The sequence below is a fragment of the Schistocerca gregaria genome, chromosome 6 (assembly GCF_023897955.1).
Source record: "Schistocerca gregaria isolate iqSchGreg1 chromosome 6, iqSchGreg1.2, whole genome shotgun sequence".
In the NCBI taxonomy this organism is placed as follows: domain Eukaryota; kingdom Metazoa; phylum Arthropoda; class Insecta; order Orthoptera; family Acrididae; genus Schistocerca; species Schistocerca gregaria.
In genome coordinates, this window is record NC_064925.1 from 430825850 (window position 1) to 431402565 (window position 576716).

The following is a 576716-nucleotide window of genomic DNA, read 5'->3' on the forward strand; positions in this document are numbered from 1 at the left end:
CTTAGACTCCAAGGAACAATATAATAATTTAAATCTCAAAGAAAGCTGATGTTGACATACGTGAAAATTACCGAACTCTCAGATTAATAAGTCATGGTTACAAAATACTAATACGAATTCTTTACAGACGAATGGAAAAACTGGCAGAAGACGACCTCAAGGAAGAGCAGTTTGGATTCCGTAGAAATGTTGGAACATGTGAAACAATACTGATCCTACGACTTATCTTAGAAGATAGATTAAGGAAAGGCAAACCTATATTTCTAGCATTTATAGACTTACAGGAAACGTTTGACAATGTAGACTGGAATACTCTCTTTCAAATTCTGGAGGTGGCAGGAGTCAAATACAGGGAGCAAAAGGCTACTTACAATTTTTACAGAAACCAGATGGCATTTGTAAGAGTCGAGGGTATGGAAGAGAAGCAGTGATTGAGAAGGGAGTGAGACAGGGTTGTAGCATATACCCAATGTTATTTAATCAGTATATTGAGCAAGCAGTAAAGAAAACAAAAGAAAAATTGGGAGTAGGAATTAAAATCCATGGAGAAGAAATAAAAATTCTGAGGTTTGCCGACAACATTGTAATTCTGTCAGAGACAGCAGTGGACCTGGAAGAGCAGCTGAACGGAATGGACAGTGTCTTGAAAGGAGAAAATAGGATGAACAACAACAAAAGCAAAATGAGGACAATGGAATGTAGTCGAATTAAATCAGGCAAGGCTCAGAGTACTAGATTAGAAAATTAGACTCTTAAAGCAGTATATGAGTTTTGCTATTTGGGGAGTAAAATAACTGATGATGGTCGAAGTAGAGAGATATAAAATGTAGACTGTCTACAGGAAGGAAAGTGTTTCTGATGAAAAATTTGTTAACATTGAGTGTAGATTTAAGTGTCAGACAGACTTTCCTGAATGTATTTGTATGGATGATAAACAGTTTAGACAAGAAGAGAATAGAAGCTTCTGAAATACAGTGCTACAGAAAAATGCTGAAGGTGAGATGGGTAGATAATGTAACTAACGATGAGGTACTGAATAGAATTGGAGAGAAGAGGAATTTGTTTTACAACTTGGCTAGAAGGAGGGATCAGTTGATAGGACACATTCTGAGGCATCAACTGATCACCAATTTAGTAGTGGTGGGAAACTTGGAGACTAAAAATCGTAGAGGGAGACCAAGAAATGAATACTCTAAGCAGATTCAGAAGGATGTAGGTTGCAGTAGCTATTTGGAGATGAAGAGGCTTGCACGGGATAGAGTAGCATGGAGAGACGCATGAAACCAGTCTCTGGACTGAAGACCACAACAAAAACAACACATAAGGCATGTGTGCGTAGATGTTTATTTATTCATTAGCCTTTCAGTATTTTCACCACGCAGTTGGCTTCGTCAGTTGATGTTATATATGCACATGTACTTTTTAGTTAAGAATATACATTTTTAACACATTTACATATTGATGATTCTCATTACATAATTTACATTCTAGTTTAATTCATTAAGCGTCTAAACAGTCACACATAAATAAATACATTATTTCTTCCATCATACATTATATGCTTATTAATTACAGAAGTATGTACCTTTCTGAGATATATTTACCTTAATTACAGCAGTACACACATTTCTTAGATGTATTGGTCTTGGTCGAAAGAAAGAGCGTCAGAATTTAATATAAAAGACAAACTAAAAATAAATAAACAGACTGGGCCCAGTTCAAACGTTATATCTCCCTGCCTCAAAAATGAGCTAATTTTATTACGAATAAATGTTCAATCTTAAAGATGTAAAGTTCCTGAACTTTAGTGTTGGCTGTGTGAAATTAATTGCAGCATTCTCTGTGTGAATGAACAGTGTATTAAAAGTACGAAAATAAACCTGTTTGTACCATTGGGTTATTCTCAGGCACTAGTTAGTGGAGGTCAAACGTTGCCCATGGTGGAGTGTCTGTCTGTATCAGTAAGAATATGAATATGGAGTATTAAACTTCAGTTGGTGAGTCAGCCTCTGTGTAGAACATGTTTTACAAGTGTCTGTTATGGCATTACACACTCAGAAACTCATTATTGCACACATCTATTTAATAACAGCTCCTGACGATGAAACATTTGCAGAAAAACTCTCTGCTTTAATTTTAATTGCTACTGAATAAAAGTTTTAGAAAAAATTTTTATGCCAGGAGACATTAAACAATATATAAGTTTAAAGAGAAAAATGTGATTTGTTTACTACATATATCACGATCAATAAATTTATCCCACTTAAATGATAAACCAACCAAGGTGGAAGCATGCCTTTACAATATAATTGAAGTCTGATTTAAACTACGCTGAAGTGCCAAAGAAACTGGTGTGGGCATGAATATTCAAATAGAGATATAGGTAAACAGCAGAATACGCTGCTGCGCTCGGCAACGCCTATATCACAACAAGTGTATGTCGCAGCGTTAGATCTGTTACTGCTGCTACAATGGCAGGTTATCAAGATTTAAGTGAATTTGAACGTGGTGTTACAGTCGGCGCATGAGCGATGGGACACAGAATACCCAAGGTAGCAATGAAGCGGGGATTTTCCCACGAGTGTACCGAAATTATCAGGAATCTTGTAAAACACCAAATCTCTGACATCACTGCAGCTGGAAAAAGGTCCTGCAAGAACGGGACCAACAACGACTGAAGAGAATCCTTCAGTGTAACAGATTCCAATGCTGGGCATCAACAAGTGTCATCGCGCAAATCATTCAACGGAACATCATCGATAGGGGCTTTTGGAGTTGAAGGCCCACTCGTGTACACTTGATGACTGCATGACAAAATGCTTCACGCTTCACCTGATCCCATCAACATCGACACTGGACTGTTGATGACTGTAAACATGTTGCCTGGTTGGAAGAGTCTCGTTTCAAGTCGTATCAGACGGATGGATGCATATGGGTATAGAGACAACTTCATGAATCCGTGGACCCTGCATATCAGTAGGGGACTGTTTAAGCTGGTGGAGGCTCTGTAATGGAGGGGGCGTGTGCAGTGGGTGTGATATGGGACCCCTGATACCTCTAGACTCGACTCTGTCAAGTGACACGTATGTGCACTTGCATCCTTTCATGTCCGTTGTGCATTCTGACAGACTTGGGCAACTCTAGCAGGACTATGCGACAACCCACACGTCCAGAATTGCTACAGAGTGGGTCCAGCAACACTATTCTGTGTTTAAAATCTTCTGATGGGCACCAAACTCCTCAGACATGAAAATTATTGAGCATATCTGGGATGCCTTGCAACGTCCTGTTCAGAAGATATGTCCACACCCTCATACTCTTACGGATTTATGGACAGCCCTGCAGTTCCCTCCAACACTGCTTCAGACGTTAGTCAAGTCCATGCCACGTAGTTTTGCGGTACATATGCTTCCTTTGGGGGTCCTACATGGTATTAGGCAGGTGTACCAGTTTCTTTGGCTCTTCAGTGTAGTTTTCACTTGACCTATAAGCTCTAAAGTTGCAGCTTTGTCGCATCTAGTACTGTGTGCAGGCGGCCACCATAGCGTATATATATATATATATATATATATATATATATATATATATATATATATATATATATATATAGAACAAAAAAGTCTTAGGAACTTTTGTCCAGCAATGCATAGCTTCCACGCTAAGGACCATTTATTCAGTCATATTTTGTTACAGAGTCTGCGGTCTAATACACACTGTACCATCCTGTCACAGTTACAGAGGGTGGTACTGTTCCGCATACGTCATACCATAGTGCACTCTCCTGCCATAGTAATTAGTAATACTGTGTCTGATTCGCTTCTCTTGCTGATTCACCTTGTAGTGGATGTGGTAGTACAAAATTGTACATAATGGTTCAACTCGAATTGAGAGTTGCCAACATGGTGTTTACTTATGGAAAAGCAGATGGCAACAGGAGGTGGCCAGCAAGGTTGTATCAGGAGACCTATCCCCACTGACAACAACCATAGCATTCAATGTTTGCAACAGTGTTTTGCCGCATATGTGGCAATGGTAGGGAGGCAGTCTGAGCCTTTATGCCTGTATGTTTTTTAATATTTCATCTAACAGGTAATCTGGGTTCTTTGGCTCGTGTTGCGACACAAGTTCTAATAATTCTGCCCTTGTCGAGTTACTGTCAAACTATACCTTATGTTTCTCTAGCGAGAAACTACCCCTAAAGGTGGAAGAATCAGCAATGATCAATGGCATATGGATACACAAGGCAATGGAAACCACTGCTCTAGAGACACATAACATGTATCCGTAAGTCATGTGGCCTATAATTGAAAAGTGTCATGATGATCTCGCCATTGGCAAAAGATTCCAGAGTAGTCCCCCATTTGGATCTCTAGGAGGGTGCTGCCAAGGGGGAGACGACTGCGAGAAAAAGGTTGAGTAATCAACGAAAGGATAACGTTCTACACGTTGTGGCGTGGAATGTCAGAAGTTTGAAATGCACAGGGAAGCTAGAAAGCCCAAAAGGGAAATGCAAAGGCTCAATCTAGATATAGTAGGGGTCAGTGAAGTGAAATGGAAAGAAGACTAGGATTTATGTTCAAATAGAGTAATATCAACAGCAGCAGGATTCGTCATGAAGAAGAAGGTAGGGCGTGTTACTGTGAACAGTTCAGTGACAGGGCTGTTCTTATCAAAATCGACAAAAAAACGCCGACAACAATAGTTCAAGTATATATGCAGATGTCGCAAGCTGATGATGAAGGGAGAGAGAAAGTATTTGAGGATATTGAACAGATAATACAGCATGTAGAGGAATATGAAAATCTAATAGTCATGGAGGATTGGAATGCAGTTGTAAGGGAAAAGTAGAAGAAAAGGTTATAGGAGACTATGGACTTGGTAGCAAGCATGAGAAAGGAGAAAGACTGAGTTCTGTGATAAATTTCAGGGGAAAGAGTAGAAGAAAAGGTTAGAGGAGAATATGGACTTTATAGCAAGAATGAGAAAGGAGAAAGGTTGAGTTCTGTAATAAATTTCAGCTAGTAATAGCGAACACTCTGTTGAAGAATCACAAAAGTATGAGGAGTACTTGGAAAAGGCCAGGTGATACTGAAAGATTTCAGTTAGATTACATCATGGTCAGACACAGATTCCGAAATCAGATACTGCATTTTAAGGCGTATTCGGGAGCAGATATAGACTCAGATCACAATGCAGTAGTGAGGAAGAGTAGGCTGAAGTGTAACAGAGTCTTCAGGAAGAATCAATACACAAAGAAGTGGGATACAGAAGTACTAAGTAATGACAAGATATGCTCGAATTTCTCTAAGGCTATAGATACACCAACAAGGAATAGCTCAGTGGACAATACAATTGAAGAGAAGTGGACATGTATAAAAAGGGCAATCACAGAAGCTGGAAAGAAAAACATAGGTACAACGAAGGTAACTGCGAAGAAACCATGGGTAACAGAAGAAATACTTCTGTTGATCGATGAAAAAAGGAAGTTCAGGAGATTCAGAAATACACGTCGCTTAGGAATGAAATAAATATGACTTACAGGGAAGCTAAGATGAAATGGCTGTATGAAAAATGTGAAGAGATCGAAAACGAAATAATTGTCGGAAGGACTGACTCAGCATATAGGAAAGTCGAAACAATCTTCCATGAAATTAAAGGTAAGGGTGGTAACATTAAGAGTGCAACGGTAATTCCACTGTTAAATACAGAGGAGAGAGCAGATAGATGTAAAAAGTGCATTGAAGGCCTCAGGGAGGGGGAAGATTTGTCTGATGTGATAGAAGAAGTTACAGGAGTCGATTTAGAAGAGATAAGGAATTCAGGATTAGAATCACAATTTAAGAAAGCATTGGAGGATTAAAGATCAAATGAGGCAGAGGGAATGGACAACATTCGATTAGAATTTCTAAATCATAGGTGGAAGTGGAAACAAAACTACTATTCACGATGGTGTATAGAATGTATGAGTCTGGCGACATACCATTTGACTTTTAGAAAAACATCCTCCACACAATTCTGAAGACTGCAAGAGCTGATAAGTGCGAGAATTATCGCACAATCAGCTTAACAGCTGATGCATCCAAATTGCTGACAAGAATAAAATACAAAATATTGGAAAAGAAAATTGAGCACGTGTTAGATGACGATCAGTTCGGCTTTAGGAAAGGTAAAGGTACCAAAGAGGCAACTCAGACATTGTGGTTGATAATGGAGGCAAGACTAAAGAAAAATCAAGACACAATCATAGGATTTGTCGACCAGAGAAAGCATTCGACAATGTAAAATGGTGGAGATTGTTGAAATTCTGAGAAAAATAATGGTAAGCTATAGGGAAAGATAGATAATATACAATATGTATAAGAGCCATGGCAGAATAATAAGAGTGGACAGCCAAGAACGAAGAGCTCAGATTAAAAAGGGTGTAAGACAGGGTTGTAGTCTTTTGCCCCTAGTTCAGTCTGTACATCGAAAAAGGAATTATGGAAATGAAAGAGAAGTTCAGGAGTGGAATTAAAATTCAAGGTGAAAGGGTACCAATGATATGACTGGTTAATGATACTGCTATCCTTAGTGAAAGTGAAGAAGAACTATAGAATCTGTCGAATAGAACGAACAGTCTAATGAGTACAGAATATGGATTGAGAGCGAATCGAAGAAGGACAAAAGCAATGAGAAGTAGCAGAAATTAGAACAGCGAGAAACTTAACATCACGACTGGTGTGCATGAAGTAGATGAAGTTAAGGAAATATAATACCTAGACAGCAATATAACCATGAGAGACAGAGCAAGAAGGGCATCAAAAGCAGACTACCACTGGCAAAAAGGGCATTCCTGACCAAGAGAAGTCTATTGGTATCAAACATAGGCCTTAATTTGAGGAAGAAATTTCGGAGAATGTATGTTGGAAGTACACCATTGTATGGTGGTGAAACATGGACTGTGGGAAAACCGGAACAGAAGAGAATCGAAGCATTTGAGACGTGGTGCTACAGACGAATACTGAAAGTTGGGTGGACTGATAAGGTAAGGAATGAGGAGGTTATGTGCAGAATCGGAGGGAAAAGGAATATGTGGAAAATATTGACAAGGAGAGGAAACAGTATGATAGGAAATCTCTTAAGACGTTGGGGAATGACTTCCATGGTACCAGAGGGCAAAAGCTGTAGAGGAAGACAGAGATTGGAATACATCCAGCAAATAATTGAGGATGTAGGTTGCACGTGCTACTCTGAGTAGAAGGGTTTGGCACACTGAATAAATTCGTGGCAGGACGCATCAAGTCTGTCAGAAGGCTGATGACTCAAGAAACAATCTAATTAAAAATCTCATCTTACTGAAAAGAGCCGAGATTTGTAACACTCTTCTCCAGGTGCCTCTTCTTTTCAGATGTCTCTAATATAGATAACTAGCCTGATTCTTCTTTTGCGAATTTCTTATTGCAGGTTCTTATCACTGATCGTTCACTGATTTGCAGAGCAGCTGCAACTCCACAACTTTATACAAAGGAAGTAGAGGTGCTCCTGTGTCTAACTGTCTCTCAAAATACTCTGCCAATAAACACACGAATTCACATGAATGACTGCTTATAGTCACGGCATGTCTGGCAACTTTTGATAGTTTCCTAGGAGTAGCGGTGTGTTTCTTCCCTTCTTTCAACTACTTATATCACACATCGTAAGGCATGTGAAACTGAGAGTCACCCAAGTCTATCACTGCAACGTCTCGCTGAGAACTGGCTGGCACAATACTTTAGCCAGTGATGCACAGCGGAAGTGGTAATGTAGTCGAAGCCAACAGTGCCATGCTGCCATTGGTGATAGGAGCTGTGTAGCTTGCTACAACTGGTTTAAATCAGTCAATAGCAATGTGTGTAGAAATGAAGTAGAACGTGTCACCATCAAATTAGGAATATCTGAACTTGATGACATAAGGCTCGAAATTGGAAACGTGCCTGTTAACAATTCCAAGAAGCTAAGTACATACAGACTTCTCAAAGGAAAGAGAACTAAACTACTGAGAAATGAATTGAGACTAATAGATTAGTCCAACATATTAACCAGTGAGAAAGATATTAACAAATGTTTCTCCACATTCATTGCCATCATAAAACATGCACTAGACAGTAACTGCCTCTTTGTTACTGAAAGGTGCAAAGGCACAAACCATAACACACAAAAATGAGATACACACCACAACTCAACAGAATCAGAATAGTTTTACTCATGCTGAAAGAAAGATTTGTTGACACTTGTGAGAACAAAAATAACTATATATGCTTTAGGAAAATCTAAAAATCTGAAATTACAGCAGCAAAAACTGAAGCAAATGAAGGGTATGATTTAAATTATAAAAATAAATGTAAATCAGATTGCTGTGGAATGAAAAGTGATATAAACGTGGGGAAGCAAGAAATCAGTGTTCCAGTGAACTGTAACACTCAACGAATATTTTTTTTTTAATTCTGGAAGTTCTCTTTTATCACAAAGTAATTATACACGTAATGCTGAAGTCTCCCTTTTGCAATTTCAGAGTAAACCGAATGAAAGATGTACTTAGAAAAGAATGACTTTACAGGCGTTACTGATGCTGTAAACAACATGAACAGCTCAATAGCAGAGGCCTACTCTGGCCTCAATAACTATATTCTGAAATCTATAGTTAAGGAAATCAGAGTGCCTCTCCTCTATCTTGTAAACAATATTCTTGATGACAGTATTTCACCTGACTGTCTTAAATTATATTTACACTTCAAGAACACAAAAAGGGTGATAGCGACTTAACAGATAACTGTAGACCAGTATCAGTTGTCCTCATAACATCTAAAAATCATAGAGAGTGACATACATATACAGATCTACAAGTATTTTGACAATAACAAGTCACTGACTGAAAGCCAGTTTGGATTTAGGTCAAACCAAACAACCATAAGAGCTATTGAAAGTGTGGTAACTGAAATTCACAATGGTTATGAAAGGAAACTTATCACTTACAGACTTAAGTAAAACTTTTGTGTCTGTGTCACATGAAATTATTGTAAAAAGCTAGAATACTAAAGTTTGTAGATAAACCACTAAATGAAATTAATTTCTACCTAATCAACAGGCAAAAATTAGTGCATGTTAGCAAGGAAAGATCGAAACTAATGAAAATTAAGAGAGGTATCCCACAAGGCATTGTTCTTGGGCCATTCATTTCTATTGTCAACTTTAATGACTTACCAAACGATATGATACACAATAATGTTCTATATGCTGGTGATATGCCTGTAATGTCATCCAGTGAGAAAATGCAAGTTGTTATACACAAAAATAAGAAACTATTTGAAAAAAAAGTAGTCAGTGGTGTAAAGCTCTGTGTAAATGAAACAAAGACAAAGGAAAAAAGCATAAAAAGACGTGATCAAAATGTCAAACTGTTGGACCACATAATGTACCAAAGTCTCTGTAGAGGTGAGTGTGTAATATAAGTGACTGGTAAACCTGCAAATGTGATTTTTATACTATAGAAACTAAGGTACTCTATCAACAAAGGTTATTGGTTTCACTTTACTGTGCATTCCTTTACTTAAAGCTGCAGTGTGGGGTACTATTTTGGGGAAATTCACTAGGTACAAACTGCATTGCCTTAGTGAAGAAAAGTAATATGGAGAGTGCTGGAAACTATAGCCAATTTCAATGGTATCTGCAATCTCAAAAATAACTGGATCAGTCAGGAAAGTCAGACTAAGGTGTTATATAAATAAACGTAGTACAGTAAGGTTTCCGAAGCGGCAGAAGTAGAATATGGTTCATTACAGAGTTCACAAAAACAGTACTTGAAGCCCTTGATATGGATAACTGCATCAGTGACAAATGGTTTTGAAAGTATTAACGTTACGACACTACTAAAGGCGAATTCACATTGGCCGTCATGTCACATCACACCACATCATATAAAAACATTCAAAAATGCATTTAAAATAGGGACATTCACACAGACTGTCAACAGACCGTCACATCACGTCAAAATTTTTGATGATGTCCTCATCTAGTAACGTCGGAAGTTAACCTAATTTCGCTGCGCTCATAGTATATTAGTGGATTTCCAGATTTTATTTCGTAGAAATCTTTATTTTTATTATTGTGCTTTGTTTTAGTGACAAATTGTTAATGATCCCTGATGACTTGAATATTTTTTCCGTTGTGTTCTTCCATACCTTATATCAGATATCTGAAAGCCGAAAATAGTTTAGGTTTTATAATAACAAACAAAGCTGATTCCCACACAGTAAACAATTAAGAACCTAAGTTGTTGAAGCTGCTTTCACTGAATAACATGTCAAGTGAAAATGGCAGCTCTAATGAAGAAGAAAAATAAAGTTGCTTATGAGATTATTAGTTCCACAAGGAAAAAGAAATTGTTGTTAGCTTCTGAATTCCGATACTCTTACTTTTTGTATCAGGGATGGTACCAGTTACCCATAACCTCACTTTCAACATTCGGTACTAGGCTAAGGGAGTTGATGCGACGTAATGTGATGTGATGTGATGGACATTGAGACTAAATCCTCACTTAACAGTGCCACTACATGACAAATACTGTGAATACACCGTCATGAATCGAAATTTGGTAGAAAACCCGAAGAAATTCTGGTCGTATGTAAAGTACACAAGCGGCAAGACGCAGTCAATACCTTCGCTGCGCAGTGCTGATGGTACTGTTACCGACGACTGTGCCGCTAAAGCGGAGTTATTGAACGCAGTTTTCCGAAATTCCTTCACCAGGGAAGACGAATGGAATATTCCAGAATTTGAAACATGAACAGCTGCTAGCATGAGTTTCTTAGAAGTGGATACCTTAGGGGTTGCGAAGCAACTCAAATCGCTTGATACGGGCAAGTCTTCAGGTCCAGACTGTATACCGATTAGGTTCCTTTCAGATTACACTGATACAATAGCTCCCTACTTAGCACTCATATACGACCGCTCGCTCACCGATAGATCTGTACCTACAGATTGGAAAATTGCGCAGGTCGCACCAGTGTTTAAGAAGGGTAGTAGGAGTAATCCATCGAACTACAGACCTACATCATTGACGTCGGTTTGCAGTAGGGTTTTGGAGCATATACTGTATTCAAACATTATGAATCACCTCGAAGGAAACGATCTATTGATACGTAATCAGCATGGTTTCAGAAAACATCGCTCTTGTCCAACGCAGCTAGCTCTTTATTCGCACAAAGTAATGGCCGCTATCGACAGGGGATCTCAAGTTGATTCCATATTTCTAGATTTCTGGAAAGCTTTTGACACCGTTCCTCACAAGCGACTTCTAATCAAGCTGTGGGCCTATGGGGTATCGTCTCAGTAGTGCGACTGGATTCGTGATTTCCTGTCGGGAAGGTCGCAGTTCGTAATAATAGATGGCAAATCATTGAGTAAAACTGAAGTGATATCAGGTGTTCCCCAGGGAAGCGTCCTGGGACCTCTGCTGTTCCTGATCTATATAAATGACAATCTGAGCAGTTCTCTTAGGTTGTTCGCAGATGATGCTGTAATTTACCATCTAGTAAGGTCATCCAAAGACCTGTATCAGTTGCAAAGCGATTTAGAAAAGATTGCTGTATGGTGTGTCAGGTGGCAGTTGACGCTAAATAACGAAAAGTGTGAGGTAATCCACATGAGTTCCAAAAGAAATCCGTTGGAATTCGATTAATCGCTAAATAGTACAATTCTCAAGGCTGTCAATTCAACTAAGTACCCGGGTGTTAAAATTACGAACAACTTCAGATGGAAAGACCACATAGATAATATTGTGGGGAAGGCGAGGCAAAGGTTGCGTTTCATTGGCAGGACACTTAGAAGATGCAACAAGTCCACTAAAGAGACAGCTTACACTACACTCGTTCGTCCTCTGTTAGAATATTGCTGCGCGGTGTGGGATCCTAACCAGGTGGGACTGACGGAGGACATCGCAAGGGTGCAAAAAATGGCAGCTCGTTTTGTATTATCAAGTAATAGGGGAGAGAGTGTGGCAGATATGATATGCAAATTGGGATGGAAGTCATTACAGCAAAGACGTTTTTCGTCGCAGCGAGATCTTTTTACGAAATTTCAGTCACCAACTTTCTCTTCCGAATGCGAAAATATTTTGTTGAGCCCAACCTACATAGGTAGGAATGATCATCAAAATAAAATACGATAAATCAGAGATCGAACAGAAAGGTTTAGGTGTTCGTTTTTCCCGCGCGCTGTTTGGGAGTGGAATGGTAGAGAGATAGTACGATTGTGGTTCGATGAACCCTCTGCCAAGCACTTAAATGTGAATTGCAGAGTAGTTACGTAGATGTAGATGTAGATGTAGATGTGATGTTGTTGTGATGTGATGTGATGAATAGTGTGAACCGCCCTTAAATAAGCAATACACTCGTGGTGCAAGACGAGTAGCAAACGAATAGTTCCAGTCTTGCTTGGAAAACAAAATGCAGGATGTAGACATAGTTCTGGCATCTCATGATGATACATTTTTATAAAGTAATGGTTAGACAAGAAACACATAAACATATGTGTTCCTGGGGTATTGCACTGGGTACATTTCTGTTCTTAATATATATAAATGACTTTCCAGCATAAGAGACATGGAGAAAAGTTTCCTTTGTTGCTGAGAACTGTTGCTGGTAACTTTATAGATTGTGTAAGACTAACAAAATTCTTAAAGATGAATACTGAATGTTAGTTAACTTGGAATGAACATATAAGATGCTGACAGAAAGAATGTCTTCAGCTTGTTTTGTTCATAGGGTGCAGTTATCAGCTTGTAACAACCAATGCCTTGTAGTGACGTAATGTTCCTGTGTACACTCAGTTCTTACTATGGGATCCTTTTCTTAGGCTGAAGGCACAATACATGGATACATTTTTTAAACTTCAGGAAAGGGCTTTACGAATAATAATAATAGGTAAAAGTAATAGTCAGGCTCATTGTGTAGAACTGTTAAAAAACTGGGTATTCTTACTGTACCAAGTGAGTATATTCACCAATGTGTTGTAGATATCAGGACAGATAGATTGTTCGCCAGTTCTATACATAATTCTGGAACAAGAGCCACTTTGGACTTACATTTACTTAGGAAAAACAAAAAAAGTTTTCAATACAATAGCAAAGAATAAAACTGTGTAATATATTTTCCAATAGGATGATAAAGATTACTAAAATACACCTCTTTAAAAAGACACCTAAAACATTCTTTATAAGTAATCCATACTACACAATCAAAGTTCAGCCAGAGGATTCAGAGTAATAGTTAATAGTGAAAGGTGATAATTATAGAACATTTTCCCATAACAGTACTGTAATGCTTTTGTAAGAAAATCGCATGTTAAGATCTATAGTGTATGACAGTAATGTTTTGTCATTCTTCTGATTTCAACATCTCACCCTTTTATTGGGGGGGGGGGCTATTACTGAGTTTTTCAAGTGGCTTCACAGAAGGGCATGAAGATGTACATAGGGTATAGTTGCATGTGTACTGACCAGGACTCATTTTTGTGAACACACAGGAGTCAGTTAAGGGGTATCGCAACAAGCTCATTGGTTCAGTATCATCAGTGGCTGTTGATGAGTACAGCTATGAAGAGCAAAACAGTGCTCTATCAAAGAATATTGTACAATAACATCAGATGAGGTAGTTTAGTTGCTAAGACAATGACCTCATGTGCATGGGGATGGAACTTCCTCGTCTAACCATCCAGATTTAGGTTTTTCATGATTCTCCTAAATCATTTCCACATACATATTCAATGTGAATGCATATTTTGGACTATTTATTTTCATTGTATTATGATGACAAATCCAGTATCATTGAGAGATGACCCATGGATGAATTATTAAAAAAATAAGACGAATAAAAAGTAAATAAAGATGTCAATTCACTTAGCCCAGGACCGAATGGTGGAAATGAGGTTATTAGCTACTGACTGTGACAAAAAAGTTAGAATAGAATATCATAATTAAGGAATTAGCAATGATAAAGTTTATTCATTGTGAAAACAAACTTCATAATAGAAGTTCTTGGTCAATTTTGTATGGTAAATTGCTGAGTAGTAAAACATTTCAAATACTTTCCTAGGGATAATATCTACATATAAACACATCAAAAATATTTATCAGGGATGCATAGAGGCTATTTACATCTCCATGGAGTTTTCTTCCTTTCAAGCAAATAATGCCAGGAACACCAGGATCTTTCAGCTTCAACAGAGTTGATTTTTTCATTTAAAAATGTTGTTGAACTAAAGTAGCTCATCTTGTTTATGATCTTATTTATGTACAGTGTGGCCTTAATTTCTGCTCAGTTATTTATTTTTCTATGTGCTGTGTTCCTTACTCCATTGATATGTCTGTGAAAAGGGCAGAAGTATTTAGAGTGTGTCCATTTATTCTACGTTTTTACATTTTACATGGCAATATGTGATCCTTCTAACAAAACCACCGACAGTAGTAATGTTACAAAACAGAAAGCTTTCACGTTTGTATTAAAAATACAAATTTTAGTTTTGCATCTGATGTTTCTGTTTCTCCATATTGGATACAGTTGTACAAAGGCAGCATATGCCTTCTTTACGCATTTCTTCCCATCTTCTCCAACTCCACCATCGTCTGTCACCATCCTACCCAAATACAGAAATGAGCTGACACTCTCCACTTGCTGTTCCCCTACAAGCTGCGGTACTGCCGCCTCCCCAGAATTTTGCCACAGGTATATGATTCTCTAGAATTCTTTGCTTTACTCTTATATGATCCTAAAAGTATCAGTAAGACCAAAACAACTGCGTTGCGCCCAATAACTGGCCAATTATCTATGCAGTCGGTTTTCAACTGAGTTTTTAATCCTATTTAAAACAACTCTGGGGAGGACCTTTCTAGGCGCTGACAGCATTGTAATACAACATCAGTCAATACACTCTGACGAATTTCCTTTTTTTTTTTGGAGCTTTACCACGAATCCACTTTTCCACTCCTTTGAGGATTTCTCTTCAAGCCAAATACGCTTCAGCAAGGGGTGGAGCATATTGACAGTACTTTCGATATCGGATTTTAATAGCTCTGGTGTTTTGTTGTCTATGCCAGGAATTTTCAAATTTTTTTGCTTATCAAAGCACTCTCAATTTCCACCATTGTGGAACATTGAAGATTTATATCTTGATCTGCTTTGTCTTCCTCTGGAACATCCCTCACCTGTTTCACTTGGTTGTCTTTGCGATTTACCAACTCCTTGAAATTCTCCTCTCATAAGAGGTTCTCAGCTCTGGGGCAAGGGGGCTGTGGCCCACCATCTACCTCTAGTTGAAAGCAAAAACTATAATGTAATTAGGTATTTTTCTTTCAAGAAAACGATTTAAAAGTCGATATTACAGAGATTTATAACACGGTCGAAACAAACTTTTTCATGGATGCTTAAAATCGACACTTTTTCATGGATGCTTAAAGTCGTCATTCATCTTGAAATTATTACAAATACTCCATACCCCCATGTCTTGCTTTCTCCTCCCCCCTCCCTCTACAAACTCTACAAATTACCATACGAGCGTTCTTGCTTCCCATCTCTGTAGCTCTGTCAGTTGGTTTGTAATCATCACTCTGTCCTCGATCTTCATTTAGTGATATTGTACAGCTCCTCTATTTTTCCCTGAGTTGCTGCCTCGTCCATTAACTGTGCCTGCTCCTCTCACCATTTCCTTTTATTTCGCATTATTGCCTTTTTCATTCTTTTGTATTCTTTATGCACTTCAGTCTCATGCACTGTAGTCTCACAGAAATATAACTTTCGTTTTCGTTCCTTAATTCAGCTGATTTCATTCCATGTGTCATCAGAGAGGCATTCTTTCTTTTGATGTGTCTCACAATCTCATATGTTTGCTCCAAATCTAGATAGTTATCTCAAATTATTGCCAACCAATCTCTGTTCCCCCTTTATAAATTTTTCATCAGAGAGAACCTGGAATCTGTCTTGTTGTTCCAGTGCTGCCACTGTCTTCAATCTGAACTCAGTCAAAACTGTGTTGCGGTCACTTCTGACGTCTGTTCCATTCTTATTTCTGGCATTTAGCTGAGAATATCGAGAATCATAGCTTACAGCCATGCCATCTATTTGGTTTTCAGTAACATGATCTGGAGTAGTCCACTTTATTTTATGATACTTGCAATGTGGAAACACTGTGCCTCCAATGATTAGGTCATGTTCAGCATACATACCTCTCAGAAGCTCACCATTTACATTGACGTTCCCAATGCTGTGTACATCAATGATGTGTTTAAGTCCTTCGTTGTCTGAGCTTGGTTTTACGTTCGAGTCTCACATTAACACTTTACACATCGCACATTTTTTCTAAAGCCCACTGTTATTATCCTTTCTGACTTGTTTCCAATCCAGTAAACTCCTTTTTCAGTTTTTAGACAGTAAGAGCCCTACACCGTTCCTACTAATTGCATTCACCTGTTTGCCCCATATACAGCAGCAATCCACCATTTTGTGTTTGAACTTCCACAGATTCTTACCACCTTATTTCACTTAGTCTCAATATATTCAATCTAAAGTTATCTGTCTCTTTTCCGCCTCTCTCAGGGTCGTTACATTTCAAAATCCAGTATGGGTTTTCCTTTCCACGCCAAATGTCATAAGCATAAGATACATCTGACTGTATCTCCTTTTAGTTTCTCTAGTTCGAATTTTTTTGGTGGTGTGGGTTATTAGTCCACAGACCCCTGAGCGTCTTGGAGGGGCTGCCACCTCATGACCTGTACACCTGCCAAGGTTTTATTTCAGTGCTTTATCCCTTGGATGACTTGTTGTCACCTTGACTACAGGACGCTATCCATCCCTCTGCAGTAAGACCTATATGCATCACCATTGTCCTTGTTATGAAGGATCTGCTGCTGCCCACATGAGGGGACTGTGCCTGCTGCCACACAGTCACAGAGAGGAAAAGGATAAGATACTTGAGAGGGCACTGAGACAGAAACTTAATATGGATCCTCTGTGGAAACCTGATTAGTTCAGAAGATCCTGCCAGCAGTTACACTACTGCTGGTATAGCCCTCCACCTCACTGGAACACACATACCCCTCACCCACATTGACAGTGTTTTGTTACGGTAGTGTCTTCTTAGCGGGATACTGTGACAGGGCCGATATTAATTTCACTGATATTTCTGGGAATAATATTTTGTGTAAGACTCGAGGCTTCATTAAAAGAGGCATAGCATCCTATTTATTCAGATGCTGACAAGAAGTAAATGTTGAAAATACTGGGTATACTTTCCAGATTGCATAAATGATTATCTTTATTTTAAGTTTAGTCTACTAAAGTTTCTTTGCTCTCCCTTCATCAAGATACCAAATGTTCTTAATTTTATTGTTAGAGTTATCAGTTTCTTGTTCATAGTATAATACTTCTGCGTATTGTATAAAATTCTTTAGGTTCTTACAGTTCATCCATAGTGACCAATTTTTGTTGTTTCCTTAAAAATTCTAACTGCATGACTGTTTAAGGGGAGCTATTGGTGAAATGCCAACGCTGTTGTAAAAAAAATCGGAGAGGTCTGCAAATTCGTTTCATAACATATGTTCGTGTGTTGTATTTATTGGGCAAATCCAATTTGCTAAACCCAATTTTTCATCACTTTTGAATTTTAGATTGTTGAAAAAAATCAATATTTAGTCAAATCCACATATGGAGTCTTTGGTTATCACAGAATGTATTCATCAAAAACGTTTGAGCCAAAATTTTTAAAATTGTTGAAGGAGTAGCAATTTTTCGTTTCGGTCATTTTGAGTCATTCAAAATACTGAAGTTTAGTGACTATTTTCAACACTATATACATACAAAGCAGATGGCAGTTATAAGAGTTGAGGGGCATGAAAGGGAAGTAGTGGTTGGGATGGGAGTGAACAGGGTTGTAGCCTATCCACGATGTTATTCAATCTACATATTGAGCAAGCATAAAGGGAACAAAAGAAAAATTTGGAATCGGAATTAAAATCCATGGGGAAGAAATAAAAACTTTGAGGTTATCCAATGTTGTAGTAATTCCAACAGAGACAGCAAAGTACCTGGAAGAACAGTTGAATGGAATGGACAGTGTCTTGAAAGGAGGATATAGGATGAACATCAGCAAAAGCAAAACAAGGGTGATGAAACATAGTCGAATTAAATCAGTCAATGCTGAGTGTATTAGATTAGGAAATGAGACACTTAAAGTAGTATATGAGTTCTGCTATTTGAGGAGCAAAATAACTGATGATGGTCGGAGTAGAGAGGATATAAAATGAAGAGTGGCTGTGGCAAGGAAAGCATTTCTAATGAAGAGAAATTTATTAACATTGAGTATAGATTTAAGTGTCAGGGAGTGTTTTATGAAAGTATTTGTATGGGGTGCAGCCATGTATGGAACTGAAACATGAACGATAAACAGTTGGACAAGAAGAGAATAGAAGCTTTCGAAATGTGCTACTACAGAAGAATGCTTAAGATTATGTGGGTAGATCACATAACTAATGATGAGGTAATGAACAGAATTGGAGATAAGAGGAATTTGTGGTACAACTTCTAGAAGGAGGGGCAGTAGATAGGATACATTCTGAGGCAACAAGGGATCACCAATTTAGTACTGGAGGGAAACACAGAGGCAAACAAATTGTAGAGGGAGGCCAAGAGACGAATACTCTAAGCAGATTCAGAAGGATGTAGGTTGCAGTAGCTATTCAGAAATGAAGAAGCTTGCACAGGATGGAGTAGCATGGAGAGCTGCATCAAACCAGTCTCTGGACTGAAGACTAAAACAACAGAAACAACATACAAAAAGTGTAGATTACAAAAAATCTGTTTTTATAATACATGACAAGAATTTAGCATAAAATAGAATTTCTATGGCATTATACAATGTTTGGCATAGTATGAAGGAATAATATATAAAAGACGACTTGATAAATTTGAAAACTGTTTTCTGCATTTTCAGTGTACATGTAATATTAAATGTGAAACATACATTTGTGAATAATATCAGTTACATGAAGACAAATCGGCACTGTAGCTTACACCATCATGTTTGAGTACTGTTTCTTCTTTTTGAAGTCTAGAAAAGTCAATATTTGACGAATGTCCTCTTATTTTTTCGAATTTTTCGCTTCAGCTTGCTGCCACACTACTTTGTCCTTTTTTGCTGAAGATTGTGCTGTTCGAAAGCATATTTGCATGCTAATTTTGTCACTGTTTATGAAATAGCTTCCGCATGTCAAAGAATGTGTAAGGGAGTAATGAAGCAGTACCTGTGAACATTTACTCTCCTATGTGGAAAATACATTCCTGTCTACGCGGCATCTGCATGAGTAGATCATCAGTGGCAGGTATAGCTGGACACATGGAATAAAAGGAGGTCTGTGCTACCGCATCATGTCAAGAGGCAGTAGACTGCAGGGGTGTTGATCACAAGAGGGTATGTATCATGGTATGAATAAAATTATGTAAAGTAACTGGACTGTGTTCGAATTGGATCACCTGCTTGCCCTAAGAACCTCCTGCCACCAACCATTCTCGACCAAAAACCTTTATAAATATTTACTTTCTAGTTTACAAATAAGTTGGTATTGAACCCTAAATCTGGATGTCTGGAGATTGATTTTGGATGTACATCTAAATTAGGCACATATACGTACTTACATGGTTACAGATGAACATGCAGATTATGCACATATATAATCATATTTATTATATGTATACATTTCTGTACTGTCTATCTCTATCTATTTACAGAAAACTAATCATACTTCAGCTATTTTTTAAAAATGAAAATGATCATAATTTCCATCAAGTTGAGACATTTTTGGCTCAATATTTTTATGTGAATATATTCCATGATAACGAACAGCTACATGTATGGATCTGTAAAAGTAATTTTTTCTTCAAATCTCAAAAATCAAAAAGTAAAAAAAAAATTGTTTAGCACATTGGATTTCCACAACGAATTCAGCAAGTCAAGATATGATGATTTTTTTATGTACGGGCTAAAATTTCACCAGTACTCTTTTTAATTATCTTTGTGATCCAATGTTTTTTAAGGGATGCAGAGGTGTTGTTTCTAACTGACTTTTTTCGAAAACCATCTTCAGTAAGGAATGAAAACTCGTTTATGAAGATGTTAAGTTATGTGTCAACCTCATCTACCTTGTATACCAGGCTCCAAATCATCAGTTGCAGTATATCAGGATATCCAGCATTCTCTAGCCAATAAATGTATACATTTCCAGGGTCAGATTGTCTTCTTGAGAGGTGTTCTGTTATGCAATGTGAGGAACTGTCTGTCACCGTTAGATAGTCCATTCTAGACCAGTAGGATAATGAGGAGGTCAACTACTAATATAAGATTATATGAATTCATTAGATGTTGATGCTCTACTTTGTCGTTGCTTTCAGTTGAAAAGTGCACATTAAAATTTCAAAGTATCATAATATATTTCGTTGTTTTTAGAAATGCAGCAGATGACAATAGTTCTCTCTGAATCAGAAAGACCCTAACGTTAGCCTCACATGCCCTGTAAATTGTTTTCTATATTACTGTTGTGTAGTCTGCTGTTTCTTCAAAACACTTTTGTAAACTGGATAATTCAGCTTCTAGTGATCTGATATTATGTTATTTTTAATTTTTGAACATAAACAAATAGAAAATTTACAGAATGTATCCTTCTTGCCTCTATACATTCATGCAATCAAGGGATCATTAAAGGTTGCGAACTTTCAACAGCTCCTGGATGGTGAGAAATACTATTGCATTCTTACCCTAACACCGTGATAAAGGGTCTGTACAGATAACATTCTACCTGAGTGGCGACTCCAGCAAGCTTTTAAAATTAAACTCAGCTGCCGTTCTCTGGCACTGCTACAAAGCTGAAGCAAGAAAACCCATCTGAATTCACTAAGTTGCAAGCATTTGGAATTACACTCAAACTCATCCAGTCTAGCGAGCGTCCATACTTAGGACAGGTGGTTACAGGTACACGAAAATAAAAATAAATCACATCAGTTCCCAGTGCGATCTTTCTATTGGGATGAAAATGAAGAGAATGCGTAGGCTGAGAATAGACACTCCATAGAACTTCATAAATCCACGAAATTATATGAAAAGTGAACTGACTGACACATTTCAGTGTAACAGTATATTTAAGTGTACTCATGAAGTAACAAGTGGTTATACTATACCTAGCAGTAAAAATAATATTTGCCTACTGTCAATGCTCTCTGGATTATCGTTGTTGTTTGTGCTGTGTGGTACTAGGCGAATTAGGTGCAGCCGATAGATGGCACATACATTGCTATGTGATTCATGGCACATCGTGAAAGTCATTATCCTTTCTGACAGGATGTTAGCGATTAATCATTAGCGCTAGGTTTCTCGTTGATTTGAAGTGTCAATGTGAATGAATTTAATGAAGGCTGTGACATACAAACATTTTTATAGTCAAATTGAATTTTTTATTAATTGGTATTGATATAACAAACAAAGGGATAAAAAATAAGTTTGCTACCCATCATTCACTGTTCTGTAATTTCAGCCATTTACTTTCTGCATCAGTATCCAATCCTGAAAAATTCTCATAACATTATTAAAAAACTGATGTAATTTGTTACAAAGTGGATAAGAATCGGTGATATGTAGTTTAGGGAAAGACTGGAGATGAGAAGAGGAGTAATATGGCATTGCAATTTTGGAGGGAGTGCTGCAAGAGTCACATCCCGTAGTTTGTCTGTAATGAAGAAAACCCCTGAAGATATGCTGAGAGACTATATAGACCTACCTGACAGTACATTACGTTTCCTGCTACACATTAATCTTAAACTACTACCGTTGTGTAGCGCATTTGTACCACAAGGACCTTTATCTGCCCACAATAGATGGCTGTGGAAATTTGCTACAGTAACTTCCAAATGCCGCCTCATCTGTGTACAAGGTCGCAGTGATAAGACACTGGACTTGTGAATCCATTTCCTATCTGTCGCTAGGTTTTTACCTCCAACCTCAGTTTATACAAACTAAAGCTCTCATCTCGTTACAAATAAATGTGAAATTTTCATAAACTGTAGGTTTGGTAGCTCGGTTAGATTGTGTGAAAGTCACTGATAGGAGACATGTTGCCAAGGTTGTTTCGATTTAACAGTAGAAGTTTCGCTGGGAACCCTTATACATCGTCCATACAATCCTGATCTCCCCCATGCGATTTCCACGTTTTTGGATCCCTGAAGCAAGAAATTCGTGTCTATTCATTTGCTTCAGATGAAGAGGTGTATGCCTGAGTACAATCATGGCTCTGTATGCAACCGCAAACATTTTATTTCCATAAAAGAACTGATTGTCTTGTCTCATAATTGGATAAGTTTATTAACATCGTGTTCAACTGCTAGGTACAGCATTACTGGGTAGAGTTCTGCAAGACCCACTAGTTTATATCAGTTGTAGTCGTCTCTAGGCCAGGAAAGTACTAACATGACCCTTTGAGAGGTATGGACTGCTTCAAGCGCAATTAGCAGAAATAGTATTGGTCTTACTCTTTTCTGGCTCACTGTTCCAAGGATATGGAACATGTCATGCAGTTAAAGATAAAGACAATAAACATAATTAATAATCAGGATGATTCAACTATAGTGGCCGGCACAAAAATAGGGCTTCAAGGTCATATCGCCGTCTTACAGCATTGCCAGTTTTTGTAATAGTGATAATTTCAATTATCTTCAACATTTCGCGGCTCTGTCAGCAACTGTATAAATATTAATTTTAATTTTAGTAATCAACATCCGCAGTTGCACAGTTTACCTAGAATTTACCTAGTCGGGATAAGCCAACCTTCTTCAGAATAACAGTAACTACCGTTTGTCCATAGTGGGCATCGTCAAGCTAAAACTACAAATTCGTAAATTATCGTCAGACAGTAAAAACTTACCTGAAACTGCCTCGGCCCCACTTCGCGACCGCTATGCGGCATCCACGAGTGCTGTACTGGAACTGACCGTAGCGTCACGAGGCCCGCCTAGGCGGACACAATACCTTGCGCCTGCGCATAAGCTGTATAATAGTTACTTGTTGGGACAAGACGTGAACTTAACTCCTGACCTTGAATTTACTAGTAAAGCGAAATAAAAGGTGTAGTTGAGGAAAAGGGCGTGTATGTCAACCTGTGCAGAACGTACTTAGATCGACTGTCTTAACATTTATGAAGTATTTATTGGTCATGATATGAGGAAGACATCATTTGCTTACAAGGTATGGCCTACCTCGGAAAATTTTTGTGCTTAAGCACGAAATTTAATAACCTAAAATGAACTTAGGTGTGGGAAGGATAATATAAAGCCAACGCGTCATTATTACGACGAGGTCTCGAAACTTTTAAGACGTAATTGTTAAGCACTTGCTTAGCTTTGGTTACAACGCATGAACGTCCTATTGACTTAGCACACAAATGGTCATGATTGAAATTATGAACAAGTCTATATCTAATCTGTATCATCCGGCAATATGGGCCACACAAAATAGATGGTCATTATTCAAGATTAGTATATTTGACCTGAAATCCTTTGGAGTCCTATCAGTGTACTTCTTGGTGTGGTTCTGTAAAACCCAAGTTTCATCCAAGTACGATACAGGACTTCAGCAAGCAAGAAGTGCATTGTACGCAAAAACTTCGCTCTTGCTGCTGCAATATCTTTGCGTTCCATTAAGAATTTCAGTCCATCATTAGACTTCTTGAATCGGAAACCAAGGGAGCGGAGAAGACGAAGAACGGAGGTCTCTGAGCCCGAGTAATTAATTTTTTCACGGAGGTCAGCCTGTATTTGTTTAGCCGTTGGATACTCTCCTCTGTCGTAATATCCGAGTACAGTTCTACGCACGAGCTCTTTGTTAAAATCGTCAGTCGGTTGATTTCCGTTCACGTTCGTATCCCCTTCTTGGGGGAATCGAAACACTCATACAAGACTGGGGATTCTGCTAATGACACAGATTTGCTAATACGGCCTACTGTTGACTTGGAGACAACACACGCTTTAGCAATCTGTTTATGAATCTTCATTGTCTGCCAGATCAGTAAAAAACTTGAGTACATTCGATTGTTTACGAATGTCTTTTCCGCCCTTTACCCACAACGACCGGAGGAGCACTACAAGTAGGCCACTGCTCCTGCATTGTTGTTCACCACCGAACACACGTCAAAGCACTTTTCTAAAGACAGTAAGACACTGAGATCAGATGTGAACACTCTATGTAACACGGTAACACTGAGCTTTCAGTCGCTCTGACCTATCGCCGAGAGGCGGGCGAATCACAACCCCCAGCCCCTGTTAGCCGCAGGCAACGGCCGTGACCTTGAGGACTCTTCTTTCGTGCCGGCCACTCTAAGCTTTTCATTTCAAACATTACTTGAACTATTAAGGTATCATAATTGTGTTCTCACCCAAATGATTTGTGAAAAAATCCACAGTAAAACGGTATAGATTCTATTCATAGGTGTATTGTTTATGGAGATATCTGCATCTGTCTTTCCAAAAGGAACTAAAATAATTCCTACTACTCATATAATAGTTTTAGAAGAGACAAATTTAATGACATTTCACTTTACAAAATTTGGTTAGTGGTTTCGAAGCAATTACAGTATTTAGAAATTATGATTTTATCTGTTTTTAACGTGATTTCGTTTGCTGCCTCAATGTGAGAATGGAAAGAAAGCAAGTATTCTGTATGCCATGTCGATGAGCTGTCCAGGGCAGGTAATCCTGCCTATTGGTGTACGAGGGTGATTTGAAAAGTTCTCGTAACGGAATAGAAAAAAGTACTTACATCACCGAAATTTCTTTTATTTTTCAATGTAGTCTCCTTGTAGATTAGTCCACTTAATCCACCGATGCTCCTGTGCCTTGATTCCATCTCAAAAATGAGTTTCCTCCAGGCCTGCAAAATATATGTCAAATTTGGCTATCGATTCTCCGTTTGAAGTGAATCTTCGTCCACCAAGAAAAAATTTTCAATTGTGGGAAGAGATGGAAGTCTGGCGGAGCCATATCAGATGAATAAGGCGGATGTAGCAACAATTCATACCTTAGCTCGTGTAAATTTGAATGGCGGCGGCATATGTGTGCGGGCGCGCATTTTCTTGGTGGAAGATTACTTTCTTCCTCGCTAAACCTGGCCTTTTTACGCATATCTTTTGTTGCAATTTCTCCAGGAGGTTAGCATAGCATTCTCGAGTACTTGTTTGCCCAGTGGGGAGGTAATCTACAAACAGAATCCCCTTTGCAACTCAGAACACTGATGCCATGACCTTTCCTGCCGAAGGAATTGCCTTTGCTTTCTTTGGTGGCGGGGAATCAGCATGAGTCCACTGCTTTGACTGTGGTTTTGTGTCTGGGGTATAGTAGTTTCATCTGTGGTCACAGACCAGTGCAAAAACTCTTGTTCGTTTCTTCTTTCTTGTTACGATATGCCCATTTTCACGCGATTTTGATCCAGTGTCAAGAGTTGCGGTACCCATCTTGCAGATAATTTTTTTCTTTTCTAATTCTTCAGTTAAAATGTGATATACCCTTTCAGATGACATATAGCAAGTGTGAGCAATTTCATCCACCTTCAGTCGGCGATTCTCATGACCATTTTGTGTACTTTTACAATGATTTCTGGAGTAGTGACATATCTTGGTCGACCACTGCGCTGATCATCATCTGAGCTCTGCCGACCAAATATAAATTCATTTGACCACTTGGCAATAGTTGAATATGAAGGAGCAGAGTGCCCCAGTGTATTCTAGAAACCGGCGTGAATGTCCTTTGCTTTCATACTTTTCCTTACGAAGTACTTAATCAATGCTCGAATCTCGATTTATTTCATCTTCGCAAATCACTACGCCGGAACAAGAGTCACGTCACCGCCACAGCTCTCTTCCAAGAGGGCCGACTTGGCACGTGTTTACAGGCAACAGTCCAATGAATATCACGTGAACAACTCTTTGCGCTAGTGCTGACCTCTCGTGGTGATTCCGAGAACTTTTCAAACCAACTCTCGTAGGCAGGGAACGCTGGATAGCCAACTGGTCAAAGTGCAGCAGTCCCGTTACAAGTAGAACATCATGTGCGCTCTATTAACTGTCCAGTGTTTCTCACATGCTTTTACAGAAACTATTCATTAAAAATGATTTTTATATTATGTGTAGCTTTATATGACAGCTTCATATTGAAGTGCCCATTATCTTGCTAGTGGTCATACTTATTGGGATATTTGCATGCAAGACACAGGGTAAAATTCGAAAAATTTGTAATGAAAAATAGGGGTCGCTATGATTTTGTGTTTGACGCATATTACACCACATGTTGTTGTGTATGAAATTTAGCTAACTTATTGAATTTTTCTTTGCACTTGGGAGGGGGTCTCCATCTCCATACAACCTCGAGAAAATGGGTTTTATGTAACGGATACACCTCCGATCGCACAAACGCGATAATCAAATATTTGTAACATATCTGCTAAACCGATCGAGATATCTAAAAGGGATTTTGGCTAATTAGCGCATGCAAAGAGGAGACTATTTTGCTAAACAGTTAACACAGGGAACTTTCTTATCCACGGAAATATAGCAGAGGTTGTAGTTTATATCTTTTTCATTCTAGTACTGAAATTTTTTAAGAGTCTTCGACAGGTAGTGAAAATAGAATTCGCTAGTATGAAAATAAATATGAAATTTCTTCTCATATGTTACTGCAGACATAGACAATGAGGTTTTCTGTATGCTATTGACCACTCTGTTCGATACTCGCCTGTTTAATAAGACACTCTGTTTCAGGATACTGTCGCAATAATATTGCAAGTTGAACTGTGTTTTGGCAAAAGAAGCAGAATTGAACCTATCAACAAGAGAAGTGTAGCTGTTACTAATAAATGATGTTACTTCTTCAGATGAGAAAATAAGTCTCCAAACCTGTTCCAATTTTGGAAGAATCTTGCAACCCACTGTACTCTTAAGAGAGAACGACTCTTAACGGAAACTTACCCAAGGATTTCCTCTCTGTTCTTCATATGAGAAATATGAAAGTAATTCGCAACAAGTAGTGTACAGTATTTTTGTTCCTATTCCTGTTTAGAGCGATGTCATGAACTACTTAACCTTAATCATATTTTGATGAAAGCTAGATTATATATATTTGTAATGTATTTTAGCCTTAATGGATAGTCCCATGTGGTCCATAATGTAATGACTAATATTTTCATAACCTTGTTCACCACAGATAAACAGGCATGAAATTCTTTATTTCTAATAGAATAGTGCTGCATTTTTGCTTTAGGTTGTAACTGACCCAATAAAACTCTTTCTTAACTCTGAAGCTGTGAACACAGTGACGACTTGCAGAACCTCACCAACCGGTCATCAAATTCGATATCATCGATGCAGTAAACGATATTTGTAGTAAGAGGATTCACTCGTTCACACTGTGTTGTATGCGTTACTCAAAACTTGTCACTGATGACACTTCCCTGAAGAAACAAAATTTAAAGCTCAGAAGAAAATAAACTGGCAATCCTGTTGCAATTCCAGGGAAATCTTGAAACACAGCCTGTCTTTAATAATCAACAGCTAAGACTGAAAGTTACCAAAGGATTTTCTTTCCACACCCAGTTATCTTAGCAAAATGCGAACATCGCTGAGCTTATTTTGCAGGTGCTTGTAATTTTTCTGGAGCTAACATGTGGATTACGAGCAGCAGCTGTCAGGGCAAGGAATGAAATATATATATATATTTTTTGCACACCCCGGCAGGTCGCAGCACGTTTGGGCCATTCGAATTGTGGGAGTCGGGTGGTGAGGGGAAACTCAGCTTTGCAGAATGCGATAGGTCCGTCTATTCAGAGCTTCAGTGGGGTCAGGATCACTGGTTTAGTGCACCTCTGTGTTGAGACCACGTCGCGGCAGATACTTTCGAACAACATTGGGTGTCCAAGTTCTGCACAAAACTCGACAAACATTTTAGCAGTTTGTCTTTTGCCATTAAGTGGGCCACACCATGTAATTTTGAAGCTTCGTTGTTCTATTGCGTACAATAATTGTGACTGTGATAAGGATGTTAATCTCATGTTGCATGATGGTTGAAATGGCTCTGAGCACTACAGGACTTAATTTCTGAGGTCATCAGTCCCCTAGAACTTAGAACTACTTAAACCTAACTAACCTATGGACATCACACACATCCATGCCCGAGGCAGGATTCGAAACTGCGACCGTAGCGGCCACGTGGTTCCAGACTGTAGCGCCTAGAACCGCTCGGCCACTCCGGCCGGCTGTTGCATGATGTACGATTTGTGAAACTGGCGAGAATAGATAAGAATTTACAATATAGCAATGTGTCACATATTTCATATGATAACTGCATTTAATTTACCAGTGTCAACGTAATTTAATTGCCTATTGACCAATTTTAAACTTCTCTGATGGTTTCATTTGCTTTCTATGTAATTCTCTCATTTTTCAGTATCTAAAATGTTGCTTGAAGTTTTCATTTCCCTTCTGCGGCAAGGAATTGTCTTGTTTTCGGGAAGCGTAATGGCCGGCCGCGGTGGCCGGGCAGTTCTAGGCGCTTCAGTTCGGAACCGCACGACTGCTACGGTCACAGGTTCGAATCCACCCTCCGGCATGGATGTGTGTGATGTCCTTAGGTTAGTAAGGTTTAAGTAGTTCTAAGTTCTGATGACCTCAGATGTTAAGTCCCATAGTGCCCAGAGCCATTTGAACCATTTGAACTGTAATGTTGCTGTTATCAGAAAATAGAATTTTTTCTCCTATGAGTAATGCTATTGGAAAAGTCATAGATGTACACTGCCTGACAAAACAAACTGAACCACCCGCAAGGGGAAATGGAAATGATCATATGGCGTCAGTGGTTGGGAGTTCTCAGGCGCGAAGTTCGGCCGCCGTGTGAAAGTCTTATTGAGTGTGACGCCACATTGGGCGACTTGCGCGTCGACATTGGGGAAAAAATAATGATGGAGACAGCACCACACTCAGTCCTTGTGGGGAAAAAAATCTCTAACCCCAGCCGAGAATCGAATCCGGGCCCCGGTGCGTGGCATTCCAACGGTCTCATTTTGTTCTATATCGTTCGTTGAATTCGTCGGGGTGGACGTCCGATGACACCCGTTCAGGTTCTTCGTTGATCCATTCACTCAGTTTTTTATTACAGAGGGTAGCTAACGCTCTGATCGAGCACACTGAGCTACCGTGCCGGCTTTTCACAAATTCGGGTAAAATTAACAAATAGGCAGTATGAGATCACTTATCAATGCGTTTTATCGACTCTGGCCTGGATACAAGGTACAAATCGGTTGGGAAGAGTGCCTTTAAGTCATTACCTCCCGTGCTGCTGTAAGCTGGCCCACAACTGTTTTCACCAGTGCTTGATATCCCACATGCTGACACTGCGACAGAGTCGACGTTTGACCTAGTGCCACATATGTTCTATAGGACACAGATTTGACGATCTTGCTGGGCACAGGAGTACCTCCACATCACGCAAAATTTCTTAGAGACATGTGCCATATGTGGAGGAGCATCGTATTGTTTAAAAATGACACCATTATATTGTCAAAAGAGAGGTAACATATTAGGATGAAAGATGTCCATGATGCTCCTGTGTCCTATGAGTTACTTCAAGCAGCAGCCCCTCCCTCGTAGGACATGTCCGACTGGAACCTTGACAATGACTATGTCTCTCCTTACGTTTCCATGCAATCACTGTCGCATCTGAATGCCACACAAATCTGGACATTGTAATATTTGGCCAGGCGACCAAATTCGGACTCACAATGAGATCTCTTTCAGTCTCTGCCAGGTGCTGATAACGCTTTCTCAAACGAGTGCGCGGCACCTCTGTGTCGTTCACAGCAATCACTCAACATCGGACACTGTTCACAACCGTTATGCAGCATGTCCTACCAGGCCCAGAAACAAAACTAATTGCGAACAACACTAATGCACTCTGTTGGCCGTTCTACCAGTCACAGAGAAATGCAGCTCTAATCATGTACATACTTTTTTGTCAGGTAGTGCATTTCAGGCACAGTATTGGTCCTAATACGCTACTATGAAGAACTCCTGTATTAATGTTTTATTTTTGTATGGGTATAAGTGTTTCACTAAAAATTTAACCTTCTTTTGGATTTGTGGTATCTTCACTCTTTGTGCCCTTTCTGGCAGATATGATTGGGACCAGTCGTTACCTATAAAACTTATTCGTGATGAACCAATTCAGTTGATATTTTATGCATGATAGTCGTCACCACTGGGCTAGACGAGGATAAATACGATTCACTGAAACATGTGAACTGTGTCAAGGCACACCTCACCGGATAGAGCAGCTGTCGGGTCTTCTCAGATGTCTGTATCACTCGACGAAACAGCTGGTGAAGGAGCTACTAGAACTCGCAGCTTGCTGATACAGCACCCATTGCAGCTCTCGGAAAGCAGGCATGGCCCTTAAACACGCGATCACGGCATTCTAGGATTCAATTCGACTAGCTTACCGAATCGAAGGATGAGACAAGGTGAAATAATAAGGACTTTTCTCACTCATATTTGTGTTCAGCACTGCAATGTGGGGACTAAAACTATTACCATTCGTTTAGTCCTACAAAATATTGCCGGTAAAACTGTTGCGATGGCAAGTAAATACTGAAATGTTTAAAGTAACGTGAAATAATTTGCTATTTGCGTGTCATGTTTGTTGCGTCGTTACCAGGTCTACCACATTAAGTTTCACCGAGCAAGACTTCACTAAAACTTTGGAGAAATGATGGACCAAGTACTAAGTGTTTCACGTCATTTATTCCTATGGATGCTATTTAAGTTTGCATTACCCTGTATTCCAAGGGTGATTGTCGTTGGATGATTGTGTGGCTGTCTGAAAATTCACTTAGCATGGAGAAAGAAGGGGACGGACCATGACAGGCATGAGCCACGAGAGATGTTCGGGAGTTTCAAACTCAATAAATCCCTCCCGTTGTATTCTTTTTAAATAGAAGAACTGTTCTCTAGTCAACGTCCTTCTAAACACGACAGAGGAGGGAATAGGCCACGAGAAAGGTAAAAAAGCGAAGCCTGGAGAGAGAGAGAGAGTGGCCGGTCATTTCAAATCCAACGAATATCTTCCCTCTGTTTTTTTGAACAGAGGAACCGTTCTCCAAGTAATCCGGAGGTAGACACAACAGAGAAGGAGGCCGGCTCGAACATGGATGACAAAGACAGGCCTGGGCTTGGCGCAGGGCGTTACTTTTCTAAGATAGATTTACAGGATGCATGTTTGCAAATGCCATTGGATGAATAATCACAGTAAGTGTTTGTTGTAAATACAGACTTAAGACTGTTCAAGTATTTGCGTTTGCTCTTCGAAAGTGCCTCCGCACTCGTCATTTTTCAACGTTACTTGGAACGGCTGACTGAGAAAGTGCCATTTTGTTGAAACTACCTTAACGATATTGTCATCTTAGGTCGTACACCAGAGGAACACATTGTCAATTTGCGTTCTCTTTTTCGAGTGTTGTCAGAAGCAGGGCTCAAGTGTCGTCTCGAAAAGTATAACTTCATTCAAACTGAATTGTAGCACTTAGTTCATGTGATGAACAGTCAGGATGTGCGTCCCCTCCAATCTCATTTTCTTGCAGCCTGTGACTTGCCTGTTCCTCGCAATGTGTTTAAACTGCAGTCAGTACTAGGCAAGATGACATTCTACATTCTATTCATACATAATGCCGCCCAGATCGCGGCTCCATTGCATCGACTGCGTCGAAAAATGTAGCTTTTTTTTGGACTAAGGACTATAAAGAGGCATTTCACAAACTCAAAAATGCTTTGCTCAGTGACAGATGTTTAGTGCACTTTGATATAACGAAGCCGGTAGGTTTGCAAGTTGACACTTCTGCCTACGGAATCGGCAGTGTGTTTTCGCAGAGAATTGGTGCACAAGACAGACCTATTGCTTTTGCCTCAAAATTGTTAACTCTAACTCAGTGCAATTATTCACAAATCGAAAAAGAGGCTCTCGCTATTGTGTATGGTGTGACCAAATTCCATCACTATTTGTAACAGATCACGAGCCTTTGCAGTCCTTATTTCATCCGTCAAAGCCGGTTCCTACACACAGTGCTAAAAAGATGCAACGGTGAGCTTTGTTGCTTTCGCAGTATCAGTATGAAATTGTGTACAGATCTACGGCAAAGCATGGCAATGCAGACGCTCTATCTCCCTTTCAGATTGGCCCAAACTCTGATTTTGATGCAACTGCCACATCTTGTTGCCAAATCGACGCGCAGGTCTCTGAATTGCTGGAACTTTTCCCTTGCACTACAGAAAAATTGCACAAGCCACGGAGGCAGACCCAGATCTCAAGGTTTTGTAACATTACATTCGCACGTCTTGGCCTCGTTCACTGAACAGTGGTCAAAACTCAATAGTGCGCCGATACTATGCACGTCGGCATGAACTTATAATTCAACAGGGCGTGATTCTAGTTCAAAATGACAGTGGACAGTCACATGTGCTTATTCCCAAAGTGTTGCAAAAGGATGTTTTGCGATTGCTCCACCAAGGACACAGGGGAGTGGTTCGCACTAACCAGTTAGCGTGACGGCACTGTACTTGGCAGGGCATGGACGTCCACACTGAACAGATGACGTCACAGTGTCGCTCATGCTCGGAAAACCAATCCGCTCTGCCACATACTTTCTCAGCTTGCTCTAATGCCTAGTTTACACGACGACATTGGGTTGCGCCACTCGTTATGCGTGGAATGAGTTTGCACGCAAATGGTTTCATATTAGACTGTAGACACCGCGAAACCAGTATATACTTCAGTTTCGTCGCTTTGTGGGTTTCTGAGTCGTGTCTGAAATGAAAGACAGTCGTGTCTGAAATGAAAGTTTTGGCAGCTGCACGTCGCACAAGTTATGATGGAGTTACAAGCTTGTTGCATGGAATTGCTGCATAAGAAAAAAATAAGAAACGTGTTAGGATTCGTGACTGGATGAAGAAAAGACGTCAGCTCGGTTTGCTCAGCATCTTTGCTGAAATAATTTGCAATAGAAAACCCTAAAAGCTCTTTTAATTATCTTACAATGTCACCAGAACTGTTAAAGTTTCTTCTAAATAATCATGCGATAAGGAATAAAGATTTTGTAATGCATGAATCACTGTCGCCAGAACTGAAATTACGTATCACACGGCATGCTTTACAATCGAGAACACTCGGCATGCTATAAGATGCGGTTTTATTTGGTGCTGATTTTTTTTCATTAACACCAATAATTACTAACTAATAATTATTAACATTAACAGCAGTAATTATTCGGAGCAGGCCATATTAAGAAGAGAATGGTTTGCAAACTGCTCTCTTGAAGATAGATCCGTACAGTGGCAATATTTCTAAATTCAAACATTTGTGAATGGGGAGCACGTTTCAAATAGATGAATATTGAATAAAGAACGTAGCATTTTGATTTGCGTGACCTTCCCTCCTGTCAACAATATTACTAAACAAAAAAGAGTAGGCCAGCTCGAACGATGGAATTTTAGTCTCGTAGACAAGAGTATTTCTACAGCTATAATTACATTTACTTGTATTTTTCTTAATTCAGTTGTATATGTGCTCTTAAATTCAATAAATTTTGCCCTGCAGCTCAGATATTGTCACACTATCTATGTTCTGATCACACATGACGGTCTCAGGAGCAGCAAAATGTTGCTTATTTTTGTAATCAGCATCACTGAAATCCGACCAACACCTATGCAACCCATAGATATCCAAAAAGAGAACATTATTCTTTGTTCCCCACTTCATATTTCAGTTTGTCTACACACTATGAACACACATAACCCCAAAACTCATGCAACTAGTCGCCAAAGTTGGAATTCGCCGAACTGTTTAGTCTCACCGACGAGTTGCGCAAACGCGCGGAGAGCATGCACGGTGACCGGTAGCTCAGTTGCCTGCAACCTAGTGTCGTCATGTAAACTAGGCTTAAGGCTCAATCGCCATGTCAACGAGTGCACACAGATTTTGCAGACTATTTTGGAACATTCGTTGGCTCATATGGTAGACTCTTTCAGCAAGTTTCCATTTGCAGTGCCTATGAACTCTACCACATCACATAACACCATTCGAGTGTTGCCCTCCACATTTTGCATAGTAGGTTTGCCAGTATTTGTGTCGGACAATAGACCACACTTCACTTCATATGACTTTGAACAGTTTTGTGAACGAAATGGCATTCATCATCTAACAAGTGCTCCGTTTTATCTGCAGTCCAACGGAGAAGCAGAACGCTTCATACACACTTTCAAACAACAGATGGCAAAGCTTCATACTACCCACACGTGGGAGCAGGCGCTGCAACTCTTCCTCGCCTCCTGTCGCTCCCATCCACGAGAAGGGCCATCACCGGCGAAAGTTCTGCATGGCCGCCACCAGCATCAGATTCGTGTGTGTCATTTGCCCCGTGATTCTGCCGCTTTTCTTCCCACAGATTCACGACCTCACGGGAGTGCGTGGCCTCTGCAGCCGCCCGCTGGTGCCATCAGGGCACCCCACTTTTGGAACTATACACAAGGCTTCTTTCACTGACTTCGTTAGTTTGGGCCATCTTACCAACTTAACTATGTTAGCACTTTACAATACAAGATACAAAATTCTTAATATAATTTTATATGTACCGCTTCTCTTGTGGTGCGCCGTCTGTTCCGCTGATCCGCGTTGTCCCGAGTTGTGCCGCGCTGCTCCGCGCTGTCTCTGTGCTCTCTATGCCCGCGCTGTTCCGCGCTGCCGCGATGCGTCGGCCGCCACTCTGCTGGGCTGTGCCGACCCCGTCGCTCGCCTCGGCTGCCGCTGCTACGGCTGCTACCGCTGCTCGGCCCGGACCCCCGGTCTCGAACGCTGGCTGCTTAGGCACCTCTGTGCCTCGTCACTCCGCGTCGTGCTGCCGCTATCCTGCGTTGCCCTGCACCCGCGAGGACTACTTCTCTGGACTCTGTCGTAGTGGGGCTACTAATGCTGAAAGTTGCGAGTCGCCACAACTTCCTGCTAATTGCCACAGTCGTTGTAGCAAAATCTACTGGCTCCTATCTCCTTTTTGCCTATATGCCTTTGTGGTACCCCACACCTGGCACCAAAACTTTTATTTATGTCGCGTCCCAAGCGTGGGTTTTGCGAGGGATTGAGCGACACGGTTCGTAAACGGGAATTAGCCGGTTGACCTAATTGAGAGGGAGACTTTTGATCTGGCTAAGATGTTAAATTCCCTGGTGTGAAGGTACAAGGCTAGGATGTTGGTAGAAGTAAACTCGTATGGACGTTATAAAAGTTCTAATTTATTCATAAAGAATACAGATCACCCTAACTGCGTAGTGATTGTACCTACAGAATAGCCAAGCCCATTACAGAGACGGTGACTGACTTCCACCGTTCTGGCTGCCTGATAGAACTTTCCAGCACTTTGCTGCCCACACTAGCACCCTACGTCAGAGTCCCGCGGTCGCTGCCTAAACGCTCATCGGCGACTATCTCCAACTGTCTGCCTGCAGCCCGCCCTCAGCCCAAGTCGGCTGCTACTCACGCTGACTACCGTCGCTGCCTAAACCCGAGAGAGAGAGAGATCCCCGGAGCGGCGTGCCTCCGAGTTTTGTTAGCTCTTCCCCTTCGACCCCGCCAGCGCTTGGCATGACGTAGCGTCGAGTGCAACTTTTCCTTATTAGGGATTGTTTTAGTATTAACTTCAGTACTTTTCTTCAGAAGCTGGGTGGAGGGGTAGAGGGGCCTCTCCCTATATGGTCACGCACTGCGTCCTGAGCCCTTCATTGGCTCCTCATGACGTAGTGCGGTCCCCACCTAGGGCCCTCTTTCTTTCTCTCTCCGCTCCCAGACTTCTCCATCTAGCCAAGAGTGTTGATACTGTAAGTTATTGCTTATTAAGGGACCTGCCCAGAGCGCCCTTTTTATCTTAATAGCTGAGTCTGCTTCCTTGCTTATCGCGCGCAGCTGCCTGGCCGCTTGGACCGCCGCCTCGGCTATCTGGCTGCGTCGTTATCTTTTGTGACCCCTCTGACACGCCTGGCGTCCCCTGTTAACTCTATCTCCCCGTATGATTTCTGGTGTATCGTCTGAGAACAACTGCATTTAGACTTGGCTTTTCTGCGGTTACAACAATGTGCGTCCTGGCAGCAGTTTTCCCGAGGATGTTACTGTTTCCTCGCAAGCCAGATGCTGGGGTACGGTCGGAAGTATGCTGCCTCCACGGCCCTGGCTGATCTCTATATCCAGCATCCTGCGTCCAACCCTGTTGTAGTTCGCATCCTCCGTACATGACAATAGTGCTGCATTTCTGGCGGGAGAAATGTGGTCGCGTGAGCCATCACCAGCACAGATGTAGTAAGAAGATCGATATTAGGCACTGGATCAAGCGGCATATCAGGATAGAGGCCAAAGACAGACTCGCAAGGAACACGCCGGCAACTTCCTCTCGACTGGAAGTATTTAGGCCGCCGCAGCGGACCAGAGGGCTCAGTCTCAGTCTAAGTTACTGGCTACTCGCACTCCAGTTTGGCGTCTGTCGTTCATCACATAGTGGGACTTGTACTTCCCCCTCAATGAGGCTAATGAGGAATAATATTGAAGAGCTTGTGCCACAACATATGGATGCTATCAAAGTTAAGTAGCAGCTATCTGTTTAAGTAAATAAAGTACCCTGTTAATACATGTGTGCAGTTGTGGTGAAAAAAGAGGATACTGGCCACCAAAGAACATCCTCTCCCTTGATCTCTATGGTACAAGACTCTGCAATATCCTGCATGGAGAACTGGCTGTGAAGAAGCCGTGCCTGTGGTTGGTGTCGCGATTGCTCACAGTTGACCAAAAGTGCGTCCGGCACAACATTTCAACATAGTGTCTGGCGATTTTTAATCTTAATCCACAATGATTTTTGCGCTGATCTGTGACTGTTGTGATGCCCTGGCCATCACATTCTCCAGATCTCTCACCAATTGAAAACGTCTGGTCAGTGGTGGCCGAACAACCTAGTCACAATACGCCAGTCACTACTCTTGATGAACTGTGGTATCGTGTTGAAGCTGCATGGGCAGCTGTACCTGTACACGCCATCCAAGCTCTGTTTGACTCAATGCCCAGGCGAATCAAGGCCTTTATTACGGCCGGAGGTGGTTATTCTGGGTACTGATTTCTCAGGATCTATGCATCCAAATTGCTTGAAAATGTAATCACATGTCAGTTCTAGTATAATATATTTGTCCAATGAATACCCGTTTATCAGCTGCATTTCTTCTTGGTGTAGCAATTTTAATGGCCAGTAGAGCACGTAGAGCTGATCATCAGAAGCAATGCACCGTTACTGATGGAGATATCCAAATCGCGACTGAGACGAATATTGCTGATTTCAAGTCTTCTTCGACCTATTTGAACAAATTCAAGAAACCATATAGTTTACTTCAAGTGTAACTGTAGAGTAGATGTCATTAAGGTCACATGAAGATACAGCTTGCTATTATCGCCTTATCTACTATTTCAACCGCTGACCAGTCAGATTTCGTGGAAGAACTGCGAGCAAACTGCACTTTAGCATTTACAGGCGAAAAGAGCAGTCTGTTGTGCAAAATATTAATTTTATGACACATTCTTATACAACGACAGAGACGAATATGAGCGGATTACCGTTTCCGCAGCTTTATACCTGTCTTCAGAGACCTCAACGCGAATTATGACCAAAATATTAAAAAGAGGACTGTTTAATGACAAAACTGGAAAATAGGAAAGAAAAAATTTTAACGTTTCATTCGAAACTGTTTCTAACCAGCTCCAGAAATTAATTGTTGGACTCTTGTCTTGAACATAATGATACCTCTGTCTTTCAGGAGGACGCTGAAAAGACTGTTGATATAGTTTAGATTCCACCTGGAGCAACCAGTGTGATTCTTGATAAGGAATTTTTTCGTCTGTGGAAAATATTTTTAAGGAAACCTTCGGACAATATATTCTCCGATAGCTTCGTGCCGTTTGAGCTTTATCAGGAGAACAGTATTTTTAAACTGCATTCATTTGTGCATTACCAGTTGCAGTGGCAAATTTTATGAATTGGTTTATGTATGCCGAGTACGCCGCACAATAAGCAGAACAACGGCCAGAAGCATTTCCTCCTCCGCCGCATTTCTGTCTAAATAAAATTAGTAATTACTGTAAAATGCCTGAAGGCATTAATTTTTCTTTTGTCAGATGTGCTTTGTGTAAGGAAAATGTTTGTTTTTGTCATTCAAATGACACTTCTCTCTGTTATGACAACAATGGGAGATAAAGAAGGAATTCATTGTTATTACAATATACATTATCCAAAAATTATCATAAGCATTGTACTACAGGAGCAGTTATAAAATTATGTATGTGTATGAAATATTTCATTTGGATGAACTAACGTCACAACAGGTGGAAGTCGCCTGTATGAAGCATCAAATGCTATCTTGTTTTATTTGCCCCTTCTAGTCACCTTTGCAAGAATTGCATATGGAACAGTGTAGCTATCAATATGAACTGCCTCTTATTCAAAAGATTAATGATACGTGACATTTTTGTAGGGTTTAGGTACTTCAAATTCGCTTGTGCCATTCCGGATATTGGCACTACACGGCGCTACGTTCTATCACGGCCGATTGCTCGCCTGGCAGGAAGGGCTGTACAAACCGCTATCATAAGCGGTTCTTCTTGCAACAAAATCTAGTAACTTCAACGATTTTAAAAGATACTTGTAATGCGTCTTATCAGCTAAAATTAAGCAGTGTATTTCTTCCTGCACAAAAAATTTCATAGTCGGACTCGACATGTATTGGACCATTCCTTTGTAAGATAGCGGCCCTTTTAGGATCTGTAAAGAATGATACTGGGTGCGTAAAGTGGGTGTCAACTGTATCCACTGAAGCCATTGAATGTCAGACCAACTGGACCATGGAAGGCTGGAATACTGAGCATAAGTGACACGCACGCTTTTAACGGCCTATTAAATCTGCTTCTGCAGAACATTACCTTGGCAGCGGTCATGCTATGGGTATGACAACGCGGATATTCTGGTATTAACATCTATCTATTGTTACAGTGTTACTAAAGAAGCAATTGAGATTAAATTAGCATTTGACCTTATAAATACAGATTACGAACAACTTCAGTTGGAAGGACCACATAGATAATATTGTCGGGAAGGCGAGCCAAAGGTTGCGTTTCATTGACAGGACACTTAGAAGATGCAACAAGTCCACTAAAGAGACAGCTTACACTACACTCGTTCGTCCTCTGTTAGAATATTGCTGCGCGGTGTGGGATCCTTACCAGGTGGGATTGACGGAGGACATCGAAAGGGTGCAAAAAAGGGCAGCTCGTTTTGTATAATCACGTTATAGGGGAGAGAGTGTGGCAGATATGATACACGAGTTGCGATGGAAGTCTTTACAGCATAGACGTTTTTCGTCGCGGCGAAACCTTTTTACGAAATTTCAGTCACCAACTTTCTCTTCCGAATGCGAAAATATTTTGTTGAGCCCAACCTACATAGGTAGAAACGATCATCAAAATAAAATAAGAGAAATCAGAGCTGGAACAGAAAGGTTTAGGTGTTCGTTTTTCCCGCTCGCTGTTCGGGAGTGGAATAATAGAGAGATAGTATGATTGTGGTTCGATGAACCCTCTGCCAAGCACTTAAATGTGAATTGCAGAGTAGTCATGTAGATGTAGATGTAGATTGAGGTTTTTGCTTAAATTTTGCTTGGAATCCTGGTGACTTCTTGGTCAAAAAACGGAAGGACTGAATTAATGTTTCCTCGCCCATTAACAATTAATATATATGGTGTGTGTGTGTGTGTGTGTGTGTGTGTGTGTGTGTGTGTGTGTGTGTGTGTATGTGTGTGTGTGTGTGTGTGTGTGTGTGTGTGTTGTCTCTCGGCGTATGCCCAGCATACCGAGGACTTAAATGTCTTTGCTCAGCGCTCTCTCCTTCTGTTTGTGCCTTGAAAATGACATATTGTGCACTGTTCGAAATATCAGCTGTTGCTCGAGATATTATCCGGATGCTTTCCGATAAGTTGTTTAAACATTTTGTATATGCCAGAAGAAGCTCAAAGTTCACAGACCGTTAACCATCTTTCAAATCACGTGAAATATATTCACAGCTACGAATATAGATAACAATCAACTGTATAATGGAATGACGACAACGAAAATTTGTGGCAGACGGGACTCGAAACTGGATTTCCCTTTTATCGTGAGGGGTCGCCTTACCACTTTTTTTCTTCTTTCTTTTCGTTACTGTTCGTTGTATTTGGTCGTAGCGGACGTCACATGACATCCGTCGAACGTTCTTGTTGATACCTTCAGTTAGTTTTTCGTTATAGAGACCAGCCAGCTCTCTGACCGAACACTCTGAACGTACCATTACACAAATTGTGTAATTCGCATAGAGGGGGAGATAAATACGATATTGTTCAGAAGTACGATGCAACATTCCCTCGGAAATGCTTGCCTCTCTCACATGAACAGGCGCTGCAATACCACATTTATCCGTCGACACAGGGCAAATGACTTTCAATTAAGACGTCTCTCCTGTAACGGAATATTTATAATGAATGTAAGACTGTCTACATATGGATGTTCGGCTCTGATTGTGAATCGTGCTCGGATAGCCTGTTGAGGCAACCGGTCGCGATAAGCGGGAAACTCGGGTTCGAGTGCTGGTTCGGCACAAATTTTCTTTGTTGTCATTCCATTATTCAGCTGATGGTCGCGCACAACGCATGTGTGTCCGAAGGAATGCTGCGTCGTACTTCTGAACAACACCGGCATTGCAATACCGAATTCTCCAAAAGTCTCAACGGTTTTTCAACTGTAGTGGTACGGGTGCCTCTAGGAATTTAACATGTGGGAGTGTTGGGACTGTGGGTGTGAATGTTTACTCAATTCGTATAAAAAGAGAACCAGTCTACAGCACAATGGTTATTTTATTTAAAATAAACGGTTTCGGCCTAGACCTAGGCAATCTTCAGAATAGCACTGTGAAGGATAGAAATCATACTAGTTACATAAAGAAGTCAGAGACTTGAAATAAAGTAATGAATACTTACTAAAATCGAAGAGCTGTTACTCATCAACACAAGTTGACGATGTCTGGAACAGTCAATAGACCTTAGTCGCTGGAACTACTGTTGTTGGCTAGGCACCATTGTGTTATACGTATATAGGTCTGGTGAGGGCGTGTTTGTGCTGTATGACGTCAACGTCAGCCAAACACATAAATTACTTACCATCGAAGATGCAGTTTATCTAAAAGTGAATAATTATTTAAAAAAGTATGTCTATGGGACAGAGCAGATTATTGAAAGCAGGGAGTAACTGTAATAAGGTTATTTAAAAATTATTTCACTTATTTCTTGTAGTACCATTTGGAGGAAATAATTTATTTAACCAGTGTAACATATCCATAGCATCGGCTGTTTAATCAACAGAATGTGTCTATAGAATAAACAAATGGAATTATGTAAAATAATCATCATCTATGATAATTATACAGTAATTACACTATGTTCTCAATAATACGAAATTTAGTAGAACACTGGTGCACTCTTATTGCCTGGACTTGCGCTATCTACGAACGCCGTTGCCTTGGGGGACATCGTAGTAAGATGTATACCATGGACTCCCTATGTTACCATAACGACTGAGTTCGATCGCAGTTATCAAAGATGATCGGGATAATGTCTTCTTATGTGGGCCAGTACCATTTTTTCTACTAAGTTGCCAGCAAAAATCTGGTCATGTTCGTAATACAGGCCTGTTTTATAAAAGAACAGTAATACCTGGAAGCCCATAAACGGGAATTTGTGCTGAAATTACGTCAGCGTATAAAATATGGTGAATTAATAAAACTGGAAAAATTTCTAGAGTAACCACACATGTCGAAATTTTGTTAATAAATCCCCAACAACAAAATTATATATATATATATCTATCTGTTACGAGATTTTACTTTACAAAATGAAAATATCAGTAGAATTAGAGTAAAACAGAAAAGCATCAGTCTAGTTAAACGATGTCTTCAAATAATTCGAAGAAAGCTTTTTCTCGGAAATCTACCTGTTCATTCAACATAGTTGACGAATAATTTTTGAAATGCACTAAGATTTCTAATTCTTCCACAGTGTTCAGGAGTAAACCTTTTTGAATAGTATGCGGAATTTTGAACTTATTCATGATATCTCCTTCTGAATGATTATTACAATTCAAATGTTGTCCAAAGACAGATTTATTACGTGCTAGACCGGAGATATGTTCTTTGAACTGTGATGTAAAACTACGACCCGTTTGACCAATATATATTTTGTTACATCAATGAACGTTAATTTATATTATCCTGGTCCACTATGGCGATTGTTAGAATTGCCAATCACATGCTTGTGTTTATTTAAAAACATATTTTTAGTTGAAAAGGCGAGAATTGTACCAGAGTTTCTAAACAGTTTGCTTATTCTCTCAGATATCGTTCCCATGTATGTCACTTTTGTAAAACTTGTTTTGTGGGTAATTATGGCTGTTTTAACCGAATTTTTTTGAAACGTATTGTCAACGATACATAGACCATAGTCATTGTTGCTAAGCATTCGCCAGCTGTCACTTCGCACTTTTTTTCACAATGTATGTGATTCACATTGATTAATAAAACTGTTTCAAACGTCTTAATTGTAGTGAAGAAGATTTCAAATATCTCTTCTTGTACAATTCCTCCTCATCCTCCTGCTCTTCTTCTTGTTCAGTGTTCACTGACATCCACAAGGAATGTACTCTCTCTCTCTACTTAAAATATAACGAAAGTACTAACAACCTCCCTTTTTCGCACAGACGAACTCCATGAGATCCCCAGAGCTATATACATCGTCTCTCAGGTTGACGCCGAGTTCTTTGACTTCTGGAAAGCATTCGATGCACCCCCACACTGTCGGTTAGTTAAAACACTACGAGCTTATCAAATATCGGACCAGATTTGTGACTGAATTCAAGATTTCCTTACAGATAGAATTCAACACGTCGCTCTTAACGGAAGAAAAATGACCGATGTAAATGTAATTTCAGGAGTATACCGTTACTGTTTACAATATAAAGGATGTCCTAGAAATGTTGCTACCAACGTCGAGGGCTTATAGAGGATGTCTTGAGGAACAAATCGGGGATAAGAAATCGTGTCCAGAAACCTCATCCAACGACGATACAGATCGCCGAAGTTATAGGTGCCGGCTACTGCCACTAGCCCACCCCTTTCCTATGCTGATAGATCAGCGAACGTGACTTTGTAGACTGATGGACTGTAGGCGGAACGCTCGCAATGTTTTTTGTTATTCCGTGACTGGCTGTCACGATCGCCAGTAGAGAAAATGAAGCCAGCTGAAGCGATGGGAGCTACCTCCATCTTCTCCACTGGCGATCGTGGCAGTCACGAAAACTGAATAACAAACAAAACTCCGAGGCGTTCCGCCCGTGATCTATCAGCGTGCAAAGTCACGTTTGCTGCCGAAGGAGTGACCTAGTGGCAGGAGCTAGCGCCTATAACTGCGACACTCTGCAAGCTCCCTTATGATGACACTACTCGTTTTGTTTGCACATCGTTAACACTGCCTGTCTGTTCTATATATACTGATTGTCACTGAATTTATAATGACGGGCTAAGAAGGGAGATGCTTACTTTTGATACCATAAAGCCGCCGGTGTGGCCGACCGGTTCTAGGCGCTTCAGTCTGAAACCGCGCGACCGCTACTGTCGCAGGTTCGAATCCTGCCTCGAGCATGGATGTGTGTGATGTCCTTAGGTTAGTTGGGTTTAAGTAGTTCTAAGTTCTAGGGGACTGATGACCTCCGGTGTTAAGTCCCATAGTGCTCAGAGCCATTTGAACCATTTGATAGCATGAATGTGTTTCATTCTTTTTGTATGGCCTGCTGTGATGAAAGATCTTGGACACATTCTTACTATCGCCGACGTAACATTCTCTGACTATCACGCCCGATAATAGACAGGTTTTGGCACACCTAAATTTTGAGAACAATCTATCACCGATTGAACTTTATTTCCAGGTGATATTTTGCACCTACGGATATTTTATAAGGTCACAGCGGATAACGCAACAGGAATTTGGGGACAGTCAGAGAAAACTACGTGCCGACCTGAACTAATCTTGTGCCAAGAACTTAATATTGGGGTAGTAGTAGTAGTAGTAGTAGTAGTAGGCTTTTAAGGGACTCGAAGCTCCCATGCCGATCTCACAAGATTCCTCCAGCTGCTCCTGACTTGTGCTGCCTCTTGGCTGTTATTCAATCCCAATCTTTCGCATATGCAATCAATTACATTGTGCCAAGTACTCCTGGGTCTTGATCTTTTGCCAGGTGGCATCTCCTTGAATGTTCTTAACACAATTTGATCTTCTTTCATTCTCATCAGATATCCAGCCCATTGCAGTCTTCTAGCATTTATTATGTTTACTATCGTTGACTGTGTGATAGCTCGTGGATTTCTATGTTGTGTCACCTCTTCCAGCATCGTGTTTCATTGTCATAAAATGGACCAAAGATTTTTCTATAAACTTTATTCTCAAACACTTGTAAATGGTGGTGTTCTGTTTTCGTTAGGCTAAATGTTTCTGCCCCACAGATTAGAACTGGTCTGATGATTGTATTATATAACTTTATTGATACACCTGGGCATTGAGTCAAACAGAACTTGTATGGCGTGTACAGGTACAGCTGTCCATGCAGCTTCAACACGATACCACAGTTCATCAAGAGTAGTGACTGGCGTATTGTGACGAGCCAGTTGCCCGGCCACCATTGACCAGACGTTTTCAATTGGTGAGAGATCTGGAGAATGTGCTGTCTGGGCAGCAGTCGAACATTTTCTGTATCCAGAAAGTCCTGTACAGAACCTGCAACATGCGGTCGTGCATTATCCTGCTGAAATGTAGGGTTTCGCAGGGATCGAATGAAGGGTAGAGCCACGGGTCGTAACACATCTAAAATGTAACGTCCGCTGTTCAAAGCGCCGTCAATGCGAACAAGAGGTGACCGAGACGTGTAACCAATGGCACCCCATACCATCACGCCGGGTGATACGCCAGTATGGCGTTGACGAATACACGCTTCCAAGGTGCGTTCAACGCTATGTCACTAAACACGAATGAGACCATCATGATGCTGCAAACAGAACCTGGATTCATCCGAAAAAATGACGTTTTGCCATTCGTGCAACTAGGTTCGTCGTTGAGTACACCATAAGGCGGTCCTGTCTGTGATGCAGCGTCACGTGTAACCGCAGCCATGGTCTCCGAGCTGATAGTCCATGCTGCTGTTAACGTCGTCGAACTGTTCGCCGGCCGGTGTGTCCATGCGGTTCTAGGCGCTACAGTCTGGAACCGCGCGACCGCTACGGTCGCAGGTTCGAATCCTGCCTCGGGCATGGGTGTGCGTGATTTCCTTAGGTTAGTTAGGTTTAAGTGGTTCTGAGTTCTAGGGGACTGATGACCTCAGAAGTTAAGTCCCATGGTGCTCAGAGCCACTTGAACCAATTTTTCGAACTGTTCGTGCAGATGGTTGTTGTCTTGCAAACGTCCCCATCTGTTGACTCAGAGATCGAGACGTGGCTGTTCGATCCGTTACAGCCATTCTGATAAGATGCTTGTCATTTCGACTGCTAGTGATACGAGGCGGTGGGATCCAGCACGGCGTTCCGTATTACCCTCGTGAACCCACTGATTCCATATTCTGCTAACAGTCATTTGATCTCGATCAACGCGAGCAGCAATGTCGCGATACGATAAACCGCAATCGCGATAGGCTGCAATCCGACCTTTATCAAAGTCGGAAATGTGATGGTACGCATTTCTCCTCCTTACACGAGGCATCACAACAACGTTTTACCAGGCAACGCAGGTCAACTGCTGTTTGTGTATGAGAAATCGGTTGGAAAATTTTCAACTTGTAGGTGTCGCCACCGGCGCCAACCCTGTGCGAATGCTCCGAAAAGCTAATCATTTGCATATCACAGAATCTTATTCCTGTTGGTTAAATTTCGCGTCTGTAACATGTCATCCTCGTGGTGTAGCAATTTTAATGGCCAGTAGTATAGTTCCTATCTCAAGAAAATTCCCCTTAAGAACTGCTGTTCGTGTTATTTAAGTTTAGGGGTTTATGTTGGTTATTCATGAGGACTAATGCGACTTTGTGGCTACCCTGCACAGTAAATCTTTCGGATTGTTTTTCTTTCACAATTTTCCGTGTTTCATTTTGGTGCATATTTATTAGTTTGTTTGTTTTTCTTCCATATATGCAGATCAAGGTCAGATTTTACGAAGCAAGAGCGTGATTGCACACTGATTAACATTAATTATTAAACACAATGAGTATAAATTCAGTTTTATCTCTATTGTTGACACTTACATACCGCACAAGCAGTTGGTAATTATTTTGGATATTACATGAGTTGCAAATTTAAGCGAACAGTAATTGCGGACAATTGTTTCAGAGAAATTATCAACGTCAACTGAAATGCGCTTTACAAATAACGATCGCGCCGAGTCGCGACACACGTTTACCGATGCGCCTTCAACAAAGGGTATGCGCCTGCCATGGTGCATATGCGCAATCCGCTACAGTTTCCAGTTTCTGTAGGGATGTACACTTTTCCAGCAGCCTGGCACGCTACGAATTTGGCAGTTTTTCAGCATGAAAAAATAACACCATGCAGTGTCTCTTAGGAGCTCGTCATAAGTTCCATCCCCATCACACCTCTCTCCATCAAGTGCTGCCCGGAAATAGTTTTGCGAATCGTGCTTGCATAGGAAATACTCGATTTGCACAAGTATCTCAATCTCCTAACGGACCATCTTCCACAGCTGTTGGAAGTCGTTCTCCGTCAGACTAGAGAGGGAACCTATGGTATCAACATAATGGATGTCCGACCAATTATGCCTTCGTCTTTTCAAGGGTTGTTCCCAAATCAATGGATTAGATGAAGAGGACCCGTACCGTGGACAGACAGTTCTCCAGATCTGACGCCATTCTATTTTATACTGTGGGAGACACTTCCTAAAAGAATATACCAACGATATCAGCTGATATGAAACGGCGTGTTACTGCTGCCTGCGCTGCGATTTCCGCTGGAAAGCTAGAACGTGTCCAACAATGGTTGCGTGGCAGACTGCAAGCTTGTGTTGACGCTGGCGATGGTCATTTTGAGCACAGGCTGTGAGGGTGCATTGGTCCTCTTCGTGTCAGATTCCAAAAAGGTACAGTATTCACTTTTGATTGTCTTTCGTGTGTCCTAGGCAATGTCCCACGTAACTACGCGATACCTCCGGACGTATCTGAGTAGAGCTGCACTCACGCACCAATGTCTAATTCACGCTCGTCTGTGGTACCACATGGAACAAACAACTGTCGGTGCTTACAATACTCAAACTATGATGTCTCAAAAACTACTTGCGCTAGACTACTGCAACAAACACCATTGATATTCTAATTTATCTACTTTGATTCTAATACTGTCAACAGGCATAGTTTCACTGAAATGTTTATACTTTTTCTAGATAAATAAACACTTGAAAAGGATAACACCTTGTTTATAAGCTGCAAAGGCGGGCCTCTGCCTATCATTGCACTCAGCCAAATCCGCATATCAGTTACCTACCGTCCTACCATTCCCGATGGGTGATTCACCTTGTAGACGCCTTGCTGCTTACATTAGAAATAATATACTACATAACTTCTTGTCAATATATATGCTCGTGTTTCAGATATATATTTTGTAATGCTTATTTCTACATGGGTGGTTAATCTCTTTATAAAAAAACAGCAAAAGAAGAGGAAAAAAGAAAATATGCAAAACAAAGTTGCTGCTAGACGGCGCATCTCTGATAGGCGCCCCCTTTCCTACCTAGTCTTCCTAATGCCTATCACACTGCAGTGTCTCAGTTAGGTGAACGAAGTTCAGTTCTGCAGTAATCTGGCACATATGGCTCTGAGCACTATGGGACTTAAAATCTATGGTCATCAGTCCCCTAGAACTTAGAACTACTTAAACCTAACTAACCTAAAGACAACACACAACACCCAGCCATCACGAGTCAGAGAAAATCCCTGACCCCGCCGGGAATCGAACCCGGGAACAAGCGCGCGGGAAGCGAGAACGCTACCGCACGACCACGAGATGCGGGCTGGCACATATGATTAACTGGAACGAATAGTCATGTGGCTCTCATAATGGATGTTGTTGCATAGCTTAGTTATAAGTACCAATTGCAATTAGTTACCTTTGCACTGTGGCACTGTTTTATACTATATAAAGTACTAACTGTTTGGTTTTTATTTTTTAGCACCTTTTGATAATAAGGCTTGGCTGGAAACTAGTCATCAATTAATAAAGAAAATTAATGTTGCAACGTCGACGATTCTCTTCAGTTCATTGCATAATTTGGTAAACCCTGCCTCCCAGAATACTGGAAATTAGCAAAAAGATCATGTTCGATAATGTTCCTGGGTGCATTGTGTGTTTTCATCTCTCTCCATATGAGTGTACGTAATGTACACAGGAACATCGTCGAACATGATCGTTTTGCTGGTCCAGGTGTGAAGAGGCACAATGTTTCACGGGCGTACTGAATCATAAACTTTTGAGCATACTACACTCACCTCAACATTTTCGGGGCACTGTTCTCCATCCCCAAGTCCATCTTACGGGTGATATATTCGTCTCTGACTTAATTTTTATGGATGACAATGCGGACTGCATCGAAGTGAGTAGGTGAAGGAACATTAGGAACGAGAGAATATTCGACTAACGGTCTTCCGTTATCCGTGGCAATCACACGCCCTTTTTAGAACAATGTTCCGCCCTTTGTAGTGCCCAGCAGACCATCATAATTCGTGGTGACACCAGTGTTGTCTCTGAATAAACGCGTCATTTCTGTCTGTCTCTCAGCATATTTCTTTCAGTTACTTTCTACTGTACTGACTGTAGCAGTTCTGTACTGTAGCAGTTCTTCTTAAGTATGGTCAAAGTATCGTCGAGCTATATTACTTGGCAGTTACACGCCATGAAAAAGGTCTCGTCTAGTCACACAGGTGGTAGCACGCAGGGTTGTGCACATGTGACAGATGCAAACAGGCCCAATTTTGTGTTTAAGGGGCGCCATCATTCTGAAGCCAAAATTGTAAGTGATACCATTGATTTCTTCACATATGGCGTCTGTAGCCGTACTACATTTTTTGCCAATGTTAGTGAATCCATCTGCACACACACTATTACTTTGAGAGATATGTTACCACTTTACAAGAATATGTATCTGTACAAAAAATAAAAGCTGCAATTTGAAATGAATACAAAACAAGAAACGTTCTATAGTAATGCACTGGATATTTTATATTCTGCATATAAATCCCTAAACCCACTGATCAACAGACAGAAAAATATTGTGCTACAAACCTTATACGGAGATTGGTTAGATTTTCTCAACTGTTCACAAACTGATAAACTGTTATAAGCGTAGTGAAATAATTCAAACAGATATGAACAAATAAAGCCAACGCCATTGCCGCAGTAGTATCACCGGTTCCCGTCACCTCACAGGAGTTCATACCTCTCGGGCTGGGCGAGCACTTGGATGGGTGACCATCCGGTCTGCCAAGCGCTGTTGGAAAGCGGGGTGCGCTCAGCCGTTTTGAGGCAAACTGAGAAGCTTCTTGATTGAGAAGTAGCGGCTCCAGGCTCGTAAACTGATATACGGCGGTATGCTGTCCACATGTCCCTCCATATCCGGATCCACAGACGGCTTCGGGTTGAGGATGACACGGCAGCCGGTCGGTACCGTTGGGCCTTCATGCGCTGTGCGGGCGGAAGATAGCTTTAGTTTTATGAAGAAATAAACCGTAAATTACAATCTACTCAAAGATTAAACTGTAGCTGTTTGAAAGGCCAATCAGTATTCCAGGTGAGTACTGGCATGGTTTACTATATTGTTGTAGTGGCCTTCAATCCTAAGACTGGGTTGATGCAACTCTCCATGCTACTCTATCCTGTGCAAGCCTCTTCATCTCCGAATAATTACTGCAACCTACATCCTTCTGAATCTGCTTACTGTATTCATCTCTTGGCCTCCCTCTACGATTTTTACCCTCCACGCTTCTACAGAAACGCTTTCCTTGCCATAGCCAGTCTACATTTTATATCCTCTCTACTACGACCATCATCAGTTATTATGCTCCTCAAATAGCAAAACTCATTTCCTAATCTACCCTCACCATCACCTGATTTAATTCGACTACATTCCATATCCTCATTTTGCTTTTGATGATGTACTTCTTATATCCTCCTTTTAAGACACTACCCATTCAGCTCAACTGCTCTTCCAGGTCCTTTGCTGTCTCTGACAGAATTACAATGTCGTCGGCAAACCTCAACGTTTTTATTTCTTCTCCATGGATTTCAATTCCTACTCCGATTTTTTCTTTTGTTTACTTTACTGCTTCCTAGATATAAAGAATGAATAACATCGGGGTAGGCTACAACCCTGTCTCACTCCCTTTCCAACCACCCTGTTTCCCTTTCATGCCCCTCGCCTCTTATAACTGTTATTTGGTTTCTGTACAAATTGTAAATAGCCTTTCGCTCCCTGCAAATTACACCTGCCACCTTCAGAATTGAAAGAGAGCATTCTAGTCAACATTGTCAAAACCGTTTTCTAAGTATACAAATGCTCGAAACGTAGGTTTGAGTTTCCTTAACCTATCTTTTAAGATAAATCGTTGAGTCAGTACTGCCTCGAGTGTTCCAACATTTCTACAGAATCCAAACTGATCTTCCTCGAGGTCTGCTTCACCATTTTTTCCATTCGTTTGTAAAGAATTCGTGTTAGTATTTTGCAGCCATGCCTCATTAAACTGATAGTTCGGTACTTTTCGCATCTGTCAACACCTGCTTTCTTTAGGATTGGAATTATTATATTCTTCTTCAAGTCTGAAGGTATTTCGCCTGTCTCATACGTCTTGCTCACCAGATAGAGTTTTGTCATGGATGACTCTCACACGGCTATCAGTAGTTGTAATGGAATGTTGTCTACCTCCGGAGCCTTGTTTCGACTTAGGTCTTTCAGTGCTCTGTCAAATTCTTCACGTAGTATCATATCTCCCATTCCATCTCTATCAACGTCCTCTTCCATTTCCATAATGTTGCCCTCAAGCACATCGCCCTTGTATAGACTCTCTATGTATTCCTTCTACCTTTCTGCTTTCCCTTCTTTGCTTAGGTCTGGTTTTCCATCTGAGCTCTTGACATTCGTATAGGTGGTTCTCTTTTCTCCAAAGGTAGGCAGTATCTATCTTACCCCTAGTGATATCTGCTTCTACATCCTTAAATTTGTCCTCTAGCCATCTCCGCTAAGCCACTTCCTGACGATTTCATTTTTGAGACGTTTAGTGTTCCTTTTCGCCTGCTTCATTCACTGCATTTTTATATTTTCTTCTTCCACTGATTAAATTCATTATCTCTTCTGTTGTCCAAGGATTTTCATAAACCCTCGTCTTTTTGCCTACTTGATCGTCCGCTGCCTTCACTACTTCGTCTCTCAAAGCTACCCATTCTTCTTCTACTGAATTTCTTTTCCCTATTCTTGTCAACGATGCTCTCTCTGAAACTCCCTACAACCTCTGGTTCTTTCAGTTTATTCAGGTCCCATCTCCTTAAATCCCTGCGTTTTTGCTGTTTCTTCAGTTTTAATCTAGAGTTCATAACCAACAGATTGTGGTCAGATTCCACATCTGCTCCTGGAAATGTCTTACAATTTAAAAACTGGTGTCTAAATACATGTATCACCATTATATAATCAATTTGAAGCCTTAACGTCTCGTCAGGCCTCTTTCACGTATACAACCTTCTTTCATAATTCTTAAACCAAACGTTAGCTGTGGTTAAGTTATGCTCCGTGCAAAATTCTACCAGGCGGCTTCCTCTTTCATTCCTTACCCCCAGTCCATATTCACCTACTAGTTCTCCCTCTCTTCCTATCGAATTCCGGTTCCCCATCACAATTAAATTTTCGGGTCCCCTAACTATCTCCATAATTTCTTTTATCGCATCATATCTTTCTTCAATCTCTTCATCTGCGGAGCTAGTCGGCATATAAACTTGTACTACTCTGGTAGGTGTGGGCTTCGTGTCTATCTTGGCTAAAGTTATGCGTTCACTATGCTCTTTGTAGTAGCATATATCCACCTTCCTATTTTTTATTCGATATTAAACCAATCCTGCATTTTCGTTATTTGATTTTGTATTCATAACGCTGTATCCACCTGACCAAAAGTCTTGTTCCTCCTGCCTCCGAATTTCACTAATTCTCACTATATTTAGCTTTAACATATCCATTTCTTTTTTAATTTTTCTAACCTACCTGCCCGATTAAGGGTCTGACCTTCCACACTCAGATCCGTAGAACGACAGTTTTGTTTCTCCCGATAACGACGTCCTCCTGAGTAGTCCCAGCTTGGAGATCCGAATGGGGGATATTTTACCTCCGGAATATTTTACCCAAGACCACGTCATCATCGTTTAGCCATATAGTAAAGCTGCACGCTCTCGGGAAAAATTACGGCTGTAGTTTCCCCTTGCTTTCAGCCGTTCGCAGTACCAGCACAGCACGGCCGTTTTGATTAGTGTTACAAGGCCAGATCAGTCAATCGTCCAGACAGTTGTCCCTGCAACTACTGAAAAGGCTGCTGCCCCTCTTCAGGAACCACACGTTTCTCCGGCCTCTCGACACCTGCGGTACGGCTCTGAGGCACCCATGCCTCCTTACCAACGTCAGGGCAATGGGCCATGAGGGAGGAGGGTGGGGGGTGGGGGCGGAAGTGCTATGTTATAAGGAAAAAATTACAGGTAAATGTGATGTGCAGGAAAAGGGGTGAGGGGAATAACTGTACTACTTACAACAAGCATATTATCTTGGTGAGAAAAATATTATCTGGTATTTTAGCACGGAAGAATATTGGAACTGTGTTTGATCATTAAGGATTAAATCAGGATTCTGTGGTTGTTGCTTATGGGCAGCCATAATTTAAAATAATGTTAGTTTTGCCGGCCGGAGTGGCCGTGCAGTTCTAGGCGCTACAGTCTGGAGCCGAGCGACCGCTACGGTCGCAGGTTCGAATCCTGCCTCGGGCTTGGATGTGTGTGATTTCCTTATGTTTAATTAGTTCTAAGTTCTAGGTGACTGATGACCTCAGAAGTTAAGTCATATAGTGCTCAGAGCCATGTGAACCATTGTTAGTTTTCTGCGTTTATTTGCTCGTTTTGTCTCAACATCCGATTTTTACAACAAATACTGGAAACATCTGCCCTCAACATCGCTAGAATATTGACATCATCGAAGAAATTACAGCAGCAGCTTAGTCGGACAAACCGCACTGCTAGAGACAGCCAAAGATATTCGTTTACCGGACAAAACTCTGCGTGCTAGCCGCCGATTGACTATCATTTTGCGGTAGACGCATTAAGGTATATTTTCGAAGAATGATAATATGGAAAATCCAGAAGTCCCCTACTCGCTCTGATCCTGCTATTGTTTTTTTGCACCTTTTATAATGCTAATCCGCGAACAGCCTCATGTATCTTCTGACATTTTCTATTAGGCCAGTGAGTGAGAACACCACAAAAAACAGTTTTAGAGTGCCAGTTTACGATAATTTTTTTTTACCTCAGCTTCTTTTGTGTATACGGTAATTGTGGACGCCAAGCGCAGCTTGCGAGAAAGCAGATGTGCGGGAAACGAGGAAGTCCATGTGATTCAGAGGCTTTGCCGGTAGCATGGGCGGGTGCGGGCAGGGAATTTGATCCGGTGTACAGGTTCCGCATCTCTGTGCGGAGAGGTGCGGCTCGGCGCGGCGCAGAGCACGGCGTCGGCGTCGTATTGATCGCGCGTGGCCGCGGGGCTCGCCGGCATTACGGCAACTTGCCACTCGCCACTCGCCCGCCTCGCTAAACGGCGGCAGGCTTTTAACCGGGACAGCCGCGTCGCGGGCACGCTCCCCACACAACACTCGCGCGGTCGCTTTCGTGGCCTGCCCAGTTCTCTACCGCGTCCGGATCGCAGTTTGTAAACTGCCGCGTTGCACGTGCCTCGCGCATAGCTGCCCCTCTGCCCCTGTGCGTTAGGTGACCAATATGGCAAATGTGTTACACGGGGCTGCAGAGGTGTCAGGGGAACGATCGTGATCCACGCTGCTCTGTGGCGCGCCGGCGACACGCCTACCATTGCTCTTCTCATTCTGCACAGACGCCGCACAATGCCACACAAGATCGGCTTCACCGTCATTTATGCCACCGGTGAGTTTTCTATACATATGTCCTTTTTAATTCGTAAAAATGCACGCGATTTTATCATCAGTACGGAGGAGAAGATCAGCTAAAAAAAGAGATTGCTTTTTCGAGAAATCATTATAAGCACAAACGCATAAGCAATAATAGTTAATAAAGTTACTGATATGTAATAAATTAGTGAATGTCCTGGATTCCACTGTCTGGAGAGTTTTTACAATTATTATTTATTACTGAAAATTAAATCTGCGAAAGTCTGCTGTTAATTGTAAAAAGGACAGCTGATCGCCAAGAAGGTATGTCACGATTATTTATTTACGACTAGTTTCGATAATACAGCAAGATCCGGGTTATTCAAGAGTGGATTATTCAATTTTGTGGAACTTCCTGGCATAATTCGGCGATTTTTGGCAAAACCGAAAACGAAGCCTGAAGTATTCATTTGTAGTTATAGGGGATATTTTCGTCCAGGCTACACTGTTATACAAGGTGTTCCACAATACATGTTACTTATAGGTGTTGTTGAGGGGACTTAGTAGATTAAGTTTTACAAAAGGACCCCGTACCGGAAATGTCATACAAGGATGCTACAGAGAGTCTAAGTTATAGGTGCCGGTGCCTGTAAATGTGTGTGTATACAAGGTGATTCCATCACAATGTTACAAACTCTCCAGGATGATGGAAATGGATAAATGTACAAATTTCAAGTTAAGTGTGCCTGTGCTGCAAACGAAGGAGTCGAAAGTTATAAGTGAAAACCGCCGTGATACCTGTGTCAGTGGAATGCTTGTGCTGGTACTATTATTGTTAAGACTGCAGGGCAGACAACTTCCAGAAGGCGGTAGTGGTAGTAAGAACCAAACAAGAAAAAATTATATACTAAGCTGAAAAATGCACAACTAAAAGAGGAGCTGCGTTTCACAGTAGCGAAGATGAACAAGCACTCATAGCTCCTCTGGTGCGTATTTCAGAGCTCACGTTTATTGGATATTTTTTCCTTGTTTTGGTTCGTACTGACACCTCTGAAAGTTGTCTACCACGCTAAAATATTTGCAAAAACAGTACCAGAACATGTATTCCTCTGTCAGTGGTATCAGAACGGTTTCGCTTACAACTTTCGACTCGTTCGTTTCCGGTTCAGGGACCCTTCCATCAAACTGACACATTTTTCCTTCTCCATGATCCTAGAAAGTTTTTACCATCATCATTGAATCACCCTGTATATACATACAGGCGCCGCCACCTTTAACTCTGACGCTCTGTAACGACGTTGAGTGACGTTTCCGTACATAGGATCCTACGTAAAACCTGATCTACTAAGTCCTCTCTACTACCTCTAGAAGTTTGTAACATGGATTGTGAAACACCTTGTGCTCATGTTTTATTGGCGGAAAACGATGTGGGAACCAATCGCACCGTCAGACTTTTCTGAAATATGTCTCTGTTATTTCGCTTCTTGTCTCCAGGTAAACGTGGTGGCTCTGACCTTGTAAAGCGTCCTCGACCGATTTTCTATCTACATCCATCTACATGAAATACATCACTACCTGCAATTCACACTTAAGCGCCTCGCAGAGGGTTCATCGAACCACTGTCACTCGGTTTTTCGACCTTTTCACTCTCAAGCAGCTCGCGGGAAAAACGAACGCTTAAACCTATCTGTGCGATCTCTGGGTTCTCTTATTTTATTACGATGATCATTTCTCCGTACGTAGGTGGGGGTCAACTAAATATTTTCCCATTCAGAGGAGATTGCTTGGTTCCTTCCCTAGAAGCTAAATGTTAGTAATTTTTAGCCCATTCTTTCAGGTAAGTACTGCGTTTCCAATACAGTGCGCTTTCAAATGTGACATGTGGCTTGTTTTGTAAATAAATAGCAGTTCGAGGTAATGTTTATTTTGGATTGTCCGTGTTTTTCGGTTATCCATGCACTCTTGGGGCCACACTGACCAAGATAATCGGGAGATGCCTTTTTTATCATCTTCTGGTTGGCGTGGTGAAGTCATAGCGGCTTCCTAGAGTGAGACATCATATACGGTGGTCGTTAAGTACTGTACGAAGATATTGTAAACATACTTATATAACTGGTATACTCTAAGAATACTAAGTTCGCTTGCTTCAAATTATTGTCAGAATATGCAGATTATACAGGCATATTTCCGTACTGAACTTTGTACAGTGTTTAATGCGTCTCGGTATTGAAATTAGTCGTGAATAAATCAAATATTACAACCTTTTGGCGCTCATCGCTTCCTTTTTAGAAGTGGTTTTTTGGTAATTGTGGACCACGACCTACGCAATGCTTACCACAGTTGATTATTCAGATTTTTCGGAAAGAGCAGTTCGTCTTCAGACAGTACTCATTTTATTTCACTTATTTTACATTGTATTGACCATAAACTACCGGAAGCTTCCAGCTCTGGAAAACGTCGCATGGAGTGATGGCGGGCAACAGTAAGAGCAAGTATTGCGAAACAATGGATTGTTTTATTCCAGATCTTATGACAAGCGACAACAACTGTTTGCGCTTATTTTAACATGAAGAATAGTTTTGCATGTTAGCTGTGTTAAAAAACATTTGTCGTTCTTGAATGATATACCTGGAAATTCTTCACACTGCACAGAATTATAAGCAAAAGCGGATATTTTTTATCATTCTAATTTGGAAAGACAATCGGTGCAGAGCAGTACGCCTCAGAGCTTCTAATAGTTCTTCCTTAATGCTTGAGACTTGTAGTAAATTTCGTATAATTTATTGCAAAGCCAGAAACTGAATTGCAATTTGCAGAAAACATCGAAAAGTTACAAAGGAAAATTGAAGAATACAGCTCATCGGTTGTCTTACAATATCGCATTTTACTTGCCATAGTAGCTGTAGAAGGGAAGGTCCATTTTGAACTATATGCTCCGGACGTTTATTGCGATGGCTACCTGATGAAAGCACAAACTTCTCATTCAGAAGCCATACACGTTTCCAACGTAAGTTACATGCAAAAGAATTTCTCGCCTTAAAATGAGCGCTGTGCACCTTTAGTGCATGTTACCATAACTGCAGCCGCTAGTTTATGTTACGAGAGCTGGAACAAAACAATGCGTTGTTTTCCAATATCTGTCCTTACTGTTGCACGCCACTTGTTGTCGACACGTTTAACGAAATAGGAAATTTGCTGGTTTTTTTCTGTTGCCAGAATGTAATCGTCCTCATGTGAAATGTGTAATCTTCTCTGAAGATGAACTTGAATGAATTTTTCTTTTCAAAATACCCGAAAAAATAATCATGTTTAGTATGTCTTGTGCAGGTGGTGCTGCACAACATCCAACAATTTCAGATGGGACTCGGGGGCTAGTTATGGCACTCTGAAGCATGAAACACAGTGCAAAGCTTTTGTGAACATACTTGCATCATTTGCTTCGATACGAAAGCACAGAATTGCGCGCCATTCTCCGTTACATACTTTATACGTACTGCTATTATACTGTGTCTACTCTACTGTTATTCACTACAGAACAGGGGTTTCCAAACCTTCCCTCTGACGGAGCAGTTTGGGAGTCCTGGTACTTTGAGGGAACACTTTGTTTACTTTGAAGATTAATAAACTACTAAAAAATGGGAAGAACTTGTTTTATTCAGTGATTACTTCAATTTTAAATAACAACTATAACACATAAATAATAACCAAATATTAAAAATAATAATTATTATCGTCAAATGTCGGAAAAAACGCTATGTTATTAATAGTTTGGCTGCCGAACACCAGCGTTTCGCGAAACACAGTTTGGGAAAACCTGTTGTACATGTAGAGTTTTATATCTAGTGTATAAAATAGAAAAAAACGTCAGAGAAGAACTACCTTGTAATGTCAGAGAAACTGTAACATACCACTGTTGTTAGTCGTATAGAATATAAAACCTTAGAGCCACCCACCAAGAACCACGACTGGACCGATTTTTTATCTTCGTTTTGACCATCCAGGTTCAGGTGAAAATTTCGGTTATTCTTCTTTCTTCGTACTTTTCTTTTTCTCCTGTACTGCTTAATTTTCTACCCATGTTTCTTTTCCTTTTTTCAGTCCATGTTATTCCCGATTTCCCATTTTCTGCCTTGAAAGCTTTATAAATTTAGATTTTCGTTCTTAAAAAGATTTTTGTTGTTATTTCCTTTTCTTTGATGTTATTCCTTTACTTAATTTCTTACTTTGTAATCAATGCTGTTGTGGATTTCGTTTCCTAGAAATGCAAGAAGATTTATTTCGCAAGCACGTTCTCATTCATTTTGTAGAGGTGTCCAAAGAAATCTTTGATTTTCCATTACTTCATTTATCTTCTCAGTTTTTTATTTCTGCCTCGTAAATGTCAGGTGACGTAAACAGTAGCCCTGGTAATATCAGATGTTTGCACCGCTGCGTTCTCTCTCTCTCTCTCTCTCTTCTCTCTCTCGTCGACCTTTCCCTGGCCATGCGACTCAGAAACGCAATCATCCGCACGTACGCGCGCGCCCGCTTCACACACGCACACAGACACATACACACACACACTCATTAACGCGAGGCCAATGTATACATCCACAACTGCATACGTAAACAGGGCTTGCCTGCAGCGCAACTAGAAATCAATGCGTAGAGGGTAATCCGAGTGCTGTTATTCTTTTTTCTACACTCAATCTGTCACCTTAAATAATTTTTCAATGCATATCTGCATGTTGTTAGGAATGATGTGCTATGGAGAAAAACAGGACATACAGTGAGACACAACCCGGGCTCATGTTGCACATACAAATCCGTTTCTTTCGGATTTCTGGTATAAAATTATCAGCAGACATTTCTGAGTGTTCGGACCTCTCAGTCTCTGATGTTTACTTGTGGAGAACATTGTATAGCTCTCTATTAACGTAGCTCCCATGCGAAACTGATTTGTCATTTTCCTTTAGTTGGTAGTTAGCAACGCATAACTGTAAAATAATGTTTCTTTTCTTTTGTTTCCTAAAGGGTAAACTAAATAGAGTTTTACAATTTGGAGCTCTATCATTCTTATCAAATATTATCAATAAAACAGTTGAATGGATTATCCAATAGCAATATATCAATTTTCTAATGTCATCTTCCCACATTTCTTTACGTCGTTTTCTGGGACTTTCGTTAGTTCTTGGATCCAGAAAGAGCTGCACAGTTGGAAAGAAAATCGCAACACCAAGGAGTTGTGCATCATAAACGAACACTGTTAGGCGTGTTTCTACATGTCAGAGATGATGTCTATTCAGATTTCGCACCAGTTGCATAAAAATGGCGCTAGTAACATCACTATGAGGATGCAAATCAGGTTTGCTTTAAATAGACGCTCTAAAGATCGAGGGCGTTAGTAACCTTTGAGGCGGGACGTGACGAATGCCTTTAAGGCGACAAAGACGCCATTATCAGCACATTACTGTGTTTTAACGAGGTCGTGTAATAGGGCTACGAGAGACGCGATGTTGCTTCTGCGATACTGCAGGAAGACTTGGCAGGAATGTAGCCACTGTATGTGATTGCTGGCAGCGGCGGTCACGGGAATGTACTATTGCAAGAAGACCGGGTTCCGGACGACCGAAGGCTGCTAACGAGAGGGAAAACCCTCGTGTTCGACGAATGGCTCTGGCGCGTCATAATGCATTTGCAACAGAAATTTCAGAAGCCGTTAGCACCACAGTGACAAAAATAACTGTTACTTATCGGTTACTTCAAGGACACCTCCCAGCCAGACGTCCTGTAGAATGCATTCCACTGACCCAAAGTTCACGCCATTTGCGACTTCAGTGGTGCCAAGTGAGAGCTCACTGGAGGGCAGTTTGGAGGTCTGTGGCATATTCTGATGAACGATGTTTATGCCTCGGTGCCCTTGACGGCCGTGTGTAGGTTAGAAGGAGGCCAGCTGGCAGTCTGCAGCGCTCCTGTCTGTGTGCTACACACATCAGACCTACAACTGGAGTTATGACTGGGGTGCGATTTCGCATGAAAGCAGGAGCGCTCTCGTGGCTATCCCAGGCACCGAGACTCTAAAACTGTACGTCAGTTTGGTGATTCGACCTGTTGTGCTGTCATTCGTGAACAACATTCCGGGGGGTGGTTTCCAGCAGGATAACGCTCGCCCACATACCGCTGTTGTCACCCAACATCTCTACAGAGTGTCAACATGTTGCCTTGGCCTACTCCATCACTGGAGCATCCAATCTAGCATACACGGGATATCATCTGGCGACAGCTTCTAATTCATCCTCAAACTGCATTAACCGTCTCCTTATTGACCGATCATTTGCCACAGGCATGTAACTCCATCCCACAAACTGACATCCGGCACTTGAATACACCAGCATTTCACATTTGCAATGACGTATGTCGTGCTTACATTAACCAGTGATCTTGCAGTGTTAATCACTTACATATGTTACCAAGACATATGTATTCCCAAAATTTCATTGCTCTACATTAATTATTTTTTGCTGTTGCGATTTTTTTCCATCAGTGTGCTTTGATCCACTTGCCATGTATTCGTCTTCCTACAATCTCGCTCACATCCATTTCATTTTCATTGCTTTCATAATTACGTCTTTCACTCCTGTTTGGTCTCTAATCCATTCCTTTATTTTGTATCCTTGCTTGTGACAAGACAAGATAGAAAGTCTTTATAGAGGTCAGTGACCATGATGAAATATTTATACAAAATTAACCGCTTTATTTATCCACGTTGATCTTGCGTTTCGTCAGACTGCCATCATCGGACCTGTCGTAAGGAAAATAATGGAATAAACACAGTATATATTTTTTCACCCTTTACCAGAAAGAAAAGATGCGTACCAACAGACGACGGAAAATTACAGTGAAAGCAGCAGAAAATATACGCACCAAATTACAATGTAAAACAATTACAGTACATCACGTCAAATTTTAGTTGAAAGCAGTTTTCACTTGAGAGCTTGCAGTCACCAGTATGCACTTACAAACGATACTTTTAAGTACTGTTTGGCATAAACTGTACTGGTTTTCCACTGTGTTTTGGTATATATATTTTCTATGTGCGTTCTCTGTATTGTTTCCTTACCTACGCTAAACTGAAAAGGAATCTGGTTCCCACGGAAAGCGTACACTCTGTTAAAACAGGAACGTTATCTTGCGTTAGAATCCATTCTGGGAAAAAAGAAAAAAAAAGAAAACGAAGTCCACTCCCGGACCTATCTATGTTCACCCATTATGTTTGTATCCAATTAAATCCAACTCTATTTACATCATCTCGTTTTCAAATACAAAATGTGGTAATTTTGTATGTTGAATACTTTGAACGCACATTTGCCTTGGTCTTATAGATGAGTGTTGCTGTTTCACTGTGTCTGTTTTAACACACTGGTTCAGTTTGATCAGTTCGCGATGAAAGTGAAAGAGAATTCCCTGCAACAATTTTGATACTGTTACCTGTTTTCAGTAAAACCTACAGGACAGGAAAAATACATAATATCCATCTGTTGACCGATACAGGCTAAGACGCCCATAGGTAACGTATAGAGCTTGCAGTCTGTTATTAACTGTCTAACAAACATGTTTCTAAATCAGTTATAAACGTCTGTGTGTTAAATAACGTGTTTAGGGGAAGAATAAAGACATTGTGCTCCAGCAATGTGCACTGTGATTTATTTCGCCTCGAGAGGTGTTGCAGAAATGGTGGCAGTTCATAGAATAATCTCGATGTAGGTGACGCTTTCGTGTGAGTCTGTTGGTTCTAGTTCGAATTTCTGCTGACACTGGAGACAGAAGTCTCGGTTAATTACGACTAAACAAGAGACAAACAGGTTCTTGTACGCGACATGGTGTGTCTTGTGAGTACCGGTCGTAAAGTCAGGACTGCCAGTGATATTATATGACGTGTATGCCTGAGATATTATTATTGATTTACGGTGAGAAAAATGGTATATACAGAGAAAGTGATTAGCATAGTACAACACGCAGTTCCTCGTGTTCTGTTACAGTTTTAGATTACCGCCGCGTGAACCTTTTCTACCAAGTCGCGTTTATGCAAATGCGTTTCATTTCTGAACACGATACCTATTGACTTTTTACTTTATAAACTTATACAACTGACTAAAGTAGACTTATGATCTTCCAGCTGAAATCTAACAAGGATTGGCTTTAAACTGGGAGAGCATCTAAGTACTAACATAAATACCGAAACGGCAATACTTTCTCGGACAATATTATCTCATTTATGTGTTGTTCATACTTAGCAATCCAGAAAAGAAAAAAAGTGATTGGGTTTTAATTTATTCCCTGAAAACACACAGCATGTTCTAGTAACATTTTTCCAGGTATCTTTGAACTCTTTCGTCATCTGTGAAACTTTACCCACCGAGAGAAATAGCTGAAGCAGCTGGCTGATAATCCACGGCTACAAGCCCACATTAATAAAAATCTATGAAAAGACATTTCACTTGTACTTAAGTAACCATTATAAGCTCTGGAGGCCACCTTTATTTTATTTTTTACTTTGTGACGTTTGGTGATGGCTAGGGTCACTGGAGGCAGTGCAGAAGTTGCTGCATTGAACATTTGTGTTTGTAAATACTAATTGGATTTAGTGATACGTTTCGATAGGGTAGGGGTGATTGGCTTTTCGTCGCTAAATAATGGTGGACTACTTTGCATGTTAAGCCATTTGAATAAATGGAATTAAACATGTTCCTCAATTACGTCATCAACGTTTCGGAGTCTTTCAGATAGATCCTGATTTTCCAGAGGGATATGTTATCTCTTTGAATTTCCTCTGCTGTTTGTAGCAGAGACTTGTATGGATATCTCATTTGTTATTCTGCCTGATGCTTTCATATCTTTAGATGTCACAACTGGCATAGTTTTTGCCTTTACTTCTTTGCTCTCCTTCTGCTTGATTCACACAGGGCATCCTATCTAACTCTGGCATCTGCAAGAACTTTGCTGATTTTGGTATGACAAAAATTGATTCAGAGAGAGTGTGCTCCATCCGTTTATGGTACGGAAAATAACTCAAATGATATATGCTAAAAAATATATTGTTGCTGTTAGCAAGTCTGTTATTGAAACAAAAATCACAACCCTCGCATTATGAAGAACGGACGTGAGATTCACATTTTCCGAGAACGCCGGCCGGAGTGGCCGTGCGGTTCTAGGCGCTACAGTCTGGAGCCGAGCGACCGCTCCGGTCGCAGGTTCGAATCCTGCCTCGGGCATGGATGCTTGTGATGTCCTTAGGTTTAATTAGTTCTAAGTTCTAGGTGACTGATGACCTCAGAAGTTAAGTCGCATAGTGCTCAGAGCCATTTTTTCCGAGAACAGTGATGCACTACAATCAAAGAAGAGGCTTCACAGAGGAGAACAAGCAAGAAACCAGATGGAATGACGAACAACAAGTGCTATCCAAAGTTTGAAACATGTCCCGGGCATGACGATGATGTTTACAATGATTTTGCAGTGACTCGCCTGGATTCATGTCTTTGCGGTTCTCTTGCCCAGTTAGACTGAGCTTACTACAGAAAGAGTTTCATTTAGTTGGATGTGTGATAAGTTATAACCAGTACTGTGCATTTTGAGTTGTTGCTCAAACGGGAGAGGTCGATGTGTGTATTTCGTCAGTAACGGAAACATAGCTCCAGAACTCCAGAAGGTATATGGATTTAGAGATGGAAGACGTTTTAGCACCTTACATTGTCAATTTCCATTCTGAGAGTGTGATACTAGCAATGCGGACGATCCTGACTGCTAGACTGGGAGAAATGCAAGTGTTGTCGACGATGTAGTAGACAGGAATGCTAAATAACAATTTCAGTAAGACGTAGATTCCTAAAATACTGTATATGTTCAATGCTAGACTCCTGGTAGAGAAATCAGATTTAAACTTCAAGAATAATTTTTTGGTCAACTTTCAATAACACAAGACGTCGCTTAAAGAAAACAAACTGCTTGACTTTCTGTTTAACGAGAGAAAATATTAATGTAACAGTGAATATACCAAACACCAAAGGTTTTGACTAATACCTGAAGGGGATGAACACACTATGATGTTATCAAGAAAATTCCTTATGTGGTGCCCTTTTAATGCTGTCATCGGATTGCAACAGACAACGCCTAGTAACTACATGGGCCCTAATCGTCAGCTGCATTTCAGTACAATTTTCCATTGTTACAACCTCTCGATACACCACAGCATCATCTGCAAAAAGCCTCAGTGAACTTCCGATGTCATCCACCAGGTCATTTATGTATATTGTGAATAGCAACGGTCCTATGACACTCCCCTGCGGCACACCTGAAATCATTCTTACTTCGGAAGACTTCTCTCCATTGAGAATGACATGGTGCGTTCTGTTATCTAGGAACTCCTCAATCCAATCACACAATTGGTCTGATAGTCCATATGCTCTTACCTTGTTCATTAAACGACTGTGGGGAACTGTATCGAAAGCCTTGCGGAAGTCAAGAAACACGGCATCTACCTATGAACGCGTGTCTATGGCCCTCTGAGTCTCGTGGACGAATAGCGCGAGCTGGGTTTCACACGACCGTCTTTTTCGTAACCCATGCTGATTCCTACAGAGTAGATCTCTAGTCTCCAGAAAAGACATTATACTCGAACATAATACGTGTTCCAAAATTCTACAACTGATCGACGTTAGAGATATAGGTCTGTAGTTCTGCACATTTGTTCGACGTCCCTTCTTGAAAACGGGGATGACCTGTGCCCTTTTCCAATACTTTGGAACGCTTCGCTCTTCTAGAGACCTACGGTACACCGCTGCAAGAAGGGGGGCAAGTTCCTTCGCGTACTCTGTGTAAAATAGAACTGGTATCCCATCAGGTCCAGCTCCCTTTCCTGTTTTGAGCGATTTTAATTGTATTTTAAAAGCTGAGAAATCTAACTCCAGGTTGTCAGTATGTCTACCAGTCCGTATACACATTAAGAAGAACTTCATTTATTACTAAAAAACAGCAGCATACATAATCATGGGACAGGATCCAGACTTAATTTACATTTACAGAGAAAAAAAGAAAACAACAAAATGCATCATTTTTGTATCAGGGAATAAGATTGTACAATATATTGCCCAAGGAGATTAAAGACAACAAAGAATCCATATATTTAAAATGTCCAATCAAGCAAACTTCTCAAATAATACATTCTATACAGTTAGGGATTATTTAGATAAATCAAAGTAGAATAAAGAACACAAAACACCACTTTCTACCAGGGAATAAAACTATTCGATAAACTACCCAAGGAGATAGTAATAAATCACATAAAGAATCCAGGTATTTGAAACGTCCGTTGAAACCAATGACTAAACAGGCAGGGATACGATATACCACCCCACAGAATATTATCCGTCTTAGAGATTTGTATGAAATTAACGTACGTTAATAGTAAACAATTACGTTATTATACAGCATAAAGTAAAAAAAATGTTCAAATAGCTCTAAGCACTATGGGACTTAACATCTGAGGTCATCAGTTCCCTAGAACTTAGAACTACTTAAACCTAACTAACCTAAGGACATCACACACATCCACGCCTGAGGCAGGATCGGAACCTGCGGTCCGGACTCAAGCGCATTAAGTCAAATATAATGAATATCCCTGCAGAGTCTTACCTGTCCCGGCCTCAATATCTTGTTCATATTCGGGGGAGAAACAAGAAGAAATTAACAAGAAGGCAAAAATATTGTTATTATTTTTATTTTTGGCACAAGTATGTGACCAGTGTGTACAGTGTGGTGTATGCGTGTAGTGTGTGTCGTTTATGTAATACACAGAAATAAAGTAATTTTTTGAGACTATTGATTAACTTTTGTTAAGGTTTCGTGGTCATTTGTTGACAAACTGCCCATCTCGGCTTCTTAAGCCACCGTTTGTATGATGAGTTTTCTAACGTTACGCCAGCACGAGTGTCTGGTAATATACATATGAAATCCCTGGGCTAGCAGGACAGAGCGGAAGCGGTTATATTTATGGCAAGGGGCCAAAATAAGTTACTGTCAGTAGCACTCAACATGTAAACTTTATTTCTTAAAACACACAATCACACAAGCAAGAATCAAAAATATCAAGGTTTTAACTAAAGACCTGCTTTGATTTAATTTAGAGCGGCTGAAGGCCACATCGAGAATCCAAGGCACAAGTCCTAAGCAAGGAATTGAGGTACAGGAGTTCTTTTGGAGGTTTCACTTCTTTAGAAATTTTTTTGTGTTCAATATAAATATGCTGAAAGCCTTAGCTTGAAGTTTTTCCCATAGAACTCGGCTGAAGGCCTCACATTAATCATCAACAGTGTTACGGCTTAAGGCAGAGACAAATATTTCCAAAGTTTAACCTAAATAGGCTGAAAACTCGGCTGATGGCCGCATATCAACAAAATAATTTAACGGCTTGAGGCCTAGGAAGAAAAGCTTGCAATACGAAAAGGCTCAAGGCCTTATCTTAAAATATTTCGTGTAAGACTCGGCTGAAGGCCTCATACTACAGAATAACAATCTTATGACTTAAGAGCAAGACAAGGATTTTGAATTTTTAATTTAAGAGAGATTAAAACTCGGCTGAAGGCCACACACCATGCAGAAAACAATTTTACGGCTTAAGGCCTAAAGGGAAGAGCTTCTAAATTTCAACTAAATTAGGCTAAAGGCTTTATCCTAAAATGCTTCACATAACTCTCGGCTGGAGGACACATACGAAACCTAAACAATCTCACGGCTAAAAGCCCAGACAAAGAAATTTCCAATTTTTAATTTAAGCTGGAAAACTCGGCTGAAGACCACATAAAAACTAGAAAATATTTCTTACTGCTTAAGGCCTAGACAAAATTTTCAACTTTTGATTTGAAATGGCTGAAAACTCGGCTGAGGGCCACATACCAGCTTGGAACCAATTTACGACTTAAGGCCTAGTCACAAGGAATTTTCAATTTTAATTTTGGAAGGCTGAAACTCGGTTAAAGGCCACATACCAAACAAGAAACAATTTTTTTACAGCTTAAGGCCTAAGAAGAGAAAGCCTTGCAATTTTAATAAGCTAAAACTCGGTTGAAGGCCACACCGAGTATTTAGGACTAAAAACGACATCACTATCTAAAACACAAGGAGCGGCGCTCTGAAGGGTCAAAGAATCAGCCCAGGAAGGTAACACTAATGCACGTTTAGGTGAGACAGGCAGCCAGACCGACAACCTCTTAATCAGAAGGTAACCCAACCTAAAGCCAGTCGACGAACCAACCAATAAGATCAGTTCTGCTCTACCCGACCAGCAAAACGACAACAAGATGTCAATAGTACAACGTTCTGGATAATCCAGCCAAGTCAGAATAAACGCCCAAAACTACCAACAACTGTCGAACTACACGCCATGCTGGAAGACATCAACACGACGAGGAAAATACACTGCCCAAAACTACGTCAACGACTAGGCAGGTCACTGGAATGTCAGCGACCAAAAGGCAGAAGATACCACTGTTACACTTCATTAATGAATGAATTAATTAATTAAATTAAGTTAAACACCACACAGGAAGACGGCTGCAACTCTAACCAACTTCTATGCACACACGTTGTTGCTCGCAGAAATCTACCAGAAAGCGACAACCAGGATCCAATGAAGAAATATGATAGCAGTTGAGGCTTGACAGTAGGTTAATTCAGCACTCAATTTTAGTGTACAGTATCGGTGGGCGACTAACTTCGTAACCCTCGCAAGAAGCGCCTCACAATTCCAACAGGTGTGTTGGCGGCATCTAAATGCTCTGCGATGCTTGAGCCACACCAGCTGGGGCGCCGACCGATCTACCCTGTTACGGCTCTACCAGGCATTAATCCAGTCTCGGCTGGATTAAGGGAGCCTGCTTACGGCTCAGAATCCCCGTCTGCGTTGCGGGTGCTGGACCCACAGCGGAATCCGACTTGCCACTGGAGCCTTCTGGACCAGCCCTGTGGACAGTTTACTGGTGGAGGCAGGTGACCCTCCCCTGCGGTTACGGCGCCAACGTTTGCTGGCCGCTTATACTGCCCATGTTTTTAGCTTGCCTGGGCATCCAAACTATCGTCTCCTGTTCCCGCAATCGGTCGTCCATCTGCCAGAACGTCGGACCCGGTCAGGTTGTACGATCACGGTCCGCGTCAAAGAGCTTCTCTCCGGGCTTAGGGTTCTCAGTGTTCCACCTGCTTTCCGGGCCACTTTGCGTACACCCCCATGGTGTGTTCCTCGCCCTTGCCTTCGGCTCGACTTGGCACAGGGCTCGAAGGACTCAGTCCCTCCAGAGGCCTTCCGCCGCCTCTTTTATTCCATCATAGCAACGTATCAGGGCTCTGGCGTTGTCTACACGGACGGTTCGATGGTTGCTGGTCGTGTCGGTTATGCACTAACTCTAGGGGACCATTCCGAACAATGCTCCTTGCCGGCTGGCTGCAGCGTTTACACTGCTGAGCTGGTCGCCATCTTTCGAGTCCTAGAGTATATCCGCTCCTGCTCAGGTGAGTCTTTCGTTATCTGTAGCGATTCCCTGAGCGGTTTACGAGCTCTCGACCAGTGTTTCCCTCGTTCTCGTCTTGTGATGGCTATCCAAGAGTCCCTGCATACTCTTGCCCGTTGCGGCCGCTCTGTGGTCTTTGTTTGGACCCCTGGCCATGTTGGGATGCCCGGCAATGAGAATGTTGACCGCCTGGCGAAAGAGGCCACCATTACACCATCTCTGGACATTGGCCTCCCGGAGACAGATTTGCGAGCGTTCCTACGCAGCAGAATTCTGGACCTTTGGGACACTGAATGGCGCGTCCTGCCTTCACGAAACAAACTTCGGGCCATTAAGGAGGCTACCGGTGTGTGGCGCTCCTCCTTGCGGGCCTCTCGCAAGGAGTCTGTTGTCCTCTGCCGGCTGCGCATTGGGCACACATGGATGACGCACGGCCACCTATTGTGACGTGAGGACCCACCTTTATGTCGCTCCGTTTTGACAGTGGTCCACATTTTATTGGACTGTCCACTTTTAGCTGTGCTCAGGCAGTCGTTCGGACTGTCTGACACGCTCCCTGCCCTTTTAACAGATGACTCTGCTATGGCCGACTTAGTTTTACGTTTTATTCGGGCATGGTTTTTTTATCATTTAATCTGAGTGTTTCTGTTTTATTTCATTGTTTTTGTTGATTCTGCTCTTTGGCCTACGATTTTAAACTGGGTTTTTAATGTGTTCTCGGTGGTTGGCTTTTCCTTTTTTATTCTTATGGTCGGCCAACCACTGCCACACTCTGTGTGGTTTTACTTTGTTTTGTCTGTTCTTTGTCTGAGTATTTCTTCTCCTGTGTCGTCTGCCGTCTTTCCTGCTGTTCGTTTTTCTTCTCTTTGGGTGGTTTTAGTTTTTTTGGAAAAAGGGACCGATGACCATAGCAGTCTGGTCCCTTTAATCCCCCAAACCAACCAACCAACCAACCAACAATGCGTGCACACCGCCAGCAGCTCCGGTCTGACCACGCACCACGGAGACTTCCTCGCTGCTCTGCCCCAACCGACCGACTGCCACACTCTGCACAGACGGAATATATATCCGCCACAACAAAGATAGTACAGCAGTACTAGTATCGATACACGCTGCTGGTGCCACTCACGGAGAGACGACAGCAACGTTATGGCGGTAACCGAAGAAGAAATAAGACACCACTGGACTGCAACCAACGATAAATAAACAAGGCATGACGCGAGCCAGCCACGGCTCAAACGAAAAACATTTTACGCAGCCAGTAGATTACCTATTGCTCTTTAATAATACGCTGTATGCAAGTATCAATTGTGTTCTTATTTTCTATTTGTGACAACAAGCTTTGTGTAAAAGATCAATTGCAAATTTGATTACTCACAATGTGTATGTTGTTGGGTGGTTCGCTGAGGAAATGTACATCTCAACTATTACACATATGTCAAGTAGGGGTGAGAGGGTGCCAGTGTTAGAAACAATGTCCTGCAAAGCGGTCGAAGGGTTCATCTTCATCTCGTAGAGCGAACATGAAACATGTTGGCTTCTACGAAGAATTTCCTGTTGTGACTGGGAAGGGCTGTAATTATACGTTTCATATTACGGAGAGCACACGTAAACATGCGTTGGTACACCCTCAGGAGTATTGTTTTTGTAAACAGAGCACCATCTTTCAGTATTATTGCAGAGAAGCCCGTTGCACTTAGCTAGATATGTTAAATAAGCAAGCGTCTGATGAGGGGCGTACTCCTCCAGTATTTCAGTTTCCTATGTTACACGACTGTGATAAGACAGATGTTTGCTTTAATTCTGTAAATTTTGTATCTTATTGTGTATGTACGTATATATTAGTCGTTTGAATACAGAATGTAAGGTGTAGACAATGAGGCAGCGCGATACTTGATGTGCTTGTGTCCCAACAGTCCAATTTCCTAGTCCAAGTGCGGTGACAGCGAGGCAGTACTAATGCTATACTGTGTGAGTGCGTTTACGCAGGGGTTAACCAACACCTACAAGACTCTGAGAAAAGGCTACCGTCAATTATGATACGCTCACATAAATTGAACATTACAAAATTGTTAAGGCTTTCCTGGCCACTTGTTGACAAACTGCCTATTGGCTTCTGTCTCGGGTTCTTCAGCCGACGTTCATCTAACGATTTTTCTGACGTTTCGCCAGCACGAGTGGCTGGCATTGTCAAAGCTTCACCCTCCATTGCCGGTGGTGAACTGGAGCCGAGCTCGCGACCGCAGACTATATGTACCTGGCGCGCCAACGTGCGATGGCTTCTCCGCGGTCATTTCCGGTGCGGTTCTCCTCTTGCTACCTGCGACGGTCGTCCGCTGCAGTACGGGAAGCCAAGATCCGTTTACCTTAAGGCTTCCCTCTTTCTTGTTCAAACTGTTCGCGTGTTTTTGTATTTCTACAGCTTCTCTGAACAAGCGCGTGAGATAGTGCTTCTCTACAGCCAGAACTTCCGTGTCGGCGAATTTTATTACGTGGTCGGTCTCATTCAGTGCGTGCTCTGCCACGGTCGATTTCTCCACCTGCCCCAGCCTGCAATGTCGCTTATGCTCTTTGATCCTGGTGTTAATGGATCGTCCAGTCATTCCGACATATACCTTTTCCGCATGTGCATGGTATACGGTATATTCCAGACATTGCAAGTGGGTCTCTTTTGTCCTTCGTCGATCTAAGACACTCTTTGATCTTCCTTGTCGGTTTGAAAATCGTCTTTACGCCATGTTTGCGCAATATACGGCCGATTCTGTCCGTTACTTTGGGAATGTACGGCAGAAAGGCCGTACCCGACATTTCTTTTTCTGGCTCCTTACTTTGCCGAATGTTTGGCTCTGTTACACTTCTAATATAATTTGTGGAGTACCCATTGCTCCTCAGGACAGTTTCCAGGTGTTGCATTTCTCGTTTGAGGTGTTGCGGCTCAAATATTCGTCCTGCTCTCGTTACGAGCGTACTAATCATGCCTCTTTTCTGGCTCGGGTGGTGGTTTGGCAGTTTGCGCAGGTATCGGTCCGTGTGTGTCGGTTTTCGATACACGCTGTGTGCCAGGTTTTCGCCGTCCCTCGTGACCAGCACATCTAGAAATGGTATTTTCTTGTCCTTTTCTACTTCCATGGTAAATGTTATGTTGGCATGGAGGCTGTTCAAGTGTCTTAGGAAGTCACCGAGCTGTTCTTCACCATGGCTCCACACCACGGAAGTATCATCGACGTACCTGTACCACACCTTAGGTTTGCAAGTCGCCGAGTCCAGTGCCCGTCCTTCGAATTGTTCCATGAAGAAGTTGGCCACCACTGGACTGAGAGGACTACCCATGGCGACGCCTTCCAGCAGTTCGTAGAAATAGCCATTCCAAGTGAAATAGCTCGTGGTGAAACATGCATGGAAGAGCTTTCTGATGTCTTGCGGGAAATGGAACCTATGTGCGCCAGAGCGTCACTCCACAAATTATATTAGAAATGTAACAGAGCCAAAACTTGTAGACGTTCACATGATGTAGTTTCCGCTTGTAGAATCGGGGTACTACCACTGACTAACTGGTCATCGTAGCTTATGTTTAATGAGTGTGTTTTCTGGATATACCATGTCGCAATAAAGAACCAGGTTGATTGTTAGTTAGTAATTAATTGAAATTTTTCTATCACTTCGGTCTCCAATGACACCAGAAATTCCAAACGAAAACCAGCTCACAGGAAATCGTAATCTGCAACGACATTATTCAATGAACTGCGGTCATTTCGACAACACTTCGTGAGGTGAAACAAGTCATGATACACATTTCAAGAATAGAATGAAGTCATTCATCTTCCCCTATATACAGGGTGATTCAAAAAGAATACCACAACTTTAAAAATGTGTATTTAATGAAAGAAACATAATATAACCTTCTGTTATACATCATTACAAAGAGTATTTAAAAAGGTTTTTTCACCCAAAAACAAGTTCAGATGCTCAATATGGCCCCCTCCAGACACTCGAGCAATATCAACCTGATACTCCAATTCGTTCCACACTCTCTGTAGCATATCAGGCGTAACAGTTTGGATAGCTGCTGTTATTTCTCGTTTCAAATCATCAATGGTGGCTGGGAGAGGTGGCCGAAACACCATATCCTTAACATACCCCCATAAGAAAAAATCGCAGGGGGTAAGATCAGGGCTTCTTGGAGGCCAGTGATGAAGTGCTCTGTCACGGGCTGCCTGGCGGCCGATCCATCGCCTCGGGTAGTTGACGTTCAGGTAGTTATGGGCAGATAGGTGCCAATGTGGTGGCGCTCCATCCTGCTGAAATATGAATTGTTGTGCTTCTTGTTCGAGCTGAGGGAACAGCCAATTCTCTAACATCTCCGGATACTGTAGCCCAGTTACAGTAGCAGCGTCGAAGGAAAAGGGACCAAAAACTTTGTTGGCTGAAATGGCACAGAAAACGTTCACCTTAGGCGAGTCACGTTCATACTGAGTTGTTTCCCGCGGATTCTCAGTGCCCCATATACAGACATTGTGACGGTTGACTTTCCCGTTAGTGTGGAAAGTTGCTTCATCACTAAACACTTTCTGTTGAGCGGTCGCCATCTTAGCATCAACTGACACTGACGCCTAGTCAACAGCGCCTCAAGCGAACAAATGTACAACTAAATGAAACTTTATAGCTCCCTTAATTCGCCGACAGATAGTGCTTAGATCTGCCTTTTGTCGTTGCAGAGTTTTAAATTCTTTAAGTTGTGGTATATTATTTAACAAAAAACATTCATACATGGTTTAGGAAAACGTCTGTAAGACCTTTAGTGGTAGATTGCAAACTCTGTAGGCTACTTATGGGAATCTTGGCCTGTATCGGTCAGCAGATGGATATCCTATGATTTTCCTTCGTGTATCGTTTAGTGAAACCAGATAATGGCATTAAAATGGTAGTACGGAAATCCCTTTTAGTGTCAGCGCCACCGATAAAACTCAACAATATTCGACAACATTGTTGATGACTAAATTACAAACAAACACCGTCCGAACAGGCCGTATCATCCTCAGGCTAGTGGCGTCACCGGCTGTGGCGGAGCGTGTGGTCAGCAAAGCGCTTCCCGGCCGTACATACTAAGAGTCTGTGGAAAGCGTTGGGGACACTAGAAAATCTGAAAAGGGTAATGCATCGACTCAGTCAGTACGTAGTGCCAGTGAAGTGAAATGGAAATAAGATGAAGATTTATGATCAGCTGAATATCGGTTATTATCAACAGCAGCACAAATGATATAACGAGAGTGAGATTCGTTGTTGTTGTTGTAGTCTGCAGTTCTGAGACTGGTTTGATGCAGCTCTCCATGTAACTCTATCCTGTGCTAGCATCTTCATCTCCCAGCAACCTACATCCTTCTGAATTTGCTTAATGTATTCATCTCTTGGCCTTCCTCTACGATTTTTACCCTCCAAGCTGCCCTTCAATACTAAATTGGTGATCCCTTGATCCCTCAGAACATGCCCTACCATCTGATCCCTTCTTCTAGTCAAGTTGTGCCAGAAACTCCTCTTCTCCCCAATTCTATTCAATACCTCCTCATTAGTTATGTGATCTACCCATCTGATCTTCAGCATTCTTTTGTAGCACGACATTTCGAAAGCTTCTATTCTCTTCTTGTCCAAACTATTTATCGTCCATGTTTCACTTTCATATATGGCTACACTCCATACAAATACTTTTAGAAACGACTTCCTTACACTTAAATCTATATTAGATGTTAAAAAAATTCTCTTCTTCAGAAACTCTCTCCTTGCCATTGCCAGTCTACATTTTATATCCTCTCTACTTCGACCATCATCAGTTATTTTGCTCCCCAAGTAGCAAAACTCCTTTACTACTTTAAGTCTCTCATTTCCTAATCTAATTCCCTCAGCTTTAACCGTCTTAATTCGACTACATTCCATTATCCTCGTTATGATTTTGTTGATGTTCATCTTATATCGTCCTTTCAAGACACTGTCTATTCCGTTCAACTGCTTTTCCAAGTCCTTTGCTGCCTCTGACAGAATTACATCATCGGCGAACCTCAAAGTTTTTATTTCTTCTCCATGGATTTTAATACCTACTCCGAATCTTTCTTTTGTTTCCTTTACTGCTTACAGATTGAATAACATCGGGGAGAGGAGGCTACAACCCTGTCTCACTCCCTTCCCAACCACTGCTTCCCTTTCATGTCCCTCGACTCTTATAACTGCCATCTGGTTTCTGTACAAATTGTAAATAGGCTTTCGCTCCCTGTATTTTGCCCCTGCCACCTTCAGAATTTGAAAGAGAGTATTCCAGTCAACATTGTCAAAAGCGTTCTCTAAGTGTACCAATGCTAGAAACGTAGATTTGCCTTTCCTTAATCTATCTTCTAAGATAAGTCGTAGGGGCAGTATTGTCTCACGTGTTCCAGTATTTCTACGGAATCCAAACTGATTTCCCCGAGGTCGGCTTCTACCAGTTTTTCCATTTGACTGTAACGAATTCGTGTTAGTATTTTGCAGCTGTGACTTATTAAACTGATAGTTCGGTAATTTTCACATCTGTCAACACCTGCTTTCTTTGGGAAGTCTGAAGGTATTTTGCCGGTCTCGTTATGAATAGGAAAACTGGGGAGAGTGTCAGTTACTGCAAACAATACAGAGATAGGATTGTTCTCATAAGAATCAACAGCAAACTTTTGCCAACGACAATAGCTCAGGTATACACGCCGACGTCACAAGGAGAAGATGAAGAGATAGATTAAATTTGTGAGGTTACTGAACATGTAATTAAGTATGTAAAGGGAGATGAAAATCAAATAATTATGCGTGACTGAAACGGATTAGTACCGTTAGAAATAGAAGAAAGAGAGAATATGGACACGAAACTAGCCTGTAATGGGAAAAGGTTCCTTCAACATTTACCGCGTGCAGGTTTGAGAACTCGAGAAGTTTTGGACGCCAAAAGTAAACAGTAGCTTCTGATTTCATCGATAGTATAAATCGTGAGATAACATTTCATGTGTTTATCACACTTGAGGAAGATACAAAGGGCGTTCAAAAAGTTTTGCTCAGTCGTTTCTAATTTTTTTATTTTTTGCTGGAGGAGAATGAAATTTGTTTTAAACATACTTGGAGCATTTGGCTATACATTGAGCCTACTCAGTGTAGCCTCCATCAACTGAGACGCATCTGTTCCAACGTTCTTTCCATGAAGTAAATGCACTTTGGTAAAATTCTGGGGATTGACTTTTACACTATCGCTTGTCACAGGAGAAAAAGTCTTTCTCACTGTCAAATGTTTTACGGTGGGCCTTCAGACAACCAGAGAGGTATAAATCTGACGGAGCCAAGCCCGGACTATAGGGAGGATGGGGAACAATTTTGCAACCCATTTTCCTGTTTTTTGTCCTATGTCATAAGGGCTGTATGGGGTTTGGCATTGTCATGGTGTAGTCTGATGAGCTGACCCTGAAGCTGTGGTCTGTGGGTCTTGGTGGCACGTCGCAACTTGTCCAATGACAAACAACAACGGTCCCAGTTAATTGTGGAGCCAGGTTCCAAAAAGTCAATGTAAATCAATCACCGACCGTTGTCGCAACCCGACATCTACTTCACGGTCCATTATGGCTCACCTGTAAATAAAAGAAAATACTTTTGTATACCAACCAATAGCTAAATGTCCCAAGTATGTTCACAAAAACATTCATTCTCCTTCTGCAAAAAATAAAAAAAATAGAGACGACTGTGGAAAACGTTTTGAATGCTCTCTCTGTACAATGGACCTCTGTGCACAGTATGACCAAGGTGGCCACCACATAATGTGTAAAACCCCACCCGTCACTTATCTGGTTTTGGCGTGTGTTCACCCCAGCTAATTGACTAATAGATCAACAGAGAGTGCAAAACTGCCGCAATATCGGATAACGCAAGGAAAGTAATAAAGCCCTGTGACTCCTTATTGAACTGCGGTAGCAGTGTTGACATTAATTGATTCAGAATTGATCACTTTTAATTAAAAAGGTGTGCACATTGATGTTATATTCAGCTATTGAACACCAGATGCAAATGTTAAACACAAAATTAATTAAGAAAGTGACTTGGGATTTCAACTACTTGATTGAAAACAGATTCAGTCGATTAGCACAAATTTATTTTAACTCCCGACCTTCAATCATCACATTACATAACTCTTCTGTCAGGCAGTGGTAATAAATTGCGTTTACGTGGAGTAAAGCGCGATAAATCAAAATTAATTCCTATCGATTGACCCAGGCGTAATGCAAAGTGCGAGAAGAATTCCCCAATACACGGCCCATGAAACCCTCGTGGAAACTTTGCAGACATGATCCAACAAATTAATCAGTGGCCTAATTCAAGCCGGAGCGGGCGCAATATCACCGAATTCAGCGTGGCAGGGCGTCGTCGTTGTGAGGACGTCGGCGGCCTTGTGGTGCTGCAACGCTGCGCTCGTCTGTTCACTCCTAGCTATCTTGCTCAGTACATAGCTGAACCAAAACTTTCTGTCTCCAAGCTCGATCGTTTCATTTGCTAAGTCCTAAACTGCAGAGATGCTGACTCTTTCTCAGGCAAGCTGAGTAAAGAACGCCACGTCTGCACTCTAGGCAAGCTGGGAACGGAAGACCACTACGGATACTTCTCCCAGTCCGCTCTTCGCCTCGGTTTCCCCTCCAGCAAAATCACTTACGCCAATTGCAGCGCAAGTAGCGTTAATTATGCGTCGCTTCCCAATGCCGACCAATGCCTGCTCTGGGAAGTGAACAAATTCCCACAAAATTTCCCTTTCTCTCAACTTCTGCTATTTAGCCCCTCAAGGTTAGCGTCTACACGAAACACCAATTTTTCCAGAATTCTGACGCCCAGGAGAGTACTTCAAATTCCTTGGTCCTACATTCCCATCAAAGGCTGGCGTATTTCATTCTGTCGCTCTTCACCTGATTTACTTCAGACTCTGTGAACCGTGAATTCAGCGTGAACTTTGCGCGGCTTTCTCGCACGTTTCACTGAAAACCGGACAACTGACATTTATCAACAGGCGTACAAGTTCTCCGTCTGCTTCCCGGTACACCACCCACTCACTGTCACTCACCTTAAGGCAGCTGGAGGCCGCACCCCGGTACTGCTTTCTCAGAGCTTGAGACTCCCTAAGCTGCCCATTGTCGCTTCTCTTCGCCGCTCCCCAGCCGGCCACAGTCAATTCTGAATACTTCCCTGGGATAAACTAGCCTCCATTAAATAGACGCTTTTCCACAAAGTTTTCATGTCGTGTGAATTACTTTAAAGCCATCACCCGACATTAATTATGCATTGTGCCTTGTCAGTCATTTTTGTTCAGCCCTACTGTTCGCTCAACGTGAGTTAGGTGATCTTTAATGCCTTAGAGTAAGGGGCATAGTTCTTGCCATCTTATAAATGCACGGAAAGGAAGGAGCCTACACACGAAACCCACTTGATTGTCGGGGAATACAACTATCCTTCCCATCATATGCGAAACGAGTGTCACTGCTTCCACCAGGAACTTGACGAGGGGAATTATTACTACTACCACGAGGACGCGACGACCACCCGGCAACCACCACCACCACCACCACCACCACCACCACCACCACTACTGCTACTACTGCTGCTACTACAACTATTTACAGTGTGCACGGCCTTCCATTCGCCCAACTGCCCGACGCGCAACGAGACCGCACACCTACACTCCTGGAAATGGAAAAAAGAACACATTGACACCGGTGTGTCAGACCCACCATACTTGCTCCGGACACTGCGAGAGGGCTGTACAAGCAATGATCAAACGCACGGCACAGCGGACACACCAGGAAGCGCGGTGTTGGCCGTCGAATGGCGCTAGCTGCGCAGCATTTGTGCACCGCCGCCGTCAGTGTCAGCCAGTTTGCCGTGGCATACGGAGCTCCATCGCAGTCTTTAACACTGGTAGCATGCCGCGACAGCGTGGACGTGAACCGTATGTGCAGTTGACGGACTTTGAGCGAGGGCGTATAGTGGGCATGCGGGAGGCCGGGTGGACGTACCGCCGAATTGCTCAACACGTGGGGCGTGAGGTCTCCACAGTACATCGATGTTGTCGCCAGTGGTCGGCGGAAGGTGCACGTGCCCGTCGACCTGGGACCGGACCGCAGCGACGCACGGATGCACGCCAAGACCGTAGGATCCTACGCAGTGCCGTAGGGGACCACACCGCCACTTCCCAGCAAATTAGGGACACTGTTGCTCCTGGCGTATCGGCGAGGACCATTCGCAATCGTCTCCATGAAGCTGGGCTACGGTCCTGCACACCGTTAGGCCGTCTTCCACTCACGCCCCAACATCGTGCAGCCCGCCTCCAGTGGTGTCGCGACAGGCGTGAATGGAGGGACGAATGGAGACGTGTCGTCTTCAGTGATGAGAGTCGCTTCTGCCTTGGTGCCAATGATGGTCGTATGCGTGTTTGGCGCCGTGCAGGTGAGCGCCACAATCATGACTGCATACGACCGAGGCACACAGGTCCAACACCCGCCATCATGGTGTGGGGAGCGATCTCCTACACTGGCCGTACACCTCTGGTGATCGTCGAGGGGACACTGAATAGTGCACGGTACATCCAAACCGTCATCGAACCCATCGTTCTACCATTCCTAGACCGGCAAGGGAACTTGCTGTTCCAACAGGACAATGCACGTCCGCATGTATCCCGTGCCACCCAACGTGCTCTAGAAGGTGTAAGTCAACTACCCTGGCCAGCAAGATCTCCGGATCTGTCCCCCATTGAGCGTGTTTGGGACTGGATGAAGCGTCGTCTCACGCGGTCTGCACGTCCAGCACGAACGCTGGTCCAACTGAGGCGCCAGGTGAAAATGGCATGGCAAGCCGTTCCACAGGACTACATCCAGCATCTCTACGATCGTCTCCATGGGAGAATAGCAGCCTGCATTGCTGCGAAAGGTGGATATACACTGTACTAGTGCCGACATTGTGCATGCTCTGTTGCCTGTGTCTATGTGCCTGTGGTTCTGTCAGTGTGATCATGTGATGTATCTGACCCCAGGAATGTGTCAATAAAGTTTCCCCGTCCTGGGACAATGAATTCACGGTGTTCGTATTTCAATTTCCAGGAGTGTAGTACGGGCGTCAAGTGGTGTGGGCGGAAGGGCGTTGGTAGGAGCGCGCATGTATGCATCACGCTGTTGAAACCGCTTTATATTATGCAACAAATATAAGTTTTTTTAACACGGATTACGTTCACTGATTGTAAAAAATGGATGTTCCATTCTCTGCTGCATCCCCTTAGGAGTCGATCATTTCATTTTTAACTTTATTTTTTACTTTTTGCGTTCTGTAGTAGGCTATTTTCTTCCTCAGGTTCCAGGCTATCGCCATACCAATTTCATCGAAATCGGTTCAGCGGGTTGGTCTTTAAAATGTAGCGGATAGAGTTACTTTCGTATTTGTAATGTTGTATTGATTTTAGAGATTTTTTTCTATACCACTAACAGGTTGGGGAGTTCTTCTGCTGTCTATGGGCCAATAGAGCTTGTCTGTCATACACTTTCAAATGACTGTAATGGAATAATCAAATACAAGGTAACCTCTACAGAATCTACAATAGCAGAACACACAAAATTTCACAAGAAACATGCTTCACAAAAAATAAAGAAACGTTGTTTCTACTCCAGTGTAATTACGTGAGTTTACGTCACATGGACTGTTCCATTTCAAAGGAATTCTTGAACTCTCAGAAAGGTGGCATAATGATATAACGTTTGTCACTTTCCAAACTGAAACTTACTGCAAAAATATTTGGTCTATGTATTAAAAGTAAAGGCCAAGTATTGCGTTGTTTTCATCAACTCTGTCAAGTAAACATCGTGTTGTGGCTGTAACTCGGATTTTCACAGAGGTTTGAGTCACCTTTACAATACGTATTGGCTATTTTAGCGAAACAGTAAGCTACACAGTTTAAAGAAAATTCAGAAATTGTTGAGTTTTGTTAAAAAGTACATTGCTGTGTTTACACAAATCGAGGATGACTGAGTAACGCAAGAGACAAAAGAGATAAGAGTATAAAGCATGTTGTAAAATATCTTCGTGGGCTATATCATTGGCCGTGGGCCATTTGAAGTGTTTAGAAAATGTTTTGGTTTATGCAGTGTACCTTGTAGAGCACGAACGGCAGTCACACTATTATACTTCCCTGCGTAACTAGTAAAAATCACGTCTATTTTTCTTCCAATATTAATTGCTACATTCTGCCAATTGAAACTTGTGTATCAGATACCGTAAATTTGATGAGAGCTCGACTGAAACGGAAATTCTAGCACAAACATTATTGTAGCACTCTGTCTCCATTCCTCCGTGAATCCAGCTACAGAGAGCACTCGTGAGCACGTGGCACAGGGAAACCCCTGCGATTCCAGCTCTGTTCGCTGCACTACTATCTAGAGGACGCTTCTGGCAGGGCAGAGAATGTCCTGCACCTGCACATCACACAGACGAGAAAATTACAGATACAGAGTAACGTAAGCGCGACTTTGAAAGATACTGCAAATCGCCCGAAAGAAGACAGACCACAGGATCGTGTGGGATGCCTGCTAAATTCTGTATTTCCTGAGGTATTTTTGTTCTGTCGTTACAATGCGTTTCGCCTTATTAAAGTAAAGCATCATCAGAGGTCTGTAATTAAAAATATTTCCAGTCTGATTTGTTTTCTAGATCGAAAAACAGTTCCTTAACAAACTGTTGGTTTCTACTTACTGTAATTTCTCCTTGTTTTTTCGTCTACATCAGGAAATGCTGCCATCTACCACGTCTTTGGTTTCTTTCTTCGTTAGGCACTGATAATTGTGCTCTAATTTTATACTGCTTTACAGAACTATGCATTTTTACGTTTAATAAAGAACAGTTTCGTACATCACTCTTCACTGTTTATTTGTATACTTCAGTGTGAGTGTTGTGTTTTGTAGAGTTGTCAACATTTCCACTAGTTCTTCTTTCATTCATCCATTTTTTTCGTTCTCTGTAGTTCATTATATGTTTGTTATTCCTTTTGATTATGTTACTGTATATTTGTATACTGTGTAGGAGTAAAGAAGAAATAGTGATGGAGTATTTTTGTGATTAGGCGGGTGATGGAAAAGCAAAGATGGATGTACGTAAGTGCATAGTTGTGTGACGGAAAGTGAGTTCAAGGCAAAATGTGAGGGGCAAGAAGTGTAATACAATATACAAGAAGAAGGTTTCAACACTGGTACACCTATTTCAGGAATACTAGTCAATATTTTCATGAAAAATATAGAAAAACTAATATTTGAAGACATAATAACAAAGCAAGGCTACAACATCATCTACTGGTACAGGCACATGGTGACATAATGTGCTTGGTAGATGAAGCTAAAAATAAAATACAACACCTACACAAAGACATAAAAGCTCTGCACAAGCACATAAAGTTTACAATCGAAGAACAACTTATTCGACGTTCTAGACATAGCCTTAAGAAAAGACGAACACAAACACCCAATTGACACTACAGAAAACGCGCGTCAAGTAACACTATCTTAAATGCAACCTCAAACCACCAGCAGAATCAAAAACAGGGCGCAGTTAGATATATGTTAAACAGACTGAACAGGATCCTCCTAAACATGTCTGATTACCAAAAAGAGCTGGCCATTATAGAACAAACAACATTAAAAATTGACATAAAAGCACTGGTAGACAAACTGAAAAGAAAAATAAATACACGAATAATGAAGAAAGCAAAACCACGTCAACACATAAAACCTACACTACCACAAAAATGGCATACAATGACCTACCATAAGGAATTCACATATAAAATGGGTAACATATTAAAAAAAACATGGCATAAACATTGCTTGCCAAACAAACAACTCATTATAAAAACATGTACCGAAACTGAAATCAAAACCAGACAGATACCAACAATCTAGTATCTATTAGCCCAGTTGAAGAGACTGTGAAAAAATTTATGTACTGGAATGACTGGCAGGACATTTGACACAAGATATAAAGAAGACATCAGAGCACTGAAATATGGTACAAACCATTTAACATTTACAGACCATCATTAACAGAAATACCACAGACAAAACACTAATGAAAAATATATAAATATCGTAAGAATCAGTAAGGGCATACAACTCCTCGCTTCCCAAGAAAATTTCCATGTTAAAAAAGTATTAACACAAAATAAACAGCTGCTCAGTGAATCTGTAAATATTGAAAATCGGCGAACATGTAAAATAACTGAAGAATCACACGAACAAGAGAAGGGCTTTTTCCATCCTGCACCCTCTCTGTCAAGATCCCCGCCCAACAGTTTCATTTCACTTCTTGCCCCAAACATTTTTTCTTCAATTTACTGTCCATCAAACTACTATGCACGTATGTCAACTCATCTTTACTTCTCCCTCCCCCAACTACTCAGGAAGAAAACTCCATCACTATTTTTTCATTACTCCTACACAATATATAAATATACAGTAACATAATCAAAATGAACATCACGCATATAATGAACTACATAGAACGAAAACAAATGGATAGATGAAAGTAGATCTAGGGGAAATAAACAGTGAAAAGTGGTGTACGAAACTGTGCTTTGTTAAACGTAAAAATGCATAGTTATATAAAGGAGTATAAAATTAGAGAACGATTATCAGTAGCTAACGAAGAAAGAAACCAAATACGTGCTAGCTGACAGCGTTTCCTGATGTAGAGGGAAAAAAAAACAAGGAGAAATTACAGTAAGCAGGAACCAACAGCTTGTTAAGGAACTTTTTTTCGATTTATACACTACTGGCCATTAAAATTGCTACACCAGGAAGAAATGCAGATGATAAACGGGAATTCATTGGACAAATATATTATACTAGAACTGACATGTGATTACATTTTCACGCATTTTGGGTGCATAGATCCTGAGAAATAGGTACCCAGAACAACCACCTCTGGCCGTAATAACGGCCTTGATTCGCCTGGGCATTGAGTCAAACAGAGCTTGGATGGCATGTACAGGTACAGCTGCCCATGCAGCTTCAACATGTATCCAAAGTTCATCAAGAGTAGTGACTGGCGTATTGTGACGTGCCAGTTGCTCGGTCACCATTGACCAGACGTTTTCAACTGGTGAGAGATCTGGAGAATGTGCTGGCCAGGGCAGCAGTCGAACATTTTCTGTATCCAGAAAGGCCCGTACAGGACCTGCAACATTCGGTCGTGCATTATCCCGCTGAAATGTAGGGTTTCGCAGGGATCGAATGAAGGGTAGGGCCACGGGTCGTAACTCATCTGAAATATAACGTCCACTGTTCAAAGTGCCGTCAATGCGAACAAGAGGTGTCCGATACGTGTAACCAATGGCACTCCATACCATCACGCCGGGTGATACGCCAGTAGGCGATGACGAATACACGCTTCCAATGTGCGTTCACCGCGATGTCGCCAAACACGGATGCGACCATCATAATGCTGTAAACAGAACCTGGATTCATCCGAAAAACTGACGTTTTACCATTTGTGCACCCAGGTTTGTAGTTGAGTACATCATCGCAGGCGCTCCTGTCTGTGATACAGCGTCAAGGGTAACTGCAGCCATGGTCTCCGAGCTGATAGTCCATGCTGCTGCCAACGTCGTGGAACCGTTGTTGCAGATGGTTGTTGTCTTGCAAACGTCCCCATCTGTTGACTCAGGGATCGAGACGTGGCTGCACGATCCGTTACAGCCGTGCGGATAAGATGCCTGTCATCTCGATACTAGTGATACGAGGCCGTTGGGATCCAGCACGGCATTCCGTATTAGCCTCCTGAACCCACAGATTCCATATTCTGATAACAGTCATTGGATCTCGACCAACGCGAGCAGCAACGATACGATTAACCGCAATCGCGATAGGCTACAATCTGACCTTTGCCAATGTCGGAAACGTGATGGTACGCATTTCTCCTCCTTACACGAGGGATCACAACAAAGTTTCACCAGGAACCGCCGGTTAACTGCTGTTTTTGTGTGAGAAATCGGTTGGAAACTTTCCTCATGTCAGCACGTTGTAGGTGTCGCCACCGGCGCCAACCTTGTGTGACTGCTCTGTAAAGCTAATCATTTGCATATCACAGCATCTTCTTCCTGTAGGTTAAATTTCGCGTCTGTAGCACGTCATCTTCGTGGTGTAGCAATTTTAATGGCCAGTATCGCGTTGATGCTGCATGGGCACTGTACCTGTACACTCCATCCAAGCTCTGTTTGGCTCAATGCCCATGCGTATCAAGGCCGTTATTACGGCCAGAGGTGGTTGTTCTGGGTACTGATTTTTCAGGATCTATGCACCCAAATTGTGTGAAAATTTAATGACATGTCAGTTCTAGTATAATATATTTGTCCAATGAATACCCGTTTATCATCTGCATTTCTTCTTGGTGTAGCAATATTAATGGCCAGTAGTGTTCCTGACATTTAAATCTATACTCGATGTAAACAAATTTCGCTACTTCAGAAACGCTTTCCTTGCCATTGCCAGTCTATATTTTATATCGTCTCTACTTCGACGATCATCAGTAAATTACAAGAGGGAATACAAAATTTTGACCACTTTCCCTTGACTGTCTTTCACGAAAGGTGTACCTTCGGTTTAGGGAATAGAAGAAAGTCACAAGACGCCAAAACAGGACTATAGGGATGGTGATGGATGTATTTCACACTAATTTTTGGAAGATATTCAGCCCGCATCTCGTGGTCGTGCGTTAGCGTTCTCGCTTCCCACGCTCGGGTTCGATTCCCGGCGGGGTCAGGGATTTTCACTGCCTCGTGATTGCTGGGTGTTGTGTGATGTTCTTAGGTTAGTTAGGTTTAAGTAGTTCTCAGTTCTAGGGGACTGATGACCACAGATGTTAAGTCCCATAGTACTCAGAGCCATTTGAACCATTTTTTTTTGTTTCACAGGTACGTGCTGTTTTGCGCCTGATACAGTTTTGCAAAGTTTTCAGAATATACCTGTAGTGTTTTCCAGTTAGCGACTTGTGTGCAGGTACGACATGCTGATAAACAATTCCATTAATATCAAACAGATGAGATGACCATAAATTTCCCAACAGAAGCAACCACATTTGCTTTTTTTGAGGTTAGTGATGTTGCTTCGATTGTCTCCCTTCTTAAACAATTTAAACCATCTTCGGTCTGTGCAGTAGAACAATGTGTATCCACAGGATGTATGGCTTGTAACTGAAAAAGTGTAGTGATGACCTCTCCATTGGCAAAAGGTGCCGGATTATTCCCCCATTCGGATCTGCGGGAGGAGGTAACCAAGAGGAAAACATTGGACAACTATCGGAAGGGTAACATACTACGAGTCTGTGGAAAGCGTTGAAACACCACTTTCGTCTCAACATCTCTCCAGCTGAGCCCCATGCCATGTTAATGGAGAGTTTGTTCTGTTCTACTGCACGGCGAACAAAGGAGATGGAGACCGTCAATTTCTGAGGAGACAGTGTTAAAGGTTGAGCAAAGCATGCGTGAAGATCGGCGCATCACCCTGGATGATTTCTGCACGTTGGTTCCTGAGGTTTCCCGAAGCGCCACTCACAGAATTTTAACGGAAACGTTGAACTACCGGAAGGTGTACGCAAGATGGGTGCCCCACATGCGGCAACGAGTTGATGCTTCCCGGGCATTTCTTCACCACCTTGCAGCGAACACATCACCTTTCTGGTCTCAATTGTCACGGGTGACGAAACCTGGGCAAACCACTTTACACCTGAGACCAAGCAACAATCAAGCCAGTGGCGTCATCCTCCTTCGCCAAAGCCGCGGAAATTCTCTTTGGGATCGGAATGGGGTATTGTTGGTCGACTTTATGCCTGGTGGGACCACAATTAACGCTGACATGTACTGTGAGACTCTGAAAAAACTCAAACGGGCTATTCAGAACCGGAGAAGAGGAATGTTGAGCAAGGGCGTACACGTTCTCCATGACAACGCTAGCTTACACATCGCTCGGCAAACCTTTGGTCTCCTGCGACAGTTTCAGTGAAACATAATCACCCAGCCACTATAGTCCTGACTTGGCGCCCAGTGACTATCACTTGTTCCCTAGGTTAATAGAACATTTGGCCGGAAAGCGATTCAGCTCCGATGACGAGGTGAAAGAAGAGGTTTTTAACTTTCTGAACAGTATGGCGGCAAGCTGGTATGCCATGTGCATACAAACACTGCCACAGCGTCTACAAAAATGCATCGACAGAAATGGTGATTATGTCGAAAAAGAGCTAAATGTTCAAGCTGTAAAGTGATGTAATCCATTGTAGAAATAAACAGGTTATGTACTCAAAATGGCTCTGACTCAACATCTGAGGTCATCAGTCCCCTAGACTTAGAACTACTTATACCCAACCAACATATGGACATCACACACACCCATGCCCGAGGCAGGATTGGAACCTGCGACCGTAGCAGCAGCGCGGTACCGGACTGAATCGCCTAAAACCTCTCGGCCACACCGGCCGGCGGTCTATGTACTAATAAAAAAGTACGAGACCTTACTTTTGGGATTATCCTCGTAACTGAGACCAAACAAATACCGAAAAATGCTGGTTATTCAGAACAAAAATACTAGTATCGATTTTTACCAGTTGGTTTTTTCCTGTACCTAGACGATAGTGAACATGTCTCAGCTTGCCCGCTTCTGACAGCCGAGTGCCAACAATTAAACTAGTTCGCGTATTTGTTATGCACTAAGCTAGGAGATTATCATAGGATTAAATAAATTCTAGCGCTATGAATTACGACAGTACAAAAATTATAATCATTGTTTATTGAACAGCCCTCGTATATAAGAGGCAACAGGCTTTAAACTTCTTTATTAAATATTTTACCTAAACTGCTGAGTGAAATTGAATGCAAGTGAACCTTCTTTCTCTTTACTTATTCTTTTATGATGTCAACACTGTCCCACAATATTCTAGCGCAACGCAATCTGACGTCTCAAAAAAAAAAAAAAAAAAAAAAAAAAAAAAAAAAAAAAAAAAAAAAAAAAAAAAAAAACTTCAAATTAATTCAAAAGAATGGCTCAGACTAAAAAGAAATCCTAAAAATAACCTATACATTTCATTAAGCTCTTACCTCCTAAAAATCTTCATTTTGCGAACTACTGCAATACATGGAGCGCCAATACTGGCAGCTAAGTAAAAGATTCGAACTACTAAAGCCACTAACTACTAATAGGCATGTGGGTTAGCAAAGGAAAGATTTTGTTGCAAATTAAATAATGTATTATTTACATGAATAATGTGACATCCATTTCAGACACGAAAATCAATCGTCATTGACATCTAGTACAAAGGTATATAATCACGAATAATATTCAATCTCCAAGTCGAACCTGTGCAGATCGTTGGCCTACGCTAACACTCCAGACCTCTACCCTCCATCAACGCTAACGTCTCACATCTGACATCCATCACTGCTGGCTGTTCACCTCCAACTGCCCAAAAGTACTTCCATCACTGCTGGCGACTAACTACCAACTGTCCAACACTACTGCCGATTAACTTCCAACAACGATTTAATATAATCCATTATGGAGTCGAGGTAGCAGTTGTCGTTATACTGTTTATCACTGTTAGCATTCAACCGCGATTCTTACACATATATTTTAACCACGCGTTTCAAGAGACAATGCTCTCATCATCAGGTTGTAAAGTCTATGTCATAAAATTAAATGGACTAAAGAGGCAAAATACCATCACAAATAGCTGGGAAGTCCATAGAGTAAAACAGAATTAAAAGTATATTGGACTGTGGGTCCTCGTCTTACGTTGAAGTTGTTGACACAAGTCGATGGCCGTCCCATAGCTACCAAATACGATGTCGCACTGCGCCGGCTCGGGAGCTGTTGTGAACAGTCCAGCATATTTGGTAGCTATGGGACGGCCATCGACTTGTGTCAACAACTTCAATGTAAGTCGAGGACCCAGAGTCCAAAATACTTTTAATTCTGTTTTACTCTATTGTAATGGTATTTTGTCTTTTTAGTCCATTTAATTTCACGACATAGACTATACAACCTGATGGTGAGAGCATTGTCTCTTGAAACGCGTTGTTAAAATACACTCCTGGAAATTGAAATAAGAACACCGTGAATTCATTGTCCCAGGAATGGGAGACCTTATTGACACATTCCTGGGGTCAGATACATCACATGATCACACTGACAGAACCACAGGCACATAGACACAGGCAACAGAGCATGCACAATGTCGGCACTAGTACAGTGTATATCCACCTTTCGCAGCAATGCAGGCTGCTGTTCTCCCATGGAGACGATCGTAGAGATGCTGGATGTAGTCCTGTGGAACGGCTTGCCATGCCATTTCCACCTGGCGTCTCAGTTGGACCAGCGTTCGTGCTGGACGTGCAGACCGCGTGAGACGACGCTTCATCCAGTCCCAAACATGATCAATGGGGGACAGATCCGGAGATCTTGCTGGTCAGGGTAGTTGACTTACACATTCTAGAGCACGTTGGGTGGCACGGAATACATGCGGACGTGCATTGTCCTGTTGGAACAACAAGTTCCCTTGCCGGTCTAGGAATGGTAGAACGATGGGTTCGATGACGGTTTGGATGTACCGTGCACTATTCAATGTCCCCTCGACGATCACCAGAGGTGTACGGCCAGTGTAGGAGATCGCTCCCCACACCATGATGCCGGGTGTTGGCCCTGTGTGCCTCGGGCGTATGCAGTCCTGATTGTGGCGCTCACCTGCACGGCGCCAAACACGCATACGACCATCATTGGCACCAAGGCAGAAGCGACTCTCATCGCTGAAGACGACACGTCTCCATTCGTCCCTCCATTCACGCCTGTCGCGACACCACTGGAGGCGGGCTGCACGATGTAGGGGCGTGAGCGGAAGACGGCCTAACGGTGTGCGGGACCGTAGCCCAGCTTCATGGAGACGGTTGCGAATGGTCCTCGCCGATACGCCAGGAGCAACAGTGTCCCTAATTTGCTGGGAAGTGCCGGTGCGGTCCCGTACGGCACGGCGTTGGATCCTACGGTCTTGGCGTGCATCCGTGCGTCGCTGCGGTCCGGTCCCAGGTCGACGGGCACGTGCACCTTCCGCCGACCACTGGCGACAACATCGATGTACTGTGGAGACCTCACGCCCCACGTGTTGAGCAATTCGGCGGTACGTCCTCCCGGCCTCCCGCATGCCCACTATACGCCCTCGCTCAAAGTCCGTCAACTGCACATACGGTTCACGTCCACGCTGTCGCGGCATGCTACCAGTGTTAAAGACTGCGATGGAGCTCCGTATGCCACGGCAAACTGGCTGACACTGACGGCGGCGGTGCACAAATGCTGCGCAGCTAGCGCCATTCGACGGCCAACAGCGCGGTTCCTGGTGTGTCCGCTGTGCCGTGCGTGTGATCATTGCTTGTAGAGCCCTCTCGCAGTGTCCGGAGCAAGTATGGTGGGTCTCACAGACCGGTGTCAATGTGTTCTTTTTTCCATTTCCAGGAGTGTATATGTATAAGAATCGCGGTTGAATGCTAACAGTGATAACCATTCCAACAACGAGTCCAACAAGCGACAGAGTCTCTTACAAAGTGCAGTCAGAGATCCAATGCAAAGCGCTACACAGCGCTGCAACACAGAAGCAACCCACTTGCAGGCTTCACAGTAAATAAATAAAGTTAGTAGATGGAAGTATTCAGATCGCGTGCACAGATCGCGGAACGCAGCGGCCGTGTTTGAAAATGATACATACTTAAAAACGGCGCTTCATAAACAAGGTGTGCCACAGGAGGGAGAGTGAGCGGCTGATGACGGCGTTCGCAGGTGAGGACGAGCAGCACCGCGCCACCGAGCTCAACGTGCACGGGCCCACGGTGCGCGGCTGGCAGTCGGCGCAGGGCTGCGGCTACCCGCAGGAGCTCGTGCTGCAGCTGCACGCAGAGGCCGTCGTCAGCAGGATACAGATCCTGGCGCACCAGTTCCTCATCCGTGAGTACCACGCGCTCTGCAGGCTCTCAAGTCACACCAAACTCAACTCGTTTCTTTTGCTTCATTAATCCTTTCATCTCCCCACCCCCAAACATTACGTCGGAGGTGGGGGGGGGGGGGGGAAGGAAGAGAGAGGAGAGGAGGGGGGGGGGGAGGACTGTCTACTGTTATTCAGGTACTCTTCCAGCAAATGAAGTTCTTCATATGTGCCACAGTACTCAGCAGCATCAACTGCACAGAGGGTAGTGTCTCCGTATACAAGAATCTACTCACATTAAAGAATGAGATTTTCACTCTGCAGCGGAGTGTGCGCTGATATGAAACTTCCTGGCAGATTAAAACTGTGTGCCGGGCCGAGACTCGAACTCGGAACCTTTGCCTTTCACGGGCAAGTGCTCTACCAACTTAGCTACCCAAGCACGACTCACGCCCCGTCCTCACAGCTTTACTTCTGCCAGTATAAGTGGCTAAGCCACGTCTTTGCAATATCCTTTCTTTCAGGAGTGCTAGTTCTACAAGGCTGGCAGGAGAGCTTCTGTAAAGTTTGGAAGGTGGGAGACGAGATACTGGCAGAAGTAAAGCTGTGAGGACGGGGCGTGAGTCGTGCTTCGGTAGCTTAGTTGGTAGAGCGCTTGCACGCGAAAGGCAAAGGTCCCGAGTTCGAGTCTCGGCCCGACACACAGTTTTTATCTGCCAGGAAGTTTCTACTCAGATTGCTTATATTCTTTATTTCGTTACACGAACGAGGAAGCTGCACTGTGACTTTACTTTCAAAATCTTTTCTTAAAGAATTTACTTTATTTACTAGCGATTCATCAAGAACATTAACACATTTAATCACACTATGTGAGCGTGGAAGTAGTTGCCAGTTGGTAACTGTTCAAAGAAATTATTATTTTTTCAATAAATGGAAACTTTTATACCTAAAAGCCCCTTTTTTAAAAAACAGATTTAAAATTATAATCAGAAAGCACCCTGTAAATATCAAGTTACAATTTACGCTGAAGCAGAAATAACAAAATTTTTCGTTTTTGACAGTATGAGCTTTCAAGCTGAGAAGCTTGCCGCTCCCTTTTAACACGGCCGTAGTCACGACCGTTCACAACCACCTATGAAAGACCACATTGGTGCAAATCTGCCACACATCTGATTACTTTCAACTAAAAATTTTAACAACTCACACAAACACATAAACTCACTCCGACTGACTCACTGATCGACTGCCGAGCTCATAGCGCCCCTTAAATGCACGTGAACAGCCAACTTTTCCCCTTTCCCACCAGAGGGAGACACCAAAGCTGCGATTTCCACCGCTGTGCGCTCTTCAAAACAGCAATTTTTACGACGGCTCAGAAGTAAATCTGTAAAAGTTCATATCAATACGACCATATGAATGCTCTTTTTATCTGGTAAAGACTCGAAATTCTCTAAGTTTAATCAGTTTTTCTTCTAATATCACTGTAGCATAATTTGTCATCGCCTCATGCATACCTTGCATATGAGGTGATGGGTTCACGCCAAGATTTGCCAGGTCATATTGTGCCCTTCCTAACATCGGAGCACGTGATTGTATCCATTCAGATTCATGCACACTCGTCTGGTTATCTTGGAGTGTTTCCATCAGATCAGTAAGCTCCTTGCTTACAGATGTACATCTACACGAAAATCTACATGATTACTCTGAAATTCACACTTAAGTGCTTAGCAGAGCGTTCATCGAACCACCTTCAGACAATTCCTTTACCGTTTCACTTTCTAACAACGTGTGGGAAAAACGAACACTTAAATTTTTCTGTACTAACTCTGATTTTTCTTATTTTATTACGATGATCATTTCTGTCTATGTAGGCGACAACAATATATATTCATATTCCAGGATGAGATTTTCACTCTGCAGCGGAGTGTGCGCTGATATGAAACTTCCTGGCAGATTAAAGCTGTGTGCCCGACCGAGACTCGAACTCGGGAGCTTTGCCTTCCGCGGGCAAGTGCTCTACCATCTGAGCTACCGAAGCACGACTGACGCCTGGTACTCACAGCTTTACTTCTGCCAGTATCTCGTCTCCTACCTTTGGTAGAGCACTTGCCTGCGAAATACAAAGGTCCCGAGTTCGAGTCTCGGTCGGGCACACAGTTTTAATCTGTCAGGAAGTTTCATATCAGCGCACAGTCCGCTGCAGAGTGAAAATCTCATTCTGGAAACATCCCCCAGGCTGTGGCTAAGCCATGTCTCCGCAATATCCTTTCTTTCAGGAGTGCTAGTTCAGCAAGGTTCGCAGGAGAACTTCTGTAAAGTTTGGAAGGTAGGAGACGAGATACTGGCAGAAGTAAAGCTGTGAGTACGGTGCGTGAATCGTGCTTCGGTAGCTCAGATGGTGCCGGCACGGTAGCTCAGCGTGTTCGGTCAGATGGTTAGCTTCCCTCTGTAATAATAATAATAATAAAAAAAACTGAGTTAATCGATCAACTACGAACTTAACCGGATGTCTTACGACGTCCGCCCCGAGCAGATGAAACGAACACAAGCGAAACATAATGAGATTAAAAAAAATAAAAAGATGGTAGAGCACTTGCCCGCGAAAGGCAAAGGTCCCGAGTTCGGGTCTCGGTCGGGCACACAGTTTTAATCTGCCAGGAAGTTTTATTTTCATATTCACGGGAGAAAGCAGACAAATGAAATTTCATGATAAGATTATGCCACAACGAAATACCCGTTTGTTTTAATGGTTGCCATTGGCCGCCCCTACTCGCTTTTTCTACTCATTTCCGTGACATGTCCTCTGTTACTTGTCGCTCGCCAATGAGCAAAATCGTTCCCTAGTCGAGTTAAATTTCACGAAATCACTTCGCCACGCTATCTTTGTTTGATGCTAATGTTTTTACAGCACCATGCACTTCTTCTGATATCTTATTGACGGTCAGGTTATTGTAATGTATCCTTCATCGGACAGCAGTGAGCAAGTATGAAATTGACGAAGTTAAATGAATCTGTTCAATAGTATGCTTACAATAGGATAGGGATTTGGGAAGGCATGTCGTCTATTCTTCACCCATCTTCTTTCTTGGTCTCAATCTTGCGAATCTTCAAATTCTGTTCTTTCTGCTTTTTCTCTGCTTCTTACTTGCTTCTTGGTTCTTATCTGGGCAGGATATGGAAATATTTATTGATAACTAGTCGCTTTGAAGTTCTCCTCCTAGTAACACTTCGATAAGAGACACTCATTTCAACATTGTTGCACTAACAAATAAGAATTATTTCCAAGAATTGCTTTGACAAAGAAATATACATACACAAGTATTGAGATATTATCCTAACAAATGGTACAAATGTTAAAAAAATTGCTTTGACAAAGAAATATACATACAAACTTATTGAGGTATTATCCTAATAAATGGTACAAATGTTAAAGAAAGGGAAAACATCCAACAAGATAATTTTTGTTCTTTGTTTTTATAAGGAGAAAATAAGTAAAATATAGTTATTCTTTTATTTTTATGAGGAGAAAATAAGTGGCATATTGTTTCTTTATATACTGTCCATTTCAGAACTAATGACTTATTGTTATCCATAGTCTATTTTTTACTTAAGTCCATAGTCAATGACTATTATTTTGTAGTTTATTAGCTGTCTGGTGTACTTAACTTAATTAGTATTTCACGCGTTTCTTTTGCACAATTCCTGCATCACATAATTTGATTTCACACATTTACACAGACCTATGAATGTTTAAGCATGAGGTTGGCCAATTTTTTTTTGCATGAAGGTGATGGACTTGAGGGAGGTGGATGTGGGCAAGTAATTGATGTACAGCTTTGTTCGTCGTTCCTTGTTGGCTTTGCAAGTGTGTGTTGCTGTTGTGGAGGTCCCATAATGGAATGGAGCTGTGAGTGCAGAATCTCGTAGTTTACTGGCTTTGTATGCGTGAAAGTCATCGTTATGTATCGCTGAAAGTGGTCGTTTGTCGTTGTAATACTTCGCAGACAACTAGTTTACAATAGGATAGGGATTTGGGAATGTATGTCGTCTATTCTTCACCCATCTTCTTTCTAGGTCTCAATCTTGCGAATCTTCAAATTCTGTTCTTCCTGCTTTTTCTCTGCTTCTTACTTGCTTCTTGGTTCTTCTCTGGGCAGGATATGGAAATATTTTTTGATAACTAGTCACTTTGAAGTTCTCCTCCTAGTAACAGTTTGATAAATTGTTTGGGCCCATCATTTTTACTTTGTGGAAGTTCTTCTTCAGTTTCGTGCATCAGCGTGCTCTTTAATAGCAGTAGTGTGACTTTTACGCATATTTTTTTGCCAGTGGTGGCTTGCCCAAGCGGTCTTCTCGTCGGGCCGTTTTTTGCTCGCTCCGCTGTGTCGGGGCGCAGAGACCCTTCCGGCGTTCGCCGTCCAAACGCCGTCCCGCCACGTCTTAGCAGGGGTCTGTCACTGTGCGGCTCGGTGTTCCATCCCAGCAGGGTTCCTCCTAATGGGCAAATTTATTGCCCATTTCCTATACAAGGGCCTTCTGTTGGTTTTGCTGTCCTTTCCCTTCTCTCGACGCTCCTGCTATGTAGGAATCGTGTCTTGCTAATTACGTCCTTTTCTTTCTTGATACATCTCGCGTTGCAACTTGTGGGTCGTTGCATCTCTTCCTCTTTTACAATGGTTCTTACAAAAAGTTTTACTTATAATCATCTAACATATATCTAGTACCTACTTGTTTTACGCCTTCTTAAAAAGCTTTACAAATTTCGGCTCCATTTCCATGTTACAATTCTAAGATATTTGGAGTCTTAACGTCTACTCAAGAAACCTCAAATTCGTTTATTATTTTTTTGTAGTGTCATGGTGTATAGCATTTTTGTATTTCATGCTGTTAGACTATCTACGCTTTATCCCTTCACCTTAATCTATGGTACTATTGGTATTATTATTGAAACTACTTTCTTTTTCCCACCTTCCTTTCTCTTCATTCTTCTTTCTCCTCGCGATCTTATCTGCAACATAATCTTGAAATATTGTGCTGATTATTTATGCGTAATAAAATTAATCTTCAAACTTGTACTGAAAGTGTTTAATACTGCCAGCCTTAGGTAAAAATACCTCTGCTTTATCTCGTAAAATACCCTCCAATTCTCTTTTACTGTGTTCCGAAATACCTTGAACTTCTTGCAATTTTTCGTCGATTTCTTTGTGGACTTGAGGCGATTCCCCCTTTTGTGCATACCATTCTAATTCTTCATCCTCTTTATCTCACATCATTCTTAATTGTTTGTTTATAACTGGTATTCTAATTTTAGCTTTTGCTGAAAGAGAAGTGTGACATTCCCGAATGTTACGCTACCTTTCCCCATATCTGTTTTCGCTCGTCTCTCATTTAAAAATCTGCACCTATAATCAAATCTACAGATAGTTTAGGTATAATCACGAAGTTGGCTTCGATCTTTTGACCTTGGCACGAAAGAGTTAACCTTGTTTGTCTCGTAACTTCCGCAGTATTGCTTCTAATAGGACCTCTTACTTTAATCTTACGTGTTTTCAAAACTGGCAATTCCCCATTGGCATTACACTGCATGAATAAATTTTCTGAGATCGCAGTCAGTTCACTTCCGCTATCAATTACAATATTGACTGGGATATGCTTTACCATGGCATTCACAATTGGTTGAATTTGAAAGGGTTGGTTCTGTTCTTCTTCTTCTTCTTGCATCAACAAATCCTCCACTGAATCACACATGAGTCTTTTTAGGAATTTCCCTTGTGAATTCGAACTTTCTGTAGGATAAGCTTCGACTGCTACTTCTCTCTCTTTTATTTCCTCTATTTCTTCCTTCATTTACGTTTTCTTCTACATCTTCTACTTTTTCCTCATCCTCGTCTATCTTCTCCTTCTTTGTCGCTACTTCCACATAATCGCATCTAAATGCACTAATTATCGCTTCATAACTTCCTTCATTATATACGTTGGGTTGTGTGCCCACTCGTAATTTATTTACAACTTCTGTCGACTGTGCATTATCCTCATTGAATTCGCTTTCCCTGGTTTCCATCTCAAATAGCTCTGCAATACTCATTACTTCGTCCTTTCGTCCTACATTCGTTGTGCATGCCTCTGGTAATTCATCTTCCTCGTCAGTATTCTCCCAATTAATTTCGTCCCAACACGATATTGTTGTTTTCTTGTCTTCGTTTTCATGTGGTTCCTGCGGATTTGTTTCTTCCTTCTTCTCTTCTCGTGATAAGATTTTCACTACTCTGTTCATGGTGCTGCAATTGTACTGGGTCGGTGCGTCATTCTCTTTGGCATGGGCGCTTAGCTGTCAACTCGAACTTTTATTGGGGTTTGGTAGACTTACCTCCACGTCTTCTATCTGTATTCGCTTTTCTTGTTCAGCTTGTTGATAGTGGTTTCTTTGTTGATAATTTGTCGGTCTATTGGTTCTCCAGTAGCCGTTCCGGTTGTCGTTATTCCCTCTGTAATAGTTGTTGCCGTTCCTGGGTGAATTATACTTATTGCCATATTCTCGTCTAAATCCATAACCGGTTCTTTGTTGAAATCTATTGTCGTTTCTTGGTGCGAAGTTATCACGTGGTTCGTAATTACTGTTTCTTCGTACTGTGTCTTGTGGATTCCACTGCTTTTTGCTTTCGTTTTCACGTGCGCTTCGTCTTTTTCTTGCGTCATCTTCCGAAAATATGAACTCTAGTTCACTCAGAATATCTTTAAATGCTTCGACGTCATTGCCTCCATGAACTACTAGTGATTGCTGGTATTCCAATGGTAGCTTCATCGCGCATAATTTAATTAACTCTCCGTCACTGTATGGTACATCTAAGCATTGATTTTTGTTTGCCATTACTTCGAAAAATTTCACGGGACTCTTCTCTCCTGAATTTTCAAAATATGGGTTCTGTAATAATTCGTACTTCACTCTGTTCTGTGCTTCGCTGGACCAATATCGCGAGAGAAACTTCTATTTGAAATCTTCTTAAGATCGGCATGTCGCTGCAACATTCTGCATGGTTTCTGCAACTGTTCCTGACATGTGTGCACATATAAAGTCTAATTTGTGTGCTAGCGTCCAGTGTTTTGGTAATCCTACTCGGAATTGATCAATAAAAGTTCGTGGATGTAATGAGTTTCCTTCGCGAAAGTGTTGAAATTTTCTGACTGTGAGGAAATGATCGTTGTCGTACTTCGTCATAGTACCATATGAAATTCGCGATTCTTCGCCACTTTTGTTTCTGATCATTTCTCCCGTCTTTCTTTCCAGTTGTGGTAGATCCATTGGATATTGTCCACTGTAACTTTTGCCTACCCTTGCGTAGTATCGTTGGAGTGGTACGCAATAATTTTCTTCCATCGGTTGTGAAAGTGTAGCTGAATACATTGCACTGTACTCTTCGCGACCTGGCTTTCCATTGTCACATATGTTACTTTCCGCCTGTGATTGGAATCGCAAATGCGTAATATCTTCGTTAATTGCTTGTTTTCCGGTGCTGTTACAGATACGGATGTGGTTGCAGACTCTGTGCTTGTTCGATCCTGTTCACTACGCTCTTCAATGGTTTGCAACAACTCTCTTCGCAATTTCTGAAATTGTCGCTTCGTTTGCGCTTCTATTTTGACTATGCGGTTATCATATCTTTTCAGCGCTGCTTTTGTGATACGTTTGTGTAACACACTGTTTTCAACAATTTCACGCGCTGTACCTGCTGCTTGTCTAGTAATTTCGTTTATCTGTTTCTCTACTTTCTTGACTTCTCCCTGGGTGTTGTTACGTAATGTTTTGATCTCGTCCTAAATGTGATTACGCAATGTTCGTACGTCCGCTTGTACCTTGTCAATGTCTGTTCTCAACTGATTGTAACCTGTTATTAAGTTTCCTATCACTTCTCGAGATTCTTTTGCCTCATTTTCAATATGACTTAGGTGTAAGTGAATTTTTTTGTTTTGTTCTTTAATCTCACGCATTTGTCTCGTGGTTTCCGCATTCTGAATTTGAATTTGGTTCGCTATGTCTTTATTTTGCCTTGTCATAGTTTCCGTAATTTGTTGTAATAATTCTGCCAGATTGGTGGGTCCTATTGCGTTTTGTTCCGACGTTCTACGCTCTGTGTTTTCGCCCAAGTGTTGGTTCGCAACCGATTGCATTGACCTCTGCTGTGACACGTTTCTGCTCGCATTCCTTGTACTCTGTGGTGAGGGAGCTCTGATTACTTGTACTATGGGTTCTACGTATTCAAGACACAAGTTAGAATCCTCATCGCCTGTCTCTCTACTTTCCTGCTCCTCTGTCGTATGCTGGCCTAGGTTTTGTGTGCCTTGGCGTACATTATCCTCGTTATGGTGCGTTATATGTCCTATTTCTCGCGATACTGCATCGTTTGTTGTACTGTCCTCTATTCTCTGTCCATTTTCATGCTGGATCTCTACCTCAATTCGGTCAAGCTCTCTATCTGCCATTGCTAATCTTTCCGATTCCCTTATTTTCTGTTTTAAAAGCAATTCACGCGCCCTACTTCGCGTCAACATGCGCTCATACGATCTCACGAGTTTCATAACCTTTTTGTTCACACGACTTGACACTACCAAGACTGACAATCCATTCACTTACTTGTTGGGATAGAACCAACTTGTCAACGATGTATCCGCCACCTGTGCGCTTGCATTGGAGAGATAACTTAATTCTAACAATATTAAAATTCATAACTTAATTCTGCTATTGTCTCTGCTAGACTGTCTATTTCAATACTTTCTTACTATCTATCGCTGCAGCTACTGCTTTCGACTATGTATAACTTTAGAAAAAAAATTTTTTTTACTGCGAAAATTTTTTCAGCATGTATTTTTCTGACCTAGTTAGGCATGTGGTCGACCTTCGATTATGGTGTTTTACCATCCTGGCAGGGTCGCCATTTTCTAAACATTCATGGTGGTGTCTGTTTGTTCTATCTCGTGTCTCCCTACCACTTTCGCGCAACGACTCTCTGAGCGTGTTTTTTAGGGAATTGACTAGTTTGAACCTGGGACCTGTTGCTGGTAAGGAGACGCCAGACCACACATGACATGTAGAATTCAGAAGAGTTCAGTGAGACTAGCGATGATATAACCAAATACTAAATGATCTCAGCATCAGCTCCACTGCACTCCCTGTAAAAGAATCTTAATACTAACTAAATTTTTGTGGAAAGGCTTTCCTATTTTTAGTTAGCTGGTAAAATAACGTCGAAAAAGCAATTAAGTTTACCATTGGAAATTTTATTCTAGTCACAAAACATCGTTTATAAATTGCACTATTGATAAAAGGAAATGTTTTAATACAGGATGGTAAAAACCAACTGCGTTCAACAAAAATGTGAACGAATATTCCCTGAATGGGTTTCTAAGTTCTACAATCGACCGAAGGATGACCTATGCCATATCACATCTATAATCTAGGTTTAATTTAAGTTTCACAAAAGAGAAAACTATCAAAATGGTCTACAGTGACCCTCAATTATCTTTAATTACTTATCTAACTTGTCGTAAATTACAGTGGCTGATGTGGCTTCTCAATAACTATATAAAAGAAAAATCATCCGGTTTCAGATCTGTTCTTCAAGTGGCAAATGTGAACACCATGAGTTTTAATTAACGATCGACAGATGAGACTTCTGCAGTTCTGAGTGAAGCCTTATGCACTCAAAAATGCGGCATCGCGTGCGTTCATTACCTTGTCGGTGTTTAGGCAGCGTCAGGGCAGCGGCGGGCAGCACAGCTCCGCTCACCTCGCCATCTCGGGAGCAACTCTCCTTCTAACTTCTCCTTACTACAATTTACCGAAGTTGGTTAAAAAAAAAACTATCTGGCTGTGTTTTCATCTGACCAATCAGCTCCGCCTACAAAAATTCTGTCTATCCAATGAGAAACGTTATACTTTTCGTGGTGGGACAATGTTTTTAAAGTTTGCAACGTAACAGAGACGTTAAAAAGTCTCATGCTAAAACCTGCAGCTGGTGTGGTCCTTTTAGTGTTATCGTAAGATCTATACTGTTCTTCTGGAGGGCTCTATCTTTTAACATGGGCTGGGCAGTGGTCCTAATGTAACAGACACGCGAAAAGGCTTACGCTAAAACTTGCAGCTGGTAGCGGCCCTTTTTGTGTTATCGTAAGATCTATACTGTTTTTCTGGAGGGCTCTAGCTTTTAACATGGGTTGGGGGGGGGGGGGGGGGGGTAGTCCTTGACGTAACAGAGACGCGAAAAAGTCTCACGCTAAAACGTGCGGGTGGTAGTCTCAGACGTAGGCTGGCGACGTGGGTGTCCAGTCCGTCCCTTATCGTAGGGCCTTCTAGCTTAACACGGCTCTGCTCTCGGCTTCTGTTCTCGTTTCTCCCTTCGGAACTGCGTCGGTCTCACGGTGGGAAGGTACGACATGCATTTAGGTATTCTTGTGTTAGTCTGTGGTATTCCATTTGCTCACTCGTTACTCGTATTACTTTGGTTAATTTAATGTCACGATTTATTCGGAGCTATGTGACATACTACTGGATTTGTTTATCATAACAGGGTTTTCATGGAAGGTGTTGGATTTGCCTGACACCTTAGACAGTGAGCAAGTATGAAATTGACGAAGTTAAATGAATCTGTTCAATAGTATGCAGTGCAAGAAGTTAAGATTTCCCGTCGGAAGGATACATCACAGAAGCGGTAGCATGACGCTTAGGATTCACTTCCAGTCGTCTGAAAATATTAATTATCTCTCAGAGTATTAATATGAATTCCTGTAAGAAAAGCGAAATCGCTATCTCTTACAGTCTAGTGAGTGTTTTCGGCCGTGGGTAGCGATGAAAGTGCCATTGTTCAATAAGAAGATTGACCGCTAAAATTCTTACTTTAATTTACACCTTAAATAGTGGTAGCAAAACTGAATTGATCTTCGTATTTAAATATGTTGGTTCTGTTAGGAATACAATGCTCAAGTAGCAAGACGTGATCGGCGATCGGTCTGATTGCTTTCGAACAACGAAGTGACCCTTCCTGACACACGGTCCCTAAAAACAGATAATACACAGCCCAAAAACATCAACGACGAATTTAAGGTGACTATACTAACGGCAGACATTTTTGATAAATACGCCAAATGATTATTCAGAACAGTACAAAGTACAAGATTTACCAGTTACTCGTATCGATGGGTGCATTACGAGGCCTGACAAACGAGAATGATAATAGAGAATGAGTTTCTTCCCCTCAACAAATTTCCGTTTTAACAACTGACAGAAATTTTTCTTACATATCGACACCTTTATCGAAATTTTATTCATTTACATAAATATTCCTTGCCTTTTTTACTTTTAATGAAGCGTCTACTTTCTTTTTATCTTACTCTTGGATAGGTGTACATTTTATTATGACAGTACGAATAAATAAAAAGAATCACATTATTTCGCTTCTTACACTTGAGTATCTTTAGCAGTGGTTCAAACCAGCAGTTCAGCAAAGAACTGATCCTTTTGTAAGGTAAGTTGCTCGCTGATTATTTTGTCTTGTTCTAGAGACATATTCGTAACGCGGTCTGAGAACTCTTTCGGAAAGGGTTTCTTGGCTCTGGCAGATTACAGTTATTTCTGTGGTTAAGCATGAAATTGCTCCTGGCAAGTGCTGATGGGCCCACTTAAACTCGGGTATCTCATTACCTAAGACGGTATGAGATTTATGAGATTTCCTCGCTCAACGCAGTTTGAGACCCTGAAATTTCATTCGTCAGTTTCGCACGCGACTGGGAAATTTCTCTGCGCAAGGCAGGTTGAGCATCCGTTAAAATGTTTTTAGTCGGCATGTTTACCTGTTTTCAGACTTTGCCTTCTGTTCCTTAGACACTACGTCAAGCCGATCAAAGATTGCAGTTAAGGTCCCGAGTAATTTCTCAATTCTTCGGAATAATTCCGATATCAGGTCCATTATTTTCCGTCCCAGAAGAACAGATGTTTATTTTGTTTACTGAAGAACTTTCAGTTCATTTCGACGTAAGATTACCTTAGGGAGGACACTGAGCAATTAAGAAGATTGAGCACGTACTTGCTATCATAACAGACAAAGTATAAGTTTAAACATAGTTTAAGGACGTTTAAGAATAACCTCGCAAAAAATTGGCCATTATTAGTAAACCAGTCAAAATATCCTCTTGCCTTTATTTCTATTTAATATAGGTAGTCAATACTTTTAGGGAAAAGTGAAAACTGCCTGTACACATTGGATTTATTCAATGAAATCCGCGGGAGTATAAGTATTTAGCGTGCCTGATATCAAATAACTCAATACACTAGTACAAAGTCTGACATGTCAATACGAGCTGTGTTCATCCTGTCTTCCAACAGAAGTACTCAAAACTGCGAGCTGAACAGATATAGTATATTCACTTAATGATATAAACAGGAGTAGATGTAGTTAGTGCGTTTGATATGAAATAATTCAAGAAATTGTGATCAGAATTGCACGTACAGTTTGAGTTACTAAAGATGAGAGAGGACAGGCGCTGGATTGATCAATGATTGATGGGCGAAATATTTTGATCAGTTTTCTGATTTTATTCCTAGTAAGTAATAAGTACTGCTGTTGTTTTCAAATTAGAAACCACGTAAGGGCAAATGCATTGCCAATAAATATATTTGCTGCAGGAATTCTCAATAACGAAATTTTTCTGCCTGGTGGACCGAATTTTGTGCAAAGCTTCAACTCCAAACCTCGCCCATGAAAAGTATGAGCGACATTTACTGGCATCTCATATGCAACATGCTGTTTTGTCATCGGCTGCAATGACAGGAAACCGCTCAAAGTAATGAAACAACTTGTTCGCACACGCGGATGCTGGCTTTACATTCTGCGTCACGTGGTGCTCGTTATGGGAGCTGTTAACGTGTAATACAACTATATACTACACGAAAGGCTGCGCATTTCTTCAAGTGCTCTGTTCATATGACATCAAACAATTCCTGCCTCGCGCTACAACACTTTTAATTTCACAGATAACAGCTGAGCCCTACGTTAGAGTAATGGCGTCTCTCATCACATTTATGGACACAACGCGGTCTTTCGGTAGCACACACCAAACTCGGTTATTCAAGAAAGAGTTGCGCATTTTCTTGTCTTATGTAAATCGGCAATTAACAGTAGGATGAAAATACGTTTTTTGTGATTAATGATTAATTTATTGCCTTTAAGCAACACAGAGCGGAAGTATGTTGTGCTGATGCCGTTCCGATGAGCTTTAATCCTAAGAGCTTTCGGAAATAATGAGCCATCAGCTAGTTATAATTGTAACTGACTCCTCCCAGTTGTAGTGTGAATGAAGAGGAAGACCTTTTTCGATTTGAGTCAGAAACAAATACAGCATATGGTCATTACGAATAAAAGCAAATGAAAGAAAGAACAGTCAAATTATACTCCTCTTCACCAAAATTCTGCAGCTGCATTTGCCCTCGGAGTCACAAGCAGCAGATAGAGGGCATATTTGAAACTCCAGTATGTACTCTATGTATTAGAGTGGTACGCACGTGGAATGCCGTTTCTGGAAGTTACATCTAGATCTTCCAACTCCAAAACGATAACAGTTGAATAAACTCACTGTTCATTTATGTTCATACCCAAGAGGGAGAGCTTGCAAAGGGAGAGGGCAAGTAAAGTTATTCTTAAGCCGAGCAACCTACAATTGCTTCCTTACTGAAATGGTCCTGAGGACAATTTTTCTGGGTCTCAAACTTGGGGCTCTTCGAACTTGCACATGGGTTTTCTGGTGAGTCTGATTTGTTCTCTCCGCGTTGGCAATTACTTCACGACAACAATCTGCTGGCGCTACGTCTGCGAGCTGGTAGAGATTTACGAGTGGCGTAGGTTTCAGGTATCTGAATAAGAAAATAAGAATACATGTTTCGTTTAGTGCCTTGTGAACTATGTTTGCGTTTGTAGACTTGTACCACAATGGCCATGAGTACTCCGCAGCGCTGTAACATGCTGCCACAGCCGTCGTCCTCAGGGTTCGTGTTCGAGAGCCTCACGTACTGCCAGTGATATTGCGAAGGACATTATTTCTGATTTCCAACTTCATTTTCGTATTCTTTCAATGCTGCTTGTACGTCAGAGTACGATCCAATGAAACGCACAGAGTTGCGTCTTAGCTGGGTTTGGACGACGTCGATTGTTAGAGTAGCAGATACACAACTCTCTTAATGCATCTGTTAGGTGGGCTTCAATATGTCGTTATTGCCAGTTCGTCAGCGTAAAGGAAACACCGTGTTTTCGCTGGACGTTGATGGTCATTGGTGTAAATGTTAAATGACATTGATGAAACAAACCTTCCTTGTAGTAAACCGTTTCTTTGACATCTCCTTCGACTACGATGACCCCGAAAGCCCATATAAAATCTATTCTGAAATAAACTTTGAATAATTTTTGTGAAACCGTAATCTTTAGTTATCTCGTAGATCTTCTGTGACGATAGCGGTGATTGACGCTGTCACAAGCAGCCGTCAGATCGATAAAAGCTACTCGTATAGTTTTCAGAGTCTGAAAGTATCTTCAAGAAAGAAAGAAAGAAAGTTGAATACGAACTTTCGTTGGGATCACCTCGGATCACACTATGCTTTAGTGAACTTGGCACAGGACTTCACTTTCTTTAGTGGCCAACATTCCGTCATTTTCTATTAGTTCGTTTTTGTGGAATACTGCGTCCAGTGGGGCAACGTGTCTTGCTTTTGGCTGTCCTTCCTAGGTGTCACTAACTTTCAGTGGAAGTGATATCTGTCGAAAATGTATGAAGGTTTGTAAAAATGGGCATTACCGTTTTGGTTTCTTCGTCTAAAAATTCAAATAACAAGTCTGCTGTGACCCTAAAGGCGTGCCCTACTCCCGCGCTTACAATCTGCGATTTTTGTTCTACTCTACTGAAAGCTTGTTTGTTAGATTTATTTTTTATGAATGCTTTTCACGAAACTGGATTTCAGAATTCTTCTTTCTTTTCTACCTCCCCTTTATTGCTACCTTAGAACATACCTGTAGCCTCCGCATCATATAAAACGCCTACTAGCAGGATTATTATACAAAGACGTACGTAATTCTGGCAAGGCCATTTGTAGATTGTTCGTGATGTTTTGTAGGTTATTTTAGTTGTTTTTTTTGTCGAAACTGCACTGAGGTGGCAAAAGGTGTGGGATGACGTTATACATATATACAGATGGAAGTTGATGGCCATTGGCATACACAAGATGTTAAAGGGCAGCGCACTCACCGAGCTGCCATTTGTTCTCAGGTGATCCATGTAAGAAGGGTGTTGTTGTTGTTGTTGTTGTGGTCTTCAGTCCTGAGACTGGTTTGATAGAGCTCTCCTTGCTACTCTATCCTGTGCAAGCTTCTTTATCTCCCAGTATCTACTGCAACCTACATCCTACTGAATCTACTTAGTGCATTCATGTCTTGGACTACCTCTACGATTTTTGCCCTCCACGCTGCCCTCCAATACTAAATTGGTGATACCTTGATGCCTCGGAATATGTCCTACCAACCGATCCCTTCTTCTAGTCAAGTTGTGCCACAAAGGTCTCTTCTCTCCAATTGTATTCAATACCTCCTCATTAGTTATGTCATCTACCCATCTAATCTTCAGCATTCTTCTGTAGCACCACATTTCGAAAGCTTCTATTCCCTTCTTGTCCATGTTTCACTTCCATATATGGCTACACTACATACAAATACTTTCAGAAACGACTTCCTGACACTTAAATCTATACTCGATGTTAACAAATTACTCTTCTTCAGAAACGCTTTCCATGCTATTGCCAGTCTACATTTTATATCCTCTTTACTTCGACCATTATCAGTTATTTTGCTCCCAAAATAGCAAAACTCCTTATTACTTTAAGTATCTCATTTCCTAATCCAATTCCCTCAGCATCACACGACTTAATTCGACTACATTCCATTATCCTCGTTTTGCTTTTGTTGATGTTCATCTTATATCCTCCGTTCAAGACGCTGTCCATTCCGTTCAGCTGCTCTTCCAGGTCCTTTGCTGTCTCTGACAGAATTACAATGTCAGCGGCGAGCCTCAAAATTTTTATTTCTTCTCCGTGGATTTTAATACCTACTTCAAATTTTTCTTTTGTTTCCTTTACTACTTGCTCAATATACAGATTGAATAACATCGGGGAGAGGCTACAACCCTGTCTCACTCCCTTCCCAACCACTGCTTCCCTTTCATGTCCCTCGACTCTTATAACTGCCATCTGGTTTCTGTACAAATTGTAAATAGCATTTCGCTCCTAGTATTTTACCCCTGCCGCCTTCAGAATTTGAAAGAGAGTATTCCAGTCAACATTGTCAAAAGCTTTCTCTAAGTCTGCAAATGCTAGAAACGTAGGTTTGCCTTTCCTTAATCTATCTTCTAAGATACGTACTAGGGTCAGCATTGCCTCTCGTGTTCCAATATTTCTACGGAATCCAAACTGATCTTCCGTGGCTTCTACCAGTTTTTCCATTCGTCTGTAAAGAATTCGCGTTAGTATTTTGCAGTAGTATTAAACTGATAGTTCGGTCAATTTTCACATCTGTCAACACGTGCTTTCTTTCGGATTGGGATTATTATATTCTTCTTGAAGTCTGACGGTATTTCGCCGATCTCATACATCTTGCTCACCAGATGGTAGAGTTTTGTCGGGACTGGCTCTCCCAAGGCTGTCAGTAGTTCTAATTGGATGTAAGAAGGTATCCGACATAATTATGGTGCACGACGGGAATTAATAGAACTGTGAATGCGGAATGGTAGTTGGAGATAGACGCATGGGACATTCCATTTCGGAAATCGTTAGGGAATTCAATATTCCGAGACACACAGTGTCAAGAGTGTGCCGAGAATATCAAATGTCAGGCGTTATGTCTCACCATGAAAAAGACAGTGGTCGATGGCCTTCACTTAACGACGGAGAGCAGCGGCGTTTACGTAGCTGTCAGTGCTAATAGACGCGTAACACTGCGTGTAAAAGCCGCAGAAATCAATGTGGAAAGTACGACGAATGTATCTGTTAGGGCAGTGACGCGAAATTTAGCGTTAACCGGCTGTCATAGCAGATATCCGACACGAGTGCCTTTGCGAACAGCGCGACATCGCCTGCAGCACTTCTCCCGGGCCATTTCGGCTGGACCCTAGACGACTGGGAAACCGTGACGTAATCAGGTAAGTCCAGATTCCAGTTGGTGAGAGCTGATGGATGGGTTCGAAAGTGGCGCAGACCCCAGGAAGCCATGGATCCAAATTTTCAACGAGGCGCGGTGCAACCTGTTGGTGGCAAAATAATGGTGAACGCTGTATTTACAAGTAACGGACTAGGTCCTCTGGTCCAACTGAACCGATCATCGACTGGAAATGGTTACGTTCAGCTACCTGGAGACCACTTGCAGACATTCATGGACTGCACGTTCCAAACGACGATGGGGCTTTTATGGATGAAAATGCGCCTTGTCACTGGGCGATAGTTGTTCACGACTGGTTTGAAGAACATTCTGGATAATTCGAGCGAATGATTTGGCCACGCAGATCGCCTGACATGAATCCCTTTGAAAATTTATGGGACTTAATCGAGAGGTCAGTTCGTGCTCAAAATCCTGCACTGACAACACTTTGGCAGTTATGAATGGCTATAAATGCAGTATGGTTCAAGACTTCTGCAGGGGACTTCCAATAGCTTGTTGAGTCCATGTCACGTCGAGTTGTTGCACTGCAATGGGCAAAAAGAGGTCCGACGCGATATTAGGAGGTATCTCATGAATTTTGGCATCTTAGTGTATTTTTCATAATGATTTCTTCTATATACTTACTTTTATGTCTATTTTATCTGGGGTATTGGTGGGGCGTCTTGTTTGCTAGTCATTATTTCTGTTTTCTCGAAGGATACCTGTAGGCCAGTTTGGTTTATGATTTCACATGGCAGGTTGATTTGGTACCTAGCGTTTTCTATGTCGTTTGACAGAATGCCGATCTCGTCGGCAAATGCTAGAGAGTCTGTCGCGATTCTTTTAAATTTTATTCTTAGTCTCAGTGTAGTTGTTGTGGTCTTCAGTCCTGAGACTGATTTGATGCAGCTGTCCACGCTACTCTATCCTGAGTAAGCTTCTTCATCACCCAGTACCTACTACAACCTACATCCTTCTGAATCTGCTTAGTGTATTCACCTCTTGGTCTCCCTCTATGATTTTTACCCACCACGCTGCCCTCCAATACTAAATTTGTCATCCCTTGATGGCTCAGAGCAGGTCCTACCAACCGATCCCTTCTTCTAGCCAAGGTGTGCCACAAACTCCTCTTCTCCCGAATCCTATTCAATACCTCCTAATTAGTTATGTGATCTGCCCATCTAATCTTCAGCATTCTTCTGTAGCATCACATTTCGAAAGCTTCTATTCTCTTCTTGTCCAAACTATTTATCGTCCATGTTTCACTTCCATACATGGCTACACTCCATGCATATACTTTCAGAAACGACTTCCTGACACTTAAATCTATACCCGATGTTAACAAATTTCTCTTCTTCAGAAACGCTTTCCTTGCCATTGCCAGTCTACATTTTATATCCTCTCTACTTCGACCGTCATCAGTTATTTTGCTCCCCAAATAGCAAAACTCCTTTACTACTTTAAGTGTCTCATTTCCTAATCTAATTCCCTCAGCAACACCTGACGTAATTCGACTACATTCCATTATCCTCGTTTTGCTTTTGTTGATGTTCATCTTCTATCCTCCTTTCAAGACACTATCCATTCCGTTCAATTGCTCTTCCAAGTCCTTTGCTGTCTCTGACAGAATTACGATGTCATCGGCGAACCTGAAAGTTTTTATTTCTTCTCCATGGATTTTAATACCTACTCCAAATTTTTCTTTTGTATCACTTACTGCTTGCTCAATATACAGATTGGATAACATCAGGGAGAGGCTACAACCCTATCTCACTCCCTTCCCAACCACTGCTTCCGTTTCATGTCCCTCGACTCTTATAACTGCCACCTGGTTTCTGTACAAATTGAAAATAGCCTTTCGCTCCTTGTATTTTATCCCTGCCACCTTCAGAATTTGAAAGAGAGTATTCCAATCAACATTGTCAAAAGCTTTCTCTAAGTCTACAAACGCTAGAAACGTAGGTTTGCCTTTTCTTAATCTAGCTTCTAAAATAAGTCGTAGGGTCAGTATTGCCTCTCGTGTCCACATATTTCTACGGAGTCCAAACTGATCTTCCGTGGCTTCTACCAGTTTTTCCATCCATCTGTAAAGAATTCGCGTTAGTATTTTGCAGCCGTTATTTATTAAACTGATTGTTCGGTAATTTTCACATCTGTCAACGCCTGCTTTCTTTCGGATTGGAATTATTATATTCTTCTTGAAGTCTGAGGGTATTTTGCCGGTCTCATACATTTTGCTCACCTGATGGTAGAGTTTTGTCGGGACTGGCTCTCCCAAGGCTGTCAGTAGTTCTAATGGAATGTTGTCTACTCCAGGGGCCTTGTCTCGACTCCGGTCTTTCATTGCTCTGTCAAACTCTTCACACAGTATCATATTTCCCATTTCATCTTCATCTACATTCTCTTCCATTTCCATAATATTGTCCTCAAGTACATCGCCCTTGTATAGACCCTCTATATACTCTTTCGACCTTTCTGCTTTCCCTTCTTTGCTTAGAACTGGGTTTCCATCTGAGCTCTTGATATTCATACAAGTCGTTCTCTTTTCCCCAAAGCTCTCTTTAATTTTCCTATAGGCAGTATCTATCTTACCTCTAGTGAGATAAGCCTCTATATCCTTCCTTTAAACATGCCTGCTTAGCCATTTTCACTTCCTGTCGATCTCGTTTTTGAGACGTTTGTATTCCTTTTGCGTGCTTCATTTACTGGATTTTTATATTTTCTCCTTTCCTCAATTAAATTCAATATTTCTTCTGTCACCCAAGGATTTTTATTAGCCCTCCTCTTTTTACCTACTAGATCCTCTGCTGCCTTCACTACTTCATCTCTCAAAACTACCCATTCTTCTTCTACTGTATTTATTTCCCCTATTCTTGTCAATTGTTCTCTTATATTCTCCCTGAAACTCTGTACAACCTCTGGTTCTTTCAGTTTATCCAGGTACCATCTCCTTAAATTCCCACCTTTTTGCAGTTTCTTCAGTTTTAATCTACAGTTCATAACCAATAGATTGTGGTCAGAGTCCACATCTGCCACTGGAAATGTCTTACAATTTAAAACCTGGTTCCTAAATCTCTGTCTTACCATTATATAATCTATCTGATACCTTTTAGTATATCCAGGGTTCTTCCATGTATATAACCTTCTTTGATGATTCTTGAACCAATATTTAGCTATGATTAAGTTGTGCTCTGCGCAAAGTTCTACCAGGCGGCTTCCTCTTTCATTTCTTTCCTCCAGTTCATATTCACCTACTACGTTTCCTTCTCTCACTTTTCTACTACCGAATTCCAGTCACCCATGACTATTAAATTTTCGTCTCTCTTCACTATCTGAATAGTTTCTTTTATTTCATCATACATTTCTTCAATTTCTTCGTCATCTGTAGAGCTATTTGGCATATAGACTTGTACTACTGTCGTAGGCGTGATCTTCATGTCTATCTTGGCCGCAACAATGCTTTCGCTGTGCTGTTTGTAGTAGCTTACCTGCATTCCTATTTTTTTTATTCATTATGAAACCTACTCCTGCATTACCCCAATTTGATTTTGTATTTATAATCCTGTATTCAGCTGACCAAAAGTCTTGTTCCTCCTGCCACCGAACTTCACTAATTCCCACTATATCCAACTTTAACCTATCCATTTCCCTTTTTAAATTTTCTAACCTACCTGCCCGATTAAGGGATCTGACATTCCACGCTCCGATCCGTATAACGCCAGTTTTCTTTCTCCTGATAACGGCGTCCTCCTGAGTAGTCCCCGCCCGGAGATCCGAATGGGGGACTATTTTACCTCCGGAATATTTTACCCAAGAGGACGACATCATCATTTATTCATACAGTAAATCTGCATGCCCTCGAGAAAAATTATGGTCGTTTTTTCCCCTTGCTTTCAGCCGCTCGCAATACCAGCGCAGCAAGGCCGTTTTGGTTAGTGTTACAAGGCCAGATCAGTGAATCATCCAGACTGTTGCCCCTGCAACTACTGAAAAGGCTGCTGCCCCTCTTCAGGAACCACACGTTTGTCTGTCCTCTCAACAGATACCCCTCCGTTGTGGTTGCACCTACGGTACGGCTATCTGTATCGCTGAGGCACGCAAGCCTCCCCACCAACGGCAGCGTCTATGGTTCATGGAGGGGGGGGGGGGGGGGCAGTCTCAGTGGGACGTAGCCTTTTTCATAGTTCTTATGATCTTCTCGAGAGCGCAACTGAAAAGCAACATTGGGTGACCATAATATTGTAATATGCTTGTTTTTACCACGAAGGAATGCGAGAGACACACTAGAAACTTCACCTTGGATTTGTCGTACGTCATTGTGGCTTTGCCAATGGCCAGCAGGTCAATTGCGAATTTGCCAAGGATGTTAAACAAGACTGAAACGCCTGGTTAATTCCGCAGCACAGAACAAGTAGTTGAGATTGTGGAAAGGAGCCAAAAATGAACGGCTGTCAGTTACACTCGAACACATATAACTTTATTTAGTTGCCCAAACATTACAGTGCAAATTTCCGAGCTTAACTATCGACTGAATATGTCACAATCTTATGGCATAAGGGCACAACCTCTTTAATTTAAAACATAACTACAATAAATTTTCAAAACGCAGAAAGCGCAAGGTTTTATCCTTAAATAATATTTCAAATGAGGCGGAAGGCCCAAACAATCTAAGACTTGACAAGTAAGGAATTTTAATTTTAAAACGGCTGAAGGTCCATGACTTAAAAACACAACTACAATAAATTTTCAAAGGCAGAAGGCCCAAAGCTTCATCCTTAAATAATTTTAAAAAAGGAGGCTGAATGCCCAAACAATCTAAGACTTAACAATGAGGAATATTACCTTTAAAATGGCTGAAGGCCCATGATTCAAAACACAGCTACAATAAATTTTTACATGGCAGAAAGCCCAAGGCTTTATCCGTAAATAATTTTTTTAAAATGAAGCTGAAGGCCCAAACAATCTAAGATTTAACAAGTAAGGAATTTAAATTTTAAGACGGCTGAAGGCCCATGATTGAAAAACACAACTACAATAGATTTTCAAAAGGCAGCAGGCCCAAAGCTTTATCCAGAAAAAAAGTTTGAAATGACGCTGACGGCCCAAACAATGCAAGACTTAACAAGTAAGGAACTTTCAATCTTAAAGCAGCTGAAGACCCATTATTTAAAACCCAACTAAAAGCATACAAATTCAAACCATCGGCTATGAGCCATTAAAATATACAATCAAACACCAAAAGAAAAGGCAGTACAGCCAGCGGTGCCCAGAAGATTCAGGGGGTCGGTCTGCGCTTGAAATATCAACGTTCGCTTAGGGGAGACAGGTAATCGGCCCAACTATATCCGATGCGCGGCAACCGAACCAAGAGATAGTCAACGGACCCACCGACAAGACGATTTGCTTTCCACCTAACCAGTACACAAGCAACTCCAAAACCGAAACGTAGAAGGCGTGGCCGCCCACAACCAAGTATGCATAAGCTATGAAAACTACACACACGAGTTGGACAGCGAGAGAAAAGGACACTGCCTAAATTTTATGTCAGCGACCAGGGCATATAACCGGGACGCTAACGGTCATAAGACAGAAAATTCTGCTGAAGCACTTGGACTTCAAATAATCAAAAACCTTCGCCAACTCGAACACTCGCTGTTGCTCACGGGAATACCCCCAACAGCCAACCATGAATACCAATGGCACAATCTGAACAGACTGACTTCGGTAATTAAATCACCACTCAACTTTGATGTCGTGGGTCGGTGAGCCATGAACCTCGTAGCGGTCGGATCTGCTCCCACACACTCAGTCACTGCGTAGAGACCGCCAGCGGGCCTGGCCCATTGCACCGCGCGGAGATTTCCTGGCTGATCCATACCAATCGACCTACTGCCGCACACTGGCTACTATAATCACCAGATTGTCTCCTATATCATTTATATAGATTAGAAGCAGCAAAGGACCTATAACAATTCTTTGGGGAACACAAGATATCACTTCTGTTTTATTCGATGGCTTCTTGTAGTTAACTACGAGCTGTGACCTTTCTGACAGGAAATCACGAATCGAGTCGCACAACTGATATTTGTAGACAAGCAATTTTATTGAAAGTCGCTTTTGAGGAACGGTGTGAAAAACCTTCTCGAAATATAGACATATGAAATCAATTTGGGATCTCCTGTCGGTAGTATTGGTATGAATAAAGGGCTAGTTGTGCTTCACAAGAAGGATATTTCCTGATTTCCTGCTGATTGTTTGTCAATATATCGCTTTCTTTCAGTAAATCGGTATGCATGCCACTATCCTACGGTAAGGGGTCAAAGTATGAACATTGCAGACATCCTTCTGCTTAGGCAAATGGGAAAAAAACGGTTGGTTCTTGCTGCATTTGGTGCGATCTGCGGTGGGCTTGATGGCACTTACGGAGGCACCATTAGTCCATTTGCAGCTCTTCAGGAAACTCTACAAAAAGAGTTCTTTTACTCCGTTTTCGCCTTCACTAGCGAACCAAAATCCAGCCGAGAATTCCAAGGTGTCTATGCACAGCAAATAGCTTAAATTTTTACGATAAAGTCCTACGATCCTCTTCTCGAATAGCGCTCAACATTTTCTTGATATGTTTATCAATTTCTAAGATACAAGGGTTTGAAGTTAGCGTACTTCTACACGTGAAATCCGGTATAAGGCAAAATCTAAATAATAAATAAACGCAGTAAATTGCTCAGATTTTAACAGAACATTCTCTAGGTATTTATCTAAAAGTGCCATTTCCCGTTTTCAAAAATCTTTACCAGTTATCGAGTAACATCACAAAAACTTATTTTTTAGTAACCAAAACAGAACGGCTGCTTCTGACACGGCTGTGCACAGTAAATGGCTGTAATTTTTACGATGTACTCTTAAGACACCTATGAAGGACATGCCGTCAGCATCTGCCGTTCTTGCCACGTACTGAAGAGCATTCAGCCTCCATTTAGCAACTATCAGATCAGTCCTGTTGTCATATCCACCAGTTCACCATGCTATAATTCACCATAATTTCAAGAGTATGAGTAGTACGAATCTCGAGAATCGTTGTTTCTTTGACGTTTCACTAGGTCGTCAATGGACACGTTAGTCGCCACAAACAGAAGCGAGACTTATTACTGAATACGACAGTATGCCACTCAATGTCCCAGTTGCCTTTCGCTCTTCACCGTCCAAATACCAGCTGTAAGTGGTGTGATGTCAGCCGTGAACGACCCTTAGGAACTCTAGCAACTCGTGATGTCACCCAGCTTCCGGTAATCTTTCCCGGACGGTTCGTGGTGTCACTGTGGCTGTTAACTCTGCCCGAATTTCAGCTGTTATTATCCTTCTAGTAGCCAGAGCCAACCAATCAATCGTACGACGCTACTTTTCCTGTCCATCTAGTCAGCACTCAATACGCAGTCATTGTACAACAGTCGACTGTCAGTGCGAAGTGAAGGTATGTCCGTTATGCAAATGCGTCGATCTTTCTTTAAGTCCGAAAGACGGCGATAAGCTCCACGTTCAACTCTTCCTGGACATGCTGTGTTGCTGTCATCACCTAACAACTTCCTGCAACTTTAGACACATCTGTTAGCCATCATTTGTGTTTATGGATTTTTTTCTGTATTGAAAATATTTTCACACAAGAATGAAATTTTAATCAATACGCGTACATCCCACAGGCATGGAAATGTTGGAGTATAAGTTTGCTAGCATGCGATCAAAATATTCATCGTGTAATACTGACAGTTTCCGTTAGTTTAGTTTATTAATTGTGACACAGAGGAAAAAAAGATATAGAATTCTCTGGATGTCCATCTTTTCAGTGGTAGTTGCGGGACACCGGCTGTTCAGTACAGAACGTCAAATCAAACACCTTTCAGCTATCTAATTTCCGAACTGTTATTTTATCGGGATACCAGTTTCGGCGATGTACTACGCTATATTCAGCTCCCTTGACCGACCTATAGGAAGATTCCAACCTCGATTCCGGTCTAAATAGGGGTCAGCATTCATAGGTTGGTATCTGTAGATTTCTATTTGATATACAGCCATCACTTCAAACATCGTCTGTCGACTCACATGCAGGCGATGTTTGAAGTGATCTCCGTACCAAGTAGAAATCTACAGATACCAGTTTTTGAATGTTGGCCTCTATTTTGACCGGAACCGCCTGAAGATGGCGTAAGATATCGCCGAAACTGGTAGCCCAATAAAGTAACAGTTTGGAAATTATAGGGCTGAAAGTTGTTTGATTTGAGATTCTGGTACAGAATTAGTTGTCGAAAGCTACTTCCAACTACTGGTTTGTACCTTGACCTTGACCCAGTCCATCTTCCCGAAAGTTCTAGATCATGGTGTAATTGATGGAATAGACTGGATGAGTGAATGAATAAATAAATTGGGCCCTGAAGGCGATGCATCGACTCTCCACTGTGTGTGTGTGTGTGTGTGTGTGCATGTGTCTGTGTGTGTTAATAATGTAAATGAAACTGGACGACCAGTTAAAAAAAATGAATAAATATTTGAATCATATGCTTTATGTCTGAATGTCTCTCGTGAGGTCATGTCCTTTACTGCACACTCAAGACCCCAATCCGTGTGTGCTTGTTTGTGACGATGCCAAGATATAAGTCACTTCATAAAGTAAAATACACTTTTCTCGCAGGATCAGAGATCGCTTAACATGTAGACATCAGAGATTTTTAAACATAAAACGTCATTAATTGAAGAATGCGTCCTGATCAGGCTATTAACTAAGATCAGTATTATTCTTATATCCTTTTTTGCTATCGTAACTTGGTGATGCAGTTTAAATACGTTTGGATACTGAGGTATAAGATAGGATACGGACATAACGATCCACAATCTTATATTGGTCGATGTAATAAAATGGAAATTTCTGGATTGGTAGCCAGATTTCGTACCGCTCTCCCTAGGTCACCCGGGCGACTAATAACTGAATAATGAATGAAGTGAGAAAACTATCCAACCAGTGTCAGGTGTAAAGGTATATTAACAATCCCTGACCATCGTTTCAACAATTGTAAAATTGTCTTCTTCAGAAGTACAGGGACACGAAGAATCACGTATTGGCGACGAAAAATTTCAGAGCAAAGAAGCTCACGTCATGTAAAGTGGTATTTGTGACCATCAGTAAAACCAAATGAAACCCATTAAGAAACATTCCCACTGGAATTGGGCTAACACCCAAACCTCCAGATGCCAGACACTCAGATCGGTACCAAACGTTATTAGCGATAGAGTATCAACCAAAACACCGATTTAGTTCGTGTTGTGTGCTGTCGTCCGATAGAACACGCGTAAAAGGCAATTAAAAGTATCACTATAGCTATGGAGCACATGAAAAGTGTATCTGTAGTGACTGTATTGTAGATCTCGCGTGGGTGAGTAGGTAGTGCGTTCGGTCCGGACTGATGACAAGTTTTGTTAACTGTTTATGCATGGAGCTGTTATATGGGAGAACATTTTATTGACATGTAAAAGGGCTTTCCGGAGTTTGTGGCAATGTTCTTTAGGCAATCTGCTTTCACTTCGCTAGTTGAACGTTGTGTACTTATTATTGATCTTATTATTTTGTTTATTATTAATTATTATTGTTACTATTACTTCCGCACGTGTGATGCAATTATTTCCTTCTTTTTGTGTTCTGACTGTGTATTTGTGAAACTACAAATGTACTTACCGGTCTGTTACTTTCAAAGAAAAGAAGCAAAAGTAGACTGCCAAGAGAGCATTGCCGTAAACTCCAAACAGTCCTTTTACATGTCATAAACACGTTGTCCCGTATAACACTTTAATATATAATACAGTAAAAAAGAACTTCTTTGCCGTTTGGGTTTGAACCCAGGACGCTTAGCATAAGGATTTAAGGTTCTACCAACTTCCCCACGGAAGCAACATGTGGACTAACTTATAGTTGTGCTTTTGATGTACTCCAAATAGTCCTGGTGGTCTTTTAATTAATGTTTACGCTCGTTCTGCTGGGCGACACCACACAATACGAACTAAATTGGAGTTTTGGTTGATACTCTATCGATATAAAACGTTTGGTACCGATCTGAGTGTCAGACATCTGGAGATTTGGCTGTAAGTGTAAAAGTCTTCACATTCTACGTACTTTAAAAGTAAAGACTTTTACGCTAAGCTCAGTCCAATCGAAAGGTTTTTAACGGATTTTATTTTCTTTTACTGATGGTCAAACATACCAATTACTTCAAATGAGCTTCTTTACTCTGAAATTTGTCGTGATCAATATGTGATTTTACCTGTCGATGTACTTCTGAAGCAGAAAGTTTGTTGAAACCATGATCAAGGTTTTTTTTTATAAGACTTCATACCTGCAGCTACTTGGCTAATTTTCTCACATCATTCATTTACATTCACCGTTGCTGAACAGCAATTATGTTCAAAATTTTAAATATTGCAACTGAATAATAAATTTAAAACAATCATCGTGACATGGATTGTCGTCACGTCAGAGAGAGTTTCGTAACGAAAGTAGTTTGGTAATATATTTTCGATAAGTAAGGTTAAGCAGATGGAAATGGATATTACACAGAATCTATGAAAGCAGTGTCTCTGAGCCACCGTCCGTTCTTACCACAGAAGCGTTACAGACAAATGCAGCGTGTTTTAGTCGGGTGCAGGAATAGGCGGTTGGCAAACGACGGAAGGAATGCGACTACCGTGGCAGTTTGTAACCAGCTGATGTCTGACTAGTACCGCACTGATCACACGCGCCAAGGTAGAGCAGAGCCGTGGACCAGTCTCGGATACCGCTGCCGGGGACTGCGGCGATCAGCTTGACCTCCTGGGTCGCCATATCGAGCGGTGGGGACCCAGCTCCCGAGGGGCGCACTGCTGGCGCGAAAGCGGCAGCATGTGCTGCAGTATAGGAGCAAACTGTACTGTGTTACCGAAGTGGCAATGGAATCACAGTGTGCACTGGACCACCTTCCGACCTTGACCAATGGCGTCATCGCAAACATCGTAAAGCAATGCGAACGTGATTTCAAAATGGCGGCCATAATGTCGTAGTCACTCTTTACCAGGACGCCTAACTGTGTATGCATCAATTACGGAATCGTAGAAATCGTTAATAATTGATATTGAGCTTAACGGAAGAAACGTGGAAAATTGTGATTTTGGGCGAGGACAAACTAAAATCCGAAATAACAATCACAAAATTACGGAAATACTAAAATATGTACACCAACACAACGAGAAAATCACAAATAACTGTTGGTACCAAAATCACAAAGTTAGCGACAACCAGTGGAAACTGGATCGAAAACATCAATTTAGCTGTATTGATCAAGTGAAAAACCCGATTGTAATACAGAAAACCAAACACCGACACCAATACGGATAGACCAAAATCACGGCATTTAACAGCACGCGTTATCTAAACCATCAGTTGACCTATATATCTCGACTGAAAATCTTATGCAGGAAACAAAATAAACTTGATATCGCTTAAACGTGTGGTAATACACGCTAAGGCGAACTTGCAGATGATGATTTAACTTCATTCTATCGCTTTGAATAATGTTATCCGATACTTACAATGGTTAATGTTGCTTTCCTTTTACTTAACGTTTAAGAATTCAGTCTTCTTTTACTGTCAAACTTCTGCAGACTTACGTATTTCGTAACTGTTCAAGTATTAGCTTTTCTTTGTTTAGTTATGTTAATATTATCACTCACTCTATCAGCTTCATTACTTTCCAAGTTGGCTCTCATGTGAGAAAAAATAAGTGTCGAAAGGAAGACGTATTTATAAGAAATTACAAGTTGAAACTTCCTGGCAGATTAAAACTGTGTGCCCGACCGTGCCTCGAACTCGGGACCTTTGCCTTTCGCGGGCAAGTGCTCTACCATCTTTTTTTTATTATCAGATTGACTTGGTATATTTCACGAGAATTCAGACAACCATAGTCAAATCATCATTTAATATTAGCTGCAAAAAGAAAATCAACAAATTAGTTGAAACACAAATAAAACATTTCTTCTGAAGGGGAAGACCAACCCGTTATCCCACCCGTATGAATTTTGGGTGTATATATATACATGCAAAAGAGAAAGAGAAAAAAAAATTACGAAAAAATACAACAAGGGAGGGGACTCAAGCTCAGGGAAGAAACAGGAATCACAGGGGAACTTAACCAACACCTTGACGGTTAAACACAAGAAAAAGCATATTCACAAAAAGCGTTCGGTATTGTGGTAACCGCTGCCATTTCCAATGCGCAGTTGACAAATAATGATGAAAAACGCGGGGATCTGCGTCATTACCGCCTTCAATGACGTAGTGGACATAGTAACCCAAGAGCCAGACAATCGTGTTCGTTTTCGTCTGAGGAAAATAAGAGATGTCCGGATGTAAGAAGATGTCGTCTGGGAATGCGGTTTCAGGCCCTCTAGTAAGAAAAGCTAATTGACGGCGGACCCAGAGCCAATGATCCCGTCCGCAAGCAACTAGCCTGTGAAGTAAGGTGTCAGTTTGATGACATTCCTCACACTGATCAGTCGGACGAAGGCCAATACGAAAAAGACGATCACCAGTAGGTATCAGACGGTAAATGACCTTATACCACGTTGAAACAATCTCCATCGGCAAAATGGGAAGACTAAGATGAGACCAGACCGTTTTCCATGACGTTGACGGGGAAGCAAGTTCAACAGAAGAAGGGAAACATGCTGTACCCCCACGGATTTGTAGCATGTTGGTAGTAATATGCGTCATAGAAAGTATATCATCACCCAGAATACCGACAAGTACAAAGTATTCACGAATGTGCCGCAATTTAGGATTAATCCGTCCAGCATCAACAGGAGGGGTCAGACTGGCCGGCCGGAGGCGGGAAAGTAAACGAGAGGTGACTGAATGCGGAGCCCGCGTGCAGGTTAAAACATTGCGGCGGGCAAATAAGATGGACGTCTTCACTTTGATATCTGAAAGACCCAATCCTCCAAGCTTCCGAGGCCTGGCCACAACTTCATACCGGACACGGAAGACATGGCGGCGCCACAGAAATCGACTAGACAGCTGTTTCAGCCGGCGGGCCATCATCGCGGGAAGCGGGAAGACCTGCGCAACGTAGTATATTTTACTGAAAATATAGGTCTCTAAAATCCGTGCCTTGTGAAGGAGGCTAAGGGAACGGCGGTCATGTTCAAGGATCGCCCCGTGAACACGATTCGTAACCTCACGCCAATTTAGTGCCTCCATTTTGATCGGATTACGATCCACTATGATCCCCAAGGTCTTATGGCGATCGACAACCGTCGCCCAAGGAATGACGACATGATCAAAGCCTCTCAACGGCAGGAACGTGCATTTGCGATCATTAATGCGGGCACCAGCAAGACCACAAAATGAATCCAAGGTGTCCTTAAGCCGCGGTATGTCCTCGGCATGTCGTACTAAAACCATGACGTCATCGGCGTATGCACGGACTGCAAAAATTTCCCCCAATATATTCCAGCCACGTAATTGCATGGTGAGATGGCGAAGTAAGGGCTCTAAGGATAGAACAAAAAGTGACATGGATAAGGGGCTTCCCTGGGGTAACCCCCGTCTGATCGATATCCGGGGGGTAGGGTGACCGTTCACAACCACCGAGACACTGATACCGGTAAAAAGATTAGTTAAGACTTGTCGAGCATCATTATTAAAGCCGACAGCGGTGAGCACTCTCGATAAAAAATCATGGCTGACGCGATCGAACGCTTTTTGGAAATCAAGAAAAAACAAAGCCCCTGGGATATTAGCGGCAGCCGCCACCGAGATTACATCGCGACATTCGAGAACGGAAGTCAGTATCGTGCGTCCAGGCACACAGCTTTGGTGGGCGGCAATAATGGTATCGAGCAGCTTAGAGAGACGGATATTAATTGCTCGAGCGACAAGTTTATAATCAAAGTTAAGGAGAGTAATAGGACGGAGGGAATCAATTGCAGGTCGACCTGTGGATTTCGGCAGGAGGACCATTCTGCCTTCCTGAAAAGGAGCAGGAAGTGAGACTCCCCGCATCACTTCATTTACCATTGACGTTAAGGTGTCACCAATGAGCGGCCAAAATTGAACATAGAACTCCTTAGGAATACCATCTAATCCAGGCGACTTGCGGGACTGCGATCCTACAACAACATCATATATGTCATCCTTCTGAAAGGGACGCAGAAAGGCGTCGTTTAATTGAGGAGTGACGACGCGAGGCAGCAAGGAGGTAAAGTCGTCAAGAGAGGTTTCCGCCGGGACATGAGTATCGTACAGATCAGTAAAATAGGTGTAAACGAAGTCAGAAATGTCACGGTGAGAGGTGAACACGCGGCCGTCAGCGGTTGTGAGGGAGGCAAGGCACCCACGTTTCCGGCGCGACCGTAAACGGACTAGATGGTAGAGTGACGTCAGTTCCTCTTGCAGAAGGGAACGTGGTTGAGACCTCGTCCGCAGGCCCTCCATTTGAATGCGTTTGAGCTGCAGCAATTTGGCTTTGATGCGCTGTATATCAGTAACCCGTAGGGGAGCATGCGTAGCACTATCGTACAGTTGACGTAAGACAGAATAGTAAAATTCTTGCGTTCGTCGATCTTCTGCCACCTTCGCAGCCCCAAAACGCATGAGAGCCCTACGGATGTGTGGTTTTGCATACAGTGTCCACCATGCCACGGTAGACGGGTACCGGTCCATAGTACGAGAACAACGAGTCCAAATGTCCTCCAGGACGATACCAAGGGAGGTATCTTGCAAATACGCGATATTGAGCATCCAAGGAGGACGAAACAATTTTACCGGTTGTCGCTCGTAATTAAACGTAACGGCTACAGCGCAATGATCAGTAAAACAGGCTGGTATCACATCAACAGCCAGAAGTTGCCCACACAAGGAATCGGAAAGGTAAAAGCGATCGAGGCGACTGCTAGACGTGGGAGTAAAGTAGGTATGTCGCACAAGTGTAGGATAGCGAGAAACCCACACGTCACGCAGGTGCAAGGAGCGCACGAGGTCGTCGAGTTCTTTACTGAAATTAAAATGAGGAGACTGATCTACCGGCCGTAGAACACAATTGAAGTCCCCACCTAAAATTATCTTTGTCGGGGATTTACGAAGCAGGTAAATGACTTCTTCTTTATAGAAACTCGAACGTGCGGTAGTACAACCCGAACCAGAAGGGGCATAAAGAAGGAGTAAACTGAGATCATAAAACGTGCACCCGATCCCCCTTCCACTGTCGAGTACTTCGAAATTCATCAACGGAATGCCTTCTCTATAAAACAAGGCAGTGCCCGTAGAAAGTTCGGAAGCGACATTAAAAAACGTCGAGAACCCAGGAATGGAAAACTGGTCGAATAGGACTTCCTGTAAAAAAACAACATCTGCCCCAGACTGATAGATAAACTGTCGCAAAGCAGCGAGCCGAAGCTCAGAACATATTCTGTTAATATTCAGAGTAAGAAATGTATATGCTTGCATGGAACTTCAACCCAGAAAGAAGAACAAAGATCGGTAGAGAGCCGTCAGCTGACGGAGCAACATACAAGTAATCATACCAGAAACAAGCGCTGAACCACAGAGAGAAAAACTACGAAACAGAACCCTCATCTTCCCACTGCTTTTTCTTCGGCCGTGACGCGGCTCTCTGTGGCTGTTTACGGATTCGACTGCTGCTCCGCGGTGCCGACGCTGCAGCGTTCGGCTGCGTGGGAGCATCATGTAGACATTCCGTGTCAGATTGCGGGAGAGAGGCCTCTACATCCCACTCGTCCGCAGACATGGGTTCACGGTGGGACAGTTGGTGAATAACAACGGGATCCACTGGCTCTGGAGAATCAATCAGTTGTTTGATGGGAGGAGGCTGTGACCCAGAGGGGGCGACAGAAATTCCAGAAGGCGGATGCGAAACAGAGTCAATAGGAGAAGTGTCAGAGAGAACCGGAGAAGACACGTGGCAACCAGAAGCAGGTTCCGTCACGGGCGTCTCCGAAAAGGCTGCCGCGGCAGCAGGAACAACGTCAGATAAGGTGTCAGGGAGCTTCTGCAAAGGCGCGATAGCACCTGTGGCATCCTCATCCACGATTTCCGACTGAGAAAGAGAGTCCTTTACCGGAGGCCCATCGGAAGGGCGAGCCAATAAGGAAGATTCATCAGCCGCATCATCCTGTGTTCGCCGACGCTTGTTGTGAGAAATCAGCGCGGGCACATCGGAATTAAGGGCAGCAACATTCCTACTCAAGGACAACGGGGGAAAATCACGGCCGTTGTCGGGCAACGGATCACTGCGTCCCTCAGTAACAGTGAGCGATTCAGTCCGAGCTCCTTGCGGGAGAAGATCAGCTAAAGTCAATTTTTTACGCTGTTCGTATGTAGGTTTTAATACCACCACACGCCGCGGACAATTAGTACGGAAATGACCAGTTTCATTACAATAATAACATGTTCCTTCCTGGCCACTGTACGTGATACGGACCCTATAACCACATACCTGTAGGTGAGAAGGAATAGGTTTCTTGACCACCATTTCCACCGACCGAATACCACTATATACCTGTAAGCGGTGCTGAGCAGACCAGCGTTCCTTTCGAATATGGCGTACGTCCCCATAAGGAAGCAAAACGGACTTCAGAAAACAGTCGCCAACCTCGGGCGGAAGGTTAAATACCCGAACATTCGTATATATCACTTCTGCATTTGCCAAGAGAACCATACTAGTGGAACCATCACGGTGCGTAAAGGGTACCTGAGAACCATGACGAGAAAGTAGCCTATCAACCTGGAGCGGGTCAAGAAACTTAACAAAAAACACATATAATTCGCTGTCGAAATATGCGGTATGCACCTGATCAGTAGTGACCTTAACTGTATCGACTAACCAGTCATGTATCTCCAAAGAGCCGGGCTGGACGTGACGCGTGGATTTGTCAAAGGTAAAACTGACTGTACCTGTACGCGGAACTTTCGTGGGAACCATGGTGGACATCACGGCGAGAGACGACGCCGCGACAGGAAGGGCCGCACGAACACCAAACACCAGCCGACAACCAGCGATGCGACGCGCACGGAGACCAACACGGCACTAAACTGACAGGAGGAAAACACGCTGCGCTACGGTAGAGGCGGAACTAAGAGCACAACCTAGTCGCCCGACGCGCGAAGCGAGAATATCTGAGCTACCGAAGAACGACTCACGCCCGGTACTCACAGCTTTACTTCTGCCAGTATCCGTTCCTACCTTCCAAACTTTACAGAAGCTCTCCTGCGAACCTTGCAGAACTAGCACTCCTGAAAGAAAGGAAGTTTCATATCAGCGCACACTCCGCTGCAGAGTGAAAATCTCATTCTGTAAATTACAAGTTAATGTAAACTGTAATGACAGAGCTCGTTACTAGCACCACCACAGAAAATGCTTAAGGTCTGATTTGTTACTAGCATTAACTCCTTAGCTTCTGTTCAAATAGTTGTGCAGCCACACGATCACACTTCAAAACGCTCTGGAAAAATAAACTGCCACAGTCGCAGCATTTGCTGAGGCCCCTAACACCCCCAGGCAAGCAAAATCACCAACGCTCTGCACACGTAAGACATCACTCACCACGAAAGAACTACCTTAGGGCACAAAACTAACGGGCCCTATCGAAGGTTCTAGTTTACACGTAAAGCCGATCATTGAGCAGATGGTTCTGTGATTCAGGTACCAGACTCGTACTCGGAAATACCGCCCCAACTGCACTTAACAGAAACGGAAGATTAGGCTTAAGCGTTCCGTCGACGACGAAGTCATTAGTGACGGAGCGCGAGCTCTTATTGGGGAAGGAAGAGGAAGGAAATTGGGGGGTGAGCGTTCAGAGGAAATAACCAGTTGCTCCTCCATGAGCCCTCAAAACTGCAGCAATGTTGAGACATGGACTCTACGAGGTGTTGTAATCGTTCAGGAGTGATACTGATTCAAGCATCTAGTAGTACTACACACAACTGTTCTTGTGTGCTTGGTGCTTGCTTCATCGAACGTACATGGTCATCGACATCATTCCATACTTTGAGCAAGCTATTGCCGTGAATTTACTGGAGAGTTCATCTAGCCACTTGCGTGCAAATAAAGAGCGGTGACATGTCGCATTGTTCTGCGGAATCAAGGCATGCCCATCAGGGTGTTCTAATATCAGAGACGGAAGCAGATGATTTTCCAGAATGTCCGCAAAACGTGCACATGTAGCAGACGGACATTGAGGTCTTATTGCGATCATGTGAACACAGCCCAGATTCTAAATGAACACTTGCTGCCTGGATACGAGTTGCATTCAAGTTCCGATGGCTATTCAGAAAGTAGGGATCGTTTTGGCATTATAAAAAATTAAGTACAAGAAATACATTTTATTATATACACCTGAAAGAGCGACTGACCTACTACTTTTCCACTTAGTCACCAAATACATTGAGGCAGTTATCATAGCGGTGGACAAGCTTTGAAAGACCTTCGTCGTAAAATTCTGACGCCTGAGACTTCAGCCAGTGTTGTCACGCCCGCCTGGAGTTCCGCGTCGTCATCAAAGCGCGGCGTTGCAAGCCAGTTCTTCATCTTGGGAAACAAGTGGAAGTCGCTTGGTGCAAAATCGGGGCTGTAGGTTGGATGAGGGAAAATTTCCCGTTTGAATGAATTAAGGAGTTCTTTCGTGCAGTTTGCCATGTGAGGTTGGGCACTGTCGTGCAAAAACAAAATTTTGGATGCCAAGTTTCCTCAGCATTTGTTTTGAACTGCTCTTCTAAGGCTGTGCAAAGTTCGACAATACCAGGCAGAATATATGGTTGCTCCACGTTCGAGAAAATCAATAAGAAGCAGAACCTGTCTATCCCAAAACATTGTCGCCATCAACTTCCTTGCTGACAAGGTTTGCAAGCATTTTCTTGGTTTCTGGGGTGACCTTGTGTGCCCCCACTGGAATGTAATTGTGTCTCCCAATTGATGTTTTTCACCCAAGTCTCGTCACCGGTTACGATTCGATCCAGTAATGAATCACCATGTTTGTGGTAGGCCTCCAGAAATGTCAATGTTGCCTCTATTCGCTGTTCTTTATGGTGCTCTGTAAGCATTTTGGGCACCCATCGTGCACAAAATTTGTGTTTACCTAGCTTTTGAGTGACAGTTTCAAACAAAAAAGTCCGTGAAACTTGTGGAAAAGAAAGTGAACGCCCCGTTATTGTGAAGCGACGGTTTCCAGGAGTCGTTTCATCAACTATAGCGACAAGATCGCCGGTCACAATGCTCGGGCGACCACTCTTCTCCCCATCATGAACGTTGGTTCTGCCATTTTTAAACCGAGTGCATTATTTCCGGACGGAAAATTCACTCATTACATTGTTTCCGTACACTTCGCACAGTTCACGATAAATTTCAATAGGCTTCAGGTATCACAGACCGCACCTCTCAGCTGATGGGATTTTCGAGTGCAGCGCACGTTTCAAATTCGAATATTGAAAAAACCAGGGGCCCAGAGACGTTCCCACTGTCACAGATGGATGCCGACTGAGCTGCCGAGCACGCACTTACCAAAATATACGCGATCGGCGCGCGCCTTGCGGCGTCAGACGCAAACGTTCCCTAATATCGGAACAGCCCTCGTATAACGGCTCCTAGTTTTTTTTTTCTTCACAAACTAATCACACGAAAATTGTGAAACTTCTGTTACATCTCAACGTAATCTCCTTGCAGACGTACACATTTTTCACAAAGTCGATATCATGGTTCCATGACAGCTGCGAACGCTTCTTAAGGAGTCTGCTTTGACACATGAATGCAAACAGCCAAAATTCTCTAAGAGCCACATCATGTGAGCAGGGAGCATCATAAATCACTTAACTTACTTGTTATTTGGTTTCATTGCACTAATTTTGTACAGGCACTACGAACACCATGACCACAGCAATATGCTACATGCATTTTATTTTTGACACACACAAATAATGAGATAATTACAACCTTCTGAATAACCGCTCTAGATGCCTGGAACCGGTAAAGGAAATAAACTTTATTTTGTGCTGCTGGTTGCAGATTATTTCTATAAATACAAATAAACTTTATGAAGATGGGTAAATTATTAAATGTTTCAAAGTTGTTGTCACGAAGCAACTGCAGCGTCGATTTCGCCCGATGCGCTGGTACATTGCCTCGGTGAAAGAGCACACGTGCAGCCTTTTCCGGCCGTTTTTCACGCAGCGCTGAAAGAAGTTTGTTCTTCAAAACATCTTGGTAGGACGCACCTGTTCCAGAACATGGCTACCATCATTCTTCCGTCATTGGCGCATAGCCGAAATTTTTTTTTGGTGGCGGTGAATGTATGTGCGACTACTGAGCTGAATGGTGCTTCGTTTCAGGATTGACAAACGATATCCATATCCCGTACAAAGTCACAATGGACGAATGACAATGCCTTCGTCACGTGACAACACTGGTACACATCACGAGCAAGGCCTTGTGGTCGTCCGTCAGCATTTGTGGCACCCATCTGGAGCACACTTTGGCAGTTTCAGTTCTTCATGCAGAATTGTATGCATAGGTGTTACGGAAATGCTAACTTTAGAGGCTATGTGTTCCATACATATTCCTCGATCCTCCAAAACAACTTTGTCCACTCGCTCGATCATGTTGTCAGACTGGCTGATGCGAGGCCGAGATTTTCTTGCTTTGTTATCACACGACGTTCAGCCATCTTTGAACTGTAGCGCCCACGAACGCACATTAGACACATCCATGATACGATCACCGCGTGTCTCATTCAACTGGCGATCAGTTTCAATTGGTGTTACACCATGCAACTGGAGAAACAGAATGTAATGAAAACGTCGCCATTTTAAGTGTCAAAAATAGTCCTCAATCTCGCCGTCACCACAAGATTTCTGTGTGCTGTACAACGCTGCCATCTCTGTCACGCACTCAAAACGGATGCATGCGTATTTTTCTTTTCTAAAGAACCCTCGTGTTGCTATCTGTTTCCAGCCCTCAGAAAAAAATTGGAACAGTGGCAACGTGTAAATTGGACCGGTGAATCCAGATTTTAGTTGTGAAGGTCTGTGATGTATATCCCATGAAGCTATGCATCCTGTGTCCGCAAAGTTCTACGAGGTCCATTCAAGTTAGACACTCCATGGTCTATCGACGACGTTCGGAGCCAAGACAGTCGGCGGTCCCCGTGTTGAGACATTAGCGAAGTGAGGCTGATCGGTCGTTGACTGCTGAAGCGTATGCGGTGCAAATGTTACCGTACAGTGCTGGTGGAAATGAATGACTTGCACCCTCCCCCCCCCCCCCCCTCACACATTCAAATCGGCTTCGATCTGATTCAATACATACCACTTATCGTCCCGCGTGGCTTTCTAGAAACAATATGACGTCCAGTGCTGGTGGAAATGAATGACTTACACCCTTCCCCCCCCCCCCCCCCCTCACACATTCAAATCGGCTTCGATCTGATTCAATACATACCACTTATCGTCCCGTGTGGCCTTTCTAGAAACAAGATGACGTCCGTCTGTGAGCATAACTTCAGATTTGTCGAGCTTCTTTCAGACTCGGCTATCCAGAATGCCGACGTCATGTCCGTGAACCTATGTTTCATCCCCTGTTATGGCACGTTTCAGTAGTTCTGTATCATTGATGACTTCATCTAGTGACTTCTGAGCAAATTGCATTCACCGCTGTTAAAGATAAATTTTACTGCCAGACGTCTCATGCACCAAAAAATTCGAAAAAAATTTCACAACATGAGCCCACTGATATTCCTATATAATCAGCAATTACTCTGTGATCCGGCTATGGTTTGTAATTATTTCCCCTTTCTCACGATTTTATCCATTGATAGGCTGAGGGATCCGGGTCACTCATCATCTCTAACGTCTTCACAGCCTTCGTCGAAACGCTTGTAACATTCGTAAACCCTTGTTTTGCTCATAGGAGACGCATAAAAACCATTTTTTAACAATCCATAACTTTGCTGCATTTTATTCTGTTCTTACAACAAAATTTAATATCAATTTTCTGGTCCATTCATACACAAAATAAATAATCTGTGATATTATGAAAATATGTGTAGCCTCTCCTCTGCATTTGACAGTGTAATTCCCATTGCGCTCTTAATGTTACCACCCTAGCTTTCAGTTTCAGCGAAGGTTGTTTTGACTTTTCTATTGGCCGAGTACGTCCTTGCGACAATCATTTCTTTTTCGTTTTCTTTACATTTTTCATGCAGCCATTTTGCCCAAGCTTCACTGCACTTTCAATTTATTTCATGCCTAAGTGTCTTGTACTTCTGTATTCCTGAATTTTCCTGAAAATTTTTGTACTTCCTTCTTTTATCGATCAACTACATTGGTTGCTCAGAAAGTAAGGAAAGATCGGTCGCGAAATGGAAGCCACAGTGAAAATCAAAACTGTTTTCTTTGCACATTTAGCTACACTTTCCATGTACTTCTGTACATAGTCGCCGCTCCGACTTAGACATTAGTCGGAGCGTTATACCAAATTTCCAACACCATCGTCATAGAAGGCAGCCGCTTGTGCTTTCTGATAATTTTGTACGCTGGTCTATAGCACGTAGCCTGCACCCAAATGTTGTCTTCGTATCCAGCGTTTCATTTGAACAGAGATGATAAACAGGACGAGCCAATTAGGACTGTGTTGTGGGTGATCGAAAACCCCCAATCGAAAAGGCTGCACGAGCGTCTTCACTGCCCCTGCAGAGTGTGGCTGAGAGTTGCCATGAAGAAGAAAGTGCGTGGCAGTTGTGTTAGGTGGGCTGCATTCATTAAGGCGAAGCCACTCAACGGGCCCTCCTACTTGGCGGGAGACATTGTTGTTCTAGGCACCTTTACTCGCTCACAGTACGCTCACCACTGAAAGAGCGTCTTGATGCGATCGACGGGCATACTAAAGACACTGCCCAAAACGTCTGCGTAAAGCCTCGTTGGATTTTCACAGTGGTTTCCATTTTGCGACCGGTCGTTACTCACTTTCCGAACAGCCCTCGTAAATATCTGATATGTCTAACAATGTACATATATTTTCAAACTTTTCATTTTGAATCATCAGTCTTCAGGCTGGTTTGATCTCAAAGTAGCACTTGCAACCTACATCTTCAATTATTTGTTGGCTGTATTCCAATCTCTGAGCCGGCCCTGGTGGCCGAGCACTTCTAGGCGCTACAGTCTGGAACCGCGCGACCGCTATGGTAGTAGGTTCGAATCCTGCCTCAGGCATGGATGTGTGTGATGTCCTTAGGTTAGTTAAGTTTAAGTAGTTCTATAGTTCTAGGGGACTGATGACCACAGTAGTTAAGTCCCATAGTGCTCAGAGCCATTTTTGAACCAATCTCTGTTTTCCTCTACCGTTCTTACTCTCTACAGTTCCGTCTAGCATCATGGCAGCTATTACCTGATATGTTAACACATTTTCTGCCATCCTGTCCCTTCTTCCATATGTTCCTTTCCTCTCTGATTCTCCTGAGAATTTTCTCATTCCTTTCCTTATCAGTCCGCCTAATCTGCAACATTCTTCTGTAGCACCACATCTCAAACGCTTCGATTCTCTTCTATTCCTGTTTTCCCACAGTCCATGTTTCACTACTGTTCAATGCTTCTTCTCTTGGCCAGGAATGCCGTTTTTGCCAGTGCTAGTCTGTGGCTAGTGAAAGAGCCTGCTAGAATTTTGCACAGAGCACAACTTAATCATAGCTAACACTTGGTTTAACAATCGTGAAAGAAGGTTGTATACATGGAAGAACCCTAGAGATACTAAAAGGTATGAGACAGATTATATAATGGTAAGACAGAGATTTAGGAACCAGGTGTTAAATTGTAAGACATTTCCAGGGTCAGATGTGGACTCTGACCACAATCTATTGGTTATGACCTGTAGATTAAAACTGAAGAAACTCCGAAAAGGTGGGAACTTAAGGAGATGGGACCTGGATAAACTGAAAGAACCAGAGGTTGTACAGTGTTTCAAGGAGAGCATAAGGGAACAATTGACAGGAATGGGGGAAAGAACTACAGTAGAAGAAGACTGGGTAGCTTTGAGGGATGAAGTAGTGAAGGCAGCAGAGGATCAAGTAGGTAAAAAAACGAGGGCTAGTAGAAATCCTTGGGTAACAGAAGAAATATTGAATTTAATTGATGAAAGGAGAAAATATAAAAATGTAGTAAATGAAGCAGGCAAAAAGGAATAAAAACGTCTCTAAAATGAGATCGACAGGAAGTGCAAAATGTCTAAGCAGGGATGGCTAGGGGACAAATGTAAGGATGTAGAGGCTTATCTCACTAGGGGTAAGATAGATACTGCCTACAGGAAAATTAAAGAGACCGTTGGAGATAAGAGAACCACTTGCATGAATATCAAGAGCTCAGATGGGAACCCAGTTCTAAGCAAAGAAGGGAAATCAGAAAGGTGGAAAGAGTATATACAGGGTCTATACAAGGGCGATGTACTTGAGGACAATATTATGGAAATGGAACAGGATGTAGATGAAGATGAAATGGGAGATACGATACAGCGTGAAGAGTTTGACAGAGCAATGAAAGACCTGAGTGGAAACAAGGCCCCTGGAGTAGACAACATTCCATTAGAAGTACTGACAGCATTGGGAGAGCCAGTCCTGACAAGACTCTACCATCTGGTGAGCAAGATGTATGAAACAGGCGAAATACCCTCAGACTTCAAGAAGAATATAATAATTCCAATCCCAAAGAAAGCAGGTGTTGGCAGATGTGAAAATTACCGAACCATCAGTTTAATAAGCCACAGCTGCAAAATACTAACACGAATTCTTTACAGACGAATGGAAAAACTAGTAGAAGACGATCTTGGGGAAGATCAGTTTGGATTCCGTAGAAATACTGGAACACGTGAGGCAATACTAACCTTCCGACTTAACTTAGAAGAGAGACCAAGGTAAGGCAAATCTACGTTTCTAGCATTTGTAGACTTAGAGAAAGCTTTTGACAATGTTGACTGGAATACTCTCTTTCAAATTATGAAGGTGGCAGGGGTAAAATACAGGGAGCGTAAGGTTATTTACAATTTGTACAGAAACCAGATGGCAGTTGTAAGAGTCGAGGGACATGAAAGGGAAGCAGTTGTTGGGAAGGGAGTAAGACAGGTTTATAGCCTTTCCCCGATGTTATTCAATCTGTATATTGAGCAAGCAGTAAAGGAAGCAAAAGAAAAATTCGGAGTAGGTATTAAAATTCATGGAGAAGAAATAAAAACTTTGAGGTTCGCCGATGACATTGTAATTCTGTCAGAGACAGCAAAGGACTTGGAAGAGCAGTTGAATGGAATGGATAGCTTCTTGAAAGGAGGATAGAAGATGAACATCAACAAAAGCAAAACGAGGATAATTGATTTTAGTCGAATTAAGTTGGGTAATGCTGAGGGAATTAGATTTGGAAATGAGACACTTAAAGTAGTAAAGGAGTTTTGCTATTTGGGGAGCAATATAACTGATGATGGACGAAGTAGGGAGGATATAAGATGTAGACTGGCAATGGCAAGGAAAGCGTTTCTGAAGAAGAGAAATCTGTTAACTTCGAGTATAGGATTAAGTGTCAGGAAGTCATTTCTGAAAGTATTTGTATGGAGTGTAGCCATGTATGGAAGTGAAACATGGACGATAAATAGTTTGGACAAGAAGAGAATAGAAGCTTTCGAAATGTGGTGCTACAGAAGAATGCTGAAGATTAGATGGGTAGATCACATAACTAATGAGGAAGTATTGAACAGGATTGGGGAGAAGAGGATTTTGTGGCACAACTTGACCAGAAGAAGGTGTCGGTTGGTAGGACATGTTCTGAGGCATCAAAGAATGACCAATTTAGCATGGGAGGGCAGCGTGGAGGGTAAAAATCGTAGAGGGAGATCAAGATATGAATACACTAAGAATATTCAGAAGGATGTAGGTTGCAGTAGGTACTGGGAGATGAAGAAGCTTGCAGAGGATAGAGTAGCATGGAGAGCTGCATCAAACGTGTCTCCGGACTGAAGACCACAACAACAAGAACAGTCTGCTTTTTAGGTCCTCGTTGCTCCATCCGCCATGGGTTATTTTGCCGCCTAAGTAGCAGAGTTTCTAAGCTTTATCTACTTCCAGATCACCTATTCTTATGTTAAGTTTCTCACTGTTCTCTTTCTTCGATTTATTCGCAGTCCATACTCTATAGTCATTAGACTGTTCATTCCAGGTCTCGTAACTGTACTTCACTGCCACTAAGAATAGCAACGTGATCAGCGGATCTTATCATTGATATCCTTTCACCTGTCATCGCTTCTTCCAAGTATAAGTTGAACAGCAGGGGCGAAAGACTTCATCACTGAGCTACACCCTTTCTAATCCGAGCATGTCATTCTTAGGCTTCCATTGTTATTGTTTCCTCTTGGCTCTTCTACATATTGCATATTACCCGCCTTTCCCTATAGCTTACCCCTATTGTTCTAAGAATTTCGAACATATTGCATCATTTTACGTTGTCGAACGCTTTTTCCTGGTTGACAAATTCTTTGAAAGTGTTTTGATTTTTTTTAGTCTTCCTTCCATTATCAACCACAACGCCAGAATTGCCTCTCTGGTGCCTATATTTTTCCTGAAGTCAAACTGATTATCATCTAAAACATCCTCAGTTTTCTTTTCCATCCTTCTGTATATGTTTTTGTCCGCAACTTAGATGTATGAGCTGTTAAGCTGATTGTGCGATACTTCTCTAGCTTGTCGGCTCTTGAATCTTCAGAATTGTATGGATAACGTCATTCCCAAAGTCAGATGGTATGTCGCCAGTCTTAAAGATTCTGCACACAATGAGAATAGTCGTTGCGTTGCCGCTTCCCCAAATGATTTAAGAAATACTGGTAGAATGTTATCCATCGCTTCTGCCTTATTCGATCTTAAGTCTTCCAAAGCTCTTTTAAATTCTGAGTCTAATACTGTATCCGTTGTCTCTTCTATATCGATTCCTGATATTTCTTGTGTCACATCAGACAAGTCTTCCATCTCACAGAGGCCTGCAATGTATTCTTTCCACCTATCGGCTCTCTCCTCTGCATTTGACTGTGGAATTCTCATTGCACTCTTAATGTTATCACCCTTGCGTTCAGTTTCACCGAAGGTTGGTTTGAATTTTCTATAGACCGAGTACGTCCTTGCGACAATCACATCTTTTTCGATTTCTTGACATTTTTCATGCACCCATTTCGCCCAAGGTTCACTGCACTTTCCATTTATTTCATGCCTAAGTGTTTTGTACTTCTGTATTCCTGAATTTTCCTGAACATTTTTGTACTTCCTTCTTTCATCGATCAACTGAAGTATTTCTTATGTTGCCCATGGTTTCTTCGCAGTTACCTTCTTTGTACCTATCTCTCTTTTTCCAACTTCCGTGATTGCTCTTTTCAGAGATGCCCATTCCTCTTTAACCAAACTGCCTACTGGGCCATCCACTATCGCAATATCTATAGCCTCAGAGAACTTCAAGCGTAGCTCTTCATTCCTTAGCACTTCCGTATCCCACTTCTCTAAGCATTGAGTCCTCGTGACCAGTCTCTTAAACTTCGGCCTATTCTTCATCACTAATAAATTGTGATCTGAGTCTACATCTGCTCCTGCATACGCCTTTCAATCCAATTTCTGATTTCGAAATCTCGGCCTGACCATGATGTAATCTGACTGACATCTTTGCCTATCTTCCGCCTTTTTCCACATATACCTCCTCCTGTTGCGATTCTTCAACGGAGTATTCGCTACTACTTGCTGAAATTTATTGCAGAACACAGTTAGTCTTTCTCCTCTCTCATTTCTAATATCAAATCCATATTATTCTGTAACTCTTTCTTCTATTGTTTAACCTACAATCACATTCCATTTTGTGTTAGCAGAAGAGCCAACACCGTGTTACGAGTGGAGGCCGAAATGTACGCGTTTTAGCTCAAGCAGGCTAGTGTGAGGAGAAAAGAACTATACTGATGTGAGGTCTGGAACATGACAAGGAGTGAGAATTCAGAAAGCGGACGTAATTAGTTTGATACTTAACTTTAATCCATTAATGATGAACGTCGCTCTTGACGGTACATGATTCACAATATTATCTGTTCAGAATACATTCTTGAAGTTATTATAGTAACTGAATATGGCGCCTTGCTAAGTCGTAGCAAATGACGTAGATGAAGGCTATGCTAAACTGTCGTCTCTGCAAATGAGAGCGTATCTAGACAGTGAACCATCGTTAGCAAAGTCGGCTGTACAACTGGGGCGTGTGCTAGGGAGTCTCTCTAGACTAGACCTGCCGTGTGGCGGCGCTCGGTCTGCAATAACTGATAGTGGTGACACGCGGGTCCGACGTATACTAACGGACCGCGGCCGATTTAAAGGCTATCATTATGGTGTCTGGCGGTGACACCACATTCCAATTCCCCAGGGTTATTAGATTTTCATTTCCGTCCACATACCGAATTACCCTTTTAATATCCTCATATACATTCTCTTTTTCAAATAAAATACCTTAAAATTCGTATTGTGGTTCAAACCAACACCTTTCCTGTAGTTAGTATCTTTTAAACAAACTGATTGCAAGCTTGTCCACTTTCAATAAAGTTTAGGTAAACAGAATAATATTTTCCGTAAGATTAACTGTGTCGGTGCGGTACTCCACTACTCAAGATGCGTACCCAAGACAAAGTATTGTAGCTCCACCTTTTAATGTGCACACCGTGAAAAGACACTACAAGCATACAATAGTCAACATTTTTTATTTTTTGTGAACAACAAAGTACAAGGTCTCTCTTGACATGCAGTCTGACAACTCTTCCTGGCACTGTCTCCAGTTTGCATTTTTTTATTGAGCCACACTGACACTCACAGCGTCGCAGATCATCACTGAAGCAGCATGTCAGGGACTTGCTCGTTCAACATGAAAGCAAAAAAAAAAAAAGTTTCTTTAACACAAATGTTCAAAATCTGAAGCACTACAACTTTATCAAATAGTAATAAGGTAACAGGATAACCACGCGGTCTAACGCGCTGCTTCACGAACGGGAAGGCGTGCCGGTCCCTGACACGAATGCGCCCGGCGGATTAGTGTCGAGGTCCGGTGTGCCGGCCAGCCTGTGGATGGTTTTTAGGTGGTTTTCCATCTGCCTCGTCGAATGCGCGCCGGCTCCCCCTATTCTCCCTCAGTTACACCATGTCAGAGATTGCTGCGCAATCACTGTCTCCCCGTACGCGTACTCCATCATTACTCGACCACGCAAACATTTGAGGTTATACTCGTCTGGTATGAGACGTTCCGATGGGGGTCCACTGGGGGCCGAACCGCACAATAACCCTGGGTTCGGTGTGGGGCGGCGACGGGGTGGGTGGACTGCTGTGGCCTGTTGTGAGGTTGTCTACCACTGAGGGCTACAGCAGGACCAAGCCTGTCCGTCGTTTCTAGGTTCCCGGTTCAATACACAATACAATAAGGTAACAGTGCCACATACCATTGTCACAACGGCAGGAGAAAACGACCACAAAACATCTGCCCTACTACTGTACCAAATCCAAGCAAACACGAAACTCATGTTCCGCAAGTTTCACACTCTTAGCCATAAATGGATTACTTTTTTTTGCTCACCATGGCCAGAAGGTGGTAAGCAACAATGATTCTGTAGATATTACTGGGCGAAGATTATTGTACCTCACTCCCAGCTTCCAAACCGTTCCTATAAGTGCTCCGTCAGCGATACTGAACAAGGAGCATATGGGAGAAAGCAAGCCTTGTCGGACGCATGAGCAAGTTCCTTTTCCCACATTCATATGTGAACTGAAACCTATTAGAAAATGCTAGGAAAGAACAGGTGCCAAATGCCCAGGACTACCCTATCTGCTGAGTGCAGCCTCAAGTGGCAATAAGGCACTTTGGGGATCGGAGGAGGAGTTTTTGCCCACATGTCGTCTCATCTGGTCCAGTGTCCTTTGAAGAGCAATATGTTCTGTCCTGTGGATAGAAAACTGCTCTGAGAGCGCTATCTGCAGAAAATAAGTCAAAGTATATGACACGGTAACTGTTCCACGGTATTTCAGTAACTTGGGGTGTTTCCATGGTGCGTTTCCTTATAGATGATAGTATTCAGAATTGTAGGCCACTCCAAATAAAACTTCTGAGTGAGCTGGTCGAGTCATCTTTCGTCCTGACAAACATTTTGATCCCGCCGATGAAATCCCTCAGAAGTCACTGTCCATCAGATGGATGACTATAGCAGTGTGGCAAAGAGAGTTCAGGCTCACCTTTCATATCAAATGAATATGCTCATTAATTAAACTGATCAATTAAAATCCCCTCCCTTAAACTATTGTTCTACTAAGTGGTATACGCCCCCTAGAATTGATCTGGGATCCCCTGGGGATAATCTGTTCTTCTGAGAACCCCCCCCCCCTCCTTCTCCTCCACCCTCTAGGAAATCCAGATCAAATAGATAACATAAAAAACTCACCACCACCTTACGATGATTCTTTCTTGTAATAAAACATACGCTGATCACCAGCCAGAACATTATGAGCACCGACTTGCTATCTGTATAAATCCATCCAGGTGACAGCAGCATCACCTCGTGAGGACTGACTGCTAGTTAGACACATGCATGATGCATGTAGTATTGGTGAGGGTATTCTCTGTGTATATAATGGGGAAGTTGTGCAATCTATCTGAGTTTGACTGAGGACAGATGGTGATGCCCCATAGGCTCAGTACGAACGTTTCGGAAACTGCACGACTTCTTGGGCGTTCAAGCAGTGCTGTGGTGAGAGTCTTCAACACGTAGCGAAACTAAGGTGAAACCATGTCCAGATGTTGTGGGTTTGGGGAGTCACCCACATTACAGATGTTGGATGTCGTAGGCTGGGCAGACTGGCAAAACATGACAGGCGGCGAACTCTGTTGAAACTATCATCAGACTTTAATGCTGGGCAGAGTACAAGTGCACCTGAAAACACAGTGCATTCAAAACTCCTAACGATGGGCCTCTGCAACTGACGGGCCACGCATGTGCCAATGTTAACACCACAACATTGGCAATTGGAGCTGAAATGGGCATGTGACCATTGGCAGTGGACGTTAGCATGAGGGAGGGCATTGCCTTGTCTGATGAATCCTGATACCTTCTTCATCATGCTGATGGTAGGGCGCGAATTCGGTGTCTTCCAGGGCATCAGCAACTTGACACATGTACTGTGGAACGGAGACAAGCTGGTGGCAGCTCCATTACGCTCTGGGAAACATTCATGTGGGCATCCATAGAGCCTGTGGAGCTCATGCAAGGCACCATGAAAGCCAAGGTTGCAAAGCACGTACAACCCTTCATGACGATCATGTTACCAGACAGGAGCGGCATTTTTCAACACAATAATGTACCATGCACAAACTCAGGAGTGTGATGGCGATTTCCAATTGATGTGACGGCTCTCAACTCGCCAGATGTGAAGCCGACTAAACACATCTGGGATGTGACTGAATGTGGTGTCAGAGCTCATCGCCCCCTTCTCCGGAATTCACAGGTATTAAGTGACTTGTACACGTGTAGATGTGGTGTCAGCTCCCTCCAGCAACCTGCCAAGGTCTTATTGCTTCCATGAAATGAAATGAAATGTCGTGCGACGAGGGCCTCCCGTCAGGTAGACCGTCTGCCTGGTGCAAGTCTTTCGATTTGACGTCACTTCGGCGACTTGCGCGTCGATGGGGATGAAATGATGTCTATTAGGACAACACAACACCCAGTCCTTGAGTGGAGAAAATCTCCGACCCAGCCGGGAATCGAACCCGGGCCCTTTGGATTGACCGTCTGTCGCGCTGACCACTCAGCTACCGGGGCGGACATTGCTTCCATGCTATGATGTGTTATCGCTGTTATCCATGCCAAAGATGGACATACCGGCTATTAGTTAGGTGGTCATAGTGTTCTGGCTGATCAGTATACTTTTGCAAGTCAAATAATTAAATTTCCACCACAAACAGATCATAGTGTTAAATATATCTGAGGTACTGCATGCACTGACGTTTGAGAACTAAAGCACCCCCTCCCCCACAACGTTTCCACTTTACATGAAACATATCTGGCGAAAACAACTTTCCCATCACACAGACTCGTGACTGAAAAGCACATGCCATCCGCCGACTGGAGGAGTGCTGGAAGACGCTGCCACACCGGCTATGCCGACAGTTGTGCTGCCGTCTCCAGGTATCCGTACGCCAGCCCTACCAGACGCTCAGAGGATGGAAAGACTGTCACCGTGATGGCCAAGCTGTCAACCGATCAGTCTGCATGAGGTGAATAATCATCCAGTGCAAACACTCGTCATATTGAACCATCTCACGCACCACACGAGTCCGCTTCTGTCGCCCCTCAACCAGCATACTGGTTACTTCGCTATTGAGCTCCCGTAGGGCGCCATGAGCGCTGCCAAGGAACATGTTCCCGCAGCTGCGGGTATGAGCCAGCAGGTTGGAGCATTCTTTGTAGCCGCCGGTTGCAAGAGGCTAAGCCGCGGCATCTGGTTGTCCGAAACCTCATGACACTCCTGCCACTGGCCACAGAACACTGCAAGACAAGCAGGTACGGAATTGCAACTCCATCCTGACATACACTCTCCACTTTAAAAAAAATTCATTTTACCCAATACAAAATGGGGATTTGTTGTTCAAGCACTTCGAATTTCCTGCGCAAAATCTATATTTCTCCATTTTATATGATTTATTTTCGAAGCCAGAAGAGATCAGAGCATAAACGCGTTTTAACATCATTAAAGTATCGCCAGGCCTTGTGGCTTCAACAAAGGAGGTGGCTTACAAAACACTCGTTCGACCTATACTTGAGTATTGCTCATCATTGTGGGATCCGTACCAGATCGGTTTGACGGAGGAGATAGAGAAGATCCAAAGAAGAGCGGCGCGTTTCGCCACAGGGTTATTTGGTAACCGTGACAGCGTTACGGAGATGTTTAGCAAACTCAAGTGCCAGACTCTGCAAGAGAGGCGCTCTGCATCGAGGTGTAGCTTGCTCGCCAGGTTTCGAGAGGGTGCGTTTCTGGATGAGGTATCGAATACATTACTTCCCCCTATTTATACCTCCCGAGGAGATCACGAATGTAAAATTAGATAGATTCGAGCGTGCACGGAGGCTTTCAGACAGTCGTTCTTCCCGCCAACCATACGCAACTGGAACTGAAAAGGGAGGTAATGACGTGGCACGTAAAGTGCCCTCCGCCACACACCGTTGGGTGGCTTGCGGAATATAAATGTAGATGTAGATGTTAAGAGTTAAGTTTGGATCGAATTGTCAATGCAATTAGTTTTAGCGTAACATTTACAAAAGTCATTTTTCGTCGTTACCCTCACGGGCACGTTTAAATTGGTAATGTTAACGTAGAAGCGACAATACTGGTGTCGTAATAACCCAATCAACAGAGACCGAAGAAAAGTCGAATATCAGGAACAGTTCTCCTGGTTGAAAGTTTTTGCACGGCTGTCGGAGGAAGTGTCACGAACAACATACTAGAAATCTTGACTGTTGAGGTTGAGTGTGGGGTGGAGGTGTGTTTGAAGGTCACTCCTGTATAGACATCTTGGCTCGTGAGGGTTGCGTATGAGGTGGAGGTGCGTTTGAAGGTGTCTTCTGAACGTTTTTCTTGAATAATTCAAGAACCGTGGCCTACAACGAAAACGTATCCCAGTACAAAATTTAACTACATTTAATTTCCTACAAAAAGGTCGTGTTCATTTTTTTTTAGGTCTAATATCTCACGCGTAGAGAGCGAGAGAATAATGAAAACTCGCACGTGATTTATAGTCAGCTACAACACTGCAGGTTGCATGAAACAACAGCGGTAGAAGCAACTGAGTCACCCAGCATGTGATTGCCATTACCAACTTGAGCAGCTGAAAGTCATAAAGTTCTGAAGATGGTGTACCGTAGCACAGAAACCAGTCGTGTGATAATAACACCAGTAAATACAACTAATGGTGTTACCCTTACTACACGTAAGGTGCAAAGACGTCTGTTCCCTCAATATCCAACAGAAATGGATGTACGTAAATGACAGTGTTAGGGCAATTCATAGAAGACTGGGACTAAAGTGGAGAGAGTAACTAATATCTACAGCATCCCAAGTGCGAATAATAAAAGTAGAAGTCCAAGTATGAGTACTACATCCACATCTACATACATACTCGGCAATCATATACGTACATACTCCGCACACCGCCAAATGGTGCATACGGGAGGTACCTTGTTGCATTACTAGTCATTTCCTTTCGTGTTAGGAACTGCGTAAATTTGAATAACAGCTTAACACCACTGCCATTCAACTTTTAAGTAGAATAGGCATCAATGCGAGTGAAAGAAAAATTCAGACGAGGAGTAAAAGTTAAAGGAGGACAGAAACCAGTGTTAGGGTTCGCAGGTGACAGATCTTCTGTTTCGATGTAAGAAAGACATAGTAAGCCTATTGAAAGGAATGGGCAACGTATTTAAATAAAAATGGTAGTTCCAGATAAATGGAGCGAATACGGAAGTGATGAATGGTAGATAAGCGAATAATGATTCGCATTAACATTAAATTTGAGAACATTGTAGTAGTAGAAAACGTGGAAAGATTCTCTCATCTACGAAGCAGGATTACACTGCGTGGCCGAACCAGTGAAGGTAGAAACAGACTGGCACAAGCGAGGAAAGCTTTCTTCAGTGAATAGGCTCTCCTGATATGACATATTGCTATGAAACTGAGGGTGAAATTTTTGAAAGTGTACGTCCAGAACACCACATTGTGTGAAAGTGCAATGTAGGCTGCTGCAAATCCAGAGAACAAGATACTAGAAGCGTTTGAGAGTTGGTCTTATCGAATAACGTTAACACTTAAGAGGGCAACCAAACTGAAGTGTTCCCTTAACACAAGGTTCAATACGCTACTGCGCTAGCGATTAATGTACCACAGTGCCAATGAAACTTTCAACGTATTCACAGATAGTTCTTTCATAGGGCTGCACTGTTTGCAGACTGCTTTCTACACATCAATTTCAATCACTTTTGGAACCACTTAGTCGAGTCTATCAATTGTCTCTTCGTGAGCGTGATGTTATATCACTGGTTCGGCCCCCTCGGCGTGGCAGATATTTACAACGTGAACTTGTTTTATGCACGAGTCATTTTAACTTTCTATATTCCATGAACCACTGGCACATTTAACCGGCCGCTTTGGCTGAGCGGCTCTAGGCGTTTCAGTCTGGAACCGCGCTCCTGCTACGGTCGCAGGTTCGAATCCTGCCTCGGGAATGAATGTGTGTGATGTCCTTAGGTCAGTTAGGTTTAAGCAGTTCTAAGTCTAGGGGACTGATGACCTCAGATTTAAGTCCCATAGTGCTTAGAGCCATTTGAACCATTTTTAACTGGCACCTTTACGCGAGATACGTGCAAGTCTAAAAAATTTACTTTTTGTAAATGAAGCAAAACGTCATCCAGCTATCTAGTTAAGTTCTTAGTAAAGCTTTTATATTTTGTGTAAAAAATTAAAAACCTCTGTCTTGCATGAGTACGCCTTAATGCAGTCTTTCGCATTCGATTCTACCGAAATTATTCGATTTGAAAAATTGATTTTTTGCAACTTACAGTCCCACATGTCTCACATTATAAGGAGCTGTTCGCTACTTCGAGAATAAGTAAGACACCGTGCAAAATTTGAAAAGTTGACTCTGAAAGAATGTAATGGCTGGCCACTTTAGATTTGGTGCATTTTAGGCCATACGTTGCGGCAGATAAAATACAGCTAGAATATCGAAATCGTTTTTAACAGAGAAAGAAGAGCCAACCTCTTTCCATTCTCGTGAAAATACGTGAAATTTACTGTAGGTTGTCAGCGACAAAATTGGCAGCTATGCGTCATACGCGAGGCAAAGACTCCCTGCTATGTGGAGTATGGAATTGCCTCGTGTTTCTCTTTTTCGTACGCTACCAATACAAGCCAAAGCCGGAAATGAAAACAACTTACTGAAATGAAAAGATACCACGTGTCATTAGCTGACTGGATATTTTTTCACTCTATACTCCCTGATTTCAGGAAACTTCGTGGCAAGTGTAAAAGAGATCTGGAAGGTAAATTCGTGTTACTTGTGAATGAGCAGTTGGACGCAGCCGAGAAGAAAACATAAGGATTTTTCCCTGTCATGTTGGGGTTTCTCCATTTCTTCAAACCCGATGTCTACACCTACGACAAGTTCACCACCCACTGCAACACCATCGGTGGTAACTGCTCTCACTTCAATTGCAGTAACGTTTCTTCTGAATACTCTCAAAGCTGAATCATATGCTACTTCGGGAAATTCAACAGTTGTAGAAATGCTATACCAGCTTTAAAAAGTAACCATTACTTATACATGCACCACACTGAATAAAGAACTGTACTAGATGTTCTTACTAAAAATGAACCTGTTATTGTGGGATTTTTAATGTCACTCAAACACTTGCGTCAATTTACATTAGGTGAAACAGCAAGTCGAAAATTTGTCCTCGTTTGTCAGAGTAGCTGATACCACTTTTTCCAGAAATTGGAAACTGCCTGGATCCATTCGGTAGAATTCGTGGGGTTTGTGTTCGTGTTGAGAGAGCCTACGAGAAACCACAGCCGAACTACGTTTGATATTTATAGCGTTGTACGGATGGACCCATTGCTTTGTTTCTTTTTCAATTTCCTGAGCTTTACATAACGAAATAACAGTAAGTCACAAGGTCTTCTTCAAAACAGAGCTCATGATCATAACTGAGGCAGAAACGTGATACGTGATGTGTTGTTGCAGTGGGAAATTAGCGTCAAACCGATAAGCGTCGCTCGCGCGATACTTTTTCAATGTGTTTTATCGCAGGTTGTTTTGTCGCAGTACGAACTGCGCTTCACACGCAGATTTCAACCTCTCAGAGTCACGTTTCGCTCCCTGGTTCCAGCTACCGAAACAGCCAACGCCCTTCTCTAATGGTGAATTCCAGCTCTTTCCATTTTTTATCAGCGATAAGATATGCAGCTAACAAATAGGTGAAGAAAGAAGTCTATGGAAGCCCCTTACCAGGACACGGGGCAGTTAAATGGGAAGTAAACCCGGCGCTGGAAGATCAAGCACGGTCAGAATTATCTGCTAGTACCTAGTACTAACTTTTGTAACAAATCTTGCAAATCATTTCTTTGTATCTGTTAGCTTGATATAGTCTGTCTTTATAACACATGAATTAGTCATAAAATAAGGATAGTGATAAAAATTATTTTTGGTAATTTTCATTACTTAACGTATTGTCTTCATTCGATGTATTTCGTCTTTATTGGCTCAAGAACTAGAGGTGCATTTCCGCATGCAGGAGGAATTCTGGTTTTGGTTTAAAATATATAAATTCAAATAACTTTATCTTTCACAGAGAGCAATGAATTCCCTTCATTATGAGATATTACAATTTCAACAATCAAATATGTCTGAAACTCAGAATACTACATGACACACAGTACAACAACTTCCCGCCGACTGCAAACGACTGAAACGTCTCACAACTAACATCAGAACAACAAAGACAATACATGTAATAAAAAATTTCCTTTGCATCACGAAAGAGTTTGTTACTCGTAATCTTATCTTTGACATTATTTTTTTAAGTTTATAACTAATGATTTTAATCTCGATGACTTCAAATGGAAATAAAATTGAGTAAATAAATTTTGAAATAAATCAAACATATGACAAACTATTAAATTTTCGAAAAATTGTAAAATTAATATTGTTTATATTAGATCCATGTTTGAACATAATTCTGTGTAAGTGTACAAAACTTTTTAACTAATGTCATTAAATGTATGCCGAATGCGAAATTACGATTTCGAAATTATCTGTATCGTATAGTAAATTTATGGAGTGTATAGAATAATCTATTTCTTTTAATGTATTGATTAGTAGTACATGTAACAAAAGATGAGCTTATGATTTTGTTCATAGCTGTAGTTCAGCAGCTGCAGAAAATTTCGACAAAGATAAAAAGTCAATCGCCAGCTGCCCAAAAAAATAATCTTTATTTGGTTTACTTTACCGATTTCAACAGTTTAAGCTGTCATCTTCAGAAGTGAAATACGCTCAGATCATTCGTATACAAACGCAACATAAGAATCTTACAAAATGCACGACACTGTGCTGTCTGTGATAAAATTACGTATTCTGCTACCGGCTTCGGTCTTAAACCAACAAGGACGGCAGAAAAATCATCGCAGATTTATCACTTGTCATACACGCTTTCATATACGCTACTACTCAAAACCGTATTGGCAATTTAGGCTTTGAGTTGTAACGTATGTCAAAGCACGCACGACATGTGATAAATGTGATGATGGTTTAAGATGGAAAACGGTAGCAGAATAAATAATATTATCACAGACAGCACAGTGTTATTCATTTTGTAAAATTCGTACCTGCTGTTGACCATCGCCTAAACAAGATGTTCAGTCAAAATAAGAATCAGACATTAGTATCCTTTGCTACAGTAGCGATAAAGCAGACAGAGACATCGCTAAAAACATGCGGTGCGTGCGATGAGTAGCAGACGATGAACTGTCAAATAACGAATCGTACATAGCATGTGCGAAGAAAGTCAGCCAACATATTGGTCACAGCTTGCCAATGATTTGAGCCTATTTTACTTCTGAGTGACAGTTTAAATTGTTGAAACCGGTAAAGAGAACCAAAAGGGTTTTCTGTGCAGCTGACGATTGATTTTTTTATCTTTGTTGTAAAGATGAGCTATTGTCCAGTTCCTTACAAGGAGAACAAGACTAGAAATTACCACACAGACTACAGCAGATGTTTGGTGTAATAGTTTTGTAGATAATTGTACAAGATAGGAAAAGATGTAGGACAGCATTAAACGAGGCGGAAAACTGACGACTTTTTCTCTAGTAAGCTTATCCACGAAGGATATCGTAGCACATGTCAGTTTGTTAATCAAATATAATTACAGGTAGTTGCTTCGAGTTGTGACACTACGACACAATGCAGTCTCGCCACCTGTTGAGGAGAATAGGCTACACGACAGCTCGCGCTAAGTCAAACAGTAAAGTAAGAAGTCCCCAACTAATTAAAATCGGATGAAAATTGAAACACCTGCAGCACTCCCTTTTGCATTTAATTTATTTCCGTAAACTGTTTCGGTGTTCCATTACGCCATATTCAAGCCCCTGTGTAAAAACAACAATGACCACATAGACAAGCACAAATTTGAGAGCTCATAAATATTCATAGGAATATATAGATATTTTCCAACAGCTAGACCGTACAGGATGTTATATCATTGTTAGTGAACCATTCAAAAGCATAAAAAAATTTTTTGTGTATATTTCTATGTATACAGGTGAATGTTTTCTAGACTATAAGTGACATGTGTACCAAGTTCGGTTGACTTTTGTACCGTACTTTTACTACTATGTTTGTTAGCTTGTCTGTATTGTCATTGTTGTTTTTACTCGGAGGCCTGTAGATAATGCAATGGAACATTGACAGTAGCAGCGTAATAAATTAAATGCAAAACAGGCAGCTGCAGGTGATTTAATTTTCGTTTCATACCGAACAGCTGAAGTTCCTGGAACCATATACTACAAGGATGGACACACAAAGCATTAAAAATGGCTCTGAGCACTATGGGACTTAACATCTGAGGTCATCAGTCCCCTAGAACTTAGAACTACTTAAACCTAAGTAACCTAAGGGCATTACACACATCCATGCCCGAGGCAGGATTCGAACCAGCGACTGTAGCGGTCGCGCGGTTCCCGACTGAAGCGCCTAGAACCGTCGGCCACCAGCGACCGGCCACAAAACATTAAAATCAGATTTATAGTGCTAATGAATATTGATCTCTTTGCTGCAATTTGACTGTTTAATATTAATTTTATTTCCATGTCTGGATAACTCTACATGCAGATTTACACCTCCAAGAAATATCGGAGGGTAGGCAATCAGAGCCAGATACTGTAGGCCAGTATCCCGTAATGTGATTTATGACACAATGATTAGGATAATATTCAATAATTGCTTCAAAATGGCGACTACCGCTAGAATTTGGTGAAAATCGGAGCGGTTTCTTCTTCTTAAAAGAGTTTCCTTGATTCTGGAAACGTCCTCATTTTCCTCGGTTGGCGCCTAGCTAGGATGGGAAACCTCTGGGGAACGAAGGCATCTGCTTTCTGTATCCCAGCTGGTAAAACTCGGCAGCTGCATTTCGCAGCAGTGGCAGGAGACTTGTCTTTTGAGGACGGGAAGCTGTCGAGCACGGCCGTTTAACCCATCTACACTTGTTCGGACATCGGCTGTTGCGTGTTCGAAAGACGTCATTGGTTTTCGCATTCGTTACCAGGCTGCAGGCTCTAAAGTCTCGTTGTAGATTTACTGTTCACGACCTTGGACAGGCACGCGTAATGACGCCTGTAGTGTTAAACCATTGCTTTAACGGAGTAGGAGGAGGCATCTTCACCAGTGCCGTGTGATTCGTCCCTTCCCATCTGTCGTTTCAAATGATGTCTAATGAGTGCAATGATCTCTTTGCTCTCTCTGATGCATACTGAAAGGCTTCCCCCAACAATATCTGCCGTGTAGAATCAAATTTAGTTTGTAGAGTAACGGAATGTTGTCCGCTACTCTGTATCCACTACTTACACTCCTGGAAATGGAAAAAAGAACACATTGACACCGGTGTGTCAGACCCACATTAATTGCTCCGGACACTGCGAGAGGGCTGTACAAGCAATGATCACACGCACGGCACAGCGGACACACCAGGAACCGCGGTGTTGGCCGTCGAATGGCGCTAGCTGCGCAGCATTTGTGCACCGCCGCCGTCAGTGTCAGCCAGTTTGCCGTGTCATACAGAGCTCCATCGCAGTCTTTAACACTGGTAGCATGCCGCGACAGCGTGGACGTGAACCGTATGTGCAGTTGACGGACTTTGAGCGAGGGCGTATAGTGGGCATGCGGGAGGCCGGGTGGACGTACCGCCGAATTGCTCAACACGTGGGGCGTGAGGTCTCCACAGTACATCAATGTTGTCGCCAGTGGTCGGCGGAAGGTGCACGTGCTCGTCGACCTAGGATCGGACCGCAGCGACGCACGGATGCACGCCAAGACCGTAGCATCCTACGCAGTACCGTAGGGGACCTCACCGCCACTTCCCAGCAAATTAGGGACACTGTTGCTCCTGGGGTATCGGCGAGGACCATTCGCAACCGTCTCCATGAAGCTGAGCTACGGTCCCGCACACCGTTAGGCTGTCTTCCGCTCACGCCCCAACATCGTGCAGCCCGCCTCCAGTGGTGTCGCGACAGGCGTGAATGGAGGGACGAATGGAGACGTGTCTTCTTCAGCGATGAGAGTCGCTTCTGCCTTGGTGCCAATGATGGTCGTATGCGTGTTTGGCGCCGTGCAGGTGAGCTCCACAATCAGGACGGCATACGACCGAGGCACACAGGGCCAACACCCGGCATCATGGTGTGGGGAGCGATCTCCTACACTGGCCGTACACCTCTGGTGATCGTCGAGGGGACACTGAATAGTGCACGGTACATCCAAACCGTCATCGAACCCATCGTTCTACCATTCCTAGACCGGCAAGGGAACTTGCTGTTCCAACAGGACAATGCACGTCCGCATGTATCCCGTGCCACCCAACGTGATCTAGAAGGTGTAAGTCAACTACTTTGACCAGCAAGATTTCCGGATCTGTCCCCCATTGAGCATGTTTGGGACTGGATGAAGCGTCGTCTCACGCGGTCTGCACGTCTAGCACGAACGCTGGTCCAACTGAGGCGCCAGGTGGAAATGGCATGGCAAGCCGTTCCACAGGACTACATCCAGCATCTCTACGATCGTCTCCATGGGAGAATAGCAGCCTGCATTGCTGCGAGAGGTGGATATACACTGTACTAGTGCCGACATTGTGCATGCTCTGTTGCCTGTGTCTATGTGCCTGTGGTTCTGTCAGTGTGATCATGTGATGTATCTGACCCCAGGAATGCGTCAATAAAGTTTCCCCTTCCTGGGACAATGAATTCACGGTGTTCTTATTTCAATTTCCAGGAGTGCATAAAGGACACTCAAAAAGTTTCCGTTTGAGGCCGTTGCAGCGGCGTGTATGAAACAGCGCGACTCTGATGTAGGAAAATAAGCACTGACATAAGGTAGACATTCATCAGTGAATGAAGAGTGTGTGTAGGGCAGCACGTCAGACGAAAACCACCGTTGTTGAATGGTGCGCCAAGTTCCGCGCTGATACAGCATGTGCCCAGTTTGCGTACGTCGTAACGCAGAATTTACGCCAACTCAAATCGGAGACAATCGAGCACTCGTCCCATAGTCCTGATCTCTCCCCATCGCCTTCAATCCCTTAAAAAAGGCCTTGAAGGGTGGGCGATTCCTGTCGGACGAGGATGTGCAGCAGATAGTTAAGGACTTCGTCAGACAAATGTTGAAATATGTGTGAATTCCTGAGGTCATCAGTCCCTAGACTTACACAGTATTTAAACTCACTTATTCTAAGAACAACACACACATCCTTGCCCGAGGGAGGACTCGAACCTCCTGCGGGAGGGGTCGCCCTATCTGTGACATGGTGCCTCCAACCGCACGCCCAATTTGCGCCGCTTCTCCAGACAGGACACGCGCTTTTACTACACGGGTATTTCAACCTGGTGCATTAGTAAGACGATAGTCGCATTGCCTAGCACGATTTTTGTCTGGCCGGCATGCCGATTCTGGACTACACGTCCTTCGGACAGAAACTTTTTGATCAGCTCTCACATTTTGTAATTTTTTAATTTACACAGTCGCCTGTGAAATATTTGTTTCTAACCACAAACTAATTTTCGAACCTTTTCGAGCTCATCTTCAGATGGGGCGTTCAGATGCTACATTATCTGAAGGGCTTATTTCAATAGTGGTACTAGTCCATTTTTGTTGATTCTGAGATACAGAGTCCTAAAGTTAAATGAGCGCTGAAAAATATGCAGTTGAGATACCAGAAATGTTCAAGTATATATAGCAGATTTAACTTTAGGACTCTGTATCTCAGAATTAACAAAAATTGACTTGTACCACTATTGAAATAAGCCCTTCATCTATCAGTAGGCAATGAAAATGGAAGCTGGCCAGTGGATATTAACAACAATATCCTTTTAGACCCAGTCGAGAGTTCCTAACTTCATCTCACAGACTCAGAACCCAGCAAATGGCTACGAAAATAAATAAGTAACTTCTGAATACGTCATTTGAAGATGAGACTGAAAAAGCAAGAAAATATGAAAATAAACAAAAATTTCACAAGTGACTGGTCGCAATTATTTATATTTACATTCATATTCAAATTTTCTCTAGTTATAGCAAGAGATGGTTAGAATTTCAGGAATAAATAAAGCGTTCAGTATCGCTTCGTCAGCTGGCAATCACACTGTCCTCTTCCAACATAACCTACATCACGGGCTACACAGCAGATCAGACTGCCAACACAATCTATATTCCAAAAACTGATACAGATAAAAAAAAATATTATTAAAGTTACGTTCTCTTTCTGTTTGTGCATGTTACGCGCCGTTTCATCTATACGTTAGGGGTCGAAGCTGACATCTGGTATCGGTTAGTTAGTTGACCTGAATTTCCTATTTTATACTGAAGCAACAAGGCGTTTCTCGACAACGAATAGCGCATCTGTAAAACATTGATTCCGGATGAAGATAGCAGTTTTGCGACTGCAACACTGAAATGCAAAATGACGCAGACAATCCAGAAAACTATATATGCATCGATAGTGAGTTCAGAGACTTGCAGACTCAAGTCATTTATCGCTGTTCGCAATCCCGTTACAGCCAGTAGCGCAAATGAGGCATTGCAGCCCTGCCAGAAGGCCGCAGAACATGCAAAGACGAATCTGCTGGCTGGGGTTACTCGATCACCGCCAGGGCGTCAATAACGACCCTTCTGGATGCGACGCAGCGGAAATTGGATGAGCGGGGAAAGGGGGAGGTTGGGTGGAAGAGGTAGGGGGAGGGGGGAGGGGGAGAAGTGAGGTAGGCGGGGCCGCGAGGGCGGGTCAAGCAGGTCGGCTGCAGCGGACAAAGTTTGCAGGGCACCACTTCCCAAGTATGCGCCTAGAACGCAGCACCCACCAAACTTTTTTAATACTTTGCCATCTTATTGCGAAACACTTCAGAGGCAAGCATTTATATTACATGAAGTCATTAGTCTTTTGATATTTCAACGACAAACTTCCTGTGTTACTCGTTGATGACAAAAGTTCACAAACAGATCTCCTTGAATAGTCAGAGATTCACATGCACAAGCTAAAATCACCTCATAAATTCCTTCACGAGCGAACTGATATGACACAGAACTTTTTTTCTTGAATTATCAAGATATCCTGGCACAAAAAAAGGTTCAAATGGCTCTGAGCACTAAGCGACTTAGCAGCTGAGGTCATCAGTCCCTTGGAACTTAGAACTACTTAAACCTAACCAACCTAATGACATCACACACATCCATGCCTGAGGCTGGATTGGAACCTGTGACCATAGTGGTCGCGCGGTTTCAGACTGAAGCGCCTAGAACCGCTCGGTCACCCCGGCCGGCTGGCACCAAAATATCTTTCAGAAACACAGTAAGGTGGTATATTAGTCCTCCTTCATAATTTATCATTCTATCAGCACACAATTAATAATACAACTTACGTACACATCCCCAGCTTTCCATCTTTAGACATATCAGTTAGTAACCTTGGAGCTCTTTCACTGTTTTATTCACTTATCAAATTTTTAACTCTGTTATTAGTTTATCTGCAGCTGTTTTATTCTTTATTATTTTATATTACCATGTTTCAACATGCAAAAGCTTAATTCAAGTAAACACCTACAGTTTTCCATGTTCGCTTATGTCTGCCACATACGCCAGTGGTTCACTCACTCTTTAATTTGAGACTATCTGTTGATCTGTCTCTGATTTACATTTCATGCATGTTTCCAATATATGGAGACACCCACAGCTAGCAATGTCCACTTGCGTCCATTATCCACGCTTGCATATATTTGTCTGTAATTTAATGCATCTGATGTCAAAGATTGCGATCCGCGAAGTCTGTGTGTATGTGTAAGCTAGCTAAAATGAACATTATCAAACCGAATTTGTTGTGGCTACCAATGGGAAATCCAACATAAATATTCTAAAACGACATATTTTTTTTCGTTTCATATCCTTTTCGTTATCGCATACCTGAGTTTTCTTTTTTATGGCCAGTACCACGACGCTAGCGAGTAGCTGCATGTTGCCGAGAGAATAATGTACACTCCTGGAAACTGAAATAAGAACACCGTGAATTCATTGTCCCACGAAGGGGAAACTTTATTGACACATTCCTGGGGTCAGATACATCACATGATCACACTGACAGAACCACAGGCACATAGACACAGGCAACAGAGCATGCACAATGTCGGCACTAGTACAGTGTATATCCACCTTTCGCAGCAATGCAGGCTGCTATTCTCCCATGGAGACGATCGTAGAGATGCTGGATGTAGTCCTGTGGAACGGCTTGCCATGCCATTTCCACCTGGCGCCTCAGTTGGACCAGCGTTCGTGCTGGACGTGCAGACCGCGTGAGACGACGCTTCATCCAGTCCCAAACATGCTCAATGGGGGACAGATCCGGAGATCTTGCTGGCCAGGGTAGTTGACTTACACCTTCTAGAGCACGTTGGGTGGCACGGGATACATGCGGAAGTGCATTGTCCTGTTGGAACAGCAAGTTCCCTTGCCGGTCTAGGAATGGTAGAACGATGGGTTCGATGACGGTTTGGATGTACCGTGCACTATTCAGTGTCCCCTCGACGATCACCAGAGGTGTACGGCCAGTGTAGGAGATCGCTCCCCACACCATGATGGCGGGTGTTGGACCTGTGTGCCTCGGTCGTATGCAGTCCTGATTGTGGCGCTCACCTGCACGGCGCCAAACACGCATACGACCATCATTGGCACCAAGGCAGAAGCGACTCTCATCGCTGAAGATGACACGTCTCCATTCGTCCCTCCATTCACGCCTGTCGCGACACCACTGGAGGCGGGCTGCACGATGTTGGGGCGTGAGCGGAAGACGGCCTGACGGTGTGCGGGACCGTAGCCCAGCTTCATGGAGACGGTTGCGAATGGTCCTCGCCGATACCCCAGGAGCAACAGTGTCCCTAATTTGCTGGGAAGTGGCGGTGAGGTCCCCTACGGCACTGCGTAGGATGCTACGGTCTTGGCGTGCATCCGTGCGTCGCTGCGGTCCGGTCCCAGGTCGACGGGCACGTGCATCTTCCGCCGACCATTGGCGACAACATCGATGTACTGTGGAGACCTCACGCCCCACGTGTTGAGCAATTCGGCGGTACGTCCACCCGGCCTCCCGCATGCCCACTATACGCCCTCGCTCAAAGTCCGTCAACTGCACATACGGTTCACGTCCACGCTGTCGCGGCATGCTACCAGTGTTAAAGACTGCGATGGAGCTCCGTATGCCACGGCAAACTGGCTGACACTGACGGCGGCGGTGCACAAATGCTGCGCAGCTTGCGCCATTCGACGGCCAACACCGCGGTTCCTGGTGTGTCCGCTGTGCCGTGCGTGTGATCATTGCTTGTACAGCCCTCTCGCAGTGTCCGGAGCAAGTATGGTGGGTCTGACACACCGGTGTCAATGTGTTCTTTTTTCCATTTCCAGGAGTGTATTTGTAACACCCCCGACTGTCCGAAGGACCATAGCGTCTTTCTTGACAACACAGGCACTGCAGTATGGTATTTACTGGCCGACACCAGGCAGCGACTGTCAATTAAAGATGCCCTGTCCTGTACGGCAATTACATAAAGTATGTACGAGCACAGGTTGTAAAGCCGTCGGCACACGGACCGTGCTGTCGAACGTTAACGTTGAGCGTGCCAAGTTCAACGCGCTGTTGAACGCTCAGGAACGATGCGACTCGTGCACACGGTCCGTGGGCCCCAACGTGGTATACGCGATCGCAACGCACTCCAGCTGCAGTTGAGGGATGTTTATAGTTCTTAAATCCCACTGTTTACTCAACAGGTGCGCGTAAAATTCCCACGTTAGCTCTATTAAAAAGCAAATTTCCTCCACTGATCCTAGTCACGTTGTTCTATATGTAATATATATAAATAGAAACTTCAATATCGATGTACATGTTTTAAGACAAAAAGGAAAGTACCATGTCCAATCAATAAGGACACAGGTTGAACAAAGTTCCATTACAAGCAGTGCGACACAAATTTGCAGTAGTTCTCCTCATTTCATAAACACTATTTTATCGTTCCCACATTTTAGAAAAACCCTAAGGTCATTCTTACTTGATCACAATTCCTACCTAGTAGTATAATCTTTACAACATGTAAATTACGAATCTCAAAAGAAAAAGGAACAAAATATCTTTATACAAGTATCGCAAGCTGTCCTGTAGATTAGGCCAATCGAACAAACTCATTCCTAAAAAAAGGTGAACTTATATTTACATAACATCAAATATTGTAGTATATACCTACATTAAACTGACAATAAAACATCAGAACCTATTATATACGTGAATGTTAGGAAAAAAAAATTTCGACTTGGCGAGACACGAACCATCATTATATTATGAATCTGAACGTGAACTAGAAGCATCCCACAACTACAGCTGGACTGCGTTGCGATCGTGTATACCAACGCTACTCACTACGCTAAAGTGATGACAATATCCTTTGTCCAATTCTAAGATGATGCCACTTGCTAAACGCTTTAACTGTAGTTATGTTACTAACCGAAATTTAATTATAATAAATCCTACCAAGAACAATGCGTTTTTGTGGATCCTCAGTGTGTCGTTACCATCAAATGACATACCCTCATAACACGCAAATTATTTTATCACGAATATGACGTCTCTCATTACTTTATTGCAACGAATTACGCAGTTAACAACGGGTTTTCGAGTGATTCTCAATTTGCTGGTGCTCAGAAACGACATATTTACGAATAGGCTTGAACTGAGTGCCAATATGGCGCCTCAGAGCTCAATGCTGAAGGGAGATGGCGTGCACGTGACGTAGGTGGCGTTGTGCCTCGTGATTGGTCAACGCTTAGCCGCACGCTCAGAATATGTGGCATGTTAGATGTTGCCCTGCACGTTCGGGGAGACTCCCCAACGCGCTGTTCCACGCTATGACGTCAGACACTAGGCACGGTCAACGCATGAACGACGCCGGGTCTGGCTGTGGGTCAGGCACGGATATCCAAAGCGGTCAAAGTAACTGCTAGTGTAGAGCGGGAAATCCAGGTTCGAGTCCCAGCCTGGCACAAATTTTCATTGTCTTCATTCCCTTGTACGGCTATTGGTTGTCCATATTCGCAACTGTGAATACATGTCATGTATTTCATAACGGTTGCAATATCCGTGGTGCCTGTTCTTTCGGAGATGCCTGTCTTGACAAAACATGCAGAGGAAAATCGAAGATAACTAATCACATATCTGAATTAAACATGGGTGGCCAAATTAAACATCAAATATGGGTACCACAACTCACATGGGTATACTGATAAAGTTTCCATCAAGCTGCTAATGGAAGTAAAGGTTACTATAACAATATAAAAAATGGTTCAAATGGCTCTCATCTCTATGGGACTTAACATCTGAGGTCATCAGTCCCCTAGACTTAGAACTACTTAAACCTAACTAACCAAAGGACATCACACACGTCCATGCCCAAGGCAGGATTCGAACCTGCGACCGTAGCAGCAGCGCAATTCCGGACTGAAGCGCCTAGAACCGCTCGGCCACAGTTGATGGCACTATAACAATCAAATGTAATACTAGCCACTGAATAAACAACACAAATAGTACGAAAGATCTTGGCCCAAGTGGGTGGATTTGAAATAGGAATGATAAAAAAAGGTGTTCAAAGGAATCGCCAATGTTTACTGAAGAAGTTGATAAGCTAATGAAAAGAAGCAGGTAAGTACGAAAAAGCGCCACCTTTCTCATCTTGTGAACGTTACAGTTCCTATTTGCATGTTGGCTAAGAAAACTGGAGAGGAATTCCGCCTATGCAACACAACTTTATAGTTTTGTTTTCACCCAGACATGTTTCAGCAATTTTTGTTCTATCTTTAGTGTGTTTGTTTTCCTTCTGCAAAATTGTTATAGCGTATTAACCATTAAAAACACTTATGGTACAAAATATTTACATTCGTAAAATGTGCGAATGTTTTATAGTATTTTGCACTGACCTGCAAGGCAATCTACAGCTTTCATCTGCAAACAGCAAAACGTTATTTTATTTTCCTGTCCATTACGAGTTTGTGACCGAGACTCACTACGTTTCGTGTTTATTTAGCGTTACTTACAGTTTTTGTTGTTGAGATGTTTTTACTTTGTGTCGAACTAGCACGCTTATTTCTTTCGCGTTTCTCGTGGTCGACGCATTTTCTGCGATGTGTTGATCAGGCACAAAGTTTACGCACTCTTCACATGTCGGCTTGTTTCTTGGCATGTTTGTTTGGGTTGTGGCCCAAGGATTTGAAGTGATGTTGAAGTGTGTCGTGTTTAGTTTTGTGTGTGTATTTACCAAACAGGGAAGAGAAGAGAGAGAGAGAGAGAGAGAGAGAGAGAGAGAGAGAGAGAGAGAGAGAGAGGAGGGAATAAGAGGAGTTGTGGATAGGCATGTGCAGGAAGCTGATAATATGCAGTTTTGGTGCGAGCATTAATTATATAAGTCTTCTATAGTGGCAAAAAGCTGTTTAATTGCACAGTGATGTTTATGGTCACTAGGTGGTATCATAATCAAGATGACGCTGTCTGGAGATGAGAAAGCATTCTGCGTGATAGAGTTTGACAAAACTAAGATTGCAACGGATGCCCAACGAAAATTTAGGATGAGTATGGAAAAGCGGTACCAAACAGAAAGGCAATCCACAGTTGGCACGTGAAGTTAATTGAAACTGGGTGTTTGTTTGGCAAGAACAGAAGTGATCGGTCAGGTGTTAATGCAAATGACACTGAACAAGTGACAGAAGCTTTCACAAGGAGTCCGGCAAAATCTCTACACAGAGCTTTATTTGAGTTGGAAACATCAACAACGACTGTTTGGTGTATTTTGCGTAAAAAATTAAACATGCAACCATACCAGACTACAGTTTGTGTAAGAGTTACGTCCTAGAGACAAAGACAAGCGTTTCGAGCTTTTCTGATGGCGGTTTTGTGAATTCGATAATTCTTTCGGACGAGCCAACACTTCATATAAATGGGAAAGTAAACAGGCATGGTTGTAGGATTTAAGGAACAGAAAACACGCACAACATTCCTGAATACGCGCGAGATTCTCCAAAGGTCAATAGTTTTTTGTGCCGTGTCTCACGAGAAACTTTATGGGCCTTACTTCTTTGAAGAATAAACTGTTACGAGAGAGTCCTTCCTTCAGATATCGCAGAACTGGTTAATGCCATTTTGTAAATAGCACCAGACAACTTTGTCCCTCGGTTAGATGGTGCACACCACATTTTCACCGTGATATTAGGGCATATCTGAACCAACCGTTGGACGGGTCGTGGTGAAGCAACAGACGTGTACTAAAATGATTCCTAGGGCCCCGGATATTACCTCTTGTGATTCCTTTTTATGGGTTTGTGTAAAGGACATTGTTTATGTCCCTCCTCTTCCAGGTGATGTTGTGGAATTGAAAAGAGAATTGAATAAGCAACAGCCATAGACTGGGAACACATGTTGGCCTGTGTGTGGCAAGAATTCAAGAGCTCGTAAGCGAGTCGACGTTTGTAGGACCACACAATGTTCCCACGTGGAGTGTGTGTGAATTGAATGTTCTTGAAAAAAAAAAAAAACTGCAAGTTTACTCTTTCAACCTATGTATCACACATTATTCCCACGTGGAATGTATGTGAACTGAATGTTGTTGAAAAAAAATTACAAGTGTACTCGGCTACAATAAAGTTTTTAAAGTGTTCCTGGACTTTGAAACACGCTGTATACTGAGTCAATGAAGCTACTATAAGACCTTCACTGGGACTACAGTCGCCTATATTTATGGGAGGCAGTGGTGAGTCCACGTGTGTCTGTTCCAAGGGCTCAACGAGAAGTGATTCACGACCACACTGCTGCCTCCTAGCACAACCGCTTCCCAGTATTTCAGACTGCCACCTACTAAATAATTCGCGACGTTCCCTGGCCGAGGCAGATTACGTTTTCAAATATGTATCTCGCGCCATTGTTTGTGAGTAGAGGGGGCCATCTGTTCTAATACGAAAGCAGACATTGTGTGCAGCGTACCGGGAGAGAGCCATTTAGACATGGTTATAACAATGAAGAAAATCTATTTATTAATTTAGCAGTTTAACCAGCCGGACCGTACTCTATATTTAACTCTTTTAAATAACGACTTCCAACACATTTTTGGTATATACACGTGTATGCACGTTATTCTCAGCTCATGCCGAGACTATACCAGAAAATTCCTAAGTATAAACATGCAAGTCTACACTCTGCAGGCCACCTTACAGTGTCTGGCGGAGGGTGTTTGGTGTACCACTGTCATTACTTCCTTTTATAGGTCGCGGGAAGAACGATTGCTGTTAAGTGTATGTGAGGGCTTGAGTCTATCTAATTTTATCTTCTAGGTCAGCTCGTGTGACATGCGTAGGAGGAAGCAATATATTGGTTGACTCTTCTAGGAACTAATACTCACGTAATTTTAACAGTAGACCATACCATGAGGCCGAACACCTCTGTTGAAGTCCCTGCCATTGGATTTGACTGGGCGTCTCAGTGGTGCTTTCGCGCTTACTAAATGAACTTGCAACGAAACATCCTGTCCTTTTTTGGATCTTTTCTATTGCCTCTATCAAATGTATTCTGTGTGGACCCCAGACTGACGAGCAGTATTCAAATACTGGTCAGACGAGTGGTCTGTAAGTTACTTCCTCCGTTGATGGACTACGTTTTTTGAGAATTCTTCCAGTGAATCTGTCATCTGCCTCACGGGCGATTAATTTTATGTGATCGTTTCACTTCAAATCGCTCCCTATGCATACTCCTAGATATTTTATGGAAGTAATTGCTTTCAGTGATTCTTCGGCAATCGTGTAATCATACAATAAAGATTATTTCTGTCTATGCATTTGCAATAAGTTACGTTTGTTTCCGCTGAGGATCAATTGTCACTCCTGAGAACATGTGTCTATCCTCTGCAGGTCTCCTGGAGTTTCCCTACAATATTCTAGCTTCAGGTCTTTATACACAAAAGCATGATACAAGAAAAGTCTCATGGAACTCCCGACGCCATCTGCTAGGCCATTCACGTATATTGTGAAAAGTAATGATTCCGTAACTCTCCTACAGGGCACGCCCAAAATTACGCCTACATCTGAAGAATTCTCTGCATTCATAATGACCTGCCGTGTTCTGTTTGCTAGAACCTCTTCAATCCAGCCACACAATCGGTCTGATATTCCGTATGCTCGTATTTTGTTCATTAGGTAGCAAAGCGAACAGTATTGAATGCCTTCTAGAAGGAACACGGCACCTACATGACGTTGTTGGTGGCTTCTGCCACGGAATGTATCAGGATTACCAAATGTAGCGGGGAGACACCACATGTAGTGGCTGGGTGCCAGGAGGTGTCGTATTAAAACTCAGCGAGAACTTTCCAGATGATTTATTTGGTTCCACTGCAGTGCTCCGTTCGCCTCGGTCTGCATCATAGGGCCCTGCAATGCTGAGGAAGCACCCCAGCGGCCTGTGCAATGCAACGCTGTGTTTTACCGGCCTTGGCCGGCCCGCTGGCTTCTGCTGATGTCAGGATGGCTGCGCCAGCAGCCGACTCAGCGCTGCTCGGTGTGAGCCGCGGGTGGCCAGCTGCGTCCTTCTCCTCGCTAGCGTAGCTGAGATTCCGGCGACGAACATTCACCTGCTATCTGGCATCCAAAACTGCGGCACTTGCCTCGGGAAGTCTCCAGCGTGTGTCAGGAGCCGAGACAACTGCCAGAGGTAGCGAACCTAAGAGTGACCCACTGATGGATGGCTGCGGACCCCGCATCGGCCTCAGAGGGTTGAACCAACGACCCGCCGAGGACTGGGATGCTGTCGCCCCATCTGCTGCTGCGTGTATCCCAGCAGTGTGACGCGCCCCACCATCCAGGAGAGCTGCCACACTTGAATACCCTGTGTTAGCCTCATAGGGTTGAACCAGTGACCCACCGTGGACTGAGACGCTCTCCCCCCATTTGTTGCTCCATGTATCGCTGCTGTGTGTCACGCCCCGCCATCCAGGAGAGCTGCTACACTTGAATGCCCTGTGTTGGCCTCAGAGGGTTGAACCAGTGACCCACCGTGGACTGAGACGCTCTCCCCCCATCTGTTGCTCCATGTATCCCTGCTGTGTGTCACGCCCCGCCATCCAGGAGAGCTGCCACACTTGAATGAATCTTGTTAGAAAACGGCACCTATTTATAGTCAGCTGTACGACTCTGTTTTACCAAGCACGCTGCTTCGTATCACGTATGCATAACACTTAGGTTGGCCCGTGGCCCTCTCCTGCCTGTGACTTGGCCATGGAAACTGCTGTGTGCCACGTCTCTGGCAGTTCTACGCCCCTGTGGCCTCTATTTGCCTTCACAACTGCTGGTATGCGTAACTTACTGCAATCCGGCCCGCAACTGGCTCTAACTCGTGCTCCGAATATCACACAAAACTAACTTTCCCCGTCCTAAACGGTGGTGCCGCTACACTAGGAACCTGTATCTACTGCTTTCTGGGTTTTCTGGATGAACATATCGAGCTAGTTTTCACATGATCGTTGCTTTCGGAATCCATGTTGATTCCTGCAGAGGAGATTTTCGGTTTAGATAAATGTCATAATACACGAGCATAGAAGATGTTCCAAAATTCTCTCTGGTTGATTTGTCCATTCTGTAATTATCTGCTCTTCTCTGTGCTGATAATTTCACTCACTAACTCGAAACAGTGCGTCTCGGCGACGAAAGTGAGCAAGAGACTGCAACATACGAGGGCTATTCGGGAAGTAAGGAACGATAGATCGCGAAATGGAAGCCACAACGAACATCAAAACTGTTTTATTCTCATTGCATTGTTTTATTCGCTACACCTACCAGCAACTTCTCTACATAGGCTTAGACATCTGTCGTAGCGTTGTACCAACTTTTCAATTCTCTCGTTGTAGAAGACAGTCGCCAGTGATTTTCGAAAAATGTCTACTCTGGACTGCAGCTTGTTGTGTGTGTCAAAATATTGTCTTCATAGCCAGCGGTTGATCTGAGTAGAGATTAACCTCAGGGGTAGCCAATTATGCGCTGTATTGTGGTTGAACAAACACTTCCCATCGAAAACACTGCAGGAGCATCTTCATTGCTCCTGCAGAGTGCAGCCGAGAATTTTCATGTAGAACGAACCGCACGACAGTTATGTTATGTGGATTGCATAGCTTCAGCCTAAATCTTTCGCTTGACCCTCATACTTGGCGGGAAAGGCTAATTTCTAGCCATCTTTACGTTCTCACTGTGAGCTCAGAACTGAAAATAGCGACAAGATACGATCGACAGGCGTACTAGACACAGTGCCCAACGTATCTGTGCAAAGCTTCATCAGATTTTCACTGTATTTTCCATTTCGCGACCTATCGTTCCTTTCTTTTCGAATAACCCTCGTATATAACTCGCAAGCCACTGCACAGTGCATGGCGGAGGGTACATCATGACAATATTATCGATTTTCTGAGCTGCTCCGTTGGTGAAATGAAAGCACCTGTTAAGATCCTGTAAGTGTGGTAATGTCTCTTATTTTATTGTTATGATCCCTGCGTAAGTATACGATGGTGGTAGCGTAAAGGTCGCACCGTTTCCGGCGAATATATGTTGTTTAAATGCATCCACCATGGTTTCGCGAGAACTACGTTAACTTCCTTCCAGTGATTTTTATTTGAGTTCACTGGTCATTCCTGTTACACTGTCGTAGGGCCTACGCCGACCTGCTACGATCCCATCAACGCGTTTCTGAATCCGTTCGATGTCTCTTACCATTCGTGCTTGACAAGGCCTTCAAACACTGGAGCAGAACTTTTAGAATTGGTCACATTAGCTTCTTGCCACTTCCTTTGCAAATGTATTGAAACTCTTAGAGCCTTTCGAACAAATTTAAGTCTTCCTTTCACCTTCCGTAAAACTGATTTTACGTAATCTTCCGATTTCAGATTGTTTCTTAGAATTACTCCCAAATAAAACATGACATGCTCTATATATTCACCAATAATGTTGTAATTAGTTAGTTCGTTGGTTTGTTACATGTTCTGTAGATAATTTGAACGATCTTTTTATCGAAATATTGTAGCGAGTGAGGTGTCGTAGTGATTAACACACTGGACTCGCATTCATGAGGACTCCGATTCAATTCCGCGTCTGGCCATTCAGATTTAGGTTTTCCGTGATTTCACTTAATCGCTCCAGTCAAATGTCAGAACGGTTCCTTTGAAAGGCACGGTCGATTTCCTTCCCTATCCTTTCGTAATCCGAGCTTGTGCTCCGTCTCCAACGACTTCGGCGTTGACGTGATGTTAAATTGTTATCCATGCTTCCGCCGAAACGATGCTGAACGTGTTAGTTTACGAGATACGTATTCATGATAAGTGTTTGCATTAGAGTCCATATAAGATTTTAGTCTTCATCATGCAGCTACAAATAAAAAGTAGCGTTTTTTCCAGGCTTCCAGTTTTTAAATAACAATTCGCCCGTGGAATAGAAGGAGTTGTCCAGGAGAAATGAGTTTAGGTTAGATTTAAAACTTCCAGGCATTTTATTTTATTGGGAAATTGATCAAACAATTTTTTTGCTGCATATTTAACTCTTTTCTGAGTCACTGACAGCTTTAATAAGGGGAACTTTTTCCTCTAGTGCTGTTGGTATGGATATCACTATTCTTCTCAAATTGCGATGGATTATTTATGACGAATTTCGTGATGGTACACTTACAATGCCTTGAAGAGGTACCTACATGACGATCACGTGTGAACTTCACATATTATTGTTACTGCTCACTTTTGTAAAATCTATACATTCTTTCGAAGTAACCAGTTACCCTAGAAATTATTCCATAAGACATTATTGAGTGGAAATGTCAAGAAGTATGTTTGTTTACAAGACTAACAGTTATACGAAGGGCAAAAGTAGCCGAACTTAATTCTTTGAGTTGCTGAGATATGCTTCTTCCGGCTCAAGTTTTCATCAAGATGAACACCCAAAATTTGGAGCATTCTACCCAGTTTACTGATTCCTACTCGTCTGCTACATTAGTTGTTGGTATGACTCCATTTGTTGTACAGAACAGGGCAAAAGTAGCCGAACTTAACTCTTTGAGTTGCTGAGATATGCTTCTTCCGGCTCAAGTTTTCATCAAGATGAACACCCAAAATTTGGAGCATTCTACCCAGTTTACTGATTCCTACTCGTCTGCTACATTAGTTGTTGGTATGACTCCATTTGTTGTACAGAACTGAATATAATGTGTCTTCTCAAAATTAATTTCTACCCTTGCTTTCTTGTGAGATCATATACTGTGGGATTATCTCTCTCTGTTATACACATTACCTTAGCCATACATATTTAAGGAGCACTATCATCTGGCCGAGCGGGATAGCCGCGCTGTCTAGGGGCTTTGTCACGGCTCGCGCAGCTCCCTCACACGGACGTTCGAGTGCTCCATCGGGCACGGGTGTATGTGAGTGTGTTGTCCTTAGCGTAAGTTCGTTTAAGTTAGGTTAAGTAATGCGAAAGCTTACGGACCGATGACCTCCGCAGTTTGGTCCCATAAGATCTTACCACAAATTTCCAAAAAATTTCCACTGTCATTCGTTAAACCAATTGAAAATTCCTTACCAACGTTCAACGACTATGTTTTCGCGTTCAAAACACCGTTTGTAGTGATATTGTTTGACAAATCATTTGTATGCAGATGTAACGACCCGCAGCCGCCTACCATGTGTGTGTTGTACGCGAGTGTCAAATTTTCGCGCGTGCGTCAGTAGGCGCTGGGTTTATTCGCGCGAAGCGCAGATCATTTATTCCTTGTTTTTGTTACCTTTTTATGTTAATTATTTTATGTTTTTTATCTCTATGTCTCTAGTGTGTGTGCCCGCATCTCGTGGTCGTGCGGTAGTGATCTCGCTTCCCACGCCCGGGTTGCCGGGTTCGATTCCCGGCGGGGTCAGGGATTTTCTCTGCCTCGTGTTGGCTGGGTGTTGTGTGATGTCCTTAGGTTAGTTAGGTTTAAGTAGTTCTAAGTTCTAGGGGACTGATGACCATAGGTGTTAAGTCCCGTAGTGCTCAGAGCCATTTGAACCATTTTGAACCCTAGTGTGTGTTCCGTTTAGTAACGCTAGCAACGAGCAGCTCACTGACGTCGACTGGACTATTGCACATTACTGGAATCGTGAGCTCTGTATTTTAGCGCCGTACGCAAAAATAAAGTTCCATCGTTTAGTTTAACGTATTATGGTGTACGCATCATTTCTGTTGCAAGTATGGCAGAGTCACAGGATCTAATTCATTTACACTGCGTCTAAGTACCCATTTCTTGTAGATGTCACTCTCTTTCCGGCCTTTGGTTGCGTTAGAGGGTATTGACTTTCGTTTCGCGTTCTTGTTTTTCTCTATACTGTTGCCACTAGGCTAGTAGTACCAGCAATAATCTTAGACCTGGAAATCTACGAAATATTGTAAAGAGTATGAAACATCGTAATATTTTTTGGTTGTTTTACACTTTCTGAAATATCTGAGTAATGTAGGAGATCTAAAAAATGGAAAATAGTTGAGTATCTTCTCAAAGTTTGGCGCGCAGTGTAGCTGTCTCACTGAGTGTGTATGCGCGTCTACAGTTACATTTTTACCAACGGCAATGCAGAGTCGCAGGACCTAATTAATTTACACTGCGGCTAAACAAATATTAGAGGTCCTTTTGCGCTTTCTTGGGGCACACTGGATGTATTTTCGTTTCTGTGCAACGTTCCTAGGAAGTTTTCTGTCAATGATCGTTACTTTCATCTCTAGAAAAAACTTTTACGTATGAACAAACCTTCGGGATTATGACAGGCTTTTCTTAATTTGGGGAAGAGTAGCAGCAGATAATTTGTTCACTTTCGAGCTTAGCGTCGTTAACCTTCCTTTTTCACGAACAATATTATTAGCCGCAGAATATCAAAGTACAATTATTACTGTTGGTTTCACCTAGGTACAGCCAGTGTCAGACATATACTGATGTGCAAAACTTTGGGACGAATGTAATTGTCGCTTGATGTGTCATTGCAAATAATATAGCTCAATGGAACTTCGAACATACATAGAAAAACAGCTACAGCATAGTACAGAAGGTAATGGAAGGAAATACTCAATGATATTAACACAGAAATGAAATTTTTATTCAAAGAAAATAATTGTATTGAAGTCACCAAGATTTGTGACGGTCCACTGGGCATTACAAAAGATGGGACATGGTTCTTAACAGGGTGTGTAATCACTAGGGCTCGGATTTTATTAGCAAAAAAATAGTGAAATATGCAAGCGTTTGTGACCTAAAACTTACATAAATATGACCTTAAAAAATAAAATATGACTTAATAGAAGTTTATTTAAAGCATTCTTGTTTATTTACTTTTTGTTCGCCATAAAGTAATACAAAATTCACTTCTCAAAATATTGTAACTATAGTTCTTTCTTTCTGTAGGGTTTGTGGCTAATTTGCACCTATTTTTTGAATGTCTGAATGTTTTATTTTATAAACACAAAGTACAGTGAAAAGATCATCTATAGAAACAGTAGAACAATGTCTTTATTTCTACATAGTATTTAAAGCGTTTCACATTATTTAATACTGTACATCAATCTTCAGTATCTGCAAAGTTCCACTGGATCACAAGGTGCATTTTCAGGTTTTAAATTGTCAAAAATCAATGGTTGTCACTGAGGATAGTTTTGTACCTGGAAAAGCTCCTCTCCACTACACAAGACGTCACTGGAGCGTATTTGAAGGCAGCCAGGTCACTGGAGTTCAGTTTTGTTTCAGTATCTTCAAATGTTGCGGCATTCCCTGAAATTCTGTCACTAATTTTGCACAGTGTAGAATATCCAGGATTTCGCTGGAAAACACTTTGCAATTTGATTTTCACTTTGTCAGCCACATGACCACGAGCTCGACCCAACTCACTCTGCACATGTTGCACAATACTCTGGGCCTCACATAGCTGAGTGCCAATAGCTTCCAGTCGTTTGATGGCTTTTGGTATCACTGAAAACTTGGCGTTGACGTATGCCAAGTTTAGAGACAATGTATCTGTAAAAACGTCTTTCACAATTTTGATAGCACTTGATTCATCGCTATCAAGCTCACAGAAGATTGTCTTTGTTTGGGTGTAGTTGGTGCAGTATTACTCAGCAGCATTAAGCCAAGAACCCATCGTGTAAGAACGGGTTTAGGTGGGAGTGGAGTTGAAGGTGCTTGTTCCTTGAATTTCTGCACCCGTAGCGGAGCCTTCACATAGATTTTCTTACCACACGAAATTAATTTGTCCACGCCAGGGTAGTTTGATCGCACCTCTTTGGCAACTCTGTGCAACGCATACGCAAGGCAAGTGGCATACACCATACTGCGGTAGAGAATCTGAAGCCCTTTGGCTGCTTTAGCTTTACATGAAGCACCATCTGTTACAAGCAGCAAAGTGTTGTCTCTTTTCACACCATCCGGCCACAGTAGCTTCAGAGAGTTGTCGAACAAAATAGCAATCGTCGAATTGTTTACTCTGTCGAGAGCTTCACATGTAGTAGGAACATATCTCCAGGGCCATCAACTTTTAGAACACCAATAAAATATTTGCAATATATCGCCCACTAATATCCGTAGTTTCATCTATCGACAGCCAGATCTTTTGCTCAGCAATAGTAATTCGTATTTTGTTGAGCACATCATTGTAGCATACTGATAAATAGTTCTTTCTCAGTGTAGATTCATCTGGAACTGGATGTGTTGTGTACTTCTCCAAGAACCGTCTAAAGCGTGGATTCTTCAGCTTTTCCAATGGGATGTTGCAGGACACCATCATCTCACACAAATCCTTGCAGAATGATTGCACGGTTGACGATTGAGATTGGCCTGAATGTTCAAATAACAGCGTTTGCCTGCTGTTATTCTCAGCACCTTGTTTCACACAGCTGATGTGTTTAGCGGTATTACAGTGTTGTTGCACATTAAAGCGCATTTCTGCACTAACTTTAACTTCACACAGTTTACAAAATAATATTTTCCCATCAGTACTACAGAACTTCTCTCAAATTTCTCGAACATATCCTCGCAACTTCACGCCGTCGTTGCACTTTGCTTTAGGTATGTTGAACAAGGCAAAGGCTGTATTCAAACTGGTTACTGGGAACTCCTGTGCGACTGCTATGATTATTACGGCAGAAGCCGCCTTTGTTGGCTCTGAGAGCGTACTGTCGACTCTGCGCAACAATGTTTTATGTTCGCGAAACGAATGTTGTGGTACACCGATTTTCTGCTACAGTCCTGAGAAATAAAGCTGTGTACTAATTTATCTATATATCTTTCATAATAGCACGTTAAATATTGCCTTGTTAGCAACATATTCATTTTATTATTCGTGTGTCCCGTAAGATACGAGAAAAACGGTACACGCATTTTTGGCAAAAGTTGACGGAAATACGACCTATTATATTACGACCTATTATATTAAAAGTTAGCCGCAATATGACCTATTACTAAAATTTGTTGAAATATGACTTTATATGCACAATGAAAATACATTTTTCGACACTAAAATGCCTAGATTTGTGTATAAATTGTTCTAAAATTCACCCTATAGTTCAGAAAAAAATGGCTTGTCATTTAAATCCGGGCCATAGTAATCACCACGGATAGCAGTGGATGCTCTGCGACTTGCTCCCTCTCTGGCGGCAAAGCTTGTGAAGGGATCCTGTGGTAGGGCGTTCCATTCCTCCATCAGCGTGGTTGACAACTGTGGTGCCTGTGGAGGTCCTGCAATAAGCCTCCCCAACGCGTCCCACACGTCCGCGAAGGATTTAAGTCAGGGGAGTCAGTCGTCGAATATCCTCTCGCTCCAACAGCTCCTCCATCTGCGCTGTTTAACACAGTCGCGTATTGTCATCGCTAAAAAGGAAGCCAGAGCTGAATGCACCCCTGAAAAGACGCAACTGGGGAAGGAGTATAGTGTGAGGATAATGCTGACCGGTGATTGTACCGTGTTAAAAGATTCGGATATCAGTACGTCCGTAAAACGTTATTCCTCCCCGCACCATAACACCTAGATCACCTATAGCATCTTGTTCGACAATGTTCCTGGGAGTATTGCGTGTTCCCATGTCACGCCATATGAGGGAATCTGGTCTCACTGTTGATACAGTACCTCTGCTCTTGGCAACATCGCAAACGGTGCGCTTAAGTTTTGCAGAGCAGTGTTCAATGGTATATGTGATGGGTATGACTCGATACTACTAGAGTTAACATCACACAGGCTATTCAAGTCTTTAGAAAGAAAACCATAACAGAAGACGTTAAAGTTTCGTTGCTGTCAAGTAACTTCTTATTATCATAATAATTTACGTGTGGCTCAAAGGAGACTGAAAATAATATAGTTGGGGGAGCATTATGATAATTACACAGGCTGGCAATGAATTTTTTAAAATAAAAGTGTTTTATTCTTGTGCTTTTTGTGTACTACATCTCAAAATGAAAACGAGAAAGCTGTACCATCCACTCTTTTTTGTGTTCTTTAAATCAAAACAGCAAAGATCAAAGGGCCGATTATTACAGCATATTTGCGTGAAGATCATCAGTTCGCTCACTGACAATTCCTATGCAACACTGTCAGTGTTGACGAGTGAACACAGCTACGCTGCTGGTCATTAAAATTGCTACACCACGAATATGACATGCTACAGACGCGAAATTTAACTGACAGGAAGAAGATGCTGTGATATGCAAATGATTAGCTTTTCAGAGCATTCACACAAGGTTGGCGTCGGTGGCGACACCTACAACATGCTGACATGAGGAAAGTTTCCTACCGATTTCTCATACACAAACAGCATTTGACCGCCGTTGCCTGGTGAAACGTTGTTGTGATGCCTCGTGTAAGGAGGAGAAATGCGTACCATCACGTTTCCGACTTTGATAAAGGTTGGATTGTAGCCTATCGCGATTGCAGTTTACCGAATCACGACATTGCTGCTCGCGTTGGTCGAGATCCAATTACTGTTACCAGAATATGGAATTGGTGAATTCAGGAGGGTAATACGGAACGCCGTGCTGGATCCCAACGGCCTTGTGTCACTAGAAGTCTAGATGACAGGCATCTTATCCGCATGGCTGTAACGGATCGTGCAGACACGTCTCGATCCCTTAGTCAACAGATGGGGACGTTTGGAAGACAACAATCATCTGCACGAACAGTTCGGCGACGTTTGCAGCAGCATGGACTATCAGCTCGGAGACCATGGCTGCTGTTACCCTTGACGCTGCATCACAGACAGGAGCCTCTGTGATGGTGTACTCAACGACGAACCTGGGTGCACGAATGGCGAAACGTCATTTTTTTCGGACGAATCCAGGTTCTGTTTACAGCATCATGATGGTCGCATCCGTGTTTGGCGCCATCGCGGTGAACACACATTGGAAGCGCGTATTCGTCATCGCCATACTGGCATATCACCCGGCGTGATGGTATGGGGTGCCATTGGTTACACGTCTCGGTCATTTCTTGTTCACACTGACGATACTTCGAACAGTGGACGTTACATTTCAGATGTGTTACGACCCGTGGCTCTACCCTTCATTCGATCCCTGCGAAACCCTACATTTCAGCGGGATAATGCACGACCGCATGTTGCAGGTCCTGCACGGGCCTTTCTGGATACAGAAAATGTTCGACTGCTGCCCTGGCCAGCACATTCTCCAGATTTCTCACCAATTGAAAACGTCTGGTCAATGGTGGCCGAATAACTGGCTCGTCACAATACGCCAGTCACTACTCTTGATGAACTGTGGTATCCTGTTGAAGCTGCATGGGCAGCTGTACCTGTACACACCATCCAAGTTCTGTTTCACTCAATGCCCAGGCATATCAAGGCCGTTATTACGGCCAGAGGTGGTTGTTCTGGGTACTGATTTCTCAGGATCAATGCACCCAAATTGCGTGAAAATGTAATCACATGTGAGTTCTAGTATAATATATTTGTCAAATGAATACCCGTTTATCGTCTGCATTTCTTCTTGGTGTAGCAATTTTAATGGTCAGTAGTGTATATTATACGATACGTATGGCAGGCGCTTGGAAATGACTACACAGTCGAAACGACTGATCAGTGAAAAAAATGAAATAAATGAATGCTTTAACTCTATCAATAAGAGCTAGTGCAGCAAATTAATATAAGAAAATTACCATGACTGTGGACCCCCCTTGCAACTAAAAATATTGGGCCCACTAACTTGTTCTACGTTGTAACAAAATTGTTACTAAAAGAGAAGTACGGATGGACCTCTCAAATAAAGGAAATCAACTTGCGGCAAGCCTTTCTCAACGCCTTTTGGAATGACAGCTTAGCTGGCGCGTCGCCTCTGTTGCTTTGCGCGGCAGCGCTTGGCATTTTGGGCGAGGTCATCTGCATAAAATACAGCAATCGTTAGCGTGCGGCTGCCGGGGCAGAAGGGAGCACGGACGCCTTACTTCCAGCTCGGCTGCCGTTTATAATAGAGGTACAAGAGCTGCGCCTAACAACCTGTTACACGAGAGGTCTCAGCAGATCTGTTATCTCGACAGATCTCTCTGAGTGGCGGAAGACGCCAGGCTAGCGCAATAAATGACATTCTCTAATAGCCGTCCACACGGGACACGCAGCGCAGCGAACGAACATTTTGTAAAGAGAATATGATAACTCCTACAATATTATTTCAGTGGTACAGGGTGGTGCACGAAAAACCGGCCCCCGAGTACTAGACTGCTCATTGTCATTTATCAATCGTCACATATTGTTTCGAAGCTGTTTGCATTTACTTATTTGTTATTTATTTATTGCCTAATAATCACATGTTTATCTATTCTGTTCGTAGCGGTCAACAAATCGTACGTAATTGGCGAGCAGTCTGTACTCGGGGCCGGTTTTTCGTGCGCCACCTTATATTATTTCACTGCAATCAGCCACATAACGCTACAGTTGGCTAAACGAGACGTTTTGCAGAATCACGAAAATTACAAGTGTGTGAGAATTCTGTTATGAGTAAAAAATCTGTACTCCAGGGGAGGGGGGGGGGGGAGGGGAGGCAGGTGCCCCCTCCTGGCGCCTTCCATCTTCAGTCACCTATGCTACTAATTTTGAATTTTTCATAAGAATCATATACCAAGCACAATGAACGAGGAACGTGTAAAAATGAACGGTTCCCAAAAAAGAGCGATCGCCAGTGAACTAGTTCCCAAGGATGAGCGACTTTGCCCATCTCTAGTATGGGCGCGGCCTGAAACAAACTTTTGGATCAATTATGGGGCTACTATTTATTTTTAGTGTAGTGGTTTTATTCCAGTACTTTGACCTCAGATTTAATATCAGCCCATTAGAAAATCTGTCTGATTGAATGCTGTGAGAAGGAAGACTGGTTACCGACCAAACGTTGCAAAATATGTTCTCATCATTGTGCAGGAAGAGGTCATAGACCAAAAATCAGACCTTACTGAAGAAAATGCTGGGTTACAAAAGCGGTCTTTTCACAGAAAATGCTTCTGAATGATTATTTGAAACGACTAACGAAAATAAAGCAACATTAACTGGGCTGCATTCGTTACATTACTGTATCAGATATACATTAAGTCAGAAAAACGTCTGAAAATGCTTCCCTGACACTGTCTTAAGCACGAAAGCACTGTAACATTTGCTATTTAAAGCAACTGTTGCGTGCATACGACAGAAATTAATAGCGAGAAGGAATCCTAAACAGTTGTCTGCTAATGCTTTGGGGCATCTAATATGGCGGTTCCAAAGCAATCACAGCATACGTCTCTAGCGCTGTCTGCCCTTATTATCTCCTCATGCTTATTGTACTGTTCACGATATAAACACTTCTTTCAGCATGTGCAGTCAGTTGATATAACTTCGTGAACAAATATACTTGAAATTAAATTGATAACTTATTTTTTTTTTAAGCTGGTTTATTCTTCACCAAAGAATAAAGTACCATGCCATCTATTAAAAACTTCAAAGCAATGTAACAACATAGTTGACTTGGTCGTGGACAGAACAGAACATACAGTACATTCTACAGTTTTCTTTTATTTGCAGTGCAAAAATAATAACCGCAAGAGATTTTACGCAGTTTCGGGCTGCCTTTTACGGGGGGAAAGAGAAAGTTGGAGCTGGCGACTTGGAATTTCCCGCTCTCGCTCGCTCTGCGCGACATTCATGCAACAAAGGAAAATATAAAAAACACACTTCGCAGTTTTACTTTAAACAATTAGCACTATGAAAAATCATTAATATTAATATACAACGTATCATTATGGCGTTCTTTCTCATATGTTGTGCAAGCGGACAATTCTTCATTGGTGTATCACTACGCAACCCAATTTGTGTCGTACGTACGCTTCTCCCAAAGTAATAGCACAAGAATTCTAAGTTTCCTTATGTCGATTTTGCACAGTATCTCTGGCACTCTGCCCCAAGAAGCGGCCATTGTACATTTCCCTCAACACGCGACCAAGATCCATGTGTCGGTAATATGGTCCCTGTTGCTCCTCTGTTATCTCTCTCGTTCATCTCACTTGCAGTTTTAAAAAATATGTCTATAAATATCTAACATCAGTGCTGTTTTTCTGGGGGAACGCTGTGGGATGCGTACCCCCAAACCTTTTTGTAGGCAAAGCTACTTTTTTTCGATATCATATTAGTATCTCTGAATGTGCGAAAAGTTTTGGACTCTTCAAATTGGTCTGAGAATCATGGAATAACATATGGTGGAACAAATATCAAAACTTTATGTTGTCGTTTTGCTCTTCCAGAGAGAGAAATATTTAGAGGATTTCGGGAGTATTTGATGGAGAAGAAAATTCCAGCATCCCTCCTTTCTCTTCAGAATGCACTGAAATGTGTTCCTATATCAACGAGTGAAAGTGAACGTGGGTTTTCCCAAACAAATCTGATCGTCTCGCCAGCAAGAGCTTCATTTCATCTTTCCACAGTGAGCAATCTGATGTTCATAAAGTTGGTTGGTCCTCCACTGATGTTGTTCCAGTCCGTGGACTATATACGCTCTTGGTTCAGGATAGGCAGACATCTTGCTATTGATAGCAAGAGTAAAATAATAAGGCGTGAAGACTACAGCAGTCATGAACTGAAGTCAGTTTGGAAACTGTTGTAATGCTATGTAAGTTACACTATAGTTTTACAGTTAAATAAACTTTGAGCTGTATTAAAAATTGGGTCAGTTGAAGCACGGGGAGCCACCTATCATCTATGCCATTTCGGGAGCCAAACAAGGTTACAAAAGGTTTTTGATGTGTAGCTTCTACTGTTGTTGATGATATGTGTGGCTGGTTTTTGTTGTATTGTGTCTTTTAGTGGTGTTTTGCAGGTTAAATTATGTGTTCGGTAATATTTCCTTGTATTGTTTTGTATGTCGGAGGGTTGATTCGACTCAGCTGTTTCATTTGAGGTGTATTATAGGTCAATTGAAGTGTACGATACCATTTTATTTTATTGTTCAGGGGTTGATGGGAATCACATGATTCATTTGAGGTGATGTAACTGAACCGTTCGATACTATATTCTCTTGTATGTTTGGGTGTTTCTCGGTATTGCCTGCTTCATTTGAGTTGTAAAGTCAACTGAAGAGTCCGATACCATGTATTTTTTAGTTCGACCTGTTAACGTCATGGCTAAAAGCAGACGGGTGGTATCCCATGCTTCAACTATAATTTTCGCTGCGTTATATCCAATGTCGGAGTACCATCAAACTTTTTTTTTTTAGAAAAAAAGCACTGTCTAACATCATTTCAGTTTTCTGGTGACGAATCAAAATATTCGTATCACTAGAAGCTTTAATGCTATGAAACCGGTATGCCGAATAAACATGTTTGACAACTGCAAGGTGTTAATCGTTTTCCTTTCACAAACAGATGAAGTGAAGTTGAGGCGAACCGTGGTGTGATTGCAGCGGAGCGGCTGGAGCTGTGGGCAGGCAGCGACTTGGACGAGTCCGACCCGCAGAGCCTGTGCGGCTCGCACTTCGAGTACCTGGGCTACATCACGCTCTCCAGCAACGAGAGCACCGCCTTCAAGTCCCGGGAGCTCAAGTCCGTCACCGTCCCCTCCTGCAAGGCCAGGTTCCTCAAGCTGCGCCTGCACAAAAACCACCCAAATGCCTTTAACGTCCACAATCAGGTAAGCCATCAGCTAAAATCTCTAATTCTGTCCCTTATTAATACAACTAATACAATATTTTTCGTGTCATTACCCTTCTGACTGTTTCGATTTGACTCGACACTGTTTCCTTTCCTGTGCCAACCTCTTCAGCTGAGAGATGCACATAGACCCAAAGTCCTTCATTATTTATTACCAGAGCGTGCTGAAAATCATTGCCTCCAACTTTTTTATGTGATAACTCTTAAAATTTTTTAACCAAAACAAACTTGATTATCTATCTATATCTTTATTCTTCACATCTACATATTTATTTGTCAACATAGTCAATCTGGCGACGTACACATTTCTCTCAAAGAGAGAAGGTCTGTCTTGATCACTTAAGTTGTACATTCCAGAATTACCGGTTTCAATCACTGACATCTCCAGATCTTGTAAAAGATCTGGAGATGTCAGTGGAGTAGCTAACTAAGTTTGATTAGCTGAAAGTAATCTGGAATAGGCCTAGTGATGCATAAAAAATAAAAATGCTAACATGATTAACAGCCATGCATACCAACAATAAGTACCATAAAAATATTCTAATAAAGGTATCAACGTCTATATATAGGGTGTTTCAAAAATGACCGGTATATTTGAAACGGCAATACAAACTAAACGAGCAGCGATAGAAATACACCGTTTGTTGCAATATGCTTGGGACAACAGTACATTTTCAGGCAGACAAACTTTCGAAATTACAGTAGTTACAATCGTCAACAACAGATGGCGCTGCGGTCTGGGAAACTCTATAGTACGATATTTTCCACATATCCACCATGCGTAGCAATAATATGGCGTAGCCTCTGAATGAAATTACCCGAAACCTTTGACAACGTGTCTGGTGGAATGGCTTCACATGCAGATGAGATGTACTGCTTCAGCTGTTCAATTGTTTCTGGATTCTGGCGGTACACCTGGTCTTTCAAGTGTCCCCACAGAAAGAAGTCACAGGGGTTCATGTCTGGCGAATAGGGAGGCCAATCCACGCCGCCTCCTGTATGTTTCGGATAGCCCAAAGCAATCACACGATCATCGAAATATTCATTCAGGAAATTAAAGACGTCGGCCGTGCGATGTGGCCGGGCACCATCTTGCATAAACCACGAGGTGTTCGCAGTGTCGTCTAAGGCAGTTTGTACCGCCACAAATTCACGAAGAATGTCCAGATAGCGTGATGCAGTAATGGTTTCGGATCTGAAAAATGGGCCAATGATTCCTTTGGAAGAAATGGCGGCCCAGACCAGTACTTTTTGAGGATGCAGGGACGATGGGACTGCAACATGGGGCTTTTCAGTTCCCCATATGCGCCAGTTCTGTTTATTGACGAAGCCGTTCAGGTAAAAATAAGCTTTGTCAGTAAACCAAATGCTGCCCACATGCATATCGCCGTCATCAATCCTGTGCACTATATCGTTAGCGAATGTCTCTCGTGCAGCAATGGTAGTGGCGCTGAGGGGTTGCCGCGTTTGGATTTTGTATGGATAGAGGTGTAAACTCTGGCGCATGAGACGATACGTGGACGTTGGCGTCATTTAGATCGCAGCTGCAACATGGCCAACGGAAACCCGAGGCCGGTGTTGGATCACCTGCTGCACTATCTGCGCGTTGCCCTCTGTGGTTGCCATACGCGGTTGCCCTACCTTTCCAGCACGTTCATCCGTCACGTTCCCAGTCCGTTGAAATTTTTCAAACAGATCCTTTATTGTATCGCTTTTCGGTCCTTTGGTTACATTAAACCTCCGTTGAAAACTTCGTCTTGTTGCAACAACACTGTGTTCTAGGCGGTGGAATTCCAACACCAGTAAAATCCTCTGTTCTAAGGAATAAACCATGTTGTCCACAGAACACTTGCACGTTGTGAACAGCACACACTTACAGCAGAAAGACGACGTACAGAATGGCGCACCCACAGACTGCGTTGTCTTCTATATCTTTCACATCACTTGCAGCGCCATCTGTCGGTGAAAATTGTAACTACTGTAATTTCGAATGTTTGTCCGCCTGAAAATGTACTGTTGTCCCAAGCATATTGCAACAAACGGTGTATTTCTATCGCTGCTCGTTTAGTTTTTATTGCCGTTTCAAACATACCGGTCATTTTTGAAACACCCTGTATTTTCCACTGCAGTGGACAATTTTGCACAGGATTAAACGTCAAGCTATCCACTACCGTAAACATGGTTTGAGTAAAACAGTGCGCGGTCCTGTTGTTACGTCTTCCGATCTGTGCTCTCTCTCATCCAGTTATACACGGTGGACTCAGAAGTATGGAACAAAACTCCTCACTGCAAGTCGCATCGTCTTCTTAGAGATTTCCCCAGCCTGGAACCCTCTCACCCACAATGAAGCCCACCTCACATATTCCTACAAGTAGAAAGCCAAACATCCCCTAACAAAACTTCGAACACGCAGGTCTCCTAAGTCTGTGACAGTCAAATCCACCCCTACAATTCTCTGTGTACCTCTCCAATAGCTAAATGTATTGTCCAATTCATCACAGTAATGCTGTCAAGTCTTCCACCTCTCCAAATAAATTTCCCTAGCTGCCCAATCTGTCCTCTCCATGAAGGTTAACTGCCACCTATTCCCACAACCAGGTACGCTTTATGAAGTTATATTAATAATACCTCTTTTCTGGAGCATGATACAGGTTTGGTTCTGTAGCTGTAATCACTGCGTCTGCTGCTGTAGAGACGGTGTAAATAAAACTATTGGTCTCCTTTCCATGAGGCCACGCCACTTAGCCACATGAAATTATTATTATTATTATTATTATTAGTAGTAGTAGTATCCCTTAACTCAAGGGTGTGGTCTCTCAGACTACGCGAAAATTTTCGAAATCGCTCTCCAAGGCCAGTTGTAGCCGAATACTCCTATACTCCCCCTGCCTCTCTTGCATCGCCAACCCTACAATGTTTTATTGTCAGTTGAATTGAGCCCTTCTTTCTTTATTGGTGACACGCGTTACTGACACGTGTTGTTGTCTCTTAGACTGCGCCTCGTGAGTTACGTACCTGTTTTCTTCAGTACAGTAAAAGATGTGTTCTCAGGAATATATCAGTTTCAACGATCCTAAGCTTGATGAAATTGTTAATCGGTGTATGGATGAAGATGTCAGTGATATACATAAAGAAATATATAAAAAAGACGATTTTACAATAGCTAATCAGTTCTGCTATCGAACAGGACGTTGTTTCGGAGGAAGAACTTCAGGACAATTGTATTGGGGATGTGGCTGTTTCTACAATAAAGTGCTTAATGTCTATGTTAAAATCAAATGTGGTCTCAGTGGTGATAAAGAAGAATGTAGATCCCAGCACTCAATGCCAATTTTTCAGACTTTCTTTTGTATCTACCGAGTGCGACTGTCATGTGCAAATGTAAACCCTGGAATTTAGCTTTATGTGAACGTATACTTTCTACAGAAATACTATAATGTCTCAGAATGTGAAATTCAGTTCTCTAACAGTTTGTTTGTGTGTAGTATTTAAAAACTGCACAAAAAGGATTTGATTTTGTGCAATAAAAAGTAAAATATTGTCGCTACTATTTAGTGCAATAAAATCAACAAGGAGTTTTTAAACAACACTCAAATAACTGTAAAAATAAATACTATAAACTGAAATTAAAAATATCAAATCATTTGTGCCATAATTCTCGGGTTAAAAATAAGGGTTCCAGAGGTCCCACCTCGTATAATGCATCAAAGGAAGTCAGTTCCTGAATTAATGGTTATTATTGTTATTATTATTATTATTATACATAATATCGGACATAAGAGATACTGAACATGGGCAAATGAATGGTACCTCATCTACACAGTGTTCACGTATTACAAACTTACTTATCACTTTAATCAATGCCTATGATGAGATGCCTTCATGTTGTCATAGTTCTATATCAGTCGTCCTTAAAAAACCATTATCAACACACCTCTAACTAACACAATGAAAGCGAGTTCCTTGGCAGAAATACACTGAGGCAACAAAAGTCATGCGATACCTCCTAATATCTTGTCGGATCTCCTTTAGCCCAGTGCAGTGCAACAACTCGACTTTGCATGGACTCAACAAGTCGTTGAAGGCCACCCACCTCTCCTGAAGAAATATTCAGCCATGCTTCCTATATAGCGCTCCGTAATTGCGAAAGTATTGCGAGTGCTGGATTTTGTGCACGAGCTAACCTATCGATTACGTCCCATGAATGTTCGATGAAATTCATGTCGGGTGACCTGTGTGACCAAATCATTCCCTCAAATTGTAAAGAATGTTCTTCAAACCAGTTGCGAACAATTGTGGCCTGGTGACATGGCGCATTGTCATCCATTAAAGTTCAATCGTTGAATGGCTGCAAATGGTTCCCAAGTAGCTGATTATAACCATTTCCAGCCAATGATCGGTTCAGTTGGGCCAGAGAGCTGAGTCTAGTCCATGTAAACACAGCCTCCACCATTCTGGAGCCTCTACCAGCTTGCACATTGCCTTTCTGCTTCGTGGGGTCTGCTCCAACCTCGAACCGTACCATCAGCCCTTACCAACTGAAAACTGGACTCATCACAGTTTTCCAGTCGTCTATGGTCCAACCGATATGGTGAGAGCTCAGGAGAGCCGCTACAGGCGGTGTTGTCCTGTTAGCAAAGACACACACGTCGATCGTCTGTTGCCGTAACGCCAAATTTCGCCGCACTGTCCTAACGGATACGTTCGACTTAGGTCCCACATTGATTTCTGCCGTTATTTCACTCAGCGTTGTTTGTCCGTTAGCACTGACAGCTCTAAGCAAACGACGCTGCTCTCGGTCGTTAAGTGAAGGCCGTCGGCCACTGCGTTGTCCGTGGTGGGAGGTAAGGCCTGAAACATAGTATTTGCAGAATATTATTGACATTGTAGATTTCGGATTACTGAAATCCCTAGCAATTTCCGAAATCGAATATCCCATGTGTCTGGCTCCAATGACTATCCCACGTGCAGAGTCTGTTAATTTCCGTTGTGCTCCCATAATCATGTCGGAAACCTTTTCACACGAATGACCTGTGTACAAATGACTACTCCACCAGTTGACTGCCCTTTTATAACTTTTGTACTTGATACTACTGCAATCCTTATATGTACAAATCGCTACCCCTTGACTTCCATTACCTCAGTGTAGATGCAAACATAGCAGCAACGTTTGAGGCATGAGGTTTACAGTATGCTGCAGACCTTATGCTAACATCGTGAATAAGAATTAATAGAACGCTAGGTAACCCCAATATCTCTCTTTCAATAACCGACAAAAAACTAAGTAGAGAAATCTGTGCATAACGCAGAGTGAATCCAATCATCTCAGTCACCGACTCAAGATCACTGCAGCTTTGATGATGAATCTTCCTGTTGCAATTCAAACTGATTACAAGTTTGCCAAATGCGAGAGAGAAATGGTGTAGTTGGCTTTTTCGTTTTGCAGACTCTAACATCAGTAGAGTGTGCTACATGATTTTTAGAATTTTGTGTCTAAATCGGCGAATTTTTTTGTCGAAAACAGTGAATTTAACGTCGAAATAAGTGAATTTTGCGGTGAAATCAATGAATTTTTTGCCAGATCTGCTCTCGATTTGATGAACCTATACACTGAAGAACCAAATGTACTAAGTGACTCGGTTTTAAACTCTGCAAATGTCATTCGACAGCAACTAATTCACAAAACATTTTTATTTAAGGTTTCTTGCATTACTGTGTATTCTACATTGTACATATTGACATCAGACGTTTTCACAGGATTTCTAAATCATTTCTGACGAATACAGATGTGGTTCCTTCAACAAGGGAATTTGTGGGGAAGTGTTTTGTGGGGTGTCATGATGGCGAGTATCAGGACATGACCAGTGAAACTACCTTGTATGCGGACCTGGAGAATTCTACAAGTCTGCTAGGTTGTGAGACTTAGAAATATTTCGACTGTAGTTGGACCTCGCAATATTTCTAATAATCACCGAATTTTGAGTTATTTCTCGTCATGGGAACTCTGATTTAATGATGGCTACTCTGGAATATTCCAGACGAGGTTCAAACTGTGAATATTTTATGAGAAGTTGATGCTTCTGTCTATAAACATGTTACTGGTCATTGTGATGAAAGCAGGATTATTGGCAGAAATAGACATACGCATGAAGCACTGTTTGTGGTCTGAATTTAATAGTATGCGGCAGGTATTGTACTACCAAAGTCAACAATAACTTGTCATTATGGTCTACCACAATAACTGTCAAGAAAGTGGCTAAAGAACTCTGCACATAACGAAGACAGAATCTCATAATCTCTCCCACAGACTCATAATCGCCACAACTAGGAAGGTGGAAGTTCCACATAAAATTACACAGACTGTGTTAAAGAATTAATGATATGAGTAATTTCTGATTACCTGTTATGTACACACTTGGTCCTGTATCTGTCAATGCAGTAGCTACTGTCCTGCCGATATTAACAAACTACAATATCACACTTTGAATAAAACAAACAGGGGACAACAATACCAAATCTACTAGAGGTGTGTAGTGACTATACCACATCAAGTGTTAAAACAACATATGTGGTTAATGAGCAAATTTCACCTGTTATATGCAACAAAATATGGAGCATTTTGTTACAGTTTACTGAAACATAGTGATCTATGGGACAATTTATTATGCACTGTGACATGGGGTAATTTATTACAAAAGTACTGTAACAGGGGATAATTTGTTACAGTTTCACTGTAACATGGGGCACTTCGTTACAATTTTGCTGTAGCAAAGAGTATTTTCTAACAATATTTGCTGTAACAATAGGCAGTTCATTACAGTCTCACTGTAAGAGTGGGAATTTGTTACAATTTTCGTAGTTTGTTACAAGTTTGCTGTAAAGTGTGTAAGAGGTACATGGTTAAAGAATTTGTTGCTAGCGCAGTCGAGCAGATGTAATTTCGATGGATTGCTCACGCGATGTCTGCGATATGTAAGCAAGAAGAGAATCTGAGACCAAAGAGCAGTATTGACTGCAGTAAGAACTGTGTAGTAGGAGTAAGTTGTTGCTAGCGAGCAGCCGTGTCTGGTGTATCGTGTTGGCTGGGCCGGTCGTGTGCAGCGATGGCGGAGACTGAGCGTTGTAGGATAAGATAAAAGCAGCCTCGCGCATATGTAGTATTGTTACATCAAGTCCCATGTAAATGTTTTAAAAAAATGTGTTAATAATAATCTTTCTCATAAAAAGTAACTTTTGACATTCATCTCAATTTAAAGAATTCACTAATTTCTCCAATCCTTGGCCATCCCGATTATTGAAAAGAAAAATCAGTTCTTTCCTTTTATATAAGACAAATCTATCGGTCAGCATTGCACTTAGCTGCGCCAGGAAAATTTCTTATAGGAGCAGGTATATGCGCGTTATCCGGCGATCTAATTAAGGTAAGATTTTTCAGTTTATTCAGAATGATGTATCAGGGCCATGACGCAGCATTGCTGACGTCCAAAATTTACCAGGTTAAATTGACTGTCAATTATTGAAAGGTTATAAGTGACCCACATTTTTTTATTGAGAGATTAGTCACATTTTATTATTGATACGTTACGCAATTTTCCTGTTGGTAGGTTATACTGAATGTGAACGAAATAATTATATCTTTTTTACTGTTGAGAGGTTTAGGAATTTTTCTATTTTGAGGTTACACTAAATGAGAATATTATTCAGATTATTTTATTTTGTGGGGAGGTTACAAGTGCGGTAATTTGATGCAATTTCACTGTAGTAGGAGCATCTTGTTACAATTTCAATCTAAGATGGGGTAATTTGTTACAATTATACTGTAATATATCGACATAGGGGACTAAGTGACATGGAGTTGTCACTGTGTGACTGATTAAGTTAGCTCTGTCAGTAGATGAGAAAAAACTTTTGAACTCCAACATAAAGTTAATAACTGACCGTGGAAACACTACAGTATTTGGGTGACTTTGAAAATAATCTGAATATGGGTAGTTGAAAGCATGGAAACCCTCTTTCCTAACTACACAAATTTGTATCACTGCTGTACATCATGCTATTTCATCAAACTGTTATGAAGTGTCCACTGTATGACAGTATCAGTTATGACATTATCAGTCAGTCATTGCCAGATTCACTTTAACTTGTACGTTTGATCAGTATTGGCGGCATGCATCTCTCGTAATATTATAGAACAAACCTGTAAGTATTTCGATAAATAGTACCAGAATCTGTCATGATACATGCATGGTCTTGAAACGAATTACAATTATCAAGCATCATCATATCACATTTGTGCGGTGGTGGGAGGAGGCTGTGACATATGGTTGTCAAGAGAGTGGGGTTTCTGATGGGTTAGTGAATAGGTATTTGAAATTCTAAGAAAAATAATCCAAGGCTGTAGGGAAAGATTGATAACAAACAACATGTAGGAGAACCTACAGAGAAACATATGAATGTAAGTCCAATAGAGGAGTGCTCAAATTGAAAAGGTTTAAGAGAAAGATATAGTTCTATTTCCCTACATTTGAACCTGTACACCAAAGCACCAAGAGCTACTTTGATGTTCCAGGCAATTGCCCAGTCAGAACACTCATTTTAGCTTCAACCAATTCCAGTTAATATAGTACAGTCACTGAGTTTCTAGTTCCTTCCTTGCTGACTTTACTCTGTATTGCATTATCATTCCTGTATAGGAGAAACAGTATTTCTACCTTGATGCCATCTCTCATAGGGATGATCTTCGAGAATATACAATGCAGATAGCTGCTAAAACCACCGCACACATTTCCTTATTTAATGTGACAGCTATGACGTGTAATAAAGATTCTATCTCTAAACATTTCTCAGATGCCGGAGTTTCCCATACAGCCAAGGCGGCCGACGGAAGTGAGTATCAGCGAACACAAAAACTTATGTATTTTTATTATGCGTGGATATGTACACAATGCTTGGCTTACAACTCCACTGTGTAGACACGTCCCAATAGTCCATCACTCCCAGCCCAGCCTACGGCTGGCGCCAATACAGGTATAGTGGCATTGTCCTGCTGGAGACCTGTCTCGACTTGGGGCTGCTCTGTTTGCTCTGTACGGCTGTGGGTCTGTCCGCAGGATTTACTGAGGGATGGGCTCGCTGTCAATTGCTTTCAACTTCCAACATGCCGTTTCTATGAACTAAGAACCATAAAAATACATGCTTTTACCGCTGTAACAGGCTTCATCAGCGTCTGCTCAGGCTGTTAAGTTTCTAGAGTCTCGCTCAAGGTGTGTAAAGTTGTAACAAAATATTTAATAATTTTCCGCATATGAAAAATAGGTGAGTGAGTAACTTGTCCTCTCTCAACTGTACTGTTCACAATAACTCACTCTCTGCCATGTCTGCTGCTGCTGATGTTACCATATACACCTCTGATCAGAATTCCTTATCTTCTTTGCATTTAACTTCATTGACCATCACTGTATTGTGACTGAGCCTTTGCATTTCTCTTTTCAGATTTTCTAGCTTCCTTATCAAGCTCAAACTGCTGATATTTCACACCCTGATACGAAAAACGTTATCATTTCGTTACCTTAATCAATCATTCTCTCATATTCACCTCCCCCTTGGCAGTCCCCTCCCAGAGATCTGAATGTGGGACTAGTCCAGAAACTTTTGCCAATGGATAGATCATAATGACACTTCTGAATTACAGGCCACGTTTCCTGTGAAATCACTTTATGTGACTTTAACACAGTAGTTTACATTGCCTTCCTCATGCAATTGATTCTTCCGCCTTTCGGGACAATTTCCCACCCCAAGTGCAGGAGAGTACCCTGAACCTCCATCCGCTTCTCAGGCCCCTTTGACAGGGCAGTTGGCTGATTAGGGTGACTTCTTATGACCACCATTGCTGATGACTCCCATTCAAAATTCAAGCGGTGATGGGGTTCGAACCCAGGACCAAGGTCGTTTTGATTGCTAATCAAAGACGCTACTCTTACGTCACGAGTCCGTGTAAACATACCCCACATCACTATGGAGCTACCACTGGCTTGCACAGTGCCTTGTTGACAACTTGTATCGACGGCCTTGTGGGTTCTGCGCCACACTCGAACCGTACCATCGGCTCTTAGACACCGAAGCCGGGACTCATCTGAACAGACCATGGGTTTTCAGTCGTCCAGAGCCCATTCGATATGGTCAGGAGCCAAGGAGAGGCGCTGGAGGCGATATCGTGGTGATAACAAAGGTATCCAAGTTGGTTGTGTGCTGCAGTACCCCGTTAACGTCAAATTTTGCCGCACTGTCCTAACGGATATGTTCGTCGTACATCTCACCTTGACTTCTGTCGTTACTTCAAGCAGTGTTGCTTGTCTGTTAACACTGACAGTTCTGCGCAGTCGCCACTTCTCTCTGTCGTTAAGTGAAGGCCGTCAGCCACTGCGTTGTCCGTGGTATGAGATAATGCCGGAAATTTAGTATTATCGCCAAACTCTTGACACTGTGGATTCCCTAACGATTTCTGAAATTCAATGCCCCATGGGTCTAGCTCCAACTACCTTACCACCGTGCAAAGTCTGTTAATTCCCATCGTGTGGCCATACTCTCGTCGGAAACCTTTTCACATGAATCACATGAGTACAAACGACAGCTCTGTGAATGCACTGCCCTTTAATACCTTGTTTAGCGATACTAATGCCATCTGTATATGTGCATATCGCTATCCCATGACTTTGGTCACCTCAGTTTATAATGAACGTCCTCTGCACCTCACAGCTTTAATTCTATCCTACTGCTATTCATAAATTTCATTTTAGTTCTGGTATTTGACAAATTTGCTCTCTGTTCAGGATGCAGTGGTTAACATTGTAACTCCCGATTCTCTGTGGCTGTTTTACTTTTTTTGTGTAGAAAGGTTTGGATTGCTGTCCGCTCAGCCTCGTGACGCGAAAGTGACTCTGGTCTATTAAAATTAGCATATTGTGGAACGACTTCTTCAAGGTAAACAATACTTGACAACTCTTCTGAACCTTTCTAATGTATATTCTATAGGCTACATCGCTTTAGAACCACGGAGTTGGCATTTTTCCCTCATACTACAATTTCGATTCTGATATTTTGGTTTGGTTCTGAAGTTAACAAAAATCGTTTTATAAACAGGAACATTTCCTGATATTCTTCTTGATTCGAAATGTGTTGTGGTCTTCAGTCCAGAGACTGGTTTGATGCAGCTCTCCTTGCTGATACACTAAAGCTGCATGTCCTCGGGAAAAATTACTGCTTTAATTTCCCCTTGCTTTCAGCCGTTCGCAGTACCAGCACAGCAAGGCCGTTTTGGTTAGTGTTACAAGGCCAGATCAGCCAATCATCCAGACAATTGCCCCTGCAACTACTGAAAAGGCTGCTGCCCCTCTTCAGGAACCATACGTTAGTCTGGCCTCTCTTCAGCAGATACCCCAATGTTGTGGTTACACCTACGGTATGACTATCTGTATCACTGAGGCACGCGAGCCTCCCCACCAACGGCAACGTCCATGGTTCATGGGAGAGGGGGGGGGGAATTCGAAATATCTTGATTGATTTTCTGTTTATCTACAGCTTTTCTGAAACGGAATAGACACTGGTCACTATCTGTTCAATTCAATTTTTTATTCTTCTGTGTATTATTCCAGTCATCAAATTTGAAGGGTCGATTACAAGACTGATCATTTGATAGATCTCACGTTCATCCCCACCAGCTTTCTTCAGCAGAGCGGATATATGGACAGTGACGTGCTGTCAAGAAGCGTAGCAGATGTTACTATCTATTGTCACTGAATCAGAAACTTTGGGATGGTGACACTAATTTGTTACCTACCAAATCTCTTGCCTCTTGGTCCAGATCTCATGGGTGCTTATTGCTGAAGTGTATTGATAGGTGTTTATGAAAAAACACATTAAGCGCATACTCTGTCGCCCATACGTCTGGTAGGAGATGAATATCAAAAAATGGTTCTGAGCACTATGGGACTTAACTTCTGAGGTCATCAGTCCCCTATAACTTAGAACTACTTAAACCTAACTAACCCAAGGACATCACACACATCCATGCCCGAGGCAGGATTCGAACATAGCGACGGCAGCGGTCGCGTGGTTCCAGATTGTAGCGCCTAGAACCGCTCGGCCATTCTGACTGGCGGAGATTAAAATTCATCCACTGTAATAAGAAGCAGGCAAATGGGGTTTTATGTTGACTTAAGGGACCATAGGACCAGGTTGCCGTGGTCTAGGGGTAACGTCTTCGGTCCCGGGTTCGATCCCCGCCACTGCCTAAATTTTGATAACTAATCAGCATTGGCGGCCGAAGACTTTCGGTATAAGAGGTTCAGGGCACTCTCTTGTCCTAGGGGTGCGATATTGCCCCTAAAGGAGGAAGAATCAGCAATGATCAACGACATGAGGATGCAGAAGGCATTGAAAACACGTAACGTGTATCCATAGGACATGTGGCCTGTAGTTGAAGAAGTGTCATGATGATCTCTCCATTGGCAAAAGATTCCGGAATAGTCCCCCATTCGGATCTCCGGGAGGGGACTGCCAAGGGGGAGGTTACCATGAGAAAAAGATTGAATAATCAACGAAAGGATAATGTTCTACGAGTCGGGGCGTGGAATGTCAGAAGCTTGAACGTGGTAGGGAAACTAGAAAAACTGAAAAGGGAAATGCAAAGGCTCAATCTAGATATAGTAGTGGTCAGTGAGGTGAAGTGGAAGGAAGACCAGGATTTTTGGTCAGATGAGTATTGGGTAATATCAACAGCAGCAGAAAATGGTATAACAGGTGTAGGATTCGTTATGAATAGGAGGGTAGGGCAGAGGGTGTGTTACTGTGAACAGTTCAGTGACCGGGTTGTTCTAATCAGAATCGACAGCAGACCAACACCGACAACGATAGTTCGGGTATACATGCCGACGTCGCAAGCTGAAGATGAACAGATAGAGAAAGTGTATGAGGATATTGAAAGGGTAATGCAGTATGTAAAGGGGGACGAAAATCTAATAGTCATGGGTGACTGGAATGCAGTTGTAGGGGAAGGAGTAGAAGAAAAGGTTACAGGAGAATATGGGCTTGGGAAAAGGAATGATAGAGGAGAAAGACTAATTGAGTTCTGTAACAAGTTTCAGCTAGTAATAGCGAATATCCTGTTCAAGAATCACAAGAGGAGGAGGTATACTTGGAAAAGGCCGGGAGATACGGGAAGATTTCAATTAGATTACATCATCGTCAGACAGAGATTCCGAAATCAGATACTGGATTGTAAGGCGTACCCAGGAGCAGATATAGACTCAGATCACAATATAGTAGTGATGAAGAGTAGGCTGAAGTTCCTGACATTAGTCAGGAAGAATCAATACGCAAAGAAGTGGGATACGGAAGTTCTACGGAATGACGAGATGTGTTTGAAGTTCTCTAACGCTATAGATACAGCAATAAGGAATAGTGCAGTAGGCAGCACAGTTGAAGAGGAATGGACATCTCTAAAAAGGGGCATCACAGAAGTTGGGAAGGAAAACATAGGTACAAAGGAGGTAGCTACAAAGAAACCATGGGTAACAGAAGAAATACTTCAGTTGATTGATGAAAGGAGGAAGTACAAACATGTTCCGGGAAAATCAGGAATACAGAAATACAAGTCGCTGAGGAATGAAATAAATAGGAAGTGCAGGGAATCTAAGACGAAATGGCTGCAGGGAAAATGTGAAGACATCGCAAAAGATATGATTGTCGGAAGGACAGACTCAGCATACAGGAAAGTCAAAACAACCTTTGGTGACATTAAAAGCAACGGTGGTAACATTAAGAGTGCAACGGGAATTCCATTGTTAAATGCAGAGGAGAGAGAGCAGATAAGTGGAAAGAATACATTGAAAGCCTCTGTGAGGGTGAAGATTTGTCTGATGTGACAGAAAAAGAAACAGGAGTCGATTTAGAAGAGATAGGGGATCCATTATTAGAATCGGAATTTAAAAGAGCTTTGGAGGACTTACGGTTAAATAAGGCAGAAGGGATAGATAACATTCCATCAGAATTTCTAAAATCGTTAGGGGAAGTGGCAACAAAACGACTATTCACGTTGGTGTGTAGAATATATGAGTCTGGCGACGTACCATCTGACTTTCGGGAAAGCATCATCCACACAATTCCGAAGACGGCAAGAGCTGACAAGTGCGAGAACTGTCGCACAATCAGGTTAACAGCTCATGCATCGAAGCTGCTTACAAGAATAATATACAGAAGAATGGAAAAGAAAACTGAGAATGCGCTAGGTGACGATCAGTTTGGCTTTAGGAAAAGTAAAGGCACGAGAGAGGAAATTCTGACGTTACGGCTAATAATGGAACCAAGGCTAAAGAAAAATCAAGACACGTTCATAGGATTTGTCGACCTGGAAAAAGCGTTCGACAATATAAAATGGTGCAAGCCGTTCGAGATTCTGAAAAAAGTAGGGGTAAGCTATAGGGAGAGACGGGTCATATACAATATGTACAACAACCAAGAGGGAATAATAAGAGTGGACGATCAAAAACGAAGTGCTCGTATTAAGAAGGGTGTAAGACAAGGCTGTAGCCTTTCGCCCCTACTGTACATCGAGGAAGCAATGATGGAAATAAAAGAAAGGTTCAGCAGTGGAATTAAAATACAAGGTGAAAGGATATCAATGATACGATTCGCTGATGACATTGCTATCCTGAGTGAAAGTGAAGAAGAATTAAATGATCTGCTGAACGGAATGAACAGTCTAATGAGTACACAGTATGGTTTGAGAGTAAATCGGAGAAAGACGAAGGTAATGAGAAGTAGTAGAAATGAGAACAGCGAGAAACTTAACATCAGTATTGATGAAGGGTCACGAAGTCAATGAAGTTAAGGAATTCTGCTACCTAGGCAATAAAATAACCAATGACGGACGGAGCAAGGAGGGCATCAGAAGCAGACTCGCTATGGCAAAAAAGGCATTTCTGGCCAAGAGAAGTCTACTAATATCAAATACCGGCCTTAATTTGAGGAAGAAATTTCTGAGGATGTACGTCTGGAGTACAGCATTGTATGGTAGTGAAAAATGGACTGTGGGAAAACCGGAACAGAAGAGAGTCGAAGCATTTGAGATGTGGTGCTATAGACGAATGTTGAAAATTAGGTGGACTGATGAGGTAAGGAATGAGGAGATTCTACGCAGAATCGGAGAGGAAAGGAATATGTGGACAACACTGATAAGGAGAAGGGACCGGATGATAGGACATCTGCTAAGACATGAGGGAAAGACTTCCATGGTACTAGATGGAGCTGTAGAGGTCAAAAACTGTAGAGGAAGACAGAGATTGGAATACGTCAAGCAAATAATTGAGGACGTAGGTTGCAAGTGCTACTCTGAGATGAAGAGGTTAGCACAGGAAAGGAATTCGTGGCGGGCCGCGTCAAACCAGTCAGTACATTGATGACAAAAAAAAGGACCAGGTTTCTACTGGTAGACATATTTGACCTTTGCCTCTATAAGTCTACTCAAGTAACAATTACTTTTGGAAGCAATTGCACTCTGTTGCTAAAGAAATTGAATATCTGACCGTCAGTAAAATATACAAGAGGATTTCTCGGATGATGATACTGAAGTATCTGTTTTCAGTACATGAAGAAACTGTTTCTTGCAATACGGTGACGGCTGCATTCACTTTAGATGTAATGCTAATGAGCAAATACTTAGGAGGGGCAAACACCCCTACACACTGATGATGGGTGAAGCTCGGTCGCATTAAAGAAATTAGAACGCTGCACAAATTATCGAACGTCAGATCGTTTTCTATTATTACTCTAAACACTTTGTCTCGTGTGTGTATAACAGTGGGAGGCGATGCATTTCTGACTACCCAGGTTCAGATCTATGTCCACCCACACAAATTTAGTTTTTCCATGGTGTCCTCAAAGAACTCGCTTAAAGAAAGACCAGAGAAGGCTGCACTGAAAAGCACACATCCGATTTTCTTCCATGTTCTCCCACACTCAGAATCTGTATACGACTCTAATGACGTCGTCATCTATGGAGCTTTAAATTCAGAGCTTTTTTCTCTTATGTGTGAGTACGTGTTTATACCAATACTAGAGAAAGAACAAGGGGTGCGCGAATGCTTATGTGCTGTCTACCACGCATCCGCAAGTCTGCAGCTATCTGTTCTCATCTATTTCTTAACTGGTTTCAACTGGGAAATCCTGTGACTTTTGGGAACTTCTGAGAATGAAGCCAGTTTCTTTCCGCCTGCTGTGAACATTACAGATATAGTGAATGCTCGGCGGCTTCCCACACGGATAAAGTTTTGCAAATCAACAAGAAACATTCAGTGACAGGGGGTAGCATCGAACTCTGTAACTGGAAGGCAATGCTGGCGGAAGCTTTTAGTGGGATTTGACACCAATGTTGCCTTATCAAGCAACCTCTGTGTCAAATACATTACTTTATGAATAATTATGTTAGACTTCCGCACTCCTCACTTGAAGGTGATCGTGATGTGAAATGAGTCACGAAAAAAAACGAATAACTCATTAAATTGTTGATTATAATTAATTGTAGGTATAATTAACTATACTAACTTTTCAGTGAGACTAACGGTCCCGTGATGCGTCCAGATCAGTGCTTAATCTTCTTGCTGCATTGGACAATATACACTCCTGGAAATGGAAAAAAGAACACATTGACACCGGTGTGTCAGACCCACCATACTTGCTCCGGACACTGCGAGAGGGCTGTACAAGCAATGATCACACGCACGGCACAGCGGACACACCAGGAACCGCGGTGTTGGCCGTCGAATTGTGCTAGCTGCGCAGCATTTGTTCACCGCCGCCGTCAGTGTCAGCCAGTTTGCCGTGGCATACGGAGCTCCATCGCAGTCTTTAACACTGGTAGCATGCCGCGACAGCGTGGACGTGAACCGTATGTGCAGTTGACGGACTTTGAGCGAGGGCGTATAGTGGGCATGCGGGAGGCCGGGTGGACGTACCGCCGAATTGCTCAACACGTGGGGCGTGAGGTCTCCACAGTACATCGATGTTGTCGCCAGTGGTCGGCGGAAGGTGCACGTGCCCGTCGACCTGAGACCGGACCGCAGCGACGCACGGATGCACGCCAAGACCATAGGATCCTACGCAGTGCCGTAGGGGACCGCACCGCCACTTCCCAGCAAATTAGGAACACTGTTGCTCCTGGGGTATCGGCGAGGACCATTCGCAACCGTCTCCATGAAGCTGGGCTACGGTCCCGCACACCATTAGGCCGTCTTCTGCTCACGCCCCAACATCGTGCAGCCCGCCGCCAGTGGTGTCGCGACAGGCGTGAATGGAGGGACAAATGGAGACGTGTCGTCTTCAGCGATGAGAGTCGCTTCTGCCTTGGTGCCAATGATGGTCGTATGCGTGTTTGGCGCCGTGCAGGTCAGCGCCACAATCAGGACTGCATTCGACCGAGGCACACAGGGCCAACACCCGGCATCATGGTGTGGGGAGCGAGCTCCTACACTGGCCGTACACGTCTGGTGATCGTCGAGGGGACACTGAATAGTGCACGGTACATCCAAACCGTCATCGAACCCATCGTTCTACCATTCCTAGACCGGCAAGGGAACTTGCTGTTCCAACAGGACAATGCACGTCCGCATGTATCCCGTGCCACCCAACGTGCTCTAGAAGGTGTAGGTCAACTACCCTGGCCAGCAAGATTTCCGGATCTGTCCCCCATTGAGCATGTTTGGGACTGGCTGAAGCGTCGTCTCACGCGGTCTGCACGTCCAGCACGAACGCTGGTCCAACTGAGGCGCCAGGTGGAAATGGTACGGCAAGCCGTTCCACAGGACTACATCCAGCATCTCTACGATCGTCTCCATGGGAGAATATCAGCCTGCATTGCTGCGAAAGTTGGATATACACTGTACTAGTGCCGACATTGTGCGTGCTCTGTTGCCTGTGTCTATGTGCCTGTGGTTCTGTCAGTGTGATCATGTGATGTATCTGACCCCAGGAATGTGTCAATAAAGTTTCCCTTTCGTGGGACAATGAATTCACGGTGTTCTTATTTCAATTTCCAGGAGTGTAGATGAAGAGGCATGTGGTTAGACTACCACTTTCCTTGTCGTTAATGACCATTTCGATATGTGAGTCAGTGCTTCTCCTTCGAATAGTTTTTCGTTCGTCCTCATGGGGTGAGCGAAGCTCTATAAGTTCTCAACAGTTACATCAAAAGCCTCTGCAATATGTGAAAACATGACTGCGATATGCAACTAGTACAACACGAGTTACTGGTAGATCTGTTTTCCACCAAACCACGGTTACTACAGGGTCCAGTCACAATAGTGTGACCACCGACTGACTATACGGTAACCACTCATAGATGGCAGCTGGAAGCATTAGCAGTGGATGGTACAGGGTGTTTCAAAAATGACTGGTATATTTGAAACGGCAATACAAACTAAACGAGCAGCGTTAGAAATACACCGTTTTTTTGCAATATGCCTGGGACAACAGTACATTTTCAGGCAGACAAACTTTCGAAATTACAGTAGTTACAATTGTCAACAACAGATGGCGCTGTGGTCTGGGAAACTCTATAGTACGATATTTTCCACATATCCACCATGCGTAGCAATAATATGGCGTAGCCTCTGAATGAAATTACCCGAAACCTTTGACAACGTGTCTGGCGGAATGGCTTCACATGCAGATAAGATGTACTGCTTCAGCTGTTCAATTGTTTCTGGATTCTGGCGGTTCCCCCCTGTCTTTCAAGTGTCCCCACAGAAAGAAGTCACAAGGGTTCATGTCTGGCGAATAGGGAGGCCAATCCACGCCGCCTCCTGTATGTTTCGGATAGCCCAAAGCAATCACACGATCATCGAAATATTCATTCAGGAAATTAAAGACGTCGGCCGTGCGATGTGGCCGGGCACCATCTTGCATAAACCACGAGGTGTTCGCAGTGTCGTCTAAGGCAGTTTGTACCGCCACAAATTCACGAAGAATGTCCAGATAGCGTGATGCAGTAATCGTTTCGGATCTGAAAAATGGGCCAATGATTCCTTTGGAAGAAATGGCCGCCCAGACCAGTACTTTTTCAGGATGCAGGGACGATGGGACTGCAACATGGGGCTTTTCGGTTCCCCATATGCGCCAGTTCTGTTTATTGACGAAGCCGTCCAGGTAAAAATAAGCTTCGTCAGTAAACCAAATGCTGCCCACATGCATATCGCCGTCATCAATCCTATGCACTATATCGTTAGCGAATGTCTCTTGTGCAGCAATGGTAGCGGCGCTGAGGGGTTGCCGCGTTTGAATTTTGTATGGATAGAGGTGTAAACTCTGGCGCATGAGACGATACGTGGACGTTGGCGTCATTTGGACCGCAGGTGCAACACGGCGAACGGAAACCCGAGGCCGCTGTTGGATCACCTGCTGCACTATCTGCGCGTTGCCCTCTGTGGTTGCCGTACGCGATCGCCCTACCTTTCCAGCACGTTCATCCGTCACATTCCCAGTCCATTTGAAATTTTTCAAACACATCCTATTGTATCGCTTTTCGGTCCTTTGGTTACATTAAACCTCCGTTGAAAACTTCGTCTTGTTGCAACAAACTGTGTTCTAGGCGGTGGAATTCCAACACCAGAAAAATCCTCTGTTCTAAGGAATAAACCATGTTGTCCACAGCACACGCTTACAGCAGAAAGACGACGTACAGAATGGCGCACCCACAGACTGCGTTGTCTTCTATATCTTTCACATCACTTGCAGCGCCATCTGTTGTTGAAAATTGTAACTACTGTAATTTCGAAAGTTTGTCCGCCTGAAAATGTACTGTTGTCCCAAGCATATTGCAACAAACGGTGTATTTCTGTCGCTGCTCGTTTAGTTTGTATTGTCGTTTCAAATATACCGGTCATTTTTGAAACACCCTTTATATAAAACTAGCTGGGGGCGGGGGGGGGGGGGCGGAAAACAGTGAAGTCGTTGTAATGATGCGAAAACGGAGCGATTTAGCTGACATCTAAAAGGCCATAATCATTGTTGTTGTTGTTGTCTGCAATCCTGAGACTGGTTTGATGCAGCTTTCCATGCTACTCTATCCTGTGCAAGCTTCTTCATCTCCCAGTACCTACTGCAACCTACATCCTTCTGAATCTGCTTAGTGTAGTCATCTCTTGGTCTCCCTCTACGATTTTTACCCTCCACGCTGCCCTCCAATACTAAATTGGTCATCCGTCGATGTCTCAGAACATGTCCTACCAACCGTTCCCTTCTTCTGGTCAAGTTGTGCCACAAACTTCTCTTCTCTCCAATCCTGTTCAATACTTCCTCATTAGTTATGTGATCTACCCATATAATCTTCACCATTCTTCTGTAGCATCACATTTAGAAAGCTTCTGTTCTCTTCTTGTTCAAACTATTTATCGTCCATGTTTCACTTCCATACATGGCTACACTCCATACAAATACTTTCAGGAATGACTTCCTGACACTTAAATCTATACTCGATGTTAACAAATTTCTCTTCTTCAGAAACGCTTTCCTTGCCATTGCCAGTCTACATTTTATATCCTCTCTACTTCGACCATCATCAGTTATTTTGCTCCCCAAATAGCAAAACTCCTTTACTACTTTAAGTGTCTCATTTCCTAATCTAATTCCCTCAGCATCACCCGACTTAATTCGACTACATTCCGTTATTCTCGTTTTGCTTTTGTTGATGTTCATCTTATATCTTCCTTTCAAGACACTGTCCATTCCGTTCAATTGCTCTTCCAAGTCCTTTGCTGTCTCTGACAGCATTACAATGTCATCGGCGAACCTCAAAATTTTTATTTCTTCTCCATAGATTTTAATACCTACTCCGAATTTTTCTTTTGTTTCCTTTATTGCTTGCTCAATATACAGATTGAATAACATCGGGGAGAGGCTGCAACCCTGTCTTACTCCTTTCCCAACCACTGCTTCCCTTTCATGTCCCTCGACTCTTATAACTGCCATCTGGTTTCTGTACAAATTGTAAATAGCTTTTCGCTCCCTGTATTTTACCCCTGCAACCTTTAGAATTTGAAAGAGAGTATTCCAGTCAACATTGTCAAAAGCTTTCTCTAAGTCTACAAATGCTAAGAAGTTAGGTTTGTCTTTCCTTAATCTTTCTTCTAAGATAAGTCGTAAGGTCAGTATTGCCTCACGTGTTCCAGTATTTCTACGGAATCCAAACTGATCTTTCCCGAGGTCGGCTTCTACTAGTTTTTCCATTCGTCTGTAAAGAAGTCGAGTTAGTATTTTGCAGCTGTGGCTTATTAAACTGATAGTTCGGTAATTCTCACATCTGTCAACACCTGCTTTCTTTGGGATTGGAATTATTATATTCTTCTTGAAGTCTGAGGGTATTTCGCCTGTGTCATACATCTTGCTCAACAGATGGTAGAGTTTTGTCAGGACTGGCTCTCCCAAGGCTGTCAGTAGTTCCAATGGAATGTTGTCTACTCCGGGGGCCTTGTTTCGACTCAGGTCTTTCAGTGCTCTGTCAAACTCTTCACGCAGTATCGTATCTCCCATTTCATCTTCATCTACATCCTCTTCCATTTCCATAATATTGTCCTAAAGTACATCGCCCTTGTATAGACCCTCTATATACTCCTTCCAGCTTTCTGCTTTCCCTTCTTTGCTTAGAACTGGGTTTCCATCTGAGCTCTTGATATTCATACATGTGGTTCTCTTTTCTCCAAAGGTCTCTTTAATTTTCCTGTAGGCAGTATCTATCTTACCCCTAGTGAGATAAGCCTCTAGCCATCCCTGCTTAGCCATTTTGCACTTCCTGTCGATCTCATTTTTGAGACGTTTGTATTCCTGATGATCATTAGCTTGTGGAATTTATGAGATTCCCGCGGAACTGTTAAAGACATTGAAGAAAGAAGGGAAAAGGGAGTTGATTGAATTGTGTAATCAAATATACATGACAGGAAAATGGCCAAAGGACTTTACGGAAAGAAAAATAACAATGAAAAGTGTGAGGAACATAGAACAGTGAGCCTGATATCGCATGCAGCCAAAGTTCTGCTGAGGACGCTCAACAGAAGGCTATCTGGAAAGCTGGATTGCGTAACAGGAGATGAACAATTTGTTTTCAGGCGAGGAGTGGGAACTAGCGATGCCTCTGGTCTACTGAGAGTGATAGGGGAGAGGTACATGGAGTATAAAAGGAAGGTGTCTGTTGTGTTTATTGATCCTGAAAAAGCTTTTGACTAAGTCAAGTGGGACAAACTAATGGAAATCCTAAGGAAATATGGAGTTGATTGGAGGGATAGACGGCTAATTAGAAATTTATATTTGAACCAGTGAGCAAGAGTAAGAATAGGAGGTGTGATGAATGAATAAATTAAACTGTTCACTCTATATCTGGAGGAAATTATTAGTGAAAGTTTAGATGGAAGGAGAGGAGTTTGTACAGGGGGTCAAATAGCGGAGTGTATAAGATTTGCAGACGACGTTGTTGTGATGGTAGAGAGTGCAAGAGAGATGGAACAAATGTTAGATGATCTAAACACAAAATTAGAAGAATATGGAATGATGATTAACAAGAAGAAAACGAAAAGCATGGTAATTGGGGGAAAGTGGAGAAAATGCCGTATGAAAACAGAGGGAGAGGAAATAGAGAAACTGAATAACTTCAATTACTTGGGAAGTGTAATAACGAATGATATGTATTGCTCAACAGAAATTACGAAAAGAATTGCAACGGCAAAAGAAGGATTCAAGAGGAATCAGATGTTACTTTGTGGACCACTAAACAAAGATTCGAGGAAAAGACTTGCCAAATGTTACATCTGGAGCGTTGCACTATATGGTGCGGAGACCTGGACATTGAGGAAAGAAGATGAAAAAATATTGGAGGCACTAGAGATGTGGATATGGAGAAGAATGGAAAAAGTGAATTGGGAAGACCGAGTAAGGAATGTGAAGTATTAAGAAGAACTGAAGAAGAAAGAAACATGCTGAAAGTCATCAGAAAAAGAAAACGGAACTGGATTGGACATTGTTTGCGGAAGGACTGTTTACTGAAGGAAAGAATAGAAGGAATGGTGGAGGGAAAAAGGGGAAGAGAAAAAAGAATATATCAAATGCTGGACAATATCAAAGAGGACAAATATTCAGAAATGAAAATACTGGCTATGGACAGACAAAGGTGGAAAGAGGCTTAACTCATGACAAGACCTTCCGTAAGGCTCAATACCATACTACTACTGCTATTAGCTTTCGAGCCAAGGGCGAAAGCAGTTCCAAAACAGCCCAGTGTTTAAACTTTTCGTGTGCCGTTGTGGTTAAAGAATACCGTACATGGTAAAATGACGCCATCCAAAACAAGCTCCATGGTAATTGTGGTGCACCATGGGCTATAATTGACAGGGGTGAACGACGGTTGCGGACATTTGTAGGGGCGATTAGACATGCACCTGTCGAGCATCTGACCGCCCAGATGGGGGCTACATACAGTGGTTCCTGAACGACCTTGAAGCGAACAATGCTGCATATGGCCCTCTGCAGCAGGCGCCTGGTTCATGCCCCCACGTTGACTGTTGTACATAAACGACGAAGGCTGGAATTAGTGCGCTAATATCGCATCGGACGTCCACTGAGTGGCGACAGGTGGCCTTTCAGATGAATGACGTTTTACGCTTCATCGAACAAATGGCCGTTGGCGCGTACGGCCTGAAACGTCTGAAACCATACATTCTGCAACAAGCTTGGGAAGGGTCCAGGATGGAGGAGGGAGGGTTATGGTCCGGGGATTGTTTTCGCGGCATTCCTTGGGTGATTTAGTCTTTCCGGAGGGCGCAATCGATCAACACACTTAAGCATCCATCCTTGGGGACGATGTCCACCCCTACATGCAGTTTGTTTTTCTTCTCGTCACAATGGCATCTACGAACAGGACAATGAAACGTGCTACCAAACTGTCCAGATTTAAACCCAGTAGAGATTCTGCGGGACTACCTCGAACGGGTTGTTAGCGCTATGAATCCTCAGCCGAGGAGCCTAACATAGCTGGCCACGGCACTCGTTTTGGCATGGCTCCACATGCCTGTCGGTAGCTTCCAGAACTCACTGATTCTATTGGTGCACATAGCGCAGAGGTCCGTGCTACAGAAGGTAGTTATTCAGGCTTTTGACAGATGGTCACATTAATGTGGCTGGACAGTGCAGAACAAACAGTATGTACCATGGGCAGATGTGCTTGCAACTGAACTCTGGCTCGTTTACTACCTATTTTTCATGTGGCTCATCTGCAAAGGGGGTTGATAGTAAACGGCTGCTTTTGCGCCCCAATTATTGAGTCAGATACTGGCTGGCTTTTGAACAGCAGTGAACTGAACTATACACGTTCAGATTGAAACTTATTTATTCAAAAGAAACACTTAAACGTTGTGGCCATGCATTTTTAAGTTCACAAATAATAATCGGTGCAATTCGTACACTGTTTGTCTCACACCCACACACTTTCACTTTGTTCCTTCGCATACACTGGCGTCCATGCTTGCACTCGCGGCACTTTGCCGCTCCCAACTAGCCACCACAACGGCCAACGACAAAAGACCTCGTTTTCCCGCTCATATCCACAGTCCTGAGTCGGGTCACATGACACCACACTAGTCAAAATAATCCCTAAACATGGCCACAATTCGTTTACAGCATTTTATAATATTTAAATACTTAAATCTAAATACATTATATAATTTTACACATTTATCAACCCACTTTTATAATTCACTGCAGTTAATAGAAAACCAAAATACTACGCAACGGAAACAGAATGCCCATCCAAACACAAAACAAGTATTTTCCGGTCTATTTTGCCCAGCATATTATCTCTGTTGCCTTACATGCTGTGATTGGTTACCACAGATATTATCGGCTTACACACTGCATAGAAGATTATGGACACACCTCATACACGTGTTTGACTCATACACAGTTGTGAATAAAACCTGAATTTGTCATGGTATAATGTGTTACTATTATTAAGTTATTTAGTAGTTAAATAAACAAATAAATTTGTCTTTATTTAAAAGTTTTTCTTTGTATAAAGCTTTAAGAAACATATAAAAGATTGGCCGCTTTCTCAGATTTATCTAGGTTGTTTTTTTCTGTGGTGAGTGAAATGCTAGTATAGAAGCTAGTGGAATGCCTAACTGCGAGATTCTTCTTCTAATAGCTGCTGCGCTAGGAAAAGAATATTTCAGTGTGTACTTGGCAAGACGTAATGCTTTGTAAAATATACAACTGAAAAAGGTAGAAAGCATGTAACTAGGAGAGGGGAGGTGCTGAGCATGTGGGAGATCAAATTTTAAAAAGTTTTATTTGCCTCCGTGGGTTTTTAACATTAACCAAATGTACTATAAAAGGTGACCATAAGTCATTTAACAGATGCCACAATAAAGATACGAGGGTTGTACTGAAAGTAAGTTCCGACCGGTCGTGAATTGAAACCACTGGGAAAATCCGGTAAAGCTTTGCAAAGATGTGTTGGGCATTGTCTCTAGTATGCCCGGAGATCGTGTCGCGTCGCTCTTTTCATTTTTTTAGTGAACAGTCGGCACGTCAAGATGCGTAGGGAGTAGTGTCTCCCGCCAAGTACGAAGGCCTGGTTAGAGATTTCGCCTGTGTCATGCAGCCCACATGACACAACTGTCGAGCAGTTCCTTCTTCGTGCCAATTCTCGTCCGCACGCTGCAGGGGCAATGAAGACGCTCCTGCAGCGTTTCCGATGTGAAGTATTTGAACACCCGCAATACAGTCCGTAATTGGCTCCCCCTGAGTCTCATCTCTGCTCGCAAGAACCGCTGGCTGTGAAGACACAATTTTTCCACAGACAACGAGCTGCAGACCAGTGCAGACAACTGGCCGAAAGCACAGGCGGCTGCTTTCTATGACGGGGATATTGGACAGTTGATAAAACACTACGACAAAACTCGAAGTTGAAGCGGCGACTATGTAGACAAATAGGTAAAAGGTGTACCTAATTGTTGCAAATGAAACGTTTCAGGTTTTCACTGTGGTTTCCATTTCACGAGCGATCGGAACACACTTTCTCGACAACCCTCGTAATTCAAGTGCTCAACACTTTAAAAAATTTTGAACGTTAGGCATACGTAATATTTTTAAATAGGAGAACAACAGACAAATAACTGACACCATTAATAGCAGTTGAAAAACCTGAAACAAATGCAGCTGGCCATTAAACAGGCATTAACACAAGGTGACCAGCTTGAGCTTAGCCTGTTCCCTCTATTCAGCTTAGATTAGGAATTCTATAACATTAAGAGCAAAATTTAAAACCACATAAACACAAAGTAATAACAGAAATAAACTGTAATTCACTCGAGAAGAAATATCATAAGCCACTTTCAAGTTAAATTATGGCTTAATAGCAATGACAATAATTTGAAGCATGACAGTAACTTGACACATGAATAAAAGATCAATTCTTTCAGAAGTTAACTTCTTTAACATATGGATCTTTAAAAGGAAGTGCATGATTTGAAAATTAAAACACAGGAAATAAAATTTTCTTAAGCCAACCAACAGTAAAATTTGTATTCTGTTCGCTTTTTACAAGTAGCTTAAAATAACTCAGACGTGTACTATTAACACGGAATGTTGACCCACGTGAAGGTCTAAGACTAATTTAATTGTTGATGATCAGAGGTAAGCAGCGTTAAACGGGAGAACACAAACTGAATTTCGCTGGATGACAACCAGCCTTTTAGTTACGTGTATGAAGAGGTGCTCGTCGTTTTCTTGGTAAGCCTCCCTTCGGCTGTAAGCAAATACTGACATGCACAGCATCTACAAAAAAAGGCAGCCGAAATGAGAAACGTGCCAATTCCCAAGACGCAAACCCGCAACCATGAAGACAGGGGAAGCAGTAATTCCTCAGCTGTCGTGTGCATATCCTTTACTTTGTATGCCAGTCCTTGGCTGCAGGTAAATACCGGGACTCGAGCATCCACAAACAAGGTGGCGAAAGGGAGAAGCGAGGTAGCTCCGAAGGCACAAACCCGTGAACACGAAGGCAGAATGATAAGGCAGACATGGCAGGCACACTTTCCATCGCCATTCATGACACGAAAACCCGGACGCCCATCCTCTGGTGAGCAACCACAGTTACTAAACAGAACGCCAGACAGACAATGATGCCAAAGAAGAGCGTGCGTGTGTGTGAGTTCGGCTAACGACTGCACTCCCTGCCAAGGAAACAATTACTAGGATAAAATCAGAGAACTTTAATGAGCGGTAGAAATCGATTGTAACGCGCCCATGGCTAAACGGTGTAAAGACGTAGCATCTGCAATATTGTAGGGGGCCAAGCTGATGCACTATCCTTACATAACCTCTTCTTGCTGACAATCGGGAAAAGAACCCTCAACTACTCTTTTAAAATATTTTTAATAACTCAGCATTAAACCGAGAGGGATGATCCTGTAAGTCTGCATTCTTTAAGCAAAGTTCTTCTATGCCAATAGTTTCTAACTGTTGACACAAACAAACATTCTCGTGTTTACAGCATTATTTGTTTTCACAGTAATGTTTTCTCTTCTAGTGGTTCATTCATTAGTTGTTAATATATTTACCTGTAAAACACATAATTTTACGGTAATTCAGTTTTTGTGCCTGAATCTGTCATTATTAATTTTATTACTACTTCCAAAATCCACTGTGGCTTATACAGCTGGAACAGCATCATGCTTCAACTTGCATTTTTGAGTGAGATTCAATAGTTCACTTTTCAGATCTGTTTCATAATCCGAATCAGCAAAATGTTTCGAGCACGCAAAAGTATTAGCAACTAAAATATATTGGCTTGTTTACAGGCATTTATCCACTTTGTTTTGTCTCTTTGTTCTTAGGAATTATATGAATAATGCTAACTTTTTGCTTTGTCTGCAGCGGTTAGTGCCGCTCGCGACTGGACAGCAAACCATTAGTTTTCATTGGAAACAATTCAAAATACACTCCCGAATCCCTCAATTCACTGAGAACTGTAGCTTAACTCAACACCTAACTGTCAGTCACTGATAAGAACTCACATTCACATAAGTAATCTCGCATTAACTCAGAAACGCAATGACATCACAATAGTTTAAAACAGTGTTGGGGGGCTTCTGAGCGGTGGTCGGGTTGCCTGTGACGTCAGTGTCGCAGCCTGCTACTGCACACACACCATCCCCCCCCCCCTCCCCCCCACACACACACACCGTATCCCTACCACAAGTGTTTACCAAACCATGACCTCTGATGAGTATGTAAACAACGCACTGCAATGATTTTTACAGAGAAATAGCAACTAAGGGTAGGACGTACGGTTACGTCAAGCAGGACAATGCGTCTATGACAATATTATCAGGATGGTTTCTATCATGAAAAACACGATTTTTGGAAGAAGAACAATGTTATGAAAACATATTGATTAAATTTAGAGATCCATTATTCGAGAAATGATGCCCCAGTGCATTGGGTGAGCATAAACGCTTTTCTTGATTACTAATATTTTTTTTTCTAAGCAACTATGATATAGCTATCTGGTTTGTTGCAAATGACAGCTTAACTCAAGGTTTTCTATGGATTCAATTCCACATTTCCGTGTGATTCTTTTTCACTGAGCCTACCTTTACGGCGGCCGCTTACTTGGATATGTTGGAGCTTTACGTTGCACCTCAGTTACAGAGATTTCAGATAATGGTAGTGTTTCAATAACATGGTGCATCGCCATAATGAGAGTTATTAGTTTGATTGTTCTTGGATGGAACGTTTCCGGGCAGATGGATCGATAGATACAGTCCAGCATCATAACCACCACGTTCTCCAGACATAACCCTCTCGAATCTTTTGAGGAGTAACATTAAGGATAAAATGTTCAGTTCACCGGTTACTGATGTACAGACTCTTACACTATGCATACGAGATGCTATAGAGGCGGTGACGGAGGAGATGTTGGCAGATGTTGTTCTGTGGGCAACAAAAAGAGCACAGATGGAAGTGTATCAACGAAAGCTTTATGAGCTAAGCTACCATTTGCAGACAAACTGCATAGCTGTATCTAGCATACTGATAAGAAACAAACAATAAAATAAGAGAGACTAGAGTGCATTCCGAGGCGTGTAGACATTTTTTTTTTCGCTCGAAACACGAATGAAATAGGCGTAAGACCACTAATATTGGCACTAAATATCTTCCACCGAAAGTGTAAGTACTTGCGGAGCATTTACGTAGATGCTAGCATACTGCATTATTATGTATATCACAGTAGTCTATTTTTTTGTCGAAGAGAAGTTAAGATTCTGATGTGGTTCCGCTTTACTAATGCAAATTTACAATTTATCGATATAGAACTGTTTTCATGTTTCAAAGATTAGTGTGTTGCACGATAACATCGTTCTGAACTAAACTTTCAGAACCGTGAAAGTAGTGTTTGCTTCCGATTACTCTGGGGCACTCACGGTGCTGTTACCTGCAGGTGAGCCTCATCGCGGTGAACGTGCTGGGCCAGCTGTGCGAGCCGGACGGCTGCGGCCGCGAGAACAACAACAACGGCCTGCCCAACAACCACAACGCGCTGCTGCTGGTCAGCAACCCGCAGTACACCTCGCCCTACGACGACCTCGCCTTCGAGATGTACGTCGACCCCGAGGTGGCCAGCATCATCCGCACCATGGAGGCCAAGAAGCAGCAAGCCGTCATAAGTACGTCTCCTCTCCGTACGTAATAGTCCACTGGAAAGGAGATTAGCACCCTCAACGTGAGCATCACAACATGCCTATGGAAGCAGCTGCAAAATACTAACGCGAATTCTTTACAGGCGAATGGAAAAACTAGTAGAAGCACACCTCGGGGAAGATCAATTTGGAATCCGTAGAAATGCTGGAACACGTGAGGCAATACTGACCCTACGACTTATCTTAGAAGCTAGATTAAGGAAGGGCAAACCTACGTTTCTAGCATTTGTAGACTTAGAGAAAGCTTTTGACAATGTTGACTGGAATAATCTCTTTCAAATTCTGAAGGTAGCAGGGGTAAAATACAGGGAGCGAAAGACTATTTACAATTTGTACAGAAACCAGATAGCAGTCATAAGAGTCGAGGGGCATGAAAGGGAAGCAGTGGTTGGGAAGGGAGTGAGACAGGGTTGTAGTCTCTCTCCGATGTTATTCAATCTGTATACTGAGCAAGCAGTGAAGGAAACAAAAGAAAAATTCGGAGTAGGTATTAAAATCCATGGAGAAGAAATCAAAATGTTGAGGTTCGCCGATGACATCGTAATTCTGTCAGGACGTGGAAGAGCTGTTGAACGGAATGGATAGTGTCTTGAAAGGAGGATATAAGATGAACATCAACAAAAGCAAAACGAGGATAATGGAATGTAGTCGAATTAAGTCGGGTGATGCTGGGGGAATTAGATTAGGAAATGAGACACTTAAAGTAGTAAAGGAGTTTTGCTATTTGGGGAGCAAAATAACTGATGATGGTCGAAGTAGAGAGGATATAAAATGTAGACTGGCAATGGCAAAGAGAGCGTTTCAGAAGAAGAGACATTTTCTGACATCGAGTATAGATTTAAGTGTCAGGAAGTCATTTCTGAAAGTATTTGTATGGAGTGTAGCCTTGTATGGAAGTGAAACATGGACGATAAATAGTTTGGACAAGAAGAGAATAGAAGCTTTCGAAATGTGGTGCTACAGAAGAATGCTGAAGATTAGATGGGTAGATCACATAACTAATGAGGAAGTATTGAACAGGATTGGGGAGAAGTTTGTGGCACAACTTGACCAGAAGAAGGGATCGGTTGGTAGGACATGTTCTGAGACATTGAGGGATCACCAATTTCGTATTGGAGGGCAGCGTGGAGGGTAAAAATCGTAGAGGGAGACCAAGAGATGACTACACTAAGCAGATTCAGAAGGATGTAGGTTGCAGTAGGTACTGGGAGATGAAGAAGCTTGCACAATATAGAGTAGCATGTAGAGCTGCATCAAACCAGTCTCAGGACTGAAGACCACAACAACAACCTTTTCATTGCACTGTTAGTAGTTGATTCACTTCAAATTTGACCATTTGTAAGTAGTCACGTTAGACGGAACAGGCAAGTTTGATACGTAATAATCACTAGTGTTGTTCCACAGGTTTCGATATTGGGTCTATTCCTGTACTCATTGTACATCGGTGACTCCACCCCCCCCCCCCCCCTCGCCTGTCTTATACTGATTAAGTAAAAACCATTCGTTTTGTTGATGTTGCATCGTAACGAAGTAAATATGTGAAATTTTCACAAAAATGTTTGACTCGCATTCTGTAGATCATCTGTCACTTTACTTAAGTGGGAAAGTTCATTATGTTCTGTACAAGGTAGCAAATGACATCATCAATAGCAACAGAGCTTAGAGAAAAGGAAATAATAAGGCTCATTGGCTGTGTAGGATTTGCTATAGAGATAGAAGGATAGTGGAACAGGAGGGGAAGTTGCTGCCCTTCAGGTGGGACTAGATAAAGCAAAACAGTATAGGTGGGAATTGCCAACAGATTATAGCAGAACTAGAAATATGACTTCTCAGACGTTGTGGTTGTGAATGTGGAAAACATGTCTGATCTGTTGTCACAGTTGGAAACTGATGAACCACAAGTAGATGCAGGAGCAGTCGGGACACAACAAACTTTCAAAAAGTGTTTGAAAAGTAAGAAGTCATAAAAAGTTGTGAAGAAGAAGAAAGTTTTGCTGTTAGATAGTTCACATGGTAGAGATGTTTGCTAACTGTTGCAGGATGAACTAGGGTCTGTTTACCAGTTCACAAGGTTTTTTAAACCTAGTGCAAGTCTGGTTCAGTTGACAGAGGATGTAGGTTCACTTCGTAAAGACTTCAGAAACGAAGACATGATCGTAATAGTAGGTGGGGTGGGAACACCATAGATAGCGACCCTAATTATTCAGTTGAGAGTCATGTGGTAAAGATGGCTTCAACAAGAAGACATACTGGTGTTGGGATTGTGTCTGTTCTGAGGTACCATGACTGGCCTCATTTAAACTCTTCTGTTAAAAGAGTTAATTTACAGGTGGAATGGCTACTTTGGTCAAGGTATGGGGTCTCAGATCATGTGGTTCCTATTGACACTGTCAGCATGTGGGACTACGCTAGGCATGGCCTTCACCTCAACAGGAAAGGGAAAATTCTCTGGGCTAATAGCAAATAACTTAAGTGGTTGGGGAGGGGGGGGAGTACTGTCACAGGTGGTAAAGTACCAGTTATTACAAGTGACAGATCAGCAGTTTTAGTTTTATTAGGGTAGGGAAGGCAGAAACAAAAGATGTTCAGAGACAGGCTGAAAATGACATTCTCATTGATAAAACAGCCAGCCAGCAAGGAGATTTTAATGTATACAATTTATACAGGCAGCCTTTGACTGAAACTAGAGATACTCAAAAATTGATGGGAAAATTAGGTTCATCCTGTTGTAAGTCAGTCAGTACACAAAATCAGTTATCCATATTGCACCAGAATATCCGAAGACTAAGGGGTAAGCTTAATGCGTTGCTTATTTGTGTTGAAGAATTAGAGTTGAGCGAACCAGTTGACATAATCTGCCTCTCTGAACGTCATGTGACCACTGCTATAAATGTGTTTAATGTTACAGGATTCAAGTTAGCTTCTTACTTCTGTGGAGAAATATGGAGAAAGGAGGAGTTGCTACACTTGTCAGAAACTGTTTTGATTTCAAGAATATTGATATTAAAAAGTTTGCTCAGAGCTGCACTTAGAAGCTTGTGCAACAGAAGTAGTATTTGATAATAAGTCCTTTATAATAGTAGGTATATACAGATCACCTTCAGGAAATTTTGTCCTCTTCATAAAAAATCTGGAAGCTCTGTTGTCCCATCTGATGGTAAAAAAAAAGGAAATAGTGGTTGTTCGTGATTTTAATGTGGATTTATTGAAAAGCTCTGTCAGTAAACAATTATTGCAGTCAGTAACACTATCATTCAATTTAGTACCTACTGTGACCTTTACAACTAGGATATGTAAATGCTGTGAGACTGCTATTGATAATATCTTTGTAGACAAATCTAGGGAAAACAGTCATGTCACAAAACCAATAATAAATAGGCTATCTGATCACGACATGCATCATTTTGTGTTAAATGTTGAAACTTGACAGAATAAAAAATATATTAAATCTGAGTACATGAGGGTAATACACATGACAAAAACTGAGAAATTTCTAAAATTGCTGAAAGACATGAACTGGATAGATATTTACAATACTTCTGACTCAAATGGAAAGTACAAAGCATTCATTAACAAAGTTACCTTCTCTTTTGAAAATTGTTTTCCCCTAAAGGTAACTCAAATCACATAGAGGTCAAAAAGTAAGCCGTGGATTACACAAGGAATAAAGATATATGTGACAAAAAGGAGACTGTATCTAATATCCAGGAACACCTCTGATGTTAGAATTGTAAAGCCTTAAAAACAATACTGCAAAATATGGAAGCAAGTAATCCAAAAAAAGCAAGCAGCTTTATTATGAGAAGAAGATAATTACACTACTGGCCATTAAAATTGCTACACCACGAAGATGACGTGCTACAGACGTGAAATTTAACCGACATGAAGAAGATACTGTGATATGCGAATGATTAGCTTTTCAGAGCATTCACACAAGGTTGGCGCCCGTGGCGACACCTACGACGTGCTGACATGAGGAAAGTTTCCAACCGATTTCTCACACACAAACAGCAGTTGACCGGCGCTGCCTGGTGAAATATTGTTGTGATGTCTCGTGTAAGGAGGAGAAATGCGCACCATCACGTTTCTGACTTTGATAAAGGTCGGATTGTAGCCTATCGCGATTGCGGTTTATCGTATCGCGTCATTGCTGCTCGCGTTGGTCGAGATCCAATGACTGTTAGCAGGATATTGAATCGGTGGGTTCAGGAGGGTAATACGGAACGGCGTGCTGGATCCCAATGGCCTCGTATCACTAGCAGTCGGGTTGATAGGAATCTTATCCGCGTGGCTGTAACGGCTGTCGTGCAGCCACGACTCAATTACTGAGTCAACGATGTTTGCATCAGCTCGGAGTCCATGGCTGCGGTTACCCTTGACGGTGCATCACAGACAGGAGCGCCTGCGATGGTGTAGTCAACGACGAAAAGGTGCAAAAATGGCAAAACGTCAATTTTTCAGATGAATCCAGGTTCTGTTTACAGCATCATGATGGTCGCACCCGTGTACGGTGACATCGCGGTGAACGCACATTGGAAGCGTGTATTCGTCATCGCCATACTGGCGACGTTACCTTTCAGTTGTATTAGACCCGTGACTTTACCCTTCATTGTATCCCTGCGAAACCCTACATTTCAGCAGGATAATGCACAACCGCATGTTGCAGATCCTGTGCGGGCCTTTCTGGATACAGAAAATGTTCGACTGCTGCCCTGGCCAGCACATTCTCCAGATTTCTCACCAATTGAAAACGTCTGGTCAATGGTGTCCGAGCAACTGGCTCGTCACAATACGCCAGTCACTACTCTTGATAAACTGTGGTATCATGTTGAAGCTGCATAGGCAGCTGTACCTGTGCACGCCATCCAAGCTCTGTTTGACTCAATGCCCAGGCGTATCAAGGCCGTTATTATGGCCTGAGGTGGTTGTTCTGGGTACTGATGTCTAAGGATCTTTGCACCCAAATTGCGTGAAAATGTAATCACATGTCAGTTCTAGTATAAAATATTTGTCCAATGAATACCCATTTATCATCTGCAGTTCTTCTTGGTGTAGCAATTTTAATCGTCAGTGGTTTACATCAGGCAACAAAATAAAAACTGTATGGGATGTAGTGAAGACAGAGAGAGGTGGGGCCAAAAAGAAAGAGGAACAGATAACTCTAAAAATAAATGAGACTTTAGTAACAAATGCACATAGTGTTGCAAACCTCTTAAACAAGTACTTCATTTCTGTTACTGAGAGCTTAGGATTATCAAGTTCGGTGAACAATAGCGCAATTGAGTGTCTGTGACCAGTCTTTAAAAATAGCTTCAGTAAAATGGAAATGACACTCAAATCTCCCAAAGAAGTGGCATCCATCATAAAATCCTTAAAATCTAAGTATTACAGTGGGTACAATAACATATCAATGAAATTAATCGAAGAGTGCTCATGTGAGTTGGCTTCTGCCTTAAGTTATTTGTGTAATCAATCTCTTATCAGTGGAAAGTTTCCAAACTGGCTAAAAAGTGCTGAAGTTAAGCCTCTTTACAAGAAGGGGGATAAAGAGTTGTCATCAAACTATCGACCAATTTCACTTTTGCCAGTTGTCACAAAAATATTTGAAAAGGTTGTGTTCTGGCATCTCTTTAAGCATCTGACTGAAAATAATATATTATCCAAGTCACAGTTTGGATTTCTTAAGGGTTCTGATGTAGAGAAAGATATTTACACTTACAATGAGAACTTACTTAATTCAATAGATAATAAATTAGATGCTATGTGCATTTTCTGTGACCTGTCAAAAGCTTTTGACTGTGTGAACCACAGCATTCTCTTAAGCAAATTCAAATATTATGGAGTCGCCAGCAATGCTGCAAATGGTTTGAGTCTTATCTGTCTAACAGGAAACAAAGGTGTCATTGAAAAATACCTGTGCCCAAAGCAGTCAGTCTTCATGTGATTGGTATTAATTACATGTGGTGTTCCTCAAGGTTCTATCTTGGGTCCATTGCTTTTTCTTGTATATGTTAATGACCTCTCATCTGTTACATTGCCATACGCTAAATTTATTTTGTTTAAAGATGATCAAAACATAGAAATAAGTAGAAAGTCAAGTACAGATTTAGAAATAGCAGCTAATCAAATTTTCACTGACATTAATAAGTTTAAAGCTAATTCACTGTCATTAAACTTTGAGAAGACCCACTATATGCAGAACATAACCTGTAAGAGATTTCCTTCCATCATGTGTATAACATATGAAGACATGTGGTTCGAAGAGGTTGACAGTGTTAAATTTCTGGGATTACAACTTCATAATAAATACAGTTGGGAAGGGCATACCACAAAATTGCTCAAGTGCCTAAACAAGTCTGTATTTGCAGTGAGAATGATGTCAGATTTAGTAGACATAAATATAAAAAAACTTTCATAATTTGTTTACTGTCATTCTATTATGTCATATGGGATCATATTGTGGAGCAACTCATCAAACAGAGCAAAAGTTTTAGGGTGCAAAAGCGTGTAATAAGAATCATTTCTGGCGTAAATTCAAAAACATCACGTAGCAACCTGTTCAAGGAACTTTGTATTCTAACCGCTGCTTCTCAGTTTGTTTATTCCTTAATGAAATTTGTTGCAAGTAATATATCTCTATTTCCAACCAATAGTTCAATACATAGTATCAATACTAGGAATAAGAACAATCTACATAAAAACCTAAAATCACATACCTGGATGCGAAAAGGGGTCCAATATTGATGAACACACATTTTCAATAAATTTCCAGTAACCATTTAAAACTTGGTTTCAAATAAAGCACAGTTTAAACAGAGTGTGAATATTTTTGATAGGCAACTCCTTCTACTCTGTAGATGAGTATCTGAACTGAGACTGTTAAGCCAGCTTAAGTAAAAATGTCTATCAGATTTGATTTTTGACAGCACTTGGTCACAACAGTAAAGATCAGGTATTTAAACTATGATAAATGTATTATTAGTGCATAACAATGTTCCATCCTGACAGCTTGTTAATTCTGTAAATATTAGCTTTACAGTTTACTGCATTGTAATCACCTATTTCGACAATGTCCTGACAATTGATCAGGGTGGTAGGTATTATATTCAAATGTTTTATGTTTTTGTGTTATATTTTCTAACATGCTCCACACACACGAAAATAATCTAATTATTTTTGTCTACAGAACTAAAACTGAATCTAATCTACTCTAACGTGATCTAATCCTGTTCAAAATTCCTGTGTTCAATATTGACAATATTGACAATAATTTCAGTTGGAATTCACCTTCCTTGTAGATTTTTACCAAACGCTTGAGGTCAGTAACATTTGTTCAGCGTATGATTACTGATATTTAAGATGAAAATATCCTGTAACGTTAAAGTACTTGAAAATTCCAAACGTGCTACAAGGGTAATATGTGGTGTACATCCTAGAACTCCGTATAAACAGACACTTAAAGCATTAGTCATATTAATAATAGCTTCACTCATTAAATATGTTGTTAAGAACAAATTACAGTTTGAAAATAAAAGCACCCTTCAGAAAAATTAACACATCTCATCGTCTTTACTTCAAGAATTAGGCCTTTTTCTGTTGTGCCCATTATGGTTACCTTCGCGTTGTCGGTCTTCCTCGACTTCTTCTCCCAACTGTCTTACATCTCCTAATCAGTTCTTCCCTAATTTCCAAATTTCAGAATATGTCAGCTCTTAATGCTTGGAACAAAAATGGCCTCTGTTAGTGACGACGATACTCTCGTACAGAAAGCATAGCTGTTCTTCATTTCCAGTATCTCCTACAGAAGAATCTTCCAGCTGCTGTACATTACTGCATTTAATTGTGTCAACGCTGTAAGTTGTCCCTTATATGAAGTAGCTTATGGAGGCAAAATTATCATTTATATCACTTTCACTTACACGAAAATTACTAGTTCATTCGGTGGTGAGTGATACGCAATCACATCACCAGAGCTGCCTGATTGATCTTCATGTTCACTTCACAATGGCTGATTGATGACTAATAGAAGGCTAGCACTGTTTCCAATCTGCTCGTGTAGGGCTCACTTTCGTGATAGTTTGGTCATCTCTGACGATATTCGTTATATTTGTTCTAAAGCATATGTTATCTTTTGCAGCTTTATTTTTAATAAATGAAACTGCTATTATAAAGAGTTAGCATGGGCAAAGATTTTAGAATTGTTAGAGCTGTATTTTAATAAGTCATTCAGGGGTCAACCAGGGGTTGTGAATAGAGCCACCAGTTTCGTTACTGGAGTTCCTCCGGTGTGCCGTGCTCATGAACAAAATGTTTTACCACCACAGCTTTCCTACACTCTGGATCCAGGTGTCGCGACTATCGGTCATTTGTGGAGTGGGTAACCCGTCACTCTATCGGCTCGCACCGCAACAATAGCGAAAACAATTCTATACAAACAACTAATCATGCCCCGCAGTGTGGCGTAAACACGACAAAGGGAGCAAAGTATGCAACCACAACAATGTTTGCCCTCCTTCCTTGTGAGTTAATTACGGTGGTAGACAACAAACACCATTTAACGAAAGCTAAAATAACTTTTGCTTGACGATACCTTCTACTACATAGACGAATTTCAGAATGAATTAAGATTAAAACAATTGAAAATGAAATAAATAGCCTGAGACAAGTCGTATCTCTAAATCAACTGGCTTGTTCCACACGTTATAGATACATCGCGAAAGTGACTCGTATAGGATGCAGCAAACTAAGCAAAATGAAAGGAGACTCATATTTCTCCTCTTATGGCCTTTAAGATAGTAATATATACGGGTGGCCACATACACTAAGAAATACAATTTTCAGTACCAAAGTTTTGACTCATGAGGTAAAACAGTGTGACGTTCCACTCTCAAGAAACGACCGTTAATAACGTCATTTGTTTTTTCATGGTGCAGGTTTTAAATTTACTTATGGGATGATTCAGCTGTTACATTTCCGTGAGCCAGACCGCTCATTCAGGAGAAGTGGGGTACAAATTCCACTCCAGTCATCCTTTTACGGTTTGAGTGGTTTTCCTCAGTTACCTCAGCGAATACCAGTATGGCTCATTTCCCATTCGGAACGGGCATGCCGAACCCCTACATCATCTTCTCGCAGTTGACGGCACGTTAAGCTCTAATACACATAAAATTTATTTATTTATTTATTTATTTATTTATTATTTGAAGTGAATCATTGCCAGTACCTAACGATTTTCTACTATTCTGGAGCTCTGATGTACTGGACAGAGTCCTAGCGGAGGATGACTCAGTTAAAAATTGTCACATGTCTATCTCTACCGAGCGGACGGCTGCACGAAATGATCGTACAGCGCAGTGTTGTAAAAGTAGGGAAATTTGGAGTTTAATGTCCTTCTGACGCCGAGACCACTAGAGACAGAGCACAAGGTCGTGTTGGGAAAGTAGGGGAGAAGAAACTGGCGCTTCTCTTTTGAAAGCAGTCATCCTTGCATTTGCATTAAGCGACTTAGGGGAATCACAGAAAACCTGAATCTGGGTGGCTGGGCAGGGGTTTGAACCACCGTCCTCCCGAATACGTCTAACTATTGAGCCACTTCGACGGTGGAAATGATGGAATGTAATTAAAAGCTATCAGAAAATACGAGAACATCAAGAGACTAGAATCAAGAAGGGATGATGTCACCAGAATCGGAAAATACGTACTAATTGATATTCCCAGGCAGCATATACAGAACAAATACTTTTATTTACGGCATTGTACATACAATTAATCACAATACAGAAATTAGTTCGGACGGCAAGCCCACACAATGTAAAACTGAGTCACTCTAAAAACTAATATTCTGTGAATTTTAAGTAGAAATACAGAGGCCACTTGAAACGCCAAGTCTGAATAATACTCAATTAATCACTATTCAACCACGTCAACTAGACAGTTAAACTCTTGAGCTAAGGCCAACTAGAAACTTCCTCGCTGGGGTATAATTAGAATTTGTAATTTGTTGTCCATTAACGGTACAGTCCAGTGAGAGAGTGGTCACTGGTGAGAGTGATATCTACACACTTGTAGCCGTCATGATGCTGGCTGGACTTCAATATCCTACATTCTGCTGAGTTAGTAACTGACTGGCTTGGTGATGGCGGCTTCTTAAATACATGCTGAGCGGAAAGGTACTAGTTCCGTCCTTCGGTGGGTACATGGCCAACGTAGAGAAAACAGGACGTAACTGCAGCGCCACTGGTGGCGATGAAGGCGTCGTGCTTGGCGATGCTGGCGATGCAATTTTTGCGCGTGGCCTTCCATAGGCCCGCCTTTATCTTTGTGTTTCGCTCGTAATTCTTCTGACTGGTTTGATGCGGGACCTCTTCATCTCAGAGTAGAACTCGCAACCCACGTCTTCAATTATTTGCTGGGATTATTCGATGTCTGTATTTCTCTACAGTTTTTACCCTCCACAACCCCCTCTAGTACCATGGAAGTTATTCCATGATATCTTAACAGATGTCGGTCCATCGTGTTCCTTCTTCTTGCCAATATTTTCCATATATTCCTCTACTCACAGATTCTGCGTACAAACCTCTTATTCCTTACGTTACACTCCACCTAATTTTCAATATTCGTTTGTAGCATCACATCTCAAATGCTAAGATTCTCTCTGGCTCCGGTTTTGCCACAGTCCATGTCCCACTGCCATGCAATTATGTGCTCCAAAGGTAATTTCTCAGGGGTATCTTCCTCGAATTAAGACCTATGTTTGATACTAGTTGTCTTCTCGTCGCCTACCGATAAATGAGTTATTTACCAGTTGTGGACACAAAATTCAAATGGCTCTGAGCACTATCGGACTTAACATCTGAGGTCATCACTCCCCTAGAACTTAGAACTTCTTAAATCTCACTAACCTAAGGACATCACACACATCCAATCCCGAGGCAGGATTCAAACCTGCAACCATAGCAGTCGCGCGGTGCCGGACTGAAACGCCTAGAACCGCTCGGCCACCTCGGCCGGCTGTTGTGGATACAGACAGCTGTTTTTATTTATTGTTGATGTACGTCGGTCACACCTGTGTTTGATATTAGTTATCTTCTCTTGGCTCGCCGATAAATGTGTTATTTACCAGTGGTGGACACGGGAAGGTGTTATTCTTTATTGTTGGTTTACCGCGGTCAGTGTTTTGTTCTATTAGAAATAGTACATAGCCAATCACGTCGACATTGTAAGGTTTATTAAAATCCCTTTACCATAGTTTCAACGTTTATAAAAATGTCATCTTCAGAAGGAAAATACGGACAACTAGATTACATGTTGCCGCTCAGGTACGTTAAAATAGAGCCGAAAGATGTCTTCAGATATAAAATTTTCGCCTCTATATTAAATTAAAAGATGCACAGGATGGTTGTCGTCAAATAGTACTTGCTCACCAATGAGAAGCTAGTGTACTAGCGACACGTACACAACGCTTACACTAAGGAGGTGAAAAGTTTTATATTTGGACACGCCTTTCAGTTATATTTTAACCTACCTTTGCCACAACATGTAATCCAGCTGTCCATATTTTCCTTCTAAGAAAACGTTTTTATAAACGTCGAAACCACGGTAAAGGAATTTTAATAAACCTTCCACATATTTTTCTTCTGAAGAAGACGGTTTTATGAATGCTGAAACCATGCTAATGAGATTTTAATAAACCTTACAATTTGGAACTGATTGGCTGTTTAGCACTTCTACAACAAGATTTCATTCTACTGTTACTATCCAATTTTTAAAAAGTTATTATTTTGGTGGTTGATGCCCGTCGTTATGGCAACCCATCAGCTTTAGCTGTGTTGCAGTCTAGCTGACGTCCTAGGATACCACAGAGGAAGTATGTGCGAGCCAGCCGACTTTTGTGTCGAGTAGAAAAGCAATAAGCAGCGCAGGTATAAAGGAGACTGCGTACAGAACGATTACACCACCCATTCTTGAGCACATCTCCATTCTTTCGAATCGTTACCAGAAAGCATTAAAGTAAAACATCGGGCCAATGCAGAGGAGTGCTGCTAGCTTTGTTATTGGTCGGTTCGATCAGCACGAGGCCGTTAGGGAAGTGCTCCAAGAACTTAAATAGTAATCTTTCGAGGGAAGATGATAATCTTTTCATGATATGCTATTGAGAGAGTTTATAGAACCAGCATTCACAGCAGACTGCTAGTCCAACGTACATTTTGCGTAAGATCAAGATATGGGAGTGAAGGTCTCACACATAGGAACACGGGTCTTCGCTCCGGATAGATCAGAAAAGCAGAGCCTAGCCCCAGACAGAGGCTTCCAGACCATGTACGCAGATGTAGAATGATTTACAGTGACTTGCAGCCAATGTACTCAGATGTAGAAGGATTTTGAACCCTGTCACGCCAGCGCTAATCGTATCATAATTCCAGACTACGTCATCTTGCCCAAGGGTGATTCTTGCGGTTTTGCACGTGTCTAGTAAAGCAGTACTTTCCAAGGGTAGTAGAATAACATTTAAATGCACGTAAGGTACTACCCTGCGTGCCCATTAGCCAAACAGCACTCGCCTGCAATGTTTCACCTCAGTATCAAGTGATGTAGTCATATGAATCAAGGCCTCAGAGAGCTACGATTACTGGATAAGTAGCTTCCTTACATTGGGTGCCTTACCTAACTTGGGTTGCAAATTGGATGTTGTTCGTTACGATCAGCGCTGGTTATTGCAGACGTTACTTATATTACGCAACAGTATTTTTTATGAGGTTATGGACACAGTTAGGGATGAACGTTGCTTGTTTTGTTATTGACACATGTACGTTTTGTACGTGAACTATGATTTCACCATAGTTGAATATCTGCATGATAACGATTTTTATAGGCTAGTTGTAGGCTACTATATTTCGACCGTTATTAACGGTGGCAAATTTAATATTATTTGTTTTGGGGGGCGAAATATTCTCATTCAGGTAAGCAACGGAATGTTAATATCTGTGATTATTACCAATCCCTGTTTTGATTTTAATACAGATTGATTATATTATAATTACATAGACGGTAGGATGCACACAGTTTATATTAAACAATTTTGATGAACGACACTTGTAGCTCTAGTCACTGTTTGTTAGACGCCAATTTAAACTGTACTATACTTCAGTTTTTGCTAGCATTCGTCATTATGTTTAAAACACTGTTTCACTCAGGTTACTGCGATTGTGGAAATTTCTCCATGAGAATTTTCAAAGTTTACATAAAAACTCATACGGACAATTACTGATTCCTCTGATGCACAGGCGATTATTAACCATTAAACCCGAACACAACATCATTCTTATTACTATCTTTCCTTGAATTATTTTATTAATATTTTTATTTTTAGTGTACTTCCACTTCTCTCCAGTCGATATTTGTCACATTTGTTTCCAAGACAAACTTATTCCACTTTGATTCTGCATACCTTTCTTCTCGGCGTGAGCTACTGGCTCAGTTTCCCACGCTAGACTCCCCCTTACAATAGGCTGGAAACGTAAGTACGCTCAAATAGTACCATTCTTATTGGCCGCACGACGCTACGCAACGAATGCCGGTCTGTCAAAGGCTTTGGAATCTGGTATACTTGAAGTTCTTTCAAGACTTAGTCCTAAAACTTGGTACGAGAGGGACTGCGTGTCCTGAAGGACATTGCGTTAAGAATTCAGTTTTACAAAAATTAAAAATTTGAGGGAACTTGTTTGAAATCTGTAGCGATATCTGAATTTCAGTGAATGGAAAAAAAAACATAGAGCTAAGCTACACGCTAAAGCACACACTCGTACATAAATAACGTTCCTAAAAATAGAGTGTGTGGCATGGTTTTTGGTGACGGCAATTACAGAGATAATTTCAAGAACGTCTTATGTATTAGCTAAAATTAAAATTGTATTACCCTCTGTAAGTAATCATTAAATTAAGCTCCCTCTAGCGCAGGTACGATAGCCATAATGACGGCCTTGATACGACCGGGCATTGACTCAAACAGAGCTTGGATGGCGTGTACAGGTACAGCTGCCCATGTAGCTTCAACACGATACCACAGTTCATCAAGAGTAGTGACTGGCGTATTGTGACGAGCAAGTTGCTAGGCCACCATTGACCAGACGTTTTCAATTGGTGAGAGATCTGGAGAATGTGCTGGCCAGGCCAGCAGTCGAACATTTTCTGTATCCAGAAAGGCCCGTACAGGACCTGCAACATGTGGTTGTGCATTATCCTGCTGAAATGTAGGGTTTCGCAGGGATCGAATGAAGGGTAGAGCAACGGGTCGTAACGCATCTGAAATGTAACGACCACTCTTCAAAGTGCCGTCAATGCGAACAAGAGGTGACCGAGACGTATGACCAATTGCACCCCATACCATCACGCTGGGTGATACGCCAGTATGGCGATGACGAATACACGCTTCCAATGTGCGTTCACCGCAATGTCGCCAAACACGGATGCGACCATCATGATGCTGTAAACAGAACCTGGATTAATCTGAAAAAATGACGTTTTTCCATTCGTGCACCCAGGTTCGTCTTTGACTACACTATCGCAGGCCCTCTTGTCTATGATGCAGCGTCAAGGGTAACCGCAGTCATGGTCCCCGAGCTGATAGTCCATGCTGCTGCAAACGTCGTCAAACTGTTTTTTTGCTGATGGTTTTTGTCTTGCAAACGTCCCCATCTGCTGACTCAGGGATCGAGACGCGGCTGCACGATCCGTTACAGCCATGCGGATAAGATGCCTGTCATCTCGACTGCTAGTGATACGAGGCCGTTGGGATCCAGCACGGCGTTCTGTATTACCCTCCTGAACCCACCGATTCCGTATTCTGCTAACAGTCATTGGATCGCGACCAATGCGAGCAGCAATGTCGCCATAAGATAAACCGCAATCGCGATAGGCTACAGTCCGACCATTATCATAGTCGGAAACGTGAAGGTACGCACTTCCCCTCCTTACACAAGGCATCACAACAACGTTTCACCAGGCAACGCCGGTCAACTGCTGTTTGTGTATGAGAAATCGGTTGGAAACTTTCCTCACGTCAGCACATTGTAGGTTTCACCACCGGCGCCAACCTTGTGTTCAAATGGTTCAAATAGCTCTAAGCACTATGAGACTTAACAGCTGAGGTCATCAGTCCCCTAGACCTTAGAACTACTTAAAGCTTACTAACCTAAGGACATCACACACATCCATGCCCGACGCAGGATCTGCGACCGTAGCGGACGCGCGGTTCCAGACTGACGCGCCTAGAACCGCTCGGCTACTCCGACCGGCGCCCACGTTGTGTGAATGCTCTGAAAAGCTAATCATTTGCATATTACAGCATTTCTTCCTGTCGGTTAAATTTCGTGTTTGTAGTACGTCATCTTCGTGGTGTAGCAATTTTAATGGCCAGTAGTGTATTAGCTAAAGCTAACATTGTATTACCCTGTTAAATGAATTAACCTATTTAATAGAAGCAGGTATTTGAAGCAACTGATGAACATTTATTTTTTGTTGTTTCGTGACAAAAAGGTCTGCTGCACCTCAACTTTGAATCTTCAAGAATTATCGAGAGTATAGGTTTCACGTCTTCTGCTGACGTCGAACTAGTTAGATGAGAGTTTTGTGCGTGTGTGTGTGTGTGTGTGTGTGTGTGTGTGTGTGTGTGTGTGTGTGTGTGTGTGTGTGTTTGCGTGCGAAGTTAGTGGAACTGGCACACCTATAAATAAGAGAGGAAGTTAAGCAGTGGAGAGAGTGGGGTCCCTTGTTCAAGTTTAACTCATTCGCTCAATGCATCTAGGCCCATCGAACAGCTAAAGGGACCTTCGAAGCTGATACAACCTACCGAAGTTACAACGGATATGGGAAGGGCCCAAGTAGCATGGCACCGCATTGCAAGTGGGACCGAACGGTCACAATTTTTTTATTCCAGAAAAGTACTCGTTGCAATTCTTCCAGTAGAAGGAAGGATGTAAGAAAGGAGAAACCTCAGAGATTGTCTCGTGGACTGTTTGATCAGTAATAAGGGGGAAGAAGAATCAGATGGACAAGGATAAGAATGCCAATCAGGAGCAGACTCTTTGAAGGCATAAACCCGGGTTTCACGTGAAATGGATTAGCGTAATTACAGAAAAGCTAAATGTGGATTGCCAGCATGGGATATGAATCGTGCCGCTATACATTGTGTCCTATTGCAGAGACATTCTACTTTTGCTGGGCGCTGGTGCGCTGATACTGTTACGGGAACTTGCTTCACACAGTGACCTGTGTCCTCCCAGACAGTCATCAAGGAATTTATACATCTTAGGCTATTGTCACAGTGGCACCGATATCGGGACACTCTGCCGACGGCGGACGTTGGCCGAGGACGCCTGATGTTTTCGAATCAGTACGCCAGTACGTGCACCGTCTCAGTGCAACCGATCTCAACGCCCGAACCTATTGACGTAGGACGACTGTCGTTGGAATTCAATTCAGTTCCTGTTTTTTTCAGTCGAATTGGGCAACGTTCTTACACGCAAAACATGGAGTGAGAGAAATTTTTAAGTTTAGTGCAGGAAATAAGGAGGTTGTGGCATCTTGAAGGTGAGAAATACACTCCTGGAAATGGAAAAAAGAACACATTGACACCGGTGTGTCAGACCCACCATAGTTGCTCCGGACACTGCGAGAGGGCTGTACAAGCAATGATCACACGCACGGCACAGCGGACACACCAGGAACCGCGGTGTTGGCCGTCGAATGGCGCTAGCTGCGCAGCATTTGTGCACCGCCGCCGTCAGTGTCAGCCAGTTTGCCGTGGCATACGGAGCTCCATCGCAGTCTTTAACACTGGTAGCATGCCGCGACAGCGTGGACGTGAACCGTTTGTGCAGTTGACGGACTTTGAGCGAGGGCGTATAGTGGGCATGCGGGAGGCCGGGTGGACGTACCGCCGAATTGCTCAACACGTGGGGCGTGAGGTCTCCACAGTACATCGATGTTGTCGCCAGTGGTCGGCGGAAGGTGCACGTGCCCGTCGGCCTGGGACCGGACCGCAGCGACGCACGGATGCACGCCAAGACCGTAGGATCCTACGCAGTGCCGTAGGGGACCGCACCGCCACTTCCCAGCAAATTAGGGACACTGTTGCTCCTGGGGTATCGGCGAGGACCATTCGCAACCGTATCCATGAAGCTGGGCTACGGTCCTGCACACCGTTAGGCCGTCTTCCGCTCACGCCCCAACATCGTGCAGCCCGCCTCCAGTGGTGTCGCGACAGGCGTAAATGGAGGGACGAATGGAGACGTGTCGTCTTCAGCGATAAGAGTCGTTTCTGCCTTGGTGCCAATGATGGTCGTATGCGTGTTTGGCGCCGTGCAGGTGAGCGCCACAATCAGGACTGCATACGACTGAGGCACACAGGGCCAACACCCGGCATCATGGTGTGGGGAGCGATCTCCTACACTGGCCGTACACCTCTGGTGATCGTCGAGGGGACACTGAATAGTGCACGGTACATCCAAACCGTCATCGAACCCATCGTTCTACCATTCCTAGACCGGTAAGGGAACTTGCTGTTCCAACAGGACAATGCACGTCCGCATGTATCCCGTGCCACCCAACGTGCTCTAGAAGGTGTAAGTCAACTACCCTGGCCAGCAAGATCTCCGGATCTGTCCCCCATTGAGCATGTTTGGGACTGGATGAAGCGTCGTCTCACGCGGTCTGCACGTCCAGCACGAACGCTGGTCCAACTGAGGCGCCAGGTGGAAATGGCATGGCAAGCCGTTCCATAGGACTACATCCAGCATCTCTACGATCGTCTCCATGGGAGAATATCAGCCTGCATTGCTGCGAAAGGTGGATATACACTGTACTAGTGCCGACATTGTGCATGCTCTGTTGCCTGTGTCTATGTGCCTGTGGTTCTGTCAGTGTGATCATGTGATGTATCTGACCCCAGGAATGTGTCAATAAAGTTTCCCCTTCCTGGGACAATGAATTCACGGTGTTCTTATTTCAATTTCCAGGAGTGTATAATAACAGAGGCATGCCTCGGAACCTATGGTCTAAAATCGCTACTTTATTGGAAAGCACAAGTTTCGAACAAATTAAAAATTTAATAATAATCAAGTGAATGTTGTGCCCGCCCCGATAGCCGTGCGATCCAACGCACGGCTTTCCGGTGTGGGAAGGATCGCCTGGTCCCAGGCACGAATCCGCCCGGCGGACTTGTGTCGAGGTCCGGTGAACCGACCAGTCTGTTGATGGTTTTTAGACGGTTTTCCATCTGCCTCGGCGAATGCGGGCTGGTTCCCCTTATTCCCCCACAGCTACACTATGTCAGCGATTGCTGCTCGAACAAGTTCTCCACGTACCGTACACCACCATTACTCTACCACGCAGTCATAGGAGCTATACTCATCTGGTATGAGACGTTCCCTGGGGGCCGAACCGCACAATAACCCTGGTTTCGGTGTGGGACGGAGTTGAGGTGAAGCGGACTGCGGTGGTCGTCGTGGGGTTGTGGTCCACTGCGACTGCGGCGGGGCAGGAGCCTCTCCGTCGTTTCTAGGTCCCCGGTTAACATACAATACAATACAATACAATACAAGTGAATTTTACCTTCTATCACATTATGCATGTTCCGTGGCTCCCTAGCCATTTCAGCCTTATGTTTACACTTAAAACACAGGCAAAAATCCGTACCAGGAATTTTAGGGCTAAACTATAACCTCAACACATTATGTGTTACTTTATTGGGTTGTACTAAGTGGGCATTAGCTGTCTACGAATTATTGGAACTGCTTACTGACGTTTTTATGACAGTATGGTGGCGATTCTGTTATATGCAGGTGTAATGTACGTGTTTCCAGTTTTCAGCGTTTTAGGTGTTCAGGGTGTCTTATTCTGAAATTTATATTTGCCTTCTAGACAAATGCTGAATGGCAGTCATTGAAGGTTAATTGATACGTGTCTGTGTTGTTGAATTTATTTGAAATTATGCTGGGTGTTTGTAATCTTGCTCTTCGACGTCACCTCGAATCATCTCAAGTATGTAATTGAAAGTTTATTCGTAAAACTTGTCTGATTATTCCAGTAACTGAGGAAGACGTCTACGGTACTCGTCACGTCAGAGTTGATTGTAACCTCGTTGATTCTGTCGAGGGAGTCGGATCCACTGTGACCGAGCTGTCGGCCGATGTTATCGGTGAGCTCTGGCGACGGCGTCTGGCGACCGTTGCTGTGAGACTGTGAACGCAGCCTTACACGTATGGCTCCCAGACAGTATTGGCCAAATTCGAATTGATGTGATTCTTTTTCATTTTCTACTCTAGCAGAAGAATCGAAACATCCAGAGAAATTTCCTTTGCAATACTTAAAGAGGTTATGTGGGTCATTGTTTTAAAAGAGATTTGAGAGTTCGTGCGTAATTCGTCTACACCTACATATATACTACCCAAGTCCCTGTACAGTACATGAAGCTGGGTCCTGTATGCCACTGCCGTTCATTCTCTTTCCTGTTCCACTTGCAAATCGAACGAGAGAAAAGTGATTCTCCATAGGCTTATATACAAGACCGAATTACTCTTGCTTTATCCATACGGTCCATATACTTGAGGAACGTTTGAGGCAGTAGAATCTTTCTGCAATATGTGGCAAATACTGGTTACGGGAGTTTCTTTGAGAAAAAGTTGCGAAGGAAATGGAAATGATGAAATAGTCATTATGCAACATCTCCATTTCGTGATTTAATAAAAGTATTTGATTTATTTACTTTTGTGTAAATGTAAACAATAAATAACTAGGCGTAAAGCTGAGTAACCGGTCATATGTAGAAATAAAAGGAAATGTAAATTTGTCCTTAAACGTCAAAATACAGTTTTTAACCCGATTGGGTTGTTGTAAAGTGAAGTACGGAATGGGGAGGGCTGCGGATTCCTGGCATTATGTTCTGGGTCGTATGTTTTTATCTGTAAATGTATACCAACGATCTGCTGCTTAAAAAAAAAAAAAAAAAAAAAAAAACTCTACTCCGGATTATGTAACTGTCTTTCACAATGATGCTGAATGTAATGCAAATAAATTTGTACATAACATTAGCTCTCTTTTTCTAATGCAAAAAATGACGTTTAATTGCTGCTACTGCTAACACAGAGCAGTCTGTTTCTGACACAGAACGCATGTAAAAGCGAAATTTAACTGTCTCAAGGTGAGTAACTATTCTGTTAATTAGAATATTTTAAATTATTAGAACTAATGACAACTGAAAATCTCTCTTGGAAATATCGCATTCAACATATAGTTCAGAAACTAAATACTGCAATCTGTACTATGAGAATAATTTTCACAGTATAATATCCTACAGTATCGTACAGTGGTGTGCAAAACTCATGGACGAAAGTAACTTTCGCTTGATGTGTCACTATCAAGTGACATAGAAAGAACTGCTACAAAGTATAGAAGGTATCTGAAAGAAATACGCAATGAGACGAATGAAAATGACACTATAATTCAAGCTAATAATTACACTGAAGTCACCGTATAACACCTGTAGTGTACGTCAACACCTAAATATGACACCAACACACAATAAGTGTTACACTCAGGGAGGAATTTTGTATTTGACCGTGTGTTTACCTACTGGATAGAGGCTATCAAACATGAATTTCGTTAGTATGGCAATTAATAGAAAACTGAAAGACTTTGAAGATAAATAAGGTAGTAAACACATACAAATGAAATAACAAACGGTCGCCAACTTAATTAGGAATAATCATTTGTAACATTAATCTCAAATAATTTAAATATAATTTAATGAAAGGGAGTTTCATTCTTTCTCTCTTTGTAAAGTGTAATGAACACACACAAATACCAGACGAACTGACCAGTGGTAAGCAGTAGTTTTCATTTGCATAAACTGACAATCACAGAAAGATAATTAGCACTTTACTCCTATTAATAACAATCACCACCTCAACCATTAACCAATTCAGCACCAAAAAGTTATCAGAAACCTCACGTGACTAAATGAAGTATGACAAGAGTCCTGGTTGAACTTACACACACTCCACAAATGCAGATAAATAACACTGTACAAACACTTTTTTCCCCTGTCTCATTCATGGAAATACTTAAGATTTCTTTAGCAAAACAATTTTTAGTTTAACTTTCTCATAATAGAGAAGAATTTACTAGGGGCCCATAAACTGTCAATTACTCTACTGGCAAATTCTGTAACTATTTCAGAGACTAATTACCTTACACTGTTGTAGATTTCTAACCTCACTTAAATTTGTGTGTTTTAATGCTTTAAAACAAGTTATTCGAATATTAAGCTCAATCAGTTTCAGAAAATAGTTCATGATACTAATCAATACAATTTTCTTTTCATAATAGTCCAATATACGTGCCTTTCTCACTACCTGTGAAGCAGGTAACTTTGATAACAATATTTAAACTTTTTAGCACTGAACTTTATCACCTTTAGTGCAACAATAAACCATTATGTTTTCAGAAACAGGATGCTCGATTATGTGTACGTTAAGGACAGGACCCTGCATTGGTTTGTGATTAGGACAGTTTTTAAGGTGCAAACACAGTCTTTGTCACTGTAATTATTATTAAAAAACGCTCACATCAATATACTGGTCCATACTGTGATACATATCTGAACTCCTGCAGCTGGTGAAGTAATGGCGCAATAGTGGTGGTAAGCACGTGGCGGCTAAGTGGTCCCATGCTCTTGGAGTTGAATGCTCTTTATAAATTCTTCTTGGCGACGTATTCCCTTCATTTCAGAGCCACTCCATGATAACAAGAGCACCATACGACAGCCAAAACCACATACGGGGCAATTTCAACATCAATTAGCTTCCAAATGCTTCACCTGGCACCCGCGTTGTTAACAGTAGAACGTCTAGCCACTGACTGCATAATGTATTCTCTCTCTCTTGCCTCCCAGATTGACCGCCAGATACACCTTTTCCCACGCGTCAAGCCCCTTCCGTAGCGGAAGGGATTCCCTACGTCTTTTAAGTTACATCATACAATTTCCCTAAGTATAAACCAGTATTCAAATTACAAATTTTCTTTTATAAACAGACATAATTTACAAAATTTCATTATTTTTAAACAACTTTTAAGTTTTTATATTACATATATTACACATATCAACTTTCCTTTCACAACTCAGCCAACGGCTTTGCCGCAGTGGTAACACCGGTTCCCGTCAGATCACCAAAGTTAAGCGCTGTCGGGCTGGGCTAGCACTTGGATGGGTGACCATCCGGTCTGCCGAGCGCTGTTGGCGAACGGGGTGTACTCAACCCTTGTGAGGCAAACTGAGGAGCTACTTGATTGAGAAGTAGCGGCTCCGGTCTCGTAAACTGACGTACGGCCGGGAGACTGGTGTGCTGATCACATGCCCTTCCATATCAGCATCCAGTGACGCCTGTGGGCGTCACAACTCAATGAACTTAACCAGTAAAGACCAAGTACTTCATACTTACATACACGTAATTACATTGTATAAATTATTTATAATCGATCTTGGTGTTACAACCGCCATTCACGATGGGCATTACAAATGGCGGCACACGGTTCTTAATGAGATGTGTGATCACCACTGATGGTAAAATGCACGCCCTGAAAAGTGCTGCCATCCCGGCCACTAGGCTGGTAAGGAGTCCTTATACAGCGTTCAATGCCTCCACCAACGCAACTGAAATTGCTGGATGGTCGTCGCTGCATGTACAAGTGCTGGAATACGTCTCCCCTACGCATCCCCCAAGTGCTCGATGGAATTTAAGTCGTGATGTGGACAGGCTAGTCCATTCGTCGAATGTCCTCTCGTGTAAAGAGCTCCGCCACCTGCACCATTCGATGAGGTCGCTCACTGTCATCCATAAAAATGAAGTCACGACTGAACGCACCCATGAAAATATGTGCGTGGGGAAAGAGTAGGCTGTCAAATAACGATAGCCAGTGACTGTATTCAAAGATTTGGAGGTCAATACGCCCATACGACAACATTATACCTCCCCACACCATAAGATCTACATCACCAAAACGATCGTGTTCGACAATGTTCTGGGTGCATTACGTAAGAACATTTAACATTGCAGCTCGTCAGCAATCGTGAATAATTTAATTATTATAAAGAATCCACCTCGATTGGAAATAGAAACCGTATGTTGACCTAGGTTTCGGCGCGGATAACCACGCCTTCGTCGGAACACGCTAAAGTTACAAACTACCTAAAAAGGATGTTCTGTTACCGAAGTTTAACGAGTTCCTTTAAGGGCGCATGTAGATGACCTCACACTTTTCGTTATTTAGGGTCAACTGCCACTTTTCGTACCATTAAGATATCTTTTATAAATAGTTTTGCAGTTTGTTTTGATCTACTCATAACTTTATTAGTCGATAAACGACAGCGTCATCTGCAAACAACCGAAGACCGCTGCTCAGATTGTCTCCCAAATCGTTTATATACACTCCTGGAAATTGAAATAAGAACACCGTGAATTCATTGTCCCAGGAAGGGGAAACTTTATTGACACACTCCTGGGGTCAGATACATCACATGATCACACTGACAGAACCACAGGCACATAGACACAGGCAACAGAGCATGCACAATGTCGGCACTAGTACAGTGTATATCCACCTTTCGCAGCAATGCAGGCTGCAATTCTCCCATGGAGACGATCGTAGAGATGCTGGATGTAGTCCTGTGGAACGGCTTGCCATGCCATTTCCACCTGGCGCCTCAGTTGGACAAGCGTTCGTGCTGGACGTGCAGACCGTGTGAGACGACGCTTCATCCAGTCCCAAACATGCTCAATGGGGGACAGATCCGGAGATCTTGCTGGCCAGGGTAGTTGACTTACACCTTCTAGAGTACGTTGGGTGGCACGGGATACATGCGGGCGTGCATTGTCCTGTTGGAACAGCAAGTTCCCTTGCCGGTCTAAGAATGGTAGAACGATGGGTTCGATGACGGTTTGGATGTACCGTGCACTATTCAGTGTCCCCTCGACGATCACCAGAGGTGTACGGCCAGTGTAGGAGATCGCTCCCCACACCATGATGCCGGGTGTTGGCCCTGTGTGCCTCGGTCGTATGCAGTCCTGATTGTGGCGCTCACCTGCACGGCGCCAAACATGCATACGACCATCGTTGGCACCAAGGCAGAAACGACTCTTATCGCTGAAGACGACACGTCTCCATTCGTCCCTCCATTCACGCCTGTCGCGACACCACTGGAGGCGGGCTGCACGATGTTGGGGCGTGAGCGGAAGACGGCCTAACGGTGTGCGGGACCGTAGCCCAGCTTGATGGAGACGGTTGCGAATGGTCGTCGCCGATACCCCAGGAGCAACAGTGTCCCTAATTTGCTGGGAAGTGGCGGTGCGGTCCCCTACGGCACTGCGTAGGATCCTACGGTCTTGGCGTGCATCCGTGCGTCGCTGCGGTCCGGTCCCAGGTCGACGGGCACGTGCACCTTCCGCCGACCACTGGCGACAAATCGATGTACTGTGGAGACCTCACGCCCCACGTGTTGAGCAATTCGGCGGTACGTCCACCCGGTCTCCCGCATGCCCACTATACGCCCTCGCTCAAAGTCCGTCAACTGCACATACGGTTCACGTCCACGCTGTCGCGGCATGCTACCAGTGTTAAAGACTGCGAAGGAGCTCCGTATGCCACGGCAAACTGGCTGACACTGACGGCGGCGGTGCACAAATGCTGCGCAGCTAGCGCCATTCGACGGCCAACACCGCGGTTCCTGGTGTGTCCGCTGTGCCGTGCGTGTGATCATTGCTTGTACAGCCCTCTCGCAGTGTCCGGAGCAAGTATGGTGGGTCTGACACACCGGTGTCAATGTGTCCTTTTTTCCATTTCCAGGAGTGTAGATAAGGAACTTGAAAAGGCCAATAACACTACCTTGCGGAACGCCAGAAATCGTATCTGTTTTACTCGATGACTTTCCGTCAGTTACTACGAACTGTGACCTTTCTGACAGGAAATCACAAATCCAGTCACGTAACTGAGACGATATTCGATAAGCACGCATTTTCACTACGAGCCTCTTGTGTGGTACAGTGTCGAAAGCCTTCCGGAAATCCAGAAACACGGAATCAGATCATTTGCAAGTATCACGTGTTTCATGGTAAACAGATCGTCCGTTTCAAGGTACAAGATGATGCACGACTGACTACGTGTGGCTTAATTGTCCAAACGTTATGTTACTATTTTTTAAAAGAATAGACAGAATCGTACTCATCATAAAACTCTGTAACTGAAAAATAGCTGTAATAGACTGACGGGAACGAACTCACAACACCAAGAAGCTGGCAGTGTCACTATGAGGGTCCAAATCACGTTTGCTTTAAATACACGCTATAAAGGTCGCGGGCGTTAGTTATGTTTGAGATTGGACGTGATAAGTTTATGATACTCGAGAATGCTTTTAAGTCGACTAAGACACGATTATAAAACATCTTGAAAAAAATGGCTCTGAGCATTATGAGACTTAACTTCTGAGCTCATCAGTCCCCTAGAACTTAGAACTACTGAAACCTAACTAACCTAAGGACGTCACACACATCCATGCCAGAGGCAGGATTCGAACCTGCGACCGTAGCGGCCGCGCGGTTCCAAACTGTAGCGCCTAGAACCGCTCGGCCACTCTGGCCGGCATATCACTGAGTTTGAATGAGGTCGTGTAACAGGCTACAAGATGCTGGAGCTCCATCTGTGTTATTACAGAAAGACTTGGGAGGAATGTGTCCACTGTGCGTGATTGCTGGCAGTGGTGATGGCGGGGACGTACTGTCTCAAGAAGACTGGGCTCTGGACGATCACGTGGCACAGAGTACCATCGTGTTCAGTGTATGCCTGTAGCGCATCGCAGTGCATCTGCAACAGCAATATGAATAGCTGTTGGCAACACAGTGACACAACGAAATATTATATGTCTGTTACTTCAACGATAGCTCCGAGCCAGACGCCCTGAGACGTGCATTTCACTGACCCCAAACCACCGCCAGTTGCGGCTTCATTGGTGTCAAGCGACAGCTCATTGGAGAGCAGGGGGGGTGGGGGTGTCTGTTGTGTTTTCTGATGAAAGTTGGTTCTCTCTCGGTGCCAGTGATGGCCGTATGTTGGTTAGAAGGAGGCCAGTTCAGGCCTGCAACCAACCCGTGTGCGTGCTAGACGCATTGGATCTGCACTGGGAGTTATTGTCTAGGGTGTGTTTTGATATGACACCAGGAGCACTCTCGCGGTTATCCCACGCACCCGAACTGTAAAACTGTACATGAATCTGTTGATTTGACCTGTCGTGCAGTCATGAACAGCATCTGTGGAGTGTTTTCCAACAGGATAATGCTCCCCACATACTGGTGTCGCAACACAACATGCTCTACAGAGTGCCGACATGTTTCCTTGGCCTGCACCATAACCAGATCTGTTTCTACTCGAGCACATATACGACATCATCAGACGGCAACTCCAGCGTCATCTACAAACAGTGTTAACCGCCCTTCATTGGCCGACCTTGTGCAACAGGCATGTAACTCTGTCGCACAATCTGACATCCGGCACCTTTGCAACACAATGCATGCACTTTTGTATGCTTGCATTCTGGCGCTTACACCAGTTATTAATGTACCAAAGTTCACTTTTGCAATGGCTTATCTCGTGCTTGCATCAGCCTGAGATATTACGATGTAAAACACTTAAATATATTACGTAGACAAATGTATTCCCAAAATTTTATTACTCTACAGTTTGGTGTCACGGCTTTTTTTCGTCAGTGTGCGAAGTCGTGAGATACCTCCTAATATCATGTCGGCCCTCAATTTGTTCGGCGTAGTGCAGCAACTCGAGATGGTATGGACTCAATAAGTCGCTGGAAGTCATCTGCAGAAATATGGAGCCATGCTGCCGCTATAGCTGTCCATAATTAGAAAGTTTTTTTTCCGATTCTGGATTTTAGGTACGAACTGACCTCTCGATTACGTCCCATTAATGTTCGATGGAATTCATGCTGAGTGATCTGGGTGGACAAACCATTCGATCGAACTGTCCAGGACGTTCTTCAAACCAATAGCGAACAATTGCAGCCCGATAGCATGGCGCATTATCATCCATAAAGATTCCAACGTTGTTTGAGAACGTGAATTCTATGAATGACTGCAAATGGTCTCCATGCAACCGAACATAACAACTTCCTGTCAATGGTCAGTTTAGTTGGACAGAGGACTCAGTGCAGTCTACGTAAACTCAGCTTACACAGTTATGGAGCCACCACCAGCTTGCACATTGCGCCTTTTCGACAATCTGGATCAATAGCTTCGTGGGATCTGCGCCATACTCGAACCCTACCATCAGCTCTTACCAACTGAAATCAGGACTCATCTGACCGCCGGCCAGAGTGGCTGTGCGTTTCTAGGCTCTACAGTCTGGAATCGGGTGACTGCTACGGTCGCAGGTTCGAATCCTGCCTCGGGCATGGATGTGTATGATATCCTTAGGTTAGTTAGGTTTAAGTAGTTCTAAGTTCTAGGGGACTGATGACCACAGCAATTAAGTCTCATAGTGCTCAGAGCCATTTTTTTAACTCATCTGACCAGGCCACGGTTTTCCAGTCATCAAGGGTTGACACTCAATGCAAAGCGAAGTAATGAAGGCTACGACGAATTGTGGAGTGGTGCTGGTCCTTCAAACAGGCCACAGGCATGTAAAGTCTCATGGCGAAGACCAGAAGCAATCTGGGTAGAGCTGTATCAAAAGTGCCTTCTTAGCGCTCGCCGCCATGGAAACATACCAGATTCCTTACATGTATTTCGAGCTGCGAATGTGAACGACCATCAACTGTATAATGGAATGATGACAATGGAATTTTATGCCAGGACTCGAACCCGGATTTTCCGCTTATCGCGATTGGTCGCCTTACCATTAGGTTATCTAAACACGCTCTACAGCCAGAACCAACTTTTCATACATCATCAACCATGTGTCTGCAACAAGCACTCGTACGTTCATTAAGTATACGAAGTGTGACAATAAAGTAATGAGATGTGACAACCCTGCAGGCTTGCGTAGGAACAATATCTTTGACCTTGGTCTATAAGCTGCTTCTAGTCCAAGCGGCACATCGATGCAACTGCTCAGTCGTGTGTTGTGCTGTAATAAGTTAACAAGTATTTGTGTGTCTCGTCACGGAAATGGAACTGCATAATATTGCGCAACGGTATGCCATTTCTTTTTGCGTTAAATTGGGTGAAAACGCGATGGCAACTTACAGTAAGTTTCAGAAGGGTTTTGGAGAGGAGGTTATGTCAGGAGCTCAAGGATTTGCTGGCATGAAATGTTTAGTGAAGGCAGAACGAATGATGAAGATGAAGACCACAGTGGACGACCATCAACCTCATGGATGGATGTCAACTTGGCCATGGTGCTTGAACTCGTATGATCTGATCGAAGATTATCCCTGAAAATGATTGCAGAAGAACTGAATATCAATCAAGAAAAGGTTCTTCTAATAATAACTGAAGATCTTGGTATGAGAAAGATTTGTGCAAAAATGGTCCCCAAAATTCTCTCGCCACAACAGCGAGAAACACGGAAAAATGTGGCAGCTGATCTGTTAGAACAAACGGAAATCATTCCAGAATTGTTGAGCCGTTTATAACTGGTGAGGAAAGTTGGTACTTTCAGTACTGTCCAGAGACAAAACGTCAAAGTTCGCAATAGTGCTCAAAGGGATCACCTAGACCAAAAAAAGCTCGCATGTAGAAGTCAAAAGTGAAATGCATGCTTGTGTGCTTCTTTGATTCCAAGGGAATTGTTCATAAAGAGTGGGTTTCCTTGCCTCCTGGACAAACAGTTAACCAATATTACAACAAAGAAATTTTAGAAAGGCTTCGTAAAAGAGTTCTTCATATCCGTGCCAACATTGCTGATAATTGGATTCTGCATCACGATAATGCGCCCTCCCATACTGCTCTGTCAGTACAGCAATTTTTAACCTCAAAAAAAAATTTTAGTACTACCACAGCCACCTTATTCAGAAGATATCGCTCCGTGCGACTGTTTTCTATTTTCAAGAGTGAAAACGGCGGACAAGGGACACCATTTTCAAACAAGATGTCCAAAAGACTGTGACGAGGGTCTTGGACGATATTACAGAAGACGAGTGCCAGAAATGTTATCATGCGACAGGCCGGGGCAAGCAGTGAATTTAACACTAAATTCTTCTTGAATCTTCATATGGAAGTGATGCTCTAAGGCCCCCCCCCCCTTCCCCTTTCTAACTCCGAATTTTGCTATTGCACATGGGTTAAGAAGAAACACGAAATAACTGTAATCAACCCTACAAGTGGAGTAGAAGAGAGTTTGGCACCTGCAATAATTTAATTTGATAGAAATTAATTCAATTTGATAGAAATTAATGAAGAACCAGAGGTTCAGGGAGAGCATTAGGGAACGATTGATAAGAATGGGGGAAAGAAATACAGTAGAAGAAGAATGGGTAGCTTTGAGGGATGAAATAATGAAGGTGGCAGAGGAACAAGTAAAATCCTTGGGTAACAGAAGAGATATTGAATTTAATTGATGAAAGGAGAAAATATAAAAATGCAGTAAATGAAGCGGGCAAAAAGGAGTACAAAAGTCTCAAAAATGAGATCGACAGGAAGTGCAAAATGGCTAAGCAGGGATGGCTAGAGGACAAATGTAAGGATGTAGAGGCTTATCTCACTAGGGCTAAGATAGATACTGCCTACAGGAAAATTAAAGAGACCTTTGGAGAAAAGAGAACCGTTTGCATGAATATCAAGAGCTCAGATGGAAACCCAGTTCTAAGCAAAGAAGGGAAAGCAGAAAGGTGGAAGTAGTATATAGAGGGTCTATTCAAGGGCGATGTTCTTGAGGACAATATTATAGGAATGGAAGAGAATGTAGACGAAGATGAAATGGGAGATATGATACTGCGTGAAGACTTCGACACAGCACTGAAAGACCTAAGTCGAAACAAGGCCCCGGGAGTAGACAATATTTCATTAGAACTACTGACAGCCTTGGGAGAGCCAGTCCTGACAAAACTCTACCATCTGGTGAGCAAGATGTATGAGACTGGTGAAATACCCTCAGACTTCAAGAAGAATATAGTAATTCCAATCCAACAGAAAGCAGGTGTTGACAGATGTGAAAATTACCGAACTATCAGTTTAACAAGCCACGGCTGCAAAATATTAACACGAATTCTATACAGTCGAATGGAAAAACTGGTAGACTCCAACCTCGGGGAAGATCAGTTTGGATGCCGTAGAAGTGATGGAACACGTGAGGCAATACTGACCCTACGACTTGTCTTAGAAAATAGATTAAGGAAAGGCAATCCTACGTTTCTAACATATGTAGACTTAGGGGAAGTTTTTGACAATGTTTCCTGGAATACTCTCTTTCAAATTATGAAGGTGGCAGGGGTAAAATACAGGGAGCGAAAGGCTATTTACAATTTGTACAGAAACCAGATGGCAGTTATAAGAGTCGAAGGACATGAAAGGGAAGCAGTGGTTGGAAAGGGAGTGAGACAGGGTTGTAGCCTCTCCCCAATGTTATTCAATCTGTATATTGAGCAAGCAGTAAAGGAAACAAAAGAAAAATTCGGAGTATGAATTAAAATCCATGGAGAAGACAATAAAAACTTTGAGGTTCCCCGATGACATTGTAATTCTGTCAGAAACAGGAAAGGACCTGGAAGAGCAGCTGAACGGAATGGACAGCGTCTTAAAAGCTGGATATAAGATGAACATCAACAAAAGCACAACGAGGATAATGGACTGTAGTCGAATGAAATCGGGTGATGCTGAGGGGATTAGATTAGGAAATGAGACACTTAAAGTAGTAAAGGACTTTTGCTATTTGGGGAGCAGGATAACTGATGATGGACGAAGTAAAGAGGATATAAAATGTAGACTGGCAATGGCATGGAAAGCGTTTCTGAAGAAGAGAAATTTGTTAACATCGAGTATAGATTTAAGTGTCAGGAAGTCGTTTCTGAAAGTATTTGTACGGAGTGTAGCCATGTATGGAAGTGAAACATGGACGATAAATAGTTTGGACAAGAAGAGAATAGAAGCTTTCGAAATGTGGTGCTACAGAACAATGCTGCAGATTAGATGGGTAGATCACATAACTAATGAGGAGGTATTGAATAGAATTGGGGAGAAGAGGTGTTTGTGGCACAACTTGACAAGAAGAAGGGACCGGTTGGTAGGGCATGTTCTGAGGCATCAAGGGATCACAAATTTAGCAGTGGAGGGCAGCGTGGAGGGTAAAAATCGTAGAGGGAGACCAAGGGATGAATACAGTAAACAGATTCAGAAGGATGTAGGCTGCTGTACGTACTGGGAGATGAAGAAGCTTGCACAGGATAGAGTAGCATGGAGAGATGCATCAAACCAGTTTCTGGACTGATGACCACAACAACAGAAATGAATTTGATAAAGGAAAGTTTCAGCAATGTAGTGAGAAATGATTATGACTAAACTCAAAATAATAAACAAAACACATGAAACATTAAGATTGGATACTCAAATAAATGCTGTCGAGGTGAAGTTGCCCACAAACTAGCTTGTGACATTTATGACCAAGTGGTATGTAGAGACAATTCCTTGGAACTCAAATCTTAAGGGAAATACCTTGCTGCTACAGTAGTGAGGACTCAGACAATAAACACCCAAGACAGAACCACGTTAGAAAAGATGGGAACAGGTGCGCTGTGCTGAGCTCTGATTGTCATATAACAAAATTTCCTAAACTGCCGTTGCTGCGGACATACATTGCCAAGCTCTCTTCTTAACTGCAAGGACACGATCTGGCGTACCAGAGACGATGGCTGGTTGCTTCGACGTCCCGTCGTGGTTATGATAATGTCGCGAGTATAGCCCAAAACAACTTATCCTGGTCTGGTTGTTCCAGACTAAAGACTTCCTAGCAATACAAATTCGACTCTGAGGGAGACGAAGAAGGCTCGCTACTCAATCACTGACAGTACAGTGATTGACCTTAACAAGCGAAGTCACACAGTAACTCTGATACAGGCACCTTTAGCCAAAACTGTTTAAGACGGAGAACTTAGGCCACTTGTAAGCAGAACGCTCAATTGCCAACTGTATTGGAAAGTTACGTTGAAGTTGAAACTTCAGCAACTTCGTCGAACAGTTACAATTATATGAAAGTACATTAGACAGCCAGACAGCCAACGGAAGGCAGGTTGTCCAGAGCACCGAGAGCTCAGTCTTATAAACTACTCCGACTGAAAGGCAAGACTCGACTCTCTCAAGAGCACCCGTACAAGCCGAACATAGAACATTACCGCCCCCACGACAGTGGCCGTCGTTAAACGTGCCAATCAGCAACTCGGAAACCGGCGGAAAATTCCACTCTACTGCCGAAGCACTACTATTCCACCAATGGAGATACTTGGCGCCAATTTCTGGCCGATTTTGCTACGTCACGGAGCTATCCCCTGAGAAAGTCAATCACAGTTATGATTTTGCAGAAAACGCGGGAAATTGCCCGCCAAGACTGCCTGGGAACACAAGTCATTCCCACGCCTCGCTCATGGCACTTCAGAAAGTGTTTTCAGAAAGTTTCTGCGAAGTAACGGAATCTCTGCCCCAGCCTCTCCTTCAGGCCCCTGTGGGCGGGTCGCTCCGGCTCTTATGACAATGTCGGCGTCTGGACAGCATCCACTCGGCTCCCTCACACCCGTCGGCATAACCCTTTCAAGATCAGCAGAACCCGCCTGTCACCAGACCACCCGGATGACGAGAGACGCTGTGTGGGAAGTCCGCATGTGAAGTAATAGCAACTTTTCAGCGCATGCAATTAGAGAGGAAAATATTCAGATCTTTTGGGTTCTCAGTACTAGCCTTGTAATGACCATTCTCGGCTATACTTCCCAAAATCGAATTACTCAGAGTAAGATAAAAATGTGAGAGGGGGCAAGTCACTATGTGCATCGCAAAGACATGTCACCTCTCAACCATCAATGGCAGAAGTGCTGGAAAAAGTGTGTGCAATTAGAAGGGAACTACTTTGAAGGAGACAACACTAAACTTGACTAAAACGGTAAGCAACACTTTTTTCACATCAGTCTCATTACTTTATTGTCGCACCTCGTATTCCCGCACAAGGGAGAGATTCTAACTTAAAGTCGCTCGCCTGGCGTCGACAAATAAATACAATATCGCATACCAGATTCCATATCCTTGCCATCGTTCACTTACATTCTCACTGCTGGCTTACGACTATTTCTACTCTACTAAATAATGTAACAGACCTAATGACTACGCTATCGATATTTACAAACAGCATCAGAAAATTAATTCGATATTTACAAACAGCATCCGAAAATTAATTCCTATCCTACCAGCGTGCCCTTCTAAAAGAGTAACAATTATTTTGGATGACTCCTTGCCGGCTACACGCCCCGCTAGCAAGTCTCTGGAATGCTCTCAGAAGCGCATAGAACAACGAGATTACATAGGTTTCCTAAAAACTCGACAAAACACTGCTGCTATTTCCACTTTGAACAGAGACCAAATACAGCAGGTATGGAGGCGATACGAAGTCGTTGGAAAATTTCTTAGCAGCTTTGGAGCCATCTTCAAGCAAATACACACATCAAAAAAAGTTTTATATCTCCTCGGTTCCGAGAGTTCCGGAACCTGTACAGAAAGTTGGAACAGAGATCAGTATAAACATCATTTCCGCCTTTTTTATTACTCATGAAAACCTCACATTGCATGTTGTACCACCATACAGTGAGACCTTCAGACACGATGGTCCAGATTGCTGTACAACCGGTACTTCTAATACCCAGTAACACGTCCTCTTGCATTGTTGCATGCCTGTATTCGTCGTGGCATACTTTCCACAAGTTCACCAAGGCACTGTTGGTCCAGTTTGTCCCACCCCTCAACTGCGGTTCGGCGTAGCTCCCTCAGAGTGGTTGTTAGATCACGTCGTCCATAAACAGTCCTTTTCAATCTATCCCAGGCATGTTCGATAGGGTTCATGTCTGGAGAACATGCTGGCCACTCCAGCCGAGCGATACCGTTATCCTGAAGGAAGTCATTCACAAGATGCGCACGATGAGGGCGCGAATTGTCGTCCATGAAGACGAATGCCTCGCCAATATGCTGCCGATATCGCTACACTATCGGTCGGAGGATGGCATTCACGTATCGTACAGCTGTTACGGCGCCTTCCATGACCACCAGTGGCCTACGTCGGACCCACATAATGACACCCCACAACAGCAGGGAACCTCCATCTTGCTGCAATCGCTGGACAGTGTCTCTCAGGTGTTCAGCCTGACTGGGTTGCCTCCAAATACGTCTCCGACGAGTGTCTGGTTGAGTTTATGTGCGACACTCATTGGTGAGCCAATCCTGAGCGGTCCATTCGGCATGCTGTTGAGTCCATCTGTACCGCGCTGCATGGTGTCGTGGTTGCTAAGATGGACCTTGCCATGGACATCGGGAGTGAAGTTGCGCAACGTGCAACCTATTGCGCACAGTTTGAGTCGTGACACGACGTCCTGTGGTTGCATGGAAAGCATTATTCAACATGGTGACGTTGCTGTCAGGGTTCCTCTGATCCATAATCCGTTTGTAGCGGTCATTCATTGCAGTAGTAGCACTTGGGCGTCCTGAGCGAGGCATGTCATCAACAGTTCCTGTCTCTCTCTGTATCTCCTCCATGTCCGAACAACATCGTTTTGGTTCACTCCAAGACGCCTGGACACTTCTCTTGTTGAGAACCCCTTCTGGCACAAAGTAACAATGCGGAGGCGATCTAACCGCGGTATTGACGGTCTAGGCATGGTTGAACTACAGACAACATGAGCCGTGTACCTCCTTCCTGGTGGAATGACTGTAATTGATCGGCTGTCGGACCCCTTCCGTCTAATTGGCGCTGCTCATGCTAGGTTGTTTGCATCTTAAGGCGGGTTTAGTGACAGCTCTGAACAGTCAAAGGGACTGTATCTGTGGTACGATATCCACAGTCAACGTCTATCTTCAGGAGTTCTGGGAACTGGGGTGATGCAAAACCTTTTTTGATGTGTGTATATTAACTAATGTATTTCATTATATTTACAGTTACAGAAGTTCACTGCCTTATTTAGAATCAATCAAATGAACGAAATAAGGTATTTAAGAAAAGAAAAAAAAGGACATTGAAATTACTGAGTTGCTACGCTACAAATTCGATACAAATAAATCGTATTGTGGTAGCGCTTAGACGAGCTGATGGCTACCATGCCGATTTCTTACACCTGACGACAACGGTAGTACATGTTATCCTAATGAAGAATCATTGTGTACTATCACTTGCCTCATTATGTGTGCAAAAGATGTCTATTCCATATCTTAGGAGATATCAGTAATCTCAGCGATCTTCTCGTTACTTGACTTCCTCACCACTAGTTTCAAACTTCAGTATTGTTGATCGATTTTCAAAGCTGATCTTAGGATAAATTGCTCCTCTTTTGCTGAGCATATCTATATAGTAATTCTTTTGCTACGCATTTGACATAAATGGCGACTAGGAAGCTACGAACTCCTGTGCTCGCACTGCTCCCGAATACCACAGCGGAAATTTTTGGATATATTGTACGGCATTATGATCGGAACTTATAGACAACCATCCCTCCTTGCTTTCCATCAACTGCTGATGAAGTAATCTCCCTCGACTAGGATTCGTTCCGGTTGTCTTGGGTTGAGCGTCACTGCAGTTCCGTACGGGAACGGCCTCAGCTACGGGAGAAACTATTCTATTCAATGACACCTCGGGCTTGCAGCTAGATGACGTCAACAACTCGACACGATATTTCAGCCGTCAACCATTCAACTACATTCAGGCGAGTTTTGCAGTGGAGATTGCTGGCGGACGTCGGTACCTTTACATTGAAAACTCTCGCTGTGGGACTGATTTAAGAGTTCTCTGTCGAACATTGCTCCATCTGCGGTGCGCAGCGGCATGCACAACGGTGAGATCGCATGCCCGCGCATTCTCGAACTGCAGGCTCGCTGATTTCGGTATAACGTCAGCGACGTCCACCGGCAATATGTTTGGACGTCGCAAAGGCGTACGATCGAATCCGGTGGAACAAAGTACCACTCAAACTTGAGAACTTGCTGCTGCTCCCGGGTTGCAGCCTCAATATCATCGACAGCTTTTTACACAATAAGCATATAAAGCTCGAGGGACAGTCTCAGACTCCACACAGACGGTATTCCTCAAGGTTCCGTGTTGTCTCTGTTACTCCTTTTCATCAATATAAATTATATTCCAGTACTGACTCGTGTGCAGGTCGCCCATTTCACAGACGACATCGCCTTGGTGGCAAGAAGCCGGAGGGCCAACGTGTTCATCGCTCGCCTACAGCACCCAACTCATGATGGTAGAAGACTGACCCAAGGAAAATACATTTATAATCAACGCAGTCGCTATTAGGAGAAACAAAACTGCCATTCTACGGGTCGGAGAGTGTAATGTCAGATAACTTAATCCGGCAGGTAGGTTAGAAAATTTAAAAAGGGGAATGGATAGGTTAAAGTTAGATATAGTGGTAACTAGTGAAGTTCAGTGGCAAGAGGAACAGGACTTCTGGTAAGATGAAAACCAGGTTATGAATACAAAATCAAATTGGGGAAATGCAGGAGTAGGTTCAATAACGAATAAAAAATAGGAGCGCGGATAAGCTACTACGAACAGCATAGCGAACTTATTATTGTAGCCAAGATAGACACGAAGTCCATGCCTACCACAGTAGCACAAGTTTATATGCCAACTAGCTCCGCAGATGAGGAAGACGAGGTAATGAATGAAAGAGGAAGCCGCTCGGTAGAATTTTGGGCAGAGAACTACTTAATTATAGCTAACGCTTGGTTTAAGAATCATGAAAGAAGGTTGTATATGTGAAAGAGGCCTGGAGACACTGGAAGGTTTCAGATAGATTATATAATGCAAAGACAGAGATTTAAGAACCAGGTTTTAAATTGTAAGACATTTCCAGGGGCAGATGTGGAATCTGATCACAATCTATTGGTTATGAACTGTAGATTAAAACTGAAGAAACTGCAAAAAGGTGGGAATTTAAGAAGATGGGACCTGGATAAACTGAAAGAACCAGACGTTGTAGAGGGTTTCATAGAGAGCATTAGGGAACGACTGACAAATACAGAGGAAAAAAATGCAGTGGAAGAAAAATGGATAGCTTTGAGAGATGAAATAGTGAAGGCAGCAGAGTATTAAGTAGGAAAAAAGACTAGGGCTAATCGAAACCCTTGGGTATCACAAGAGATACTGAATTTAATTGATGAAAGGAGAAAATATAAAAATGCAGTTAATGAAGCAGGCAAAAAGGAATACAAACGTTTCAAAAATGAGATCGACGGGAATTGCAGAATGGCTAAACAAAGATGGCTAAAGGACAAATGTAGGGATGTAGAGGCATAATCACTAGGGGTAAAATAGATACCGCAGAAAGACGAAAGGATTATATAGAGGGTCTATACAAGGACGATGTACTGGAGGGCAATATTATGGAACTGGAAGAGTAAGTAGATGAAGATGAAATGGCAGATGTGATAGTGAGTGAACAATTTGACAGAGCAATGAAAGACCTAAGTCAAAAAGAGACCCCTGGATTAGACAACATTCGGTTAGAATTCCTTGGGAGAGCCAGTCGTTACGAAACTCTTCCATCTGCTGAACAAAGTGTTTGAGACAGGCGAAATACCCTCAAACTTCAAGAAGAATATAATAATTCCAATCCCCAAGAAAGCAAGTGTCAACGGGATGAAAATTACCGAACTATCTGTTTAATAAGTCACAGCTGCAAAATACTAACACGAGTTCTTTACAGACGAATGGAAGAACTGATAGAAGCCGACCTCGGGCAAGATAAGTTTGGATTCCGTAGAAATATTGGAACACGTAAGGCAATATTGACCCTACGACTTATCTTAGAAAATAGATTAAGGAGACGCAAACCTAAGTTTCTAGCATTTGTAGACTTAGAGAAAGCTTTTGACAGTGTTGTCTGGAATACTCTGTTTCAAACTCTGAAGGTGGCAGGCCCCAACTACAGGGAGGCTATTTACAATTTGTACAGAAATCAGATGGCAGTTATAAGAGTTGAGGGGCATGAAACGGAAGCAGTGATTGAGAAGGGAGTAAGAGAGGATTGTAGCCTATCCCTGATTTTGTTCAATCTGTATATTGAGCAAGCAGTATAGGAAACAAAAGAAAAATTTTGAGTAGGAATTAAAATCTACAGAGAAGTAATAAAAACCTTGAGATTTGCCGATGACATTGTAATTCTGGCAGAGACAGCAAGGGACCTGGGCGAGCACTTGAACGGAGTGGACTGTGTCTTGAAAGGAGGATATAAGATGAACAGGAAAGCCAAATGAGGATAATGGAATGTAGTCGAATTAAATCAGGTGATGCTGAGGGAATTAGATTAGAAAAAGGGAAATTTAAAGTAGTTAGAGGAGTCTTGCTACTTGGGTAGCAAAATAACTGATGATGGTCGAAGCAGAGAGGATATAAAATGTAGACTGGCTATGGCAAGGAAAGCGTTTCTGAAGAAGCGAAATTCGTTAACATCGTGTATAGATTTTAAGTGTCAGGAAGTTTTTTTCTGAAAGTATTTGTATGGAGAGTAGCCCTGGAACTGAAACATGGACGATAAATAAGTTTAGCCAAGATGAGAATAGAAGCTTACGAAATGTGGTGCTACAGGAGAATGCTGAAGATTATATGGGTAGATCACGTACTAATGAGGAGGTACTGAACAGAATTGGGGAGAAGAGGAATTTGTGGCACAACCTGACTAAATGAAGGAATCGATTGGTAGGACACGTTCTGAGGCATCAAGGGATCACCAATTTAGTATTTGAGGGACGTGTGGAGGGCAAAATCGTAGAGGGAGACCAAGAGATGAATACACTAAACAGATTCAAATGATGTAGGTTGCAGTAGTTCCTCGGAGACGAAGAAGCTTACATAGGATAGGGTGGCATGGAGAGCTGCATCAGACTGATCTCTGCACTGAAGACCACAACAACAACGTCAGCGCAGGCGACACAAGGGCAGTGATGTTTACCCGTCGCCACTTGGAATTGTAAGATAGTTGATTCTCCACTATTAGGAAATTCCTTGGAGAAATCATGTTATAGTCAGCAGTAAGTTACTCCTTAAACTGCATGTGCGGGATAAGAGGATCAAGATTTTAAAATTCATCTACCAACTATACCCCCAACTGGCCAGCTCGGAGATTAATGTCAATGCGAAACTTCGCCTTTACAGAGCAACAGCCCTCTAACTATTGGTTGTTCCATATGGGGGACGGCAAGTCCCTCTAATTTAAAAACCATCCAAACCTTGCATAATCGATGTATGTGACGCACACTGTGGGCACCCAGAAGGTCAAAAATCCGTGACCTGCATGAAGAGCTTAACCAACCTACTGTCCCGCAAACCATCGTCCAACACACACACGGAAGCTCGTGGATAAACTAGAAACCCTACGGCCCACGTTACGCCACCTAGAATATGTTGGATCGGTTGCTTGTGAGCGTCGGCACTGGGTCCGAGTTCCTCAGGTGGTTATTGAGGTTCCACAGTCGCTCTCCACCTCAACCTCTACCTATATACTACTACAAGGGTCAAAGTGCACGAAACCCAGTGTTATTACCAAGATTTTTAAAAAAGCAAAAAAAAAAAAAAAAGGAAATAGATAGAGCAATCTTTAGTGCAGAGGGACTGGCAGCTGAAATATCGTGGGAAAATGTAGATGACATCCGGCTGCAAGCCCGAAATATCGTGTAACACTCATTACGCCGGGAAATCTTTAAGAATCACAAACCTGTTCTTCCCTGTATGTGGCTGCTTCTTGCCGATAACATCCTGTACACGGCGTCCTACCGTTGTGCAAATAACAGCGGTCTTTTGTTGAGCTGTAAAGAGCCATGTTGCTGGCCCCTCCAAGAGCAATCCAGTGCCTTGCTAGCGGAGCGTGCACACTAATTACGTGAGTGGACGCCTCGCCCCTAGGGCTGTGTTAAGCGCCAGCACGTGCCCCACTTCTGGGAGGGGGGAAAATTCCCCGTCATTCAAGATTACCCTCATCACACACACGCACACACACACATGCTCTCTCTCTCTCTCGCTCGCTCTCGCTCTCTCTATTCTCTAGAGTGCTTCCGGCCCGCATCAATATTCAACAACCGCAGTCTCCAACACTTTCCAATATACAAGCGCAAATTAGGACAGAGTGTTCGGGTTCAAGAGAGTTACAATTTCTTCCAATACCGAAACACAAAGACCGTGTGATTGACAAACTGGCAAAAGGTAAAACTCGCTGAAAAATCTCCGCGAAAGTTCAGTACTAGCACTAAAAGTTTCATTGCTGTAAAGAGCCCTCTCTCACTGCTTTTCTGCTCTTTCTGTCCTCCTTATTGTTTTCTTTTAATTACCTATTTTAGATCCCACTTGTTTGATGATTTAGTGTCCTGGATTATTCTTTCACCTTCTCATTACGTGCATATACACGGACCGTCCAAAAATTGCTATACTGATTTTATTTCTGGCTTATAGGTGACGTCAGCCCTGCAATTACGGAGGCAGCTTGAACTAACAACGGCAGACAACAGATGTACATTTGATTTATCAGCAGTGTTAAGTAGTGGAATTGCTGCCGTATTGTGTCATGGCTGTTGTGTTACAAATCGCAATGGAGCAAAATCTTTAAATCAAGTCTTTAAGACTTTTCGAAAATATTTTGAAAGGAAAAATGTATGTAAAGTCTGTCCCGCTCACCTTGACTCCAGAACGAAAACAACAACGCTTGGACGCTTCATTGAAACCCAATACGCGGACATCACCAGTGACGAGACATGATGTTATCAATTAGAATCTATCACAAAACGACAATGTGCAGAAATTTAAAAGAAGGGTCAACGCTTTGACGACGTAACAGACATTCAAGCCAATGTGACGCAAGAGTTGAACAGTATCCAAATGGAGGACTTTTCTGACAGTTTCACATAGTTGTGTGTGTGCGAGTGTTTATGTGTGGGGCGCTGGGTTGGGGGGACTATGTAGAACATCTGAAGCAGTAAAACCACCAAGTTTAACTTTTCTCTATTTTTTATTAATCCAGTCTCGAAAATTTTTGGACTGACGGGGTAGGTGTGTGTGTGTTCTTTAGAAGCACTTCTGCTGTTTCCTTGTAGCTCGTTCTGTTCTCCATAGAATCATCTTGGTACCTTCTTGTTACAGTTTTGATACTTATAAAGAATTTAGTTTTTTGGAGGTATTCCTGTTTCTGTTACAATAGTTCACTTTTTCAAGGGACTGCGTGTCTAAGGTGTTAAACAATTGTACGAACTTCATCTCCAATTTCCAGGCTATTTCTTCATTCACTTTGCTATTGTTTCTTGTGGAAGTCACTGGTCATATTTTACATAGTTTTTTCATTCCCTGTTTTACGATTTCCTTGGAGGTATTTCTGACGAAGATAGAAAGTTACGTCTTGCCTTACTCCAGTCTTTAATTTAGACGGCTTAGAGATTTCGCGCATGCTGATTACCTTTGATGTATAGGCTGACAATTATTGAACTATGTGAAAAAACGTAAATTAGTTACAAACTACGGCGTGCACACAGTTTATTCAATATGTAAACGTCCTACAGATATTCGGAATCAGATTGTGACATGTTCGATGTGCCTGCCGTCATTGGCGATGATATGACGCAGACGAATAGTGGAATTCTGCATGACCCGCTGATGTGTCGGAACATCGATGCTATCGATGGCCTCCTGAATGGCTGTTTTCAGCTCAGAAATGGTTTTGGAGTTATTGCTGTACACCTTGTCTTTAATATAGACCTACAAACAGGAATCGCGTGTGTTCAGATCCGGAGGATATGGCGGCCAATCGTGGCCCATACTTGGAGCCTTTGGGGACCCCAAAGCCAGAATGCGGTCCCCAAAGTGCTGTTCCAGGATATCAAACACTATCCTCCTGCGATGGGCTCGTGCCCCGTCTTGCATGAACCACATATTGTCGAAACAAGGGTCACTTCGGGTAAAATGATCTTCCAAAACCTTCACGTATCGTTCGGTAGTCACAGCGCCGATTATTCCGTGACTGGACATTGCACACCGCACAGTCATCCGTTGAGAGTGAAGAGACATCTCAGTCCCCAAATGTGGCAATTTTGCTTATTGGCGAACCCATCCAAATGAAAGTGGGCATCGTCGCTAAACTAAACAACACTCATACGCTTGCTAGTTCCGTCATGCCCCCCGGCCAAATGTGCAGTTTGAACGTCCTAGTGCAAACTGTTCAGAAATAATTGTCAGCCTGTAACTGAATTGTAAGAGCTTCACTTGCTACAGTTTCCGATTCATATTTAACGCCAAATAGTCGGATTATTCGATTTTAGATTTTTATTACCACTAGAGTCGCAAATTAATTTTAATAAATATGCACGAAGCGCAGCTGCGATGCGTATAAATCATGAGATGATGGCCAGTAATTAAGGATGATAATAATAATTAGTTTAGTCGATCGATGTTGACGATAGCTCTGTTATATTTAGTACATATAGGAAATGAGCGGCGATTTCAGTCGAAATGCTTCTGTCTGATATCTATGATTTTTCTTTACACAGGGTGAAGAAAAAATGCCGCATTTTGAGGTCAGCATGCAATTGTTCAAGACAAAATCAAATCGGATCCATTTTGAAAATATACGTATGAAAACGAGGATGTGACGATATGGTAACACTGTCACATTGTGCAGCGCATCGGAATGTACAGAGGGACATGTATCAGCTCGCTCTCTGGTACCAGACGTCGTAGTTCAATGAGTAGACATCTGGGACTTCAAACTCAAACTCAACATGGGGCTATGGTTCTAATATTCGTCCGGTTTCTCTTTTATTTTTTAGACGTACGTTGTCTAGTTCTCGTCGTCTCTAAGCAGAACATCATTTTGTCACTTTAAAATTACAGGACAGTGGGACCCATTAAACTGCATGCATATCGCGCAGTCCTCTACCATAACTGGTCCTGTCAAGTTCATGAAGGGTAGCTTCCAGATGAAGTTCACAGATTTATGCGAACGATGTAAAACTTATCAAAAGTTGAGAAATGATTTCGTATCGTATATATAGATATACGCTGAAGCGCCAAAGAAACTGATATAGGCATACGTATTCAAATACAGAGATATGTAAACAGGCAGAATACGGCGCTGCGGTCGGCAACGCCTATATAAGACAACAAGTGTTTGGCACAGTTAGATCGATTGTTGCTCCTACAATGGTATGTTATCAAGATTTAAGTGAGTTTGAACGTGGTGTTATAGTCGGCGTACGAACGATGGGACACAGCATCTCCGGGGTAGCGATGCAGTGAGGATTTTCCCGTACGAGCATTTCATGAGTATACGTGAATATCAAGAATTCGGTAAAACAGCAAATCTCTGACATCGCTGCGGTCTGAAAAAGATCCTTCCAGGACGGGACCAACAACGACTGAAGAGAATCGTTCAGCGTGACAGAAGGGCAACCATTCCTCAAATCGCTGCAGATTTCAATGCTGGGCCATCAAAAAGTGTCAGCGTGCGAACCATTCAAAGAAGCGTCATCTATATGGGCTTCCGAAGCCGAAGGCCCACTCTTGTACCCTTCATGACTGCACGACACGAAGCTTCATCCCTCGTCTGGGCCCGTCAACAGCGAAATTGGACTGCTAATGACTGGAAACATCTTGCCTGGTCAAACGCGTCTCGTTGGAAATTGTACTGATCGAATGGACGTGTACGGATGTGGAGACAACCTCATGAATCCATGGACGTTGCATGCCAGCCGGTGGAGGCTCTGTAATTTTGTGGGGCGTGTGCAGTTGGGAATGGTATGGGACCCATGATATGTCTAGATACGACTCTGAAAGGTGACACGTACCTTTGCATCCCGTCTGATCACCTGCATCCATTCATGACCATTGTGCATTCCAATGGACTTGGGCAACTCCGCTGGCCGCTGTGGCAGAGGGGTTCTAGGCGCTACAGTCTGGAACCTCGTGACCGCTACGGTCGCAGGTTCGAATCCTGCCCCGGGCTTTGATGTGTGTGATGTCCTTAGGTTAGTTAGGTTTAAGTAATTCTAAGTACTAGGGGACTGATGACCTCAGATGTGAAGTCCCATAGTGCTCAGAGCCATTTGAACCATTTGGGCAACTCCAGCAGGACAGTACTACACCCCACACGTCCAGAATTGCTTCAGAGCGGATCCAGGAACGTTCTTCTGAGTAAACTCTTCCGCTGGCCACCAAACTCCCCATAGACGAACAGTATTGAGCATACCTGGGATGCCTTCCAGCGTTCCACCCCGTCGTACTCTTACGGATTTATGGAAAGCCCTGCAGGATTCACGGTGTCAGTTCCCTCCAGCACTGCGTCGGGCATTAGTCGAGTCCATGCCACGTTGTACTGCTCCACTTCTTCGTAATCGCGGGGCCCTGCACGATATTAGGCAGATGGGCCAGTTTCTTTGGCTCTTCACTGTACTTGATACTGGTGGCGTTTTCTCTAAATTATTGTCAGAACAAGACAACAGTATTAAGCTGGAATCATTTTCCTGATGTTCTGCAAAATTTATATTGCAGAACCTTAGGAAAAAGTTTCCTATTTAATACTAAATATATGATACTAACCTATGTACTACAAGTGTCTTTCTTGCTTAAAATCACAGTGTTGATACAATACAGTAGAAATGTTTGTAAGGAACATATTAGCAATCTGAATATGTTTAAAGGCCGAATGAATCACATGACAGAATTACATCCACTACACATAGTTGTAATGTAACGTAACGTAAACTCCGCCCACAGCATCTGGTGGTTGTCACTTTGAACTACTACTATGAGCTACTTCGTCATTATGCGTTATACGCTGTGCATGTCCATAACAGAATAAATATGCGTTTCCGACGACTGGTTCCCTGTCTTAATACAACTGATTGTTTCAATTTGACCCAAAAGCTTTGAGACACCGTGCACATTGATGCTTCCAACACTAGGGAATTCATCAGCCACAGAACCAATCATTAATCATTTCACGTTTCTTGGTACATTTTTTTTTTTTTGGCACGATTTCTTCCGTCTGGTTACTGCACCTGCCACTGTATTCTTCATCATTCAACCTGAGTACTGTCACAATTGTCTCGTTTTTCCTTCAGTCGTTACAGTAGGCTAATAAACTAGGCACAACCCTTGCTCAATCTGAGCAGCTGCAGATTCTTTTGCGCACGAAAGTGAAATTACAGACCGCACCTCGTAACTGGTGGGAACAACCGTTTTTAAAATGGCTTTTGAGTCAAAACAATAAGTTCCTAGCTTCGCAAACAGTCAACATTCGTGAAACATAGTTGTGAGCCGCCATCATTTTGGAATAAGCAAACGACTCAAACTTTTCGAATATGCGTCGTAGAATCGGAGAGTTAGGGGGAGAGATGATGAAAGGAGAGGGACTAACTATACAGGGTACGCAACAGAACAGCTAACGGAGTACGAGAAGATGTAAATGCGTTCATAACGTTCATACAAGCGCTTCTGATTCGGAAAAGAGCCAGAAGATCTGAGCTAAGTGGCCACCGTTGAAACCTCGCTTGTGGAAGAGGATATTAAAAGTCTTTTGATCCACAAGTAGATTAGAAGCTAAAGGGGAAACATCTGTGAGTCCGGGAGCCGAGGGCGAACAAAGCTGAAAAGACTCCTTTTCCGGACACTTGTGGCTGCAGTTTCATAAATGAGAAAAAGTGAGGAACGTCACGGCTAGAGGCTTCTGCAGTCTTATTTGCAACGAAATGAGGGCGCACCCTCTCTCTACTGCGACTGCAAGTGTTCCGTACCCAAACAGAGACCAGAATGCGCTTTCACTTTCAATCGTGTTAAAGTTCATGTCAAGGAGTAGTGGAGAGTGGGGCCTATCAAAGATCAAGCTTCTACTGTTTACCAGTGGTATTGGCCTCTATATGTAAATGATGTACGTTGAACAAATATCTGTGACTGTTTGGTGATAACGCTGCAGTGTACGAGAGAGTGTCGTCATGGATTCATTGTAGGAGGATACAGAATAACTTTGACGGATTCTAGCCGCACGGGATTAGCCGAGCGGCCTCAGGCGCTGCAGTCATGGACTGTGCGGCTGATTCCGACGGAGGTTCGAGTCCTCCCTCGGGCATGGGTGTGTGTGTTTGTCCTTAGGCTAATTTAGGTTAAGTAGTGTGCAAGCTTAGGGACTGATGACCTTAGCAGTTAAGTTCCGTAAGATTTCACACACATTTCACACACATGACAGACTCTCGGATGAGGCGTGATGAATGGCAGAAGATAGTTGAAAAATGTTATTTAACTCAGACTGCGGGAAAAACACTCCTGTAATGTTCGAATAGCGTAGGTGGTGTGATGCTTGACAAATGACGTCTGTCAAATATCTACCTGCAACGAAGCAAAGCGACGTGAAACGGAACGAGCAAGTAAAGTCGTTTGTAGGGAAGGCGAATGGTCAACTTAGATTTATTGAGAGAATTCTAGGAAAGTGTAGCTTATCTATGAAGGACGTAGCGGTACGGAACATCTGTGTGTCCGATTCTTGAGTTCGGTTCAACTGTTTTGGATTTCCACCAAGTCAGATAAAAAGAAGTTATCGGAGCAATTCAAAGGCGTGCTGCTAGATTTGTTACTGTGTCCAGTCAATACAGAAATGCTGCGTGGTAGAAAAAAATGGCTCTGAGCACTATGGGACTTCTGAGGTCATCAGTACCCTAGAACTTAGAACTACTTCAATCTAACTAACCTGAGGACATCACACACATCCACGCCCGAGGCAGAATTCGAACTTGCGACCGCAGCGGTCGCGCGGTTCCAGACTGAAGCGCCTAGAACCGCTTGGCCACTCCGGCCGGCTGCGTGGTAGAGTTGCGATCTGCCAAAACTACGATTCGGTATTTTGGTACACTAAATAAATGACGTTGGTAGGATTACTAGTAGCATTGGTGGATAAATAAACAAAAATGAATGTATAAGAGAGAAACTGGGAGCTGACGACAACTCTTTGTTTTTTTATGCTTGTTTATTTTATACACTACTGGCCATTAAAATAGCTACACCAAGAAGATGTGCTACAGCCCCGAAATTTAACCGACAGGAAGAAGATGCTGTGATATGCAAATGAATAGCTTTTCAGAGCATTCACACAAGGTTGGCGCCGGTGGCGACATCTACAATGTGCTGACATTGTAAGTAGGCTGTTTAGGTTTTTTTATTGGTAACGCCGCCGCCACGTAGCTCTCTGTATAAAAATCACTGGCTGTGCCGTGTGCAGTTTGTGGCTGGTTTGCATTGTTGTCTGCCATTGTAGAGTTGGGCAGCGGCAGCTGGATGCTAACAGCGCGTAGCGTTGTGCAGTTGGAGGTAAGCCGCCAGCAGTGGTGGACGTGGGGAGAGAGATGGCGGAGTTTTGAAATTTGTAAGAATTGGTGTCATGAACTGCTATATATATTATGACTAGTGAGGTAAATACATTCTTTGTTCTCTATTAAAATCTTTCATTTGCTAACTATGCCTATCAGTAGTTAGTGCCTTCAGTAGTTTGAATCTTTTATTTAGCTGGCAGTAGTGGCGCTCGCTGTATTGCAGTAGCTTGAGTAACGAAGATTTTTGTGAGGTAAGTGATTTGTGAAACGTATAGGTTAATGTTAGTCAGGGCCATTCTTTCGTAGGGATTTTTGGAAGTCAGATTGCGTTGCGCCAAAAATATTGTGTTTCAGTTTAAGCACAGTCGTGTATAATTTTTCTAAGGGGACGTTTCAACACGAGGAAAGTTTCCAACCGATTTCTCATACACAAACAGCAGTTGACCGGCGTTGACTGGTGAAACGTTGTTGTGATGCCTCGTGTAAGGAGGAGAAATGCGTATCATCAAGTTTCCGACTTTGATAAAGGTCGGATTGAAGCCTATCGCTATTGCGGTTTATCGTATCGCGACATTGCTGCTCGCGTTGGTCGAGATCTAATGACTGTGAGCAGAATATGGAATCGGTGGGTTCAGGAGGGTAATACGGAACGCCGTGCTGGATCCCAATGGCCTCGTATCACTAGCAGTCGAGATGACAGGCATCTTATCCTCATGGCAGCAACGGATGGTGCAGCCACGTCTCGATCCCTGAGTCAACAGATGGGGCCTTTTCAAGACAACAACCGTGTGCACGAACAGTTGGACGACGTTTGCAGCAGCATGGACTATCAGCTCGGAGACCATGGCTGCGGTTACCCTTGACGCTGCATCACAGACGGGAGCGCCTGCGATGGTGTACTCAACGACGAACCTGGCTGCACGAATGGCAAAAGTCATTTTTTCGGATGAATCCAGGTTCTGTTTACAGCATCATGATGGTCGCATCCGTGTTTAGCGTGTATTCGTCTTCGCCATACTGGCGTATCACTGTCGTGATGGTATGGGGGCCATTGGTTACACGTCTCGGTCATCTCTTGTTCTCATTGACGGCACTTTGAACAGTTGACGTTACATTTCAGATGGTTTACGACCCTTGGCTCTACCCTTCATTCGATCCCTGCGAGACCCTACATTTCAGCAGGATAATGCACGATCGAATGTTGCAGGTCCTGAACGGGCCTTTCTGGATACAGAAAATGTTCGACTGCTGCACTGGCCAGCACATTCTCCAGATCTCTCACCAACTGAAAACGTCTGGTCAATGGTGACCGGCAACTGGCTCGTCACGATATGCCAGTCACTACTCTTGATGAACTGTGGTATCGTGTTGAAGCTGCATGGGCAGCAGTACCTGTACACGCCATCCAAGCTCTGTTTGACTCAATGGCCAGGCGTATCAAGGCCGTTATTACGACCAGAGGTGGTTGTTCTGGGTACTGATTTCTCAGTATCTATGCACCCAAATGTAATCACATGTTAGTTCTAGTATAATATATTTGTCCAATGAATACCCGTTTATCATTTGGATTTCTTCTTGGTGTAGCAATTTTTATGGCCAGTAGTGTACTTAATTAGAACCTCATATCTTCCAGTGTTAGTCCATTGTGTTTTTAGAGAATATAAATTGTATTTTATAACTAATGAAAGTTACTTGATGGCCTCACTCCTACGCTTTTATGTAATCAAAGCAATTACTTCTGATGTAAGTATAGTTTACACGCACAAACATAAAAAGATATATACGACTATCTTTATTATTTTGTACTCAGCAGAACATCGTTCATCATGATCAAAGGCAAGCGTTTCCCGTTATTATTAATAAATGCGAAAGTTGTTTATGACTAACAGAAACACGTTTCATACAATCTTATTTAATTTTACCTTTTTTCGAGGAAATGGCGTTTTCTAGCGCTGTGGAACAGACATGTCTTGTTTTCCTTATTTCTACTACAAAATCTCCCGTTTCGTGTTACAAATCAACAATTTTCAGGTAAATCTTAAATAAATAAAGAAATGGTTAAAATGGCTCTGAGCACTATGGGACTTAACATCGATGGTCATCAGTCCCCTAGAACTTATTAAACCTAACTAACCTAAGGACATCACACAACACCTAGTCATCACGAGGCAAAGAAAATCCCTGGCCCCACCGGAGATCGAACCAGGGAACCCGGGCGTGGGAAGCGAAAACGCTACCTCACAACCACGAGCTGCGAACAAAACTTTAAAAAAACCGTTGACTGTTTCAGTCTTGCTTTCATACTGTTTACTTTTAAGCAGCAGACAGGAGGATAACTAGTATACAAAAATGTTCCGCAGCTTACCCTGAACTTTATATAAACTCACTCAATTCCTAGACGGTTAACCGGCTTCGGTTTTTAGGGGACTCTAAGACACTGATCGTATTCGTAAATAAAGCGATCGTTAGGAGGTAGCACCTGACAGGTATGCAACACACCTAAAGTAAAGGTAATATGGTTACGTCCTTAACTGACCAAAGCTACCAGGAAAGCTATAGTAGTGTACGCTACTTATGACCGTCTACGGTAACCTACAGTAGTTTCACGGCTCTTCTCCTTGGTCTCCTCCATAGAGGTAAGAGGACGTTCTGTCACAAAACACTATCGACAAACTTTAGAGACTGACATTTGCGACAGACTACAGAACGATTCTACTGCCACCTAGGTTCATCTTGCGTAAGATAAATTAGGGCCCTTAAGGAAGCAAGCTCCTTTTACGGGTAGAACAGGAAAGAGAATAACTAGCAGAAATACAAGGTACCTTTTCCGTGCACCATACGAAGACTTGCACAGTACATAAGTAGTTCCAGATAAGCAATTTCCGTTCTTAGGAAAATACCTTTCCTTAAACAGAAATCTGTCCGAAACTATGTCTACTTAAATAAATACAATCTGAGCATCTACATCTACCTTGTGTGTCCAAAAAGTATCGAGACTCTATTAATAAAAAGTAGAGAACGGTTAAGATAGTGGTTTCAATGCTTCAAGTGCTCTGCGTAGGATATCTCTCCCCCCCCCCCCCCCCCCCCCTCCCGAGTACGGTTACGTTTAGCTACTTATGCTATCAGGGTTATTGCAAGTTTTGGTAAAAGAGATATCAGTAAATTAACTCACTATGCCTGCTTTCAGTCACGGCTTTCAGATGGCATTATATTTTGGAATAATTCATCATTAAGTGAAAAAAGTATTCATTGCACAAAAGCATGTAATGAGAATAATAATATCTGGAGTACACCCAAGATCACGTTGCAGACATTTATTTTAGGAACTCTAGATATTCACAGCACCGTCGCAATGCATACATTCACTTACCAAATTTGTTATTAATAACCCACCCCAGTTCAAAAGTAATAGCAAAGTGCATAGCTACTACACTAGAAGAAAGGATGATCTTCACTATTCTGGGTTAAATCTGACTTTGGCGCAGAAATGGGTTAATTATGCTGCCACAAAAATCTTTGGTCGTTTACCAAATAGCATTAAAAATCTGACAGATGGCTAACCAGGCCGGCCGGGGTGGCCGAGCGGTTCCAGGCGCTACAGTCTGGAACCGCACGACTGCTACGGTCGCAGGTTCGAATCCTGCCTCGGGCATGGATGTGTGTGATGTCCTTAGGTTAGTTAGGTTTAAGTAGTTCTGAGTTCTAGGGGACTGATGACCTCAGAAGTTAAGTCTCATAGTGCTCAGAGCCATTTGAACCATTTAGCCAACCAGTATTTAAAAACAAATTAAAAGAATTTCCGAATGACAACTCCTTGTACTCAATAAATGAGTTCTAGATGTGAAGTAGTGACTATGCACACATACAAACACACACGCACATATTTATATATATCAGGAAAGAATACTTATGTTAGCTGATACGTTCCAGATCATTACGAAATATCGTATTCATGATCTATGGAACAATTATTAACATAATGTAATGTACAACGCACAGAAGTTCATATCACCATGTGAAACTGTCGGAAACGTCCGTCTGTAGGTTGTTGTTCAACTCGCGCATCATATTATATATACCGGGTGATCAAAATTTAGTATAAATTTGAAAACTTAATAAATCACGGAATATTGTAGATAGAGAGGTAAAAATTGACACACATGCTTGGAATGACGTGGGTTTTTTATTAGAACAAAAAATAAAAATAAAAAAAACGAGTATTGCCAGACGCGTGAAAGATCTCTTGCGCGCGTCCTTTGGTGATGATCGTGTGCTCAGCCGCCACTTTCGTCATGCTTCGCCTCCCAGGTCCCCAGACCTCAGTCCATGCGATTATTGGCTTTGGGGTTACTTGAAGTCGCAAGTGTATTGTGATCGACCGACATCTCTAGGGATGCTGAAAGACAACATCCGACGCCAATGCCTCACCATAGCTCCGGACATGCCTTGTAGTGCTGTTCACAACATTATTCCTCGACTACAGCTATTGTTGAGGAATGATGGTGGACATATTGAGCATTTCCTGTGAAGAACATCATCTTTGCTTTGTATTACTTTGTTATGCTAATTATCGCTATTCTGATCAGATGAAGCGCCATCTGTCGGGCATTTTTTGAACGTTTGTAATTTTTTTTTGGTTCCAAATAAACCCCATGTCTTTCCAAGCATGTGTGTCAATTTGTACCTCTGTATCTACATTATTCCGTGATTTATTGAGTTTTCAAATTTATACTGACATTTTGATCACCGTTAGGGTGGAACATCTCCACGCCCACGCCCGTATGATGGCCAACGCTAAAGGCCTACTGCCATCTCAGCATGTTGGTTAGTTTTCACTAAGTGGGGTCTCGCAGGTTATGGGTGCTGCGATGTTTGAGTACACATGGTTATGATCAACCATTAGTGCGTGCTCAAGCATACGTGACATTAACTTCAATCTCGGTTAAGTATCGTAAAGTGTTGATTCATGATCTGGTAGGTTCGTGCTGATTACACAAAATCTCGTTACCCGTAATGATTTTTCCCAAAAAAAAAGCGCGTTTTGCATTTCGATCCAGTCGCGCCAGTCATCCGCGCGTCGTTATTTTTGTTAGGGAGTCAAGGTGTGCAGGACAAATTTGGTACACACTGTTTTATTCTCCTGGAGAAGACTTAACAGATGTTGCTCGGTTGCGATTTGTGACACAACAATACCGCTGCATGTCCGTTGCTTAACTCTGTCTGCTCGCAACTGGTGGGTCGAGTGCACGTCTGTTGTTTACAGTTGTTAGTTCAAGCAGCCACCGTAGTACTGCGCTAACGTCGCTTGTGCGTCAGGAACGTTTTGAACGGATGATGTTTACTCTGTGAATCATTGTAGTGTGTGCGTTGGTAGGTACTTTTCATAATACTTTTTCATAATACGTCTCTTATAGGAATGAAGAACGACACTCATGGTCAACTTTAACTTACGCATGAGACTACAAAGTTTTTATTTTCGAAAGAGCCGCCCAATACTACAAGGATGTTCCTTTTACATATATGCAAATGAAGCTTTATTAATCTTTCACTAATATTCAATGTACCCTCCACTGCACGCACTTCAAACGTCCTAGTGTTAGTCAAACTCGTCGCATCGCTTTGCGAGCATGTTTGCAGTTACTACTTTCACTGCTGCGACTATGCGGCGTCGTAGAGCCCCCAACATTGCTACAACTGGAGACACAGAGGAAGTGTTTCAAAAAACCCCACAAAAAAATCGCATACTACGAGATCAGGCGACCTTGAAGGCGGTGGTACAAAGCGAGATCCGTACGACTATCAACTGTAGGAGCTGCAATATCATGCTACCGTCGAAAATAACTCAGTACCGTTTAATTCAACTGCACCTGTTGCAGCGAAGAACCAAAAATGCATTTTGTTGCTATTTTATCGCCATCTAATGAACAAGCGAGCGAGCATCAGCCAGACCTCTACGGGCAAGCACATGAACGAACAACATACACTATCCAATCTAAATTGTCCACACACGCTGTCCGCCTGCTTATCTGGGTGGTAACGTGCTCGCCTCCCATGCAAGTGGGCCCTGGTTCAATTCCCGGCCGGATTGGAGAATTTCTCCGTACGGGGACTGGGTGTTGGGTTGTCTCACCATCATTTCATCCTCATCACAGGAGCACAAGTCGCCCAATGTGGCGTCGAATGAAATAAGACTAGCGGTTGGCGACCGAGGCAGCGGTCTTGCCGCAGTGGATACACCGGTTCCTGTGAGTTCACCGAAGTTAAGCGCCGTCGGGCGTGGCCGGCACTTGGATGGGTGACCATCCGGCCGCCATGCGCTGTTGCCATTTTTGGGGGTGCACTCAACCTCGTGATGCCAAATGAGGAGCTACTCGACCGAATAGTAGCGGCTCCTGTCAAAGAAAACCATCATAACGGCCGGCAGCGCGGTGTGCTGACCACATGCCTCTCCTATCCGCATCCTCAACTGAGGATGACACGGCGGTCGGATGGTCCCGATGGGCCACATGTGGCCTGAAGACGGAGTGCTTGGCAACCGAACTTCCCCGAAAAGGGTCCTCCCGGCCACCAATACCATATGTTCATTTCATTTTTGTCCACACACCCCATACCTAACGCGGAATTGCCCACTACATGGGCACGAGAGGCGGACCTGCCGGTATAAAAGGAGGTAAGGAGTATTTTGTTGTCCGTAGAGAAGCATTAACAGCAGACTTGTTCGATCAGGAAAGCTCAGTCACTTTGAACATGAACTATTCGTTGGAGTAACAAATCCGGTAGGGACTTTCCAACCCTTATACAGCAACCCAAGTGGACTGTTGGCGATATAATTATGGGGTGCCGGCCGCGGTGGTCTCGCGGTTCTAGGCGCACAGTCCGGAACCGTGCGACTGCTACGGTCGCAGGTTCGAATCCTGCCTCGGGCATGGATGTGTGTGAAGTCCTTAGGTTAGTTAGGTTTAAGTAGTTCTAAGTTCTAGGGGACTAATGACCACAGCAGTTGAGTCCCATAGTGCTCAGAGCCATTAAAAAATTATGGGGTGAAACCGCCAAGGCAGCTAAACCAGGACCAGACAGAGCTGATGCAGTGACGGACAATAACACTGCAGATCATCGGTTTAAAAAATTGCATGAAGTCAGCTGAAGGAATCACTCGTGAACTCCAAAATGCTACTAGCAGTCTCGCTAGCACATTGACTATGCGTAGGGAGTTAAAAATAATGGGTTACAGTGGTAAAGCAGCTCCTCATGCCTATACGTTTCTTAAGCGAGGTTCCGGTGGTGTAAACAGAGACGCCGCTGGATAGTGAATGACAGTAAGCGAATGATATGGAGTTGTGGATCACGCTATATTGTCTGTCGAAACGAGCTGTTGAATTGTTAAATGCGCTATTAAAACTAACTAGGTGCAACAAATTATCACTGAAAAAATACACTACTGGCCACTAAAATTGCTACACCAAGAAGAAATGCAGATGACAAATTTATTATACTAGAATTGACATGTGATTACATTTTCACGCAATTTGGGTGCATAGATCCTGAGAAATCAGGACCCAGAACAACCACCTCTGGTCGTAATAACGGCCTTGATACGCCTGGGCATTGAGGCAAACAGAGCTTGTATGGCGTGTACAGCTACAGCTGCCCATGCAGCTTCAACACGATACCACAGTTCATTAAGAGTAGTGACTGGCGTATTGTGACGAGCCAGTTGCTCGGCCACCATTCATCAGACGTTTTCAATTGGTGAGAGATCTGGAGAATGTGCTAGCTAGGGCAGCAGTCGAACATTTTCTGTATCCAGAAAGGCCTGTACAGGATCTGCAAGATGCGGTCGCGCATTATCCTGCTGAAATGTAGGGTTTCGCAGGGATCGAATGAAGGGTAGAGCCAAGGGGCGTAACGCGTCTGAAATGTAATGTCCACTGTTCAAAGTGTCGTCAATGCGAACAAGAGGTGACCGAGACGTGTAACCAATGGCACACCATACGATCACGCCGCGCCGGGTGATACGCCAGTATGGCGATGACGAATACACGCTTCCAATGTTCGTTCACCGCGTTGTCGCCAAACACGGATGCGACCATCGTGATGCTGTAAGCAGAACCTGGATTCATCCGAAATATGACGTTTTGCCATTCGTGCACCTAGGTTCGTCGTTGAGTACACCATCGCAGGCGCTCCTGTCTGTGATGCAGCATCAAGGGTAATTCCAGCCATGGTCTCCGAGCTGATAGCCCATGCTGCTGCAAACGTCATCGAACTGTTCGTGCAGAAGGTTGTTGTCTTGCAAACGTCCCCATCTGTTGACTCAGGAATCGAGACGTGGCTGCACGTTCCGTTACAGCCATGCGGATAAGATACCTGTCATCTCGACTGCTAGTGATACGAGGCCGTTGGGATCCAGCACGGCGTTCCGTATTACCCTCCTGAACCCATCGATTCCATATTTTGCTAACGGTCATTGGATCTCGACCAACGCGAGCACCAATGTCGCGATACGATAAACCGCAATCGCTATAGGCTACAACGTCGGAAACGTGATGGTACGCATTACTCCTCCTTACACAAGGCATCACAACAACTTTTCACCAGGCAACGCCGGTCAGCTACTGCTTGTGTATGAGAAATCGGTTGCAAACTTTCCTCATGTCGGCACGTCGTAGGTGTCACCACCGGCTCCAACTTTGAGTGAATGCTCTGAAAAGCTAATCAGTTGCGTATCACAGCATCTTCTTCCTGTCAGTTAAATTTCGCGTCTGTAGCACGTCATCTTCGTGGTGTAGCAATTTTAATGGCCAGTAGTGTATATAACATATCGAATGGTTTCGGTTTGTCGATTTCCTGGAGGTCATAAGTGTAGTGCCAACAGTGAAGCCGAAGGGTGTGGTGTTACGGTAAGGGGGTGTTTTTCATAATGAGGATGTGGTCTCGTTATTGCTCTTAAGAAAACGCTAAACGTGGAACAATATGAACAGACTTTACATCATTGTGTTCTTTGTACAATAGAAGAACATTAATAGTTCTCCCGACAGTTTTGATCAGATCGTGCACTCTCTCACTGGTCAGATAAGTATTTTGTAACCAACTTCGAATACACCATGTCTTCTCACAGTCCAACTTGGTAAGACTCATTTACCTAGTAACGTCCCAAGCACTATATTTTACTGATTCTTAACTGAAACAGATTCCTTTGGGTATTTCGGACATGAGTAAGTTATGGTTAACAGAGACAGCACGGTTCGTACGAAGCAATGCTGCCTGCAACGAAAACGTTTCTCATTTCTTTATGGATATGAAAGTCCCCGGTTCATCAATTTAACTGAACATGTCGCTTTAGGAGGATTTCAGTACATTCCGTTTCATCGCTGGTTGATGTCGTAAGTAACAGACTTCCTAACGATGCTTAGATTCTACTACGCTCACTTTAGCAATTAATTCCACTGCCATTGCTACATTGCTTTTCAAAATTAAGATATCACGCTATAAAAGTTCACGATAGTACTAATAATAATCCAAGTAATAATATAGGCCGCCAGCTGATGCTACTGACTAAGAATGACGATACTGATTTGTGAACTGCTTTCGTGTTTAATTACGTGCAACCCCTAAAAACAAACCGATTAATTACTCACTGTTTACTTACCATTCGAAGAAAAACTTCCAGCCTCATGTTTCTTCAACGTCAGTTGACATATTTCTGACGGGAGTCGACCGTGCACGGCCGTCCAACGTGAAACCTGAACTGCTGCACTCCCATCGCACAGAGGCGCGTCAACCTCCGCCCTGTTCCTGTCAAGAAGGCACGCTCAGCTCGACTGTTCCAGGGAACCAGCGATGCGTAACGAGTAGGTTGGGATGATGTGGTTCGTCTGTAAAACACTTGTTGTTGCCTTCAGTCCTGTTATTTTGGACAGAACTTTCATTCTGTAGATCGGTAGAGCAACCCTTTCATTCCTCACTACATTACTGAAACTTTCCTTTATCAAATTCATTTCTGTTGTTGTGGTCTTCAGTCCAGAGACTGGTTTGATGCAGCTCTCCACGCTACTCTAACCTGTGCAAGCTTCTTCATCTCCCAGTACTTACTGCAACCTACATCCTTCTGAATCTGCTTAGTGTATTCATCTCTTGGTCTCCCTCTACGATTTTTACCCTCCACGCTGCCCTCAAATACTAAATTGGTGATCCCTTGATGCCTCAGAACATGTCCTACCAACCGGTCCCTTCTTCTGGTCAAGTTGTGCCACAAACTCCTCTTCTCCCCAATTCTATTCAATACCTCCTCATTAGTTATGTGATCTACTCATCTAATCTTCAGCATTGTTCTGTAGCACCACATTTCGAAAGCTTCTATTCTCTTCTTGTCCAAACTATTTATCGTCCATGTTTCACTTCCATACATGGCTACACTCCGTACAAATACTTTCAGAAACGACTTCCTGACACTTAAATCTATACTCGATGTCAACAAATTTCTCTTCTTCAGAAACGCTTTCCATGCCATTGCCAGTCTACATTTTATATCCTCTTTACTTCGGCCATCATCAGTTATACTGCTCCCCAAATAGCAAAACTCCTTTACTACTTTAAGTGTCTCATTTCCTAATCTAATTCCCTCAGCATCACCCGACTTATTTCGACTACATTCCATTATCCTCGTTTTGCTTCATCTTATATCCTCCTTTCAAGACACTGTCCATTCCGTTCAACTTGTCTTCCAAGTCCTTTGCTGTCTCTGACAGAATTACAATGACATCGGCAAACCTCAACGTTTTTATTTCTTCTCCATGGACTTTAATACCTACACCGAATTTCTCTTTTGTTTCCTTTACTGCTTGCTCTATATACAGATTGAATAACATCGGGGACAGGCTACAACACTGTAGCACTCCCTTCCCGACCGCTGCTTACCTTTAATACCCCTCGACTGTTATAACTGCCACCTGGTTTCTGTACAAATTGTAAATAAACTTTCGCTCCCTGTATTTCACACCTGCCACCTTCAGAATGTGAAAGAGAATATTCCAGTCAACATTGTCAAACGCTTTCTCTAAGTCCACAAATGCTAGAAATGTAGTTTTGCCTTTCCTTAATCTATTTCCTAAGACAAGTCATAGGGTCAGTATTGCCTCACGTGTTCCAACATGTCTGCGGAATCCAAACTGACCTTCGCCGAGGTCGTGTTCTACCAGTTTTTCAATTCGTCTGTAAAGAATTCGCGTTAGTATTTTGCAGCTGTGACTTATTAAACTGATAGTTCGGTAATTTTCACATCTGTCAACACCTGCTTTCTTTGGGATTGGAATTATTATATTCTTCTTGAAGCCTGAGAGTATTTCGCCTGTCTCATACATCTTGCTCACCAGATGGTAGAGTTTTGTCATGACTGGCTCTCCCAAGGCCGCCAGTAGTTCCAATGGAATGTAGTCTACTACCGGGGCCCTGTTTCCACTCAGGTGTTTAAGTCCTCTGTCAAACACTTCACGCAGTATCGTATCTCCCATTTCATCTTCATCTACATCCTCTTCAAAATGGCTCTGCGCACTATGGGACTTAACATCTATGGTCATCAGTCCCCTAGAACTTAGAACTACTTAAACCTAACTAACCTAAGGACATCACACAACACCCAGCCATCACGAGGCAGAGAAAATCCCTGACCCCGCCGGGAATCGAACCCGGGAACCCGGGCGTGGGAAGCGAGAACGCTACCGCACCACCACGAAATGCGAGCAATACATCCTCTTCATTTCCATAATATTGTCCTCAAGTACATCGCCCTTGTACAGATAGACCCTCTATATACTCCTTCCACCTTTCTGCTCTCCCTTCTTTGCTTAGAACAGTGTTTCCATCTGAGCTCTTGATATTCATACAAGTGGCTCTCTTTTCTCCAAAGGTCTCTTTAATTCTCCTGTAGGCAGTATCTATATTACCCCTAGTGAGATAAGCCTCTACATCCCTACATTTGTCCTCTAGACATCACTGCTTAGCCATTTTGCACTTCCTGTCGATCTCATTTTTGAGACGTTTGTATTCCCTTTTGCCTGGTTCATTTACTACGTTTTTATATTTTCTGCTTTCATCAATTAAATCAATATTTCTTCTGTTACCCAAGGATTTCTACTATCCCTCATCGTTTTACCTACTTGATCCTCTGCTGCCTTCACTACTTCATCCCTCAGAGCTACCCATTCTTCTTCTACTGTACTTCTTTCCCCCATTCCTGTCAATTGTTCCCTTATGCTCTCCCTGAAACTCTGTACAACCTTTCGTTTAGTCAGTTTATCCAGGTACCATCTCCTTAAATTCCCACCTTTTTGCAGTTTCTTCAGTTTTAATCTACAGTTCATAACCAATAGATTGTGATCAGATTCCACATCTGCCCCTGGAAATCTCTTACAAGTTAAAACCTGGTTCCTAAATCTCTGTCTTACCATTGTATAATCTATCTAAACCCCTCAGTATCTCCAGGGTTCTTCAATGTATACAACCTTCTTTCATGCTTCTTGAACCAAGTGTTAGCTATGATTAAGTTGTGCTCTGTGCAAAATTCTACCAAGCGGCTTCCTCTTTCATTTCTTAGCCCCAATCCATATTCACCTACTACGTTTCCTTCTCTCCCTTTTCCTACTACCAAATTCCAGGCACCCATGACTATTAAATTTTTATCTCCCTTCACTATCTGAATAATTTCTTTGATTTCATCATACATTTCTTCAATTTCTTCGTCATCTGCAGAGCTAGTTGACATATAAACTTGTACTACTGTAGTAGGCGTGGGCTTCGTATCTATCTTGGCCACAGTAATGCGTTTACTATGCTGTTTGTAGTAGCTTACCCGCACTCCTATTTTCCTATTCATTATTAAAGTTACTCCTGCATTACCCCTATTTGATTTTGTATTTATGATCCTGTATTCGCCTGACCAAAAGTCTTGTTTCTCCTGCCACCGAACTTCACTAATTCCCACTATATCTGATTTTAACATATCCATTTCCCTTTTTAAATTTTCTAACCTACCTGCCCGATTAATGGATCTGACATTCCACGCCCCGATCCGTAGAACGCCAGTTTTATTTCTCCTGATAACGATGTCCTCTTGAGTAGTACCCGCCGGAGATCCGAATGGGGGACTATTTTACCTCCGGAATATTTTACCCAAGAGGACGCCATCATCATACAGTACAGCTGCATGCACTCGGGAAAAATTACGGCTGTAGTTTGCCCTTGCTTTCAGCCATTCGCAGTACCAGCACAGCAAAGCTGTTTTGGTTAATGTTACAAGGCCACATCAGTCAATCATCCAGACTGTTGCCCCTGCAGCTACTTAAATTGCTGCTGCCTCTCTTCAGGAACCACACGTTTGTCTGGCCTCTCAACAGATACCCCACCGTTGTGGTTGCACCTACGGCACGGCTATCTGTATCGTTGAGGCACGCAACTCTCCCCACCAACGGCAAGGTCCATGGTTCATGGGGGGAGGTATAAAACACTAATACGACTTATTCTTGAGTACTGCTCTAGCGTTTGGGATCCCTATCAGTTTGGATTGAGGGAGGACATAGAAGCAATTCAGAGGCGGGCTGCTAGATTTGTTACTGGTAGGTTTGATCATCACGCGAGTCTTACGGAAATGCTTCACGAACTCGGGTGGGAGTGTCTAGAGGAAATTAGGCGTTCTTTTCGTGAATCGCTACTGAGGAAATTTAGAGAACCAGCATTTGAGGCTGACTGCAGTACAATTTTACTGCCGCCAACTTATATGTCGCGGAAAGACCACAAAGATAAGATAAGAGAGATTAGGGCTCGTACAGAGGCATATAGGCAGTCATTTTTCCCTCTTTCTGCTTGGGAGTGAAACAGGGAGAGAAGATGCTAGTTGTGGTACGAGGTACCCTCCGCCACGCACCGTATGGTTGATTGCGGAGTATGTATGTAGATGTAGATGTAGATGTAGGTCATAACATTATCGACAGTAGCACACTTACTACACTGAGCAGTATCTGAGCACTGGCCGCGCAGATTTTGTGCGTAGTTTCTTTTGTACAGTGCACTTTCCTTGTATCAGTAATAACTGATATCGGTCAGCCACTCTAATCGTACTTAATGTAATTCAGCATTGGGTTTCGAGAGACAGTGCTCTCGTCGTCAGGCCGATAACATTCAGCACGTCTGGTTAAAATACTAAAAACATATTTAAGGCGTTCTTGAAATAAAATAAAATAAAAGTCTACAAAATTAATTTTCATTTCATGAATGACACTTATATGTTGATAAGCTTTAGTGTTATAAGCATATGGAGTGATGATGAGACGATTGTTTCTCGAAACGCGCTGTTTAATCACTAAATGCGTTATTAAAGTGGCTGAATGCTACTAATTATAACGGAAAAAATATATCTCACGGCCTAAACTTCAAAAAAATGATGATATTGAAAAGTTTCCTCGTATCCTACGAATGAATTGTAGGCTGCCGTATGTGTTACCTTCAACTGAAACTGTGTGGTCGTTTCACTCCTGTCTCGATACACTGTTACTCACAGGTGTTTGTATGACATAACCGACTCTAGTTCTGATTAGTTCTGTAGCCAAAAGATACCACGGTTCACATTTCTCTACATTAACAGTTCGTTGTTCGTCTTTGCAGCAGGCAGATATTTGTCAAAATCTAATTGGGTGTAACTGCACTCTGAACAAGACAGAATTTCTCCATAAACAAACACATCATCTGTGAAAGACCAGTGACTGCGTCTAATACTAACATATACAACAACCGTCCTTTTATACTACCCTGGACATTTTTTTCCTCTTTCACTCCAGTTCGCGAATGCTGTATGTTGTAAAACAACTCTTAATGTACATCAAGTCCTTTAATTGATAAGTAATGGTTGCAAATATTATTTTAGTGTCTGTAGATGACTCTCTATACAGGATAACGCGCTGCTTCCTAACTGTTGGGCAGTGTCTGACCTAATCGCAACCCTCGAAAGTCTAGAAACACCGATGGCACTGAGGATATCATGTGTGAAGAACGCGAGTTTTGCATTGTCGTAGCTTCAGGAATCCATTTTGAGTTTCATGTAGAATTCTATTTTGTTGCAGATACGTCATAATATTTGAACTAATAATATGTGTTCTGTTAAAAACAGGAACGAGTGTCGTAGGACGGTAATTCCGTAAGTTGGTTCTATTTTCTTTTTTTGTATTTCTGTATTGTTTTTCATTTCTCCAATAACAACTGCTCGTGATTCTCGTGAATACCGAAACATGCCGGATAGTTTACCATTTGTAGAGAAATGACTGGTTCAATGCTACGTCGATAGGGGTAACATGCCAGGGTAAGAAGGATAATCTACGCGCACTAAAGTGGCTACCAACTCGCATTCATGTCACCACGAGTAAGAATTCTCACAGCAATCCCGGTCAAATTGGATAAATTACTCCCACGAGGCTGCAGACCTCTCGTGAAACAAGTTTGCTAATGAAGAGGGACGGGGGACGTTATTAGAGACCATGAGCAATGCAGATTTCCTGACAGGGCCATTATTGGAAATGATTGTAGAACAGCATTTAAGCTAGATTAGTTAAGAAGAAACACAGTGGGAAGTTATCTAAGACTATTAGCGATACGGAAGTCTATCAACACGTGGTCATTCACATTCAAACAGAAATTACGCGCGGGGATAATCGAAAGTGATTTTGAAACACTACAAGTATGTAAGCAAATTCAGGAAGGAAGGAGCACAGAAGGAAGCTATTTGAAATAATGCGTCGTCAGGCAGATAACGGAGTTTTTCCAAGTCCTTGATGGATAAGCTAGTTTTTCCGGCGCAGTCAATGGATCACGGTTTAGGTCCAGACCACAAGTCTGACTCATCAGTCCAATGATCACTGCAGAAGATGTAATACAACCATTTTCTGTTAACAAAAACAGATTGCGAAAAAGTGCCGATAGAGAATGTCACCTTCCCTTGACTTTCAATAGTTTGGGTTGCTTCAGAAATTCTGGTCTTCCTACTGTACGTCAGTTGAAGTCCAGTATTTCAGTAGCAGCAACCTCTCTAACGAGAAATTTATCTGGTTTCGAACTTGTAAGAATTATCTCTGCGACGTCCTGGACAGTAAAAAACCTGTCGTGTTTCCTTACTTTCCTTCTCATACTGCCGAAACACCTATCGCAGTGCAAAAATTGTGCCCTCTTACTGGAAATAAATGTTGAACTTTTGCTGACTTTCCCAGAATCGGTTAGGCAAAACAGAAATCTGCTGAGAGTGTTATTCTTATTCTGAGCTGAATAGTTGTTTGAGAATAGTCACGATTTGGTTTATTCTTGTTGTTTGGTCATGGAAGGACTCCTTGTATTACAAATAATTGGAAAGCACTACTGCCAACCTATAAAGCGTTTAACTGCGGGGATAACGAAGACAGCAATCCTTCAGAACGATAACAACACATTGCTATCCTGTGAACACGGCTGGTAATATTATCTAGGAGTGCAAGTAGGAAGTATTAAATTATATGTACGCAGCATCACCAGTATTGCTACCTAATGCTTTTTTTCTAAAGGGGCATAAGTCACGACTGATACCTCTCTTTAATTTTAAAAAGAAATCATTAACTGATACCCCTATACAAATTATGCTGTTTTTCAGAACTCTATAGAATGTACACTAACTGACGGGTATATTCATTTATTGTTAGATATTGCAGTTAGGAATGTAGTATTTAAAGCTATAGGAACATCAAAATGATCAAATTACGGACTTACATCCTTTATAAGATATACGTTTCAAATATTTTAACCATGGGTTTTCCAACCGCCAAACAAAGCTTCAACATTGGGGGATGCGCTGTCGCCCTTTTGTAATAACATCGGTTCACATTTTATCCAGGCTTAGGACTGACTATTCGCGCACTACAAAGGCATGGATAAGCTTGTTCTCTTTTTTTTAATATTTAGCTTTTCTACTTTCTACAAAATTAGTGCAGCAAATGATTAAATTTTTTGGTACTTTTTACCTTTTTAAAAAAATAGTGCAGCAATGATTAAACGTCTTGTCTTATTTTATGAATTATAATTTGCCACACAATTTTTTGCAAGAAAGAGATTTTAAACCTCTTCTTAATCCCTCTAGTCGTTATATATTCTTACAATGTCTGCTGACCTTTTGTTAAGATCCGTGTATCTTTGCCTTTTTTCTTGAAGAGACAGGCTAATAGAGTCATTTTTTTTTTACTTCAAATACAGAATTTCTGCTTCCCCTTTCAGCTTATTTACCGGAAGGTATACGTTCATAATTTTTGATTTTCTGAGTCGTTTAGTTTCCTGTGACAAATTTCGACAGCATCCGTGGTTCTGTGCCGCTGGTAACAAACATTCCACATTTCAGTTGGCATACTAGGATTTTCCAGGCGTTGATTGATCATATAATCTGCGAATTTTATGACCATTTCTCCACTCTGCATTTCCACCATTATTACCATCCACGCTTCATCAACAGTTTGATGGAAAATCTACCACTGAATCACACATGCAGAAAAACAATCGGACGTCTTCTCTATCCCTATATTTCCCTTCTGTGCTTCCAGTGTCAGCCTATTGGTGTACAGTTGCTTGAATCGTTTCAAAAAACTTAAAATTTTCCGTCCATAAGAAAAGTTCCATTTTAAGACAGTGTTTGTTCCTCTTCACAACCGAACACAAGGATTACTTTGTCAGGAGCAGACTCATCGCCAGTTTTCAAAAAACTATCACCTTCAGTTAAATTCAAAATGTCTTCGTTCAGTTGAACCTAAGAACTACAGGCATGACGGTGGATCGTCCCAGTAGCTCACTCCTTGCTTCAGACAAAGCTTTCTCGGAGTTCTCTTAATTTAGCATATCTGCGATGAAATATAAAACTTTATCTTTTAAATCTTGAAATTCCTCTTTAAAATTTCGAAAACAGACTCTGTCTCTTCTTCGTAGACTGTTTTCTTGCAGTTATGCATTCGTTTCTTGATCTGCACATCTGCTTCGTCAGGTGGATATGACTGTTGCTTTTCAGCCACGATTCTGCTACCTATGTAAAGAAAAATGTAAATGTTCTTTTTGATATTTTTGAGTCTTTTTGTAATAACTTTTCCCTATTATTAAATGTATAAAAATTGTATATATTAAAAATAGGTGCATAAAAACACACGCATCTTCCAGTGTACCGTTGAGTCAAAATTTCAAAGCATTCGCACAAAAAGATTCGGAGTTATGCGATTAGGAGCATTTACAGTTTCTGTATGCGTAGAAACGTAAATGTTCGTTTCTTCAGAATCTCAAATTTCCGAAGGTTCTTGAGGATTGTTTTGAAATTTTGACACAACATTACATTCGAATACTCACGTGTTTTTATTCACCTACTGTAACGCTAGCTGGTGTATATGTAATAAAAGGGGAAACATTATAAAAATGTAAATCATCGTTTGGCCAAAATCGTTAATGTTCCAAAGCTCTCGACCGATTGCTTCGAAATTTTGACACAACGTTCCGCTGGTATAAACGTGTGTTTTTATTTATCTATTTTTGAATATATGTAATACACAAATTTACATGAATTTAATAATAGGGGAACGTTCTAAAATACACAATAATGAAATATTTTTAGCAAACAGAAATGTTGTAGTTATGGCTTCTTGGTTTATAATTAGGATACTACTGTTGTTGTGGTCTTCAGTCCCGAGACTGGTTTGATGCAGCTCTCCATGCTACTCTATCCTGTGAAAGATTCTTCATCTCCCAGAACCCACTGCAACCCACATCCTTCTGAATCTGCTTAGTGTAGTCATCTCTTGGTCTCCCTCTACGATTTTTACGCCATACGCTTCCCTCCAATACTAAATTGGTGATCCCTTGATGCCTCAGAACATGTCCTACCAACCGATCCCTTCTTCTGGTCAAGTTGTGCCACAAACTTCTGTTTTCCCCAATCCTATTCAGTACTTCCTCATTAGTTATGTGATCTACCCATCTAATCTTCAGCATTCTTCTGTAGCACCACATTTCGAAAGCTTCTATTCTCTTCTTGTCCAAACTATTTATCGTCCATGTTTCACTTCCATACATGGCTACACTCCATACAAATACTTTCAGAAATGACTTCCTGACACTTAAATCTATACTCGATGTTAACAAATTTCTCTTCTTCAGAAACGCTTTCCTCGCCATTGCCAGTCTACATTTTATATCCTCTCTACTTCGACCATCATCAGTTATTTTGCTCCCCAAATAGCAAAACACCTTTACCACTTTAAGTGTCTCATTTCCTAATCTAATTCCCTCAGCATCACCTGACGTAATTCGAATACATTCCATTATCCTCGTTTTGCTTTTGTTGATGTTCATCTTCTATCCTCCTTTCAAGACACTATCCATTCCGTTCAATTGCTCTTCCAAGTCCTTTGCTGTCTCTGACAGAATTACGATGTCATTGGCGAACCTCAAAGTTTTTATTTCTTCTCCATGGATTTTAATACCTACTCCAAATTTTTCTTTTGTATCCTTTACTGCTTGCTCAATATACAGATTGAATAACATAGGGGAGAGACTACAACCCTGTCTCACTCCCTTCCCAACCGCTGCTTCCCTTTCATGTCCCTCGACTCTTATAACTGCCACCTGGTTTCTGTACAAATTGAACATATCCTTTTGCTCCCTATATTTTACCCCTGCCACCTTCAGAATTTGAAAGAGAGTATTCCAGTCAACATTGTCAAAAGCTTTCTCTAAGTCTACAAATGCTAGGAACGTAGGTTTGCCCTTCCTTAATCTAGCTTCTAAGATAAGTCGTAGGGTCAATATTGCCTCACGTGTTCCAACATTTCTACGGAATCCAAACCGATCATCCCCGAGGTCGGCTTCTACTAGTTTTTCCATTCGTCTGTAAAGAATTCGTGTTAGTATTTTGCAGCCGTGACTTATTAAACTGATAGTTCGGTAATTTTCACATCTGTCAACACCTGATTTCTTTGGGATTGGAATTATTATATTCTTCTTGAAATCTGAGGGTATTTCGCGTGTCTCATATATCTTGCTCACCAGATGGTAGAGTTTTGTCAGGACTGGCTCTCCCAAGGCCGTCAGTATTTCCAATGGAATGTTGTCGACTCTGGGGGCCTTGTTTCGACTCAGGTCTTTCAGTGCTCTGTCAAACTCTTCACGCAGTATCGTATCTCCCATTTTGTCTTCATCTACATCCTCTTCCTTTTCCATAATATTGTCCTCAAGTACATCACCCTTGTATAGACCCTCTATATACTCCGTCCACCTTTCTGCTTTCCCTTCTTTGCTTAGAACTGTGTTTCCATCTGAGCTCTTGATATTCATACAAGTGGTTCTCTTATCTCCAAAGGTCTCTTTAATTTTCCTGTAGGCAGTATCTATCTTACCCCCAGTGAGATAAGCCTCTACATCCTTACATTTGTCCTCTAGCCATCCCTGCTTAGCCATTTTGCACTTCCTGTCGATCTCATTTTTGAGACGTCTGTATTCCTTTTTGCCTGGTTCATTTATTGCGTTTTTAAATTTTCTGCTTTCATCAGTTAAATTCAATATTTCTTCTGTTACCCAAGGATTTCTGCTAGCCCTCGTCTTTTTACCTACTTGATCCTCTGCTGCCTTCACTACTTCATCCCTCAGAGCTACCCATTCTTCTTCTACTGTATTTCTTTCCCCCATTCCTGTCAATTGCTCCCTTATGCTCTCCCTGAAACTCTGTACAACCTCTGGTTCTTTTAGTTTATCCATGTCCCATCTTCATAAATTCCCACCTTTTTGCATTTTCTTCAGTTTTAATCTACAGGTCATAACCAATAGATTGTGGTCAGAGTCCACATCTGCCCCTGGAAATGTCTTACAACTTAAAACCTGGTTCCTAAATGTCTGTTTTATCATTATATAATCTATCTGATACCTTTTAGTATCTCCAGGCTTCTTCCATGTCTACAGCCTTCGTTTATGATTCTTGAACCAAGTGTTACCTATGATTAAGTTGTGCTCTGTGCAAAATTCTACCAGACTGCTTCCTCTTTCATTTCTTTGCCTCAGTCCATATTCACCTACTACGTTTTCTTATCTCCCTTTTCCTACTACCGAATTCGAGTCACCCATGACTATTAAATATTCATCTCCCTTCACTATCTGAATAATTTCTTTTATTTGATCATACATTTCTTCAATGTCTTCTTCACCTGCAGAGCTAGTTGGCATATAAACTTGTACTACTGTAGTAGGTGTGGGCTTCGTATCTATCTTGGCCACAATAATGCGTTCACTATGCTGTTTGTAGTAGCTTACCCTCATTCCTATTTTCCTATTCATTATTAAACCTACTCTTGCATTACCCCTATTTGATTTTGTGTTTATAACCCTGTAGTCACCTGACCAGAAGTTTTGTTCCTCCTGCCACCGAACTTCACTAATTCCCACTATACATAACTTTAACCTATCCATTTCCCTTTTTAAATTTTCTAACCTACCTGCCCATTAAGGGATCTGACATTCCACGCTCCGATCCGTATAACGCCAGTTTTCTTTCTCCTGATAACGACGTCCTCCTGAGTCCCGGAGATCCGAATGTGGGACTATTTTACCTCCGGAATATTTTACCCAAGAGGACGCCATCATCATTTAATCATACAGTAGAGCTGCATGCCCTCGGGAAGAATTACGGCTGTAGTTTCCCCTTGCTTTCAGCCGTTCGCAGTACCAGCACAGCAAGGCCAGTTTGGTTAGTGTTAGAAGGCCAGATCAGTCAATCATCAGTCAATCATCCAGACTGTTGCCCCTGCAACTACTGAAAAGGCTGCTGCCCCTCTTCAGGAACCACACGTTTGACTGGCCTCTCAACAGATACCCCTCCGTTGTGGTTTGCACCTACGGTACGGCTATCTGTATCGCTGAGGCTCGCAAGCCTCCCCACCAACGGTAAGGTCCATGGTTCATGGGGGGGGGGGGGGGGGGGGGAGAATACTACTATAGAGTATGAATTCGCAATAATAATAAAGGAGGCTCGAGGTCAGAGAGGGAGGGGGGGGAGAAAATGGACATAGAAAACGGGAAGGAGGAGACGGATAGAGAGAGGAAGCAGGAAGAGATGGAGACACAGGAGGAGGAGAAGATTGGACAGAGAAAAGTGGAAAAGGTGATAGACTGAGAGAGAGGGGCAGGAAGAGATGGAGAGAGAGGGGGGAAGAGAAGAAGGACAGAGAGAGGGGGAAGAGTTGATGGCCAGAGACAGGGGGAAGGAGGAGGAGATAGACGAAGAATGGATGGGGGAAAGGTGGACAGAGACAGGAGAGAGTCGGAGATTAATACGTATATCCAATTTCTATACAGAGTGGAAACGTCTGCTTTCTCTTGTCGTTCTTCTCCATTTCAGCAGACTAAGCCACAGCAAGGCGTGGCCGGGTACAGGTGGTTTGCAATAAACGACCTCGGATTTTACTACTTTCGGAATTCATGCACATCCAGTTCGTACAATCATCACAATTTCTGTGCTCTCTGTAACGACGACTGTCCTCGGGTAAACACTGTTTTCCTGTCGTTGTCGTGATCATTTTCGTTAGTTTCAGTGTAGTCAGTGTCTTCGAAACTATGCGGAAAAGAATCTTGTCCACGTACGTTTCTCGTCGAAAAGTCAACGGCACGCGCAAAACACGTAACCTCGTACCAAACCCGCAACTGAAGCTGCTTCACTTGCCTGGCCAGCGGCCTCAAGTTGTGTTTACTGAGCCAAGGATATAGAGTTTACGTCCTTTTGAAAATTGGCGGGATTATTCCAGCCGAGTGGTACAACTACTGTCATGATTCCAGAAGAGGAGGACGCGGGAAAGACAGCGTCATCCTACAAATGTCAGCCATTTCTCTACTTATTTCTCACATTTAGTCTTTTAAAATAGCGGGAGACTTTATATCTTTCGACTTACGAAACGAATCAACCAAATATTCGGTCGACATTTTTGAACATTTCAGTTTTGCCTCACGCGGAGGGGTGTGCGTCCAGACTGCCAGCAGAGAACATTCCAGCCAGGTAAAGGCACATATGCACAAGCCAACCGAACGTGCTGCCGACCACAAACATGACCAATTTGGAGACCTCAGATAGGACTGGAAAACTGTAGGAAGTAGGGTGATCCGAGACAGGAAGGGAAACATTAATCGCCCAGCTAAGAAAAAAATTACAAAAATAACTAATTTCGGAAGGTAGACGGAAACGATTGGAAGGTATATCATTCCTTGTATTTACATATTCGAATAGTCATATTCACAGATCTTTCTTCATAAGTAGTGCCAAGTGAAATCCTAATCAGCATGAAAGATCACTTCGACATTACGTTGTTGCCTTTAGTATACACTACTGAGCCAGAACATTATGACCACTGCCCACTGCGAAGTTGGATGCCTCCTGGTGGCTTTGAGGGTACGTGACGCGGTAAAAAAAGTATGCAAGCGGCGCAGACACGACCGGCAGATCACCATAGCGAAGATATGCTATGCAAATGGGGAAGTCCGTTGAGATAAGCAACTCTGACAAAGGGCAGAGCTTGTGAACGAGATATCTCGAAAACGGAGAAGCTGTTTGAATGTTTACGTGCTAGTGTCGTGAGCATCTATGGAAAGAGGTAGAAGGACAGTCAAACTACCTCTAGGTCCTTAATGGATGGACGTCCACGACTCTTCACAGAACGCGGGGTTCGGAGCAGTGTTTGCTCTGTAAAGTAGGATAGATGGGCATATGTGGCAGCTCTGCCGAAAGAGAACATTGCTGGTGCACGCAAAAGTGTTTCGGAACACACCATTCATCGTACGTTGTTGAACATGAAGCTCCGGAGCAGACCACCCCTACGTGTTCACGTATTGACCCAACGATATCGTTAGTTACGATTGCAGTGGGCACGGGACCATTGGATCAATGCAAATAGGTGAATCACATGTTTGATTCACTAAGTCGATGGTCGTCTCCACAAACACCATCATCGAGGTGAACGGCAGTTCGATACGTGCAGCGAGTCACAACGCAAGCCGGTGGGAGCAGTATTATAATATGGCAGACATTCTCCTGCTCTTTCACGGGACCTGTGGTAGTGATAGACGACACTCTGATAGTTTCGGACTACCTGCATTTCTTCAAGCTTGTTTTCTCTGACGACGCTGTCATCTTCCAGCAGTGTAACTGTCCATGTCTGGGAGACAGAACCGCGCTACGGTGGTTTGAGGAGCATTACAATGAACTCATGTTGATGTCGCGATGACCAGATTCGCCTGATGTAAATCCTTTGCAACTCATCTGGGTCACTACTGGGACGCCATCACTGTCAGCGGCCCGTTATTTACTCAAATTACGTGACCTGTACGTAGACACCTAGTGCCACATACCTCCACAAACCTACCAACAAACTGTCGGGTCCCTGAGACTCAGAATTAGTTATGTATTCCGTTCCGAGGACGGACATACAAGCTTTTAAGCAGTGTGTGTAACACATATCAGGGGCGTTCAATAAATAATGCAACAGATTTGTTCTGAATGCAGGTTGGTTTTAGTCATGATCCCAATACACCATATTATTCCTCGTTCTTTTGGCTACAAGACTTTATTTTTGAACATAATAGCCGCTCAATGCGATGGCCTTGCATCACCTTACAGCGAGGGCCTGTATGCCTGCATAGTATCACTCTGCTGGTCGGTTCAGACGGTTCTAATGGCTGTGAGCACTATGGGACTTAATATCTGAGGTCATCAGTCCCCTAGAACTTAGAACTACTTAAACGTAACTAACCTAAGGACATCACACACATCCATGCACGAGGCAGGATTAGAACGTGCGACCGTAGCAGTCGTGCCGTTCCGGACTGAAGCGTCTAGAACCGCTCGGCCACAACTGCCGGCTCTGCTGGTCGGCGTTGGAGCCAAATTCTCCTGTATGAACAGCATTCCATCATCCGTGTACTGCCTCCCGCGGAATATATCCTCCACTGGGCCAAACAGATAGAAGTAGGAATATGGGAGATGCGGACTCTAGGGTGGATGGGGAAGAACGGTCGAATGAAGTTTTGTGAACTCCTCTCAGGTGTGCAGGCTTGTGTGAGCCCTTGTTTTGTCGTGGAGAAGGAGAAGTTTGTTTGTATTTTTGTGAAGACAAACACATTGAAGTAGTTCCTTCACTTTCCAGTGGATAGTACAACACGCTACCGAAATGATCGTTGCCCCATGAGGGAGGACATGAAACAGAACAACCGCTTCAGAGTCCCAGAAGACCGTCACCATGATATTACCGGCTGAGAGTGCGGCTCTGGACTTTTTCTTGGAAGGAGAGCTGGTGTGCTGCCACTCCATGGACTGCCGCTTTGTTTCCGATTCGAAGTTACAAACCCATGTTTTATCGTCTGTGACGATGTTCTACAAAAAATTGTCACTATCAGCCTCGTAACGTGTAAGCAATTCCGCATAGATGGTCCTTCGTTGCGCTCTATGCCTTCTGTTAAGCGACGGGAAACACGGCGGGCACACACCTTTGCGTACTCTAACTGGTGGACGAGTGTGTCAGCATTACGTCCAGCTGTGCAGAGAGGTGTTTGACTGTTACGGCAAGAAAGGAAGAATGAATTGATTGTTAGTGTTAATAACGATCATCCTCCTTTACCTCCTCTGCATTACTGCAGGTGACGTGTCACTGAGCACATCTGTTCTGTGCATGCAGTACACGTGAGGCGCCTAGTTGTTTCCACTACACTGTGAGGAATACGAAGGTTCTGTTATAGTTCACTGACCTGCTGTCTTCAAGTTGATGTCCCCAGCGCAGAAAACAGCACGCAGGTCGTAGGTTCTGTATCTTGAGGCTGAAACTGACTTTTAGCGAGGTTCTGTTCTGAAATAATGTATCACTTCTTTGGGATGCCACTCGCGTATTTTAATACAGCCACACGGGAAGACTACATGATCTCCTTCTGATACAGCAAAGTACATGATCAAACACAATGTTTACGAAAATGTATCTTTACAGTATTTGTGGCACGTGTCTGTGCCTCATGACTAACGGAGTGAATCTTTTAATACTGAATACTGGCAAACACATCCTGCGACAGACAACATGTCTGTTCTTTTCGACTACTTAATCCAGAGTGACGAACAGGAACTTAATAAAAATTGAAAACACATCCTACGATATACAACATGTCTGTTCGTTTCGACTGCCTAATCCAGAGTGACGAACAGCCCGAAACACTTTGCGCATCATAACAGGAAAGGCGTGACCCGAACGCTTCCGAAGTGCTTCGTCTGCAATTTCGCCAGTCTTTTGTTTTTTATTTCAATTGTTTTTAACAATTCTAAAATGACTGATTGATAGTCAGCTGTTGAGAGATATTTATATTAAAAAGTGAAGTCATTCCAATGAGAAGTTTAACTAATAATAATAACTATTCTTTAACGTTTTGGGGCCCTTGCTCCGAACACAGCAGCCAATCACAGAGCAGTAGCATTATGCAGGCGGTCTCTCTCACGGGAATGGTACCGCATCTAACATCTGTCACAGGTACCTCACACCACATTTCGTCATCTATATACTTCTTGCATCACCACTGCTCTGGGAACAGCTTTTTGGCCATTATGACAGCTGACTAAGCCAGAAATATTACACTGTGATCCGACGATCAGTTCGAATGAGAGTGCCCGCATGTTCAAACATTGCAGGAGTCACAACTGTTTTGCAGGCGGCCGGCTTGCAGGAGACTAGACAGGTTTGCACGGCCTTTTTGCGATGATGACAGACGCCTCGCCCGACGACTCGCCGTGGTTTTTTTCACTGACAGGTCTCGGTAGACATTCTGCAAGCGCGTGGGAATAGTTACGATGCTCTGGTTTCCCACCAAAAGAAACTCAATGACAGCTCTCTGCTTGGAATGCACCTCCGTTACAGGCGCCATTTGTAGGCCACTTGTAGCGCCGCCACCTATCAGAACTTCATGAAACTATAGGTGCTGAAGCAGGAAAATTACACTATGTCCCACAACAGATTCCACATTCTTTCAATCGAAATTGTTCAAGAAAAAAATTGTGTTGCATTACTTATTGAACGCCCCTCATACTTGGAAAGCAAGCTTGACTCCTATGCACCAGAAGATGGCGTAATGACGCCAAAACTGGTAGTCAATAGGCAAAATATTACTTCGACTACAGCCGAACGCAAATATTTTTTTCTAATTGTGTTGGTCATTATTCCATCCCACAGTGTATCGGGAAGAAGTACAAATTTTAAAGTCAGAAATGTGAGAGTTTGTTGCTATTATGTTTCTTATGTCAATAGTGTGTCATATGTAGGAGAGAGTGTTGTATCAAGTGGACAGAGTACCTAGGAACACATGATGTTGTTTTGTCGCTCCTTCAGTCTAGCTTCTGCTTTTAGAAACACGTGGAGATCGCCAGAAGCACTTCTCGTCATTTTCTGCAGTTTTTGTTGTTGGACTTGTGGCTGTGTTTTGTTCAGAATTTGTAAATATTTCGCATTCTGTACATGTAACAAGAGAATGGTCCAGTCCGACATGTCGGAAAGCAGCCTTTTTTTGTGCAGGAAGAATACAACGACAGGAATGCACTGTCAAAATTTCATCTGCTAAGACGCACTGCAAGACGTTTTGAAAACTGTTGAAACTACTCGTTTTTGACACCCAACGAATTGATTATGACAGTTGTTCGTACAATCCCTTACTGCCTAGTGCGCGATCGGCGGTTACAAGAGAGCGTAGCGCTGCGTAGCGCAAATAACCACGGTGACACGTGCGAATTTGAAGCAGTCATACAAAAAATGCCACATATTATTATTATTTTTTTAATAAGAGGGAGTTCATATCGATAGCTAATGTGTTGCAGAAGTAATTCTTACGAAGGTGACTAACAGGGGAAAATAAACCAAGACAGTGTTTGTGTTATACAGATGATTTCCATCAATACGGACTTTTCATTTGTTGGAATGAAATATTTCTTACACTTACTTCATTTTACGAGTTTAACAATTCCTGCAGCACATTTCGTATGATAATTTTTGAATAATGAATAGTTTACTAACAATGAAAGAGTTCCTTGTTTATTCTCCACTGCCGTCACGATAAAATATAGCGTCACTTCAATGTGCGTCTGGTGCAGGAGGAGGTTCGAGTCTCCATCGGGCATGGGTGCGTGTGTTTGTCCTTAGGATAATTTTTGTTAAGTAGTGTGTAAGCGTAGGGACTAATGACCTTAGCAGTTAAGTCCCATAAGATTTCACACACGTTTGAACATTTGTTAAGCTGATTGTGCGACAATTCTCGCACTTGTCAGCTCTTGCAGTCTTCGAAATTGCGTGGATGATATTTTTCCGGAAGTCAGATGGTATGTCGCCAGAGTCTACAGTCTACACACCAAGGTGATCAGTCGTTTTTTTGCCACTTCCCCCAATGATTTCAGAAATCATCTATCGCTTGTGCATTATTTGATGTTAAGTCCTCCAAAGCTTTCTTAAATTCTGATTCTAATACCGGATCCCCTATCTCTTCTACATCGACTCCTGTTTTTTCTTCTATCACATCAGACAAATCTTCCCCCTCATAGAGGCCTTCACTGTACTCTTTCCACCTAACCACTCTCTCCTCTGCATTTAATGGTGGAACTCACCTTGTATTCTTAAAACCTTTGCTTTTAATTTCACTAAAGTTTGTTTTGACTTTTCTGTATACTGAGTCTGTCCTTCCAACAATCATTTCTTTTCCGATTTCTTCAAATTTTATATGCAGCCATTTCGCCTTAGCTTCCCTGGACTTCCTATTTATGTCATTCCTCAGCGACTTGTATTTATGTATTCTTGAATTTCCCTGAACATTTTCGTATTTTCGTCTTTCATCTATCAACTGAAGTAATTCTTCTGTTACCTATGGTTTCCGCGCAGTTACCTTCTTTGTACCTACACTTATCTTTCCAACTCCTGAAAGTGCCCTTTTTAGAGATGACCATTCCTCTACAACTGCACTGCCTACTGAGCTATTCCTGATTGCCATATCTATTGCCTTATGGAACTTCAAGCGTATCTCGTCATTCTGTAGTACTTCCGTATCCTAGTTCTTTGCATATTGATTTTTCCTAAGCTCTTGAACTTCAGCCTACGCTTCATCACTAATACAATGTGATCTGAGTCTATATCTTCTCGTAGACACACCTTGCAATTCAGTGCCTGATATTGGAGTCTCTGTCTGACCAAAATGTAATATAATTGAAATCTTCTCGTATCACCCGGCCTTTTCCAAGTATTCCTCCTCCTCTTGTGATTCTTGAACAGAGTATTCACTATCATTAGTTGAAAGTTCTGCAAAACTCAATTAGTCTTTCTCCTCTCTCATTCCTAGTACCAAACCCATTTTCTCCCGTAACCCTTTCTTCTACTTCCCTATATGTACTGAATTACTCATACAATATCCTCATGTACTTCTTCTATCTCTTCATCTTTGGGGTGCAACGTCGGCATGTATACCTGAGTTAACGTTGTTGGGTGTTGGTTTGCTGTCGATTCTGATGAGAACAACCCTATCACTGAACAGTAGCTCACTCTCTGCCCTACATTCCTATTCATACCAGGAACAAATTCGGATACTCCATGACCTGACTCGTAGAATGTTATCCTTTCGTTGGTTATTCCACCTTTTTCTCATGGTCACCTCCCCCTTGGCAGTCCCCAGTCGGAGATCCGAATGGTGATCTAGTCCGGAATCCTTTGCCATGTTATCTGTTTACCAATGCGCCGTCAATCCAGGACATACACTTGCTATCTTGCTCCTACGCAGTCCACTATACCTCTGATAAGGATGTACATTTTACCAGCCAACTGGCGAGCTACGAATTTTGCAATTTTCAACATTTTTTTTCTAAAAAGGTACTTCCTGTGCACCTTAGCAGCTGAAATTTTGACGGTGTCTTTCTTTCATGTATTCTTCATGTATAAAAGATTTCAGGATGTGTTTCAACATGTAGGACTGGTCTAGTCCCTTTTATGTGCTGTAGAATATATTAGGCTGTGTGAAATATATTATTAATTCTTCAGGTACTGAATTTTATAATGAGAAAAGTGCTACATATTTTTAAAGCTATTTATATAATATGTGGACAGTTACACCTCGCTTCGTTGGCTGTGCACCATCTGTCTTGAAACGGAAGATGGTCTTTTACTACGAAAACATGTGATACTTGCGAAAAGAATTAAATTTCTGTAGTGTCCTGATAATTTTACTTGTCTTGAAAATGGAAATTTATTTTAGTTTCCAGTAGCTTCTCTTTCAAACTGTATTTAACTTGTAACTGTTTTTTGATAATACTTCTGCTTAAACTGATGTCACTTACTGGCTATTGGTGTGTAGTAGAGCAATAATGTAACAGATAGACGATTAAACACAGTATTGAGAAGATTTTGTTGATTGAAACGCTTCTAAATTTCAATGCAATGCACGTTCCTAGGTACATGACCGTGTTGTACCTTGAAATACTATTTCACATTTTGAAAACCTTAAATTTCTGAAGTAACCATTGTAATTTCTGAAAAAAGCTGTAGCACATAAAAACTGAATGTCATGGTTTAAAAATGTATGCCAGTTCACTTATAGGGAGGGCTAGAGTCGGAAGTGTGAAAAATGCACCAAAGTGCAACTTCGTCCCAAATTCTCTAATTTTTGGACGAATGCTTCACAAATGCTGTACTTCTCTGAAGTGGAATTTCTTGGAAGTTCTGTAAAAGTAATGTAGTTACTGATGTAAACAATTTGTCATTATATTAAAGCTTATATAAGCTTTTTTTAATATTCTTATTGACCAACTAGGGTCACATAACTACCTCAACCCCTCTTCTGTCCTTGTCGTTTTCCATTTTTCCAGTACTCCTTCATCTTCTCTCCATGTTGTCTTTAACTTTCTTCTGTCCTTGTTGTTCCTGATTTCTTACTTCTTCTGCACTGGAAGTATTCCAAATTTAATATTTAATCTTTAAAAGATTTCTGTCTGGTACTTCCGATTTTTTGATACTGTTACCTTCTAGGTCTTTCCTTATTTCTGTGATACATACTATTGTCGATTTCTTCTTCCAGAAATACAGGAATGTTTGTTTCGTGAGCCTGTTCTCATTCAAACGGTAGAAGTGTCCAAAAAGGTTAATCTTCTTTTAGCCATTACTTCTGATATTTTGTCTATATTTTTGTAAATCTCCTTATTACGTCTCATTTTCCAGCGATCTGTAGTTTACATTTCACACATTATTTTTCTAACCATCCGTGTTTCAAGTACCTCTATCGTGCCAGCAAATAGTTCACTGTTAGGCATTCACAACCATGTAAATAATCTGGTCGTACCACTGTGGTATAGTATTTTAGTTTCCTTTTTCTAGTTATTGGTTTGCTGTCGAAAATATTCTTTGGCAAATCATATGCTCTCTCCATTTTGTTAACTCTTCAATATGCTGCAAATTTTTCTAGTCCACTCTGTTTTATACTTTCTTCAAGATATTTGAATTTACTTACTCACTCTGTTTCACCTACCTGCGTTTCTATGAATTTTGGTATGCTTTGTATGTTTGTCATGAATGTCGTTTTCGCAGCTGAAATTTTTGTCAGATTTTCTGAAAGTATTGCAAAATCAGGTGCAAGTGCCAGGCAGTTTATCTTAATTCCGATTGTGTTCCTTCGTAGGACTTTTGATTCAATCTTGTTTTTCTTTAGCCCCAAATTTCAGATTCTTAAAATACTTTCTAGATCGCAGTTAAACAGTAAAGGTGATAAACAATCCTCTTGACTAACACCAGCTTTTATTTCAAATGGCTGAGAAACTTTTTCCATCAATTTAACTTTTATTTGTAGGAGTTTCCCGAACTATGTTTGCTTTAACACCGAATTCTTTAATGATTTTGTCTATTGTTACTCTGTCTACTGAATCAAATGCTTTTTTGAAATGAATAAACGATACTATTATAAGTTTTATGGTTAACATTCTGTGGAAATTTATTGCTTTGAAGTTAAAAATCTGTTCTGTGCATGACATTCCCTTTCGAAAACCTCCCTGATACCCTCCCAGCTGTTTGTCTAAAGTTTGTACAAATCTGTCGAGTAGAATTTTTGATAATATTTTGTGCAGCTGGCAGGAGTGACACTCCTCTGTAACTGTTGACATTTTATTTGTGTCCATTTTTAGGTAACGGGTGGATTAACCCTATTTTCCACTTTTCTGGAATCTTTCCAGTTCTCCATATGTTCTCAAAAAGCAGTTGTTGATCATTTATAATCTTTGATTGTAACCATTTCAGTATTCTTCTATAATAAAGTCTTCTTCACTTGCTTTGTTGTTTTTGAGTGATTTGATATCTTCATAAATTTCGTCCTATGTTGGTGGGAAATCTTCGTCCAGATTTTGTGATAGTGCTGAAAATTCCAGTTTAACCCCTGGAACTGGATACTTTAAGAACCTGGCTAAAAATTTTGACAGTATTTCACAAAGTTCTTTGTTATTTAATCCTGTTTTTCCATTTTCATCTTTGAAAAAATACTTGGCACTTGATACCCTTTAACTACGTTTTTAAAAGTTTCGTAAAAATTTCTAGAATTATTTTTATTAATTTTTCTTGTATTTCTATAAGCTGAGTTTCTTCAAAGGTTCTTTTGATTTTTCGGATTATTTTTGATGTTCCTTTTCTTTGCTCTGAATTCTTCTAAATGTTACTCTTTTTTTTACTTTTCCATTTTCTCCATTTTTAAGCTCTTTGTTCTAGTATTTCTTCAGCTTTCTTTAAAATGCTTTAATATGATTTTTCTTATTATTATAATTTTAGGCATATGTGGTACATTAAATGTGGTGGAGACGGCAAGTTACATTTGGAGTTTGGGGAGGAGGAGTTGAGAGGAGGGGTGGAAACTAAGAAACTCTGACCCACCTCCTCCTAGGCCTGAATCCTTGTCATCGCCTGTCCCTTCCTGCATCAGCACAAGGACAAGCTACAAGCTCGGCCTCTGTCTTAACATCCTGTATGGACGATGGGTACGATTTGAAGAGCACACATGTAGGACACACGTCGATAGCGGGGACCTTTCTCCCTCCCCTCTCCCACGTGACCCGACCTGTAGCGGCGCGCTTCACCAGTCAAAGAAGAGGCCACCTGGCTTGCGCAGCCAGTTCAATGTTTTCCGCAGACAGTCACCCTGTACCAAAATCTCTTCCTGTCACAAAGAGCACTGGGGGAAACAACCATAAAGAGGTCATGTTATACTGCACACAGAGGAGACTTTAACACAATGCGTTTCAAATTTCAAACGTTGGTACTGACACCCCTCAGTTCAGTGTAGTTGTTTCATGTTCCGTGGATTTTTTGTATGACTAATCGTAGTGATATCAAACGAGTTCTTTTCCATTCATGTTATACGTTCATATTTAGACATGGCTTCATGAAGATCATTAACAGGGTTTTATTTTTCATCTACATTAGTAATCCTTAACCAACTTTAAACTGTTACATAAACAGAAATCCTTTAGCGAAAATGAAGGGGTTATCAAGGAGAAACTTTTTCAGTTACTTTTAAAATTAATTTTACGGGCTGTCTGACATTTTGTATCATTGGGTAGGTGATCAAAACTTTTTGTGACAGCATTTATCCACTTCTTTTTTAGTTAAAAGTCAATCTTAATGTGGAATAATGAAGATAATTTTTTCTTATGGTATTATAATTACGTGCATTATTCATTTTGAGCTGTTTTGGATCATTTACAACAAATTTCATGAGGGAATATACGTGCTGTGAAGCAGTACGCAAAATGCTTAACACATGAAAAATACATACAGAAGATGATGGTGGGTGAGGAAGATATTAGTTTTACAATACGTTTCTGTGCAACTAAAATTTCTTACTTAAGGATGAGTTACGTCAGAACAGTATTGCATAGGAGATTACGGAGTAAAAACACTCAAAATATATTAACTTACTGATTTGTCTCCCCCAAGATTGTCAGTGATTCGAATTGCAAATGTGGCTGAACTGAGTTGTTTTAAGAGTTCAGAAATACGTTTTTTTTTCAGTTTAAATTCTCATCAGTATGGACATTTAAATACTTTGGCGTTTCCACCCTAGTTATAACTTCTTCTCCATGTGTAGCATTTAACCCTGGTATAATAGCTCTAGCTGTGCACAACTGAATACTTCGTATCTTTTTGAAACTGAATATGAGACCATTTACAAAAAATCACTCTCATACTTTTAACGTTTTTCTGTTGATTTACATATGTTAGAACTGATTACATTACTAGTGTAATGTGAAGAAACAACTAATTCTACTTGTTCTATATAAAACGGAAGGTCGCTTACATGAAGTTAGAAACAACATTGTACCTAAGACTGATCCTTGTGGAACCCAATAAGTGATTTCTACCCAGTCAGGAGTCTCTCCTGCGTAAACTGACTGAATTATTAAGTACAGGTTTCTGCAGTTTTTTGCTTGTAAGTGGGCTGTCTCTCATAGTTATTGCATTTTCATTCTGTGCTTGAAAGGACATTCTGCTCATTAGAAGCAGAGAATGACATTCCTCCATTTGTACTGTATATTTACTGCTTTATCTTAATTTTAAATTTTCTAAGCATTTTAAGATGTTCATTGAGATATTTCAGTTTGTTGTTTGGTTAACACAGCCCCTAGAGCTATGTAGTTTAATTGAAAAATACGTCAATCTGGTTAGAAACACAGGCGAGTGTGCAACTTGAACAGACAAGGTTTCGTGCCCACAGGATTAGTAAGATGTCAAAGGTGCTTGTTATTGCCACTTGAAACGCAGAATTGAGGAAAATGGCTGTAACTTGCGAGAGCTTTGAATATGTTATTGCTCAGTACGAAGTACGAAATTCTAAATTCTGTCACAATGGCGTAGATAAAGTACTCGGGGCTGTGTACCTACAGCCATTTATATTTTTTTTTGCAACGGTGGGATGTTAGTAAAAGGATTTTTTAGAATTTAATAAATGGACTTTTTCTATTGTTTTAAGGAAGCTGTATTGAAGATTCTATACGGGCTAGAATTTCCTAGGTATTCCTGAAATATATTTCGACAGTTTGTAGAATACTATACGGGTAGCTCTTCTTATGGATGTGTGGGATGACATTAAGTTTCCTACAACAGTCCCCTACATAATGTTTTGATGCGAGAGTGTAACACGTTTTGTTTTCTAACCTTCACTGAATGGGATCATTACACTAACGTGGGTCTTCGCCATCTCTTATTATCTTACTCTCTACTTATTTATCTCAAGTGCCATTCATATTTTTTACACTTTGATCACAAGGCTTCTTCGTTTGTAAGACTTCAACAAAATGTTCACAGTTCACCTTTAGAGTACGGTGTTAAATGGTTAACATCCCTATCAAGCGCCCTCTGGACAAACTTTCTGTATTTGGCAACTTTGGTTGCGGTAATAACACCGTGGTTGTTAATGTCTGTCTGTTTTATGACAGCGGTATCATTTTCCAAATGCCGATTCTGAAGGAAAAAATACAGTATATCTGACAAACAACAGATATCCTGATTCAAATCTCTTGCATACCCCTTTGAAAGCAAAATGATAAGGGTACCATTTACTTACAGGAATAATTTTTTTTTTCATTTGAATGCCTGCGTGCTTGTATGGCTTAACGCATTCCCACACAGCGTAGCAAACGCTGAGCAAAAAGGAAATGTGTTCTAGACACCCTCGTTGTGCCTTGTCGCTTCCACAGTGACAGAAAATGGTGGGAATCCGCCGCCTAGAACTTCTTACTGGTGACATGGAAGGATGAGCAGTTCCTCATGTTCAGATGACATGTTATGGGTATGTACCGATTTCCAAGTTCCTTGTTCCTGAATATGGAGTCTTTTGGATTCGAAACCTATAATACTGAAACTGGAAAACAATAAATACAAGTGAGTGGTTGAAGGGGTAAAAATAAAGAAAAAAGAAGTATAGTACTTATTCCTTCTTCTACTTACATTTACTAGATGCACAGAGATAGTGAGTATGTGCACTCAGTTTTATATCTTCATTGTCTGACCGAGTTGTTGTTTATTACACAAAAGTATCTTGTACGTTGTCTGCGCTGAGCAGAGTCAATGAGAGTCCGTTGTTATCTTTTAGTCTTTGATGGAAATTAAAGTTTCATTTCAAATTTACATCAAGCGTGGAAGCATATAGGTTTAAGTAACAAGACCGTCGATGAGAAGCTTCTCAGCATATGTTAGACCTACCTCTCTGCAACTGTAAATTTTTATATCTTATGTGCCTTGAATACCCCGAATCGCTGTACCCTTCATAAAGATGGTGCTACATCCGTCATTTGAAGAAATCAAAAGACTGAGCACGTTCTTCTTGGTTTTTTTTTTTTTTTTTTTTTTTTTCGACACATATGTAATGAGGATCTTATACGAGATAGGTACCAGGTCTAAGAGGAAATTTGTTTGTGATTATATCACAGTTTATGAGTTTCTTAAATGCCTCGTGTCATTTATTTATCTCCTTCATTGCGTTGTTATTACCACAAAGAGAAGTGTCCAATTCTGGGTGGGCCCTTCAGTTAAGTTACTCTTCATTACTTCCATGTTGGGATACTGGCGTTTCAGATCTTCATCCTGATTTAGGTTTTGTGTGGGTACCCTAAATTGCCTAAATCAAGTGCCAGAACAGTTCCTAAGGAAAGAATATGGCCAATTTCCTTCCCCATCCTTTGCCATACTGAATTTGATCCGCATCTCTAATAACCATGTCGTCGACGGGAGGTAAAGGTCTGTTCTCCCTTCTTTCTTTCCAAGACCCCTTTATCAGTTTTTCTGCGGCCTGGTGAGTGACTTGGTAGATCTCGTGCAAAATTACTTGACCTATGCACAAAAACGCATTCTCGTTCTTAGCGTTGGCCGAGTCTATCTCTTAGTTGCGAAGCTGCGGCCGCCTTGAGCTTGTCTAGCATAGTAAGCAGTGAATATCAACTGTTAGAAGTGACCATTTCAGTTGCACATGTGCTGATTTTCTTATTTGGTATTCTAGTCAGTGTCTACCGACTTGTCAAATTGCACTGCCTGACAAAAAATATGAAGCAGGCAGTAATATGTGGCCGTACTTCAATTTAACTTTGTACACAGAAACACCATCGGCGGATATGTCAATGATTACAGCTGCAATTCTCCGTGACAGGTAGAACAGCCACGAGAATGAATTGGTGTTGTTCGTGTTTAGCGTTGTCAGCAGGCCTGATAGGGCATATAACGGTCGTGAATGGCGTCAGATGATGCTTGATCCGTGTGAAGGACACGGAGAAGCTGGCTGCACACTCGTCCGAGGCATCAGCTGGCCGAATCATGCAATATGAGGTTTGTTGGGCATCCCAATGTGTCAGTGGCCTGATACTGCATGGGAAAGTGAGAACAGCCATACTTGTCAAGGTCACAACAAACCATGTCTGACTACTACAGGGCGGGATAGCGGTCACTATGAAGGACACAGAGTATACGTGTTTTTGTGTGAGACAGCATTATTAGAAACTGACAGTGTTTCAAAGGAGTCTCATTTTGTGGCTACATTTGTCCAGTTGGTCAAATCGTACGGTACTTGTTGGGCATATGTATATGGCAGTGGCCCCTTCAGCTGTCTGGGGAATTACCGACCGATGCGTAGGCTGCCGTGCACAACACAGTACAAATGATTGCATTTGGAGAAGCTCTGTGACTGCGAACCATTGACTGTTGATGAAAGGTATTCCACTGTGTTCAGTGATGAATTGAGGTTCTACACTGGAGATGGGCAAACTCGTTCATCCTTGGGTACTAGTTCACTGGTGATCGCTCTTTTTTGGGAACCCTTCATTTTCACTCGTTCACCTTTCATTTGTGCTCAGTATACCGTTCTTATGGAAAATTGAAAATTAGTAGCTAGGTGACTGAAGATGCAAGGCGCCAAGAGGGGAACTTGCCTCCGCCCTGGAGTACAGAGTTTTTATTCATAACGGAATTCTCACAGACTTCTAATTTTCGTGATCCTGCAAAACCTCTCGTTTAGCCAAATGTAGCGTTATGTGGCTGATCGCAGTGAAATAATATAAGGTGACGCACGAACAGCCGGCCCCGCAATTACGCAGAATTTGTTGACCGCTACGAGCAGAATTGATAAACATGTAATAATTAGGCAGTGAAGAAATAACAAATAAGCTAATGCAAACAATAACTTGGAAACAACAGATGACGATTGATAGGTGACAATGAGCAGTCTAGTACTCGGGGCCAATTCTTCGTGCGCCACGCTGTACCACTGATATAATAATGTAGAAGTTATTCGGTTGTAAGGCCGTCTGCCTTCCATAACAATGAACATGCTCTTTTACCTTGGATCAAAAAAATACGTAAAATAGCCACTTGTGTGTACCGTACCGACTTCCTTTGCATGTGTAGTAAAAAGTCTTGCTTTTTTACAAGTACAGGGTGATTCAAAAAGAATGCCACAACTTTAAAAATGTGTATTTAATGAAAGAAACATAATATAACCTTCTGTTATACATCATTACAAAGTGTATTTAAAAAGGTTTTTTTTCACTCAAAAACAAGTTCAGAGATGTTCAATATGGCCCCCTCCAGACACTCGAGCAATATCAACCCGATACTCCAACTCGTTCCACACTCTCTGTAGCATATCAGGCGTAACAGTTTGGATAGCTGCTGTTATTTCTCGTTTCAAATCATCAATGGCTGCTGGGAGAGGTGGCCGAAACACCATATCCTTAACATACCCCCATAAGAAAAAATCGCAGGGGTAAGATCAGGGCTTCTTGGAGGCCAGTGATGAAGTGCTCTGTCACGGGCTGCCTGGCGGCCGATCCATCGCCTCGGGTAGTTGACGTTCAGGTAGTTACGGACAGATAAGTGCCAATGTGGACTCTCCATACAGTTGATTGTGGAATTTGCAGCTCTCTGCTAGCTCTGCGAGTCGATTTTCCTGGGCTGCGAACAAATGCTACATTTTCATCACTCGTTCTCGGCCATCCAGAACTTTTCCCTTTGCACAAACACCCATTCTCTGTAAACTGTTTATACCAACGTTTAATACACCACCTATCAGGAGGTTTAACACCATACTTCGTTCGAAATGCACGCTGAACAACTGTCGTCGGTTCACTTCTGCCGTACTCAATAACACTAAAAGCTTTCTGTTGAGCGGTCGCCATCTTAGCATCAACTGACGCTGACGCCTAGTCAACAGCGCCTCAAGCGAACAAATGTACAACTAAATGAAACTTTATAGCTCCCTTAATTCGCCGACAGATAGTGCTTAGCTCTGCCTTTTGTCGTTGCAGAGTTTTAAATTCCTAAAGTTGTGGTATTCTTTTTGAATCACCCTGTATTTCTTCTGGTGTATATCGAAATAGTGAAGTAAACTGATATGCCGTTTTGTTAACTGAAAAGATGTGTGTCTTTCATACCACATAATTTTATGTAAATCACGTAATTATAAAATACGAGGGCTGTCCAGAACGTAAGTTACGATCGGTTGCGAAATGGAAACGACTATGAAAATGCGATAAAGCTTTGCAAATATGTGTTGGACAGTGTCTCTAGTATGACTCTAGGTAGAATTATGTCGCTCTTTTCATTCCTGAGCTCTTAGTGAGCGCGTAAAGATGTTATAGAAAATAGTGTTTCCCGCCAAGTACGAGGGCCTGGTGAGAATTTTCCCCTGAAGCTATGCAACCAACATTACATAACTGTCGTGCGGTTTCTTCTTCAAGAGAATTCTCAGCCTCATTCTGCAGGGGCGATGAAGATGTTCCTGCATCGTTTGAATTGGAAATGTTTGGTTACCCACAGTACAGCCCGTAATTGTCTCCCACTGAGTTTCGTCTCTGCTCAAACGAAACGCTGGCTATGAAGACAACATATTGGCACAGACAACGAGCTTTAGGCCAGCGTAGAGAATTGGTGGAAAGCACTGACGGCTGTCTTCTGTGATGAGGGTATTGGAAAGTTGGTACAACGCTACGACGAATGTCTGAGTCAGAACGGCGACTACGTAGAGAAGTAGCTGAAAGGTGTAGCTAACTGTTACAAATGAAACATTTCTGATTTTCACTGTGATTTTCATTTCGCGACCAATCGTAACTTACTTTCTGGACAGCCCTCGTACATTTTAAGTACCGCTCATGGACGCTGAATACAATACAAAATGAACCAGAAGTTCAGAGTTCAAAAAAGGTATGAAACAGATAGAGAATGGCCGTGCGTAACGAACGAAACGAACAACTCTACACTGAACTAACTACGAGCAGTCGGCAGTGAAACTGCCACGAGTGGTCACGAGAAGAAGGACGAGTCCGGCCAAGCGAGACCGAAACAGATGGAAACGTGACCGAGGCTGGAACGAGACCGGCCGACATGCCATTGCGGGAACGAGACCGACCGTTTCTCGTTCCAGGGAACTATAAGTAGAAAGCCGCGACCGATGAGAACTATGAAAGACCGTTCCTTAGAATTCGTTCATCGCTCGTTCCGTTCAGCTTGATGAACCGTTCCTTTGGACCCGTTAGTTGGCGAACGACCCGTCTCTATTCTACACCACCCTGGATGACCTTCGTCGGCGAGTATGGCGGAGACCTGGGGAGACGTCCAATCATTCTTGATCTTTTGGAGAGGCGCGACGGTGTTACCCTTGGCGTCATGGTATGGGGCTGGTAGCGATTAAGGGATCTCTGACGACAAAACCGTACGTCATGGACATCCTTCATGCTCATGTGTTACCTTCCATGCGACAGAATCGTGATGTCATTTATCAACACAACAACGCGCATCCACATGTAGCACGCATCTCTACGAACTGCCTGCATGGCGTTGAGTTACATCTGTGGCCAGAAAGACATCCAGGTCAGTCCCCAATAGACGTATGGGACCAGTTTACACGTCAGCTCTGTCCCAGTGCCAGCAGCCACGATATCAAGGACCAATTGCAACAGTTGTGGGCCAGATTGCTTGAGGAAAAGATGCAACCGCTTTGTCATACCCATCGCAACTTAATCGTTGCATTAATCCAGGGCAGAGGGGGCACTAGATCATACTGGTAAGTGGGATCATATTGCCACGTTTTTTGTAAACCGGACTCGATTTTGTGATACTGAATTAGCACCACAGACCCTCTCAATCTGTGAAGTTTCATTTCGTTCCCTCTTTCCCTTCCAGGTGCTTTTTTTGCGCAGTGTGTTAATGCTACTGCCCTGATCTATTCATTCGATTGTTTGCGCATTCGTTAGCTGTATCTTAGAACCTCTGCTTGTACATAAGCTTCAGCTGTCGAACTGTACCTCCCCTACTGCGCGGTGATCTCTCACAGAAGACCCCACCTTCGGCTTTGTCACCCCTCCCCCCCCCCCCCCCCTCTCACACCGCCATTGAACAGGTAGCGGCCGGCTTATTTCGTGCACACTGTACTAGCAGTATGCTGTGCAACACAGTTTGAGTGAGACTGGACGCGCGTGTGATGTGTGCCGGCAGACGAGAGGTTCGAGTACGCGCGCCGGCTGAAGCTGGCCATGGCGGACCTCCGCGTGGCGGGCGAGCGGCTCAGCAAGCTGGAGCTGGAGAAGCGGCACGCCATCAGCTGTGAGGACTACGACCGCGCCAAGCTCAAGAAGTCGCAGCTGGACCAGTACCGCCACACCGTCTACCGCTTCCTCGAGGTCGACGACCTGCTCGAGCTCAGCGGGGTGAGTCTCCACCAGCACGCCCGTCTTCCAGACTCTTTGTGACCTACCTAAACCTGTTTTCTTTAACTATCTTAAAGACCACCACCGCGATATTCTGTCTGTCTGTGACTAATCTCAGTCACCACTGTAGGGATTTTGTTCCCGTTTTCATTAGGGGGGGGGGGGGGGGGTAGGACGTCAAACGGGCTGACTTGTAGGAGAGCCACCACAGGACATTTTAATTTCCACTGCCTATAATTTTACAAATAAATTCATAAAACTTTGTCAGCATGACCAGGAAGGATCCAGAATTGACACTCATAGCAGTGGAAGTTCGAAAGCATAACGAAGTAATTTTTTTACATGTGAAATTTCATCATTTTTTTCACTTACTAATGGCAGCGTTTATTGCTACAGGTACATTTTTCTTCATAAGTAAGAGAGATTCTTCGGTGAATTGTGCACAGCGTAGAAACCATACTTTAAAACCTTCTACATCTACATCTACATACATACTTCGCAATCCACCATACGGTTCGTGGCGGAGCGTACCTCGTACCACAACCAGCATCTTCTCTCCCTGTTCCACTCCCAAACAGAACGAGGGAAAAATGACTTCCTATATGCCTCTGTCCGAGCCCTAATCTCTCTTATCTTTGTGGTTTTCCCGCGAAATTTAAGTTGACGGCAGTAAAATTGTACTGCAGTCAGCCTCAAATGCTGGTTCTCTAAATTTCCTCAGTAGCGATTCACGAAAAGAACGCCTCCTTTCCTCTAGAGACTCCCACCCGAGTTCCTGAAGCATTTCCGCAAATCTCGCGTGATGATCAAACCTACCAGTAACAAACCTAGCAGACCGCCTCTGAATTGCTTCTATGTCCTCCCTCAATCCAGCCTGATAGGGATCCTAAACGCTCGAGCAGTACTCAAGAACAGGTCGTATTAGTGTTTTATAAGCGGTCTCCTTTACAGATGAACCACATCTCCCCAAAATTCTACCAATGAACCGAAGACGACTATCCGCCTTCCCCACAACTGCCATTACATGCTTGTCCCACTTCATATCGCTCTGCAATGATACGCACAAATATTTAATCGACGTGACTGTGTCAAGCGCTACACTACTAATGGAGTATTCAAACATTACGGGATTCTTTCTCCTATTCATTTGCATTAATTTACATTTATCTATATTTAGAGAGTTAGCTGCCATTATTTACACCAATCACAAATCCTGTCCAAGTCATCTTGTATCCTCCTACAGTCAATCAACGACGACACCTTCCCGTACACCACAACATCATCAGCAAACAGCCGCACATTGCTATCCACCCTATCCAAAAGATCATTTATGTAGATAGAAAACAACAGCGGACCTTCCACAGTTTCCCGGGGCTCTCCAGATGATACCCCAACCTCCGATGAACACTCACCATTGAGGACAACTTACTGGGTTTTATTACTTAAAGGTGTATGAAACTCTAGAATTTTCCAAATTTATTAAAAACTGTGGTAAAAATTGAGGTAATGAACTATAAAATTTGTTTTTTCTAAACATGAAGTTTAAAATATAACAGCTCATTCGTTTTTTCATAATTTAAATAAATTCTGGAGTTTCATACACCTGTAAGTATGGTATGTATGCTATGCAAAATTTATAGAAGAATCTCTTTAACTTATGAAGAAAAGTGTAACTACAGCAACAAATGCAGCGATTAGTAAGTGAAAAAAATGATGAAATTTCACACGTAAAAAAATTTATTTTGTTACGTTTTCGAACTTCCACTGCAATGAGTGTGAATTCTGAATCCTTCCTGGTGACGCTGACAAAGTTTTATGAATTTATTTGTAAAAGTATAGACATTGGAATCTAAAATGTCCTGTGATGCCTCTCCTGCTCCAAGTCAGCCCGTTTAACGTCCTACCCCCTTAATAGCTAGACTGGTTCACGTGGAAGTTTTTTGTACATCTTATGGACAATGAAGTTGTGAGGAAGCGAAACTACCATACTTCCATCCAGACACAACTGAGGGTTCTTTAATTGCTCTAGGAGGAGGCTCATTTTTGCCTCAGCAGTACTGTATAATTTACAAGGGTCATGGACTGGCAGCGCATCACTTGATGCACTAATAGACAAATTGTTCTCCCCCTTCTTCATCTTCTTCTTCCTCTTCTGGATTATCTACAGTTGGCGCCGCTTCTCCACCCTTAGTCGCCATCTTGACTTTCCTCAACATTCAGCTTCCTTGCCTGCATTGCCTTCTCCACATCATTTTGCCATTTCCGTCTTGGGCGACGCCTTTTCTTCCGCTAGGATAGCATCCATCGTAGTAACCTATTTGGTATCCTATCTTCATTCATCCTATTCACATGGCCGCACCGCAACAGCGTCCCAGGCTTCTGCTCCGTACAAAACTACACTCTAGACTATTGTTTTATACATTCTCTACTCTGTTGTTCTTTCTATCTTCTTCTTCCACAGAACAGAATTCATTGCCCTTGTTACAGCTCGTCCTTTATTAATCCTGTTAGTGATTTCATCATTGCTTGTGCCCTGTTGATTAAATGATACCCAAAGATATTTTGCCTTTTCCACATATACAATTACTCATATGATTTTGTAGGCTTCCGCGGCCAGTGTCAATCGACATCAAAGTCTTCTGCTGCAACCGTGGCCGAAATGTTGTTTTATTTCTCCAGCAGCAGTATTTTATACATTATGACGCGGTACCATACCCAGAAAACTTTGATGTCGATACAATTAGTCTCATCTACCTCCAAAATATTTGCTTTTTCCTTTCCAAAAGCCATGTTCTCACACTTCTTCGTGTTCATCTTCAGACCTGCCTTATAGTATTCCTGTTTAAGCTTTCTTATCATACAGATCAGATCATCTTCATATTCTGCTAGCACAGTCTGGTTATCTACAAAATACAGGCTAAGTATCTTGCTGTCTTCTGTTGTCACTCCCATACTCTGGCATTTCTGTACAAAGTTTGCAGGATTGCTCCTAGATACAGCTCAAAGAGGGTCGGTGACAGCCCACCGCCCGCATCTCGTGGTCGTGCGGTAGCGTTCTTGCTTCGCACGCCCGGGTTCCCGGGTTCGATTCCCGGCGGGGTCAGGGATTTTCTCTGTCTCGTGATGGCTGGGTGTTGTGTGCTGTCCTTAGGTTAGTTAGGTTTAAGTAGTTCTAAGTTCTAGGGGACTGATGACCATAGATGTTAAGTCCCATAGTGCTCAGAGACAATTGAACCATTTTTTGACAGCCCACATCCCTGTCGCAGACGCTTATTCATCTCCAATTCTTCTGTCAAACTATTCCCAGTCCTTACTCTCGCTGTGTTATTTTCATATAATTCCATCTAATTCCGACTCATTCAACTTTTCCTACATTTTGTTGGTCAATACATTACAGTATTCTTTCTCTGGGTCAATCAATGCAACATGTGTCTCCAGTTCAACCTTTGTGCGTTTTCCACATATTAGTTTCATTGTGAAGATGTTATCCCTTACCGATCTTCCAGCACGGAATCCTGCTTGCTCTTCTCGCTGCTTGTGAGTGGTTTCTTTCTACTAGATCTTTCAGTACCTTCGAGTGACTTCCAAAGAAAGGGATCACTGCCAATCCCCTACTACCGTTTGGGTCATTACGTGACCTTTTCTAATGCACCGACCTTATGTAACACGGTTTTCAAACTGTTCTCTTGCAGTAAAATGTTTAATATTTAAATTACTCCTCCACAATTCCATGCAATGTAGTCAATGGCCGGGTGTTTATTTAAATGACCAAATTGCTTAGGAAATTCTTATATAGTTCACATTGTTAACACAATGGCCAGGCAATGACGTAAAAGGCCAGTTGCCGTAGGGCAGTGGAGATAAAGAACAATGAAAATGTTATTCAAAACGAAGTATTTATTGCAGAAACTTTCAACCATGAAACTTTCTGACTCCGTGTTGATTTACGGACATAAGCTTTTGTTACCCAAGGAAATTTATTTTATTCGAACTTTGAATATGCTCAACAATTCTGCAGCAAGCCAGCATTAAGGATATTGGTATGTAATACTGCGGGTCCGTTCATTTACGCTTCTTATACAGGGGAGACACTTGCGCTTTTTTCCAATCGCTTGGGTTTTTCCACTCGGTGTGAGACTGGTGATAAATGTACCTAAGTAAGGGGCCAACACCGATGAGTACTCCCCATAAAGCCGAATTGATGATTTATTTGTTTTTAACTCTTTCAGCTGCTTTTCAACAACAACGATACCTATTTCTCTGTTTTCCATACGGAAATTTGTGCGTCGGTTAAAGGATCTTCTGTATGACGTCCTGCATTAATGAGTTCGTAAAAGCTATATTTAAAACTTCAGCTTTCGTTTTACTTTCTTTTTATTGCCACACCAGACTAGTCTACGAATGACTGAACAGAAGCCATCGACCCATGTAACGATTTTACTTAGAACTAGAATTGTGTAGGGTTTTCGGCAAGATCTGTGGCGGTGGTAGGAGTATGCTTCGCGCGTCGATGCGCATCGATTCCCATTAACTTTCACCTATTACTGTTCGATTCCACTATTGACGATATCACTGGAAACAGAAACAACCATACGGAACCTAAGAGTAACCGTTTGGAGCAACCTAATATTGAATGAGTACATAAAACTACTTTTTGGAAAACCAGATACCAGACCGCTGTGGCCGAGCGTTTCTAGGCGCTTCAGTTCGGAACCGCGAGGCTGCTACGGTCGCAGGTTCGAATCCTGCCTCGGGCATGGGTGTGTGTGATGTCCTTAGGTTAGTTAGGTTTAAGTAGTTCTAAGTTCTAGGGGACTTATGACCTAAGATGTTGAGTCCCATAGTGCTCAGAGCCAAATATTTTCCAGGTTAGTTTTATTTTGCCCGTCCAGCAGAAAAGAGACAGAAGATCGAAAGAAGACCAGAATATTCCGTCACGGATTCTTTTGGAAATGGCAGTAGTGTTATAGCGGTGATCGTTAAACTCCGTTGGAAACACTTCAAGAGAAACATTGCACGTCATGAATAAGTTTGCTGTTAAAAGTCGGAGAGTGTATGTTCCAAAGATAGTCGGGCAACATAATGTTTCCTCCCACAAATGATCACTAAGTAAATGAGAGAAGCTATAGCTGATACGGAGGCTTACCTAAAGTCATTCTTCGCACGCACTATTCGCGAATGGAACAGATGAGGGGGAAAACGATATTTGTACCAGAAACACCCTCCGATATACATAATAACGCTTGCAAAAAGTAAGTGTCTTTTGAAAATTTCTAATATTTCCCAAAATGAGTAAATCGTTTTGTAGGAACAACTCTGGAAGCTAGGAAATTGATACTGGCGGAAGTAAAGCTGTGAGGAACAGCCCTAAATCGGCTTTGGTAGCTTGCCCGTGGAAGTGCCCTGGTTAGAGTCACAGTCCGGCAAATTTTTAATCTGCCAGTAAGTTTGAAGATTTATTATGATCAGCAAAATGGTACAAATTGCTTTTACAGAACGAATCCCGCAGTGATGATAGCGTTTTCGATCAGATTCTTCAGTTTTTCAGGAATATTGTCAACTGACTTTAACAGGAATTTTTGTGGTTTGATCTGATAATTTTTGTCTTATAGTCTTTATAGTCTGTGAGTCGCTTGAATACAGTAGGTGCAATAAATTTTTGATTTGCTCGAGTTATGGAAGTGTCGCAACATAGAACAGCCATCAATATGAAATAGGAGATTAATGTATACCTTAAGGTAGGTCACTGAAACAATTTTATGCCTTTGGAGAGTCACTTTGTTTTTGACCAATGGGAATTTCTCGTGGATTGCAGACCATGAGATCCTTCTCGTTTTAAAAGTATTCGTCACTATATGGGTAGTTTAGTCTTATGTTCTGTTGCGGGTTCTGTTTGATGCTAGTTGATAAAGCCGTGTATGGAGATAAGACTGCTTCTGGTGGAGGTGAATGCCGATGCAGATATTCTACAATATACAGGGTGAAAAGTATTTAAACCGGCAAACTCTGGGAGGTTGTAGGGGACATCAAAACAAATATTTTTCCCTAATCTCATTTTTTTCTATGAGCGTTATTTAAACCGGTGGAGGCCGTATTACGGTCTTCAGTTGTTAGGGGGCGTATTACGCCCTTCAGTTGTTGGCAACTGCTGTCCACCAGTGTAGTAGTGCATTGTCTCTGTTTACTAATGGAGCGATACACCTGGAGTGAGTACACTGATATGGTTGGTGCGTTCTACGTACCGCATCACAACGGACGAGCTGCACAGCGGGTTTATCAACAACAATATTCTCATCGCCGTATCCCACATCATACGACCTTTGCTGCAGTGTACCAACGTCTACGTGAGACTGGGTCATTTAGCAGATTACCTGCACAGGGACGCCGTCGCACGGTAAGAACGCTGCAATTTGAGGAAGCTGTCTTGCGGCATGTGGAGCGGGATCCTTCAATCAGCACTCGTGTAACTGCACGTAACATGGGGACGAATCAGACGAATGTAAGAACAGTCCTTCGAAAGCAGTTCTTCCGTCTATTTCACTTACAGCGTGTCCACAACATGGAACCAGTTGATTATCCCTCCAGGACACAGTTTTCGCAGTGGTACCTGGAACAATGTGAAACGCATCCTATATTTCCATCCTCTGTATTGTTTACCGATGAAGCAACGTTCGGGCGTGATGGAGTCTTCAACACGCACATTTCGCATGTTTGGAGTGAGGATAACCCACATGCCACAGTTACTAGTGCTCATCAAGTGCGGTTCTTCGTTAATGTGTGGATCGGTGTTGGTGGGGACTGTTTAATTGGGCCGTATCTGCTACCTAGGCCATTAAATGTCAGGAACTATTACAATTTTCTCCCCAGAGCATTGCCAGTATTGCTGGAAGACGTCCCGTTCCCTACAAGACAGCGCATGTGGTTCCAACATGACGGGGCGCCGGCACATTTCAGTCGTCGTGTGCGTCGATTCCTGGACCGACGGTTCCCGGAAACGTAGATCGGCAGAGGTGGTCCTGTACCATGGATTGCTCAATCCCCAGATATGTCCCTTCTGGATTTTTTTTTTTTTGTGTGGGGAGAGATGCGCAACCTTGTTTACGCAACTGCTGTTGCAACAGAACAGGATCTGGTTGCCCGGATAGTAGCAGCAGCAGGAACAATTCAGGATACTCCTGGGGTTTTTGCCCGTTTCAGACAGAACATGATCCGACGGTGTAACTTTTGTTTACGTATCAATGGAGGCGTTTTTGAAAATCTACTGTAATTGAAATTGGGTTTTGTTAATGTGTTGTCTCTTGGTCATACAAAAATGGAAAAGTGATTGTTGGTTTAACCACTTTGCTGCCAGAGAAATCTTCCTCTACCGGTTTAAGTACACCTCATAGGAAAAAATGACATTAGGGAAAAATATTTGTTTTGATGTCCTCTACAACCTCCCAGAGTTTGTCGGTTTAAATACTTTTCACTCTGTATAAAGAATTGGATGAGGCCATTTCAGTTTCCTTGCCGCTGTGAAGGTTATTGATAGTGGTGACATGATATGAGCTACACTCGACTGCGAGTGAGTAAGAACAGAGGGGCCATGTGCTTGCGCGTAATGAAATGGAAACTCATAGATCGCCCATGCTCAATTGAATGGAAGCTAATTATAGTGCCGTACATTATCTTTTAGCTTGTACATGCTGCAATTCAAAGATGTTACCCTCTTCTGAAGTACAAAATAGTTTTGGTGTATTCAAAAAGGGCGAAATGAGAACATGATGTATCCCTTACTTGCCGTAAATCTGAATTTTGTATTTGTAGGACTGTGTATCCATGTGGGGTTGCGAGCTGCTTTCTTTCTGTACGGTTACCGTACATCTGGTTATCAACCAACTGCTTTCTGATATATTCTAACATGTACCGTATCATTCTTTGCATTAAGACCCTAGAGCGTTCAAAAATGGCTCTGAGCACTATGGGACTCAACTGCTGTGGTCATAAGTCCCCTAGAACTTAGAACTACTTAAACCTAACTAACCTAAGGACATCACACACAACCATGCCCGAGGCAGTATTCGAACCTGCTACCGTAGCAGTCGCACGGTTCCGGACTGCGCGCCTAGAACCGCGAGACCACCGCTGCCGGCCCCTAGAGCGTGTCACACTGCACAACCGCCATCTTGTTGAAACTTGTGGCTTCGCTTCACTGTCCACAAATAGTCAAGCTGTATCTGGAACGAAATAATGAATTACGACCGCACAAGACATTGATAACAAGCAACTTTCTTTGCATGCTGTTAGGTTCCACGTCCAACTTAAGTAGGCTCACGGATGCTGCTTCACTGAATGCTGTTTGTTAAAACGTATGAAGAAAAAATGTTGCAGTTGGCGCTCAGCATGCACCTCCTCGTCCCAATTCAAGCCAAAAGTATAGTTAGCAAAGCCTAGTCCCGCCAGTAGTTTTAATAGAAATGCGATTTACAAAGCAAAGCTCTGGCAACGCTGTAGTTGCGTGCAGGGTGGCCAAGAACAGTGCCATGTTCCAGCTGTCCTGTTAGCTCGGTCTACTTTCGGTAGTGATGAGGCGAACACGCCTTATTTGCGTCTCGCCTGTTATGCTGTTTGCGAGCGCACGCGCGCGTGTTTACTTCCACGTGGCTCCTCGTCTCAGAGTCCCAATTCACTGACCATTGTGGCGTATTCCTATCGCCAAGCCACGATTAAATTGTTTCCTTTGGGTCATGAACGGCCCAGTGAGTATGAAGTTGAACGTTTTATACGAGAAGATATGCGTCTCCCGCCGCAAAACTTTCTCGAAATTCATTTTTCGATCGTTAGTACAATTGTGTACATGAAGCTGACGAATTACGAGCTTCGCGCCGACATCGTGCGGCGCCTTTAACGATCTCAAGTTCTGATACTCTAACGGCCATACAGGAGCTGTCATTTAAACCTCACGGCAACTTCGTCAGTCATGTTACTGAAATGAAACTTCCTGGCAGATTAGAACTGTGTCCCGGACCGAGACTCGAACTCGGGGCCTTTGCCTTTCGCGGGCAAGTGCTCTACCATCTCAGCTACCCAAGCACGACTCACGCCCCGCACTCACAGCTTTACTTCTGCCGGTATCTCGTCTCCTACCTTCCAAACTTTACAGAAGCCCTCCTGCGACCCCTGCAGAACTAGCACTCCTGAAAGAAAGGATACTGCGGAGACATGGCTTAGCCACAGCCTGCGGGATGTAGAGCACTTGCCCGCGGAAGGCAATCGTCCCGAGTTCGAGTCTCGGGCCGGCACACTGTTTTAATATGCCAGGAAGTTTCATATTAGCGTACACTCCGCTGCAAAGTGAAAATCTCATTCTGGACGTTACTGAAAAGTGGAAGACGTTCGAAACATACTGTGTCCTCAGTGGTGTTCGCCAGATAAAAATTGAAGTGAGGAAGCACGTGCCATCCTGCTTGTAATTGCCAATTGCAGAGCTGTCGTAAGTACGATGGCCAGCAGCGCATTTGTTCAGGTTGTGGCGAGGAAGGCCATGCCTATTCTAAATGTCTCCGACGTAGACTTGTTCAGACGTCGATCCGAGATGTCGCTCTTCCTGCAGCCTCCACTGTGTTACCTCTGTGTTACGCATCCGCGACGGTGCAGTCTGCTCAGCCCGCTCTGAATCAGTTGGCACCGGCGTAGACTTCTCTCGACAACGCAATCGACGTTTTGCCTGTCTCTGCTACATGCCGCAAGAGGCAGTGCCAACGGACGATGACTGTCAAGCAGACGTAAGCCGTTCGCCCGGCCACATGGTTGTTAATCATGGAGCTGTACCGACCTCTGCTTTTGTGCCGTCTGGCCATATGTCGAACGATAGCCGCCCGCTCTCCGACACGGAACGACATGATAGGAAGCAACGGCTGCTGAGGAAACGAAAAAGACGACGCCATACCCCTTCTGATGACTGTCTCCATCGGATGCGTGCACAGTATGGCGACCCTTCTACTGATGATGCGATGTCCTCTGACACCTGGCGACATGATATCTTTCCCTGCTTCCATCTCCAGTCAGCAACCACCTAAGGACACCGACCTTCCCCGCCTGCGCCTGATACAGTTGCCTCCCTTTCAGTGTGGGCGCACCACTGGTAGTGTTCCACTGAACTGGCCCAGTGAGACGTCTGTCTCCTGGATGCTGGGCGTACAGAGCGATGGACCCTCCTTGATGGGTTCGGCTCCCTTTCCGTCGCAGTGGTGTGCGCTTCCGTGGGAGCCCACAGGAAAATTCCTGTGCTTCCCGTGTGTTTGAATCGCCTGTCCCTCTGACGATGGCAGCGTTTCCAACCTGTCGCACAGATCAGTGTCAATACCATTCGTGTAGGCCACAGACTGGCTTTACTCACTGATACAGTTGCCTATCCCCCTGATGCCAGAGGTATGGCTCTCACATTTAGCAGTGTCAGGATCATCAACATCTATGCACCTTCTGGTTCGGGTCACCACCACGAAAGTTCCACTTTCCTGTCAGTCATGCCTCTTTTCCTAGGTCGGCAGGTTGCATTGATCAAAGGGAGGCGATTTCAAGTCCATCCCGGCACCCAAAGACCAACGTCACTCTACGTGCGCGGCCCTAGCGACAATTCTTCAGCACCTCAACCTTGTGTATTCTTGGGAGCATATTCATGGTGACTTTCCAGGGTTTACACATTTCACAAGGCATTCTTCCAGATGCCTAGATCGCGTTTACATCTCCTACGAAATTGTCAGTGGGGTGCAGGCTGCTGAAGTCTGACCCATTGCGTTCTCTGGCCATGACGCCTGTATCTTTACCATCAATCTCAGCCGCCAAAGGGTGTGGTGCGGCCGTGGATCATGGAAACTGAACACAATCCACTTTGCTTCACCTAAGTGCCTGCCAGTCATCGAGACCACGTGGATAACTTGTCGCCGATGGCATATCAGTCTGCTCTGTCATGGTGGGTACTCTGTGCAAAGCCTGCCCTCCGCAAGGCCTTGATTGGTTATGGAAGGGAGGTCGCGACGTGTCGGTGACGAGCCCAGGATTTGTATTTCACCATTCTCCTAAAATATGACAGGAGGCAGCGAATCATGCCAAGACGCAGTTCACATCCCTCTCTCGCCGTCATCTTGAAGCAGCTATGGTCAGGGCGTACACACGCGACGGGTTAGAGCAGGAGTGTCCATCTACGTATCATGTGATAGCGTAACAGCGCCACCATCAGATAACTTTGATTAATTTCTTACGAGTGATGATGACGGCGCTTAGATACCCAAGGCGACACAAAGATTTTTACCCAGCTGTTGTCTGCGTGTTGCTGTCTATTTAAGACAGCCTGGTATGTGGTTTACCCTGAACAAACTTCTTTGGGAGGTGCCAATAACATCCACACTTCTCTCTGTCACTATCTGGGCATAATTTCACTTGCTCACGCTCGTCGTATGCCTGGACGTTTGGCAGCTCTTGATTTCAGCTAGGCATTCGATTGGGTTGATCACGACTACCTGTGAAATGCCCTGCTCAACCCGCAGAAAAGGACAGATAGAATAAAGGGGCCAAAATAAGGGGCTGTCAGTTACACTCGAACATACAACTTTATTATTCGATCAAACATTACAAGAGCCCAATAAAATTTTTTAAACACACAGCTTTAATCTTTGGGACTTAATTACCGGCTGAAAGCCACTTTAATTTTAAAACGGCTGAAGGCCAATAACTTAAAACGCAAACAAAATCAGAAATTTAGAAGGCAAGCCTTATCTTAAAACAGTTTTTCATTTAGGCTGAAGTAAACAAGTTAAATTCAAATCGGCTGAATGCCGAACACTTAAAACTCAAAAACATTAATTTTTTTAAATAACAAAGTCCTTACGTGGAACGATTCTTTAATTTAAGCTGAAAGCCTTAAGAACAAACAACTGAAACTCAAACTTGCTGAAGGCCGAGAACTTAAAAATTCAATAGGTTGAAGTAAACAAGTTAAATTCAAATCGACTGAAGGCCAGAGACTTAAAAATTCAAAAAAGAATTTTAAATGCCAAAGGGCTTACGCGAAACAGTACTTTAAACTAGGCTGTAGGCCTTAAGAGAAAATGAACTAATTTAAAACACAAAACCTGATAGAAGGCATACAAGTACCAACAATCAAGAACAAATTTAAAAAATAAAGCAGTCCACGCAAGGGTGCCCAGATGTTCGAAGGTCGGCCTGTAATTCAAACACTAACGCTCGCTTAGGTGAGACAGGCAGTCTGGCCAACCATTCACGATCTGGCGACAACTCAATTGACCCACCGAAAAGACAACTTCCACTTCACGCACCAGGGCACAACAGGGACACAACCATAGCCCTTTTCGTCAGCTCTCACATGGCGCTGCGGCGCGCCGTTTTACTACGTGCCTTACCAGTCTATTGCTGGAGGCCCTTGCACCACGCTGTCTCTCAGCATCTGTCCAGCTTTCGGACGTTCGCCGCCCTTCTTTTACTTCCGCCATTTTTTCTTCGAGGTGAGCCAAATCCGTACTGCAATATTACCAACTCGCTTGACCTCCAGGAAGGCGGTTTTTTGGCTTCACGGGATTCATCTCGCAGTTGTCTGTCACCAGTGATGTTTTGGACACGGACGGGCGTCGCCTGCTGTGAGGATCGGCGAGAGGTGTCTAGTTCTTGGTGCGACAGATGCTGGCCTTAATTACCCGTACGACACCTCATCACATGCCTCCTCTTATGCTCCTCTTCCCTCACTCGAGATACTTCCCGCAAGCGAAGACAATCTCCGTGAAGTAGATTCGTGGAAACGCAGTTCACTACTTGCTTGCTGATGGCGAGAAAAATATCCTTGACTTTTTACACTTCCTTAATGAACGACATTGTGCAGTTGTGTGCAATCTCAAATACAGACCATTTTTCTCCAACTTTCGTTGTAGTGTCTTTCGTAACACATCTCAGAGTTAAAGTGTTACTGCAGTGAGGAGTTCATCTACGCCTTGTCCGCTCTTAGAATAGGTTATTCTCTGTCCATTGGAATGCTCTTCGCAAAACTGTGCGTCGATAGTCTCACCGAATCTCGCAACGTGCCGATCCCTCTTCCTTGCGACGCCGGTTTCCTGGCATTCTCGAAGGTATTAATAATAATTTACAAAAAAAGAAAGAAGGGAAAAGGAAAATAAATAAATAAGTTATTGATACATAGTAGATATGTCGGAAGTTCAATGCGGCATTTCACGGATGATGCTGTTGTATACAGAGAAGTTGCAGCTTTATAAAATTGCAGCGAAATGCAGGAAGATCTGCAGCGAATAGGCACTTGATGCTGGGAGTGGCAACTGACCCTTAACATAGACAAATGTAATGTATTGCGAATACATAGAAAGAAGGATCCTTTATTGTATGATTATATGATAGCGGAACAAACACTGGTAGCAGTTACTTCTGTAAAATATCTGGGAGTATGCGTGCGGAACGATTTGAAGTGGAATGATCATATAAAATTAATTATTGGTAAGGCGGGTACCAGGTTGAGATTCATTGGGAGAGTCCTTAGAAAATGTAGTCCATCAACAAAGGAGGTGGCTTACGAAACACTCGTTCGACCTATACTTGAGTATTGCTCTTCAGTGTGGGATCCGTACCAGATCGGGTTGACGGAGGAGATACAGAAGATCCAAAGAAGAGCGCCGCGTTTCGTCACAGGGTTATTTGGTAACCGTGATAGCGTTACGGAGATGTTTAGCAAACTCAAGTGGCAGACTCTGCAAGAGAGGCGCTCTGCATCGCGGTGTAGCTTGCTCGCCAGGTTTCGAGAGGGTGCGTTTCTGGATGTGGTATCGTATATATTGCTTCCCCCTACTTATACCTCCCGAGGAGATCACGAATATAAAATTAGAGAGATTCGAGCGCGCACGGAGGCTTTCCGGCAGTCGTTCTACCCGCGAACCATACGCGACTGGAACAGGAAAGGGAGGTAATGACAGTGGCACGTAAAGTGCCCTCTGACCACACACCGTTGGTTGGCTTGCGGAATATCAATGTAGATGTAGATGTAGATGTTCTTTGTACCTCTACTCCAAGATCATTACATTTTTCTTGGTTCCTGGGCGGAGGGAACGGGACATGGTGGCCACGCCATGGGTTGCAACCCTGCGCAATTTGCCGCCACCCCTCCCCTCTCCCTTTTGGGCGCTAGGAAGGTAAGAGTGCTTAAAAAAATATTTTAAGAAAATGTGAGACAAGGCAACGCCGTAGGAAACGGATATGCAGACTCGACGGTATTCGAGTCGCATTTGCGTCAATCTCTTTTTTTCAGTTACAGGATCAAACTGTATCCAGTTTGTATCTCCACAATTCGATGTCTTGTGTACTTCTTTCTGTTTTTGTTATCTTTATTTAAACACTAAGACATAACATGAACTTACAGATTCATACGACCACTTTGTTTCGTCAGTGGCATAAAAAAAGCCAACAGAAAATAATACTCAACACATTAACATCGTATGTATCCAACGAGATACAAAAAATAGGTAGGATTCACTAAATTGCACATTATGCGCCACACAAGAACTTCATTCTGTATGTTTGGTGTCCAGGTTTATCTTCACAGAGCCGGAACGTACACGTACAAGCAACGTTCACTCTAGAGAAGATGTGCAAAGCGACCACCTTGCATTTTAAAACAATTCGCCTGTCACTAGATCATACTTTCTGGACCCTATGCAACACACTTGCATCCACCATTGCCAAAGCAGCATGCACGCGATCTGTTAGGTCGTGTACATCAATGGGTGGGTTACTATAAATTTGTTCCTTTAATTGTTTCCACAAATAAACACCTAGTGGAGGAATGTGTGGATCGTGATGGCCAGAACATTGGACCCCCACAACCAATTAATTTCCCAGAAAACGCTTCATATAAACAGTTACGCACATTCATTCCAAATTGTGGCGTTGCATCATCATGCTGAAACCATAGCTGTCTGTGAACACTAAGCGACAAGTTTTCTAATACGTCAAGCAAAGTATTGCAAAGGAAAGTGCAATACAGGGGCGCCTTCAACTTGTCCGGAAATAGGTAAGGGCCCAAAAGCACACTTCCCACGATTCTAGCCCACGGGTTTATATCAAAGCGTGCCCGAAAGCCACGTTCACAGGTGACATGTGGGTTATGTTCCGACCAATAATAGCTGTTGTGGAGGTTGAAAATACCTTCACGACTGAAGCTACATTCGTTTGTTCACATCACGTTATTTATAAAATCTTCGTTATCTTCCACTTAGAGCAAAAGCCATTCACAATACTGTACTCGTCGAATGCGGTCTTCTGGCTTGTGGTAATGATTTAACGTGTAATGAAATAGGTGCTGCTCTTAATCGTACAACACTTCAAAAGTCAATCATTGAGATATCTGGAATTGCCTTGCAACATCACGGGTAATTCGCCGAGACGATTGGTGACCGGTTTTAAGAATCGCATTCTTTTTTTGTGGAGTACGACCAGTCCTTGGACGACACCTTTCCAGTACTTGTGGATGAAGACGATCGGTTTCCCGAAGGCGTTGCTCCAGGCGACGAAAAGCATTCTTATTGGGATGGCGCCTTTGGGGGTACCGTGAAGCATACGCACGAACAACAGCAGCTTGGTTATGGTATGCATTCAGCACCAGAAGCGTATCGACGTACTCATCGTTTGCGTACTCCATCGAGAAGCCGCTCTACGTGCAAGTAAAGAAAGGAAGGAGGGAAGATTGGGTTTAACATCCAATCGACATCAAGGTCATTAGAGACGGAGCACAAGCTCGGATGGTGTCAGGGATGGGGAAGGAAATTTTCTGGATAAACTTCAGTCTTGCATCTGGATGGGAATTGCATGCCGACCGCCAAGTGCGCCATTTTATCTTCACCTTGTACATAGTGTGGATTGTTTTCACACATTATTATGCCCTTATGTAAAATTGGTATTTAGGAATTACGTTTGGGCTCAGATGGTTTAGAGATACCTTATATTCTTAGGCAGCAATTGTAAAACTGAGGAAACATCATCATGGCACATCTGATGATATAAGTGAAAAGCTAATACATGTTCATTTTACACTGAAGCCCCAAAGAAATTGTCACACGCAAGCGTATTCAAATACAGAGATATGTAAACGGGCAGAATACGGCGCTGCGGTCAGCAACGTCTGTATTAAGACAACAAGTGTCTGGCGCAGTTGTTAGACCGATTACTGCTGCTACAATGGCATGTTATCAAGATTTAAGTGAGTTTGAACGTGATGGTATAGTCGTCGTACAAGTAATGGGACACAGCATCTCCAAAGTATCGATGAAGTGGGAATTTTCCCCGTACACCATTTCATGAGCGTACCGTGAATATCAGGAATCTGGTAAAACGTCAAATCTCCGACATCGCTGCGATCCGAGAAAGACCCTACAAGAACGGGACAAACGACGACTGAAGAGAATCGTTCAATACGACAGAAGTGCAACCCTTTCCTGAATTGCTGCAGATTTCAATTCTGGGCCAGCGTGCTAACCATTCTACATAACATCATCGATATGGGCTTTCGGAGCCGAAGGCTCTCCCGTCTACCCTTGATTACTGCACGACACAAAGCTTTACACCTCACCTAGGCCCGTGAATGCCGACATTGGACTGTTGATGACTGGAAACATGTTGCTTCGTCGAACGAGTCTCGTTTCAAATTGTATCGAGAGGATGGACGTGTACGGGTATGGAGGCAGCCTCATGAATCCTTGGACCTTGCATGTCACCAGGGGATTGTTCAAGCTAGTGGAGTCTCTGTAATGGTGTGAGGCGCGTGCAGTTGGAGTGATATGGGACCCCTTATACGTCTAGATACGACTCTGACAGGTGACACATACGTATCCTGTCTGATCACCTGCATCCATTCATGTCCATTGGAAATTCCGAAGGACTTGGGCAATTCCAGAAGGACAATGCGACACCCCCATGTCCAGAATTGCTACAGAGTGTCTCCAGAGACACTCTTCTGAGTTTAAACACTTTCACTGGCCACTCAACTCCCTAAACATGAACATTATTTAGCATATCTGGGATGCTTTGCAATGTGCTGTTCAGAAGAGATCTCTTCTCCTCGTCCTACTCTCGCAGATTTATGGACAGTAATAACGGACTTGGTACGCCTGGGCATTGAGTCAAGCAGAGCTTAGTTGGCGTGTACAGGTACAGCTGCCCATGCAGCTTCAACACGATACCACAGTTCATCAAGAGTAGTGACTGGCATACTGTGACAAGCCAGTTGCTCGGCCACCAACGAGCAGACGTTTTCAGTTGGTGAGAGATCTGGAAGGCTGCAGTCGAATATTTTCTGTATCCAGAAAGGCTCGTACAGGACCTGCAACATGCGGTCGTGCGTTATCCTGCTGAAATGTAGGGTTTCGCAGATATCGAATGAAGGGTAGAAAAAATGGTTCAAATGGCTCTGAGCACTATGGGACTTAACATCTGAGGTCATCAGTCCCCTAGAACTTAGAACTGCTTGAACCTAACTAACCTAAGGACATCACACACATCCATGCCCGAGGCAGGATTCGAACCTGCGACCGTAGTGGTCGCGTGGTTCGAGACTGTAGCGCCTAGAACCGCTAGTTCACTCCGGCAATGAAGGGTAGAGCCACGGGGCATAACACATTTGAAATGAGACGTCCATTGTTGAAAGTGCCGTCAGTGCGAACAAGAGGTGACCGAGACGTGTAACCAGTGGCACCCCATACCATCACGCCAGGTGATACGCCAGTATGGCGATGACGAAAACAAACTTCCATTGTGCGTTCACTGCCATGTCGCCAAACACGGATGCGACCATCATGTGCTAGAAACAGAACCTGTATTCATCCGAATGATGTTTTGCCATTCGTGAACCCAGGTTCGTCGTTGAGGGCACCCTGTCTGTGATGCAGCGCCAAGGGTAACCGCAGCCATCGTCTCCGTGCTGATAGTCCATGCTGCTGCAAACGTCGTCGAACTGTTCGTACAGAAGGTAGTTGTCTTGCAAACGTCCCCATCTGTTGACGCAGGGATCGAGACGTGGCTGCACGATCCGTAACAGCCATGCGGATAAGATGCCTGTCATCTCGACTGCTAGTGATACGAGGCCGTTGGGATCCAGCACGGCGTATTACCCTCCTGAACCCACCGATTCCATACTCTGCTAACAGTAATTGGATCCTGACCAACGCGAGTAGCAATGTCGCGATACGATGAACCGCAATCGCGATAGGCTACAATCCGACCTACATCAAAGCCGGAGACGCGATGGTCCGCATTTCCCCTCCTTACACGAGGCATCACAACAACGTTTCACCAGGCAACGCCGATCAACTGCTGTTTTTGTATGAGAAATCGGTTGGAAACTTTCTTCATGTCAGCACGTTGTAGGTGTCGCCACCGGCGCCAACCTTGTGTGAGTGCTCTGAAAAGCTAATCATTTGCATATCACAGCGTCTTCTTCCTGTCGGTAAAATTTCACGTCCGTACCACGTCATCTTTGTGGTGTAGCAATTTTAATGGCCAGTAGTGTACTTAAAGGAGTTATTCACAACAGATATCTTGAAACTCGATTCTCCTTTTAACGGTCTCTGCGGCTGCGCACAAAGGCATTTTCCGCGATTACATTCCAAGCTTTAACTGCGAGGTAAAAACACGCACTACTTTGAACTAGAGCCCGGTTGTACTCAGTCATATAAGAATGTAGCAGCCAGGTGTATGAGTCGCTTTGTCGAGTGGCGAGTGACGGAGAGCGGTGCTGTATGTCGACAGCCCGTGGCGAAGAACGACGAGAGCCTGGACGTGGGCGGCGCCGGCCACCGGCCCGAGCTGCCGCTGCCGCCCCGCCTGCTGCAGGTGTCGCCGCAGCCGCCGCCCGCCTCCGCTGCCGCCGCCGCCGCCCCCGCCGCCCCCGCCGGCCCCACCGCCCCCACCGCCGCCAGGGAGGGCGCCACGTCGCCGCTGCCCGCGCCGCCCGCCATGCACCAGTCTCCGGTGTCACCGCTGCACCACCACACCAGGCCCAAGACGCCGCCCACGCACGTGCACGCCGCCACCGCCACCGAGGGTGAGTCCATCTCCGAACACACGCTTCCCGTACTTGGACCTTGTACGCTATAATCGCTCTTCCTCTGTACGTATTTCTTTTAATAGTGGCTGTAAAGGAACAGAGGAACGATCTTCTATAAATCGGTGCAGATACTGGCCTACGCAGCTGACAGATATAATAGCAAGAACCCAAAAAGCAATGGAAGAGACATTTTACAGCTCTTGAACAAGGCAGTAGGAACATGGGGTTAATTATTACTGAACAAAAAACAAAATATATAGCAGCTGAAAAGCACATAGAGAAAATATGCCAAACGCAATAACAATGGGCAATTATACATTTGAGAGAGTTGAACATTTCAAGTATCTGGGCTCGACAGTTACACATCTAAATGGTACCTACTTTGAAATTAAGCAGACATTAATACTGGCCAACAGAGCCTATTTTGCCCTACCAAGACTTCTATCTATAAGGCTCCTGACTTGTACCACGAAATTAACTATGTATAAATCACTTATACGACCTGTGCTTACATATGCCTCTGAAGCCTGGACATTAACAACTAAAGATATTGAAACACTGGATGCATTTGAAAGAAAGGTACTTAGACGAATTATGGGCCCAATCTGTGAAAGAGGAAGATGGAGGAGGAGATACAACCATGAGTTGTATACCATATACAAAGACCAACAAATCAGAAGGATAGTGAAATCATCCAGACTGAGGTGGGCGGGACATGTGGCTCGCATGAATGATACATAAGTACCAAAAAGAATATTACAAGGAAAGCCAGGAGGGCAGAGAGGACGTGGTCGACCAAGAGCCAGAAGGGAAGATGGAGTAATCGAAGATCTTAGGAAGATGGGCTATAGAAACTGGAGAGTATTGGCAAAGGACCGATAGAGATGGAAGGAAATTGTAGAAGAGGCCAAGGCTCATCATGAGCTGTAGAGCCAAGAAAGAAGAAGAAGAAAGATAAGATAAATAAAAGTGAGAAAGGGCGATCGTAATTTTGACGGAATCAGTCAAACTCGTCGAAGCCTGTATTGCCGGCCCATCTTTAACACAATGGTGTGTGACCGTGAAAAGATAATTAAAAGTTTTGTCTCGGTTTTGCGCACGTATTAAAATAGTGCTCTAAAAAGGAATCGGACTTCTGAGAGGAAATGGGTTCCAACGTTGATAGTGCAATATGCCCTTAAAGCCGCGAAATGGCAGTCAATCAACTGCATCGTCGTATTAAGACGACCGACGTAGAAGAATGTCTCCGAATAATTTGATGAAAAGTGTTTAAAAATCAGATTAGGGGAAGAAATGGAGAAAATGACAAACTACAAGGGGCGTTTGAAAAGTCGGTGTAAAAATAAAAACTGCTTACGTGTTTGGGGTAAAAAAAATTTATTTTCCGACATAGTCTCCTTTTAGACTTGTACACTTCGTCCAACGCTGTTCTAATTTGTTGATCCCTTCCGAATAATAGGAATTGTCCAAGTCTGCAAAATAGCTATTAGTTGCTGCAATCACCTCCTCGTTTGAATAAAATGTTTGTCCTGCCAGACATTTCTTCAAATTGGGGAATAAATGGTAGTCCCAAGGCGCCAAGTCTGAAGAATAGGGGGGATGTGAAAGGACTTGGAATGCTATTTCCATTAATTTTGCAACCACAACTGCTGAGTTGTGTGCTGGTGCACTGTAGTGATGGAAAAGGACTTTTTTTGCAGTCCAATCGCCGGCATTTTTCTTGCAGCTCGATTTTCACGCATTCCAATAATGATGAATAATATTCACCTGTAATAGTTTTACCCTTTTCCAGATAGTCGATGAGGATTATTCATTGCGAATCCCAAAAGACAGTCGCCATAACCTTTCCGGCTGAGGGATTGATCTTCGCTATTTTTGGTGCATATTGTCCCTCGGTAACCCATTGTTTAGATTGTTGTTTGGTCTCAGGAGTATAGTAATGTATCCATGTTTCATCCACAGCGACGAAACGACGCTTAAAGTCCTGCGGATTCTTCCTGAACAGCTGCAAAGCATCCTTGCAACACTTCACACAATTCCGTTTTTGGTCAAACGTAAGCAATCGCGGAACCTATCTTGCGGATAGCTTTCTCATGTCCAAATGTTTATGCAAAATAGTATGTACCCATTCATTTGAGATTCCCACAGCACTAGTAATCTCACACACCTTAACTCTTCTGTCAATCATCACCATACCATGGATTTTATCAATGATGTCTGGTGCCATAACCTCCACAGGGCGTCCAGAACGTTCAGCATCAATTGTGCCCATATGGCCAACCTGGAAATTTTGAAAACACTTATAAACTGTTCTAATCGAAGGTGCAGAGTCACTGTAATGTTTATCAAGCTTCTCTTTGGTCCCCTGAGGCGTTTCGCCTTTCATAAAGTAATGTTTAATCACCACACTGAATTCTTTTTCGTTCATTTTTTGACAATCACTCGACTTCCTCGATTCACACGAATGCCAAACACAAAGAAATAGACCAATATGGCTGAAACGTGGTGTGCGTTCTTTCCAAAGATGCTACTAACTAAACATGACCTCGCTACGCGCTGGTGGTGCCATCTCTCGGACTTTGCATGAACTTTTCAAACGCCCCTCATATTAACGTAAATATTCGTAACATTCTAATTTAAGTCAAATATTACATCATAAAATGACACAAACTTCTGTAATCCATCCGATCAGAAGGAACGCTACCAAGCAAGAGACTAACAGAGGACGCTGAGGCACCAGCATTTGTCTTCAAAACAAGCAACTAATGAAATACAGTCTGAGGACATACTCATATCAAATTCATGCTAGCTTTGATATCTGGAAGCAGTGAGGACGACAGTAAAAATGTAGGATTACGAAGTACCTCGCGATCGGTCTTTCACTGAAAGTGTGGCGGCGATAGACACTATGATCACTGGTGTAACATAGGCTCGTCACGAGTTCGGTCGGGTACCTGTCTGTTAGCGAGAGGCCGCTATTAAAGGAAGATTAGTAACTAAAAGTGACAATTTGTCAGTTGAGTGGCCAGTGGTAAGAGAAATCTTGGAGGAGCTGGCTGGAGCACAGCGGATGTATTAATGTTCACAGGAAACAGCTATGAAATGCATGGTTGGACTTCATAGACACATACAAACTAAAACGTGGCTTCGCCGGCCGCTGTGACCAAGCGGTTCTGGGCACTTCAGTCCGCTGCTGCTACGGTCCCAGGTTCAAATCCTGCTCTGGGCATGGATGTTTGTGATGTCCTTAGATTAGTTAGCTTTAAGTAGTTCTAAGCCTAGGGGACTGATGACCTCAGATGTTAAATCCCATAGTGTATAGAGCCATTTGAACCTTTTTTTTTTTTTTTGTTTTGAAAAAGTGGCTTCAAGTTTCAGGACATTTTATTGTTAGTGATCTTGAAGAGTTTGTAACTCGTTATTTTTAACTTTAAAACTATATTTATATGTCAGTATGTAATGTCAGGCATTACAGAATCTTCATTAATAAAAGCAAATATTTTTGGAACATAATCTGAAGAAAAAAATGCCACTGCTAAGGGATTAATCCTGCTGGGGCATTTGCACTGGTATTCAGTCAATACATTCAGCGTCAACACTTACAAGATCAACTGTTATATATTGTGATACATATGGAATGCACGTATTAATACACTAATCCAGCTTGTTCAGCTTCATTTTGTTGGTGTACAAATTCATAATAGTCACTGAATATTGCTTTGACATATTGCTGCCAGTGGCAGTTTGTCAGATGCAATCATTAATGCACAGTAAAACCCACATAAATGCACTGCCCTGAATGTTTGATGTGTCTGGTTGCACCATCAGCTGTTAACTCTCGCATTTCCTCTCATTACATGTCCACTACCGCTGCTTCGCCTTTTAGCATTCAAATATTAATTGGTGTAAGCAGAGAACTTTAATCAACAGTCATTTTTCTTTCAATGTACTCAATCATGCCACTCAAGTGGTCTAATTCTAACCACATAGAACACACATTAGTATCACTTCACTGTGCATTCTCTGTCAATAGCTTCAAAGCCACTGTCGGTCCCACGTACACACACTTGGAACCACTTGCCGTTAAAGTGTATGTAGTAGCGAAGAGCAGCGGCAGCATTCTGTTAGTAGCAGCACAGAACTGCAGTTTCGATTCTGCTGGCTGGGGTTAATTGAAGGCCAGTGGGTCAGGGAGCTTAAATGCAGATTGCTGCTGGTCAAATGCCAAGAAGTTGGAAAGGTAGCTGGTAATGCTGCTGCTACCATTGGTGGAGGCTGGCCATTAAAATTGCTACACCACGAAGATGAAATGCTACAGACGCGAAATTTAACCGACAGGAAGAAGATGCTGTGACATGCAAATGATTAGCTTTTCAGAGGATTCACACAAGGTTGGCGCCGGTGGCGACACCTACAACCTGCTGACATGAGGAAAGTTTCCAACCGATTTCTCATACACAAATGGCAGTTGATCGGCGTGAAACGTTGTTGTGATGTTTCGTGTAAGGAGGAGAAATGCGTACCATCACGTTTCCGATTTTGATAAATGTCGAACTGTAGCCTATCGCGATTGCGGTTTATCGTATCGTGACATTGCTGCTCGCGTTGGTCGAGATCCAATGACTGTTAGCAGAATATGGAATCGGTGGGTTCAGAAGGGTAATACGGAACGCCGTGCTGCATCCCAACGGCCTCGTATCACTAGCAGTCGAGATGACAGGCATCTTATCCGCATGGCTGTTACGGATCGTGCAGCCACGTCTCGATTCCCGAGTCAACAGACGGCACTTTGAACAGTGGACGTTACATTTCAGATGTGTTACGACCCGTGACTCTACCCTTCATTCGATCCCTGCGAAACCCTACATTTCAGCAGGATAATGCACGACCGCATGTTGCAGGTCCTGTATGGGCCTTTCTGGATACAGAAAACATTCGACTGCTGCCCTGGTCAGCACATTTTCCAGATCTCTCACCAACTGCAAACGTCTGGTCAAAGGTGACTGTCCAACTGTCTCGTCTCAATACGCCAGTCACTACTCTTGATGAACTGTGGTATCGTGTTGAAGCTGCATGGGCAGCTGTACTTGTACATGCCATCCAAGCTCTGTTTGACTCAATGCCCAGGCGTATCAAAGCCGTTATTACGGCCAGAGGTGATTTTCTGGGTACTGATTTCTCAGGATCTATGCACCCAAATTGCGTGAAAATGTAATCACATGTCAGTTCTAGTATAAAATATTTGTCCAATGAATACCCGTTTATCATCTGCATTTGTTCTTGGTGTAGCAATTTTAATGGCCAGTAGTGTATGTGTGTGTGTGTGTGTGTGTGTGTGTGTGTGTGTGTGTGTGTGTGTGTGTGTGCCCACACACGTAACATCAGAAATAATAATAATGATCAAGTACTTTCACATGCAGTCTTCTTCTTCTTAGGTGCTCGCTGCTGCAGAAGGGGTTTTATCATGGTTACTGCTCAAAGCACTGAACGCAAGTGGCACTGGTGCTGCTCAGACATTTGATAGTAAGAAATGCTACCCCATGTGCAGTCCCGGAGCACAGGAGCCCATTGGCCAGAAGGCGTCGATACTGAAACACTGTTGGATCCCCCCCCCCCCCCAAATAAAACACTAGGGAGGGAGTGGGAGGAGAATAATAGCCAGAGCGCAATTATGTAAGGTACCAGTTTATAACCAATTAATTAAGTTATAAAATTGTATCGTTGCCATTTCATGAGACGTGAAAGGAAGTAATGTTTTCTGACTCTTTCCAGTACTTTCTCAGAATTGCAATATAAACCTCACCATGACGCACAAGTAAAAACTATCTTGTAATGTTTTCCACTGAAGTCGGTTGGACGTCTCCGTAACACTGTCGCACCAACTGAAATGCTCTTCATTCGATCTTAAGTATGTCTTCTATCAGACGAAGCGAGGTAGCTCAGTGGTTAGCACACTTACTCGCACTCGGGAGGACGACGGTTCAAACCCGCATCCAGTCATCCTAATTTAGGTTTTCCGTGATTTCCCTAAATTGGTTGAGGCAAATACCGGGATGGTTCCTTTGAAAGGGCACGGCCGATTTCCTTCCCCATCCTTCCCTAATCCGATGGTACCGATGACGTCGCTGTTTGGACTCTTCCCCAAAATCAACCAATCTTCAATCATTCTTACCTGGTAAATGTCATACACTGTTGACCAGTACTCGAGATTTGGTCAAACAAGAGTTTTGTAAGATTCTTCCTGTGAATCTGTCTGGCACCTGCTTTTTTTGTTACTTTTTTCATGTGGTCATTCCACATACGTCTCCTTGGTGGTTACTCCTGGATGTTTTACAATAGCTATTTTTTCCAGCAATTTGTCACCAACAGTGTAATTTTGTTGTAAGGGATACTTTCTCGTATATATGCGCATTATGTTAAATTTATTTACGTTCAGGCTCATCTGATAATATATCCACCGTCCGGGGATAGAAAAATCGCAGAGTGTGAGTTATAGCTTTTTTATGTAAACTAAGTCTTTCTTCCAAATTTACAAAACAATATTCGTGAGGTGGGACTGATCCTCCAAGCCTACCAATAACTAAATCAGAGATTCTTCCAAACATAAACTGTCTGTAGTAACCATACAATTTCATCAAACAAAGCCCCGGTCGTCTCGTGAAGAGCGGCGCCGAGCCCACGTTGCCGTCACCTGAGTCCGAGGATGAGTAGCGGCCCTGCGAGGATGGCTCGGGTTCACTGGCGGCGGTGGACGATGACGCGGCGCCTACGATGACACCAGTGGGCTCGCTCGGCGTGAACTGCCCCTCCAGGTTTTTTTTTCTTTATTGATTTTCAATTCCCCCCGAAGGGGGCGGGCTGGGAGCAGCTTAGTACGCTGCTCTACAGCCTACAGACTTTTTTTTAAGAAAAGGAAGAAGAAAGAAACAAGGAAAAACAGGCGATAAAATGGTGACTTAAAGTGTAAAATGGCGTAAAAATGCGGAAAGTTAAAACAGAAAGCAAAAGGGGTTGGCAATGTTGATAAAATACACAGGAATCAGACAAGTAACATAGCAGACACACAATTAACAAACATGGCGACAGTCTGGTTTCTGTTTGCAAGAGACAAAAAATTACACCCAGCCACAGTATGATGGCTGTTCGCTACACTTCCCTAAAGACACAACACGAAACACTCACTGGAAAAACACATACAGTAAAACAATGCACGAAAACGGCGGCACAAATATGACACTCCTGAGCCAAAGAAAAAAAGGGGGGAACAAGGAGGAAGGAGAGGAAAATACGAAAAGGGGGGGGAACCAAGGAGGGAGAGGACTCATAAAAGGCGGGAGGGGCAGGGCAGACGTGAGAGGGAATGAGAAGAGGCAGAGGAGGAAAATGTAAAAGGACTTGGGGGAGAGAAGGGGGAAGAGAGGGGGGAGGTGGGGAAAAAAGAGGAGGGAAGGTGGGGGAGAGGGAGCCCAGGAAAAGGACAGAGGGAAGGAGGGGGAGTGAGGATCAGAGTTCATAGAAGGGGTAAATGGAGGGAGAGAGGGCATCATCCGGGAGGGGGACTTGATGGAAGCCACCTTGGGAAAGGAGATGTGTGGAGATGGAGGGTAGGGGGGACACAACAGTGGAGACGTGGCAGGGGGTGGGGATGGGAGAGGAGAGGAGCAACCAGGGGATGAGGGGGATCAAGGCGGCAGGAGGTGTAGAGGATTCGGATATGTTCGAGGAATAGGACCAGATGGGGGAAAGGAATGAGATCATAGAGGATCCGCGTGGGGGGCGGGAGACGTATACGGAACCTCTCCAGGCTCCTGCGCCAGCCTAAATACTGCTTGTCGCATGGATATGGCTGGCTCTATTTGCAGTCACGTGTCGAGCGGAAGGAAAGAGGTCCGCGGCTGTAGCGACCTCTTGCGGCGCCGTGGACGTCTCCTGTTGGTCTCTGGGAAGCGTCTGTTTCCGGGACGACCGGCCAGGCTGACCCCTACTCGGTAGGGGTACCGCTCTGCTTCGCGGGAAGTGAGAGTTGCAGGCTCTTAGTCTGGACTCAGTATCTTCAATTCCTTGCACGATTAATCAATCCTCTGCAGGTCTTCCTAAAGTTCGCTACTCTCTTCTGGCATTGCCACTTTCTTACAGACAACCGCATCATCTGCAAACAGCGTCATCGAGTCACTAATGTTAACAGTCCCTTTATTTATCTGCAAGGAAGTTCTGAATGCAGTCACAAATCTGGTGCGATACACGGATAGCTCACTTTTTTTCACTTGTTTGGAGTGTGGGACGGTGTGAAATACCTTTCCGAAGTCAAGCTGAGCCGTTGTCTGCAGCGCTGTGGATATCACGAAGGAAGAGTGAGCTGAGTTTCGCAAGATATCTGTTCGCGGTTTCGCAAGACGTCTTTATAGAGCAGATTTTCCTTCTCTAAAAACCACAAAATTCTTCAGCATAAGAGATGTTCCATAATTCCACAGCAGACTGACATCAGCGATATAGGTCTATAATTGTGTGCATCTGTGATTCGGCCCTTCTTGAAAACAGGAATGAGATTTCGGCGTCATTGGCCGGGAGGCTGCTTGTGGGGCAGGTCCGGCCGCCTTGGTGGAGGTCTTATTACATTCGACGCCACACTGTGCGACCTGCGCGCCGGATAGGGGTGAAATGATGATGAAGACAGCACAACACCCAGTCCCTGATCGGAGAAAATCCCCGACCCAGCCGGGAATCGAACCCGGGCCCGTAGGCTGGCAATTGGTCACGCTGACCACTCAGCTATCGGGCGGACAAAACAGGAATGACCTGCGCTTTTTTTCCTGTCACTTCGTTACCCCAGCCAACTGCTATATACTGCTTCTAGAATGACAGCAATTCTCTTTAGAACCTTATAGGTATCTCGTCTGGTCCAGTTGCCTTTCCTCTACTGAGCTATTGTAATTGTTTTTCTATTCCACAATCGCTTAGTTCAATATCTGTCATTTCGACGTCCGTGTCGCGTTTAAAAGGACGGACTGCGTTATTATTTTTCGCAATGAAACAGTTTGGAAGACCAGATTCGGTATTTCGGCCTTCTGTCATCTTCTGTTTTGACGCCAGTACAGTCACTGAGTGACTGAATAGATTGATTTCAATCAGTCTGCTGAAGCTATGTAGGACTGAAACTTTCTAGGGTTACCTCTAAGATCAGTTGTCATAATTTTACTTTGAAACCGAGTGGACCCTTCTCTCATTGCTCTCGTTCTTATTTTCGCTTCAGTAGCTTTTGTTCGTCGGCTAAGTTTTGACTTACCTTAAATTTCTGGCTCTTTGTTTACGTAGCAACTGTCCAATGCAGCAGTTAAACAGCAGTGGGTCTTTCTCATTCCTTAAAACCTTGTCCAGAACGTGCTCGTCTAAGGCGTATTGAATGGTTATTTTGAATTTTATCTATTTGCGTTCTACATCTTCTCCTCAGCACTGAATGTATGATGCTGACTATGCAGGTACTCCGCAATTTGTATACTGTCACTCTTGTTAAACAAAAATATTTTTCTAGATTTCTTAACAGTTCTTATAACACTCAATCATTGATGCTATTACAGCCTTACCATCACTGATGCCCTATTCTGCGTTAACTGTTTCGAAAAGTTCAGGTTTGTTTGTTGCTACAGGGTGTAGACTCCTCTAAGTAATTCCAAGACACGACTTTGAGAATGTCACTCTGGCACCAGTTTTGATCCCATCATTTTCCCATTCTACAGCTGGTAAGTTAAAGTCTTCCCCTGTTACAAAAGCGAAATCGGGAAACTTATTCACGAAATTCTGCGAATTCTCTCTGAAGCGCTCTGCTGCTATAGCTCCTGTCGTAGTCGGTCTGTGAAAGCATCCGAATATCTCGCTTTAGACCCACCTTTGGTGGTTAACTTCATCCAGGTTATTTCACATTTGTAAATGTAGAGAATCTGGTCCTGTGAATCCTCAGGCACACGCGTAAATGTGATGTACAGAGTAATCACGAAAGGTGGAGATATAGCTGAAAGAAGGCCAGAAAAAAGTGTTAGTCCTATTTGGTACAGGTCCCACAGATATGATCAGTATTGTCTAACTGAATTGAACAGAGTGAATCAGTCCAGTATAGTGAGAAGAGGGAATGTCTCCATATTGCGCCCTCTTCTTGGTAAAACCGATTAAGATTTCGAGTCTAAGTCGAAACCGCTTAAGGTAATCAATCTCCCAAGAGGGTTGTTATCTGTAAATTGAGTAATTACGAAATTGAGGAGTTGAACAGGGCTTATAAAACACAAGAAAAAAATTATCGTCAAGATATTCATATATTAAAGCAAAGAACTTTCACATTGCTCAAAACAGCTTCACAAAAGTATGGGAACAACCAAGAATTCACTTCAGACAACTATTGGCAAAACACTGAAATGTAAAATGAAACAAGCACTGTCAATAAATTACTAAGCATTTAGTAGTTACAGGATGTCAGAGAGAGTTCAGTCGAGGTGACAAAAGGAGAGGGGTGGGGGATGGTGAAGGTGGCCTGCAAGATCCAGCAGGCTGCTAAAAAGTTCCTACTCAAAACGGTTGCTCACGCAATGTTAACACGGCGTAGCTTCATCAGAGGTGTCATTGCGCGTCTCTGTCGAACTTAATGAATAGCGACCCTCTAACATGAGTCTAGGTGCCAGCTACCTGGAGCCGAATGCGATAGTTGTTGGTGTCTTTCGACCGTGTGATCACCGATGTTCACACAAACAGCATGGGCCGTAGAAGCAGATAAAGCCTTCATTTCTCTGTGGTTTCCCATCCTGTCTAGGTGCCAACCGACGTGAAGGAGAATGTTTTCCGTATCAAGGCACCTCTTTTAAGACGAAGGAGCCATTAAAATTTTCAGATGATTCTAACAGTTGTCGCAGTTTTGGAGAAATTACTAAGTTCTCTCATGATTATTGTATCATAGATCAGGTGCCCGAATACTGTTCAGAGGTAGGTAAGGAATTTCGATATGATAGTATCTTCAGTCTTGACTGGGAAATCTGATGTAAAGTTACACAGATATGGAAATAAAATTAATGTTAAGAAATTGAGTGGATAAGACTAGTAATTGTAACGAGAGGATCGACATTCTGTAGAAATACAAATCTGAATTTAATTAACTTAGGGCCCCTTTCTTTGCTATTTGACATTCAACAACTGCTCATATATGTGTATTGCTGTGAGACGAGGCTGTTATTGAGGTTCTGGGTCACACCTGTAGACTGGAAAAGGAGAACGCTCAAGGTGAAAAACGTCAAAATGTAACAAATCAAGAAAAAACCATAACAGTTTCTCATTATAGATCATTTTAGTCAAGGGAATGTTAATTATGATAGTTTCACAGCTTCTGTAACGTCTGTCAAAAAAGTGTTACAGAAGCATAATAGGTTCAAAAATGCAAACTTAGGTTAATGTTTAAATGCCAAGTCCCATTTCCAAGGAATCGCTGAATGCACACAGTATCACCTCACTTATTTCTGAACACTAACAAAGAACACAGTGTTGATATCACTGACACAATCAGGAATAAAATTCCCTGTATTTCACTTCAAGAAAATTGACCATGGCTAACAGAGCCTCCTCCTACCTTTTTTTTCCAGCGCTTAAATTGCCGGTCAGTGGAAGGTGAGGAATATTTCCTAGGATGAACCATAAATTTACATATTTTGTTTTATTTCGTTATGCTTCACAATACACAGTTAAATCCTAACGATTTCAGTTTACATCATGATGTGGTGGTTCTTTCTGAGCAAAAGCTTGTAACGGAACATCCTCCTCTAGCATAACTTTTCCTCAACAGTAATTGCAGAGACCAGTATTATTTTTTTCGAATTTTGGACAGGTCAATATTATCTCAGTTGCTTTTCTGAAAACTTTCATATAATTTTATACACAGTACGCTATATTTCAAGCTAAAATTTATGAGAAGGAATTACTTTATAAAATATTTTGGTTCCGAGCTATAATCGATAACTACCAGTTCTGAATGTACAGTTAAAATTATTTTTTTATAAACATTTGAAATTACGAATTATTTGCACATTTAAAATTTCTATTATTAATTACGCAATCCTGTACTGTTTACTGTATTTATTTCTGGATTCATTTATGAAATAATAATCGAATTAATAATGTAACGAAAACTAGTAGGAATACAATTGTTAAGGAAAATTGTAAATCCTTCGGAATATTTTTATTTCCGCAGGATTTAAGAGTTGTACGCTTGCCTCTGATGTGATCGGACGTATTTTTGTATAATAGGTGCGAACAACATAATGTGAAAAATCAAAATACTGTATATGTAGCCTACTAAAATGTGAGAAAAACAGTGGAAAAATATTTATGCAAAAAATTCTGCAACAACAATCTTCCTATTTACTTAGTTCAAACAAACGGTGAGGACCTGATGTTAGATTTTCAGCTTCAAGAATCCGACCCCTAGACAAAAAGAACTAGATTATATTAGATTAGATTAGTACTCGTTCCATAGATCATGAACACGACATTTTGTAATAATGTGGAATGTGTAAGGTTAATAAAAGGTGTCTATACAAGACATTACATTACACAAAATATTACATGGCACTTAATTTTTTTTTTTTTTTGGATGGGAGGTGGGGAAATTACCCACTTACTGTATCCAAAAATTCATCTAATGAGTAGGAGGAGTTGCCATTCAGAAATTCTTTTAATTTCCTTTTAAATTCTATATGTTTGTCTGTCAGACTTTTGATGCTATTAGATAAGTGACCAAAGACTTTTGTGGCAGCATAATTTACACCATATACATTGTGAGGCTACTTTGAAGATCCCTAGCTCTTTAAATAAGCGTCTGCAGGATGATCTTCGAGGAGCTCCAGCAATTATTCTGATTACACGCTTTTGTGCAATGAACACTCTTTTACTTAATGATGAGTTACCCCAGAATATGATCCATACAAAAGCAGAGAGTAAAATTATCCGTGGTAAGCTAATTTACTGAGATGTATATCGCCAAAATTTGCAATGACCCTAATAGCGTAAGTAGCTGAGTTCAAACGTTTCAGCAGATCTTCAGTGTGTTTTTTTCCGGTACAACCCCTCATCAGTGCATACACCTAGAAATTTTGATTATTCTACGTTAGCTACCGATTTCTGATTGAAGTGTATATTTATTAATGGTGTCAATCCATTTATTGTGTGGAACTCTATATACTGTGTTTTGTCAAAGGTTAATGAGAGCCCATTTGCAGAGAACCACTTAATGACTTTCTGAAAAATTTTACAATTTCATCAGTTAATTCTTGTCTGTTGGGTGTGATAGGTATACTTGTATCATCGGCAAAAAGTACAAGCTTTGCATCTTCGTGAATATAGAATGGGAAGTCATTAATATATATTAAGAACAGCAGAAGACTCAAGACCGAACCTTGCAGCACCCCATTCTTGATTGTTCCCCAGTTTGAGAAATCACCAGTTTTTTGCATGTTATGTGAACTGCTTATTTCAACTTTCTGCACTCTTCCAGTTAGGTATGATTTAAACCATTTGAGCGCTGTCCCACTCATATCACAGCACTTGAGCTTATCTAGAAGTATTCCATGATTTACACAATCAAAAGCCTTTGAGAGATGACAAAAAATCCCAACGGGTCACTTCCGATTACTGAGAGCATTTAATATTTCATTAGTGAAAGTATATACAGCATTTTCCATTGAAAAACCTTTCTGGAAACCAAACTGAGATTTTGTCAAAACTTTGTTTTTACAAAGGTGTGAAGCTACTGTACAATACATTACTTTTTCAAGAATTTTGGATAAGGCAGTCATAAGAGAGCTTGGGTAGTAGTTGTTGACATCAAACTTATCCCCTTTTTTTATGCAGTGGTTTAACAATGGCATACTTCAGTCTATCTGGGAAAATACCCTGCTTCAGTGAGCTATTACAAATGTTACTAAGAATCCCACTTATCTCTTGGAAACAAGCTTTTATTACTCTGCTGGAAATGCCATCAATTCCATGTGAGCTTTTACTCTTGAGAGAGTTTATTATCTTCCTAATTTCAGAAGAAGTGGGTGGAATTTCAATTGAATCAAATTGTGTGGGTAACGCCTCTTCCATTAATGTCTTGCTTCTTCTAATGAAAATTTAGATCTTATTTTCTCTACAACATTTAAAAAATAATTATTCAAAATGTTTTCGACTTCCGGCTTGTTATTTGTCAAGTTTCCATTCACTTTGATGGTAATACCGTCATTCTGTACTCTTGGGTGCCCTGTCTCCCTTGGAATAATATTCCAAATTGTTTTGATTTTGTTATCGGAGGTATAATCTCAGACATGATGCACATGCTTCTGGACTTTTTAATAACCTTTCTTAATGTTGCGCAGTAGTTCTTATAATATTTGGCTGTTTCCGGGACATTACACTTTCTTGTTGTTAGATACAGTTCCCTTTTGTGGTTACAAGATATTTTTCTTCCTTTAGTAAGCCAAGGTTTTTTGCATGGTTTCTTATAATTATATTTAACTATTTTCTTGGGGAAATAGTTTTCAAATTCTCTCACAAGTGTATCATGAAATAAGTTATATTTTTACATTAGCGTCGGATTCCTTGTACACCTTATCCCAGTCTAACTGCTGAAGATTTTCCCGGAAATTTCTAATTGTTGAGTCATTAATTGAACACACAACTTTGGAGGGTAGTTTTGAATTATTGACTGGAGCTTTGTCATATACTGTAACTATGCCATTGTCATTACGACTATGGTTACGAAAGTTAAAAAAGTCGGTCAAGAAGGCTAGGAGAGTATTCTTACTAGAAAGAGCAGATAAGCAGTTGTTAGCATCCCACGTAGTAAATGAATCGACTTCATTTACTTCCGGTACGATGGACGTGGAAGAATTAAGAGCAAATTTTAAACACATTGTAAATCACGCATTGGAGAAGTATGTGCCGAAAAAGTGGGTTACGGACGGAAAAGACCCACCGTGGTTTAACAGCGCAATTCGGAGAATGCTCAGGAAGCAAAAACAGTTGCACTCGCGGTACAAGAAAGATCGGGAGAATGAGGACAGGCAAAAGTTAGTAGAGATTCGTGCTGCTGTAAAAAGAGCGATGCGCTAAGCATACAACCACTACCACCGTCATACGTTGGCAAAAGATCTTGCTTAAAACCCAAGGAAATTCTGGTTTTACGTAATATCGGTAAGCGGGTCGAAGGCTTCCATCCAGTCACTCCCTGATCAGTCTGGCCTGGCAACGGAAGACAGCAAAACGAAAGATGACATTTTAAATTTAGCATTTGAGAAATCTTTCACGCAGGAGGATCGTACAAGCATACCGCCGTTTGAGTCTCGTACAGATTCCCGTATGGAGGACATAGTGATAGACATCACTGGGGTTGTGAAGCAGCTGAATGGGTCGAAAATAAATAAATCGGCAGGTCCTGATGGGATTCCAATTCGGTTCTACAGAGAGTACTCTACTGCATTGGATCCTTACTTAGCTTGAATTTATTGCGAATCTCTTGCCCAACGTAAAGTCCCAAGCGACTGGAAACAAGCGCAGGTGACGCCTGAATATACGAAGGGTAGAAAGACGGATCCTCAAAATTACAGACCAATTTCCTTAACATCGGTTTGCTGCAGGGTTCTCGAACATATTCTCAGTTCGAATATAATGCATTTTCTGGGGACAGATAAGTTGCTGTCCATGCATCAGCACGGCTTTAGAAAGCATCGCTCCTGCGAAACGCAACTCGCCCTTTTTTCACATGATATCTTGCGAACCATGGATGAAGGGTATCAGACGGATGCCATGTTCCTTGACTCCGGAAAGCATTTGACTCGGTGCCCCACTGCAGACTCCTAACTAAGGTACGGGCATATGGGATTGGTTCCCAAATATGTGAGTGGCTCGAAGAGTTCGTAAGTAATAGAACCCAGAACGTTGTCCTCGATGGTGAGTGTTCATCGGAGGTGAGACTATCATCTGGAGTGCCCCAGGGATGTGTGGTAGGTCCGCTGTTGTTTTCTATTCACATAAATGATCTTTTTGATAGGGTGGATAGCAACGTGCGGCTGTTTGCTGATGATGCTGTGGTGTACGGGAAGGTGTCGTCGTTGAGTGACTGTGGGAGGATACAAGATGACTTGGACAGGATTTGTGATTGGTGTAAAGAATGGCAGCTAACTCTAAATATAGATAAATGTAAATTAAGGCAGATGAATAGGAAAGAGAATCCCGTAATGTTTGAATACTCCATTAGTAATGTAGCGCTTGACACAGTCCCGTCGATTAAATATTTGGGCGTAACGTTGCAGAGCGATATGAAGTGGGATAAGCATGTAATGGCAGTTGTGGGGAAGGCGGACAGTCGTCTTCAGTTCATTGGTAGAATTTTGGAAATTGTGGTTCATCTGTAAAGGAGACAGCTTATAAAACACTAATACAACCTATTCTTGAGTATTGCTCGAGCGTTTTGGATCCCTGTCAGGTCGGATTGAGGGAGGACACAGAAGCAATTCAGAGGTGGGCTGCTACTTTTGTTACTGGTAGGTTTGATCATCACGCGAGTGCTACGGAAATGCTTCAGGAACTCGGGTGGGAGTCTCTGGATGAAAGGAGGCATTCTTTTCGTAAATCGCTACTGAGGAAATTAGAGAACCAGCATTTGAGGCTGACTGCTGTACAATTTTACTGCCGTCAACTTATATTTCGCGGAAAGACCACAGAGATAAGATAAGAGTGATTAGGGCTCGTACAGAGGCATATAGGCAGTCATTTCCCCCTAGTTCTGTTTGGGACTGGAACAGGGAGAGAAGATGCTAGTTGTGGTACTAGGTACCCTCCGCCACGCACCGTATGGTAGATTGAGGATTATGTATGTAGAGGTAGATGTAGCTGTAGCTGAGCACCATGATCAGAGAGGCCATTCTCAACAGGACAAGAATTTATGTTTTTAAACTTATCTTCGTCTATAAAAATGTTGTCTATCAATGTGCTGCTGTCCTTTACTACCTGAGTAGGAAAATTAATGACAGATGTCAAACTGAAAGAACTGAGCAAGACTTCCAGGTCATTCTTCCTATTATACTCTTTCAGTGAATCGACGTTGAAGTCCCCACAATTAATAATTTGCTTCCCCCCATCTGACAGGTAGCAGAACAAGGCATCCAAGTTTTCCAGTAATATATGAAAGTTTCCTGAAGGGGACCTATATACTGTTCCAATTATAAAAGAGCCCTCCTTCAGTTTAAGTTGACAGGCGCTTGCTTCTATATGTTGCTCTAGACAAAACTTTTTTGTATCTAGAGCCATCTCATCTGGACAAGGTAAGTAAACTTGGAAATTCATTGTACTCTTCACTCCTCTCAAATCTTCAAGAAAAACTTTGCTTATTAATTACTTGGATTGGGTATTGTTTAATGTGGACAATAGATGGAACAAGGAAGGAGGGGACATATTACAAGCTGTCCCTTTGTTCCATATAGCTTTCCTTGAATTCTTATCCCAGTTTTCTCATGTGTATTTCTAGTTTGCCTTTCTTTTCCACCCAAAAGCGCTGGACGCAAAAGATTCACGTCAAATAAATTATTGAAATTAAGTAAAATTTAGTATTTTTCATTGCTTGTAGGAAAGTGAACGAGAATGAGGTTTGTAAATACACTACTGGCCATTAAAATTGCTACACCAAAAAGAAATGCTGATGATAAACGGGTATTCATTGGACAAATATATTATACTAGAACTGACGTGTGATTACATTTTCACGCAATTTGGGTGCATAGATCCTGAGAAATCAGTACGCAGAACAACCACCTCTGGCCGTAATAACGGCCTTGATACGCCTGGGCATTGAGTCAAACAGAGCTTGAATGGCCTGTATAGGTAGAGCTGCCGATGCAGCTTCAACACGATACCACAGGTCATCAAGAATAGTGACTGCCGTATAGCGACGAGCCAGTTGCTCGGACACCATTGACCAGTTGTTTTCAATTGGCAAGAGATCTGGAGAATGTGCTGGCCAGGGCAGTAGTCGAACATTTTCTGTATCCGGAAAGGCCCGTACATGACCTGCAACATGCGGTCATGCATTATCCTGTTGAAATGTAGGGTTTCGCAGGGATCGAATGAAGGGTAGAGGCACTGGTCGTAACACATCTGAAATGTAACGTCCACTCTTCAAAGTGCCGTCATTGCGAAGAAGAGGTGTCCGAGATGTGTAACCATTGGCACCCCATACCATCACGCTGGGGGATACACCAGTATGGCGATGAGGGATACACGCTTCCAATGTGGGTTCACGGCGATGTCGCCAAACACGGATGCGACCATCATGATGCTGTAAAGAGAACTTGGATTCATCCGAAAAAATTACGTTTTGTCATTCGTGCACACAGGTTCGTCGTTGAGTACACCATCGCAGGCACTCCTGTCTGTGATGCAGCGTCAAGGGTAATCGCAGCCATGTTGTCCAAGCTGATAGTCCATGCTGCTGCAAACGTCGTCGAACTGTTAGTGCAGATGGTTGTTGTCTTCCAAACGTCCCCATCTGTTGACTCAGGGATCGAAACGTGGCTGCACGATCCGTTACAGTCATGCGGATAAGCTGCCTGTCATCTCGACTGCTAGTGATACGAGGCCATTGGCATCCAGCACAGCGTTCCGTATTACCCTCCTGAAACCACCGATTCCATATTCCGCTAACAGTCATTGGATCTCGACCAACGCGAGCAGAAATGTTGCGATACGATAAACCACAATCGCGATAGGCTACAATCTGACCTTTATCAAAGTCGGAAACGCGATGGTACGCATTTTTCCTCCTTATACGAGGCATCACAACAACGTTTCACCAGGCAACGCCGGTCAACTGCTGTTTTGTGTATGAGAAATCGGTTGGAAACTTTCCTCATGTCAACGTGTTGTAGGTCTCACCATCGGCACCAACCTTGTGTGAATGCTCTGAAAAGCTAATCATTTGCATATCACAGCATCTTCTTCCTGTCGGTTACATTTCGCGTCGGTAGCACGTCATCTTCGTGGTGTAACAATTTTAATGGCCAGTAGTGTATTTACCAATGCAGTCAGACATGGTCCACACATCTAGCGTTCCTCATGTCACGAACAAAGGAACTTATACACTGTGAAACCTAGTGAAGGTATTCTGATCTACAGGGTCACTTCTCTGGCACTGCATTCTGCCTCCAGCCTTCAATTGCAGGAAAGGTGGTACAGGAGTTTTTCAGGTTGTCTTATGTGTAGATTTACTCTATTTTCGCGGTATCCTACCTGTGAATTACAGGCTACCATCTGCTGTTGCGTGCTCCATTTGAGCCAGTGTAGAGATGAAAACTCGACCAGTTTGTGTGTGTTTGCGCAGGGGCGCCAGCGGCAGCACGGGTGAGCCCGTCGTCGTCGCCCACAAACATGCAGCTGAGCCACAGCCAGAGCCAAACGCAGAGCCTGCAGCTCCACACGGGGTCTCTGCGTAGCTCGCAGCGACGCCGCAACAAGTCTGCGGGCGCCGCGCTGCCCGCCAGGAACAGCTACGAGGCCTACGAGGAACGCACCGTCCCCGCCCTCAGGCAGTAAGTACTCTGGGCAACTTCTAGATGCCAGTCAGCTCTCCAGGACGGGTTTCTGTTCTCCGTTTTCAGTCCTTGCATGTAGTGTCAAAAACACAAACATTTATACACCTACATCATCAGTTATCTGCTATATTAGCAGGTCCTTTGCCTCTCCATTTTCTGCGATCCATTGCTTCCTTCTTAAAGCTGCTGTATGTTGTACCGTCCATCATTTCATCCAGCATCTGGAATCTCTTCCTTCCTCGCTTCCTTTTCCATTCTACATTACCTTCTAAAACTGTTTTTGTCAGTCCATCATTCTTTCTTAATACAGGGTGTTTCAAAAATGACCGGTATATTTGAAACGGCAATACAAACTAAACGAGCAGCGATAGAAATACACCGTTTGTTGCAGTATGCTAGGGACAACAGTACATTTTCAGGAAAACAAACTTTCGAAATTACAGTAGTTACAATTGTCAACAACAGATGGCGCTGCGGTCTGGGAAACTCTATAGTACGATATTTTCCACATATCCACCATGCGTAGCAATAATATGGCGTAGTCTCTGAATGAAATTACCCGAAACCTTTGACAACGTGTCTGGGGGAATGGCTTCACATGCAGATCAGATGTACTGCTATAAATGTTCAATTGTTTCTGGATTCTGGCGGTACACCTGGTCTTTCAAGTGTCCCCACAGAAAGAAGTCACAGGGGTTCATGTCTAGCGAATAGGGAGGCCAATCCACGCCGCCTCCTGTATGTTTCGGATAGCCCAAAGCAATCACACGATCATCGAAATATTCATTTAGGAAATTAAAGACGTCGGCCGTCCGATGTGGCCGGGCGCCATCTTGCATAAGCCACGAGGTGTTCGCAGTGTCGTCTAAGGCAGTTTGTACCGCCACAAATTCACGAAGAATGTCCAGATAGCGTGATGCAGTAATCGTTTCGGATCTGAAAAATGGGCCAGTGATTCCTTTGGAAGAAATGGCGGCCCAGACCAGTACTTTTTGAGGATGCAGGGACGATGGGACTGCAACATGGGGCTATGCGCCAGTTCTGTTTATTGACGAAGCGGTCCAGGTAAAAATAAGCTTCGTCAGTAAACCAAATGCTGCCCACATGCATATCGCCGTCATCAATCCTGTGCACTATATCGTTAGCGAATGTCTCTCGTGCAGCAATGGTAGCGGCGCTGAGGGGTTGCCGCGTTTGAATTTTGTATGGATAGAGGTGTAAACTCTGGCGCATGAGACGATACGTGGACGTTGGCATCATTTGGACCGCAGCTGCAACACGGCGAACGGAAACCCGAGGCCGGTGTTGGATCACCTGCTGCACTAGCTGCGCGTTATCTCTGTGGTTGCCGTACGCGGTCGCCCTACCTTTCCAGCACGTTCATCCGTCACGTTCCCAGTCCGTTGAAATTTTTCAAACAGATCCATTATTGTATCGCTTTTCGGTCCTTTGGTTACATTAAACCTCCGTTGAAAACTTCGTCTTGTTGCAACAACACTGTGTTCTAGGCGGTGGAATTCCAACACCAGAAAAATCCTCTGTTCTAAGGAATAAACCATGTAGTCCACAGCACACTTGCACGTTGTGAACAGCACACGCTTGCAGCAGAAAGACGACGTACAGAATGGTGCACCCACAGACTGCGTTGTCTTCTGTATCTTTCACATCACTTGCAGCGCCATCTGTTGTTGAAAATTGTAACTACTGTAATTTCGAAAGTTTGTCCGCCTGAAAATGTACTGTTGTCCCAAGCATATTGCAACAAACGGTGTATTTCTATCGCTGCTCTTATAGTTTTTATTGCCGTTTCAAATATACCGGTCATTTTTGAAACACCCTGTATATGCCCAATCCAATTTCTTTGTCTTCTCTTTATTGCATCTAGTAACTGTCTTTTCTCTCCCACCCTTCTCAGTACCTCTTCATTTTTTACTCTGTCCATCCAACTTATTCTTTCCATCTTCCGCCATGTCCAGATCTCAAAAGCCTCCAGCCTTTCTCTGTTTTTTCTCCTCATAGTCCATGTTTCAGCGCCATATAGAAGAACACTCCATATAAGACATTTTGTGAGTCTCTTCCTGAGTTCTCTGTCCAGACCGCTGCGGAAGATTCTCCTTTTCTTATAAAACGCCTCTTTTGCCATTGCTATCCTTGTTTTAATTTCTGTGGTGCACTTCCAGTCAGTGTCCTTCCTGCTTCCAAGATACTTAAAATTTTGCACCTGTTCTAGTGTTTCTCCATTCAGCATAATTTTTATTTCCTTATTTCCTCCTAGTTCCAAGACTTTTGTTTTATTTGTGTTAATTTGCGTTCCATATTTTTTCCATTAGTTGCAATGGTGTCCACCAAATCCTGTAATTCTTTTCCGCTGTGGCTAGAAGGACCATGTCATCAGCAAATCTCAAACACCCTACTCTCCTTCCTCCAATTTCTACTCCTTTCTCACAGGTAATGTACATTTATTTGCATTTTTTATCAGTACAGTACAGTAATGCTTGAAATACGTTTCTGATATACCAAAGGTTGTGAGTTTGAATCTTGTGAAGTGCTTTAAAACTTATATTTTTTAGTTTTCATTGAAATGATTTTCATCATTATTTTTATTCCATTAATCGATTTGAATTCAATTTTTTCGTTTCTGATCCTTTATCACATTGTTTAACCATCATATTAACATTTTTTATTTGTGCTCATTTTTTCTTTGTATCATTCTGTTTTCATTTGCAGTCTTCATCCATGTAATTTCAATTATTTCTGTTATATATTAACATTTTATATTTTCGTTCATGTAATTCAGTCCATTATTTCTATTCCTCCTTCTGCTAGAGTTGTGTTTTATTCATAATCCCTTCTTTCATTTCTAATCGTTTACCGAATTGTTTAATCATCATATTAACATTTTTATTTGCAATCATTTTTTCTTTATATCATTCTTTTTTCATTTGCAATATTTATACATTCATTTTAATTATTTTTTTATATGCTAACATTTCATATTTTCGTTCACATTACTGCGTCCATTATTTCTATTCGTCATTTTGCTAGAGTTTTGTTTTATTCACAACCTTTATTTCATTTAAACCTCTATTTATGTTATTTTGTCTATAGGGCAACAAAATCAATATCTTAAAAGTTTTATGATGGTTATAATCCAGAAGTTGCCAGTTTTGCGTATTGCTTCCCAGTTCCCTTTTCTTACTTCTTGCTTCTCAGTTCATTGTTGTGTATATGTTTCCTTTGACCAAAATGGGATGAAAGCTTTCGGTTCTCAGACTTTTATTTGTGCCTGCTGCCTTTTAATACAGGAACTTATGTAACAAATTATTACGTTGAATCGAAATATGTCTTGAAACAAACAAAATATTTGCAACATCAAACGTCGTAGTGGTTGTGTCCCTGCTTGTTCAATTGTGGGAAGTTGGCGTTAAAGCAGCCGTTTGTGGTATCGTGGTAGCGTCAGCAATATGCGACCTTGGGGAGCACACCCTTTGTGTGTATCAGAATAAATATCAACCATCAGATTTCTGGTAGATGTAGTGTTCGTAAGTGAAAACAGGTTGTAATGGAAATAACGTGTAACATCTGATACATAAGATTGCGGTAATGCTCAATTTGAAATGAATCTGTGGAACTTTTTTCTGCTCATCTGAGGAGGGTTTTCCGCAATTTTAACCAGACTGCATACGATCTGAAGTAAAGTACTATGAGAACGTCGTAGAACACTTATTTGAGCCGAGGGACTGAGGTGGCATTGGGAAAAGGCTGATGTGTATCGAAAACGGCCGATATTAGTGATCAAACATATTTTTTAATTGCAGTACAAGCACATGATTTTGAATAACAAATCTGCACTCCCCTTGACACTTCTTGGACATATATTCGAGTCCCTTTGGGTTCTCAAGAACTGCAGTACAAGCACATGATTTTGAATAACAAATCTGCGCTCCCCTTGACACTTCTTGGTTCTTGGACATATATTCGATTTCCTTTGGGTTCTCAAGAACAGTTCTCGATTCCTTGAAGTTCTTGGTTCTGCCCATCTCTAGTGCACAAGAAACAGCTTCACCCATACCAGCAAAAACGTTGAGGTAGAGGAGGAGTCACTGGTAGTTGTGTGAATTCCATTGCACATGTTACTCCACAGTAGGAAAGGGGGAGTTCGACGCCTGGAGCCAATGCGCAAATGTTTATATTGCACAATTTCCAATCTACAGCTAGCTATTCTGTAAACGTTTGTGTTAACAGGAGACGTCAGTGTGACCAGTAATTCAACGTATTTAGATGTTCAAAGTGAATACTTTCTTTACTTTCTCACCAGAGTGCTGAACACATCAACAGAATCAACCAAATACGAGGGACGCTCAATAAATAATACAACAACGGCCAATTTTGGATGAAAAAATGCAGAATTTTTAGTGGGACATCGTGGAACAGTCTCGCTTCAGGCGAGTTCCTGTAGGTGGAGGCGCTACATGTAGCTCCTAAATGGCGTCTGCAACAGGGATGCGTTCCAAGCAGTTGTCTACATCTACATCTACAAGGATACTCTGCAAATCACATTTAAGTGCCTGGCAGAGGGTTCATCTAACCACCTTCACAATTCTCTGTTATTCCAATCTTGAATAGCGCGCGGAAAGAACGAACACCTATATCTTTCCGTACGAGCTCTGACTTCCCTTATTTTGTCGTGGTGATCGTTCATCCCAATGTAGGTCGGTGTCAACAAAATTCGTATTTGGACGAGAAATTTGGTGACTGGAATTTTGTGATAAGATTCCGTCGCAGCGAAACACGCCTTTCTTTTAATGATGTCCAGCCCAAATCCTGTATCATTTCTGTGACACTCTCCCATATTTCGCGATAATACAAAACGTGCTGTCTTTCTTTGAACTTTTTCGATGTACTTCATCAGTCCTATCTGGTAAGGGTCCCACACCGCGCAGCACTATTCTAAAAGAGGACGGACAAGCGTAGTGTAGGCAGTCTCCTTAGTAGGTCTGTTACATTTTCTAAGTGTCCTGCCAATAAAACGCAGTCTCTGGTTAGCCTTCCCCACAACATTTTCTATGTGTTCCTTCCAATTTAAGTTGTTCGTAATTGTAATACCTAGGTATTTAGTTGAATTTACGGCTTTTAGATTACCCTGATTTATCGTGTAACCAAAGTTTAACGAGTTCCTTTTAGCAGTCATGTGGATGACCTCACACTTTTCGTTATTTATGGTCAACTGACACTTTTCGCACCGTTCAGAAATCTTTTCTAAATCGTTTTGCAGTTTGTTTTGATCTTCTGATGACTTTATTAGTCGATAAACGACAGCGTCATCTGCAAACAACTGAAGACGGGTGCTCAGATTGTCTCCCAAATCGTTTATATAGATAAGAACAGCAAAGGGCCTATAAAAATATCTTGGGGAACGCCAGAAATCACTTCTGTTTTACTGTATGACTTTCCGTCAATTACTAGGAACTGTGACCTCTCTGACAGGAAGTCACAAATCCAGTCACATAACTGGGACGATATTCCATAAGCACGCAATTTCACTACGAGCTGCTTGTGTGGTACCGTATCAAAAGCCTTCCGGAAATCCATAAATACGGAATCGATCTGAAATCCCTTGTCAATAGTACTCAACACTTCATGTGAATAAAGAGCTAGTTGTGCTTCACAGGAAGGATGTTTTTTAAACCCATGTTGACTGTATGTCAATAGATCGTTTTCTTCGAGGTAATTCATAATGTTCGACCACAATATATGTTCCAAAATCCTGCTACATATCGACGTTAACGATATGGGCCTGTCATTTAGTGGATTACTCCTATTACCTTTCTTGAATATTGGTGTGACCTGTGCAACTTTCCAGTCTTTGGGTACGGATCTTTCGCCGAGCGAACAGTTGTATATGATTGTTAAGTATGAAGCTAATGCATCAGCATACTCCGAGAGGAACGTAATTGGTATACGGTCTGGACCAGAAGACTTGATTTTATTAAGTGATTTAAGTTGCTTCACTACTCCGAGGATATTTACTTCTGCGTTACTCATGTTGGCAGCTGTTCTCGATTCTAATTCTGTAATATTCACTTCACCTTCTTTTGTGAAGGCTTTTCGGAAGGTTGTGTTTAGTAACTCTGCTTTGGCAGCGTTGTCTTCGATAGTATCTCCATTGTTATCGCGCAGAGAAGGCATTGATTGTTTTCTGCCGCTAACATACTTCACATACGACCAGAATCTCTTTGGATTTTCTACCAGGTTTCGAAACAGAGTTTCGTTGTGGAAACTATTATAAGCAAATCGCATTGAAGTCCGCGCTAAATTTCGGGCTTCTGTAAAAGATCGACAATCTTTGGGATTTTTCCTCTGTTTAAATTTGGCATGTTTGTTTTGTTGTTTCTGCAACAGTGTTCTAACCCGTTTTGAGTACCGAGGAGGATCAGCTCCACCGTTTGTTAATTTATTCGGTATAAATCTCTCAATTGCTGCCGATACTATTTCTTTGAATTTTAGCCACATCTGGTCTACAATTATATTAATAATTTGGAATGAGTGGAGATTGTCTCTCAGGAAGGCGTCAAGTGAATTTTATCTGCTTTTTTGAATAGGTATATTTTTCGCTTATTTTTCGAGGATTTGAGGATTACAATATTCAATCTCGTTACGACAACCCTGTGTTCATTAATCCCTGAATCGGTTTTGACGCTCGTTATTAACTCACGATTATTTGTTGCTAAGAGGTCAAGTGTGTTTTCACAACCGTTTACTATTCACGAGGGCTCATGAACTAACTGCTCGAAATAATTTTCAGAGAATGCGTTTAGCACAATTTCGGATAATATTTTATGCGTACCTCCAGAATTGAACATCTATTTTCGCCAACATATTGAGAGTAAATTAAAGTCACCACCAACTATTATCGTATGAGTCGAGTTGTTGTTGTTGTGGTCCTCAGTCCTGAGACTGGTTTGATGCAGCTCTCCATGCTACTCTATCCTGTGCATGCTTCTTCATCTCCCAGTACCTACTGCACCCTACATCCTTCTGAATCTGCTTAGTGTAGTCACCTCTTGGTCTCCCTCTACGATTTTTACACTCCACGCTGCCCTCAAGTACTAAATTGGTGATCTCTTGATGCCTCAGAACATGTCCTATCAACCGATCCCTTCTTCTGGTCAAGTTGTGCCACAAACTTCTTTTCTCCCCAATCCTATTCAATGCTTCCTCATTAGTTATGTGATCTACCCATCTAATCTTCAGGATTCTTCTGTAGCACCACATTTCGAAAGCTTATATTCTCTTCTTGTCCAAACTATTTATCATCCATGTTTCACTTCCATACATGGCTACACTCCATACAAATACTTTCAGAAATGACTTCCTGACACTTAAATCTATACTCGATGTTAACAAATTTCTCTTCTTCAGAAACGCTTTCATTGCCATTACCAGTGTACATTTAATATCCTCTCTACTTCGACCACCATCAGTTATTTTGCTCCCCAAATAGCAAAACTCCTTTACTACTTTAAGTGTCTCATTTCCTAATCTAATTTCCTCAGCATCACTCGACTTAATTCGACTACATTCCATTATCCTCGTTTTGCTTTTGTTGATGTTCATTTTATATCCTCCTTTCAAAACGCTATCTATTGCGTTCAACTACTCTTCCAAGTCCTTTGCTGTCTCTGACAGAATCACGATGTCATCGGCGAACGTGAAAGTTTTTATTTCTTCTCCATGGATTTTAATAACTACTCCGAATTTTTCTTTTGTTTCCTTCACTGTTTACCTCAATACACAGATTGTATAACATCGGGGAGAGACTACAACCCTGTCTCACTCCCTTCCCAACCACTGATTCCCTTTCATGTCCCTCGACTCTTATAACTGCCATCTGGTTTCTGTACAAATTGTAAACAGCCTTTCGCTCCCTGTATTTTACCCCTGCCACCTTTAGAATTTGAAAGAGAGTATTCCAGTCGACATTGTCAAAAATTTATCTAAGTCTACAAATGATAGAAACGTAGGTTTGCCCTTCCTTAGTCTAGCTTCTAAGATAAGTCGTAGGGTCAGTATTCCCTCAGGTGTTCCAACATTTCTACAGAATCCAAACTGATCTTCCCCGAGGTCGGCTTCTACTAGTTTTCCATTCGTCTGTAAAGAATTCGCGTTAGTATTGTGCAGCTGTGACTTATTAAACTGATAATTCGGTAACTTTCACATCTGTCAACACCTGCCTTCTTTGGGATTGAAATTATTATATTCTTCTTGAAGTCTGAGGGTATTTCGCCTGTCGCATACACCTTGCTCACCAGATGGTAGAGTTTTGTCAGGACTGGCTCTCCCAAGGCCGTCAGTATTTCCAATGGAATGTTGTTGACTCCGGGGGCCTTGTTTCGACTCAGGTCTTTCAGTGCTCTGTCAAACTCTACACGCAGTATCGTATCTCCCATTTTGTCTTCATCTACATCCTCTTCCATTTCCATAATATTGTCCTCAAGTACATCACCTTTGTATAGGCCCTCTACATACTCATTCCAGCTTTCTGCTTTCCCTGCTTTGCTTAGAACTGGGTTTCCGTCTGAGATCTTGATGTTCATATAAGTTGTTCTCTTATCTCCAAAGGTCTCTTTAATTTTCCTGTAGGCAGTATCTATCTTACCCCTAGTGAGATAAGCCTCTACATCCTTACATTTGTCCTCTAGCCATCCCTGCTTAGCCATTTTGCACTTCCTGTCGATCTCATTTTTGAGACGTCTGTATTCCTTTTTGCCTGCTTCATTTACTGCATTTTTATATTTTCTCCTTTCATCAATTAAATAAATATTTCTTCTGTTACCCAAGGATTTCTACTAGCCCTCGTCTTTTTTACCTACTTTATCCTCTGCTGCCCTCACTACTTCATCCCTCAAAGCTACCCATTCTTCTTCTACTGTATTTCTTTCCCCCATTCCTGTCAATTGCTCCCTTATGCTCTCCCTGAAACTCTGTACAACCTCTGGTTCTTTTAGTTTATCCAGGTCCCATCTCCTTAAATTCCCACCTTTTTGCAGTTTCTTCAGAGTTCCAAGCGCTAATAGAAAGCACTTCAGTTTTAATCTACAGGTCATAACCAATAGATTGTGGTCAGAGTCCACATCTGCCCCTGGAAATGTCTAACAGTTTAAAACCTGGTTAATAAATCTCTATCTTACCATTATATAATCTATCTGAAACCTGTCAGTATCTCCAGGCTTCTTCCATGTATACAGTCATCTTTTATGATTCTTGAACCAAGCGTTAGCTATGATTAAGTTATGCTCTGTGCAAAATTCTACCAGGCGGCTTCCTCTTTCGTTTCTTAGCCCCAGTCCATATTCACCTACTACGTTCTTCCTGTGTTCAGCCTGCACCCTTTGTGACTGAAGCCCTTCTTGTGTTTTCCCGAGACCTTCTAACCTAAAAAACCACCCAGTCCACTCCACACAGCCCCTGTTACCCGTGTAGCCGCCTCCTGCGTATAGTGGACACCTGACCTATGCAGCGGAACCCGAAATCCCACCACCCTTTGGCGCAAGTCGAGGAATCTGCAGCCTACAGGGTCGCAGAACCGTCTCAGCCTCTTATTCAGACCCTCCACTCTGCTCTGTACCAGAGGTCCGCAATCGGTCCTGTCGACTACGCGGCAAATGGTCAGCTCTACTTTCATCTTGCAAGCAAGACTGGCAGCCCTTACCACTTATGTTAGCCGCTCGAAACCAGAGAGAATCTCTTCTCATCCAAAGTGACACACATCATCGGTACCGACGTGAGCAACCACCTGCAGTTGGCTCCACCCTGTGCTCTTCATGGCATCTGGGAGGACCCTTTCCACATCTGGAACGACTCCACCCAGTATGCACACGGAGTGCACATTGGTTTTTGTACCCTTCTCGTCAGCCAAATCCTTAAGGGGCCCCATAACGCGTCTAACGTTGGAACTCCCAACTACCAATAATCCCACTCAGTCTCTGTGATTGCCCGGATCTTGCAGGCTGAGTGGTTCCCTCTGAAACAGGACAGGCGACAGCATCTGGCTCAGCGACAGTGTCAGCCACAGACAGCACGTGGAACCTGTTTGTCAGACAAACCGGGAAGGCCTTACGTGCGGCCGCCTAGGAAGTCTTTCGCCGCCTGTTTCGCCCCAGGGCGACCTCCCATTCGACCACAAGGGAGGGATGAGCCTCAGTGCGAGCAGTAACTGGGTTGGCCACGGGTGAGGACCGATCGGAGGGCTCTGACGCGCTGGACGTCCGTTGGATCCCCACGGCCGGCATACAGCAGTGGTGCCCATCCACTGCAGCCTCAAGCTGTGTAACCGAAGCCATCACAGCCTGAAGCTGAGAGCGAAGTGTTACCAACTCGGCTCGCATCGGCACACAACCATAGTCCCTGTCCATATTAAGGACGGTGTAAAACTAAACTATGCAGATAAACGGACTATCGGCACATGCTGCGCAACTCTACTATAGACCCTGACGAAAACGCAGGAACTGTGTCAAATAATACGTAGATATTCAAAAACTTAACTACCAAAGCATTCAGGTGAAACTAAATAACTCGCCCCTGATTAGGAACTTGTAATATGTCACAAAATCGGTTTACTTTCCAGCGCAAACGAAAACGCGAGAACAGTGATTATTAGATATTAAAATTACATCTACATCCATACTCTGAAGGCCACCTGACGATGTGTGGCGGAGGGTACCTTGAGTACCTCTATCGGTTCTCCCTTCTATTCCAGTCTCGTATTGTACGTGGAAAGACGGATTGTCGGTATGCCTCTGTGTGGGCTTTAATCTCTCTGATTTTATCCTCATGGTCTCTTCGCAAGATATACGTAGGAGGGAGCAATATACTGCTTGACTCATCGGTGAAGGTATGTTCTTGAAACTTCAACAAAAGTCCGTACCGAGCTACTGAGCGTCCCTTCTGCAGAGTCTTTCACTGGAGTTTATCTATCATCTCCGTAACGCTTTCGTGATTACTAAATGATCCTGTAACGAAGCGCTCTGCTCTCTGTTGGATCTTCTCTACCTCTTCTATCAACCCTATCTGGTACGGATCCCACACTGCTGAGCAGTATTCAGGCAGTGGGCGAACAAGTGTACTGTAACCTACTTCCTTTGTTTTCGGATTGCATTTCCTTAGGATTCTTCCAATGAATCTTAGTCTAGCATCTGCTTTAGCGACGACCAACTTTATATGATCATTCCATTTTAAATCACTCCTAATGCCTATGCACAGATAATTTATGGAATTAACTGCTTTTAGTTGCTGACCCGCTATATTGTAGCTAAATGATAAGGGATCTAGGAAACTAAACTATTAAAGCACACAGATGACATAATAAAATTCGCTCCTGGTTAGGAACTCGTAAATGTCACAAAAGCGGTTACTTTCCTGTTGTTGCGTCTGTCTTGGTCGGCTACTACCGCCATTGAGTTTATTTGGCAGAAAGCCAGAGCATCGCAGATATTCATAGCTGCTTGTAGAACTTCTACGGAGACCTGGCAGAGAGCAAAAGTATAGTGAGTCATTGATTGCAGTATGTGTTATCACTGCAACTACGTTGCACAAACGTGCCTCATCTCCTGCATTCTGCCCAGCTACACACAGCTGTGATTCCTGCAGTGTTGGAATATGCGGACACTCACATTTGAGGTGACTAACAGATCACAATCAAGCACATTACTGCACAACTGGACGTCTCTGTCGGTAGTGCTGACATACTCGTCCACCAGTTGCACTAACCAAAGGAGGTGCCCACTGTGTTTCTTGCTACCTTACAGAAGACCATAAACAGCAACAAAGGACCATCTGCATGGAATTGCTTGCAACGAGGTTGATCTTGACATTTTTTCATCTACATCTACGTGATTACTCTACTATTCAGAATACAATGTCTGTCTCCCTGCTGTTCCACTCTCGAAAGTAGCGAGAGAAAAAAGAGCACTTACATTTTTCGGAGCGAGCCCTGATTTCTCTTACTTTATCGTGATGATCATTCCTCCCTATGTAGGTGGGTGCCAGCAGAATGTTCTCGCAATAGGTGGAGAAAACTGGTTATTGAAATTCCATGAGAAGATTCTGTCGCAACGAAAAACGCCTTTGTTTTAATGGTTGCCACTCGAATTCAAGTATCAGGTCTGTGGCACTATCTCCGCTATTTCGCGATAATACAAAACGAGCTGCCCTTCTTTGAACTTTTTCGATGTCATCCGTTAGTCCTACCTGATGCGGATCCCACATCGCACAGCAATATTCCAGGAGAGGGCGGACAAGCGTGGTGTAAGCAGCATCTTTGGTAGACCTGTTGCGCCTTCTAAAGCCTGGTCCACACGCAACGATCTCTGAGCGCAGACATCGGCGCAGATGTCTGTACATGCAAAAGATCGCTGCAAATGTGGTGTGTTCGCACGACACAAACCCCAATCTACTACTCGCCCGCCATCTGTCGGTGTAGAAAAGAAATATCAGTGGCAAGCGACTACGCTCCCCGTAAACGTCAAAAATTTAATTCAGTTATTTTGAAATATAGAAATGGAGGAATTTCTGTTGTGGTCTGTGACGCAACTTGTGTTGCAAAAAACATTCAAACCAACCGCAGGAAACAGAGAAAGCGGTCAAAATTGTGTGGACAGTGGCTGCTAAAGCGAAAGCAGTTTTCTCACGAACATTTACTGTGAGAGTTGCAGGGCGAACCTATTTTGTTTCACATTACCCCGTGTTCAATTTCCTGGCACATTGACATTCCAATTTCAACTTCAGTTGTACTCCTGCTTGGTCTTGGCGTTTCTTGATCACTAACAAAGCCAAGCAGATCAAAATACCATAACGTTGGCTGGTATACTTGATCTACTCTTACACCAGATCTAGATTTCTAAACTTTGGATAACTCTTTTCGGTAAACAATTCGCTGACAGACTTAATTTACTTGACTTGCCTTCATAAACTCATCCTTCAGGACAGAGTAAATAGCTTCACATATTTTGGGTATTATTTTACTCAACGGTTGTTTCGATATTGCAATTGAAATTTCCAAATCCTTGTAGCTCCTTCCAGCCATTGTAATGCCCTGTGCGCACAAATACAAACGCTAGACTCAGCAAACAGCTGTTTCGCGTCAGATTTGCGGCGATCTCATGTCCACACTTGTCTGCGCAGATGTGGTTTGAACCCACAGATTTGAGAGGTTTCGCTCAAACCTCCAACACCTCATGTTGGTGCACACGCAACGATCTGTCTGCGCAGATGTGATGTGCTCAGACATTTGCGCAGACAGATCGTTGCGTGTGGACGGGCCTTAAGTGTTCTGCCAATGAATCGCAGTCTTTAGTTTGCTCTACCCACAACATTATCTATGTCATCGTTCCAATTTAGGTTATTCGTAACTGTAATTCCTAAGTAATTGTAAGCCTTCAGATTTGTGTGACTTACCGTGTAATCGAAATTTAGTGGATTTCTTTTAGTACTCAAGTGAAAAACTCCACTTTTTTTTCTTTTTTCAGGGTCAATTGTCACTTTTCAACCATACAGGTATCTTATCTAAATTATTTTGCTATTCGTTTTGGTTATCTGATGACTTTACAAAACGGTAAATGACAGCATCATCTGCAAACAATCTAAAACGGCTACTCAGATTGTCTCTTATGTCGTTAATATAGATCAGGAACGATAGAGAGTCTATAACACTTCCTTTAGAGAACGCCGGATATTGCTTCTGTTTTACTCAGTGACTTACCATTTGTTACTACGAACTGTGACCTTTCTGAGAGGAAATCACAAATCCAGTAGAACAACTGAGGCAATATTCCGTAGGCAAGCAGTTTGATTAGAAGAAGCTTGTGAGGAAGGGTGATGAAAGTCTTCTGGAAATCTAAAAATATGGAATCAATTTGACATCCCCGGGCCACACGGTGTGGCCGTGCGGTTCTAGGCGCTTCAGTCTGGAACCGCATAACCACTATGGTCGCAGGTTCGAATCCTGTCTCAGGCATGGATGTGTGTGATGTCCCTAGGTTAGTTAGGTTTAAGTAGTTCTAAGTTCTGGGGGATTGAGTGCTCAGAGCCATTTTTTGACATCCCCTATCGGTAGCACTCATTACTTCATGAGTAGAAAGAGCTAATTGTGTTTCACAAGAACAATATTTTCGGAATCCGTGCTGACTGTGCGTCAATAAATCGTTTCTTCGAGGAAATTCATACTGTTCTAACACAATATATTTTCCGAAACGCTACTGCAAAGCGATGTGGGCCTCTAATTAGCGGATTACTGCTACTTTCCATTTTGGGTATTGGTGTGACTTGAGATGACAGATTCTTTAGGTACGGATCTTTCTGTGAGCGAGCGGTTGTATATAATTGCTAAATATGGAGCTATTGTTATCAGCATACTCTGAAAGAAACCTGACTGGTACACAATCTGGACTGGACGCAAGTGATTTAAGCTGCTTTGTGACACCGAGGATATCTGTTTCTATGTTTCTCATCTTGGCAATTGTTCTTGATTGGAATTCAGAAATATTTATTTCCTCTTCTTTAGAGAAAAAGTTTCGGAAAACCGTGGTTAATAACTCTGCTTTAATGGCACTGTCAACAGTGACTTTACCGTTGTTATCGTGCAGTGAAGGTGTTGATTGTGTCTTGCCACTTGTGTACTTTATGTATGACCAGAATCTCTTCGGGTTTTCTGCCAGATACTGAGGCAGAGTTTCGTTGTGGAAATTATTAAAAGCTCCTCGCATTGAAGTACGCGCTATATTTCGAACTTCTACAAAGCTTTGTCAATCTTGTGGATTTTGCGTTCATTTAAATTTGGCATGCTTTTTTCTCTGCTTCTCCAACAGCGATCTGACCCGTTTTGTGTACCATGGGGCATCAGTACCATCACTTATTAATTTATCTGGTATATATCTCTCAATTGCCGTCCATATTATCTCTTTGAAATCATTCCACATCTTTTCTGCACTTACATGATCAGACTGGAAGGAGTGAAGATGTGTCTTAAAAAGGCGTTAAGAGCACTTTTATAACTTTTTTTAAATTATACATACTTTGCGTTTCTTTTTGATGGTCATGGGTGTTGCCTAGCAGCAACTGCCCTGTGGTCGCTGATCCCTATATTCGTCACGATACTCCCTATTTGTCCGGGATTATTTGCTGCTAAGAGGTCAAGTATGCTTTCACAACCATTAACGCTGCGAGTGGGCTCATCAACTAACTGTTCAAAATAATTTTGTGAGAAAGCATTCAGAACAATTTCGGATGACGTTTTATGCCTGCCGCCAGCTTTAAACGTATAATTTTTTTGGCATGTCGAGGGTAGATTGGAGTCACTACCGACTATAATTGTATGAATGGGTTACCTATTTTAAATAAGACTCAAGTTTTCTTTGAACTGTTCAGCAACTATATCTTCTGAGTCGCACGTCGGTAAAATGAAGCAATTAATAGTTTAGTCCGATTGTCAAGTATAACCTCTACCCATAATATTTTGCAGGAACTATTTACTTCAGTTTCACTACAAGGTAAACTACTTCTGACAGCAATAAACACTCCACTGCGAACCGTATTTAAGGAGAGACGGTACTTATAAATGAGGGAAAAATCGAATTTTTTATGACTTTATTAAAACCTATAAGACTTTCCTGATTACATTGATATACATTATAGGATTTCAAATGAAAAATGACCTATATATACCAAATTTTAAAGTTATGGTCATGTATACTGCCACGCCCCTTTTATTTCTGTCACAGAAACTACTATTATTTCGAAGACAACTATGAACTTTCTGTTTCCAGCGATTATACATATGACACATTGTATACATTGGTAGCAGTGCAGATTTCTAGTGCCTGTAAATGATTAACTTTGCTAGTATTTAATTTTGTTTCACTGAAGCAGTTTGTTAACGTGTTACTTAATGTTTGCGCCCAAGTACTACATAGATTTGTGGAAATACATATCCTTTAGTGTGCAATAAATATGAACTATGCCACGCATCAAGAAATTCAATGAAAGTAAATTCGCGGTAACCAGTTCACAAACAAAGCAAACCACACAGTTGAAAGTAACCTGTGTGTCAGTTCTTCAGGGAAGAAACTCCCACATGGCACGCCTCCTGGTGATTCAAAGTTTTGTGTTAACAATGACACTGTTTGCAGTGGATTCATTGTTATTGATATGGGCATCTTATCTTCTTTGATAAAGGAAGTGGCTAAATGTAAACAATATGATGGTGTAGGCTGTTTGGAAATAACTGAACAACAAAGTAGCAGGAAGGGTTTAGCGTCAAAATTAGTTGTTCAGTGTAGATCCTGCAAAAAATCTACCTCTAAAATAACTTCAAACATGGTGCATACTGTAATTATTATGATGTGTATTTGAAGTTAGTGTATGCAATAGGAAAAGGAAAAAAGGCTGTTTAAACATTTTGTAGTTTGATGGACCTTCCTCCTCCTCCCAGTAGGTTCAGCAAGTACATAAAAATGCTTTTAGGTGTCTTGACAGTTGTATCTAAAGCATCTTTGAAACGTGCAGTACAAGAAACTGTATATATCAATGGAACCAGAGACATTCCTGTTGCACTTGATGGGAGATGGTAACATTGAGGACATCGTTCCTTGAATGGTGTTGTAAGTGCCACTTATCTGGAGAATGGAAAAGTTGTTGATGTTGAGTGCTTATCTAAGTACTGCCCCACCTGCCATGGTAACACTGCAGGACATCCTGAACATCAGTGTTCTAAGAATTATGATGGTTACAGTGGAGTGATGGAGCTCTGCAAATATTTCAGGGGTCGGTGCCAGTTTATAGCATTATATATATGAAGTACCTAGGCGATGGGGACTCTAAAGCTTTCAATAAAATTAATGAGTTCAATGTTTATGGTGATACTTTGGTAACAAAAGTGGAGTGATGTGGACATGTGCAAAAGAGGATGGGCGCTAGATAGAGGAAGCTATGAAGAGAAATGAAAGGAAATTTGCTGCTTGATGGAAAATCTCTGTCTGGCAGAGGCAGATTGACAGAAACTGAAATAGACCTTCTTCAGAGTTATTGCACCTCTGAATGATGTTACAACAATGCGAAAAGCTGTATGGGCCACCTGCTTTTGCAAGTTGTCCACAGATGACCACCCTGTTCATGGACTTTGCCCTAAAGGAGCAGATTCTTAGTGTAGTTAACAAAAATCAAAAGAAAGTGGTCAAATATACCATAAACATTCTCTTCCTGAGCTTGTTATGAATGAAATAAAACCAATTCTTAGAGACCTGAGTGACCCTGTTTTGCTTGTCATTGTCTTCATGGGGGCACTCGGAATACAAATGAAAGTTTCTACCATTGCATATGGGAAAGATTACCCAAGAATGTTTTTGTAGGACTAAATATATTAAAAGTTGGTGTACTAGATGCAATGATATGTTTCAGTGATGGAGTGATAGGAAGGTTGGAAGCCCTGAGAAACTCAGGCATAAAATGTGGCTCTAATATGGAAGATCAGTTGCTTGCATGTGACAGACAATAGGCGCATGAACCCGAAAGATTCGCTCTTCAAGTTACCAAAGAAGCAAGAAGTGCTAGAAGGAATGCCAAGAGGAAGCTTGAAGATAAAGAAATGCTGCAGAATGAAGGAATTGGACTCATATCTTCATTCACAATTTCCCGCAAGTTGTATTTTTCAGTAGTCAGGTACAAATAATTCCTAAAGTCTATTAATCATTGCACTAATTTTTTTTCTGTAAGTTGCAATAGTCCATACTTATGTAGTAGACCTAAGCTATATTGCAGAATCAACTAAAGTGTAGGAAAAAAAACACTTTTATTAGGAAAAAAATTATAAAAATTAAAATGTAAGAAGTGATGTTTTTTATCTCTGTAATATACATAATAGGTGAAATCAAATAGGTCTAGTACCTCAGCCATCGTGTCATGCATATCTGGTAAAAATTTGGTCTCCTTCAAATGTATAACATTGGATTAAACGGTACCTCAAGTGAGGAAGTGTTTTGGGAAACAAATTTGTTTCAGTTTATTTTTAATTTTTTTAATAACCCTAAGCAGGTTCAAAAATATTGAAAATGCTTCTAATTTGTTTAGAAAGTGTGCTGCATTACCTAATATCAGCAAAAAAATCTGTAAAACATATACCTTATAAACAGTGCCTGAAAGAAATAGGTGTTGATTTTTACATAATATTGAGCTGGAAAAGTACCCTGTATCCTTAATCCATCCTGTTAGGTCATTTGAAAAAATTTCAGCTGAACTTATTTCCAGCATTAGCCAGTTTTCTGTACCTCTAACTATATGAGCTTCAGTACTTTCTATTAGGACTTGGAGCTCTGGTTCTTTCCTGACACTGCTACAACAATTAACAACTACAATATCAATCGTTTCTACTGCTATCTTACTGTGTTTTACATGCCCCCTTTTACATGGTCGCTCTTTCTGTGGTTTCCTGAGACCGTCTAACTTAAAAAACCACACAGTCCCTTCCACACAGCTCCTGCTACCCATGTAGCCACTTCCTGTGTGTAGTAGTCTCCTGACCTATTAAGCGGAAGCAGGAAACCTACCACTAGATGGCGCAAGTCAAGGAATCTGCAGCCTACACGGTCACAGAACCACCTGTGTCTCTGATTCAGACCCTCAACTTGGCTCTGCACCAAATGACCACAGTTGGTCTGCGACAATGCTGTAGGTGGTGAGCTCCGCCTTAATCTCGCAACCAAGACTGACAGTCTGTACCATTTCTGCAGCTGCCCAAAACCAGAGAGAATCTCCTCCAATCCAAAGTGACACACATCATTGGTACTGACATGAGCCACTACCTGCAGTTGGCTGCACCTTGTACACATCATGGCATCCGGAAGCACCCTTTCCACATCCAGAGTGACTCCCCCTGGTATGCACATAGAGTGCACACTGGCTTTCTTCCCCCCATTATGCACCTAACGTTGGAGCTCCCAACTACCAACAAACCCGCCATCTGTGAAAGCCCAGACCTTGTGAGCTGAGAAGCTTCCTCTGGAACAGGGTGGACAACTGCAACCGGCTTAGAGACTTCGGCAAGCACAGATAATACCCAAAAGCTGCTCATCAAACGAAATAGGGAGACCCTACAATCAACCTCACGGAAAATCTTTCACTGCCTACCAGACTTTGTAATGATCTCCCACTCGGCCATGGATGAGGGGTCAACCTCCATGCAGGCAGTGCCTGGGGCAGCCACAGCAGTGAACCAATTGGGGGACACTTGGGATATGCTTGATGTCCCTCATATCCCTGCATCTGACCCCCAAAGTGATGCCCCTTGGCAGCAGCCTCAAGCTGTGTGAAGCCAACACATCCTGGAGCTGTGAGTCAAGGGTCACCAACGCAGTTTGCACCTGTGCACACTTCCTATCCATTACTGAAGTCACTCCTGTTTGAAGCTCATAAAAATATGTAACAAACGAACAGTCTGCTCAGCTTATTAGCAGCTGGAACTCGAGTTGCTCTCTCATTGACAGTCTAACCAACACTTAGTGGCACTAATCAAAACAGACCTATAGGTTATGAGGGTCAATACAAGGGTTGATAACAATGGCGATACTGTACACTACACTGTTATTAAAATAAAAGGCTGTGCCTAGTTAGCACTCCTACATGCAAGAAATTACAAAAATAACTAGTAACTACATAGATAACTGAAAATAAGTCACTCCTGTTGGAAGCTCATAAAAATATATAACAAATGAACAGTGTACTCGCCTTATTAGCAGCTGGAGCTCAAGGTGCTCTGTCACTGACAGCCATACATAATCATGGGCTATGAAACATGGGTTCATCACTTCAAACCAGAAACAAAATGGCAATCCGTGGAGTAGCACCACACCACCTGTTCTCTGAAGAAAAAGTTCAAAGCCACACTCTCAGCTTGTAAAGTCATGGCGACCAGCATCTGGGGCCCTAAAGGGGTTATTTTGTTTGATGTCCTTCCTCATGGTGCAACGATCAACTCTGAAGTGTACTGTGTTACTCTCACGAAACTGAAGAAACAACTTAGCAGTTTGTCAGTACAAAAATACAAACACACTTCTCCTTCCCCATGACAACGAAAATGGTTCAAATGGCTCTGAGCACTACGGGACTTAACTTCTGAGGTCATCAGCCCCTAGAGCTTAGAACTACTTAAACCTAACTAACATAAGGACATCACTCGCATCCATGCCCGAGGCAGGATTCGAACCTGCTACCGTAGTGGTCATGCGGTTCCAGACTGTAATGCCTAGAACCGCTCGGCCACTCCGGCCAGCCCCATGACAACACAAGGCCTCACACAAGTCTGTGTACCTGAGAGGAGCTCACAAAACTTAATTGGACTGTTCTTCCTCATTCACCCTACAGCCAGGATATTGCACTTTATGACTTCCATCTCTTTGGCCCAATGAATGATGTACTCTACAGGAAGGCAATGCATGGATAACACAGAGGTTATTGAAGTGGCAAGCTGTTGGCTCCAAAGTTGACCAGTAGAGTGGTACCAAGCAGGCTTAGACAGGTACTCCCACTAAGGTGGCCTAAGGCCTCACATTTAACAGAGTTATGTCGAAAAATAAGGTTTTGTCATCAAAAGATTGGAGAATAATATAATGTGTTGAGATCCTGAATAAACCCAATCTGCTCTCAGAAAAAAATGTGTTGCATTATTTATTGAATGCGCCTCATATTAGCATGGTATGTCAGTATGATCAGTAATTCGATGTATTTAGATGTTCAAAGTCAATACTTTCTCATTAGTATACTGAACAAGATGTAGTCACATAAAAGGAGACTGCACCAAACTAAAACAATCATTGTGTAGTAGGTTTGACACCTTCAGCTCTATTTGTAACTTTTTAATTTTATTGCAGTCGATTTCAATTGCATCACACCATCATCAAGCACCTTATGAGACCAGGTGATCATATGGATACCAGAGTAGTCATCGTTATATATCTCATAAAGGGTATAAGAAACTGATGTCTGCTATGCTAAACCTGCTTCCCAGTTTTTGGTGTGGGTGGTACAGCACATTTCTTAGACTGTTGAATTTTAGAGGAACTTGGAAACACATAAGGTGGTAACCATAATCTTTCTTCACATATACCACCTGTGAATGGAATAGAAAAATAGGAAGGGGATATAGACTATATATGCACTGCAACATACTGTGTTATTCATGTTTTGAGGTTACAACTCAGTTTTCAATTACTACATTCACATTTTCAGTTTTAAGTGTGCTTCAGTTTTTCACAGACAGATTCTTCTTCTTCTTCTTCTTCTTCTTCTTCACCTGTTCTGGTTTCTCTTTGGGGTCAGCATTGTTATATCAGTTTTACCAATGTTAGTGACATTTGGTGACAATATGCCCTTCCTGACACCACCTTTCTCACTAGGAAGGAATCAGTGTGCCGCATCTAGAGTAACTCTCATTTTGAAGTGTCAGAACGTTTTCTGAATGTTTGTGTAGATTGTGTCTAAGACACAACATCGGTATCAGCTAAGTATTACACATTGTTGCAGCCTACCACATTAGTACAAGCTTATATGCCAACTAGATGAAGCAGAGATTGAAGAAATGTATGATGAGATAAAAGAAATTATTCAGATAGTGAAGGCAGACAAGAATGTAATAGTCATGTGGGACTGGAATTTGATGGTCGGAAAACGCAGGAAAGTAAAGTAGTAGGTTAATATGGAAGGTGGATAAGGAATGGAAGAGGAAGCTGCCTGGTAGAATTTTGCACAGAGAATTGGTTCATCATAGCTAACAATTGGTTTAAGAATCATGAAAGAAGATTGTTTATGTGGAAGAGGCCTGGAGACATTTGAAGGTTTCAGATAGATTACATAATGGTAAGACAGAGATTTAGGAAACAGGTTTTAAATTGTAAGACATTTACAGTGGCAGATGTGGACTCTGACGACAATTTATTGCTTATGAACTGTTGGTTAAAACTGAGGAAACTGCAAAAAGGTGGGAATTTAAGGAGATGGGATCTGAATAAAGATAGAACTAGAGGTGTTAGAGAGTTTCTGAAAGAGCATTAGGGAATGATTGACAAGAACAGGTGAAAGAAATACAACAGAAGATGAATGTGGAACTTTGAGAGATGAAACAGTGATGGCAGCAGAGGATCAAGTAGATAAAAAGAAGAAGGTTTGTAGAAATCCTTGGGTAACAGAAGATAGATTGATTTTAATTGATGACAAGACAAAATATGAATATGCAATAAATGAAGCAGGCAAAAAGGAATACAAACGTCTAAAAAATGAGATCAACACAAAGTGCAAAATGGCTAAACAGGGATGGCTAGAGGATAAATGTAAGGATGTAGAGGCATATATCACTAGGGGTGAGATGGATACTGCCGACAGGAGAGCTGTGAAGAAAAGAGAACCACTTGTATGAATATCGAGAGATCAGATGGAAAACCAGTTGTAAGCAAAGAAGGGAAAGCAGAAAGGTGGAAGTAGTATATAGAGGGTCTACACTAGGGCAATGTATTAGAGGGCAATATTGAAGAAGAGGATGTAGATGAAGATGAAATGGAAGATATGATACTGTGTGAAGAACTTGACAGAGCACTTAAAGACCTAAGTTGAATCAAGGCCTGGGAGTAGACAACATTCCATTAGAACCACTGATAGGCTTGGGAGAGCCACCCCTGACAAACTCTATCATCAGGTGAGCAAGATCTACGAGACAGGCAAAATACTCTCAGACTTCAAGAAGAATATAATAATTCCAATCCCAAAGAAAGCAGGTGTCAACAGGTGTGAAAATTGCCAAACTGTCAGTTTAATAAGTCACGGCTGCAAAATACGAAGACGAATTATTTTACAGATGAATGAAAAAACTGATAGAAGATGATCTTGGGGAAGATCAGTTTAGATTCTGTAAAAATGTTGAAACACGTGAGGCGATACTGACCCTATGACTTATCTTAGTAGATAGATTAAGGGAAAGCAAACCTACATTTCAACCTTTGTACAGTTAGAGAAAGCTTTTGACAATTTTGACTGGAATACTCTCTTTCAAATTCTGATAGTGGCAGGGATCAAATACAGGGAACGAAAGGCTGTTTACAATTTGTACAGAAACCAGTTGACAGTTATGAAGTCGAGGGGCATGAAAGGGAAGCAGTGGTTGGGAAGGGAGTGAGACAGGGTTGTAGCCCATCTCCAATGTTATTCAGTCTGCATATTGAGCATGCAGTAAAGGAAACAAAATAAAAATTTGGAGTGGGAATTAAAATCCTTGGAGATCTCCAATGTTATTCAGTCTGCATATTGAGCATGCAGTAAAGGAAACAAAATAAAAATTTGGAGTGGGAATTAAAATCCTTGGAGAAGAAATAAAAACTTTGAGGTTTTCTGATGACATGTGTAATTCTGTCAAGAGACAGTAAAGGACCTGGAACAGCAGTTGAATGGAATGGAGAATGTCTTGAAAGGAGGATAAGTGTCTTGAAAGGAGGATATAAGATGAATGTGACAAAAGCAAAACGAGTGTAATGGAATGTAGTCAAATTAAACCAGGTGATGCTGAGGGAATTAGATTAGGAAACGAGACACTTAAAGTAGTAGCTGAGTTTTGCTGTTTAGGGAGCAAAATAACTAATGACAGTTAAAGTAGAGAGGATATAAAATGTAGATTGGCAATGGCAAGGAAAGTGTTTCCAAAAAAGAGGAATTTGTTAACACTTAGTATAGATTTAAGTGTCAGGAAGTCTTTTCTGAAAGTACTTGTATTTGTATGGAGTGTAGCCATGGAAGTGAAATGGGCAATAAAAAGTTTAGACAAGAAGAGAATAGAAGCTTTCTAAATGTTGTGCTACAGAAGAATGCTGAATATTAGATGGGTAGACCATGTAACTAATGAGGAGGTACTGAATAGAATTGGGGAGAAGAGGAATTAGTGACACAACTCGACTAGGAGAAGAGATTGCTTGGTAGGACATGTTCTGAGGTGTCAAGGGATCACCAATTTAGTATTGGAGGGAAGTGTGGGGGGTAAAAAATCATAGAGGAAAACCAAGAGATAAATACACTCCACAGGTTGCAGTAGGTACTTGGAGATGAAGAAGCTTGCACAGTATAGAGTAGCATGGAGAGCTGCATCAAACTAGTCTCTGTATTGAAGACCACAACAACAACATGTGGGAGACTGCCTAAATATGAAATTCAGGCTGGCCATCCCATCAGGCCTCATTGTTAATCCGCAAGGCAGATTTGATCCCAGCAGACTTGCCTCCCCATGTGCCGGAAGAAGCATACCTTTTAGCTGTCTTTAAAGCAGCACTTTCTTCTGAATTTTGGAACTAACCCACCGGTCTACAAATGTATGAACCATAACTTGTCGTTCGTTCTTCATGTTGCAGTTTTGTCTCTTTGTGCGTATAGTAAATATCTTAAGTCAATCCATTCAGTACATAAGTTTGTTTTCTGGTTCCAGCAAGATGAAGTACAATGAACAAGTAATATCAGTAGGGAAAGCTGGTAGAAGACTTGAATTTGTTGGAATGGTTCTGAAAAGTGTGATTCTTCAGTAAAGGAAGCTGTATGCAAAACACTGGAGTGATCAGTTCTGGAGTACGGTTTCAGAGTTTGCATTATTTATCAGGTAAACATGACAGCAACATTGAACAGAATCAGAGACACATTTTTAGGATCATAATAGGTCAGTGCAGACTGTATGAAAGTGCAACAGAGAACATCAATGAACCTTTGGAAGAAAAGCCTGAATAACCTGTTAGGTAAAACCAGAAAATCATCTGAGGATACATGTGTGACAGTTCAACTGTATTCATTGTTTTTCATGGGTAGTGTAATGAGAATTAGGTAGCAGAAATTGGCACTAGTCATTTTGCCTTCTGCCGTATGAAAATACAGAGGTCTAAATGGTAAAGATGGCGCTGACCGGACTAGTAGGTGTAAATTGCTCCGATAAAAGTGAATTAAAAAGTGGTGGTAACTGTAAGTTTTGTGACATGAAAGTTAAGAAATGTTGTAAATGGTGGTTCCATGAAAACTGTTTCAAAATAAACATAAAACTGGTAACAGTGGATTACTCATAGTCAAGTGATCCCTGTGTACCGAATCGTGAAAAAAGTATATAAACATTATTTTATTTATTTGTAAATAAAACAGAAAGAAACTTCCACATGGGAAAAATATATTAAAAATAAAGATTCCAAGACTTACCAAGCGGGAAAGCGCCGGCAGACAGGCACATGAACAAAACACACAAACACACACACAGAATTACAAGCTTTCGCAACTGGCAGTTGCTTCGTCAGGAAGGAAGGAAGGAGAGGGAAAAATGAAAGGGTGTGGGTTTTAAGGGAGAGGGTAAGGAGTCATTCCAATCCCGGGAGCGGAAAGACTTCCCTTAGGGGAAAAAAACGGACAGGTGTACACTCGCACACACACACACACATATCCCTCTGTGTGTGTGTTTGTGTGTTTTGTTCATGTGCCTGTCTGCCGGCGCTTTCCCGCTTGGTAAGTCTTGGAATCTTTATTTTTAATTTATTTTATTTATTTATTTATTTATTTCTTACACCATGGATCCAACTGTGACAATTTCACATGGATGTAGTGTGTGTCAATTTTTACATTGTCAATGACAAGTACTTGTACACTATGTTTACAGGTAAAGAATATAAAGTTACTTATTATCAGAAAAAGGACTCAATAAATAAATACGTGCAAAGTGATACTGAAGCATTACAGATGAAATGTGCTACTTTAAAACACAGATGCAAAATTCCTGGGAACAGTTTAAAAGTGAATGAAAGTAAGTGTATCAAAACCTTTAGCTCCTATTTAACCAAGAAATATGCTACATCTAAAATGGTAGGAAAGGAAAACTTAAAAAAAGACTGCCTAACAAAAATAGACAAGAAAAAACATTCTACACATATTCACTATGCAACCAATAAAAACCTTGCCTCTGAAGATGTAGAAGACATCACTGCTGCACTTAAAATCCCATGGAAAAATGGACCCTAAAAAACTGATATGAAATCTGCAAAGAATAAGTCTGCAGCAACACAAAAACAAATGCATCATGGAATTAAAGTCAAAATATTCAGAGATAGCCATGCATGCAATGTTTCAAACTTTTTATCAAACACTGCAAAAGAAAACATGAGTGTCTCAGCTTTTGTTAAGCCTGGAGCAAAGTTTGAAAACATTATTAGCAGTGTTGATAAAGAGTGGAGCATTTCTACTAAGAGTGACTGTATTATTCTCATAGCAGGATCAAATGATGCTTGCTGCAAGGATGCTAGTGCATTTCTTAAAAAAAAAAAAAGGGTCATTATGTTGCAGTTGCTATTGGCTACAGACATTATAGTGACGAATATACCTATGATGGTTGAAGTATAGAGGATATGAAATGTAGACTGGCAATGACAAGGAATGCATTTCTGAAGAAGAAATTTGTTAACATCGAGTATAGATTTAAGTGTCAGGAAGTCATTTCTGAAAGTATTTGTTTGGAGTGTAGCCATGTATGGAAGTGAAACATGGACGATAACTAGTTTGGACAAGAAGAGAATAGAAGCTTTCGAAATGTGGTGCTACAGAAGAATGCTGAAGATTAGATGCGTAGATCACGTAACTAATGAGGAGGTATTGAATAGGATTGGGGAGAAGAGAAGTTTGTGGCACAACTTGGCTAGAAGAAGGGATCGGTTGGTAGGACATGTTTTGAGGCATCAAGGGATCACAAATTTAGCATTGGAGGGCAGCGTGGAGGGTAAAAATCGTAGAGGGAGACCGAGAGATGAGTACACTAAGCAGATTCAGAAGGATGTAGGTTGCGGTAGGTACTGGGAGATGAAGCAGCTTGCACAGGATAGAGTAGCATGGAGAGCTGCATCAAACCAGTCTCAGGACTGAAGACAACAACAACAACATGTTTGATCATCCTCCGTACAGCCTGGACCTCACTCCTAGCGACTTTCATCTCTTCTTACACCTAAAATTTGTCCTTGGTGATCAACACTTCAACGATGATGATGAGCTGAAAGAACATGTTACCACATGGTTGAATAAACAGGCGGTAACCTTCAATGAAGAAGGCATACAAAAACTTTTGCCATGCTATGACAAGTGCCTACAAAATTTCAGAAGTCATGTAGAAAAGTAGTTTAACAGTTGTAAATTTTTGTACAATAAATATTTTTTCTATATCTGTACATGTTTGTTTTATATAACCAAACAGAATTTACTTTGTGGATGACCCTGGTATTAATAAGCAGAACCTGCCACTACAGGCCCCTTCTGTAAAGTATACTAACAATAAAGTATGACTAATGCTGGAATACTCTTTCTTATAATAATATGAATTACTTCTCATTTAATTCAAATTGTTACTTCATTATAATACCAGTATTACGATCCCAATGCGTATTTAATTTTAGTGTTTTTATAACTATGATGAGTGTTCTCACCTATTTAGTTTTAAGTTCAGACTTTTTTTTCAGCTGCCATGCTAGCAGCCTGAGAGAGTGCCAAGTGGAAAATGAAACATCAAGCAGGTCAAAAATTAGTGAACGAGAAAAGAAACAGGCTGCTCTTCCAATCACAGTCTTTGGACTGGAATTGGTATGTATATACACCTGCACAAATATCAGTGTCTAAATTTTCTCGGATTTCATAAGCAAAAATAGTGTGGAAATTGTAAGGAAATTTTTAATTGATATGTCTATACAATAAAGTCTTTTGATGCAGATGAAGTTTTCTGCTTCAGATTCTGTTTACTTGCTTATATTTCACCTCACTATGTTTAACTTGCTTCATAAACAAAACAGAAGCTAATGGAATAGGGACAAACATATACAAAGAGGAAAAAAAACAGATGACTAATTGTAACTTTTCATTATTACTTAATCAGAGAGTGAAAAGCAAGTAAGACAAGAAGAGAAGGAAGCAAAACACACCCATGGAAAAAATGAGAGACACATACATTCTGCATTTTGTTAGAAGAAGGAAGTGTTCCTTGGAAGTATATAGAAATCACACTATACTTATGGCATTAGTCAAAAATGGTTCAAATGGCTCTAAGCATTATGGGACTTAACTTCTAAGGTCATCAGTCCCCTAGAACTTAGAACTACTTAAACCTAACTAACCTAAGGACATCACACACATCCATGCTCGAGGCAGGATTCGAACCTCTGACAGTAGCAGTTGCGCGGTTCCAGACTGTAGTGCCTAAAACTGCTCAGCCACCCCAGCCGGTGGCATTAGTCAGCTGGTTTACATTCATATTGACTGTATCTTTTAAATAATTTTCCACATTTATTATAATAAATTCTGTCTGATTCCACTTCATGTTTGAAACATACATTGTATATGGGAACTGCAAAAAGACTGAATTCACATAATAAAACATTATGTATTCTGGACATATCTCAAAAGACAGAGCTCCCAGAGATGTTGTTTTAAACATACACAGGAAAACACACAAGGAAGACCTTGTTTTTGCAACCAGAAGTTCCTTCTTAAGGATGAGAGCAGAGGAATAAGTCAAAGACAGGTTTGGGATGGGTACATCTACAGCTATATGATTATTCTCCAATTCACAATTAAGTGCCTGGCAGTCGGTCGATCGATCCACCTTCAAGCTTTTTCTATACTGTTTCACTCTCAAAGAACAGTGCACAGGAAAAACAAACACTTAAATCTTTCCATGCATGCTCAAATTTCTCTTATTTTATTATGAAGATCATTTCTCCCTTTGTAGGTGGGTGCCAACAAAATATTTTCATACGCTGAGGAGAAAGTCGGTGATTAAAATTTTATGAGAAGATCCTGGTGCAACAGAAATCACCTTTGTTTTAATGATCCCCACCTCATTTCATGTATCATGTCCATGTCACTCTCTCCATTGTTCTATGATGATACAAGGTAAGCTGCCCTTCTTTGGACTTTTTTTATGTCCTTCATCAGTCTTATCTTTTGCATGTCCCACACCAAACAGCAATACTCGAGAAAAAGACAGACAGGTGTAGTGTAAGCAGTGTCTTTAGCAGACCTATTGCATTTCCTAATTGTTCTGCCAATAAATTTCAGTCTTTGGTTTGCTTTCCCCACAACATTATCTATGTGATTGTTCCAATTTAAGTTATTTGTAACTGAAATCCCTAAATATGTAGTTTAATTTACAGCCTTCAAATTTGTGTAATTTATCATGTGATAGAAATTTAGCAGACTCCTTTTAGCACTCATATGGATGGCTTCACACTTCTCATGCCATGTGTCACACCATACAAAAATCTGAAACACAATATGGATAAGATAGATCACTCAGAGACAAAATTAAGAGGAAGTCACATGATGCATAGAGATTGGGGCGTGAAGCTTGTGATAACTTCCATAATATTGAGCCTGTGTTGAATGGGAAATTTTAGCAGTAGAATAGGGGACAGTTAAGTGATTTCTTGTGTGTTTTGCATCAGCATTAATCAAATCAAAATTCACCTCTTCAATGGACATGTACAAAATGGAATGACTGAGAGGTGAAGACAGGCAATTTATTAAAACAACAAAAGACAAGAAACACCATTAAATACAGGGTCTCAGTGCGTTTGGTCTGGGCAGATATGGAAGAAATATGGTCCCCGTGAAGCTGGTTTATCAGTTAGATCTTCATTTGGCCATTGTCTCTGCAGAGTTGGCTGTCAGATGGCATCAATCTGCAGTGTTGTGTGTCATGGGCTGCCATTGTATCCATCAACCCTGGCAGTGGGCAGTGCATGGCAGGTGACGGAAAGCTGTCATGGTTGAATGGCCTGTTCCCTTTGTGCAGGCCAAGAGGATTAGTACCGTGGTCCATGGGTGAGGACTGCACGGCTTACACATTCACAATTTACGTAATAGCATTAGAAGCGGTCAGCTCTCTGGTCAGAAGAGTTCCAGGAAAGGTTTGTTCTCAAAGGTTATTGTTTGACTTTTTTTAGGGCTGGTGATCCAGGACTCTGCCATTCAGCACTTGTACATCTACATCTAAATAGATACTCCACAAGTCATCATATGGAGCATGGCGGAGGGTACCCTGTACCACTACTTGTCCTTTCCCCTCCTGTTTCACTTGCAAATACAGTGAGGGAAAAATACTGTCTGTACGCCCCCATATGAGCCCTAATTTCTTGTATCTTATCTTCTTGGTTCTTACATGAGATGTATGTTGGTGGTAGTAGAATCGTTCGGCAGTCAGCATCAAATGCCGGTTCTCTAAATTTTCTCAATAGAGCTTCTTGAAAAGAATGTTGCCTTCCCTCCGCAGATTCCCATTTGAGTTCCCAAAGCATCTCTGTAACACTTACATGTCATGCAATCCTAATGGTAGCAAATCTAGCAGCCCGCCTATGAATTGCTTCGATGTCTTCCTTCAATCCAAATTGGTAAGGATCCCAAACATTCAAGCACTACTCAAGACTAGGTCACACCAGCATCCTATATGCAGTCTCCTTTACAGGTGAACCTCTCTTTCCTAAAATTCTTCCAATAAACTGAAGTCGATCGGTTGCCTTTCCTACCACAGTTTTCATGTGCTCATTCCACCTCATACTGCTTTACAACATTATGCCCAGATATTTAAACGACTCGACTGTGTCAAGCAGGACACTAGTAAAACTGAATCTGAACATTACAGGTTTGTTCTTCCTTCTCATCTGCATTAACTTACATTTTTCCACATTTAGGGCTAGCTACCATTCATCGCACCAAGTGGAAATTTAGTCTGAGTCATCTTGTATCTTCCTACAGTCACTTGACTTCGACACCTTACTGCACACCACAGCTTCATCAGCAAAGAGCTGCAGATTGATACCCACCCTACCTGCAAATTATTTATGTATATAGAGAACAACAGTGGTCCTATCACACTTCCCTGGGGTACTCCTGACAATACACTTGTCTCTGATGACCACTCGCTGTTGATGACAACTCATTGGGTTCTATTATTTAAGAAGTCTTAAAGCCACTCACATATCTGCAAAGTTATTCTGTATGCTCATATCTTTGTTAACAGCCTGCAATGAGGCACTGCATCAAATGCTTTCCAGAAATCTAGAAATATGGAATCTGCCTTTTGCCATTCGTCCATGGTTCTCAGTATATCATGTCAGAAGAGGGTAAGCTAAGTTTTGCATGACTGATGGTTTCTAAAACCATGACATAAGCTTCTCAGTCTTCAGAAAGTTTATTATACTCAAACTGAGAATACGATCAAGGATTCTGCAGCAAATAGCAGTTAGGGAGATTAATCTGCAATTTTGTGGGTCCATTCTTTTACCTTTCTTATATATTGAAGTCATCTGTACTTCTTTCCAATTGCTTGGGACTTAGAGTTAGGCAAGAGATTTTTGACAAATGCAAGCTAGGTAAGGGGCCAATGTTGTAGAGCACTCTTTGTAAAATCGAACTGGAATTCCCAACAAATCTGTTGATTTATTTGATTTCAAATCTTTCAATTGTTTCTGGAAGTCAGGTATGCTTATTTCTATGTTGCCCATTTGGGAGTTCATTCAATGATCAAATGACATATGTTTGTACGGTTCTCCTGTGTGAATGATTTCTGGAACATGAAATTTTAAACTTCGGCTTTTGTTTCACTATCTTCAACTGCCACACCAGACTGGTCAACAAGGGACTGAATGGAAGCCTTAGACCAACTTAGTAATTTTACATACAACCAGAATTTTCTTGGGTTCTCTGCCAGATTTTTTGCAAAGACACGACAGTGCTAGTTGTTGTATGTGTTGTGCATAGATATTTTCACAAATGCATGAATCTCTGTTAACCTATGCTTGTTGTCATTTGTGTGCCCCCTTTTGAATCTAGAGTGCAGCAGACTCTGCTTCCTCAGCATCCACCAAATTTTGTTATTAAACCATGGCAGGTCTTTTCCATCCCTTATCCACTTACTAGACATGTAACTCTCGAGACCACAATTTACAATCTACTTAAACTTTGCCCATAATTCCTCTACAGCCAGGATGGAATGTAACAGTATCGTAAAAAGGAAGTTGCTACTCACCATATAGCGGAGATGGTGAGTCACAGATAGGCACAACAAAAAGACTGTCACAAATATTGCTTTCACCAATGAGGCCTTTGTCAGAATTAGACAGCAAACAGACACATACAGACTCACGCAAATGCAACTCACCCACCCATGACTGCAGTTTCAGGCAATTGAGGCCACAATATGAGCAGCAGCAGTGGTGTTTGATGGGATTAGCAACTGGGTGGGGGTAAGGAGGAGGCTGGTGTGGAGAGGGGGATGGATAGTAGGGTAGGCATGGCGGAGAGTGACATGCTGTTGGGGAGTATGGAGGCACGAGGTGGAAAGAGGATAGGGCAGCTATGTGCAATCAGAAGGTTAGATGCCAGGAGTGGAGAGGTGGGGGTTAGTGGAAAAGGAAAGAAATAAGAAGACTGGGTGCAATGAAGGAATGAGGGGTGTGTAGTGCTGGAATGGGAGAGGACAATGACTAATGAAGATTGACGCCAGTAAGGTTACAGGAACTTAGGATATATTGCAGGGAAAGTTCCCACATGCACAATTGAGAAAAGCTGTCATTGGTGGCAAGGATCCATATGCCACAGGCTGTGAAGCAGTTACTGAAATGAAGATGTCTGTGACCAGACTTGAGTAAGTGCTGGGGGGAGGGGGGGGGGAGAATGTATAGGACAGGTTTTGCTTCTAGGTCTATTTTAGGGTTATGAGCCATGAGGTAAGGGGCTGAGTGCAGGAGTTGTGTAGGGATGGACGAGTATATTGTGCGTTCTGCCCACTATCCGTTGCTCCAGTCGCAGATGATACTGAGTTATGAGGGGAATGCTCCTCTGTGACCGGACTGTTGGATGTTGTGAGGTGATGGGAGATTGGAAAGATAAGGCACAGAGATTTGTTTTTCTACAAGGTTGGAAGGATAATCATGGTTTGTGCAGGCTTCAGTGAGAACCTCAGTGTATTTCGATCGAGGGACCACTCCTCACTGCAGATGCGATGAACACGGGTGGTAGGCTGAATGGAAGGGACTTCTTGAAATGGAATGAGTGGCACTGTCAAAGTGCAGGTATGGTTTGTGGTTAGTGGTTTGATATGGACAGAAGTACTGATGTAGCCATCTTTGAGATGGAGGTCAACAAGTTTCCTCTCCCTCGATCCAAATCATAAAAATGTCATCAGTGAATTTGTACCGGGTGAGGGGTTTAGGATCCTGGGTGTTTAGGAAGGATTCATGTAGACAGCCTATGAATAGGGTGGCATAGGATGGTGCCAAGTGGGTACCCATAGCCATACCATGGATTTGTTGTAGGTAATGTCATGAAAGGAGAAGTAATTGTGGGTGAGGCTATACACACATCAAAAAAGGTTTTGCACCACCCCAGTTCCCAGAAATCCTGAAAATACATGCTGACTGTGGATATTGCATTACAGACACAGGCCCCAAAGATGTAAAAATCCATGCATGAGCAGTGCCTGTTAGACGGTGGGGGTCTGACAGCCATCAGTTCCAGTCATTCCACCAGAAAGAAGGTACACGGCTCTTGTTGTCTGTAGTTCAGCCATGCCTAGATGGTCAATACCACAGTTCGATTGTGTCTGCCTTGTTACTTTGTGCCAGGAAGGGCTCTCAACAAGTGAAGTGTCCAGGCATCTTGGAGTGAACCAAAGTGATGTTGTTCGGACATGGATGAGATACAGAGAGGCAGGAACTGTTGATGACATGCCTTGTTCAGGTAACCCAAGGGCTACTACAGCTGTGGATGACCACTACCTATGGATTATGGCTTGGAGGAATCCTGAAGCAATGCCACCATGTTGAATAATGCTTTTTGTGCAGTCACAGGACTCTGTGTTGCCACTCAAACTAAGCACAATAGGCTGCATGTCGTGCAACTTCACTCCCAACATCCAAGGCAAGGTCCATCTTTGCAACCACGACACCATGCAGTGTGGTACAGATGGGCCCAACAACATGCAAAATGGACCACTCAGGATTGGCATCATGTTCTTTTCATCAATGAGTGTCACTTATGCCTTGAACTGGACAATCACCAAAGACGTGTTTGCAGGCAACCCAGTCAGGTTGAATGCCTTAGACACAGTGTGAGTGCAGCAAGGTGGAGGTTCCCTGCTGTTTTGGGATGGCATTATGTGGGGCCAACGTACGCCGCTGTTGGTCATGGAAGGTGCTTTAAAGGCTGTACAATATGTGAATGCCATCCTCCAATCAATAGTGCAACCATATCGGCTGCATATTGGTGAGGCATTCATCTTCATGGACGACAATTCACATGCCCATCACGCATATCTTGTGAATGACTTCCTTCAGGATAATGACATCACTCAACTAGAGTGGCCAGCACATTCTCCAGACATGAAACCTATTGAATGTGCCTGGGGTAGATTGAAAAGGGTTGTTTATGGATGACATAACCCACCAACCACTCAGGGATCTGTGCTGAATCGCTGTTGAGGACTGGGACAATCTGGACCAACAGTGCCTTGAAGAACTTGTGGATAGTATGCCATGACGAATAAAGCATGCATCAATGCAAGAGGACGTGCTACTAGGTATTAGAAGTCCTGGTGTGTACAGCAATCTGGACCACCAACTCTGAAGGTCTTACTGTATGGTGGTACAACATGCAATGTGTGATTTTCATGAGCAATAACAAGGGTGTAAATGATGTTTATGTTGATCTATATTCCAATTTTATGTACAGGTTCTGGAAGCGAGGTGATGCAAAATTTTTTTTTTTATGTGTATAGTAGGTCATGGCAACTAGGAAGGAGGTAGTTGGTTTGGAATCTGCTGGGTGTTGTGAAAGGTAGTGTTCAATAGCGGTAAGGCCATGGGCATTAGGGATATTAGTGTAAAGGGGGAGAGGGGGAGGGGGGTGGCATCAATAGTTATGAGCAGGGCACCATGTGGTAAAGGGACAGGAACTGTGGAGAGTCAGTGGAGGAAATGGTTGGTGTCTTGTATATAGGAGGGTAGCTTCCGGGTAATATGATGAAGATGTTTGTCTACAAGAGCAGAGATTCTCTCAGTGGGGGCATAGTGGCTGTCCACAAAGGGGTGCCCTGGGTGATTGGATTTATGAATTTTAGGAAGCATGTAGAAGGTGGAGAATAGGGAGTAGTAGGGGTGAATAGAGAGATGGACTCCGGGAAGAGGTTCTGGGTAGGGCTTAAGGATCTGAGGAGTGACTGGAGATCCTGCTGGATTTCTGGAATGGGGTCACTGTGGTAAAGCTTGCAGGTGGATGTATCTGACAGCTGATGGAGTCCTTCTGCCAGATAATCCTTGAGGGGATGTGGAGGAGGTTTGGAAATTGTTGTAGAGGGAGTGGCAGGTGGTACTCCAAGGCGGGAGTAGGAAGAGAACAGGGTGGAGAGCTTTTTGAGGTGGTGTTGTGCCTATTGCTCTAGTTCCTGGAGGGCAAGAATTTCGATGTGTGTTAAGGTTTCCAGGAATTTGGGATTGCATAGCAGGAGAATTTTTTGGAATGAGAGAAGGTACTGCAAGGAGGTCTGGGCTTGGTTGATATGGTTTTGCAGGACTATGTTGGTGAGGGCTAAGGATTGGCAGAATCTGAGCACGTGGTGGTCATTGTTTAAGGATGGATGGCAGCCAGAGATGGGTAATTTGATGGTAAGCCCATTTGGGAGGATTCCATAAGCCAAGCAACAATGCAGAAACAGTATGTGGGACTAGGTTCTGGCTAGGGATAAGGAAATCTTTCTGTATTGATGCACATGGAAGGAACAAGAATCCATGGTGGTGGAAGAAATGTGAAAAATTACATGAATAACATAGAATTATGTCTGAAAAATATGAGAATTACATCTGAAAAAATATGACAAAATCACTAACAATACCTCCACTTTGACAGCTGCCACCCATTCGATACCAAGAAGTCCCTTTCATACAGCCTAGCCATCAGTGGTCATTGCATCTGCAGTGATGAGTGGTCCCTATTGAAATATACTGAGGGTCTCACTGAAGCCTTTACAAACCATAATTATCCTACCAACTTTGTACAAAGACAAATCTCTTAAGCCCTATCTTTGCAATCTTGCACCACTTCACATAGTCCCACTCTCCAGCCATAGGGGAGCATACCCCTTGTAACTCAGTACTACCCAAGATTGGAGCAACTGAAATACATTTTATGCCATGTTTTCGACTACCTCTCTTTGTGCCCTGAAATGAGAAATGTCCTGCCCACTATCCTTCCCATCCCTCCAACAGTAGTATTCTGCCATCCACCGGACCTACACAACATATTCATCCATCACTACACAACCCCTGTTCCCAACCCCTTATCTCATGGCTCATACCCCTCCAATAGACCTAGATGCAAGACCTGTCTTATACATCCTCCCACTACCACCTACTCCAGTCTGGTCGCTAACATCACCTGTTCCATCGAAAGCAGGGCTACCTGTGAAACCAGTCATGTGATCTGCAAGATAAGCTGTAACCACTGTGCTGCATTTCTATGTGGGAATGACAACCAACAAGCTGTCTGTCTCCAGGAATGGCCAGTGTCAAACTGTGGCCAAGAAACAAGTGGGCCATCCTGTTGCTGAGCATGCTGACAAACATGACATGCTCCATTTCAATGACTGCTTCACAGCCTGTGGCATATGGATCCTTCCCACCAACACCAGATTTTCTGAATTGGCGCAGGTATGAACTTTCCCTGCAATGTATCCTATGTTCCTGTAATCTTCCTGGCCTCAACCTTCATTAGTCATTGTCCTCTCCCATCCAGCTCCTTCTCTATCCCTATTCCAACTCTAAACTGACCTCATTCGTACATCACATCCAGTCTTTTTACGTCTCTCCTTTTCCGCTATCTCCTCCCCCCCCCCCTCTCCCCACCTCTCCACTCCATCCATCTAACCTCCCGACTGCACATAGCTCCCCTATCCTCTTCCCACTTCATCCCTCCGCGTTCCCCAACAGCATGTCACTGGCCACCATGCCTACCCTACTATCCCTCCTCCTCCCCACCCCAGCCTCCCCCTTACCCCCATCAGTCACCACTCTCATCATGCATTGGTGCTGCTGCTCACAGTGTGGGCTCAGATGCCTTAGACTGCAATCATGTGTGTGTGAGTTGCATTTGAGTAAGTGTGTATGTGTGTGTTTGCCGTCTAATTCTGATGAAGGCCTTACTGGCTGAAAGCTATATTTGTGACAGTCTTTTTGTTGTGACTATCTGCGACTTAGCATCTCTGCTATTTGGTGAGTAGCAACTTTCCTTTTCACAGTCTTTTTGTTGTGACTATCTGCGGCTTAGCATCTCTGCTATTTGGTGAGTAGCAACTTTCCGTTTCACAATATTGTTACATTCCTCTGCATCCATCTTTCTCTAACTAAGTGATGTCAATTCACTCTCTAAGTGAGATGTTAATAACTGCTTGTCTGCTCTATCTAGCAGAAACACTCTCCTAGCCTTCTTGAATGATTCATTAACTTTCATAATTTTAGTTACTATAATGACATCATTATCATTAATCCCCATTTCTATATTGACATTGTTGATAAGGTCCAGCCTATTTCCAACTACAAGGTCTAAGATATTTCCATTGTATCTGGGCTGCCAAGCTAGGTGCTCAAGGCACTTTTCAGAAAATGTGTCCAAAAGTATTTCACATGACTGTTGCCTGTATCCCTTGCAATGAATCCATAGACATCCGAGTCTATACTCGGCAGGTTAGAGTCACCTCCAACTAATATTGCATAATTTAAATATTTACACACCATTGACCGTAGACTTTCTTTGAATGACTCTAGAACTGATCAGATGACTTCACTGTCACACGCAACTTCGACCTCAGCAGAGACAATGTTTTTGTCAACTGCAATAAACACTCCTCCTCCTGTGACCTCCAATCTGTCTTTCCAATATACATTCCATGACTCACTAAATATCTTAGAGCTTCCCACTTTGGGTTTTTGTGAGCTTTCATTCCCAAGAATAATTTGAGTGTGAGAACTTTCCTGGAGGGCAGTAAATTCAGGAACTTTATTGTGAATGCTTTGACAGTTTACTGATAAAATTGTGACAGTTGAACCGTCTTTACTCTGAACCCTATTTCACTTCCATAGCTGTGAATCAAGTATCGAGTGTTCTTTAGAGCAGTTCAAACTACTGCCTAGCCTAAAAAACCCTCATGTACACTCCACAAGTACTCTGCTACCCAAGTAGCTGCTTCCGTTGTGTAGTGCACTCCTGATCTATCAAGAAGATGCCTGCAAATCCCCACAAGGTAACATAGGTCTAGAAATCTGCAGCCAAGACCATCACAGAGTTGACAAAGCCTTTGGTTGAGATCCTCCACTTGGCTCCAAACCAAAGGACCCTGATCAACTCTGGGGATGATGTTGCACATTGCAATCTGTGCTTTCATACCACACATGAGGTCAGCAGCCTCCACCAGCCACCTACACAAACTGAGAATTGTCTCAGAACCCATGCAACAGGCATCGTTGGTGCTGACATGAGACACAGCATGCAGACAACTGCACCCTGCACGCTCAATAACCACAGGCAAGACTACCTCCACATCTCAGATGAGGCCCCTCAGCAGACATACCAAGTACACATTGACTTTCTTTCCAGCCCTGAACACTATCTGTCCAATGGGCTCCATAACGTGCCTAACATTGGAGTTTCCAGTAACCCATAAACCCCTCCCCTACATGTGACTGCTCAGATCCTGCTGAAAGAGGAGCCATCTATTCACTTACAGGGGGAACGGGTGGGGCCAGGTGGCAAGTCTCCACATTGGCACTACGCATCCTTGACACAAACATGAACACACCCGTCAACTCCCATCCCAAATCAAAGTCCTCAATCTTTCCTCTCCCTCATCCACACCGGCTATACATAGCATCCTCCTACAGGCCAACCGCAAATTAGAACAGCATGCCACCCTCCACCACAAAAAACTATCCAATCTCCTGGTTTCTCACCTCCGGAAAGGCAACTCACTCACCCTCCACAACCTTTCCAACAAACCTCAACCTCCTCTCATTGCACACAGACCTAGTCTCTCCCATCTACTCAATCTCCCACTTCCAGCTCCACTCCCCCCAACACCTCAACATTCTAGTCAACACAATCAGGAACCACAACACCCCAATTCAGTAGTTAACCTTTCCTCCAAACCCCTCTCCCAATCCGAAACCTCTGTCCTATACAAAGGCCTCACCTTCAGCCCCACTCCCAGGTTCAACCAAACTGCCCTTGTCAAAGATTTACTGTCCTACACTCGTAGTCTCTGCTGGAAATATCACTTTGCCACGAAGAAAAATAATCCTGATATATATTAAAAACAAAGATTCCAAGACTTACCAAGTGGGAAAGCGCCGGCAGACAGGCACATGAACAAAACACACAAACACACACACAGAATTACTAGCTTTCGCAACCGATGGTTGCTTCTTCAGGAAGGAGATGGAAAGACGAAAGGATGTGGGTTTTAAGGGAGAGGGTAAGGAGTCATTCCAATCCCGGGAGCGGAAAGACTTCCCTTAGGGGAAAAAAAGGACAGGTGTACACTCGCACACACACACACACACACACACATATCCATCCGCACATACACAGACACAAGCAGACATATTTAAAGGCAAAGTTAAATATGTCTGCTTGTGTCTGTGTATGTGCGGATGGATATGTGTGTGTGTGTGTGTGTGTGTGTGTGTGCGTGTGTGTGTGTGTGTGTGTGTGCGAGTGTACACCTGTCCTTTTTTTCCCCTAAGGGAAGTCTTTCTGCTCCCGGGATTGGAATGACTCCTTACCCTCTCCCTTAAAACCCACATCCTTTCGTCTTTCCCTCTCCTTCCTGAAGAAGCAACCATTGGTTGCGAAAGCTACTAATTCTGTGTGTGTGTTTGTGTGTTTGTGTGTTTTGTTCATGTGCCTGTCTGCCAGCGCTTTCCCGCTTGGTAAGTCTTGGAATCTTGGAATCTTTGTTTTTAATATATATATATATATATATATATATATATATATATATATATATATATATATATATATATATATATATATATATAAAACAGAAAGAAACTTCCACATGGGAAAAATATATTAAAAATAAAGATTCCAAGACTTACCAAGCGGGAAAGCGCCGGCGGACAGGCACATGAACAAAACACACAAACACACTCATATCCATCCGCACATACACAGACACATACACATACACAGACACATGCTTGTGTTTTGTTCATGTGCCTGTCCGCCGGCGCTTTCCCGCTTGGTAAGTCTTGGAATCTTTATTTTTAATATATATATATATATATATTAAAAATAAAGATTCCAAGACTTACCAAGCGGGAAAGCGCCGGCAGACAGGCACATGAACACAACACACAAACACACACACAAAATTACGAGCTTTCGCAACTGGCAGTTGCTTCGTCAGGAAGGAAGGAAGGAGAGGGAAAAATGAAAGGGTGTGGGTTTTAAGGGAGAGGGTAAGGAGTCATTCCAATCCCGGGAGCGGAAAGACTTCCCTTAGGGGAAAAAAAAAGGACAGGTGTACACTCGCACACACACACACACACACATATCCATCCGCACATACACAGACACAAGCAGACATATTTAAAGGCAAAGAGTTAAGGGCAGAGATGTCAGTCGAGGCGGAAGTACAGAGGCAAAGAAGTTGTTGAAAGACAGGTGAGGTATGAGCGGCGGCAACTTGAAATTAGCGGAGGTTGAGGCCTGGCGGATATCGAGAAGAGAGGATATACTGAAGGGCGAGTTCCCATCTCCGGAGTTCGGATAGGTTGGTGTTGGTGGGAAGTATCCAGATAACTCGGACGGTGTAACACTGTGCTAAGATGTGCTGGCCGTGCATCAAGGCATGTTTAGCCACAGGGTGATCCTCATTACCAACAAACACTGTCTGCCTGTGTCCATTCATGCGAATGGACAGTTTGTTGCTGGTCATTCCCACATAGAAAGCATCACAGTGCAGGCAGGTCAGTTGGTAAATCACGTGGGTGCTTTCACATGTGGCTCTCCCTTTGATTGTGTACACCTTCCGGGTTACAGGACTGGAGTAGGTGGTGGTGGGAGGGTGCATAGGACAGGTTTTACACCGGGGGCGGTTGCAAGGGTAGGAGCCAGAGGGTAGGGGAGGTGGTTTGGGGATTTCATAGGGATGAACCAAGAGGTTACGAAGGTTAGGTGGACGGCGGAAAGACACTCTTGGTGGAGTGGGGAGGATTTCATGAAGGATGGATCTCATTTCGGGGCAGGATTTTAGGAAGTCGTATCCCTGCTGGAGAGCCACATTCAAGGTCTGATCCAGTCCCGGGAAGTATTCTGTTACAAGTGGGGCACTTTTGGGGTTCTTCTGTGAGAGGTTCTGGGTTTGAGGGGATGAGGAAGTGGCTCTGGTTATCTGCTTCTGTACCAGGTTGGGAGGGTAGTTGCGGGATGCGAAAGCTGTTTTCAGGTTGTTGGTGTAATGGTCGAGGGATTCAGGACTGGAGCAGATTCGTTTGCCACGAAGGCCTAGGCTGTAGGGAAGGGACCGTTTGATATGGAATGGGTGGCAGCTGTCATAATGGAGGTACTGTTGCTTGTTGGTGGGTTTGATGTGGACGGATGTGTGCAGCTGGCCATTGGACAGATGGAGGTCAACATCTAGGAAAGTGGCATGGGATTTGGAGTAGGACCAGGTGAATCTGATGGAACCAAAGGAGTTGAGGTTGGAGAGGAAATTCTGGAGTTGTTCTTCACTGTGAGTCCAGATCATGAAGATGTCATCAATAAATCTGTACCAAACTTTGGGTTGGCAGGCTTGGGTAACCAAGAAGGCTTCCTCTAAGCGACCCATAAATAGGTTGGCATACGAGGGGGCCATCCTGGTACCCATGGCTGTTCCCTTTAATTGTTGGTATGTCTGGCCTTCAAAAGTGAAGAAGTTGTGGGTCAGGATGAAGCTGGCTAAGGTGACGAGGAAAGAGGTTTTAGGTAGGGTGGCAGGTGATCGGCGTGAAAGGAAGTGCTCCATTGCAGCGAGGCCCTGGACGTGCGGGATATTTGTGTATAGGGAAGTGGCATCAATGGTTACCAGGATGGTTTCTGGGGGTAACAGACTGGGTACGGATTCCAGGCGTTCGAGAAAGTGGTTGGTGTCTTTGATGAAGGATGGGAGACTGCATGTAATGGGTTGAAGGTGTTGATCTACGTAGGCAGAGATACGTTCTGTGGGGGCTTGGTAACCAGCTACAATGGGGCGGCCAGGATGTTTGGGTTTGTGAATTTTAGGAAGTAGGTAGAAGGTAGGAGTGCGAGGTGACGGTGGGGTGAGGAGTTTGATGGAGTCAGGTGAAAGGTTTTGTAGGGGGCCTAAGGTTCTGAGGATTCCTTGAAGCTCCGCCTGGACATCAGGAATGGGATTACTTCGGCAAACTTTGTACGTAGAGTTGTCTGAAAGCTGACGCAGTCCCTCAGCCACATACTCCCGACGATCAAGTACCACAGTCGTGGAACCCTTGTCAGCCGGAAGAATGATGATGGATCGGTCAGCTTTCAGATCACGGATAGCCTGGGATTCAGCTGTGGTGATGTTGGGAGTAGGATTAAGGTTTTTCAAGAAAGATTGAGAGGCAAGGCTGGAAGTGAGAAATTCCTGGATGACATCTTCATGATCTGGACTCACAGTGAAGAACAACTCCAGAATTTCCTCTCCAACCTCAACTCCTTTGGTTCCATCAGATTCACCTGGTCCTACTCCAAATCCCATGCCACTTTCCTAGATGTTGACCTCCATCTGTCCAATGGCCAGCTGCACACATCCGTCCACATCAAACCCACCAACAAGCAACAGTACCTCCATTATGACAGCTGCCACCCATTCCATATCAAACGGTCCCTTCCCTACAGCCTAGGCCTTCGTGGCAAACGAATCTGCTCCAGTCCTGAATCCCTCGACCATTACACCAACAACCTGAAAACAGCTTTCGCATCCCGCAACTACCCTCCCAACCTGGTACAGAAGCAGATAACCAGAGCCACTTCCTCATCCCCTCAAACCCAGAACCTCTCACAGAAGAACCCCAAAAGTGCCCCACTTGTAACAGAATACTTCCCGGGACTGGATCAGACCTTGAATGTGGCTCTCCAGCAGGGATACGACTTCCTAAAATCCTGCCCCGAAATGAGATCCATCCTTCATGAAATCCTCCCCACTCCACCAAGAGTGTCTTTCCGCCGTCCACCTAACCTTCGTAACCTCTTGGTTCATCCCTATGAAATCCCCAAACCACCTCCCCTACCCTCTGGCTCCTACCCTTGCAACCGCCCCCGGTGTAAAACCTGTCCTATGCACCCTCCCACCACCACCTACTCCAGTCCTGTAACCCGGAAGGTGTACACAATCAAAGGGAGAGCCACATGTGAAAGCACCCACGTGATTTACCAACTGACCTGCCTGCACTGTGATGCTTTCTATGTGGGAATGACCAGCAACAAACTGTCCATTCGCATGAATGGACACAGGCAGACAGTGTTTGTTGGTAATGAGGATCACCCTGTGGCTAAACATGCCTTGATGCACGGCCAGCACATCTTAGCACAGTGTTACACCGTCCGAGTTATCTGGATACTTCCCACCAACACCAACCTATCCGAACTCCGGAGATGGGAACTCGCCCTTCAGTATATCCTCTCTTCTCGATATCCGCCAGGCCTCAACCTCCGCTAATTTCAAGTTGCCGCCGCTCATACCTCACCTGTCTTTCAACAACTTCTTTGCCTCTGTACTTCCGCCTCGACTGACATCTCTGCCCTTAACTCTTTGCCTTTAAATATGTCTGCTTGTGTCTGTGTATGTGCGGATGGATATGTGTGTGTGTGTGTGTGTGTGTGCGAGTGTACACCTGTCCTTTTTTTTTTCCCCTAAGGGAAGTCTTTCCGCTCCCGGGATTGGAATGACTCCTTACCCTCTCCCTTAAAACCCACACCCTTTCATTTTTCCCTCTCCTTCCTGCCTTCCTGACGAAGCAACTGCCAGTTGCGAAAGCTCGTAATTTTGTGTGTGTGTTTGTGTGTTTTGTTCATGTGCCTGTCTGCCGGCGCTTTCCCGCTTGGTAAGTCTTGGAATCTTTATTTTTAATATATTTTTCCCATGTGGAAGTTTCTTTCTGTTTTATATATATATATATATATATATATATATATATATATATATATATATATATATATATATATATATATATATATATATATATATATAAAAACTGGGATAAATTAATTTGTAATATACAAAATAATACATAACCAAATTTCAAAAAAAACTTTTAATTTATATATTAAATAAATGAAGTGCCTGATTGAAGGGTTACCTTGATAGGGTAAAAAAAGTATATAAAAATTACCTTCATTAAAAATTACATAAGATAGAATTAAACCACCTCCTTTAGTATCAAAAACTAACGTGCATCATACACCTTAATGTAAAAAGGTAAGCTAAACAAGCTAATGGGTTCATACCCCATTTATAGAGGTATCAATCCTCTCCTTTTTAATGACCAACAACTCTACAAAACTTCTCTTCCTATCAACATTAATGATAGGAACGATCCTGTCCATTTCATCAAATTCCTGATTTGGAGTTTGAATAGGACTTGAGATCAACTTACTTTCATTTATTCCACTCCTAACAAGAAATAAAAATATAATAATAAATGACTCATCAATTAAATATTTTATTGTCCAAGCAATAGCATGAAACAATACTATTATTTTCAATTTTGCTGATTCAAATAAAGTATCCAATAGGATGAGAAACAGAATTTATTCCATCAATAATAATCAGATCTATATTATTATTAAAGATTGGGGCTGCACCTTTTCATTTCTGATTTCCCGAAGTAATAGGAGCTTCAAGATGGAATAATTGTTTAACATTAATAACATGACAAAAAATTGACCCAATAATAGTATTATCCTATTGTAAACAACTAAGAACTTTCATCTGAACAATTATAATTTTAAGAATCATTATTGGAGCAATAGCAGGTTTAAATCAAACATCTTTACGCCAACTTCTAGCATATTCTTCAATTAGACATTTAGGGTAAATAATTAGATCCTTAACAGTCAGAGAAAACATCTGAGAACTATATTTTATTATTTACTCACTACTAAGATTAATCATAGTTTTATTATGTAAGCAAATAAACCTATTTTTCATAAACCAAATTTATTGTGCCAGAAATATAAAAACTGAAATTAAATTCATAATATTTCTATCTCTATTATCTCTAGGTGGTTTACCACCATTTCTTGGATTCCTACCAAAATGAATTGTAATATAATCATTAATAGAAAACAACATAACAACTATTATAACCATTATAGTTGTATTAACTACAATTATTAGCTACAATTATTAGATTCTCAGCCCTAATTATATCATACACAGAAAATTCATGATCTATAAAGATAAAGTCTCAGAAATCAAGAATTATTCTTCCTATAACAGTAATAATTTCAACAATAGGATTGATTTCAACATCAACCTTAATCTCATTATACTAAGGACTTAAGATAATTAAACTAATAACCTTCAAAGTTATAATTAAAAGAATAATCTTTTAGGTCTTTGTAAAATTTTACACCTCTAGAATTGCTGTCTAGAATCATAATTGAATATAAGACCTAAATATGGTAAGAGAGAAAACATCTCATAAGTAGATTTACAATCTACCACCTAAAATTCAGCCATCTTACCACAAAAATGATTATTCTCAACAAACCATAAGGATATTGGTACTTTATACTTCCTATTTGGAGCATGAGCAGGAATAGTAGGAACATCAATAAGAATACTTATTTGTGCTGAACTTGGTCAACCCGGATCTCTAATTGGAGATGACCAGATTTATAATGTTATTATTACAGCCCACACATTTGTAATAATTTTCTTTATAGTAATGCCTATTATAATTGGTGGATTTGGTAATTGACTTGTTCCATTAATAATTGGTGCACCAGATATAGCATTCCCCCGAATAAATAATATAAGTTTTTGATTACTACCACCTTCATTAACCCTTCTTCTTACATCTTCTATAGTAGATAACGGTGCTGGTACAGGATGAACAGTTAACTCTCCTCTAGCAGGAGCTATTGCACACGGGGGTGCATCTGTAGATCTAGCTATTTTCTCACTCCACTTAGCAGGTGTATCATCTATTCTTGGTGCAGTAAACTTCATTACAACAGCAATTAATATACGATCAGAAAGTATAACTTTAGATCAAACACCTTTATTTGTTTGATCTGTAGCTATTACAGCCCTTCTCCTCCTTCTTTCACTTCCAGTTTTAGCAGGAGCTATTACTATATTATTATCAGACCGAAATTTAAATACATCATTCTTTGACCCTGCGGGAGGAGGTGACCCAATTCTATATCAACACCTATTTTGATTCTTTGGACACCCCGAAGTTTACATTTTAATTCTACCAGGATTTGGAATTATTTCACATATTGTATGTCAAGAAAGAGGAAAACTTGAATCATTTGGAACATTAGGTATAATTTATGCTATGTTATCAATTGGACTAACAGAATTTATTGTGTGAGCACATCATATATTTACAGTAGGAATGGATGTTGACACACGAGCATATTTTACACCAGCAACAATAATTATTGCCGTACTTACAGGAATTAAGGTATTCAGATGATTAGCTACATTAATTGGAATTAATTCAAGTTCAATCCACCATTATTATGAGCTCTAGGATTTATTTTCTTATTTACAATTGGTGGATTAACAGGATTAGTATTAGCAAATTCATCACTTGATATTGTATTACATGATACATATTATGTAGTAGCCCACTTCCATTATGTATTATCTATAGGAGCAGTATTCGCAATTATAGGAGGTGTTATTCAATGATACCCACTATTCACAGGATTAACTATAAACAATACATGATTAAAAATTCAATTTACAATTATATTCATCAGAGTAAACTTAACATTCTTCCCTCAACACTTCTTAGGATTAGCAGGAATACCACGACAATACTCAGACTACCCAGACGCATATACATCATGAAATGTAGTATCAAGAATTGGAAAGGAATTATTATGTTCATTGTAATTATATGAGAAAGAATGGTTACAAACAGAGCAATTATATTTAGAGCTAATATAAGAAGATCAATAGAATGGCTACAAAATAACCCACCTGCAGAACACAGTTACTCAGAATTACCATTAATTTCTAGATTCTAATATGGCAGATTAGTGCAGTAGATTTAAGCTCTACAAATAAAGGTCTGACCTTTTATTAGAAAATATTCAAATGGCAACATGATCAAATTTATCCCTTCAAGATGGAGCTTCACCATTAATGGAGCAACTATCACTCTTTCATGATCATACTATAGTCGTATTATTATTAATTACAGTAATTGTAGGTTATGCCCTAAGTTATATATTATTTATTGCCTATACAAACCGAAACATACTTCATGGACATGTAATTGAAACAACCTGAACAGCATTGCCAGCAATTACACTAATTTTTATTGCCCTTCCATCATTACGACTATTATATTTACTTGATGATTCAGTAGACACAATAATCACAATTAAAACCATTGGACGACAATGATATTGAAGATGTGAATATTCAGACTTTATAGACGTAGAATTTGACACTTATATAACACCAGAACAAGACCTAGAAAATGATGGATTCCGACTTCTAGATGTAGATAACCAAACAATTCTCCCAATAAATACAGAAGTACGAGTATTAACAAGAGCATCAGAAGTTCTACACTCATGAGCAGTTCCTGCATTAGGAGTTAAAATTGATGCAATGCCAGGTAGACTAAATCAAGGGACATTTACAATAAACCGACCTGGATTATTCTTCGGACAATGCTCAGAAATCTGTGGAGCAAACCACAGATTTATACCAATTGTAATTGAAAGAACTTCAGTAAACTTATTTATCAAGTGATTATCTAAGATAATCTAAGGAGTTAGTTAAAATACATAACATTAGAGTGTCAATCTAAAATAACTAAACAATTAGTACACCTTGAAATTCATCAGATGACTGAAAGTAAGTAATGGTCTCTTAAACCAAACAATAGTAAATTAAGGACTACTTCTGATGGGGAAATTAAATCCAAATCCCTCAAATATCCCCTCTCATATGATTCTCCCTATTCATTATATTTTCAGCTACCTTAACCCTATTTAATCAAATAAACTTCTTCTCATTTAAGCCTAATCTTATTAAAAGAGCAGAAAAAGGAACAATTGAGATAAAGAAGTTAAATTGAAAATGATAACAAACTTATTCTCAACATTTGACCCATCAACTAACATCTTCAATTTATCATTAAATTGAACTAGGACTTTTTAGGACTATTATTAATCCCATCAATGTTCTGACTTACACCATCACGAATTAATATTATCTGAAATAAACTAAACCTAACCTTACATAATGAATTTAAAACACTACTAGGACCAAAATCATTAAATGGAACAACATTCATCTTTATCTCAATTTTTATTATAATACTATTTAATAATTTTATAGGATTATTCCCTTATATCTTTACTAGAACAAGACATTTAGCATCAACATTTGCAATCACTCTACCTATATGATTAAGATTCATGTTATTTGGATGAATTAATCATACTAATCATATATTTACACATCTTGTTCCTCAAGGAACACCACCTGCATTAATATCATTTATAGTATTAATTGAAACAATTAGAAACGTCATTTGACCAGGTACACTAGCAGTACGATTAGCAGCAAATATAATTTGTCTCAAACTCTGTACAACCTCTTGTTTAGTCAGTTTATCCAGGTCCCATCTCCTTAAATTCCCACCTTTTTGCCGTTTCTTCAGTTTTAATCTACAGATCATAACCAATTGATTGTGGTCAGATTCCACAACTGCCCCTGGAAATGTCTTACAATTTAAAGCCTGGTTCCTAAATCTCTGCCTTAAAATTATATAATCTATCTGAAACCTGTCAGTATCTCCAGGCTTCTTCCACGCATACAACCTTCTTTTATGATTCTTGAACCAAGTGTTAGCTATGATTAAGTTGTGCTCTGTGCAGAATTCTACCAGGTGGCTTCCTCTTTCATCCCCCCCCCCTCCCCCCCCCCAATCCATATTCACCTACTACATTTCCTTCTCTCCCTTTTCCTACTACTGAATTCCAGTCACCCATGACTATTAAATTTTCATCTCCCTTCATTATCTGAATAATTTCTTTTATTTCATCATACATTTCTTCAATTTCTTCATCATCTGTAGAGGTAGTTGGCATATAAACTTGTACTACTGTGGTAGGCATGGGCTTTGTGTCTATCTTGGCCACAATAATGTGTTCACTAAGCTGTTTGTAGTAGCCTACCCGCACTCCTATTTTTTATTCATTATTAAACCTACTCCTGCATTACCCATATCTGATTTTGCATTCACAACCCTGTATTCGCCTGAGCAAAAGTCTTGTTCCTCCTGCCACTGAACTTCACTAAGTCCCACTATATCTAACTTTAGCATATCCATTTCCCTTTTTAAATTTTCTAACCTACCTGCCTGATTAAGGGATCTGACATTCCACACTCCGATCCGTAGAATGCCAGTTTTCTTTCTGCTGATAACGACATCCTCCTGAGTAGTCCCCACCCGGAGAACCGAATGGGTGACTATTTTACCTCCAGAATATTTTACCCAAGAGGACGCCATCATCATTTAACCATACAGTAAAGCTGCATGGCCTCGGGAAAAAATACGGCTGTAGTTTCCCCTTACTTTCAGCCATTCGCAGTACCAGCACAGCAAGGCCATTTTGGTTAGTGTTACAAGCCCAGATCAGTCAATCATCCAGACTGTTGCCTCTGCAACTACTGAAAAGGCTGCTGCCCCTCTTCAGGAACCACACATTTGTCTGGCCTCCCAACAGATACCCCTCTGTTGTGGTTGCACCTATGGTACAGCTATCTGTATCGCTGAGGCACGCAAGCCCACCAACGGCAATGTCCATGGTTCATGGGGGGTTCATGGTTCATGCATTAGTTAAAGTGGCACAATAAATGCTGATTGTAATCGAAAGGTGAACATTAAGTTCTGTGTTAAGTTCGCGAAAAGCCCTAGAGAAACACACACAACATGAAGCAAGTATATGCAGTTGTGGCATTTTCAAGAACTCATGTTTTCGAGTGGCACAAAAGATTTGTGACAGCTGAGATTCAGTGCACGATGATCTCAGAGCTGGTCGCCTATCAACAGCACATACCAATGCAATATAGAACAAGTTAGGCAGTTATTGCAAGAAGACCATAATGTATCTGTCCATGCGATACCAGAGGAACTTAATTTGAATTATGATATGTGTCACATTTTATGCAAAGATTCAGGAAAAAGGAAACTTAATGCAAAATTTGTCTCTTACACACTAACAATTGAACAGAAAGGGGAAAGACAAAGGATATTTGCTGAACTACTCCATAGAGCCAGGCATGACCCCACATTTTGGTCAAAGATTTTTGCTGGAGATGAAAGTTGATGACCCCCACACAAAGCTTCAACGTCAGGCCCCAGCTCTTGGCTACGATACAAGTGCATCTACAGAGCAACAAGTTGAGAGTTTATCCTTTCCTTTGTTTTCCTCATAGTATATTTATTAAATTTCACATGTGTTTCTCTATTTAAGAATGTTAATCTCAGGTTTTATGTAAATGTAAATTCATTCAGTCTGTAGCACAGTAGTTGCTTATTTGTTTTGTTTTGAAAGCAACTGTCCTTTTATTTAGTAAGCCAGTCAGTCAGGGTCCAGCTCTCAGCTGTGATATGAGTACATATACACAGTGTTAACAGAATCTTCTGTCGGTTCTTATATTTATATTTTTATTTATTTGCTGTGCAATTTTTTACATTTTCACTGCATTACCACCACACTGTCAAAGATGTTACTTACTGTATGTTTCTGCTTCAGTCTAGACATGTTACTTCTCTTCCAATGAGAAAATAATAAAAATGCAGTAAATGAAGCAGGCAAATAGGAATACAAACATCTCAAAACTGAGATAGACAGGAAGTATAAAATGGCTAAGCAGGGATGGCTAGAGGACAAATGTAAGGATGTAGAGGCTTATCTCATCAGGGGTAAGATAGATACTGCCTACAGGAAAATTAAAGACTTTTGGAGAAAAGAAACCACATGCATGAATATCAAGAGCTCAGATGGAAACCCAGTTCTAAGCAAAGAAGGGAAAACAGAAAAGTGGAAGGAGTATATAGACGGTCTATACAAGGGCAATGTTCTTGAGGACAATATTATAGAAATGGAAGCGAATGTAGATGAAGATGAAATGGGAGATATGCTACTGTGTGAAGAATTTGATAGAGCACTGGAAGATCTAAGTCGAAACAAGGCCCCAGGAGTAGACAACATTCCATTAGAACTACTGACAGCCTTGGGAGAGCCAGTCCTGAGAAAACTCTACTGTCTGGTGAGCAAGATGTATGAGACAGGTGAAATACCCTCAGACTTCAAGAAGAATATAACAATACCAATCCCAAAGAAAGCAGGTGTTGACAGATACAAAAATTACCGAACTATCAGTTTAATAAGTCACGGCTGCAAAATACTAAAACGAATTCTTTACAGACGAATGGAAAAACTTGTAGAAATCGACCTCGGGGAAGATCAGTTTGGATTCCATAGAAATATTGGAACACGAGAGGCAATACTTACCCTATGACTTATCTTAGAAGCTACATTAAGGAAAGTCAAACCTATGTTTCTAGCATTTGTAGACTTAGAGAATGCTTTTGACAATGTTGACTGGAATACTGTCTTTCAAATTCTGAAGGTGGCAGGGGCAAAATGTAGGGAGCGAAAGGCTATTTACAATTTGTACAGAAACCAGATGGCAGTTATAAGAGTCAAGAGACACGAAAGGGAAGCAGTGGTTGGGAAGGGAGTGAGACAACGTTGTAGCCTATCCTCGATGTTATTCAATCTGTATATTGAGCTAGCAGTGAAGGAAACAAAAGAAAAATTTGGAGTTGGTATTAAAATCCATGGAGAAGAAATAAAAACTTTGAGGTTCGCCGATGACATTTTAATTCTGTCAGAGACAGCAAAAGACTTGGAAGAGCAGTTAAAAGGAATGGACAGTGTCTTGAAAGGAGGATATAAGATGAACATCAACAAAAGCAAAATGAGGATAATGGAATGTAGTCTAATTAAATTGGGTGATGCTGAGGGAATTAGATTAGGAAATGAGACACTTAAAGTAGTAAAGGAGTTTTGCTATTTGGGGAGCAAAATAACTGATGATGGTTGAGGTAGAGAGGATATAAAATGGAGACTGGCAATGGGAAGGAAAGTGTTTCTGAAGAAGAGAAATTTGTTAATATCGAGTGTAGATTTAAGTGTCAGGAAGTCGTTTCTGAAAGTATTTACATGGAGTGCAGCCATGTATGGAAGTGAAACATGGACGATAAATGTGTTGCTACAGAAGGATGCTGAAGATTAGATGGGTAGATCACATAACTAATGAGGAAGTATTGAATAGGATTGGGGAGAAGAGAAGTTTGTGGCACAACTTGACTAGAAGAAGGGATCGATTGGTAGGACATGTTCTGTGGCATCAAGGGATCACCATTTTAGTATTGGAGGGTAGCATGAAGGGTAGAAATCATAGAGGGAGACCAAGAGATGACTACACTAAGCAGATTCAGAAGGATGTAGGTTGCAGTAGTTACTGGGAGATGAAGAAGCTTGTACAGGATAGAGTAGCATGGAGAGCTGCATCAATCCAGTCTCAGGACTGAAGACCACAACAACAACAACTAATGCACCAACAACCCAAACAGTGTGTTTCTAAGCTTCTAAGCACAACCCTGCCACCTAGTAAGTTTGCATGGAAACATGGCCAAAATCATTTCAAGCAAGCACCCACACACACACACACACACACACACACACACACACACATGGTAACATAAAAGCAACATTTGCTCCTTTTTAGTATTACAAACTCAGAAATAAAAAGAAAAAACTGTCCTGGAACTTTTCTGACCAAGGGAGTATTTGAATTAGTTAACAATGGTCATGAGAATGACTCATTGGTAATAGTCACTATTCGGATCAGTATTGGGATCAGGCTAGAAAATCTGCATCAGGTGAGAGTCAGAAGACTGGCTTTATATAAGAAAACAAAGTTGAATTGTTATAAGAATAAGCATTGGACTGGGATTAAATCCAGCAGACTCGAATGGAAATTAAAACAACATGGAGTAAATTGAAGTCACCACGGTATCAGATCAGCATCAAGGGCAAGTGCAGACCAAGTCCTTACTACCAAGTCTTGAGATGAAGTCCTAACATGAAGTCTCCTGAAAGATGCATTATGAAGTCTTGCTCCCCGCTGGATGCCTCCACCAAAAAAGTCAGTGAAATGTTGGTCATCAAATCACATCACACTACCAAAAATAGTCCTTTCACTTTCCAGCTCTCCAATTCTGATCCAGGTCTTCCCCTCTTAAACTCCCAGAGCACTAAAATTTTGTCGTTGGAGCTTATCAGTAGCTGATGACACATCAGTTCCAGGCAATAGACAATTCCTCCTGGGCAGTTCTCTTCCTCTTGATTCCTTGTCACAAGGTGCCAACTTTCTTCTGAAAACCAGCAGGATTTTTGCTTACTCAGATCCAACAAGCATTTTCAGGGTTCTGTTCAAGAGGATAATGGCTTTCAGTGTTTTGCAAACAAGCTAACCCCTCAAGGAGTTATCAGGTGCTTCACAGAGGTGCAAGTTTAAGTGAAAGAACATTTATCCCTAGTGTAGAAAGCTGGTTGTGACTAGTCCCTTCTATCAATCGTAAGCCTTTCACTGAGAAATAGTGCTCTTCTTGGCACACACACATTATGCATGATTTGTGTTTTAAGGAAGGATTTCCACAGATCACCAACAAGTACTTCATGGTTTCTTTTGTGTATAAAGCCAGTTCATCACAGGCACTATCTATTATACTTTGGCATTCACTACAGGTTCTATGTAATTCCATTTGTTGCATTAATATAATTAAACAAGTAACTGCCTGCCTCCTGTTATCCATAGGTGGATAAATTCCAATTTATGTGCAGCAGACTGCATCAAGTGCAACAATATGATATAAAACAGGGAATGGGGTGACATTACACTAAACAGGCCCCTCCTCCTGAAAAGCAGAACTGAATTACGTTCGCGGAAATGACAGGTAGGGAAATGTGGAACAACTAAACAGTGCAGGATAAAAAAGATTGCAGACATTATGCACGTATGTAGAAATGTCCTGGAAACTTCCTCACACTGTAGTGCTTCTACAATACTAACAAAATTCCTTTGCAGGAAGATTCCATAAACTGTTCTGCAGGACAGAAAATGGATTGTAATGAAATGTTAGCCATCTTACAACTTATGAATGACAATACACACAGTGAACAGTTGACCATCTTATCCCTTATGATTGTATGACTGAGTTTATTTTATTCACAACATGATGTTTCACAGTAGTATATTTGAATATGTTGTTTTCTTTCCTATTGTTGAAGGAGATGAGGAAGTTGTAAGTAAAAATTAATCAGCTGTATCACTCTTTTAGGTTGAGAAGTTCTACTCAAAGCAGTATTCAGACAAGGAGGAGGGTTTGCAGCAGTTAAAAGATGTGCTTCGGGCATACGCATCTGGAGAGAAACATCCTGAGCAACCAACTGCTTCACCAAACAAAATTGCAAGGGCTGCAATTTTCTTATTACACAGGGCACTCAGGGATAAGGTATATTCCGTCTACAGTTTGGCAGCTGAAAATATTAGGCTGTTTTTCTCAGAATTTGTTCCTACCAGGTAAAAATTAAATGTGTTCTTTACATAATTTATTACTGGAAATTATCTTTAGTTATTCATACAGTGTAAAGATAAAGCTTACATACTCTAGTTTTAAAATGGTAAGTACAAAATACATGTTAAGAAATTTTCATTGTTTTAAACAACTTTTACCCAGGCCATAAAAGATATAACATAAATAATAAATGTAATACTGATATATGTGTAACAAATCTTCAGTATTTTTGTGTGTGCGTTCATCATCAAGAACTTAAAATCAATAAATACATCAAGTTTACTCGTAAATAATTCAGATAAATTACTTTTCTGTTTAATGTCATTGCCAATTTGCAGGAAAATTAAATCATTAATATGGCAATATTTTCAACATTTCTATTTACTGTCCTTCCACCATAGTTCTGATGTGTAACTCACCTCTTAACAAGGATATCTGCACTGGAAATAGGCCTTTGGAAAGAACAGTGTGTAGGACTTGCCTGTCACAGTCTAGCAAGAACCTCTTTAAGCACTTACTATGTTAATTGGGAACTTCACAATACAGTTATTCTCTCTTCAAAGGTGTCTAGCTAATGACTGCCTGAATCATTTATGGTATGCATAAATGATGTGGTAATATAAGAAAAATTACTTTATTATTCTTTGCAAAACTATTCTTTATTTCATAAAGTGGTGATTTATTCACTTAAAATTGAAATAAAATGTATGACTGACAGCAAAGCTGTAATCCGAAAACAAACTGGAATTCTGTTTCCATAACAACTCTTCCATCCTGGCAGAAACATATGTGCCAATAAAACAAGAGTTGACAATCCTGAAACACTGTACCGATAAATATAACAAAAGCAGGAGCCATCTGTATTCCAATATCCACAAAATTTATAACCTGACGTCATCAAAAGAAAGGTATTAACAATAATGAAATTCATAATAATAATTTGAAATCTGTGACCAGGTATGTATTTCTGGGAACTATCATGCAGTTTACCTGAGAGACATTGCTAAATAGGAAGGTGGCATGACAGTGGGCAGTGTTCCTACTGAGAAACGCATGAGCTTTTCATCCTCTGGTAAATATTGATCTATACGGTGCAAGTTTGGTAATGAATATCAGACATTGGATGATTAAAGATAAGACACAGACTTTGTGGAGCCCAAACCTGGCAATAGGATGATGAATTTTACAAAGCCGATGCATAATTGAGGCAAAAAAATGAGGTGTAATTTTCCCACTTCTTGGACAGCAATGTTACCTTGCCAGTAATTAATAAAGTTTGCAGACATCCCACAGAGTTGATGAAGACTTCTGTTGAAATTGTCATGCTGATGAGAAGTGTGAACCAGAATGCCTGAAAAAATACAGTGTTGCAATCTCCAGATAGTCATTCCTTGTGCCTTGTGTAGTCACTCTTCTTAAGCATCTCCATCTTCTTTCTGCGAGGAAAAAATGCAACCAGAATTTTAAATGTTTATAATAGAACCATGCAAGTAATGGCAAGAGATCAGCAGAGCCAGGGATACAGCTTGGAATAAACAAAAGTTTGTTTGCAAACAAACTGCTTATTTGCTTCTGTCTCGGGTTCTTCGGCCGACGTTCGTGTGATGATTTTGCTGACGTTTCACCAGCACGAGTGGCTGGCATTGTCAAAGCTTCACCCTCCATTGCCGGAGGTGAACTGGAGCCGGGCTCGCGGCCGCAGACTATATGTACCTTGCGCGCCAACGTCCGAGGGCTTCTCCGCGGTCGTTTCCGCGGTCATTTCCGGTGCGTTTCTCCTCTTGCTACCTGCTACGGTCGTTCTCTGCAGTACGGGAAGCCAGGAGCCATTTACCTTAAGGCTTTCTTCTTTCTTGTTGAAGCTGTTCCCGTGTTTGTGTATTTCTACAGCTTCTCTGTACAAGCGGGTGTGATAGTGCTTCTCTACAGCCAGAACTTCCGTGTCGGTGAATTTTATTACATGTACCTGGTCGGTCTCACTCAGTGCGTGTTCTGCCACGGCCGATTTTTCCACCTGTCCCAACCTGCAATGTCGCTTATGTTCTTTGATCCTGGTGTTGATTGATCTTCCAGTCATTCCGACATAAACTTTCCCGCATGTGCATGGTAAGCGGTATATTCCTGACATTGCAAGTGGGTCCCTTTTATCCTTTGCCGATCTAAGACATTCTTTGATCTTCCTTGTCGGTTTGAAAATTGTCTTTACGCCGTGCTTGTGTAATATACGGCCGATTCTGTCCGTCACTCTGGGAATGTATGGCAGAAAGGCCGTACCCGACATTTCTTTTTCTGGTTTCTTACTTCGCCGGTGGTTTGGCTCTGTTACACTTCTAATATCATTTGTGGAGTACCCATTGCTTCTCAGAACACTTTCCAGGTGTTGCATTTCGCGTTTAAGGTGCTGCGGCTCACATATTCGTGCTGCTCGCGTTACGAGCGTCTGAATCATGCCTCTTTTCTGGCTCGGGTGGTGGTTTGACAGTTTGTGCAGATATCGGTCCGTGTGCGTCGGTTTTCGGTACACGCTATGTCCCAGGTTTTGGCCATCCCTTGTGACCAGCACATCTAGAAATGGTAGTTTTTTGTCCTTTTCCACTTCCATGGTAAATTTTATGTTGGCGTGGAGGTTGTTCAAGTGTCTTAGGAAGTCACCGAGCTGTTCTTCACCATGGCTCCACACGACGAAAGTATCATCGACGTACCTGTACCACACCTTAGGTTTACAAGTCGCCGAGTCCAGTGCCTGTGCTTCGAAATGTTCCATGAAGAAGTTGGCCACCACTGGACTAAGAGGACTACCCATGGCAACGCCTTCCAGCTGTTCGTAGAAATTGCCATTCCACGTGAAATAGCTCGTGGTGAGACAGGCATGGAAGAGCTTCATGATGTCTTGCGGGAAAATGGAACCGATGTGCTCCAGAGCGTCACTGAGTGGCACTTTCGTAAACAAAGAAACAATATCAAAGCTGACCAGGATGTCGTTTGGTGCAAGTTTTAGTTTCTTCAGCTTCTCGATGAAATGTCCTGAGTCCTTTACGTACGTGTCGGTCTTCCCCACGTGCGGCTGGAGCAGAGAGGCCAAGTGTTTTGCCAGTTTATATGTCGGTGAGCCAGGAGCGCTAACAATCGGTCTTAATGGAACGTTGTTCTTATGGATCTTAGGTAATCCATACAGGCGAGGTGGTAGGGCTTCTGTGTTGCGCAGGTATCTCTGTATGTCCTCCGGAACAGAAGATGCCTTGATTAACCGATTCGTATTCCGTGTGATACGCTGCGTCGGATCTGCGCTTAGTTTTCAGTACGTCGTCGGATCTAATAGGTCTCGGATCTTTTGTTCATAATCTTCGGTCTTCATTACGACGGTCGCATTCCCCTTATCGGCAGGCAGTACCAATATACTCTTGTCAGCGTTAAGATTCTTAATAGCTTGTACTTCTTCTTTCTTCAGATTGCATGCTGGTGGTTTAGCTCGGCGCAGTATCCTGGCTGTTTCAGTGCGTATTTCCTCTGCCCTTTCACAAGGAAGGGTCCGAATGGCCGCTTCGGTGTTAGCAATGATGTCCTCCACAGGTATAGTTCTTGGGATGACAGCGAAATTCCCTCCTTTTTGAAGAACGGATACTTCCTCTTCGGTCAATTGTCGTTCAGTGAGGTTGACCACAGTGCGTGACATGTCGGGAATCGCCTTGTCAGTCTTCTTCCGGAATCCTTCAAACTTTTTCTGGCCTGTCTCACCACGAGCTATTTCACGTGGAATGGCAATTTCTACGAACAGCTGGAAGGCGTTGCCATGGGTAGTCCTCTTAGTCCAGTGGTGGCCAACTTCTTCATGGAACATTTCGAAGCACAGGCACTGGACTCGGCGACTTGTAAACCTAAGGTGTGGTACAGGTACGTCGATGATACTTTTGTCGTGTGGAGCCATGGTGAAGAACAGCTCGGTGACTTCCTAAGACACTTGAACAACCTTTACGCCAACATAAAATTTACCATGGAAGTGGAAAAGGACAAAAAACTACCATTTCTAGATGTGCTGGTCACAAGGGATGGCCAAAACCTGGGACATAGCGTGTACCGAAAACCGACGCACACGGACCGATATCTGCACAAACTGTCAAACCACCACCCGAGCCAGAAAAGAGGCATGATTCAGACGCTCGTAACGCGAGCAGCACGAATATGTGAGCCGCAGCACCTTAAACGCGAAATGCAACACCTGGAAAGTGTTCTGAGGAGCAATGGGTACTCCACAAATGATATTAGAAGTGTAACAGAGCCAAACCACTGGCGAAGTAAGAAACCAGAAAAAGAAATGTCGGGTACGGCCTTTCTGCCATACATTCCCAGAGTGACGGACAGAATCGGCCGTATATTACACAAGCACGGCGTAAAGACAATTTTCAAACCGACAAGGAAGATCAAAGAATGTCTTAGATCGGCAAAGGATAAAAGGGACCCACTTGCAATGTCAGGAATATACCGCTTACCATGCACATGCGGGAAAGTTTATGTCGGAATGACTGGAAGATCAATCAACACCAGGATCAAAGAACATAAGCGACATTGCAGGTTGGGACAGGTGGAAAAATCGGCCGTGGCAGAACACGCACTGAGTGAGACCGACCAGGTACATGTAATAAAATTCACCGACACGGAAGTTCTGGCTGTAGAGAAGCACTATCACACCCGCTTGTACAGAGAAGCTGTAGAAATACACAAACACGGGAACAGCTTCAACAAGAAAGAAGAAAGCCTTAAGGTAAACGGCTCCTGGCTTCCCGTACTGCAGAGAACGACCGTAGCAGGTAGCAAGAGGAGAAACGCACCGGAAATGACCGCGGAAATGACCGCGGAGAAGCCCTCGGACGTTGGCGCGCAAGGTACATATAGTCTGCGGCCGCGAGCCCGGCTCCAGTTCACCTCCGGCAATGGAGGGTGAAGCTTTGACAATGCCAGCCACTCGTGCTGGCGAAACGTCAGCAAAATCATCACACGAACGTCGGCCGAAGAACCCGAGACAGAAGCAAATAAGCAGTTTGTCAACAAGTGGCCACGAAAGTCTTAACAATTTTGTTTTGTTTGCAAAGTAACTAAAAGTATTTTACTATATGTTTAATCATAAAGAAAAATGATCTCTAGAGAAATATTCTGGAAGAAGAAAAGAGGGGCAATTGAAGACATTATAGTGTCAATAAAAAGCAGATATTACCATATTCTTACATCATTATTGTCTTTGATTTTGTTTGGCTTGTAGCCACACTTATTAACTACTGTAACATAAATGATCCTTATTAAATGTGCAAACAATAACCTAGAATTGTTTACTGGACCAAACAATAAATAAATGAAAAGAGTGGGGACAAAGAGGAGGACCGTACACAATACTTAGGGCAGTGGAAGATAGAAAAAAAATACATGTCAAGCTTCACAAGAGTTAAATCAGAAAAAAGTTTGTATTAGAAAGAAAGAAAAAGATTAAATAAAATAAAATATACAAGAAAGAATTGAGTAAGCTGTAAAAGATTGCAAACCCATTTTAAATAAAAAAAATAGTGTTAAACTTATCATATATGTGACCCTTATTTGCACCTTACAATGTCCAATGTGTCCTAAAGAAATATGACCATGATTAAAATCCCAAAATAAATATTACTCCAAATAACTTGGAAATTTGAACATAAGAAAATGTTGTAGGTTAAATTTCACTACTTACAGTTTGTTCAGTAGTTCTGCCCCAGCATAAACATCATTGGTGTAGAAATTAGTGTCACTGTCATTGAGAAACAGCTGAAATCACTTAGATTGAACAAGGTCCCATGGCCTGATAAAATTCCCATCTGTTCTACATAGAATTTGCAACTGAATTAGCCATCCTCTTAACCATATTCTACCATAGATCCAGCAAACAAAAATATTTACCCAGTGGTCACAGCCCTTAACAAGAGAGGTATCAGAAAGTGATCCATAAAATTTATCATTCGGTATCATTAACATACATCTGTTTAAGAATCTTACAACACATTGTAAGGAACAGAACACCATGCAGCATACATTCCAAAAACATAAATCAACTAATTTTTCTCACACGATATTTTGAGTGTGACAGAGTGAAGCAATCAGGTGGATACTGTATTTCTTGACTTCTGGAAAACATTTGACTCAATACCACATCAACACCTATAAACTAAAATATGATCATATGGGATATCAAATGAAATTTGTGACTGGATTGAGGATTTCTTGACAGGGAGTATGTTACGTGTTATCTTGGTTGAAAGAGTCATCAACAGAGGTAGAAATAACTTCAACATTGCCCCAGGGAAGTGTGTTGGGGCCCATTAATGATCCAGCAGACAATATTAATCTGCATATTATGCAGTACTGTCTGGGGGGGGGGGGGCTGGAGAGAGCAAAAAGGTTCATAAATATGCACTGAAATCTTTATGAGATTCTCAATTGGTATAAGAAATGGAAACTTGCTTTAAATGCTCAGAAAAATGAAACTGTGCACTTCACAAAATGCAGAAATGTAGTACACTAAAACAATACCAGTGAGTCACAATTGGCATTAGTCAACTCCTGCAAACATTGAGATGTAACTGTTTTTGGAGATGCAGAGTGGAATTATCACACAGGCTCAGTAATATGTAAAGCAAATGGCAGACATTGATTCATTTGCAGAATACTGGGCAAATGCATGCAGTCCATGGAGGAGATTGCTTATGAAATACCCATCCTGGGTCACATACCAGATAGGAATAACAGTGGATATGCTATGCATATAAAAAAGGGCAGCATAACTGGTCATAGATTTGTGTGCCCAAGTGGATAGTGTAACTGAGATGCTGGAAAACCTGAACTGGCAGAAGCTGAAGATACATGCTAACAGTCCTGTGAATGTCTGTTCACAAAGTTTCATGGACTAGTATTAAATGAGCAATCCAGGAATATACTGCAGCCACCTACATATCACTCTGATGTGGATCACCTTCAGTTTAAACAATGAATAAGAAATTATGAAAATGAAAGAAAGGTTCAAGAGTGAGATTAAAATACGAGGTGAAAGGATATCAATGATAAGATTTGCTGATGACATTGCTATCTTCTGTGAAAGTGAAGAACAATTATAATATCTGTTGAATGGAATGAACAGTCTAATGAGTACAGAATGTGGTCTGAGAGTAAACCAAAGAAAGACAAAAGTAATTAGGAGTATCGGAAATGAGATCAGTGAGAAACTTAACATCAGGGTTGGGGATAACAAAGTAGATGAAGTTAAGGAATTCTGATTTCTAGGCAGCAAAATAATCAATGATGGATGGAGCATGGATGACATAAAAAGCAAACTAGCACTGGCAAGAAAGGTTATTCCTGGCTAAGAGAAGTTTGCTAGTATCAAACATAGGGCTTGATTTGAGGAAGAATTTCTGAGAATGTACATTTGGAGTACAGCATTGCATGGTAGTCAATCATGAACTGTGGGAAAACCAGAACAGAAGAGAACAGAAGCATTTGAGATATGGTGCTACAGAAGACTGTTGAAAATTGGGTGGACTGATGAGGTAAGGAATGAGGAAGTTCTCCACAGAATTGGCGAGGAAAGAAATACATGGAAAACACTATCAAGAAGAAGGGACAGAATGACAGGATGCCTGTTAAGACATCAGGGTATCATTTCCATGGAACTGGAGGGAGCTGTAGAGGATAAAAACTATAGAGAGAAAGAGGTTGGAAAAAAATCCAGCAAATAATAGAGGACATAGGTTGCAATTGCTGCTCTGAGATGAAAAGGTTGGTGCAGGAGAGGATCTCATGGCAGGCAATGCCAAATTAGTCAGAAGACTGGTGACTTAAAAAAAAAAGGACTATGAAAGCAAGCTTAGTCTAATTATAGTAAAAACAGAGACACTTAAGCAGTCATTCTTTTCCTAAAGCCATGCTTGAATGGAATGAGAAGAAACATTCATAAGTATTACAGTGACAAATAACCTCTCCCATGCATTCACAATGCTTTGCGATGTATGGATGTGGATGCAGATATTCTTTTAATCATAGCTTAATACTTTTAGTGAGCTAGAAATCACGGTTCTGTCTTTCTCATGTAGAACTCCATTACTGAAGATATAAATCTGGCTGTATTTTTAGATTAATTGATAAAGAGTACAGTCTGCAAAATAAATTGGGTGCAGTTACAAAGTTTGGTTGAAAATGTGCAAACTGTTTTCAATGATTGGGTCAGTTACTGTCGCATAAAATGCTCTTAGAAAATTATAAGCAATTCTAATAAATCTCTCTCTTGACAATAATGTATGGTGCTTTGTCCTTCTCAAACAAAATTAAATATAAACTGAAAATTGATACACTCAATATCCTCACTCTCACCAACAAATGTAAAGAACTAGTAAATCTTATGGACAGGTGTAAGCTCAGGATATTGGAGTTTAGTGAGACAAAGTGGAAAAACTATGGGAAGAAACCACTGAGAAATGGATATGTGCCATACTGGAGTGATGACAGCAGTGAATCCAAAAATGAAGTTGGCCTCATCCTTCATAAAGATATAGACGTACAGACAGACTCATCCAGATGAGACTAAGGGCTGGTAATATACAACAGTATTTACAATTTCCATCCCAACTAATCACACAAGTTCACAAGTCACTGCTATCATTAATATCACTGCAGTTCTTCTAGTGCAGCTCTTCTAGTGCATTTTCTAGAGCCTCTCTTCTAGTCTGGCTGCAGCTGGGCGGCATGTCACTTTTATTCTCTTCATATAAAGACTGCTTCTGTCATGGTGCTGTCCTAGTCAGCATGCTATTGGCTGACGTTGTCTCACAGCCCTCTCTGCTGTATAGCTCTTGATACTCATGCCAATGCTTGTCATTATGCCAGAACAAGAAGATGTATGAAGACAGAAGGTGATGGCGAGCACTTGTACACCACATCGGAGAAACTGGAGTTGGAAAATGATGATGATGATTATCAAATATAAACTGCCTTTTCATACTTGATACTCTCATTACATGTGTGTCCCCTGTGTTAACCATACAGTATCAATATAAATCACTGTCTGACTTTCCAATGTGTTTGATCACGTGATTAATACCCATAACCTGTACTATCATTGCACAAAATTAAAATGCCCAATACATGAACCAGCTGTACGATTGCCCTGAGGAAGTTGTCCCTGAGAATGCTATGAGTAGAAGGGTACACTGCTCCAGTTTCTTTTGAGAAGTTCAAAGAAGTCGGTAGTGACACTTAGATCTTTTAAAAGTCTTAAAGAAGCTACTTTCCTTTGGAAATGACACGAAACGGAAAGAATAAGGAAGATGATATCCATCAGGTAGGGGGTTCAAAAATTAATAAGTTTCTTCAAATCTATAATATAAAGACATCTGTGATGAACATAGTGGAATAAAAATCAAATAATAAACTACAATGATCATTTAAGAGCTGAGAATTTAATGAACTGCTATTTTATATACCAGTATACTTTCTGTTAAAAGGAATCTGTAAACCTTCATTGTTCAGATTGTGTACATCACACATTAATACAATAACTGTATGTTGTTTTGTTCAGGGTTACTTCAGCCGAGGTATCTAGAAGTGTAGAGCGTCTGCTCCCAGAACTGTTGTCCAAATCTGGTGACACCACTCCGCGGATTCATAATATGGCTGTTCACACCATACTTAGTATGGCAGACTGCCAGGAGGTCAGGTATTGAACTCAGTGCAGTAATGCTCACCAGTTACACAAGTTGCGTACTGTTGAAAAACATAAAAAGTCTGTTGATACTGCAAGATCTCATCTCTTCCTTTAACATGCACATCCATTTATTTTCATAAGCCTCTGTATGTCTTCCTGTGGAGCACATTAATCAAACCTTGTTTTTCTTGTTTTGGTCACATTACACAACAGCATTGTTATTATTGCTTGATTAAGTGTTTTTGTCCTCTTAATTGGCAAGTATATCTGTTTACTGCATTACTATGTTCTTAAAAATTTCCTATAGCACCAAGACAAAATACTTTACAGTTTACAAGAAGAGCAGACACACTCAGAAGCTTCTGTTAAATATGCTAGTCTGCTTAACAGTAGCTTATGAAGGAAACCAGAATCCAATATTTTTTTATGAAAGTCTGAGAATGTTGCCTTTAAGAGTACAATTTTATACAGTAAAAAATTTCAAAATATGTCAAGATAGCCGGCCGGAGTGGCCAAGCGGTTCTAGGTGCTACAGTCTGGAACCACGCGACCGCTATGGTCGCAGGTTCGAATCCTGCCTCAGGCATGGATGTGTGTGATGTCCTTAGGTTAGTTAGGTTTAAGTAGTTCTAAGTTCTGGGGGACTGATTACCTCAGAAGTTAAGTCCCACAGAGCTCAGAGCCATTTTGTCGAGATAAACTTTGTATTTCCTCTCAAGTTAAGATCAAATAAACTGGACACCAACAGTATAAATCTTTAAACAAACACAATAAGAAGAGGGACGGACAATATTTAATCCAATAGTTACTATACAGATAGAGCATGGAATGAGTTTTGCCTTAGGATGCAAGTTGTGCTGCCCTTGTCATATTGTTCGCAGAAAAAAAAAGAAACCAAAGCAGTTTAAAAAAAAAGTTATACACCAAAGTTTACACAAAATCAGTGGGTAGACATTGAGATAAACTGGGAAAACCATTTACAAAATAAGAGAAAACTTTATGTGAGGCAAGTAGCAAACTGATTATTGTATTCACTGTAAGCAGGCAGCATCATGCTTACAGAGAAATAATAAATGTTTTCCAACTGTGGCTAATTTCAGAACACAAAGAGAAACATTCAGCAATATTTAAATTGTATACTAATTAAGTCAAATTTTCAAACAATGGAAAGTTCAGGTTGGAATAACAACAATATGGAAAGAATAGACTCCCCATATTTCTCAAAATAATATGCACAGTTCCTGCTCTCTCTCTCTCTCTCTCTCTCTCTCTCTCTCTCTCTTTCTCTCTCTCTGTCTCCATTTGGTTGCCTCCTTCCCTCTCTTCAGTGCATTGCAAAAAGCCTTCAATAATTTTTTCCCAGTCATAGCTTTTGTTAGATTTTTTATTTTTTGACATAGCTTTAGCAACTTTTTACATGATTTACTTTGTTCCTCTCTTCTTATATACTCCTTATTATTACTGAATTTTGTTGTACTTTGTAGTTAATCCAACCAAACTTTTAAATTTTCCAGAGAGCTGCATATTATACCAGTGCACCTTACACGTCCATTAACAAGCAGCATACATCCTAGACTTGCTCTCAGCCGCATTGAGATGGTGGAACAGTTGGTTTTAAGCCACGGTATCTCTACAGACAAGCAAAGGTAATTTGCAGTGCATTTTTCCTGTGTAGTATAAGTAAAGGAGGGTAGAAAAAAAACCTGTGATTATCAAGTATTAGCAGGCTAGCGAAAACATACAGAAACTGACAGAAACACAAACAGCTACAAACAAATAGATTAAACACAAGAACTGTACAGAACTGAATATTACTTGTATCTGTACATTGTTGAATAAGGAAGCCCCGATCATTTTATTTCAGTCAGTCTAGTGTAGTTTTGTAAGTAGAAGTTTTCCTCTCTTTATTTGGCATGTGAGTATTACTATTCTGCATCCTTGATTATTTGACCATATTATTGGAAAGTAGCAAATTTTCAAATGATGATTGAGACTTTGAGATAAAAATGTCTGTGCTTCCTTGATTTTGTGAAATGATGTTATGAAACAGCCATTATTTCCATGAATGTGGAAATAGTCTCCCTGTTGATCTGTAATAATTCTTGTATCTATGAAAAGTGGATAGTATTCATCACATCCATAGCATTTACCAGGCTACATATTCTTTCTTAACACTGACAAATAACAAGTCATCATTGTATGTGCCTTTATTGGCCCAGTAGGGACTCAATAACTCAGACCTCATAAGTGTGCTGGTTGCTCTGCCAGTATCTTAACCTGGTATAATTCCACAGACTTAAATTTGCAGCAGTCTAGTGACCACTGATATCGTAATAATGAAATCGTTCGAGAGATTATTCTGCCATCATAAAAAAATTATTTCAGTAGTTGCTGTCACAAATGACTCCCTTCAACTGACAGACAATATCGTACATGTAAAAATCTCAAACAATGAGAGTCCACTTTTGAACACATTGCTGTCAAATTACATGTTCATATACTTCATGCACAGCAGTATGCTTAAAGGAAAAAAAAACAAAATTCTCTACTCCTGCCTCATCATTCCCCACTCCCCTCCATCGGCCTCCAACACGCACACCTTTTTATTTGTAGCTATATGTGCTTTTAATGTTAGACTGGAGGGAACACAAATTCTTAACATAATTTATTATTTTAATCACTGTTCATATGAGATGTTGTACCAACTATGTTTCAGTGGTTTGACATGCCGTGTACTTGCTGAGTTTGGCTCATCTGGTCTGCATCATCCTGCTGAAGCAGTGCGTAAAGTGGCAGAGAGAGTGCTCACTCTTGTGTACAGGGTCAATCCTCGACTTGTGAGGAAACAGCTGCCACCTGATGATGACATTACTCGGAGGAACCTTCTATATCGTCAGTTGTTTCATGAATTTGATCTCATTGACATGCAGGTGAATAAATAAATGAAAGTCATTCTAAATCATACAGTGAATGCTTTCATGACTGGTTGTCTTGGCTGTTGGGGAATCTTGCACGTTGTATGCTCCATGAAATGTTTTCAGTCCTGATGTTTCGTTCAGAGCTGTGCAGAGATCTTCAGAAGATAAGACTTATCTATTGATTCAATGAAGGTACTGTCAATATATCACCAAGTTTCAGGGCTTCTTCTTTCCTGTAAAATTATCCCCATGTTTACACATTTTGATGGCTTCTCTATGTAAACTGTGATCTTCCATGGAAGAAAGACAAACAGTGTTCTTCCAGTAACTGATCAGATTGTGAAGATTTTACAGAAACATAATGTCATACCAGTTTTTAGACCAATGAGGAAAATACATCATGTCCTCAGCTCTGTAAAGGATGAATACTCTCTTCTATTGGCATGTATGGTATACAAAACTTTTGTATGTGTGGTAAGATCTACATTGTAACAAACAAGAGAAGTGTAAATATATGACTGAAGAAACACAGAAGTGTTTGCCAGCTAGGGAAAGTAGAAATATCAACTGTATCAGAACATTCTCTTCAATCAGGAAAAAATTATGTGAAATTTTTCAAAACCAAAAGTTTATCTACAATGACAAACTATTCTCCATGGTTACAAAGAGAAGCCTTCACAATATATAAACATGGGGATAATAAGAAGAAGCTAAGAAACTTGGTGATATGTGGAGAGTAGCTCTACAGAATCGATAGATAACAGTCCGACAGTTAGGTTCAATTCTGACAAGGATACTCTCTGCCAGTCATGTCTAAGCTTTTATCAAGCCCTTTTTCACAATATTTATGTCACTCATCAAAGTCCAACCCATCAGTCAGAAAGGCTCATTGGAACAAGGAGCAGTAATGTAAATGTTCAACGCAACCATAGCGATACAACACCATGAACAAAAATGTTTCATGGACCATGGCCACACAACGTGGAAGATTAACTGGCAACCAAGTCACTCTAGATATTGTTTTAAATAAAGAGAAATGAAGCTGTGCACTACTCACTTGCAGATTTGGCAATGCCATTTATAAGTAGTTGCTCAGGCTTGTGGATTAAGTGGAGGAGTGTGGTAACTGGAATTAGACAAAATGGACTGTAGGGATGTAATGAGAGGTATGAGTGAAGAAGAAAGTTGATTTTCTGAAGCAAAATGAGAATAAAATAAAGGGAACACCACAAAATTAGATGGTTAAGTTAGATTTTTTTAGGGCAGAGGGGGACTTGGGGGGGGGGGGGGGGGGGGCAGGGAGGAGATTAGAGGCTACAAGGTCTATACAAGAGAGGAATGGAATGGAAATTGATAGAAGAGGAAAGGATAAGAGCAAAGAAGTAGGAAGAGGGTAGGTGAGAAGGAAGAGCAGCAGAGGATTAGGCCTTGATGATTAGGAGAAAGGAGGATATTAAGAGGAGCCAGTTCCCTCCTGCATAGTTCAGAGAAGAAAGTACTTGGCAGAGGATCCAGATAGAAACAGCTGTTGATGTCATTGAAACAGCTGTTGATGTCATTGTTACTGTAATGTGCAGCATGTTCAGTATTTGAGCATGGTATCTTACTTGCCTTTAGTGTGCCTCACACAGTGTCTTACGTATAGCTCACTTAATGGCCAGCTAAAATTTTGAATAAAAATATCAGCAGTGCAGATATTTAAATTACAGTCAGTATCTATTTATTATCTTACTCACACACAACCTGATCAGCATGCAGGCTGTGGTTATCATTAATGTTCACAAAATTTGGTCAGTGACCTGCTGAGGTTACAGAGAATCCAATCTATTTGTATGAGTGGCAACTGAATATTGGTTCTTTACATTTCTCTTGAATAAATAGCAGAAACTAACAGAGACTTAACTGAACATGAGTGACCTCTAAAGTTGTTTGAGGTTGACTCATTTTTAATGTTCATTACTAAATGCTTAAGGATGACTAGGGGCAACTATCAGAATATCATAAAATGAATGTTTGACAGAGACTGAACATATCTTTGCTCACAGTGGCTGATTGAAGACTCACTTAGCTAACTTTTTACAAAATGCTAAAATACAGGCCAATTATATATTTAATAATAAGATAAAAGATAATGATTGTAGGTAATACTTGTGTACATTTAGAAATGAAATTAAATTGAATTCTTTTAATGTCTCAACACTGAGTTCTACTTTTATGAGGAGATTTTTGGGTATGAAATTTGTCCCATGTTTTTTTAATTAAGTTCACCAAGGTTGTTCTCAAAACAATACATATATTGACATATTTAATTAACTAACACATTTTCCCAGTAACAATGCATAATTTGGAGACAGAAAATTCAGAGCTATAAAATAGTAACACTGGATTTTTTAAAAAGAGTTCCATTTTAAAATTCAAGTAACATGTTTCTTATGATAACAAAGTTTTTAACAGAAATATTTCCATAATTACAAAATTTTGAAAGAAAACAAAATGTTTTATATAGAAGAGAAATAGTGCTTGATAATTAGTTATGTCAGTCCTGAAACAAACAATTGTTAGTGGGGTCAAATTTTATATTGTGATCACCAATTAAATGTAAATTACACTCTTGGCCAGTAAGGATTAGACAAATACAGTTTGTAAAAGAATGTTGGCATTTCATGTACAAGTTTCATATAGCTCGCATAACAAAGCAATCAGAAATATATTTATGTTCTGTGGTCGTGACAGCTAACAAGGTGTCAGTCCACATGGATGGCCTCTGCCAAACTGTGGCCAGGAGACAGTTGGACCACCCAGTTACTGAACATGATACCCAACATTATGTGCTTCATGTTAACAGCTGCTTCACAGTCTGTGCTATCTGTATTCTTCTAACCAACAGCAGCTTTTTTTCAGCTGTGCGGGTGGGAACTCTCCCTAACAACGTATCCTTGATTTCCATGGCCCCTCTGGTCTCAACCTTCACTAGTTCCTGTTTCCCAGCTGCCTATCTCATTCTGTTCCCACTCCAGTACTACACATGCTTTCTACTCTGTCAGCACACCTACATAGACCTTTTCTCTAATTCTCTCCTTTCTCCTATCTCTATCCTTCTCCAGCCTCCTGATGCAGCACCTAACAGCCCTATCCTGTCCAACTACGTCCCTTCATGCTCCCACTGGCATCTTCATCCACCCCTGCCCTGCTATCACTCCCCTTCCCCAATCCATGCAGTCCTGTGTGTGTGTGTGTGTGTGTGTGTTTGTGTGTGTGTGTGTGTGTGTGTGTGTGTGTGTGTACTATTGCATTTGAAGCAGTAAAGTAGGTGGGGAGCCACAGTTTGATGGGGGGCCACTGATGCTAGCAGACACAGCAGGTTAATTATTAGTTGCAACGCCAGATCAAAAATACCCTCAAGAATTATATATATTGCTGAACACTGCACAGTAAGCACAGTATAGCTGGTACATTATGTGACTGCTTTCACATTTAGTCCTGCAATCGAACCAAATAGAACTGCCTGCTGTGGGAGGTGGTGGGTGGGTGTATGGGACATGTCTTTAAACCATTTTGCCTGCAAGGGAGTGACATGTAAGTGCAGGAGCAGGGCTGGTATAGGGATGGTGGGTAGGTGACAGGACTACTTTGACTGATGAAGGTAGGAATCTGGATAGCATATTTCACATTACAAGGCACTACAAGAAGTAGTCAAAGCTCTGGATAAAGGCATGATTTAATGCCACTGTGTGTGGAGACTATTAAGTGATAATGAGAGTTCTGAGTGATGCCTGTTTCATAGTGACAATAGGTTTGTTGCTGTTTTATGAAGAGATAGCACAGAAAATCTGTTTTTGGGTTACCAAGTAGGACATTGTGTGTCAGCATACTTGGATAGCTCCTGCTTTCCACTGTAGATGCAGCACCTATAGGTCCCATGGATTCAATGCAGTAACTTTCTGGCTGTTAGAGCATTGAATATGGACAGAGGTTTATGCATAATCGCTTGAGAAGTTTGAGATCAACATCAGAAAATGTGACTCACTGAGGTAAGGAAGACAATGTGATGCAGATTTGTGGGTTGGAAAGAATATAAGCTGTCCTCACTATGGGTCCACATCATGTGGAGTCATCAATGAATCTGACCAGACAAGGGAGTTAAGCTGTTAAGGGGAAAGGAAGAATTTCTGTAAGTGGCCCATAAACAATTTGGCATGGAAAGCGACCATGTGAGTCCACATGGCAGTTTCGCAGATCTTTTTTTACAGATTTGGCATTGAAAGGAGAAATAATTGTGGGTCAGAATAAGGTTGCATTGCAGCAAAGTCAAGGATGATCTTAGTGCACAGGGATGGAGTGACCACAGTGGAAAGCAAGGGTTCTCGTCATAACAGGCCGAAAATCATGGTAAGGCAGCAGATGAAAGAAGTTTCTGGAGAATGTGGGAGGTGAAGTAGGTCATCATGCCATTGTCTTGGGACTGTGAGGAGTTCAATAGACAGTTGGGTGGTTTTGATAATAGTTGTTATCTTATAAAATTAGCTTACATAGTTTCATCAAATGGTGTTGAGAGAGTTGTTCTAGCAAAAGTCTCTATCTCAAAGACAGGATGCAGGCAATTGCACTCACAGAGTCGATTCTGCAAAAGGAGCAGAAGCAGTTAAGTAAGGTCTGTGCCTGAATGGTGTGACTTGTGTAACCAGGCTGGCAAAGTTCTTAGAATTTATGGATTCTGAAAAAGTGAAATCATTGTGAAAGGATGGATGGCAGCCAACCATAGGAATAGGAGTTCAGGAAGAGTGTTTGGGATTCTCTTTGGGTAGTGTGAAGTCAATTTTTTTTAACTGTTAGAGTCAGTATGAGGCAGGGTTCACTTATGACTGGTAAAAAACAAAGCATGTTGAAAGAGGAATCAAGAATGAAAATGCAATAACAGAATACTTTTGAAAATAAGTGAATGCTGTGATAATAAATGGAGAGAGGAGTCAAAAATTTAGTAAACAACCATAGAAAATTAGAATGGACATATTAAAAATGTGCACATGGTAAGCTGTGTCTAAAATTTAAACAAATATTCACAATTAAGAAACTGAGCTGCTGGTATCTTATGTAATGTATATTGATAGAAAAAATGAGAGTAATAGTCCAGAAGAAAAGATCCCAATAATAAAAAAAGTGCCTTGCAAGACAGTATTGTGCTTCAGTGTGACAATTTTTTTATATAATTGGATGTTATAAAAGTAAGGATTAGATCTGAGTAACAATGGGTGACCAGTATGGATATGGAAAGAAGCAGAATGTTTTGTGTGCCCTACTTCAATCAACTGTATGTGAGCTGCTGCCTATCCTCATATTTTGCTTATTGTTTCCACCGTGGAACTTTCATTAATGTAGTAAATATTATCTTATCATGATCTAAATCAGCTATGGGAAATAATGAGTATTATTAATAGAACTATGCCACAATGACAACACTCTTGAAAAAGCTGTTTTTGTAAACTAACTTGTTTTCTCTGTAGTAGTTTTATATTATGCACTTTCCCTGCAACTGTTTTTGTATAATTATTGTTATGTCTAATGTCTGTTTTCATAAAGTAACTACTACATTCTATGAAAATACATTCATAAATTCTTTAAGTCATTTCACATCCTAGCATCTCACACTCATTAAAGGATCTAAGGAATATGTAAATAAACAAAATAAATAAATTAAATAAATAAAAAACAAACAAAAAAGATGTACAGTGTATGTATAAAATTACAAAATTTTTATATATTAATAGTAGTTATATGGCAGCTGCCAAAACAAGAACAACTTTGGTAGTACTCAGAGAGTGCAAAAATACAAAATACAGTTGATCTCATTCTCTTGGCATAGAAATTATTTTAATGTTTTAAAGGAAAGACATTAAATTACATTTTCTAAATTTTATTCCCATATCTATTATTCCAGTTATTTCTGTTTTGACACACTACCTTGAAACCATTAACATTTAGTTTTTTATTTGATTTGAAGTGTACTTCTGTTTTCTACACTAAGTCAGCTTCACCAATTTTTGTACTGGAACTGTGGTAATTGTAAAATATTTAGAAAAATTAGGAAATCTGATTGTGAATGAATAAATGTACATGGCAGTTTCTGATCAATACTTTATCATACCTTATTCTACATATCTGTGGACTTTTTTTAGATACATCCAACCGCTTGTTACATCTGCAAAGCTTAACTAATTTTGTTACTTTCCTTTACCTTTACAACCAGTAGTTATTTAAGAAAGTGAACTGAGTACCATCAAAAGCAATGCAGTGGGTATTTTTCCTAGTGCAATGTCAAATGATCCAAGTAACAGTGGAAAAAATGGAATAGTAACAAAATTTCACAATATTTTCTTGTTCGTTGATGAGTGATTTCTGGCAAAATACTTTCAGCGGAAGAGGGAGGTCCTAGAAAGAAACAGGCAAGTGGTTCGCGCAGCTGCACAAGTTACTAACGTGTCTACAAGTCCTACAAACAATGCAAATGTCAACAAATCACCTGGCCATCAAACAGGAAGCAGTTCCTCATCAGCAAGTATAATAACCTCACCAAGTGATGCATCTCAGCAAGACGTCAGTGATGACAAGTAAATATATAAAGTACAAAATAATTTCTAAGGAGTCAAGTAGCTTTTCTGTTTAGCTCCTCTAAAATGATTCTTCTGTTGTCTCTGTGGGAATACAGTTCTGAAACTAATAAATAAATTAATTTAAATATGCAAATATCTGTTCATTGTCTATATTACTAAATGGCATACCCAGTGCATGGCTCCAGTCGCCTATCTAGCAGCTTCCAGTGGCAACAAAAACTTGATTTTCAATATTTCATATAGTTATTGACTGACTTTAAAATTTGAAATACTATCATAATTTACTCATTAAAAAGCATAATCTTATGTTAAAAGTTTAACACAGTAATACATGTATCACAATCAGAATCTGTGTATAAGTCTCACTCAGACTATATTCATCAAGCATTTGAGAATGAGAGAACTTAGCAACTTCCACTAAATTTTAAACATAATTCCAAACATTTCTTAACTTTTTCTCACTATATGCATGACATCAAGTATTTAACACAGAGAATTCCAGAAATCGATTTTGACACTACAACTGTTAAGGACAAATATATCACGAGACTTAACAAAGCAGCTTCTAGATTAAAATTAGGTACTTGTAACTGGGATGTTAAGCTAAATGAAGCACTTTTCAGCTTGAACTTTACAAGAAGCACAGAACATCCATTTCTTTATCAGAAGAAAGACAGAAATAACATTTTAGTTGTTGCAGTTTATGTGGACAACATGTTAATTTTCAGTAATGATCTACCGGGGAAGGAAATCTTCAAAAAGAAACTCAAAGAGTAATTTCAATTGAGAGAACTCAGAAAATTGACAAATTGCTTTGGCATCAGAGTCATAAGAGATCACAAGAATAGTCTATTGGGTGGATCAGTCTCATTATATAGAACAAAAATAATTACAACATGAAGGATTGCACTTCACTGTTGACATCTTTGGAAAACAATCAAGTACCCACACATAATATGACCATAATGAGAGATGAAGCAGGAACAGATATTAAAATATTCCCCACAGAGAAGCTGTAGGCAGTTTAATGTATCCACATATGGGAACAAGACCTGACCTCGCATATTCAATCACAGTTGCTAAGTTGTTTCAGCACCACAGTTGGCCTATCAACTACTGAAGCTGAATATATGGCCCTAGCCTCAGTTTGTCTAGAGAGACACTGGCTACAAAGGTTAATAAAAGAAATCTGTTCATGCCCTGAAAGTGGTCAGTTAAACTTTGTTGTGGTAATAAAGATGCAGTTGACTTAACCAAAACAAATGGTTGCAGTGGAAGAACCAAACATATCAATACCAGACTTTTTTATTTTTTTTTTAGACTAAAATAGACCCAGCTCAAGCTACAGTAGGACAAATCCTGATGGATCAGATGCTTACTTTATGATGACTAAGTCACTATCAAGAATAGAATGTTGGTGGGATCTGCATAATTGAAGCTGGCCACTGTGGCTGATCGGTTCTAGGTGCTTCAGTCTGGAACCATGTAGCTGCTGCGGTTGCAGGTTCGAATCCTGCCTCGGGCATGGATATGCGTGATGTCCTCAGGTTAGTTAGGTTTAAGTAGTTCTCAGTCTAGGGGACTGATGACCTCAGATGTTAAGTCCCATAGTGCTTAGAGCCATTTGAACCATTTTTTTCATCATTGAAACTGATCGACTTAAGAATACTGATTAATCCAATGCCAAAGGATTACACTTAACAAACACTCTTTATTCAATGAAGGCAGGAGGTTAATTGACATGTATCACAGGGTGACAGTTCAGAATATATAAAAACATAAAAACACAGGAATAAATATCATGCATGGAGAAGGCAAACTCACACACCAGAAAAAAACAGTTTTCCTGGCAGTGATTGCAGGACTCTTTGACAGCCGCGATTCACTTATTACATGTGAAAAACACACTGCCTCTGGCAGCCTATGTGGAGCTACCATGATGGTTGCAATTCACCTGTTACACTATGCGACACTGTGTGAGCACTTCACTCCTGTGCGTTAGCATGTAACAGCCCCCTCAGAAGAAACTGTGCATCAGTATCAAGGAAACAGACAGGGAAGTGAATACGGCATCTGAAGCAGTTCGCTTGAGTAGGTAGATGTTCTGTGCATGGCTGTGGTGGTGGTGGTGGTGGTGCTTGGGGCTTTTTCAGGCAGTTTCTGATGTCTCTGTTAAGTAGTGGACTGTGATGTGTCTTGAAAATTGTGTGCAGGCTTGACTCTGTTCAGGGTAACAATCATTGGTTTACTGTTTACCAATATGTACATTGTCTGCATACTTCTCCATAATGTACAGTATGGACCAGGGGATGGAGGCTGCAATGGTGGTTTTACATTGTCGGTGCAGAGTGTGACATGAGAGCAGTGATCCAGGTCCTGATGCACATAATAAGGCACTGTGCTGTGACATGAAGCCTCGGAGGATGGATCTATGTGACAAGGTTCCTTGGTGACGTGAGAAATCCAGTTGGTATAGTGCAGATGTTTTCATTGTATCATCATTGACAAATTCACCATACAGACACAATGACTCTGCGTAGGCCAACACCATGGCCAAAGAATCAAAATCAGCTTTATAAGTTGTTTGTAGGCCAAGTAGAACCATTGAAAGAGCTGAAGTCCATGTGTTTCCATAGCACATGAGTGTCATCTTCAAGGAATGATGCAAGTATTCAACCATGCCATTGCTGGCAGTATGGTAACTGGTGATATTGTGGTGGATCTACCTGCAAAACTTGGCAAGCCGATTGAATGGATCCAAATCAAATTGCCATCCATGGTTGGTAGTGATATGCTGTGGGCACCCAAGCCTCATTAACCACACTGACACAAAGGTAGAGGCTAACATTTCTGCAGTCAAATTGGCACTGCTTTTGGCCAGTGGGTAACACAATCAGTAGTTGCCAAAAGTTAGCATTGACTGTTTGATGGAGGAAGTCCCACAACATATAAATGTACATGGTTGAAACATGTTACCATCCCAGGCATGCATACACTAAGATTTTTTACACCTTTGGTATTGCAAACATGTCCTTGTCCATTCTCGACAGTCCTTTTCCATCCTTGGCCACACAAAGCATTGGAACAGGGGTTGAAAAGTGGGACATATACTCTTGGATGGCACAAGTTATGAATGCAGTTGAAGACTTGTCTTCTGAATGCTGATGGAAGAAATGGATATGGTTATCCATGAGAGACATTGCAGTAGAGCTTGATATCCTCTCCAGGAACTGCAGTTCTAATGATACCTGATCATAGGCTTTAGCACAATCTAAGATGCTGAATTTCCTCGGACTGTGTAACATGTAGTTACAGTCTGTTAGTAGTGGCACATGATATCAGTCCAACACTATTCTCAGTTCAGAGCACAATAGTCCCCATATAGGCACCAGGCTCCACCCTTCTTTGGCACCAGATGTAAGGTATAGGACCACAGCCGTTTGATGGTCTAACAATGCCCTCTTGCAGTATTGTGTCAAATTAAGCTTTTGCTATTGCAAGCTCGTCCAGTGCTAAACATCAAGGTCAACATAACACTGTTTCTAGTGGGAATGTATAAGTGAGAATCTATACCTCTACAAATATACATGTTGTGTGCTGTTAGTTCTATGAATGTTCTTTATTCTTGTTTCATGTATGTGTATTCTGTATATTTTGTGTTTGAATTAGTGTAATAAAATGTTTCTTGTACTTACTTCAAACCATAACTACTTTAACGAAAAGTAAAGCAAAACCAATAAAAGTCATCAAAAAAACAGCATTATACCACCTCTTGGAAATGTGACTTGCTGGCAAAACTTCAAACATTTTTTTAACTGTATTTCTGCTACCTAAGCTTCTGTGACATACATGAAATATCCTCTTGTTACTGAAGTGGTACTATTCCACAAATGGAATACACCAAAAATTACAGTGTGCAACAGATTTCTTGACATCTCAACTTCCTAGTTCCTAGCTCTAAATCAATAGAAATCAGACGACTTTGGACTGTTAGCGTTTTTATCTCAGTCACTGTCAATTTAAGTGATCAAACAATACTGTGAGAGTATAGTAATTGATGAGAGCTATTTTTTATTTCACTGTGCCATGTTCAGTTTCTTTGTGATAAAATGAGAACTGAATCAGTTTCTGATACTTCATGGATACTGCAAGGGGCTCCCTCCTTGGTGGAATAACTTTTCTACAAACAATAAGAGTTACCACCACAGATAATTTGCAGAAAGTGTAGGAATGGTGGCTGCACTATATGAGGAAGATAATACTTGCTCCACTTGCAATGCTCCTTTCCCACTCCAGAATGGCAAGATTTTTACGTCTCTCATTCCCCATAACCCTCTCAAAATACAACCAACAAAAAGTTGTTTTTTAAGTGGCACTTCACCGACTGATTGTTCTCTTTGCTAACTGCCATGCAAAACATTTCAGAGAGTCTCATAATATGTAACCAAAGCAGTCAGTGGTCACACTGCCTCCATTTACACTGGTTCATCATCTTATGTGAAACAAGCCAGAAACTCAAGTAAATATGTGAAGGCTGTTTGGATGCATACCTTCCTTTGCCAGTGCATTGCCATCTGTCATTTACTTCCATAATGACTAAAAACTTAAACACTGTGTTGCATACAAATCCTTATTTGTCAAGAATATCATATTGTACTACATTGGTGACACTCCTTTGGTCCCATGAAGAGTGAGCTCTGTGATGGAAGAACTTGAGAATGTAAATTTATTTTCACACTGCTAAATGACATAATATTACCTTATTCCAGTGTTAAGTATAATTATACATTAACTTAAAACATTGAATTTAAGATTATGATATATTGATAATTTTTACTTTTTGGACTGTCTGACGACAACTGGATGAAACAAAATTTGCATGCCATATGTGTTTCACCTTTATTCTGTGCAAGGCATCTTCAGTGGCAGGTTGCATGGACGATTTGATACATATTATGTTTCTGTTCCATTTTTGGTGCCATTCGTCTTTTTATAATTGCCACTTGGAGTTTTTCCACATTTCACAACACTATGAATTGAACACTTGTTTTGATGCATGAAAAGAACCAAGGTTCCCAATGGGATGGACCTCAAACTGCCAGCTCTGCTGCATGGCTGAGAGAAGTGCAAAAATACAACCGGCACTGACTCATGGGCATTGACTAGTGCAGATAGATGAGTTCTCTATGTTTAGATTGATAGCTGCCATCCAACAGTTGCAAAAGCTGATTCACATTCTATGTACAAATGGCCACAATGTAAAGAGTATTTAAGTATTGCGTTAGATTTTACATAGCGCTTTTAAAAGTACCTCTCTGAGCATGTGTGTGTTTGCATTTCTATGAGCATAGTCCATCTGCAAACTCAAGAGAGAGCTAGCAAGTCTCCTCTGTGGGTACCACACTATGTCACAAGGAGAAGCTAAAAACTCTATCACCCCACACTTCTGCAATGGGGCTGTTATATCAGTGCCTACACAATTTGCAGACATGCCTGGGTGGTGTTTATTTTGCACTGAATACATTTGCATGGTACAGAATACAGAGTTAGTAACTAATGTAGCACAAGGAACAAACACACAGTGCGATGGTTTAATTTATTTTCAAATTAAAACTCTGTAACTACACATTTGACCATAGTGTCCATAGTACTGACCTCATTTTCACTGTGAGTACAGACTGTGTAGGGGTGCATCAAAACAAGTGTTCAGTTCTACTGCTGTGAAATGTGGAAAAAACCTGAAGTGGCAATTATAAGAAGAGGCACGGCACCAAAAATGGAACATAAACATAGTATGTAGAAAATCATCCGCACGACCTGCCACTGAAGATGCCTTGCAAAATGCTTATGGCACAAAAATCATGGTTTATTCAGTTGTAGTCAGACAGTCCAAATAAATTAATATTGTATGACTGAAGAAGACAAGACTACAGAAGTTGAATTTAAGAATGTAGGTGAAGGTACTCTTAAAAGGAGCAGTAGTAATTCAATAGAAAGTTCTTTAACAATATGAGAGAAGGAAAGTTGCTACTCACCATGTAGCAGAGATGCTGAGCCACGATAGGCACAATAAAAAGATTCACACAAACATAGCTTTCGTCCATTAAGGCCTTTGTCAGCAGTAGACACACATACACACACACACTCGCAAGTGCAACTTGCACACACATCTGCAGTCTCAATGAGCTGAAACTACACCAAGAAAGTTCTTTAATGCAGTCTTAAATTAGCTACATGACATTTGAATGTACACATGTTGATCACCTGAGGTCTTTGTAGACGTTATTTTAGGTGCTAGTGGTACATTCACTATAAAGGAAAGAAGTTCAACAGAACTTGAAGATTGGTGATGGAGCACCAGGGTGGTAATTAAGTCAACACTGGAGTCAGTCAGGCACCGGTCTGCTATTCTGTGTCACAGAATCCACATGACAAAACATGGCCAGTCACCAGGAAGACCAGCTGCTTGACCCACCCAGCTGGTCATTAACTTCATTCCAGATAATTTGGTGTGAAATACTAATTCCATGCCTCCCACAAAGTCAACGAGCTGTAACAGCATTTAAGCTTACCTGAACCTGCCCGCATTTGGCTAGCTGGGCAGATGTGACATCCAGCTGCTGTCACCACTGCTGCTGCTGGGCTGTGATCCAGAGACCTCAGCCTATCTGCCCAGTCCAGGCAGCCACCACACTACCAGCTGCCTGCCCTTGCTCTACAGCATCGGTTCAGACTCTGACTCCAGGCAATGCCATTGCCATGTAGCTGAGACATCATGACCTTTTGCTGTACCAGTTGACCTTGCCAGCCACCCTGTGGTGCAGAAAACCAAGAGTGGTGCTTGATCACTGCTGTCAACTCAGCACTGGCATACCATAGATGCCAGCTCAGCCCTGCCTATGAGGTAGCAGGTATCAACTGTATGCTGTGCTTCCTTCCCTGCCACTACTATGCCAGAATATTAGATGAAGACAGAAACACACTCAAATGACTATTAAAGACTAACTGTGTTCTTCTTCATGCCTGTAAGCAGCCACTACAGACCAGTTACATGGTGAAGTCTAAGTTGTGTAAATTAGTAAAGAAGCAATACAGAAGTTGAATTTTCATCAGAACCTTCTTCTGCAGCACATGTCCATCCCATCTTTGGCAGATATGAACTCCCTCACTCCAACACAACCTTTCCTCTCTGTTTCTCTTTTTACGTCACACTTTTCACTATAGCAATGTGTGTGTGTGTTGATTCCCCTGCCCCACCCACTGTCATTTTATGCAGCCTGTAATGTCACAGGGAGCCTACATAAACCACACATGAGATTTTCATATTCTCTCACTTGCTACGTGGCACAACAGAAAAAATGAACAGAGCCTTTTTGTAGGAAATGTAATGCAGTTAAATTTTGCAGCGGGATATGTTTTCATTGCGGCCATTGTCTTCGAGTTATTCAGGAAAATCATACAAAAGTTACCTTCAAATGCACCCCCACTCCCAGACTCAACCCCCATCAGTCAGGGTTTCCAGTGTGTTGTTGATGCCACTCCCTCCTACCAGTGCAGAAATACTCGTGACTGCAAAAATTATTTACCATGTTTGACCTTTTTTTATTCTTCATTGACTGGCCTTGTTACACCACTGGCTTAGTCAAGCATTTAAAAATTGTAATACTGATGTTCGTATAAATTTTACCTAAAAATTTTGTGAATTTTGACAGCATACAAAATTACAGCATTGTATTCATCATGCTTTTTGACTGCAAAACTACTGTGCTTGTAAGGGTTAAGTTTGGATTAAATTGTCAACATAATTAGTTTTATTATAATGTTTACAAAAGTTGCTTTTCATTCATTGCCCATGAGGCCATTTAAATGAATGATGTTAGCAAACTATCTGACTATGCTGATGATATAATAGCCCAATCAATAGAGACCAACAAAGGCCAAGTATTGGGAATAGTCCGTGTAGTTGGAAATTTCTGTACAGTGGTAGGAGGGTGGGCCAATGTACTAGAAATCCTGATTGGTGAAGGATGAGTGTGAGATGGAGATGTGTCTGAAGGTCACTTTTGCACATTTTTCTTGAATAACTCGGACACTGTGATCTTCAGTAAAAACATACCCCAGTACAGAATTTTAACTACATTAAATTTTCTTCGAAAAGGTCCTGCTCAGGACCAATAGTTTTCACATAGTGAGCAAGGGAACATGTAAATCTCTCACTTTGTTTATGGAGACCAGCTATCAAATTGCAGGTTGCATAAAATGATAATGGTAGGGGCAGCTCAATCAGATGTATAATTTGTCACAATACCCAGATTTCCTTTTTTTTTTTTTTAAATGATTGCATCACTCATAAGAAAATGGAAACATGCGAAATAAACCAGTTTCTTCATTTTTAAATTGCGTATAGCAGTAAACATGCATATTGTGAACACAGGTGAACCAAGGTGTTTCAGTAATGCCGGGCCATGGGTTTTTCCATTGTGGTTGTGATCTATCTTTAGTACCATAAACTTCACACTTTCTACCTTATGTATGCATGGTTAGAGAAACTTATTTTTATGTCTTGTGGATTTCTGTGAGATGAACTAAACTGTGTGTACTGAGTCTTGTCAGAAGTGAATGCTAATCTATTTGCCCTGAACCATCTGTTAATGTTTTCAAATCTTTCATTACCTGCATTTATGGTTTGAGGACTGGTACTGCTTTTTATTCTTATACTTGTGTTATCTGCAAAAAGTCCAAAATTTGCGTCTTCTGAAATTATAAGTTGAAGATCATTTGTACGTATATATCAGAACTAACAGAGAATTCAAAATGTAACTTGTGGTACAGCATGTCTGACTGCTCAAATTCTGAATGCCTGTTATTATGTGACTGGCATGGAAATGATACACATTGTTTTCTGTCATTGAGGTAAGATAAAAACTATGAATTTCTATGTTTACTATTCTGTAATGTTTTAATTTTTGCATTAAGATGTAATGGTTCACACAATCAAAAACCCTAGCTAAGCCACAAAATGTTCCCAGTGGTAATAATGTATGTGTTACTGATTCTAGTATATCACCTGTCAAGGTTCAGTTGACAGTCCTTTTTGAATTACAAACTGTTTGCTAATGAATATGCTTTCATATACTAAGTAAGTGTGAAGGCTGTTGTACAATTATCTTCTCAATTTTTTTTGAAAATACTAGCAGTAATGAGATGGACCAGTAATTCTTCACTAATGTTTTGCCTTCTTTTTTTTGTGGAGTGGCTTGATAAAAGCATGTTTAAATCTCCAAGTAACTCAATAAATTACAGAGTTCAGCTGAACAACATTTCATTATTTTACTACTGATTTCATCATAAAACCTTAAATATTTATTTTTTAGGGGGTTGATAGTGCTTTATGTTTCTTTCAGAGATATCAGCTGTAGTTAAATTTTGCCAAACTTATTTTGGAAGGCTTTCCTTAGCGACTTTGGGCTATCTGTTAATGGAGTGTTCAAACCCAAATTATGTGCCACTGACAGAACAATGTTATTAAAAGTTTCTGCAATTTTAGAGATCTCTTTGACCAGTTCATTATCTACCTTAAAAGAAATTTCTTAATTTACTTGATTTTTTTTTGTTGTTGCTAAAAGTACATAAATTTTGATGTTCACCTGACTTTACTTAGAGTTTTACAATAGAGTTTATTATGCGATTTAACTTTGTCATCATCCATATCCCTTGATGCCAAGTAGAGTTGTTATGTTGACACAAGTACCTGAAGTGAGTGTACACTGTTTCATAAATTGTTCCAGATAAACTAAGAGCAATCACTGTAAACTAAACCCTGGGGATTCAGTTTCCAGAAAAAACAACATTCTCTCTGTGGAGAAGAGTTTATTTCAGACACAATCACGTAACGTGATAAGAATCATAATTGGTTTTGGCCACATGTTGGCCAGCTTCAGATTCTAAACATTACAGGCAACATTTTAAAAATGAAGTGTTAATGCCAAGTATTGTCATAATATTTAGTATTATATGATTGTGTCCAAAATAGAAATAAGTAGATTCAGTGTCATATGACCATTCCCTCCAAAAGCTATGTAGACTGTTACAAAGCATATGCCATATTCAAAAACCTTATCTGCACTGATCTACAACTCAGAAAAATAAGACAGCAGTTAAAAGTGTTGTACAGGAAAAATGTTTTGGGAGAGACAATTGGAACAGTGGAAGAGGGACACTGCAAAGAAGAATGTGTGGATGTAGAGTGATGGGTGAAGTGGGGCACATGGGATAGGGCTGGTCCATTCTCATGCCACCTTTACTTCCAACTGCTTTACACATAGCTCTGAGTCATATCACTGTGTCAGACCGAGATGCAAGACCTGTTCTATGCATCCACCAGCATATCCCTTTCCAGTACAGTCAAAGGCCTATCCTACCTTATCAGATTCAGGGCTACCTGTGAAAGTACTCATGTCATATACCATCTCCGTTAGACTGTTGTAAAAATTCGAATGTGTGCATGACCACCGACCAGCTGCCGACCCAGATGGATGGCCAGCACCAAACTGTTGGCAAGAGTGGAATTGACCATCCAGAAGGAGAATAAGCTATTGAGTACAACATCCTGGAATCCCATGACTGCTTCACAATCCATGCAATCTGTAACCCCCACCTCATTCCCAATACCATCTTCATTGTAATACACAGACATAAATTGTCCTCACAACACATCTTCAATCCCACAATCTTTCTGGTCTCAGTTTCTGCTAGACCTTGCCTTACACCCATCTCCAGTCTTGTCATGCCCCTCTCTCCATCCCATCAATCCACACTCACACTTTCCCCTCTGCAATCTCTTTCTTCCTCTGTTCCATCTCACCCTGCCAGACCACTGAGTGTCACTTGCAAAGCCCCTACCTACACCAGGATGAGCTCACTGGGGCCACAGTCCTATTCTGTTGTCTTGCCAAATTTCTCTCAGCCCTCAGCCAGCCTTTCTCTCATCCAATCCACATGACACAGCACATCAGCCCAGTAGAGCAGCAGTGTCAGTTCAGGATAGCCATGTGTATGTACAGTATATGTGTGTCCTTTATTAGTTCTCTCTGAAGGAGCACACTGTCCAAAAGCTTCGCAACATTTTCAGACTTGCTGGCTCTCTTAACTCACTGGTGAATAGCTGAGAGTTGTGATCACTTCCTGTCTCACAGAAGAAACATCCATGCAGTAGATTTCAATAAATAGTAGTTATCCCATTATGTAGTGGCAAATTCAAAGTACATTAAAAATATTTTAGTACTGCATTGTCTCTGATCAGTTTTAGTTTTTTAAAAGAAACTGAGTGGAAGTAAGTTCTCCCCCTCCCTCTTTCTCTCTCTCTCTAACCCTCCCCCCCCCCCCCTCTCTCTCTATCTATCTACCTATCTATCTATCTACCTATCTTTTCTACCTACTTATCTTTTTTTCAGTACTGTGACCATCGAATGGTGGAGTGATGTCTTGGGGTTCATAGCAAAAAGACAGTTGAATGCAAATTTTTAAATTCTGTTTTAATTTCAGCACAATTGTTTCACTATATGCGTGGACCCCAAATGATGGTACATCATTACTCTCTTACCAAAGGCCTAAACTTAAGATGAAAGTTCATGCAATTTTCTTAAGTAATATATTTCTGTTTTGTCATTAACTAATCTAACTGTATACATATTATACTGGAAAGTTCTCAGAGTTAATGGAAGGATTAAAGTATAGTTGAGGCATTGAGTAAGTGACAGACACATAGACAAGACTGAAAACAATGCAGATCTTTTGGGCAACATTCTTATTTAGAGATAACTAAAAAAAAGCAAGCTCACACATACAACCATACACATACATGGCTACATTGTTCTGGCAAACTACATAGCCACAGCACTGTAGTTATACAGTCACAAATGAGCATAGAAGATGTCTTAAAAAAGAAACCAAACTTTTGAAATAGCACACCAACCAGCAGAGGGAACTGTTGTTAGCAGCATTTCACTCTGATTATTAGTCAGCAAGCTACCAGTGGCGTAGCATGAGGGGAGACTTTGAGACTTAGTCTCCCTTATATTCATGCTTAAAAAAGATGCAATAGTAATTCATAACAAAAATGTAAACAACTTTCTACTGAGAGCACTAAATGTGCGAAGACACCAGCTTTGTAGCCTGCACCGCCACACCCTGAGTATTGGTGTATCTGCCTGCTAGAGACTTGACTGCTCTCAGTCCCTGCCTCTCTTCCCTTACCTGGCTGTGTGTGCCTGCGCCCCCTCCACTTCCCCTCTTCCACGAAGGCCGGTGCGCTTCACTTGCTAGCAGGTATTGAGACTAGTCTCTGCCGCTTCTATGCTGGCTTTTAACGTGGAAGTGAAGTCGCGCGGATTGTGTTCATAATCATTATTGTGTGATTTTAGTGCATATTTTCATTGTGTCACCAACATGAGTGAGCCAGCAACTGAACACCTTATATAATTTTTATTAAAAACGCCTTTTTGTGCATAAACGTACGAAAAAAAGTGAGAATTGAAGGACAAACGACCTACTCCTATACTCAATGTAGTTTTAAGTGAAGCCAAACAAAAACACACTTTTCAGACAGCCTGGTACAAAAAGTGTGCTTGGCTGACTGCGAATGCAGTCAATAACATATTATATTGTTATATGTGTCTTCTGTTTGGTGGTGAAAAGGAATGATGCAATGAGGGCATTTATTCAATAAAGAACTTTGACAGGAAAGCACAAATTCATCAGATATCAAAACGTCACCTGCAGAACAAAGAATCATTTCAGTTATTGGGCAAAGTAGAATTGAGCATGCCCTTTCTGAAGCTGCTCGTCTGACAGTAATAAAATACAACAAACAAGTTGCATCCAGCAGGAAAGTATTGGCCCGCCTTATTCAGGCAATTGTATTTCTTTGTGAAGAAGAACTAGTCTTTCGCAGCCATCGAGAAGACGAATCCTCCAGCAACAAAGGTATCTATTTGGAATTGTTGGATTTACTAGCTTAAGGAGAGCAGTTAATCCGAGACCATCTGTCATCATCTTCAACCTTTAAAGAAACTTCTCCAGATATACAGAATGATGCAATAGAAATGATAACTTTGGCAGTTAATGAGAAAATAAAATCTCAAATTCAGAACTGCAATTTCATTTCAAATCAGGCTGATGAAACATTAGATGTGTCATGCAAGAGTCAAATGAGTATAATATTCAGGTACTGTATTGCAGACAAAATTGAGGAAAGATTCGTTGGATTTTGTGATGTTTCTGGAGATAAAACTGCTGAAGGTTTGTCAAACATTATTCATGCAGTATTGAAAGACTGGAACGAGGAAGGAAAATTCGTTAGTCAAACATATGATGGCACTTCAAAATGGCGGGCAAAGAAAGAGGACTACAACAATTGGTGAAGCAGTACAGTCCCTAAGTGCTGTTTACTCATTGTTACGCACACCAACTGAATTTGGTACTGTTACATTCCTCCAAATCATATGACAAATACACATGTTTGTAAGTGATCCTACTGCATTCCATTCAGTTTTCAGCAAATCATCAAAACAAACTGTATTGTTAACTAAGAAAGGATTTAAAGTGCCACATGCGGGCAACACTCTCTGGAACTTTCGTTCCAGGGCAGTTTCAACAACATCTAGTCATTTATCAAGGCTATATAGTGTTTTTAATTATATATTTGATGATACAGACTCTCATTGGGACCCAGAATCTTTGAGCTGTGCTGTGGGAATGAAACGATGGATGGATGATCCTACGTTTGTCTACTTGCTTTGCTTCTACCGAGGGTGCTTTGTTTATGTTGATCATCTCTTTAATGTTGTTCAGTCAAAATCTGTCAGTATAACTGCTTGCCAAGACGAAATAAGAATTGTTTTTAGAAACTTACGAGAATTAAGAACAGAAACATTTGTTGATGAATGCATTAAATGCAGTGTGTGTTTGAATGGCAACTTATCATTCTGTGACAGTCAAAAGACATCTCTCAGGACACTAACTTACGAGATATTGGATTTGCAAATTGTTCAGATGGAAAGAAGGTTTCAAGACTTTCCCCAAACTCAGTTTGTTGAACTTTTGAACTAAAAGTGTTTCCCGAACTATCAAAAAGAATTCCCAAAGTTGAAACTGCTTCAATTATTAGAACATTACCCTTGTTTCAAACAAGAACAACTTGAAAATGAACTGTGGAACATATACGCTGATGAGAAAAAACACTATCTCCAAGAATCCTCTTAAAGTACATTGTCAACAATGATGTAGACTCCATTTATGAAGTAACAATAAAGTTCCTGCGTTTGGTTTTGACCCTACTACAGCAAGCAGTGAACGAAGCATGAGTACTCTTAAACGGGTGAAGAATTATTTAAGGAATTCAATGTCCAACATCTGGCTGTCGTGTTTGAGCACGTTATCAATAGAAAAGACACTATTTGGAGAGCTGTCCAGTGATCAGATCTTTGTAGACTGAGTTATAGACTTATTCGTGGAAAGAAAAGACAGGCGCATTGCACTTGTGTACAAGGAAATGTAAGTGCTTCTTCTATTGTTGCTGGAGCGCTACAAATTTGTCATCATTTCTTGAACAAGTTATTATTATTATTATTATTATTATTATTATTAGTGGCGGTGGTAGTGGTAGTAGTAGTTGTTGTTATTTTATTTGATGCATTTTCTTTCATTTGTTTAATTTATTGTTTTTACACCATTATTTCTCCCTATAATCACTGCAGAGTCTCCCCAACCTTTTCAACCATGCTACGCCACTGCAAGCTACAGCCACTGACAGTGAAATAGCTGGTAGCTGGAAGCAGTGTGTGTGTGTGTGTGTGTGTGTGTGTGTGTGTGTGTGCGTGTGTTTGAGAGAGAGAGAGAGAGAGAGAGAGAGAGAGAGAGAGAGAGAGAGAGCAGGCACACAGTGCTATGAGTAGTAAAGCATTTTCAACAGAGCAGAATGTCAGTCGGTGACAGTCCCAAGCCTGGAGAACCTTCCACATCAATAAATGATGACCATGTCATGAGAGTTCATGCTGTGATTCCCATAAATTGTCATTTAACTGTTTGAGAAGTTGCTGACAAAACTTTGTGCAAGTGAGCAATGCTGTGCATAGGAAGTGACCAGAATAGTGGGAAAACCAGACTTGGATGTTGCATCATGAGAATGTGCTGGCTCAAGCATTATTCTTGTCTGCAGCTATCTAGTAAAATATCACATTCCTGTTGTGCCCAGTCCACTGCATTCTTCAAACCTAGCCCCAGCAGACTCTTTCCTGTTTCCCAAACTTAAAATCACATTGAAAGGATGTCATTTCCAAACTATAGAGGAGATTCAGGACAGTGCAACACGAGACCTACATGCCATGTGACGTTTGCCTGTTTTATTTCCTCACTGATGATCCTTGGTGTCGATGTACTGCATTGCTATACTGGCTGAAAAATGGGGGGGGGGGGGGGGGGGGTGGAAAACAACACTACTTTAAATGATGTAGTTGACAGATGCACATTTGCGTTTCACAGTCCTTTACTTTCACTGTTCACAACCCCCCCCCCCCCCTCCCCCACCTCCAATATTACACAGTTATATGGCAACTACACTATTGGATAGCTTTCATTCATAATTTGCAGGCAAAACGTCCACAAACTTCTACAATAGTTTACTGTTGAACATCTATGGGCCATAAAAACCTAACCACACAATTCATAGTTCTTGTAGAATAATAAGGTACATATGGAACAGACACTGTCATTATTTTAACACATGACCTAATTGTGTTACGCTTACTTCACAGTTAAGTTGATGCATTGTTGTTGTTTTAACCAACACAGGTTCCTTGTCTGAAAATCGTCCGTGGACTGACTAACTGACTCGACACCAAAATCGAACCCTTTTATATCCTCACAATAATAGGCACTGAAACTACATGTTGTTCTACGTTTAATTTACGGAAATTATAATTGAAACTTAACTCATTTGGTTAATTGAATACATTGAAAAATTGGTTCTTTTTAACAGTTTTTTTCTACTACAAGGGTTAGGCCAAATTATTTGTTTAAATGATGAAATTAACAGATATTGTTATGCAAACAATACTTTTAACAAAACTGTTGATTACTTTGGAATTAATTAAGAGCTGACTTTGATGATATATTTTCGAATAGAACCAAATAAATACTTAAAGAATGCCAGTGTTTTGTCTTCCAAATGTTTATAATTAGTACAGAATTTACTTTTGTTTATAAGTCAACAGTAGAACTTAAGCTGTGAAGGAATTACTGATTTCACCCTGTAATGAAAGATATTAACTAGGAATAGTCAAAATAAATTAGAAAATCAATTACAGACATAAAACTAAGCACAAAATTAGATTGATGCAATATTCTTTAAAACTAAGGACCAACCTACTTCTTTTATCAAAATGCAGTTTATACTCTTGCATGTTAATGATAAGTAGTTAAAAGTGAAAAAACTAATTTAAGGAGGCAGATGGCAAAACAAGAGGGGAAGTAGAAATATCCCAGCTTGCTTCATCACACTGTCCCAGAAAATATTGTTGTTATGACTTCAAGTTGAACAAGTATATTTCAAGGAAGATGCAATACATGAAAGTCACAGATAAAGTAAACAGAGTAAGACGTGTGTACACTTTAACAGTCAAATCATAACTGAGTCCAAGCCTAGTGGCTGCTGGCTGGCTGGCCACTTAGGTGGCGCTGCTGCTGCAGGGCTGGCAGACACCGCCTCATATAGAGGACGCGCATAACTGCACGGCGGCACTTTGAAAGATTGGCGAGTCCATAGATGTTGTTTGACTGGCCATAAAGTCTCGAGGAGGAGGCTTTCCGTATGGACAGAAGTGTCCCCGATGATAACGGGTCGAGATGACAGGAGACATGGGGGTTGCATCTGGTGATGTGTCCATGTCTGAAGGAGAAGGAGGCGAGTGAGTTGCTCCGACAGATGATGGTCATCTGGTTCCGGCATGGGCACGTCTCCTGGTGGCATCAGTTCTTGTGATGGCACCGATATGATGGTGAGAGGATTTCATTGTGAGTAATGAGAGATTCCAGTATCCCAAGCATCAGGTAGAGGCGAAGGTGGTGTAGCGGCATTCGGAACAGGTGTTGCTGGCACATGAGGCCAAAGTTGGTCCGAATGACGCACTGCAACACCAATGTCCATCGGGATTTCCTACAGGCGTTGGCCATGGTGTCGTAAGATGCGGCCAGGAGTCCATTTTGGCTGCCTGCCATATCCCGATACTCATACAAGGTCGCCGGAGGTGAACTGGCCAACTGAAGGCACCCATGGCTGTGAGGTGGAAGGCCACAGAAGATGAAGTAGCGTACGGGACTCAGCCGGGCTGTGGTTGCCCATGGGGGTGAAGCGGTAAGAAGCCAGAAATTGGAGAAGCACATCATCAGCAGAAGAAGTCAGGAGCTTCCTCATCTGAGCCTTAAATGTGTGGACCAGTTGTTCAGCCTCACCGTTTGACTGTGGATGGAACGGAGGGGCTGTGACATGCATGACGCTGTGACAGGCACAAAAATCCGCAAAATCGGAAGAGGCAAATTTCGGACCATTATCAGTAACAAGAGTAGAAGTGAAGGCCTTCCAAAGAGAAAATGCAAGCTAGAGCATTGGCGGCTACCGCAGTTGTAGGCGACGTGCAATGGACAATGAAAGGAAAGTTAGAGTAGGCGTCGATAATGAGAAGCCAATAAGTATCTAAAAGAGGTCCCACGAAGTCAGCATGAATATGCTCCCAGGGCTTCTCAGGCGAAGGCCATGGTGACAAAGATGACTTCGGGGCGGCGGCCTGTGACGCACAAGGGCCACAGGCAGTGACCATGTGTGCCATTTAGAGTCGATGCCGGGCCAGTACACATGACGGCACGCCGGAGATTTTGTGCAAGAGACACCCAGTGCCCTTCGTGAAGGAGTTGCAAGACCGAAACATGCAAAGACACAGATACCACAACACGCGGTGAAGCATTTTTGGTGGAAAGGAGGATAACACCAATCCTAGCCATGAGGCAGTAATGCAAAGCGTACTAGTTCCGCAACAGATCAGAAGTCTTAGCAGATGGACGATCTGGTCAACTCTTCTGAATACAGCATAAAATCTGGGAGAGGGTAGGATCAGAACCTGTAGCAGCCGCCAGCCGGTCCCCAGTTATGGGGAACCCATCCACAACCCGCTGCTCGGCAACATCCAGGTGGAAACACAAAAGTTTGTCCCTATCGAATGACAGATCAGGACCCATGGGAAGGTGAGACAGTGCATCAGCATTCGCATGTTGAACCATCAACTGGAAATGAATCTCATAATTGAAACGAGACAAGTAAAGAGCCCAACGCTGGAGGCGGTGTGCAGCCTTGTCGGGAAGTGATGTTGATGGATGAAACAAGGAAACAAGTGGTTTGTGATCCATGACAAGATGAAATTTGGATCCATAAAGAAAAACACCAAATTTATGAAGAGCATAAATAATGGCCAAAGCTTCTTTTTCAATTTGAGAATACTTCTATTGGGCATCCATGAGTGTTTTGGAGGCATAACCATGGGTTGTTCAGAACCGTCAGAAAAATGGTGGACAAGGACTGCACCGACCTCGAATTTAGAGGTGTCTGTGGCAAGAACAAGATGTTGGCCAGGTTGATAAGTAGCCAGGCATGGGGCCTGTTTCATCATAGTCTTCAATTTCTGGAGAGCCGCATCGCATTATGTGGACCAGTGAAAAGGCACGTTTTTATGCAACAGGCAATGCAACAGCTGAGCCACCAAAGCAGCAGATGGTAAAAACTTGTGATATTATGCTATTTTCCCCAAGAAGGCCTACAGTTCCTTAACAGATGTAGGGCAAGAATGGCATCAATCGCAGCGACAGTTTGCTGAAGTGGACGAATACCATCCCGAGAAAATTGAAACTCCAAGTACGTGATAGATGCCTGAAAATATTTTTGTCTGTAAGACATGCAAAAGTGTGCGGATATTTTGAAGATGTTAGTCAGTGGTGGAGCCAGTGACAACAATGTTGTCCTGATAATTTATACACCCAGGGACATTGAGCAATAATTGTTCCAAGAATCGCTGAAAGAGAGCAGGGGTGCTGGCAACCCCAAATGGCAATTGTTGGTATTGATAGAGGCCATAAGGCGTGTTAAGGACCAGAAACTACCAGGAAGCAGCGTCAAGAGGAAGTTGATGATAAGCTTCTGACAGGTCAAGTTTAGAAAAATGCTGGCCTCCAGCAAGTTTAGTGAACAGTTCTTCGGGTTGGGGCATAGGTAAAGTGTCGATAGGGCATTGAGCATTTACAGTGACTTTAAAATCGCCACAGAGATGAATATCACCATTTGGCTTAGCAACGACTATGACAGGAGAGGACCACTCACTGGAAGTGACAGGAAGCAAGACCACTGAAGCAGTGAGATGATCCAGCTCCCGATTGACCTGATCACTTAGGCGAGCAGAGGGTTTGAGCATGATATGAGCTTCAAAGTCATTTGCACAGCCTAACCCAGGATAAAAAATGGACGCAATGTCGTCGGCAAGGAATCCAATTGGGCATAAGGAATAGGATCAGAGACGATATTGACAGAGTCATCTATGGAGAACCCAAAAATGCAAAAGGCATCGAAACCAAAAAGATTCTCCGCACTACTATGGTCGGCCACAAATATGGGAACAGTGCGAACGACAGATTTGCAAGATACCTCAGCATCAAATTGTCCCAAGAGAGAAATCTGTTTATTGTCAGAGCGAACGACAGATTTGCAAGATACCTCAGCATCAAATTGTCCCAAGAGAGAAATCTGTTTATTGTAAGTTCATAATTGCCTAGTGACAGGTGACAGGATTGGAGAACTCAACTGAAGATACGTCTGAGAATTGATGATAGTGGCAGCAGAACCAGTATCCACCTGCATGCGAACATCTCGGCCAGGTATTTGGACAGGGAGAAATAACTTCCCTGAAAGGGAAGAAGTAAAATTGACAGACAACACAGAATCAGAATCAGTGTCAAGTTCATGAACATCATGTATGCAGTCGGATTTGAAAGTGGATGACACATGACCCTTTTTTTGCATTTGTGACACACGATCCAACGTTGTGGGCAATCTTATCGTGAATGTTTTTTAAAACACTGAAGACATGATGGAAGTTGCCATGCATTTTGCTGCAGTATCCCGTACCATGGAATTGGCCTAGGATTCTTTGTGAACTTCAGGAACAAATTGACACTTTCTACTGAGGCCATGGAGTTCAACAGCCCAAGTGTGATAGGATTGATTTGGTTGTTTTTGGCAACGGTAAAAGGCAACACTAGAGGCTACCACATGCATTTGCTTTTGAAAATAGACGGACAGAATTGAGCACATTTCAGCAAAGGACAAAGACGCAGGATCATTCAAAGGAGCCAATTGTGACAACAACCAATACATTTGAGGTGAAATCCATGAAAGGAACAGAGACTTACATGTTTGTTCATCCGCGACATGAAATGCCAAGAAGTGCCATCAAAGACGTTTTTCGTAATCAGACCGGTCTTCTGCCGTCTTGTCGTTAGGAGGAAAAGGAGGTAGAGACAACAATGAGAGATGCCCCGCATTTGATGCCACAATGAAATCACGAATTGCATTTGTGAGAAGCATTTGCTGTTCTATGAGACCTTGCAATAGTTGCTCTAAAGTAGCCATGGAACTTGTGGGTCAATGATGGAAAGAAAAATCACTACCTCATCACCAATTGTTATAACTTCAAGTTGCAATACATGAAAGTCACAGATAAAGTAAACAGAATAAGACATGTGTACACTTTAACAGTCAAATCATAACTGAGTCCAAGTCTAGCGGCCACTGGCTGGCTGGCCGCTTAGGTGGTGCTGCAGCTGCATGGCTGGCAGACAGCGCCGCATGTTGTGGACAAGTGTAACTGCGCGGTGGCACTTTGAAAGATTGGTGAGTCACAACAATGTTCCAGGAGGCCTTGCAAAAGTGGATGAAATGATGGGAACAATGTATTGCCAGTAGAGGAGCTATTTTGGTGTGTGTGTGTGGGGGGGACATTCCTTTAAAGTTTGTGCAATAAGCAGTACAGGTGTTATTACAAAGAGTCAATTTCTTTTTGAATGCACCATATATTTATTCTTTCCTGGGAAATTCAGAGCATTCTGTGTATTATCTTACTCTCAATATAGGTGGTAAGCAAGAGCGCGTGTAGAAAGGAGTTTTCTGTATTGATAACAATGGTATAAATGTTTCACATATTGAAAGTTGGATTATAATCTACTTTGCTTCATATTGCAGAAAATAACATCATTCTAAAAGTAACAGCTTCAAAATACCACCTCTGTTACCATATGATATACACACCACTATTTCATGTTATACTCCAGTCTATAAGTTTACCTACTACATAATTTTTGAGGGCCAGAGGGGGGGGGGGGGGGGGGGCAGAAGTACTACAATATTTGAGTTTCACTGTCATATTAAGCCATAATTGTACACTCTCTTAGGACATCATAGAGCACAAATAACCAGGCTCACTAATTTTTGTCATTATAAAATGTTTACTGGCAGATGCTGCACATTTTTTTCTCGTGGCTATGCAGGAGCAGTTTCTTGGGTTTCATATAAATATTCCAAAGGGAATTTCTTATGTGGTAAAATCAACATTCTGCTCTCCAGACATGTTTCATTTCTTTGCAATTTTTGTTGACAGAATGTGTATTTTCTGCCTTGTGAGAGCAGAAAACTTCACCGAGGAAGGATTAAATATACATTACTGGCGTTCATGTCCCATGTTAACTCGTTGTGTGCACTGCAAGCAAGTTGTTGAGATATCAGTTCTGTCACATCATCTCACAGGTAAGAAGACAACATTCTGGCATGTAACATTAAACCTATAGGAAAATAAATTTTCAGTTAGAAAATTAAATTTAATGAAAAGTTGAATTTAAATTTTCACCATCAGTATTACACAATATCTATATATATAACTTACTAATTTGTAAATCATGTGATATACTTTGTGTACATGTTGCATTCATCTGACTAAATTTTAAGCAGTAGTGCCATTTCTCACATAATTTTCAAGAATGTATATATAGTCCTCTGTTCAGAAAACCACAGTATTACAAGTCCCAATTTATGCCACAGACAGAATACATGTCTAATGTAGAAATGAACACTCCAAAATTATATGCATACAGAAAACAAAATAAAAGTATGAATTGCTCAAAAAATATTCATTCTTGTAAGTCTTAGCAGAACTCATTACTTTCTGTCTTCAGGTAATAATGAACAGATTATCACAGGAGAAATTGACAAATGCTTCCTTTGTAATCATTTTTTGATAGGTACCAAAATTGTGTGAAAAGCCTATTTTAAAAAAGTTCAACACAACCTGCATACCCACAAAGGTCTGCTGTTGACTAACTTTCAGCAGTAAGTTGCTCCAACCTGTTACCTGTTAATTATAACATGCCTGGACCTCTTCTAGGCATGCTTTCCACAAGACAGAGATGAAGTTGCTCAAGCCTTCCTGAGATTGTCCAGTTTCAGAAGGATTATTGCAATAATATAAATTCCAACCATCCAAAGTATTCTCCATCAGGTTCATGTCAACAAATCGTACTCTTAGTTGGTTCTTGGAGGAAAGTGTTTAGAAGATGGGTGCAGAGTACTTGTGCATTATCAATTTGATGGATAAACATGTCTCTGAAATATTGACTGTCGGGCTGTACTATAGGTTGGAGGATCCTGTTATCTATACACATCCATACACATGACTCAACCCCCCCCCCCCCCCCCTTGCTGAAGCCTCAATGCCTGAGATGTGTTTTGTTATCACTGTTCTATGATGAACATCAGGCATAGACAACTCTATCACACATCAGTGAAGAGAACCTTATGCCATGATTACAAGTCTACCATTTCTCACTTTACTCACACATCACAGTGATGGGGGATTTGTACTGTTGCTCATAATGGATGCTTAGAGCCCAAATTTGTCATATGGGAATGGTTGTGCCCTGTCAGAGTTGATGCAATACTCCCAGTAGCCTTCAAAACATAGCACACAGTTCCGTTCCATTCTCTTCAGGGTACCAATGAGTTACATCTTGTATGCAGTGATCATCAACTGTTGATGCTGATTGCACGTGACCACTAAGAGGCAGATCTTCACTGTTGTGTGTCTAATGAAGGTGGATGAACATTCAGATGAAGTCACTATGATGTACACTATTTGATGGGCAACTTCCTGTGTTGATAACTCTTTTTGCAGTGAAGTTACTACATGTGCACAGTCTGAGTTTAAAATGGTCCTTCAAGTCATGTTGACAAATTCACACTCATGATTGGCAATTCAATGCACACCACTCAAATGCACTGACTGCAGGTTTACTTGTACCTCCATTACACAGGTGGCTGTGTGAAGTTATTTCCTGTGATCAAAAGAGTATTGAGAAAGAAATTTCTCTTACAAAAAATTATGCAAGTTCTTATGATGATGATACCATATGTTTTTTGTGAGTTTGTATTCAAATATATGTGTGCAGCATGTAGGCTTTCTACCTTCATGCCACAACTACAAGTGAGCGACCCCTTTCGAAGATTGATATAAAGCATTTTTCTAACTGTTTGATGCAATCCAGCCAGAATGCAATATCATTTCTTATAAAACCACTTTAAAATTGCACTTGAAAGTTCTGTTTATCTAAAAGGTTACTCACAAACTACTGTAACCAAACAATACCTTTTAAACAGACACCTTGGGTTACTGTATCTTTTGCCAATACTGCTAAGGAAAACAAAATGAACTTATCATGCATTATAAATAATTGGTGTCAGATATTATGTTACAGCCACTGCTTTATGCAGCTTGTTTACTCAAAATGACAAGCAATTGTTCATAGCAGAAAATATTCACATCTAAGTAACCACTAATTTGACACAATAAGTTGTACATAGACCACAAAGGAGAAATGATTATTGCTTTTCCTTGTCCGTCGAGAAGCATATTAAATTCAGGTCCATCACAGATTTGATTGCCAATATAAGCAAAGTGTCCCACAGTAAGATGTCATTTCCCAGCAGAACAATATACTTTTCTATAAATACCAAATGTTTACTCATTCTTAATTTTGTGATTCGCAATCTGCATTAGAATCTAGTTTATGCAACAGCACATGTTATTTAAAACTGTAATACGTTTAGATTTCTTTTAAATGAATCTGAGAGGTGGCACTCAAAATTTCAGACTTTACATTTTCTTCTTTTCTCATATTTTTCAATTCTCAATATTGGATAAAAACACTATAAGATCAAACATGCAAACTTTTAATATGATTGATCTTTGCTAAATTGACAACAGAAAAATTAACAGATTTCAAAAAAATATCAATGAAACTGTATTTACAGATGAATGTGACATGCGACACCTGTACAAGAAATGTGAGCGTTGCACTGAAGCCATCCTGGAAGATTATTTTGATGACCACATCAACTCTACTGAATGTGTCCGTAAGTAATCAACAATGTTAGATGCTGAAAACTTTAGAGTCTTAGAATATTATTTACAGTAAATCGGTAATTATTCTGGATTTTTTTTTCCAAAGAAATAAACATAAAACCAGAAAATTACTCCAGTGCTTTAAAGAGAAACAAGCAAACTAACTTTTTTTTCTGGCAGAATATATTATGCTGTTTTTAATTTTTTAATGAAATAATGACCAATTATAGGTGTTAGATCTTGTTTAAAGGAACACATTGCAGTGCTTCATTGTTTTTGGTTATTTAGATTTTGTAATGATAGTCAACATCGTGACTGAAAGTTATTTATCAGATAAGACTTTAACGGGACAAGCAGACATCAGTCAATAGATAAAATTTTAATCCACTCAGTCAGTTAACTGTTATTCTAGAAGACTGGTCTGAGGTTCTGAGGTAAAGAGCCCCAGATCTATGATACTTCCGAACCGGGGCACAAACTTGATAGTGACACCCTCTCTCCCTCCCCCTCGAGCTTTTGAGTTAGAGCATCAAAAATTAAAAGCAAAAAAAGATCGATTTTTCATAATTATGTTCATTTTGTAGCACACATCTTTCTTAAGACTTTTATATATACAACATATATGTTTGAGGAAATTTAAGACATGTTATTTGGTCTTAAGTGTGCCAGAGTGCAGTGCCCGAGCTCTTTACACAGCATTCGTCTATCGCACATCACTGTATTTCACCCTGTGGAATTGAAATGTGTATATTTTGTAATGGGAACCATCAAACCTATATTCAGGACTGTGGAAATTAAAATGTCCTGTGGTGCCTCTTCTTCTCCCAGTTGGCTGGTTTGACATCCTGTTCTCCTTAAAAAAAGAAACTCATAATTAATACTGGGTGGTATTATTTGTGACCAGGAGAATAAGAACTCTTCATAAAATTTGCACTCTTTGTTGCCTATTAGCTAATAACTTTCTCTTTTGTGTGACATAAAGTTAAATATTAAAACTAAAAGTTAAACTCCCCCTGAACAGGCCATGAAGGCCCAGCAGTAATTAAATATAGGAAACATAAAACCAGTGAAGATAGAGACAAGCAAGATGGTACACATTTCCTCAATCCTTAGGTCCCAGCATTCTTTTCTCTCTAATCTTGCTACAGCTTTAGACGGCAAGCTTTCCTTTCTACAAAAGAATCTATTACCTCATCAAAGTTCATCAAACATTTTGCTACATGAAAATTTAAAATGTCATTGTCTAATAACAAAAAAGCTGTTGTACAAGTAATACCCAACACTGGTGTGGTTTTTTGATTTGATTACATCTACTTTGTTCACTGTCTGCTAGATAAAACAAACTAAGTCTTTCTAATATTGCAGCAATTGTAACATACACCAAATATAAGCAAAACTGTTTTGGCACAAATGGTCATTTTGGTTTACCTCATTAAAATAAATAACATGATGGAACATAATTCACAAAATACCAAATCAAATGTCTATTAGGTCTAGTACTAGCAAAAAGTTTTATGTTAGCAAATAATTTCATATTTCATTCATACATTCCAGTTTCTCAACTATGAGTCTGAAAAGTAGTAGTATGAAATTTTTATACAAAGTTGGAATCACATATTGTTCCATATAATCTGTGTGATGTCCTCCTTGCTTCTCCTTCCTCGGTCTACCGAACAATCTTGTCATCACTAATTCTGTAACTATTCCTGCCACTTTAAAAACTTATTCTCCAGTTAACTTCAGTAACACTACCAGAATCACAGGTACAGTTATCCCACATTTATGTTCCAGTTAGACATTATTGTATGTTTGAACAACACACTTTTTTGCCCTATTCTGAGAGTAGAACTTAAAGCAGGTGCTAACTGGGGACTGTACAACTGGTAATGTAGCAATCTGGCAAAAATTTTCTGTCAAAATTTCATTTTGTTGGACGCACTTTATTTTCACCCTGATAATCTGAATCTATGGATTTCACTGTTAATTATAACTACAATGATCATTTGCTCACCCAATCAACCACATAAACAAACAGTGATTGGCATTCACCTGTTCAGGTTTATTCGGCTTGGCTTGCATAGCCCCACTCCATTTTGTCTGCAGGAAAGTTTTTTGTTTCTACATGCGACAGAGCTCCCCTGGCAGAGACATCATGTACACTATGCACACATTCAAAAATCAACCTATGATTTGTTCAGAAATCAGCTTAGAATGTGTTCAAAACCAATTGGGATGCATTTCAAAATCATGTGAATGACTGATGGGCCAAAGTGCACTGGATGCTAGGTGTTTTGTGAGGCAAGGTTTTTTCATTCAAGAATATGAATCTGGAGGTTCAAATGGCTCTGAGCACTATGGGACTTAACAGCTGAGGTCCCAGAACTGCCACCCAAGTCAGATATATGGGTTTCCCCCCCCCTCTTTCCCATAGATCTGGGCGTGGAGGTAACAAATGTATTATATGCCCTGAACAGAAACCACTGCATGCCTTTTTACACAAATACTGTATGCAATGCACAGGGTCTTTCACTGTTATCATGATAATTTTGTAAACAATATTTAATCCCCCAGTTGCAGCTGGATCACATTCTCTCAGTATTTCGTAGAGACAGTAGCTCTACATTTACAGGTGGCTGTTGCCAGATAACTACTGCAGCATTTCTTCATGGCAATATCTCTTCATAGTGTCCCAAACCAATAGTGTGTACATGCCAGGATGTGAGCAAGCTACAGCCTACAGGGCATCTGACAATATATTCATTACATTATGTAGTAACTCATCAGATGAATATACCTGGGTAGGCACTCATATAATTGATCACTACAGTGGAACAGATAGTACCTAAAATCTCCCATAGATGTCACCAAACATATTAGAAAGCACAACTAGCATATTTTAAAATGCACTTGTGTAATTGGGGTCAACACTGTGAACTCCTAAGTGGGCCTGTTCAGTTGAAAAATTACTAAGTATTCAAGTAGACATAGATGTGTATAGAAATTAGTTTGCTTTGTAATACAATTTTCTAGTATTTTATAACCCCACCCCCAAATTCTTTATTTTTAAACAGGTCACACAATGATGACTTGATAAGTTGAAACCAGTAATGATAACATTTGTGTGATCTGAGGCTGAAATCTATACTAAAAAAAACATGTAAACTGTTCTCTGTCTGTCTGAACATACTTCTCCAAAACTACAGAATGAATTTTCATGAGGCTTCCACATTTAACTTGAGCATTGCTTTGGGCACAATATAGGCTTTATTTCACCGAAATCAGACTGCAGAAAAAACAGAAATCATAACTGAAAGTTTTATCCACACTAATTTTATAAATGTGAAAGTAACTCTCCCGTTATACTTTCACGACCAATCAACTGAACTGATTTTGATGAAATTTGGTATGGAGGAAGATTGAAAACTGAGGAAGAACATAAGCTTCTTTATAAAGTGTGTAATACAAGATACTTATTGATTTGAAGAATATTATGTGAATTAGGGAAAACTATTTACTCTTCAAGAGATATTTACACTCCTACTTTGATCTCTATCACGTATGTTAAAATGCTTTTTTTTGCTGCATGAAATGATTCAAAGGACAGAATGCAATGTTCAAGGTGTTCAACACATACTTCCACAGTATTTATTTCATAATGTACACGTTGTATAATGTATAGCTACTTCAATAGCACAATGCATAAATGTGTGCTCCTGCCTATGACCGTCTGTACACACTGCTTGGCAGTGGCACTGCACATGTCGATGCATCAGGTGCTGCAACAGCTTGGGAGGAGGGAGAGTGGGATGCATATCATAAGCTATGCTTACCCAACAGTAGATACGTGAGGTAGCGGATGTTATTGCACATACAGTACTGTACTTACTCACCATCACTCCTCATAACCAAACTTCTGATATGCGAGCGCAGCCATGGGTAACAGCTAGTATATAATAAATAAATAATAAGGTGGGCACTGTAATTCCCTAAGGCAATATACCTAGCCTGATTAACATTTTTTTAAAATGTTCAACTCTTTAGCATAAATTGATGGCATTGTTTCACAGGTCTCCTCAACTCCCCACATTACCCAAGCCATTTAGGGCAGATTTTGAAGCAAAAGCACTCCAGTTTGTAATCTAACAATAATTGCCTTTTTGTGGTGTTAGGTAGTGTGTCCCCAAGAGGAATACATATTACATATTTTCCTTATGTATTTCAATTTATGTTTCAATCAAAATACATCTGGCAAAAAGCCATCTGTATTTGCATTGCAGAGCATCTCATTTAATGGAGATTAGGGATTCTGGATCAGTACAGACATAGGAAGACAGCTGATAACAGAGCAGCAAACACCCTTTTCATATTCCAGTGTATATGTGACAACCAGTAAGTCTTTCTCAGTGGAGACATGACTATATACTGAGCTATTTGTGCAATGTATTCCAGAGGCAGACATGAAAGCCAGCGTGTCTCAAATGGCACAACATTGACACTCCCCCCCCCCCCCCCCCCCCCCCTCCCCAAACCATTGATATGGACATGGCAGTGAGGCTTACATGCCTTGGTGGTATAGATTGGCATACTATAGATGCAACCACATGAGAGGAATCTCTGTGGAGAGGCTAAGCTATGGTCCCAGAAAGGGGGCAGCAGCCTTTCCAGTAGTTGCAGGGTTAACAGTCTGGCTGACTAATTGATCTGGCCATGTAAATTACCTGACATGACCTTGACCTTGCTATTTTCATACTGGAGCACCGCTAAAGGCAAGGGGAAATTACTGCCTGGGCAGAGACTACTCCAGATGATGAAGTCGTCAGAGAAAACAAATCTGATGTTCTACAGTTTAGAGAATGGAATATTAGATCCCTTACTCAGGTAGGTAGTTTAGCAAATATGAAACGGTAAAGGGTAGGTTGAAAGTAGTTGGTAATTAGTGAAGTACGGGAGCTGCGGTGTCAGCCACCATCTGTTTGGCTGCAATTTAAAACATGTGTGCTGCCAGTCACGCTACCTTGTTTCCTACAGCTGCCATCATGACATGGGGTGCTACAATAAATGCTTAAGCTGCTGCGAATGATATGCAAGCATCCCCTCTACAAAGCTCCAGCAGCACATGTACTTAAGTTCAAACACTGATGCACAGAGCCCATTTTGTTGTTAGCCATTTCATAGTGGTAGGACTTGTCATCCACAGAATAGTCATTCTATTGAAGTCTGCCTGAATTGTAAACCTTTGCATCTGTAGGTATTTCAACATTCAAATCTACTGTTAGCAACTGATGCTGTAACTACAGCAAACAAAGTTATGTATTACTTTTCCTGTTTGATATTAGCCCTAGATTAAATTAATATCTGAATTCTCTGTCAATGAACCACATCTGTTTCTCACTCCTGTATCCACTAAAGAACCAAAAGCCTGCAAAGAAAGTTACAACAGGGGCAAGAACAGGACTTCGTGTCATGTGAGCACAGGTTTATCAACACAAAGTCAAACAGAGGTAACACAGGAGTAATGAAAAAGAAAAAAGAAATGTGGGTAATGACAAGCAGCGCAGTGAACAGATTATCATAGCCACCACAGCCCACCACAATATCACAAATATAGACGCCAAGTACTTCCACACATGACGAAGAGACTGAAGAATGTGTTGCGAGATAAAAAAATTATTCAGGTCCTTAAGGGAGGCAAAAATTTAATTGTGACCGGTGACAAGGGTTTTCATATTAGGGAAGGGAATAAAGAAAAATAGTAGGAGAGAGGAATAAAACAAGATGCCACCTAATAGAATTTTACACAAAGCGCAATTTAGTATTTGATAATACTTGGATTAAAAATAATAACAAAGTTTGTATACATCAAAGAGACCTAGAGACATTGGAAGGTTTCAGATTAATGACATGAGGCTGTGCTGAAAAGCATTGAATCAAAATTTTAAATGTGAAAGCTCTTTAAGTTTCTAAAATAAATCAAATGTTAACAATGTTCTCTATCTTTATTCTCTGTGTTTACACATTTGCAGCCTTTTCTCACTAGATGGCTCTGAATTGTAGTGTGTAACGTGGCAGTGTATAATGTAATTATGTCGCTCCATGAGAAACAGTGTGCTGTAATTGAGTTTTGAATTTGAAGAGTTTGTTCACACATGGACTACCCTCTCCTTCACTAAGTCAATGCTGGACAACACAAGCACTGCAACATACGCAAAAAATCCAATGCCTTGTGTCCACGGTCATTTATTATCCTCCATACAGTCCCAAATGGGCCCCATCTGATTTTCATCTGTTTCCAAAACTTAAAGAACACTTTCAAGGACTTCACCTAGTGATGAAGCAGTGCAAGCAGAGGTGAGGCTGTGGTTCCAACAACAAGGTCAAATATTCTACAGTGACGATATCAATAAACTGGCGTCTCATAGGTGAAACGTTTTCATTGTCAGGGTGACATTCTTGAGAAATAGATATGTAGACATGAACAGTATAAATGTATACTGTTAATAAAATTTGCTTTATTTAAAATACTTATAAGATTATTCATATAAAAAATTTGGAGCCATTATTTTTCAGAACACTTTCATATAATATTAAAATTGATAGTTAAGAAATTAGATATTAAACTGCAACATGTTTCCAGGAGCAGATGTGGGCATCATCAATAATTAATTGATTAGTGAATGTGTACTAAAGCTGAAAAAATTGCAAAAAGATAGGGAATGAAAGAGCGTGGTCTGGATAAGATCAGAGATTGGTGAGAGTTTCAGTGGGAGCAATAAATAACAACTTATTGAAATAGATGAAAGAAAGACAACAAAGATGATGGCTAGCTTATTTGAGACATAAAATAGAAAAGACAACAGAGAAACAAGGCAAAGGGACAAAGTGCAGAGAATCACACTTGAGATATTATTAAGTGTAACCGATGAAAGGAGAACTACAAAAATACATCAAATGAGCAGGCACAAGGAATAAAGATGTCTGGGACAAAGAGAAAGTTCAAATGGAAAAGCAGAAATGGGCAGCAGAGAAATACAAATCTCTAAAAGCATGCATGACCGTAGGAAAGATAGATTCCATATATATTTGGAGATGTGAGACGCATCTGTATGAACATAAAGAACTCACTTGGCAAGCTAGTACTAAGCAAAGAAGGGAAAGCATAAAAAGACTCAACAGGCACCAGATGTAAACAAAGTTTGCTCAGAATTATTAATATCCTTATGAGGACCAACCATGACAAAAATGTTTCACCTGATATATCAAACAATGGAAAATCCAGGATGGAATGTAGATAGGCACAACAAAAAGACTGTCACAAAATAAGTTTTTGGCCAACAAGGCCTTCATCAAAAATACACACACACACACACACACACACAAATGCAACTCACAACACACATGACTGCATTCTCTGGCATGTGGAAGCCACACTGCGAGCAGCAGCAGCAGTGCATGAGGGGAGTGGTAACTGGGTGGGGGTAAGGAGGAGGCTGGGGCAGGGAGGGGGAGGGACAGCAAGGTGGGGGTGGAGAACAGTGAAATGCTGCTGGGGAGTGTGCAGGGATGAGATGGAGAGAGGGCAGGGCAGCTAGGTGCAGTCAGTAGGTTAGACGAAAGGCAGGGAACAGGTGGGAGGGGTGGGAGGGGAAAAGGAGAGAAGTAAATAGACTGGGTGCATTAGTAAAATGAGGGCTGTATAATGCTGGAATGGGAACAGGCAAGGGGCTGGATGGGTGAGGACAACGAAGGTAGAGGCCAGGGGGGTTACGGGAACATAGGATATATTGCAATGAGGGTTCCCAGCCGTGCAATTCAGAAAAGATGGTGCTGGTGGAAAGGATCAGTATGGCACAGACTGTGAAGCAGTCATTGAAATGAAGGATATTGTGTTGGGCAGCATGCTCAGCAATAGGGTGGTCCACTTGTTTATGGCCACAGTTTGTTGGTGGCCTTTCATGTGGACAAAAAACTTGTTGGTTGTCATGCTCACATAGAATGCAGAACATTTCCATAACCATCCTGGCCTGAACCTTTGTTAGTCATTGTCCTCACCCATTCAGCCCCTTCCCTGTTCCCATTCCAGCCCTACACAGCCCTCATTCTACCAGTGCACCCAGTCTTTTTACTTCTCTCCTTTTCCACTACCCCACCTCCCACCCGCCCCTCCCCTGCCCACCGTCTAGCTTCTCCTTACCCCCAACCAATTGCCAGTGCCATCATGCACTGCTGCTGCTGCTGCTCGCAGTGTGGCTTCAGCTGCCAGAAACTGCTGTTGTGTGTGTGTGAGTTGTGTTTGTGTTTGTATTTGCGTGTGTGTGTGTGTGTGTGTGTGTGAGAGAGAGAGAGAGAGAGAGAGAGAGAGAGAGAGATCTGTTTTTGACAGACAAACGCCTCGTTGGCCGAAAGCTTATTTTGTGACAGTCTTTTGGTTGTATCTATCTGCGACTCAGCATCTCTGCTATATGGTGAGTAGCAATTTTCCGTTTCATAATATTGATCCACTTGATATATGGGATACACGAGAAGGATGAAACCCCAGATTCAAAAAGACCCTACTCTCTATAATAATCCCAATACCAAAGAAGGTGGATGCTAACAGGCAGGATTATCACCAAAACATCAGTTTAATAAATTATGGCTGCAAAATACTAACAATAAATAACTAAAAAAAAAGAGGGAAACTGGTAGAAGCTGACCTGGGAGAGATCAGTTTCAGTTCTGGAGAAATGTAGGAACACAAAAGCTAATACTGATATAACAACTTATATTAGAAAATATATTGAAGAAAGATAGATCTACATTTACATCACTTGTTAATTTAGGAAAAGCTTTTGGCGCTGTTGACTGGAATAAATTATTTGAATTCTGAAATTATTATGGATAAAATACAGAGAGCAGCTGGCCCAGAAACCACACTGCAGTTATTAGAACTGAAGGACACAGAAGAGGGGCAGTAGTTCTGAAGGGAGTGAGATGGGATTTCATGGCCTGCCTCATGTTGTTCAAGTTGTACACAGGGAAAGAGGTACATGAAACATAAGGGAAACTTCGAAAAAGCAATTAAAGTTCTAGGAGAAGACAAAAACTTTTAGGTTCGTCATTGACATTGTGACTCTGTTAGAGGTGGCTAATGACTTGGAAGATCAGATGAACAGAAATGACAATATCTTGAAAACAAGTTGTATTACACAACACAATATTGCAGGACCTATGTTATTCCAAATTACAATGCAATGTTCCTTTGGACATTCATGAGAATAAATACGATATTGTGTGCATGCATGTCCAAAGGAACATTGCCTCATAATTTTTGGAATAACACAGGCACTGTAATATTGTATGTATCCACCAACACTGGCCAAGCAACTTTCAAGTAAAATTTGTCACCTGTACATGAATATACACAATGGGTATATGAGTACAGGTAGTAGACACAAGGTTGATGACATATATGGTGTTTTGGGTCTGGCCCTGGGTCATGCTTGGGCAGCCTAATGGTAAGTCAATAAGCGGGAAAGCCGGGTTGAAGCCCCAGTCCAGCACAAGTTTCCATTGTTGTCATTCCATTATACAGCTAATAGTTGTCCATATTCACAACTACAAATACATTTCATGCAAAATTATACAAGGCTGATGAAATGTAGCCAAATTACAGCTGGTGATGCTGATGTTATTTGATTATGAAATGAGACACTAAAAGTAGTGAATGGGTTTTGATATTTGGCAGAAAAATAACTGATGAGGATTTATAATGCAGACTGATAATAGCAAGAAAAACTTTTTGTGAAAAATAAAGAACAGATAACTGTTAACAACGAACCACCTGGACAGCCATGCATTTTAAAGTGCCACTTCTGAAGTAGGGAGATGTAAAAGACCCAAGTCAAATCTGTCCAACAGATCCAATGACAGAGATCGGTGTACCAGTCATTCTGGATGTGGGTTTTAGATGTTTCCCTACATAGACAGCTGGCATACACATATTACGTCTCAGAGGGTGGGGGTCGTAACAGGGTGGCAACAGGAATGGTAGCCAGCAACTCCTTAATCTAACCATGTCAAATCCATCAATAGCCATGCAGACCCTGTGCCAAAGCTGAACAAAGGCACAAAAAAAGAAGAAGATATTTGTTAACATAGAATACAAATTAAAGTGTTAGGAAGTCTTTTCTGAAAATATATGTTTGAGATGCAGTCTTACATGAAACATGTACTATAAACAGGACAGACAAGAAGAGAATAGAAGCTTTTGAAATGTAGAGCTATGGAAGAATGGTGAAGATTAGATAGGTAGACTGGATAACTAACAAAGAGGTACTAAACTGAACTGAGGAGAAAAGAGTTTTGTGCCACATTTGACTCAAAGAAGGAGTAGGTTGATGGGGCACATCCTGGGACATCAAGTAATAGTTTATTTGGAATAGTATGAGAGTGTTAGGGATAAAAATTATAGAGGGTGACCAATGCTTAGTTATAGCAGGTTCAGGTGGCTGTAGATTCCAGTTGTTATGCAGAGATGTGACTTGGATGGAAGTGTGGAAAGCTGCATCAAACCAGTCTTTGGACTGAAGACCACAAATATCACTTATTATTCATGTAATAAATCTTGTACTGTGACAGAAAAATGGATTTCATTAACTAAGATGACAACATGAATATTTTGGATCAAGATCATTTATTTTATTTATTTACTTAGATCCCATAAATCCAATACAGTGAGACATTTGCATGGATGTACAACATGTCAGGTTATTACAAATTATACAAAAGAAACACACAAAAAACCTTCTTGCAAGAGGAGATATAGGTATAAGACAAAATAGACATTAATTGGTGTAGACAAAATTAAAATTGGATTGTTTTGAGAACCAGCCTTATGCAAACACAATTTGCTTTTTTTTTTTATTTACCCAGACATGTTTCAATAACTGTGTGTCATGTTCTGTGGGTCAATCTTCTTTTTTTATTTCTTAAAATTATATCGCTAAATGATATGCATTATTACACACTGGTTTATGAGCTCTTTCTTGACATTTTTTTGACAGCATGTGTTATAACACCTCTCACTGAGAATGGAGTCAGGTGTGTCTGCTCAGATCACGCTTCACCACATTTTGTGTAAGTGCATTTGAAGTGAATTAGTGAGCAGAAATTGTGTGAAAAACTGTGTAGAAACAGTGTACTGAATAGCCATTGATCAAGACACCAACCAGACACATAACTCGATGAAAAAAAAAATGCAGATGACATTCTCTCGAAAAATTGACAAGAAAGAGCACAAAAATCCATGTATAATAATGCAGATGATTTAGTGATGTAATTTTAAAAAATAAAAAAAAACTGTACCACAGAAGATGACACATGGGTGTTGAAACATGTCAGGGTAAATACAAAAATAAACAAACTGTATTTGCGTAAGGCTATTTCTCAAAACAACTACATTTTAAATCACAAACACAGAAGAATATCAAGAGGAGCTTCAAACCTTAGTAAAATGAGACAAAATTAAACTTAAAAAGGTTAAAATAAAGCTACATAAAATATATTGTAATGTTAGCAATTATTCCAACTATCGTAACCCATTAGAGTACATCAGATTTAATTAAAAGAAAAATTAATTAGAGTTAACACAATTGAAATATTCTTCAACTGAATAAAAATAATTATCTGTTAGATAATGTTTGAGGTGTGGTTTAAATTTGGGAAGCTCATGGAAAGTGATTCAGCGATGGTGGGAGAACACTGAACACCTTGCAGCTCATGTAATGGACTCCTTTTTGTACAGTACTAAGGTTTTTTAACTCATAATGGAGGTCCATCTTCCTCCTGGTATTGTGGGAATGGTATGACTTATTGGTTTTGTATAGTTGCTCATTTTTACCAGTGAAACATAACAGGGAGTAGATATAGTAACATGCAGTTGTCAGTATCCCTAATTTTCTAAAAATGTTTCTACTAGAATATCTAGGCTGGTCTCCGCTCATTATCCCAATAACTCTCTTTTGGGCAATGAATATTTTTTTGGAAAGTGACTGATTACCCCAGAAAACTATGTCATACATTAATAGTGCATGGAAGTAACCAAAATAAGGAGTTTTTGTGGTGTCTTGGTCACACACAATGAAAATCATATGAATAGCAAATGTTGCTGAGCTGAGTTTTTTGAGAAGTTGAAAAATATAATCAGACCATTTTAGATTGCTGTCAGTGTGTACAACCAGGAACTTGAATGACTCAACTTGACCATTTTAGATTTCTGTCAGTGTGTACAACCAGGAACTTTAATGACTCAACTTGTTGTAACTCACTATCATTACAGTTAATACTTAATTGACCCCCACTTCTTTATTTACTTGGAAATGAGCAAACCGGGTCTTGTTGGCATTTAGTGATAACACTTTATTTTCAAACCAGTTAACTACTTCATTAAAGATAATATTGTCTGATTCCTCAGGATTGAGGTTGGGAGTTCTGTTGATGAGGATGGAGGTGTCAGTGAAAATAGTAAAAGTAGTTTTAAAGCTAGTACACAAGGTCATTAATAAAGATGAATAAGAGCAGGGAGCAGAGTACTGAGCCCTGAGGAACACCACAGACAACAGGGTCCCATCTAGATATCACAGGGTGCCCCTCAGAGTCATTCAACATGACCTTCTGCTTTCTTCCAGTTAGGTCGGATTTAATCCTTGAGATGATCCATTTATACCATAATATTCAGCCTTTGCTAAGAGGATTTCATGGTTAACACTATCAAAGGCCTTAGAAAGGTCACAGAAGATACCGAGAGGAGATAATTAATTATTAAAAGACTCTAAGATTTGATGGATGAAGCAGAAAATAGCTTGCTCTATTGATACACCCTGTTGAAATCCAAACTGGCTACTGTTTAATACCTTATAATGAATGAGGTGGTCAATAAGACTTTTTTGAACCAATTTCTCAAGAATTTAAGGCAAGGTTGTTAAAAGGGAAATAGGCTGATAGTTGGTAATGTCAGTTTTATCTCCTTTTTTAAAGAGAAGTTTCATAATAGGATACTTTAGTTCCTCATGATCATCCCATGCTGGATGGATTCATTGAATACATGGCTCAGCATTCTCCTTATTGGCTTATAGCATTCCTTCAGTAATCTTGAAGATTACTGCCAATGGAACTTTTGCTTTTCATCTCTCTACTTATATTCTCAGTTTCATGTACTGTGCTTGGTTTTTTATTGATAGCTTTTTGAAGGGATAATATGGCTTCATTAACAGAACATGTTTTATCAGTTTGGGCTACTGATGCCAAAAAGTGATTGTTAAAAACATCAGTAATTATTTCAACATTATCATTTGTTTTAGTTTCTATGGTGTTTTCTGCAGCAGGAATTTTACCTTTTTCCCTTTATATTACATTCTGTATGGTTTAAGTTTTATTATTAAAGACATGAATTTTTGATTTTATAGAAATACTTAGAACTTTTTTAAGGATAGAACAGTATAGTTTGTAATGTTTTTCATTTTCCATAACTGGATTTGAATAAGGCATACAGATTACATTTCCTTCTGCAGGAGGTTTTGATGGCCAAAGTTAACCAGCTTTTAAGAATATGCAGATAAATTCATTTATAAAAGCATTATACTTGTCATTAACAATGTCAAAGAGCTCAGACTGGTCTCAATCAACTTCTTGTAGGAAATTACAGAAGGTATTGATAGATTGTGTGCTAATTACTCTGAAAGTTTTACTGCAGGAATTGTTCTTACTAAGAGGGCTAACACCTTCAACTGAAAGTAGCTGACCATCATGGTCTGAGAGCCCCTTTAACATGTGTTTTACAGTTGTGTTTAGATTTCTGCTTCTGTCTAAGAAGATGTCAATTTGACTCATGGAATTAGCTATGACTCCATTGGGAAAATCAACCAGTGTCGTTAAATTATAAGAGCTAATTAAAAGTGATAATTCAGTTCTTCCCATGTTATCATTATGAAAATCAACATTAAAATCACATAAAATTATAATATCTTTTGTTTTTGCACAAAAAATGAGTTAACAGAGATTCTAACTGTTTCGGAAAATACTGATTTTGGCTGTAGGAGTCCTGCAAAATGAGAGGACAGTAATTTCAGAAAAACCAGTACAGATTACAAATCCACAGACCTCAAAATGTTGATCAATACAGTATTCACTCAAGTCTAAATATTGATACGCTATTTTGTTCTTAACATAAATTGCCCTATTTTGTTCTTAACATAAATTGCCACGCCACCTTTATCTAAAGAATGTCCACAATAAACAGCTACTAGGCTATAGTTATTCAGTTGCAGTGTGTCAGAACCAAGTTTCATAAAATGTTCACTAAAACAGATTTCATCAGCATTATTAATAAAGTCCTTGCCTCATGAAGCTGTTGTTTGTAGGAAGTCAACAGACAGAAACCGAGTATTTCGAAACAGTTTGCAAATATTTTCAAACTGTTTATTAGACTCAGTTATTTCTTTGTTTATACATGATTCATATAAAGGCCATATCTATGAGGAATTCCCATTGCTTTACTGTCATTAGAATCAAGTATCATCTTCAAGTTTTGGACAGCACTCGATAATTCATTTTTGTAAATGTTGTTGGCTCTCCCCACTATTACCGTACATTCACTTATATTTGTTGGAGAGCCATCTTGTATATTTTTTCCAGTTTAATACATTGATACTCCTGAGTTCACAAAACTGCAGACATTGACATCATGATCTTCACATAACATTTTTGCTAACCCATGGCCATGACTATCTGAGTGTATGTTTACATTAATGGATTTCTTCCCTATCTTTCTCTATGTATTTACAGATACGTTTAATTTCACAATACACTACTAAAATACACCATCACACTCAAGGGATCTCTGTTATCCCAAAAGTTATATGGGACAAAATTAACATTTCTATTTAAAGTTTTTGTTATGGACTCATTTCTCAATGAACAATATTTTAGGAACATTTTAATTAATTAATTAATTTATTTTTTTGGGCAAAATGTTAGGAAAAGATTAGGTCAAGATTAAAATGAGAGATGTTTCTAATGAGAGTAATGTGTCATTATTGTTCCACATTTTTGATTGTCCACTCTTATAACTAAGTTTTATTTTATGCTTGTTATTACCTTTGCATAATGTTGATTAGTTCTTTGGCACCGAAAAGCTTCCTGGCTTACTTCTTATAAAGAGTTTCCATGATGAATCTAAAAATTTTTCATTTTTTCTGACCTGTTTTAGACAACCACTGTGATTTTTGAAAATTATTTCAAATAGTGATGCCTTGAAACTCAATTATGGTAGTAATATACAACCACAAGAATTAATCATAATTCCTATACTCTCTCTCTCTCTCTCTCTCTCTCTCTCTCCCTCCCTCCCTCCCTCTCTCCCCCTCCCCCCACCCCCTCCATCTCTGGTGGATATGGTCCAACAATAAAACTAATGGCTCTAAAGAATTAGAAACACACAGTTGTTCTACCAGCTTCAAAGCTAAATGACTGATATATTTCTTGCAGCTGTGGAACCTCTAAGCACTGCCAACCACTGTCCATTATGTCACAGCAACATTCCACCATGGGAGGATGGTTGGCGACAGCATTTGATGAACCTGCCCTGTCCAAACCACCCCAGGAAGAAGCACATTAAAAATCGTACGTAATAACATCTGGTTCAAAATATGAAGTACTTTACTAACAATAATATACCGATAATATTATTTGGTATGTATTTACAAAACTTTAAATCTCTGCATAATAATTTTGCCACAATTTCAGTTCTTGTGAAAAACAAATATGCATCATTAAGAAACAAAATAAAAGATTACAACTATGAAATTTTCTTAAGTCATCTAATCACATCAGAGAATTCCTTTTAAATTCATTGGAACTGTGAACAAAGTTTTGTTTGCACGTTTGTTGTACTTTCTAGTGCTTCCTCTACATTTGTTATGTAATTTTTTATGTAATTAAAAAATTAACCCAATTTGGAGGAGATGGTGGAGACACTTTAAAATGTAGACACCATCAGGTTTTATCATAAAAGCAGTATATGTAAGTAATTATGATCATCAAGAAATAAAGTTAGACTAATTTGTCAATAGGACAATTTGGTTTTCAATAACATTTTAAATTTTTGATATCAACAAACATTTGATGATAAAATAATGGCAAAGGATCATCAATGATTGGAAGCCATGAATTTGTGATAGTGTAAAATCATATAGCATCCTGTCCTACACAGTTGAAAGATATACAAACAAATAACATTAACACCCATTTTACGTATGAATGGATCTCAAGTTGCCATGGATTATGACTCTATTACACATCTTTAGATGTTAGAATCTGTTATAAGGTTGTCAAAACAATTATCTAAAACCAAGTTGAGCAGTGCAGGTTTGAAAAACAGAGAGAGAGGTACACTGCTAATGAAAACTGCTACATCATGCCAGGCAATACTGCTGCAGAATGTGTAATGAGTTGGTTGGTGCCCACATGTGATGGAACTGCACAATATCATAAATTTAAGCAAAGCTGTTGAGGCTTTAGCCCTCATGAGGCAAACTGAGGAGCTACTTGATTGAAAAGTAGCGACTCCTATCTCGTAAACAGACATACGGTTGGGAAAGTGATGTGTTGACCACGCGCCCGTCCACATCCGCATCCAGTGACGCCTGTAGGCTGAGGATGACATGGTGGCTGGCCAAATTGAAGGAAGAATGAGAAGCTGATGGAGTGACTGATGTACGTAATACCATGAAAAAAATTCAGTGTGGAAAGATATTAACATTTAACAGCAGTGTTTATCTGCTTAAAAGTAAGGTTGTACATACCAGATCCTTTAAGAATTATTAAATGTCAAGATTTTATGCTCACAACTTTATAATGTAAAGGCCGGGCATCATGCAGTAACTGTAGAAAATATATGTTGCTTCAGTATCCAACTACACACTCATGTTAACTGATGAGGTCATCAGAAAAAAATTTCTTAACTCAATGATGTATCTTGAGTTATTGCATGTTATATGTTTGGTTAAACATAAGAACATAAGTACAATATGAAAAAAACAAACAAACAAAATAATTTAGATGATAGACAGTGCTTTCCCGTGTACCACGGAACTGCTATTTACGAGGATGTGTACATTCTAAACACACCAAAGTGACCAGTCTAATCATTACTGAATTAAGGGTTAGTACTTTCTCCCACTGACACCTTCAAGTAGTGGTAGAGCCACCCAGTCTGAGATCAGCTGTCCTATCTACCTGGAGGGGATGCTCTGGGAAATTAAAATAACCAAGTAGGCACCTTACAGTGAAGAGAAAAACGTGAGATGCCTACCTTTACGTCATTTGTGGTTACAATAAAAAAGCTGCTACAAAAAGTTCAGATGTTGACACATACTGAGACCAGTAATGAAAGAGAATCAACATGCACCTGTAACTGCACTGACAGAGGCACAGCAATAACTATAAAGCAGGCTACCTCCTCCAAGTAACTAGTGAAACCCACATTTATGAACAATGCACAGAGAATAGACAAAGATAAACCAACTATTATATGCAAAATAGTTTAATTCCCACCTTCATTGACAAAAGATAAACAGGGAACAAAAAATAGAAAACATAAAAGACTTGAGTCCAAAGCCATCAGAATACTCAACACTAGTTTATCTGACAATTCTGAAGAAACTTGTGCATATGCTATGGTCTATGGAAACTGTTTGGTGGAACTGCTGCGCCCCTCATTCAATACACCATTCTGTTTAGGTTTCCTAACATGGCAGAAGGATAAGGGGAAAGACAAAGCTCCCATATTGCAGTGGAACATTAAATGGATTCATGACACATGTCAAGAGAATGAAATTCCTAGCACAGGGAAGACTAGTGTACTTATGTTTCCAAGAAACTCAGTTTAAACTCACTGATGACCCTGCCCTAAGAGACTTTACTGTCCACTGTAAGGATGACCTTACTAGAGAAAGATCCAAAAGAGGGGCAACTGTGTTCATAACACATACCACTCCTCTGTTGTACACTTGGCTACATAACTTCAAGCAGTTGCTGTTGAAACTCATGTGGGTGAAAAAATCAGTGTGTGGTCTCTGTACATCCTATCACCAGATGAATTAGATATGGGGGTCTCAGGAATAATACAGCTCTGTGACCATTTCTCCTGTTGGGAGACCTTACATGCAAACAGTGTAAAAGAGCCCATGAACTACTTCCCCAAGGGAACAATTTTTAGAGAGGAATTGTGTATTCTAAACACTGGCAACCACACATTTCAACCCCACTACTGGGCCAACATCAGCTTTGTTCTGCTCTCCAGCCCTCACAAATTCCATTCAGTGAATTGTTGCTGTCACCTTCAGTCCAGTGATCATTTCCTACACTGGATCAATCTACCATATAGAGCAACCACTGAAAGAATGCCACCAAGGTGCATGAACAGTCATATTCCCACATGCATGACCTTGTATACTGGGTGGTCCATTGATCGTGACCGGGCCAAATATCTCATGAAATAAGAGTCAAACGAATAAACTACAAAGAACTAAACTTGTCTAGCTTGAAGGGGGAAACCAGATGGCACTATGGTTGGCCCACTAGATTGTGCTGCAATAGGTCAAAAGGATATCAACTGCGTCTTTTTAAATAGGAACTCCCATTTTTTATTACATATTCGTGTAGTATTTAAAGAAATATGTAACGACATTCCTCTCAACAGCGGGTTCGCCTTCCGTAATGTTTGCACATGCATTGACAATGCGCTGACACATGTTGTCAGGCATTGTCAGTGGATCACGATAGCAAATATCCTTCAACTTTCCTCACAGAAAGAAATCCGGGGATGTCAGATCCGGCGAACATGCGGGCCATGGTATGGTGCTTCGATGACCAATCCACCTGTCATGAAATATGCTATTCAATACCGGTTCAACTGTATTCAAGTTATGTGCCTGACATCCATCATGTTGGAAGTACATCGCCATTCTGTCATGCAGTGAAACATCTTGTAGTAACATTGGTAGAGCATTACATAGAAAATCAGCATACATTGCACCATTTAGTTTGCCATTAATGAAATGGGGGCCAATTATCCTTCCTCCCATAATGCCACATCATACAATAATCCACCAAGGTCGCTGATGTTCCACTTGTCGCAGCTATTGTGAATTTTCCATTGCCCAATAGCGCATATTATGCCGGTTTACGTTGCCGCTGTTGGTGAATGATGCTTTGTCGCTAAATAGAACGCTTGCAAAAAAATCTGTCATCGTCCCGTAATTTCTCTTGTGCCCAGTGGCAGAACTATACACGATGTTCAAAGTTGTCACCATGCAACTCATGGTGCATAGAAATATGGTAAGGATGCTATCGATGTTGATGTAGCATTCTCATCACCGACATTTTTGAGATTCCCGATTCTCGTGCAGTTTGTATTCTACTGATGTGCAGATTAGCCTCAACAGCAGCTAAAACACCTACTTGGGCATCATCATTTGTTGCAGGTCATGGTTGATGTTTCACATGTGGCTGAACACATCCTGTTTCCTTAAATAACATAACTATCCGGCGAACAGTCCGGACAATTGAAGGATGTCATCCAGGATACCAAGCAGCATGCATAGCACACACCCGTTGGGCATTTTGATCACAATAGCCATACATCAACACAATATCGACCTTTTCCGCAGTTGGTAAATGGTTCATTTTAACATGGGTAATGTATCACAAAGCAAATACCGTCTGCACTGGCGGAATGTTACGTGATAACAGGTACTTATACGTTTGTGACTATTACAGCGCCATCTATCACAAAGCGAAAAAAGTGGTCCATATTTCTTTACGTACTACACGAATATGTAATAAAAAATGGTGGGTTCCTATTTTAAAAAACGCAGTTGATATCTGTTTGACCTATGGCAGCGGCGCCATCTTGTTCCCCCCTTTAAGATAGACGAGTTTCGTTCTTTGTAGTTTTTTTGTTTGAAGCTTACTTCGTGAGATATTTGGACTGGTCACTATCAATGGACAACCCTATACCGCAGGATGGCATTTGTATTTCTTCCTGTTGAAGGAGGGGCTGTATTTCCTTTAGTTTTATACCTCTTATAGAACCAATGTGTAGATCAGCTGCAACCTTTAAATGGAAGTTTGAAATTAGATACACCCACTTCTAAAACAGAGTTCTTCACATGAATCTACAATGGCCTCATTGTTCACACTTAATTACTTAAAAAGTCATTCCATTGGTGGGTGAGCAAAGGTATAGTATGCAGGTGCCTATGGGATGTTTTTTTTCTTATGTATAGGGTGCATCATGAGGAGTTGTTGCCTGATGTTGAGTACTGGTCCGCCTGCAACATAGATGCTTGGAATGGGTCAGTTCTCATAGGTCCATGTTCCATACTAATTCCTCCACCACGTCTAATATTTTTAGATATACTGTGTACCCATACTCAAGCCTGAATAGTATGAAGACTTCGTGAAACTCCAGCAGACAAGTCTGATCTATTTCTCATGAGCTGTGACTAACAAAATTTAAAATATTTAGTGCTTCTAGGCCCAATTCTTTCATGTACGTAATGTGTGGCCAACAGGTAAAATTAAGAATAGTGTCCACCATCGTCAGTTGAGCAAAATTAAAAATAGAACATGATTGGTTGGACAGGATTACATATAGACTCCCCAGGTGAAAAATTAAAACCTTTCTTCTCTGCATGTTCTTCTAAACATATTCCAACTGAAGGTTGGTTGGCTATAATACTCGAAAAAGAAAATGGGGGTTAGATTCTGTGGACATCAAAGTAATTAGAGATGAAGCTCAAGCTTGGATTATTGAAGGATGGGAAAGGAAATTGGCCATGTCCTTTACAAAGGAGCTATCTAACAATATACCTTAAGTTATGTATGGAAACCAAATAAAACCTAAGTTTGGATGCCCAGATGAGGATTTGAACCATGACCACCACCTTGTAAACAATTGCAGTGCTTTATCGATGCAACAAATCACTCAGTGCAAGGCTGGAGAGGAACAAATGATACATACATCATCCACAAACAACAAACATGGGACAAGATCTCTTACTGTCAAAGTTATCTTATTAACAGTTAGAGGGGACACAGTCACACTTGATAACTTCTTTGATGGACACTGCTCTCTTGTTCAAAACAGTCACAGAGAATATCACCAATTTGCTGTCTAAAATAACGTGGAGAGAAGAAGCACCATATAAAAATGGGAAGATGTCCTTGGAAGCTTGTTCGAGGAGCTGTACAAGAACATTAGCCTCCCAGTAATATCACAGGCCTTTTCGATGTGGACTGCATGTATAGATCACAAAGACATGAAAAGAGCATGGAGATCCATATCATAAATAATAAATGAGAGGAAGACTTTAAAGAAGGGGGGGAGCAGGATAGGAACCCCTCCATGGAATGGAGATGGAATCAACAAACCTGCAAAATCATAACACTGGTTCTAAAATAAAGAAATGTTTGTTCATTCTATATACTATTTCCATCTTAAAGTCACACTTTTCTTTAGTTGAACACACTCAGCTGTAACTGGTACCTAATTTTATCATTTATTTTATTTCGGCAAAAATATACATAATGTAAATCTGCCATGGGTAACATGGTCATTTAATTTTTTGTATCATAATTAATATAAAAATAAGTCACTTTGTCTTTGAAACTTCACTGTTATTTCATACACTTGGTGAATATTCATCCATCTGTTGATTATGATTTTCAGTCTGCAAACTGATTAATAATTCATTTTCAGGTTCCAAATCTCCACCAGAGGACAAACACAACAGTAACCAATAATCACATCACTGTCATATATACTCCAACTACAAAATAGAGAATGTGGGAAATGGGTACTTTTCAGTTTTATAATTGTCTTCAATATTCATATTATACATCGCAACAAATGTAAACCTTGGACTTGCTTTTTAAGACTCAATGTACATATTAAAAATATTTTTTTCTTTTTTTAAAAAAAACTGAGAGCAATTGTCATTGTCTCCAAAGATCCTACGATTTACCTTAGCACATAGTGACAAGACTGGAAGCCACAACATGAATTTTGAGATGGTTTTACAAGGTGCTCTTATATTATACATATCTAAAAACTGTTGTAATGAAATTGTCAATAATAATTTATTTAGATATATCCTGAACGTGTAGTACAGATCAAAATTGACTGGATACTTTATGTTTCACATTTACTGGTCTACTTACAATGGCTAAGAAGTTCAACTGTACTAGTGATAACCTAACAAACAGCAATGATACAAGGAAGGCAACAGAGGTAAGAAGGCATCTGATACACTCTGGGTACTTTCCACCAAACCAATGAATCAGTTTTAATAATTCCTTAAATGACTGTAATTGCAATAATATGTTTATTTTAGAACTTTTTGTGAACTTCATTAAGGGCCATCCATATGACTTTTGCAATTTTAATTGACTTAAAATGAATGGATACTACACAATAACTGCAATGTTACAACATTTCAATATTGTGCTGCAGTTACACTAGTGAAGTCAAGTTGTACGGCGTGTGACAGTACATACAACATAATTTAAGAACCAAATGCATGAGGTTAAAATTTACAACAAGAACAGTCAATGTCTATCAGGTGAAGATTACAAGACAGGAGAGTTGATTTATCCTAAGACTGCAAACTGAAAGAACTAGTCTACATGCACAATTCTTAAATTATTTCCAAATGTATCGACCACCAGAACAGAGTCACATGGCATACTGCTTTACCAATGTTTGTATCCTGTATGGAGAGGTCTACCGCGTGGAAATGAAACCATCATATGACAGACATCTGCATATTTTTGTTGCCACAAAATAATTAGTTGGACAAGGAATTGATTAAATACAGTACCAGATGGAAACTAGTGAACAAAATCTGCAGTTTTTTTATGGGTGATCAAACACTTCTCTGTGTAATGTTAAGAGAATAAGTGTTCTGCATAGAACTGTGAATGGGTAAATGTCATCATGAATGACTTAAACACTTGCACAGCGTATTCCACACCCCCTTGCACTATTTGTCATGGTCATTTGATGACTATAGATAAGTGTCCTAACCAAGTAATAAAAATCAAAATCAAACACTTCCATCAATAAAATACTTAATCTCCTTCCAGCTTGAAAGTGTAATCCAAACAATACACAGAACACTTAAACACATCCACCAAATGACAACTGGAAGGGTGTGGAATCCAATGGAACACACAGCTGTAACAAATGCTTTCCAAGCAGGTGTCCTAATGAAGAATACTTTCAACTGTAACAGAAAAATTTGCTGTTTTATCCACATATTGATGGGACCACACACGTGTCAAAAATTTTACCAAGCGTTATTTTAGCATCAACAGCCTAAAGTCATGTTATCAAGGACGTTCATATGATCTAGACTGCCTACAAAACAATATTTACTCTCTAGTTTTGAATGATTTTGATCCCACTCCCAAAGTAAGTGTCACAACTATGAATACAAACATATTGTGCTATGTCTGCAACTGAGAGAGAGAAGATTCTTGCAATAATATCAACCACCAAGTTTTTAATGTTGTCAGTGGATGTGATAAGATCATTAACAGTGAAAAAAGGGAGAGATGACCTTTTTTTTTTTTCAAAGCTTGTACTATGTTGGGAATAAATTGGCAGGCCTGACTGACTATGGGAATATAAACCTTTGTTTTGATAACAAACCATTTCATATACATATCAAAATAAGGTGCAAACAGTATAGGAAGCAGAAAAGCCTTAAAAAAAATCATTGACAGATACCAATGGCAAAAGATGGCATTACTTAATTGTGTGTAATATACCATGTGCTCATACATGTGGCAGATGTTCCCATGCCACAAACAAAAGTGGAACAACTCTAGACTGCTGTCACTATCTTTGCTGGTAGTAGGGACAGCACTGCTAGTGTTAGCAGTGGTGACTGCAAAGCTTATTGTAATTATACATTTTAAGTCACATAACAGGTACAGGGTGAACACTCTCAAATTAAAGAAGGAAAATTTTTTAAGACTTGACCACATGTTATAGTATCAGTGACTGCATTCTTTTTAGATTAGATCATGACTCATTTTTACAGTCAATGCAGATTTATACCCGAATTTCTTAGGCAGTTAACCTACAGCAATTAGAGGCAACAGATAGTTTTCAAAACACTGATGAAATATCAATCTATTCATACTTCAAAATAACTGGTATTTATCTTCCATTTAGAAAACTTATGTCCAGAAATCTCTTTCATAGCCTGCACAGGAAAGGATTAGTCTCTCACTTCTTCAGTGCATCTTGGCATAGTGTCAGTTGCATCAGGTCCATCCCTGAGAGTAAGACTTGCATTTACACATGTTTGTCTAATAAACACACTCATTGTTTTCATATGATAAAGTGACATTACTGTACTGTACCACCACCTTTCTCGATTGTGTCATTTCTTCTGCCAATTTTTAATACTATGAACCTCAACCATACATTGTCTACTTCTTTTGAAAGAATATTCAGTTTGTCAAGGTTTGTAAATTTCTGGACTTACAGGTGCCAATTAACAGACAGTATTTCAGGACAAGATTATCAACACCGTGTATAATTTTCAATAGGGTATTGCATCTGATTTTGCAATCCCTTGGTCAACAAGCAGATGGCAATGAGATACTCAAGAAATTTTGAAGTAGAGTGCCTTTGAATTCAAAAGATAATCATACATGATTAAAATGCATCCCATAAAGCTCACAAAAATGTCTGAGACTTTGCACACCAAAACACACCCTTCACAGTAGATTAGAATGGAAACAAAGGTAAGACTGGTGTGTGTCTGTAATGTGGCATATAGGTTATTAATATTTACAATACATATAAACAGAATATCAAATGGAGTGGGTCCTTTCAAGTAGTTGTCTGACAAAGCTACACTTCAGGAAAATATCAGTAACAGTAAGGAAATCCAGAATAACATCAATGAAATTTCTTCTTGCTGTATTGCATTGTGGCAAAGCTTAAATGCATGTAAGTAGAATAAGAACCTTATAGCACTTGATTATAGTAGTAGTGGTGAACCTACAGCCAACATGTTGATTAAATAATGGTGTATTAATACTAACAATGGAAAATCCAGGATGGAAAAGTTCTAGTTGGCCAAAATCTTATTTTGTGACAGTCTTTTTGTTGTGCCTGTTTGCGACTCAGTATCTCCACTCTATGGTGATTGACAACTATCTTTTTCATAATATTATTAAAAACAAAGATTCCAAGACTTACCAAGCGGGAAAGCGCCGGCAGACAGGCACATGAACAAAACACACAAACACACACACAGAATTACTAGCTTTCGCAACCGATGGTTGCTTCTTCAGGAACATCCTTTCGTCTTTCCCTCTCCTTCCTGAAGAAGCAACCATCGGTTGCGAAAGCTAGTAATTCTGTGTGTGTGTTTGTGTGTTTTGTTCATGTGCCTGTCTGCCGGCACTTTCCCGCTTGGTAAGTCTTGGAATCTTGGTTTTTAATATATTTTTCCCATGTGGAAGTTTCTTTCTATTTTATTTACATCATCATAATATTATTATATTGATACTAAGTTATGAAAAGCTGAATGAATAAAATTAACATTGTAGAATGAGCTGGAAGACTTACCTGCACATAGAATAATGAACTTATCACTTGTGAGATTAGTGAACTGTTTTTTAGTTCTGTTTGTGTTTGGAGTCCTCACATTGTCTACCTGAAGGACAAGCTGAAAGGAATTTTTACATGTGCTGCTACAGTTGTAATCAGGGGTTTTAGTCCACATAGAAATGTTGTGCAAATAGGAAACAATGAGGGATGCTTATCATGAAGTGTGCTGTTGTATAAACTTAAAGAACCAATACTTCATACTGTTGAATTCTTCTGACTCCACATATCATTTCACAAATTAACTGTAAAGACAATAGTTGGAAGATTAAGACAAATATAAAGACATATAGGTATATTCTCTTGCTCCATATATGAATTGCAATAGCCTTCCACTAAAATAAGTGATGTATAGTGGATTGAGAAGTATTTATGTACATACAGGATTGGTGCCTTGACACATATGTTTTTAGAGCTACTGAAGTAAACAGTGACATGTATTCAGACTCTCAATTAGTTAAATGTTTTCTCTTCTACTACAACTTGACTACATGTTACTCCAAACTGCTGTTCTGAATCCATCAGAGCACACTCATTTAAAACCAGACCCTCCATGTGGCTATACTACTTTCTCATGTAGAAAATAGTGTAAAAGGAAGGTAGTTGTTCCAACAAAGGAATGCCAGTTAAGAACCTCACATGACAAGTGTGTCAGCCCCTTGTGGAAATATCTAAAAGTTAGACAAACAATTTGCTTCCAGAGCTTGTCAAAGAGTATGATGTTGGCGAAGGTATTTTGAATGATTATACCAATCTTAACAAACATTATTGCTCAGTTAAAATTACAATAACTTGAAGCAGTGAGATGATAATTACATGCAAGGAAAGGACAGTTTCCATCATTTCCAAGGCTGCTTGCAAGAACTAGTGCAATAAAATAAGTAATCCCGAATACTAAATTGCAGGACTAAGGTAGCTATATTTCAACACTCATGATTACATAGAACAGCACATAATAGTACATTGTGAAGGTAACAGCACGGAGTACATAAAACATGGCCATAAGGTTTATTAAAATCCATCTAGTACACTTTGTCACACACATATGCACATATATGTAGTAGAAAAGTTCTTATAGAGTGTAAATACCTTTGAGTTAAGGGAGACCACTCACTGAATACACACTCATTGTACTCTCCATTATCTTCATTGGTCATTAGTTTGACTCCTGGTTCCATCAATGTAGAAATGGGTTTACAGTCACTCCTATCATCTCTCTCTCTCTCTCTCTCTCTCTCTCTCTCTATCTATCTATCTATCTCTCTCTCTCTCTCTCTCCCCTTGATACTAGATACTAGAAGGTATCAGATAGATTATATAATGGTAAGACAGAGATTTAGGAACCAGGTTTTAAATTGTAAGACATTTCCAGGGGCAGATGTGGACTCTGACCACAATCTATTGGTTATGAACTGTAGATTAAAACTGAAGAAACTACAAACAAGTGGGTATTTAAGAAGATGGGACCTGGATAAACTGAAAGAACCAGAGGTTGTACAGAGTTTCAGGGAGAGCATAAGGGAACAATTGACAGGAATGGGGGAAAGAAATACAGTAGAAGAAGAATGGGTAGCTTTGAGGAATGAAATAATGAAGGCAGCACAGGATCAAGTAGGTAAAAAGACGAGGGCTAGTAGAAATCCTTGGGTATCAGAAAAGATACTGAATTTAATTGATGAAAGGAGAAAATACAAAAATGCAGCAAGTGAAGCAGGCAAAAAGGAATACAAACGTCTCAAAAATGAGATTGACAGGAAGTGCAAAATGGCTAAGCAGGGACGGCTAGAGGACAAATGTAAGGATGTAGAGGCTTATCTCATGAGGGGTAAGATAGATAGTGCCTACAGGAAAATTAAAGAGACCTTTGGAGAAAAGAGAACCACTTTGATGAACATCAAGAGCTCAGATGGAAACCAGTTCTAAGCAAAGAAGGGAAAGCAGAAAGGTGGAAGTATATAGAGGGTCTATACAGGGGCGATGTTCTTGAGGACAATATTATGGAAATGGAAGAGGAGGTAGATGAAATGAAGATGAAATGGGAGATATGATACTGCGTGAAGAGTTTGACAGAGCACTGAAAGACCCGAGTCGAAACTAGGCCCCGGGAGTAGACAACATTCCATTAGAACTACTGACAGCCTAGGGAGAGCCAGTCCTGACAAAACTCTATCATCTGGTGAGCAAGATGTATGAGACAGGTGAAATACCCTCAGACTTCGAGAAGAATATAATAATTTCAATCCCAAAGAAAGCAGGTGTTGACAGATGTGAAAATTACCGAACTATCAGTTTAATAAGTCACAGCTCCAAAATACTAACGCGAATTCTTTACAGACGAATGGAAAAAACTGGTAGAAGCTGACCTCGGCTTATCTTAGAAGAAAGATTAAAGGAAGGCAAACCTACATTTCTAGCATTTGTAGACTTAAAGAAAGCTTTTGACAATGCTGACTGGAATACTCTCTTTCAAATTCTGAAGATGGCAGGGGTAAAATACAGGGAGCGAAAGGGTATTTACAATTTGTACAGAAAGCAGATGGCAGTTATAAGAGTCGAGGGACATGAAAGGGAAGCAGTGGTTGGGAAGGGAGTGAGACAGGGTTGTAGCGTCTCCCTGATGCTATTCAATCTGTATATTGAGCAAGCAGTAAACGAAACGAAAGAAAAGTTCGTAATAGGTATTAAAATCCATGGAGAAGAAAGAAAAACTTTGAGGTTGGCTGATGACATTGTAATTCTGTCAGAGACAGCAAAGGACTTGGAAGAGCAGTTGAACAGAATGACAGTCTCTTGAAGGGGGGATATAAGATGAACATAAACAAAAGCAAAACAAGGATAATGGAATGTAGTCTAAGTCGGGTGATGCTGAGTCAATTAGATTAGGAAATGAGACATTTAAAGTAGTAGATGAGTTTTGCTATTTGGGGAGCAAAATAACTGATGATGGTCGAAGTAGAGAGGATATAAAATGTAAACTGGCAATTGCGAGGAAAGTGTTTCTGAAGAAGAGAAATTTGTTTACATCGAGTATTGATTTAAGTGTCAGGAAATCGTTTCAGAAAGTATTTGTATGGGGTGTAGCCATGTATGGAAGTGAAACTTTGACAGTAAATAGTTTGGACAAGAAGAGAATAGAAGCTTTCGAAATGTGGCGCTACAGAAGAATGCTGAAGATTAGATGGGAGAAGGTATTGAACAGAATTGGGGAGAAGAGGAGTTTGTGGCACAACTTGACTAGAAGAAGGGATCGGTTGATAGGACATGTTCTGAGACATTAAGGCATCACCAATTTAGTGCTGGAGGGCAGCTTGGAGGGTAAAAATCATAGAGGGAGACCAAGAGATGAATACACTAAGCATATTCAGAAGGATGTAGGCTGTAGTAGGTACTGGGAGATGAAGAGGCTTGTACAGGATAGAGTAGTATGGAGAGATGTCATGACGAAAAACAATTTTGTTTTAGTGATTGCCATCCCAGCTCCCTCCCCTATTTCACAATACTGCGAAACAAGCTGCCCCTTCTTTGAACTTGAAAATATCCTGTGTTCACCCAATTTGGTAAGGATTCCATACTGCAGAGAAATACTACAAAAGAGGACAGGCTAGCATAGTGTAGGCAGTATCTTTAGTAGACTTGTTACATCTCCTAAGCATTTTGTCAATACAATACAGTTGTTTTCTATGTGACGGTTTCAGTTCAAGGTGTTGGTAATTGTAATCTGTTTATATTTAGTTGAACCCACAAATAATCTGTTTATATTTAGTTGAACCAACAAACTTTCAATTACAGCAAGCTGTGACAGAAAATCACAAATCCACTAGTACAACTGAGGGAATGATTCATAGGCATGGAATTTAATTAAAAGCCACTTTTGAGGAGTGGTGGTGGAGGCTCTGGCGAATCACATGGGAAAACCTCAAGTGTTGCTTGTTTTGCCCATGGGCTCTGCTTCCAAGGCACACTGCAGTGTGCCCTATTCTGCAGGGTGAGACATGGGTGGAAACATGTTTGTGTTGCTCAAACCAACATGGAGTCTGGTTGTCTGGCCTTGCCCATTCACCCTGTGAATGGACAAGTGGCACTTCTTCAGTTGGGTCCGAACAGGTGCAAGGGGGCAGGGTTTGCAAGTTATCGGGAAAGGGAACTCCTATCTTAGGCACGTTATGGAGCCCCTTAAAGAAATAGTGCCCTCAGCCAGAAAGAAATCCAGTGTACACTCGGTACATCTGCTGAGAGGGCCTCATATGAGATGTGCTATCGACCATGCAGGATGCAGTTATCTGCAAGTTGTGGCTTATTTCGGCACTAATGATGCCTGTCACTTGGGTTCTGAGGTTATCCTCAGTTCATACGAGCAGCAGGTGGAAGTGGTGAAGACTGTTGGTTTCACAAATGAGATGCAAGCAGAGCTCACCATTCGTTATATCATGCTAGGCAATTGGGGTCCTTTGGTATGGAGTCAAGTGGATGGTCTCAACCAAAGGCTCCGTCAATTCTGTGCTGGTCTTGCCTGCAGATTTCTGGACCTGTGTTATAGGATAGACAAACTCCCCATGGTCAGGCAAGGGGTGCAATACATCAAGGTAGCAGGCTATTCAGTTAGCAGAGTATTTGTGAAGAGCACATGGGGTTTTTCTTATGCTGGGTGGTAATTTGAGATCCTCTCATGAATGCTTCCTAGTCATTATGGAGAGAGTGAAATCAGATCACGCAAATACACTTCAACTGTAAAAATGTTGACAGTAAATTGTTGAAGTATTCATGGCAAAATTCCTGAATTAACTATCCTTCAGGAAACTTGTTGCACTCAAATTATTTTTGGAACAAAGAGCTGGCTGAAACTCGAAGTAGAAAGTTCTCAAATGTTTATGTGGCATGAAATAGATACTAGAAGACAGATTAGGCACATCAGGAGGGGAAGTTCTCTTTGCAGTTGACAAAAATATTGTGTCTACGGATGTCAACATTGAGTCCGACTGAAGTTATCTGGATGCTTGTAACATGTATAGCTGAACTCTTTACTGGCTACACAATTCCACTATGACAGCTTTAGAATTGTTCAAAGAAATGTGTATGCTAAATACACAGAAATACCCAGATAATGCATTATTAGTTGGATGTGACTTTAAGCTATGAGTATAAACTGGGATGTCTACAGATACATTGCACATGCTACAACAGGCAGTCTTATGATTTACTTTGAAACACACTTTCTAAAAACTGTCTTGAGCAGCTAGCTCAACAGCCCATAAGCAATGGAAATATTTTAGACCTTGCAGATTCAAACAAGCCTGGCCATATCAGTGGTGTAAGTACAGAAATAGGGATTAATGATCATAATGCCATAGTGACGATGGTTACTAAAGTTAATAAATCCATTAGGACGGCTAGGGGGCTATTTTTGCTAAAAAGAATGGATAAGCAGTTGTTAGCATCCCCCTCAGAAAATTAATGGACATAATTTAGTTATAGTATGATGGATGTAGAGGAATATGGGTAAATTTTAAGCAGCTTGTAAATCACAGCCCAGGTAAGTATGTGATAAGTGAATTAAGATCAGAAAAGCCCCACTGTGATTTCGTAACAAAATTCAGAAATTGCTGAGGAAGCAGAGATTGTTGCACTCTTTATTCAAAAAAGAATGGGCAAATGACAACAGGCAAAAGTTTGTAGAATTTTGTGAGTCCGTAAATAGATCAATGTGCAAAACATAACTTAGCAAATGATCTTGTCGAGAACCTAAGAGAATTCCCATTCTATGTAAAATTGCTAAGAGGGTCTATGGCTTCTGTCCAGTCACTCATTGACTATACTTATGTGGCAATAGAAGACAGCAAAGGAAAGATGAAGTTTTAAATCTAACATTTAAGGCATCTTTCATGCAGGAGGATTGTACAAACATTCCATCATTCGACCATTACACAGACACCCATATGGAAGACACAGCAATAGGCATCCTGGGCACAGATAAGAAACTGAAAGAGTTGAAAATGAATAAGTCACCGGGTTTGGAAGGAAGCAGAATTTGGTTTTACAGCAAGTACAGTTCTGACTACTTACTTAGCTTGCATTTATTCTGAATCTTTTGCCCCGTGCAGAGTCCTAAGAACCTGGAAAAAAAGTGCAAGTGCCTTCTGTACATACAGGGTGTATACGCAGAAAGAAAAAGAAATTCCTGGATTTCCCAGTTAAAAATACACTTTTCCCTGGGTGAAAATACACTATTACCCTGAGGTAAAGCAATTTTTTTGCCTTCTTAAGTGACAATATACCTTCCACTGAAGCTGCAAAACTTAACAATCCTTGAATGGTAAAGGTTTTATACACAGCCACAGAACTGCCTGGCACTTCACGAAACAAAACCCAGCAAAAACAATGTGTTTGGGAAAAATGTGTGGCAACATGTAAACAGCATATTTTAATACTAAGAAAGTATAAATATGATTTCCACCAAATACAATACTGTAGCTTCCAAGGCAATGAAATTGGAATTGTGCTGTGTAATATGCTTTTGTCAGCCAATCATAGCTCATGTCATGTGATTTCACCAGCCAATGACAGCAGATATTCAAAGCACAGTTTGGAGAAGACAAGACAGTTCACTAGCAAAAAGAAGCACATGGGTATTGCTTTGATTGTAACATATCTCTCTGCATGCCAGAACACTTTGACTTTTCCACAGAAAAGGGTACCTATATTTTTTGCCACAGTATTGTATAATTTGTAATCTATGAAAGAACTAAAATAAATATGAAAAACTAACCTTGAAGCTTGGTCTTTTTTAGCGTGTATTATCCTTTAAGATATAGCAAACACAAATGCGCAAGTAAAATTTTAAATAAATATGGCTGGTCTCCTGAGCCCAAAATTTGTCTACGTTGCTGGTCCTTAAAGTGTTAAATTTTGAATGAGAGTCAAACACTCCATGATGTAAGAATTCACTGCACATAGTACAATTCATCTTGCATAAAAGGAAATTTACTTTGAAAGTGATGCTTCCCAAACCACCATTCCCAACATTTTCCTGCGACCTGTTAGAAATGTAAATAGTTGTGATGTCATGCCCATCAAAAGCATGTTTGTTGTTACATGGTATTGCATAGTCTTCTTCCTGAAGCTTTTGACGCATTTTGCTATTGGCAGACACTTGTGTGTGCTGTGTCTCCCAATAGCAAAATGTGTTTTTTGCAACTACATTTTATTATCTTATTTGTGTTTTATTGCTGTACAACTATTCTGCAGATTTTTCTTGGATGAAAAATTACCATGCTTTCCTGAATTTCACAGCTGCCCCAGAGTGTATACACCCCAATATAAGAAATGTAATACAACAAACCCACGAAATTACAGACCAATATCTTTAACATCAGTTTGCTCCAAATTTCTTGAACACATTCTCAATTTGAGTATAATAAATTTCCTCGCGATGGAATAGCTTCTCTCCACAAACCAGCACAAACTTAGAAAGGATCATTCGTGCAAAACTTAGCGTAGCCTTCCCACAAACCATGGATGAAAGCCAACAAGCAGATTCTGTATTCCTACATTTTCAGGAAGCATTTGACACAGTGCCCTACTGCAGACTATTAATGAAGGAATGAGTGTACGGGATAGGTTCCCTGTTATATGAGTGGCTCAAAGACTTCTTAAGTAACAGAACCAAGTATACTGTCCTCAACGGCAAGGATTCATCAGAGACACATGTCTTGTCAGGAGTGCCCCAGGGAAGAGTGCTAGGACAACTATTATTATCTATTCACATAAATGAGCTGACAGGCATTGCGAGCAACAATCTGCATCTTTTCTTGATGATCCTGCGGTGTACCTGGAGATGTCATTGTTGAGTGACTGCATGAAGATAGAAGATGGCTTAGACAAAATTTTTAGTTGTGTGACAAACAATTTGCTTGCTCTAAATGTAGGAAAATGTAAGTTAAGGCAGATGAGCAGGAAAACAATCCCACAGTTTTCAAATACATCATTAGTTGGGTACTGTTCGACTAAATCACATAAATTAAATATCTAGGTGTAACACTGCAAAGCGATTTGTAATGGAACAAGCAAGTAAGGATAGTAGTAGGGAAGGCTAATGTCAACTTTGGCTTATTGGAAGCATTTTAGGAAAGTGTAGTTCATCTGTAAAGGAGACTGCACATAAACGCAAGTATCACCCATTCTTGAGTATAGCTCAAGTGTTTGGGGACCCCACCTAGTCAGATTAAAGGGAGACATGAAAGCCATTCAGTGGCAGGTTGCTAGATTTGTTAACAGTAGATCTGATCAACATGTGAGTATTACCAAGATGCTTCGTGAACACAATGGAAGTCCTTGGAGGGAAGACGATTTTCTTTTTGTGGAACAATACCAAGACAGTTTAGAGAAACAGCATTTGAAGCTGACTGTGGAACAATTCTACTGTCGTCAATGTACATTTCCGATTAAGTACCGCAAAGATAAGGAAAATTAGGGCTCATATGGGGGCACATAGAAAGTCATTTTTTCCATTACTATTTAAAAGTGGGACTGGGAAGGGAACGACTGGGAAGGGAACGACTGGCAATAGTACAACGTACCCTCTACCACACACCACACGGTGGTTTGCGGAGAATGTAAGTAGATGCAGATTGGTTTCAAAAGCCTTCTATAAATATAGATATACGGAATCAATTAAGTATCAATAGCGCCATTACTTAATGTGAATAAAGAGCTAGTCACGTCTCCTTAGAATGACTTTTTTTGAACCCGTGCTGGTTGCGTGTTACCATACTTTTCTTCGGGGTATTTGATAGTGTTGGAACACAGTATATTTTCCAAAATCCTGCTAGAAATCAATGAAAAGGGCTATAATTAAGTGAAGTATTTCTATTTTCTTTCTCTTATATAGGTAAGATCTGTGCAACTTCCCTTATTTTTCATTGAGCGCGTGGTTGTATACAACCGAAAAAGAGAGAGAGTGAGAGGACTATTTCACATCAGCATTCTTTGAAAGGGACCTAACCAGTACGCAGTCTGGACTGGAAGACTTACCTTTGTTAAGTGACCCGCGTTGCTTTGTTACGCTGAGGGTACTGCCCCTACTTCCAAATTACTCACGTTGGCAGCTGTTCTTGATCCTGGAATATTTACTGCATCTTCTTTGCTGTAGGTATTTTGGAAAACTGCGTTCAGTAATTCTGCTTTAGTTATGCAGTTGTCAATGGCAGTACCACTGCATCATGAAATGATGGTACCAATCATATCATGCCACTGGTATACTTTACGTACGACCAGAATCTCTTAGTATTTCTGACAGATTTTAGGATAGAGTTTTGTATTAGAAACTCTTATAAGCTTGTGAAAACTGTTGCCAACCTTGGATATTTTATGGTATTTTAAATCTGGCATGCCCTTTTGTTGCTTTTGAAACCGTGTCCTGATATGTTTCATGAACCATGGGAGATTTTGTCTGTCTCTTACTAATTTACTTTGTGTAAAATGCTGAATTGCTGTTGACACCATTTTTCTGAATTTAAGCTACACCTGGTCGACAGTTATAAGGAATGTTCAAATGAAAAGGTACGAAATATTGCTTTAGGATATTAGAGTGAGACATCTATGGGCACAAAACACGCAAGCGCCACCAAATATCCAAAAGTGTGTGCTTAGCTCTTTTTCAACATCTGATGTACAATACTCATCAAATTCCTTGAGCATGGAAAAACTAACAGTGATGTGGACAGTTGCGATGCTCCATAGGGGAAGAAAATGCTTGAATAATCCAAAAACATGGATAACAGAGATATTTTCAAACATGCTATAGGGTCCATAATGACATCACCTGCTACAGACAGGCCAGAAACTGGGAAATGGAGCTTGGTCCCAGAGAGCCAACTGAGACTGCCCCCACATGACAGAAAGGGAATGGAGCTGTTAAAAGAACTAGTAAATGAAATCTAGCTAGCTTTTTTCCTATTGCAAAAAATGCAATGACACTGTGCACGCAACTGTTTATAACGGATACAGATCGCCATTGTAGGATGATGGTTAAATAAGTTGAGAGCACATCTCTGCACACAAATCAGGTCCTGGTATGCCTCAGTCCAACGGTGACCGGCCAGCATGCCTTAGTCCAATGCTGACCGAGACACAGTGGGGTAAAGATGGAAGTGCAACATATGGAATGTTCTGCAGTGGTAAGAATAACATTCGTGGGGTGCTCTACATTGTCATCACAACTGGGGAAATTTTCTAGGTAGAAGGTCACCAGAGAGGAATAAAGCCAGGAAGGAACAGGGGTGCTCCAATGTTAGGACACATGAGGCTGAGTTGATTGAGGCCAGCCAAGAGGGCACCTATCTGACAGGTTCTGTTATACATTAATGTCATCGAGCAGCAAAAAGAGGTGAGGGAGTTGATAAATAGGCTAGAGGAAGTCTGCCTCATGACAAGGAATAACAGAGGGAAGCAGATGTTGCAAAGAGAAAAGGTGAAGCAAGGAAGGATAATACGGACTGTAGCAGCCAAGTGTTCAGTGCTATCGTTTGGCTACGAATTTTATCCCCAATCAGCAGCATGACTCCCCCATGAGATGGAATGCTGTCCTCTGGAAGGAAACACAATAGGTCAAAGTGGTTGCAAGGACACAATTTTGTTTCCAGGAGGCAGAGAACAAGAGGACGCTGGGATTACAAGAGCAGCTGTAATTCCTACTTGTTGGATCTCAAGCCATGAATATTCCATTTGAGAAGAGTCATAACAAGCATTGGAGAGGAGGGAAGAAATGAAGCTAAATCACCTCAATGGCTGCCTGGTGCCAACCTTTGAAGACTCATTGCTACAGGGCACAGAGGCTGGGAGATCCTGTTCCACAAGATCTACTGAAGTGTCAGCATTCTCTCTTGGTCAGTCTGTGAATTCCAGGGTGAAAAACAGTTGTCAGTGCACTCCGGTGAAACAGAGGTCAGCCGGGTGAGGGCATCATGCAGTGACACCATTGAAGCAGCTCTCCTATTTGGCGAAGGTGAAGACCGTTTGCCTTTGCTCGATTTCTATGAACCTTTGCAGTTGGCAGATGAAGACTCGGATGTTTGTTAGCTGTAAGAACATTAAAAGTATTTGTGGGAGTATATCTTCTGTCTTTTCCAGCCTGTTGGTTGTGTAGCATGTGATTTCGCTACAGGAAACAAAGATTTGGTGGCTTGTTTCACCACTGGAGGAGGAGGAGACAGGGCTGCTACCATGACACTGAACGATTTTGCAACTGCGGTGCTGAATTTGAGCTCGCAAGACTGCATGGCCACGTCCTTCATAGAGTGAGATGTAGCAATAATGGTACTGTAAGTGCAAGATGGTAAAACACTGGGCTTTAGACAGGCCAACAACGTGCAAGTGACAGAATAATGCACTTTTTCCTCCACCCAGATCTCCTGGACAGCCCACTCATAGAGATACATGGGACATTCTTGGGATGAGCCTGCATGGTCACCATTGCAATTGATATAGCGGAGAGGCAGACATGGGCAATCATCGATGTGAGCATCCCTACCACAAGTACACATTTGGCTGTATTTCAAGAAGACATTCGAGAGTGGTTGTAACGTTGACACTGGTAGCAGTGCATCAGTTTTGAAATGTAAGGTCAGACCATGATGATTTCAGAGCCTGCTTTGATCATGTGAGATCTAATGTGAGAAAAAAAGACTGCATGTAGGTACTAATGTTGCAACAACCTTTTTCATTACCCGATGGACTGCAGTAACGTCCTGATCAGAGAGGTAATTTTGAATTTCTCCCTCAATCAGATCAACAAGCAGCCTAGTGCAAATAACACCATGTGAATAATTCAGCACTTGATGAGCCTTGAAACGAACAGGATAGCGAAGCTGCAAGGAGTTATTGGGCTTGAAAATCACAATTGGTCTCCAAAAGCAAAGTGTTATCACATCAAAGAGGAGCAGGATTTCACAGGGGCTGCAATTGTATCAACATCTTTCTGAATAATAAACGGATTAACTGTAGCAAAGGACCTCCTTCAGTAAGTGATACAACAAGGAACTGAGGTGCAGCTGGGAGTGTCTTGGAACCTTTAGCCTCATTCTGTTTACGTTGGGTGGATGTAGACTGAGATAGTGAATGGCTCATTGTGAGAAAATCCCCCACGATTGCCAGCATCACCAATGGCACGCTCCTTCCAATTGGAGGACCCCCTTAGAGAGGGGGTGGGGGGTGGGGGGGGCTCACCTGCGTTAGGTGATTGTTCATGCCTCAGGTCACACCACCTGAACTCCTGACAGAGGGACTAATTGGCAATATGGGAAGATAACACCTCAGATAACCACCCCTCCCTGGGTGTAGTCTTTACCTTACCTGTCAACCCGAGGCTGGGAATTACACATTACACAGTCACCAATTACGCATCAGATTTGTAGGCCAGCCTTCAGGAGCATGCAGCAAGAAAGAAGAAAGAAAGAGTGGTTTACTTAGATTTCTTTTGCGTGAAATCATTAATATGATGGTTTTTGCAAACATCAAGTGCAGTTACAAACATAAAATACATTTAGATCTTAGCCCCACAGATAGTAATTAAACAGTAAATTGATGGTTGTCAAAATACATTACATCTTACACATGGTAATACAGTCAATTATTTTTTTATACATTTTTCAGTTCTTAAACTTAACCATTTAAAATTCATTGAGTAAATACACATTTCAGTTAAGAATTCTTTTAGTTTTGATTTCAATTGCTTTTTATTGCTGTTTTTCATGGGCTCTGGCAGTTTATTGTACTATATCAGTCCATTAGTACATGGGCTCTGGTCCGTCATTTTTAATCTTGTTCTTTGTCGGTAGCAATTCTGCTGTTGTGGTCTCAAACGTCAAAACAGAGGAAGGATAGGAGATGGAAAATGAAGAAAGTAACAAAAAGTAGTGGAGGGACTGTGCCGATGTCAGGATACTAAAACTTCAGAACACATCGCCAAAAATATCCTAGACATGTTCCCCAAAGGAGGGGGAAAAAGAATAGTGGGAGTATAGACATGTAGTACGGAAAGGGGAAAGGTGCTGGTAAGGCTGGGGGCCCGTGAGCTAAGCACAATCTCACCAAAGAGTGGTAAGCCCTCTGGAGGCTTGGGGGTGGGGATTAATGGAAGCTCACAAGATTCAGTGATCGCGCAGTCTTTTTAGTTAGTTAGTTAGAACAGGACACTGGAGGAAATATGGGTATTATCCTAATCTGTCTCTGGCTGACACACAACTTACACCTTACTGCAACAACTTTAGCTCTTGGCAACTGTTCAAAATGCCAAACGTTAGTCTCAAGGTTTGTTGGCATAAAATTTCTCTGAAATATTCACAATGTTTGTAGTACAATGAGAAAAGCAACTAGAACTGTACCAACAAGTTTCTCTTCACACAAAGAATCCACAACGATTACACCAGAGACCATTGTGTGTTATTTTTCAAGTTAGCGGCATAAACACTGACACAGACAAATAAGTAGCAGAGGTCAGAAACGGAGCGAGTACGAGTCTAATGTTCAGGTTGCATACTTCATCTAATCTAGATGACTATTCTGCAATTCACAATTAACTTCTTGGCAGAGGGTTCATCAAACCACATTTAAGATGATTTTCTCCCATTCCACTCTCAAACAGTGCACAGGAAAAATAATCATTTAAATCTTTCCCTGTGAGCTCTGATTTTCTCTCGTTTTATTATGATGAACATTTCTTCCTAGGTAGGTGTGCACCAAAAAATATTTGCTCACTCTGACGAGAAACTTGGTGACTGAACTTTCACGAGAAGATCTTGCTACAGCAAAAAGCACCTTTGATTTAGTGACTGTTGCCCCAACTCAAGTATCTTATCCATGGCACCCTCTCCCTTATTTCATGGTAACAGAAAATGAGATGCCCTTCATTGAACTTTTCTGATGTCCTCCATCAACCCATCTGACATGGATCCCACACCGCACAGCAACATGCCAGAAGAATGCGGACAAGCGTAGATCTTTTACGTGTTGTGCCACTAAATTGGAATCTTAGGCCTGCTTTCCTCCACAGCATTATCTGTGTGGTCATTCCAGTTTAAGTTTTTAATAATTTTAATTCCTAAACATTTAGTTGAATTTACAGCCTTTAGATTTGTGTGGTTCATTGTGTAACTGAAATTTAGCGGATTTCTTTTCGTATTGATGTGGATGACTTCACACTTTATTATTTAAGGTCAACTGCCACTTTTCGCACCATACAGATATCTAGCCTAAATCATTTTTCAATTCATTCTGATCATGTGATGACTTTACAAGATGGTAAATGACAGCATCATCTGCAGACAAGCAAAGAGGGCTGCTTGTCTTCTAAATTGTTTATGTAGATCAGGAACAGCAGAGGGCTTATAGCACTTCCTTGGGGAACTCCGGGTATAACTTCTGTTTTACTCGATGACTTTCCATCAGTAATTACGATCTGTAACCTTTCTGACAGGACCGAGCGAGGTGGGCAGTGGTTATCCCACTGGACTTGCATTCGGAAGGACGACTGTTCAATCCCGCGTCCGGCAAACCTGATTTAAGTTTTCCGTGATTTCCCTAGATCACTTCAGGCAAATGCCGGGATGGTTCCTTTGAAAGGGCATGGCCAATTTCCTTCCCCATCCTTCCCTAATCTGAGATTGTGCTCTGTCTCTAAAGGCAAAGGAGAGCATCAGACAGCTTTGTCATAAATCTTGAAAATAAATTTGACCTGTTGCCTCAGTCAGAATCGGACGAGCCTCATGTAGCTGAAGCTGTAGAAAGGGCACAACAAGCTTTCAAGGACTTGAACAAGGTAGGGATTTTGTAAAGAGAAAGAAAGTTCTGTTGTTAGGTAGCTCCCACGGTAGAGGTGTTGGCCAACTACTGCAGGAAAATCTAGGTCCAGAGTACCAGGTCACAAACTTTTTCAAGCCTAGTGCAGATCTGGGTCAGGTAACAGAGGATGTAGGTTCTTTATGCAAGGATTTCACCAAGGAGAATGCCGTGGTTACAGTGGGTGGTAGGGGAAACAGCATTGACAGAGACTCTGAATATTCCATAGAGAGTGACCTGGTGAAGATAGCATCAGCAGCGAAGCATACGAGTGTGGGATTTGTGTCTGTGTTGAGACGCCATGATCGGCCTCATTTGAACTCTTCTGTCGGGAGGGTGAACTTGGAGTTGGAGTGGCTGCTTATGACGGATATAGGGTCCCATATTGGTTAGATTGCTGTGGATGCTATCGACAGGTGGGACAACACTAGGCATGGCCTTCACCTCAATAGGGAAGGGAAGGGAAGGTAAAACTGTCTGGGTTGATTGCAGAAAACTTAAGGGGGGACACTGTCACAAGTGGTAAAATACCAGTGGTCACAGGTGTCAAAGGGATGCCTTATTTAGGATAGGGAAGGGGGAAAGAAAACGAGTTTTAAGAGAGATTGGCAGACACATTCAGTTTGAGAAAACAGATGAACAGGAGTCAGACTTTAGCATACAGCTTCCATTTAAACAATGTTTAACAGAAAGTAATCAGAAACTGCCAGTTCATCTTCGCCAAAGCAGTTATAATCCCAACAGTATGCAGTATCAGTTATCTTTATTACACCAGAACATTCCGGGACTCAGAAATAAAGTTGATGAACTACTCATTTGTATTGATGAAATGAATTCATGTAACCAAATTGACATAATCTGCCTCTCTGAACATCAAGTGACCACTGGTATAGATATGTTAGACATTTCAGGATTTAAGCTAGCTTCCTACTTCTGCAGAGTAGATACGGATGGAGGAGGAGTTGCCACATTTATTAAAAACTGCCATAAATTTAAGAACATTGACATTAATAAATTCTGTTTAGAGCAGCATCTAGAAGCACGTACAACAGAAGTAGAGTTCCATAACAGATCCTATATAATAGTAACTATTTACCGAGCACCTGCAGGAAATTAGGATCTATTCATAAATCATCTAGAAACTCTTTTGGGTTATTTAACAGGAAGAAACAAATAAATTTTGATTGCTGGTGATTTTAATCAAGATTTTCTAATGCAATCTTCCAGTAAACATTTACTGCAGTTAGTAATGTTGTCTTTCAATCTAACTCATACTGTAAACTTTCCAACTAGGGTCACTAAATCCTCAAGGACAGCCATTGATAACATTTTTATAGACAAATCAAAGGAACAAAATCATATCATAAAACCTGTAATAAATGGACTATCAGATCATGACATGCAGCTCCTTGTTTTAGATGTAAATTCTAAGCAGATTATCAAGACTGCTAAATCTGAGTACAGGAGAGTAGTCAATCAACCAAAAATTGAGTGTTTTAGAAAACTGCTCAAAGATATGAACTGGAAAGATGTTTATAGTGCTCATGACACGAATGAAAATTATAACACATTCATGAACAATGTCAGTATCTTGTTTGAAAACTGTTTTCCTCTAAAAGTTACTCAAATTAAACAGAAGTCTATAATAAAACCATGGATTACACAAGGAATAAAGATTTTCTGTAAGACAAAAAGGAAAATGTATCTTTCAACCAAGAATAGCTCCAATGGTGATAATTTAGCTAAACACAAGGAATACTGTAAAATATTTTAAAAAAGTAATTCAGACATCTAAACAAATGCACTACGAGAAGAAGATAGCAATGTCAGGGAACAAAATAAAAACAATATGGGATATAGTGAAAGAGGAGAGTGGTAGAACCAGAAAGGAACAGGAGCAAATAGCATTAAGGGTAGATGACACATTAGTAACTGATGGGCATAGTGTGGCAAATCTATTTAACAAGTACATTAAATCTGTTACTGATAGAATGGGATTGTCAGGATCAGTAAATAATGCCCTTGAATATCTGAAACTAGCCTTTACAAATAGCTTCAGGTATGTTGAATATGTCACTCACTTCACCAAAAGAAATAATTTCCATAATAAAATCTTTAAAAACAAAGCATTCCAGTGTTTATGATGAAATGTCAGTACAGTTAGTTAAGGGATGTTCTTGTGAGTTTAGTACAATTGTAAGTTACTTGTGTAACCAGTCAATTATAACTGGGACATTTCCTGACTGGCTAAAATATGCAGATGTTAAGCCTCTTATTCAAGAAAGGGAATAAAGAGATACCATCAAACTACAGACGAATTTCACTTTTGCCAGCATTCTCAAAAATTTTAGAAAAAGTAATGTACATGCAGCTTCTCAATCATCTGACCACAAATAACATATTATCAAGAATACAGTTTGGATATCTGAGCGGTTCTGATATCGAGAAGGCTATTTACACCTACAGTGAAAATGTACTTAATTCATTAAATAACAAATTACAAGCAGCGGGTATTTTCTGTGATTTGTCAAAGGCATTTGATTGTGTGAACCACAACATCCTTTTACTTAAATTAGAATTCTATGGTGTCACGGGCAGTGCTGCAAAATGGTTCAAGTCATACCTCGCTAACAGGAAACAAAGGGTGTTGTGCAAGGGACTAATGAATTAAGTCATCAGTCATCATCAGAATGGGAAGAAATTACATGTGGTGTCCCACAAAGAATACATCTTAGGGCCATTGCTTTTTCTTGTGTACATTAATGATCTCTCATCAGTTACACTGCCAGAAGCAATGCTCGTTTTGTTTACAGATGACACAAGTATTGCAATAAATAGTATGTCGAGTGTAGTTCTAGAAAGACCTGCTAATGATATTTTCATGGATATTAATAAATGGTTTAAAGCCAACTCACTGAGATTAAACTGTGAAAAGACTCGCTATATGCAATTCAGAAAGTGGAAGAGGTTTCCACCCAGCGTATGCATAAAGTATGAAGAAGAGCAGATAGAAGAGGTTGACAGTCAAATTCCTGGGATTACAACTTGATAATAAATTCAGTTGGGAGGAGCACACCACAGAACTGCAAAAATGCCTTAACAAATCTGTATTTGCAATTCGAATGTTAGCTGACATAGAAATGAAAAAGCTTGCATACTTTGCCTACTTTCATTCCATAATGTCATATGGTATAATATTTTGGGGTAACTCTTCATGCCAAACAAAAGTTGTCAGAGTCCAAAAGTGTGTAATACGTATTATTTGTGGAGTAAATTCACGGACGTCCTGTAAAAATCTCTTCAAAGAACTGTGTATACTAACTACTGCCTCTCAGTATATTCACTCCTTAATGAAAATTGTCCTAAATAATATCTCTCTCTTTCCAACAAAGAGCTCAGTTCATACATACAATACCAGGAACAAAAATGACCTGCACAAGGACTTAAAAGCACTTACTTTAGTTCAAAAAGGAACACTCATCTTCAATTATGTGCTAGCAAACGTAAAAAATTTACTTACAAATAAAGATCAGTTTAAAAGGAGCCTGAAAGACATACTAGTGGCCAACTCCTTCTACTCCATTGATGAATTTTTTAATAGAAACAAATGATGTATTGTATATATTCATACTATTAGTATTGTTATTTAAGCATATAAAAAAAAAGAAAAAAAGAAAAAAAAAAGAAAGAAAGAAAGACACGTTCCACATCCATTAGGATCTCCTCGGCACGGATCTATGGAATGAAAAGCTAATCTAATCTAATCTAATCTGACCTCGTTGTTGATGGGATGTTAAACACTAATCTCCTTCTCCTCTGACAGGAAACGAATCCTGTCATACAACTGAAGGAAGGAATATTGAGTTTAACATCCCATCGACACTGAGGTCATTAGAGATGGAGCACACGGTCTGATTGTGTCAGGGATGGGAAGGACATTGGCCGTGCCCTTTAGAAGGAACCATCCTGTTATTTACCTGGAATGATTTAGGGAAAGCAGCACGGAAAACCTAAATCTGGATGGCCGGATGCAGGTTTGAAACACCGTCCTCCTGAATGTGAGTCCAGTCTGCTATTCACACACAACTGAGACAATACTCCATAGGTAAGCAATTTAATTAGAAGTCGCTTGTGAGGAATGGTGTCAAAAGCCTTCTGGAAATCTAAAAATACTGAATCAATTTGATGTCCCATATCAATACCTCTCATTACTTCGTAAGGATAAAGAGTTAATTGTATTTCAAAAGAACAGTATTTTCTGAATCTGTGTTGACTATTCGTAAATAAATTGTTTTGTACGAGATGATTCATAATGTTCATACACAATATACTTTTTCAAAATTCTACTGGAAACCAACATTAGTGATATGGGTCTGTAATTCGTGGATTCCTTTCTTGGGTATTGCTGTGACTTGTGCAACTTTCCAGTATTTAGGTAAGGATCTTTGTACAAGCCAACTGTTGCTGCTAAGTATGGAGCTATTGTATCAGCATTCTCTCAAAGGAACCTGACTGGTATAAAATCTGAACCAGAGACCTGGCCTTTCTTATCTGTTTTATGCTGTTTGTTACACTGAGAATATCTATATCTATGTTATTAATGTTGGCAGCTGTTCTTGATTCGAATATTTACCTTGTCTTCTTTCATGAAGGAATTTCGCAGAATCATGTTTAGTAACTCTGCTTTGGTAGCACTGTCATCGATAACATCAATATTATTACACAGTGAAGGTATTGACTGTATCTTGCCACTCGTGTACTTTACATACAATCAGAACCTCATTTGGTTTTCTGTAGATTTCAAAACTTCTCCAGTTTTGGTGATTTAGAATTCTTTTATATTTAGCATTTTTGTTATGCTTTTGCAACAGTGTTTTGACCTGTTTAGTGTACCATAGACAATATGTACCATCTCTTATTAATTTATGTTGTATACCTCTCTCAATTGGCGTCGATACTATATCTTTGATTTCAAACCACAGCTGGTTTGTGCTTACACAGTCGGATTGGAAGAAGTGGAGACTGTCTCTTAGGAAAGTGTTAAGCAAATTATTATCTGATTTTAATTTTTATTTATTTATTTATTTTTTGTTGTAATAGAGGTATTTTGTGATTATTCCTGATGGGTTTGTATGTTATAGTATTCAGTCTAGCTCTAACAACCTTGTAGTCACTAATCTGTCAGGACCCTATTTGGTCAGGATTATTTGTTGCTAAGAGGACAAGCATGTTTTTGCAATTATTTACAATTTGTGTTGGCTCTTGAAGTAACTGTTCAAAATAGTTTTCTCAGAAGGCATTCAGTACAACTTTGGATAACATTTCATGCCTACCAGCAACTTTAAACATGTATTTCTGCCAATATATCGAGGGTAGATTGAAGTCATGACCAACTATAATTGTATGAGTGGGGTACTTATTTGAAATGAGACTCAGGTAATCTTTGAACTGTTCATCTGACTCAGGGGATCAGTAAAATGAACCAATTATTAATTCAATCTGGTCCAGTATAACTTCTACCCATATTAACGCAAAGAAATTATCTACTTCAGTTTCATTAAAACGTAAGCTATTTCTTTGAACTTTTTCGATGTTCTCCATTGATCTTATCTGATAAGGATCCCATATCACACATCAATACGCCCAAAGAGAATGGACAAGTGTAGAGTAGGTAGCCTCTTTAGTAGACCTGTTGCATCTTCTAAGTGACATGTTGCATCTTCTAAGTGACCTGTCAATAAAGCACATTCTTTTGTTTAAATGATTGTTCCAATTTCAGTTCTCATCCCTAAATATTTAGTGAGTTGACAGCTTTAGATTAGCTTGATTTATTGTTTTTACACCACACAGATGCCTTGGCTAAACATTTTTGCATTGGTTTCGATCTTCTGAAGACTTAACTAGATGGTAAATGACAGCATCATCTGCTAACAATCTAAGAGGGCTGCTCAGATTGTCTCCCAAAATGTTTATACAGATTGGAAACAGCAGAGGGCCTATATCACTACCTTGGGAAACAGTGGATACCACTTCTGTTTTACTTGATAGTTTTCCATTATTTGCTACTTACTGTGATCTTTCTACAGGAAATAACAAATAAATTCACACACCTGAGATGTAGGCACACAATTTGATTAGAAGTCGCTTGTGAGGAATGGTGTCAAAAGCCTTTAGGAAATCTAAAAATATGGAACCAATCTGAGATTCCTTGACGATGGCATTCATTACTTTATGTTAATAAAGAGCTAGTTGTGTTTCATAACAACAATATTTTCTGAATCTGTGGTGACTTTTCAATAGGTGATTTTCTTTGAGGTGTTTATTAGGTTAGACCACGATGTGTGTTCCAAAATCCTACTGTAAATCAACATCAGTGATATTTGTCTGCAATTTGTATTTCCTTTCTTGAGTATTGGTATGACTTGAGCAACATTCCAGTCTTTAGGTATGGATCTTTTGTTGAGCAAGCAGTTGCATACGATTGCTCAGTAATAACATCTGCATCAAAAGAAACATAACTGGTATACAATCTGGACCAAAATACTTCTATTTATGAAGTGATTAAAGCTCCTTCACTGTACTGAGGATATCTACTTCTAAGTTACAAATGTTGGCAGCTGTTCTTGATTCCAGTTCTGAAATATTTACTTTGTTTTCTACAGTGAAGAAATGTCAGAGAATCATATTTGGTAATTCAACTTTTGTGGCAGGTCATCAGTAACATCAACATTCCTGTCACACAGTGAAGGTACTGATTGGCTTTCTGCTGATTTACTTTACATATCATCAGAATCTTTCTGATTTCTTTTCACCAGATTTCAAGACAAGAGTTTCGATGTGGAAACTATTAAAAGCACCTCACTTTGAAATTCAGACTCTTTTGCACCTCGCTCTGAAATCCTGACTTTGTACCAAAAGACCACAGTCAGTTCTGTCGACAATGTTACAGTTGGTGAGAGCTGCCTTCATCTTACAAGCAAGACTAACAGACTTTACCACTTCAGATAGCCAGCCGAAAACAGAGAATCTCTTCCCACCAAAGCAAAACACATCATTGGTATCTGTGCTCTTTACTGTATCCAGAAGCACCGGTTCCACATCTGAACTCCTCCCGGTATGTACACAAAGTGCATACTGAATTCCTTCCCCTCCTTTGCAGCCGCACCCCTCAGAGGCCCCATTACGAGCCTAACATTGAAGCTCTCATCTACCAGTAATCCCACTTTCTGTGAATGCCCAGACTTTGTGGACCGAGAGGATTCCTGTAAAACAGGGCGAGCAATTTCATCTGGCTCAGGAACTTCTGTCAGATAGCGCCCAAAACTTGTTCATCGGACGAACTGGAAGGGGCCTAAAGATCACCCTTTCCCTCCCCTCCTCCAAGAAAGTCTTTCACTCTATGCCTCCCCTTGGACCAACCTCTCAGTCAACCACGGGTAAGGAGTTAATTTCAGTGCAGACAGTACCAGTGGTGACCATGGTAGCGGACCGATTGGGGGACACGTATGAGACACCCTCAGATCACTCCATCTGGCTGCCCAAAATGATGCCCACTGGCAATAGCCTCAAGTTGCACGACTGTAGCCAGCAATGCCTGGAGCTGTGAGCAATGGATTACCAACTCTGTTTTCATCTGAGCACAGCAACTATAGTTCCTATTCATACAAAATATGGGCTGACAAACTCTCAGAAATGCACAAAATAAAGGAGTTGAAGCTAAAGAACTCTCATGAAATTTAAAATAAGTCACTTCTTATGAGAAGCTGGGCCAACTCTCAGTAATCTGATGCACTGCTGCTGCTGCTATCAGACCTATCACTCGACTGGAGGATCTAATTACTATAAGCAGCAAACACAAAACAAATGCCTGGTGCGATGCAAATAGCAGTTCTATGCACTACAAAGTTAATAAAGGGCAGAACTTTGATAAATACACAAACATGCATGAAATATAACAAGCACCGCTGCCGTTATTGTGAGAGCTATCACTTGACTTCACAAATCAAGGCGTCACTGTTACAGCAGTGCTAAATGCCTTCCTTCATTCCTGCAGTAGTTCCACACTGTATAATGTACCACACAATGAATTTCTACTACAAAGGAACAGAACTGAGTTTTGTCCACCTTTGTCCCCCCCCCCCCTTTTTTAGGCTGAACTTTAGTTATAAAAGAAATTGTAGAGCCAAGAAATAACTGACCAGAACAAACAGAAAAATTTGGTAACAACAGTATTATGAAAAGGGATAAATTGCTACTCACCATATAGTGTAAATGCTAAGTCACAGATAGGCACAACAAAAAGACAAGTAAGCTTTCAGCCAAAATGGTCTTCATCAGAGTTAAACACATACACACGAGCACGCACAAAAGAAACTCACATGCACAGGACAACAGTCAATGGCTGCCGAGGCCAGACTGTGAGCAGCAGCGTATGATGCGGGGAGGCTGGGGTTGGGATGGGAAGGGGTAGCAGGGAAGGGGTGGGGGACGGAAAATTGCTGCTTGTGGGAGCATACAGGGACGATGTGGAGGAAGGCAGGGCAGCAAGGTGCAGTTGGGAGGATAGATAGAGTGCGGGCAAGGGGGAAGGGGGAAGGGCCAGGGGGGACAGCGGAAAAGGAGAGAAGTAAAAAGACGGGAGGAGGATTGGTGGAATAAAGGGCTGTATAGTGCTGGAATGGGAACAGCGTGGGCACAGGTGGGTAAAGGACAAAGACTAATGAAGGTTTAGGCCAGGAGGATTACGGAAATGTAGGATATACTGCAGGGTGAGTTCCCACATCCACAATTCGGAAAAGCTGGTGTTAGCAGGAAGGATCCAGATGGAACCGGCAGTGAAGCAGTCACTGAAATGAACACCATGTTGTGCAGCATGCTCAGCAGTTTAGCTTGTAGATCACATGACTGGTTTCACAGGTATCCCTGCCTTTGAGGGGATAAGTTATGCTTGTGACCAGACTGGAGTACTAGATGGCAGTGGTGGTGGTGGTGGTGGTGGTGGTGGTGGTGGTGGTGGTGGGAGGACGTATGGGACAGGTTTGGCATCTAGGTGTATTACAGGGATATGGACCATGAGAGGCAATAGGTTAGGAGCAGGGTTTGTGTAGGGATGGACAAGAATATTCTGTTGATTTGGTAGGTAGTGGAATATCAGTGTGGGAGGGTTGGGTAGGGTAGTGAATAGGACATTCCTCATTTCAGGGCACAAGAGAGGTAGTCGAAAAACTGGCGGAGAATGTGATTCAGTTGCTCCAGTATTGGGCGGTACTGAGTCATGAGGGGAATGCTCTTCTGTGGCCTGACAGTCGGACTTGGGGAGGTTGTGGGCCACTGGAGAGAGAAGGCACGGGAGATCTGTTAATTACAGACCAAAATTAGCCTTGTACAAAAACAGATCTCCTGTATCTTATCTCTCCAGTCATCCTATCACCTCACAAAGAACCATCATCTGGCCACAGAGGAGCCACTCTCCTCTGACTTGGTACCATCCAGGAATGAATCAAATGAATCGCATTCTCCGTCAGGGTTTCGATTACCTCTCATCGTACCTGGAAATGAGAAATGTCCTGCCCACTATCCTCCCCACCCCTCCCACAGTGGTATTATCCTGCTGCCCATCAAACCTACACAATATCCCCCTCCATTCCTATAAAACCTCTGCTCCTAATCCATTGTCTCATGGCTCATATTTTGCAATATGATCTAGATGCAAGACCTTTCCATACGTCCTCCCATCACTGCCTATTGCAGTATAGTCACAAGTATTACCTTTCCCATCAAAGGCAGGACTACCTGTTAAACCCATCATGTGATCTACAAGCTAAGCTGCAACCACTGTGCTGCGTTCTATGTGGGGATGACAGCCAAAAAGCTGTCTCTGTTCACATGAGTAGCCACCAAAAAACTGTAGCCTAGAATCAGCTGGACCATCCCATTGTTGAGCATGCTGCCCAATATGATGGTCTTCATTTCAATGACTGCATCACTGCCTGTGCCATCTGGATCCTTCCTACCAACGCCAGCTTTTCTGAACTATGCATGTGGGAACTCTCCCTGCAATATATCCTACATTCCCACAACCCCCCTGGCCACAACCTTCCATTAGTCTTTCTCCTTTATCCACCTATACCCACCATGTGCCCATTCTAGCACTACAAAGCCCTCTATTCCACCAACGCACCCACAATCTTTTTACTTCTTTTCTGCTGCACCCCACCCTCCGTCTAACACCCTGCCTCTACCTAATTGACCTACCCTCTCTCCACGTCAGCCCACACCCTCCCCATTCCTGCCCCAGCCTCCCCCTTACTCCCATTGCACATACTGCCTCTCCAATCTTGCGCTGCTGCTCGCAGTATGGCCTTGGCAGCCACAGACTGTTGCTGTGTGTGTGGGCGCATGTTGCGTGCGTGCATGTGTGTGTGTGTGTGTGTGTGTGTGTGTGTGTGTGTGTGTGTGTGTGTGCGCGCGCATGTTGCGTGCGTGTACGTGTGTGTGTGTGTGTGTGTGTGTGTGTGTGACAAAAGCCATTAGGAGAAAACTTTAAGGTTGAAAATCTTTTTGTTGTGCGTATCTGCAACTCAGCATCTCCGCTATATGGTGAGTAGCAAACTATCCTTTTCATAATACTGTCATTATTCCAATCTAGAGCCATTTGATGAGTAGATTTCATGTAGGTGCTGCTAGATGTCATGTGGAGCAACTCAACAGTTATAGTCTAGTAACATTTCCCTAAAACCAATTATGGCAGTCTTACCACTTACCTCAACAACCGTGGCAAAGCTTCGATTAAGGCCCTCAACCTACCCGAAAAATTCCAAAATAATTTGCTTAAATTGAATATAATCTGATCTGATCGTGAATCCTAGTAATTTTTTTCAAATATTTAATGTTTGAATTTCATATAGGCACCCACTATCATAGTGCATCAACTCCTCTAACTTTGCAACCAATAGCAGCTCAGAATACCATGCTCATTACGAGCAAGCCCAGTATGCCTGTTTCTTTCAAGTGGCAGACTGGGGTTTCTACAGTGTGTATATGGTTTTTAAAAGCTAGCATTCGATTTGTTTCTTCCGCTAGCCAGCAGGTGGACACATGTCTAAGGGGAATGACAAGTCATTCAGCAGTTCCCTAATAGATAGTGCTAATTCACATTGTCTAGCAAACTAGCAGCAAGTTAGGCATAATGAGAAACCATTAACTCTTAATTTAAGTGTTTGTTTAAAAAAACACGAAGACATTCATAATTCACAGAAAATAAATGTGAATGCGTCACAGGATGATGTTGCAACATTATAGGAAATAGCCCATGTATTTTCATTGGTCCTCAGATTAAAATTCAGTAGTTTTACTTATTTCAAATGTTGGTAGTTCCATAGCATGTCTGCAGGTCTTCAAATCAACAGTAGTATATGTGCTTATGGTGAAACCTGGAACATGATTTTTGCAGTTAAATGTTGTAAGCAGTGGTGGTGAAGTATATTTCACTGTGCCCTGTCATGTGCGAGGCGTCAACGTCAATTTATCTTGTCATTGGGTTGTCGAAAGGAAAACTGTAAGTTGTCTAATATTTAAATCATTATCATATAACACACAGTACTGCTTTCTATCTCAAACTGCCATGGACACATTTATTTCCACACGAGACCCACTGAAATTTGTAACTGAAAACCTTGCATTCTTCTCTCATCTTTCTTTGGAAGATAAACTCTTGCTGAAAGAACAAAAGCCAACGCCAATTCTGCCTATTACAAAATCTTATGGAAAATTTATAAGACATTTCCAAACAATGGTACTACGGTTAAGTGGCAACGTTTTTAAGTAACAAACCTTTTTCTTTTTACTGTATGCTATTTGGAACCGGTAATAACAGTTTTGAATGGTGTAAGTGCGAAGTAGGTGAATAGTGTCTTCAAAATTTCCTTTCAAATGCTACAAAGCATGAACATTCATTTTTACATATCACAGCAGATGTTAAATACAATCAGCTAGGTACAGTAAGAACTGACCATGCTCTTTTAGAAGTAACATGCTTGAAAGCTTTCAAACAAAACAAGAAGGTTGTATAATGAAGAAAATAATTTTGACTATCTGCTTTTTAGCACAGCAAGAGTTAGCTCTTTGAGGTCATGATGAATCTGAGGTGTCAGTAAATAAAGGGAATTATTTAGAACTTTCAGACTTCTTGGCAGAAGATGAATCACACATGAAGGATCTTTTATCATCCAGTGGAGTATTTAAAGGTGCTTTCTCTGACAAAGAGGACAAATTTATAGCTTGAATGAGATTTTCACTCTGCAGCGGAGTGTGCGCTGATATGAAACTTTCTGGCAGATTAAAACTGTGTGCCAGACCGAGACTTGAACACGGGACCTTTGCCTTTCGCAGGCAAGTGCTCTACCAACTGAGCTACCCAAGCACAACTCAAACCTCGTCCTCACAGCTCAGTTGGTAGAGCACTTACCCGCGAAAGGCAAACGTCCCGAGTTCGAGACTCGGTCCGACACACAGTTTTAATCTGCCAGAAAGTATCATATGAGTGCCCACTCCACTGCAGAGTGAAAATCGCATTCTGGAAACATTCCCCGGACTGCGGCTAAGCCATGTCTCCGCAATATCCTTTCTTTCAGGAGTTCTAGTTCTGCAGGGTTCGCAGGAGAGCTTCTGTAAAGTTTGGAAGGTATGAGACGAGACACTGGCAGAAGTAAAGCTGTGAGGCTGGAGCGTGAGTCGTGCTTGGGTAGCTCAGTTGGTAGAGCACTTGCCCGCGAAAGGCAAAGGTCCTGAATTCGAGTCTCAGTCCGGCATACAGTTTTAATCTGCCAGAAAGAATTTATAGCTTGTTTACAGATTTTGCTAATGAACAAGATTCAAGTGAAGTTAAACATATACCTTTTATATCATTAAATGCTGATGAAACAATGGATACAAGAAGTTTGACTGTAATTTTTTGTTCTGCAAATAATGAATTAGGAGAAATACAAGAGATTCTCAGGGTTTTATGGCGTATCCAAAGACCGGACTGCACAAGACATAGCCATTATTTTAATGCAAGTGCTAATCAGTTTAGAATATTGATTAAAAAACTTATCGCAAATATACAACAGCTGCAGTGCACTGGTAAGGAAAAATCATGGTGTCCATTTTATTGTGAAACAAGCATATCATCATGCGCTCTGTATTTACTGCTACACACATCAGTTGAACCTTGTCCTCGCCTAAGCTGGTAAAAAAAATTACACAAGTAAAAATTCTTGTGGGAAATCTATCAGGATTTCATGCATTTTTTAGCCGTTCCAGTAAAAGAAATTAACTTCTGAGATAAAGGGAATTTAAACTACCCAGTCATTGTGAAACAAGGTGAAAATTCCATTCATGCACTGTACAAACCAATATTCTTCACTACACAGACCTGAGAGCAGCATTTAATGATGTGATAAACAATGAACAGTGAAATAATTCTTTACATCAAGCAACTGGGCTAAATAGTATATCACACTTTTCTTTTTCTACTGCAGCTGTTCAGTTTGATTTTCCAGCATGGAAGTACCTTGTTTATCATCTTGCAAAGTGAAACTTTTGACATAAGCTACTGTAAGCTCAAAATTGAAAACTACATTAAGGCTGTTGAAAGGCTAAGATGTGAGGAAATTATTTTAAATGCAAAGTGGAAGCTAAGAGCCATATAAAATCAGCAAGAATAACTGAAATTTATTTTAATGAAGCAGAAGCAAGTATTCAGAAATTGAGAAGGCTAGCATTCGAAACAGTTGACACAGTAGTAGTAGTAGTAGTAGTAGTAGTAAACGTGGAAACTAGATTCCAGGACTTTCTTGTAAGAAAAAGTTCTCAGTTTATAACAGGCCAAACATTTTCTCAAACCATGATACTTAAAATATTGACTAATCTTTGACAGCAAAAAATTGAAAGGAGAATTTGTAATTATGACAAAAATGGTGATAAACTTCTACAGCTTCAGGACCTCCTTAAAACTATTATAAACAATGGATTAAAAAACATGTTCTCTGAATGTGTGAAATTATTGTTATTGGTTCTTGGAATTCCAGGAACCACTACGTCTTGCAAAAGAAGCAACACAATGACAAATGACATACTGACAAACTTGGCAATTTTGGCTCTTGAGAAGGAAACTGTCAGATTTTCAACCAAACGACAAGAGTTCATATCAACCAAACAATGGAAAATCCAGGATGGAATTTAACAATATTATGAAAAGGAAAGTTGCTAGTCAGTATATAAAGGATATTCTGAGTCTCCATGGGCACAACATAACATCTTTGCGATTTAGATCAAGGGAGAGGACACCTCATCCACATTCCTCCAGAAACTCAACAGCTTCTTCCTCATTTGCTTCATCTGGTCCTACTCAACTCAACAAACCACCTTCCTAGATGTCACATGAAATACCTCCACTTAAAACACCCGTGGTTCATCTGCAGTGACAAGCAGTCCCTCTCAAAATATACCGAGGGTCTCACTGAGGCTTTCACAGACCATAATTATCCTCCCAACTTCGTACAAAAACAAATCTCCCATGCCTTAACTTTCCAATCTCCCACAACTTCTCTAAGTCTCACTGTCCAGCCACAGAGGAGCATTCCCCTCTTAGCTCAGTACCACACAGAACTGGAGCAACTGAATTACATTCCGCGCCAGGGTTTCGACTACTGCTTGTCATGCACTGAAATGAGAAATATCCTGCTCACTATCCTTCCCACCCCTTCACAGCTTGTGCCATATGGATCATTCCCACCAACACCAACTTTCCAAATTGCACAGGTGGGAACTCTTCCCGGCAATATATTCCACGTTTCCATTACCCTCCTGGCCTCAACCTTCATTAGCCATTGTCCTCACCCATCCAGCCCCTTCCCTTTTCCCATTTCAGCACTTCACAGCCCTCATTCCATCAATGTACCCAGTGTTTTCACTTCTCTCCTTTTCTGTAACCCCCCCCCCCCCTCTGCCCTCCATCTAACCTCCAACTGCACCTAGCTGCCCTACCATCTCTCCACCTCGCCCTTGAGCACTCCGCAGCACCTCTTCACTGTCCGCCACCCCTACCAAGCTATCCCTCCACCTGTGTGTGTGTGTGTGTGTGTGTGTGTGTCTGTGTCTGTGTGTGTGTGTGTGTGTGTGTGTGTGTTTGACACAGGCCTTGATGGCTGAGAGATTATACTGTGACAGTGTTTTTGTTGTGCCTATATGCGACTCAGGAGTTCATCTCTCATGTTTGCGATGTTTCCTCCATGGGAAAGGACAGGATAAACTGATTTATAGAAAGTTGTAACTGTGAGTTATATTTTTATTAATGTATAGCTGTTTAATATTTTTATGCATTTATTTATAACAATTTCTGTAGAAGTTTCTGTCTTAACAGAGATATGTAACTAAGTTACTTTTGTGGAATTTCTATTTCACAAGTTTTTTGTAAGATCTTTTACTTTTTGAAATTCGTAATTCTCAGCCTACCATACAAAAAGTGCCACATTTCGCCACTGCTCAGCAACCATAATAAACAACGATGACACATCACATCCCATGCACATATTTTTTCTTTATCTTTGCCGAAGATTTTCTTTTACACAACAATTTCTTTCCATCTCTTCAGTTTGGTTGGCATCTATAAAATAAAGGGACTTTCTCATTTGAGAGATAAGCATCCAAAGAATCTGTGGGGAAATGACTGTACACCTAGCTCTTATACTGCCTTGAGTTTGGTGGCGCACATATTAACAATACTATTAAGAAATTTCAATACCAATAATGAACTGTATTTATTAATACACAAAACCTGTACAGGAAAAGATAAATAGAGTGTATTTAAAAATTCACAACTTTACTCTTCGTGCTCTGTGTGTAGCATTAGATGACAAACTGAACAGTGATAAAAAAAATTCTGGCACACTCACTCACGTAGCACTTAGAACAATACCCCTGACAGCCACAGAATAAATACTAAATCTTACACTCATAATTTAAAAAACAAACATAATGCAGTATTTTGCTTCCTCACAGTAGTCTTTGTTATCTGCTTACACAAAAAGCACGAAGTGGTCAAATGAAATATCACATTTTACAGTGACAACAGCATTTGTCAAACTACTGGTTCACAATACTGTATACCAATTAACATCAAAATGTAAATCTGACTCTAAAAAATAGTTTCCTGCAGTCAAAACCCAGATTTATTTCTTTCATTCTTTGGAAGAATTGTGCGGTGGGTATTGCACACCCTATAATAACAATAATAACAATAATAATAATTATTATTATTATAGTAATATGAGAGGTTATGGTAATGTAGTGTATGCTTCTGCAAGAATTCAGTACTCTGCATAGCCACGAAGTAACATTCTGAGTCCACATATTGGCAAACATGTCTGAAGACCACTTTTGTTTAAGATGACATCTTGGTACAGGAATACTTCAAAGCCTCTGTTATCCTTCACCTGCTTCTAGTTTGCTGGTTTCAACAGTGTCCCTCTGTGATGAGTTTCCATTATCCACAGAAAGAGATTCATTACTTGCTGATGAATCTTTATCACAAATGTTTAGGCAACTCTCAGATTTTTCACTGCTTTCGTCAGGAACATTTTTGTCTTTGAACTTGTTGACCTCTGAAAATGAACAAGTAAATAAGTTCGAGCATTTAGGGAAGCCCACTTTTCTGGTGTGTGTGTGTGTGTGTGTGTGTGTGCGCGCGCGTGTGTGTGTGTGTGTGTGGAAGAAATACAAGCACCAAAACTTGCATTAACATGCTCTTATACTAGAAGGTGACTGGTCTCGTATGCATGTTGTGGGCACTAAAATTTTCCACTAATACCTGCAATCAGACTACTTTAAAGTACAGCAACTAAAAATCACAACTGAAAATATTGAAATGAACTTAGAAAATTCTTATCAAGTTAAGATTCATGTGAAAAATTGTAACTTCAACACACATCAACCACTTTATGATTATTAATGATGATTAATATTGGTAAATAACAAAAAAGGTATGTGGGCAATGTTGAAGCATTTGGGGATCCTAAAATTAAAGACTTGGTCTACAAAGGAAAAATAAGGACATAATTATAAATGCAGGAAAAAAAGAGTAGAAATAAATGGAAGGAGGAACAAGAGTGTGGAAAAACAAAGAGCAGCTTCTGATAGATACATTTATTCTATAGTTTAACATATATTAACAACAAAATCACAAACGGTTCTTACCATACTTTGAGACATCTGCTCCTAAAAGCCGCAAATAGTGAACACAGTCATTTGTTGGTACGTATGCTCGTACAGATTTTATACCTCGCCATCCCACCATGTGCAATGGTGTAGTACAGTTCATGTCACCATCATCGGTGGGCTCACCTTCATACACCAACACACAGCTGCCTTGTGCTGAAAATTTTCAAAAACAAAGAATGTCAATGTGCCGTTCTTGATTGTGTATGTAATATGTCAGCAAGATTTACTTACATAGAGGACAGAGGGCACCAGTGCTCACCCAAGCCACTAATACTAAAATAGTACTCGTAAGCTAAGAAGGAAGGAAATACACAATTTGCTCTCGACAGCAATTCTATTCTAATCAAGTCAAACACTGGGAATGACAGGATGGAATTTGGCAATATTATGCAAAATCAAAAAACGGAAAATCCAGGATGGAATAATGACAATATTACGAAAAGGGTAGATTGCTATTCACCATACAGTGGGCATGCTGAGTCACAGACAGGCATAGCACAGACCGGCATAGCTTCCAGCCAAAAGGCCTTCTGCTAACACACACACACACACACACACACACACACACACACACACAGAAATCACTGTCGTGCCACCAAGGCCAGAGACAGCGGTCATACATGTGCGAGTTGTGCTTGTGTGTGTGTGTGTGTGTGTGTGTGTGTGTGTGTGTGTGTGTGTGTGGGGGGGGGGGGGGGGGGGTTTGGGTATGGTCAACATTAGAAGAAAGTCTTTTGGCTAAAATCTCATTAGTTTAGCAGTCTTTTCATTGTGCCTGTCTGCAGCTCAACGTCTCCGTTATATGGTGAGTAACAATCTACCCATTCCATAACATTGTCAATATTATCTAATAGGTAGATTGCTACTCACCATACATCTTCTATATGTTGAGTACAATATATCCTTTGCATAAAGAACAGTATTATGGTTGATATGCTGATACAGTGTGCTGGCTGCAATATAAATATTTGGTCTCCGAGTGTTGAAATTAGTCCTTCCAGTTACGAGCCCAGTATTCTATCACCGTGTTACTTTCCTCGGGAAGAGTTAAGACACAGAAGTGGAATAGTTAAAGTACTATCGTCTTTCTCTGTGGTCGAACAGATTTCTACACTGTGGAATGTTTGTAAAATATTGCAACATTCTGGCTTTTACTGGAACGGTATGGTCTTTGTTGTGGTGAAGAGGAAAAAACATCCTCTGTTTTCATTGATTTTAACAAGATGCACACAGTACAGTTAGAAATTGGCAACTTTAATACAAGGCTCTGATATTTTTTTGGTTACTTTTTACTGAGAAGTCTGAAGATATTGCTTTCAAACATTCAGTATGTCCATTTTTTTTTTTTATTCATTCATACTTCACTTTACTCTGAATAATTTCCTTTTCCACTGTCATACACATTAACAATCTTCCACTCAAATTAAGGTGCTGCTTAGACCTTCCAACAATTACATTATAAGAGAGGAAAACAATTTTTTTTATTTTTTTTCCTTGCCGATTCAAACTATCAAATCTCAAATTAGCTTAACGCCAATATTATGAAAAGGATACACTAGCATTCCCCATGGAGTGGAGACGTTGAGTCACATACAGATACAACAGAAAAGACTGCTATAAAAGTAAGCTTTCAAGCAAAAAGGCATTCTTCTGAATTCACACAAACACTGTTCACACACACACGGGCATTGTCTCTAGCTGCTGAGACCAGGTTAGAATTAGCTTAATTTTATTTTAATTTAATTCAATCTTGTTCTCTGTCTCTGTTCACTGTTAAACACCTCATACATGCTGTATTCAGTGTTTCCCCAGTGACACTAATATTTGATGAAATGTTAAACCACTCTTCACTCAAATAAATCTTTCACTGAGCAGCTGAGTGCATACAGTTATGAAACTTTCTCACACATTAAAACTAAGTATTCGACTGAAACTGAAATACAAAGCCTGGTCTTACAAAGACAAAACTCTTGCCAGCTGACTTAGCTGGACATGACTCACTATACAGCTTAAAGTTTTAGCTTCCCAGAAACCTTACTTTTACCATACTGAACTAGTGGCAGAAAGAGAAATGATATGGCTAAGAGCGACTTAGCCACAGTTACAGGTTATTCCTCTCAACAGTAGAGAGTATACCGTTATGATATTCCTCACAGATTACAACTGTGTGCGGCATTCTGAAAATAGTGTGCTGTGGATTAGAAAGAACACACCTGGTCTTGCACTTAACTCAGATTATGAATAAAATGTTATTGGACTTCTAGCTTTGTCAAGTGGTTAAAATGCCACAAAATTTCAACCCAAGTACTATTTGGCCATAGTACAGTGAAACGGTGCCAGTGAGGTTGCAGGGAGATCCTTATATACTCTAGCTGCCAGCTGGGACATTACTAGTGTTCACATTCTCACATTATCACCAAATATGGGCACGTTTTGAAACATCAAGGGATAGCCAATCTAATACTGGAGGGAAGTGTGGGGGCAAACACTGTGGAGGGAGACCAACAGATGAATACAGTAAGCAGATACGGAAGGACATAGATTCCAACAGTTATTCGGAGATGAGGAGGCTCGCACAGGATAGGGTAGCATGGAGAGCTGCATCAAACCAATCTTCAGACTGACGATGACAATGACAACAACAATGGGCATGTGTTGACTCAATATTCTACATGCTCCCAATCACTGAATACCTCGCTGCACCCAGTTTCAGGCTGCCATTTCTATTAACAATGTTGTTCAGTGATTTTAATTCAGTGGCTTTTTTTTAAATTACACTGTCCTAGGAGTCATAAGTGCAAGCCACAACAGAGGTTTTGTCAAATTTGATCATCTACATTCTACAGCATGTCTAAAGCATACTTTTTTGAGATAGCATAAGTGATAAAACCTCCTGTGCTCCTTCCTGTATTGATATATGGTGCACACTGTTTGCCTAATTTAAGTTTGGACACACTAACTAGGTATTTTGTAGATCCCAGATGTTTTGAGACCTGCCATATTTTTTTTTTTTTTTACTGATCTCAGTAACTGTTACATTTTTGATGGCAGCATGAAGAAAGAATTGACTGTGTGTCTTTTCAAGAGGCAACTTATGCTGCATGACACGAGACGATAGAACATCAAAAATGTAAATTTCATTTCTTGCTCCTCATTGATGCTCTTATTGTGATTCCTCCTCAACATCATTGCATTTATTACCTCTGTCAAAAATCCACGTAATTACTGAGACCAGTAAAAGATGCAGAGGGTCTCCCAGCATCCAATTATGCAGGTGAGGTGCCCTGCCTCATCCAGAGAGCAGCCAGAAGCCCCCAAAGGCACAAAGGGCGATGGGGGACACATCTCTCACCACTTATCAGAGGCATCCCACCCAACAGTAACCAGAAAAGATCAGTGACATATGCTGCGTGAGAGAAGTATAGGAAAAGAGAGGAAGAAACATTTAAGTATTATTCATTAACTACCCTGCAAACCAAAACATTTTTCCATCAGTGCCTTTCATTAGTTTAAAAACAGCGATGATTTACTTGCTTCAGAGCTCTGCCACAGTATGAATCATTGTCCTATCATTTCAGAAAAAAATGTGATTTGTCTCATATCCGTTCCGGATTACTGGAAGCTAAACTGCTCCCCTGTACATGCCAATCTGCAATATTACGCCTTTACACCTCTTGTATCAATGATAATGTATTGCACTGTCCTTTCAACACGTGTCTATTCAAGCATACAGACCGAGTGGGTTAGCACAGTGGTTAGCATATTGATCTCGCATTCAGGCAACGATGGTTCAAATCCTTGTCTGTCCATTCAGATTTAGTTTTCCATTATTACCCTAAACCACTCCATGCCAGAATGGTTCCTTTGGAAAGGGCAAGGCCAATGTACATCCCCATCCATTCATAATTTGAGCTTATGGTCCGTTTCTAATGACCACAGGATGTTAACTCTAATCTTCCTGTCTTCCTTCAACCACTCCCAAAGCACCTTTGCTACATGGAAACAACAACAACCTACTTTTTGAGAATTTTGTTGAAGATCTCAACCATCTGTTTATCTGGAAGGAGGCAAGAATGATGAATTTAATGTGGGTCTTTCTCTATTTTCATTACAGAAATTTTAGCATGTTGCAAATTGTGTTTAACAAGACTTTCACCTTCACTGCTACTTGGCAATTGCAACCGCTACAGGCACTTTCTGTTATTATGCAACAACTTTTTTGTGTCAGTGTGAATAAAATGCAATCAAACAAATTTGTATAGCAAGTTACAGTTAACTAATTAACATTTTGGAACTTATTTGAGCGAAGAGCTAACATTCCTGGTTCACATTACGTTAAAGAGAGAGTAAAATTTCGGGATAGTAATCACGTCCAGTGAAACATGCACCTCTGATACTAGTAGCACGAATGCAAAAATATTGGTGCAGTGCTACATAGTTTTAAGCAACTATCATGTTGTAATCCTTAAACATGGAAAAATAAGATCACAAAGTATGACAAAGGTATGCCAAGATAAAAGAAGAGGAAAGGAGAAAAATCTCCCCCCACAACCCCCCCCCTCCACACACACACACACACACACACACACACACACACACACACACACACACACCAGCAGTGGGAGGGATGGCAGGAGGGCGGGCTAAGAGAGAGGAGGAAGAAAGAAGAAGAGGCGGAGGGGAGAGGGAGGCAGGAGAACTAAATGTTTGCTCCCTTTTTTTAATGAATGGACAACATTAAAATTTTTCAGTTTCAAGGCAGGTGTTTCATACACTGATGAACACTGCACATGTAATGTGCTTTTAAAAATAATATAGTACATTTTTTTTCTATTGTATATATTTACATGAACTTGCTATTTGCTTTTTACTTACAAATGTCTTTAAGCTGCTCTTGTGTCTTCTGATCCAACGATGTAGCTTCTGGAGGGAATTTGGGGTTGTCATTCATCAGAAGGGCTATCAGATCAGACTTTGTAACTTTAATTTTCCTCTTTGGCCCCATATAAGGATAGATACTATGCAAACCCTACAATAAAAATTAAATATGAACAGAAAACAAATCACAAAAATAGAAAATGGTGGGTTCAACTGGCACAGAAAATGGATCATTAGTTTTCACAACCAAAAATTCACATTATCATGCTAACAAACAAGAATGAAACATTCTTAAAACAGTCCATTAAGACTTACATGTACGCTATAGCTGGGGATATTACGACTTTGCGCAAACATCAGCACTTATGAAATGTCATGAGAACATGCATTTTCCTGTGTGAAAATGTCACAAATCTGGGGGAAACAATTTACTAATATCGGTAACAGACAGTTGAAATAGACTTATTTCTCAAGGGCTGAGGTTTTTGTGTAACCTTAACATGATCATTCACTGAAGAAAAACTGTGAAGAAAAATTTTCGTCAAATTATCCATTTACAAAAAACAGTTAACAATACGGTCACCTTTTAATATTGGGATGTATATACATAACACACCACTACCCGCCTTCTCATCACAGTCTTCAACGATTTCACTGTCTAGTTCACTACCATCACTCATTTCGTTGGCATCAGTATTTTCATCACACTCCTCCCAAAGCACAATGTCCTCACTACCATCCTACACATCAGACACACTGCATGTCCTGAACTCACTGATGACATCATGAAAGAGACAATCCATTGACACACAAGGCAAAATAAGGTATTTTTTATATTCTTTGCAGATGCAGTGAGCATATGATCCCCTTCTGAAAATGGACTGGAACAGTATTTTTGGAGAGTCTTCCAATGTCACCTACAGTCTTGAGGCCATACCTCTGGGTCTGTTTTCAACACATCAACTTATTTTTCACTTCGAGTATGAGGTAACCTTTAAAGGCGTCCACTATGAGCATAGTTCTCTCACTGAGCAGCACATTAGTCTGCAATTCCTGACATCAGGTAGCCAGTACAAAATAATTCTGTTGTCATCCAGCCTTTTCTTGGCAATAAATTGCTAACCCCCTAAGGGAAATTTTCCTTGGGCAAAGTACCCCTTTTTATTAATAACAAAGAGGGGGAGGCATGCATTCAGCATTTCTTCCTATACAACACCATGTGACACCATGGTAATTCTTTCTTTTCAGTTTCCTATTGTTCTTAATAAGATACTTATTGCCCCTTTATAGTCTACTGTCACATTGCTTGGCATGTCACAAAAGACTGGTGTCTCAGCATTGCCCATTTGGTGTGCAGGGTAAGAGCACCGCTGCCCCATTTGCATTACATACCTCTGGAAGCTGGCAAGTTTCTTGGTAAAATCTTCTGCAATCTGTGTGCTGCTTTGTCAGATACAGGGGCCACTTCTACACATAAACCGAAGTCTCCAATTAATGCTCTCATCAAATTCTGTCCATGTTGCATTCAAGCTCTTAGCAATTTCCGAGGTATTTAACTGGATTATTTGTTGAGAGAAAGATACCCAATCTTCTCCGGTAAATACTGCTTTGTCGAAGTACTAACCATGTGGGCAGAGAGTCTTGCACGTCTGCAATGAGCTGAGGGCCATGCTAGTTGTAGTGCAGCTACTGGCAGGGTCTCCCATGCTGAGAAGGGCCCAGTGTATGAACCAGATGAAGAGTATCTAACAACAACCCATCTCTCCCATATCTGTTCCTGCAGTCGTTTCCCAATTCTCCAGACACCTAAGGCAAGGTGTAACGCTATCCATGCTGAGGGGTGCCTGGCACATGAGAAGTTGTATCATTAACAGAACCACAGGGATACCGGATGACCTCCCTGAGTAATTAGTCTTGCACAGCATGTGTTCCATGGTGTCGACCAAATAGAGCCCCAATTCTTGTGGGACCAGAAAGAAGAACATGGAAAACAAAACAAAAACGGAGGGACTTGATGAGATCTCAAACACCCAAGGAAGTGATGGAAGCTATTTCTGCAGTTGGATTGGGCAAACGACCACCTGACATTTGGAAACTGTTACTGAGAAGTTTGACTAGGGTCAAGAACAAATCCTTATCTGGGGCTCGAATGAGAACACTCCTCAAAAGACAAATAGAAAAGGAAGGTAAAGAATGGCTTCTTAAAGATAAATGGAGGAAACTGAAAGGTCTCGAATCTAAGGCTTCAAAAATAACTCTCTCAGAGCACAGGATAATCAGATCCCTTCTATCACTACGACAGAGAACAAGGAAAGAGTCTAATACTCACACTTCTCAGGATAAATATATCCAGAAAAAGCAGAGGAGGAAATTGGGTATAGACCTATAGCATGCAACGTCTAGTGTGTTTGTAATGGTCCATTTGTGTGTACATTTTTCTGTAGATTACAAACTTCACCTTCTTGCACTCTAAAGTGTTGCAGAAGTACTGTGGCCCAGGCATCTTTGATTCAGACCCCTTTTCCTCCTGGACTCCTCTTCTGTGCAATACATGTATTCACTTTCCTTTACAATGACTCCATTGCAATTTTACAGTTGGTTATACCCAAGTTACACAACATTCTGGAACTAGTGAAAGGTCTCCTAGCACTATTTCTCGCTTTACTAGAATGACAGGGAGCAAAACCAAACAATAAACCCACCTTCAATTGGGCAACAACGGGCTAAGACCACTGTGGTTTTTGTTTTCCTTCATTAATCAAATCAAAGTATCCCATTTTTCCTTTTACTTTATACACAGGATAGAACACTAGCTTTCAGTTCAGGATATTTCCCAGTTTTTGCCCTTCTGTAAGAAACTGCAGTTTGCAGCTTATACTTCAAACTGATCCAATGCTGCACATTAGACTACTCATCCAAACACTACTTTTTAACAGCATCTCTATCATATAATCACTAACTCTGAGTTTGATATTTACATCATAACTGCAGCATTTTCTGAAATGTGTTGATTTTTCTTTCAGCGTTAACACTCACTCTTGAAGATTAAATTCTACTCTTTAGTCACAGAAAATACAATGCCAGGCTTTGTAAAATGCTCATATGATTGTGCTATAGATATATATAAAAAATAAAAGAACATAATGAATCAATTGCTTAATCTTCGTGGATGTGGGCAATAGTCATTCTTTTTTCATAGTTACAGAAAAACAGTGCTCGGCTTGTGCAGGATAATGGACCTTTGAGTACGATAATAGTCACTACTTAAAATAAACTGACAGCAATACAAAAGACTGTTGTTTCAGATACAATGATTAATCTCCCTACACTTCAACATTGTTGCTCCACTTCGAACTAAGGAATGAGCACTATAGTAGAAATTTCAATTATGTGAAAATATACCAGTTTCTGTAGATGCTGGTAAGGCAGACCCAAATTTTCTGTGACTGAGTTTTTTTTTTTTTTTTTTTTTTTTTTTTTTGGGGGGGGGGGGGGCTGATATTTGGAAGGATATTGTATGTGGCTCTCAAATCAAATTTTACATAGAATGTGTTACTTTTTTATCACAAATATAAACAGAAACTTATGCCAGTTCGTATCACTTACCTCCTGAGCCAATCTAAAAGGACATTCCTGGACTCTGTTGTCACACCGAACAAACGTTTTAACACCAGTGTTGATCAACTGAAAAGTATTTAAAAATGTTATTTTCAAGGAATTTAAAAGCAAAGTAAGCTGTAATAATGGATCACTGCTTCTTATTTATCAAACTATTAAATGTAGTCCATACCCAGTCATTGGATACATGCTTCATAAAAGATGCAAGCAGCTCAAGAGACTGCATTCAGCTGGCACTACAATATGTGACCGAAGAAGTTACCTGTATTTATTATAGCTCCCTGACAAAACAGTTTCAAACTTCAATGTACATTATAGCTTTTCACTACCATTCTTATTTTGAACACAAGGGTAAATACAACAAATAATAACAATGTGGTGCACTGCACTTGCTTTTGCATTTATATATGGAAATAAAATTTGATGATGCTGACTAGATCTTTGAATTTCTGAAGTTATCAGGGATAAAATACGGCATACAGGAATTCCCACTTATTATTTAGGATTTGGAGTCTCTGGGGAAGAAAAATGCAACTTTTCTGTTCAATATTGTTTTCATTGCATGAAAGCTGGTGCTGTAATTGAAAAAATCGAAATGGTTGAAAAACCATTTAAAAATGGTATCATCTTAAGAAACATACGTCCCATTAAGATCCCAGGAAGTGAGAATGCAATTCTAAAACCTTTAATGAGAAATGAGTTTGTTACAGCAAAATATAATATATACATTGTCCATAGTATTAGTGCAATTTTTTTTCACAGTTGTCACTGAACTTGAAAGCAGCTGGAACAATTCATTAAACTACTTTTAGCTTTGCCCAGGAATGATGACATGGACGTAGTAGTATTTTGTTCCCTCTGGGATCTTTTTTAATGTGAGTCTCTTTGCTTCTCAGAAACCTCCCTGTTTTACTGAAGCAAATGTTTGAAATGGTGATCATTTTCTGCAATACATATTGCAATCCTATTTCTAAAGGACAATCCTACATCTCTAAGTATTTCTTCACTAATGTTTGCACATTCATTGATAATTTGCTGCCATATACTTTCCGGTGTTGTTGGTCCTTCCATGCAACATTTCTCTTTTAATGTTCCCCACGGGAAATATTGGGAGAAGTGAAATCGTGTGAATGTGCAGGCCAATTTTGAGGAACACCTCGTTCAATCTATCGACCATCATAGTTTTGAATCAAAACTTCTCCCTTTATCTGTCAATTTATTGGACATCCATTGTGTTTAAACACCATATCAATTTTTGTTTGAAGTGGGAGACCTGCAAATAGTACCGAAAAAAAGAAATATCTAAAAAGTCACCATTCACATCACTATCTATGAACAATATATGGGCCACTTATCCATGTACTTGAACATACCACACCAAACACTGACGCTCCACAGTTGTTGATGCTCGACTTGCCTTAAACTGTGGGAACTCTCCACTGAACAATAATACATATTAAGCCATTCAACTGACCATGATTTAAAGAAGTTGATTCATTAGGAAAAGTGTCTGTAAAATAAAATTACTATAGGCCACTAGTTGTTGCTTTATTTCAAAAGTTCAAGGGGTCTGCAAGTCATTACCACGTTTTTCATGTAAAAATAAGTGAGGTGGGTGGAATTTGTATTAATGCGGCATGTGCAGAACAGTCCTTGGCAAAATTTCACAATCTCTCGTGATTTGTCAAGAACTAACATGAAGATCTGCAGTAACTGCACCTAAAACATTCTCTTTGGCATTTTTCATTTGCCAAAGACAGTGGTTGGACTCTTTCTTTGTGTTTCTCACTTCCACTTTCAGTGAACAGCAAAGAGTGGCTGTAAAAAGAACATTCCTATCAGGGAACGGATTAGCACACCTTAAGGAAGGGTTGACTGCAGTTCAAATACTTGAAGTAAATTGAAACGTGAACACTTTGCACAGACTTTTCCTTGTCCACAGTAAACAGTATGGCCACAGTCATGCTCCAAACAGTCTGGCTACTTCCTTGAAACTGGAAGTGTTACACCTACCGCAAGAGTCTGACACATGGTCGCAGTCCATGCTTTATAGGCAGTAATTTGAATGATAAAAAAGTATTGCAGGAAATGGTCATCATTTTTCGATTTTCAACTCATTTTCATTTTTGGTCAATTGCAGCACCAATGGACAATTAAAACACTGTTAAATAGAGAAGGTAATGTATTTTTTTCTCAGGGAACCCAGATCCACCTTATAAAAGTGATTCCTATTTATGATTCCGAAGTTGACATTACACTCGTGCTCTGGAGGTGAGACAGGTGATTTAGATTTGTGTCACAGGATGTCCCCCTTCAACACAAACCACTTTTATTACAACCTATTTTTAATTCAATTTGTAATTTTCTAGATATTTCAAAAACCAACGTCAAATACCTAATTCTGTATTGAAAATGATTGTGATATTTGCAGCACAAAAGCCTAGTCATCTGTTCTGAAAAATTATCTGGGCCATCCAATCTCCAAGTAACTACATGCACCAAATCTGAGAACCACCTTTTTTCAATCAACAGACCCATGAAGATAAATAAAAGTGCACATTAGTGAGCTCTCCCCTGTGTGTATCAATTATTTATGAGAATTCTTACTATTTGCTGTACCATATTTACTCCAATATAAGATCATCCTGATTATAAAACAACTCATTTTTTCAAGCGGCTTGTTAACATATTCTAACTAAACAAAATTGCAAACAGTTTTACTGACAAAGTATCTTCCTAAAAAGTTATCATCATACCAATTCTAAATTTATACCTTTTATTGATTGTCCACAGTTTTGATAATAAGAGGAGCAATAAAATAAACAAAAATAAAACGAACAACTGAAAATCCAGGATGGAATGTAACAATATTATGAAAAGGAACGTTGCTACTCATATTGGAGATGTTGAGTCACAGATAGGCACAATAAAAAGACTGTCACAAATACAGCTTTTGGCCAGTAAGGTCTTCGTCAAAACTACACACACACACACACACACACACACACACACACACACACTTGTGTTTGTGCGAGTGTGTATGTGTGTGTCTCTGTCATCTAATTTTGATGAAGGCCTTACTGATCAAAAGCAATATTTGTGACAGTCTTTTTATAGTGCCTATCTGTGACTCAGCATCTCTGCTATATGGTGAGTAGTAACTGTCCTTTTCACAAAAATAAGTCTCTTACATTAATTTGCAGACAGTTTTCTTTCCCACATGTTTCGCTTACTAACCCTGTCATCTGTGGTATCACTATTTTTAATTACCATTCTAACAGCACAACTATGACATTCACATCTTCATCGTCACCAATATTTGGCTGTTTCTTCCAAATATGTTGCAATTTCTGAGGTTGTGGTTACCGTGGGACCTGAGGTCACAGCTGTTTTTACCCTAACACATATTGGATATCACTTCTATACTGATGTGAGAATGTTAGAATAAACATACTGTCTGCCCATCACTCTTTCATCCGCTATGTAGAACCAGCAACTGACTCACCGCTTCTCGTTCTCATCATACATCTCGGTGAGCATCAACAACGTAGCAGCATGAAACGTGTAAATATGTCAAAGGTAACTGTGACATGTAAGCAAATAATAGGCCAAATGCCAAAAAACTGATTTACAGATAGTCAACAAATTGTGTATAGCACTTAAACAAAAGCAACATAAAAGTTGGAGATCACTATACAAACACATGTGGGTTTTTATTCTATGTTAATGGATTTAAGAACAAAATGATACAAAACATGAAAAAAATGAAATGGTCTGTTTGAAATGGGTTTAACATAAATAACGATACAAGTGCTATTGTGTCCATTTTCACTCAATTCGCTAGTTTCTCATAAAACCACTTATTCTCCTCTTTTACAAATTGTATCATTTTAGTTTAATCCCTTCTCTTTTCTTCAGACAGCCTACATTCCCAGTGTAGTGTTTCCAGCTGCACGTGTTGAGATCAGAAGGCTTCACATTTCTCTTCAAGATGTAACTTGAACTCTTCAATTTCACTAAGAGTTGATCAAACTTGCAGTACCCAGGGGTTGTTCAGCAGTCAGTCTGGTCCATTGTGCTTTTAAAATATGCACATTGGTGGCATTCATATATTTTTCAGCAGCTGACTTAAAGTTGTAAAAATTTGTTCCTTGCATAATAGTCACTACAAATGGTGTGGTGTGGTGTGCATAATTTCAGTGATGAGGCGAACTAAATCTTTTGTAACTTCAAACACAGTTAGCCTCTTTCATTTCTCAATGTGAGCAAAATCACAAGACATAAAAGAGTGTCCTTTCACCAAAAACTTGTGTTCTATTTCCGTAAAGTAGCCCTTTGCTGTAAGGTAAACCCACAGAAACATCATTATCTTGTTATTGTTTTGTCCACAGCAGTTATGACTCCACATTATTAGTTTCTTTTTACAAGTAAGTGTCAAAGTACAAGCTTTGTTCACATAGGAAGCAATTTCATTCCCACCCCTGTCACATACAGCCTCATGCCGGAGAAATATGTGACCGGTTTGATTGTCAACCAAAAGTTTTAATTTGAGAGCTGTTTACTGTGTCTTAATGAAGGAAGAAAAAACACTTTTTTGCAAATCCATTGCAGCTGTACATACTTCTGAGTTATGCCCCTGACTCTTGATTGTGTCAGTTTTCATGGAATCTATAGCTTTCTTTGCTTTTTGGTGACGGTGTTCTAGCTGCAGTTTATTGTCTTTATTACTGGGATCACACCTCAATTTGGGTTTAAGGAGGCCACATGTAGAACAAGTGTCACTTGGCAACTGATGAAATTTTAGCTTGGGAAATCTGACTTTAAAGATTTTTGCATAGAAACAGTATGTGAGGTTAGTGTGTTCATGCTGTCTTTGAAATTTCTTAAATAAATGATGAACAGTAAGGTCTTCATTTAAGTTTGTCATCCATTTTTTCCCCTTGAATAGTGGCTTTCTTGTCTTGGTATGACGTTAATATGAACAACAACCAGTTTTTCATCTTCTTCTTTATAATTCTGGTCTTTTGCCTTATTTCCTCACTCTTCTTCATATACAATCTCACCCCTCTGTTTTAACCGTGTTAATGTCTGAAATCTTCTTATGGTCAAACCGAGAACCTCAATAAATGTTCCTTTACAATCTCTTATTACGTCTCCCTCACCATCAAGCAATGTGTAAGACACGGTTATGTTTTTCTTCTTGGGTATGACCAGCTTTCCCGCATCTTCCTCGGTACACAGCTGCGCAGTTTCGTTACTATATACTTTTGACCTTCGCCTCTTCACTTTGCAAACATGTATGTGAGACACTGCACAGTTATTTTGCTTCACTGTATTGTTTGGTTAGTAGAATTCCTTAAACAACTTTAGTTTCTGGTCATATGAAAGGTGCCCACATTTAAACTTACATTTACAGGCCTGAAAGAGTGAAGCAGTATATATAATATGTTTAAATCAACATGCCTACATATTTGCAAGTAAGTAAATAATTTCATTCCAGTAGTTAACTATAACCTCATAATCAGAATCCATACAAAATTCGTTTCAATAGCAAATTGAATGCATTAAAATACTAGAACATAACTTTCGCTGAATGCATTAAAATACTAGAACATAACTTTCGCAGATTCCAATCCCTGTAATAAAAATTAAAACGGCAATCACGTCCTACCTGGTGCTTGGGAGCCTCTTTAGCTGGAACAACAGTGCTGTCTTTTCGAGTATACTCCTTTCCTTCGTTGCGTAATTTCTTCTCTTCACTTTGAGCACTACCTTCACCATTCTTCCTCCGTTTTGGTGCAGTTTTCCTATCCATTTTTCAAAATTGTGTATTATGTATCTGTGATAATTACTTCAGCAGTGTCCTATTGTTGCAAACAAACCACAGAGCTACTTCAATTGTCAACAATTCACACATGTACGTGCCAAGACAAAACAGAGGGCACACGACTCTCTATTTGAGCATTGATGTTGGTGTTAGACGTGAGTGCATTCCTGTGACAGTTGCAAACACTGTTTCACGCTGTTCTGGTGCTTGTATCAGAATACATATTACTGGCAATGGTGGTTACAGTGGAATTTCACCTATGACTCAATTTTTCATTTTTTGGCACTTGATCCATTATTTAATTACATGCCACAACTTATCTAGACACTTTTTGTCTTTGGCAAAAATGAACGCTACTGTTGAGTGCTTGTGCAATTTTGAAGTCAATTCAATTTCGACGACAACAAATGATTTCACACAAACTGCAGTTTAAAAGTGAGGGATGCAGTACTCCCCTCCCCGCACTCATGTAGTTCTCACCCAAGATGTTATCACTGTTCCCCATCCAACACTTCCACAGTGCTGTGCTTATGTGACTGTGAAACATGGACTGCAATACCTCCATCAGTACAAGTCATATATAACAACAGCAACTAATACATAAATAAAAGATTGCAATCATGATTCAGTTCAATTCAGAAACATTCGCTCATCCCACGATCTACTAACACCTGTGGCACTACCTCCACGATGAGTCCTCTCGCAACAACAATTAGTTTTATAAGATTTATTTTGTTTCTTAGACATTTCATTCTGGATTAATTTTCCTTCTTGTTTAATCTGAATGTTACCACCAAGTTCTAAAGCTGATTAAAAGCTGGTACTCTAATACAAAAACACCAACAGGATTTCTCATTTGGAACCCTCTTAGTAAATCATTACAATCTCTCATACTCAAATAAAATACTGATCTGGGTTCTGAATCAAGCAATGTTTTTTGAACGACAATATTTCCACTTTTGAAAGTTACCTTTACTTAAAATGCATCAATAATGTTTGTACTTGGTATTCATGTATGTATGAGAACTTTTATTGCAAACCCTGGTCAAATACAACAAGAGTCTGTAAGATGATAGACTTTAGTGTTATTTTCTCCGGTGTGTCACAAAATTGTCAAATTTGTAGCAAGCAAAAGAGTGTTGTAATGGATAGTTCATAGTTTCTTGCATATCTCTCACACTAGCACCGCAGGAGTCGTATGTCGTGACTGTTCGATCAACGATGGTACTGTATCGAGCGTTTTGGCGAATCAATGCGAGTATCATTTGTCCATCTCTGCCTTCCAAATTCTTCAAAATAAATCTGCATGTGACCTCAATAGCCCAAGCTTCATCTGTAAATGTAAGATGACCCCCATATACTCTATCAAACAATGTTTAAAAATGTTACCCTCAGCAGCAATAATTTATTCTGCGAATATAAGATGACCTTATATTTTTCAAATGACAAATTTGGGAAAAAAGTAACCGTATAATCGGATAAATATGGCATTTAAATGTGATTCAAATATGATACTTTGAATTTAGATTTTATTTCCAAACGCACACTCTCTCTCTCTCTCTCTCTCTCTCTCTCTCTCTCTCTCTCTCTCTCTCTCACACACACACACACACACACACACACACACACTTAACACATGCAAATACAGGACTTTTAGTAGTTGATTTAAGCCAACATTTATTTCTTATTCAATCTGTTAAAACTTACTCTCACCTTAATGTTACTTTCATTGTGTAAAACTATATCTCGTACTGCTGGCGATGTGAAGTATATGTTCTTTTTCTTTCCTTCTTTGCATCTTGTCAACAAACAAGTTGGCTGTAAATTTTTGTCAATGTCATAAAAGTCCCTGCAAAGAAACATTTTGTAGAAGTCTACAGTATCTGCTTCATTAGCATAAATAAAACATATACACAACTAAAAGGTATTTACTGACAACATTACAAACCTTATCTGTGGCCAAAGAGGTTCATTTTCATCAAAGAAAATGAATGGATCTTCTTTGTACCCATGCATTCTCCTCCTCTTCCTCTGTGGTTCTGGTGCAGAATCTTTCTTTTCTGTAGATGGTTCAGTACTACTTGCATCATTTTGTTTCAATGGTGCTTCCCAAGGCAAAGGACGCACCTTTTCCAAAACTGCCACAAAGAAACCTCCAGTATCTTGTTTGTGAGGAAGTATGCGTATGCTGCGAAGCCAAATAAATATGACTGTATCATCTTAATAACGTTCTCTCCAAAGTAAGTATAAATTACTATTACATTAAAAAGAATGTATCAACAATTTGGTGCCCTAAATGATTGTTTCTGCAACACAAAAATATTATAAATTCCATTTAAAACCTGCTGTGCTTGATACTACGAAACAATTATCACTGCATCAAACTGTCTATTATAGGTAGCTGTGTTTGGAAATTATTATTATTATTATTATTATTATTATATTGAAAAAGTTTTACTTCTGCAGATTGTGTTTTATTGTCAATTTCACCTGAAGAAATAACTGAGTCATAGTACCAATATAAACCTGTATCAGAGACAAGACATGCTGCAGTTTACTACATGATGTAATAAACAGGAATTTCTCACACAAGATGTAACAATTCCTACAATAAGGCTTTTAACAGTCTTGAAAGAGTAAGAAATATTGTTTTGGGAGCTGGAATTAATTCTCACTGTTGACAAAGTGCAGTAGTTGCACTAGCGCAGCACATTGGGCAGTAACACTGTACCTGTTTAACGCTACAAACATTAGGCTTTCACATTTGTGCATGACTTTGGGGCAGTGTGAACAGAGCATACCTATTTAGTGTCTTGAACGTGTTAGGTTTTGTATTTATAAAACAGTATTTCAATAAGTGTTACTTTTCTGCTATCATCTCAAGAAAAGTGCTGTCGAAAATCATTGTCTGCTACTGGAAGCATATGGAGAACTCACTACATCAGAAACAATGTACAGAGACTGGTTTCGATAATTCAAAGACAACAATTTTGAGTGTGAGTGGCCAAATGCAACCTGATCAATGTGGTATACCATGACCTGCTGTAACTGGGTCCAGCAGTAAATACTGAATGCTATGAAGCACGATTACTCAATCTGAATTAGGCTCTTAAGGATAAACACCTTCAATATGCTCACACACATGTCAAAGTTTTTCTGGTTGGTTGGTTGGGTGTGGGATTGAAGGGACCAGACTGCTAAGGTCATCGGTCCCTTGTTCCACGATAAAATCACACGAAATAAAAACTGTCAGTCATTAAAAACGCAGAACTGAGACAAGGGACGAAACAATACAAGAAAGACAGACAAAGACCAGACAAACGGAACTAAAATCACACCGAGCGTGAAGGTGGTTGGCCGACCATGAAAATAAGGAAAAGCCAACCACCAAATGACATTAAAACCCACAGTTTAAAACCACAGGCCAAAGGCCCAAGTCAATACAGGAAATAAAAGGACAAACACTCAAATCATACGATAAAAACCCCCTGCCCGAATAAAACTCAACACGAGGTCCGCCATAGCAACGTCATCACATAAAAGGGCAGGGAGGGTATCAGGCAGCGCAAACGTCTGCCTGAGTCCTGTTAAAAGTGGGCAGTCCACCAAAATGTGGACCACCGTCAGAGCTGCCCCGCAGCGACATCGCGGTGGGTCCTCCCGGCGCAACAAATGGCCGTGCATCAGCCACGTGTGGCCAACGCGCAGCCGGCAGAGGACGACAGAGTCCTTCCGAGAGGCCCGCATGGAGGAGCGCCACACACCGGTCGTCTCCTTCACCGCCCGAAGTTTGTTGGGCTTGGGCAGGGTGCGCCACTCGTCACCCCAGGCACCAAGCACTTTCTGGCGCAAAAGCGACAGGAGATCACACTCCATAAGGCCGAGTTCCAGAGCCGGTGAACTCACTGCCTGTTTAGCCAGCGTGTCAACCCGCTCATTGCCCGGGATGCGGACATGACCTGGGGTCCAAACAAAGACCACGGAGCGGCCGCAACGGGCAAGAGCATGGAGCGACTCGTGGATGGCCATCACCAGACGGGAACGAGGAAAGCACTGGTCAAGAGCTCGTAAACCACTCAGGGAGTCACTACAGATGACAAAGGACTCACCTGAGCGGGAGCGGATATACTCTAGGGCGCGATAGATGGCAACCAACTCGGCAGTGTATACACTGTTCCCGGGTGCCAGCGACCGTTGCTCACAATGATCCTCTAGAGTAAGAGTGTAACCAGTGCGACCAGAGACCATCGAACCATCGGTATAGGCCACGGCAGATCCGGGAAACTCGGCAAGGAGAGAAACAAAGCGGCGGCGGAGGGCCGGAGGAGGGACCGAGTCTTTCGGACCCCGTGCCAAATCCAGCCGAATGCATGGTGGCGCACACACCAAGGGGGCAGACTGAGATTGGCCCGGAAAACAGGCGGGAGAGGAAAAAACTCAATCCCACACAGTAGAGCCCGGATGCGAACCGCGATCGTACACCCTGACCGGGGCCGCCTGTCTGGAAGATGGACGATCGAGTGCGGGAACAGGAGACGGTAGTTGGGATGCCCTATCAAACTACAAACGTGGGCAGCATAAGCGGCCAGAAGTCGGTCGCGCCGGATCCGCAATGGAGGAACACCAGCCTCCACAAGTAAGCTGTCAACAGGGCTTGTCCGAAATGCTCCTGTGGCGAGTCGGATCCCGCAGTGATGGATGGGATCCAGCAATTGCAATGCTGATGGTGATGCCGAACCGTAAGCCACACACCCATAATCAAGGCGGGACTGGATCAGCGCTTGATACAGCCGGAGAAGGGTGGACCGATCGGCACCCCATCCGGTGTGGCTAAGGCAACGGAGAGCGTTTAAATGCCGCCAGCATGTTTGTTTAAGCTGCCTAATACGAGGCAGCCAAGTCAACCGGGCATCAAATACCAGTCCCAAGAACCGATGCGTCTCTACCACAGCAAGAGGTTCACCGTCAAGGTAAAGGCGTGGCTCAGGGTGAACCGTGCGACGCCGGCAGAAATGCATAACGCAGGTCTTAGCGGCCGAAAACTGGAAGCTGTGCGCTACAGCCCATGACTGCGCCTTGCGGATAGCGCCCTGCAGCTGGCGCTCAGCAACTGCAATGCCAGCGGAGCTGTAGTAGAGGCAGAAGTCGTCTGCATACAACGAAGCTGCGACGGACGATCCCACCGCCTCCGCGAGCCCATTGATCGCAATTAAAAACAGGGAGACACTGAGGACAGACCCCTGTGGGACCCCGTTCTCCTGGACCCAGGAGGAACTATGGGGCGCAGCAACTTGCACGTGGAAGGAACGATACGACAGAAAATTCTGAATAAAAATTGGGAGCGGGCCCCTAAGACCCCACCCATGAAGTGTGGCCAGGATGTGATATCGCCAAGTCGTATCGTACGCCTTCCGCATGTCGAAGAAGACGGCAACCAGATGTTGGCGGTGTGCAAAGGCTGTACAGACAGCAGACTCTACGGAGACCAGATTATCGACGGCAGAGCGGCCTTTACGGAACCCACCCTGAGACGGAGCCAGAAGGCCTCGAGACTCGAGGAGCCAACTCAACCTCCGGCTCACCATACGTTCTAGCAACTTGCAAAGTACGTTGGTGAGGCTCATGGGGCGGTAGCTGTCCACCTCCAGCGGGTTCTTGCCAGGTTTCAACATGGGGAGGACGATGCTTTCTCGCCATTGAGACGGGAACACACCCTCAACCCAGATGCGGTTGAAAACATCTAGGAGGCGTCGCTGGCAATTCACAGAGAGGTGTTTCAGCATCTGGCTGTGGATGCGGTCTGGCCCAGGAGCCGTATCAAGGCAAGCAGATAGTGCACTCTGGAATTCCCAGTCGCTGAAAGGAGCATTGTACGACTCCGCGTGGCGCGTGTGAAAGGAAAGCCTCCAACTTTCCAACCGCTCTTTCCGGGAGCGGAAGGCCAGTGGGTAATTCGTAGATGCGGAACACTGAGCAAAATGCGCTGCTAACCGGTCCGCAATCGTGTCGGAGTCAGGACACACCACTCCATTCAGCGAAAGCCCAGGGACAGAGACAGGTGGCCGATAGCCATGGAGTCGCCTAATCTTAGCCCAAACCTGCGATGCAGAGGTACGGATGCCAATGGTGGAAACATACCGTTCCCAGCACTCCTGCTTCCGTTGGCGAATAAGGCATCGGGCACGGGCACGGAGCTGTTTAAAAACGATGAGGTTCTCCAAGGACGGGTGCCGCTTATGGCGTTGAAGAGCCCGCCGGCGATCTCTAATCGCCTCTGCGATCTCGGGCGCCCACCAAGGCACAGTCCTCCGCCGAGGGGACCCGGATGAACAGGGAATCGCAGATGCCGCTGCAGAAACGATGCCGGTGGTGACCGACTGAACCACCGCACCAATGGTGTCATGGGAAGGAGGTGCGATAGTGGCGAGAGAGGAGAACAAGCCCCAATCAGCCTTATTCAGAGCCCATCTGGAGGGGCGTTCAGAAGAGTGACGCTGTGGTAGTGACAGAAAGATGGGGAAATGGTCACTACCACATAAGTCATCATGGACACTCCAGTGGATGGATGGTGAAAGTCCGGGGCTGCAGATAGAAAGGTCGATGGCCGAAAATGTGCCATGGACCATGCTGAAATGTGTCGGCTCTCCCGTGTTTAAGAGGCAGAGGTCAAGCTGCGAAAGAAGAGTCTCGACATCTCTACCCCGGCCAGTAATCGCGGCGCTACCCCACAGGGGGTTATGGGCGTTAAGGTCGCCCAGTAACACAAAAGGAGGAGGCAGTTGTGCTATCAATGCAGCCAACACATGACGCGAGACATCACCATCTGGCGGAAGATACAAACTGCAGACAGTAATAGGCTGAGGCGTCCACATCCTTACAGCGACAGCCTCTAAAGGTGTGTGAAGAGGTACACATTCGCTGTAGACACATTTAAGGATGTAGACGCAGACTCCACCAGATACCCTCTCATAAGCTGCCCGGTTCTTGTAATAACCCCGATACCCACGTAGGGCAGGGGTCCGCATTGCCGGAAACCAAGTTTCCTGTAAGGCAATGCAGAGGAAAGGGTGACTGCTGATGAGTTGGCGAAGCTCAGCAAGATGGTGGAAAAAGGCGCTGCAGTTCCACTGGAGTATCGCTTTGTCCATGTCCGAAAAAGGCGTGAAGGGACCGAGGAGGCAGATCACGCCACTGGGTCACCTGCTGCCACCGATGGAGGACCAGTACAATCTGCTTCCATGGCATCTGAGGGTCCGGCGAGATCCAGGTCCTCAGCGGACGCCCGGATCTCCACCTTATCCTCGGACGCAGGGCCTGTAGGGAGCAGTGGGGTGGATGCCACTGCGTGTTCCTTGGCCTTAGAGGTCTTCTTCTTCGTCTTGTCTCTCTGGTCCTTGGGTTTCATTGGCTGGGAGGGCTCCAGCGAGTCAGTCTCCGGGACGGAGGAGGAGCGGGAAGCCCTGCGACCAGCCGCTGGTCTGCTTTTCTTCCATTGGCTGACGTCACCCTTCCCAGAGGCGGAAAGCTGGGAAGGAAGGGACCCAAGGGACCCTTTCCGTGCTATTCGAGCCGGGGAAGTTTGAGGCTTCCCCAGCTTAGAAGTGGAGACTGACGTCCCCGATGGTTGGGGGGTTGCTGCTCCTGAGGCAGGTAGTGCAGGAGCAGCAGGGAGTGAAGTGCCCCCCACCATCAAGGGGGCAGGTGTAGCATTCCGGCTCTGAGAGGTGGCAGTCTGAGGGAGAGCTAATGGGGCCATAACAGTAGTAGCTGCGGCGTAAGAGGCAGTCATTCGAACAGGATGGAGGCGTTCGAACTTCTGCCTGGCCTCAGTGTATGTCAGGCGGTCCAGGGTCTTATACTCCATGATTTTGCGCTCTTTCTGGAAGATCCTGCAGTCCAGCGAGCAAGGCGAGTGGTGCTCTCTGCAGTTTACACAGATGGCAGGCGGAGCACATGGAGTATTGGGATGTGATGGGCGACCACAATCTCGTCATGTGAGGCTGGAAGTACAGTGGGAAGACATATGCCCGAACTTCCAGCACTTAAAGCACCGCATCTGGGGAGGGATATATGGCTTGACGTCACAACGATAGACCATCACCTTGACCTTCTCAGGTAAAGTATCATCCTCGAAGGCCAAGATGAAGGCACTGGTGGCAACCTGCTTATCCCTTGGACCACGATATACGCGCCGGACGAAGTGAACACCTCGCCGCTCTAAATTGGCGCGAAGCTCGACATCGGACTGCAATAGAAGGTCCTGATGGAATATTATGCCCTGGACCATATTAAGACTCTTATGGGGCGTGATTGTAACCGGAACATCCCCCAGCTTGTTACAATCGAGTAACCGGCGGGACTGGGTGGAAGACGCCGATTTGATCAAAACCGAGCCCGAGCGCATTTTGGACAAGCCCTCCACCTCCCCGAACTTGTCCTCTAAGTGCTCGACGAAGAACTGAGGCTTCATGGATGTAAAGGATTCACCATCAGCTCTCGTACACACCAGGTAGCGGGGCGAGTATGTTCCGCTGGCATCCTTAGTCTTTCGTTCCTCCCATGGTGTAGCCAGGGAGGGGAACGATTTGGGGTCATATGTAGTTGCGTTGTATTGAGCCCTGGAACGCTTAGAGACTGCTGGCGGCTGGCCGCCAGCAAGAGATGATGTACCACGCTTCATTGCGGGTCATCCGCCCTGATGCCACTTACTCCGACCAAGGGCCCTCCCCACGGGCGCCACCCAGCCTCAGCAACGACCACCTGGCAGGATGGCCATTGCCGGGAGTCCCAATGCCCCAAGGAGATAGGCATCTACTCCTTGGCATACGTGGGGAGTTAACGGCGCTGGCATCAGCAGAGCGATCCCTGTGTAGTCAGGGGGCTACAACCAACAGGGTACATGGCGGCCCCACCACAATGGACTGGCTACCGTGCTGGATTTCAGGTGATGTAGTCCAATATCGTCATTGGCGCATAAAGCGACACAGCATAAACTGCACCCAAGAACAAATCCACGCCCAAGAGATGGTAGGTGAGCGGGACTGCTAAGCGATGACGACAAACCTGGCTAGAGATGGCAATGCATGATGGACACATCGCTCCTTGTAAGGCGCCCTTCCCCAATCGGCTCGCTCTTCGGAAAATTTAGAAGGATGGAGGTCAAACCCGTTAGGGGACCATCTCACAAGGCCAAAACGTTTGAGACTCCTTTTAGTTGCCTCTTACGACAGGCAGGAATACTGTGGGCCTATTCTTACCCCCGAACCCACCGGGGGGGGGGGGGGGGGGGGGGGGGGGGGGGGGGGGGGGGGGGGGGGGGGAGTTTTTCTGTTACATGACAATACCTAGCCATATCTTGTAAACTGATTGAAGGAAACCTTGATAGGACTTCAACTGGATGTCTTACCCCACCTGTCATATTATTACACATCACCCCTTAAAATTACCATTAGTTTCTGAGTCCACAGAGCATGACTTTTCTGAACAACATATCACATCTTTTAAGAATCTCAAAAACTGGCTCCACGAGTGGACCACCTTAAAAGATCCTGATTTTTTTCCACACAGTCCAAGGTAGTAAGAGGTTGTAGCTGCCAAAGGACACTAATTTCAGTAAATTATCTTGTGCAATTCTATTAAAATAATGTGTGTTTTCTGTCCAATGTTCTTCTTCTTCTTCTTCTTCTTCTTCTTCTTCTTCATTGTTGCTTTGGCCCAAAAGACCATAGGTTTATGCCTTCTCTAGATCTCTCCAAAAATAATTTTTGTTCCTGGCTTTCATAGTCCATTCTCTTTTTCTCAGGTCCATTGTCTATTTACCCTTGTCGACACCATCTTCCGTCTTGTCCGTGGCCTTGCACAGCCCCTTATGCACACCAGATCCTGAGAACGCTATTCATAGCTGACGTACCTCTTCTATCCTAATTACATGTCGTGTCTACATGAATCTTCGTTTCTTCACCTTAGGTTGGTCAGTTCCTGATTTTTACATATCCTCCATCCCTGTAACTGGGGGTACCTCTTGTGGTCAAATTCCTTTATATCTTGCTCTCTAAGACTAGCAGATTTTGTTCGCCTTTTTTCTAAGGAGTATTCAAATCAAAAGGTATAAAATGTCATAACAACCAAAGCAGTTGAAATTAGCATGCCGCTTTGAGACAACTTAGAGAGACATCAGGGGCACAATTGTAGTGTCTGGTGTGGTTGTGCGCATATACATGAATCACCACTTCCCCTTACAAAATTCAGAGCTGTGCCCTCAGTAGGCAAGGTTTTTCTTTTTCAGTGTCTGAAGTGTGATACTCACTCAGTTTCTCGAGCAGTGAAAAAAATATCAACAGTGAAGTGTATTGTGAGACAGTCCATAGCCTACAAAAGTCCGCCACAAGCAAATGGCCTCAGCTGCTCACAGAGTGAGCGATTCTGCTCCACGATAATGCATGTCTTCATGTCTCCACGGTTAGAAAAAGTGAACCAGCAAGTTCAAGCTGGAGCAGCTTGAGCATCCAGTCTGCAACCCGGACATGTCGCCCTGTGACTTCCATGTGTTTGCTCTGTCTCTTATTAATTGACTTGGTATAAAATGCTTAACTGTCACTAAGAATACTTTTTTGATTTTAACAATACTAGAGAAGGAAAGTTGCTACTCACCATATAGTGGAGATCCTGAGCCACGATAGGCACAACAAAGATATTCACACAATTAAATAAGTTCCTTCCGTACAGCCTAGCCACCCGTGGTTGTCGCATCTGCAGTGACAAGCAGTCCCTCTCAAAATATACCGAGGGTCTCACTGACACCTTCACTGACCATAATTACCCACCCATTCTTGAACAAAAACAAATCTCCCGTGCCTTATCTTTCCAGTCCACCACCTCCCGAAGTCCCACAGTCCGGCCACTGATGAGCATTCCCCTTGTAGCTCAGTACCATCTGGGACTGGAGCATCTGAATCACATTCTCCGCCAGGGTTTCGATTACTTCTTGTCGTGCCCTGAAATGAGAAATGTTCTGCCCACTATCCTTCCCACCCCCCTACCATGGTATTCCGCCGTCCATCGAACCCAAACAATATAATCGTCCATCCTTACACAAAAGCTGCTCCCAATCCCATACCTCATAGCTCAGACTCCCGTAATAGACCTAGATGCAAGACCTGTCCCATACATCCTCCCACCACACCTACTCCAATCCGATCACTATCACCTATCCCATCAAAGGCAGGGCTACCTGTGAAACCAGTCATGTGATTTACAAGCTAAGCTGCAACCACTGTGCTGCATTCTATGTAGGCCATGACAACCAACAAGCTGTCTCTCTCCAGCACCACACAGCCATCATTTCACCGCCACACCCAGTCTTAATTCCTTTTATTTCTCTCCTTTCCACTACTTGCCTCCCCCCCCCCCCCCCCCACCTTCTCTTCTGCCCTCCATCTAAACTTCAACACTTCACTGTCTGCCACTCCCACCATACTATCCCTCCCTCTCCCCACCCCAGCCTCCACCTTACCCCCCAACCAGTCGCCACTCCCATTATGCACTGGTGCTGTTGCTCGCACTGTAGTTTCAGCTCTCTGAGGCTGCAGACGCGCGCGCCTGTGTGTGTGTGAGAGAGAGAGAGAGAGAGAGAGAGAGAGAGAGAGAGAGAGAGAGAGAGAGAGAGAGAGAGAGAGACTACTGACAAAGGCCTTAAAGGCCGAAAGCTTTGACTGTGTGAATCTTTTTGTTGTGCCTATTGTGACTCAGCATCTGTGAAAGAGTAGCAACTTTCCTTCTCTGGTATTGTTGCATTCCATCCTGGATTTTCCATTGTTTGATTTTTGAATTTGAGCTACATATGGTTGGCAGTTACACAAAGTGTTCAAATGAAGAAGTACTAAATGTTGTAACAACCAAACCAGTAGAAATTTGTGTATGTCACTTTAGCATAACATAGTGAGACATGCTTGTCTCTGTCTATCTGCTCCTCTTCCCTCTCTTGTCCCATTACCCCCTTGCACACTATCTCTGTCTATCTCCTCCTCCTCCTATTTGTGCCTATCTCCTCTTTCCCCATCACTGTCTGTCCATCTGCTTGTCCTCCCTTCTCTCTCTCCATATTCTATCACTCACCCCAATAGGAAGATGGTAGTTCTGACCCCTACAGTATTTCTTTCCAGACTGTAAATAATTTGTGTACCAAATTTGATTGAAATCATTCCAGGAGTTTAGGCTGAGGTTTTTACCCGCACCTTTGCTTGTATACGTACATATCACATATATATCACACACACATTTAACACACTTCATGTGTACTTTCACAAATATTTCACCTGCCTAGCAAATTTTGCCCTGGAGTTTCATTTTCAGGTATCTTAATGTTTAGCTTGTCATATCTCCTATAATCTGTACATTCTTATAATTTTGCAGGTACATCCAGTGGTGTAAAATTTGTTGTGAATAGAGTAGCAACTTTCGTTCTCTGGTATTGTTGCATTCCATCCTGCATTTACCATTGTTTGATTTTTGAATTTGAACTACATCTGGTTGACAGTTACACAAAGTATTCAAATGAAGAGGTACTAAATGTCGTAACAACCAAACCAGTTGAAATTTGTGTGTCACTTTAGCATAACATAGTGAGACATGATGCAAAGAATGTGTCGTCACATCCAAAAAAATCTCACCATCTTTTTCGACATGCGAGGTACGATACTCATGGAATTCCTCAAGCACACAAAAGACATTAACTGTGACATGGACTGTGAAACACTCCACTCCCTATTTAGGTCCATCAAGAGGAAATAGACTGGGCTGTTTACATAGGCAGTAATTCTGCTCCATGATAACGCACATCCACACATCTCCAAGGTCAAAGTAACAGTAACGGCCAGGTTCAAATTGGGACTGTCTGAGTGTAAAAGCTGATCAACAGTTGCTTTGTTCCTTGTGAAATTACACTGATAGTCCCCTATAATTCAATCTGCAACTGGAATCACCCTCTTCAGTAGACATGCTTACATTACAGAGTGCAACATCACATACCAGATGAACATTCTGTTTTAGTATAGCACAGACTATGGCTATTTTCCAGTTGTCATGCAATCTCTCATATTCCTAAACATTTTTTAGTAATTTTGTAATTATTTTAACCAGTGCCAGTCATTCATTCTTTATTAGCTCTCCGGTAATTTGACCTTCTCTGAAAGCTTTCTTTTATATTTTTGATTATTTCCTCTATTTCTTCTTCATTAGGGGTCTCTACTTCACTGTGTGGTGTCACACAGAAAAGACTGAATAAGGCCACCACAGTTTAGAAATTCTTTGAAGTACTCTGCCCACTGTCATTCTACTTCAGTGTCAATCATGAGGATCTTCCCCCGTGTGGCTTTAACAAATGTTTCCTTTTCCTTATATTTCTATGTTACTTTCTTTACTACTCTTCGGCTAGCTCCTTGTAATATTTCCAATTCTCCTAACTTAGTATAGTTGCACTTTCCTTTCTTATTATGGTCACCTGCCTTTTGAGTCCTGATATGTTTTCTAACCACCACTTCCTAGCCAAGCTTATACCTTCTTTTTTTCTGGCACACTTGATTGAACCACACTTTATCCAGCCTCTTGTGTGCCCAGAACTTACGATGCTACCTTATTTACTGTTTCCTTAATTTGAGACCAGCTGTTGTTGATATCAGCGTCTCTCATTTTTCCGTCACATTTATGTAGGTTTTCTGCTAGTGTTTAACCTCTTTATATCGTAACTAGCTGAGAAACATTGTGTTACCCAGGTATTTATCTATTAATCCATCTCCTTCTCCCTTCTGTCTCTTCCCATCCACTTCTTATCTTTCCCTTTGTCCATGTCGTCCTGCCCCTTCTTCCTATACACCTCCTCCTCCTGCCTCATTCTGCTTGACCTGTCTGTCTCTCTATCCATCTCTCCTCCTTCCTCTCTTCATCCATCACCCTTGCCCCAGTTCACATCATCTTCACCACTCCCTCCCTCTATCCATCACCATTGTCCATCACCTCCAACCCTCCCTCACTATCCATCACCCCTGCCCATCACCTCCACCCCTATCTATCCAACCCCCACCCACCCCACCCCACTGCTGCCATCTATCACCTCCACTCCTCCCTCTCTCTATCCACTTCCTCCACCCTCCCATTCTCTGTCCTCTTCCTGCTAATCTGCTCTACCCCTCTCTGGCCATCTCCTGCTCATCCCTCTCACTGACCACCACCTCCTCTTCCTTTCCTCTGTTCATTTCACTCTCCACCGCTGTCTGTTCATTTCCTTCTCCCTCATCTCTCTGCCTGTCTCTATCTGCTCCTCTTCCATCTCTTGTCCCATTACCCCCCAACCCACTATCTCTGTCTATCTCCTCCTCCTATTTGTGCCTATCTCCTCTTTCCCCATCACTGTCTGTTCATCTGCTTGTCCTCCCTTCTCTCTCTCCATATTGTCACTCAACACAATAGGGAGACGGTGGTTCTTACCCCTACAGTATTTCTTTCCAGACTGTAAATAATGTGTGTAGCAAATTTGATTGAAATAATTCCAGGAGTTTAGGCTGAGCTTTTTACCTGCGGCTTTGCTTGTATATATACATATCACATATATATCACACACATATTCATGTGTACTTTCACAAATATTTCACCTGTCTAGCAAATTTTGCCCTGGAGTTTCATTTTCAGGTATCTTAATGTTTAGCATGTCATATCTCCTGAACTATGAGCTGTACATTCTTCTAATTTTGCAGGTACATCCAGTGGTGTAAAATTTGTTGTGAATAGAATGACGTTTTTTCTCGCATCTCAGTAAATGATGTAACGTCTCATGAACTATGTGTAATACAATGACATATTTTTGTAGGTAAATTCAGCATCAAATGTGGATACTGCCTGCAAAAAGGACTGCAAATAGATTTAATAACACTGAAGTAATAAATTTAACAGCTTGCATGATGCAGTAGTTATTCACACATTGAGTGTCTATCATGACGTATCTCCTGAACTGTCACACAGTGATGTTATCTTTTTGGTACATTCAGAAGTATGTGTGAATACTGTCTGCATGATCTGTCATGATTACAGTTAGTAGTAAAGAAGTAATAAATTACATCATACATCATGCATCTTGTGCACAGTTTTACACAAGAACAGCAAAAATGTAATAAATGACAACCTTTTTCCGTTCATCATTTTGTGGGGTTGGTCAGCTAGAAAACTTTTTTTTAAACTTTGAAATTATGTGTGGAGTTTGTAGCAAGTTTCTAAGTGCCCTCATTCTCAAATACTGGATACCTAAAGTACAGGTATTCTTGCATAGTGGGCTACTCTGCTTTCTCACCCCCACCTCCACCTCCACCTCTTTGAAAGGTGGGTGGTTCCTACCCCCCCCCCCCCCCCCCCCAGTAATTCTTTACAGACAGTAAACAATATGTATACCACATTTGGTTGAAATCAGTCCAGTGGTTGAAGAAGAGCTGCAGAACATACATATGTACATTTTTATTAGTTCTATGGATATGTAGTCTGCTTAACCATTCACCACACATCCTTAAATTGTGCAAGCAAACAGCAAAAATTAATTGCAATATCCAACAGTTCTGAAATATCATCAAAGTGACATACATTATTTCTCTATCAAAATCACTATATATAAGCAAATTCATTTTCAATGTGCATCCTGTAATAATATCTGATAAACTCTATGAAATTATAAGTAGGTAATGTGACTGGGTGGTACTTTCAAGAGGGAAAAAATAAACATAAATCTATTCCCTGCTCTCAGAATCGTTAGTGTACCATCAGGAAGGAAAGAGGGATATGCTTCAGAATATCTTTGTATCCCCTCACCCTCACATCAGTCTGATAAAGGGTTTAACAGTTCAAAAGGGCAGGAATCGATCCCCCCCCCCCCCCTACTTTTAATCTGTCTATTAACAGCACTGGAATTTCACCTCCTGAACATAAGGACTGGTCAGCCAGACTGTTTCCTTATAATTTTATCATTTTCTTGAGTGAATTCTCCTTTTGATATCAATAAAACTTGATGTATCACAAAAACACTCATTTAATCACGAACTACACTAAGTTAGTTTGTCAAGAATGCTGTGTCACATACAGCACGCTCTAAAGCTTTATCCCATTTTGTCCATCAAGTGCTTAAATTATACTACATTTAGTCCAGCTGACAATATATTAACTACAGTACCTCGTGACGTAATGACACATTACAAAGAATACTATGTATACTAGTAATGACACACATGAAAGACCAGAGAAATTATTAATACAGTGATGGCATGTTTAAGCCTTATATAATTAAGTGTCAAGTATCAAATCCTGTTGAAACACAGATGTCACATAAAGGACACACTCCGACAGTAATGTGAGTGTGTATGGAACTAAGAGATAGAAGACTAAGTAGAACAGGGATGGTTGGGTACCGCACCATATAATGTGCCCATTCTACATGATGACTCCCATCTTGTGCTTCATCTAGAGGGTTAGCTTGATGATGGAGCATTGAAACTGGTATGAACCTCTCTGTGTGTTAATTCTGCGACAGTCAGCTGGAGGATGGACTGGTGGCAAACTTTTAATTGCACGTTCCACAAACCACAAAAATCTCAGATTGCAACACCCATATGAGTCTCTCACCATGACGTTTCAGGCACACTATACAGCACAATGTTTTTGGACAAGCACACATCACCCCACCCCAAAGTAATGGTAGTAACCTGTTAAGCATTACCCCCATCTCATATAGTAACTGGCAGCAGTCGCAGTTGAGCAGCACAATTTATAAATGCAAAATTTGACGGTCTGCAAGTGCCAAAGTAATTCCACATGCTGTATTTTGTCAGTACAATGCCTAGCCACAGATGGTAAAGACAAGTAAACTGCTGTGGCTTGTACACATACTTGAAATGTTATCAAAACATGTATGTGATACAGATGTTTGGCAAGTTGTTCATTACTGTTCTCCAGTAACCGTTGTTGATTCAATTGCATAGGCTATGTAACACTGTAAAAGACTGTGAAATAACTTTTATGAAGAACACTTTATAAAATTGTTGGCAATGTATTGTGATATTTTTGTCGTATCTCTTTTAAAAGTTAGAATGCAAACACAACTTTTACAAAAAATTTGTCAAAGATTTTTTTCTAGTGCAAGACAGGCCATGGAGTCTGGGCAGAGGGTAATTTTCCAGAAACACTTCAACATACCATGATTCCATGACATGATGTTTAGAGGCCCTGATTGTAGCCACCAAGCATTAATACCACACTGATTCTGCAAACTGGAGACGATTTACAGTTCTGTATTGCTAATAATGTGTGCATTGTCATGTATGTTATCTGTCATATGGAGTTCATCTCATAAATTTTAGTGTATCACCTTCTAATGTGATTTAAAACTATAACTTTTAAAGTTAAGAAATTTAGCAATCTTACCAGCGATCAAGTTTATATTTCTCCGCATTTTCTGGCGCAGGGGGAAACATCTGCTGATGGATTACTGTACGCCATTTGTCTGGGACATCAGCAATGCTCTGGTACCCCACTAGATCTCTCGATGCAGGAATCCAGTGAGATACACCTTTGCTATATACCAAGCCAGGTAAGAGGTTTGTGACATCAACTAGCTCAACAGCACCTAAAAATTTCCACTAGTCTTTAATACAGTGATTTTGGAAAACTTCATAACAATTTTGATACTTGGTATCAAACTAATAAATATATCTCCAGCATTTTCATCTTTCTCAAACTCATTTTTAGATACACACACAATTAATTAAAATTAAACAATGTTTTCAGCAAAATGGTCACAAATGCGAAGACACTACTAAAAAAAGTAAAGCACATAAGAATCTTACTATCAATTATGCAGTAGTTATTTGAGCCATCTTGTTTTCCACACAGTAAAACCTGCAACTTACATCCTCAATTATTTGTTATGTGTGTTTCAATCTCTTCCTGCAGCTATCTCTAGTATCTTGGAAGTTACAGGATGTTTGACCACATGTCCTATCATCTTGTACCTTCTTTTCAGTATTTTCCATATTCTTTCTTCATTGACTCAGTTGAGAACCACATCACCACTGATCAGTCCAACCTAATCTATAACATCCTTCTGTAGCATCAAATCTCAAATGCTTTGGTTCCCATCTTTTCCAGTTTTCACACAGTCCACAATTCACTACCAAATGAGGCTGTGCTGCATACACAAATTATTTCTCAAATTAACATTTCTTTTGGCTGGGAATACCCCTCTGCTTGTGATAATCATCTTTTTAAGCCCCCCTTGCTACAGTCACATGTTATTCTGCTTCCAAAGAGGCAGAAGTTCTTAACTTTGTCTACTTCGTTTTCACTGATTTTGATGTTAAGCTCATTAATCTCATTTCTGTTCCTCCTCATTACTTTCACTGTTCTTCAGTTTTAATCTCAATCCATATTGTGTGTTCATTATACTGTTCACTACATTCAAAATTCCTCACTTCATCTCCAAGTAACTACTGCAAGCTACATCCTTCTGAATCTGCTTGGTGTATTCATCTCTTGGCCTCCCTCTACAATTTTTACCCTCCACACTGCCCAACACTAAGTTGGTGATATCGTAATGCCTCAGAACATGTCCTACCAACCGACCCCTTCTTCCAGTCAATTTGTGCCACAAATTCGTCTTCTCCCCAATTCTGTTCAGTACCTCCTCATTAGTTACGAGATCTATTCATCTAATCTTCAGTATTCTTCTGTAGCACCAAATTTCAAAAGCTTCTATTTTCTTGTCGAATATTTGTCATCCATGTTTCACTTCCATGTAAGGTTACACTCCATACAAGTACTTTCAGAGAAAACTTCCCGACACTTAAATCGATATTCGATGTTAACAAATTTCTCTTCTTCAGAAATTCTTTCCTTGACATTGCCAGCCTACATTTTATATCCTCTCTACTTCGACCATCATCAGTTATTTTGCTCCCCAAATAGCAAAAACTATCTACTACTTTAAGTGTCTCATTTCCTAAATTACTTCCCTCAGCATCACCTGATTTATAAAGGGTGTTCAAAAGAAATGGGCTGGAGGTGTAATTACAGAAATCAGTACCTGTATGTTAGAAGTACTAACCCTGGCTGTTGAAACACTTGTTCCACTGTGACACAAAGTGGTGAATGGCTGTCTCATAAAATTCCCAGGGCTGCGATGTTAACTAGTTCCAGACGAACAGCTGGACATCATAGTCTGAGGTGCATCATTCCACAGACCAACTTGCTGAATATTAGTAGGGTTGCCACTTGCCCCAATAATTTCAGAAATTCTGAAGAAAGATTTTCTATTCCTTCCACCTTACTTAATCACAAGTCTCTCTATCCTTTGTCAAACTCTGACAATAATACTGGATTGTCTATCTTACATACTGATGGTCATTTCTTCTTTTATCACATAATCACACAAGTCCTACCCCTCACAGAGGCCTTCAATGTACTCTGTTCACCTATCCATTTTCTCCTCTGCATTTAACAGTGGAATCAGCATGTCAACCATAAATGAATAACGCAAGTGTGGGGGGTTGCAAAAACACTTACCTTCCATGAAACCTCACAAAAAAAGAGGGAAGTTGGAGTAACCAGGAGGTTGATGGAAGTGCAAAATATTGAGACTTATTTCACACAAATTTGCACTCAGTAATCATAATGTTCAAAATTTTACTGTGAAATCACTAGTGCAACTCAGCACACTATCTTGCTGAAGACCTTCACAGCTCCCCACAACTGAGGAAAAAACCAATCCCTTAAATTCAGAAATTCAAGTTTTCAGCAAATCTCTGCGAAACAAATTTCTATTTGATGCTATTCCACAAAACAATGTACAATTAACAATGGACCAATCTCCTTGCCCCATACTACTATTGAAGCTGGTGTGTTTCCTGAATTCTAACACTGTCTCTTAATTTTTCCTGACAAATTGAATTTTTTCTTGTCATTAAAATCAAATTCAATGGAAAGTAGAGCAGGAAAAAACTGCATATATTTCCCTTATCCTCTTCATTAATTGCTTGTCCAAGTTGAATCTTGTACGGTTTCAATGTTGGGCAGACCCGTAACACTTATCAAACTGGAAAATACCACTCTTTATTTTGACATTGGCTATATAACTTACTTACAAACTCAATATTTTCCTTGCTTGTGTGTGAAGGAAGTGAATGTTCTGTGGCACATATGGTACTCTCGTAAACTGAGCATATTCATTTTGTGAAACAGCTGGTTAGCCTCTATAAAATGTCACTGTGTCACTCTGGCCCTGCAAACTAGTTACATCTCCTACAAACCTAATAAAACATGACCACTTCCTCCTTTGAACTGTACGCAGTTCACTGAAGTATGATCAGAATGATGTGCAAATGTCTTGTGTGTGTGAAGGATACTTTGCAGCACATTTAATGTTCAACATGCTGCCCAAAAAGCGTGACAGACAAACGAGGCAGAATTATTTAACTTGCCCACGAGTTGCAAGGTACACTTTCCGTGCAGTGACAAATTGCCTCACCTTCAGACACATTCACCACTTCAGAGGTTTCAAAGTTGCATTATTTTGAAATATGAGGTCTATTTTAGACAATCTGTACAACAGAAAACAGGTATATGAAGGAAATCACTGACACTATCGTATGAAGGGAAAAGGGGACAGCTTTTAACGTAAAATAAAGATCAAAGGCAGAGTACTAGTGCAGCTGTACAAAAATACCTACGACTTTAAACATGTTTCTCATGAATATGAAGCCAACACATTAACCATAATGTCATATTACTCAGTCAATGGACCACACAACATAGGTATCTGCAATGGGAAGCACTATCACAGTGCATAAAACTGAAATTGAAACTAAGCTCATCTGTGCTTTAACTATAATAAAATGCAGAATAAAATACACATTCTCTGTAGCATCAGTTCAGTTGATTCTCTTTCCTTCTTTTTTCAATAATATTTTCAAATATTACCAGCTCTGTGTTCTGCCCTAGTGCTGACTAATTGCCATACCCTCCTTTTTGTTATGGTGTTGTGTTAATGTGGTCTGGAGGAAATGCTGTTCAGTACATTGGTTTCCTGGCTGTTGTCAGTTTCTCAGACCTTGGTGCTGCTATTTTTCATTCACACAGATCTTTTATTGACATCACAAAGCTGAGTGCATCCCATTCCGGACCTTTCACCAGAGAAAAATCTCCAACAGTAGCAGAAATTGAACAGAGGTCCTCCACATGGCAAGCTAACACACTGATTACTCAGCTACAGAGGTGCACAGTATCCCATCATCATCTTTCTTTTATTTTTTATATTGGAGTAATTGTTTTCAACTATCATAATGCCTTGAATTCTTGTAAAAATTCTATATCTGTCACAGCAAAAAAATTTTTTTCCCTCAATTACTATTTAATTCTTGATTTCATCAAAACAAAGTAGCAACTTTAATATTAGTATGTGCATTCTGCAAATCCCATTAAATAATAAAAATGAAAATTATTCTCAATACAAAGAGAAAGCAATTTATGGTGAACAGTAGTAAATGGGAGACATACGATGCAAGGAGGAAAAAAATAGCTGTAACCAAAATAAAAAAAAATAAAATAAAAAAAAGGAACCATATCCAGCTGCAGGGGACATACAGTAGAGGCTGAAGACAGGAAGATTAGTTATTATTGTATTGTTGATGACTAGGTCAGCAGATACAGAGCACGAACTCCAACAGGAGTAGTACAGTGAAGAAAACTGGCTCTCTTTTTCAAGGTAACAATCTAGACATTTGTCTTCAGGGTTGCCACAAGTTTCCCCAAGTGAAATTTCCAGACAATTCTAAGCAATTTTATCCAACAAATTTTGAGATCTCAAGGGTAAGTTAAAACAAAAGTTGACAATCTGTCTTTGCAGCTATGGTACTTGGACGTAGATGGCGTTTCCTGATGTGAGCAAAAATTGTAAGTACTAACATCAACTTCTTTTGTAATGAGCAGTTCTTAGACAGAGAAAGCATGCAAAATGATACATGTGTTTCATTAAGACCAATGATGTTCTTTTATTCCAATAAAACAAAACATGTTAGGTGACAAAAATGTGCATTTCCTTGTAGTCACAAGACATATTCAAAATACCTTCACTGATTTCAGAAATAAAAGCAAAAGTAAATAAACTGGGGAAGAATTCTGTAAACCAATACTGTAGATGACTGCCAATAAAATTTGCTTCTACTATATACATTATTGTCGGTTATTACCCATTGTGTTATATCTATCGTTTTACATGTATTTTACAATATTTTTTTTTTCGAGAAATATTGGGTGAGTCAGGAGGAAAGGTACATGCTTTGAGGGGTAATAGTATCAGTGATTCTGAACAAACAACTTCATGTGGACATATGCCCTGTTCCGAATGGTTTCCGAGATAGCACACGTTTAATATCACTTTTGTTCGTTTTTCTTGAATAACTCTAAAATCGCATCCCTCAACAAAAACATGTTGCAGTGAAAAATTAAACTATATTAAATTTTCTACAAAAAAGGTCCTACTCATTTTCTTTCTCTAGAACAAATGAGTTTGTGCGAAGAGAGTGCGAGAATGTTGAAACTCATTTATTTTCTGTACTATCAAACACTGTTACTGTCTACAATGTACCACAGTAGTGCAGAGCAAGTTGAGACGAACGGTTTGATACGGGACACTTGTGGTCTATCACGTTGGGAAACTACCTCAAATTGGCCTACAAAAACTACATAAGCTACAGCACATGCACATCGAGCGAGTTCAACATTCTCGTGCTCTCTTCGCACAAACCATTGGTTTCTTCCATCGCACGTCTCTGATTTCGCTCTGTGGAATTCAGCCACGTAATATTTTGTAATCGGTGCCATCAAACTATATTCATGCCAGTGGAAATTAAAATTTCCTGTGGTGCCTCTCTTGCTTCCAGTCGGCCAGTCTGACATCCTGCCCCTATTTTAAAACAAACTCGCAATTAATGCTGGATGGGGTTATTTGTAACTGGCAGAAAAGAACTCTTCAGCAAATTTGCAGTCTTTACTGCCTATTAGCTAATAAATTGCTGTTATGTGTGATATAAAATTAAATAGAGGATACATAAAACGAGTAAAGACAAGAGACAAGCAAGATGGTACACATTTCTTCAATCCTTAAGCTCTACCTTTTTTCTCTGTAATATTGTCACAGCTTTATATAGCATGCTCTCCTTTCTGAGAAAGAATCTATTACCTCATCAAAGTTTGTCAACGTTTTGCTACATGAAGAAACGAAATGTCATTGTCTGATATTAGAAAAGCTGTTGATACAAATTGTACCCAAGACTGGTGTGGTTTCTCGGTCTTATTAGGTGTATTTTGTCACTGCTAGATAAAATGAAATAGGCCTGTCTAATATTGCTGCAATTGTTACACACGCCAAATAAACGAGACTGTTTTAGCACAAATGGTCATTTTTATAACACGACAGAATATAATTCACGAAGTACCAATATCAAATGCCTGTTAAGCCTACTACAAGAAAAAGTTTTATGTTAGGAAATAGTTTCACATTTCATTCATACTCTCTCGCTTCTGAAGCATGAGATCGAAAAGTAGTAGTACGAAATTTTTATATATATTTGGAATCTTCATTTTCTTCTGTAATTTGTGTGAGTCCCCATTTCTTCTCCTTTCTTGTTCTAACAGACAATCTTGTCATCACTAATTCTGTAACTATTCCTGCCAGTGTCAAAACTTATTCTTTGGTTAACTTCAATAACCCTGCCACTTTAGTTATTCCGAATTTATTCGCCATTTAGGCGTTATTACGTGTTCGTACAACACAACTACTCTCAGAATAGAACTTTAGCGGCTGTTAGCTGGGGACTGTATAACTGGCCCTTAGTGGTGTAGCGGTCTGATCAAAAATTGTCCATCAAAATTTCATTTTCTCAGATACACGGAGGAGAAATTATGCAATCTTGGTTGCCTGCTATTCCTGTCAGTCATTTATTTCAACTCTGGTAGTCTGAATCCCTGGAATTCGCTAGTAATTATGACAACGCTGACCATTTGCAAACCCAGTCAACCACATAAATAGCGATTGGCATTCACCTGTTCGGCTTTATTCTGCTCAGCTCGTATAGACCCATCCCCTTTTGTCTGCAGGTAAGTTTATTTCTAGATGTGACGGGGATTCCGCTCGCAAAGACATCACATACACTATGCATGCATCCAAAAATCAACTTACTATTCTTTCAGAAATCAACTAAGAATGTTTTCTAAAATGTTCAAAAACCAGCAGGGATACATTCAAAATCATATTAGTAATCGATAGACCAATGTGCACTGGACGCTAGGCGCTTTGTGAAACAAGGACTTTGGCGCCCTTCCCCCCCGAAACTGCTGCCCGGGGCAATACCAGGGTTTGCTCCCGCCCCTGGTTCCGGGCCTGTTGTGCATACGTGAATCTGGCAGCTTAGGCGTACCAGTAAAATTTTTCTGGATAGCACTGGCTGCTTGCTGCTATTGCTTATACAGCTAAATGCCACACTTCTGCAGCCAGAAGTGGGAGAAGGTACTACTCTAACATGACTCAACTGCACATGCCCATAAGCTCGCTCGCAACTACTCAAACAAATCTAATGTAAAAAGTTGTGACGTCACACTCATCGGAGGCAATTTGATGTTGTGAAACATTGCATAGTTTTCCTTACTGTTGGCAGACGCTTATATGAGCACTGTGTTTTTTTGTGTATATGGGGCATTTCCTTTGCAACTTAAGTTTTATTTTCTTTTTTTTCCCTCTCGTTCGTTTTTTATTACTGCGGTAGTGAGATACAGTAATAGTCTTTGTTAAAGTATTGTTTCTTAGCAGTCAAAGTCACAAAAATTTAACTGAAAACTAAAACAATGAAAAATTCCCGGAATTCTAAAACGTTCACGGGTTTTTCCCAGTTTTCTCCCGGATGAAAAAATTCCCGGGTTTTTCCCGGATCTCCCGGGTCGTATACACCCTGTGCTGCTACATTTGCACTGTAAGGTTGAGATGATTATCTGTTCCTCCATCACAAGTGTGGAGGATAAGGAACTCTATATAATGTTCTTTAGCACCAGAACTTGCACCAAGTGGTATAACCTGTGTTAAATACTAAATCCCTTTGCAGTGCTTCATGAAATAAGGATGTGGTACTTTGTTGTGGTGATCTGTTTAACATATGGGTCTGTTTAACATATGGGTAGGTCAAGCTCAGTGATGCACTCAAGTGTAATTTGCGAGAAGTAAGCACAGGCATTTCACACTCTCTCCTCTCCGTTACATACTCATCCTTACAACTAAAGCATAACACTTCGCTGTAGAAGCACTCAATGCATTCACCTACATAATACAGATGCACGCTTCACAACAGCTAATAGGAACACAATGGCAAACCACCTTCATTAACGTTTTGACCAAAACAACAATTCAGCATTATTTCTGCTGCTCAGCATCCATTTACGAGGCAGACTTTCTTTTGCGGTTGATTGCGTAAGGATAACAACAAAAGTGCATATATCCTCCTTTTTTTTCATGTTTAGAGATGTGCTATTGAAAACTATGTTGTTATAAATTTGGTGGTAACTCAATGGAAACATGCAAAACCCAAATAAGCATGGCTGGAAAGATAATTGAACCAAGTTGTTCCTGAATATCCAACTGAGTTTTGTCTCATGTGGTTGAACAGAAAGGTGTCAAGAATGCAATGTCTAGAAATGGAGGGGACATAAATAGCAACACAGAAATAACTGACATGCTGAACAGCAATGCACAGCTAAAGAGAGAGAGAGAGAGAGAGAGAGAGAGAGAGAGAGAGAGAGAGAGAGAGAGAGAGAGAATCATATGGTAAATGACAATCACCAGTACATTGATTCAACACAGCTGTGCTATTACAGTAGATAAATGCAACAAAAATTTGATGAATAGGAAGTTATCAACATCAAATTCAGTGAAAATTAAGAGGAAACAGTAGGACAGAGAGGAAACAGCGGTACATAAAATGAAGAAATGAAAAGTATTACCCACCCTTGATATGCAATCTGAAAACAGTTGAAACTAAACAACTGTCAACACAGACAGTAGGTATTAATGCATTCCCATACAAAATCTGAATCAATTTTGCTCTCTCAGAATACTGCAGTGTTTGCAAAAGTTGGTATACAAAGTATATTATTAGCCTGTATACAAAACAAACATTTTTTCACAATTTCATTTTCAGTAACCAAAAAAATCTCTTCCCCCGCACCCCATACATCCACCAAACACCACCTTGGCCACCACACTGTTTCTGTGTATTAATTAGAACCACACTTTTACTGCTGGAATTCTGTTGCAAAAAGTATATACTTGGCCTCATTCTTTATCTGCTATATCTCTGATCACATAAGAGTGTATTTCCAAAACAGCAATTACTTTTGTATATAACAACAGACAAGTGTGTGTACATTTCACACACAGCCTTTAATGACAAATATATCTTACTCAGTTTCTTTGTTTATAGCTATCAAAGTACCGGGTGGTCAATAAGTCAGTATAAATTGGAAAACTGAATAAATAACAGAATAATGTAGATAGAGAGGTATAAATTGGCACACATGCTTGGAATGACATGGGGTTTTATTATAACCAAAAAAATACAAAAGTTCAAAAAATGTCCGACAGATGGCACTTCACCTGATCAGAATATCAATAATTAGCATAACAAAGTAAGACAAAGCAAAGATGATGTTCTTTACAGGAAATGCTCAATGTGTCCACCATCATTCCTCAACAATAGCTTTAGTCAAGGAATAATGTTGTGAACAGCACTGTAAAGCATGTCTGGAGTTATGGTGAGGCATTGGCATCGGATGTTGTCTTTCAGCATCCCTAGAGATGTCGGTCGATCACGATACACTTGCGACTTCAGGTAACCCCAAAGCCAACAATTGCACGGACTGAGGTCTGGGGACCTGGGAAGCCAAGCATGACGAAAGTGGCGGCTGAGCACACTATCATCACCAAACGACGCGCGCAAGAGATCTTCCACGCGTCTAGCAATATGGTGTGGAGCGCCATCCTGCATAAACATTGTACATTCCAGCAGGTGTTTATCAGCCAGGCTGGGGATGATGCTATTCTGTAACATATCGGCGTACCTCTCACCCGTCATGGTAGCAGTTACAAAAGCAGATTCACGTGTTTCCTCGAAGAAAAAAGGCGCGATAACAGTAGATGTGGTAAATCCAACCCATACCATGACTTTCTCTTCCTGCAATGGAGTTTCCACGACAGTTCTAGGATTTTTGGTAGCCCAAATTCTGCAGTTGTGGGCGTTGACAGACCCTCGGAGCGTGAAATGAGCTTCGTCGATCAACAACACGTTACTCAACCAATCGTCATCTTCCGCCATGTTTTAAAACGCCCACACCACAAATACCCTCCACTGCACTAAATCGCCAGGTAACAGTTCATGGTGCCGATGGATTTTGTATGGATAGCATTGGAGGGTACACCTCAGTGCCAACCAAACATTAGTGTATGGCATGCCGGTGCAACGTGCAACTGCACGAGTGCTGGCTTCCCCATGCATAGACGAACCCACTACAGTCTCCATTTCTTCCTGAAATGTCTCAGCAGCATTACGCCTTGTGCTCGGTCGGCCACTATGGGGTCTATCGTCTAAACAACCTAAGGCTTTGAACTTCGAAATCATTCTCACCACAGCTGCATTGTCAACGGACCTTTACCCATTCAAATCCCCTTCTTGTGGGATAGGATCATAACGCTGATCTAGCACATTCCCCATTCTGATAATACAGCTTACTAAAAGTGCCTTTCAGGGAACGTCAACATGCTGCGACTGCTGATGCATCTGACTCTCTCTCCCATTACAGCTCCTTTTATACACGATTGTCATTTGCAGTCACTGACGTTTTGCTGTCCAGCGCCACATGTCGGACATTTTGCGATTTTTTTTTAAATTTATTTTTTATTTTTTATTTTATTTATTTATTTTTTTTGTTCGAATAAAACCCCATGTCATTCCAAGCATGTGCGTGAATTTTTACCTCTCTATCTACATCTTTCCGTGGTTTACTACATTTTCAAATTTATACTGCCTTTTCGATCACCCGGTACTTGCAATAGTATCTATTCCACACATACTAATAGACACAGTAATTAATCTTTTACCCTCATGTTAAAGAAAAGAAAACCAACATACACACAGGGTGAGTCATGAGGTAAGGTACATGCATTGAGGGGTGATATTTCTTGGTGATTCTGAACAAAATAGTTACTTAAGGATATATGCCCTATTCCATATTGTTCCCAAGATAGAACACATTTAATGTCAATTTTGTATAATTTCCTGTATAACGCGAAAGCTGTGACCTCTAGCTAAAATGTGTTGCTGCACAAAACTGAAATACATTAAATTTCTTACAAAGAAGTCCCATTCTTTTTCTTCTCTAGGGCTAATAGTTTGAACGAAGAGAATAAGAGAATATTGAAAATTATGCACGACATGCAGGCACAGCAGCTTAGATAATTTTTGTAGGCTTCTTTGAGGTAGTTTCCCCAAAGACCAGGTATGTCCCATATCAAGTTGTACACCTTTAATTCCTCTACACTACTGTGGTATACTGTAAACAGTGGCAATGTACTGAATAATGCAGAAAATAAGCAACAATGTATATTAAGAATTCTGAAACCATTCAGAACAGGGCATGAGCCTGTGTGAAATTTTTCTTCCGAAACACCAATATTATCACCTCCCCCCACCCCCACCCCAAAAGCATTCATTTTCCCTCATGACTTACCAGGTATAAAAATATGCTGAGCTATGTTTGTTACATGCTCCTGAGTAAAAATGAAAAAGAGCAAGTAAAATCCAGAACCACATAAAAAACATGAAACTTCAACTAACATGAAAAATTTACAAACAGTGTTGAACATAATTTACGGGTATAGTAAACAGTTTTAGACCCTCACCATCAGTCTCAGAAAGCAGCCTGTGAAGTACAGCTTCATTTTCCAGTGGGTTGAGAGAGCACGTGGAATAAACTATGCGACCTCCTACTGCCAACATTTCCACACCACGTCGCAGAATTCTGAACTGAATGCTGCCAAAAATAATGCAGGTAGCTATGTTATTCATACAGTCAATTACTAAATTAATTTATAATTTCATAATGAAAGTGAAACTACACACCTATCCCACCTATCCAGAATAAAGTATATTGTGCTTATAATTACCCATGCAGATTGTTCCCATTTGCTGCATTCCACTTGACCCATATGTCAGGATTCTTCCTCATAGTGCCATCTCCAGAACATGGAACATCACACAGTATCCTGTCGTATTTCAAAATCCCTTTGCTTCCATCTGGGGTTTGCACATACAACAAAAGAAAGGACATGAACAACATCACTTTAGAATAAACATAATATGCACAATGTGTACTAAAAAACAGCCCAGTGGTTTCCAGACACTTACCCTTCTGTGTGATTGTAAGGTTTGGCATTACTACTGAATCATGGTTTGTTACAATTATGCATGGTGAGTTCAATCGCTTTGCTTGGTGGACTAGCATATAGCAACGGTTATTATCAACATCATTGGCAATCACAAATCCATCTGTAAGAATGCCATACTGTAAAAAGATAATTTAAGAGATTCCAGTGGAATGAGGATAAAATGTATAATGGGATGGTGAATCATTATTCACAACATTTTGCATGAACATACCTAAATATCTGTTAAAATTAATTTTGTCTAAAGAGCTTTCACAAGTATTAACAGGAGTTGTTCTTAAATCTTTACTATTCACATTTCATAATAATTAACATACCAAAAGAGAAACCCCTAGAAATGCAATCCAACAGCAAGTAAGGTTAGAAACATCATTAATCCCAATCATTTCTAATAACTATCATAATCATTTACTGTAATTTTTGTTTGGCATGTTACACAAGTTATAGGAAACATGCAAACAATACAAAAATTTTGAATGCAGCTTGCTGTAGCAACACAAGAAACAAAAGCAACATAAATATTACCAGACAACTTGAGCAAAGCGTAGTGCATATACTTACAGCATTTTAACATCAATTACCACTGCATGTTATGATGGTACAGAAAGTTGCATTCAGATGTGTAGTTTATTACTCCCACAACAAGCATTATCATCACATAATTGACACCCAATATTATTTGGCTGTCATGTAAATAGCCACAACAAAATAGTATTGTTTTAGGTGCCAGTACACAGAAAGGGTAAAATATAAGAGAAGAAAAATTAAGGGAAAACGGACAACACACATTTCACAAATTTAAATTATACAATACTTAAAACATTTATGTGATTTTATACAAAGTAGGGTTTATTCTTTATTCCAAAAATAATAGTAGTTTTTGGAAAAATAATTTAAAACATTGTAAGCATACAAGACAACTGGAACTTGTCTTCAAAGTGATAAAGTGATTACAAAAACCTCACCTGGCAGGTCTGAACTGTCCGAATGCAACAGCTCAATTAATTGTGCTGTTTTTGATCCTGGTGCAGCACACATATCAAGAATCTAAGGACAAACAGAACATGTCAAAATTTTTTCAGCATGGTTGCCAGTCACAACACAGGAACAACAGAAGACTGCCCTCACCTTGTGGTGCGACTGAACATCCAGTAACAAGGGAGGAATCATACTGACAACTTCTTGTCGGCTAATGTTTCCACATTCTGTCTCTGCAATTAGGAAATTGTGTAAACGAAAATATATTTCAGATCGTCTTATATCCTTGCGAGTTAACTGCAGTTGCCATGCAAGACCATCGGGGTACCTGGATAACACACAGTATTCAGTAAAGATGGGGAACAATATACAAAATATACTGTGTGGTTTGGAATTACAACACAATTTAAAAACTTTGAAACTTACATGAGCAGCTAAAGAAATAACCATCAATCAATGTACTACGAGGAAGGAAAAAAAAAAGAGAGAGAGAACTGTTGCAAAAATCATGAGAATGGCCATAAAAGATGCTAAAAAAAGCATATCAAGAACAAATTGCAAAAAACTGCAATACAATAATTTGTGATGCACACAAAACAAATCCACTCAATTTGTTTTCACTTGTAATCATCACGAATGGCAGCATTAACAGTATGATCTCACTGAGAAGACAATAACCAAATAAGGGATCAGAAATGACTTATCATAATAAATAATCCAAACATTTAAATAAAAATTACAATAAAAGAAAGTTTAACTTAAATTGGATCAATCATAACACGTAAAATAAAGAAAAGGCAACCGCTTGGCTATAGCTGATGGACGCATGGAGCACAGAAACAGACAACAGCATTCACACTAGCTTTTGAGCACCAGCTCTTTTTCCAGCATTAGTACACACATTCACACATACAACTCCACATCATCCCAAACACACACTCCCCAAATGCAACAGAAGTTTACATTTGGGTGTAAGTAGGGTTATGTGTGCGAATGTTTGTACTATTGCTAAGAAAACAACTAGAGCTCAAAAGCTAGGGTGAATGCTGTTTTCCACTGAGTGTTTCTGTGCTCCACACATTGATTTACTACAGCTGAGCGGTTGTCTTTCCCTTTTTTTTAATGTATTTGTCCATCCAGGAATTTCCATTACCAATAACATAGCATATATTAACAGTATGGTTTGTTTGATACAAATACAACTAGAAAAGTCTGAGAAAAACATCTGGAATCAGTGGATGATAGGTGATTCATGAGGACACATGACACAAAAAAAAACCACTCCCAACAACAACAACAACAACAACAACACAGGAACATTTTCCAATAATGTACAGCACGAGTGAATCTAGACTGTAAAACCAAAAATAGTGTTGTAAGGTACTAAAGCTAGCACAGAATAGTCTGAAACATGTTCGAATAATTTTGTTTGATTAAAAATGCTAAAGGTAAACACCATTTAACAATATAAGACATGAGAGCACCTATCAACAACTGCAACTGCAGGGACAACTAAGAGGGACCCATACAAAAATGTAAATCTGAAACTTCCAGAATTCAAAGAATAATTTCTTTGGAAAAAGGAAAAAAAGTAAATATGATACAAGAAAATATTTACAGGTAAATAAGAAAAGGGAAACTCTTGCTGAACTTTGTCTTGTGAGACAAAATAGCTGTGGATGAGGTGATGGAAGTAACAATGTTCTTCAACAGCTGAGATTCAAGTTTCATAGTAGTACAGTAAATCTGCAATAAACTGGTGTCAGAGTCAAAGGTCAGATGTAAAAATCTATATGAATAAAAATTAAATGCTGTTCGCATCAACCGTGAACAGATGGACCGATTTGGCTTTTATATGTTCGTAACAATACAAATAAAAAAAATTGCGAGAAGTTGCCCGGAAAAATGGACAATTTCGGAAAATCTGGAAGTGCTTTCTTCTACCAAATGGTGTATATGAATAAATCTTTTTTGTAAAGGTTTTTTTAAATTACCGCTACCAGTCACAAACTTTGTCAACTATTGTATTATTTATTTAGCGACATGTTTCGAGGGTTAAATCTCATCTTCAAGCTAAATGGCATTACAAAAACAACTTTACTATAAAGTCATACCCATATTACATAGTCTTTTCGTAAATGCTGAGGTCATCTTTGTTCTTCTGGCATGGCGGTCTCATTGTGATGTGTTGCAGCGTATCCATTTCTGTGGCTCTCTTACTCACTATTCAGCAATTGTCACTAATATAGCAGTAACTTGGAAACAGGGTCACGAACAGTTCTGTAGAGCAGTAGACATATTGGCCATCTTGTGGCTGCACATAAAGCATTATTCAACATCGTGGCGTTGCTGTCAGGGTTTCTCCGAGCCATAACCCGCAGGTAGCAGTCATCCACTGCTTGGGCGGCCAGAGCAAACATGTCATTGACAGTTCCTGTCTCTGTATCTGCTCCATGTCTGAACAATACCACTTTGGTTCACTCCAAAATTCCTAGACACGTTCCTTGATGAGAGGCCTTCCAGTCACAAAGAAACAATGAAAACGCGATTGAACGGTGGTATTGACCGTCTAGGCATAGTGGAATTACAGACAACACAAGCCGTGCACCTCCTTCATGGTGGAATGACTGGAGCTGATTGGCTGTCGGATCCCCTCTATCTGATAGGCACTGCTCAAGCATCATTGTTTACATCTCTGAGTGGGTTTAGTGACATCTCTAAACAGTCAAAGCATCTGTGATACAATGTCCGCAGTCAACATCTATCTTCAGGAGTTCTGGGAACTTTTTTTTATCTATGGATTTTATAATATATTAATAAAAAATTACCAGCCTTTAGGTGTAAACTGCTTTTGGGGCAGCGAACATCCGGGAAGCTACTTATTTGTATGAAGTATTTGTATAACCATCTCTACCACATGTTGTCTTCTTGTTCTTTGACCTCCTTTGAGTTCTCGTGTCACATTCCTGTTACTGTACAGTTCATGTCCACTAGGAATGGCTGTCAAGTTTTCTCCCCACACAGGAGTTTCTCCCCCACAAAGAAAATGGGCTGGCACGAGTGTTTCCAGTTCTTCATACATCAAGAGTTCTGATGAGTTGCAACTTTACTGGGAAGGCAGTTTCCTAATAGTTTCTTGATGGACTGAGGAGCATGTAGGACCCAGAACTAACTCTTCTAACAGTTCAGAAAAAACAATACTAACACCAAAATGATGTACATACTGTATTAGTAGATGACCAAACTGAACTCATCAGTCTGAATGGATGTCGACGTGCCTTGGAAGGGCCTTGGGCAAACTGCAGGCAACCACTTACACAAATCAATCCATTATCCAGAAATGTGAAATAGCAGGATCAAAGAAAACAGCAGCTCATCAATCCCATGGACAATAACAGATAATTTGCCATTGAGATGACAGGTGATGATCAGTAATGGAGAATTATGAAACACTCCACTCCAAAACACCTTTGTGAATCACTGGTGCCGATTTCTCAGTGCATTATGTTGGATATTGAGAGGAAATGATCTGTTATTTCTGTGAAAACACCAATAGTAAATTACATTCAGCAGGATGACAATCCCCCCTTCTGTCATCCAGAGTGTCATTTTCACAAACAATTGCCAACACACAGAAAAACAATTTAAGTCACTACAGGAACAGTTGTCAAAATATGAAGATTTCAGGAAAATCTACTATGTGCAAGAACTACTACAAACACAGAGACCTCCTTCCACTAGGCTTCTGTGATTGTACTGGCAACTACTTTCTTTACAGATGAGTGTACAAAGAGAATCAGTCTGCGGAGTCAAGAGAGATTCGTTTGTGAAGGAACAGAGGGAGATTAGTCATGACGTACACACAGACAAGAAAAAAATAACCTCAAATTTTTCCCAAATTTCCAAGTTAAAAATACACTATTCCCCAGCTGAAAATAAGCCTTTTCCTTGTTGAAAGTACCTTTTTTCCATGTTCAGTGACAATGTACTTTCCCCTCGGAGCTGTAAAACTTAGCAATCTCTTGAATGGTAAAGGTATTATACACAGACAGCAATCTTCCCTGCCCTTTGGGGGTGAGGAGTTTGGAAAGATCTTTAAAGCACAGCAATGTGTACACTGTACATTTTTGTATTACAAAAGTGTGAATATGAATTCCATCAAATGCAGCTTGTTAGTTTCCGAAGCACTGAAATCGAGACTGTGTTGCACAATGTGTTTTATTGTTAGCCAATCATAGCTCACGTCTCACAGTCTCGCCAGCTACTGACAACAGATATTCACAGCATAGGCCACACAACGTAGTCATACAATAGCAACATCACTGTTAAATAGGAAAATCTAATTGTTGAAATTGATATACATACAGTATAGCTACAAGAAAACCTAAGCTTTTATACACAATATTGGTCTTTTTAAGCACGTGTTACCCTTTAAGATGTATACAACACAAATGTGTGAGTAAAGTCTTAAATAATTACAGATATGGCTGCTCTTCTGGACCGAAAATTTTTCTAAATGGCTGTTCCTCAAAGTATTAAGTTTTGAATGAGAGTCAACCTCTCTGTGACATAAGAGATTCATTGCACATTCTAACATGTCACATAATTAATCTTGTGTAAAAGAAAGTAACAGTTAGTTAACTTGCACTTTTTTACTCGAGTAAACTTCCCTACTTCAAATTCTGTCACTTAGAAAATTAATCAGCAGTGAAAAGTGGAAGCAAAGCTTACCATGGTAGACATATTGGTTTTATCCTCTGCTCAACATTTTCTGCATCCTGCTTCTCTTCGGAATCACCTTCAAGCTTTCCAGGATTCAGGAAGTTGTTAAAGAAATTACTTTGAACAAATCTTAGTAGAGCTCTGGCTTCCGCTTTTGAGCCAGTAATTCGAAAAGCAGTTGGCAGATTTTGTTTTATTGTAGCCATAAAAGCATCCCATTCTTCCTCTGGGCAGATTTTTTGCATCTGTAATAAATTTTATTTTGAAAGAATTACATGCGACTAAATTATTCAGAACATATACCAGTATAGAAAAGGCAGACAATTAGCTTCTTTTTACTCAAAAAGAGGAAAATATAGATTGCTGTTCAGCGTAAAAAAAAAAAAAAAAGGATTCCCATGGCTGGGGCTCAATAAGGCTGCCCCTACTTCCTATGTTTGCCAACCTCTTCTTGCTATTCATAAAAACAGTTTGATGTAAGAGAAAAGTCTTTTCTGACAGCACTGTAATATAAAATATTCTCAGACTTCTTTCCACATCATTTTAGGATAAAACCTCAAGTCTTCAAGAATTACCTCCATCATCTTCTTCTGAAGCAGCTAACTGCCACATTTGCTGCTGGACTGTGGCGTCTCTCACAAGACAATGCCGATGACTTAAGACTTACCACCAGCCTCATTTTATCTTCAGCCAAGCCAACCAAATCTAATAAATTATTCAAAATGACAGTCACAATCACAATATTTATTTTGTCGCCAACCAGTTTCAACCCATGATGGGGTCATCTTCAGGACAATTTACACCATTTGGTCACTCGCTGTAGTCATCATCCTGCCTGTGCATGGTTGGTAACTATGCCAACCGTGCACAGGCAGAGTGACGACTCCAGCGAGCGACCAAATGGTGTAAATTGCCCTGAAGATGACCCCATCGGGGATTGAAATCTGTTGGCGACAAAATAAATATCATGATTGTGACTGTCATTTTGAATAATTGATTATAAGTAAACCAATCGCTGTTATCTCCACGCAACTATGTTGTCTAAAAATTTACCCAAATCTAACATCAGCAGAGAAGAGAGAGGGGGGGGCTCCATGTGGTGTGTAAAGATGAAGATCTTGTGGTACTTCGGGCTGACAAGGGAAATGACACGGTTGTTCTTAATACCACTGAATATTATAGCAAAGCTGCACTGTTACCAGCTGATGGCACAGACAAATGCCTAACATGGGACCCTCCAACACTGTCATACAACAAGAAAGCTGTTGAGCTTCTGAAGAGTTCTGGTCTACCAGAAGTTTTCATCAATAATCTTAGCACACGGGCTCCTAGATGTCCCAGGCTGTACAGATTATCTAAAGCCAGTATTCCACTGAGGCCAATTGTGAGTACTATTGGTCCTCTGACCTACATGCTCGCCAAATATTTAACTTAAGTTATTTCGATAGCCAACAGCTGCAAACAACAGATCCAAACACTCAGTTATTCATTAAGAACACTAAGCAGATTAGAGTTGTCCCAAATAATATTTCAGTCAGGTTGGATGTGGTCTCACTATTTACAAAAGTTCATGTGGAGGACACACTGAAACTGCTGGCTGAGCATTGACAACCACCTCTCCCTTATATAGCAGTAAATTTTATGGAATGATGGATGAAATGGCTGTGTGTTCTCTGTTGTTTCCAGCAATGGCAAACTTTTTTGAGGAGCATTCATTAAATTTGGCTCCCCTTCATCCATCTTATTTTAATCACTATATGTTGATAACACATTTATGGTCTGACCACATGGTGTTGAAGCTCTTGAGCGTTTCCTTGAACACATGAAACAAGTTCCCGGCCGAGGCAAGTTCCCGGTGGAGACAAGTTCCCAACGCAAGGAAGAGGCAGACATATTTGTCACAATGTTTAGGCTATGATAGGAGTGGTGGTAGCACCATCTGCAACTGTACTCCATAATTACTGACCAATCAGAAGCCATCTATGGACTAATACCACCACAGCAACAGTTTTGACAGTCAGTTGTTCCTGTCAAAGACGATGGAGATAATTATCGAAAGCTTGAGGTATTACCCTGGACTGACTCGGCAAAAAATCCAATAATGCTTTATACAAAATAGTTTGACATGAAACATTAAGGGACCGATGACCTCAGGAGTTTGGTCCCACAAGACCTTACCACAAATTTCCATTAAAAATAACAGAATACTGCAGCTTTATTATTTGCAATTAATACAAGCGAATTACAAGTAGACAGCAACTATAATCAGCACAAAGCTCATAGCTCAACAAATCAAAGTAGGTAATAAATGTAAGAATGGTTTGTCTGTGAATGCCCCTATAACTGCGCAATCCACACCCACAGCACACCATGGAGGTTATAAGGTATGGTAGCCCTCTGTCCCCCATCAATGAAGGTTTTGATTGAAAATGTAGGGGCTGGGTTCTAAGATATGGATGTCAAAAGAGGGCATCACACATAGGCACATTTTTTACAGCAACATAGCAAAGATAATTTTTTTGCTATCCTATTAGAATTGTGATCAACTGACTACATTTATTTTTTGATCATTTCATTTTTCTGATTTAGGGGCAAAAACTAGTACACTACATATATCACCACGGCACCTTTACGAGGTATTGAAACTATGGTGGTAAATGGATTTCCCACTTCGCTTTTAGGGGTTATTATTTGTTGCCATTACACATGTAAAAATAATGAACAGTGTTTCTTGTTTTTATTTTATGTTTTCTTTTTACTTTATTTAAACAATATTTGTTAATGATACTAAAGTTTACTTACCACAGTGTGAAAACAATCCTTGAAACTTTACCAAACAATAAAGATATGAGCTAATACAGGTCACAATAATCTATGCTGCAGAAGTGAAGCAATGTCTCCCAACAACAGTAGTGATCCCACTGTAATAGAACTGATTGCGGCAACAGTTTTTATAAACCTGGTGCAGTGTACTGCAATACTACCACAAGGTGTCAGGCATAGACAGAGGTGGTAAGACGTATTTCCAAAAGCTTTGGGATACCCCTAAGTTGGTGGTAAGTATGCTTCCCACAGACCACAAATGACCAGATTAATTTTGTGGTAAGTATACTTCCCAATCTCGAGCGGAAAGGCATGCCGGTCCCCGGCACGAATCCGTCCAGCAGATTAGTGTCAACGTCCAGTGTGTCGGCCAGCCTGTGGATGGTTTTTAAGGAGGTTTTCCATCTGCCACAGCAAATGTGGGCTGGTTCCCCTTATTCCACCTCAGTTACACTATGTCGGCGATAACTGCGGAAACACTGTCTCCACATACGCGTACACCACAATTACTCTACCAGGCAAACATTCATGGTTACACTTGTCTGGTATGAGACGTTCCCAAAGAGGAGGGGAGGGGGGGAGACCACTGGGGGCCAAACCACACAATTACCATGGGTTCGGTGTGGGGTGGCGGCGGGGTGGGTTGACTGCTGTGACCTGTTGTGGGATTGTGAACCACTGAGGGCTAAGGCGGGACAAAGCGTCTCCATCGTTTCTAGGTCCCCGATTCAATACACCATACATACTTCTATAGCACCTTCCAGAAACTACTTTAGTGGTAACCATACTTCTAACAACCATTAAAACACTGTTGCTTGGTAGGATATATACCTCCCACAGTCCTGAAGGCTATATTTCACAACAAACAGAAATTACAGCTGGTGCAGCGGGCTGCCACTAGATGCCAGGAGCATACAGAATTGGCAACACATATACCTTCAAACACAGTGAAGAAATATATTTAGTGGGAAGTATTTCCCATGGCCCATGAAAGGGTTAAGGGAAGTCAGTGAAGCAGCTGGGGATCAAGTCTATAATTGCCCAAGAATTGCCAGAATGTACCTTCTAGAATGTTTTAAAACATTCCAGACACCCCCCCCCCCCCCAATCTCTCTCTCTCTCTCTCTCTCTCTCTCTCTCTCTCTCTCTCTCTCTCTCTCTCTGTGTGTGTGTGTGTGTGTGTGTGTGTGTGTGTGTGTGTGTGTGTGTGTGTGTGTGTGTGTGTGTGTGTGTTCTCTAAGGATTGAAATGTTCTGAGAAACCAAATGTAAGTAAAGATCAAGTAAAGCTGGTCTTTTCCACCTGGTGGTAAATAAAACAAAACACTGCATGAGTAATTTATAAAAATGAATTCCATTATGTTACTGACGACATTCCATGTCCCTTTTACAAGCAACTTTTAGAAATACTGAATGTGCTTGTCTTTGGGTTGGATACACATCTAATCCCCCCACATGAACCATGGACCTTGCCGTTGGTGGGGAGGCTTGCGTGCCTCAGCGATACAGATAGCCGTACCGTAGGTGCAATCACAACGGAGGGGTATCAGTTGAGACGCCAGACAAACGTGTGGTTCCTGAAGAGGGGCAGCAGCCTTTTCAGTAGTTGCAGGGGCAACAGTCTGGATGATTGACTGATCTGGCCTTGTAACACTAACCAAAATGGCCTTGCTGTTATGGTACTGCGAACGGTTGAAAGCAAGGGGAAACTACAGCTGCAATTTCTCCAGAGGGCATGCAGCTCTACTGTATGATTAAATGATGATGGCATCCTCTTGGGTAAAATATTCCGGAGGTAAAATAGTCCCCCATTCGGATCTCCGGGCGGGGACTACTCAAGAGGATGTCGTTATCAGGAGAAAAAAAACTGGTGTTCTACGGATCGAAGCTTGGAATGTCAGGTCCCTTAATCGGGCAGGTAGGTTAGAAAATTTAAAAAGGGAAATGGATAGGTTAAAGTCAGAAAGAGTGGGAATTGGTGAAGTTCGGTGGCAGGAGGAACAAGACTTCTGGTCAGGTGACTACAGGGTTATAAACACAAAATCAAATAGGGGTAATGCAGGAGTAGGTTTAATAATGAATAGGAAAATAGCAATGCGGGTAAGCTACTACAAACAGCATAGTGAACTCATTATTGTGGCCAAGGTAGATACGAAGCCCACGCCTACTACAGCAGTACAAGTTTATATGCTAACTAGTTCTGCAGATGACGAAGAAATTGAAGAAATGTATGATGAAATAAAAGAAATTAATCAGATAGTGAAGGGAGACGAAAATTCGAGTGTAGGAAAAGGGAGAGATGGAAATGTAGTAGGTGAATATGAATTGGGGCTAAGAAATGAAAGAGGAAGCCGCCTGGTATAATTTTGCACAGAGCACAACTTAATCATAGCTAACACTTGGTTTAAGAATCATGAAAGAAGGTTGTATACATGGAAGAAGCCTGGAGATACTGACATGTTTCAGATAGATTATATAATGGTAAGACAGAGATTTAGGAACCAGGTCTTAAATTGTAAGACATTTCCAGGGGCTGATGTAGACTCTGACCACAATCTATTGGTTAGGACCTGTAGATTAAAACTGAAGAAACTGCAAAAAGGTGGAAATTTAAGGAAATGGGACCTGGATAAACTGACTAAACCAGAGGTTGTACAGAGTTTGAGGGAGAGCATAAGGGAACAATTGACAGGAATGGGGGAAAGAAATACAGTAGAAGAAGAATGGGTAGCTTTGAGGGATGAAGTAGTGAAGGCAGCAGAGGAACAAGTAGGTAAAAAGACGAGGGCTAGTAGAAATCCTTGGTTAACAGAAGAAATATTGAATTTAATTGATGAAAGGAAAAAATATAAAAATGCAGTAAATGAAGCAGGTAAAAAGGAATACAAACGTCTCAAAAATGAGTTCGACAGGAAATGCAAAATTCCTACGCAGGGATGGCTAGAGGACAAATGTAAGGATGTAGAGGCTTATCTCACTGGGGGTAAGATAGATACTGCCTACAGGAAAATTAAAGAGACCTTTGGAGAAAAGAGAACCACTTGCATGAATATCAAGAGCTCATATGGAAACCCAGTTCTAAGCAAAGAAGGGAAAGCAGAAAGGTGGAAGGAGTATATAGAGGGCCTATACAAGGGCGATGTACTTGAGGACAATATTATGGAAATGGAAGAGGATGTAGATGAAGATGATATGGGAGATATGATACTGCATGAAGAATTTGTCAGAGCACTGAAAGACCTGATTAGAAACAAGGCCCCCGGAGTAGACAACAGTCCATTGGAACTACTGATGGCCTTGGGAGAGCCAGTCCTGACAAAACTCCAGCATCTGGTGAGCAAGATGTATAAAACAGGCGAAATACCCTCAGACTTGAAGAAGAATATAATAATTCCAATCTCAAAAAAAGCAGGTGTTGACAGATGTGAAAATTACCGAACCATCAGTTTAATAAGCCACAGCTGCAAAATACTAACACGAATTCTTTACAGACTAATGGAAAAACTAGTAGAAGCCGACCTTGGGGAAGATCAGTTTGGATTCTGTAGAAATACTGGAACACGTGAGGCAATACTGACCTTACGCCTTATCTTAGAAGAAAGATTAAGGAAAGGCAAACCTACGTTTCTAGCATTTGCAGACTTAGAGGAAGCTTTTGACTATGTTGACTGGAATAATCTCTTTCAAATTCTAAAGGTGGCAGGGGTAAAATACAGGGAGCGAAAGCCTATTTACAATTTGTACAGAAACCAAATGGCACTTATAAGAGTCGAGGGGCACGAAAGAAAGGCAGTGGTTGGGAAGGGAGTGAAATAAGGTTGTAACCTACCTCCGATGTTATTCAATCTGTATATTGAGCAAGCAGTAAAGGAAACAAAACAAAATTTTGGAGTAGGTATTAAAGTCCATGGAGAAGAAATAAAAACTTTGAGGTTCGCCGATGACATTGTAATGCTGTCAGAGACAGCAAAAGACTTGGAAGAGCAGTTGAATGGAATGGATAGTGTCTTGAAAGAAGGATATAAGATGACAATCAACAAAAGCAAAACGAGGATAATGGAATGTAGTCAAATTAAGTCGGGTGATGCTGAGGGAATTAGATTAGGAAATGAGACACTTAAAGTAGTAAAGGATTTTTGCTATTTGGGGAGCAAAATAACTGATGACGGTTGAGGTAGAGAGGATATAAAATGGAGACTGGCAATGGCAAGGAAAGTGTTTCTGAAGAAGAGAAATTTGTTAACATCGAGTATTGATTTAAGTGTGAGGAAGTCATATCTGAAAGTGTTTGTATGGAGTGTTGCCATGTATGGAAGTGAAACATGGACGATAAATAGTTTGCACAAGAATAGAACAGAAGCTTTCGAAATGTGGTGCTACAGAAGAATGCTGAAGATTAGATGGGAAGATCACATAACTAATGAGGAAGTATTCAATAGGATTGGGGAGAAAAGTTTGTGGCACAACTTGACCAGAAGAAGGGATCGGTTGGTAGGACATGTTCTGAGGCATCAAGGGATCACCAATTTAGTATTGGAGGGCAGTGTGGAGGGTAAAAATCGTAGAGGGAGACCAAGAGATGAACACACTAAGCAGATTCAGAAGGATGTAGGTTGCAGTAGGTACTGTGAGATGAAGAAGCTTGCACAGGATAGAGTAGCATGGAGAGCTGCATAAAACCAGTCTCAGGACTGAAGACCACAACAATAACACATCTAATACTATCCTGAAAGTTTAATATTTCTATGATTAATTCAACCACATCAACTACAAATTTTTGGCAGGATCAAAGTAGTTTGTCACAATGTGTTGCAGCAAACTGTTACTGTGTTCAAAGCATAATTTTGCAATTGCTACCAATCTTTCAAATGATTGTTGGTATTTGAACATCAGTTCAAGATCAAGCAAGGCAATAATTGCCTCTTGCTGACAAATTATCAGAACCAATGGAAGTCTGCATCTCAAATGCAGCAAGTTGACCAGCAGCAAAAGTATTATGTAAATCATCCCATATTATTGAGAACCCTTGTTCATGAATGTGGTCTCTATCGAAACAAGTCTATGATGGAGGGACTTCAGGGGTTGCAGTACACCAAATACAGCCATTTTCCAGTCACTAAAAAGGCACAATTTATTGCCAATTTCATTTAAATCTGAAGGGAGCATGGAAAACAAAACAATATATACATAAGCCAAAACACTCAATCATAAATTTGTTAAGAAGTGAGTGCATGGGTGGAGAGGAGGGAGTGGGAGAATAAGCAAGCACAGGCAATTGTTTCTTTTTATATGGCCGACTGTTCACCCTCACAGAGAAAAACTGGTGGAAAACAATATCACTACAATGCTACATCCAGCATGCTTTTCATGCTATGCTGACATCAAAGTGACTGCTGATGGTTCATGAGATGACTACCTGCTTTACCAGTTCCTTGAAGACATCCATCCATCTTCTACACTTGCACGTAGGACACTTACTTGAGCATCACATTGAAATGCATTGCATTACATCACATCATAATCAACACATTGTGACAGTCCATGCATGGCCTTCACATCAGTAGCCTCCAGCCAAATTCAAGACCACAAAGTGAGAGTTACTTTTCACTTTGGCACGAGGGTGGATGAATCGATAGATTGTTTAAAATTGTTGGGTGCTAAACAGCATGGTCATCAGCACCATTTCACAAGATTGTTCTACTGCTGAATGAATAGTTATTATTGTTAAAACAAAAGGCAAAGGCCAACCTACAACCACAGAAATCAAAGTTTCCTCCAGTAGTTCTATTCATATCACTGCCACACGTTGAAAGAATTAATGAGATGGTGGAAGACAGTAAGATGGATAGCTGATTGCGGAAAAAATAGGATAAGGCAGCAACTCAAAAATACAATAAAACCTTCACCCAATTAAATTGTGTAGAAGTCCTGACACCACATAAAAATCAACAGATTTCTTGCTATTGTTTTAACATTGCATAAAATTGAGATTAAGTCCCTATGTGGACAAAAGCTTCCCTCCTATCAGCATACTAAAAACAGGTCATGGTGTACTGTGTGTGTAACCCCAGAAACAGTGCATTCTGATGGGTGGGTTGGTTGGTTTGTGGGATTAAAGGGACCAGACAACTATGGTCATCGGTCCCTTTTCTATAAAAACTAAAACCACCCGAAGAGAATAAAAAACGAACAAGAGGAAAGACAGCAGACTAAACAGGACATGAAATACTCTGACAGAGACCAGACAAAAATTAAAACACACAGTGTGACGGTGGTTGGCCGACCGTAGAGAAAAAGAGGAAAAGCCAACCACCAAGAACACTTTAAAAACTCGGTTTAAAATCAGAGGCTAAAAGCCAGAATCAACACTAAAAAACAAACACTCAGATTAAAGGATAAAAACCCCCTGCCCGAATAAAACACAAAACCAAGTCCACCATGGCAGAGTCATCTGATAAAAGAGCAGAGAGCGTGTCAGGCATTGCAAAAGTCTGCCTGAGCACGGTTAAAAGGGCGCACTCCGACAGAATATGGACCATCGTCAAGGACGCCCCACAACGACAAAGAGGGGGATCCTCACGACACAGTAAATAACTGTGTGTGAGTCGGGTGTGGCCAATGCGGAGCCGACAAAGGACGACTGAGTCCCTGCGGTTGGCTCGCATGGATGACCGCCACACAGTCGTCGTGTCCTTGACGGCACGGAGTTTGTTAGGGGTGGTCAGAACGCGCCATTCAGCATCCCAAAACGAGAGAACTTTGCGGCGTAAGACTGCCCGCAAATCAGCCGCCAGGAGGCCAATCTCCAGAGATGGCGCACTGGTGGCCTCTTTCGCCAGGCGGTCAACAGTTTCATTGCCTGTTATACCAACATGGCCTGGGGTCCAAACAAAGACCACAGACCTGCCGCTACGGGCGAGAGTATACAGGGACTGCTGGATAGCCATCACCAGACGAGAATGAGGGAAACACTGGTCGAGAGCTCGTAAACCGCTCAGGGAATCGCTACAGATAACGAAGGACTCACCTGAGCAGGAGCGGATATACTCTAGGGCACGAAAGATGGCGACCAGCTCAGCAGTGTAAACACTGCAGCCAGCCGGCAACGAACGTTGTTCAGAATGGTCCCCTAGAGTTAGTGCATAACCGACACGACCAGCAACCATCAAACCGTCAGTGTAGACAACGCCAGAGCCCTGATACGTGGCCAGGATGAAATAAAAGCGTCGGAAGGCCTCTGGAGGGACTGAGTCCTTTGGGCCCTGTGCCAAGTCTAGCCGAAGGCAAGGGCGAGGCACACACCACAGTGGTGTACGCAGAGGGGCCCGGAAAGGAGCTGCAACAGGGAAACACCCAAGCTAGGAAAGAAGCTGTTTGACACGTACGGCGATCAGACAACCCAACCGGTGCCGACGTTCTGGCAGATGAACGACCGATTGCTGGAACAGGAGACGATAGTTTGGATGCCCAGGCAAGCTAAAAACATGGGCAGTATAAGCGGCCAGCAAACGTTGGTGCCGTAACCGCAGGGGAGGGACACCTGCCTCCACTATTATGCTGTCCACAGGGCTGGTTCGGAAGGCACCAGTGGCAAGGCATATCCCGCTGTGGAGGATTGGGTCCAGCACCCGCAACGCAGATGGGGATGCTGAGCCATAAGCCAGACTCCCGTAGTCCAGACGGGACTGGATTAACGCCTGGTAAAGCCGTAGGAGAGTAGATCGGTCAGCGCCCCACCTGGTGTGGCTCAGGCATCGCATAGCATTTAGATGCCGCCAACACGCCTGTTTAAGCTGCCGAATATGAGGCAGCCAAGTCAACCGGGCATCAAAAACCATCCCCAAAAACCTATGTGACTCCACCACTTTAAGAAGTTCGCCGTCAAGATAAAGCCGCGGCTCCGGGTGAACAGTGCGTCGCCGGCAGAAATGCATAATGCAGGTCTTGGCTGCGGAAAACTGAAAACCATGCGCTACAGCCCAAGACTGCGCCTTGCGGATTGCGCCCTGTAGCTGACGTTCAGCAGCTGCAATACCAATACAGCTGTAGTAAAGGCAGAAGTCGTCAGCATACAGGGAAGCGGAGACAGTATTTCCCACGGCCGCAGCGAGCCCGTTAATAGCTATTAAAAACAGACACACACTGAGAACAGAACCCTATGGCACACCGTTCTCCTGGACTTGGGAGGAACTATATGAGGCTGCGACGTGCACGCGGAAGGTACGATACGACAGAAAATTGCGGATATAGATCGGCAGAGGGCCCCGAAGACCCCATCCATGAAGCGTAGAAAGGATGTGATGACGCCATGTCGTATCATACGCCTTCCGCATGTCAAAAAAGACAGCAACCAGATGCTGACGGCGGGCAAAGGCAGTACGGATGGCCGACTCCAGGCTCACCAGATTGTCGGCGGCGGAGCGGCCTTTACGGAAACCCACCCTGAGACGGAGCCAGAAGGCCTCGAGACTCCAATACCCAATTCAAGCGCCAGCTCACCATCCGTTCAAGCAACTTGCAAAGAACGTTGGTGAGGCTAATGGGACGGTAGCTGTCCACCTCCAAAGGGTTTTTCCCTGGTTTCAGAATGGGGACAACAAGACTTTTCCGCCATTGCGATGGAAACTCACCCTCGACCCAAATGCGGTTGTAAAGATCGAGGAGGCATTGCTGGCAGTCCACTGAAAAGTGTTTCAGCATCTGAGAGTGGATGCTATCTGGTCCAGGAGCGGTATCAGGACAAGCGGCGAGGGCACTTCGAAATTCCCACTCACTGAATGGAACATTGTACAATTCAGGATGGTGAGTGCGAAAAGAAAGACTCCGACATTCTATCCGCTTCTTAATGAAGCGGAAGCCCAAGGGGTAGTTGGCAGAAGTGGAATTCATAGCAAAGTGCTCTTCCAAGCGGTTTGCAATGACGTCGGAGTCAGAACAAACTGCTCCATTCAGTGAGAGCGCAGGGACACTGACAGGGGTCCGATAGCCATAGAGGTGGCGAATCTTGGCCCAGACCTGCGATGGAGTGACATGGAGGCCAATGGTGGACACATACCGCTCCCAGCACTCATGCTTGCGTTGGCAGATAATGTAGCGGGCTTGCGCACGCAACAATTTGAAGGTGATAAGGTGGTCGATTGAGGGATGTCGCTTGTGACGCTGGAATGTCCGCCGGCGAGCTTTAATCGCTTCAACGATCTCAGGCGACCACCAAGGCACAGTCCGCCGCCGAAGGGACCCAGAAGAACGGTCAATAGCAGATTCGGCGGCAGTAATGACCGATTGAGCCACTGCATCAATGGCATTGTTAGAGAGAGGCTCAATAGCGGCAGTGGAGGAGAACAAGTCCCAGTCAGCCTGATTCATAGCCCATCTGCTAAGGCGCCCATAAGACTGACGCTGTGGCAGTGACAGAAAGATCGGAAAGTGGTCACTACCACATAGGTCGTCATGCACTCTCCATTGGACAGACGGTAAGAGGCTAGGGCTACAGATGGAAAGGTCAATGGCAGAGTATGTGCCATGCGCCACACTGAAGTGTGTGAAGGCACCATCATTTAAGATCGAGAGATCGAGCTGCGCCAATAAATGCTCAACGATGGCGCCTCGACCTGTTGCCACTGACCCACCCCACAGATGGTTATGGGCGTTAAAGTCGCCCAGTAACAGGAAAGGTGGAGGCAATTGAGCTATCAGAGCAGCCAGGACATGCTGCGCGACATCACCATCCGGTGGAAGGTAAAGACTGCAGACGGTAACAGCCTGTGGCGTCCACAACCGAACAGCAACAGCCTCTAAAGGTGTGTGGAGAGGTACAGGCTCGCTGTGAAGAGAGTTCAGGACATATATGCAGACGCCACCAGACATCCTTTGATAAGCCGCCCGGTTCTTATAATAACCCCGATAGCCACGGAGGGCGGGGGTTCGCATTGCTGGAAACCAAGTTTCCTGCAGAGCAATGCAGAGGAAAGGGTGAAGGCTGATAAGTTGGCGGAGCTCAGCTAGATGGTGGAAGAAACCGCTGCAGTTCCACTGGAGGATGGTGTTGTCCATGGCTGAGAAAGGCTTGATGGGACTGGGAAGGGAGATTACGCCACTGGGTCACCTGCTGCCTCGGATTTAGCACCTGTGATAGTGCTTTCCATGGCGTCTGATGGACCGGCGAGATCGAGGTCCTCAGCGGACGCCAGAATCACCACCGCATCCTCAGACGCAGAGCTGTAAGGTTGCGGTGGGATGGCTGCCACCGCGAGTTCCTTGGGCTGAGAGCTCTTCTTGGGTTTCTCACGCTGTTCCTTGGGTCGCACCGGCTGGGAGGGCTTCACCGATTCAGTCTCCGGGACGGAGGAGGATCGTGAAGCCCTACGACCAGCTGATTGCGGGCACTTACGCCACTGTCGGTCGTCAGGCTTCTCGCTGGCGGAAACCTGGGAAGGGAGGGGCCCAAGGGACCCCTTGCGAGCGTGAGAAGCCGAAGAAGTTGGACACTTCTCCGGCTTAGAAGTGGGGACGGACATCCCCGATGGGTGGGATGGTGTTGCTCCTGAGGTAGGTGGCGCAGGAGCAATCCGGTGGGTAGAGCCCCCCACTGGCGAGGGGGCAGGAGGAGTTTTACTACTCGTCGATCCGGCCACAAGTGGTGAAACAGACGGGGCTAGCACAGCTGTTGTTGCAGCAGCGTAGGAAGATGTCATTCTCACAGGATGGAGTCGGTCGTATTTCCTTTTGGCCTCAGTATAGGTTAGTCGGTCCAGGGTCTTGTATTCCATGATTTTACGCTCTTTCTGGAAAATTTGGCAGTCTGGCGAGCAAGGTGAATGGTGCTCCCCGCAGTTGACACAGATGGGAGGCGGGGCACATGGAGTATTGGGATGTGATGGGCGTCCGCAATCTCGACATGTGAGGCTGGAAGTGCAGCGAGAAGACATATGGCTGAACTTCCAGCACTTAAAGCACCGCATTGGGGGAGGGATATAGGGCTTAACGTCACATCGGTAGACCATCACCTTGACTTTTTCCGGTAATGTATCCCCTTCGAAGGCCAAGATGAAGGCACCGGTAGCAATCAGATTTTCCTTCGGACCCCGATGAACGCGCCGGACGGAATGTACACCTCGGCGCACTAAATTGGCGCGCAGCTCTTCATCAGACTGCAAAAGAAGATCCCTATGGTAAATAACTCCCTGGACCATATTTAAACTCTTATGGAGTGTGATCGTAATGGCAACATCCCCCAACTTGTCACAAGCGAGTAACCGTCGTGACTGGGCAGAGGATGCCGTTTGTATCAGGGCTGACCCAGAGCGCATGTTTGACAAGCCCTCCACCTCCCCAAACTTGTCCTCTAAATGCTCGATGATGAACTGAGGCTTTGTGGAGAGAAAAGACTCCCCATCAACCCTCGTACAAACTAAGAAGCGGAGCGAATAACTGCTACTGCCATCCTGAGACTTACGTTCCTCCCACGGTGTGGCCAGGGAGGGGAACGTTTTCGGATCGTACTTCTGAGTGTTAAACTGAGCCCAAGAACGCTTAGAGACTGCTGGCGGCTGGCCACCAGCGAGAGACGATGTACCACGCTTCATTGCGGGTCATCCGCCCTGATGCCACCTACTCCGACCAAGGGCCCTCCCCATGGGCACCACCCAGCCACGGCAAGAGCCACCTGGCAGGATGGCCGTTGCCGGGAGGCCCGATACCCCAGGAGGATAGGCATCTACTCCTTGGCATACATGGGGAGTTAACGGCGCAGGCATCAGTAGAGCGATCCCTATGTTGTCAGGGGGCTACAAGCAACAGGGTACATGTGGTCCATGGTCGCCGTCGGTGCAGAAAGAGGCACTGCACAGTGCAAGGTGTTATCTGCACGCAGAAACAGTCATGCCCAAGAGATGGAGAGCAAACAGGACTGCAGTTCAACGGTGTATAAGCTGGCGAAAGGTCTGATCGCAAGATGGACACAATGCACCAAGTAAGGCGCCCTTACCCAATCGGCTCTCTCTTCGGAAAATTTTGAGAAATGGAGGTCAAACCCAACAGGGGACCATCATATAAGGCCGAAAAGTTTGAGACTCCTTTTAGTCGCCTCTTACGACAGGCTGGAATACCGCGGGCCTATTCTAACCCCCGAACCCGCAGGGGGATTCTGATGGGTCTTCATGCTGAAGAAGGTAGGTATGCATTACTGGGCAGTGTCAGATAGAAAGGCAAGTAAAGACCACTTCATCCTTTCTGGGAGTTTGAAAGTAAGTGTTCCACGAGCAAATAGTCAGTCTGACCGACTGCAGCTTGCTGTTGTCCACTTCCAGCCACTGCCTTTACCACTGGCATGCTGCTTTTGCTGGTCTGTCTGCTTCCTTATTCCCCTTGATTCCCACATGTCCAGGGATCCAACAGAAGGCCACCCCATTCTTCTGCCTGTTCAGGAGGTGTATAGTGTGAACTATCTTACCTACTGGGAACATTTGCTGAATAGCCTGCAGAACACTAAGAGAGGCTGTGCAGACAAGAAACTTCTCTACCCCAACAATTCTCATGTGTTCTAGTGCCTTCTTGATCGCACAGAGCTCTGCATATTCTGCTAATTTACTACTAAAGCACACTAGTCTCAGTCAGGATAAGTGCCTTTGTTTTATAAGGTCAAGACAATGACAAAACATTTCAAAAAACTTCAAAAACAGTGAATAACTTGTCAGAACTATGTCTGTTTACGATAATTTTCCCTGTAAAATTATGAGTCCCACTGATGTAGTAGTAGAAGTATATGAAGGTGCTCCCCTTACACACAAATTACTGTGCAGAGAGCAGCAATTCAAGCCAAAAAAACGTGTGTTTCAAGCTCCTATAAAAGTTGTGGAACTCATTTGCCATACACACAATGGGTGAGGTACATCAGCACATATAAGGGGGGTATTTAAAGCATAGTTCTGGAACAACTAAAGCAATTTCAACCAAAATTGGTAAATATACAAGCTGCATTTTGAGAAAAAAATATTAATAGAATAAGACACCCCTTAGAAAAAAGAGGGTTGGAGTGTGACCCTGAAGGGAATGACATGTAAATGTAATTAAAAACAATTAACACCAATGCTGGTTTATCACAGTCTCTAGACAGTGAGATCACCAAACTGAGAAAGTGAATCCATAGCCATCTCCTACTATAGAAGTAGTTCAGCATTATTACTGTGACAACATGTTATCTTAGTATGATGAAGGTGTTCTGACTTTAGTGAACTTAAAGATTATCAACTAAAGTCTAAAAGACATTGTTGGGTACATCCTTACTGGCATACTGGTATGTGGTACTTTTACGGTGTTTAAAAGATTTATTGTATATTCTGCTTCCCTTTTATTTTTGCCAAAACACACTATCAATTGAAGAATACTGCGGCTGACTTGTCAGTGGCAATATGGAAACATATAGCGTGAATATTTATCAACACCAATTAAAGAAATCTGGAAGAAAATTCCTGGCTGTGACTGGGAAATATGGAATATACACAACTGTAATAGTAGTTGGCATGGAAATTTCATCAAAGTTAAAGCTCCTGTTACATCTGGACCAACACTTTATAATTACAAAGGTTTTTCGCCTACAGCCTTGTTAGTCTTTTCAGATGCAGCTGCATTATTTTTTTTCATATAACATTGAATAATATAACTGCCACAATGATGGCAAGTATTAAACTAAAGTTACTTTGGTAAAGCATGGTTTGGGGAGGGGGGCAGGGGGGGGCCCTTGGGGGGGCAAGCCCTTTCTTCAGGCACCCCAAAAATACTGCAAATTTCCTTATTATTCTACTTACAAGGGACATAATGAGATAATATCCTCAGATACAAACAACTAATGAATGGCAAATATTTAATTAAAGATTACTGGAGGAAAAAGATCTGTAAAACGACATTTTGCCCATAAATCGTTAAGTTTCACGTGTTGGATATTTCAATACATTGCAACATGACACGAATAAATGTAAAAGTTGAAGAGCTTTGTATGCAACATAAATTTATATGGATTCATGATTGTGTATATTCTAAGCCAACTGTAAGGCATAATGAAATCGCATACTTAGCACTTCCATCAAGACTTAGGACACCAACAGATTCCTTCAAGAATTGCTATGGAGTTAAGAAATTGGCTCTGTAGTTTCTTTGTAGCCCAAGAGATGCCACTGCCTTGCTAATACAGAGTTTATTTGAATATCAATGAAAATAATCATTTGAATATAAAAATATAATATGGATGGATAAAACATCTACTCTCTAGGCGGCAGCAGCTGAAAAAACACGTAAAAGATAAGAAAGAGCATAAGCTTTCAGAACTCGTGGCTCCTCCTCCTGGCACAAGGGTTGAAGGGAAAGGAAAAGAAATGAAGGAAAATGATTGACGAGGTTTAGGAAATGGGGAGAATTATGGAAAAGTCACATCACCCAGAATCCTGGATCAGGGAGACTTATTGGACACGATGAGAAAGAAAGACTGACTGCTGGCGAAATCCCCCCCCCCCCCCCCCAAATTGGCACCAAAAATCAGTCTTTCCTTCTCATACTGCTCCATAAGTTGCCCCTCACGAGGGGTCCAAGGCAACTTTTCCATAACTCCTTCTAAACCGTGCTAGCAATTTTCCTCCCTCCCTCATCCTTTCCTTTCAACCCTTCTGCTACATAATCTATCAGTACTATATCAAAGTTTGTATGTAGCTAAATATTAAAAGGATCTGATACCGCATTACTCCCAGCAAATCGGTAAAGATTTGCAGGTTTTCATATGTAGCTTAATTTAACATAGTTTTGTTCAGTTTTATATGTATAAAATTAAATTAATTTCAATTAATGTACTTTTCTCCGATGACCTGACAAGAGGAAATGTCTCCTGTGGAGATTCATCTAATTTTGCCTGTTATCCGAAGTCAACACCGAGTGACGAGATTCTCATATAATTAAACGTGCTACTAAACACATCTTGAAGCAAAACGTAGACTTACAACTTGGGGATGAGACTGCTCAAATTTTCTAAAACCAATTATAGAAAATTGGAGATGATGGAATCACAAATGAGCCTTCTGGAAAGAAAAGCTGTCATCCATTTTTTGTAATTGGTGATGTTCTTTGTGAAGATAACAGAAGCAGCCTATTCTCCTGTTTTGCAAAAGCATAATTTGAACTGGTTGCAAGAGTGTGGTATCCTTGTATCTAAAAATGAAAACATCACAAAATACTTTGCAATGACATAAAGTTATGTAAAGAAACTACGGAGCAACTTACTGAAATAACAATCCTAACATGAAATGGAGAGATCTTAACAGTCTCTTTCCTACAAAGACTGCACATTCTAATGGACCTCCCGTATAACTCTCAGAGGTTGTAATTTGCAGTGAAGCACTTACACAATAATAGTCAATAAATCACATGGACAGTCTATTAAATGCTGCGAAGAGGATTTGAAATCGTCATATTCTTTTTCAAGAAACTTTTGCTTTTCCTGTTTCAAGTGTAGTTTGATCCCAGAATTTATCTATTCTTGTACTGGAGGGAAACTACAAAAAGCAACACATATCACCAATTTTTGTGTTAAATTAATACTATAATGGAAATGGGAGAGATTTTACTTTAGTATATAAACTGTACTTCTGTTTGCAGAAACATGTAAACAAACTAAGCTTGTTCTGCAACACAAAGAGGCTTCATTCATTTGCATACTTCACATAAAACTGGAAAAAAAAATAAGCAACCAGAAACACCAAAGAATCAAGTAGTTTAAAACCAGAGAAAATACATACTGCACTAAACAGCAACTGCCATCAGAGTAAATACAGCATTCACCTCAGGTTACTATAAAGCAAACATGAACACCATTGTTTACTAAGGTCAACTGTAGTTTGCTGAACCACTATCTGCTTTGGCCTGCGGCATAACTGATTTGTGACAACAGTGCTGCAGCATATTAGAAATGGATCATGTTTGCAGAGTGCATGTCACAGTACACAATGGCACTCCCTAGTGTGGATTGTTTCTAAATTGCTCACGAGTGTTCTAGGCCTATGTGATCCATTGGGTTACTTTAGTGCTGTTCGCAGGGACAATATTTCAATTTTTTGTAGTGGTTTGTCAGTGAGTTAGTAAGATATTGGCAGTTATGAACAACAGATTCATTTTCAGGTTTGGAATTATTAGTGCGATGTGCTGTTCATGACTGAAGATTTAATTTTATGTTTCTCTTTTGTTACTTATGGATACAACAAGGTTCATGTGTTAAGTCACTGCATGCCACAATGGGGGGTGACATGTTGGCCGCAAATTATTACAGCTGTTCGGTTTAATGGTTGAGTATGTAAAGTGTCACACTTGTACAGAAAACATGACACTGACCAAAGTTGCTGCATCTGGGACCAGGGTATAGTATATTTAGGTATATGAGCAAGTTTTGGTGTTGTGGTACCATGGACATTCTGTTATCTATATAGATTAAGATAAGGGTTCAAAACCACACTTACTGAACTGCGTGTGGTTCTATGATACAGCTGACCTAGTTTGAATTCAAGTGAAATTTCCTAAACTGGGTTTTGAAGCCTTGTGTGGGTTTGTGGTGTCATGGACTTCATTTCAGCTCAACTGAAATTTTTGAACATATTTTCTTTTTTTGTGTGGTATCATGGACTTACTTTCAGCATATTAACTCTTGTGAAATTTCCGATATCAACTTCTTTCTAAAAAATTTTTATTGAGGTTTCATTGAGTGACGAAGTTTTCATTTGTTTCATTTTTACATAAAATTTCTTTCAGGAAGTCTTTATTATTACAACTGGCATACATTTAGTTTCTCTCCATCCTAAATTCCCACTGGTTTCGTGTTATTTCTACAAATACATATTTTGTCTGTTCTCTGGTGCAAAGTGACGTCACTGTCGCCATATTGTATAAGCTTGAAATAGGAGTGTCATCCATCTTCGTGACTTCAGAAGTCAAAATCTACAGGTGGTACCAGAATCTTCAGTAATCCTGTTTACCAGCTGTGATTACAAGTGTTAAAGTGAGCCACCTCAAAATTTCAACTGTGGTTAACAGACTGATTTGTAGCACAGCCCAATGTCCCAATTTAAAAGCGATGATTAGGTTAGTATTTGACGCAACCAATGAATCTGAAATTAAGGTTGTGATAACTGACTAATCTTTAGCCTATCCAGATGTCTATGTTTGCTTCGTTTAACACGTGTATTATTGCTAAAAACTAAAGCTGCAATCAAAGTTTTGAAACAAGTGTTCTGGAGCATGTGTGTATGGCTCTGTGGTTAAATAAAAGGTTAGAAATCAAAAAAGCCTGAAGGTTTAATCCCTGTTCAGCGCAGTGATTATTTGCCCCTTATTACTTTTTTCACCTGTGGCAATGTTTGTCAACATGGAAAATGCAGAGTTGCACTGTAGTTAGGAGCCCACTTAAAACTATAGATTTCCCCAAAACTGATGGAACTAATCAGTTCAAAGTTTAGACAAAATCAAGGGCATATCAACTCAAATAGGACCATGTATACTTAAGCCCTGCACAGTTCAAATCAACCTTCATGTAAACTGCAGACTTAACTTGTATGCACATAGCATATAAAATATGAAGAATGAAGGGAAGGGTCACGACGTAGCACTTAATGACCACCAACAAGTTAATAACCCCCACCCCACTTACAAGTGATTTATCACACTATGACTTATTGTGTTCCTTTGACTGGTTCCCCAATCAATACTGGATTACTAATAACATAACTGATGGTTTCTTTCATGTGCCGTTATAAGTAAAATTACATATTTGACCCTCCTTTCATTCTCTAATATGGCACAGATGTGAACATTAGGCTGTGCTACTAGTTAATTTGCTAGCACAACTTTCACTTAGCTTACATCTTCGTTAGCTTCACCAACTCACAATCATCAGCTTTCAAGCTAACATACACCTCATGCAGCACTACAGGTGAACAGAAACTGAAATTGGTAGTGTCCAAACTGTACATGCATTTTAACTTAATCTGCAATATGCTTCCACACCAAAATCTTTCTCCAGCACGATGTTACAATAAAGAATTAGGCTGGAGCATGCACTGATACAGATGAGCCTTCAAGAACCATCTTTACAAGAGATACCTTTAAAATGAATTGAGTGTTTCTAAACCAGCATTTGTATGGGAAACCGACACAGAATGTAAGTTGTAAACGAATTCTCAAATGCTACGCCACAATACTTTCCACGCAAAATGTTGATACACAATTACATTCAAATGCTATTAAACAATTATTCTACCTAGTAGTTTTCATCAATTTTAGGTCCCAATTTTCGATAATATAGAAAAAAAGTTATGCTCTGAAGAACTACCGTGAGTGTGGGAGGGCTATACGGGAGGGACCGAGTTACTGGAAATGTCTCTGATCTATGGGCAACCAGGCAATACCGGTGCACAATAGGCACACAAAAACTACTACTACTACAATGAAAGCAGTAGTACCTTATAATATTTCTCAAAATCTGCATTTTCACGAACAATATCCTGGTACTCCCTTCGTGGTGCATTTGCATCCCATTTATTCTGCAACATAAACAAAACAAAACAAACAATCAAGCCTACATTACAGGTACAGCGAAGCGCAACTACAAGTATGAATACTTAAGTCATCGACTACCTCACGCGCTCTTCGTTTTTCTGCAAAATTTAAGTCTCTTCTCCGCATTTTTCTGGCTTTCCCCATTGCTTCTATTTACTTTTTGGTAAAGAGTATTACCACATCAACAAAACATACACAAGTCAAAGACACATTGACATATTCAAACACGTGCACTGTTCGACCAATTTCACTGCCTGCTTCGCTGTAGTTCCTAGGTTCAATACATCGACGGTAGTTATCCGATTTGCTACCACATTTTCCACCACACAATTATTTTTATCACTGATCGGTCCACACGCAGCGATCTGTATGCATAGATACCTGATTAGAAGCCTGTGCATTCAACAAATCGCTGCGGAACTTCTGTTTCAATCTACTGAATGTCCGACAAGTGTCGGTCTAGGAAAGACATTTCAACGACAACTGCTACGCTCTCGCAAGGGATGTTTCAGTTCAACAAACCAACTCGTAATTATTCTGCGGTCTGTGCTTGCACAATGTCTCGCAAAAATGCAAATATGATGTCTAAGACGGAAAGGACGATATACATTACATTAATATTAGTTCCGTAGATCATGAATAAGACATTTTGTAATGGCGTAGAACGTGTCAGTTTAAGATACTGTTTCTTTACACGATGTAATCATTTATTTCACAATTACTACTTATATCTAAAAATTCCTCTTGAATGGAAGAAGCTGTCATAGATAAATTATTTTAATTTGTTTGTAAATGCTGGTTGGCAATCTCTCAGACTTTTAACGCTATTTGGTAAATGATTAAAGACTTTTATGGCAGCATAGTTCATCCCTTTCTGTGCTGAAGTCAAATTTAACGCAGAATAGTGAAGATCATCCTTTCTTCTTGTGTTGTAGCTATGCACTTCACTATTATTTTTGAACTGGGTGGATTATTAATAACAAATTTCATATTGTGAGGGTACTGCGAATATCATTAGTTCCTTAAATATATGTCTACAAGATGATCTTGAGTGGGCACGACCTATGATTCTGAGTACACACTTTTGTGCAATGAATACTTTTTCTCTTAGTAATGAATTATCCCAGAATATGATGCCATATGAAAGCAGTGATTGGAATTAGGCACTGTAGGTTAATTTATTGATATATTTATCACCAGAATTTGCAGTAGCCCTAATGGCATAAGTAGCTGAACTCAAATGTTTCAGCAGATCATCAATGTGTTTCTTCCAATTCAAATTCTCATCAATGCACTCACCCAGGAATTTGGAATATTCTGTCTCAGCAACAGACTCCTCTTCAAAGACCATATTCATCAATGGCGTTATGCTGTTCACTGTACGGAACTGTCATTAATATATAATAAGAACAATAAGGGATCCAAGACTGAACCCTGTGGGACACTTGTTGATACTCTGTTAATTTTTGCAGTTATCTGTACTGTGAATTTCAGCCTTCGGCGTATTCTTCCAATTAAATATGAATTAAACCATTTGCGTGCTTCCAACCAATGCCACAGTTCTTCAGAATTTTGATGAGACACATAGTAAAAAGCCTCTGAGACACCACAAAAAATCCTAATGGATGATCTTCGGTTATTATGAGCATTTAATATTTCATCTGTGAAAGCGTATATATCATTTTCTCTTGAAAAGCCTTTCTGAAAACCAATTTTTAGTACTTCATTTTTAAGTGAAGCTACTCTTGGATTAATTACTTTTTCAAGAATTTTTGCTAAAGCTGTCAAAGTGAGACTGGGCGGTATTAATGGTGTAACAATAGCACATTTCAGTCTATCTGAAGAAAAGCCCCCTTTCAGTGAGCTACTACATATGTGGCTGAGAATCGTACTTACGTGTCGGGAACAAGCTTTTAGTACTCTGTTGGAAATCCCATCAGTTCCAGTGGCTCCTAAAGCGAAAGGAATGTTCAAATATTAATTTATTTCACGCGCTAAAGGGCGTACATAACGACTATCTAAATTATTTTTAAGTGGATGGGAAAAATGTATTGACATTCGCAACTCCTCATATTCCACTTCCTCTGACTTCGCTTTTTCAACTTCGATCTCCGTCGTGCAATGCTGATCTCGGTATTTCCTGATCGATCAGCAAGGGCAGGACGTCAAAAAACCACAAACTTGGCTTATGTTTCGTTTTTCCGGTGCCAGATCGAACCGATTACTTTCCTTTACTTAACGTTTTTTGGAGTAAACAGATCACAACGAATCTATTTTTATTACTGTTTTCCCGTGTGTCGCAGAGTAATCTGCTTCTATATTCTCTATTATTGAATTATAAGTAGATGTTTTCTTATTCTCATTGCTGTACACCTTGCTCTTACCTTTCCACAAACATTTTTTGTACTTAGCCAATATGTATCAATAAATTCAGCAATTATCTAGTGTGCTGACTGGTATTGGCCTTTTCAGAAAGATGAGAAGCATTAAACTGAAGAAACTGCAACCTGAAACATAACAGATTTCTCAGAAGAAAGGTTATATTTGAAGAGGTCTCTATGAATTAAAATTATGGCTCCTAAACAATCCTGTATATTCAATAGATGAGTTTCTAGATTTAGTACACTCGTATGATGTAAGACCATCTATCTAAAAATATATGTAATCTCAGATCTTAGACTGTGTCACAAACTGTAAATATTTGAATGTCAGATATGAATACTGTGTTACAAACTGTAGATTCCTTAATCTAAGTACGGCAATAACATTTTTTAATGTATAGTCCATATATGTAACTCTGTTCTCTCAACTAAATTTAGAAAAAGTTGTGTAGATAAAAGTGCCAGCCAACAATATGTAACCCTAGTAAGTAAGGCTCTGACTTATCCAGAAGACTGGAAAGAAAAGAAAAAAAAAACCTTTTTTCTGTAATCAGTTGATGTTGGTTCAAAATACACTCCTGGAAATAAAAATAAGAACACCGTGAATTCATTGTCCCAGGAAGGGGAAACTTTATTGACACATTCCTGGGGTCAGATACATCACATGATCACACTGACAGAACCACAGGCACATAGACACAGACAACAGAGCATGCACAATGTCGGCACTAGTACAGTGTATATCCACCTTTCGTAGCAATGCAGGCTGCTATTCTCTCATGGAGACGATCGTAGAGATGCTGGATGTAGTCCTGTGGAACGGCTTGCCATGCCATTTCCACCTGGCACCTCAGTTGGACCAGCGTTCGTGCTGGACGTGCAGACCGCGTGAGATGACGCTTCATCCAGTCCCAAACATGCCCAAAGGGGAACAGATCCGGAGATCTTGCTGGCCAGGGTAGTTGACTTACACCTTCTAGAGCACGTTGGGTGGCACGGGATACATGCGGACGTGCATTGTCCTGTTGGAACAGCAAGTTCCATTGCCGGTCTAGGAATGGTAGAACGATGGGTTCGATGACGGTTTGGATGTACCATGCACTATTCAGTGTCCCCTCGACGATCACCAGAGGTATACGGCCAGTGTAGGAGATCGCTCCCCACACCATGATGCCGGGTGTTGGCCCTGTGTGCCTCGGTCGTATGCAGTCCTGATTGTGGCGCTCACCTGCACGGCGCCAAACACGCATACGACCATCATTGGCACCAAGGTAGAAGCGACTCTCATCGCTGAAGACTACACGTCTCCATTCGTCCCTCCATTCACGCCTGTCGCGACACCACTGGAGGCGGGCTGCACGATGTTGGGGCGTGAGCGGAAGACGGCCTAACGGTGTGCGGGACCGTAGCCCAGCTTCATGGAGACGGTTGCGAATGGTCCTCGCCGATACCCCAGGAGCAACAGTGTCCCTAATTTGCTGGGAAGTGGCGGTGCGGTCCCCTGCGGCACTGCGTAGGATCCTACGGTCTTGGCGTGCATCCGTGCGTCGCTGCGGTCCGGTCCCAGGTCGACGGGCACGTGCACCTTCTGCCGACCACTGGCGACAACATCGATGTACTGTGGAGACCTCACGCCCCACGTGTTGAGCAATTCGGCGGTAAGTCCACCCGGCCTCCCGCAAGCCCACTATACGCCCTCGCTCAAAGTCCGTCAACTGTACATACGGTTCACGTCCACGCTGTCGCGGCATGCTACCAGTGTTAAAGACTGCGATGGAGCTCCGTATGCCACGGCAAACTGGCTGACACTGACGGCGGCGGTGCACAAATGCTACGCAGCTAGCGCCATTCGACGGCCAACACTGCGGTTCCTGGTGTGTCCGCTGTGACGTGCGTGTGATCATTGCTTGTACAGCCCTCTCGCAGTGTCCGGAGCAAGTATGGTGGGTCTGACACACCGGTGTCAATGTGTTCTGTTTTCCATTTCCAGGAGTGTACATAATAAATGAGTGCACAACAGATCGGAGGAGAGTGCAGGACGTGTTCATTTCTTTCTCACAGTCTAATAAGTCATGACACTCTCGCAGATTGCACACGCTTGAATTTTAAGCTCGTGAAGATAAGTAATTAATTCTATAATATCTGTCAATTAAGTTAATATTACACTGTAACGAAGTTAATTCTAGTCTGTTTTATATTATCCATTGAAGGATTTACTCGTTACAAAATATTTCTCGAAAAAAATAATAAAAGCATAACCTAGGGGGTCAGTTTCCATGTACTTTAGACATAGGTTTACCTACAAATTTAAAACATTTATTTAAGTATTAAGTGAAGAATATTGGTTGTTTTTATTACACATATATATAGTAATGCCGTATCTTCTCGGAGAATTAAAGATTTTATTTCCTCTCACAACAGATAAGTAAGTATTGCACATACACGATCTTAGACCTAATTTTTCGGGTATATAAGTTTTGATTTTGAACTTTAGTTTAACTGCATTATGTTTCTATATTAATAGTATACAAGTATATTAGTGTTCCACATAACTTTAGTGACTCTTGTGATCTGTAGTCAATAGGATATTACTGTTATTGCCTAGATAAAATTTGTAAAAATATTGTAAACAATCATGAGCGAGATGTGTTTGAGCTGCCGTAGGAAAGTAAGTTCTGGGGTTCTGTGCAGCTGTCGTGGCAGATGGTTACACTGGGGTGAATGTTGTGGCATGGGAATCGGGAAAGTATATGAATCTCTTCCATGGTATTGCAGATTATGTTCAAGGGAAAGAAAAATTGCGGAACAGGAATGGAAGATTAGAGCCCTGCAGGCTGAACTGGATGGTGCTAGGGACGAAGAACTGATGAGGTTGAGGGGGGAGAAGGGTGAAGATAGGTGGGAAGTGATAGCAAAGAACAGGGACCACAGAAAGAGAACAGTATCTAACAGATTCATCATTGGCACAAACAACAAATTTGCCTTGCTTCCTCAGTCAACTAAAGAAGAGGCTCAAGTAGATGTAAGTGTAGCCAGCACTCAATAGACTTTCACTAGGAAGCCAACTGTTGCAAAAAAAAAAAAAAAGAAAGAAAGGTAGGGAAATACGAGGAAAATTCTGTTGTTAGGTAGTAGCCATGGAAGAGGTGTTGGCCAGATATTGTGGTAAAAATTAGGTGCTGGTACCAGGTCACAAGTATTTTCAAGCCCAGTGCATATCTTAGCCAAAGAACAGGGGCCACAGAAAGAGAACAGTATCTAACAGTTTCATCATTGGCACAAACAACAAATTTGCCTTGCTTCCTCAGTCAACTAAAGAAGAGGCTCAAGTAGATGTAAGTGTAGCCAGCACTCAATAGACTTTCACTAGGAAGCCAACTGTTGCAAAAAGAAAGAAAGAAAGGTAGGGAAATAGGAGGAAAATTCTGTTGTTAGGTAGTAGCCATGGAAGAGGTGTCGGCCAGATATTGTGGTAAAAATTAGGTGCTGGTACCAGGTCATAAGTATTTTCAAGCCCAGTGCATATCTTAGCCAAGTAATAGAGGATATAGATCATTGTGCAAGGATTTTACAAAGCAGGATCATGTTGTAGTAGTGGATGGAGCGGGAAACAGTATTGATAGGGCTCAGGGCTACAATATTGAGTGTGACCTGGTAAAAATAGCATCTGCAATGAACCATACAAATGAAGGTTTGGTTGCTGCTTTCATGTGGTATGATTAGCCCCAATTAAACTGGTTTGTCAGGACCATCAATATGGAGTTAGATCAGCTGCTTCAGGTGGTTGCTTAGGCATTAGGTTTGGTTCCTGTTGATGGAATTGATAGGTGGGAATTCACAAGATATGGCCTGCATCTCAGTAGAAAAGGGAAGGGTAAACTGGCTGGGATGATAGCAAAATCTTTAAGGGTGGGCACTAAATTTCATGGGAGTACTTTTTTAGGCTAAGATCAGTGTAAAAGCTCAGAGTCTTGAAAGGTCATTATGTCTCAACACAAAATATTTTCCATGATTATTCAACAAATCGATGTCTGTGAAACTGGCTAGTAATTATGTGCATCCAATTTTCTACCCTTTTTATAGACTGCTATGACCTGGGCCTTCTTCCAGTCCCGTGGAACTTTCCGCTGTTCCAATGATCTCTGACAGATAGTGGATAAGAATGGTGCCATATTTGTAGCATAGTCAACATAAAATCTTACGGGGATACCATCTGGGCCAGATGCCCTCCTGGTGTCTATGGATCTTAACGGTTTTACAATCCTAGATGCACTAAACACTATGTCTGTCATTCCTGCATTTGTTCGATAATTGAAAGGGGGAATGGTGCTGCAGTCCTCTATGTCGTTATGTAAAAGGTCAGGTCTTCTGGTGTTTACTATCAGTTTTTTGTTATTAAAAAGAAACGACATTATTCAGTAAACGTCTGTATGTTGTAACAGGACCGTAAATTAAGTTTCCTGTAATGCAACGTTTCACATCTCGCAGGGTCCTTAGGAAACTAAATAATCACAAATGTGACGTAACTTTTTAGCTATGGTTGATTTTTATGGCACTACACACACACACACACACACACACACACACACACACACACACACACACACACACACACACACTCCCTACTGTAAAAACTATATTCACAAGAGTCGCTTGCTGGCCGATTGGAGCGATACTGTCGCTGGGAATAAAAAACGATACAAAGTTTTGCCACTGTTATGTTAGACTGTGGCTTTGTTTGCCTTTCACAGTATATGGAGTGCTTATCGGGGGGTGGGGGGACCATACGTTCTGTGTGCGAGAATATTACAAATCGGTGTTTCGGCGACTGTAGCACAGAGGAAATTTTGCTGTTGTGATCGTGGGTTCCATAATGTAAATGATACTCCAAGTGTCCCCCTTATTCGGAAATGGTTCAACACTAGCCAAATTGGAATACGGGCGACCAAGGTCTTTAAGCGTACATAGATCATCACTGCACCGAATTCTGCAAAAAGATATTCAGTTGGTGCACGAATTAAAGCCGCAGGATGCCAGACATAGGCTGCAGTTCGTTAATTTTAACATCTTGTTTCCTGATGAGGCTCATTTTCACCTGAACAGTCGCGTCAGTAAACAAAATTGCCGTTACTGGAGTGCAACGAATCCCAAACAGAAGCATGAGAAACCGTTACATTTCCCAAAAGTTACTAGTGTATAGTATGCAATGTCAGCTCGAGAAATAGTGGGACAATATTTTTTTTGAGGACGAGAGCGGTCGTTCAGTGATAGTGAATTTGTAACATTATGTGACTATGTTAAATGACTTTATGGTGTTTGAAATGGAAAACTTTTCTGGTTATAACCAAAGAACATGGTTTCAGCAAGACGAAGCCACAGGACACACATCCAATGCGCCTCTACCGCTAGTCCGCATTTTCCTGGGCAAATTGATCTCCAGGAAGGGTGATCAAATTTGGCCACCAAATCCATCTACATTTGAGCCCCACGGATTTTTTTTAATGCGGAAAAGGCAAATCTGAAGTGTATGCCAATAATTAGACTTCTCTGAAGCAACTGAAAGAAAATATTCATAGTGAAGTGGCACCCAACCCAGTGTCTACATGCCGAGCCGTCACGCAAAACTTTGTTCATCATTTACATGACTGCTATAGGCATGCTGGACTGGATTTAAAAGACGTTATTTTTAGGTTCAAAATGGTTCAAATGGCTCTGAGTACTATGGGACTTAACATCTGGGTCATCAGTCCCCTAGAACTTAGAACTACTTAAACCTAACTAACCTAAGGACATCACATACACCCATGCCTGAGGCAGGATTTGAACCTGCGACCGTAGCGGTCGCGCGGCTCCAAACTGTAGTGCCTAGAACCACACAGCCACTTCGGCCGGCCGTTAGTTTTAGGAAGTGAATTCCTAAGCTGTATAGCTCAATAATAAAAATGATTTTGTTGGTAGAATTCAACCTCTATTTTATTTTGACATATCAGATATAAACACCAGATATTCCATGTGCCAGATTTGCAGTGATTTCTTGCCCAAACACTGCGACTTGATTGCGCAGATGGGATATGCGGCGACTTATCGAGCAGTTTTACTCACTCTGCCAACACTAACTTATAGGTCTGCGCCATCGCATATCTGCATAAAATTTCAGTCCACATGCTACGACCTGTCTACACAGATGCGATGTACACAGCAATCCGTGCAGATAGATCTTAATATGTGGTTTGACCTTTAGCTAACATAACCCTGTCGTAAAGATGGAATGATTTTTACGAAGAGAGGAAAGAAGGAAGATTTGTCAGAATTTAACGTCGCCTTGACACTGAAATCGATGGAGAAAGAGCATAGATTAGCAAAATTCATTAGGGGCAATGTTACTAAGTAAAGAACACTGCTGCCTATAAACAGTCTGCTGCGAATGGAGGAATTAAAAATTGGTAATTAAGTCAGATATAGCATAGCTGAAGCAATGTTCTTCTAATTCATCTGAAGCGATTTGACCATGGGAAAACTAAACCTAGCTGATTGGATGGTACATATATATGAATCTTACTTTAACCGAATTCAAGACTATGGTCTTAATTACTGGGTCAGTAATTCATTGTTATGACTGAAGCATGGTGTCTGGCTATTCATATTTCAAAGTACATATATCCAAATGAAGAACTATAATCTTGAAACTTTCTGGCAGATTAAAACTGTGTGCCAGACCGTGACTGGAACTCAGGACCTTTGCCTTTCGCAGGCAAGTGCTCTGCCACTGAGCTACCCAAGCACGACTCACGGCCCATCCTCATAGCTTCAATTCTGCCAGTACCTCGTCTCCTACCTTCCAAACTTCACAGTAGGTCTTCTGAGAACCTTGCAGAACCAGCACTATAATCTTAATTGGAAAGGAATTCATAAAGTGTTTATTTCAGTCACTAATGTAACTTCTGCCAGTTGCCGTGGTGACTAAATTGCGGACAAGAAGTAATAATTTGAATGAAATCCTTTTGGGCCTTAGGCCATGTCATCTTGAGACTGAAGATAACTGAAACAACCAACATTTGGTCCACCTTCACAGTGCCTAAGTTTTTGGTTTACGGTAATTGCTTTCCATATACATCACCATATTTCAGTTATCACATGATATGCTGGAAAAGTTGGTTTAAACAATCGTTTTTAATTTCGATATGATGGAGACAAATATCCCTAAAGGATAATACTGAAATTACAGTGCCTGCAGATGCCTACACACTTGTAAAAAAGTAAGAAGACTTCAAGCTTAATGATGGGAGCTATGATTCAGTGGAATAAAATTAATTAAATGAATCAATGCAGAGTGGTAACAACTGAATATGCAATGCCATTAAATTATTTGTTTGGAGTGTAGCCATGTGTGGAAGTGAAACATGGACGATATATAGTTTGGACAAGAAGAGAATAGAAGCCTTCAAAATGTGGTGCTGCATTAATATGCTGATGATTAGATGGGTAGATCACATAACTAATGAGGCGGTATTGAATAGAATAGGGGAGAAGAGAAGTTTGTGGCACAACTTGACCAGAAGAAGGGATCGGTTGGTAGGACATGTTTTGAGGCATCAAGGGATCACAATTTAGTATTGGAGGGCAGTGTGGAGGGTAAAAATTGCTATTGGAGACCAAGAGATGAATACACTAAACAGATTCAGAAGGATGTAGGTTGCAGTAAGTACTGGGAGATGAAGAAACTTGCACAAGATAGGGTAGCATGAAGAGCTGCATCAAACCAGTCTCTGGATCGAGGACCACAACAACAACAACAACATGTGTTCAGTGCGACAGCCTTACGCCACATTACTGGGAGAGTCTGTTTGTCTCCATCGTACCACTTGCTAGTTGAAGTCAGACTCATTATGTTGCTGCATCAGTAATGTCCCCATCATCCATATACTGCTTCCTGAAGAGTGTATCCTTCATTAGGCCATACAGACCGTAGTTGGGAGGTGCAAGATCTAGACTATAGGGTGGATTAGGAAGAACAATCCAATGAAATTTTGTGAGCTCCTCTTGGGTGCACAGATTTGTGTGAGCCCTGGTGTTGTCATGGCCAAGGAGGTCATCTGTTCCCCTCCCCCAATGAACACACTGGAGTCATTTCTTTGATTTCCCGAGGGTAGCACAATACACTTCAGAGTTGATCATAGTACGCGAGGGATGAAATCAAACAGAATAAACCCTTCAGAGTCCTAGAAGACTGTTACTATGACTTTACCAGTTGAAGGTGTGGTTTTGAACTTTCTCTTCCGAGGACAGGTGGTATGGTGCCGCTCCACAGATTGCTGGATAATTTCGTTCGAGTGACAATGTTTCATTGCCTGTGTCGATACTCGACTAAAAATTGTCACAACCAGCCTTGTAATGTGCAAGCAGCTCTGCACACATGGTCCTTCATTGCTTTTCATGGTCTTTTGTTAGTGAATAACCCCAACTTGTTGATGTGTGTGTCAACACTACAAACAGAGATGCCCAGTTGTGCATCGAGGTGTTTGTTTGTGATCAGTCAGTCACCTCGAATGTGAGTGTCTGCACGCTCCAACACTGCAGGAGTCACAGCTGTGTGCGGCTCCCAGCAGACGGAAGATCGGACAGGTTTGTGCGAGCTGGTTGTGATGATTACAGAAGCCTCTCCCAACAACACACCGTAAGATTTTTCACTGTCACATCTTCACAGACATTCTGCAAGTGCGTATGAATATCTGCAATACTCTAGTTTTTCACCTAAAGAAACTCAATGAGAGCTCTCTGCTTGGAACACACCACTGCTACACTGTTCTGAAGACTACATACAGTGCTGCCACCTATTGGAGCTTCAAGAGCCTATAGGGGCTGAAGCAGAAATATTTCACTATATTTACCAACAAATCAGCATTTTTCCAACCAACATTGGCCAGGGGTTGGGGGGGGGGGGGCAGAATGTTGCATTATTTATTGAATGAATGCTCCTTGTGAGACCAACCAACTGAAAATGCATGCACTATACTTACTGTTCTAAAGTGGCAGAAATTGAATAATATCATGTATACCCTGAATCAATTTCTGGCCTACTGCAGGAATTTTATGAGACATTTAAGCATATATGATGTATATATCTCAATTTCACTATCACAAATGCATGGTACAAAGTATGTGTGTAGTTGGAGGACTATGTGAAGAAGACAATGTCTATACATTCTGTTCACAAACTGTAAAATCCACCACACTTATGGTAACTTACATTATCAGTATTACAGTATTATGAAATAGTGATAACAGTCATATTCTTTAAAAAGTAATTTAATTTCATAATGTAACACAAATGAACACTTTTTCTTTATCCTTTAGAAAATTTAATTTTACCCCTGGGGGGGGGGGCTAATTATGCCCAGGTTGGAAAACACTGTTTTAAGAGATCATATTTTGTACAATGTAATATGTGATGAAGATGCATGTGCTACTCTCAACAGATTCTCATATAAATATTCCATGGGAGGGCCACAAAATTATTGGAATCTTTGGGGAGGAAGAGACCATAAAGTTTGATCATTATCAACAGAACTTTGTCATTAAGATCCAGCACCGTTTTAATGATATTTTATTGGAAAAGAAACACAGTTGAATCTCTAACTCTGGCTCATTGTTGTCACCACTTGGCTAAGAGGGCATGAAGTTTCCAAGTTTTACCAGAAGCCTTGACTCCTGAATTGCTGAAGGGAACTTCTGTTTCCAGAGTGGTGCACATTTCCATGCCTGAGCTCATGTGTTGTATGCCATCAAAAGAGAGAATGACACAGCACATCAACAGGATGTGAAGTGCCTGACAATGGATGGACCACACTTTTAAGACCCAATGTACAAAAATAAGGCCACTGAACGACTTTTTCTGCTCTGCAGTTTGCATATACAGGGTGTCATATGAGGTATCATCAGTATTTGGGTATAGGTCAGAAACAATAATTCAAAGCAAAAAGTCTAGTAAACATGGACTCTAAAATGCATATCTTAAGAGCTACGATGTCTACTTCATCTTTGATGCAGTGGAACAAATCTCTTCTATTGCATGTTCTTTGCTTTCCATGTTTGGGAATAGTAGTATAGACCAAACAAGAAAAAATTATCTTTTAAATATGGGCTCTCAAATGCAAATGTTAAGAGCTATGAGCACTTGCTCGGTAAAAGAGATCTGTTTCGCAGTAGATAAGATGAAGAAATGCTTATCGATCTTAAGGTGTGCATTTTAGAGCCCATGTTTACTAGACTTTTTTGCCTCAAATGATCATTCCTGTCATATCTCTGAATACTGACCATTCTTCCTAGGACACCCTACGTGTATTGATGTAGGCTGCCCAACAGAGAAGTACTTTTGATAGGTCGTGCTGGGTGGGAATGTGGATCACTCATAGGATGTACCGAGATAGTTGTGCAGTTACGATAAACACTATGTCCAGCTGGCACAGGGGCCAGCGTTGCTGCCTAGTAAGCAGGAGTCCTGGATTCAAATCCTGGTCCGGCACATTTTTACTCGTCACCACTAATTCTGCAAAAAGCCCTTATGCAGCTTTCGTTTCTCCCCCTCCACCTACGATTTATGTAATTTTATTTATTTATTTCCTAGCTAATATCAGGCACAAAATATGAAAGACCTATACTTGCTGTTCAGAGATGGAACTGCAGTACTTCCAAACAAAATAAAAAAATCAGCAAAAATCAGCAAAAAAACTTACAAGGAATGGCTGAAGGCTCTAAAAGCACGCTATGCTTAAAAGGTAAGTGAACCAGTAACATTTGTAAAACAGCCTGGACCACAGTAAACAAAGAATGTGTCATTAGGGAGTATCCTGGCTGCAGTAATATAGCACTAGAAGCAAACAGAATGTTGGTGAGTGAGCCAAAAACAGTTCCTAAGGAGCTTAATGGAATATGGGTCATGAATATAAAATCAAAACTCAAAATAAAAATATCTATTGGCTGGAATGGCATATCATCTACAGTAGTTGAAGAAAGCAAAAAGAATGAATAAAACCAATGACACATTTAATAAACTGTTCAATTGGCCATGGGACATTTCCTGAGCTTTTAAAAATTACCATGATGTGGGTAGTGTATAAAAAGAGAACAACCACAGACATAAATAATTACAGGCAAATTTCATTGACTTCAACATTTGGAAAGTTGTTTGAAAGAATACCTATAGATCAAATGGCATCTGTCTTCTGTAAATACAACCTATTCAAACAATCTGCAGCAAGGGGTCTGAAAAGGATGATCCACAATAACAGCAGTGGCAAATTTTTTCCATGAACTGCTAAACAGACTGGATACCACATTTTATGGACTATTAGACACACTTTTTTCTTCAAAAAATTGTCTCCAAAATTCAGGCGCATCTTGTACTTGAAATTAATATAAAAATATCCATTGTTCAATGTAAATTCCCACCAGTCTTAAAAATGGAAATATATTCGATGCCATGGGAAACCTACCTCTGTCTAGCAACATTGGATTCAACTGGCAGCATCAGTGTACTGATGCATCAAACATGAGTTACGGGAATTCACGAGCTTGCTAACACTGCCTCCCTCCCGTCCTGCCATCACAAACCCATAACACTGTCCAGCCTATGATCTGTCACTGCTGTCTACAGTGCCAATGAACTTGAACTGAAAGTGATTTGTGTTATCAGTAATAGGACACAATTTTTGTTAGTAGCTAGTTTTGTAATGGAAAAATTGATAGGTATGGTAAGGGCTATAAATTGAAAGTAATAGCATATGCAGAGGAACATGGGAACAGAGCAGCTGCGCTGGAAGACTAAATATGCAAATAGAGGACTGAACACAAAATGGCCAAAACTAGAAGATGGCATATTGGCACTGTCAAAATAGCATTGGAATTAAGACAAAAATGATTCAAATACATGCTTATAAGCTAGCACTATGGAGGAACAGTGGAACTTAACAGACTCTAAGGGTGGAGTTGATTGGTGTTACAGGTTTATGATGCGTCATGGACTTAGCATACAAACCAAACCCAAAATATCTCACAAAAAGCCACATGAATATGAAGAGAAAATATTATTTTCCCATTGCTTTATAATACAACATTGAAAGAAAACCAGTATGGAACTATGCCAAATGGTTAATATGGACACACCTCCTCTGACATTTGATGTGCTGAGTAAAAAGGTGCCATGAAAGGTGCTAAAACAGTGACTATGAAAACAAGTCGAGGAAAAAAAGCACTACACTGTTGTCCTTTCACGGTGTGCAGATGATACTAAACTTAATCCAATGATAATTTTTAAGTGCAAAACAAAGCCAAAATCTTCTGAAATACCACCAGGTGTTATGATTCACATACATGACAAAGACTGGAAGGGTTGGTATGAAATTGTGGATTAACAGAGTGTGGGAGAGAAGGAAAGGTTCTTTATTGATTCTTCAGTTTGGATGTATAAACTAAGAGTTTTTTCAGTCTGGCTTTGCAATCAATATAAAAAATGGTAAAAATATTATTTGCTTAAGAATTAAGGTGCATCTTGTAGTCCGTAAAATACAATAAAGGAAACAAAGTCATCGGTCCTTAGATTCTGTAAATCATGCAGTACTATTATTCAAATTAGAAACTAACAGTATAAAAGGAGTAACACTGAATTTCTTATGTGAAAGATAGAAGACAGTGAACTGAACTATGTGATAAACATTGAAGTAAGATCCTAAGTCAGCATACAAAACTTTCAACTATGCACTCATCCAAGGAATTATTCTTGGGCAATTTTTGTTACTTCTGTATATTAATGACAACACACTGCCACAAAACATGAAGCTAGTGGACTACAATGATGTCACATCTTTTATTAGATGAAGCTGTACTGAGCAGCTAGGATTCCAAAGTAATAAATAGAACTAGCAATTAAAACACTTACACAGATTAAGGAAGAGACTGTTGTAATGAAGTTCTTGTTAAATTATAACTAATCTCATATTAAACATATGATAAAC

General features: G+C 41.5%; 2 protein-coding genes and 1 pseudogene across 3 annotated transcripts; 2 read left to right on the forward strand and 1 right to left on the reverse strand.

Moving 5' to 3' along the window:
- The first annotated feature begins 54143 nt into the window (after positions 1 to 54143).
- LOC126278026 (centrosomal protein of 104 kDa) lies at positions 54144 to 454947 on the forward strand. Of its 2 annotated transcripts, XM_049977752.1 has the most exons (17): positions 54144 to 54492; positions 90865 to 91029; positions 175635 to 175861; positions 205418 to 205643; positions 294820 to 295031; positions 313821 to 314115; positions 333500 to 333707; positions 361253 to 361373; positions 388499 to 388740; positions 398322 to 398459; positions 399962 to 400093; positions 401164 to 401377; positions 407777 to 407970; positions 429723 to 429868; positions 432425 to 432526; positions 448038 to 448172; positions 454315 to 454947. In XM_049977752.1, exons 1-17 carry the CDS (start codon positions 54453 to 54455, stop codon positions 454356 to 454358), a joined length of 2841 nt encoding a protein of 946 aa, XP_049833709.1. In that variant the 5' UTR covers positions 54144 to 54452; the 3' UTR covers positions 454359 to 454947. The 2 variants fall into 2 exon arrangements, with proteins under 2 accessions (XP_049833709.1, XP_049833711.1); XM_049977754.1 differs by lacking the exon at positions 432425 to 432526 and having other exon boundaries at positions 454315 to 454698.
- Positions 227856 to 227973, forward strand: LOC126279771 (5S ribosomal RNA; annotated as a pseudogene).
- Positions 454948 to 488567: 33620 nt separating the features above from the next.
- On the reverse strand, positions 488568 to 561893 carry LOC126279084 (tRNA (cytosine(34)-C(5))-methyltransferase). Its single transcript, XM_049979543.1, has 15 exons — positions 561404 to 561893; positions 561229 to 561309; positions 539928 to 540163; positions 535347 to 535524; positions 535184 to 535265; positions 534181 to 534321; positions 533940 to 534069; positions 533676 to 533806; positions 522107 to 522308; positions 506604 to 506843; positions 506369 to 506504; positions 498817 to 498894; positions 495208 to 495361; positions 490309 to 490485; positions 488568 to 489716 (listed from the first exon to the last, which is right to left on the reverse strand). The coding sequence occupies exons 1-15, from the start codon at positions 561467 to 561469 to the stop codon at positions 489538 to 489540; spliced, it is 2211 nt and encodes a 736-aa protein (XP_049835500.1). The 5' UTR covers positions 561470 to 561893; the 3' UTR covers positions 488568 to 489537.
- Between the last annotated feature and the right edge of the window lie 14823 nt (positions 561894 to 576716).

Excerpts from the sequence above, each read along its gene's own strand:
- LOC126278026 (XM_049977752.1), top strand. The coding sequence starts at position 54,453 with ATGCCACACAAGATCGGCTTCACCGTCATTTATGCCACCG. Across the intron at positions 333,708-361,252 it reads ACCGTCCCCGCCCTCAGGCA|CTGCCATGCTAGCAGCCTGA; the intron begins GTAAGTACTCTG and ends CTTTTTTTTCAG. Across the intron at positions 361,374-388,498 it reads CAGTCTTTGGACTGGAATTG|GTTGAGAAGTTCTACTCAAA; the intron begins GTATGTATATAC and ends TCACTCTTTTAG.
- LOC126279084 (XM_049979543.1), bottom strand. The coding sequence starts at position 561,469 with ATGGGGAAAGCCAGAAAAATGCGGAGAAGAGACTTAAATTTTGCAGAA. Across the intron at positions 561,310-561,403 it reads AAAAACGAAGAGCGCGTGAG|AATAAATGGGATGCAAATGC; the intron begins GTAGTCGATGAC and ends TTTATGTTGCAG. Across the intron at positions 489,717-490,308 it reads AGCAGATGTCTCAAAGTATG|AGGTCAACAAGTTCAAAGAC; the intron begins GTAAGAACCGTT and ends GTTCATTTTCAG.